This window comes from Onychostruthus taczanowskii, unplaced genomic scaffold, assembly GCF_017590055.1.
Source record: "Onychostruthus taczanowskii isolate IOZ18803 unplaced genomic scaffold, ASM1759005v1 scaffold1, whole genome shotgun sequence".
NCBI classification, from domain to species: domain Eukaryota; kingdom Metazoa; phylum Chordata; class Aves; order Passeriformes; family Passeridae; genus Onychostruthus; species Onychostruthus taczanowskii.
In genome coordinates, this window is record NW_024496525.1 from 4,303,433 (window position 1) to 4,816,693 (window position 513,261).

Below are 513,261 nucleotides of genomic sequence, written 5' to 3' on the forward strand. Positions count from 1 at the left end.
TATAATATGAATAATAAATACAAACAAATTAAATGGGAAAAGCTCTTGATAACTGAATAATATTATTTTTTGCTAGGTAAACAACATATCTAGAAACAAATTACTGCAGCCTACAAGCTGAATAGATCTAAATTTATCTAGTGACCTTTCTTTTAAAAGTGGTCCTTCTGTTTTTAAACAGAGCAAGAGTGACAGGGTATTTTTGATTATTAGTCTAATGTGTTTGGTTTCTCTGTAGTTTTTAAGTAACAGAGACTAGCTGGACTGTAAGTAATGCAGGGGAGAGTCCTGACCAACCTGTTGTGAGATCACAGTGGGGGAAAAAAGGGTAAATGCAGATTTTTTGGTTTCTATGTCCCAAGTGACTACACATGGAGTCCTGGATATAAAAGTACCAAAGTGTAGGAGTAATTACCACACTGGTTGTTGAGTGTCATGAGGACTTTCCCACTCCCTTTGGGAGCAAGCAATGTTGTAACAAGTCTGTCTACACAGTTTTGTTTTGGAAAGTCTTGATCTGCTCATTCCTGAAGCGAGTCTTGTCTAGTAAGTGTTTTTGGTAACGATCCTGGGAAAACTCAGGAAGCCTTTTTTCTAGCCAAAGTTCTGGATCTGTCAAGCAATGTGCTTTTTATAGCAGTCTCTCTATTATTCCAGCAGCTGCAGCCTTACCCTACCGAGGCTCAGCCTGTGACAGATAATCCCAGTCCTGTTCCTGTGAGGTGATACTTGTTTCCATCACAGACGCTTGCTAAAGGGCGGTGCTAGTGCCACGCCAAGCCCAGAACTTCAGTAAACTTGTTTGGTAACCTCTTTGCAAGCCTGCAATCTACTTGTCAGCTTGGAAAGCTTGTTTTCAGTGTTGATTGTCCGCTGTGGTCACTGGAGATCAGCAAAGACATAATTCCCAGAGCATTTTGGATTGGTACTGACAATGGAAGAAGAACCTAGTGGACCAGCATTATTGAGGTGGGCGAAGAAAAACTAATGAACTTGAGTGAGATTTGTTTTCTAGGTGCCCTGTACCTGTTCTGATTGTTTCCAAAGCCTGTCTGTATAGGTTGCAGTAGAGAGTGGAGTTGCAACTTGTGGTGTAAAATTGTTGTCTCAAAAGATTGGCAGTAGTATGAGAAAGCTTCCTGCCTTGTGATAAGCCATTTGCTCTACTAGATCTTCTTTAGAGCAGTATTGCTAGAATTTGGTGGGGGAAGTAACACTTTCTGCTAGTTCTATGGTATGAGTGTATTGCAGGATGAATAATCAAAATAATGCTGGGGTAACAAAAGTGGTCTGAGGAGACAATGGGAGATGAAGATTTCCAGTTCAGGATAGTCTATCCAGTTGCAACTCTCAGGGCAGGAATTGACCCAGCTGAGTAACATCAGCAGTGTAAATGCACAGAAGATGCCTTTTTGGGTCAAACCAGTGCTCCACAAAGCCCAGTATTCTGCCTGTGACTGTGGCAATGGAAGATGCTATTTAGTGAGACACTCTGTGAGCCTTGCTGTATGAACCTTTGTGGTCCATTTGCCTCATGCTCCATTGTTACATCAGGGATGTTAGGAAGTACATTTCTACCTTTTTGCTTTACTGTCTGAACATGGACCAATTGTCCACTGAGTTTGTATAAATTATTTTTGAACTTCATGATATTGTCTGCCTCTGCAGCCTCCTTTGGTGACATGTTCCTGGAGTTCACTGCTCTCTGTGGAAAGGAGGACTGTTTTGTCTCTTAAAGCACATTCCTACTAGTTTTGTTGAAAGTCTTTTGCTTCCGAATGTTGTGAGCTCTGGTGATCTTTTGTTCTGCAGCCAGCTATTGGTAGTGCCCATGGTTTTTTAAACCTTTTTCATAACCTCTTTTTATCCAACCTGTTCTCTGACATGAAGTGTCCCAGCATTTTCAGTCCCTCCAAAAATTTTCAGAGACTAAAGTTTCTCCTCTGAATGATTTCTCTGACTCACCTTTATGGGACATTGTATTACCTTAGAATTGCTCTGACCTGTATGACCCACAGTCCTCCATAGTGTGCCTGAGAGCCTTTGAGTTCTGCCTCTGGTTGTGGTAATTGCAGATGTGTGTTTTTTTCCTGAACATGAGGAGCTTTGATAGTCTGGGATAATAGAACTTGTACTCAGTTGATATTGCTGATACATTTTGGTTTTAAGGCTTTTATATTTTCAGTGAAGGAGTCATGTAAAGGTCATTTAGTAGGGTTTTGGTTTTAATCCAAGTATGCATTTATAGTTTAGAAAAGCTTGTCTCAAGTTTTAAGCTGATTTTACTGTGTAATGTTAGCAGGGCTTATAGTCATGTTTTAAAAATCACTTTATCTGTGGCTTTCCTTGACTCTTCAATATAAATAGCAGGAGAAAAAAATATTATCCAAATTAAATTGTCTAAAATTTATATATGTACACTGAAGAAGTACTGTGTGCTGTCAGATATATTTGGAAAGAAGAGCTCCTTATCAAATTCTCAGTGGGTCTTGTCCAGTTCAGGAAAGCTGTGTTGTTTCCAGGGCTTAGAATGGGGCAGGCTTTTGATAACTTATCAGAAATGGCACCTCAGTCTGTGATGAACCAGTGCAATTGTAACACTAGGGAAACTGAAGTCTATGCACTGTGATCCTTCTGTGGGGAAAAGCCAAGTAACTTTCCTTTTAAAACACTTGAGCATTTGAGGGGGAGGCAGAAGGATATAATCTGCCAGTGATACCTACCACACAGGATGTTACAGTTTCATAAATATGTCCCTAAAGCTGAGGGTTTAAGTAGCACAAGATCAGAGTGGGAATGCTGATGACATCCCTCTTTAAATGGATAGTTGCCATTCTTGTCTGCTTTGTTTTGTTTTGAGAAAGCAAAACAGGGTTGGGTTCAGGTCATACAAAAGCATACAGAGTACCTATTATCAGATGTCTGAATGCTAGAACTCCATAATGACGTGTGGCACTTTTAAGTCTATACCTAATTTAAGGTCCTTCCTTCAATTCACTCTGTACTGTCTGACCCTTCAAAAACTGGGAGCTGAAGAGCAACTGGCTTTGCTGCTCTGTATAGGACAAGATCCAGGTTGTACTGAGCTGGGAGTTTTCCTCTTCTCCCAGGCAACTAGCAATCGAACAAGGGAAAATGACCTCAAGTTGTGCCAAGGAAAGTTCATGTTGGACATTAGGAAAAGTTTCTTCACTGAAAGAGTGGTTAAGCATTGGAACAGAGTCCCTATTCCAACAGGGAAAATTGTTGAGTCACCACTCCATGAAGTGTTAAAAAATCAGTACACATGACACTCCATGATATGGTTTAGTTGGGCATGGTGATATTAAGTCAAATGTTGGACTTGATGGTCTTGGAGGTCTTTTCCAACCTTAATGATTCTGTGATTCTATGATGCTAGAATGGGATAGTTCCTCAGCAAAGAAGATGAACAATTACAATTGAAACACTTGCTCTGAGTCACGTGGATCTTGAGAATTGGACATGTCTGTACATGCTATTCTGGAATAGCTACTCTGAAACATTCATTCTGGTATAATGATGCTTTAGGGTTTGGCTCATGGGAGGAATTCAGCAAATCCCAGTAGTCTTACTCCTTAATTTTCAAAATGCTCTCATGTTGTGCTTATTTGGAAACAGATTCTGTGCTTGAGAACTCATTCTACATTACACTGACTCCCATCTAAGCATGAAAAAGTACTGAGGATGAGTATTGAGGAGATGTGTGCAACAGGGGGCTTAGGAGAAAATCCACAGTACGTGGGGGAAGGCAGGGAAAGAAAGGAGAAATAATGAAGTCTGAATAGAAGGGTTGACTTGGGCAAGAACAACAGTTAAAACACTCAAGACCTTGTGAACTGAGTTTTCATTTCAGGAGTATCTCACTTTCAAGTCAGGGACCTAGGGTCATTTTGAAAATATCATTCATTCATCTGTCTCCCTTCAAGTTACAGAACTGAATTTGAAAATCATACTTGAGTTGTAAAAAGAAGGATGTGGAAGAGGTGCATGAATTTTTGCTGGGATAATGCAAGATAACCTTATGTTTCTATCAATTACATTACTTCATAACTTGTTTATCGCTTCCCGTGAAGTATGAAAAAAACCCCATCTGACTTCCAAAATGTTTTGCATTCTCTTACTCTGCTATCTTAAGGACACTGGAACATACTTTGTCCCCCCTTACCAATTTTTTCAGTCACCGTCTGATGGACAGGGGCCATCTTTCTATTTGTAATGTAAAACACATGGATGGCAATCCTCCCTTCTCCATTTACACCAATGGCAGTACACATAGGAGCTTGGCAAACCCGTAATCTTGCCTTGCCATATCACCTCATCATTGTAAGGTATTCAACCAGCTAGATGTTTAAAGGTTTAATAATCCAACCCTTCTGTCTCAATAAACTCCTCAAACAGCCATGATGTACACAAGCAGAAGGATGGTATCAAAATTATTGATACGAAGTTAATATTGCCTACCATGAATAAATGTAAATAATATATATATCATAGGATGAAACATGGCATAACCTCAAAGATACTGTGGTGCTTAGGCTTTGTCAGGGTTCCCCTGCTTAGACACAAGAATCTGAGAGTGGCAAGATGAGCATAGAAGGAGACAGTAGAAAAGATGAAGAGACTGACAGACTCAAATGTCAAAAGAAGATGTGGATGACCAAAATGAAACTTTTTCACTTGAGAACTCTGCAGGCTACAGTCAGTTTCACTTTTCTTTTTGCCAGAACACTTCAAAGCTCATCTGAAATGGTTGAGTAGTTATTACTTCTAATGAAATAGAAATTGATGTTCTGCCACTACACAGGAAGAGAAAAGATTAAAATACCTTAACTGCTTCTTACCATGTTTCAATACTGCCTGTGATCTGTCAGCTGCAGGAGAAGTTGATCCCTTGCCAGACTGCTCTGTATTTGGTGGATGAGCTATTTTTATTTCATGAATAATGCTTGGCACTTAACACTCACCAGTAATATCCTATAAATGTCACTTATGATGAGTTTGGCACTCTAGCTCTAGGCCATGGAGTGGGGACTACTCAAATGTGTTTGTTGGAGATTCTTCTTTCTTCAATTATTGTCCAAAAGTTTATTTGTTCATTTGATTCTGTGGACTGAAGGAATGAGCAGAGGAAAGGGAAGAGGAGAAGAAGGAGGGAGAGTAAAATTTAATGTTATTGAGTGTCTTTGATTGGTGGTGGGCAGTTCTATGCTGGGAGGGCCTCTGAGGTGTGTGTGGTAAAACATGCCTTGATCTACTTAAACCGAAGATCTGCACAAGATATGTTTCACATGATCCTTGTGCTTGAAAGTTAAAATAGTTAGCATGGTGCTCTTACAGTGCGTGGGCTGTGCCTTCAGGGTCTGCCTGGAGCAATCCTTGAAATGAACCTGACTCTTATGGGATAATTTGCTATAAACCAAATTACTTTCAAACAGTCTATCTCTGACGTTTTTGATGTGTAAATCTGTTCCAGAGAAGAAATGCTTAAGGGTGGGAAAAATATTTGCCTTTCAAATATGATCTCCCATCTTGACCTTATCAATTGGCAGAGTCTGAAATGGAAGGCCCAGTTTCATTCCATTTGACTTTCTCACACTTGTTTACTTCTGGTTTCCGTCAGCCTTCCATTGTTGTGGCAGGGTCTGCCCATCTTTGTGCAGGGTTTAGCTTGCCCCGTTTCTCAGAGGTGGGCTGTGCTAGAACAAGGGCTGTTTGAGAGAGTTGAGGCAGCCTCCTGAATATGGGTGGAGATAAGGTAGAGAACTGGTGAAAGGATTGAAATGGTGGTCAGTTCGTGCATAAATGATAATACTCCTAATTCCTGCCTTCCAGGCATGAGTCCATCTCTGCCCTAGCCTCTGTGCCTGCACTCTCATCAGACAGCGATAAGGATGGTGAAGATGAAGGCAATGATGAAGACGAGTTACGAGGGCTGCAGTCTTTCCATATTCAGTCCAACTGCAACACTGAGAGAGACTCAGGTATAAATGGGAGAGGGATATGAGCAGAGCTGGAGGAAAATGGCATGGATGTGAAGGGAGGACAAGATGAGAGACACTGGCTTAGGGATAACAAAGTATGGGCAGAAAGAGAGAGGCCAAAGCAGAAGCATATGGATAGATACAAATGGGTAATATGGAGCTACCCATTCCTGCATCTGAAGAGGGGTGCATTTCAGAGTTCTCTGTCTACAAATGCAGTTGTTAAATTGGCAAGTTTCTTGCTAGTTCCAACTGGCTAAAGAAATTTTGAATTAGTTTTATGGGCTGGGGTCTACAAGCTATTAAAATTCTGCAGAAACCAAAAGAGATCAAGAGATCTCCTCAAAAGAGAGGATTTTAGAGATGTCTGATAAAACTTACAGTAGGGATTGCTGTTATTAATTTGACATATTTTTACCACAGATGGTACAGTGTTTTTTTTTCCCGAGCCTTTGGGAAGGCACTGCACTGTGGCAAGTGTTCTGCAGTGGTCTGCTGATATAATGGAAATCTTACATAAAACTGTGTCTCCATTAAGATCTTGATACAATGATTTGGGTAGTCAGTGGGAAAGTGTGTGGTGACAGTGGTTCAAAAGGTGTAGGAATACTGCCTTTGTTGAAAGATGAAGTAAGAGGTTGTTCAAAAGCTGGACTGCTGGCCAGGATGTCAACTAGGTGCATATCTCTTTACTGTTGCAGATCCAGACCTTACCCTCTCAAGAAGTCTTTCCCAGTGGGAAATGAGGAGGGTGAGTTACTAAACCTTCGGATTGTATTTCTTGCTACAAGGAAACTGAAGGAGAAATTCCCAGAGACATTAAAAACTTCATTTACACGTGTGGGAAAGGTGCAGCTGTGGTGGGAGACTATTGAGAAGCCTCACTACGAAGAATGATTTAGAGATGGTAAAATAGAGCCTAGTTTAAGAGACTAGGGTGTTTGGAGTCTAGAGCTGTACTTGGGATTTTTAACATCTGATGGAAAAAGACTGATGTATGCTTTTGTCTTTTTGCTTTGGATCTGAATCTCATGTGGTGCTGAAGCTGTTCATATACTTGGATCTGAGTAAAACATTTAACTGTTCAATTGTGCAAGAAGCAGCAACAAAAGTATCATTTTTACTTCATGCTTTATGATTAAAGGTGCCTTTTCAGGCTGTCTCTTAGGCAGTTTTGAGGCTTTTATTGAGATGGACATAATTATGTTTTTCTGTGGTTCTTGTGTTTTTTCTCCTGTTTCCATCAGCCAAACTCAGTCTCTAAGATAGTCTAAGAGAATTTAATTTCCTTCAGGCCAAAGAGATAGCAGCAATGCAGCGCTCAGAGGCACCAATGAGCAAGATGCCCCGGCAGCGTGGTCGCTGGTCCCAGCCCACCAGCAGCATAGAGATGACTGTGAAATCCATGCTTGACCTGCGCCAGCTGGAGTCCTTCTCCGCTTCCCGTTCTCCAAGTCGAGACTCGCTGTCTCAAAACAGCAATGGGGATGACAGAGAAGAGCACTCTGACCTTCCTGTGCACATCAACAAAGTAAGACCAGTACTACTCTGAGGAGGGGAACCCACTCTAAGTGCATCTGTCCTGCGTCTATTTGTTATTACCTACATTTATTACTACCTGAGGCCATTCTTTTTATTGTTAAAGGTCTGCTAAATGACTTTTGAAGAGCTTTATTAGATAACTCTATTGTAATTAATACTGCAATATGTGATTCTACTGTCTTGTCACAGAGATCCTATGTGGTCAAGGTTTCTCTTCAGTGGCAGGAAGACCTCATGTTTTCTTTTAGCTCTTTGAATATCTATGTCAAAAACAAGCTGAGAAGTTGAGCTTGGAGATACAGGTGTGAAAAACTTGGTAACCTGTTAGCTTGCTCTGCTGGGATGCAGTTTCTTGACTCCAGTAACCACTGGAATGCGGCTCACATGAAGCCCTTAGTTGTTGGCTGTGCTAGATGAGTAAATTCTCTTTGATCTTTGTATTGATGGGTCACAGCAAGTAATGTGTGCTCATCCTCAGAATAATTTCCAGTTTCCTGTTTTCCATTAGCAGTCTGTCCAGTGCCTAGCTTCATTAGAAGTTTTCTCTCCCCTATAACTCTGTGACTGAGAACAGGATTCAGATTGTTGTGTGCAGTAATTCAGTTTTTGAACTGAAATGGCCCAGTTTTGTGAATTGTCTGATCAGTATATAGAAGGTAATGGAAGAACCTGCTGCCACATGGCTTACACTCCTGATGTGTGATCAAAGAGTACTTTACCAAAGAACTTTAGGGAATTGCAAACAGGAAACAAACCAGAAAAGTACAGCAGCAGTCTGAAAAGTTTAGTAAATAAGGAACAGAAAAGACATAGGATTGCTGTGTTTTCTGATCTCAGATTGCTGAACATGTTCTGTGCTGCAATGCATGCTTTCTAGCCCTGCTGATGTAAGGTAACTTGCTGATTGATGCACTTGCTGATGTAAGGTAAAACACTGGTAATATCTAGTTTTTTCTCTTTTTAATTAAACCAGGTTGGCAGCTCAATACCTCCCCAAGATAATGGGTCTTGTGCGCGACCCCAAGTGATTCGGCTTGTGTCTTGTGAAGAGGGGATTTTCTCTCAGGAACTGGAACCTTCTGAGAGTGAGGAATGTGTAATCTACCCTGAGCAAGATGAAATCCATCCCACAGACTCTAGCAGGTTAAAAATAAGCTCTCTGCTGTGCATGGCTCAGATGTTTCTGTTCTGGTTTTCTTGCAGCTTGTGTGGTAACTTTGATGACTTGTTTTACTGCCTAATTGATGTCAGGCATGTTTATTTGAGAGTTTTATGTCAGATGGATGCTAGAGGAGTATGAAACTAAGAAGGCACCATTAAAATTATTTTCCTCTGAGGGAACTGCGCATTAACAGTCTCCTCCAAGTTTTTTTTTTTGTTGAGTAAACAACTTGAGAGTAGCCTTTTTGGTTTCTCCCTTATCTGGGTTGAAAATAGCAAGGGAAAACTTGGAAGCTGGAAAACTCACTGACAGTGACACATATGTAGCAGTGAAATGCCTGCTCAGGAGACTTGACAGAACACTTATTTATGAAAATTGGGCAAGAATTTAGCAAACCTAGTGTGTGATTACTCTTCTATGGGAAATAGAATGAATTGCACAATACAGATGGAATTGAAAAGGACATTGGAGACAGTGGAGATCTTTTTTATTCCTTTGCTGTTTCTTCTGTTTTAATTTGACATAATTTAATTTTTCTGTGCTCCCTTTTGTTTTTCTTCCCTGAATTTTGTTCTTCCCTTCCCCTCTTAACCTGATGCTAGTAGCTGTTCAATTTCCTTTGTTTTCTGTCATGTTACAGAGAGCAGGGCTGATAGCTTCAGACAGACTTTCAAGCAAGAGTTGGCAGTTGAGGCTGCTAGGTTTCGCCTAGCTTATTTTTCATTTTTAATTCTGTGATAATAACATTTGGACAGAGTAGACCCATGTGCTGTTCCATCATGTAAGAAAGGGATACCCTCTGGAGATGTTGGATACAGACTGGACACATGGCAATGTTTACAGTATATGAGAGCTGCCAGGGGTAGTTGCCATTCAGTTCTGTTGATTGACTTCTGCATCCTACCTTGCCTTGGAGTACATTTGAAACCAAAGCATTTGAAAAAGTGGAAAACAGAAGTCCTTAAGCATCAGGCAAAAGAACAGTGCTGGTGACATTTAACAAAACAAGATCCATGAAATCACAACAGAAAACAGTAACCCTTTCATACAAGATTGTATTTTTGTATGATGTTCTTCAGTAAATTAGTCTTTCTCAAAGCCAGAATCTTGTATACTTTGCATCACAGAATTTGCCCAAAGAAGCATCATGAACATGGGAAAAAAGTGTATTAGAGCTTAAATCTATAGCAAACTAGAGTTTCTCTCATGCAGGTGTAGGCCTAGTTTTACTCCCTTTTTCATCATGTAAACTTCTACATTTGTTCATCACCTGTGCTGGAAATCAAGCCAGAGCAGAGTGCTGCTGGTGCCTGGTAATCATGGGAACTGACAATGCCTAGAAAATCAGACAGTCCCCTTGGGACTTCCATGTCCAAGCTTAATGAAATGCAAAAATATACTGTATTATGATGAGAGAAATCAACTTCTTTTTCTCTTTAAAGCCTTACATTTGTAATAAAAGGTTTTACTAACACAGGTAAGGCCTTATTAAAGTTAGAATGTGCTTCTTTACATGTAAACAAATACCTCTTCTAGTGCTGTATCTTCCTGTCTCTCTTGTAGTGAGTTCCAGGTAAAAGCATTGCCCCATGGGAAGCTCTGTAGAGGTTATCACAGTAATGGATGCCCAGACAAACACAGTCCAGACAGTGCCTGCTCTGTAGATTACAGCAGCAGTCGTCTGTCCAGCCCAGACCATCCGAACGAAGGTAAGATGCAAAGCCATTATAAATGTATTTATTTACACGTGAGCTCTTAGCTGACCTGAGGTCACACTCCTTAGTCACACTGGTACTACTGTACAGATTCAGTACAGCATTTGATCAGACCCCTCAATGAAGCCACTGTAGAAGCAGGAGTTGGTGCACTTTCCTTCTTTCCTTGTGCACCTTTGGCTTTCTCTTACCTTGCTAGCCAAGGAGGCAGGTTTAGTACTGATTATGCCATAGGCTATGCTGTTTGTGAGATATGGTAGATTAGAGAATTACTGCACGTAATGCTGACTGACTTTAACATTCTAGGTTCAATTTAGCATCTTTGTTGATTTTTTTTTTTTTTAATTTGGCTAATGTTACTCTGATTTAGTTTTTACAGCACTAGGGATTTTTTGCCTTTTCCCAGATTCTGAAGGCACTGAACCTCTGAGCGTAGATGGTGTTTCAGACCTGGAGGGAGAAGAAGGAGAGGAGGATGTGGGTACTAGCATGCCTGAGGGAGAAATTCCTCAGATACCTGATCAGGAAAAGTTCCTCAAGGAGCATTTTGGGACCCTGAGCAACACTGATGGAAAAGGTACATCTCTGTTTTCAGTGGGAAGACTTTGTAAGGTCACTCCTGATTTTTCCCCTGTATAAACCAAAACAGGCTGCAAGTTCTGCTAGGCTTTTATAGATGTGTGTATATGGAGAAAATGGAAAACGGTGTATGAGGCTTAAAGAAGAGTGACATCTGTTAACTTCATCGGTCTGTGTGATAATTTGTATAGATGAGATTGGGCTCTGTCAGTTTGTGTTAAGTATTGTCCCTGGAATCCTAAAGAGCTGTTACATTGCTCCCGGACTGGTTTTGCCTGCTGTAAAGGAAGTATTGAGGGCGCGCTCACCCCTGCATAGGTGACACGCAGTGGCCTCTAGTGGTGCATCAAAGCATAGCCAGTGTCACAAAAGAAAAGGCTGAAAAGCTGGGTGGAGAGAGAGAATAAGAGGAGACATCAGAGTGGCAAAAGAGCTGGTTTGTCTTTATCCACCAACTCCAGAACAAAGCATATCTTTTTAGAATTGATAATGATTGCAGGCAGCAACATCTATGTGAGTTTTTGGGGTTCTTTTTTTTTCCTTTAATTTTTTTTTCCCCTTTTATTTTTTTCCTCTTTGATGGGTTTGTTTTCTGCTTCATGCCAGTGCCTCACAGTCCTATAGGCAGGAAAGGACACAAAGGGAAGCAAAAAAGGAGGAGGCGTACCCTTAGGGAGAGTAGCAGCTTAAGGCAGAGTAATCTAAGTAGAATACTAAAGGCAAAGGAAATACAATTATTTCATTCTCTGTGGCTTTAGCTTAAAAAAATCCCCTTGGATGTCAAGAGAACACTTGATAGTCTCTATGATAAAAAAAATTACAGAGAATGCTCTGTAAATAAACTGCTCATTTTTCTTTCTCCTTTAACCAAAATTTTTAGGTGGCTCATGTCGGAATCTGGAAAGAACCGAAACCCTCAGCATTTCCTCTCGCTTTCTTTCCCAGTCCCCGGCTCTCAGGTATGGCTCTGCTTGTTTTGAGTGTTTCTGTCTGTGTATTTATACTAGTATGAGTAGGTCTCACTCTAGGTTCTGGGTGAAAATAGCTGAACAAACTTCTGGCCTTGGTGTGCCTAGGCATAGCAAAGTGTTAGCACAGCCCTTGGCAGGCTGTTTGCAGATGCTTGTGATTTGGACAAGTTATCCTGGATCACTTTAGCTGTTCTGTTTATTCTAATGTAACACTATTGTTTGTTCTTTTCCCTCTTTCAACAACGTGCTTAATTGTTTCATGATTAATGCCTTGGTTGATTAAGTTGGAGGAATCACTAATAATCTAATTTATTCTTCACTGTTTATGCTCTGTTTATTCTTTTGCATTTCATTCAGCTTGGACAATGAAAGTAGATTTGTCAACTTTTCCTTTGTTTTACAGTCCTTTCTTACTCAGCTTTGTTTCTTGGTCCCATGCCTTCACAGGGTGTCCTGGCGTCTCATAAAAAGCCTCACAGGGATATTATTCTTCCAAAAAACCCTCAAACCTAAAGAACTCCAAAAGGCCTCTGCAAGCTGTTTTTCTTGTTATTAAAAAAAAATATCCCAACAAAACAAGTAAATTAAAAAAAAAATTAAAATTAGGTCAATGCTTTTGTTGATTTGAGTTCATAAATTTTTAGAACAAACAAATACTCCTGTATTCCTCTAAAATTACAACCTAAAAGGTCAAAGGAATTTCGTTATATAGGACAAAGCAGATTTGAATACATCTTCTGAGGTTCACCAGCTGTGTCCAGATTCATCATGGTAGTGAAATTTGTTTGTTATTGCCTATTCAGCTGCTGTTACTGCTGTCAGGAGTGCTTCTTAGTCTGACTCATGTATATTTGGGAAGAAAACCAATGGTAGCTATTGTGTAAGCTTCTGGAGAGTTGCAGTGATGAGTGGAGGAAGTCACTGGTGCTCTAAAGATGTAACAGGGGAGGTAGTTTTTGATTATGAAAACCTCTGGGCTTTGAATCTGTTCAGCTGTTTAAACATGCCAGACAGGAAGTTGCCTCCTTTCTGAAGTAAGCCCACTGTGTTTGTCTGAAGTGGAGAGGAAGAGGAAATGAGGCTTTCCTCTTGGAGATACTGACCAGCTTTCCTAGTCATTATGCTTTCATAATGTTAGGAAGGCATATTTACTTCCTTTTAGGGTTATCTTAGAATTGAAAAGATTTAAATTTTAGTAAGGTGAGCTGAGAGAAAAAACCTGACTTTGCCCAGTCTTTCCTATGCCTGGAATTTTTCCTTCTGTCTTCACTTTTTGTGGTGTCCTCCCTGGAAACAGCAACCCAATGTTATCTGTGATTGCACAGTCTCTAGTCAAATGCCTGAAGACCAGAGCTTGCAGGGTTGAGTAGAATTAAGTGGTAACAGCTTAGGGCATTTTTGACTCAAAGTCCAGACAGGGAGGAGTTCTTAATTCCAGAGAAACTTAATGCATGTTCCTGTCTATTCAGGGGAACACACTTACTTGTTTTAACTGGGATTTCTTTATTGTGTTCTTTAGACGATTGTCACTCTCTTCATCCAATCTGACACTGGTTTCAAAGCCCATCGAACCACCAACCCAGACCAGTCAGTTTACACCAAACCTTTTGAAAAATGACAGCAGCCATCCTGGTGATGCATCAGAGAACAGCCAGCTCCTGGAGAATGTAAATTCAAATCGAGCTGCCTATGTGCAGAAAAAGCGCAGATCGGCTTTGGAGCCCAGCAGAGTTGGTATGGCTCCTGGACGGGTTATTGCCTCCTTCCCAGAAGGCCCTGTGAATGCAGTCATGAGGAAGGCGCAGTCAGTGCATGACCTCGTGCATGAGGGTAAGGACACATGTTGGAATGATGGTATGAAGCCGAGAATGAAATGGGGACATCTGAGTGGAGGATTTAAATTAAGCTTGTCTTTCTGCATTCTGAGCTACAGGCTTTACATGTCTTCTAACTCCTAGCCTGTCAAGGGAAAATATTTTAAATATTATTCATTAAAATATGATTTAATATTTTTATTTGTAATGCAGATGCTGGTCTTCTAATTATCAGTCTCTGATACTTGTTTGGCATCTGTGGGAGGAGCACTGGCAAGGGTGAAATGAAGTATTTGCAAAAATATTCTCTCTTGCTGTGGGTGGTTGCTCCAAGCAAAGACTGAAGCTGCCCAGGGTGGGGAGGAGACAAAGAGGGAAGAGACAGTAACAGAGAGCTTATTGTATCCATGCCCACTGTGTGAAATAGCTCTATTTTTGAAACAAGTAACTTACTAACCATTAATAAGTGTTTAAAAAACCAAAAAAGCCACCCACCTGATCACCACAACAGCATATATCAGTTTTTGCCTGCTTCTTCTGGCCTCTCTCTTAAGAGTCACAGTGGTCCAAGGTCTTCTGACCATAGACTTTAAGAACAAATCTCTCTCATGAGGAAAGCAGCATAGAATGAGCAGGATGAGGGATGGCAAAAAAAGAAAGCTGTTGAGGCTTGGTGATACTAACCTGAACTAGTGGTTATGTTTGTACACATCTCACAGGGGCTGAGCTGAGCCACGTTAAATTCCAATTTAGGAATTCATTGTAGGCTCTTGTCTATTTTTGGTATGTTTATCTGTTTAATTTTCACAGATAAGGGTCCAGGAGTGATATCCTCTGCCAAGCAGCGTCCTCAGACTCTTTTGGTGGTTGAGAAGGATCCCAGACCTAACAATTGCAGGGTGTTATCAGCCAGTATGTTGAAGATGGATGGATCTGGTGCTCTGCTGGCCAAAGATGTCAGGGCTGCAAAACCAAAGTCCTACATGAACCCCACAACCAGCTTCCGGGCTAAGATGTCAAGGAGCATATCTGTAGGGGAAAATCTGTACCTTGGTTGCTCCACTGAAATGTTGACTGATGGGAGGACTAGTCCTCCGGTGACAGAGAAGACACAATTTAGTTCCACATCAGATGCTGAGAAGATTAAGCTGCCAGTGAAAGAAAATGTTCCAGTGAAACCTGCACTCCAGCCAGTTGTAAACTGCTCATCTCCCAAGTCCTTCCACAGCAAGTTGGCATCATCAAACCGAGCACATCTGATTCTTGACATTCCCAAGCCATTGCCTGATAGACCCACACTGGCCTCCTTCTCACCCACTACCAAAACAAAAACACTGCTTGAGCCACAGTCTCCACAGTCACCTGCCGGGGCCTCTAAAAAGAAACCCTCTTTTCCTGAGGTCCGAACCTCCAAGAGGGAGAATCAAACTGCTGGGTTTCTGGTTCCTGGTAGAGAGGTCTCAACAGGGCTTGCTAAGGAGACCCCAGTGGATTATCCAGTCTCAAGGACAGATTGCCAGGATGAGCCAGGGGTCACTAGTCTAAAACTGAGGGAAGTGTCAGAGGGCCAGCAGCTAAGATCTCCTGAAAGCACACTGCCCAGGGGCAGGGAGCGGATCACCGGCATCGCCTGTGTGCTAGACAGCCAACCTGGACTTTGCCCACTAGACCCCATCAGGCCCAGGTCTCCTTCAGCTATAACTGCCTCGGCACAGGTCTCAGGTGTGCATGGATACCCATCTCTTATCTTCCCCCTTCTGTCTCCTGTCTTTGTGAACCGCCTCACGATCCCATCACATTTCTTTACGTCCAGCTTCTGGCCTGTCTCGTCCTGTCTGCACCTGTCTCGTTCCATAAACCATCCCCTCAATGGTGAGACTCGTCTTCAATCTAACATCTTTTTCTCAATCTTTATTTTCCATTTCCTCTGGGTCTTATGTCTGACAGTCCTTCTTAGCTGGTTTTGTAGACCTCAAAATTGTCATGATTTTAGTGATTTAGCTGTAAAATTGCCCCTCAAACCTCAGGTTTGAAGGGCTCAAACTTCTTTGTGGTCAGTGCTAAAAGCTGATAAGCTGGGAATTTCCTGAAGTGTGTAGGTCACATCCCCCACCCTCCTCTTGGAGCATGTTTGGCCAGCAAATGAAGATGTAGGCCAACATGTGCTAACAGAACCAAGCAAGCACAGATAATACTGACAGTGAAGTTATGCCAGGCAGCTCAAACTTTCCTTTGTTAATATGCAAAGGGTCCAGAAGGGTTTGGATACAATTTTCTCCCATGAGATAAAGCTCATGCAAGTGAGCTCCTTATTGTAACTACCTGTGAGTTCAAGCAGGTCTTTGTGCTGTTATCACTCTGCTTTGAAGACATGTCTGCAAACTGAATATGTGCAGGGTTTGAACATAAAAAATGTGCAGTTAATTTTTGAATTATCTCTAGTTTGGAGAAAAAGGTACAAAATGAAAAACTTTCACCTGCTGAAAACAGCTCTAAGATCTGTTGCAGGTCTCAGTTTAAGGTAATTCAATCAAATGAAAACTAGCAGATAAGTTCAAATTGAAGCAGAAATCCTGCCCTCCAAGGCAGGAAAACCTCCAGTGGCAGAGTTTGTGGCACTGTTTAGTTCCATACCATCTCCTGAGATTTTTCTTTTGTGTCACAATCAGAAAGGAAATACACCTTTCTGAGGTGTGCATTAGAAAGCTGAATGTTAACTACTGCACTGATAGCTTGTACCTTAAGGGGCTATACAGCTTTTATCCCTTTTGTTGTGTTGTTCTTACTCATATCTGAGAAGGGTTAGCTCTGTAACCCTGTGATCAATTACCTTCTGTGGTGGCAGGCTGTTGCACCATTCATCAGAATGGCGCAACACAATATGGTTAAGCACAACATTTCTGCACCAAAACATTGCAGAAGGTTTAATCTGGTTTTGATGCACTGTTGTTTTTCTTTTTGCATTTCTAGAGGAATCAAACACCTTAAGACTGAAGCACTATTATGTAAAACAGGAAATGTGATGTTTTGTCTAAGGGACCTGCAGTTATCACACTGTTGCTGCTTTGAAGAATAGTGAGTGCAACTGAAATTTTCAGACCCTCCCCCTAGAGGGGGAAGGTTTCTTCTAGCACCAGATGCAGCCTGAAGCTGTGGAATCACATTCTACAGCAGAATTGTAGTTGTCTGTGCTCTTTAGGCTGAGTTTTCTCTTCTAGATTTGTGAATCAAGCTACATAGCAAATGGTTTTTGGTCAGTTTGCAGAATTTACACAGGTAGCACAGATAAAGAGCAAGGTTTTTTTTCAGTATTGATTTTTTTTGTTTTTAACAACTCCCAAGACATAGCACACCCTGACAGAATATTTAACAACATCCTTTAGTGACTTAGAATGATACAACACTGTGGATTGCAATTTTTTTTTTTTTCTCAGTAGGCAGCTGTCAACCTTAAGCTTCTTGCAGACCACATATCCCAAATTTTTAATGGTAGATGCTGGAAAAGCTGTTTAGATCCTAGTTGGCTATTGCTGTCAACAACTTACTGTGGCTTCTGGGAACCGCAATGTGGCAGTTTAGGTGAAAACTGTAGGGTTGATAGAGACTTGTTCTGCTTCTGACTTGCACTGCTACTTTGGATTTCCACTTAATTTTTCTGTCGTTCCATTCCCTGCTTGTATAACAGCTGCAAATAAAGAGACTTAATTGTTGTTATTAAAGCATTTTGACATCTACAGTTAAAATGCTGTAGATGTGCTTAATACTGTTGCTGTGTTTAATATTCTCTGCTAGTTTCTGAAGAGCTCTGCTCTGCACACCCGAGAGGCAGAAAATGCCTATTACTTAAGCATTTATATCAGTTTTTGTGATCTTTCTCCTGACTGGAGCCTCCCAGAGCTGGAGACCAGCACAAAAACAATGATCAGAGGAGAAATCCAGAAAAGAGAAATGAGAAGAAACAGCTTGGTTTCAAACAAAAACAGGGAAGGAGGGGGGCAGAAATCAAGAATCTTGGATTGCACTGAAGCCCACTGTCCTCAGACTCCACGGGTGATTTAGGATCAAAGGATGCAGATGGAAGGATTTGTTCATGCCCCTTTGTTCTTTGTAGATGTTTTTGTTTATGTATAAGTAGATGTTTTTCTAACTGTATTTGTTTATGCATCATCTAGATGTATTAATAAAATTAGCTTAGGTCCTCTCCACTCTGTTCAAAGATGGTGTTCTTAGAATTGCAGAAATAACAGTGCTAATGTGACAAAATTTTTGACTTGGGTAGCTAAAGAAAGTTGAATGTCCTTTGTCCAGACTTTTGCAAATTGAAGATTGTGTTTGTGTGTCTATGCCTTTGTTCTTGGTTTATGTCTAACTCATGAACGTGTTTATTGTATAAATATTGCAGGCCTTCAACTCATGTTTTGGAGATAATACCTGGTGGGGACAGGCAGAAGATCTGTCCTTCAGTTGCTTGCTTTTATTTTTTAGTTTTGGATTATGGTGTATCAGCAGTGTATGTCATGGGTTGCTCAGCAATGCAATTCTGTTCTGACTAAGTTTGCCTGTCACAGCTGTTCTGGAGCTCAGTCCTCACTAGAGAACATTGCAATAATTCAGTATAATCCATCATCCTCTGTGCTTTTAATACAGTGTGCAGAAGGATGTGTGAGGGGAAGCTTGTAGATTTCTAACTACATAGAAGCTAAATTAGAGGGCTTGGATCAGGCCCTCATGCCACTGGAAGCCCTCATACAAAAATGGCTTTAATTGTAATTGGAAATCACATGGGTAATCTGTGACTGTGACTGTAACAAAAATGTGCAATCTGAGGAAAAACATTGCTGACTTTGTAGAGTCTAAAGACTGGAAAAACAGGGGTGTTTGAAGCAAGCAGCATGTCTAGTTAGTATGAAGGAAAGCTCATACAGAATGTGTCAATTTAATAATTTGCCAAACCAGCCCTAAATATTGAATGACAAGTTGCGTGTGCATGTTCTTTCAGATATGTATTAAAAAACCTGTTTTCTTACCAGACTGTGAGGTTGTGGATAGTGGAGTGTCTGTGCTTACCTTGTGCTTTTATGTTTTCCCCCCTCCAGAGTCGGGCATCAGCATAGAGCAGTGTGAGCACGTGGTGTCCGAGCTCCAGGACAGCATGCGCAGAGCCCTTCGCCTCTACCGCAGGGTGAGTGACTGAGTGACCTCACACGTGGACTCTGGTACAGTGGCTGGGCTTTGCAGCCCAAAGACATCTTACACAGAGTGTAAGTGCTTGCTGCCTCAAGGTGTTCTCTTGACTGTGAGTTCAGTGATACAAGCTGCCTGGCTGTCCCCTTGACTGCACCTTCAAGTTGAACCAGGGATACAGGAGCTCCTGATTTCCAGCTCTTGGATTTTCCAGTGGTTTGCTATGGTACTCTGAGCAAATAAATTAATTTCAGTCAGTTTAGCCTTTCTGTAAACTGAGGATAACAGTATGCTCTTTTTCAAATGAGTATTAGGGAATTATTTAACAGTTATACAGTATTTCAGGGATATGAAATATTACAGTAGCTTTGAGTTTTATTACCCATCTGTTCTTTGACTTTGATGCCTGGGAAAAGGATTAGCAACTGTGGGATACCATGGGAATCCAGCTGTGAGAAGAACATGCAGCTCTTCTCCTGTCCTTCTCACCTCCAGACCAGAGCTACATGCAGAGCAATATAACAGCTCTTTGTTTCTTTGCTTAGCACTGATCTGTCAGGTCTCCTGCAATGAGTGTGAGACTTTGATGGTGAACATCTGCCACATGGTCCTCCGCAGCTCTGGCCACAGCACTTGCATAAGCTCTCTGACCTTGCTGTGTTCCTGGGACCAGCTGCATTTGGCAGAGAGGAGGGACCAGTGACTGTGGCCCTGTGCTGCAGCTGGGAAACACAGTACCTCCTTAAGCCCACTATAAGGGGAACACTGCCCAAAAATGTGCTTCCCATCTCTGTCCTATTGGACTAATGCCTCTGGATTTTGTGCAGCTAGGGAGTATTGGATGCATGTCCTGCTATATGTCTAAATGGGCAGTCTCAAATGTTGAAGAAAAGTAGACTTGATTGGTCTGCAAGTCTTTAAGGCTTTACTTCCCTAAAGGGCTATAATCTGAACCCCAATGCTCTATCTGAACCCCAATGCATTCCTTGTTTTCCCCTCCTCTTTGTTTTCAGGTACTAAATGATATGGAATCTTCTACTGACAAAGACAAAATAGCAGGCCTCCTGACAGAAACATTCTCCTCAATGAAGAGAGAACTGGACTCTCTGAAGGATGCAGAAGAGCTTCCAAAAGAAAAGGAGGCACTGGTGAAGCCACAAGATAACCCTAGCCCACAGAATGAGGGATGTGGTGCCAATCTACCAAGTCCCAAGAGCTTGGGAGATGAGCAGACACTTGCTTTGTTGGAACAGTACTCAGAGCTATTGCTGCAAGCTGTGGAACGACGCATGGACAAAAAACTCTAAGAGGGGTGGCTTACGGGTGTTTGTGAATACACAGAAATAATCACAAGAAGAGGACCACAAAGAGAGCTTCACACCAATGCTACCATCAGCTGGTCTATGGCTGGTGGGGATCCCTTTATATAATTGATTTCCTCAGGCTCCAACAACTGACTGGTTCCAATTCTTAACAATGTGCTGGCCACAGTTTTAATATTTGTTTCCCAATGGTCTTCAACTTCCTGTCTCTAAACAAAGTCTTGAAAGAGGAGTTAGGAGAAATTGCCTTGAAATTTCTTCATAGCCAGGAGGTCAGATGTTTGACACCTAAAAATACAAAGAAAATCCAGTTTATCCAAGAAATTCTGAACTGCTGACTAAAAGCAGAAGTCCATGTGAAGCCAACCCCTTCCTCTCCAAGACTTCATGAGCATCAAGAATCAGACTTTTTATGGGCTTATTTATTAATTTATTTCTCTTGACTGTTGCTCTGTGCCACGTTTGTGGCTCTTACCTTTGTCCTTTAAAAAAAACTGTCAATCCCTTTGCCATATCCCAGCGAGAAACAATCTCTGTATTATAAATCCCCAACAGGGAGACAGGCTGGAGTGTCTGTGCAATTAATGAACTGTTCTTCTGCTTAGATCTTGTCTTGCTGTTCTTGCTTTTCCTGCCTTAGTTTTGTTCCCTGCAGTAATCCTGCTGTTGTTATGACAACCCTGTCTGCCTTGCTATTGTGTCAAGACAGTCCCCACACTGTATTTTATCTGCATTCACCTCCAGGGAAAGGCTCAGTATCCCTTGGGCCATGCTTTGGAGATTACTTTATGAATTCATAGTGCTGTTTTTAATCTGGAATTTGAATACTTCAGACTGGGTTTTCTGCAGACATTTTAAAAATTGGATTTAGATACAATACAAAAGTTTGTTTCAGCCAGCTTTCATGATTAGGAATTGGATATTGACTTTGTTATGATTTATTTTTGGAGAAGTGACATGGAAAAGCTGGTTTCCATCTCATACAGTGTTACTATGGGTTTGAGAGATCTTCAGTGCCATGGCTCATCTCTGTCATTTGTTCACTGTGATAGGAAAATGTTTTCTCCTTGCCTTTACATGAAAACAGAATACTTACATCCCAAGAAAGCTGTGATTCTTTTACATTTTGTAAAGCTATTTCAAATCCCCACACAAAATTATTTCCTAAGAACTTCAAATGAGATATTTTGGGGTGTGATGACCATCATTTCCCCTGCCTCTAGCCTCTTTGCTTTTCATGAATTTCTGGTCTGAGAAACAGCATCTTCTCTTCTTGCCTTTATATGTGCAATATTCTTCTTGCCCTGTGGAGCTTCTCTAAACTCATGCTAACTTGTAACTTAAAATTGTTGTGGCTTAAAATTGTCCAGCGATGTTTTTTAGGTCAATGACATAAGCTAAGAAAAACAATTTTAAACCAATGAAATTTTTCAGCACCTTCCCCCTTACTCCCGCTCCTTTCAACAACAGGGGAAAATACACAAAGTGTTTTATTTCTTGCATCTCCAGTCAGTCTTGCATTTATTTTAAGACAGCACAGTGTAAACTGAGTTCGTAAAACTAATGCAAGCAACAAGAATTTGATGGGAGAGAGACTGCTAGCATCTGTGGAAGTCAGTCAGAGGCTGCATCACTTGGTTACAGAGGTTACAGGGTGGAAGCAGGTTTTTTTTCATTTTACTGTCCTGGCTGCTGTTTCTCTGAAACCCTGTAGCACTTGAAAATGTGGTCTATTGACTTCTCTGTCTTTCTGTGACTGCAGATCTGCAGTGCAGCCTTTTTTCTGCTGGTCTGGCCAGACTGGCACAGGACAACCTGTTTCTCCTGAGTAACTCTAGGGCTGAATAATCTGCAGTTCTGTCTCTCCCCTAACAGGTTTGCTGCCTGATCACTGCTGAGTGCTTCAGGACATGGCAGTATGGGAAACATTTTGAGAGCTTTCCAGCTCCTTCTGCCTGTAATTGAAATCTGCCTAATCATGTTTCAGGTGTCCTTGCTAACCTTTCCTTCCATGGGCTTTTACTGAAACTTTAAAGGGGTTATTTTCTAGTTCTGTCTCTGCACTGTATTCTGCTGAATCCGCTGGTGTGCTCGGTCCCATGGGCAGCTTCTCTTGCACAGACAGGTTTTGCAAAGGAAGGAGTTGGAAACCAGAGAGGAACTTTCTGGCAGTGTAAAGGTGAGCTGGAGATGCCATGAGTGGAATGTGTGATAACAGTCATGTTGGGTCTGTGATGGAAGTTAGTGTGGGTCAAGCTTGCTTTTGAGGTGACCGGTTCCTCCACTTTCAGACTGTGAACATATGTCCTAGTATACAGGGAATTTCTTGCTGTACTGGGGCCACAAGACACTCAGGAAATATAGCAGCCCCTTGAACCCAGGTATATTTTGGTACTGTTGATAATGGTTTGAGGGTCCTTTATATTACTTCCTTGTGCAATTTTATACCATTTTATTATTTAAACATTGAGGTAGTGACAAGAAGCTCAGAGATGATACAGAAGAGCTGAGTGGTGAGAATGAAATTACCATGAAAGTAAAGGGCAACAACCAGCAAAGCTGGCATAGAGATATGAAACAAAGCTCCTTGGAAATAAGTTGTGTGAAGCAGATCTGATTTTTAAGCTGATCAGAGTGGGTTTTGTTTCCTGGAATGGATTTTACTTGGGGTCATGGCTGTATACAGAAAACCAGAGGTAAAATCTGATCAGAATGATGGCGAGAAAAGTGTTGGGCAAGTAGATCAGTTGGAGAATGGTTGTGTAGTTTAAAATAAATTTAGAATAGTGTATGTAGGAGACTCAGGAAAACAGTAGAAGTAGATATGGTCTTGGTCTGAAGAATACCATTTGGCCAATACCTGTGAATGATACAATATAAAAAGGCTTCAGGAAAGTAGATATAGGACTTGGAGATGGTGATCTGTAATTGAAGGATGAATGGGAAAGAGTTTGTTTTTAAATATGTTCTATTGAGCCTCTTGCTTCTTCTCTTGCAACTGTTCTCTAAGCAACTTTTTTTTTTTTTTTCAATGGCAAAGTCCTGAGCTGCTTGTTCAAGGCTTTGATGTTTTGAATCGAATAGAAGCCCAGTAAAGGATATGCTGGTGCCACAAGTTTGTTGCTGAGAGGGGTGAGGGGGATAGTGTTGCTCTTTATGATTTAAGACTGATCTAACTAATTGTTCCCTGCTAACTTCCTATTGCTGGCAGTAGGAAATATTCCTAAAACCTCTAGTTTACAGAACAAAAAGAACATAAATGAATTGCATTTGCACCTTGTGAATATGTTTCACTGCAGGCTGTCCATTGGGCCAGGTAGAGAAATAATGAATGGTAATTGCCTGGGAAGTCAAGAGGCTTGTCAGAGGAGGTAATAAATATGAGTCTATCCCTCTTAATGGTTTGTGATCCCTCTTACTGGTTTGTGTGGGTGTTAGCATAGGCACAGCAAGATACTTGTATTATAAGTTGTTTAACATAAAGCCTGAAAAAATAATTTGGATCTACCTATCCTCTTTACATATATTTTCCCCTCTTCAACCCAGCATTCCTGGTCAAAATGAGAAGTTTTAGGTTTCTTTTCCATCTTGCAAATAGTACTGCTTTGCCTGTGGAACCCCTCAGTTTGTTTAAGGGCTCTCTTGAATTGGGACAGTAGGAAAGGCTGCTACCAGAAAGGGCAGCAAACTGTTGTATTTCCTGCTGCAAGCAGGTAACACCTTCCTCCTCCCCATCCCTCAGCAGCACTCAGGAGCTGTGTATGGGAGTCCACCTTTCTTCCACCTCCTCTCTCAGGTTGTCCTCTCCTTTCCATGCCATCTCCCAGGTGATGACTGGGGCATGGCCTTACAGCAGCCCCCTCCCCAGCCTACCCGTTTTGCAGACTTCATCATGACTCAGAGGAATTGGGACGTTTCTTTCTGGGAGTAGAAACATACCAACTTAATTTTTTAAGAAGAACGAATATGTATATAATTATATATAAGAAAAAAAAAAAAAAGAAATGCAGGTATTTAAACACCCTTGGTAAATTCATGCATGTATAGTGTCTTCCCCCCAGCCCGTTGGATGTGTAGTATGCAGGACACTAAATGACAAAAACCTCATTGAAATGGTAGACAGGTCTTCTAGCAGCCCCCCCGAGAGAGCAGGTGGTTCCTTCTCTGGGTAAGTCGGGCGTGTCCCATGTTTCAGATCTGTGAAGGACACGGGGCGGCTGGGGCTGTGTTCGTGTCACACGGGGACACGCGCGGGGCAGCCGCGCTCGGACAAGCCATGAGCGCCCCGCGCGTCCCTCCTGCTCCGGGCAGGCACTCCTCGCCCTGTGCCCCTTCCTGCACTGCCCTCTTCCTTCACTCCTTTAAAACACAAACAGAAAACCCCTTCCTGCTTTATTTATAAATGCGTGTTTTTATACTTTCGGCTTTAGGTAAAATAATACTTTGTCTTTTTTTTTTAATTATTATTTGGGAAAATAATAAAAAATTCCTTTTGTTGTTGTTTTTTTTTGTTGTTGTGTTTTTTTTTTTGCACTGTGAGGCTCCCCCGGGAGCTGTTTTTAACTCTGTATCCATTTGTACTTGGTGTCTTAAACTGTTTCAATAAAAACGTGACCATTTGTTACCGAGCTGCGGGGCTCACTCGAGAACTGCGCCCGCGGTGGGAGGCCCGCGGTGAGCGCCGGAGCGCGGAGCGGGGCGGGGGAGGCCGCGGTGACCCCGCCCGGGGCGGGCAGTGGTGCTGGGCCGGCCCCGGGTCCGGCCTGCCCGCTGCTGCCTCGGCGAGCGGCAGCGGCGTGGGGCGATCAGCGGCACCCACTGTGCTGCCGGCGTGTGGTGGGTCCGAGGTCAAAGGGAAGCAGAAAGGCCCCGGCAAGAAGAAAGCGAAACTCGAGAAAACGTTCCTTTAATGGTTGTTTTTCTGTGTATAAAGTAGCGAAACAAAGCACTATTTCAGCTTCCAAAAAATCATCCTGTGGTATCACCTCTGTGTTCACTTCCTGTGGCACAGGCCCTTTATCCCTCTATCCTCAGGCGCTGGCCTGAGGTTTCCATCTGGCTCTGAAAGTGCCCTAACACCCTCTGGGTTTTAGCAGAGGCATTCTGGATCCGTGGGGAGCACTGCTTGGTGTCAGCATGGCGAGGCTTGTGAAGCCTGTGTGCTGGCAGGAGGTGCTTGTCCCGTTGTCCTGGGATGCTGAGTAACGCTGTTTATTGTTTGCCTGGACAGAGCTGGGCTGGCCGGAGTCCGTACCCTATCTTGATAGGCCTCCGTCCCCGTTGGAGTTCTATCGAGAGTGGGTGAGTCCGAATAAACCCTGTGTAATTCGCAATGCCATCAGCCACTGGCCGGCTCTGAAGAAATGGACCTCAGCATACCTCAGGTATGAGTGAGCTGTGGAGCAGGACCGGTGTTCAGTTTTGGGTGACCTCACCAGAAACCCCTTGGTTAATCTTTACTCTTATTCGTAAGATTAGCCCAGATTCCTTCCTGGTTCTGCATGAAGGTGCTCCGTCTTCCCAAGGTCAGGTGTAAGTGTCTTCCTTGCATGTATGCTGCCCTCCCAGTTCCGATGCAGCCAGGAGGGTGGTGTTGTGGCTGTGTGCAACCAACAAATTCAGGCTATTGAAACCCACACAGCTGGAGTGGGGCTATAATGGTGTAAGAACAGACTGACTTGTTTGTGACTGAGCACACTGCGTTTTCTTCAAAAAACGAAAGGATGAGCATTTTTACAGTGACTGAAATTTTAATGGAAAGTCCTCTTTTAAGAGAGGATTTGTGGTTACACCTAGTATCTATGGGTCAGATCTAATTCTGTGGGGTTTAAAGCTAAATATCTTATGGAACTAAGGGCTGTTAGCCTCATGAGGTGTGTATCTATCAGTTTCTGTCTACCCCTTCTCCCTGCTCAGTTGCTTTTGAACATGTGAACCCTTGGATTTGACTGAGTTTAATGGCCACAATATCAAGCTCTGCCATGACTGGTGAAAAGAAGTGGCCAAAGAGGACCCTCTGTCTGCATGGAGGAAAAGGGAGATCCCTTGTGAACTGTCCTCTTAGGAGAGAATTCAGAGAAGAAAAAGAAACTAGAGTTGCCTTGACTGCGGGGAACAATTGGAGCAGAATGTCGGAGTCCTTACCAGACAGCAGAAAATCTAATCTAGAGACACCCATCCATGGAGAGACAGGCATCTTATTTTTGCTGTCCTTGAAACATGTTTTTAAAATAAGCAGTATGTAATATAAGAGCTAATTGCAGGCCTGGATATAAACCTTTGATTTGTTTTGCAGGGAGGTGGTAGGTCCCAAGGTGGTGAGTGTGGCAGTGACACCAAATGGTTATGCAGATGCAGTGTTTCAGGACCGTTTTGTCATGCCAGAGGAGCGCCAAATGCCTTTCATGGACTTTTTGGACATTGTGGAGAAGAAAGTGACCTCTCCCAACGTATTCTATGTGCAGAAGCAGTGCTCAAACCTCACTGAGGAGTTCCCTGAACTTGTCTGTGATGTGCAGCCTGACATACCATGGATGAGTGAGGCACTGGGTAAACCCTTAATCTCTCATATTTAGTAAATATTTTGCATGGAGCTTTAAAACAATCATACACATTTAAAACAATTCACTGCATGGTGAATACTTGTTCTCTTTCTGAATGCCGCAGCTCAGTTTGATTTCATCCTCTCAGAAAGCAGAAGTGGTAAAATACCTAATAGAGTAATCCAAGTTTTGGGGCTGGATTTCTCTGAAATCAGTATCTTTGTTGTGTATTGGGACCCTCACAACTGAAAAGAGGTTCTCTAACGCTTCTTTACATTGATTGGCTTTTCTTTGATAGAGTCATACTTTGGCTTAGTGTTTGCAGTGTAGAAGGAGGTTGCTGTTGTTCACAGAGTGCTATTTGCAATGAAATCTGTCATAGTTATGAAGGAAGTTATAGGACAGAATTTGGCAGAAAATTATTTGAAATGTTTTTTAAAAATGACAGTTTGTTGTTGTCATATATTTCTTTTTCCTAACCATACAGGGAAGAAGCCTGATGCTGTGAATTTCTGGCTTGGGGAGTCAGCTGCTGTGACATCTTGTACGTATCCTATGTAAAGGCAGTGTAAATCTTCTGGTGATTTCAGCACAAGTTTAAGCTGGCTTGTTTTGACTTAGTGGCTCAGGAGAATGGTGTGGTTTTTCTGACAGGGCAGTTCTATTTTAACATGCTTTTTTTGCAGTCTTTATTCTGCCCTTCTGAGCCTCCTGCTGCTGTGTCTCTGGGTGCATTTACCTGGCATTGGGTCTGGCAAGGCACTGACAATTTGCTTCATTGAATGCCTTTGCTACAGCATGATATTGTGACTTTTCCACTGGCTGCAAGAGGAAGAAGCAATCTGATTATAATAGGGAAAACTGATACTTTCAGTTTACTGTAGTTTCTGCTGCAGAGAAGGAAATAGCTGTGATATTGTCTTTCTCCCCATTTCTCTTTTTTTTTTTTTTCTCAATCCTAGTACATAAAGATCATTATGAGAACTTGTACTGTGTAGTATCTGGAGAGAAATATTTTCTACTGCATCCACCAAGTGACCGTCCCTTCATCCCATATGGTACATCATTTTGCTGTGCAGTGTGTCTGAAGGCTGGAAGGAGGACAGACTAAAACACTGAAAGATGTGAAAAAAGGAAGCTGTGGTAACATTTTGGTGTCTATGCAGTGTTAAGCTTTCCAGTGTGAACAAAAATCTCTTCTACTTCATGCTGCAGGTAGTTTGTAATACAAATGTTATTCTGAGGCCAGGTTTTCTAGTCCAGGAAAGTAATGAGGTCATTGCTTCACTCATCTTGAGTCCTGTGTCCAGTTGTGGGCCACTCAGTTCAGGTAGGACATTTAGATATTGAAGCAAGGTAAGAGAAGGGCATTAAAGCTGGTGAAGGTTCCAGAGGGCAATTCCTATGAGGAGCAGCTGAGGGAGCTGGTTTTTTTAGCCTGGAGAAAAGGATACTCAAGTGGGAACTTACGACTCTCTAGAACTCCTGGAAAAGCGGTTGTACCAAGATGGGGGTCAGGCTCTTTTCCCAGGCAACCAGTGACAGATGGAGGTAATGGTCTCAAGTTGTGCCCAGAGGAGGTTTAGATTTGACATTGGGAGGAATTTCTTCACATAAATGTGCTTAGATATTGAAATGGACTGCCCAGGGGAGTGGTGAAGTTGTGTGCCTGGAGGTGATTTAGGAAAGACTGGATGCGGCACTTAGTGCCATGGTTTAGTTGACAAGGTGGTGTTCGGTCATAGCTTGGACTTGATGATCTCAGGTGATCTCAGATCTCATCTCTTGATGTCTTTTCCAACCTAATTGATTTTGTGATGCTTGTGGCAGTCTCTTCAGCTTTAGAATGTTTAAATTATTTAAGTATATTGTCAGTGTTGTAGCATGTCATCTTTGTTGTTTTACAGGTTTGGATTCTACCTACCTGCTTTTCTCTAGGAAAAAAAAAAAGCCAGGAAGCTAAAAGATTACTTGTATTTTAATGAAATATTCAAGCTACTAACTGAATCTCTGAAAACTGAGAAATGAAGAAAGAGATTCTTATGACAGCATTGCTTCACACTGCCTGTTTTCTGTTTCTTTGTGTGGTTTTCCTATGTGCACTGCAATCATTGCTATTGCAGAGTCATCTGAAAGACAGACAGCTTAACTTTATACCTCATAAGACTTAATTTCCCCATTCCTTGGTTTTCAAACCATCAGACAGAGTGCTCTATGATGGAAATAAAATTTTGGCTAGATGTGTGCTGCTACAGTATTTTATTTATACTGTTTTTATTTTGCTTACAACCTTGAAGTCATAGAATCACAGAATGGTTTGGGTTGGAAGGGACCTTGAAGATCATTGAGTCAATGCCCCTGCCATTCAATAGACCAAATTACTCAAAGCTCCATCCAGCCTGACCTTGAATACTTCCAGGGACAGGGCATCCACACCTTCTCTGGGCAACCTGTTCCAGTGCCTCATGACCTTCATTGTTAAAAAATTCTTCCTTGTATATAATCTAAATCTACCCTGTCTCAGTTTGATATCATTAACCCTTGTCCTGGCCTTGGTAAAGTCCTCTATCTTTCTTATGAGCCCTTTATAGGTACTGGAAGGCCACAGTGAGGTTTCCCCAGCACTCTCTCTTCTCCAGGCTGAACAACCCCATCTCAGCCTTTTTTGGACAGGTGGTGTTTTATGTATGTGAATGTATGAAATATATGTGTGTTATAGGAGTCCTACTTTGTAAAACAAGTGACTGTTAAAGCATAGAACAGAGATAATGCTTACATTTCATAGTGTGTAGTAAAAAGAGAATTCCATCTTTTGGAGCATTTGGTTAATTAATGGAGAGAAACTGTCTCAAGGGAGGGCTTAGAAAACCACAAGTGCTGAAGCAATGAAAGAAAAGCAACCAGCAGTATCTGAAGCAATTGTTGAGCCCTGTCAATTAAAATTAGAAATGAAAGACTGGCCACAAGTCACTAATAACTCTTGTGAGTGCTTCTTTGTTAGACTGACCTAAGATAGAACACCCAACTATAGAATGATGTGTAAGTCAGGGGTGCATTTATGCCTTCTGAAAAGGAAAGAAAACAGTTACTGGAACAAGATAGGACTGCCATACAAACGGACTTGGAGGAGAATAAGTATTATTCAGACTGACTGAAATAAAAGTATATTAAAAACTGGATAAAATTTGAAATGGAAAAAGGGAAGGGTAGTGAGTACAGTAAGTTGAAAGTTGTTTTGTCTTAATTTTTCTTGGTGAAAGTGTGGCATGCACTGCCATTAAGTTCTCTGAATTGTATAATTTAATTCTTTCTCTGGTTCCAGAGCTGTATCAGCCAGCAACCTACCACGTATCAGAAGATGGTTCATTTAAAATTGTGGATGAGAAGACTGCAGAGAAGGTAAAAAGTTTATAGAGAATGCAGTTAATACAGTAGGGAGAGTTTGGGGCATTGCTAAGCCCTCAAACTCAGCATATTGGTTGATATTTAGAAATCCTTCCTTACTGGAAAGAGAATGCCCAGATATTTCACTTGTATTTTACTATTTGCAAAGGATACCCAGCTTCCAGAAAAATCTTTACTGCACACCTGAAACAATTAATATAATTGTTGCCTTGCACCAGACTTTAATAGATCCACTAAAGAACTTTTGTATGCGTTGGCAAGAAGGGAATTGATTTCATTATGCCTGAAATAGACCCCTCTACATTCACTTTCTTTTGGCCCTCTACTCATGTTCACAGTAGTATCACCCAGTGCAATAAAATGTACCTGTCTGAATGAACAAGTTGTATTTTCTTAGTAGCAGCAATATTTATTTGATTAAAATGTTTAGATCTGGAGTCACTTTACAAGTCTCAGTAGAATCTGAATCCCTTGCCTTTTGCCTCTGCAAAGTATGAGTAATGTTACAACAGAACTTGAACTGGGGCTTGTTCTCTGTTTCCAGACTGGTGCTCATGGAATTTCATTCCTGTAATGCAGCAAGGTTGGAATGCTGAGGTTTTTAATTCTGTAGGGCAGAGAAAGAATTAATGCAGGCAAAAGGGACTTCCTAGAAAGGAGGGATGTTTCAGCTGCTGGGAGTAAAAATTACACCAGAGAGCCTAAGAAGAAGAAAGGAATTTCTAAAGAGAGTGCTGCAGATAAAGTATTTAAATACTGAATATAGGAAGAAAAAGCAACTTAAGGGGCTGGAGATGTTTTGAAAGTGAGCCACGAGACTGCAGTTTCATGGTTGACATTTATTGCCTTTTCTCTAGTTAGAAATGCATCACCAAAGGAGGCACATCTTTGCATCCTTGACCTATTCCCAATTGATTGTGGAAAGCTGTGTAGCTGTACATGTTTTGCTAGACCAAGTACATGTTGTGTAACCTAGTGAGTTTGATTATCAGTTGTTTTTCTGGAAGCTTGCTGGAATTTTTTGCCAGGGTCAGTACCATATACACACTCCTTTGCCTTTAGGTGCCCTGGATCCCTCTGGACCCCTTGAAACCAGATCTAGAACTGTATCCAGAGTATGCTCAGGCAAAACCTTTGCAGTGTACCGTGAAGGCTGGTGAGATGTTATATCTGCCTTCTCTCTGGTTCCATCATGTTCAGCAATCTCATGGCTGTATTGCAGGTAAAATAGACAGTATTTCCAGATACATTTTTGAACTGTGGTGGGTGTGCAGCTAGATATCCCACAGCAAAGCACCACTGGGAGCAAAAGTTCCTTTAAGGTTATCTGCCTCTCTGTAGGAGGGAATAACAATCTTGACAGATCCCATGGGGCTGTCTCCTTGCATATATAATTTTGGTTATAATTCATACCTTTGTCGTCACAACATGAAAGATACTCTGTTTTCAAAGGAGCAGAAGTCTGCTCTGACCCAGTCTCTTACCTTGTTAATAACGTTGTGTTTGTGTTACTGTTCCCCTGCACTTACCAAAAAACTTGTCATCGCTTTCTTTGTAGGATTTATCATCATCTCTCTATTTCTTTTTTTTTTTCTTCTCTCCTCAAGTGAATTCCAGAATTTCCATCAGTGCTCCTTTGGTACATGTGGAGGGGTGGGGATGGTACAAGGCATTATTGTTATGTTGTGCAAGTTTTGCAAGGTTTGAGGAAGAGATTTTTGCTGGAATTTTTGCTTGTTCTTTGTCTGGAATAATCCTGATAATGCTGTTAAAGAAAAAAATATTTTGAGCAGCATAACACTAGTATTTGTATAACACTGCAAATATTGCAAGCCCTTTTTTCAGTTCTTGTGATTCTGTGATAAAAAGATGATCTAGCATTAAGGCAGTAATTATGATTTTTTTTCCCAGTGCTGCTGTATCAGACCTTAAAGATTTTTTTGAAAAAGTAGAGTTGTTTCCAGCTGCAAGCCCCTGGCCACTTTTTTTTTTCTCTGTTTAGCAGAAATATCAAAGAGTTTGAGTTTATTTGTCGTTTAGTCTGTTAACTGCAGTACAGTCTGTATACACTTGAAAAATCAATATTCTCTTTGTCTGGTCCAGTGAATATCTGAGGCTAGAGGATATCTTCCACCAAGAAGCATTGGTATAATATTAGTGTATGGCTTAATTTTCCTAGGAGACATACCCCAAAATTAGCAAGGGAAGCAGAATTAAAGCACTGTCTGATTGATGACCACTGTGAAGTAGTGATGAATTTGCCATCCTTTACACAGGAAGAAAGGTTCCCATCCAGATATTAAACTTTGCAGTTTGGTGGTTTTTGTCTAAATAGAAACACACTGTTCCTAAGCTACTGTTTTGCCATCTTCTGCTCCAGTGAATCTCCAATACAGAGTCTGAAGTTGGTTTGGGTTAAGACACAGTTGCATTGGCAGCACTTTTGAAGAACTCCATTGTTGTTTTTAGCTGTAGTCAGAGATTTGCTCATTTCTAAGTTCAGTCAGTAGTAAGGAAAAGCCTGTACTAACTGAAGTGTGTAAAGCAGTCTATGAACACATTGATAAATCATTGCATTCTAGCCTTAAAATGTTTTTCCCTTTTCTTGTCTCCTCAGTGAATTATTGGTATGACATGGAATATGACATTAAGTACAGCTATTATCAACTACTAGATTGTCTCACAAAAGCTGTGAAAATGCTATAGCAAAGGTGGGAGACTCGAGCCTGTGATGTCTGTTTCTGATGTGATGCCTGCTTCTGATGTGATGCAATCATCAGCATCTGTGACTGGAGTACAAATGTGATTCCCCCAAAAAGATCTGAACATTAAATTATGGTCAACAATGCCTGCTGAACACATCATGGCTATTTTTCTTGATTTCAGAGTCCAGAGCAATTGGCCGGATTTTTTGGTTTATAAGTAGAACTTTGATTTTGAGGTCTTTGCATGTTGCCTTGGTGATGGTGAGAAAAATAGAATGTGAATGGAGACAATCCAGGTTTTGAAAATCCCAAACCAGAAGCCCTGACTGTTCAGATCTACGGATTGTTTTCATTACAACCCAAGTGGACAAGGAAGGATCTGCTCTATGCATCAGGCTGCAACAGTCCAATGTATGCATTCTGTTTAAGGCAAAAGTCTGTCCTGTTGTAATTCTTTAAGTTCAGTGGCTGTGATATTTTGATGGTGAGAAACTACAATTTCTGCAATAAATAGGTCAGTTTAAAGCTTATTTCTATACTAATTTACTTTTTTTTCCAAAGTAAACAATGGCTGAAGGACATCTAGGAGGACATGCAAAAGTCAATGTTGGCTATTTTCCAATAAAAAGCTACACGTTTTTAGTGCTGTTTTTTATTTCTTTTCACTGCTGTATTTAAACATAACTGCAATCTCTTACATCCTAGGGATGATTTTAGAGTTGCTCTGCCAGAGCTGCAGTCAATCTGCATAGCATCTGTGATCTCATGGCATGAGGTGTGATTCTGCAGCTTGCAAGCTCACTGATTGTTTCATTCCTTTGCCATTAATTGTTGCTTAGTGCATGGTCAGTCAAGTTGTTATGGTTCAAACAGCCATAATTCCCATTTGTATTTCCACAGAATGGGATGGGACAACTCACGAGTCTGAGACCCCCAGGGTTGGACAAGAAGGCTTTTAAATATGCAGACATTGCAAAAATGTAGTAATGTTGTTTATGAAAACCAAAAGCTGGTGTTTATTGTCAAATCTTCAAACAGTTCCTTAGAAACATTATCAATATGGGGGAAATTAATTATTGGGAAGGAAAAAAAAGAGTAATTGTTTGACTTTGTTTCTTTTGCTTTTTAAAAGACATAGTTATAGCATAAAGTTTCATTTTAGCTTGTGGTGCTTGTCCAAACATTGCAGAAAGCTGGAGGGGGACTAGAGCAGGCTTGGTTTCGTGGCGAGATTAAGATGTCATGCACTTTAGGCTTTGAAGCTTGTCTGTGTTTACTGTGCCCTGGCGAAGGCTCCCAAGCCTTCCAAATCTGGGATTTCCTGCAGCTTTGGAGCGCGGCAATTGGGATACCTCTTTTTGCTGCTTTGAGGTTTTTAATTTAGTCTCTCTCTGTGACCAAAAGTAAAAGCACTCGCCAGGAACAAGTGGCAGCTTGTGCCCGTGCAAGTGGCCGGTGCCACCGTGCCGCCCGAGCCGCAGAGTGCGGAGGGAGGCGGGCTCTGAACTACGGCTCCCAGCAGCCCGTGCCGGCCGACTGAAGGAAGTGCTCACGATGGTTCCTCCTGGACTTTGAGCACAGATTTTAATCCCGAGAAGGGACAGGTTGCCGAGGCTCGTGTCTCACGCAGTTCGGGCGGTCGGTGCCTCGCCCCAGGAAGGGCCGCAGCTCTCCGCGCAGCCGAGCCGGGATGGCGGTGCAGGTGTCCGTCCTGCCTTCCCGCAGGTGCCTGTTCGATGAGCCCGTGCAGATCCGTGTGGCCGGTCTGCAGCCGCAGCAGCCGGTCATCCTCCGAGCCAGCCTGGTGGACGAGAGCGGGGAGCTTTTCCAATCCCACGCTCTCTACAGGGCTGAGAGCAGCGGGGAGCTGGACCTCAGCCGCTCCCCAGCGCTGGGGGGCAGCTACTTGGGAGTGGAGCCCATGGGGCTGCTCTGGGCTCTGCGGTCCAAAACGCCCTATAAGCGGCTGGCAAAGAGGAACGTCCTGACCCCTTTCTGTGTGGACTTGGAAGTGTATGAGGGCCGTGGGGACACGAGCCGCTTGCTGGGAAAATGCACCAATGAACGATGGTTTTTAGGAGAGGGGGTGAAGAGGATTTCGGTCAGAGAAGGTCGTCTCAGAGCAACCCTCTTCCTCCCTCCTGGTGAGTTTAATTCCATTCTGGTTTTCCATGTATGACTGACACTACGTATTATTTCCCGTGGTCCCTGAATGCACTCAGCAACCCAGAGCAAAGCCTCAGCTAACACTTCCCTCAGCCTGTGCCTGGTGCAGGTACCTGGATCATCACAGCAGAGCAAAGAGGAGCAGGCGCTGCCGTACGGTGGTGCAGAGAGGGCAGCAGTGGTAACACAAGGTGTTTCCTGCTTGATCTAGTTGAGTGTCTTGACTTCTTCTGCGGTGAGAGGTTTGTCAAACAGTGTGTTTATTTCCTAGCTTTTCTGTTTAGCTGACAGGACAAAGAGGTCCCTGGTCCTTGGCAGAGCTGTGATGCGTGACAGCTCTGGCTGTGGAGTGAAAAATGACAAGGCATGGTGGAAGCACTGGACTCAGGCTACAGCCAGTCTATGCTGAAGAACCTTGCCCTCTGCAGCTTCTACAGATCTTCCTGCAGGTTCTGGACCTTTCTCTCTGTGTCCCTCTTTAGCTAAGGAAAAGCCAAAGAAAGAAGTCTCTTCCTGACTGGGCAGCTGGACTGCGTGGGATACTTAGGGAGATGGGGGACAAATGGGAAAAGCAAGGTCTTTAATTAAACAGGTGCCATATTTTATGACTCTATACACAGACAGTGCTGAGAGTGGATCCTGTGCAAAGCTGCTTTAAGCCTGAATTGTTTCTGTTCCTTGAATGACACTTAAACATGGCTGTCTTGCTCTGTAATTAACAAACAGTCCCTTGCACCTGCAGCAACACCACATCTTGTAAGGGAAATCTGGCTGTGAGAATGAGCAGACCAGATCAGGAAAGGAAGGTCCTATTGCTGCAGGAGAACTGAGGAGCTCAGGGGTAGTTACTCAGATCTTACTGAAGCCTGAATTGGCACAGGTCAGTTCTGGCATTTGTGAGTATTTCATAACCCAAGTATTTCATAAACCAAGTATTCCCAACATGGCATGTCTGCTAGCATAGTGCCTAAGGAAGAGCCACTCCTGCAGTAATACTGTTTCTTCACTGTTCTTCAACGGCCTGAGGACTTGTAGGCCAATGCCATCTGAAATTCAGGATCAGGGAAGTCTATCCAATGTGTGAACTTCCTATAATGAGTTCCTGAGAGAGAAAAGAGATGTGCAAATTCATGTCCTTACAGTCAGTTTGTGTGTTCCTGAGAATGATACCCACCATGGAAAGCTTCAGAGGATGATTTTCTTCTGATATCTACTGTCCTGATGTGTGCTGAAGAGGCACCACAAAAGGATACCCAGAGGAACTTTTCTTTTGGTTATGTATACACCCTCCTTTCATTGCAGGACCTGGCCCATTCCCCGGACTTATTGATTTGTATGGATCTGGAGGAGGTCTTATTGAATACAGAGCAAGTCTCCTGGCTAGCAGAGGCTTTGTGACTCTGGCTCTTGCTTACATGTCCTTTGAAGATATCCCTGCTATGCCAGAGGTCCTTGAACTGAGCTATTTTGAGGAGGCTGTGAACTTTTTGCGTAAGCAGCAGCAGGTAAGAGACAAATTATAGTGCTCTTCCTGACACTATTTTCCAGTTTGCTAATCGGTTTCTAGACTAGAAGTATTAAACTGCTTAAGCAGGAAACCATAATTTTGTACTAGTTTTGCATCTTTTAAGATTTTAGAAGGGGAAAAAATCCATTGGATTTTTTACTGTTTCTGAGATATTACAGGCTTTTGATTCTGAGTAAGTTTTGCAGGACAGTAATAAAATACACTAACAACAGAATCCTTTACAGTTGTAGCACTGGAGGTGTGACATATCTTAAGAAGCTGAGGCTGTATTTGAACAAGTGTGTGAGACAAGAAAGACACTTTATGGCAATGTATCATCATAGTTAACCCAAAAGTGACTAAGAGAAATCAAGTAGCATTTAAATTTTTAATGCAATGCTACTGAATGTGTATTTGTTTTTCGAAGTTATTTACTTTCTATCACATGGACACGAGGATTGTAGGCAGTGTGACAGCAGAATTCAGCCTTGCTTCTTTGTCTTGTTCCAGAGCTTTGAAACATCTAGAATTCAGTATGAAGGGCCTTCACTAGAAATAAGTTGATTTAAACAGATATTGGGCTCATTTAGCCTCAGGTGTAATGAACATTATGTCTTCCAAGACAAAACAGAAAATAACAGGTCAGCTGTAGGAGAGAAGAAACTACAATGAAGACATTCAATGCAAGTAAACCCAGGAAAAAGTGGCTTGGAGAGAGGTGCAGTAAAAGGCACTGTACTGAGAGCAGGCTGAGCTGGGATGTGGAGGGAGCAAGGATGCTTTGTTACTCACCAGGAGGCAAATGTGTAACAGGAGGAGAAATGTTGAGAGCTGTAGATGCTGTAGTCATTCTTTTGGAGGCTCAGCAGAGGGATAGATGAAGGAGTAATATAACCTGAGCAGAGAGAGGGAAGGGGAAAAATATGATTGGTCCTAGTTGGATGCGTGAGAAAGCAGATCTGGAGAGGTTATGTCAGCTCAGGAAATAAAGAGTAGTTAATATTACTGTTTTCATTATTCTGTTTCAGGTGAAAGATACTGGCATTGGTGTTTTGGGCTTGTCTAAAGGAGGTGATCTAGCCCTTTCCATGGCCACATTTCTACCTGGCATCAAGGCAGCTGTCAGCATATCTGGAAGTAGTTTTAATTCCTTTGTTCCCCTGAAGGGGGATGGCTTCACTATTCCTGTCCACCCATATGACTTGGGGAGGATGAAGATCAGCGATGAGTCTGGAATAGTAGATTTTTCAGATGTCTTAGATGATCACATGGACCCAGCAACTTGGGATTGTCGCATTCCTGTGGAGAAGTCCTTAGCCAAGTTCCTCTTCCTGTCTGGACTGGATGACATGAACTGGAAAAGTGACCTCTATTGCCGGGATGCTGTTCAGCGCCTTCAGCAGCACGGCCGGGAAGTGGAGTTTTACTCCTACTCTGGAGCAGGGCACCTCTTGGAGCCACCATACTTGCCTCTGTGCAAAGTTTCAATCCACAGGGTGCTTGGGATGTTGATACATTGGGGAGGGCAGTGGAAAGAGCATGCTAAAGCCCAAGAAGATGCGTGGCGCAGGATACAGGCCTTTTTCTGGCAACATTTGATGGACTCAGACATCCCTAAGAGCAAGCTGTAGTGAAACCTGTCATAGATGCTGGCCAGGGATGGTATTTCAGCATTCACTGGATCTTGGAAACTCATTAGAAGTTTCCTGGACTGCCTTCCTCTAAACTCCACTGTTGCATAGTTGTTTATTTTCATTCCCCAAATAATTTCCCATTTTTTAGTTGAATTTCAGTTGACTTCTGACCCCAGCTTCACAGTAGACTAGCACCATCTGTGCTGTAGTCTAAAAACAACCCAGCGTCTCATCATCTAAATCACATTTGTGCTGACCTATCTTTGCCCTCAATCTGCAGCCATCTCCTTTCATAAGAGGAAATACTCTCACAGGAGGAGTTATCCATTCAATGGTTTAGTTTTGTACCTTTAACTAACCTAGATATAAACAGCAGTTTTGTTGGACAACACATTAGTACACTCATCTTTCCTCCTGGTATATTGTTTTCTCCCATTTTATAGTAAAAAGGTTGCACCAGTTCTGATCTCAGCTAAGGGAAGAGGCACTCTTCTGGCTTAATCTGACGTGCAGTGATAACTTTTTTTTTTTTCTGATACCTCAAAACCCAGAAATGAATCTTACCCAGATTGCCCTGGTTATATCTCCTGCTGAGTCCATATAAGTTCCATATTAGGGTAAAGTTTTTGCTGCACTACTCAAGGAGTTCAATGTGCAGTGTATCTGTGTGTGCACAGTTTGCTTGAGATTACCTGAATGAAGCCTTCAACCATCTGTGCACCTGCCAATACATTAAGGAACAATCTCGGTGTAGCCACAAGCTGTCACTTCACTGGATTGAAGAAGTCATGAGCAGAAGTCCTCACCTCCTGTTGGGAAGAGAAGTGTTGGGGTCTGTGGCTTTGCGCAGTGTTCAACATGGGGTGACACAGATGTGCCAAGTACTTGGTCTCATACGGTGAAAGTTAGTTTGTCTTCATTTTGGGGGGAGCAGTAAAGCCAATGCTGCTGAGTTCCCAGGAGCCCAGTGAGGTGAGCTGCCTCAGTGGTCCTGCCACTATAGCAGACAATTGTGGGCTCAGTGACAGCTAAGAAATGCCACTCTTCAAGAGAGGACCGACCTCACCTTCTGGGAAGAATGTGTATTTTCTTACCCTTTACCAGTGTCCAAACCTGCCAAGGGGGGCTGTAATCTACCTTGTGCTTTTGTGGGATAGTGGCAAACAGCAGTTACATACCAAATAGCATCAGTGGAGCAGATTCTCCCTCCTGGAGCAGTCAAGACTCATACCCTGACAACAGAAGCAAGCAGGAGCTGGAAGACTCTGCATTGCAATGAGGTAGAAAAATCTTGCCTTTGACTGTGTAGTCCCTGGTTTCTAGTTCCTGCTGAGACAAAAGCCCTGTAGGAGCCTGGATCCTGCTGAGGGAGGAACCATGCCCTTAGTTTTCTTGCTTCAGGGAGGCAGTGGTCACTCAAAATGAGCACATTGGGCCTCAGAGGGGTGGAGATTCTCTCATACAATTTATTCAGCACAGACACTCCCTTCAGGTACTTCTGGTTTTCCTGAACCCCGTTCCTCAGACTGGGTACCACGTAGCTGAAGGTGTGAGTAGTTGAGAGTGGGGACATCTCTCTCCTGCTCACCCATACTGGTCATCCATCAAATTTTATGCTGTTGCCTCTTACTTGATTTCTGTTTGTCCCGTGTGTGCCCACGTCCTGCATGGACTGTTTGTTCCAGATGTTTAGTGAGTGGGGGGGACCTGGCAGCTGAGTAACATATAACAACAAGGAAAGTCAAACACATTTAAGCAGTTTCATCTGGGTAAGGGACATTTTCTTTTCCCTAATTTTTCTTTTTTATTGAAGTATTCAAAAAACCCTGGGCTGCAGATCTACATTATCCTCAGACTCAGGGTCTTAGGCTGTGAGTTTCTCTGTGGTATGAGTAATTCTGTTCTTTTATTTTTACTGAACACAGTGGGGTTTATACAAAACAGTGTGTTGGTTTCCAGCCTGTGGGATAACTCACATCTATTTTAATCCCTTCTGAGGGGAAACCAAGCTTTCCCAGCCTTCAGTGGGTAGATCAATGGGTAGTTTGAATTACAAAATGGTGACCTTCCAAGAAAATACATTATCTATAGGAAACTATCATTACAAATAAAAATGCTTTCCATCAGTAAATCAACAGTGTGGTCAGTGATGCTTTCATCCAGTTATGTTGTCACATTTGGCAGTCAAGTTAATGGAAAAGAGGAAAAGAGTGTTGAAAATAGAGGATGAAAGGGAGCTGACTGGTAACTCCATTGATGACAACAGCACATAGGACCTCTTTCTTTTGTTGCTCTGGAATGACAGCTTTGCTACCCACTTAAAAGCCCTTTATTTATCACTTGGATGGCATCTGACAAGAAAGACTGAAAAAGCTGATGTAGCTGAGCAGCTTTGTGCCATGTACTGGAAAATATTCGAGGCAACTCACTTGCACTGGGAATGCTTCTAAAATTAAACTCAGGTTGGAAGCTTATCTTCAGGAAATAGAAACTGGAAACTGATGTCAGACTAACACAAAATAGCTGGAAATGGCTTAATTTCAGTAAAACACTTCTGCCTGTTCTTAAGCATGTTCTTCAGCATTTTGCTGAAGACTTTGACTACTTAATGTTTCTTCTGCTGAAAAGATGATTTAGCCCAGTAGGGCTAAGATCACAGGTTTTTTTCAAGACAATATTCTACTAATTGCAGGCTGTTGAGTCAGAGTGCTTTATATAGTCTCTCCAGGCCTGCTGAATACAGACATTATTCAAGAACAATGTGAAAGTTATTATTTAATTAAAGATAATAGACCTTTAGCTGCAAGAGCTCCTCTGCCAAGCACAACTGATAAATCTAATAGAAATTGGATGGGAAAGTCTGTGCTTGTAATCTGCTTAATTGAAAAGTGCTTCAGATAAAATAGAGTATCAAAGGACTAGCTTGAACTGAAAGATCTCATCTTTATTCTTAGTCATCCACTGTTTAGCTCTGTACTACATTTCTATTTTGAGAACAAGAAAAGCTTGTGACAAGCCTCTTAAGAACTGAGAATAACCCCTCATGTAAGCTGCTATGAACAAGTTTACTATACGGGAACAGTATGTCTTGCAATGCTCTTTTAGGGCAGGATGATTTCCCTAGCTACCATGGAATCAGGCAAAAATGGAGAGTGCTGATTTGTCCAATACATTCTTTGCAATTTTCCATCTTTGCATTGAAAACTGACCCTGAAGCATTTTGATACATGTACAGTATAACTTAAAGGAAACTGCAGAATGAAAGTAGTCAAAAGGCCTTTATTAGCAAAAAGTGAACCACAGGTGCAGAAACATCTTTGAGAAAGTGGCTGTCTCTGCAGAAGTAGTGGGTATTTGAGACTTCAGTGGAATTTTAATAAGGATTATGCTGAGCAAAAGATTTCAATGCAAATGTCCTTCTCTGAGCCTAGGAGCTTCTTCAGGTAAACAGTGACTGGGTGGCTTCTGCAAGCAAGGTTGTTTCATAGCCACAGAAGAGGAATGAGGTGAAAGATGAGAATATATGTTGTGTGGTGTAATTTAGGAGTCACTTTTCTCCACTTCTGTTTTCTCTTCCCTGTGTGTGTTTGAAAGTCTAAAGATTTTTTTTTTTAAATTCAAAGCTTAGTCAATTCTTTAATACATTACCACATCATTTGTTATCAAGCTGTGGGATAAGACCAGTGTTTAATGACAACATAAAAATAGTAAAATTTTTTCTATATTAGTATTTTGCTTAAAAAAATTATAATTCTACCATATCATTAAAAAAATCACTATTCTGCACTTTTTAGGGGTATGTACATATTATTCAGAAATGGAGTCTGATCCAAATGTAGTGTTAAGCACAGAGAAAGTGATGCTTTGTTTAGGTTTGGGGAGAAGAAAGATTAATATTTCCAATGAACTAGTGCTCCTTGCAGCATTTACTGCAAAATATTCCTGCTATTTTTCATTGTTGAGGACAAAAATTAGAAATGCTGAGTCTTAAAAAATTGTCTGTGCAAAATTTGCATTAAACCTTAAAATGTTTGTACCCCGACTCTGGATAGCACTTAGAGAAAAATAATTAAATTAGTTATCTTCTATTTATTTAAGATTGTTTCTTTTCAATTACTTAAGCTGCTGAACTTTCAACATTTTATGTTTATACTGGGAATTTATGTTTACATTAAAATCACTTCAGTAAAAGGTGTGGTTTTACGTTTTTTTAAACTCTTTTAAGAGTACTTAAAAACTTGCTGCACAGAGGGACAGTCATGCCTTTTTTCTGGTTAGTGATCTAAGAGGTAATCCTGTGGAAAACAAAATAGAACAAAAAGAAGATTAAAATGTTTTGCTGGATCAAAGAAGGAAACAGCAGGAGCATGTGTGGGGTTATCAGGAGAAGCAGGGGTGAGCCATACTGTGCCAAGAGAAGTAAGAAACTAGTACAGTTTTTGATTATGTCTTTAACAACTAGTGCAGCTGATTGTAAATTGTGAATCCATTTCTGTATCCAGTGAAGTGAGTGCTTGGCAGCTCATTGTGTGCTGCCCCTGTTTACAGTGGACCTGATCCTGAAGGAGTCAGGTATTTGACAGTAGAGTGAAAATTGTGAAATACGGGTGTCAGATAAGAGATGAGCTGGATAGATGGTTCAAAGGAAATGGACAGGAACAGAGCATGTGCATATCTCTGCTTTCATCTAGAACAGGGAGTTCAAATGCCTGGCTATCATTTTCATATGCTATGAGTTCAGCAAGGTAGTTTTGAATCAATAATCCTCTGCCATCTACATGAGTCTGTCCCTGGACAGTGTCACACTGACATCCTCAAACATCCAGCACTAATTCAAAACGGATTATTTTTGGCTGCACAGTGCTTTGACTCCAGCCAGTCTCTCATCTCTGGGTTATTTCAGATCAGAGATATGTCGTCTTGACTCAGGAAAGCTACTTTGATACCTAACAACATCACTACTGTTGTAGTGGAAGAAAAGGAGGTCAGTGGTCTGTACTTTTTGGTGGAAATATCTTTGAATCACTAAACAGCTCAGCACTTACTGCTTCCATGGCAGTCTGTATACCATTCCCTATAAAGCTGAGACCTCCTAGTCTCCATTTAGATCAGCACTGTATAGGGGCAATTCTGCTCTTTCAAGCCTTCTGGGGAATCTTGTTCTTTCTATGGCTGTCTTCCCTCACCTGAGCATATAATGTCTGCTTTCTTTTTTTTGCTCTATCTTTAACAGTTTTGCTTCTGTAAAATCAAAACTGTAACCCACCTAGACAAATCAAAAATTAACCTAAATAGAGATGTAAATTGTGCATACAAAGAAAAGAAAGATAAAGTGTGCATTCCAGGAGTATCAATTCTTAAATTTCTCCCCCTCATAAAGGGAAGTATGTGAGTGCATGGGCATATATAAATGTCTGTTGGAAAGGAGGTGAGGAATGGGGGGTGAAAAGCAAAGGAAAACCAAAAAATTATGGGTCACTTCCAAGCAGAGATATTATATGATTTAAAAAATCCATTTTGTTGTAACTTGGTGGTTTTGGGTTTTTTGGTTTTTTTTGGGTTTTTTTGTGGGATTTTTTATGGTGTGTTTTTTTTTGTTTGTTTTTTTTTGGGTGTTTTTTTGTGTGGTTTTTTTTTTTTTTTTTTTTTTTTTTTTTTTTTTTTTTTTTTTTTTTTTTTTTTTTTCCCCTGTAGAATGTAGGTTCTCCAGCAGAAATCTCCTTCTGGCAGAAGACAGACATGTACAAGTGAAAGCACCATGGCTCATGTTCACAAACCAGATGGTTTCACTGTGCAGTGCCAGAGGTGAGCATGCATGAGCCCTGCCTGCTCTGGGATTCCAGGGCTCTGCACAGTGCCCACTACTCAGCCACAGGGTGAATCCTAACACAGGACACAGGATCTACTTACAAACAAGTCACTGAAACCTGTGTTTTGTTTGCTTTCTCAATTAAGAGGTTTTGCAATCAATCGTTATTAGTACACTTATTGTCTTGGAACATTGAGAATGAATGCTTTTATGGAGAGGTAATAAATGCTTTCCATTACTGAAGCTCTAGTGACAGGTTATAGAAATTTTCTCAACTTCCTTCACTTTGAGGTCAATGTAGAAACCGAGGAACAAATTTTATTTATTTTATCTCTTGCTGATTCCATTCAGATTTTCCAGTCACTCCTCAGACTTGAAAACAATGTAGTTTTTTGTTCTCTAGTTGCTAGAGAGTCATGAGGTAAGAAAGGTATTAAAAAAAAGTTTTTCTCCCACTGGGGGGAAGATTAACATTTAGTTGCATAACTCCATTTTATCCTCTTAAGGACTGGTGATAAAAGTCTCCTTGAAATAGCCATTAACCTAAAAGCTGGGGTTCTCCATGGGTTTAGAAGGCTGAAACTCATGCCTTGGCTTTGCCTGAGAAGCTTCTCCCATTTCCCAGACTTGTGTTCTGGTCAGCAGATTGTTGTTTATTGGTACATTAGTGCTTATGACGGGTTCAGGAAAAAGGCTTACATTTTATTCCACATGAGACCAATAGGTTTTGAAATCTTGTTGTTTTCTTCATGACATGAGAGCTCATTTCATGAGAGCTTTATTTCACCAAGAAATAATACCTTTCACATAATATAAAGCAAAGTTAGTCATTTGGTAATTAACTTCCTTAGGATATATGGCTTAAGCTGTGCCTTGTCTGTGTCTCCCTTGATTCATCTGGAATATGGTGCCCAAAAGAGGAGGGAGGAAGACCAGATGTAAACATAACCTTTCTCCCTTTTTTCCCCAGTTGTCTCTGGCTACTAAGGTGTGTTTTGTGTAGCCTAAAAAATACTGTCCACTAGCAAAAGAACTGCTTGGAAAAAGCCAAACACATTCATCTCCTTGCAGAGCCTGAGAGAATGCTGGTGCCTAATAGTTACCATGCAGTGGAAGTTCAGTCATACTCAGACCAGAGCTGTCTTCTCTCTCTGCTTCATTTGCTGCTTGTTCCACTTGCTTTCTGGTATTTTTATAACTTCTGTATGCCTTATTAGCCTTATAACAGACACCACACAGAGGATGATGATGGGCTAAGGCAGGTAATACCATTCTACCTTTCAAATCACATATTTAAGAAAGATAGCTTGAACTTTTTAGAACATTTGGCTTTTTAAGTAGTTTGCTCCCAGTACTTTGTGTGTGCAGGTTCTCCCTTCAGCTGGGTTGAGAGGAGAGTAGAAGTTTTAAGACTGTTTTTGTCCTTCTTCATTCCTCTCAGTTCTCCACATAAGGCTCTTTGGCTTTCCAGTGCTTTTGCTTTGCTTTTCTTCTCCCTGCAGAAGAACATAATTTTGCATTGTCAATGAACATCAGTCCAGATCTCAAAGGAATGCAATTTCCTGGGCTCTGAGGGGATTCCAGAGGTTAGTCTCATAAATCCTGTGTACGCTCTGCAGCTCTTCCAGCTCTTAGCCAGGTTTGGCAACAGGGTCATTTCACGTAGCACACATGTAGTAAAACACGTCTCTTTTGTGACCTCTGAGCAGGCTGTTCATATGGTTGTTACTTGAGCAGTGCCTGTGCATGTCTCAGCCACTTTGCTGCAATTCTGTCTGTAGAACAGTGCAGAATTCTCCTCATGAGGTGGTGTTCCTGGAGGACAGAGCCTCCTGCTACACCTGAAAAACAGAGAGTGATTTTTCTGAGGGTCACCACATGTACAGATCCCAGAGTCAAGGAGATTCTAGATAGAATGTTACTTAGTGTGTGAAATGCAGTTTTTCTGGGAGCAGGTGAGTGTTTGTGGATGGTAAGGATGGTTTCTCCTTCCTGCAGTGCCCAGCTCTCCAGTGAGAGATTCCATGGGGACACAGTCAGGAATACTTTTATCTTTTACAAGAGTTTTCTTCTAGGGTTTTAGGTTTCCACTGAAGAGGTCTAAAATCTGAAAGCATATTTAAGGATGTTTTCAATATTTTTTTGCCTCTGAAAGTGGTAGTATGTGGCTGTGTGCCTCCAAACAGACTTCTCTGCTGAAAACAGAAGGAAAAAAAAGCTCTGTTTCCTGAAAAACCAATAATAATCTAAAAAATCTTTCTCTGAAATAGGGGATGAATTGATGAGCTTAGATGTCATGATGCTGTTTGCTTGGCTGGCAATTCTGCAGCACCCTCAGCTCTGTCTTCTGCCAGTACCATAGAAATAGCAGGCACAGCAGGTACCTACTTCCACTTTCAGGCAAGAGCCATAAACCAAACAAAAATTCTCTTCTGCAGTTGCCTCCAGACTACCAGAGGTCTGAGCTTCTGCAGTTTATTTTTTCCTGATCTTTTGTTTTATTCTCCACCTATTTTAGTTTGTTTTCCTCCACTAGGTTTCCTGAATTCTGGTTTACTTTCTTTCCTCTTGTCTCTCTTTAGAAGAATTCCAGCCTTATGTTGGGTTCTTAATCTCAACAAACTTTGCAAAATGAGTTCTGTATCTCTTGTAATACAGGTGATCAGATTATTGTGTGAGACAGGTTGAAAGAAAATTTGTTAATTATCAGATCTCAGGCTTTTGTTTGATTCGTAGCCTTTCAAACTGCAACATGCTTCACTTAGCACTGATATGGACTTCACTCCTCTGTTAATCCACTGACTGTTTGGATTGCTGCTGCAACCTGAATCCATTCTGGGAGCAGACTGTATCAGTAGAAGAAGAGCCTGATATATTACTGCAAGAGAGAGGAGATTATGTATTAGAAAGATTTAAAGATTGTATTTGCTTCAGGGCAGAAGGGCTTGCTCAATGCTTCTGGTAGCTCTTAAGCCCTCATTGTGAAATGAGGAAGAAATGGCAGACTCTTGTTGCAGAGGTAGATTCCATCTAAAAATAAAATATCAGGTATGTCTGGAACTGGTCTTTAAGAATAGGGAGATGCAAATGCTGATATGACAAGGATTTCTATAGGGAAACATTACCTCTTTCATTAATATGTGGCTGTACGTTTCTGTATGTGGATTAAGTTTGCAAGAGAAAAAGGGTGTATCCTTGCCAGCTATGGATTTCCAATGTATCCTTGACTTACATCCATAGTACTAAAAACATCAGCAATCCCTGAACATAGTCTGGATTCATAAAGGTTTTCTGACAACAGAATACCTTCTGCTGTCTTAAGCTGGTCTTCTACCCCTGTCAGAGGAAAGGAAGGGTCTCTTTAGCAATATCTGCCTTCTCTAAAGACTTCTTGTTTTAGCTCACTAGGTGGAGTCCTGAACATTGCCTCCAAGATTTTTGACCATGAGATTACTATGAGAAAAAAATGACACATATCCTGAAGGACCTGAGATTGTTATCAATGGGATTTTACACATCTACGAATATTAGATTGGTGCCAAAGTGATCAACATGTTACAGAAATGGATGCTGGGTGAGTATAGAGATTCATTTTTCCTCTTTCCATATTCTAGAATCATTGTTTACTGTATGGATAAACATAACATTCAGTGGCTAGTTGGGAGCTCTTATTCTTCTATGCCATATCCTGAAGAAAATACAGTATATACTGGAAACTCTGATCAGAAACTGAGTGCAGGATGCTTTGGTTTCCTTTGGCAAGGAAGGATTTGAAAGGAAATATGATTTGGGTGTGTAATGGTGGTTGAGGCTTTGGTAGAGAGGAAAGACTGATGGTTTATCTCCAGGTAGAGGTGTTGAGGGAACCTTTTAGCTGTGCATGCTGTCTGTGGGCTCTCCCAAGCAATGTGTCTGAGCTCAGAGCAGCTGCCTTATTGGCTCAGGGCCCTCAAACCTGCTTGTTCCTGGTATGTGCCTGCTCCTGCCTTGCCATGCATTTCGTATTCCCAGCACTTCAAGGCTTGATTCCGTGTCTTCAGTTCAGAAGTGCTGTGGGAGTACACACTGATGGAAACACATGTGGTTGGGGTATAAGGAAAGAACGGGGCATTACTAGGAGAGGGGATCCCAGCTTGCTTTTCAATGTGATTGCAGCCACACTAACCTTTTTCCAGGTATTTCAGAATGCTGGGTAAGCAGTCATTGCACAGCTGAAGCCTGTATTGTTCAGGGAACAGTGTATCCTTTTGACATACAGCTATTTTATTTAATGTGACCGGATGGGACAACCCTATTTAGATTCAGAATACAGTGAATTGTAACACCATTTTTTTCAAGCAAGACAAATGTTGCTATGAGTATACAAACTTTACACTTGAGAAGATGGAGAGGAAAATTTTATCCTCAATATACAAAACTATGTAATAATTTATAATAATGCTTCCCAGCTGTAAAGAATATGTCTTTTAAATATTTTTTTCAGTGTATACTGTAATTTTTTACTGCTGGCTAAGTTTGTGTTTTGCTTTCCAGCACATATGATTCTCTTGGCAGCAGGGGGATGTTCTTTAGTTCTTTAGAGTTTTTACAAACCTCTAGTCCTTTAAACTGTGGACTTCATCTCCTTTGCAGGGTCAGCTCTACTCTGGCCTGTCCATGCACAGCACTTCCTTTAGCAACCATGTTGACATTGAAGGGTGCAGCCCATGGGAGACAGATAAGAAAGCTAAGCAGAGACAATGTGGGTCTGAATACAAAAGAAGGCTTGGCTGCTCAAAGCATCATTACTGCACCTCTGTACCAGGGAGATCATGTGCACTGTCCTCCCAGTCTAGGAGAAAAAGTCTGTCACCTGCAGCTGAGTAAAATTTACAGGTCACAAGATGGCAGCATAATCTCACCAGTCAGCGTGGCAAAATTTGAAGAGTCAGGTCAGTGATCTTCCTCAACTCAAATTCCTGTTTCGAACAGTCAGAAAGCCCTGTGTCTGACTAGCTGGTGCTTCCTAGGCTCTAACTGCTATGTATGTGGGTGAAACTATTATATATGTAGGTGAAAATCCTTTTAGATCACCTTTCAAACTAACCTATTTCATTTACATTCAGATGCACTGTGATAGTATTGGCATAAATTGCTCACCAGGAGTTCAATATGGAATGGAAAAATGACACCAGCACGTTATCTAACTAATCAGCAAAAAAGGCAGCATTGATGGCACAATGACTTTGCAAAGCCTGTGAAACAGGGAGTCATACTGTTGTATTTTTCACTTCCTCTCTGCCCTTGAGAGCAAGGTGTTCTGAACACTGCCTCAAAATATACATTTCTTGATGAGCATTAGTCCTACTGAGTGAATATGTTCCCTGTGAAGAGCTAATTAATATATTTTTCTCTTTCTGTTTGAGGGGTATTCTGTATTCAGTTTTCATCTGCCTATTTGCCTGCCTCTGTGCTTGTGGGTCTCTCAAAGAGATCTGCCCATTCTTACCATTTGTCATAAGCTGAACCTTTCCAATGTGCAGCACCTCATTTGGAAAAAAGGGAGAGATGCGTTAGGGAGAGATGATTCATCACATCAGTCACCATATTATATAATGCAGAGTGAGAACAAATCTACCGAGACCATTCCTAGCAGCAATATTCCCACTTGTGACTTTAAATACTTGGTGCAGAAATATCTGTAAAAATAAGTGGGGGTAACTACATCTATTTGAAAGAAAAACAAGCCATGACAGCAAGCCAAATATATCTCCAATTTCTAAATTAATTGCAAAGTTTTGTGATACTACTGCAGAAGTAAACCATAGATATTTAAGTGTGACTTTCAGATGCACTTTTTTGAGAATGTTGAATCATAGTTGCTTGAATCTGCCAAGTGAATATGGTGTTTTGACATACTTGCAAACTGTTCTTATGGGTGTCTACTTGCTGAACTTACAGATAGGTTTTACTGGACAATTTTGCAAACTTGAGACTTTGGAACATATGTTGAAATCCAAAATGGTCATTGGCTTTGGCTTTGTTTACCTGTCCAGATGAAGATTCTAACCTAGTTTGCTCTCAGTAGTTAATATAGTTTCAAGCATGCCTAAGACAAATTCAGTAAAGCCTAAGAAAAATGAGAAAATGGTACACTGCCCTTTCATCAGTGCTGTTTCCATCCTGAGCGATTGGCCACATGGTGTCACTGTGTTTGAAGGCACCAAACCCTCTAGCAATAAAGCCTAGCAATTCCATGTTTTCAAAGTATCCCAATCATGTGGTGTTATCTAAGGAGACACTTCAGCAAAAGTGACAAGGTCACAAAAGCTTCACAGTAGGAGAGTTTTAGGAAGATATTTTACGCAAAACATCTGTTTCTCAGCTTCCTTTACCTTCCCTGGAATAAGTCAGAAAAAATTTAGCCCAGAAGCACTTTTTCTCCAAATGTCTGCATTTTGGAACATGCTTGTATAGAAAGCTTTATCTTAAAAAGATATCTTGTTGCAAGTTGGAAATTTAAAAATTTGTCTGTGCTGAACTCGTTCTAAATTTCAGTCATAGTTCTTCTTTTCTCCTTCTTTGTGTATCTGAATTTGCAACAGCCTTTGTCTCTGCTGAATAGAGCAAACTTGGCCTTATGGTGCTCAGAGCGATATAAACTGCATCTCCTGGGACCCACAAAATGCTTTTTAATCCCTGCTAGCTCTGAAGAATGCATTGCACCACACACCTGCTCAAGAGAGCTGTGCCAAAAACTGATGTATTGCGCATTTAAGGAGTTTCATAATGTACAGCTATAGCAACAGTGAGAGCAACAGTTGTGTACAGATACAGTACAAGCCTCAGCCAAGGAGATGATATCTGGCTCAGGGTGTGTCAAAAGGCTGCAAAATCTCTTGCAGTGCTAAGTATTGGGGTGCACTGTTTCTCCTGTGAGTGTGGCAAGTGAGCCTGGGGTAGCAGGCCCTGTGCTGACACCCCGGTAGACCATGTGGCTTGGATGATTGTTTTATAGGAAGCATACATGTCTGGCAATGGCTTAACACCCACGGAGGGTGCGTGGTGCTTTGTTTTGCTGGTTAGCACATTAAGTAGCTGCAATGCTTTCCCTAAGCCAGCTGTTCTGCTTTGTTTGGAGCTTACTCTCTGCAGAGCTGCTGAGAGCGATAGCGCTGGTTTAAGATGTGTATTTCTTAGTGATAGTTTCGCTACCAATTCTGTTTGGACCAGGAATTCACTTGTAATATGTCTATTTTGAGGGCCATATCTTCAATTTAAGTGCACAGTCAAGTCATGTTTAGAATTATTAGGTCTATGAAACATGGTGATCTGAAAATTCAGGTGCCTCAGTATGAATTTCAGTGCAATGGTATGAATTGAGGAATTAGCTGTGTTAGGCTGGCCTTGAATGTGACCTGAGATTAAATGCTAAATAAAGCCTGGACTGTCAGGTCTCACAAGCTACAGTGGAGCTGAGATGTCCTGTTCCTTGCAGAGGCAGCAACAGTGCAACAGGAGGGTTTGGAAGACTGTGAGTCCATTTGTGTGTGCATTTGTGAATAGCAGATTATTTTGTGTTTCCTTTTGCTACTTGCAATGCAAAACCAGCTTAGAAGTAGGTTCCACTGAAGTTTATTTAGAAAAACTTACTCAGATATGATTTTGGCCTATGATTTCTTCTATTTCCCCCTCACCCTTGCTTCTGTGATTATCTTAACTGGAAGAATGTTCCATTGGCCTCTCTGCTGGTGTGGCCTTCAGTATGGGAGCTTCTGAAGAGGATAAAACATGGTATGATTCATCCTGGAGGAAGAGCCTAAAGCAGAAACGCAGAAGAGCAGTAATGCAGAAGAGCAGATGGGGTCTCCTGTAGGGGAAGGTTGTAGGTCAAGCTTGGGAGTAAGTTGGGCGTATTGCCAAAACAATTTGTCCTTGTTCTGCAGATCTTGGAAATTGCTGACCTCATTATCTAAGACACAAAGCGTCTCCTGGTAGTGTGCAGGGGAGTCCTAACATTACTGTAATTATCCTAATGGCACTGCTGCCATGATGGTGTATAAACTATAAACAGGAAAGACTGAAACCCTCTGACACAGATGAGATGCAAATGAGGGGTTGGTGCCTCTGCTGTAGGAATACCAATAAGAAATGGAAACTGGCTGAGGAAATCCTTCAAGGTTTGTCTCCAGGAACTGCCTTCCAAATGTTTGCTCAGGGAAGAAAGCTGTGAAACAGGGGAAGGATGGGTATTTCCTTCCCTTGTGGTTTTATGAACCTTAGGCCCTGGAACCAAGGCTCCTTCTGAGGAAACATTTATGTGTTGTCTTGTGCAAGGTATTATCTGGGAAGCTCTAGTACTCCATATTTTTTGGAAGAGGTGCACTGTATATCAGTGCCAAGGGCATTTCAGTGTTAGTTTCTAACACTGTTAGATTAAAAAGCAAGTTTTCTTGAAATAAGGAGCGTCTTGTGTCTTCATCTGAAGCTTTTTATGAAGCACAGAGCCCATTACTGCCTGTGGATATAGGTCAACTACAGGTTTCTAAAATATATATATATTGATATATAAGGAAAATATTGAATATGGAAGAAAAAGAGATTTTAAAAACAAAAGCCATCTATGGCTATTTAGTTGGACCTACCCAATGTATGCATTTTTCCCAGTAATGCCTGAATCAAGTTCCTCATGTTTGATTGAGCTACACATAAAAGAGAATAATCCAGTTTTAATTTAAATTTAGGTATCACATGGTGGGGAAATGTGGTGTGGAGGCTGAGAAAAGTCAGGGGTCACCATGTGAAAGGAAGGTGTAGGAGGGAAGATACATAGTTTAGCTTTAACACAGGTTTCGAGATCAGAAATAGAATTTATTGACATTTGTGGCACTGTGGTACTGCGAAATCAAGAGAGGAGTGATTTGTTAAAAGTGATAGAAGTTCTCAGAAAAGCTGTAGAACTTGCTCTGAAAAAGATCTCTAGTCTAAATAGAATGCATGAACACCAACACAAACACCAACACGTATGAAAGAATAGGAGGAACAGGAGTTTAGCAATAATGAAACCTATGAAAAAATATGATACATTTGGTTTTCACAGGGAGCAGAGGGGAGAGAGGGGGAAATGGGCTGATGTTTTGTGCATATTCCTTTGTCTGTTTGGTTGTGCTCCAGTTCATTATGCACTGGTGCACCTGAGGTAGCACTTTACCTGTGAATTATCCTATTAATATCAATTAGACTGTTCCTGAGAGGAATGTGTGCAAGTGTCTGAGAAGATCAAAGCTTTTGGCTTTTTAAATGCATATGTTAACTCCTAAATGGATAGCAGGAAAGCTGGAATTGTCTAAGCACAAGACCTACTAGTGAATTACCAGTAGCTGGAGATGAGGAAGATGTCTCCTACTCTTTTTGCACATCTTTTCCAACAGCAAACACATGGCTTTGAATTTTCAGCATTTTACTCTGGGTTGTTTTTTAACTGGCTGAATTTTGACTAGCTCCCCTTAGTAATCTGGAGTGGTGAGGGACAGGAGACAGAGTGCAGGGGATGAGGGTTTTACTTCTGCTGAGCTCTACACAGCTAGCAATAAAAACCCCAAGATGCTCTGTTGTTAGAATGTTTTTCATTAAACCCTGTCCTGACACAGGCAGACCACATAATGGCGATGACTACACATATCAGAAGGAAGGAAGTGGAGCTCAAATGATCATGACCAGAACTAGAATTAAGATATCAAATAGATATATCTGTCATGAGAGTCTGAAATGGATTTGCATGGATTCACCTGTACAGTTCTTCTTTCAAATGCTGGGGATGAAATGGGCTGTTAATAGCTGTTGAGATGTTCTCCTATTTAGGAAGGCATCAAATTGCTTTACAGTATCTTTGTTTCTTGGTTTTGCAATGGAGACCATAGTATCTTCTGTTGGAGTTATTAATATAGACTTCCTAGTACATGAGTATATTGAACGAAAATTAAGCTGCCCTGCTCACTGCTTCTTACAGACTGTCCCTGGTGCCATGTGGAACCATTAATTAACTTTTTGACTTCCAGGTTATTCCCCCTAGAGCTGAAGAATGTTTTGCTTGGGACAAGTGGCGAGCATTTAGCTGCATCTGTAATAATGTAATGCAACCATTCATTTAATTTGATTCAGAGCCACATAAGGTTAAACAATGTGGAAGAGAGGCACCTTAAAGTATTAATTCAGAGGGTGGGACACATTTCTGATCTGTGCCATGACTAGTGGACCTTTTGGTGCTCTCTGGACCTTGAGTAAACTGATGCCTTCCAAAATATAGATACTTGATGGGGAATACACTCAATTTCTCGGTGTATAATGTTTATGTTCATAAATGGAAGGTGTATTCTACAACAACAGAATAATTTTTTTTCTTTACAATATTTTTTGTCTTTCCTCTGGCTTGCAGCAGTTTCTGTGATCTCAGGTGAACTGGCTGTAGCTACTTCCATTTCACAATAAATTTCTCACCAACTTGTCTAAGATGTACAAAGGATTTATGACAGGGTCAAAGAGCAGGGGGTACATTATAATTTTAAATCTTATTTCCTCTCTCCTCTTTTTACTGTAAGCAACTTGTTGCACAAGGTATACCATGCTCCACATATCTGTCCACATTGTCAGCTGTTTGTGTATCATCTCTGAGGAGGAGGAGGAAATATGCAGTGTGTTATCAGCAGTCAGGTCCTTCCCATTCCCAGATGTAGCGTACGTGAGGAAGCGGTGTCTGATGAACAGAGCCGATCATACGTTTTCTGATGCAACACTTCTCTGTTTAAAAATGTTGATTGGGTTCTGTGTTGCTGGGCTGGCTGGTTCTCCTGCTTCATGGAAACCTGCTTGGAAAGCTGTCCTTGCTGACCCACCTGGCCTGTTCCTCTGGCTACCCATCATTCTGAGATGACAGGACACTGCTGGCTTCTCCCACTCGCCAGGGGCTACCCCCTAGGCTGGTCAGCAGCTGAATGAGATGCCCATTAGATGTTCTTAGGCTGTTCTTAGGTCTATTCCTTTGCTTCCAGCTTCCTAGATCTCTTAGCTGTGAAGCTCCCAGTGTGCCCAGGGGGCTGCTGAGCCAAAACAGCTGTGTAGGCAGGGTCCTGGCATGGCAGCTGAGGCATCAACCCTGAAAGGTTTCAGAATCTTTCTTGTATATGGGAATGAAATCTTTTTAGGGAGTTGTGCCAACATGATTTCCTCTGTGGGATGAACATTCCAGTTCCCAGCACTGGTGCAGGACATTTTACCTTTTTGTGGTTCACAGTTTGCTTGCTACTACTTGGCTGACAAATGCATTCAGTATGTGTGTAACTACACAGGAGGGAAGACCAACAATTAGTGGATTTGAATCATACAAAGCAAGGGTCTCTGCAATGTGTCTATTGCGTGGGGAAGGGTTGCAGAGTACAAATTGTGTGTGTTGCAGGGAGGGCACCAGCAGTGGTTTGTGCTCTGCTGCGTTGGCAGGCTGTGGGTGAGCTTCCTGGAGCTGTTTATGGGAGAGGTGATCATCTGAAATCTTGTCTTGCATCAGATCTCTGCCCCTGGAAGCTAGAGTCTCTGAATGAATGCAGCTCCCCCAGCTCAGACTCTTCCTGGCTAGGGCCAGGAGATCTAATTTTGGCCTTGGGCACATAGGTCTGGAATCCTCTGCCACATGAGGCAGTGCAGGTAGCTTAATTTAATGTTCTGCTCTGAGCAGACTCAATGCTTTTCATGGCCTACACAATTTTTTTTTCTATTGTTGGCCATGTCATGCCTTACCTGCCACATAGACCATGAATGTGGGAGGCCTATAGTTAAATCACCCTAGCTCCTTGAGATGCTGAAGGCTATACATTTCTCTTGGCTTTGGTATGATTTTCTATTCTAGGTTCTCAGGTTTCAAGAAACACTTTGTAATAATCTTCAGAGTTTCAGAATTCCCAAGGTATTATATAAATTAAGAGGTTAAATAAGATTTGTGCCTGTAAAAATATTTTTTCTACTAGACCAAAAGCATTTAAAATTGCAGTGTTATGCAAGTGTCATGTTTTATGTGCTGCTGAAACAGAGGAATTAACCCTGACCTAATATGCATGCACAGAGACATTCAGAGATAATATCAGGCTCCGTGGATGACTCTGCCTTGGCACAGGTTAGAGCAGCTTTCCTGAGACCCGCTGAGATGCTCACTGTGCTTCAAGTGCCAGGCTCACACTTGTCTGCCTTCTCTGCTGGCTTAAGGGGAGCAGGTGGCAGAAAGCTGCTTTGATACCACTGGAATTAAGATGAGAGTGCTTTCAGCAAGGCAAATTCCCAGTTGCTGTATTAGGAACATTTTGTCTTCTTTTTGTCACAGAAGTAATACAAGTTGAGTGGAAAAGAGAAACACACCTAAGTGAGAAATTTTTCTCATCAGAAATATTTTCTACAGGGATAAGCATCAATGCAGAAGGAACTTTTGTATTCAAATCCTCTGTAGAACCCTTGAAGTTGTCTTCTGCTGTCAGAAGTTATAATTCACCAGAAGTGAGTCACAGGGCTCTTAATTGCTGTAAATAAGCTTGCAAGGCTCATAATAACTCTAATGACTAAGTCAAACTCTGGTTATTTTATTTTGAATTGTTCATATAGCTTGGTTGATGTCTAGAGTTTTTGTGTTTAAAAAAAGGGATGTGAGTGAAGAAAGGAAAAAATTCAGTTTTCAAAATTGGCGGTCTTTCAGTAAACTTAGAAGACCTACACAACCTACAAAAAGGTGGTGAAAAGCCCTGTGACTTTCTGGTAGTGTGATCAGTGGAGGGTAATGATCCATGTGCAGGAGTGTGCACTGAATTTCCACCTCTGATGCTCATTTCCCTTGGAGCACTGATGCTTTAGACAGCTCTTATGGACAATGCTGCTTGTCCATGGTCAGATTCCCTCTACTGGGCTCAAGCTGAGGTAATGGCTGCATGCCACTACAGAAGGGCAGCCCTGGAAATTCCTCAGGAAAAGGAGAAGAGTAGTTTTCTGTTGCTTCAGCCTCTCAAATGAGCTCAGCATTTTGCCAGAGGAGTTCCAGAGCCAATAGTGTGAAGTAGGAGCAGGGCTTTCTAAGCTTGGGAGTTGACTGGAGCAAAAACTCCTGTTCTAGCAGCAACTAGCTTTTACATTTCCTGCTGCAACATGAAACTTTGTCGTTAGGTATTTTTAAGCCTTGAGCATTTTCGGATATTTATCAAGGACTCTGTGTCAGCATTCACTTGTTCGTAGTGATCAGTGTGCTTCTGTAAAGGCACTCTTTGCAGGTATTTCCAGAGCTACTGGTCATGTACTTGAATGCATTCAATGCGTTCTCCCTGAGTTGGCTGTTTCCATATATCTTTGTCTTGCCTCTATGCTCAATTCAGTGGTTTTCTTACATTTGCACTTCTCTAAGGTCTTCCAGATTACCTAGGCCAGGACTAGCTTTGGCTAGTTGGCTGATGCTAGCTTTAGTTAAGAAGCCTACCCATTGGCAATACCAACCTACAGAATAGCACAGTGAGGATGCCTGCTACTATTTTAGTCTTGCTATTTTTGAAGGGCTTCTTAGACAATGAGTAACTGGCAGGAATGCATAAGTTGAACCCTTAATGACTTCCATATTATTTGAAATAAATTATTGTATCTATTTTATTTCTTTCTCAGCCAGCATCTAAGGGTTATGCTCAGATAAAGGTTGGACCTTGAAAAAAACCCACATACAGAGTTGAAAGAGAATTGGACAGAAACAGAAAGGAAATGCTGCTGTATGTGTCATACAATCACTGCAACCTTTATGTTTTAATTACTCTTGCCCAGTATAATAACTTTCAGTAGCAAACATGTCCTTAGTAGATCCTGCCCCAAAGAATATGTAGTCATAGAGACTGAAAAGCAATAACAGAAAGCAAGAGTTACTCTCTTGATTCTAAAAAAGTGACCATTAAATAAATACAAGAGGTTGGTGGCAACCCTACCTCTTGAAGGAAACCCTTTTCGTGATAATTTGAAGCTGAATACCATAACCATAAGTCAAGTGTTCCTGTCAGCCAAGTGGTGAAGTGAAATACTTACCTAACTCTTCTGAGGTCTTTGCACAAGCAATTTTATACTGACATCAGTGTCAGACTATTTGAATAAGATCTAAAGATAAAGGTTTCAGAAACTGGCTTGAGTGGAATGACATTGAAATGTCTTACTCAACTATTATTTCAATTAGATGCTCTGCAATCGCTTGGTTTAAAATAAAAGAACAATTTCTAAGCATAAACACAGTAGGTTTCAATGTGTGGCTTACATTGACGTGTCTTGGAAAGGTAACACTGCAGTCCTCAGATAGCCCAGGTAAGTAATAGGCAGCTTCCTCCCATGGTGAAGCTGCAAAGATCACTATCTTGCCATATTTACAACCACACCTGCAAAGCACCTAAGGAAATTAGTAGCTCCCTTACTCTGGCCAGGAAAAAGAGCCAGTGATACTGGATTTACTGTATGAAGTCTTTGTTTAAGATAACAGTGGTTCAGGAGATAGGTAAGAGGATATAGCACCTTTTACTTTTCTGAAACAGGACTGGATCTTGATAGCCAGAAGGACAGTTCATTTACAAATGATTGCTGCTCAGATAGACAACCTGTAGTTTTGTTCTCATTAACAGCAGGTACTAAAAATGGTTGTTCGGAAAGTATTCAAAGATCTAAAATAATTTCAGAATGGCTATGTTGTTTGCTTAGAATGGGGCAAGGGGGAAACTGTGAAAAATTATAAAGCTTTTATTTCAAAGTTAAATGCTACATGTCCTAAATGTGCTTCATAGCTCCTAGTTTCACATGGTAATTTTGAATTGAAAAATTGAGATATATTTTAATAAAGTTTTTGGTTTTGTTTGGATTAATTTTTTACAGTGGCTAAAGAAAACAAATATGGAAAAAATATTTTTGGGATGAGCTAGGGAAAAAAATACTTTTTTTCTCAATTTCTGAGAACATTTTAAAAAATGTGGTTTGAATTTGACTATACACATTTATTTTCTTAGGTAACTGTAATTTTCCTGACCTAGCCACTGAGCTAAACAAGCTATAAACTGACTTATGAGGCAAAAAAAAGTGACTGTTATCTCCCATTGTCTCTGTCTGGCAAAACAATACATCGCAAAATGCGCAGTCTTCCACCTCCACCTACTCAGTGGTGTGGCTGCATCTAGGGCTAGAAAGAGCCATCACTTATCTCTATTTAAAAGTTTTTATGGAATGAATGAAAATCTTTTCTGAAACAAAGTCATGGGAGGTTTGTATTTATAGGAGTGTGCTTTGCTAATTGCCATTCTTCCTCGTGAAGCTGCTGGGACCAAGGGTGGGAGGACTCGGAAGACAGTGCCTCAGTAAAGGCAGTTTTTGTACACCAAAGCTGAGTTTGAAATTTTGCAGTGCCATTGCTGGGGCAAATAATCATCTTCACTGAATTAAACTTCTGTACTTCTGTATCTTTTGTAGGTTCTGTCCCTGGTAGCTTTTCAGCTTATGCCACCAGTAGGATAGTCCAGTTCACAATCATTTGGAGTTGCTGCCACTCTGCTGCTTGGTTTTTGGCAGCTCAGTAGCTTCCTGCAAGGGGCAGTTAGTGAGCAGCCCACTGGGTAAATTGCATGTAGCTGAACGCTATATTAATTGACTTTCATTTCTTTCATGCTGAGCTTGCAGCATGGGCTTGCAGTCCTTCCATTCTGATTTTGTTTCACAGTCTCTTGTGTGCATTACCCAAATGCCAACAGGTAGAGTATGAACCAATTTAACCTCAGTGTAATTTGGTATGTCTTTTTATCTCTTCCCCCACCCCAGCTTATTTCCAAGTACTTTCTTAATAGTAGTTTGGAAAAGAAGTGAGATTCAGTCACAAATGTGGAATGAGACTGTCTTAATTAACAAGTAAAATCTTTCTAGAATAGCTCTTCTCTTTATTGCCTGAACTGTATTTTACAATCTGTTGCTGCAGGTACAGTATCATATTTTCTGAGTCTAACTCCACTAGTAGAAGCCTGGCATGACAATGTCCTCCCTCTAAAAAGGGGAGGGGCAGGACTTTCTGTACCATCTTGAGGTTGTTGCCTGGTTATTATCTAGCTCACTGACATATTCTGCTGTGCCCTCTTTGCTTCAGGTTTAGCCTTTTAGTTTTGTTGTTCCTTCCTTACGCAGTTGACTTTGTCTTACTTTCCACATGCTGTACATTTTTAATGTCTGCAGCAAACCCTGATGTCACATAGTCCATCTCCCTGATGTCCAGGAGGAAATGGATGTAGTAGTTGTCAGCATGCTTTTTGACAAGAAACACAAAACATTTTATGTATTTTGGCCATGCTCATTTACTGGAAACATTAAGTTCTTGGAGGGGTTATTGGAAAAATTATTTTCATAGCTCTCCGAAATAACTTTTGCACCTTTATTTGAAAGCATTCTGGGAGCTTTTTTCTTCTTTCCTGTTCCATTAAGACATGGGTGTCCCTGCATTAAAACAGCTGTTCTGCTATTAATGTGTTGCTCTGTTTCCAGGCAGACATACCACTCTTTGAGAGGAGTTCATTGTTCTCTGGCTGGTTTCCACTTGCCTTCTCTTTAGGAGGTAAATTTGTCCATGTACTGCTTTGGTCTCTCAGCTCACTATAGCAGCAGACTGTCTGATCAAAACTGAAACAGCAGTACAAAAGTGGAAAACCAAGACTCCTCTCTGAATAAGAGCTTTTTTCCTTGTTTCTGGAAATGGGATGTTACAGACTCCTGTGTCCAAGGAAGCAAGAAGTGTGTGCACTGCAGTCTTAACTGATCCTATGAAAATGCCCAAGTGAGGCTGTTAAAACAGTGTTACTACAGGAGTCCTGCAGGCTTGCACAGTTAATTGCTCTGAACTCCACATTGCTTTCAAATGAGTTTTGGTTGATTTTCCCCTGAGCTTTGTAACTGCTCTTTGATGTACCAGACCTTTATTTCAGATATCTTTCTTCTTAGTAGTTCAAAGATTTCAGCCTAGTGCATCTAGTCCTCACTGGTGGTGAACATGGTGCTGCTTTCCAGAGCAGAGTCTGCAAAATGTCAATTTGAGTTGTTGATTGTCACTTGCAAAAGCCCAGGAGCATCTGCCTAAAACTGATTTTAACTGGTGACAGTTTTTTGTGGAAAATATTTTACAAAGTGGATGATTCACAGTGTGTATCTGACTTTCATGAAAATTCTGAAGCCAAAGATTTCAGGTATATCTATTTTTCTAAACAACTATTGTGGTTATAATTAATTTTTTTTCTCTTGTCAAAAACCAGATTCATAAGTATTATTTGATGAAAATTAACTCTTGACATTCTTCATTAGTTTAAGGTGTCCACTGGGTTTTGTGAGGCTTGATCCTATCTGGTATTACTATGCCGCAGTGAGAACATACCTTATTGAAAACTTAGGGTGGCCTCCAGGCCTTTTCCAAGTCTGGGTCTGTACACCATGAAATTGCAAGTGTGGATTAAGGTACAGACAGAGCAGGTTGCCTGGAGCAATGTCCTGACAGGAACCCTGTCAGCAGGTCACAGTAGGCATGGGAGAAGTGGAGGAAGCCATGCCTCTGCTATCTTAAGGGATGCCTTAGGACCCAGCACTGTCAACAGCAAGTTGATGGAGGAACAGGATGGGAAGCTGGGAAATGTCAAGTTTTCATATTCATGTAAGAAGCAGGTAGAGGGAAAAAGCCCAGAAGGCATGCAGCTTTCCCTTTCTCTGCCAATATTTAATCTCAATTTCACCAGCATCTCTCACTTGGCCAGGTGATCAGCCAGTCAAGTAGGCACTTCCAGTTGAGGAGTCGTGATTTACTGGTTTCCAGAAAGATTCCCAATAATATATTGGGAGTTTTTTTCCAATTGTAGGAAAAGTTGAAAAGAGTGCTTGGAAGTGGGTTGGTCTCCCACCAGACATTGTAATAGGTGAGATTTGGTTCACTATTCCCTTTGGCTTTTTTATTTATTTATTTATTTATTTAGGTGAAGTATTTTGTGGAAGAACTTAAAAGCTACTGAAAATTAGTCTTCTGACTAGATATGTGGAAGAAGTGAGAGTGAAGGAAGACTTTCTGAACATGTCAGAATCAACCCAAAAACCTGGTGGGAGCATGTTGGGGCAATAGAAAATTGTGAGAAATACTAAAAGTGTCACCCTTTCCTCTCACCTCTGACATTGCAGATCTTTCCCTCTCAGATGTAGGAGGCTCTCCTCCACACAGAGGAGGCAGAGGGTGGAGCTCGGCGCCTGTATAAATTATATGTGTCCTTCAGGTTATTTCAGCAGCAGCAGCAGCACAACAAGCTGCCAGCGTGTTTGTCAGCTGACAGATCTGTTAACCAAATTGGGGTTTCGGTCGCTGCCGCCATCTTCGGTGCCATGGGGAGCCCACCAGCCAAGGTAAGAGAGCGGCAGCCCCGCGCTCCGCTGTGTCCAGGCACCTCGCTTTGGGCCTCTGTGCTCCAGCTCTCCCCAGCAAACTCCCTCCTCCGTGCATCTCCTGGGATGCCCAGGCTGCTGTGGTGTGGCAGGGGCATCCTGAGCTTTGCAGCCTCGCCGCTCTTCTCTTTTGCCTGACAGCAGCTGATGTGTGAGCGAGCTTCAGTGAAAGCACAGAGCAAATGGGGCGCTTTGCTTTGTCCTTGTGTACATGCCGCAGTGAAGTCCCTGAAGAAGGAGGGGACTGCTCTTGAAGAGTTTACCTCCCGTAAAATGAAACTGCTTTAGCCCTCCTGTGTGCTTTTCTTTGGATAGCACATGTTCATTGCTTGCCCCAGCTGAAATAAACCAACAGCTTTATCTAGAAACAAAGCATAATCTATATTACTTTAGCTGCAGGGGAGACATCTAATGACCTGTTTGACCTGTTTAGATCTAACTATTTTTAATGTAATGTTTACAGCTTGTGCAATTCTAGTGGAAGTATTCCATGTCTGGACTTGAGTTTTTGAATAATAAGTTCCATTCAGAGATTTTAACTGATGGCTTTTAGTATAAATCAACAGAACTATTAGCTGAAAATTCTTTTGTCATGTGTATCTTAAAAAAATAATGAACCTGGTGTCTGAATGCAAGGCATGGATTATTTACAGAAAACAATTCTTTAGGTATCAAACCCTTCATCAAATTTTGCAACAAATAAAAGAAATTTGGGCATTCATGGGCTTCAAATATAGTGAGAAGCAATGTTACATGCTACAGCCTATGGAGATCATTAATTGTGCTATGGTAATATTTGCAGGCAAAGTTAAAGATTAGAAAAATATCAGTAACTTGAATGGATGGCTCAAGGGATGGCTCAAGATTAAAAATATACAAACATTCAGGCAGAGAAAATAAATTGTAAATGCTGTGTACTTTATGGATAAAATTTGTATCTAGTCCATCTACCAGTTAGATCCAGATGTATCTCTCGATTGTAGATATGAATATTATCAATATTGTATCTAGTAAGACAGTTCTGGAGCTGATAGATGGGTGCATAGCTCAGATATAATTTTATCTAGAAAGTTTCAGTGACAGAATTCTTGCATTTTATCCCAGTGCTGAAACTGCTGTTCTATGAGTACAGACAGGCTCCTGGTTAATAGGCACCACTGCCAAAAGGTTTGAGTGTAAGTGTAGTTTCAGGTCAGAAAGCTTCTGTTCCCAAGGAAAGAAAATAATTCAGTACTGCAGGTAGCTCTGCTGCTGTGTCAGGCAAGCGCGTGTTTCAGTGTGTATAAGTTGGTAAATAGATATGGAAATAAGAGCAAAGTGGTTTTGTGGTTTTTTTCCTTTTCCATTAAAAAAACCCACATGTTTAGAAATGTGTGGATACTTTGAACTATCTAGGAAGACCTGATAACCTCCCAGTTAGTTTTTTGCACTTTAAGAGAGCTACCAAATTGACACAGAAGTGATTATCAGTATTAATTTGCAACTTCTCATATTCGTAATAATGTCTTTTTTTTTTTTTCTGCTCAGACAAGAATAATCCCTCCTTAGAAGTTTTATTTTGTGGACTATGGAATAATTTTCATTTGGCAAAACACTCAGAAATTTTGTCAATACAAAGCCTTGAGGGACCCATTCATATGTATAAAGAGGTGACTGATATATATGAACAGGAGATGCATCCCAAATCCACAACGATTCTTGAAGTAATCCATCAGTGATTACATGAAATTAGAGTATATATTTGTAAGGTGAATTAGATTTCCTCACTAATTGTTCAACTTCCAATGATAAAATTTGGGACAGTTGTGATTCCCAAGCAAAATAAAACTCTCATAGTTTTCTATATTTCTTCTGTGAGTCAATTTTTCCACTAGAACTTTTCATGCCTTTAATTTTAATGAAAGTAGGCATCTGGTTGGAAGGACAAATTTCTAGCAGCGTTCTCACTGATGGAAGGGCTAATAGCCCATACTAGATGTTAGAGGATCTAGTGGAAGAGAGTACTTTAGAACCAGGCTAGTAACTAAGCTTTCTTATAGTTTATACATTTATAGATTTAATCTCGATTTGATAAATTGCCAAATTGTAGTTGGACCAAATCCTCAGTATCCAACATGAAATAATGGAATGAATATGCCAGATAATTACATTTGGTGTGAGATATTGTGGGCAAGATATTGTACAGCTTCTAGTACACTGCTGGAGAAAGAAGTAATCCATGAAAGAAATTATTCATGTCTGAAACATATGTATAAAGCTGAGTGACAAATCCTACACCAATTTTCAAAATGTCAGAAGACAGCAAAATCCTCATCCAAAGCTTAATATGATTTGGTGTTATCCCGTGGTAATAACTGATCAGAGATCTGCCTAAGCTTGGTGCAGGGAGAGTGAAACACTGACATTCCAATCAGCCTTCCAACATGTACAAACCAAGGACTTATTTCAAAAAAAAAAAAAAAAAAAAAAAAAAAAAAAAAAAAAAAAAAGAAAAAGAAAACAGGGAGTTATGGGATGAGGTTCCCAGACTGCAGAAACTTCCCTAGAATACTGACTTTCTAATGAAGGTAGCCATGAGATCATCTTCTAGTGGCAGCATAGAGGGACAATAAATACTGAAATCAAACATATGAGCTCTTGGTAGACTTTTCTTCTTTTGCTGCCATCCACAGATTGTTTTGGTAGGCTCCTCAATATTTATGAGCTTTGAGAAGATTTCATGTGCTCAAAGTTGTCTTTTTGGAATGAAACCTTAAGTGACTAACTGCCTGTAAACAAAAGATTTATGTGCCCTTCCAAGGCTGATCAACATTCCTATGGAAGGAAGTCAGTGAGCATGTATTATTACAATCAATGAGATGGTGGCAACTGATGTGAATTTTCAGTCTGTTAAGGTTTGGTACAGCTGTGGCAATTCTGACATGCTACTTTTATCTCCTGATTACTGACTCTTCTGTATTTTAAACAGAAATTACTCTCAAAGCTTGGTTTGAGAGTACAGAAATATAGTTTAATGCTAAATACTGTCAAGTGAAAATAAGTTTGTTGGTTTCTTTATTTTCCCCTCCCCCCCAAGTTTTGGCCTTCCCTTTGGTACTCTGGAGATGCTACTATTTATTGGCCTGGAGTGTTATTGTTTAGGATGCAGTGATGCACAGGTAGCTGAATCCTGCACTCTGTTGTTGGCCCCAGTGTCGCACTAGTATTTCCCAGCAAAAATAGAATGATGCGCTTCTGGGAAAGCTGCCTTCGACTCTGGATGCTTACAGAGAGGTTTTGTTACTCTCTGCATGCTTGTACAAGAAACCATGTTTCTCCCAAGGAAGTGAATTAAAACCAACAAGACCAATGTAGCTGCAAACCTGTCAAGGGCTGTCTGGATAGGGTGTCTGCACTCATCAAGCTGCATTAATTGTGAAGTTACATGTTGCTTTTCATGTTATGAAAATAGTAAATGGTACCTCTAACTGTCGTTATTTTTTGTAGAAGGGTATTCTGGAGTACCAGCACTTTCAGGCAAAGATGTTATTTTAGAGCATACAATCAGACCCTAGGAGTCTGCTCTGGGCTCTTGTTGAAGAAAATTATCTCTGCCTTTATCTGATGAAAAAAGGAATTAGCCCGCTTCTGAATGGTTATCACAGATTGGAGTATCTGCAGTCTTGGGAGAGGGATGGTTTCTGGCTTCCTTGTGGGATTTACAGAGCCCTCAGGGTTTATTATGGCCACACTTTCCATCTGAATCTGTTTGCTTTTTATCCTGCAATAACACCAGGACTAAACTGCACCGAATCAGGAGGAGTAAAAAGTCACCTTTGATATTTCCATCATTTGGCAAATGTTGACATGTTTAAGGAAAGTGCTGTTGGAAGGGGAAGGGAGAGGAGTGAGGCACTCTGGCTGAAGTGGCAGAGGATGAAAACATGACATCTATCACATCTGAGAGTACTCTGAAGATGACCTCCAGATGAACCATTTTTATAAGTAGTTAGGAAATTTTCATCATGAAAAATTTCAAAGCAAAATTTATGCCAACATGTGTTTCTTCAGTGAAGGCAGATTCCGTGAATGGTTTGGGCTTCTGTTGAGCAAGGGAGAAGTTGATTACAAAATGACTAAGAATTAACATATTAATTAAAACTAGTCACCTCTGTAATTGTCTACATAATCCAATAATTCACGTAAATGAAAACCACTAAGTGTGCTGAGTGAGTGTTCCAGCTGGTTGTTCTATGATAAATAACTATTTGCACAGGAAAATTGAAGTCAAATTCTTCCAGTGGGCAGCTGGAATAATGTGGAAGTGTCCCAATTAGAACTTGTAATGTCCACAATGCATTAAACTAAGGAAATTTTAAATATGTCAGTTTTAAATTTGGAGGAAAACATACTAGAAAGAGATCTTGTCACACAAAAACAAATTTGCTTTGCAATTTTTATGAAGCCAAGAGACAGACTAAAGTGATTTTATAGGTTTAACAAGGGTTTCTCCAGTCAGGGCCGCTCTTAAAAGTAAATCTGAATTTAAAAAGTGTGTAACTTTAAGCAACATAATAAAATTTAATAATAGACCTTTATTTGAACATGCTAATTCACAGTTCAGAGGATATCCATCTTATGTAATGTGATTTAGCTCTAAACAAGCCTGAATGAAACTGAATGCAGGCTATTCTCATCTCTAATAAACATGTCCAATAATAGTCTCCACCTCATTTTAAAAGAATCTCAGATTAACTGTAGTGAGTGGCTCCTTCTGTAGAAAGGTTCCTCCTTCCTTAACAGTTTGTATCTACAGAGTTAATAATTTCCTCGTCAGGAAAATTAGTCATGGTGCTCACTTTAAAAATAAAATTGCCAAATTATTTAGTGACAGTGTAATGAGGTTCTCTGTTTAGGCAAATAGAGATATTTTAGTTGGTAGTTTAAGCTTTAAGTTTTAATTTATTAGTGGTAGTGGGACTGTAATAACTGCATGTTATTATTTCTTAATATTGCTGACAAGCCATGCTGGTATAGCATGCAGAAAAAACAACAACAACAACAACAACAACAAAACTAGCAGAAAATTAAAAGGAAATTTAAATGTATCAATTTAAAAAAGACTACAGATTAAAATATTAAAATATTTTCCCTGCTTCTGTTATTGAGATTGTTACATTTATATATATGTTCATTCATGCTTCTCAGAACATCTTTTGAAAATGACAAGTATTTTCTGATTAGCTTACCCTGGAAAGCTTTAACTGTTAAGAGTTAGGAACAAGTAACTTGAAGTAGTGTTAAAATTATAGCCTGCCTGTGATAGAAATAAATCTCATGTCTGGAAGTCAAGTGCTTCCATTTCCATTGGGTATTTTCAGGATATGCAATGATACGGAATTCTGTGATATCATACCTGCAAAGCAGAGCCGTTTTTATTTTGTCTGAAGGGTCTCTGCTGGGCCTGTGGTCTGTTCCCTCGAAGTGAGCAGGACCACTTGGTGAGCTGGCCCTACTTACAAGCATCACAGAAATTTAATCTTAGTTCAGATACAAAGTCAGAAGTCTGTAGCGCATTTTGGTAAGTACCATGTCCTGGCCCAGGTAGGTCAGCTGTGCCGTGACCTGGGCAGGCAGCTGCAATTCCTAATATCCCCTTCCAAAGGCCCCATTCTGACCTATGGGTGGCACAGGACCCTTGGGGTGTTGGCAGTACAACCATCACTGTGCATCAGGTTGCCTGAAAACAAGAGCCTCTGGGGTGACAAAGAAAGCTTTCCTTACCATTGTCCGAGCCCGTGTTTTCTCTCAGTCTTCGTTTACTCGAGCTCCTTAGCAAACAGCCCAGTGTGCTGTTGTGCTTTCATCTCAGCATGGTGTGCTGCCACTGGAAGGTAGTCACCTCCCTTCAAGCAGACATGGGCAGACTGTCCCCTGTACTGTTCAAAATACGTCTTGTTTTTTTGCATTCTGAGCTGATCAAATTATTGCATTTGTTTTCTCTGCAGATGAAGTTTTGCCCCATCCACATGCTTTCTGTAAGAATCATACAAGCTAAGAACATCAAGTCAAGAGACCTGTGTGAGTTGTGGTTTGATTGTGTTTTTAGTCACCTCCAGAGTTTACACAGTGAGCAATATTCTTAAGTTCTGAAGGTATGCAAGCAACGTACGTAAAGCACAGCAATATAAATATTAATGCCAGGGCTATAATTAGATCAAATGTCTTAGGTATCATTAGACTGGAGTACATCTCTAATGGCATTTCGGGGAACTGGTAAAAAACAAGACACCCAGATTAATTTTCTGGGCCAAGCAGGGAAGGTAGACTTCATTAGGACACTGCAATCTATGAATCTCCTTGGGCAGGATTTTTGCCACGCGGCTGTGAACTTAGGGACTTTTATTGAAATGTACCAATTGTACACAATAATCAAAGGTGAATTAGAGAATTTCAAGCCTTCTAACAACTTTATCTTTCAGGGTATTTGCTGACCAGTCACAATAAATTAAATTGATAGTTTTGTTTAAGGAGGACCTCTGTAGATCCAGTTCTAAGCCCATGCTGAGCATGCAGGCAAAACAGACTTTTATGTCTACTTTTGTGTTCAAGTGTCTTTAACTCGTTATCTCCCTTTCACAGCCTCCTCTGTCTCCTTCTCCAGGTGTGCTGTGGACCAGCCATTCAGCTGCCATTTTTGCTGAGGTCTCCAATGAGCTCCTCAGTTAGGACAGAGGCATTGAGCTGCCTTTTGTCAGTTTTGAAACTTCTGGCCTGTGTGTTCCTCTAGCAAAAAATGACCTACTCAGAAAAAAACCCCATCACTTTGCAATGATTTACTTGAGTTAGAGCTGAGACCATCCATGCCTTGCCATGCAGGGCTGAGCCTGGATGTGAGGGAGATCAGAGGGAGTGAATGCCCTGTTGGTTGAATAACTGCCTGCCAAAGGCTTCCTGTGCTCCCGTGGCAAATGGGACACTAGAACGGTGTTAGTGTGGCAAGGCCTGTATTTCTGAGTTTCAATGATCTCTTCTATCTACTCTATTGAAGGGACAGTTCCACTTTCGTGCCAAAACCTTGCGGGGCAATGTTATTCACTGCTTGATACCAGTCTGAAGTATTTAGGCATCTCGGGCTGCAGTAGAAATCTTCCATCAAGTCCTGACTCCAGCTCTGAAAGACATCAACTGGGAGATTTCCTTTCACACCGTTGCCAAGCTTCACAAAGTAAATGCTCTTCCCCACCCTGGCTCTCCCCAAAGGATGGCTGCTCGAGGCACTGCCTGCACTAACCATAAGGAATAGATATAGGATGGAAGTGAAATGAAGATTTCCGACTTGCTTGTGCCCTCCAGTTCTAGGGCCCACGCTGGCCTTGAGCGGCAGCAGATCATCTTGCCTAGTGCCTAACACCTCTAGACAGCCATTATGTCCCCTCCGCATGCTTGTGTGACTCAGCTGAGCAAGGCAGACTCTGTTCTCTGCTGTAATATGCATTCTTCTTTCCCGTAATCATCCTAACAGCCCTTTGTGGAACCAGCTGTAGTTTCAGTTTAACTTTTTAACATCATTGACTGCAATTGTGAGGACTATGCCTGAGGAATGGTCAGTGGGCATAGTCCACTTTCCTCTTTCTCTTCACATGGGAAACGTGGCTCTTAGTGTACTTTGTGCGTGCATGTGTACATTTGCAGTTTATAGTTACTCAGTAATTAGATGGTGTTCCTTGGTTGTTTCCAAATGGTGATCTCTTTACTAATTAAAAAAAAAAGTAGTAATATTTATTAATCTCCAGGATTAAGGCCTAGCCCTACTGTTCCTCTATAACACTGGCATCAGGTTTTTAATTTTTCTCTGCTGCAGTGACGGCATCAGACTGCTATGTACGCTTGTGGCTGCCGTCTGCTTCACCTGGAAAGCTTCGGACCAAAACCATCAGGAATTCTGACAACCCTGTCTGGAATGAGACTTTCTACTTTAGGATCCAGAGGGAAGTTGAGGTAGTAAAAAAATAGAATTTTCACTAATTTGGATAGCTTGGAATCCTCAGTATCCATTTTGATGCTCAGTGCTAAATAATTTAAGAAAATGCTTGCTTAACAGACTGGTTTGCACAGAGAACAGTAGACATAAGAAGTAGTATTTTGCTCAGTTATTTACAGACATTGGTGATGTAAATGCCTGTATCCAGACTCCCTTTGTTGTCACCTGCGTGGAATAAGCACTACTGTTGCATACTTCTGTACTTTGAAAGAGCTTTCCCTCCACCAGTTCTAAGGGAAGAGTAGAGAAGTTGCTGTGGTGTAGACAACAAATTTAATCCTTCCCTAAATTGTGACATTTGGAGAACTTTGAGAATGAAAAAACAAAGTCTGTTCTTCAGGTGGGTTATCAGTGGGGTGCAGAGCACTGGCATCTTTTCTGTCTCAGGAGAGTGGGAATCTCTGTTGTAGGTGGTTGTTTTCCATGTCACAAGTTTCCCAAGGCTGGGTATAATATTGTTCTACATTAGCAGACTACTGAAAGAAAGGACATGCTTTTTTATTCTTACTGCTCTGCTAGTGAAACAGTTGCAAAAATCTATAATTTTTTTTTGTTTCTGCCTAACAGAAGCTTAATAAATGTTCTTATTTATTTTTTCTGCTACCAGAATATTTTAGAATTGGCAGTGTGTGATGAAGATGCACTCACCAAAGATGACATGCAGTTCACAGTTCTTTTTAATGTTGCTAGAATCAGACCTGGGGAGAAAATCCGTGAGACATTTGCTTTGAAATCAGAGGTAAGGGCTGAAAAAAACCACAGGGAGAGATTGACCAGACCTCATTGTCCACATTGTCCTCCGTGTTAGGTAGGGTTTGGATATTCATGAACAGGTAGCCTTATATGTCATTATCAATACCTCATCAAAACAGATACAGTTTTGCTGTATTTTTGTGACATCATGAATGTCTTTTTACAAATTGAGGAAATGAAGCAGCTTCTGTCTCATGCTCTCTCAGGGCAACATATTTTGACAGGAGGCATCTGTAAATAATAATTTTTATCTTTTAGAATCTGAAGAAATACTTACTTACCTTTCAGCTTTATCCCACTTTTGCCATGCTTCAGGGAAATTTCCTCATAAATGGCAACTTATTTATTAAAAACATGAAAACAATTCACTCATTACTTGAATTAAATGGTTCTTTCAGGTTTTTTTCTCTGTTGGTGTTCATGCTGGGTTTCCTTCTCGTTGATTCAGATTCCTCTAGCTCATAGCAAAGAAACATCTGTCCTGCTAGCATCTTTGGTATTTTATTAAGGAGCTTGAGAAAGAGAGTTGCCCAGTAAACAAAGCTGGGATAGGTCTGTGACAACTCCTGGGCTTGTCTGAGCTGTTGCTGAGGTGTTGCTACACTCTCATTACAGGAGGGAGACAGCCCATAAAAACAGCTACTTCCCACATGCTGAAAGCTGTTAACATGGATTTTCCTTGTGACCCTGCTGGCTGGTGCTGTGCTCTTCTCAGCCAGTGGGTGAGTCACTGGGAAATACAATGATTCAATAACCACTTCAGTCACTTGCCTAATTCATCTCTCCTGCATTCAGTTCATATGTGCTTTAAATGGTTTGTATGTGAAAATGTCTCTGGTCTTAGTGACATTTGTTGCTGGGCTTTGATGCCTTTCTCCCAGCACATTATCTTGCAGAGAGCCATCATATTTCCTTTTCTATCAAGTTCTCCCTCTCAATCAGAGAAGGAAATATGTATAATTCTACATATCACACAATGGGACATTGTTAGTTCTACATGCCAGACTTTCACAAGTCTGTGGTTTCTGTTGTATTTCAGCTTTGGAAAGACACAAAACCAAACTTCTTTTGGTATCATTAGCAGAAGAGATGTCAGTGCTTTGAAGTGCTTTTTAGATGTATCTGTGCTGCCAAATTCTTGCAGCCTTCAATAATCTATATTTATTTTACCTGTTTCTGTTTAGACAGAGACGTGCTCTAAGAAATGGGAAAGTTTGGAAGTGGAATTCTGGATGGAAAGAGTGTGAGTAAAACTCCAAAGCTAAAAGGTATAGATCTGCCAGGGAGTAATGATACCCCAAGGATGAGAAACTTCTTCCAGCTCTTTCTCCCAGCAGTGAACCTAAATTACAGTTTCAAACTTTTTTTTTTTTTTTTTTTTTACCTTACCTTCTCTAGCTAATTCCACCTTTCAGTATATTTCATACAAATCTTAAACTTCTGTTGAACATGTATATCTAGATCCTGGAAATGTAATAAAATTGTCAATGTGATAACTTTTACACAAGATGCATGTGAAACTTAATGTGAGTGCTCTTCAAATTGTTGATCTTAACTGAACAATGCCTAGAACATTGTGGAATTTCTCAGAGACCATAAAATTTGTCTTGTATTATTATAACAATGTATACATGGAGTTATGTAGACAGTACTAAAAAAGTCATCCATTTAGCAATAGCTTAGCTAAACTGAAGAAACATACAAATCAACAAATAATGAAAATAAGACCATCCCCCTCAAAGTGGTAATCAGCATTGTCTGCAGGAGAACAAGTCCCATAAGATAAACTTTACCTGTGTTTTAAATCCTATCACAGCCTTGGTTGAAGAGGAACCTCCTAAACTACACATTCTGGAATATTTGAGTTTAGCATTAGCCAAAAAAAAAAAAAAAAAAGTAGTCCAGTGAAATCTGGCTAACTTGCGTGATCAGGGGAAGGAACTGTAAGCAAGACAAATAAGACTTCTTATTCTTAAACATGAGGAAACTGCAGAAAAAATCATTTGTGTTCTTGGTTAATTTCTCCCACAGTGAAACTCAAAATGTATTTAATTTACCTGTGAGAGGTACCTTAAGAGATGGTATCACATATGATGATGGTAATAATCTCCTGCAACTGTGGAAGCAATGACAGTCAGTCACATGAAAGGTCAGAATGAGAAGCAGTGCTTGGGAACTGGATTCAGACTAGAAACAAGAGGAACATCTTTCATCATTCAAGTTATAAGGCATTTGGGAGATGACTATCCTTAGAAATCAAACCTAGTTATTTCAATACATTGTACAGTTGAAATAGAGGTTTTAAGCCTGGAAATGGTGTTTGGTAAAATAACCTGAACTTACAAAGGTTATGTACTACATAATTTCAAAGACCTTTTCAGATATATGAAAGAATTTATGAATGTGTGTAACATAGAGGTGTTGTAATATTTGCCTTAGTGAAAGATGCTGTTAGTAGACTCTACACATTATTCATGTAATTAAACCACATCCATTCAGTGACAGACCAAGGTCTTAAAAGGTAAAATATCTGGGACAAAGACTTTTTATTGCTTACCTCTGTGTTTTGCAGTCACACATATAGCACAGTGGGAGCTAATTCTTATTTACCATTCATTTGTGATCAGCCATAAGTTGTAATATGAACTAGTCAGAAATGTTTATGTTTGCAGAACACATTAATAGTAGTCTTTGCTTTCCCCAGGTCCTGTGGTCACTTGTTAATAGCAGGACATGATTCCACATATACCAATATGCCTTTGTTCTCCTGTAACTTAGCATATAGTTTTAAACATTAGTATTTTTATGGGCTTTCCTGTCTTTCTTTTTGTTTGGCTGCTGTGTTTTGGTTCACATGCTTAGCATGGGATCATGTATTTTGCCTCTTAGATAACAAATTGTGATAACTTACCTATATTCAATTTAAGTGGGAAAGGTTCTATAACTGCTATTTAAAAAAACTAAACAAAACACACCAAAATCCAGCTATTCACACAGCCTTTTTTGTTTGTTACTTGTTTTTGTCTTTTCAGTCCTGGTCCTCCAGAGCATCTCATTACCAATGATGTCCTAGTGGTAAGGTTCATATGAGAATTTACCTTGGAGTGACATCTCCCTCATTTTGATCCTCTCCTCTTCCCCCCCCCATTTTGTGGAAAGAACACAATCTACCATGACAGATAAGAGCACAGTGTGCATTTTAAAGTCAGAGATATGGGACAGTGCCCTTGTCCCATACACAGCTCCATTGTTGCCCTCTCCATAAAAAAACCAGCAGCTGTGAGTCCTTGAAGTCCTCAGCTGTTGCAGATGTCAATGTGTTGCCAAGCTGTGGTTTGTTACTCTTGCAGAACCCCATATTTATTGGTGTTCAGAGTGAAAACTGATTGTGTTTCTCGTGACACAGCTTGGCACTTGGCAGGAAAAACAAAGGTTATGAAATGTCTGTGGAAGACAATAGTAGGTGTTCTGTCTGCTTATGACTGGAAGGGTATCTAATGTAACAGCTTTTTGGGAAATGAGTTTTTTAATAAAGAGTTATTTCAGTTGTTGAAACATAGAGCCCTGTTTTGGTGTTAGTCAGCATGTGGTACATTACCTGTCTCCTTGGGCTGGCCCAGCAGCTAAGGAGTACCAAGGACTTCATGCCAACTCCTCCAAGCCTGTGCATGGTTCCCAGATGCTAGCCCTTGATACCCCTGAGGCAAAGTAACACACATTCTATTCTTTCCCCCTCATTTTCTGTGTGAGGCACAAGAATTGCAATGACTGGCATGCATTGTTCCTGAAATGACTTGGAAAACTGTCCTGGCATGAGTTATTAAAGGTGAACTGGAGTGACTCAGGTGGAGGGTAGGGTGGAATAAATCCATGATTTCCCTACATCAGGGCCAATAAGAAGATGCTTTGTAGGCTAATCACTGCCACAATACACAGAAACTCATCATCAGGTATTTTTCCCCACCCTTCCCAAATAATTATTAGATATATGTGTTTGGGCAACAGTGTGTTGTACAGAGTTTCCTGATTTTGGGATAATTTGAATGTGTTAACAACATCTGACAAGGCACCATTGTATTGACACTCTGACACAGTGCAACTTGGGCTACTGTCCTGGAATAATGAGCTCTGAATTTTCTCTTGGATAGCTCCCAGCACTGAGACCAGTTCATTTGGCTCAGTATTATAGGTGGTGGTTGTCTGCATGATGTTTCATTATTTGCATCAGATGTGTTGTTTGCTTTTTTCACCCTTTTCCATTTCTGCCTTTTACAGTCCCGTGAGGTTTGCTGCTTGGAAGTGCATGTGGACATCAATGAAAGCAGGAAATACTTGAAAGGTATGGCAATTTCTCTGTGAACTGAGAACGTGACCAAACCTACCCTATTATAGTCATTCAGACCCAGATGGAGGCATTTTAGAGTACAGAGACAACTAAGAATGTTCTAAATTATATACAGGTAGTGATATATGATCTAAATAATAAAATGTAATGCGTTGAAATGCCCTGAACTGCCCTGGACGGGTCTCTGTGTCTTTTCCTTGGTGCTGTCAAGTTTGGGCACAGTAGACTTTGCTGGTGGAAGTAAGAGCAGATGCAGACTCTGGGAGCACTCCAAGCTGTGGGGGTAAGGCAGGAGTACCAGGTCCTGTGCTGTAGGAGACTTGCCAGTGGGGTAGTTTACAGAGGAGCTACCACAGAAAATTACTCCACCAGAAAGTTTGCCAACTTTGCTAGCTCTTTTGCCTGAACAGCAGTATTATTCTCTAAACAAACCTGTTTTTACTAGAGGGTAAAAATCTCGTGCTTACGGTGCCTGCATCTCATGAGAGAACGCAGAAGACGACAGAGGACACCGACACTTTCTACTTCCACTGCGTGAAGGCTTGGGAGCCAGTTCTAAAAGTCAGGCTGCAGGTAATGGGCACCTCAGCACTGCTGTTCGTGCTGCTTGCTTACTTCTGTGTGACCAAAACAGCAAAGAACTGCACTGCTTCTGCTCTGTGAATACAACCCATGCTTTTTGTTTTGTATAGAAAGTTTCTGATAAGGAAGATGACAACAGCAATTTAAGTGACACCTTAACGGTACCTCTGAAATTTCTCCCTGTTGGACATAAAGTGAAAGTAACCCTTCCCGTAAGACATGTAAGTGTTTCATAATTTGTGTCTGGAAAGAAGAGTAGAATAACCCTCACTAGTTAACACATTAATATTTAAAAAAAAACAAACAACCAAACCCAAAACAACAACCAAAAAGGGTGGCAGTGGTGGGACTTTTCAGGAGGGACTGAAAATCTGGATTCAAAACTTCTCTTTTTCTCTCCACTCATGTTCCTGCTCTCATCTCTTTGTTTACAGAATGTGCCACTACAGTTGTACCTTCAACTAAATGCTTGGTAAGAGGACTGATATGTTTTTTTTTTTTCTCTAAAGGTTTTATTGCTCTTCAAACTGTGAAATCTAGAACAGAATATCCTTTATTTAGATATAAGGAATGCACAAGACTAGGGACAAAATGTAACGTCATTTAGGTCATCATTAAAGAGTCACCACAGCAGTTGAAAGCTAAATGTCCTCGGGGCAAAGGGTCCCACCAAGACGCAAAAAAATTGTTAAAGTTTCAAATGGTGAAGAACTTAGTCACTGAATGTTCTTTGCATCAAAGAATCAAAGACTAACACTGGAGGCTTCTTCAAAAGGAGCTCAGAAAGAAGGCAGAGGGAAAAGAGAATTTGAAAAAAAAATGAAACGTCAGAGTCCATATATTTCCCAAACTACATGTTCTCTTAAGGAAACAGACTTGTGGCTCTGGTGATATCAAGAGAAAGAAGTATAAACTAGGGAAGACAAAATGTTACATTGTAAAATAACGTGTCAGACAAGAAACAAACAGAAATTATTTGAATATGTTTTTCATTGTACAGTTTCTGTATAAATCTGCAGTACAAATGCTCATGAAAGACTTTGTTAGGTTTAAGTCATCCTTTGCTTAGAAATCATACGAAGCAGAAATAGAAAGGATTTGGCTTGCAAAGCTTCTGAAAGTCAAAGAAGCCCTTCTTTGTTTTTCATATTTATTATCCTTAACTGGCAATAAATCTTACCCTGAAACATAAAGAGACCATGTAGAAGCAAAGAAGTTGATTTCTTTGCAAATGAAAGATATATTTCTGTAAAAATTGGAACAAAGAATCAGGATTTTTTATTAATTAATTAGGTTGCAGTTGCTGAAAATAGATCCATATGCATTTTAAACACCAATCCTGTGCCTCTGGATTTATTTGTTACAGCACAGAAAAACTAGATGTGCGCTTGGGGTATGATCTGTGCCAAGGAGAGCAGGAGTTCCTGCATAAGAGGAAGAGAGTTGTTGCTGGTGCCCTGAAAAGGGTTCTTCATCTGGAAAGAGATCTACATGGACATGAGGTCTGTGCTTTGGAATCCAAGCATGGGGTGTGGGTCTATTGAATTAGGATTGGCACAACTCCCCTCGAAATTTCTAGTAATATTTGCATGTTGCTAGCAAACCCATTGATTTGAATGGCAGCAGAGCTGAGGTTCTCAGTGTGGCATAGCCCAGACTCATGTAAAATTTCAGCTCAAGTGTTCATCCCTCCAATCTCTTCAATGGGCCAAAGAACAAGGATGTAATAATACCACTCTTCAAACACAGTTTCCAACAGTATGGTGCTGCAAGTCAGCAAGATATGAGACGTTGTGTTAGATACAGCCTAGTAAGGCAACCCAAACCAACAGGAAAACAAGAGTATTGGAAATTCACCTCACATAAATATGTGTTAAATCAGTGTAACATCACTTCTTTAGGCTTACTTTTTTATTCATTCTCAGAACACTTCTTACAAAAAGTAAATATTTTTTGTGGTGAAGAAAGAACATTAGAACATTTTATAACAAGCTGAAGTATATTTTGTTGCCAAGATCCAGAGTGACTTTTTAAGGGAAAACTTATTTTCTTACTGGAATTATATTTGTTAAATGAACGCTGTCCAAAGAATCAGCAGCATTCAAAAATCTTCCTTAATCCATTTTAATTGCATTTATTGCAATCTGTTGTTTTTTATAATAAAATAATATCATTATCTATTTTTAATCATTGCAATTCCAATTATAGGGAGTAAAGGTAGGAAGGAATGTTAAAATGACTGTATATTCAAACTCATCCAAGCAGTGGGGTTCAGTCTCTGGAGGTTAATTTCAGTAAGGTACTGATAAAGATTGGCTAAGTGGTGATTTAATTCACTGCCCTCCAATGAATCTGCTGAAGATATTTTGAGAGCTGTAATTAGACTTTTCCAAGTAGCAAGGGAGTAACTTTCTGAGAATAATCCTTGTGCTTTGGACAGGTCCCAGTAATAGCTGTTATGGCAACAGGCGGAGGTCTCAGAGCAATGTCAGCTATGTTTGGCCACCTCTTAGCCCTTCAGAAGCTAAATCTGTTGGACTGTGTCACCTACCTCACCGGGGCTTCTGGCTCAACATGGTGAGTATAGAAAATGAGACTGGATTTGGAATTTGGAGTGTGACTACTTCTTCCCATAGTGGGAGATGCATCTCTTTCAGACTTACGTTGTTAACAAGTGAACATAATTCCCCCATGAAGCTCTTATTGTTGGCTCTCAATTATGACTTCAGTTTGAAAAGAGAATCAGGCTCACTGATTCTCTTTAATGGACTGAAGTGATTGTGTAAATGTATCAGTTTTCCAAAATCATCTAAATAAATGGGTGATTTTCTAACATTTCTGTTCCTTAGGACCCTAGCAGACCTGTATGAGCATGCTGACTGGTCACAGAAGTCTCTGGAGGGGCCACTTAAAGCAGTAAAAGAACAAGTGACAAAATGCAAACTCAACCTTATGTCTGTAGACCATCTGAAGTATTATCACAAGGAACTTGCTGAAAGGGCAAAGGCAGGACATGTGCCATCTTTTACAACTCTGTGGTCACTTGTTCAGGAGATGTTCTTACATGAGCGGGTAGGTACATGGTCCTGCCACACATTTGGGAAACACCACTTTCTTTAGAGCCTTACTTTTTAAGGGCATGATGTAATGTGTGTAACAAATCCAAAGAGACTGAGCCATTCCAATGTGGTTTGTAAACTATGACAGAGGATCTTGTAGCCAGGATTTTTCAGAGTAGACAATCATTTGAAGGTGCCTCTGACCTAGGGTGCCCAACAGCTAGTGACTTCAGTAGGCAAACTGAAGTCAAACCAGAAAGAACTGAGGAATTCCCAGCTCCCACTCTCCTTGAAAAGTCAGATTTTTAAAGTCTGCTTCTGGTTTGACTTTTAAAAGTTAGAGTTATCTCTCCTCATGTGAACATTAATCTCAGCTTTAGTAAAGATCTGTGGGATGCAGGCAGTCAAGGCACTTGGATATTCTAATGAAGAAGTTATTAGGTACCCAAAAGGCAACCAGGAAGGAAAGTGCAGAACATGAAGGAAAAGGTTTTTTAAAAAAAATGTGACTTACAGATTCCTCTGTGTTGTAAAATATCTGTTATCAATCTTTAAATCTTTAATTGGGTAGATTGTGCCAGTGTTGTGCTCTTACAGAGGTTTACTGTGATTTTTTTATCTCACTGATTAGCCAAGAAAGTACAAACTCACAGACCAGCGCAGGGCATTGGAGCATGGACAAAACCCACTGCCTTTCTATGCAGTCCTCAATGTGAAAGAGGAGAAGTTTGGTACTTTCAAGTTTAGAGGTATGTGTTCGGGGAGTTTCTTCTGATTCTGGGTATGGATTAAAGAGGATTTGGAGGGAGGTGTGTGTATGTGGAGAAAAAAAAAGGGGGAATACATCAGTTGCTTGCCCTCACTCAGTATTCATATTTTAATAAAATGTTTGTCTTTTTTGCAAACTGCTTGGTTAGAAAGAGCACATCTGCTGGATAACATCCTAAGCCATAAACAGGACATTAATTAAAAATCAGTGGTGAAGTCCTAATTTTGCAACAGGCACTGTGACAGAGTGTGAGCAAATCATCTGATCTTTTCCTGCCATGCCTATAAAATGGCTTTGATGCTTCCTTAGTTTCTAGGGGTGCTGTGAAATGTAATTGTCACTTCCTAAATATGATGCTGATGAGGTTTTGAAAATGGAGGGGAACATGATTGCTGTGGTGGGTGTGATATGACTTCCTTTGACTGGATACAGGCCACATTCAACAAAAGGTGTTAAGAGCAGTAGATACTGGAAAGAAACACAATTAGTCCTTATGTTTATTTAGATTTATAGCTACTGTTCTACTGTAATGCCTGTGCAGGACAGCTTGAGCCAGGAAACTGCACATCCATGTCACACTGTAATTTCTAGTGTGATGTTGATGTGTCTTCAGGCTGCTTTGTTATATCTTGTAGACTGGCAGTTTTGGGTTAACAGAGCTTTCATGCCAGTCACTCCTTGCAATTCGCACCGCTCTTGCATGAAGTACAGTTGATGCTCTTGAGTTAGAGAGGCAAGTGTGATCCCAGAATCTTGATGTAGAAATAAATATCTAAGCATTTGAACCTAATGTTAGATCTTTTCTGAGTTGAAAAAGCTGGTTCCTTTTCGTTGCAAATAATATCTCTATATGGAAGTAGTGCAGCTTGCAGTACAAATGTGCAGATAGTACAGAGCTGCTGAGACAAGAAAGATCCTTGGGAAGGTTTTGGGGTTTTGTTTTTATTGTAACAAACATGCCTCATGTAAATTCTTTGTAGAGTGGGCAGATTTCTCTCCTTATGAAGTGGCTATACCAAAATATGGAGTCTCAATTCCTTCAGAATATTTTGACAGCGAGTTCTTCATGGGAAGGAGAGTGAAGAAGCTGCCAGAATCTCGGATCTGCTATCTGGAAGGTGACATAGCAGTGCTATGTAGTTAATCACAGCATTGTAGAAAGCATGATGTTTGCTAGCCACAGGCACAACACTCCTTGCCAGCACTTCTGCTTTAGGTCTTAAATCAATGAGCTTTTTACCCCTTTCATACACTTCTGATCCTTGTGTATCTTCTATCCTCCTGTCCTCCCTTTTCACCTGGGTAGATTTGGGGAAGTTGCAGCATGGTTCCTGTTCCATTGTCCAAACCAAATAAGGTGGTGGAAGAGGCAAGTTGAGGAAATAATAAACGTTCCTTTCCTGGTCAGTCTCCAACTCTTCAACTTCATAAACTATATTTCCATACAAAGCATTACTGGGGTAGAATTGGAAGGAGCTGAGAATAAAATATGCCATCTAGAACAAGCCACAAAGACAGAAGCTACCTGAGCTTTGTGGCTTGAGGATGGTGTCACTAATCTTCTCTGCTCATAATGATGAAGGAAGATCTTTTGACTTCCAACTACTTTGACTGGCCATTTTGCCAAAGATGAAGAAAGGGAAAAAGCAGCTAGTCAGAGGAACCCATCTGTCCCAGGCAGTTTTTAAATCCCCATAAATGTTTTAGTTTTGATACCAAAAACAAGGGTAGAGGATAAAATCCCCATATTTATCTCACTGTGGAGTCTGATACAGATTCAATTTGTTCCTCGTGTAAGTACCTGGCATAGAGCTTAATGAGGAAGGATAGTTCTTTTCCAAAAGCAGACTCACAGATGGAGCCAATTCTATTTTGAACCTGGACCAGCTGCACTCCACAGAAACAAAACATGCCTGGAAGGAAGAGAATTAGTCTTAGATCAATTTAAATAATAAATCAGTTTAAAGAAGGCCTTTATGCTTACATGACTTCAGCATGCTTTCAAAGCCTACTTTCTCTCACAGGTACACAGGAAACTTTCTACAACATCATTTGGGTGACTGATACCTCTTATTTTGTTACTCTGGACTATGCAGTGAATGTTCTGTGTGTAGTTACCTCCTGAGAAAGAGCACTGAAGTGCTTACACCACAATGTTTGAGCTCTCTGAGAACTGCTGCTTAAGTTGTGTCATGATGGGGTCAGGCTGGGTGGGCTAATAATGTGTAGCAAGGGTATTTGCAATAGTCAGTGGTTAACATGTGGCAGTGCAATACTTTTCCCATGTGGCTTGACTTGCAGGTCTTTGGACGAACATCTTTACTAGGAATTTGCTGGATGGCTTGTACTGGTCCTCAAATTCAAATGAATTCTGGGAACGATGGTCCCAAGATATGGTAGATATAGGTAAGAGTTTCTAAAGTGTTGCCTCACTGTGGATCTTCCAGCATGAGTTTAATCTGTATCAGAATGATTGCTATGTCCTTTTCTCTTCTCTTCTCTCTTCTCTCTTTTCCCCAGAGGCATGCTTCATGTTAGTACAAATGTTTTTCATTTAAAGTTTCATTTAAAGTTGAGTGGCCTGCTAAATGACTCTGCTTGTTACTGCAAATAAGAAGCTTGGCGTTTACTTGTGGGCAAAAGTACAAAGCCAGTATGTCATTTGAAAGAGTAAAACACAAAAACTGTGCCTGCTTTAAAGAAAACTAAATATCTCCTTGGTAAATGACATGGGTCATGTGCACGTGTTTTCCAGCAGCCTGCTGTTCAGGGAAACAGGGATGAGAGTGACCCACAGGAAGACAAGGGCAGCTAGCCAGCAGAGGTGTCTGGCAGGGCAGATTGCTGTTGTTTTTTTCTCTATTTCACGGTTTCTTCTCTATTTCAGAAAAACATTCTCCTGAGGAAGACATTACTGTTATCGAGCCTCCATCTTGTTTGTCAGGAAAGTTGTATGAAATGTTTCAGGACATTATGACCAAGCGTCCACTACTGGGAAAGTCACATAACTTCCTGAGAGGCTTAGAGTTTCATAAGGATTATATCCATCAGAAAAAATTTATTGAATGGAAAGGTAACTGCAACAAAGAGTTAGCTGCAATGTGCAGGTAACATCTCAGATTTTGTTTTTTAGACTTTGGAAAACTCATATTTGTTTCAGGGTTTGGAAATTGGCTGAGTTGGACCTATGTTCATGGTATCTGTTTCTTTAGGGTAACAGGTTAAAATTAACTAGTCCATGGACTGCTCTTTCACTACCAGAAGATACCTGTAATTTGAGTCAAGAAGTGCTTTTCTACAGTAAGTTTGTCACTCTGCATAGGTGTAGTAGTCAAAAGATTTAGGAAGGGCAGAATCTTTTGATGTCAAGAAACAAAGGTAACAGCAGAAGCATAAAATGGCAGGTTATTATGTGCATCAGATGAAGGAAAGGACTAGTTGCAAGCATGTGGTTTCCCATATGTCTGGTATTTCTGCCCGATGAATTATCCATCCAGAGACCTGTCTTTAACCCCTCAGAAACAGAAATACCAAAATCCAGCTACAGAAAGTTAAAGTCATCTAGGTTTAGACTGTAAATGTTAAACAAACAGATAGACTTGATTTAAAAATAGAGGAGTAATTTTCTATGACTTTTGCTCTGTAGGCAGGCAGCAATAGTTTTACCTCAAAACTTATGAAACAATCTGTGAAATGATAGCAAGGTGATGGAGCTGAGGTTTTTTGCATCAGAAACCTTCCTATAATCCCAGCATCTTCATTTATTCCATGAACATATAGCAGTGTGGGAGGACCTGACTTCATCAAGAAAGCTCATGTTCTCTGCCTTCTCTGAGCCCTTCTCTTTGGCAAGTTGCATTTTTCTCTCCCACTTTAGGCAAGTTATAATGTGTTTTGTCCCTCTCTGCCCTTGCTACACAGTTTGCTGACAATGGTGAGAGATGGTGGTGCTTTTCTGTGGATTAAGACAGAGCCCACAGTGTGCTCTCTGCTTTTAAAATGTTCAGTAAGCAAAATGTCTGTGTTTTAAATGGGTCTGCACTAAGAAAACAAATGAAAGAAGGAGAAAAAACAAGTAGCATAAGAAGGGTGGGTGAGAGAAGGAGCAAGCAAGTAGCTTCAGAAAGTGGATGAAGGATAAAATTTTTAGTCAGTAAATGTTAAAAAACATAACTGTCCTTATATTTGCTGACAGTTTTGTAAAGACAAATGGATAGAAGCAGATTTCAAGGAGGATTTTGAGGGAGGGAGCATAGGAACACTAATGACTATGTCAGGGTAGATATTCTACAAATAAAGTAAAATATGTGGAAAGCATAAAATCCAGATTGGTAAAAGGCAAACTGAAAGTCTGGAGTAAGAAAAATTATCAGGTTTTTCATCTTCTTTTTGCTGCCTGTGTAAGATCAAGCTAAACCCAGGTATGGATCATCTGTAGGAGTAAGAGGAGATGCCAGGTCTGTGAGCAGAAATTCATCTTGTGGCAGATGAAGTCTTGAGAATAGAGCTTTGTTTTAAAGGCTTCCCTGCAGCTCAGGTTATCTGACATATTAAAACAAGACTTTCCATGCCTAATTTTCCTGATGAGAAATTGAACTAATAGCCTGGAATTAGCATAATGCCTTTACAGTAGCATTCAGGCTTCCAAGGATATTTCTGAGACAGGATTTCTTTAAAATCTCTATTTGGATGTGGGATGAAAGAGGGGGGTCTCACAAGACAAGTGTCTACTTGTAGTTCACATACACAGTCATGAATAAATGCTGCAAGGTTCCATCTCTGTGATAAGAAAACAGAGGTAATGGAATTTCATCTAAAAATGTTCACCAGGCCAAATAAAACTAAAAAGTACGCTCTGTTTCTTCTGTGAGGGACTGCAAGCAAATGTCTCTTATTACAGTTGAATCTGTGAATTCTCAGCAGCCTTGAATGCTAAAATAAGCGCATTTTGTAAAGACTTGACAGGGAGGGAATGGAAAAATTATGAATTATTACTTCAAGCTGGTGTGAAACATTCCAGGCTATGGAACAAGCTAGATTTACTTTGCATGGTTTAAATCAACACTACAGAATGAGGCCAAGGAAGCAGAGCAATTGAATGAATTGAAATGCTGAAACTTAGCAACAGTATTTCTGTGATCAACAGTTGCTTAAAATGCCTTAACACAATTATTTAAACCTCAAGTATTCTCCTCTGGGCTTTGCTGCTTCATTTTGTGAACTTGAGGAGCACTCTCAAACCACTATTTTGATATTTAAAACCATAGCAAAATGTTCCCCGTTCCATGGGACTGAAAGTGTACTAGAGGAACAATAAAGGACTTGCTGTCTACGGGGCAAGCTGGTGAGGTTGCTAGCAGAGAAGTAAGATTCTAGATATCAGAAACTGGCTTTAGATTTCAACTTACCAGTTGGTGTAATCCCCTTTTGGCATTAATGTGAGGTTTAATTAATTCATCAAGCAGTATTTTAAGCTGTTGGTAGGTGATGTTGTATGCATGACGTGGTATTATTTTACAGCACGGCTAAGATGGTTTATATGACATCACTGAAAGCAAGTTGAAGTCACACTTTTCTACCTGAGAGAGGGGTAGAAAGCAAACCCTGAGAAGGCAAAGGCAAAAAAAAGAGCAATGCAAAAGTGCAATTATGTATTGCATTTGTTAGTTGTGTTGCTACACTGTGAAATTGTTTTTTGTTGTTTGCATTTTTTCCCAGTTCTTAGGGGGAAAAAAAAAATCTGTTGAAGTCTGTATTCTGTGAAAAATGACTCCCCAGAGCAGCTGTGAGGTCAGTGGAGTCTGTGTCTCACCTGTCCTCTGTCTGGCTGCCCCACAGCCTGCCTTTGTGGGTGTACCTGGGAGAGTGTGGAAACAGGCCAGGTGTGTCCAGAAGTGCAGTTGGAAGGGCACGCTCCTGAGGCCGTGTTTGTGGGCTCACGTTGTGGAGGGAGGTGACCCCAGTCTGGAGGGTAACCAAGGAGCTGCGCTTAGCATGTAGCACAGACAGAATTACTCACTCTTTCCTAAAAATGCACCACTAACTATATTAAAATGTTTTTCAGACACTGTGCTGGATGGTTTCCCTAACAATCTGACACCACTGCAGAAATATCTTTGTCTGATAGATGTTGGCTATTTCATCAACACCAGCGGTGCAGCACTTTTCAAGCCGGAGAGGAATGTAGATGTCATTATATCCCTTGATTATGGGTTGGGACATGTGTTCAAGGTGAGAAGATTAACTTACTCTGCTCTTTGCTGAGTAAAACTCTTTTTGTCTTACTAAAACTTCTAAGTAAATGGCTGTCTAAATCTTAATCCTATATCACCATGCCTTGAAGGAGGAAAGAAACTTCCTTCAATAACAGACCTATGGAAACTGTTAGGCTCCTTTTTTCTGTAGGGGATTACAATATATACTTCCTTGAATCCTCAGGGAATTGCTGTAACAATTGTTTGCTGGAGACATGCTTGTGACCTCTCCTGGTCTGTCATGATGAATTCTAAGTGTGATCTTGGATTATTCACTTGGGCTTGTAAAAAACATTACAGGGTGATAAGTGTCATTGTCTGACTTGCATTGAATGGTGTAAGTAAGGTTGTACTGTGGCTGCTTTGGACTACACATTCATAGTGTTTCTACTGCACTACACATTTCATGGTTTTCTAGGGAACGAGTTAAGATGCCATTGGATTCCAGGATACCTGAGCAAACCTGATTCTTTTTTTAGAGCTTTAACTCCATGGCATTCTGTGTCCACAGCAATTAGAGATGACATACAAATATTGCAAGATACAAAATATCCCATTCCCCAAAGTGGAGCTGAGTCCAGAAGAAGAGAAGAACCCAAAGGAATGTTACATATTTGCGGATGCAGAGGACCCCAGAGCGCCTATAGTAATCCATTTTCCCTTGGTGAATGACACCTTTAAGGAATTCAAGGAGCCAGGTAAATGCAGTCAACAGAACTGTGCACTGTGCTCTACCCCTGGTATGTGTTACATGTCCACTGATGGCAGGCAGAAGAGCAGCCTCCATACTCTTGCTGGTTGTTCTCCACTTGAAAAGCAAGGAGGACACAGTCCTGGGCATGTCCTGATGCCATGTCCTGCCAAGAGAGATGTGCAGAGTGCTGGAACTTTTCTGGCACTGGGACGAGGGGGAGTAAAGAAAGGCCAGGAGAGCTGTGGGGACAGGGAGACAAGGGCCTCATGAAGGACTTGCTGGTGGACTGGAAAGCAGCAGCAGGAGCTGGCCCTTGGGCCATCCAGCCCCGGAGCTGGCCCTGCACCCCTGTCTTCCCCAGGCTGCCCCAGGCTGCCTGTGGTGGAGAGGGAGGTGCCTGGGGTGAGCTCCTTCCAGCTTTACCCAAAATTCTATTGGGGCCCATAGTGTGACCAGAGCAAAATGGAAGTCTCTGAGGGAGCATTTGGGAAAGGTAGGAATAGCAGCAAAAAGTAAAGGTACTTTTCTGCTCTGATATTCAGTGAATATGTGCAGTAAGAACTAAATCAAGAAAATCACATTCAGAAACTTAGTGGATGAAAAGAGGAGATACTCTGTAGAGGGAGCTAGGTTTGTTCAGTGGAGACTGGAAATGGTCCAAGTGGCAATGTGGGGTGAGCAGTGGGTGGCAGGTAAAGCAGGTGAAGATTTTGGAATCTCTCTGAATGAAAAATAGATGAGATGCTGCAGAGCAGCTGTTGCCAGTTCTCTGTGCTCCAGGCCCAAACTGGTGAGCTCTGACACTCACCTGCGTGTCTCAGCAGCCGCTGATTCATCCATCAAGCTGACAACCAGCAGCTGATGTGGGTGGTTGGAGGAGGGGGTCCTTGGCAACCTGCTCTCATGGATTTCAAGTTCAACAGTGGAGCTTTTTGTTTCTAGGGGGATGAGAGACATCTTGTGGAATGTGGGTAGTTATTTTTCTTATTTTTAACTATTTAAATTCTAAAGGGACTCAGCCTGTGAAATGCCCATTTGCAATGCAGCAGTTATGGACTGTGCTTTGGTGTGCTTGAGGCAGATGCAGCTTTATCTGGATGTGGACAGCATAGATAGCACATCTGTCTGAGTATTAGGAGGCTCAGTGAAGCAACATTGGATATTTTTAATTCAGCCACTTCTTGCAGTAGTCTGTGCCTAGCATGCTGAGATCACGCTGTTCAGAAACCACTAGGTCAGACTAACACCTGCTGTGTCTCAAGCACAATTCTTGTGTCTTTCATGAGATTCTGGTTGAAATCATAAGGAATAGATCATCAATCTGTTTGTAGCCCTGCTGATAGTCATCTCACATTACATGAATGTTTTGGGCATATTTGGTTCAGACCATCTGCCTATCTCTGCAAGGAGATAGGCAAAAAAAGCAAAGAAATGAAGCAAAAAAATTTGTAGAAACGTAAATATGAGACTGCCAAAGAGCTTGGTGCAGGTAATTAGGGGGTCCTTCTAAGCAAAAGCATTGATGTGACAGGGTGTATAGATGTTGCCATTTCCAAGAGGCATAACCTGAGGCCAGGCTGGAGTTTGCTGAGAGTTTGATGTTGGATGCTGTGGTCCCTCTGCACTCTGCAACAGGCAGTCCTGTGTGGTTGGCATCACCAGGTCTCCTTGTATGTACTAGGCTGTCCACTCACTCTAGCTGGCAGACATGCACTTGTCACCACTAATCCAGGGGCAGTCATGGATTTTGAAAAGTATTCCAGGTGTGTGTCTTTGTCTGAGAATCAGACTTACAGGGTTTGGGAATGGATGTGTACCCATGGGTGTGCTGCCTAGGAATGATGTCTGCAGGGGCAGGACAAGGAGGAATGTAAGAATTTGAGCCAGCTCTGCTGAGTGATTTCCAGGTCTGAGCTTTGGCAGGAGGGGAAGGAGGAGTAACTGGGAAAATACACCAGAAATGGCTCTTTGAAGCCATGGAGTGGGTTTGCAGTATTTCCTGGGGGCTGTTTTTAACAGTGGGTCCTGCCAAGTAGATCAGTCCCCTTCAACACTGTACTCCAGAATCATGTGACTGTGGTGGCTTTTGTCTTTCTCTGCAGGGGTGAAGCGTGGTCACTCAGAGATGGAAGAAGGCAAAGTAAATCTGGAGAACAACTGCTCACCATACTACCTCATTAGGCTAATTTACTCCTCTGAAAATTTTGATAAACTTGTGAACCTGAGCAAATACAACATCCTCAATAACAAGGACCTGCTCCTCCAGGCAATCAGGAGTGCTGTAGAACGAAAGAAAAGCAGAAGGACTGGGAATTTCTCCAGCTACTATGGATACCCCTAAGCTGGGTTTTTGCACTGTTCCCCTCTGAAGGCTATGGCAGCACATTGCAACACACCACAGTCACGTTACAACATATCACAGTGTTCATCATTTGCAAAAAACTGACAAAACCTGTACATTTCTCACCTTGCCGTGTTCAGGCTCCCAGCTTTCCAGAAGGGTTTATTTTATCTCCTTTCCCCACATTTTCAGACCATAAGGGTCTCACAATGTGGTCTTACTTGTTAAGAAATTAGGGTCCTGGTAGGCAGAGACCTCCCAGGATCTCCTTGATGTTACAGTATATGGTGGTGGTGAAAGGTCTTTGTATGAGCCTGTCCCTTCAGCCCTGAGCCCATTGCTGGTGTCCTTTCAATACTTGATTACAGATCAAGTCCTGGCCATTTGCATTCAGTGATGTCCAGATTTTCAGATAGGCTGAGCAACTAGAATTTGTACTGAATTGGTGGGCTCGGCTTTGAAGTCAGGCATATATATGTGAAAAGCAGCCAGACTGGAGTGTGGACAATTGCACTCTGTCTGGCCTATTCCCCTTGCTGATTTAGAAGTTACTCTTTTTTCCATTCCCCTGCAAGACTTTGGCACAGAAATGCTGCTCCAGACTATCACCAAGGGGGCGGTTACATTTCAAAAGAGAGGGCAGTAGCAACAGTGAGTGAGCACAGCTCCTTTGAGCATTGGCTGCAGGAAAAGTTCTGCATAAAGCACATTTACATCAGCAGTGCCTTTATGGATTAAAATGTCAAGAGCCTGAAACAAGTTTTTCATAGCAGAAGCTTGAGAGGAATAATTAGAATACACTCAAATACATTTAATTTAGTGATCGTGACTGAGATGTAAACTGGTTCTCCTTACAGATGTAAACTGAATGTAGGACAACATAACTCATCAACAGAGTGCAGAGCCATTGCATTTGCACACGCAGAAGATTTTTCCCTTTATAGTCTTCTACCTCTAACATCACAGGCAAAGTATTTTTAATAGGTGCTACATAAAATAGAGCACAAATTTAAAAAATAGGACACACATGTTCTTCCATGCTGGTGGAAAATATTTGGAAAATGACACCTGGTTTTCATTTGCTTTGGAATGCAGTGAGAGACTTTGCCTTGAGCTAGAAGCTTGGAACATCTTTATAGCCCTCCACTAGTTTAAAAAGATCATAGGGAGGGATGCTAAGCAATATAAAACAGAGCTTCACAGAAGTTGGAGAAGTTTGCAGACTTCTTTACACTGAAGGATTTGGATCTGCTTCTGGATTATTTTTTCCAAACACATATTCATCAGGACTTCTAAGGAAAATCTTACATATTTCTTGTGTTGGAAATTTACTTGAGATCTACAATTAGTTGTATTGAAATCGAAAATCAAACAAAGAACGAGAAAGAGGGGGTCTGTCTTTTTGGTATACACAGACAATATTGAAGTTCAAAGAGAAAACATTTACAAAATACTTGATTGCCCGAAGCCTGAATCTACTAAATGCTGCTTCTGCTGCAATGGCAATGGCTGAGGCTCAGCAATGCTTCTTGTACAGTGTTTACTTGCTGAACACCATCCAGAACTGAGGAGTCTTAACAGCTGGAATGCAACCTTACCTCGGGATTCAGATCGTGAGAAGTTAAGAACTAATCAGATACTGGCTGCAAGACAAAACATAAAGAGCCATTTTGAGTTGGGAGTTGATCCAGCTGGATCTGTTACCTTTGCACAGGAGAGCAGCATGTCGTGGCCCAGCACTGTGTGGCACACACAAGCCCACATGGCTCTGTGCACACATGTGCACGGGGTGTGCAGCATTTCTATGCTCCTCTGGCTGGTCCTAGAAAGCTCTGCTGCAGCAAAAAGGTATTGCTGTTGTGTCCATGAGCTACAGAGAACAACATGTAACCCTTGTGAACCCTGGCAGCACGTGCCCAGCAGCAAGGCAGCTCAGCCACACTGACAAAATTGGGTCTTTCAAAATGCTCCACAGACTAATAATTGGAGCATGTTTGGTGCATTCATAGTGCTGCTGATATAGTGAGAAAGGCCCAGTAAAATGTGAAGGAGCCACAAAACCACAAGGTTTTGAGGTAACCCCCAGCTGGTGGGGAATTACTGTTCTGAGGGATTGTTAAATCCTGTTGCAAAGGGAGGGTGGGAGAGAGGGAGCTGTGGGTGTGGACAGGTGTGACTCTGCTGGGAGAACTGTCCAGAGGTTTTGCCAACACTTAAAATCAGGTTGGGAACTGCTGTCTAATCTTGCAGCCAGAGGCACAGCCAGGCCTGTGCCCCTTCATTTCCTTGGTGCCCCCTGTGGTGCCTCTGTAGCCTTAAGTTATAATAGCTTTTTCAAATATATTTTTGCATTTCAGAGCCTGAAATTATGTGAGGGCTGTATCACTGCCCGTCAGAGAGCCTTTTGGTTTCATTTTGGTTGCTTTTTACTTTTTATAACATGATGTGGGCGTGGCATATGGGAACACAATTTAGTGGTGGACAGAGCAGTGCTGAGTTAACAGTTGGACTGGATGGTCCAACCCAAACGATTCTGTGACATTGAAGGAGTGTGTTGCTGGCTTGATGGTGTAGTAGGAGGACCTGGAGGGCATTTGTGAGGACAGAGGCTGCTGGAGAGCTCTGCAGCTGGAGGGACCTACCCCTTGCACAGTCTGTTCTGTGCAGTCTGTGGGAAGTGGTGGCTGGCACAGGTTCTCCCTCAAAGCACTCCTGAGCTCGGGTTCTGAGCATGCTGATTTGCACTGCCCCCAGACCACAGAAATACAAGGTGTAATTTCATAAGGCTGATCAGGACTGGTCCTTGTTCCCTGTAGGGAAAACAGGGAGTCTGAGAGCCTCTGAAATTTTGTGTGGTTGTTCCTCAGAGGCTATGGTTTTGTTTTTTTCCTTGGCCCCATTCTTGCCTGGCCTAGTACCACACGTTGTGCTGTGACTGAACAGAGTGCATGCAAACCAAAGCAGGCACTTCCAGGAGAAATCTGCCTCTCTCTGCATCTCACCAAAAAAAGGCACATGCCATACTTATAAACCAGGCCTTGCTGATCTGGTGTTGTGTTTGCTTAACCACTGAAGATGGATGCATGCCTGCCAAAAACCTTATCTGAAATGCACTCCAGATCTCTGCTCTCTGATGAACATTTTGCTGGAAAACCCCCAAAAATACAGAGCTTGCTATCTGCTGCCAAACACAAAAGAAATGAGACTGTTCTTATGACTATTACCTACTCTTCATAGAAATCACTTGCTTGTGTCTTGTAACTGTTTAATAATATATTAATTAAAAATAAAATATTGCAAAAGAGCACCAGGCCCATGAAAGTCTTTATGCACTTAAACACAAAACAAGGCTTTTCCAGGTGTATGAGCTCTACTTATGCTAAATGCTTGCTGAGAACTTCACAGGGCTTTCAGTTGTCTCGAGATTGAATGGAAGAAATCTGGGAGAAGATCTGCTGGCTTACAAAGGTATGGAGAACCTGGAATAAAATTTATCTCCTGGGGTAATACCCTCTTCAGTGGACTGGCAAAAGGCGGGGAGACAGCTGTACTGAGCCACAGCTAAGGCAGATCTTTGTTCAATTAAATGGTAAGTTTAAAATACTGAAGCTGATGGTTTTTTGTTTTTTGTTTTTTTTTTTTTTTTTTTTTTTTTTTTTTTTTTTTTTTTTTTTTGTTGTTGTTTTTTTTTGGTTTTTTTTTGTTTTGTTTTTAATCAGTTAAAAATGGTCAACAATAATGAAATGCATCAGTTTCCCATTACTTACTTTGATGTGCTGGGTTTTTGTGTTTCGTGACAGGCAGCAGCTCCAGCTGGGGTAAACAGAGAGCGATGGACTAGCCAAAAAAATGAAATTATTAGTTCACCTATTGGATGCCTGTGACTGATCTGAATCAGACAGAAAAAAAATTTAAGTTCTAGATGTTGCATGTGCCCATAAAGTATTTACATAAACTCAGTGTAAAGTGCTCCCCTCCCCTACCACTGGAGAAGTAGTCAGTGCAGAGGAGAGGATTGCAAGCAGAGAGCAAGAGTGATGCTTCAGTCTGTGTAAAAAGGGATGAAGGCTGAAGTCCTTGTGAGAGGAGTTAAGGACTTGAAGTTTTGGCTTCCACCTGTCAGGGAAGAGCTGCCAGCCCTACACTGTCCTGGGGGAAAAAAAATGCCATTTCTCTCCAGCTTCATGCTAGGTAAATTTTCTTTGGCTCAGAAACAGATAGGTAGGGGGAAAATATAGATATTCTTCCCTATGATCACACTATACCTTAGCATGTGAAGCTTCCTGTCTGGGGACTAGAATTCCTTCTTGCTATCTCACTTTTCTTCTCCTTTTACACTGAAACACTGATTGTTCATGCCTTATTTAAGTTTCAGTTTCCATTAAAAATGAGTAACACTGCAGGACTTTTTTTTCCCTGGTAGCTTCATCCAGAAAGGATTGGCAAATAGAGAATGGTTGGTTAATGTGTTGTAAAAAAGATTGTGGAGACCACAAAGTGCTGTAGGAAGTATATAACATTATCTTTGGCTGCACAGACCACCCAAGCCTCGTAAATCTATTCTGTTGGTATCTGCAAATCTACTTGCACATGGCTGTGGTTAACTCACAGATGCACTCATGCTCTGCTCACTGCTCCCCATTCCTGTCTCACAGAATCATTTCATGTGAGCAGTCTGGCTTAAAGGTCCCCCTGCCCTTGGATTTAATACCTTGGAGTAGATAACACTGGGTAATAATGGCAAATGACAAAGTCATTGTACACACAAAGGTATACCAGATGCAATCCTGATTAATTATATTTAAAGATTTTATGAGATTAAATACATACTTTTAAAAGTTAAGAGGGAAATGATTAATTTAAAATATATTACTACATTTCAAGAGGGCTGAGTTAAGTTATAATTGTCTGGAGTTCATTGAGGCAAATGTCATTTTTCTCTTCCTGCTTTTAGTAGAGAGGGAAGCCGTTTTGTTTTATTTCCACTTTGTTCTAGGCTTAGGGTAGTGATTGTGGCTTGTGTCACTGTAGGTCCATCTTCCTTAAAATCTCTGGAAAATTCTGCAGACTCTCTCTCTGGTTTGATTTTGAAGGAAGGTGTTCTCCTACAAACAAATTGCATCATCAGAAAATCAGGTATAATCTAGAGGAGTTTAAGTCTCTCTGTGTATGTAAGGACTCATTAAATGCCTAGCTTAGCAACAAAAGTCTGCCCAGCTGTGGGACTAGGATTTCACATCACAGCCTGTAAGGTTTGTACAGACTCCCAATGCAAGAAAAATTATTTAAACAGGCCAGGTTTCTGAATTTGGCTGTAGCTGTCTTCTCCTTGCCTGTGTCTCCTCTGAGCCTCCTTCCCCCAGTCTCAACAACCCCACTCCCTCAGCCTCTCCTGGTAGGACGTGTTCTGCACACCCTTCTCCAGCTTCATTGCTCTCCTCTGGACACGCTCCAGCTTTCCTGAAGTGAGCAGTCCAGAACTGAGCAAAGTACTCAAGGCGTTGCCTCACCAGTGCCAGGTACAGGGGGGCAATCATTGCCTTGCTCCTGCTGGCCGAATTATTTTTGTGACATTGGTGACAGAGGAGCAGGACTGTTTGACCTCAGGGCAGACTCTTTGTAGGTGGCTGCTACCCAAGCACCAACAGCAATGACATCTGTTCTGCTTTGCAGCACAGAGCCCATACCTCAGGAGTGAGCTTTTGCTGCTTAGTCTTTCAGCAGAGTCCCTGTCTGGAAAATCCCACACTCTTTTCTGGGAGGTCTCTGTGTTTGAAATGAAAGTTTGCGCCATCACTGTAGAATGGGATCTGTTACCATGTCCTACAGAGTAAAAAAAAACCAACAACCAAACAAAAAGTAACATTAGAGGTAGAGTTTGCCACGTCTGGGTCCATAACAATTTTCTCTGACCATCATAGTTATAATTATGCTATGGCTTCCTTCCCAGTAAACCACTATTAGAGAGATGTCCAGAAGAGATCTAGATTCAGAAGAAAAGCTGTTGATCAAGATCCAAAGCCGCTCCTTAATAAAAGGACAAATACCACACCCATAGCAGAGAATAACCTGATGCTGGCCACAGTACAACTGAAAAACTGCTTTGCAGGTCACCCTGGACACTGCCCTGCCAGGTCACTACGTCACAGGTAGCAGGTGACTTGTGTATTGCTTTCTAACAGAGACAAAAAGGATGGCTCAAAATGCTCCAAACTAAGGACATCTTGTCATTCTCTCCTCTTCTCTTTCTCTTACCATCACGTGCTAAAAGCACAGCTCATTCTTGAAGGAAATGAGAACATACCTATATTATTCTGTAGTGATTGCAGCCAGTCCTCCATCAGTGTCTGAGAAGGTGCTGCAAGGAAATACTCTGCCCCATCTCTCAGCCTGTAAATAAGGATAGGGAAAGGTGAATTCTAGTCAGTTTTGCCTTATATCTTCTGTGCTTGTGAGTGTGAGACACTCCAGTTATGCCTCCTAACAACATACAGCCTTGGGTGTCTGTGGGCAGGGAGCTGCACAGGATTTTATTTGTGCCTTTCTCCGTAAGACTCACCGCAGCATGAAGGCGTTCTCCTTCCTGGTGTAATTCACCAGCCTCTCACATCTGGCTCCAGAAATGCTGAGGGACAGGACTGTGGATATGTTCTGAAGAGGGATAAAATTAAAACAAAATTTCTTCTATGTCCTTTCTGCTAGGATTCAATTCCATGCCAACCTGCAGGCAGACTACACACCCATCTCTTTATGCTTCTAACTTTTAATTCTAGGATCACTGAACAGGGCGAACCACAGAGGAACCATGGACAATTGCATTATATCTTGAAGGCAATACTTGAATAAGATATGCCTTAAAAGAAGTACCTTTGAAAATTTCTGTAAGCTTATCAGTCTGTTTTCAGTTGTATCAGTTGAATAATTGCTGAATTTTCACTCAGCTCACATTTGAAAAGGAACAGATCACCCCAGCCCCAAACCAAAGGTGACATTTTAAAATTCATTTTTACATATGTAGACACAAAGTTTGCTAGTAAGATTAAAAAATTAAATTACCTTAGTTGCTTCTTTGTCATCATTGTAGAAATCAAGCTTTAATCCATCAAGTTTTACATAGAAGGATTTCCACGACCTTGACTGTGGCTACATGAATATAAAAGATAATAAAATTCAGTTGTGAAGTATATATTTTATAGGAGTAGTGAAATCTTTCACATGCAGCTTCCACAGGGAGCCAGGATCTGTTGATATTATGATCACAGAAGTTCAGTCATTGTTATCTCTTAGAAAAACAGGACCTGCTATGGTTTCTATGTGAGTGATTCAAGAAAGGATCTCTATGAATCAAAACTGAACAATGACCTAATCTGGTTCAAGCAGGCTCTACACCATGTGGTCAGCAACATTGCTGAAGGTGGATAATCAAAGTTCTGTCTAATTTTTAGCCACTAAAACTCCACTTTTTTCCCTTGCTGGAACACCAGCCCCTGCCTGCTGGTCACAGGCTAATTTTATCAAGTGTTACTATCTAATGTGGCTGCTGAATTCTTCTTCATTTACTAAACTAACCCCAGTGGAATGCTACTGAGCAATGTGCAAAAGTAGCAGCTGTTTCCAAGCCCAACTATGTACCACAGAAACTTAGCCTAGTGCCACGAGACTCTTCTTGATAAAGGATCCTTAACTTATATTCATATTTTGTTGTGCCAGTTGATAAAGCTGACAATTTGGTCATTCAGAGAAAAGGAAGGAAACAGGTCTGAGGAAGGCTAAGTCAGAGCTTTTCTTGTTGGGTGGTATGGAAGTTCAGTATCTCTGAACACTAAATTCTGTGTGCCCAGAAGTGAAGAAAAACTAAATTTCTCTTCCAGAAGATGGAGTCCATACCAGATTCACCTTTTGAAAGAGGTCTTTCAGGTTAAAAATTTCAGAGGAAATATTCTATGGGACAAATAATCAGAGACAACTTGTTTATGTGCAAACACTCAGCAAGAATGGATGTCTGTAGATTGGTGGTGAATAGTAGAAAATTTCCTGGCCTGTCATGATCATTAGGCTACCGCTTTGAAGCGATATTATTTCCCAGGATAAGCATTCAGATTTCAGTTTCATGCAAACCTGTATTTAACAGACCAGTTCTTCAAAGATAAGCAGAACCTTAATTCTGTTCTGGCACAGTTAGAAATTACAAATATTGGGAGCATGAGACTGAGGGCTTCCACTGCTGACAAACTATCACAAGCTGTTACAGGATCATAAAGCTTTAGCATTTTTTGTGGTATGGTGGGGTTTTTTTGTTGTTGTGGGATGTTTCTTTTTTGGGTTGTTTCATTTGGGTTTTTTCCCCCTAATTCAGTTGAAATATTGAAACAGTTGCTATATTGTTTATTATTAGGAAACTGTAATTAACATGTTCCTACAGTCTAGACTCTGATTTATAAATTCATTAACTGTAGACAGATCCTGTTCTGTGTGATTCCCATGACAGGCAAAAATTCCATTGTCTCTTTCTCTGAGAGATCAAGTACTGTCCAAGCCAGTGGACACTTTCTCATGCATTTTAGGGATAGCTGAAGCAAACCCACACTACTGAGCTCCTCTTCAGCAGGAGCTTATCCTGAAGAAGTCAGAGCAGATCTGGACTATAACTCAAGGAGCAATGAAATAACCAGGAGTGATGGTATTTATTTCTACCTGTTGTCTTCGTGGAAGGAGCTGGTCTCTCTTCTCTAGGAAACCCTCCATGTTCTGGAGACTTGCAGAAACCTGAGACATACAAGAACATTGCTACTTAACTTTAAAATGGCCCTTAGGCCTATGTTAAATTTCTGAGGTATTTTTTAGATAAAGTCCATGCAAAGAAACTGATCTCTGGTTCCTCTAGCCTTTACATTGACAGCACAGCTGGAAATCCTCACTAGGTTGCAATTGTATTTTTGATAGACCACCTAAATGAAGAGAATTCAAATCCTTCTCAACCAATTTACTTATGGAATTTTCTCTTAGTGTGTTAATTAACTAATATTATTTTTATATTATTGCATGCATTCTACAACTTAAATTGTTCCAGTTTTTCATACCACCTCCACAATTACTGAGTTACACCAATGTATAGTGTTGTGCTGGTACACTTGGGTAGGTGACAAGCGTGCTCCTCTCAAAAGTAGAGAAGGAAAAGGAAACAATTTTATCTGCAATGAGTTAAGAGTGAATTTCCTGCCAGGGTGAGCAAACAGGAGTTGTTGGTTCTAGTGTTGCACCTGGTCAGCTCTTTGACAAGTGTGCCATGAAGTCCTGCCTCTCTCTGACTTCTGAACAGAGGGGACACTAAGCACTGCCACCTCACTCAGAGGCTGTAGGTAAATCATCCTCTTTGTGAGACACCATCTGTTTTTAAGTGCTCTGCTGAGTATTCAGCAGCAGGAATTGCCTCTAGTTCAGGAAAAGAAAGACAGAACCAATATAGTTGTTAAGACATAGGTTATAAAGCTTACTAAATTTAAAATAATTTTAAGCTGCACATAGTTGCTTAAGTCAACTGTGTTTGTGGAAGGTGTTTGAATTGCAAAGACATATAAAATGCTTCTTGCTTGAATCCAGGAGTGTATCCACCAGAATGCCACTGTATGGTGCTCTTGTGACTTTCAGACAGAACTTCCTCTTATTGCCTTACTTTAACTAGCACGGGTACTGGTTTTGTGAGGAGAGAACCAGAAATTCCTGGGACTTACCAAAGACGTATTCTTAAATCTCTCCCAAGAGGAGCTAGACAGCAGGAAGTTAGGTGAGTTATCTAGCGACCTTTGTCCAGGCTCAACGCCGGCTGGTGTTGCTGTTGGTTTGGTGTGCAGGCTGGAGAAAGGAGAGCCTATGGAACCTTTTTCCTGAGGAGACATGTGGTCTGTGGCTTGTAATTCTGACAAATTGCTGCTGTGTTGCTGGCTTATAGGAGTAGGAGATAAAGGAGAGCCTAAAGAACTGGGACCTTCCAAAGACGCAGCCTGTGGGCCCACCGCCTTTGGTGTAGCTGGAGTGATAATCTCACCAAGCCTTCCCTTAGCTTTCATTTCTGTTTTGTTGCTGCTCTGCACTTCAGGGACTTCTGAGGAAGTGAATTCTTGGAACCTTGTTGGAGATTTTTCAATGGGGGAGAAAATAGTTTCAAGTGGGACCCTCCAGGACACGCTGTGTGCAGGCAGAGGTGGCAGCGGCGTGGTGCTCTTTGTCTCTGTCACTTTTGGTGGTGCATTCCTTTTGTCAGATGGTTTTCTTCTCAGAGATGGAACCCGAACAACTTTGCCTTTATCCTTCTGCTCACTCTCTTCTGTGTCCACTTGTTTCAGAAGATTCATCTCTCTCTGTAGGACAGCAGTATTAATTTTTTTTAAAATCACCTTCATGCATTCATGAATACTTACCTAAGATTTTTTAATTTTATTTTAAGCAGGAACAGTTTTCCAAATAAACTGTCTCCTGGCACTGAATCTTAAGGTCTGTACTTCCACTGGCATTTTTAGAGTTAGATCTGAATCTAATTGCCATGTGCTAGACATTATTTTGTTGTCCAAATCATGAATACTAGTGGCAGTTAATCTCAAATATGGTGAATTCTGCCCTTACTAAGTTCTCTGGAGGCTGATATTTTTTTTTTTTAAAATAAGCTAAGGAGAAACTGTGCTCTTTCTCTTGTGTCACTGCTTCTTTAAGTTTTCTGTAAGAACACTGAGTATCCAGGGCTGTTCTTGTGGAAAATTTCAGAGGGAGGGGCCTTTGTCCCTTCACTTAGCCAATTTGCAAGTCACTGAACAAAAGACAGATTAATTTTCAGCCTAAAGTCAAACACAACCACTATGTTTTTCTGGTTATTTCAGAGAAATAATTTTAAAAACCTCCCCTACAATGAAAGAGAATCTGAGAGACTCACTGAATATCTTTGATATTTAACACAATCCTTTGTAAAAATCTTAAGCTAGAAGGAAAAAGGCCTATCTGTGCATTGGTCTCCATTTATTTTCAGCCCTTTGCTATCCTGTCACTTTCAGGTGGCTCCAGCTCCCTGAAATCCTGAGTGAAGCAAAATCTCTCCATCTGTGTAGCAAGAGCTCATCCTGTTTCTCACACCCTGTTTGCTGGTCCTGGCAGAAGAAAATTTCCACTTCTCCCCTACAGCTTTTTCAAGCCAGTTGGTCTCTTTTGCTCCACATATAGGTCTTGCTATGTCTGAAATATTTCAGCTTTGGTTTCTCATTTACCCCATCTCTTACACAGAGTGACATTCAAGCAATCAATGACCCACATCATCTTGTTTCATGCACAGCTCATCAGCCTTCTACTGCTCACCTTAGTTTTCCTGCTGAGCTGAGCAAATTTCTCTTCCTGTGCTGCAAGCATCTTCTCAAAATCATGATGTTTCTTCAATAATTCCTCTACTTCAGACACTGAATCCTGAATGGAAAAATTGCCACATACAGAAGTCCAAAATCAAGTCTATCAGAAGAGATTATACCTAAGATTTTCAGATTGATTCTATTTAGCCAAGTGAGGGTTCTGAAAATTTTGTAACTGGATGTCTGAACTTTTTCATTTGTGTATGAAAAAAATCTGAATTTACATTTTAAAAAAAGGTCTGTATCTTGCAGTCTGTTTGCTCTGCAGGAGAAAAAGGGCTGAAATACCAGCCTTCCCTTTTCTGCAAGGCCGTGCAGTACCATGGCTCCCAGCTATAACTGTTTATGTGCAGATTGAGTACTTGGATTCTGGCTTGTGCCAGACACAGAGTTTGTTTCTGCCCTACAACAAATGCATCTGAGACTTCTTTCATGTCCTCTTTCTGACACCCAAGTTCATGGCTTTGTTTTCCAATCTTATAAATTATCAGAAGACGGTCAACATTGAGAAAAAAAACCCCAGCAAAACAAAAATATGGATGCTGGCATTTAAAAATAAATTTACAAGCTAGCTATAAAAGTGCCTGTGTAAAACATTCTGCCACTTAATGGGAAGAACAAGGTGGGAAAAGCCCCCTTTTTTCCCCTACAAGATGAGGATAAACCCTTTTTCCTTTTGAAACAGGGATTCAAGCAATACAAGGAAGGTTGAATCTTCTGCAAGTTATTTGAAAAAATGATCTGGAATTCTTCCAAGACTTCTACCACCTGCTGGAAGCCACCACTTCCAGGAGCCCATCACCATGTCAAATGCAGCAACTGTCCTGGGCTCACTTCTGCAAGAGGACAGAGCTCCTGCCCTTTCTAATCTCAAGGGTGCATTGCTGTTGAGACTGTGATTAATTTGAGGCCTGAGCTGGTCCGTGAGCCAGCCTCTGCAAATGCTAAGAGGACAGAGTGCTCAGTAGTGCTGCAGGGTTGTTACTCACCCCATAGGATGGGTCTGAAAGAAAGCTCTCCTTGGCAGCCAGCCACGCTTCTGCTTGTTCAAGCTCTCTGCGGAGCAATTGGATCTCCCAGTTTTCTTCATATAGCACTTTCCTCATGTCCCAGCTCTCCTTAACCTTCTTCATCAGCTCAGACAGCTCTAACAGTTTTTCTTCAATCTAGAAAAAGAATATTTGTAATGCCAGGAGTTGAAAAATCCAATCAGACTTTCACATGACAGTCAACTATCTGGCAGTCAGTAATCTGCCTTCATGATTTAGAAGATGATCTCTAGATAATTTTGTGGTGTTAGCATAATTTAGAAAAGATGTCCAAGTCCTCTTTTTTTTCTACTTGAATTAATTTAGCATGTAAGTTGTGTGGCTAGATAATACAACTTTAGGCACATTCCACATACTGTTATGACAAATATTCTGCCATATGATTTCCCAAGATGAAACTTTATATCCAGGCATCTTGTGCTATGAAACTAGTGAGAACCAGGAGGTTCAACAAATACATGCATTTATGGCAAGGCAATAATGGAGAGACTTCAGTTATGGAAGTTTTCTTGTTCTTTCTACAACAGAAGTAATGTGATCTTGCATAAATTCTGAAGATGTTTTCAATGGTGTGATCTCTGGATCTACAGACAGTGTTTTGGGCAAAGTCTAAAGATGCACAGATAATAGAATCACAGAAATTTTGACATTCTTGCCCCTTTGGACATTTCTGAAGAATTACGTCTCTTCCGGTGAGCTCAGGGACATCAGCAATGCAAAGCAATTGCATTGTAATGTAGCACAAGAACTTTAAAATGAGTTTTCTTTCTCTGTGTGTCACATAAAAAATGTAACTTTTAATAGTAAAGAACTGATTGTCCCATTTAGCCCTTCCATTCTGAGAGACAAAGCTGCACTTCCTGTCTGTTTCATCTCTTTGTTCACTCTTGTTTGTGAAATATTTAACTCTTCAACACACCTCTTCAGACATGAAATGTCCCTTCTTCATCAGGTCACCTCCTGCCCGCTGCATTTCTTCATATTTCAGCCACTGCTTCTCTATCTCGCGCTTGTACTCCTCGTGGCGCTTGATGAGCAGCTCCGCTCCCAGGACATCGTTTGCCAGCTCCTCAGATATCACCAGAGCATGCATCTCGTTGGCCCAGGCCCTACAGAACAGGGACAAAGGGTAAAAAGGGAAGGAATCTGAGTCTGCTGGACATTTGGGAATGCACACATCCCATGGCTGGGGATACATGTATACAGACTTTTATTTGTTCACAAAAGATATTAATATTGTCCTGATTTTGCATGGGATAGAGTTAATTCTATTCTTAGTAACTGATACAGTGTTGAGTTTTGGATTCAGTATGAGAATAATGTTGACAGCACACTGTTGTTTTGGCTGTTGCTGAGTAGTGCTTACCCTAAGCCAGGGACTTCTCAGTTCCCCAGGCTTTTCCAGTGAGGAGGTGCACAAACAGCCAGGCAGGGAGAAACAGAGCCAGGACAGCTGACCTGAACGGGCCAAAGGGATACTCCATCCCATAGGACATCATACCCAGTATGTAAACTGGGGGAGCTGGCCAGGAGGGACCAATGGCTGCTTAGGGACAGGCTGGGTACTGGTGAGTGGGTGGTGAGCAATTGTATTGTGCATCAATAGTTTCTGGTTACTTTCCTTTTCTTAAAAAAGAAAAATAAATTCATCATTAGTATTATTATATTTTCCTTTTTTTTTTTTTTTTTTTTTTTTTTTTTTTTTTTTTTGTTTTCCCAGTTACTGGAGTGTTCTTATCTCAACAAATGTGTTGGTTTTTTTGTTTGTTTGCTTGTTTTTAATTTTGGATTCTCCTCCCCATCCCACTGGGAACCTGGGGGAGTGAGTGGCTTGGTGTGGAAGTTCTTAGCTGCTGACTGGGGGGGTTAAACTATAGCAGTATGCAAATACTTTGGTGAAGGTTTACTCAAACATCTGGGGGATTTATAATATTCCCAGTGCTGTTTCCATACATAGCCCATTAAAAATAAAGATGTAGATCTGCACCAAAGCATTGTGCGTTCAAATCCTCAGAAAGAACCAAGTGCAATTGCCTAGACTACACAGTTTAGCAGTATTTTTATACATTGTAAAGGACCACACAAGAAAGTACTTCATGTGCACAAAGCACTCATGGAAAGAAGCATATTGATAGATACTTTTTAAGAAACATTTTCTACTCTGTAACTCTCAATTTGCACAAACTTACTCATTATTTACCTGAGCTCAGGATCTATCCCTTAGCATAGTAAATGTCCAATAGTCAGTGGTAACCATTCCACTGTCTTTGTATTTCTACTCCTGTTATAGGTGAACTTTTCCATTACTTATTCTAGGAGATTATCTTGAATGTAGCTGCTTTGAGAAAAAGGGGCACTCATGTCTATGCAGGTGTACCAATTACTTCACTATCTAACCCTACCTTCCTACAGAATCAACAGTATTTTCAATTGAAATTGTGAAACTACAAAATTTATTCACAGGATGGATAACAGTCCCGGGGACTGTTTAAGGACTGTCTAGGAATTAGTCTAAAAAAAAGTGTCTGTCATGCACATTGTACTGAGGCATCATGGTCACCTCTGATATCTGATAAATTCTGTGAAGGAGATGCCATGGATTATTGTTCAAAGAGATTTGAAAGCAAGCTGCAGAGCACCTGGGGCAGGAATCAAACAACTAACAACTATAATTTAGAAAATCCTGTATGGGAAAGAAATAAGGCCCACGGCCAAACTCAAGGGGCCAATACTTACATCAGCTCCCTGCAGTCATTGAAGTAGAGCTGGACTTGTTCTGCCTGGTTCAGTCTTGCCTTCCTCTCCAGAAACTTTTTGTCCAGGTTTTCCCAGCACTCATCCACATCTGTGAGTCTCTCCATGATGTTTTCCTTAACTTGAGGGTATGTGCGGCTGAGGTGCCAAGCGTCTCCTCGAATTCGTTCCAGCTCTTTCATGATCACTCCTAGATCTCTCTGCAATGGAGACAGAATGGATTGTAAGACCAAGTCACTACTCAGTTCTATCAAAAGTGGATTTAACGATGATGAATATATTTTCTACCCTCTGGCTGTACAGAGGCTGGAAATATGAATGCTTCTCAGTTTTCCTTTAATGCCTTGTTCATCATCAAACATAAAAGAAACTTCTTTAGACATGAGACAGATTATTTTGGTAAATGTGGAGCTGAAGTTTCCTATGGTTCAGCTGACACCTTTGCAATTATAATAACAGTTTTTAGAAGAGAAGTTCATCCTTCAAAGCAAAAGCATAATTAATATAATATCCCAATGTTAAAAACAGGAGGAAAAGGCCCTCTTCTCTGAGGCACAAAGAATAATTAAGGGTGCAATAAATTTGTCTTGTAAGGCCCTTAAGAGGCATCAGTCAAGAATCAGTCACCTTTTTTTTTCCATCTGTGCTTTTCTGCTACTGCTTCATCACAGATCCTCTTACCTCTACTCCCTCAAGATGGCTGAGAAGTGTCTGTACACCTGGAAGATCATAACCATAATCTTCTATATCCACCACTGCCTCTTTCTCCTGCATCCAGCCCTTTACTTCATCCACATCATGGTCATACTGGTGAACTTGATGGGCTGCTCTTAGGTTCTGGAATAACAAAATAATTCAATGGTAATACTCTACAGCATTTTGTGTCTACAACACAAAAAAAAGGTAAGCCTAATATGTCATAATGCAGTACAAAATCACTGGGGATTTTGAGAGGGAATGAAACATCTTCCCCAGTAAGTCACCTGAAAGTGAGGTGTCAACCTAATTAACCAAGTTCTGTTGGACAATGGAAAGAAATAGATGTCTCTAAAGAGCAATTTATCCCTGCATAAGAATGATCAAAATGGAGAGCATGAATTGCCCTCAAAAAGTAGCTCTCTGCACCACAGAGGTTGTGTTGAAATACTTCTTGGAATAAAGTCCACACTGCAAAGAGTGAAAATATAAGGAATTGAGCAAAAATAATGCTTTTCTGAAATGAGAGGATTAAAAAAATATTCTAATACTAGTTTATAGTCAAACTCTACAGTAACAATTGTCATGCATTTATTTCTGCTAACAGAAAATATGGTCTAGAGCTACCTCATAAGCAACAGGTCAGGCAATAGTAGTGAAAAAAAGGATTGAGCACATCTGATGTTTTATATTCTCCTCAAAACAAACAAAAATGTTGAGTTCTGTGTGTCACCTCTGCTTTTCCATACATATCTGTGACTGCAGTTTCCTGAGAGGGAGTGAGCAGATTTAACACCCAACTGCTGCCTAAAGGTAGGGGGTTGGCTCTGTGTCCTCCATCACATTCTCTTCCATATGCCTTCTTTGATTTCAAGACATTAACCTAGCAAAAATCCTGGAGAATTTTGATCATGTTTTGATCTGTTGCATAAGTAGTTCCATAAAGAGACTGATAAGTGGCAGAGCCAGACTCCTCTTAGCGTGGTAAACTGTTGGACTGGCTTTGTTTTTCAGAAACTGGAGTTAGCAGTGAATTAAGGAAAACAATTACCCGGAGCTGATAAGCATCTTTCAAGTATTAGCCTTGCCAGGAACAGCAGGGTAAGCAGTGGCTATAAAGGGAAATTAATCTAGAAAAAATTGAACAAAATGTACTCATTGCTCCTGTAAACCTTGTGTTTCAACATGAGCAATGCACTGGTTTGGCAAAGAAAGGGCATGGGAGGCTGCAAGGAAATCAGTGCCTCGGTTTTTCATGCATTTCCTACCTCTGTCCTTATCTCAATGGCATTGCATAGTTTCTCCCACATTTCATTGGTTTGCTTAGTTCTCTTCTGGATAACATCCATCTTGCTGTGGCCTTCCTTATCCAGTTTAGATGCTAACTCATTTAAGGAGACAACTTTGGAATGTCCCAGAGGTTTCATCTCATTTACAAAATCTTTAAACTTTTTCTCCAGCACCTGCAGAATAAATGGGGACACAAATTTAGATAAAGAATTTCTGCCTACCTCCATGAGAGAGGCAGAAGGAATCACTTTCTCTGTTCTGTATAACACACAAGCTATACATTGCAATCTACAAGTGCAAATTGTTTGATAAATCCAAATGATCTGGAGTCACAAGAAGGCATCTGTTGTCTCACTCATTGAACATTCTTCATCACAGAGAAAAATTAACCACATGCTGACAAGCAGAAGTTGCTCAGATCAAAAGCTAATAAACAGAACTTGTTTACATATGCAGCAGTTCCTAGGAGGAGTGGACACTACTAATTATACCTCTCTGCACTATGTGCCCCAAGGAGAAATTTATCCTTGAAATCAGCAGCAAGAGATATGAGCGCTGCAGCCCAGTGCTTTTGACCATAGTTGAATCTTTTAGGTCCTGTCAAATGATAAGTTGGACAAGCAATGGAGTGTGCCAACCTCGCCTTATTCCAAGAAAAGCTAACTTTCTGGTACATCTAATTTTCTTTGGGAGGATGCTACCTCAGCAAGCCTGTCAAAGCAGACAGAAGCCAGTCTGAGTTCTTGCTGTAGAGATAAGAGCTCTGCTTAGTTTTGGTCATTGTAACATGCTTCACTGTCAGCAGCTACATACAAATTGTAGCAAATATATACCTGCTTTACCACACAATACATGCAATAGTTTTTATTTTCTTTTACCTCTACATCATCTAAGTCCTGCCCATAGTCATCGGACTCTGCTACAGACAGTTTACTGGAAAGCCATGCATCTACCAGCTGGAATTCTCTTTCAAACTGATAGAGCTGGAATTGTTCCTGTAGGCGTTTTCTCTGGGTGTCAGACTTCTGTAGGAGAGACTGATAGTCTGCTAGGATCCCCTGGAGCTTTGAAAGTATTACTGAACTGCAAAGAATAAGAAGCAGAAAGTATGTCTTTTATTATTGTTCTTTTTAAACACTGTTTTTTTTCTGACAGGTTTAATTTGCAACACCTTTAAAACACAGAATAAACCAGATAACATCATGGAATGAGTTATGCTGTGCCATTAAAGCCAGCAAGCTCAGGAAATTAAAGTAAATCATAAAAATGGCTGCTCTTTTTCCATCCTCTCTCCAGATATAAAAACAAACTTTCAATGAAAAACAGTGAACTGTCAGGAATGTTCATTTCCTTTCCCATGCACAGTGTTTTTTGAACATTTGTGGTAAATTAGAACTAGATTAAAGTTCCTGGCAGTAGACAATGGACAAAGAAGCTGATCTGCATTAATTGGTCTGTTGTTAAAAAAAAATATCTCATGAAAATATTAAAACAATCATCAAGGTTTTGGGGAGCTCAGTGTGTGTGATGATGATGATGATGGAGGGATGGATGATCCCTGAAATCTTATTTCTGAATGAGCCATCAAACACAGTTGAACTTTTCTTTATTTGCCTTCTCTAGGCATTTCTGTCAGACCTGGAGGAGAAACCTGTTTTTACATTCCTACCTCTCTGGACTGTCTTTGTTTATTAAGCTGGCTCCTGTCTCCTGTACTTTCTCGATCCTCAACCTGAAACTATCCATGTCCAGTTTGGTAGCTTCAAGTTTACGAAGTAAAACTTGTGTGGATTCTTCATTCTTCCCATAATCAGAGGTCTCCAGAATGAAACTCCTCTCTGCCAGCCATGCCTCCACCTCCAGCAGCTGTATAAAATATAGGGATGAGCCTTAGCACAGCTTGATGTAGGTAAAGACAAAGAAAACTGAGAGCAGTGGCGCACTGACACATCAGTGAAAACAGAGAGCACCTTAGATGTGTTCCTCTAATGCAATCTAGCAGACACTAGCATGTTCCAAAAAAATGTCTACTCAGAATCCAGTAATTGCAGTTACATGTTACTCACTGCCATTTGTTGGGGACATAACTGTGGTTTCTCCACTGTATCCTTATTTACCAGATATGAAAAATCAGGGCAGTGTGAATTCTGCTCCTTTTTCAGCACTTACATCCATTCAACAATATAGATGTCAGTTGTTTTAAGAAAAGAAAGGCCAAAATAAATATCTCAGGAGAGATTTAGGTAGGGTTCGTTACCTCATTTAGGAAGAGATGGGCCTCATAGGACTGCATAAGCCTCTGTCTCCTCTCTTGAGCCTCTGCCTTCAAGGTTTCTACAGATGTCTCAAGCTCCTTCAGATGCTCTATAATCTTGCGAGAGGCTGAGTGGCCTCCTCTTACCAGTTTCTGTCCTGTATTGATCACTGCTTTGGTCAAAGCATCTCGACTGTTTATCTCATTCTCCAGGTTCTGGAAAGAGTAAAGTGTAAAATGATAGAAAATTGAAGTTATGAAATTTTATGCCATAAAATGTCGTCATGCAATTCCTTTATAAATTTGCTTTCCATTCACAAAGGTGGGCCAGAGGTACAAAGTCTGAGTGCATGCTTGAAGTGGAGTGGAGGACTTTTTTTGGGGTGAAGGAGTGATCATAGAAATAAAATTTAGCCATGAAGTTTGAACTTTGATGTTTATCTACCTCAGAGTCTAGAGGGAAAAGGTTCTAATGACGAACCTCTTATTTGTAGATTCCACTGAAATATACCAAGTTACATTCCATCATATGGCATTTCTTGAATTAAAACATGTCTAGAGAAGAATGACCAATTTTCCTGCATATTATTACTTATCACTTGCCAATGCTTTTGTAGAAGATGCATTTTTGCATAGCAGCCATTGTAAAGACTGCAGGTACATGAGTGCCAGGCACCCAACAGGACAAGGAAAGAAGAAAATCACCTCCAACCAATTCTCAAGAGCTTTACTTGAAATTAATTTTTGCAGACTGGTAGATTTTAAAACTGTGTGCATCCCTCCATATGCTGTCCTCTGAGTAGGCAAGGCCCATGCTGTGATTTTCCTGTGAGCATACATGCAGTCTTTGGCTGACTGTGCCTGAGCACCCTGAGCACAAACAAGCCCCACAATTTGACCATTGTTCTGTTTAATTTCACAGCTATGAATAAGCAGGTTCAGAGTTAGACTGCAGTGCTCTGTTAATGTAGAAGAGATGCCCTCTATGAGGAGAGGAGCTGCTTTTTCAACCCAAGTGTCAAACTTGGCTGGAAAAAGCTCTGATTCTAATCTTGCCTTTAACTTCCCCCTATTGATTTCAAGATGTTGTTGAAAAGCAACACCATATGTGTTCCAAGCCAAGCAGCTGTTTGAAGGCATAATATATTTGTGTGTAAATGCTGTTTAGCAAGGCGGCTTTTTTTTTCTTCCTTAGGAAGAAGGTTAATACAGTTCACTCACAATCTCTTTTGTGGTAACAAACCAAGGACTGAATTTACAAATCTGGCTCATTAGGACAAACAATAGGGCTGGAACTAACACTATATTCAATTCTTGACTGTTATGTTAATTCTGACATTTGCTTGCTTATAAACCAACATCAAAAAAGAAAGTGCAGATGTTGTAGCTAATAACACGTTGAGAGTTAAAAACTTATATTTTAATCTTGTTTCCAGAAGAATAGTAAGTAAAATGTCAGAGAATTTTATTATTCACTAATTTTATGGCATATATCTCCCACTCTCACAGTTAGTTGAAAAAATTTGAGACAGCCAATTAACAAAAAATAATCATAGCCTAAAGCAGTATCTCCACTGTTCCTTCAGTTATTTAATATATTTTCTCAGATTAATTTAGCTCAACATTCTTTTCTTCTGTGAACTTAATTACTTTCTTACCATGCCAATGAGCTCATAAATTTTAGGAGTAATTGCACACAAAACAACATTTATGCTATTAATCATGATGAAACAAGCTTTTCGTTCTTACTGTTTCACAATGATAGCACCAGATGCTTGGGCTTTCTCTCTTTCTTGACTGTGTGTATCACACACATTGGCAATTTATAGGATCTCCTGTCTTTCCCAATCCTAATGCAGCTTGTACAGATTTCTCCAAAAGGCATTGACATGGCACTTAAATGGGACGTCATATGCTAATATTAATATCAAATACCAATAGCTCCTGGAAAATCTTAGCAGGAATATTTTCTTCTTCCACCTTGTGTTTGTAATGAGTCAGTGCTCCTTATTAAAGAACTATCAGGATGGTATTCATTGGTATTTGAGATTACAGTATTCCAGGCACTGCTTTCTCTCTGATGGCCCATCTGAACCTTGTGAAATATTTCAGCAGCTGTCTTAAAAGCTTCCACTGGAATGAAGGTCAGCTAGCTACAATAATTCCCTGTTAACTCCCTTCCATCAGAGCAGAAAAAACTGGGGAAAAATGTTTTCCTGGGCGCTCATTCTGAGACATCTGAGCATGGATGTACTGAGTTTGAAAGCATTTTTTTAGGACCAAAGAACCTATGAAAATATGCACAAGTTTGTCAAATCTATTTTGTATTGAAAACGCCAGGGTTTGAACTCAGTTCACAGAAAGAGCCAGCATGTCCACAGAAGGCCTGTGGTGTGGTACTTGACCACTGCAATGGTAAGCAGGATGACATCCTCCATTTTGCGAAGTCATGGACATATCCTTGAAAAAGAAAAGGATAAAAGTGATTCCTGGCATCCTGACTCCTGTTAGCCAAAGCACAGCAGATGAAGTTTGCTGGAGACAAATTGAGTTCAGCGTTCTCTGTTTGACTCTAAAGACTGTGAATGGTTGTCACATGACACTACCTGGTGCTTTTCTTGCAGACTCTGAATGGTTACCAGGGATTGGCCATAATCCTTGGAGGAAGCCATGGGGAGCTTCTCACGAACCCAAGCCAACTCCTCATCAACATCTCGGAAGAACTGGTACTGAAGTCTGCTGGCCTCCAGACTTCCCCGCCTCTCCTGCAGAGGATCATGTAGCCTTTTGTATCTGTAGGTTTTAAAGATAATCCAGTCAGGACTACAGATTGATAAGGAATGAATGCAAAACATTCATTTCAGAATAGTGTAGAGAAGGAAAGAAAAATGAATATTCAGAGAGGAAAAAAGCTGGCAGAAGACAGGCCAGGCACTCACACACCTCTGCACCAGTTCATCCACTTTCTCTTCTAGCTCATCAGCAAGGAAATGTTTCTCCTTCTGGAACTGCTGAGCTGTGACCACAAGCTCTTGCAGCCGGTCCCTATGGGCAGCAATGTCTTCCTCCAGTTCCTCTTGTTTCTTCAGATGACTGTTCAAAACCACCAGATCATTGTCATTGTATGGTGCTTTCAGGTCATTTTCCACACCTTCCAACCATTTCTCTGTGTCCTCTACATTTCGCTGAAAATGAAGACCCTGAGAACAAGCATGAAGAAAAAATAATTTAAACCTTTAGGACAGATAATGTGATGTAAAAATCTCAGTCACTTTCAGTAAAGATTGCACACAAACATGGAGCACCTTCCCACTGCTCAGTGAACTTTTCCCATACACAATGGTGGTGCAAATGAAGAAGTTAATTCAGTCATGGTGAAGACAAGAACATATGCATTAAACATCAGTAGCCTCTCTTACTTGTGTTGCACAAATGCAGATCATGGACATAGCATCTTAAAAAAAAACATTTAAGGGGAGAGCTCTGTTTTATAACCACAGATTTTCTGATAGCCCAAGCAAGCATAAGTGACAGTCATAAAAATTCATGTGCCTGGAGCTAGAAGAATGCAAAGCAGCTGTAGGTTTCTTTCCCAATGTGCTCAAGAAAAGATGCCCTTGAGACAGATGCAGAGTTGACACATATGAGTCAAACATATTTTTCCTCAGAAACCCTCTCTGGAATCTGGATCTAAACAAGCAGCAGAAAGCAGAATGCAGCCTAGCCTACAAATTCTCTTCCCTCCAATTATCCTGCCAATTCCATTCAGTCAGTCCACACTTAGTAGATTCTTTGCCGTAATGGTCTTGAGAAATCAGACTGGATTGTATCAAGTGACACACTTGTAGATGAGACATGTAGAAAGGAAGCTGTGCTATCTCTGGAAAAGACACCAAGATCCAGCCACTGGCATCCCTGTAACCACTGGCATTACCTTGTAAGCATCCTGCAGTTTGGTCCATTTATCCTGGCAACTTGCTAGCAGCTCCTCCCATAGCTCTTCCATTTCTTGTAGTCTGGACTGAATGGCTTCTGGGGCATAGTGCCTTTCATGGAGCATCTTCTCCCCTTCCTATATCAGAAGAAACAGGCAACATATTCTTCCTTTGCTGAATGCATCAGAATATATAATTTTTGCCTTCATAATCAAAGTCTACCAGCACTTATGTAAAGGGCTGGCTGCACCCTTCACCTCCTGATATAATAGATGGAAGGATTGCAGAGACAGAGAAAAACCTAATAAAGACAAAAGGCTTATTGAAATTAGGGCAGAAACTGCATAGCAAGGGAAGCAAGAGGTACAGCAAGTGAAAGGTGCTATACCAGGTCAGTAGGTGTTCTAACGAGCAACTGCTAGGACTATTCCCAATGAAGAAGGCAGGGCATCATGAAATAATGTGAAAGAGATTGTGCAAACAAGTATTTAAAAACAGATCGTTTTACTGAGAATTGTAACTCCACCCTTTAGCCCCCTCTTGTTGTGTCTGCAAATGGGGGGATTGAAAAAGAAAGGAAAGGAAAAGAAAAGAAAGAAAGAAAAAGGGAAAAAAAGAAAATGGGCGGTCTTTCTAAGGTGTGGGTGAATCTGGAGGGGGCAATCTACCTTTAATATAGTAATCTATTGCAAAATATATCTAGTAAGCACTGTGCTGAAAATAAAATTAATAAACATGTTACAGTCTGTCCTTCCAAACTTATCATCTGATCACAGCTTCTGCCAAATATCTGACAAGTCTTGTCAGGCTTCCTTCATATCTTGCCTACTAACGTGTTTCTGCAGAGGAAGCACTTGAAAACTCTGTCCTTTTTGTTGGATACATCTTATATGTCTTGTTAAGGCTGTACTTCCAATCAGAGAGGTTCTCTGCTGGAAATAAACAAGGATACCTCTAAAGTGGCATTCACCCAGAGAGATGTCCCTAAAGTCAGTGGATTGAGTCTTTTATTGCAGGCCCCCATCTGTTTCCATTGCATGCAGAGTGAGCATGCATAGCAAGCTCACACTAGACAGTGAGAGAGTGAAGACAGAGAAGGACACAGAAAATTCTTGGTGGACTAAAAGAATGAGCTTCTCAGTATACTCAGAGACAACATGGACAATACCAGTGAGAGGACAGCGACTCCCCCTCCCTTGGTTGAGATCACTGTAACTCGCACTGTCTGCAGAGTCTTTCATGCCAGTTACCCCCCTTGCCCAAAACCCTGCTTCTCTCACTGATTTGATGGAGTCCAAACGATTTCTATTGGCCATGATCTCTGCTTGGAAAGCCTGGTGCCTCTGCAGTTTGGTCTGCAGATTGCTTGGATCCTTCCAGCTATCATCCTGGGCAATGCTATTCTTCTCGTTAATCCAGGCAGCCACCTGTGGGGACGGAAGAACAGAAGTAAACAAAACATTCAGTGTTTCTTCAGTTTCTTCAGCTCCAGCCTGCCAGGCTCTCCTCTTATATGTATAAAACAGGGAATGGTAAGTGGGGACTGAAATCAATTGTCCTTCTGAGGTTCTGCTTCCCATAGCTTCTCCTGCCCTTCATGAAGTCACCCCTATATGTTTGTTTATGAGCACTGTTGCCTGGAAAGAGAGCTGTCTCCATCAGATAGCCCCCATGCAGTGAGAAAATGCATGGGCACATGTGTGCATGGGGGAGCATAGACACTGATCACCCTATTTCTAACCCATTGTTAGTATCTCACCAAAAAAGAACCAATTTTTTTCTTCTTTTTTTTTTTTTTTTTTTTTTAATGGCAGCACATTCCCTTTAAATGCATTTATTTCTTCTGCATTTTGCTGTTGTCCAATGTACAGTAGATCTTTCATTTACTACACTAAATGAGAGGGAAGAAGAAAAAAATAACTTTTCATCCTTGTCCTCAGTTCCTTGATTTCCTCACAGTAAATCTGTCTGAGCATTCAGATCTATGCAGCACAGCATGTTTTAAGAAACCAGAATATTATCAATCCTGTGTAATTGTACCTCAAAAGAATTCTTCAGGAACTTCTGTAGAAGCCTTGATTCCTCTAGCAAATGTCTGCGAGCAGCAGCATTCTCCAGCAGTCTCTGTTTTCTGAGATGAAGACAGATGTGCGAGGTAAAAGTCACAGAGTGAATTAGAGAGATAAGGGTTTTCAAATTTCACCTCTAAAACACACATGATCAAATCCTCCATTCCCTAGGAGGGAAATGTCCATGATATGCAGATTCCCTTGATCTGGGCTGTCAGAGAAGATGCCCAGGACACTGTAGGAAATATTGTGAGCTGACAGATATGTTTAAACTACCCACAAGTTCTGCGTATATGGTATCTGACTCTAGAAATCACCATTATTGCCTTTCAAGAGAACATAAACTCAGCATGTTTCTTATGTGGAAATCCTGAAAATGTGATGGTGTTTGTCATGGATAAACTAAAGCTACACCATCCTTTAATTCTTTTTTCCAATTTTTTGACCTGCAGTACTTTATTCATGTTAATGCAGATGTGAGATATTAATAAATCATATCAAATTAGACAACATTAACAAATCAGTATGTTCACTTGAATCAAAAGAGACCTCCAGTCTCTTTTCATAACTTTTATGTATCTCTTTTCATCTACCACAGCAGCGAATACAACTGCTTTTACTTCAGTGCTTCTTTAAGATGAACAATATGCAAATTGCTAGTAGCAATAAAGTAATTCACATGAGAGGGCAAGATCTGATCAGAAAATTTGCAAATGCCCTAATGGATAATTTGAGTGGGGCTTAAAGATCAACCCCATTAGAGCAGAGAAAAGCAGTTGTCTAGGAAATGACCTTTCTTGATGGTATTTAATGATAATGAAGCATTTAATGGCATGGCAGGCCTTTTGTTTGCAGCACTGTCCCTAAGGCCAGGCCAGAATACAGAATTAAAGAGAAACTGCCTTTTTTCTGAATCCTGCTTCCCCTCCACTTAGTTGCATTTTGGAAGCCTACTAATGAAATACAGCCAATTTGGGAAGACCCCCGTCAAAAGCATGAAGCTGAACAAATGCAAACCAGCATATAGTTCTCTTAAATAATTTAAAGGTAATGATCACAGGAGGAGGGTCTCATTGCAGAAGAGATTGGTGGCTGACATAGGTAGGATCTGACTTCACCTCCTCAGAACAGCCTGGCATCTGCTACTGATATTTTCTGAGTCATAATGCTTGTTCTGCGTTAGCTGCTGAGCAAACGAAGCCATCTCATTGATTTTCTCCATCTGAGCTTCCAGGGCTTTTTCAAACTGTGTGTGTTTCCGCTGCAGGCTCTCCACACTAGACACTGAGTCCTGGATAGAAGTCAACAAAGGGAAGCTGCTTTCAGTCAGAGTTTTTCCATCCAAAACACTGATAATCCAGAAGGTAAATGGCATTTAGCTCACATTTGCAAACTAGCTGTCAAGAAAATTTATTGTTCTTTGGAATTGATTGGCATTGATCTGACACTTGGGACCTAAATAATGTTCCATGCAAGGTCTGAGGCCATTATTTCAGTGCAGGATGCTTAGCTTCTCATGCATATTGTTGTGCTGCTTTGAACAGATAACTTCTGAAGAATTAAAAAGAATCAGCCCCTAATTTTAAATCAGTCTTAAGACAGATGCCATGTTGAAAGCAAATGTGGGATGCCAAACTGAAATCAGAGTTAAGTGAAAAAATATGTCACAGAAAGAGGTTAAAATTAGAGTCTCAGTTTCAACTCATGGAATTTGGAAGAGCTCAGATCCAGATTTGAATTTGAGGATTGGAGTCTGACATTACAGTTAATCTGCAGAGAAACACTTCTTGTAATGTTTGTGAATCCCAAGAGTAATGACTCAGATTTCTCCTTTCAGCGCCCCTCTGCACTTCATTTATAGAACCAGTGGTGTCAAAATGTTGTTATCCCAGTAAACTCTGCTTCTCCACTATTCTAAAGGAAGCAATAAGCTCACATCAAATGGGTCAGAAAAAACACCAAACTTCTGCATGCTTACATGAGTCATTGGATGGGAAATTACTCACAGAGCATTGTCTGCACATTACTGAGCTAAATGTGATTGGATGAGTCCTTCTAAGTCTCATATACTGTAATGAAAGGACTGCAAATACACTGAACTCCGAGATGTTTTTGTAGTCCCAGCAGAGGCAACTAATTTAGTAGCACTACCTATACAAGGTGTAGGGTGAGCTAAGTGTCAGAATGTATGTCCAGCACCCTGAACAGCTTTTGCAGCCCATGCCTGAGTCTGCAGTTTCAGTATTGCAGCGTTACTGATACCTGTGGTAGGTAATTTAAAGATACACTGGGTATGCCAGCAGTGACAGCAGTGATGACTTGCACGCTGCTGGCAAATGTATTTGGGTCAGATAAGACAAGTCAGGATGAATGGGGCATTGAACAACCTGGGCTGCTGGGAGGTGTCCCCACCCATGGCAGGGGGGTTGGAAATGGATGGTCTTTCAGGTCCCTTCCAACTCAAACCATACCAGAATTCTATGCTTCTATGTACTCTCATTTTCCTGCTATACTCAGAGCAGTTGGATTGTTCCATTACTCTTAGGGCTGAGATTCCATCCTGTGTAAAGTACCAAGGAAAGAAATCTGATCCTAAACCACCAACAGGGCAGAGCAGTAACTTCAGATGGAGAAAGAGCACAGGAAGATTCAGAGCACATCATTGTACAGCCCCCGCTCCTCCAGCCTGATTGCAGAGAAAATTGTAATTTCTCAGAGCACGTACCCCTAAGTCCTCGTTAGCTAGGAAGGCCTCTTTGCTGCTGAGCCAGCTCTCAATTCGTTCCACGTAGCCATAGAATTTCTGTGTAGGGAAGAAACCCAACACTCACAAACATGACAGTATGCTGAGATGCTGTAAAGCAGAAGCTAACCTGACTTCAGCAGAGTACACTGAAAAAACCAAACTTTCATGGTTATTTCGAAAATTAACATAATACATGAAACAGCATTGACACTGTCCATACCATAAGATTTAAGTTCTCATATATGTGATGATTTTAGATGGGATTAGTAGCCCAGCTCTTATTTAAAGTACTTGACATTCTTCATTGTAGAATCTCTGTTTGAGCAGAAATTTTTAAAGTGAGATGACTGTTACAGAGAAGTATTTCTGGAAAACTGCAGCCAAAATAGTTATTTTATAAGGAAAAAAAAAGCCAGGAAAAATACCTTATTTCATCTGTACTAAATTTTCCTTCAGTTTTTTAAAATACTTGTCTGGCTCCTTGTATTTTGGGCAGGTTATAGAATTTGGAAGAATAGTGATGTTGTGTTATAAGTATGTGTCTCTTTCCAGATGTATGAGAGTTTGACCAAAATTTCCTAAGTTTTACAGTCTTTGAAAAACATATTAGCACATATTCCACAGAAATTTCTATGATTTGTAGAGGAAAAATTTCTCAAAGTCCTGTCACCACTGAATGTGCTTGGCCCTCAGCATGCCTTCCAGAAACCAGTGAAATATAGATGAAACACTGGGTACTATTAGCACATCTTTCATCCTACCATCTCATAAATTTGTTCATATCAAGAAAAACTGTCAGTGGCATGTGCATCCTCTCTTCAGCGTCATTTTACTCACCTGTAAATCTTGTGCCTGAAACAATTTTATATATTGCTCTTTCCAGGCTTGGATCAGCTCAGACCAGGCTTGCTGAAGTCTGGAGAGGGACTGGCGAATCTCTGGGGTTGCATAGTGACCAGAATTGCCAAGTTCTTTACCATAGTCACTGAGAGCGTTGAATCTTTCCACTCGGGCTTCAATCTCCTCCTAAAATACATTACTAAGGTTGATGTCAAGGGTTTATGAAAAGCCAGTTATTCAGAATACAAGCCTTAAGGGGAAGAGTTTGGGCTGTAACTTTCCAGCACTAATATTTGCATGGAAAATCATTCATCTTTGAGCTATGTTACTGGAAGGGCATAGAATTGCCTAAGAGAGAATAAATGTAAATAATAAATGACTTTATTGGTCCAGGAACAACTGTTTTCCTACAAATGCAAATTGATATTTAGTTAGAAACAGATTAGAAAATGCTGAGATATTAATGAACACAATTTCAAACATCCATAATATCATCCCCCAGTCTTCCTACATAAAAGTGGTGCTTTTAAGAAACAGTGCCTAGAATTTTTCTACTCCCGACAAAGAAGCCTGCATCAGATTTTTATGTTAAAGACAGGGTTTTATTTAATTTTGTGTTGTTAAAATGAAACACATTTAACTTTTGCACCCGGTCTGAGGAATGAATTATACCCCTATACTGAATCCTGAAGGTGAAAGCATAAAAAGCAATTATGACCCCTGCAAATTGAATGTGGAATTTCTAATGTAAGCAATTTCAAAATGAAAATAACTATGGACTGAAATAATTCCATGTATGTACTATTAAATTTCTGAAATTAGAACTCCTGCTTTTAAAGATTTTTGGGATGGTGGCATTGCCCATTCATATCTATAAAATCATAATTCAAATATTTTTAAAATTCTCATTAGCATCTCATGTTCAACTGTAGTCTCTCCTATGGATTTTTGTTTGAGCCACTAAACAGAACGAAAACCCCCTCCTTCTTGCCTTGTCTGTAATTTTAGTTTAGTCAGCATAAGAATATAATGCCTGAATTCCTCCTTTTCTTTGTGACTATCTCCTTAGAGCCATTTGGGCTCCTTGGCTAACAGATATTAAAGACTTAGATCTCGCCACCATTTAAATTTGGAGCACACTACATCAGTGGTTTGTGATATTTTTAATATGACAAAGAATTATTAGCAAAAACATTGTTAAGTGATAGGAGAAAACATTGTTAAACTGGATCACTCTAAAGAAGGAGGGGATTTCAGGGAATTTTTTTTTTTAAATTTTCAAATTTTTCTAAAAATTTTAGATTTTTTTCTAAATTCAGGTTTAGAAAATGAATCAGAATCTACAAACTGTTTGTGTTAATAATGGGACCCACAAAGCACTGGGTGTTAGTAATTATTCTGTGAACAGGATTTTTAGAAGAAGTGAAGTAACTGCAAAGAGAATGCAGCACAACAGCTGAAAGATGATAGCTATGATTCTTGGGAAAAGTAAAATATTGACTTTTTTCCTTATGTTGATTAAAATTTCAGTCCTTTCAGAAATGAAACCAAAAGTATTAGCCAAATTAGCTACCAAAACATTAGTGAGGTAATTATTGCTGGGATATGAAGTGTTTCAGAACTGAATGTGTAGCACCATTCATTGGTAATTTGCATTGCTGTGTGAAACAAACTGCTGTTTTTAATTCCTTCTCACGTAAATTAAGTTCACATGAAAACAATCTAGCTGGGAGCAAGGATTAACTGGCATTAAGTTCTTTAGCAATACAAATAAGGAGATGAGCAGTGAGTATGATGTGAGACTGAGCCTGTTTTTCACCATCCGGCTGGGACAGCAATAGAGGTGAGAGCTCATGGGGCTTCTGAGCCTTTTTGCAAAGACACAAGCTGCCAAACAGCCCATGGGACAGTTTTGTCAGCATGTAGGTGATTTCTATCCCCAGCCTGGTACTGAAAACAGGTTTTTTTAACATGTTATTGACACAGACACGCTGTACACACAGAAAGATTTCCAGTATGTGCAACTGGAGCCAAGGAAGATACTTGCCTTTCTCTCCTGGTGCTCCTCTATCATGCTTTCGGCTTCATTTGCGCTTTTAGGCAGCCCCCCTGCTTCCATTGAAGCTCTGGTGTTTTGGGCCCAGTCTAGTATCTCCTTCATCTCCAAGTTAAATTTCTGCAGCTGGTATGAGGCTGCCAGCTTCTCCTTCCTGCCACACAAGGTGCAGTTCAGCATCATCGGACATGGAATCATCTAGTCGCCTCTCCCTCCCCATTCGCAGAGGAAAGTATCTTAACAGAAGCCAAATGAAATTAATTCAAGCTTTCCCTTACAGTTCCTAAGAGTTCCTGATGTTAACCAAAACCACAGGAGATGCACACTTCCTTGGAGACTTACTAATATTTTTACATCAGTTCATTAGCACAAGAAAGGTAAAAAAGCCTTCATATCTGTTGCTTACAGCAATGATTACAGATCAGGATTAAGCCTTTCTTGTTTTGGAAAGATTTGAGAAAAAAAAAAAAAAAGAAAACCTTCAAGAACCCTCCAAAAAGAAATCTTTCACAAAGGCATTATGATAGATTTAATTTGATAGTCTGGAGACATTTTAGTAACATTATTTAATGGGATAAACCACAAGAACATTGTATTAGTTTTCCCAAAGTCACATCCGTGGAAGTTCTTTTGCATCAAGTTACACTTTTTCCAATGCAGGTGTCTTAGCTGCCTATGTAAAATTCATAAAAAATACTTTAAAAGACCTCTGGTAAGTAGGGTTTAGACCCCAGGGAGCAGCTTTGCTCCTGCTGAGAGTTATTCAAACAACTCTAAGACTTCACCTTTGTTTGGCCTGTCCCTGGAGTCGTTGCCAGTTGTTTTTCATCTCCTGTTGCTTCACAGTCAGTTTGTCATTTATGGATGGATTCCTTGTAGAGAGGCGGAAAGATTCCAGTTCCAGTGGCTGGGGAGAGATTTATAGTGGGGTAAATTTATGCCAAATACTTACATTCATTCCTGAGTTCGCCTTTCAGGAAAAATAGTTCATTTTGAGACCCCAGCTCTCGAAGGCAGGTAATAAAATTACAGGGACAAAATATACAAAGGGATATGTAATATGCAAAAAATAATACACATGCATTTGTGAGCAAACATCCATGTGCAGGCATTGCTTTGTATGCACAAAAGTTAATTTGCAGAATATGGACAAACAGGAAAATTAAGTGCTAATTCTAACTTATATTAGCAGTCTGATGGATGCTCATCAACTCAGGTTTAAAGCTGAAAACTTTCTCGCAAAATTCCATCAAGTTGATGGAAATGAAGAATTTTAATTATGCAGAACAGAAAATATGCCAGGCTGGGTTTAATCCTTAAAAAAGTACAGTTATTATACTATTGTAAAGAAAAAGTTTTTCATTTTTTCTATATGAAAGGGCCAACAGTGAAAAAAATGTGAGAGGTTGTAATTGGATTTCTATTACTGTTCAACAAGATATATTTCTTTTTAGTAAAAATATACAAATATAAATGAGCTTAGACCCATATTTAATGCTCAATTTAATTTAGCCCTAGATGATGCAAACTGACCAATTTTTACAAAAGTCAGAGTGGATCAGGCAGGTAATTATAACCTAGAATTTCTGTGTTTGATGTCTGTGTCAGGAAACTACATGCACTATGGGATTTGGATTTAAGTTCTGAACAGAAATAGAGTTGTGGTTTTGGTTCAGCTGAGTACAGGAACTGGGCGAAAGATGGAGCCCATGCTTTCCAAAATGTATAGGACAGATCTGGCTTATAGGTAAGGGCCAGAGACCCAGATAACATTAAAAAAGGACTTTTATTCTTGGATTTTGTGCATCAGGAAGAATAATATTTGATAAGATAAAGTAGGATTAAGCAGCACAATATTTTCATGAGAAGAAATTTATGCTGCTCTTGCTTTGCTGAAAATTCCTGCGAATCAGTCTGAAGAGTAACAATGATTTTTTGCACCATATTTTCAAGAAGAAAAAGTGAAATTTTGTCAGTATCCTTTGTACTTCTTACCTCCATTTTGGACTTAATAACACTGATTTCTCTCTCCATTTCTTCGTGTCTTCGAATGAGGTTTTCCACACTTTCCACATCTTTTCCATAATCCAGTGCTTGTATCAATACACTCTGGAGAGGGCATTGGGATGTGAAAATGGTGAAGATAACACAAAACAAAAGGATCTGTATCTTAATGATTTCAAAAAGCCTCCTCCTTCACTTCTTTGCATTGCCATCTAAATGTTCTTATTGTCTTTTTAAATATCAATAGAGCACATTGTCTGCTCTCCTTGCAGAGATGAAACAAGAATCCACATCTCTTTGAACACTCATAAGGTGCTGCTGGCCATTCACATGAAAACAAAGACAGACAGTGCCTGCCTGTATTTCTCAATCTTTCTGTTTTATTTTTTCTTCATATACCAAACCAGGAAAAATATTTCCCAATAAATTGTTGCAAAGAAATTCAGGTTTGTGTTATGAAAATATAAAAAATAAGATTTACCCTTGGGATCCTAAGAAATTAAATCCCATAAAATGAAGAAATACATTTTAAAAGTTGTTCTAAGAATTTCAAGCCAAAAGTCTTGTAACCTTAAGTAGTACCACTTGCCTACTGACTTATAATTAAATAAATATAATTACTTACATTGATGAAATAATTTTAGTTTTTATATAGTTTTTTTTTTCTGTTAATATCAAAATTATAATTCAGGATTGGCATTTTTACCTCCATTTTCTGAATGAATACGATTGATAGAGCATTTATCCATTTCAATTAATCAAAATTGGAAAGTGTACCTTCTCAGTAATTCTTTCTGTGATGTCATCTATTTCTCTGATTAAGGCATGAATTTCTAGGGCTCCCTCTAACTTCTTCCTGTATGCATTCAGGTTACCATGAAAACTGTTCCACCTTTAATTGGAAATAATATTTTAGAGATGTATTTCAGAGGTAAGCGTTTCCACAACTGAGTTTCACGATGCTCATATTTAAACAAAACCACAGGTTTTCTGAACTACCTAATGTATTGATCTCCCAAATCTCCACAATAGGGGGCTCATCACAGGGATAAAGCACTAGCCTGAGAAGACTAACTGGTTGTAATTATTCCATGTCTTTAGGATGCCCATGGGGCTTAAAAGCTAAAAAGCACTGACCCAGTTTCCTTAAACTCTCAGTAATCTCACAATTGATACCTTCATGCTTTTGTTTGTTAAATAGGGGGCTGCGGAGCAGCAAAAGTACAAGGCAATTCACCAGGACAACAGTGTGAATAGACAGAAGTGTCCAAGGTTCATGAATCTTGTGTGCCAAGTGATGTGAAACAAAGCATTTGACTCCAAGGCTAGAAACATGACTTTGGCTCTTCTGGATTAAAAATCCTTCTAAGCTACCTGCTCTGGGAGTTTGGAAAGACAACTCCACTGTCTGATATTCAGTAGCTGTGATATTAAAGAAGAAAACAAATGTTCCAATTCCTCCATTTATCTCAGCTGAAGACACCTAATTTTCCCTTCTTGTTTTTGCTTTACAGGGAACATTTGAAAGCATACTCACTTCTCATTGAGCTGCTTTCGGCGCTCATAGATTGTCTTTGTTTCTTCCTTGTTCTGTCTCTCCAGTTTCATGGCCAGGGCATTGATAGTCCTGATGTGAGCATCGTCCACAGTTGACTCCTGTAAAGTGAGAAAGGGAACAAAAGTACACGTTCCAATTGCTTGTGACCCAGTTTTCCAGTGAGGTGTGAAAATCAACACAAGCAGCAACAAGAAAGGATTTTACCCCACTAACATGTCAGACACATGGAGTTTGCTCTGCTACAGCTGCACATGGTGTTACCATGTGCCTGATGACTACACAGTAAAGGCAAGAAAGAACATTAATGGCCCTAGATGCAACAGTGATCTTGGTCTAGGTGAGGGCCCTCAGACACTCATTTCTAAGGCAGATATTCCAGCAGGGGTTCATTTGGTGGAGAAACACGGATGCAGTTGCTGGTTACACAGAGCTGATGTGTGGTGTGGCAGATTGCTCCGCTCTCAGACAGGTAGTGACTCATGGGCTCCTGGACCTACTGGCTGTTTTATCTATGTGACCTCCTGTCCTAGAGTGCCTTCTGTTCTGTAGACAACAGGCTCAAAATCCATACAGCCTTGAGAATCCCAGACAACCCATGCCACTGTGTTTTCTTCTAAAGATAAGTCTTCTGGGAGACTCACTTCCCATGCACATACCATAGAAGGGAAAATATTTGCACATTGCCCATATTATCTGGAGTACAGTGGGATGATTTTTATTTTGGAGCACTACAGATGGTCAATGCTGAACACTGCTCCAAGATTCAAAAACATTCTTTATTTTTCTGGAACAAATAAATCACAAGTTTAGCAGGGAGACAATCACTGGTGTAAAGAAGCACAGCTGCAAGATGCTAGCACACTGTTAGTGTAAGTATTCACTGCAGTGCAGTGTGTGTTTTGTTTATGCTGCATCCATACCAATATGCATGCTTCTACATGTGCTTTCCTACCATGCACAGCCATAAAATAAACAAGAGAAACCAGCAGACGGTCAAATATTCTTCAGAAACCCTGCAGCCTCCTGTCCTGGGAAATAATAGCAGCACAATGAATAGAAAGTTTGGCAGCCATCAATGAAGGAGGATTACTCCCTACCCTGATCTCAGATTTTTCAAGTGGGAAAACCCACTTGACTGGATGAATGCACACACTGTGCCAGAAGTAGCCTCCTTCTCTTTGTATCACCCTAGGAAGCACTGCATAACTGAGCATCAGCTATGAGGGCACAGCTGCATAACTGTCCCAGCTTTTTATCTGCAGGAGTTATGTTCAGAGTGCTACAAGAGCAGTGGCTACAAGCTGATACTGTCTAACGCCAAGAGTTTCAAGAGTGGCACATAAGATCTACCTTAGTTGATGGAAAAACTTTCCTATTCAGAGGCTTATGCTGGCTGGAGCTCTGGGTTGCTTCTGCCCTATTAATCATCCTTCTTTTGGCTGGTACGAGCTGTAGAAGAGCCCTTGCTCAATCCCTTAGCTCATAATCAGCTGGTGAGTAAAATGAATGTCTCTTCAATTTACTAATTCCCTGGTGCTGAAGCCAAATAATTTGGCTCTGTCCAAACCCAGTGTGAATGCACTGTCACGAAATTCTGGTGGGCTCTGGAATAAGGAGCTCCAGGGTTTCTCCCCGGTGTCAGGCAGATCTACACTGTTACTTTGCATAAAAGAGGATTGTCTCCTCCTGCTACTAGGCAACAAAAGCAGAAGATGGGAGCTGCCATAAAAAGAATCAGCAAAAAGGTAACAGGCAAACAAAGGATAAAGAATATTAGGAGACTACATTAGAGTAAACATCACTCACAAATTCATAACACATCTCTTTCCAGACCTTCCTCACAATTTCCAGACTAGCAAATCAGCACAGTAATCTTTCCTGTGTGAAACACAGACCTCTCAGTCCTCATCTGTAGCAGTTCACACAAACAGAGAGAACAAGAGGTTACTGCAAATGCATCCCCTCAATATATGGCCTCACAGCTCTCGTGGTGGGAGCTGAACACATGACAGGGAGGGCCCTGCTGCCCAGGTTTGGTGCCTAAATTGGCACATCTCACTGGGGGCAGGAGAGGCAGCTGGTATGACTCAGCTCCATAAAAGAGGGACAGAGATCTCAGCACTGAAAGGTGAAGAGTGCAGCTGTCTTGTCACATGGCTGTTATCCAAAGCGTAAACCATTCCTCTGTTTTACTGAATGTCTGGTTATTAATGCTATGATTCATGAGTAACCACGTGTGCTGTATAAACAGAGGCCGCCAGATTGATGTGCTAAATTTGGATGAAGGAGTATGAGAATGAGACCTTTCTTCAAGAGGAAGAAAATGGAGAAATAAAGGATAGAAATAGAAAAAACAGTATTTTTTTTTTATAGGCTTATTCATAGAAGGTCCAGATCAGTTCTCAGATTCAAACAAGTGTGGCTGAAACCACCATTTTTAAACCACTTTTGGGTGGAAATCACTGTGACTTTGCAGACCGCATGAACCAAACAAAATCTGCTCGAAGTCAGGCTCACACAGCGAGTTTTCCAGTCATTTAATGCAGTCTGAAATGCTATGTTGTGTCATGAGTGCCTGACAGCTCTGCCTAGACGTCTTCAAAGCAGAAGGCAAAATAAGAGAAAATTCTGTCTTTTTAAATGACTTTTGAGGTAGCGATGCTTCCTATCACTTTGGTCTTACACCTCCTCAGAGCACTAGAACTGTATTTGCTAACTGGACTGAAAAGTTACCTGCAGCTTGCAGCCCTGCAAGACACAAACATGGAAAACTCCTCTTACCCCAGATGTTGCTCCACGGAACTCATTCAGCTTTTTCTTGAGCTGCAGGCAGTGTTCATAGTCATTTCCCACATCACCCACATTAATCATGACCTCCTGGGGAAATAAGCAGCAGACAAATACGTAGGTGAAGAGTACAAGAACACATTTACTCCCAATGCTTAACCTGATGCAATAAGTTCTGTGATGTGTCTATAAATCACCGACCTACAGCTTCTGAAATAGTCTCTTCTGATCTTTAGATAATTACGAGACTTGGTCCCAACTCCATTTTCCATTTATTACTGGCTGTGGAAACAACCTCTGGATGAAAGTGATTCTTTACTCCTACAAAGAGAAACTTTCAGATTTGATATACAATTAGAGTGAAGGCCAGCTGCCAAATGCTTCAAGTCTCTTCCATTCTAATCTGCTTTCATTTCTCTCTCTCAGTAGAGGCACACGAGATGGCCCCAAATAATCACAAACTCTTTGTGTGTATAGTTTACATGAGAAGAGGTGCTAATACTGCCCAGTTGACTCTGGTATGGACAGACTCCATAGAATTTGTTCAATCATTCCTTTCATATTGCTTGTAGAACATGTCATGATTCTTTGAGACAAAAATCACTAGGCAAATATACTGGAAGACGACACATTTATCAGAATGTCATTACTAAATAGCAAGTCTTTAGTGAGCTGCTTGGGTTAAATACTAAAATCCACTTGCCTTCTCCCTGATCCAGGCTTCCACCTGGTCCACCTTCTGAAGAAATTCTAGGAAGTCCCGACTGTCCTCCAGCATCTTTCCACGAGCAGCGACAGCTCTCTTCAACTTCTCCCAGTGCTCCTGAAGCATGCGGACTTGGCGACGGATCTCTCCTGATTTTGGGTGGCCTTTTGATACCAGGGCTTCTCCTTTCTTCACATTCAGAAGAGGAAATTAGAAATTAGAGTTGCCACTAATTTTTAATGGGATTAACATATTGCGTGACCTTCCTAGGAGGAGACTTTCACCTTCCCAAACTGGATTGAACAACAGATTACTACTATAAATTCTTATCACCCAAATGATAAAGCTAGCTGGAAAGCTCTTACGTCTGGAGGGAATCTAGAATCATAGAAAACTGGGATTTGAATATTTCCCTGCCAAGAAAGATATTAATGGAATGGGAGCACCAAGTATTACAGATGACTGTGCCCTTTAGCTATATGATTCACTCAGTTCCAACAAGAATATTCCCAAATTGGGCATGAAATCCTATTTGCCTTTTGTAGAATTAACCATGTCAGGCAAGGAAGAAGCCAGTGTATATTTTCCTGTTTAGGCTATAAGGAAAGATGGAAGCTCCCTGAATGGAGAAAATAAAGTATCTCCCTGTTGTAAATTAACAGCATTGCATTTCCATGGCAAAGCAACTGAGTTCTTGTTGCACCAGTAGGATAACTGATGCAGAAGTCATGACCAAGCTATTCTTCCTTTACATTTCATCAACCTGTCTGTCTTTGGATGAGCAGTAATTATCTGTAAAAACAGTAACAGAGTGAGAGGGTCACCTTATTAACAGCTGTGATGATTTCTTCATTTGCTAGAATCTCTGCCTCAAAGACCTGATGCTTCTGCAGCAGCTTCATCTTGTCCTGCAGATTGCTGGGGTCTTGTATGGAGGGGTCCTCCAGCTTCTGCATGCGCTCACTGATCCAATCTTCTGCCTGCAGCATTGAGAGGCACCCGAGTTAGCACAACAACTACCTGGGATCCTGGGGCCTCCCCCCAGGACATGTCTCTATTATTTCCAAGTGTCTCTACCTGGACTGGATAGACTGAGTGCGAGCTGACAGCTGAGGTGGCTCTCCAGTTTCTAAACTCATTCTACTTTGTTAAAATCAGGTAGAAATGAAACTAATTTTTATCTGACCACAGGAGTAATGAAAAATTCCTTGAATAACTCAGGTTTTATCACAAGGCATTAACAGATTATACAGTCTTCTAGATTATGGAGAGAGAATCTTTGAGCCTTAGCATGGTATATATTTAAAATGAGATTATGACAACTGATTCTGGGGGTTTAGGGTTCTTTGTTTCATCTGGTATCTCTGCCATTGACCTACCGGAAAAAATTCTTTAGAATTCAGTGCCTCACCTATAAAACAGCACTAACATTTCCTCATGTCAGTGGTGTTGTGAGACCTAAATGGAAAATGCAACGCAAATAAAGATTTGCAGACAGGGCCCAAGCACTAGTCAGATTTTGAAAGGAAATACAAATGTATTTGCTTTTATACTTCATAAAATTCAAAATGGTCTGGTCAGGAATATCAGATTCAGAAAAGCAGGTGATTTATGAGAGCTAACTAAGCAAAAGTTATGTGTTTCCCTTAGGAAATTACTTTTTAAAGGGATTTCAAAGTATGCAGAATAAAATGAAGAATACGATAACAAGTTTTCCACAATTTTCTTCAAGTTCTGCTGAACTTTAGCCCTTAGCATTGAAGGAAATATTTTCTATCCATCAAAACACTGGGTACTGAACATTTGACATAATGTTGTAACTGATCCTGTTGTCCTCAGAGCACTGAAGTAATGTAATGTTTTGACAACACAAGAGCTGCAAATTGAAGAGCAGCTTTATTAGTTTCAAAATATCTTGGCTGTCCTTGTGGAACTGTGCTATGTGCTTGTGTGCTATGTGCACACAAGACGTGTCAGCTGGGGGATTTTCTCTGTTAATTAATGATTTGAAATGTTGTTTCAGCTGCTGAGATTCCATAAACAAAAACAGAAATAGCTTTCACTAGCAACATGCTCTCCAGAAACTCTTTCCCTCCAAAGCCCAGTTAGAGACTCAAACAGGCCATGTCCAACTTGCCCAGGGCTACACATTGCCCTGTGCTGCTTGCATTTCCAACACCCTCCTTGATGGCCTTCTCCCATTCCCAGCCACACACTCGTGCTTCAGTGTCACGAGTGTGTGGCTGGGAATGGGAGAAGCGACTCTTCATTTGAATGAGAGGCTCATCCATACAGTTGGAATGAGAAACAAGCCAATCCCCAGGATAAAGTGACTTTAAGGCCAGTTTCTCTCCTACTTTTTAATTGAAAGCAGTGGCTTTAATGACAGACTGAACATCTGCACTCTTAGTGCCTTGGTTTATTTAAGGCTTGTTAAAGATGGCTCTAGAGAGTGAGGGATCCTGCTCCTGGCCTCATGCCTGCATTCAGATGTGAAGCAAAGCTGATCTGTTTTCCCAAGATCTTTCTATGGAAAGACTGAACAGTTGTCTGGATGGCCATTTTCACTGCATTGAAGACAGCAGAAAAACTAGTGTTATGCTCAGTATAGGCACAAGACTAGACTTATTTCTATGGGAGTCACAAAAAAATGTGGGCACCACCAATTTTGAATCTTTCTCTTTCAAAATATCAGTTACTGCAACCTCACGAGTACAAACTATAAATTACTCTGATTTCTTAATGACAGAAGTATGCAAAGCATATAAAGGGATGTACCTACTTCAGACAAGTAGAGATAACAACTAATTCTCTCTATCGCTCCCCTGAGACAACGATGTGAATGGTTTTTATATTCTTATGTAAAGGGTGAAAGGGAAAGGAAGTACTACTAATGTCATGAGCAAGTTTCAAAGTCAGCGTTAAAACCCAGAGCCAGCTTTAGAAGTCAAAATTTTAGCTTTATAATATTCCCTCTGCAATAACTTAAATACACATATTTCTAAGTAGCAACTTGCTCATTTGCCTTCCAGATTAACACTGAGCTACAGAGTTTTTTGCAATAGGTGTAGTTTGTAAGTCCATCTCATTTCTTTGAGTGAGACAAAAGCACCGATTTCTACTGTTGAAGGGTGAGTTTTATTTTGTAAACTTCATGTGATCTCTTGAGTTAATTATTGTGGTTCATTGTACTAATATGTGTAGCTTTCTATGTCATTGCTTCTAGAGAGTAACTGGAAGAATTTTAATGATGATAGTGATTACTAATTTCTGCTGACACAAAAATTTCTGTTTGATCAATAGAAATTATTTAACATGTTTGTAGGACAGAGAGTTTTCAGGGGAGTGAGGCCTGAGCAATGGGTCTTGTTCTCTTAATAAGTAAGAATAAGCAATGACCTCATTGATTTCACAGCCAAACTCAAAACTCACCTCCGAATTTAACATTCCTGTGGGGACCATTCTCACATATAAACTTGTACACACCCAGAATAGAATTAAAATTAAATTAAACATTCCATTCTATCCAACAAAGAGAAAGAAAGATATTACTGATTTGAGTAAGATTTTTGTTTTATAATTACTTGGTGTCATTCACATTCTACAGCAGTAGGCAATGATTCTAGGTTGGTGAGGTAAATGAGCATGCAACCTGAGAGCAAAAACTCCCCAAAGAACTCCTGGCTGAATTTATGTGGAGAAAGTGGATGAGGACAGGGAAATGTTCTTCTATGCAGGGCCAAATCTTGTGCATTAATTGTGTGATTCAAGAATGAAGGGGGACCCCAGCCCAAGCACTGATTTGACAGTTACAGAGAGATGAAAAGAAATGCATAACTATTCCTTACTAATGGGTTGATTGTATCTCTAGAAGGGATTGACAATTTCTCTACCAAGAGGATTTTGGGAAACTGCTCTTTTGAAATTATAACCCCTGTGAAATGCACCATCCAGTCCCCTCTGCTAGTCCAAAAGGTGGACAGGCCATTACTGGTGGATTTTCATTACTTTCCTATCATGGGATAGTAGAAGTATAACCAAGTAATACAAGCTAATGTTTGGGTGTATAAATAATTTATGCTAAATTTTATTAAAAGGAAAAGAAAAAGAAAGAAAAAGAAATAGGGGAAAAAAAGAAGGAAGAAGGAAAAAGGAAAAGGGAAAAAAGGAAGAATGAAGAAGGAAAAAGAAAAAAGAGAAAAAGAGAAAAAGAAGAAATATAAAAAGAAGAAAAAGAGAAAGCAAAAGAAGAAAAATAAAATGAGAAAAAGAGAAAGAAAAGTATAGCTCTGCTTTTGTAAACCACATTTCATGGGACACAGCAGCAGAAGGGGTGGATACCAGACCAGCAAGAGTGCTCAAAAATGTGTCCCTGTGTCTGTGTGCTCTTGTTTATGCCAGCACAGCTCTGTCACACATGTTGTGCTGCCCTTTGAAAGGCTGACCTAGTTTGTCTTTCCAACAAGTGACAGAGCAGAGCTACTCAGTTCCAGGGACAAGGCCAGAGCAGGAGACAGAGAGCAGCATGTTCTGCAGAGCCAGTCTACAGTAGCTCAAGGGCTGTGCTGAGCCACAGCAGTGCTTTGAAGGACTTCAATGAACAACCACTAATAAAGCTTGGTGCCCAGGCCATAATGTGTGCTCATCCTGATTTGAAATAAATTTTCTTTCCCACCAAAGGAAAAATATGTGTTAGCTTGCAGTTTTCCTTTCAACTGTTTTATTTTAGCAGAGCTTTTGATGACTGAAGTGGCTGTAATGTGCACAGTGCCACAACAATAGTACAGTAACAGGAATGGCATTGGAGCATCTTTCTGCAAGAGTGTGGCAGGAGTTGCCACAGCAGAGTAGATCATCCATCCACCCAATAATGTCTGGCAAGAGTGAGCACTTCATCCAATAGAGGCAGGCAGTTCCTCTGCTCTACATCCCCATCCTGCTCTAAAACCCTCTTACCTCTTCTAAGTTTTGGTAGAAAAGTGCCAGAAGAAGGGCAGTCTGGAGCTTCTCTCTCCTGCTCTGGGACAGATCCTTGATCTGACGCTTCCTCTCATGAATGACATCCAGTTTGTGCTGAATCTTTTGCCCTTCCAGTCCATCAGCCTTGTCCAATCTGCTTGCCTGTTCTTGAAGAGACATCATCTAAGGAGGCAACAGATCTGAAGTTACTTTTATGCTTCCAAGTGGTGTGAAAGAAACAAAATCAAGCTCCTTTTGTAGTTAAAATACTCTATTTTTCCGTAATGAACCAATAAGAGAACAGGTTAACCAGCATTCCCCCTCACCCTGTACTATGTTACTTCTATGACATCAGTGTCATTGGACTCTATGGCGCATTCTGGCTACATAAATTAATTAAAGTGTTAGCTTCAGGAGTCCCTATGCCACTGATTATCCAGTGCAAGGAGTCATGGAGCAACATGACATCCAGGAGTGCTCAGATTTTATTGCTTTCTGGAAACCAGGTGTTGTAATGTAGCTCTCAAAATGAGCAATCAGCCTGGCAGGGAGCTGGCAAGAGTCCTGGGAGTTCATTCTGGGGAACCCAGGCAGAGCTGCAGGTTTAAGCTTAGCCCTAGCCTGGGTGAGTTACAGCAGTGGCCACCAGCCAGGTAGATTCCTTTACACACAGGTGAGCAATTCAGGAGCTATTTCAAAGGTGCAGAGAGGCTGCTCGTTTGGTACAGCGGTTGTATGCCAAATGGATATTTAAGTAATTTGACAACTTTTCTTAATGTCAAAATACCTACTGCATTTTGTAAAATACCTACTCTATTTTACTTGCTTTAAAAGTAATTATTTTTTTAAATGAAAAGAGCAGAAACTTCTGATATCTATAATACAATATGGCCAGCTTTAAATATTTCTTCTTTTAAGGCCCCCTATTCTGCTTACAAAGTGGTTTTCCTATCTGTTGCAAAGACGTGGGCATAGAGTGTTTTGGCACTTGTTCTGAAATGCTCTGCCTCTTATTTCCCCAAGCTTACCCATTTTGTCTTTTGTTCAAGCACATCAGGCCTATCAGACATTTCATACCTGTCACCAATTCAAAGTGTTACCACAATAAAAAAAAAAGCATATATATAATTTTAGCTCATAGAGTTCTAGCTGGTAGAATATTTGTTGTTTATTTTTTTACCTTCTCATCCTGTGATGCCAGAAGCTTCTCAAAAGCCTCATGTTTCCTTATCAGTTGCTCTACTTCATCTACAGACCTTCCGAGGTCACTGCTTTTCAAATAAACCTGTGAAAAAAGTTTATTATTTTTCTCAGTTAATTAATTATCCCACAATCTTGATTCATAAATGGGAGAAGAGGTATTAACTCTGTTGCTTAGAGTACACTTGAGAGGGAAAAAAAGGAACAGGAGGCAACAGAAGCTAGAAATTAATTGTTAGAAGTCCATGGTCTTGAGCAAGGAAGAGAAGCATTAACAGGTCTAGCTAAGGAAAGTGACCTGTCAGTCCTTATTAATCACTAAGTCACAAGGCAGTGACTTCCAGAAGTCTAAGCCATCCTTGTAATCCCAAGAAAGATCACTGTCATGTCTGACAGATGTCCATATAATTCCTTCTTAGAACAGTTCCCAAAACAGAGACTTTGCAGCCTGTCACCAGTGCTTTATTACCTCAACCATTAGCAGGATTTTCCAAACATCTAGCCTGAAAATGCATGCCTATTGCTCCACCTTGTTACATACTGCCCTCTTGACCACACTCAGGAGATCATTCCTTTTATGCTTGCTTCAGCCTTGTGCATGTTTATAGACCTTCTGCGTAGTGGGGTTTCTGTCTTCTCAAGGTTAAACTACAGCGATCTGACTAATTGTTCCACAACTGCTGTGTCTTTTTGATTCTGATTATTCTTACTGCTCCCCTCTGGGTTTTCTCCACTTCCACTTATTTTGAGACTTCATGTAACAAGTGGCAACAAGCAATAAGGCTACCAGAGTGAAGGCTGGGAAGACAACAGAGTGACTTTTGAGTGGCAATCTTCAGCATGTGCCTGCATATAGCGCTTGTCTTTTATACAACACCATGAACTCAAGTTCACCTTGCAATCTACTATGAGCTTCCAGAAACTTTTCAGAAGAAGTGCTGTCAGACCAGCTTGTCCCCATCCTTTATTTATGCAGCTGATCATTCCTGAAAAAATGTCATAGCTTGCATTTGTACTAAGTGCATTACATCTGTCATTTTGTCAGGCCACTATTTCAAACTATCAGCATTAATTTTATTTACTGTCTGTTCTGCCAATTTGATGCAGAAAGACTGCATCCAAAATAACAAATATCAAATGTGGTTTTAAAGAATCTGACCTCTGCACCTTTTATACTGTGCAAGCCTGCACATTTCTCAACTAATTCACACAAGTTTCAAAGGCATTGCAGTGTTCCCTTACTCTGTTCCGGTGTTAAGGAAAATGAATGCCCAATTACTTGTCCCATACATTCTGTTATATTCAGTTTTGGCAAATGCAAAAGAATAAAGAACATAGTTATAAATTATCAAGAAAAAACTATGCTTTTATGCAGGTTAATTGCCCACAGGCCTTTTTTTCTTGTTCAGCAATGAGACAAAACCAGGATAAAATCCCCAATTACAGGCTCTGATGGGACATGTGAAAAGACTACTCATGGGTAAGGTTCACACTGAAGTTCACACCAGTTTATGGCTGGACAGACTTTGGGAAATCAGCCTGCTGTGAGTGATGGCATTTATCAGCAGTGTGTAATGTGTAATCCATTTTGGGAGCTCATGAAATCACAAGTATTTGGACAAGGTTGAGAAATTCAAATCAGTAACTTTGCTGGGTAAAGTGCAATTAATAGACATGGAAGAAGAATTTGAGATCAGTGATACAGTGTGAAAGAATCAAGAGGCAGGAAAGAAACAGAATCTGTGAAACAACACAAATGCAAAATGTTTTAGAAAAGGGCTAGTTAAGGACATGGGTGCCTTTAAGCCATAGATGTGCACAGGAACAAAAACCATCTAGAGAGCTCACTCTTGCTTTGCAAAACATCAGGATCCTGCAGCAGTCTAACAGGGTGCATTTTTATAAGAGGGCAAGGATGTTCTTTGAAAGCTACTTTAGAAAGCCTGCCATGATGTTCATTCTCTGGACAGCTGCTTAACACCACAGAGCACCTTCTGCAGGAGAGGCTTCCCAAGTTTGAGCACATGTGCAGGGTAATCCACACCTACTTGCCAGGGTCTGACTGCACTAAAAAGGCCCTGGATGGACCCTTGCTCCCATCTGGGAATCTCTCTGATGCTCAGCCCTGAACGTCAGTCCCTTCTGAGCTGCATTGAGGTGCACTGATCCTGCCCTGATGCCCTTGGACAGACCCCACATTTCAGCCACTGCCTTGCTTTGACACTTGATCTTCAGCTGCTCGATGGACTTTTTGACTGCTGCCACCACTCAGCCCTCCTTGGTGGCTGTGGATAAGAGGACTGACAGCCAGACTTGGCCTGATGTTCTGGCCCATTTTTGGGCTGTGAATATTTTGCATATATAGAAAAATGCACAAGTGAATATCACACCCAGGCCAGATTTTCAAACTGTTCTGTGCTACTCCATTCCCATCACAGCAATTGCAGTCAAGAAGAGTGAAAGGCCTCTGTACAACTGGCCTAAGTTTATAGTAAGCCTGGCTCATAAACCACCAGAATGTCTAAAGAAATACATTAATGCCTCTGCTATGCCTTGTGTTTCACACAAGCCCCACCAGAAGGCAGATGCTCTGTCATTCAAACTTTAATATTTTGATCTAGCCTACTCATCAAATGTATGAAGGGATGAGAGATCACTTTTTCAGTGTTATTTGATTTAGTTTTCTCTTTTGAAGAAAAATGTGTGGGCTCCAGGTCTGTGTACTGAAATTCTCTATTAAACCACTTATAATTACCATTTGTATTTACACCACTGCTGCTAACACAGCAATAAAAAGTTATCAGCTGAATCTAACCCACTGCTGTTTGGGGTGCACAGACACAGAGACACATGCTAGAGCTCTATTTTGGTGTTTTAAATCTTGCTTTAAAAAATCTTGTAGCTTCTTGATACATTTTGTGGTTTATCTACCATTTCTGGTTAAAAAAGATTTATCTCCAGGACTTTTATTTTGTAACTTAAGCAGTGAAACTGATACCTGAAGAAAGGGTCAGCTATTAGTTTTCCTGCTCGTATACCTCTGATGGAAGAAAAAGGCAAGGGACATCTACTGGTAAAGATGGTTATTTTCCTTAGAGAAAGAGAGCAGAGACATCTGAGAGCAGGGGTGTGGGGTGGTGACTCATAAGCAGCTGCCACCAGAGAGCTCAGTGCCTTGCTCCCACCGAAATCCACTGAGCGCAAATGACGCTGGGCATTCAAAGCTCAATTCCTTTGGACGTTACAGCACTGGGAAAAAGTCCTCCTGACTACTGAAAACTTTGGACTAAGGCCCCCAAGTAGAAGTCTGTGCAAATGCTCTTGGCAACCAAAGTTTTGACACTGAGTAGGAAAACTGGTGCTCAGAAAGAAAATTGCTGCGAAAGGGAAGTGGCTGCATGCATTGCAGGGGCGGCAATGGCAGTGTGCTCAGAGGAGAGCAGCCCCTCTAGCACCAACAGTGCTGCTGCCTGGACAGCTGCTGAGGCAAAAAAGTGCCATTTGTATTTTACACAGAAAGCTTACAACAGCCATTGCTATAATCAGAACCACAATGTTTTAAGCAATTGTTATACCAGTCTGAAAGCAGAATAAAAATTGGCTCCCATGCCACAATGCTGGCCTGTCACCAATTACATCACATTTTGCCACACTTTTAGACAGGTCTCCTAACTCCTGCCCTGAATGAGACACATTGATTTCAAGTACAAAACACTGCATAGCTCTTCTCAGGTAACCTACTGGGGTCTCCCACAGAGTACAGCAGGTATGAACTTTCTTTCAAGTTTTTTCTATTAGGAATCATGGCCCATCATTGGGAATTTAATATTCAGCCACAAAAAGCACAAAAGACTTGGCCACTCATAATAAAACACATTAGTTTTTCAGTGAAGACTTCCAAAGATGCTTAAAAGCATAAAATGGTTTTTGAGATTTCTGAGATTTTCTGCAATAAGTTTTCAAGTTACTAACACTGCAAAGCATAGAAACAGAGGTTTTAACCCTACTGAACTGGAGTTTTTCCTTGTTTCTGAGTTCCTTGCATAGCTGCTGCATTTTTTGCACAAGTTAATGCAGAACTAAAGGCAAAGCCCAATTAAGAAAAAAGTATTTTTAAAGAAACCAATACTATTTACATGGTTATGTGACAGCATCTGCCAGCTCTAGCTTTTGGAGGAATACTGAATGAAACATTTCACTCATTATCACAACTATGTTCCAACTTGAAATTGGATGCCACAACTTCACATTTATATGCACTGGAAAATGACACAGCCCCAAAAGAAATTTGTATTCCAAGAAGAGCAGTTTTTATTTCTCTAGAATAAAATATATTTTAGGTATTTGTGCAAATCCACTTCCTTCTCCTGCTTTTGCCCTTCCAAGTATAACAAATTCCACAGATTCTGCCCCTCACTGCCTGTCATGGGCTTGCTGCTGAGATTGCTGGAAAACCACAGAAAATCCTTCTGTTCTAACCATGTACTAAAAGACTGAATTATTATCAGTTTTAAAAACCTTCACTTAGAGCATGTAAGCAAGTCCACACTATCTGCCAAGACAGAGAAGAATAAGGTTTGGTTTGACTTAATTCTGATAAAAGTAAATACTAAAAATAATAATGAAAATAATCTGAAATTTGTTTTAGCAAAGTAAGTAAATGTTCTTGATACCATGACTATATAATGTTCACAAAAATGTTTTACTATGCTTCATTTCAGTAAAAGTTATAAGAAGGTATCATACTATAACCACAAGAGGAATAAAAGACACTCAAGTTGCTTATAAAAACAAAACATACATTTTTTCTATCATGGTGACATCATTGGCATCTGTCCTCACCATCTATATGCAAAATTCTAATGTTGAATGTATTTAAAATTTCTTTCCCTCCCCCCATTGCATGCTGTCTCCTGGGCATAAGAATATAATTATCTGATGTTGGAAATACATATGGGAAAACCACAGAGATAAAACTGCTGTTTTTCTGCTAACTGCTATGGTTGCTTCCTCATACCTATTTCTTCCTTCTTCAAAATTTGCAGCATTAATCCCTACCCTGTTAGCATTAGGGGTTAGACCAGAATCTTACACCCATGCAACACCATCATTTAAATATTTACTTATGAAACATTTGTCTGAAAGCAGACTAAATTCCTCTGAAACTCCCCATAGTTTCACTGATAGAAACTTTGCTGGGATATCCAAATTTGATGCGCTGTGGACATTAAATTCTCTTTGTTTCTTTTCCCTGAGGAAAATGTGGTACCTCTCCTTTTCTAAGAAGGGAAAAAAGTGATTTCTTCCTACATACTTAAATGCTTTGGCTTTTGAAAACAAGCCTTGCTTTTAAAGTTACAAACCCAGAAATTAACCATTTAGAAATAAAGCACAAATTGACAAGTAAGGAAATGAAAACAGTGAAACAGAAAAGAACTAAGAAAAATTACACTGAGGATTTTTTTCCAGGTCGCACACTGACTACAGAATTACGGAATTGACTAGGTAGGAAAAGACCTTTGAGATCATCAAGTCCAGCCTAGAAGAGAAGAAAACCAGCTCTTGGCTCTAAAGTCTTGAATCTTCAAGGTGCTGAGCGCTATGGCCCAATTATGCAAAGTCTGTAAGCAGTTGCCTGCTGTGTTAACAACAGCGATCAAATCGTTAAAATGAAACTCTTGTTAAGTGCTGGATTAGAGCAGAGTCCTCATCTTCACTCCGTGTGGATCAAGCTGTAGCTGCAGCCTTGGTGGCAGCAGAACACAAGGTGGCTTTCTTGTCTTGCAAGTCATCTCTAGGGAGTTGGAATTTGGCATGGATACAGACAAAAAGAAATGCATATGGCTTGGTTAAACACAACTTAGATCTTCTGTTTGCAAATGCTCCTAGAATGGAATGCAAATCTTCACCACTCTCCTCCCAGATGCAAAGGATGCAATGTTGACGGCGATAGATGGACACCTGGGACGCACTGTGCCTCTGTGAGCTGGAGCTGGGGTGTGAGCTGGTAGGTTTGTTACAAGGTTGTCATGGCATACACTTTTTACAGTGCATGTTTCCTGGGAAGGCCTCAAGCCAGATCTTGTCCAGTGGCTAGAAAGCAATCCTGAGCAGCAAACAGGGTTTACTGACAGAGAGAGGCCAGCCCCAATCTCCACAGGGTGAAAGGGTGGAGCAGCTCTGTCTGGATCATGTGTTTTGATAAAGATTGTTGGATTTGGGCTTCTTCTAAATTCTCTTACCACTTGGATAGGCATAGCAGTCCAAGGAGTGGCAAGTATCAAGGTGATTTTGGAAACCTTGTGGTGAGCAGGTGTTAGACCATCACATGGAGTCTTCCTAAACTCTGGCCTAGATGAGGGGTAATTCTGAAAGACAATCAGCTCTGGACTTAAATCCTTGCTCATGATCTCATTCCCACTAGCTGAATTTTCTCTTCCAGTCAGCACAGCTGGGGACAGCCATATGTCTCTGGATAAAGTCTGCTGGGGAAGGCCAGGATGCTTGGAGGAAGTCACATGAAATCTGGTGATTTGAAGGGCTGGTGACCCACCTGAAGGGAAACCTTGTTTTGGTTTCTGGGTTCGTGTTGGAAGACCAGAGGGAGTTTCAGGCACCTTCTCTATTTGTGGCATGAGCAGACTTGAATGAGCATGGCTGCTTCCATGGGAACCTGCTTGAAAAGGCTTTATCATCAAGCTGCACGTTGAAATGTAAAGCTTCATTGACGTGTGCAGGTCTGACATTTGGACATCGCACTGGCTACAGTCTTGTTGGTGTGACAGTGAATCACAAGGTTCCAGGGATGACTGCAGATTTTTGCTGTGGAGCATAGAAGCAGCTGGAATAGCAGACAGATCAACATTTAGGCGTGATATCCAGCTTGACGGAGCTTTGCAGGAAAGAACATCTGAGGGCAAAGACAGAGCAAGCTTCAAGGGATCACTTTTTCCAGGGGAAATACGATGACCACTTTTTTCTCTTTTTGAATATTGCTTGTAAGATGCAGTTGTTGACTGAGTGCCAGACCTCTCATTTCCATGGTCCCAAGGATCCTTGTAAGCACTGGAACACGTGGATGTCTCACCAGAAGGACTGACACTTTGAGGACTAGCGCTCCCAAAACCTTTCCTCTGGTCTGTGTGTGCCAGGATGACATCTAGCCTTGAACAGTAAGACACACTGCTGAGTGGTGAGATGGCATTTCCTGGAGCAAGCTCGGCAACTGATTGACCAGTGGGAGGAAGCCAAGCTGGCACTGGCATCTTTTGAAAAGGCTTGTCCTGCACGGCAGATTCAAAAGGAGGAGGTGGGGTCGTTCTACAGGAAGAGAGCAGCACTTCCACAGTGGAGATGTAGGTTGCAGATGAAGGTTTGCAGCAACGGTCCTTGTATGGCATTCTGAAGCTTAGTCCTAAATGATGCAAAATTCAAAGCCACAGAGCTTGCCTTCCACCCGTGCTTAAAACCAAGTCCTAATCCTTTTTCCTTTGGCACTGGAAATTTCCATTCTTCCTCTGAAGCAAAGGAATGGGAGATGAAGAAACATTCTCCAGGAAGAAAAATGCGAACAAAAAAAATCCATATTCAAAATAAAAAATCTCAGCTCTTCTAAAACTGCTACCAGCGCTTGTCATGTCTGCAAAGCGATATGAATGTGGGATGGGCTGAAAGATAAATTACGGAGCATACGGCTCTGCTCCCTGAGTGTTCTGACAGTGAGACTGCAGACAGAGTAGGAGGGAGCCAAAAGTGACTGCCAGAGACAGCCTGCAAACTCACTGTTATTTCATTTGTGAAAAAAAGAAAAGCAGCTAACCTGAGCAGTGGATCTGCTGCTGTGAAAAGATCAGAACGGAGCAAAGAGTATTGGACACAGTTTCTGCTCAAAGCAAAAATAATTTCTTTCCTTCTTTCCCTTTTTCAGCTGTTAATTGTCTGCACTCTGCATGATGAGATCTCAGTATGCAGCTCTTACAAGAGATTCCTACAAAAGTTCCATTTGATGGCACAACTGAATTAACAAAAAAAAACTTAGAAAATAGATTTTGCCTAATTTTCTTCACATGTGCTCTATTTTCTTTAGCGCAGAACAATGGTAGATGATATTCTGCAGAAATCCTTTGAAGGCTTAAGTAACTTGGATGTAATATAAGATGCTGGCTTAAAGTCAAACCTGTCACAGTGGCACAGACAGCGAATGAAAGAGCAATTCTTAGTAGTAGTTCTTAGTTTAAAATACTCCTCTGTTGCCTTCTTGCTTCCCCTGTTTCTTGTTTCTGGTCTATGGCATATGAAGTACAGCCAAAATAGGATTGAAAAATTATGGCATGCCTCCTTACACAGACATTTTGCAGACATAAGAAGTGAAATGCACGTAACAGTCTTGACTCAAATGCAAAAGTCAGAAGAAACGCAAAGGGCAGAGAGATTGCTTCCATTTATTTGCCTGGTAGGAATTCTTTTTGAATGTGTGCTTGCTTTTGTCCTTTCTGAAAGCAGCAAATGATGAAATTCCCATTGGGAAAATGGTTTGAGAGTCTTCAGCTGATGTCCTGGCTGAATTCTTTTTAAAAAACATGTTTGAAAAAAACTGCTTTCCTATCATCCTGCTTGTCTGTATCACTATGCAGCCACATTTTAACTCTATGTAGTAGTAACAGAGTTCAATCCAAAAGGAATAGATTTCTCTCCCAAGAGTTCTTCAACTGAAGAAAAGTGAAATACAAGTAGTGACTAAGGAACATCACTCTGCTGTCAAATTGTTTATTCTGATCTACATGGCAGATGGCAGCTGACTGTAAAGTGTGGTCTTTGTAAAAATCTGCTGGAAGGGACAGCCAGCTATCCTCACTTTACTGTTCCACCTTCTGGATGCTTAGTGTCAGTGAGGAAAACTAAGCCCCAGACTCCTTGGAAGTTCATAGAGAGGATACTGTGGGAAAAAGATTCTAATAACAGAACTGCTCTTCATGGTCCTCAAGGTCACAATCTTCATTCTCAGGCTTTGCTTTGACTGAACAGACTTCTGGCTTCTGATCCCACCAGGAGAATTTACCTAGCTTCTGATGAACATCCAGCCATTTTGTGACAGCCTATGGCAATGGCAAATTCATCTGAACAAAGTAGTAAGTGCCACTGACCTGTAGAGAAAGTTCTGGGGCCATACCAGAAATGCCAGATGCATTACCCTTTCACCTATGAGCAATACAGACTTTTGCAACCAGGACTCACAAGTGAGGGGCAAAAAAATCACCTACCCACAGTAGCTTCCTACACATTTATGCCTGCATTACATAGAGAAAAGCAGATACTATAGCGATAGTGCCTCTCTCTGTGCGTTGGCTGATATCCATTTAATGAAAAGAGAAAAAATATAGTTGCCAAACTTGTAGCATTTACATTTTTCCTGATAAGGTCCTATGCAGGAGCTTAACAATGATGTACCACTGCTTGGTAGGGAATTGAGCTAGATATAATGCAGATCATGTCATTTGCTATATAAGCAACAAATAGTGGGTAGAACTATGCAATATTTTACACCTAGGGGAAACTCTCTGCTTCATGTCATGAAATCCAGAATGCAGGTCACACTTACCAAAAGAACCAATTATAAAGAACTATGCAGACATGCTTTTCCTTCAAGGAAGGAGTAGCAGAAAACTCCAGGCCCATGTGCCACAAGGGGTTAAGTATCACTGCATGCCCCAGGTCAGAGTCAGTTTCCAAAAGGATTTAGTACCAGTGACAAAGCGCTGACAGAAAACAGAGCTCAGTGCAAAATGAGAGCCATTATATTTTGCTCTGAGTGGTCTTGGAGAATTAAGAATTATTTTTCCTTAATGAAAAATTACCCAGAGCTGTAACCTCCTCCAGAATTGCACCAATCCTTCAGTTTGGCAACCTGCAACCCATTGATGTGGTTTGCATGCCAAGTCTCAGCACAATTGCAGCAATCTATCAATTCATGTATTTTTGAAGTGACTGCACTCAGTTTTGTAATAGCAAATGCCAGACCTTGAAATGGAATCTTTTGAAATAGCTACATGAATCAAAGAAAGTGCAAGAAAGACAAAATATAATTCAATAATGGTGGAAAAAAAACTATTTCAAGAGCTGCAAAATGCTGATAATAAGAACATCCTTCTATCTCTTTGCATTGATTATATCTTTTTTTCATGAGACGGTCTTTTTCACTAGCTCATTTTTCTCAACTGCATCAACAGAAGCTAATACTCCATACAAATTCTTTCATTGTTCTACACACTCCTATCAATGCCCTTGCAGAATCGAAAAGTCAATTCACTTTCCTGTATTAACTCACACTGCTGACATCCATTTTCCACTAGTTGCATTTTCCCAGTATAATTCTCATCCTGAAGTGAGAATTCCAGCAACATCTGCAAAGTAAAATCCCTTCAAACCCACTTTACAATTTTCTTTCTCTTCGAATCCTACCAAATTTGCCAGTGGTTAATGAGCTGGCAATCTGAGATCTGTTTTTAAAGTGGACTAATACTGGACTCTTGTCTCCCTCTTCTGTTGTGATGCTTATATGATCCATCTTAGGTATATTCACAGTGAATTATCTTTCAGGTAAGGATCATCTACTTGTTTCTGTTCCACACCCAAGCCCCATGAGAAAGGAGAGCTTCTTACACATTACTACAGTCTCCAAGTGATACCACAACACAAACAATACCAATAAAAGAGACTGTCTTGTCTGTACACAGGCACAAGGATTTCAAGCTGTAGGTGAACATTAGCACCCTTTTTAGTTTGAAAGAGTTTACACACTTGAAGAGTTTTAACTGCTTATTTCAAGTTTATAATTTGCTCACCTCCTGTGAGTTCAGGAGCATGTCAAGGTGATCCCAATCCTTGTAGAACATTTGTTCTTGGTGTATTTTCTCCAGCCACTCCTTCTTCTGTCTCCATGCATTGTATACATTTTTCTTCTCTTCCAACAACGCCTGTAGCTTCTGCTGAATCTGAAAAAAAATTCCAATTGAAAACTTGTGTTCATTATATCCATGATCTGGGTAAGTTGACAGAAGAGAGGATTAAGTGGAATGGTGGATAATCCCTTTAAATTGCTACAAAATTATTAAACAGAAAAAAAAAAGTAGAACAAGTTCTAGCACTACTGTTTGGGCAAGGACATAATCAGAGGTGCCTCATTTCTGCAACAGAGAAGTGCTTCTTACAGCATATATAGCAGTCCAAACCAAGAGCAAAGAAAGGTAACTGTTTCTCAAGTGTGACTTCTAGAATTAGATCATAATTCTTCATTATCTTTAACCATTAAGAGTGCTATTATAGCGCTTATAATATCTTAATATAGATATTAAAATATAAATTATCAACATAACATATCCTTCTAGTCAGTGAATTCATGTCCAAAGGCTAGACTTCATACAACTTCTGCTTTCGAACACTATATATCCACAGGCCTTCTATGAATGATTTTTTCCCTGCCTTTTTCTACAGGCAAAGGACTTTAAAGTCAGCAAGATTTCTTGCTACCATAGTCATACAGTGCAATATTCAGCAAATTTTCAGGAAATAGCTTGGTGAGACGGGAGAGTAACTTGCAGAAACTCTGCATTTTTCTGAAGGTATTCAAGAGACATATCAATGAATTATCAGGTGAGAAATGAGGTGGTAGGTACTGGAAAAGAAATAAATGCTGTAAGAATCTTAGAATCTAAGAATCTATTTGTCTTGAGTCAACTGACATTTTGATTTAAATCTTTCATTTCTAGGGAGTATATTTTAGTCGTGTATATTTTCTTGTGTATTTTTTTTTCCTACAAAATGTTTCAATCAATCTTTAAACTCTCTCATATGCTTGAGTGTTCTCATTCTTTGGTTGACAGGATTTTGATCAGGCTGCCCTGGTGTGGCTATACCACTGTAATACAAAGTGTAGCATTCGTGTGAAAATCCAGTTTGGGAAGTTGGCAGAATTGACTCCATGGCTCAAAACTTGGTGAACTTTTTGAAAAAGTCCAGATTTGCTGCAGGGGACCTTCAGGAGATGCTTCCACACATCTGTTGCTGTAGTTAGAAATAGAACAGATGTTTTTGTGTCTAAGATAGGTCACATACTGAGACAAATGTGGGTCATGCAGAAGGACAAGTAAGTGTACCCTTGTATCTCACAGTGTGATACAATACAGAATCACGGTTACATTGGGGTCCGGCGCTGAATATGTACAACTGAGCTCAGAGGAGTTTCAATTACCTCTTTGGATGGCATTTCCTCATCTTGCAAAAGGGACTGTCCCAGCTGTACAACATGACTGTACTTCTCTTCTCGTGCCTCGATCTCTGCCAGTAGCTGCTGATGCTGGGTGAGTCTCAGGCTGCTAGTGGATATGTCCCGAATAGACTCCTTGGCTCTCATTTCCCTTATTATTTCTGCTGTCCATAAGAAATAGTCCCACACCTGGAACCCCAGAAAACATGAAAATTCAGGTTAGGGCTCAAGTTCAGGTTAGCAGGCAGGGAAATCTAAGGCTGACTCTTCAACTTTAAGTGAATAATAGGTAATAAAATCATAGATAAATAAAATATTTCATTAGTGCTTGCAGTATTTCTATGAATTTTATAAGGATAGATAACACAACTGCAGAAATTCCTATATACTGTGTTGCACAGTTTGTAGTAATAATCAAACTGTCATATCACATCAGTGACAGCATAATATCATTTATTATCCTTTAATCCATCTTTATTAAAGTATTTTCTGATGTTTCTCCCTCATAAAGGATAAACCAGTATCATCCTACATTTCTGTGAAAGCTTTTGCTAATACAAGTCTATTTGAAAATTAGGTTATGCACATATTCTAAAACAAGAGTGAGAATGCTTTCTAATAGAAGTGGAAAAAGGTAAATCTTTCAGGTGAAAAAAAAATGCATTCTAATAGAAGTGGAAAAAGGTAAATCACAGATCAGAAGAAATTGCATAAGCATATAATGTATGTGGAACTATAGGACTGAGATTGGGAGGAATAAGTATGTCATGCTAGTTTACTTTCAAAATCTGATGAACCAATAAATACATTTGCAATAACTTTAAATGTCTGAAACAATTATGAGCATGAAAATGCTAAAACAAATCCCTGAAGTTTATTTTTTAACTGTGATTGAAGAAAACTGTAAAAGTAAAAATAATTTTATGTTCTTTGTATGTCTTTTTCTCCATTTGATTCTATATCTTCAACACTCTCTTACTTTAGGCATCTTATTTGAATCTGCAGCAGGAGTTTTACTCTTATGTGTCAATTGGTGAAAACTAGGACTGCAAGGGATATACAAGGGATTATATATGATGATTAAATTTCTTTTAGTTTAACCAAGTGTGGATTAGTTGATTAAATTTTTTTAGGTAGTAAATGGTCTTTCAGGTTTATAATATGTATTTTAAAATACTATTATTTATAATAAGTGCTGAATAAAAATTCTCTTTCATTGCAGAAAACTAATTTTTTTTGTTTCTCTTTTAAATTGTTGCTGGCTTTTTCACTGAAGGAAACTATGTAATGGAAATAGATTCTTGGCTGCTCCATTCTGCCCATAGATTTTTGTTCACATCATGAAAATCTAGTAAAGACAGCTAGGAAAAAAATTCAGAAAAGCACCACAAAATTGAAACTGGCCAGTCTGGGGCCCTGACTTTAGCCTTCAAAGGCATGACACTGCTTTTATAAAGCCAGTGAGCACAGCTACTAAATGACTCTTTAAAGAGACTGTGGTCCTTTTAAAGGGGCCCATGGTAGTGCACACATGTTGGCATCATTTCCCTTTGTAGAACTAATTCATTCACACAGCAGGATGTCACTGTGGACACTGACATCACACTTGGCACTGCAAATGTCTAAAACTCCCTGAGACTTTGAGCTAAGCATTAGGAAAAAATCCATAAGCCTCAGGATATACAATGCCATGGAACAAGTCAAGAGCCAATAAGAGGTTACTGGACTACCACTGCCAGCAATATTTAAGGATAGAGTAGGCATCAGTCTGCAGGAAACTCCAAAGCACAGCCTGAGTTTGATCATGCAGCTCCTAGCCCAAATTCACAATAAGAACCTCAGATCATTCAGAAATACTTTGAGTCTGTGTCTACAGTCATCTTCCTTGACAAAGTTCCATGGAAGATCTGAAGCCCTCTGCTGTGCTGTGTGTTGCCAGTTAGGCTCAGCTCTGCTATTTAATCACATTAAAATTGTAATTGATGGGGTGTGAGGAGATACACTAAATGATTGTGCAGAATTCTCACAATTTATGGAAATTGATATTTTGTTTGTCTGTTTCACTTAATCTGTGTATAATTTTTAATGAAAAAGGCCTGTGGACTGGATATGAACAATGTAATGGAAAAAGCACTCTGAGCAGCTGTGACTAACATTTGTGCACCTCTCGGCACAGCTGAAAGAGGAAAGGCAAAGCTGCCTCTTTGCATTCAGTAGTTTGGGTGATATTCTGCAGCAAAGCTGCTCTAACCTACTGTAGAGTTTCAGAAATTCTTACAGTTATTAGCCATGGCTGCATGACCCTGCCTTGTCCCATCTGGGCAGGAAGACAGGTTTACCAAATTGCAGAACCAGCTTTTCACTTCAGGAATTATTGTCACATAAGGAGGTGAAAATTGAGAGGATTGGGAATACTTCTTGCCATCAGCCTGACATCAAAGAGACAGGGAGTTGCCTGAGGCATGGTGACATGGCTTTGTCATTTTGTTTTATGATGTCAAGAGTAATGAAGATCCAAGGACACACTGGCAGAGCAAGACATGAGCTATAGATTTGTCATTCAGATCACAGGATGCATTACACATTTCAGATATAATATAAACCAAAGGTGTTTTGCATCATTCCGGGAATAAAAATTAGAATAACACTCCCACAGGATGGGGACAACTTGACATTTTTTATCTGAAGTCAAAAACTAAATCTATGATGTAAGTTATTAAGTAAATCAATAAAGAAGTGAACTCTGAGTGACTACATTTTAATGGTCAAACCCACAAAGATCCACCTCCTGATGAAAATGCCTCCAGGCTGAAGACTTCAAGAATCCAATATATGTTAGAAGAATACATTCTAAAAGTTTGCCTTGTTCTTCCTATCAGTCCATATAAAATATGACAGGTAATGCTGATTTAAACACTTAGAAGAGTGGATTAATTGAACGTGCAGATGCCTCTCATACTAAAAAAACCCAACCATGTACACTCTGTTGTGGTCTTGATCCCAGATCACAACCCTAAGACAAACTTGCAGCAAGTTTTTTTCCAGGTGAACACCCTCTGGACAGTCCCTGCTTCCCACTAATAATGGAAGCAGAATGGGAAGTACCAGAAGTATCTTGAATTGACACAATCGTTACACTTGGAACAGCTCAAGAATAAAAGAATGTAAATGCATTACTGAAATCTGCATTAGCAACTCCCTTCATGATGTAAGGGGATACTCATGCTGGTTTAGCACCTACAGGGCTTGCAGCAATAATAATGATCTGCAGTGGTGTAGCCAAGTGCCTTCACTGAGACTACATTTGCAAAGTATTCCATGGCAAATCACAGCTCAGTGACCTGCTGAGTTCTTTGGAGAAAAAGATACTGTGCATTGATGTTTATGATGTTATGCTGGTACATCCATGTCACTGTTTGAGCAGCTTGAGAGCTTAGTGCAAAAATCAGTGAGTAAGTTAACCAAGGGTTATTGCATGCCCTGAGAGAGAGAACAAACTTTTATGCATTATAAATGGGAGAGTAATGTCTCTTTTTGTCACTCTTACTCAGTGGAAATTGAAGATTACTGTTACTCCTGCAAAGCAGTGAGTGCTTCTGACAGCTGACAATTATTCCTTACACCTCTGAACAGAAGCTTCTATTCTTATAGAAGGTACAAAATCCTTATCCTATAAAAAAGATCCTTATCCTCTAACACCTTTCTAAATATCCATGAGCACCAAATGCTTGATTGACAACACGGAAAGCATTTGCAGCCTTTTCCAACTTGGAAGTGCACCTCTGATTCACACCTACTGCTGGCAACCTTCCCCAAGTAGTGAGGGACAAAGGGCAGAGTTGCTCACATGTGCCTGAAACTCATACAGCTTGTAGGCTTGTTCCAGGAGTCTCCTGCGCTGCTCCACTTTGGCCTTCAGGGCCTTCCAGTTGGTCACTATTGCCAGCTGCTTTGCCTTCAACTCTTCCACCTGCCTCTGGGAGCAATGGGGCAGCACACCTTCTGCAGAGTGGATCAGCTCCTGCAGCTGTACACAGGGGTGAAAGAAGAGCGTAAGAAGGAGAGCATCATGGAGATCCTGCTAATATTCAAAAAGTTCTGAAAAGGGCTGTCTTTCCTGTACATGAAAATACAATTCAAGCAACATTTTCTGACTTAGCTTTTCTCATATTAAACAAAAACTTCTATAATGTCTGTTCTGTGGAGTAATAGTGACATCCAGTGTTTGCCAAGGCTCATCACAACAGTTTTGTTTTCCCTTTTTTACTACACCATTTATTATATGAATAATGAAAGTAATATTATAATTGCTATTATAACGCAAGTAATAGCAAACCAATTTTTTCCTCATTGACTATATAGCTTAACCATGACTACTTTCTCTTCATGCAAGTCTCGTGCCTTTTTATCCTTAAAAGTAACAAGAAGCTGATGGGATCAATTCTAATGTTTCTGCCACAAGGCCAAAATATTTGAGGCCATTGATAAGTAATACTGGGATAAATTTAGTGATCTCAGTAATCTCATGCTGTGTTTTACACTGTATATACTATTGTATAACATTACATGTATTAAACAAAGGAGTGAAAACTCATACTGCTTTTATTGGTTTCTTGAAGCCAATCAGGTCTCCCATATACAAGGTACCTGTTCGCATAAAATTTTACATATTTGTAAAATTGACATTTATTTACATTACATTTACATATTTGTATTGTGAGCTCCATCCTTTCTCCTCACAGTCCAATTTGTACCGATATTAATGTTCTCTGCACATAAAACTGATTCTCGATTTTTCCTTGTAATCAGTTGGAACACTTTGAAGAAGACAATAAGCATATCACAAAGCTTGGCATAATCCTACATTTGAAATTATGATCAAAAATATCCCTGTGAATCACTTCAATAATCAGTAGTTATTACAGTATGTGCCTTATTTGAAAAGTTTTAATTACCTACTTTATCACTGCCATCAGACCTTGACTATATAAAAAACGCCAGAAAATGAAGGAAAATCACTTTCCAGGCTTTCAGATTTCCAGGCTTTCTGTGAGAGACTGTAATAATTTGGTTCACAATACCAAATTATTATTATGCTTATCTTGGACACTTGAACATTGGCTACACATTGAACACCACAAATGACTGTCATTACCTGCTGCTCATTCCCAGAGAGCTCGTGCTCCAAGGCCACGTGGTTCCGGAGCTGGGTTTGCACACCTCTCATGTCCTTAGCAACATCATCTGGAATACTTTTGGACTTCTCCTAGAAAGAAGAAATCAGAGAAAGTTTAGGATTTTTTTCCTGTTTCCAAGCAAAACTCACTACAAGCCTACATTAAATAACTTTGGATTCTGTAACTCATACTGCACACTTGAGGACATTCTGAGTTACTCAACTATGACAGATAAAAGGAAGCCAGAAAAATCTCTCCTAGTAACTCACTGCTAAATATCTTAATGGCTAAACTATTCAAATGGACTGTTAGAAATGAAGGTTTGCGTCTTTCCTTGATCAGACAATACAAGAAAATTTTTCTTACAGGCTTTGTGTTGGGAATTAGTCTTGAATACCTACTGCAGGGATAGTGAATTCTTAAAAGTAGCATTAACAAGCAAGAGTTCCAGTCCATTCTTTGAGATACAGGTGGTCTTTCTGTGAACCATCTTTGATAAAATTTTGGTTATAGATGCACAAGAGAGATTACTGTAAAGATGAGAGAAATGGAGGGCCTACGGCATTAATAGAAATGTAAATATTTTATTAATTAAGAAAAGGTTCTGAATGGATGTAGTTGTTACCCAGACAGGTACTGGAAATGCATGTAAAAAGAAAAGGCTTTTCAGCTGGCCAACATCACTGTTGCTAAAATTATGAGAAATTTGTTCCAGGTCAGTTTAAGGAAAATTAGCAGAACATTTCTTACCATTGAGGAACTGCATTTCTGCAACAGAATCATAGGCTAGTTTGGGATACCAACAATGCCTCCTGGTAAGGTGTTATAAAAGGAGATGCATGTTGTAGTTGCCTATAATATGATGGCACTGGAGCTGGTGACTTAAGCAGATCTTCCACTACTATGCTCCTCTGAGAACAGCTTTCCCTGGTAGGCTTCTGACCAGGGTACACAGGAAGGGATGGATAAGATGACTGCTCTCCCTCCCTGGTGTGAAGCTATTAACAACATGCAATGCAAGAAGGGTGTAGTGGTTGCCTGGACCAAACTCTGCAAGGGGATAAACCAACAGCTGGTCTGTGAAGTGTTTTTGAACCATTACTTGGCACTGTCTCAGCATTAACTACTTCATCATTGAAGTTAAATAAGCACAAGGTTCTGAAAAGTCCAGCTGGTAAATGGTAGAATATTACATTCCATTTTGTCTTCATGACAGGGGAAGCAAAGGAATAACATGGTTGAATAGGGCAGCCTCTGCCAGCACAAACAAGAAAATTCATCACATGTAACCAAACAAAGCCTGTTGCCTTGCAAACAGTGGAACCCCTTGGATCACTGCCTCCTGTAAACATCTGTGTTAGGGAAACCACACCTCTCATTACAGCAAGGATGTGATTTCTCTGTGAAATTCTTCAGGATGTTCAGATAAAACAGAAGGCTAAAGATTTTTTCGGGAGACTCCTCCCCCTAGTTTTCTTGCTGGGACTGCTTGAAATTATTGCCAGTACTGGGCACTGGAATGAGAGGAAAAGATTTTTGGCTCAGCTTTTCACATCAGATATTTTCACATCAGATCACATTTCCAGGCTAATGGTCACTGTAATCCAAACAAATGCCTTTTTCAGAGGAGAGCTCTTCAGCACACATAAAACTACAACAGTGTACAAAGAACCACCATGGTAAGGCAGTAGTTTCTCAGGCCTGATGACTGCGAACAACATCAGTGTGTGCATTGCACTGTGGGGCACCTTAGTGCAAGCCCTGATCTTCTCAGTTTTTCCCACAGATCAGCAACTCCAGCTCTACCTGGTTTTACCAATGGTTCTCATAAGGTAACCAGTCAAGTGTCTAAGGATTACCCAGGATTTTTTTTAATGCTATGAGTAATCAAGCTGAAGTAAAGTTTTCATTATATGAGATTTTCCTATGAATTTTTACCTCAATATGGGCCAGAGCATCTGTCAGATCTTGGTAACACTTGTGAATCGCCTCAGCATCTCTCAGCCGCTCACCTCGTAATCTGGTCATTTCCAACAGTTCTTCCCAAGAGTTCCTTCAAGGTAGAATAGGGACAAGAACAATGTAAAACATTTAAACTAGGAATAAAGGAGAACAACAGTCTAGAGAAATACTGAAAACAAAACCTGTTCTTGCTTAGTTTTTAATCCCTGCCTTTAAATTCTGTTGGAGTGATTCTCTGAATGGCAGCATGTCTCTCACCCTACTCTGTCCTCCTGTCTGCTCCAGGAACTTAAAGAAATGGTCCTATTTAAGAGTTCCCCCTCCAATTGCACTTTTCAGGTTTTATATACTTGGAGGACTGAGTCACAGAATCATAGAATATTGTGAGTTGGAAAGACCCACAAGAATCCTTAAAATCCAACTCCTGGCCCTGCACAGAACACCTCAAGAATCACACCATGCATCTGATAGCCTTGTCCGAAACACTTCTTGAACTCAGGGTGATGTGACTGCTCCCTTGGGGAGCCTGCTCCAGCGCCCAACCACCCTCTGGCTAAAAAAAATTTTCCTAATACCCAACTTAAGCCTGCCTTGTCTCATCTTCAGGCCATTCCCTTGGTCCTGTCACTGGCCATCACAGAGGAGAGATCAACCTCTGCCCCTCCTTTTCTCCTCACAAAAAGGTTGCAGACTGTAGTGAGGTCTTGCCTCACTACAGGTTCAATCTTCTCCAGGCTGAACAGACCAAGTGACCTCAACCCCTCCTCATATGAGAAGCTTCCCCTTGAGGCCCTTCATCATCCTCATGGCCTCCTTTGGACACTCTCTAATAGTTTAATAGCTCTCTTATATTGTGGTGACCACAGCTGCCTGCAGACACACTTCTCCTTTGGGCCATTGGACTGATGCCAGAACTAAGAAGCTTAGAGCATCTTCATGTTATTCTGCAGAATGATGGGATTCATACTCAAAATCAAGAAGCAATAAAAAGCATCTAAACCCCGAGCCTCTCAGCTGGTAATCCCGTTTCAAAGGGCAAAGGAAGTTCACCTTGTAAAGCGCCTCTAAAGCAATTTACAAGAAGCCAAAACAGCAAGTCAATGATGTTTATTTTTAAATGAGGCTGGAAGCAACTCTGTATCAGTGAGCAAACTACATAGTTTGCAATTAGAGAATTAGGAGTCTGTGCCTTATCCCTTCCTAGTTTCTTGTTACTTCCTCCTCCTGGAGAGCAGATGGAAAGGACGAAGCATTTTAGACTTAACACAAGGCTCCTACCTTAGTTGTTTCTGCATCTGTCGAATTTCCCAGGACTCAGAATACCCTTGGTTCAGCAAGTTGTCTGCCAGCTGCTGGAAAGCCACAACTCTTTTCCCAGCTGCTTCCAACTGATGTCGGAATGTATCATATTTGGCACAAAGTTGCTTTAGAAGGGAAAACAAGAAAAATGATAAAACTGCTTTTGAGTGCTCTCTTTTCCCAAACATACCTGCTCATCAGAACACAGCCAAAAAACAGGTAATAAGCTGATAATACTTAGAGATGGAGAAACTTCATAGAATGGCTGGATTCTATCTTCAAAGACCATGAGGAGCTTCAAACTCTTAGCAAAACATGAGTTTTGGGATGCAGATGGGAGGCATAAACATTATTACTGGGGATAGAAACAAACATTCTATGTACAATGAATTTCAATTATAAAATTATGTGGTTTTACTTAATGAATACAAATGTGTATTCAGTACTGTAAATGGATAATGTAGTCTGATTTTAAGGTTTAGGACACAAGCTATTTTGAAATAAATTATAAAAATGAAGATTCTGAACAGCTGAACTGTAGTGATTTCTAACAGGCTGGCACTGGGTTGGTTTCAATGCCATGTGAAGAGGTATACCTAGAGAGGTCTCTATGTCAGCAATCATAATTATAAAAAAAAAAAAAAAAAAGAAAAACACCCTAAATGGATACCATAATGAAATATCTACTTATTAAAAATAGAAAATATTTGCTCTCTGAAGGCGTAGACATTTAGCATGCAGTTGTTTCAGACAGCTCAGCCCTCATGGTAACAGGATGCAATGCTGCCTGCTCTTCGGTTCTTCCCATCCACTTTACACTTTTCTCTTCCCATCTCCCAATTAGTTATACTTATTTCTTACTCTTCTTTTAAGTTTTCAAGGGCAACTTTAGTATCTGTTTACAGTCTCACTACATAAAGTTTATTTGATTTTTTTACCTGTTACTCAAAATACTCACCAGAACATGTTCATAATCATTTCCATAGCCTTCAGAGCTGGCTGTTTGTTTCTGCTGAGTGATCCAGTCTTCCAGATCTTCATATTCTCGTAGAAACTCATGCAAGACAAGAGTTTCATCCAGCTTCTTCCCTCTGTTGTGGGAAGGAGACAGGATAATATAATTGATAATGTAAGAGAAGGGCTATCAGTAACTTTCTTCCAACAAATGCCTAAAACCTCTCACCATCAAACTCATTTTCTCTAATGAAAGAGCTGATTATTTCACAAATTTGGAAATTATGATTGTAGGATGACAGCTGTCAGCCAGGTCATGCTCATCTCATGAGCTGAATTTCCCAGAAGAGCACTGTGCCTATCTGAGCTCTTTCTCTGCTCTGTTTTTGATTTTAGTTGGGGTTTGTTGCTATTGCTTTTGCTGGGTTTTTTTTCTTTCCATGAGAAAGAATCCCCTTTATTTTTTTTCAGATCTGTCTTGATCTGTATTTCTAAAGATAATTTAATTGCTTGTGAAAATGAGAAAGAAATATTTCTTGAGCATCAGGAAAGCAGATGCTATGAAAGCCTTTGCATGCAATTCTCATATTGCTTGTTTGGTAGAATTGCTCCAACCTGTTACATATTTCCAATGGTCTAGATTATTTTATAATTCAGCCAGACATGTTACTGGGCTTCCATAGGAAAAAAAAATCTATTGAATCTGGCTTCCCAGTTCGAGTCAAATGTTCATCACAAGAGATGTAACTTATTAAGAGTCCAGCCCAAAGAGAATGCAGATCAGAGCTGCAAACCAGAGCACCAAGAAGGCACCACAAGACCCAGGTTAACACTTAGAAAAATGAAAACAAAATTTTTCTGTGTTCAACACACAGAAGTATTTTGATATTTCTAGATTATTTATTTTTCTGAACTTTTCATTCACAGGTTTTTCTATAGATGATTTTACTTTGTCAGCTGTAAACAAGATTAAAAATAAAGGTAAAATAGCAACACTTTCTTTAGGTTTAATTATTCTAGTATTCAGATTTGTTATTCTGCTTGCAGAGCCCTCTTCCTTTTCTGAGTGGAATTTTTGTGGGGAAAAAAATCTAAGTTGTTCATACAATTTTTCCTTTCTGAAAACAAACTAGAATTGTTAAAACCCTTGGTACAAGCCAACTGTCGTGCTGTAAATATATACAACTGTTGTGGTGTAAATAGATTGCTGTAATAATAACTGCAAGAAAGTGACATTAAAAGTAAGTTATTAATTCAAGAGTAAAAGCTTTCCTATACTAGCACAGTCACTGGGTATACAAATAAGTGTATCCATTATTGTCTCCCTTACAATACGTAAAAATCACGAAATTTTCAGGTAACATTAAGGGAACATTCTAATAATATTTTTTCCTATTGATAGCAGATTCTAAATACCACAAATGCAAGCCAGAATCTGGGACCTCAAGTCACTTCACAGGAGGATGATTAAAGATAAAGAGGAAATTGGTAAATATCAAATCCTTAATATGTAGCAAAACTTGAATAAATTGCAGATGTCTTGTTTAGTAAAATGAAAAGCTCATAAATGCACAGAATTATAATATGGAAACAAGCAATTTCCGAATTATAATTAAAAAATAGGAGATAATATAATTTAATTATAACATTATAGAAGTAAAATAAAATTAATAACAACAACATTATAATTATAATGAATAACTTATTTATAATACAATGACTATAAATTCCAGTGAAGTAACTGGAGATATCCTTTATGGATTGCAGTAGACTTTGAATCTAATCTTGGATCCAAGGGGGAGTTCTGGTTTATACCTTGCTGCTGCTAGCTCCTGTAACTCCTGGAGCCTTGAATGAACTTGTTCCTTTGGTGCATCAACCTCAATATATTGGATGGAGCCCACAAGAGGAAGAGTTTGGACACTTTCACTCAGTTCTTTCAACAAATCTTGGTAAATGGCAATCTCATGCTCCAGTGCCTGACAAAGAAAAACAGTGTATTGAGAGTCAGTTGCCTGAGATAGCCACTCTCTGTGAACAGCCTAGGGTGTAGTGATTGAAAAATAAATATTTCTGGGAAGGACATGACATTTCCAAGGATTGATTAATTTTAGATTATTTTCTAGCAACATTAAAAAAATTGTACAGAAATTCAAACAAATTAAATGAATAAAGACAATTAGAATTCCCATATGGAATATTAATCCTGGATTAATACTTTATCTGTATCTTTGATTTTAGGAAAAAAATTACAAGGCTTCTGCATGCATCTATTGGAACTGAAAGCAGATAGTCAGATTTAGCCTCAGAGGAATATGAGAATATTTACCATCCTCTTTTCCCCCCAAACTACATTTTACCAGCCAAGTTAGCAAACTGCACTGATCTCTTCTATCAATGCATCCATATGTACACATATATCAATGCAAAATGTTGTAGATGGCTGGGCACCCAACTACCAATAAGACACACAATTTTATGACTGCAGAGGGACCAAAAGATCGGGCTAGCCTACTGAATCTAAGCAGAGAAATACCTTATGCTTCTTGATGAGTTTCAGTGTTCCATCTTCATCTTTACCATAGTCCTTGCTTGTCACAAGTGGATATTTTTCTGCTATCCAAGCCTCCAGGTCTGATGTATTCATCAAAAACTACCAGTTAAAGACAAAACAAAAGAGCTTCAACTTTCAAAACATTAATGACTTTTTTTTTCTTACCTAATAAATTCTAAATAGATGGTGCACTGTAAGGCTTACTGTAATGTTTTATTAAATATTTAATTTGCTGTTCTCTGTGAAACTATAAAATAATGAAGAGATCACAGATGGAAGACTTCAGTGCAGGGTAACAAAGTTATAATATCAGTGGGGCATTTCTCCTTCCTCTGCCTGAGAAGTTCAAATCACTGTAAGAATCAGGCTTCATAAAGCCTACAGTACTGACAAGTGTGTTCATATATAGAGGAAATAAAGGCCAGATGATCGAATACCCCAGGGAATATGCTTTAGCTGGGCCTGTGAACTCCATGAAAATACTGTTTATTTCTACAAAACTGCATGTACTATCCGAGTAACTGCACTCCTAAATGACCCCCGATGACAGAAAATTTGGATTATCAATATAAATATTTGTATGCAATTTTTAATTTTTTTTTTTAAACAGGCTACGCATGAAGGTCTAGAAGCCGATTGAAAAGATTAAAGCTAAAATCCCTAACTTGCTCTGAGAGTATCTGTTCCTCAGTATCATTTTATTGCCTGGAAACTTGTTGCATGAAGCAGGAAAAGAATGGATAGCACAAGAAATCCCGTCTTCTCTGATTTCCATGTTATAATTCTCCAGTATGAAGGGCCAGTTCAGGATTCGTTACATTAATAAGTTGAAGCCTGAGCCGGTGTAAAGACACAGCAAAAGGAGCTACTGCAAGGAGAAATGTGTATTCTGTGCACAGCCATATGGGATGGGTATAGATCCCAAGGGAACCCGCAGAGCAGCAGGTTGAGAGTGGGGGCTGCATTCAACAGTGCAGTCCAGCCCTCCATTCCCATGAGTCTGCCCTCAAGCAGCTGCAGAGAATACCAGTCCCAGCAAAGCTGGAGTTTTTATCCACTTTAACATTTTGGTCCTCTTGTTTGTCTGAAGAAGCTACTGTGCAAGCTTTGCTTTAATTTGTACCTCCTGGAAGCCAACTGAGTGCTGCAGCTGCTTCATCCTTTCCTCACAGGATGTCTCCAAGCCCTGCCAGGCAGTCAGAAGCTCCTGGCATTTCTCACTTATTTTCTGAGCTGATGGGTGCTGGCCTACAATCATTGTCTTTCCTTTATCCAGGACCCGTTGGACTTGCTGTTTGTGGGCATTCACTTCTGCCTGCAGTTCCTGGAAATGAGGTAAAAGAAAAAATAGGAATAAAGGAAGATATGTGAGGACAAGAAAATTCTGTGTGCTCCTAATCCTAAGCAAAACTGGCAGCTGGTGACAGTGGGCAGAGTACAGCAAGAGGACACCAGCACTGTCTAATTTCTACCACACCTGCAGCCTCGGTCCCTGGTGCCAGCCCCACACACCTGATGCTCTGCTCTTGGTACTGCCATCAAGGGAGGAGGGAAGGGTGTATAAGCAAGCAGCACACATCCCTTAACTTCCCTACACCAAGTCCTCTTTTTACCAGGCTCCTGCCCCTTCCCCTGCCCAGCAGCCAGGGAGATTTGGAGAAGGAGCAGATCACAGGATGAGACATAAAGCTGGAGGAATCAGAAAAAAAAATACTGAGCTGGTGATGGAAAAATAAAACATCCAAGATGATGAAGGCGCTGGAGAATGATGCAAAGAGAGACACTGTCATCAGTACCATGAAAACTATTGGACTACTGCTCCATGAATCCTCCCCACTGGTCTTATAAATGTTCTCATGAAATTTGCAGTTAAGGTGCTGCAAAATCCAGCATTGCTTTTGGTGCAGGACCCCTGAGGTATCGCTCTGGCTGTGAGGAGCTGCTGCAAAGAATCAAACTCCCCAGAAATGAATACTAACCTGTCCTTATAAATACAGCAACTGTTGCTTGTTCAGACCATTTAAAAATCTGTAGAGATTTAAGATAATTGCTAAATGCCTGTTACATGCTCTCCTAGAAAATCCAGTGGGCACAAACTTCAATAGAGAATTTATAATGAAGCCATAAGCAGAAAACTACAATAGTTTCATTTCATTTACTCTTTTCTATGTACTGTCAAATGCACTAGTTTTTTAATTCTTTTTTAATGGGAAGAGCTATGCAATTTCTCACATTAATAATACTCCATAATACAACAAATTTTGAAGTTCTCACAGGAATGTTGTATTTGTTCTCAAAATCATCACCACTCTGCTGATTTGTGTCGATCCACTGAACCATTTTAGCTGGACCAGAGCTGTAGTACATCTACAATGTACTCATTGGAAGCTTTGACTGTGCAGGGTTTGTAGGCTGAGGTGAAGTGCAGTGGGTAACCATGCTATAAAGCACTTGATTAAAGGAGTTACCTTGTGCTTTTGCAACAGGTTTTGAGCCACATCCAAGGACTTCCCGCAGTTGGTGGAATGGGCAATAGGCAAGCGCTCATTGATCCAGTTCAGTTCCATGTCATGAGAATGGTAGAACTCATAAAGATCCACGGCAGCTTCCAGCAACTTACGCCTCTCATAAAGAGGTGCTTGCAAAGACTCAAACCTAGGGGTCATCCATTAAATATATGTTAAAACAAAGCTTTATCCTCATTCTGCCAAGGGAATTAGGCTACAACACACCAACATGGAGATTTTGAAGCACTGGACACTTCTTTGCAATTATATTTCAATGTTTAGTACTGGCTGCACATATAAGGATCCCTTGGCAAGCAGACCTATATGATAACACTAAATGTAAGCAGAGAAATAATTATTTTTAAAGTCCTAGGTTTGTCCTGTGATGTACTGAATACTGGATCACTGCACCTCTTAAAAAGCAGGGGACGACCTGTGGATAAGAAAGGGACTAGAGGAGGAGTGCAGCAGGCAAGGAACAATGTTCAGTCATAAAGGTTGAGGTGGGCCAACAGGCAGCTGTGTAGGTGCAGATCAAAGCACAGTTGTGCTCCAGCTGGGAGGAAAAACCTTTTCTGAGTAAGGGTTAAACTTAATCAACCAAGAGAATTTTTTAGAAGGTAGAATAAAAAATGCTATTTGTAAAAAGAGGTGGGCGGGGACAAAAACCAGAGGGACGCTGTACCTTTTCAGATATTTCTGTGTTTCATCCAGAATCCTCTGGGAGTCAAAGTGATTGGTGGCCATTTTCCTTGCATGAGATACAATGGCATTCATTTTCTCTGCCAGCTCATGTGTCTCATTTTCCAGCTGTCTGTGCTGCTTGAGTAGATCACGGCTGGAGCGCAAATCATGGCCTGTCTCAGATTCTTGAAGAACTTTCTCAATTTTTTCTATCTTCTTTTTGGCATCCTGCCAGGAAAAAGATTACAGCACAGTCATACTGTCCTTTCAACAACATTTTCTTACACTCACCCCCTCCTATGACAGCTTCCTGGACACAATTTTAAAATCCCATTGTCCTTTCTTGGTAATATGATGTCTGGATGTCTCTAAGAGACATCTTCTGGGAATATTTTGCTTTGTGCACTATTTTGGAGTACTCTTTTCTCTGAGACACTAAAGCACATCATTGAAAACAGTCACTTTGAAATATCTTCATCAACATATAAAAAGAGTCAGACAATCTTCAAAGACTTCAGATTGTAGCTATAACTCAACAGCACTTCCATTCATAATGTTCTCAAAACAGCTTCACAGCACATTGTCCTTGTTATAAAATTTGACTGGATGACTGTGTGCTTAATAGAGTGCCACGCCTGCAGCCTGCCTCCAGACAAGCAGCTATGTTTGTATAGCACTGACCCCTACAGAGTTTGGGTTGTTTTCCCAGTACAGGATGGCCACACAGATGCAGTGTTGAGCCTGAGTTCAACAGCCTGATGCTTTGCTAGCACTGTTATCGTGCTCATAAATTTGAAGTTAGTTTGGACAGTATAATATTTAGGTTCCTTTCCAGGAACTGTGGACAAAATGGAGACCTTAAAAACCACTTCCATTGGGAAGGTATTCTCTTTTACGTGCTGTCCACACAACAGAAGAGTCAGGCTCCTAGACCATTCCTCCCCTCTGTTCCTCATGACTTCCTGACCTGCAGCAATTCCATGAGCTGCTCCTGCTGTCCAGCTTGTCTCAGTTTGTCACCTCGCTCTATCATCTTGCCATATAATTCCCTCCACTTCTTCTGAAGCTCTGACATCTTCTCCTGGACAGAAACTGCAGCGTAATGGTTGTCTTGAATCAATTTATTTCCTTTCTGGAGAAACACAGTGCATCACTTTATTAGCAGTCAGCATCTATGAATTTTGGTACAAGATGGAAAACAGCTCCAAAGCTGCCTTCACCTTTATCAGTGTTGTAAAGTGCTCCTCATTAGCCAACATTTCCTTCTCAGCAGCCTCATGCCACTTCAGCTTGCGTAGAACATTTGTTGGATCACGATAGGATTCATCTGATGCAATCTTGTACTTCTCTTCCATCCATATCAAAAGCTCAGCAGCATCACGATTAAACTCCTTACAGAAAATAAACAGGATTGAATTGTTTTAACTAGTGAAGAAGTATGATCTTGAACTATAGATGAGGTTTTAAGCCATCATAATATGTCTTGGTCCCTTTTTTACCATGTTTACTAATCTGCTGCCTGTAATTGTCAGTGAAGTTTTGCATTGTTGATAGAATATTCTAACCAGAAGAGGACCAATCCTCCAGTGTAATTTCATGTCTCAGCATAGAAACTAAATTTGGTGCCAAAACTTTGATTAACTGTACTAAGTTATTAAGGCCCAGAAAAATAGTAAGTAATGAGCAGAATAAATTTAACCAGTAGAGAAAGCATTCTGTTGATATTTTTGATTCATAATCTCCTTTTTATTTTTTTCTTTTCCATTTTCTATGGTTATAGCTTTGTAAGTTTTACTGCCAGTGCATCATCTGCTCCATGGAAAACAAAGCTCTGTCTAACAGCCAAAGAGAAAGTGAGCTGTAGTAGGAATGCTCAGCAGTTTGAGTTTTTGTCTCATATTAAGACAAAGTGTAAAATTCCAAATTCACAGATGCCTGACCAAATCTGCAGTATCAGTTACCTGTAGTTGTAGGGAATCCAACAACCTCTGTTTTCGCTGGGCATTGCTCTGTATCAGCTGCTCCCACCTTCTCCGCAGGGTGACCATCCTCTCTTCAATACTAATAAGAAAAACAGGAAGTGCAATGCTGCACTGATATTGGTTCCCCTTGCTTATGCTGCAGTCATGACTGTGATATAAATGTCATCTAGTTTGTACAACTTTGCTGACAGGAAGAAGGGATATATGGCCCTGTCTCATCCCCATGTTGGGCTCACCTGGAGAGCAGGTATTGCTTGCCAGCTGCTCTGGATTTTCCTCCAGTACGGCTGAGGCACACTAGTGCACTGCAGCCTTACATTGGAAGACTGAGGCCTCCCTCTGCTCCCAGTATTCCACAGTATTGTTATATTACTTATAATTAACTAATAACTTCCACTTTGGTGTAAGTGCAATGAGGCTTTGGAATGGTTTTCTAATGGTAGTAGTGCTGGCAAGAAATCACATCTTAAGGGCAGTTTTATAAATTTGTGGATGGAGTGTTCAAGACATTATCACTTATGATCATAAGAACAAAGTCTTCTGATCCAAGAGGTCCATTCTAACCCTCTATTTCTAATTCTTGTTTGCAAAGGAGTCCCCTTACTAGATCCTAGTGGCTCTAGCACAGAAAAAGGAATTACAGGTAATAGTTCAGCTTGGACAAAAACACAAAGGAGCTGCTCCTGAAGAATTTTGCTTGTGAAGTCTAGAGTAACTTTTTGAAAGCAAACCATATTTCTAATATGTGATACTGACAAATTAAGGAGTTCTTTTCCTGCAGGCATTTAACAAGTTCACTCTAAGGAAGTTTCATCACTATGTGTAATTTATGATACAAACCAAATTATTCTAGTGTTCTGCCAAATGCCACATTTAACCTAAAGCTCCTTTGTCCTAAGAGCACAGGAAATCTATTTTTTGAAAATAACTACCTTTGGCTCCCTTATCCACCAAATTGTGGATTGGAGGTCAACTAAGTTCTCCTCAGAGAAAATGTTTCATTTCACATGACTACACTATATCATTTATTAAAGCTAAATAAAAAAGCAGTGGGTTTGGACTCACACAGGAGATGCAAAGTGCCTCCTCTCTAGTAGGTTCACCCCGTTTTCATTGAGTGCTTCCACTCGTCTCTTCAGTGCCATCAGCAGTTGTTCAAATTCCTGATGTCGCTTCAGCAGGCTTCGAACAGCATCTACATGGTCCTGCATTTGAAAAAGAAAAAAAGGACTTTTTTGCTCTTATTGTTTCTGTAGCAGTGAGAAAAAAAAAAAAAAAAAAAAAAAAAAAAAAAAAAAAGTTGGATCTTACTTTACTCCTTCTCTCAGGCAGGAAATAGAGTGTACGTTTTTCATGAGCCCAAGGATGTTCAGGGCTACAAACAAGAAGCGGGTTTGCACCATATCTAGTTTCTCTGTTCTATGTTTCCATTATGGTTCTATTTTCACCTTTTAAGAAAATCTGCATTCTAAATTTATGCCCCCACTCTGGCCCATCTAGGGATATGCAAGACCAAAGACTAACTTGTAAAATTTTATTCCACTCAGTTGATCCCAAAGTGTCAATGTTTTGGGTTCAGCTGAGAACATAAGAGGAGGTGAGAGACCACAACCTCCTTCTTCACTGATTTTGTGAATATTGTCTGCATTTGCTTTTTGCTTTATATGTTTTAATATTCTTAAATTAATGAAAGAAAAAGATTATTTTTTAAAAAAAAAGGTTACATTTTTACTTGAAAAAAATTATTATGTTTAAGTGGAAACCTTATTTCTTAATGGATGAGTCAATTTTATATAAATCATATGACATGTACAAATAGCAACAAATCACAACCCTAGCTATTTTTTTTTTTTTGAGGGACAATGAGCTTTGTTCTCATTAAGATGAGTAAGTAATGAGAAATTCTTATTAACATAAGAATGTTAATAAGATCCTGAAAGTCTAGTTCCCAAGCATGGAAATGCCGTGATCAGAAGAATAAAGAAGCCATTCTAATAAAGAAGGTTGTTGCTACTCCCTGGATGGGCAGAAGAAGCAGAAGAAACAAGACCAGCTGCTGTACATACCCCAAGATCATCCCCCCGGAGAAAGGCCTCATGGCCAGAGAGGGCTGCATTGATACGGTCTCCCTCCCTATTGAACTTCTGCAATTCCAGGCCATCCTGCAGCTTTTTCCACCGCTTTTCCCACATTTCCTCCAGCTCTTTGTTCTCCTTGGCAAGTCTCTCCATGGTCTGGTGGACATCTCTGCTCCTGTTGTTACTGGGTTGTTGGTGGATTACTTTGCGCCCAAGCTCTTCGAGCTGCAGAAATCTTCCCAGAGTCAAAAAGAAAAATGAGACCTCACTGAATGAGGGAATATGAATTCTCTTTCATCACAGCTCTTTGCTCTCCTGGCAGCACCCATACACCAAGTTTCCCTCTCTCCCTATTACCTTTTCCCTGCAGGTTATGCACTACAAAGTGCAGCTGTTTTATTGCTCAGGGATAAATGCTGGAGGCAGTAGGTGAGATTTCCCCATCTGGACTGAAAGCCCACATAAGCAGGCTTTCACACTGAAGGGAAAGGAGGGTCAACAGTATATGGACAGTCATAACAGTGCAGAAGAAGAATTGAAAATGATGGTAAATGGAACCATAAGGCCTGAGAAGGAAAGGGGTACTGGAATAAAGTACAGATGGCACTTTCTGAGACTGTCAGGAGAGCTTCTGGAATTCTACTACTGCAAACACACAGCTCCTTCCTCCCCCTCCCTGAGCCTTCAGGATAAGTATGCAAAAGCTGACAAGACTTTATGTTTTGCAGTCCCCTTTTGTCTTGCAGATTCAAGTGCATGTGAATAAAATTTCGGTATCACCTTCATGCACAATTTATGTACATGATTTACATGTTTCATTTTCTGTTGTCGTATCACCCCACTCTGCCCACCCTGCCAGAATCTCTCTACCTCTCATTCTGAGAGCCAATTTCTATCAGCAGGTCTTGATGTTCCTTCAGCAATTGCTCTGCAGATCCCACGTCCAGACCCATTTCTTCACTGCTCAGTTTCTCCCGAATGCCCTCTGCCCACAGTAGGAGCCTACGGCTGTCTTGCAGGAAGGACTGCTGGTTCTGGGCCCACTGAAGAATGTCCCGCTTCTTTTGGATCTCCAGCTTGAGCTTTACCAGAAGCCTCTCCATGTTTTCTACCTGCTCAGTGATGGCCCTGCTCTCTGCAGGGTTGGTGTCCTTGATCCTTCAATAAAATACATTCAACTGTATGAACACTTACTTAGAGCTTGAACCAGTATTCTTTAAAAGGAATGGATCTGGGTATTTAGAGTTCCCATTAAAAAGAAAGTCAGCTAAGGCAACATATCCCCATTGTGAATGTACTGAAAACTTAAGTAAAAAACCTAAATATTTCAAATTTAAACGCCTTTTCACAATTATCTGCTGTTTTCCTACCATCTCCCTTGCTTCTCCTGATTACCCTCTTTTAGGACCTAAGTGATACCTCCACATTTTGAAGTAGGTAACTAACATTAGCAGAGAGGATTTTTTAGAGCCACAAACAATCCTGTGGTGTTCATCCTTCTACAACTGCAAAGTCTAGAAACAAACACCTCCCCAGTCACCCAGCCACACTCAAGAGAAATCAGCTCAGTCCAGCAGGCAAGTGAGTTCTTTGGATTTCTAGAAAGAGAAGCTTTAAAAGCTGCTCTTTCTCTTTATAGCCATAATTTACAGCATGATCTTAGAGAACTAGCAAAGAAAGTGAAAGCATAAAGAAGGTTCCTTACGATTTTGCAACACTCCTCAAGTATTCAATTTTCCTCTCTGTCACCAGGACCTCTCTCTCAATTGTGTACAGTTTGCGCTTGTCTGACTCCAGTCCAGCAGGCAAATTCCCTGGTTCCAGATCCCTGAGTTGGACCATCTTGTCTTGCAGTAGCACTCCTATGCTCTGACAGTCCTGAAGAAATGTCCTCACATCAGCCACTCCAATCAGCTCAGAGCCTTTCTCCTCCTTCAGTGTTTCCATGGATTGCCACCTTGAAGTGAGATAACAATTTGTAGCCATTGTTATAAACGAACTGTATCTGTTTTCTGTTCAGAAAAAGTCTTGTATGAAGACTAAATCAGGACTTAAATGTTTGGGCTGGGCGGGGGTGAACACTAGCACTCCCTCACAACATCAAAGTTCATATCAGTGTTATCTCAAAAATGGGGACCTGCTCAGGTGGCCAGAACACTCTGAACACGATGCAATTAAATAACCCTGGTCAAAATCAGGACCTGCCTACGCCCACTGAGTGACATAGTAGCAGGAATACCTTCACAACAGGTACTAAATACTCCCGGTGAAGTCAAACATGGTTTGATGCTCCTTTCAAGATTTGTGAAGTGTGTCCTCACCCTGATGCTTAAGTAACCAAATTAGCTGCAGTGCTGCAGACCTGCTCTGAACACAACATCATCAGCTGTGGATGAATTCACATTGTGCTTTAACATGCACACACAAATTTCTACAGTTTAAGCAATTTGGTACCAGGGTCCTAGGAGCCCCCCTCAGTCCAGGAGACATGACACTGACATGACACTACAGCCAGCTGAGGGCTGCCCCTTTCCTGTTGGTGGCACTCTTGTCAAGAAGGGATATGAATGGTCAGCTCTCCAATCGTGCCCATTAAACAATCCTCTTTATCAGCAGCACTTTTACCTGATGTTAATCTTTTCCATCCAAGCCTGGATCTCAAAATATTTGCTGGGACTGATCTTCCCATATTTAGCAGCTAAGTTTTCAATGTCTTCCAGTTGGCCTTTTCCTGCAGCCAGTTCTGTTAAAAATCTCTAAAATGGAAAAATACAAGAATAAAGAACATGAGGTTTTTCCATTTCTGTGGACACAATTCTCAATAATCTCTTATATCCACTCATATCCCTCTTTCACAGGTGGCTTCTCCCCTTGCCTGCCTGCTGACTCCATGCACACCTGTGCACACAATTCCCCTGCAGCCCCCTGACCTCCCTGGTGTGCACACTGTGCACATATGTCCCACTCCACTGGGATGCAAGTGCACTGATGGATTTTTCAATAATTTGGTAACTTTTTAAAGTGATGCAAGATAAATGACAGAAAGAATCCTTGTGTACCATGATGTTTGTACAGGATACCATGTTCACAGTAAATGCACACTTGTGCACACAATACCCCTGCAGCTCCCTGACCTCCCTGGTGTGCACACTGTGCACATATGTCCCACTCCACTGGGATGCAAGTGCACTGATGGATTTTTCAATAATTTGGTACCTTTTTAAAGTGATACAAGATAAATGACAGAAAGAATCCTTGTGTACCATGATGTTTGTACAGGATACCGTGTTCACAGTAAGAAAAAGGGACACAGTCACATCAGCTTCAGTAATTTGGCAAAGTCTGTCAAAAGAATTATGTGGCCTATGCATGCCTCTCTAAGTTGAAATTAATGAAAAGGCTCTCAAAACATAATTTCTCAACTTTATCATTTTTCTTAAGGTAAAATTGATTTAAAAGGTGTCATCTGGGAAGAGGAAAAAGGGGTACCTGATATTTCTGCTGCATGACCTCCACATTGTCTGCTTGAGGTTGAAGAGTGCGGAAAATGTTCTCTTTATCTCTCATCCACGACTGAAATTCTTCACAAGAGCTACAGAAGCGATAATATCCAATCATCTCCTCCAGAGCCTTTTTTCTGTTCTGTAAGAGAGATAAAGACTTAACTATTGTTGTAGTAACTCCTTACCATTTGAAGGAACAGAGAAAAGATCCTTCCATTTAAGCTACCATACTCTTAGTATGAGTAGCTTAGCAGTTTCCCCAGACACTGCTGAAAGAGCACAAAACATGAAATTTTAAGATCACGATACTTCTTCCAGAGCAACAGTGGTTTAAAAGCATAAGAGAATCCTTTGGAGAGCACTCAGCCTCTGGGCAGTAAGGAAGGCTGCTGTGCTACCTGCTGCTGCTCGCTGAAGACATAAGGCAGCAGCCTCTAGAATATGTAAAAGTCACATACAACATGTCTGTGTCAGTCTCTAAGGCATGATTAGAGCAGGTGTGAGTGAAGAGCAGCATATTAACAAAATGCAGGTTGCAGTTTATTTTTTCTGGTGTCAGGCAAGACAGCCTGGTGATTTAGGAGCTACAACAATCAAACATTAAGGGGAGAAAAGAAAAGGATTACACAAAAGAATCTGCTCTTCGTGGACTAAAAGTAGTGGAATATAAATGGGAAATTTGCCCACATAGAATCTGTTTTGTTACAAAACTCCAGTGATAATCTCAAGGCTTGAAGTCGTAGGAATTAACAGGATTGAGGTGCATTATTAAACTGAAAAGCAGAAGCCAGCAAAGCACTTAGTTTCAATTTTTCACTGGTTAGGATTTTTTCATGAACTGCACAGCAGAAAGGAATATTATACCTCAGCCATGGTCTGTAGATGTTCATAAAGTGAATCTATTTCTTCTTGGGTCTTCCAGATATTCTCTGGAAGAAAATGATCATCCAGACTTGAGGTTCCAGTGGATGCAGTTTCAGATGTTGCCCAGGTTCGACTGAATGGTAGCTTAGTCGTCTTTTGGTTTAAGTCACTTGGGGCTTCCCTCTTTGTCACCTGTTAAGAAAAATTTAACAAAATAAATGGATAAGAATTTCTGATTTGGATAAAATTTCACTTGTAAGGAAAATTTGGATTTTCCAGTTCAAATCACAGCACTCTGACCCTTTAAACCAAAAACTTCCAGTATTTTTTGGAAACTGTTTCCACCATTTTATTCTGAAAAATAAATTTAAAAACCTGAAAAATATTTTGATTTTTTTAAAAGAAGAAGTTTAATTCAGCTAATTTTAAAATGTATTGATACAGTAAAATTTTTCATTTTCTGTCCAAAACAATGTTGTTTTGTTGGAGGAGCTTTTTTATTTTCAGAAGTGCCAACAAAGCAAGGCAACTGACTATGCTCATGGCTCCCTTTGTGGTGATGTTTTAGTAACTGAACATTTCCAGTTTCAAAATCTGAGTGCCCTAGTGAATCAATACTTCTATTTGTGCATCAACACCATCTTGTCATCCTCTTTCTCACATTTCATAGCAAAGTAATGACATATTTTTCTAATGTTGGATTGATGAGGTAAAGGAAAGACCACAAGAGATGCCCATTGCTCTCAAATGTATTGGGCTAAACATTGAGTGAATATAAACGTTTAAAGAAGTAAACTATGAATTGTGTCATTCATTCACCTCCCCTGAATTCTGCTATTAAATGTGCTGATCTCAGGTCAAAAGTCCCCTTTCTAGTCAGTGAAAAAGAGGGGCATCTGAAGAGCTTGACTTCAGCTCATTTGCCTTAAAAATAAGGGATGGTATGACTTGCTCCTGGAGTTGTGGGATAGTTCTTCACCACATTAGGGTACCAGAAGAATTTTTAAGGATGTTTTGATTAAATGCCTGCTTTTAAAATATTATTGAAGCTAATAATTTTATGAGAATAAAGACTGAGAATGTATTTCTGAGGACCAGTAGAGGGTACTAACACGGATGAGAGTATTTCTAGCGCTTCAAAGAATACTAGCTAACCGACCAGAGCTGGCGTGCTGGCCAGGACACAGCTCTGGCTCCTGCCTGTCCTGCACTTACTGGGCTGAGCCAGGGCTGAAGCCACCCCAGGAAGGGCTGGAGCTGCTCCCACACCACAGCCCCTCTGACAAGTGCATCCACTGGGTCTGAGTCCTGCCCCAGCCCCAGTGCTCCGCACACTCCAGCGGTTCCCAGCTGACAGGATGGCCCTGTGTGGCTCCAACAGCATGGTTTATGGCAGCCCTGGGGTTGTGTTTTCCATCTAGGATGTATAAGTGAATTCGTGGAAAATTTGAGCTTACACAAGTCACAGAGCCAATGTTCAGTTTGTCATAACTAGATGTGCTACGACCACATAAGGAACTTCGTTTTCGCTTAAAATTTTTCCCCAATTCTAATTAAAAACTTAATTTGGAATATTCTATTTGGGTAAAATAAATAAAAAATAAATAATTGAAAAACCATTTCATTTACATTCTTCAACACAGTGTGACACAATCCCTCCTCTACTTACTGCAGCTGGAGCCTGCTGTGCTGCAATGTCAGCCTGCTCCTTGAGGCGCCTCATCTCGGAGGAATAGGCTGCAATCTCCTTCTCCAGGCGCAGGTGACGATGCAGCAGCGCTTCGGCGCTTGATTCATCTTTGCCATAGTCCTTGCTGGCAAGCAGGGGTTGCCTCTCTCGCAGCCACGAATCTGCTTCATCGATGTCAGCAAAGTACTGAAGGAACACAGGGAGGAAAACACCTGGATTCGTGCTGGAAGTATCATATCCAGCTCCTTGCTCTTTGTAAAATTATTAAAAAGGAGAAATTCCATTAGGTCTGTAGCCATAAGGCTACTTCCAGATGTTGTGACAGCTATGGATAAGGTAACTCTAAACACGTGATGTATTTCATGCTCACCACACAGCTAATTCACAGAATTATAGTGAGTAAAGAGATTCAAGGATTGCCTATATAGCTGTTTAAAAACTCCTAACAAGCTAAAACTTCATGGTACATAACAGCAGCTATAAAAGGAACCCACAACGTATGATGTTGGTAGACATGACTATGTGATACTAACAGATATTTTCTAATTGTTTAAGGAACAAGCAATGAACTTGGTCTACAACAGAAGTTTACTTTTTTTCCGGAATTTTCAGTTTGCCTGGGTATGGTTGTAGAAGAGTAAAACAAGAGTTTGACACATAGAATAAAGGTACAACAGGAAAAAAAGAATGCCTATAGTAATGAGGGACAAAGAAAAACAAAAACAACATAATGGTGTCAAACTTAACAGAGAGAAGAGAGAATTTAGACTTTCTGAAGAAAAAACCTGTTCAGTTTTGTTCAAACATTTAAGAGAAACAACAGACTGAGCAAAATCTTAAGAAGGGGAGAATACTAATATCTGAGATAATGTGATATGTTTTAAGAATGTTGCTTTTATACAAATTCTTTATTTGTAGATGTGTGAATGTTTGTGGGAGTAAAATTGTAGGTCAGAATGGAAGGGTGAAACGCTTTGCAGGATTTGTGAAGTCCATGGTTAATCTAAGTCTTACAACACTTTTCTTTTGTGTGGTCTTTGGAATTTTTTTCAGTTTTGAAATATGTCACACAGCTACCTGATCCACCCTCTAAAAAAACTCTGCACTAGTGCTGTCATGTGAGTTATTTCCTTTAGCCTTTTTACCTTTAGAGCATCTCTCAGCTGCTCAAATCTCCTGCTTGCTCAGCTTGCAGGAGGGTTGAGATTTCACTGCCAGAGATCTTTTTGAAGACCAACAGATGAAGTCTTTTCTGACACTGTTGTCTTCCACGTGGGGGCATGGGGCAGAACTGAGCCACATCCATGTCCCACCTACCACACACCCCAGCAGAAGCCTCTTACCTGTTTGATGAGGGCTGCTGCTTGCAGGCGGCTTTTGCGATCAGCCACCTCATCTTGGAGCTGCTGCCACAGCTTCTGGAGGTTGTCTGTCTGCCTCAGAATGTCATCCTGGCGCATGGGGTTCTTTTGGCTGAGCTCCCAGCCCCTCCTCATCACTTCTGTACATATGGCCCTGTGTGAATTGCACTCTGCTTCAAGAGCCTAGCACAAGGACAGGAAAAATGTCAGCACAGCTCATTCCCCACCAGCCAAGAGAAAAGAGTGGCTCCTACCCTCTGCTGCTGAGATGCAGACATTTCCAAGAGCCCCATGTCTGATTTTTTCACCACTTCTCTCTTTACCCTCATCTCTCTTGGGCAGAAAAAGAAGGTGAGAAACACAGAAATTAGCAACCTTTTTTTTTTTGCCCATCAAAAGTTAGCTAATCTGGAGCCCAATGTCTTCACAAGAAGTCCCACTTCTAGTCCAGTATGGAAAAAAAAAAGCCTACTCTATACATTTTTTTAAAATTCCAAACTCTGAAATAAGATAAAGATTATCTTATCCTTAAGATAAGGATTAGTTTGACAGCATTCTTATAAGTGCTGCACTGACTGAACTGAAAGACATGGATGTTCTAAAATGTTGCTTTAATACAAAGATAAGGCACTAGCAGCAAAGTAAGATACCTTGTTCTTTTGAATAGAGGCTGTGATCTGGCTGACATCTTTCCCTAATGTTGTCATTCTTGCCAGCTTCCACTTCTCAGAGATCCATGATTCTTCCTCTTTGCAGTCACGGAAGAATTCAAAAAGCTTCAAAGCCTCTTCGAGCTGAGATTTACTGAACCAAGGAAACAAACAGCATGTGACTGTCAGAATTAAGATTCCATGAAGGCAGTGGTTGATTGATGAAAGAAAAATTTAAAAACTGAGAATTTGAATGCCTTTAGTTCCTCTTTGTCATATATTAATTTATTCATTGAATAAGACAAAAGAAACAAAATCACATTTGCTTCTTTCTCCAGGAGATGAGGAGATAACCATTTGCTATTCAGATTTCTCATACAGCAAGCTATAATAAATGCTATGAGTGGATGTGTTCTTCATCTATGAAAGTGAGTGATCTTTTCACAATTACAATCAAGACACTCGAGTTGCTTTTGTCTTTATGTCTTTTCAAATGCTGGGAAGCTGTGCCTTCTCATTAAAGAATGGCACACTGGGTATTTTAAATAGGAAGAACAGAAGCACAAGCACAGCCCTACCGTGACTTGCTCTGAGCTGTGAGGTTCTGGTACAGCTGGCGAAGCATCTGAACTTTTGCATAAAGCAATTCTGATTTAACTGTGCTGTCCTTGTTGATTTCTGCTGTTCTCTGGGTGATGTGCGTCAATCTGTCATCATAGGAAGAGATCTGCGAGTCAACCAAGTTGTGATTCTGCAGCAAATCTACTACTTCAAGGAGCTGCTTCCCACAGTCCTGGGAATTCACCAGCACCTACAAAGTGAGAAGAAAAAACCAGACAATTTCAGAGAGTCCATCCAGGGTCTCAGTGCAAATAAATCAGCTGAAAGTTTCCTGTTGTCCCTCATAGCTTCTAAATGTCCTAGAATGTCAGATAGGTAAAGCTAAAAACTTGCCTATTTAGAGAAATTATACTTTTTTTTCAATTCCACAAGCTAATGGCAACAATCCAGAGTTTTGATCTGCTGCCTGCAATGTAAATAATGGGCTCATCAAATAGGCAGCTGTTTTTGCACCTAAGATATTTCTTCTGATTAAGCACTCAGTGTCTCAGAATTTGTGGGTGCAAAGATTATCTCTGCTGTAGACCCATCTATAGGCAGATTGATTCACAGTCTGCATTTGAAGAATTATCCCACAATATCCCATTCTATGATATGTTCTAACTGCAATGTTCTTCTATTTGAGGAGTCTACTAGTCTAGTAATGAAAATAATTACTTTACAGTACTTAATTGGTGACTGATGAGAAGTGCTTATCAGTCTTCTTCCTAATTGTATCAATGGATACAACTATTAATCCTAGGGTACTATCTCTCCTTACCAATCTTTTCCCATATTCTCAGACCATTGCTGTTCTAATGACACTATTATCATTAGATATTCTTTGCCTACTAGCACTAAGACAGAAATATTTATAACTTAGAGATAGCTCTTATCTTTAATTTGAAATTCACAGCTTCATACAGCATGCTGACTCTTTCAGCTTGGATACAAAGCAACCTGTAGTCATGAGGATTTTTCTGTCTTCAAGGCAAAGAATGCATACATACTTCCTTCCATTACATAATCAATATGAACCCAGTTATTTCTCATGCTGAAGAGTTTGTGCTCTGACACTCTGGTAACAGTTGGAAATCCTTGCTAAAAGCAACCACAATGCATTTACAGTGGAACTTTTCTTTCTCACGAGCTTATATGGCTGTAAACCTGAGCTAATTCCCATCTGTAAAATTACTGCAGGAACTTCCAGAAGCTAATTCAGAAGAACGGAAACAGGAGTGTGTTTATTCCACTTTTGCTTTTGCACTCGTAAATTTAGAAAATATTATTTCACATCTTTATATTTCCATATAACTTGAACCTGTAGTACATTCCATGTAATAGGATTCCTGGCTTTCTGATTAGGGAAATCCTCTACAGCAAAGCCTGTTTTTCCTTGTGTAGTTATCTGTGATGATGAGCCAAAATGCTCAATTTGGCATCTAGGTAAAAATTGTGTATTTTTTCTATAGCTGACAGACTTATCTCCTGTTGGCACCAGCCAGTCCCTGGAACACAGGGACACACATTGGCAGCACTGCAAGTTGTCTGCTGCTGGAGAGGACTCAGTACCTGCAGCTCTTTCAGCTCCTCTGTAATGGCATCTATGTCCCTCAGGAGGCCCAGAATTTCCTGCATGGTTCCCAAGGATTGTTCTCGTCTCTGCAGCTGATCCAGGAGATCCTGCCACTGCTTGGAAATGCTCTTTTGCCTGCAAAGGAAGAGAAAGAAATTACCAGTTTGGACCAAATACCTTGGCATCACAGGAGGATTCTCAGTTTGGCTTGCAGCTTTAGAGGAGCCAAATGAACACACATGACTCTTGACCTCAGTGTAAGAGGACAGGCCAGGAACACAAAACAGGTCAAAAAAATGTTGTTACAGAAATCTTGACTAGACATCAACTGTCACTGACTTCTTAAAATTTAGAAGTTGTTTTTAAGGACGTTCATAAAACTTTTTTTTTTTTTTTTTTTTTTTGCTACAGTGCTTTTGCTTGATACAGTGGAAAGGCTTGGAAACAAAGAAGTGCTCTTTAAATGGTTGCTTAAAGCAAAACATTAATCTAAACCCTATAATGAGTCACAATCTGATCTCATAGTTTGATTTACTCTTTTTTAACTTTTTACCTGAGTTTTCACAGAGGGTCTTGATTTTGTCTGAATTTCTAAATGCATTAAAATACCATGAGAGAAGTTATTCGTATGGCATTCTTAGATAACCACAAACCAGGTTATATAATAATCTGAGATAATCAGAGAATTTATAATTTCTCAATATTTGCTCCAAAATGGGGTTAATCTGAGGATACCATCTCCCCAAATTGCAGACTGAAATAGAAATGTATTGATTTGGGAAAAAAATAGTATCTCTCTAAGTATTTTTTATGGCAGATAGAATATTTGGTAGAAATTTGTAGGTGCATTTTCATATATAACAAAAATACCTTAAAAATATTTTTCACCCCAAATTGGTCTAAGGCTTTGATCATTCAAGAAAAAAAGTTAGAATTTTGAAGAAGATTGTTTGCCTTATCTGCTGAAACTGTTCACAGGTAGAAGAAATTCCTGACAGTTCTACTCATGAAGAGCAAAGATAGGATTCACAGTTATAATTAATTTCTTTCCACCACACCACACCACACCACACCACAGACCTTCATTTTCCATTGACCTCCACCACTACAGAGTTTCTCAGCCATCACTCACTTCTGCAAGATTTGATCTTTGCCATGATAGTTCTCCTGGCTGATAACGGTGGCCATTTCATCCAAAGCTGAGAAGCGTTCCTTCCTGGGCAGCACATCCGCCACAATGGCTTCCAGCTTCTTACTGGCAGCCTCCATCCTGTCCACACTCTCTGGCCAGAAGTCCTGCTTCCCGATCACTTTCCTCATGTCTTCCAAGTAGGACACACGCAGGGCTGCCTTTTTCAGAAACCTCTGGGCTAGCTGTTCCAGCCTCTCCAGCCTCAGCATCTCCTTTTGCAGGGCTTTTCCACGGTTGTGCTCTGACTTTTCCAGGATGATCCAGTGCTTTTCCACGTCCTGCAGCATCTTCCCCTCTGGGGGCAAGTATGGCCGTTGATTGTTGGCTCTCTGCTTGGTCCTGATGTTGAAGAGATGAGCTTCAATCATGCCTTTCTCTTGGTATTTGGGGGGTTTCTCCACAGTGCGGAAGGTTTTAAAGTTGGCCATGAGCAGCCACATTTCCTGAAGAGAGTTGGGGAAATGACGGTCATCCAGTTCCACCACCTTCTGTTTAATCCATTTCAGGAGGTCAGAGACCATCTGCTCATACTGAAGCTTCAAGTCATCTATCTCCTTCAGGAGGAACACAATCTGTGATGGGAATATAAAATGACAAGGCACATAAGAAACAGAATGAAGCATGGTGGGTGAGCAGAAAGTGTCTTCAGCAGTCATCACATTTTTATACTGATGTGCTGATAGCTTTTCACATCCGAGGCTAGGTGAAATGCTAGAAAGCCTTCCATAAAACTCAGATAAAACAATATTATTTAATGCTTCATTTCAGTTTTTGTTTAAGAAAGCATTTTGGAATAAGCAGCATGGTCCACATTTTTTTTTCACAATCGAAAAAAAACAGGTTTTTTTTTACCAGTCTCATTGACTGCAAATGTCCGGTATAGTGCTGAACAGTGCTGTCTGTCTCCATCTTTCTGCTGAGTTTGCCTGCCCCAGCCAGGCAGATTACTGAGGGAGATGGCACTGAGAAAAGACCCAGTCCCTCCAAGTGGTAATCTGCTTTTGCTTACCAGAAAGTGTACTTGGCAATCACTAGGTGCTGCAGTCTTGTGAGAGCAGTAAAATAGCACCAACATTCAGTGCAGGAAAAGCAGCCCATGACATCAGGACTCCCTTCTGGCTCCCTTCTGAATTTGCTGCCATCTTGCTGAAAGATCCCAGCAAATGCATGGTTACCTCAGATAGGAGAGGGAAAGGAGCTGCCTTCCAGAGCTGTTTCTCCCTGACATCCTGGTCACACACTTAGTCTGAACTCAAAGGCTTCCTTGACACATTCAGGTTTCCCTCCCAATCCTATTAGTACATTCAGAGCCATCTATTTGAGGGGACTAAGGACATGAAGAGATTAATACCTGTTTCCCTCTCCTTCTGATGGTGTGTGTCTGAAATGCAATATTAGAGACAGGCTAAAAGTAAGGAAGGAGTCAAAGGGAGAAAAAGAAGTAGGTAAGTAGAGAGAGAGAAAATAAAGAATAACTATAACTATGAAAAAATGGAAAACACAGTGGAGCACAATGAGAATGGAAAAAAGACAGAGTAAGCAAACTGCTTATTCATAAAATACAAAAGTTATGACCTGCTTGCTCCTTACAGTTCCTCTAATACATGCTTGTGGAGTCAAGGACTATTTCATGTTTATCACAAGATAAATAATATTTCCTGGCCAAAATCCAGTACCCATGTGTAGAACTATGAAGTCCTACTGCCCACTCTCCTCACTGATGTCCAGACTTTGACTGAATTCCAAGTCCTGCTCTCATTCAGTGCATCTCTTTGGGGAACATGCTGCTCTCATACATACAATCCTAGAGTATCTCTAGTTGGAAAGGACCCATAAGGATCATTGGGTCGAACTCCCTGCTCCTTGCAGGACTACATTGGGTTTTCTGACAAAGAGCATCCTCCAGACACTCCTTCCACACTAGCAGGCTCGGTGCTGTGGGGAGCCATGTTACAGGATCATCTGATCCTTGACCCAGACCACATTTTTAGCTGACCAAACCCTGCTTTGCAAAACCTTTTCACCTTGTCATCACCAGGGAAACCTCAGTGTGGCTTTTTGTTCCTCCCTCTAAGCAATGTATTCCCCCTCTCAACTGCATAGGCAGTTCTCCAAATCCAGATGTTCATAGGACCCATCCTGGATGTGTAGGTTTTCTGCAGGCTACTTCTTTGGTAGTTCAAGACAAGAACAGACTTCTCTGGAGATAGAAGAGAAATTCTCTCAGGGGAAGTGGTCTTCAGAGGAACAACTACAAAATTCCTTTCATTTTCTATCGTTGGGATACAAGAAATTTTTAATATAGCTCAAGATTTTATGTGAGGTGAATTGTATGTAGAAACATAAAATAACCCCTTAATTTAGCTAAATTTAACTTAGCTAAATATAATAAAAATTAATAAAAATTCAATTAAAATTTTTAAAATTCAGCCAATTGAGCTAGCATTCTCTCAGATTTATTTGTTGGTGGTGGTGGTGGTGGTGGTATTAAATTGTTTTGGTTTTGTTTCATTTGTTTGGGCTTTTTGTTTGGTTGGGGTTTTTTCATTTTCCACCTAAGGAGCTAGAAAGAAAGGATGAGGATTTTCAAAGGAAATCAAAATCCAAAGTAGTTCCATAGAGGAAGGGATCGTCATTCCTATTAAATGAGAAACCTGTTGATTAGGTCTGCTTTTGCCTAGTCTTTATCGTCTCCCAATATTGTTGAGATTTCTATGCCTCAAGCTGCCTTGGAACCATATCAGTTCTCAAACAGAAACATTGAAGTCAAAAAGAGATTGATTTTCAGTGAGATAATTGCAACCCTCTTGGAGATCAGAAAGTGTACAGGCTTCAGGTACAAGTCTCAAGGTACCAGGTCTTTCAGATGGCTTTCAGTTCAAATGATCCTGAAGTTGAGCTTGCACAAAACTCCCCACACTTCCAAATTAAATTTAGCTTTACATCTTTAACTTATAGCTTCCAAAGATAGCAATTCACTTACTTTGTTAAGTCTCTTTTGTATTGTCTGGCCTTGTTTCAGTCTGGAGAAGTAGTGGTAATAGAGTGACACGTAAGTCATGATGGATCTCTCATCTGGATAGGGCACTGCCACATCCTCAGCATCAAGCAGTTTGCTGATTCCAAACTCTTTCTCAGCAACATCAAAGGCATTGTTCAGGTTTTTAATGGGCTGGTCCTGCCGCAGTGAGCTATAGTGGATAAGATCAGGCCTGGGCAAGGAGAAAAAGAGGGCATGGAGATGAAGGAAGATTTATGTTTGTAGTAAGTTCTTTCAGATCATAAACCATAAACTGTTTATGAGACTAAGTTAATAGTCACATATCTGTTAATATTATGTGACATTAACACTGGAATTGCTTTGACCCTGAACTTCATTCAAGAGCATTGCCCCTTGCCTACATAGCAGGAAGAAAATTGTCTTCTGTGAAATTGAATCACCACTCCCAGCAAATGTCTGCCCTTATTTCTCCTCTTCCCCAATGGGTGAAAACCAAAGCCCACTGGAGAGACAGCTGAGAGAAGGAAGATGACTCCCAGCTGGGGAAGCTCCACCATCCCACTATGGTATCTCCTATAAGATATAGCAGAACTGTTGAGGACAAAGAAGTGTTCGAGGTTACTATAGGTGGTTTCTCTCTCCTTCTTTTGGCCATTTTCTTCACTCTTTTTCAAAGGGATAGGGAAGGGAGAAAAAAAGAGACTGAGAAGTTGCTTACTGTATTACAATTGAACAGGAAGATATACATGCTCTAAAGTTCATACAATAAAACCACTGCCTGAAAGAAAAATTTTAGAAAAAGAGCAGTGGGAACATGACTGAGACCAAATGGGCAGTATTGTTCAGATATGTGATATTGCCCTGGAAATTCAATATTATACCCAACTAAAGGAACTTCCAAGCAGGAGCTTTTGGTCCTTTCTTTCAAGGAGAGAGGGAATACCCATTTAAGAAAGAAGACTCTTCAGTGAGAAAGGGAAGAGAGTATCTGTCAGTTTCTTGACAAAACCTGGTAATTCAGACCCTGGAACAACTTGTGCCAGAGCTAGAAACAGCAATGAGCAACTCTGCCTGAACTGATCCATGAAATCTTACCTGTGAGCATGTATGAGTGCATTGAAGGCCAGCCCATCACTCCAACTTTTGGAGAAGTCCTTCACACTCACATTGGAATAGCTGGCAGTTTTATGCTGACACCATAGCAATAAGGCTTCATTGGCAAATAGAACATCAGCTCTACCTCCAAATTCTTCCTGTGAAGAGAACAGGGAAAAGAAAAATTGGTGTCAGCAATATATGAAAACAGTATCAGTGAATTTACACATGTTTCCAAAGGTCACTTTGTATTACTTTTGTTCAATTCACAGGTCCCCCCAAAGTCATGACTTGCAGACTGTATCTGTCATAAAGGTAGAAAAATTTAACATGAAAATAGAAGTTTTCTATTTTGAAAAAAGTGATTTGAATGAATGCAGAAACTATAAGGTGAAATGCAGGTGTTGAAATTTTTTAAACATTTCCCTTCTGTAAGGCCTGTAGAAATCAGGCAGAAAGGAAAGTTCAGTTTATTTGCTTCCTTAGCTGTGAAATAGATCTCAGAAACAAAATATGATGTATTCAGGTCTGCTGTTAGAAATTATTGACTTTGATTTCATAATAGAAGGTTCTTTATAAAACCTTGTATTTAGAGTTCATGTTAAATAATTTCAAAAACATATGTTCTTTCAGAGCAGCATCATGGAACTCAAATCTAGAGAGAACTATTGGCAGCGAAATTCAACAGGAAGTCAAGAGTCCATAAAAAATTTGTCGAAGATGGTGAAGAACATGAATGTTCTTTCTATCTCCAAGTCACTGTTTTGTCCCTTTGAGAAAAAACCCCACAACTGCACAAGCAAAAAGACAAAGATACAGTTTTACCTTATCAAGTTTGATAGATGAAATCTGAAATCGAAGTATGATGATCCAGATAAGGCCCAGGATTAAGGTTCTGTCACCATCTACGATATTCTCAGGGCCAATCACTTTTACTTGTACCTGCTAATAAACCAGTATCTATTCAGCATAAATGTGCTCATGTCCAGCTCTCAGTGTAACAAACTGTTACTGGAGAGGATGTTCAAGTCCTTTTCTTAAGCAAAGAGGTTTAATGTTTACACCTTTTCATCAGCCCACAGGCCTGCAAGCTCCTATATCAGCTCATGATGAATTTCAGCAAAAGCCTGGCAAAGGGATGGTGGTCTCAAAAATGTGAAGTTCCAATACAAGTTTTTTGAAAACTGGTGGTTAGGGAAAGGAAAGGAGCACATTTCTTTCCCCCAAAGGAGATGAATATTAGCTGTTTCTAATAACAAAATAACTCAAATAACAAAGAAATTAAAATTTGATCAATTTTTATTATTTTAGTAAAATCCTGGCCTGTCTTCAGAGGATATGCCATTGTATACTAGAGGGGGAAACCACAATGAACATGATGCAATAATTAATTTATAACATATATAAATTGTTATGATCTCTAATATCAATAATACCTTGGATTTCAGAAATGCGATGGCTTTGCTGTTGTTCTCTAGAAAATGCACTCTCATCTTTCCCCGGCTTGGTTTGGGCAAAGCTTCTCCAGAAAGCAGCTCCAGGAGTTGCATGAGAGGGATGCCATCCTTCAAGTCTGTGTAAATGTCTTCTATCTCAATCTTTACCTGCGAAGAACAGCCAGGCAATACAGACTCCAGCTTAACATTTGGCACAGAGAACCCTCTACTTCTAAAACAAAACAAACACCTTCTTGATGTTTCACTGAGTCTTCTCTATGACAGTGCATATATCCACAGAGTGGTGAGTCTTAATTTAAAAAAAAAAAATGGATTTGCAGGAGGACTTACATTAATTATGAAAGTAGACTGAAGTTAAAAACCCCCAACAACCAAACAAAAATGCTCCACAATGGAGTAAAAAAGAAAAAAAACAGGAGATTTTGAAAAATAAAAAAATTGAGCATTTTCAAAATCAAATCTTTCATAAATGCTGACATTTTTTATTCCAATTCAAGTGAATGTTTCATTTTATCAGAATAATTTTATTCTGAGCTGTGCATTTCATTTAAAAGTTGAGCTGATAATCCCATTCAATGACTCATTTTATACTCCATGAGACTCCTAGTCTCAACAAAACCCACAATGGAGTAAAAAAGAAAAAAACAGGAGATTTTGAAAAATAAAAAAATTGAGCATTTTCAAAATCAAATCTTTCATAAATGCTGACATTTTTTTATTCCAATTCAAGTGAATGTTTCATTTTATCAGAATAATTTTATTCTGAGCTGTGCATTTCATTTAAAAGTTGAGCTGATAATCCCATTCAATGACTCATTTTATACTCCATGAGACTCCTAGTCTCAACAAAGTTTGCCACGTCCTGCTTAAACCTGCACTGCCACCCAAAGTCTCCATATTTTTAGCCAGAGTCCCACACTAAGTGAAAGGTTAGTATCATTTACAAAAATGTACTTTATTGCTGCCAGTAATGAGGTCACCCAGTGCTTAGGTGATTCAACATGACACAGTCTGTACCCTGACCTAACAAGAACTTGCTTTGGGTGTTTCCTTTTGGCCTTATGCCACTTGCCATCTAGAAGTGACATTAAAACCATACCACACACCTAAGAATAAATTACTGTGATTTTGAAATTACAGTAAATAATCTTTTTCATCAGAAAGAAAGAAAGAAAGAAAGAAAGAAAGAAAGAAAGAAAGAAAGAAAGAAAGAAAGAAAGAAAGAAAGAAAGAAAAAGAGAGAAAGAAAGAAATAAGCTATTATCTTTTTTTAATTTACATGTTAAGGGGGGAAAGGACGGACAATAGGCATGTACTTCTAATTTCTGATCAGTTACTAATTAGCTTAAGAAATCTTTTCTCCAGAGAAAGAAAAAAACACTGGAAGTGTAAAAAACAAGTTAGAGTGTTTAAATCTCTACTGTGTATGGCACAAGGATTTACAACTTGCTCCACTGATTATCTCAATAAAAAAACCTTCCTGTTTAGTTGCCAACTTTATTCCTTTTTGCATATTTAATAAAACTTAAAATTCTGCCTAGGATATACGGAAATAAAAAAAAAGTTAAAGCTGTTATATTCTGTGAGACTTCTCTAAATGAAGAATAATTCAATTTGAATTTGTAAAAAGACAGGCTTCATATATCTGCTTTATGTCTCACCCAGCTGTTGTTTTAATAGCTTTGTTGCCTTATTCTTCTCACAAAGATACCAGTCACAGACAGCTTAACAATTTCAATCCCATAGCATCCCTAGTGCTAAACGTGAAGTAGTCAACAGGACAACTGAGAGCACTGCAGTGTCCTGTAGTATGATCCAATCACCTCCGAGTTTGCCTTGGGAAGCTGGGACTAAGCTGCCAGGAAGGCCCAGATAAGCTCTGGCCGTCTCTACCGTATATGGCCTGGAAAGCTCTCGCAGGCTGTGCTCCCCAGACACTTATGGTACGTGAACAAGTACATTGCAGGAACTTCAGACTGGCATTTTTATCTCTGAACTTGAAGGCATTTTTAAAATAAGAAAATATATGTCTACAGCTAAACAGAACTAATTTCCTACACCGTAAAAACCTAACTTTCTGCAGGTGGCAAAACAAGCATGTGTTTTGCATTTATTCACTACCATTACGAAAAATAAATTTGAAAGTTTGTTGTGCTCTGCAGCTGCCTTTGTACGAATCACAAACTTAAAACATTACACCGAAAAAGCTTATCTGGTACTGAAACACAGTGGAGAGCTACAGTGGACCCAGTGGCCTGGTCCTGCTTGGTGTCCCCAACATCCGTTTTCATTACTACCTACTACAGACTCTAGAAAATGTAATTCTTTTGGATGACATCATTCCTTTCTGTGCCACAGTTACATAACCTGTGCCTGAAACTTTATCTGCAGTAAGTCTGGAGACTGGAATATGCTGGCATTACCTTGACACATGTATCGACTGCACGCTGGCTCTGAAGATTTTTAGAACCTGAGAGCTACAGAAAACAAACTGGTCTGTACTTGCATGGCAGTATGTCTGAAATTCCCAAAATTAAGGCTACTTTTTCAGATCCTTTGAGCAGCAACTCGAACTGAACTGATCAGGCAAAGAACAAAGTCAGAATTTTTGGCCAGACAATTAAGAATTGAGCATTGCTTGGGGAAACCCTGACATCTGCAGATAATTTATTTACAGGAAAAAGAAGCAAATAAGGATTTTTCTCTGAGACAATCACCAATGTACAATGGACATCACAAATGATGGGGTTATGCAGTCTACAAAATGAATCTTGATTTCAGAGAAGACTGATACCATGGACATAGGAGACAGATGTGAGGTAAAAGATAGAGGGTGGAGCACTTTGGTTAGTCAAATCCTTCCTTGCTTGCATGTGACAACATTCAGAAAAAAATACATTAAAAATAACATCAAAAAGGATACAGTGGGTAAAATAAAATAAAACAAAACCCAGAAAAATCTTCAAATTGAAGGAGCTACCTACATTATTCCTGGCGAAGACGTTGTTCATCCAGTTGGTGAAGGTTTTCTTTTGCATGGACATGCGCTGCTCCTGCAGCTTTTTGATATGGTCTTTTTCATATTCAGTGCCCATGGTCACCCAGGAAGCCAGAAACCTCAGTAGGCTGCTGAGTGCTGAAGAGATCTGACAGACCACCTACAAAAACCGGTCACATGCCCAGTGTATATAGGAAACCCACCAACAGGTACAAGATTCAATACCACACCCAGTGTAGTACCTTCATTTCCTTTTGCTTGCACTTTGCACTTCAATTTCACCAACTTTATTTTTAACTGGCTTGATCTCACCCTTTAACAGGATGAAAAAGTGACATGTATCTATGCAGCTTTATTTTCTTGCTCTCAGTCTCCACCCAGTCTCCTTGATCCCATGAGGACCACCTCTACCTGAAAGCCATCAATAACTTCCTTGGGTGTGCTGAAAGCACCTCATGGGGAACTGATCTTAGACACCACCAGAAGCAGGAATCTGCTAATCACCTCCAAAAAGAAAAAGTGTGCTGTGTTCTTTGAGAACTGGTTGAGATTCTGTCCTTGCTTTCAGATCACAGTATTTCCAACAGAAATCAAAGAGCTGCTTAGAAAGGAAATGGAACCAACTTATTTCTTTCCTCTCATGGGTTCAGTTTTTGTACATCTGTCACAGTAAGGATGGTGACACAGGCCCACAATGACATGAAAAAGTCCTAGCCTGAGTGTCAGGAAGCATTATTCCTCCTCCCTGCTCTTCTCTACCTCATCCATACCAGTGAAAAGTCAGGCTTGTAATTCCTCACAGCACCCAAGATGAATATTCAGAAAGATTAGAAAGGAGGAGTCTTGCCTTTAGAGTTTGTGACACAAAAAACTGGATTTCAGCTCAGCTGAATAGCTCTTTTGGAGACACTTGGCTTACATTGTAAATTGTAACAGCAATGGCCTTGCTGTTATGAAGGTAAGAGGATTATTTAAAAAAAAAAAGAAAAAAGAAAAATCAGTCTATGATTCATGGCTACAGACACTTTTAGTGACCAAACATCATCAGCTTGAACTACTGCCATAATTATGAATATTACCTGGATAGCAGCCTAGCTGGGAAACCAAGAAACCTGTTGTAGTGATGGGACAGGAGAGAAGTGTCTACTGCTGTCAACCCACTGCTAAGAGAGAAGAGAATGAAAAATTAAAACATCTGAGGAACTGTGAGAGTGGGGAGCAGTGTGGCATACTTCCCAAAGTTCCATGTTTGTTTTGCAAAGGCAAAATTCTGAACAGTTATGGGCTTTGTACCCGCTTAATCATAAAACATAAAATACTGAGAAAGAAAACTTTATATGTCCTAGCATGAGAAGACATCAACAGAGAACCAGCAACAGCAGCCACTGTAAATGGGAAAGCCCTTACCTGATAGTTTTCCATGCTCTGATTGGTATTAAAAAAAATTGCCATTTTACAATATTAAGAGGTATGGAAAGTGCAGAAGCAATAACTTGTTACTGCATTTTTTGTTGTTTCTTTTTGGGGCAGAAATTTCTTAATCCTCAGAGCCTGACTTCCTCAGAACAGGGACAGCATTGAAGCCTGGTGGTTCAGCAACCACACAGGGAAGGGTCATGACTGTAGATGAAAGCCTAATTAAAGGAAGAATTTAGCAAAATCTGAAATAGAATTAAGGAGAACATTCTCTCAACATTTTCTTATCTTGTGGGCTAGTTCAGCACTGCCTGCTTTCTCCATTTGAAGAGCAGATATTCAAAGAATCGCTTTTCCCTGCTGGAGAGGTGATATTAGCTCACTCCCATGTAATAACCCACATCATAATGCCGCTTCTGAGTTTGCCAAGTGCTTCTCAGAACATCTGCAGGCTTCTTTTTTTTTTTTTTTTTTTTAAAGAATTCCTATCCAAACACTGAATAATGATGGAACTGTTTTCCTTTAGGTAAAAAGGAAGATTATTTGTTGAGCTACTGCCTCACATAACAGTTCATCTGTTTCGTCAAGTTAGAAATGCTCCCTGCATGGGTAGATGGTTACCTAAAAGACACATCGACAATAGATTATCTGCATTTGCAGGATGCATAAACAGTGCTAGGAGCCAAAACTAGTCATAGTGGTACATTACAAGAAAAGAAAAGATCAAAGAACATGAAAAAAATTGACTTACCCAGTTTTGGAGGAAGTCCTTTCTGACATTCAGCAGCTGGTTTTCCTGAAGAATGACTTCCACTGGATCCACTCCTACATTCACTTCACTGCTTTAATGCAGTGACCTTTGATTTCAGGAACACAGACCAAGTATTTATGATCTACCTATGAACCTCTCTGATCTGAAAGAAATTAACCCATCAGGACACAATGAGTAAAGGTTGTCACTGGCCTTGTCCAATTCTTATGCTCAAAAATAATATATGAAAGTCAGCAAAATTGCCATAAACCAGTTGAAAAGTCATACCTAGCTCTGAGGCTTTGGTAAAGAGCATCTTGCACAATTGAACTGGAGGTTCTGCCCTTCTAAAGAAATTCTTACCTGGAAAATTGAACCTGACAATGGACTCAGGAAATGAAAGCACAGCAGAGAGTACAAAGATCAGAGTGATAGCCAAGTGGTTAAACTGGGGCACAGCAAATGAGAAGGTGAAACTGTGAAGTGTTAGGAATTTGCTCAGCACTGCTTGAGGATGCTTTTGTGCACAGATACCTGCTGCTGGCAGGGCAGCTGGAGTCTAGCTGGTAGTGCCAGCTGATTCCAAATTTTACTATTCATGGGCTTCTCATTAATAACAAAAGGGAAAATAATTCTGGTGACTTATATAGATAGCAGCGAGTCCTTTCTTGCCTTTACAAGGTCACACATGCACAGAACACATTTACCTGGCATCATTGCCAGGAATCAGAAAGTTGCTGCTGGGAATCTATACTAGAAAACAGGCAGGCATCTGAAATCAGAGTCTGTAAGGAAAGATATCAAGCTCAGAGCTAAGGGAATAGCACTGTTTTCCCTTTTAACAAGTGTAGTTTAGCTAGCCTCCAAAAGGGACAGGAGGAAACATAAGAAGAACCCACTCAAACTCAGGATATATAAAACTTTATCAGTAGGTTCTGTGTTTTCATGTGCACACTAGAGAAATATCATATATAATGTCACATAAACCTGCTAAAAATAAATAAGCTGAATATTTATATTACAGGCATTTCTCAAAAAATTCCCTCCAAATTCCTTGACTCATGTCCTGGACTAGCCAACTAATACTGTAAGCTGTTGGTTTAAATCTAGCACAGGTTGGTTAAGTTTTGTGTTTTGAGAAAATGTCCTTGCTCCTTTCAAATAGAAGGCAGAGGACCAATGGGTGAATTGTTCCTGGTTGCAAGTATCTATCCCTATTGCAAGTTAATTTTTATTTATATAGTTAAATGTGCAAATCACTGTCTTTGCTTTTTATGATGATACAAGGCAATCAAAGATATAGTATAAAATTTCACTAACTCCTGAATATCTATCTAAAGTTCAAAGTTAAACGGTGGACATTTATGTGACAGTGATAAATAAAGCCATTTCCTCAGTTATTTATATCCTAACAAAGTAAGAGGAAGGGCACAACAATATTTGCGTGCAGTTTCCTGGAGGGATCAGGAAAAAAATCACCCACCTAGAATAATTATTGGCCCTGTCTTGCTGCCTTTGCAGAGAAGGAAAGGGGCCCAAAGAGTACCCCTCCCTTGCCTTTTTTCCAGCCTGAAGTGGTTTTCCACGATGGCAGATGTGTTTCTTTGTTTCCTAACAGGAAGGATCCTGATTCCAGATCCCCCTCTACAAAATAGCCACCAGTAAGATGAGTCAGGATTTCTCTACCGCCCTTTCTTATCTGCCCACAATCTTGTTCTGCTTAAGGGGAAAACAGAGACTATGGAGATCAAACAGATCTCATGCGCAAGCAGCCTGTCCCCAAAACTCCACAGTTCCCAGCCCATCCCCCACTGCTCCTTCCCTCCTGGCAACACCATGTAAATCAAAGAAGGGCATGACACCTATTTCTATTTGAATTCTTTTTCTTAAATGTCATCATTGTCCCCCTCTCATAACATTCATATGAATTCCCAGCTCCTCTCTAAGGTGGGAAGAAATGTTTAGTTCCCTTGCCATAAAAAGCACGGAAGTGGCAGTCACAGGGATGCAGAGGCTGCGTGTGCCGCTCCCACCCCTGATCCCAGGTGAGGGCTGATCACCATGAGCTTCCCCAGGGCAGCACGCACAGGCTGCGCTCTGCAGGCAGCAGCTCCGGCTTCCTCTCCGCGTGGCCCTTGCCCACGGGGATGGAGGGGTGTGCCGGGGAGGAGCACACACAGACAGAGGGTGCAGACGCCTTCCTGGACTAAAGCATCCCACCGAGGCCATTTGTAGCTGACAGCCCTGTAAGTTAAGGAGCCCTCATTGCAGCAGGCTGCTACAGCCGGGTTCCGCGCTGCCACTGCGCAGAGCCAGCTCCCATTCCAGAGCCGCACCTACGCCTGCCCTTGCGGGGCCGAGCCTATTCACGGGGTCAGGTGAAAGGCTTGGCACAGTCCATCACCCTCCCTTACATGAGCTGTGCACACCCACCTTTCTGAAGGTACAGGAAAATCCTGTCTGATCCCTGATAAGGAGAGGGTTGCCCAAATCTTAAAGAAAATAAGCATGTTAAATGTACATAAGCATGTAAACACGTGCATGACAGCTCGGCCCTTTATCCCCCACTGTGTTTCCAGCCATGTAACTTCCACAAGTAAGAGTCTCAATACATCTGGATATTGACTCCAGGGGTATAAAGGTAGTTCCCTCCTGGGGCTACAGTCTTGTAGCTCACAGTGTGCCAAGCAAGCAGAGAAATTATCCTGCTGCCTGGGGCCAGCAGTCTGGGTCCCACAGGCGGCCCTTTCCCTCTGCCACCCCCCAGCGCCAGCAAACAGCTGATGTTCAGTTTCATCAACTGGACACAGGTGAGCTGAACCGTGATCCCAGAATGCCTCCTAACCACCTCCTAACCACATCTAAGCACATTCCTAACCACACATTACATGTAATCTTAGACCTCTTTGCGCACAGAGGAGCTATACTTTGGATTTGAGAACACTGGAGAGGAGCAGAAGAAGCAGTTCACTCATTTGGGAATGGAAAAGCTGGGAGGAGTTAGTCAAAAGCAGCTGAGGAGAGGCATGGCAACCTCCAGCTCAGTCTGCAGAGATTCCCTGCTTTCACAGGCCTCTCAGCTGAACTTCTGTCCCAAAATAGCCGCGTATTTCTCTCAGCTTCTTTCCCTGAAGGAGCTCAGTACATCTTCCCCAGACACCCCCCTTGTCCTGCCCCCTCCATACCTGCTGTCACCAGCCACCCCGGGGTGCCACCCACCTGCAGCCAGGGGGGTCCATGGTGGATGGAGCTTCTCTTAAAGCCGGGCTCTGCCTAGGAGGATCTAACCTGGCTTCCCAAGATACTCGGTTGTTATAAACCTCAGCCTCCTCATGCTCTAGTCTAAACTAGAAGTTGCTTTTCTCTTTGAATAGTTGGCTAGCAGCGACATGACATCAACAGGGAGCAGAACTCAAGCAGAACAGTCGAATTACATCATCCAAAGAAACTGGAGCCCCTCACTGCATTTGAAAAAGAGGACAGCTTAAAGCAAAATCAGATGGATTTATTTTTCCTGGCATGAAGAAGTTCAGTCATCTTTTTGAAACATAAAATATATGTTTGCTTGTTTGGTCATGAGTTAAAAGACATTTTCTCCTTGGAGCTGTTTATATTATCTTGAAATTTCCCTTCTGTTTCTGAACCTCAAATAGTTAACATAAGAGCTTCAAAGGCTTTTTGAGATGAACACATGGAACACATGGGACAAAGGACTCTCGGTCTCTTTCCATTTCATACAAACATAGATAAAAGGTTTCAAGTGACAAAGTAGCCTTACTATTTTGAACAGGAAACTGAAACTGGGCCTTAGAAATCACCATGTTGGTAATGCCAGATCTAACTAGCGTATTTTTATCATTTAATTCAGATATTTCAATTTTTTTCACTGCTACTAATGAAGACTGTTGCATGAGAATGAAACTTTTTATTCACAGCTGTATTTTAGGGGGTTGTTTGTATATTGGACTGATAAAGCACTTAGCTCCATTTGTTGGTGAAAGAAAACTCTGGGATTCACATGTGGAAGTGGCTCCCAGCACCCTCAGTGCCAGAGCCCTGCACCCACCTCCAGGACAGCGCACATCATGGTGTGCCCTCAGGTTCTGGTTCTCACTGCCCTGGCCAGCAGATTACTGACTGCAAACCAGCCCAGCCATCCCAGTTTCCTTGGGAAGGTGTCAGTCATGTGGAATGGTTGAAGATCATTGGCAAAAACACTGTATAAATGTTTAACAAAAATGTATAAACAGTTAACATTAAAGGTGAAAATTCTAGCAGATTCGAGCTAAGACACGCTAACGCAACATGAATAAAAACGGCAATTACTCTCCATTGTAGGCAAAAATTGCCAAGCCCTGAGTTTACTGGTTATACTTACATTTTTTGTTGTTAATCTCTTACTTTCAGACTAGACACAAAATAATGTATTTTGAGAAAAAACCCACAGAATTATAACAGAAAAGAGAATCACTAAGCATGAGCAGCATGTTTCAGCAACTCCTTGTTTAAACAATTGAAAAATGGTGAACGTAGAAATCTTACAGTACATCTGAAATACAGCACCTGGTGACAGATACATACCATTCATGAGCTATTTTCACTACAATGAAGTCTTCAAAGCTCCAGACTGAAGTGGAATATGGGTTGCTGAGCTAGCAAGACTTTGGAAAGAACACAGACAAGCTCCATCTCAGAGAAAAGAAAAGGTGGGAAAACAAGTTAGATGTGGCATTAGTGAGCTTCCAATATTCACTGGACCAGAAACTGAGCCCACAGTATATCAGCAGGTACAAACCCATGCTAGCATGAAGTCCTCCAACAGGAAAAGGGAGAGGAGACTGCCTCAAAACCACAGTTTCCATCCATATTTTTCCCTCAGGTCAGAAGAGCTGCATAGATTCAGGGCTTCTGAACAAACTGGTGAAAAACCACCTCATCTTCCTGCCTGTGTTTTGATCGCAACAGGTGTTTATTTGGTGTGGATATTTATTTCCAGCTCATTGCTGTGATCCCTGAGCAAAGGAAGGCACTTTCAGCAGATGCATTTGTTCATCTGTCTGAGCAGGGCAGGGCATCCAACCTTTTCTGCTGTTTTCATAGCCAGGTCAGGCAGGCAGGACCAAGGGCCAAGATTTCAAAATGTCCTCTGCCATCACAGTTCATACTTGCAGCATGGCAAGATCACAGAAACACAGAGCAGTGTCTGCTCCAAAGGCCTTACAAATGCACCAGGCATGGGAGCAAATAAGTTTTGGAGAAACTAAGTGGCACCCCAGTACTCTTATTTTTCAAGGTTAGTACTGCCACTGGAGTTAAAACAGAAATACTTGTTTCACAGTTTAAGAGTGCCAAGTATTAGAAGCAACAATTACTGCAAAACTTACAAACTGGTATCTTGGACACTTGTCTACTTTTCCTGTTATCCAAATATGAATTGAGGATTAGAGAGAACAACTGCTGAAGTGTGCTGTAGATTTTTCAAAATCTGAAATGTCTTATGAGCACATAAAACAACATTCTATTAAAAATAAAACCCCAAAGAGCAACCCCTCCCACATCCAAACACCACTAAAATCTGCCCTTCTTCAGATTATTTTTTACTTTTACAAGGAGCTGTTCCAGCAAGTTGCTACAGTTCAAGCTCTATGGAGCCTTCAGGAACCCACACCTTGTTTCACTTGCTTTCATGTGTCACATGGCATCAACACAGGAACTCCACAGCAGCTGAATTCTGACCACAGCAGGAGCCATGGCTAAACTGTAGCACCCTGATGGCAGAGATATATCTCTGGAAATGCCTCAAGTAAGATGTGTGCATAGGGGAGAAAGAAGGGGCCAGAGGATTAATTTCAGCACAGTGTTACAATGAGTGTTCTATTGATGCCATTGGTTATTTTCAAGTAGTAGGCAGCATGGTGTGGAAGACGTCTTTGGATTTTTTGGGACAAACACATCCAAGTGCTTTCTGCTAAGCTGCTATTCAATCTACTCTTACTTTACAAGGTTAGTACCCCCACCGAAGTTAAAAGTACCACCAGATCAAGCTTCAAACTTTCAATCCACACAAGAAGTTTTAGATTTATGTTCCACACTTGGACTTTACAGAACTTCCAGATTTAGACATTAGGAAGCTCCAAAATTACATTCTGCTATAACATGTAATTACAGAGAGGTGCTGGAAGTTTGTGGGAGTTTTTTTAATTCTTTACAGATAAATTTAATACTTGAACTAAGCCTTAGGACAAGCAGTAATTTCAGCAACAAGTTCAAGGGCACAGAAAAGAAATAGCCAGAACTTATTATGGATACACAAACCGAGGTGGGAAAATCAGCAGCTTGCCAAACAGCTACTCTGCCTATGAGCCTTAAGTAGCAGCATTACAAAATATGAGTCACTGAAAGATTATCTTCCAGAAAGAAGCATACAAACCAGAATCTCAGGTAGTTCAATATTAGTTTATTAAATCAGCAATTTTTATCACTGCTTTCTAAAAATGATTACAAAGCATATTAAAATATATTACAGTATCTGCAAAGAATTTACTGTGTAATAAAAGTGCAACAATAATGAACTTACAACTTCGTTTGCCTAGTTGTGCAAACTGAAGCACACTGCACAGATCAAGCCTTTCCTCAAAAATCAGAGTGCCTTTTAAGTGAAAACAGTGTTTAACAAAAATATTAAAAAAGGTGAGCATGTGAAATACAAAATTAAGTTCATGATCATTCCTCAGTGCTAAGTTACACATATCCATCAAACCATACACTTCAAACTCTACTTGAGATCCAACAATTTAAAGAGCCACTAAAATGAGTGCACATATTGAAGGGAAGAAAGTGATGGAAAGAAAAGAGGGTGCATTTCAAGTGCTGGCAATAAACAATATTGAAAGCCAGGGACCACATGCCTGCTGCTTTGAGACCAGGTTCCACACAAATCCACACCACACCCAATTAACAAACGGGACCTCAACCTGACTTAAAATCTTTGTAAACTCTCCAATTTCAAGCTGTCACAGCTTTCAAGTCTCTCAGTGTCCTGTATTGTGGTTAGGAACTGTAGCCCCACATTTTCTGTTCCAATCTGGAACAAAAACTCATAATTTCTGAAGGAATAGAACTAGGGTTGTAAATTGAAACTGTGTTGTGGAATAGTTGGAGAAAAGCTAAAAGCAGCAGTTTCTACTTTAAGATAGTAGGCTACATCAGTGGGCACAGATTTCACAGGATGAATTACAGACAGCTTTGAATGATCTTGCAGAAAACGTTATTAAAATCCTAGGCATAAAATGTCCAACCAACTCAACATCTTCACCTTTCTTCAGCAGACATTAGTAACAAACTGAACACCAAAGATTACTGCATACTGCTGTTAAAATAAACAGAGCATACTATCCTGAGAGAGGCAATCCTGTTCACTTCTCATGCTTCTAACACACGGATTCACCAACTCCCCAGAACATTATCCAAACACTTGTGTGTGGCTGGTTTAACTGAACAGGTTTGCAGGCAGCCAGCAAGGGAAACAGGGGAGGCTCATGGACCTGCGAGGATGTACTGAGAAGAAAACCCCTCCCCTGAGCAACAGCAATCTACTCCATCAGTTTAGTTGTGCAAGAAACTGCTGTTTAAAGTTCACATGAAATGTATTTTATTCCTATCATCTAAGTGTGATGCTAGTTCACTGTACCACATACCTAGTAATAGATTTATGTAGCTGTGTATGCCAACCATGAAACACACCTATTTCTCCAGACAGCCAGAGAAAATCCACCTCTACTCCTACACATGCTTTATGCATTCATCTTCCAAATTCTACAGGAACACAAAGCAAAATACTACAACCCCATCTAGGCAAAATTTTTTAACGTATCAAAAGGATGTATTTCAATTTGTCTGCCTTAAGACCAAGCTAGCATATTGCCACAGAGACTGAGGAAAAGGCTGTGTTCTCCATTTTACTACCAACAAAACTAGAAAAATAGAATAAAACCACTTAAACTATCCTGCTCTTCTCACCAAAGGAGGATATTTCTAATGGCATGGGATCACATGGCTCCAATATGTCTGGAGCATCACCCCTGGAAGCTACACGTGGTGGGAACTCAAGCAGGAGTCCCCTGCTGCAGCCCTGTGGTGCTGCAAAGCGAGCTAAGGCAGAGTCGGAAAATCATCAGCTTCCCAGATCCTCTCAGCTTTGCCTACACTCCAGTGGTCACAATACACAAGCTTGCATTCTTTCTCCTGGTGCCTTTCCTGATTAAGCTAGTCACTAGGACTAAGCTGGTCAGTAGTGCATGAAGTGGTACTGACTGCAGACACTACCCACAAACAAACACACATTACTACTTCTGCAGCCTTTTTCTTAACACCTGCAATGTCTACTGACTACTTTTTTCAATCAAAAATAAATTACATAGAAAATAGTTACTCTGCAGATGTACAGTCACACAGGTAGACTCAGCGTCAAGTTTCACAGGTCTACTAAAGTGCACAGAGATGCACTAAGGTTAATTTGGCTCCTAATTTAGGTCTAACAGAAATAAAGTTGGTATGCTTGAATGATAGGAAAAATACCTAAGAATTAAAAAACAAAACAAAACAAACCCCAAAAAAATGAAGTCCTCAGAACAATTCAACTGTGCCAGGACATCCTTGATACAGGCCCAGAAACCTGGCAAGGTAAAGGTGGTGTTCTGCCATTACTTAAAATAGCATCATTGTTTTCCCATGCAACAGCCCTGACAAAGTTCATGGAAATTGCATCTCAGAATAGAACAGATACAGAAAGATGAGAGGTCCAGAAAGATGTGAAGTATTGAAACTGACAACCTACAAAGACATGATTTGGGAAAAGAAGCTAAGACTTTTCCTAGATCACCCACAAAAAACTGAACATGGAAGTGTGACTAAAACCTTAACTGGAAGACAACATCCAAACTATTTCCTCCCCGCCCCTACTGCAGGGGTGTTAAAGCACTTTTTGGCTTGCTCTGTCTCAGAAGGCATTACTGCTGCCACTTACTGAGACTTAACAAGAAACTGCTGAAAACTACAGTACCTTTGATGTGTATGGTCTTTCCTATTACAAATGGAATACAAGTCAATTCCTGCTCATACACATAGACCAGAACTGGCTGCCAAATTTGATTTTAGGAAAGAACTGGCCCTCCCTGAAAGTCTCAAGTTCACAGGGCCAAAGACTTGCCTTCTTTTAAGGTATTGATAAAAATCAGTTGTAAGCAGACAGTATGTTCAGCTTTGATTGTATGTTGTTGGAAAATAAATGTTTATTAAGCATCCATTCCTTTCATGGATTGTTTTCAATAAAGGAGCAATATTTGGAGGAATGAGTCTGTCATTTATTACAGTCAATGTAACAGTTCCTGTTAGCCTCCCCATCCTTCAGATCTGCCACCATGAGAATTCAATCTCTCTTTTGTGGTTGTCAGCTACGTGTTGGCAAAAAGAGTTAAAATTTTTTCTTAAATATATTATATATTAAAAAATACACAGACATAACTGTATAATTAGCTGTAAATAGAAATTAAATACCAATGAAAATAACCCGAGAAAATTTGATGTGCTTTGAGGAGGCTGAATTTGAGCAATACACCTTTTCTGAACACAAAGTGAGGCTTAATTTCAATGCAAACATGGTTTTTTCAGCTTAAGAAACCATTCTGCTGTCACTTTGAACCATTCAGAAATTCATTGTCTGCAGAGAAGCTAAGATTAAACTGCAAAGAAAACTATAAATCCAGGGAACAAAAGAGATCTCAGTTCTAATGATAATACTGAATATATAGTGGTGCATAAAACTGAAGAAGCTATTCTTCAGATAAGACACAATGACAGATGGAAAAAAAATTTAGTATTTTGCAGTTCTAGATAGAATCTGAAGTTTTAAAACAACTTTGCTCATACACTGAGCACTTATGAGACTCTCCTCATTATTCTTCTACCTTTTTCTAACTCAAATTCAACAATAAAAAGAAAGAAAAGGATTTCCTTTTATATCAGCCTTTTCTTAGACTATAGAGAGACTTACATTCACTCAATGGCTTAAGTACATTTTTAGCATCTAAATATTCCTTGCATATGCAGGTGAATTTAACACTTTGAGCTTCAGTGTGCTATTCAGAATAGTTTAGAGACAGGGTTGGTAAGTATTTAGGTTTGGTGAAGGTCAGCAAATTTTATGCATGGTCTTTTCTGCTTTATGGTTGTGAAGGCAGCAAGACATGGACACAGGACTACAGAAACATTTTCACCTTATGACAGAGCTATTATAAGGCACTTGTGATAAGCATGTCTGAGTGAAGGTCAGCAGGGACAGTGACACGAATATTTCCCTGCTGCCATGCTTATGACTTCAGTAGCTCGCGTGAAATGTGCTATGAGGTTTACGGATCTAAGCTTAACTTCAAATTTTGGTATTTTCAGCACATTTCCTGTGGGAATTTCAAAATATTCACTCTTCTCCTTGTATTGTTCATTCTGCTGTCTGGAAAGGTTTCCTGTGAGATGGTGGCACCAGGTGGGAAGGTAGTGTGCCCGGCAGTTCATACCCATCCAGTTTAATCTTGATGAGGTGTTTTGCTAATGCAAACTCTTCATCATCCAACATCCCATCGCCATCACAGTCTGCAAGTTTCCAGATCTTCCCCAAGACGCTATTGGGCAGTTTAGAAGTCACCATCTCCTTCTTCGCACTAATCCCAGATATTTTGCCATTGATTGGTGACAGAGTGTAGAAAATCTCATCGTAAGCAGGTTTATCCTTGGCAACAACCCACTCCTCTTCATCAGCTCCTTCCTTAGCACCTTCCCCATATCCATGGCCAAAAGGTCCTGCCATGGTGCCATCAAATGCTCCACCGTGCACCATCTCTGTGGGCATGTTGCTCTCTTCCTGTCTGATGAGGTTCATCAGGGAGGCAATTTTGTTGGCCAGCATGTTATCCACAGTTTCAATTAGCTTTGGTTTCAAAGAATGAAATTTAGTGAAATCACAGTTCTCCAACTGCTCCTGTGAATGACACAGTGACAGTAGTTAAAAACAATTCCAATACACTGAAAAGTTTAAAGAATGGGCTTAAAATTAAAATAATCGAGTAATAATTAAATTGAAATAAGTATCTTTTGAAGCTGTTTCTGCAGCTGAAACTCCTCTTGATGGAGAAACAAAACACATGCACCATACAATCAATATATTTGATCAAACACACTAAGACAATTTTGCAACAGTGTATGAGCTTATTCATTAAATTACATTTACAATACAAATTTCTAAGTGCAGTGGATAAAACCACAGCAGTTGATGAACGTTACCCAGCAACTTTCCATTTGATGATTTTTTTCCAAACATCAAAGAAAGCGTGCAACTAAGTTCTCAGACCTGCTAGCACTTATGCAAGTGTTCAGAGTTAAAAATAAAATGAAATGTTTGCAGGACTGATCTGATTTTATAGATTAGACTTCTTGGTTGTGGTTAGGTCAGGAAAAGGTGTCCTTTACCAATAAAGAAAAGCTGAGTTGAGATAGCAGCAGCAGTGTTTTATAGCAGTGCTGCCAGAACTCATGAAGTCAGATGCTCGCTGCAGAATTTGTGGAGTTTTCATCCTAACACTAGAGAGATGTTTACCTAGGTGATATGTACTATTCCAACACAAGCCCAAGCATGTTTTGCACCACAGCATCAGAAAATTAAAAATGCTTTAGGTAATTATTAAGTTTTTTCTACATGCAAAATGCTTGCCAGGAAGAAAAAGTTACAGTGGAAAAGGTTAAAAAAACTCAAACATCATCACCACCACCACCTCCCACCTTCTGCAAAATGATGTTAAATTCCTTTAACAAATCCCATCTATCACCTCAAGGAGCTGCTCCTATACATATCAAAATGATCATGACACGAACCCAAGAAACCTGGAGCATGGGGTAAAAACAGTCAGCCAATAACTCTGCTAAGGTGACATTAATACACAATGACCTGATTTACAGCACCTGATCAGAATAAATGTATGTAGTGCAATAAATCTCAAGAAGTAAAGATCAACTTGCTATGAGTTTTGGCACAATTTTGTTTGCACACAATTTTGCTTTCTCACAATTTTGCTCCTCATTACAGAAGTCACTGATCTCCTGTACATATTTGCTGCCATCTGCTGCTGAGGCTTAACTGACATGTACTGTAAGTTTGAAAGAGTTTCGTCCAAATCTTTTTTTTCAATATTCAGATCTCTCATTCTCTCACTCTGTATCACAAGCAAAAGCAGCAAGGGAAGAAAGAGTCAACTTTTGCCACAAAATCCCCTTTCAAAGCCTAACTCATTAAACCCTTTCAACAATCCTGCCTGTGAAAACTTAGCAAAAATACATCTTGTGCTTCATCTGTGATTTACTATCTCATGCCAATAGTTGATTCCCCAGTTAAATACTTTAGTTTATGAAAGAAACGTGTGCCTTCCTATAGATAATCAGCCAACCATCACTCCTGATGATAGCTGTGCAAGTGTACCACATGTACTGTCAGAATGGTATGTCTGGGAAACATCCTCCATCACACTCATGACTAGTCCACGGTCAGAACAAACTGCAGGCTCCTGATCTCTTGTTCTTCAGCTTTAAAGCTGAATTACCCTCTAAAATTCAAAGGCCATTTAAGAAGCCTATGATCTGAGATACAAAGATTGCCAACTGATGCTTGAAATCACTAACAAAACATTAGGTGTTTTTCCCTGGGATATTTTCTAACTCATCTCAAATCAGAGAACAGAAATAAATAGGCAAGAAAGTGACAGGAAATTGGTTGAAAGACTGCAGAAAACCCAAAAGAGGAAGAGGCAAAAGGTATTTAAAAATAAGTTGTGAGCATAAACCAAGAACTTCTCTCTCTCCTTCACAGAATACAATCTTAAGAGGACAGGAAAAAAACCAAAGACTATTTTCAGAAGCAAGAGGTTTTAAGCTGGACTTTTCAAGTAACGCATTGCCTTTATTACTCACTGGGAAACAGTACCAGTAAGAACAGGAACAAAGTAGAGTAAAAATGAACTTATGGCCAAAGATATCTTCACCTACACAAATATTTGACACCATCACAAAAATGACAAATATAACCACATTTAGGATTCAAAAGAAGCCCCTTAACCTGTGAGTGTTCACTGCCATTTTATTTGCACAAAGCCTTTAGTACTTTCTGCCATGAGAGATCAAGTACTGACTAAAAGGACAGAAGGTGAGATTTTTTTATTCCTTATTTTCATAGTCTTTATGTAGTCCTGTATCAGTGAGTGCACACTAAGCAAGTTACCATTCTTTTTTGGTCTGTACCACTTCCAAGTCACTCTAATGTCTTATCAGTCTGACTGTCATTTCAACTGCTCAACACCCTAAGCTGTAATGCTGAGATACTCTGTTCTACCTTTTCCAACTTGGCAATCCTGCTGCAAAGTTAAGAGATATTTCAGTGGAATGGTAATCTATCATCTTACCTGCATTTTCTTGACTTCAGGGAAGTCCCCTGCTGAGATATGGTATTCCCTTTGGAGCTGGATGTAGATCTCAGGCAACTTGTTGATCAGTTCCTTCTTCTTATTCTCTTTCCCAAATACAGAGGGCATCTCTTTTTTCAGATAGCTGATGATATAAGCATGAACCTAAAAAGAAGCAAAACTGAAATCAAAACTACTGTTTACCGACACTTAGCAGTGGTGTTCCTCACCTGGGTCATAAAAAGAAACAGAAATATGTTTCCCTAAGGAAAGATACTATCAACTACTGTTTCTGGAACTTAGTGTTTACAACAACAGTTAGCTGTCTGTTGGTTATTATTAGCTTTTGCTGCTTTCAGCATTCCTTTGAGGGGCAGAGAGAAAGGAAACACATTTCAAGGAAATACAGATGCACACTTGCTCTTTTAAGGAGAAGCTTGGTACAGCATTCTGTGAGTACCAACAGCAAGAGAAAAGGCAAGACCACAAACCTCACGTCCTGACACTACACACACAGCTCCAGCCACACTGGTCCATTTGTATGATCTGTAGGTCATTTGCCACACCAGCCATTGTGGACATCAATGGAATAATTCCTCCAAGTATCTTAAGTGGCAGGGCCATCTATTTGAAGTGATATTGCATTCCTACCTATTTACTGACAGAAAAGTGAGTACCTATAGTCTATATTCATGCAGCCACCTGTGCAGATGACAGAGCAGTCAGTTCCAACAGGAGCAGCATGCCATGGCTGCCTTGTGAAGCCCTAGGGAGAGAAGTAGAGCCTTTCCAGCTTATAAGGAAAGACGCTAATTTAGGATGTCTTCAAACACATTGATTCTTGCATTGCCATCAAAATATCCATCCTGCCCACCTTCCTTATGCCTTTATTCTGAACCATTCATCTCTTCTCCTACCACCTTTCCCCACCAAAAAGATCTGCTTGGCCACAGAACAAGTGATCAGGTCCAGAACAGAAACAGTAATTGCACTTCCTAACTGAGGTGAGCTCATCTATCCAGTTCATTGTGTGGACATTGATACTCATTTTGCACACAAGAGGGAAGGCACCAGGGCAGAGCCTTCTTTTAGAAGTAATGCTGTCCTAAGCTCTGACCACTGCAGGATCACTGCAGTCAAATGACCTCCACAGCAGGATGTCTTTACAGAACTCAGGTCCTTGTTCATTTAAAAAGAGCATAGCTGTCCACAAAACAGAAGTTACAGTTTTCACACACACAGAAAAAAAAAAAAAAGAGTTAAAAATCAGGTATGTCTATCAAACTGTTGAGCAATAAACAGGTGAAATTCTGAGACTGGGGGAAGACAAATTACCATTAAAAAGCATCAGTAAAACAAGTGATTGCCTTGGTCTTGTGTAAGTATAATACTTAATACCTAACTAACCATGACAAATGTGTATTATAGCATTCTACACAAAACTTACACAATCTGCACCAGGCAATTGCTCTCCCATTCATTTCCTTATTTGTTAAGGAGGAAACAAAAAAAAAAAAGGTTGCTTTTAGAAGAAAAATTACTGTAGCCAGTTTTTACATGCACATCTTAAGTTCACAAATTTCACACAATGAAAATTCCTTATATTTAAAAAGAGTGTATGCATTTTAATGGCAAATAAATTTACATTTCTGTAGAGGAGAAAAAAACTCCAGATAAAGAAGCATAAAGCCATGAAATTTTCTAAGAGTATAGATGTAAGTATTTCTCCAGAATTACAGAATGGGTTCAGTAAGGGTATTTTTAAGAGCGTTTATAAATAATTGTAAGTAATTTCATGGATCTTATGTCTAAAATCAAACCCAGGAAAGTATGTTTATAATTCATAAGCACTAACAGTTTCACATGTGTATTCTAAGTGGCCTAAGGTCTGCCAGTATGCACATGTGTTTCTTGTAGATAAGAACAGTCCCCATGTTCAAAATGGGATAGTGAGTCACAGGACTTAAGGGAAAAAAAAAAAAGAAAAAAAAAAGAAAAAGCCCTAACGCCCAAATCTGACAGCAGTTAAGAGTTTGCTTTTGTTTCCATTGACTGTAAAGGCTTTAGAAAACATTAAGAAGAGGGTGGCACAGAAATGGGGTAAAAGAAATCCTACACTCAATGCTGTAAAAAGCGATTTTTGACTGTCAATACTTTGAGAGCAGTTTGGAAGGCAGACAAATGACACTGGATTACACTGCTGCTTTCCTGCAGATAAACAGTTTGTTCCCCTTCCGGGACTGTCTAACATCCCCCTAAGACCACTGCATACTGTGTTTACCTTTATCAATTTTTATTTTACATTTCATAGAAATATCTAAAAATTACTCAACAAACACTCCTTCAATGCCAAAATTATTGTAACAAATGAAAACAAAATGCTGCCAACATTTACAAAACAGAATGGATCTGAGGCTGCTCTGGGATCAGAGCAACTTTTAACACAACATTACTGTGATTTTAAATGGAATTTTCAAAGAAGTAACTTTTACAGGGTGCCATAAAGCTGAGGCCACAAAACCCCCCCCCCCAAAACCAACAGCCCCCTTCATCACCCCCTCCAACCCCCAAAAATAACCCAGCCAAAAACTCCTGAAAGTCTATCTTCATATTCAGAAATTTAAATAAGCCAACACAGGTAATGGAACACATCCCCAAACAACTATTCATATACTGATGGATTTGCAAGTCCTCTTCATTTCTGATTAGTAGAACATTAAAATATGTTTGAAGGAAAATGCATTTGGTTTGACAACTGCACAGGAAATTAGAGCTCCTGTCTTCTACCAATAGCTTTCTCCTCAGGTGACTCTTCTTGAAAAAGTGAAAATTCAATCCAAGATTAAAAACTGTGCTAAAAAGACACATTTTACAGCAAGAGAAAAAATGGCAAGGTTGAGAAAGGGCACACTGAGAGCAGCAGAGAATGCTCATTCAATTTTGTTTTCTTCTCTTCTTACCTTTGCAAGTCTTGCCCTTTTAATGAGATCATTGAGTTTCCTCACAGCAGCCTTCTGCGGGAGACTCTGGATATCCTTGAAAAGATCCTGTGCCTCGGCTTCAAAGAGCCGTCGGTTGTCTGTGTTTCGGAGGGGATGGGCCCAGAAGGAGCCAATGTAGACCCGCAGGACCTCTGGCGTGTCGATCACCTTTCCCAAGGACCACATGAGTGCACCATAGACCCTCATCAGCTGCTGTGTGTCCACCTGGTCAGCCTTATTGAGCACCACTCGGATCTTGTCATCCTGGCCCCGGAATGACTTAATGGCCTCTGAAAACTCATCAGATATATCCAGCTTATGGGCATCAAAAAGGAGGATGATTCGGTCAACCCTCTCAGCAAACCACTGGAGGACTTGGCAGAAGTCGTAGCCTGAAGGAAGAACACACAGTTACGGTCTTACCATTCAGAAAAGCGAGTCTTGGAGAACGTAGGGTTGGGGATAGAGAACAAGAGGGTAACAGCCTCTGCCTGGGGGCAAAAAGGAGATTTATACTCAAGAGGACAGTATCTGTGGACAGTGCAGTCAGGACAACCATATCCTGCATTTCCTTGGACCAGTCACACTATTACCACCTTCTGTTTTTATCACTGCCCTTTCTTCTGTCTCACACCCACATTTGCCTCTTTCCAGGAGTCTGGTTCCAGCACAGCATCCAAGCTAAATAGGGCTGGGGGGCTCTAATCACAATCTCTCTTCATACTGCCAGTATTGGTCACTTTGGTAGCACTGCTTATCTGAATTAGCAAGGAAAATGGTTAAAATGCAGCATTCCAGTGCAAGTCAGCAACCAGAGTATTTGGATTTTAAAACCATTTCCAAACTCATTTCTCCTTACCTTGCAACACTTGCTGTTATTTTTGCCACAGCAGACTACAAAGTACAATTTACAAGTAATGTGACTACATTGCTGATGGCTTTGAGGACATGACAGGTTACAGAACATGAGCAGTGACCTTCCTGATCACCTGAAACAAGCTTTATCACATTCTAAAGGAAAGCCTATTCATAGCACCTGTCTAAATGCTTTTACAGGTTCAGCTGGTACCTAATCCACACAACAAACAGTATTCAGGAACACCTTACTCAGAAGTGACACATCTAATCCGCAGAATCACCACTGGTGATGCAGCTTTGGGTTTGGCATGGATGTGACTCATCTAGTATGAGTAAGGAAGAGCTAAGTATGTACTGCAAGCTTTTTTCTTTTTAAAAAAACAATATCCATTTGCCCCTGAGCTCTTTCCCTGTACTCTTTGAAACTCTTGCCTTAGCTTCACACCATTCAGTCATGAACGAAACACTCCCACCCTTCCTAAAAGGGGTTCCACCCTACATCCTGCCAGACACTCATTTTTCCTTCCAAATCTTGCAGCCCACACAGACATTTCTGTCTGCAAGGGCGTGAACATCACCAGTGATGCTGCAGAAGCAGCACAGGGATGGGCATTGTCTGCCCTGGGGACAATGCTGGCAGACATCTGCACATTCTCCTCCAGCCACTTGCACTGCCCCTGAACTGCCAGGCAGGAAGCTTCTGGCACATCCTCCTGCCGACAACAGGAGCGGGAAAGATGTGTCTTGAGACATCTTTGAATGTTGCCCTCTGTGTATATTTTTGACCCTTCAAGAAATCAGCTTCATCTGTGGCCTGGATGCTTTCCAGAGTTAAAAATAGAGCATGCCGGGAAATAGCGCGTGTCCTCTAATTTTACATAGTCCCTTCACTGCTTTCCTGCATGTTAAAATGAAAGCTAATATTCGAGTCCTATTGGTTTCAGAAGGCTTCAACTCACTCCTAGTGAGACCTGTCAAATTTTAATATTATACAGATATTATATTCATTCGTAGGTAAATAGTTAAACAGTAGCTAGTGAGATGGGAAAAAAACACCAACAGCAAGGAGACAAGGTCTTACACTGAGGCCCTGTAAAGTTATTCTTCCATCAAACATTTTAAATAAGAAAAGCTGCAGCTTACCAATGTTAGACACAAGCTAAACTTCTAGAAAGCAGAACCCTCTCTGAAAGAGGCACATTCAGGGATAGCAGAAAACAGCTTGTACAATCCTGCTTACATTTACACACAATAATTTAGAAAGTCATCAAAGCAACTCAAACTTCAAAACGTGCTAAATTAGACTTATAGCATAAATACGTCTAAGTCAGACCAACTCCTTTAGGAAGGAGGTCAGACAAACTTGCTATGTGCAGCATCACAGGACAAGTCAAGTTTGTGCTCCATAAAACTACCTATATGCAAACTGCTTAAGCAGCCCAAAAGCCGTTTACAAGAAATGTATCTGACTATGCAGTATTTCAGCCAAGGCTGAGTGTAGTAATTTCTGATCATGACAGCATGGAGTATGTGCATGCAATAAATGCAGAGGCATTTGTAGATAACTTCTTGTATGGTGATGCCTAAGTGTATGAAACCTTTATTTAACCTGCCCTCAAAGCATGGGACTCTGAGAGAACAGTGCTCTAAAGCCAACTCCCAAAACTTCCTATTTGGTACAACCACACTTTAAACATTATTAAATCTAAAAACATACAGGAGAACCACAGTTTGATAAAGAACTATGACAAGGGACACATTCAAGACAATCTTTATCACATGTAAAAAAATTAATGAAATGCAACCTAATCAAGTTAAAGCCTGTGAAACAGCTAAGAGTTTGAGGTAGTCACTGAACTATGTCAAATTAGGCGCAAGTCTACCATATCAAAGTGCAGGCCAGCTAGGCTGCAACAATTGATAAGGCACATACCATCAAGACAAGGAGTTTCTGAAAAATAAGGGAACAAGAGCCATGTTTTGTTAAATCACAGGGGCAGTTCCAGATGGTAGTGAAGAGTCATGGTCCTTCAGGCAACACAGGACTACCAGTGAAACACAACCTGGAGTGAAACACAGTTCTGTACTGCACTTGGAAGTCTAAGACTTCTACAGCATTACCTAATGGTCTTGAATTTGGTTACATAATTGCTCACTTTTTCAGTTGCATATTAATATAATACTCTAGTTTTCTGCTTATTGCATGTTCCCTTCCATACTGTCATGGAAGCGGCAACAGATACTTGAATGCTGCCAAACATAATTTTCTCTTGATTTAATGAGCAAAGAAGGGGTAAGATGCACCTAGTTTTAACTTGAGGAGGAAAAAGGGAGCTGGAATCTGCAATGGAAAAGCAGACCACTGCTGATTTTATCAGTCTGTATAAACTTGGATCTAATTATTTTGTGGACATTTTATGAGATTTTTTTCTGGACTAAAAATCATTAGTTATACATTAAAGTTTTCCTGTCTGAAATAAGAGTGCCAACATGCAGTATTTGTTTTATTTCTGGTTTCACAACATTTCAAGTCTTTGCTTGCAGAGACGTAGAGCTCTCATGCTGTTGATCTCTATTATTTCACCAACATAATGGAAAGCCCAGCACTTTCCCCATGATGAATGCTTTACATGACTATGAGTAATAAAGAGGACAAATCATCACTGAACAAAAAATTCAGAAACATCTGGTAGACCAGTTTATTAGGTATGCATAATTTAGATTACAGTCCTAAGAAGTTAGTCCCTTATTCTGTCAGTTTATTATAAACACAAGGCTATTGTTGCACAGCTGCCATATATTGTGCTTGTACCAGGATTTCCTCAAAAAATTCCAGGTGTGATACAGTAAAGAATTGTTTATTTCCTCTGACAGAGACATGGAACACAAGTTTCCATTTCTTAAGCAACGGCCTGAAAACAGAAGGCAGCATAAGCCACACCCTGCATCACTACCATTTACAAATCCACAGAAAAGCAACAAGCACTAAATGCAGCTGAAGAATGCAAGGAAGAAAGTTGTTTACATTACACTGTTCTGTTTAAATACTTTCTCAAGACAGGCTAATGTTTAAAACAGCTTGATAAACAGTGCTCAGTTCTCTGCAGAATTTTCATATCATTAAAAATATTCTCATTTGCTCTTTCTCTTTCTACAGTTTGACTTTTTCCTTTGACTGTATTATATTATGGCATGACTGAGCAACCTTAAGAAGCAGCTCTAGCAGCTGTGTCCACAAAAACCCACCTTATTTATAGCCCCACCCCCAAATTTTTCAGACATGACCAGCCTACAGCTATCATGAAACACTTCTTCATTCATGAACTTCAATAGTATATATAAGAGCCATTATTACTTCATGGGAAGCAATTAAAATTATCAAAATAAGGCTTTTACTTGGGAGTGACAAAGCACTAATTAGTCAACAGACCATGCAACTGTAGCCATTTGCAGCCATAGCAGCAGGATGACAGAAATACCAACCCCCACCAGCTTTCAAGAGAAAAAATTCCAAAGCCGACATCCAGCCTTAAAATATGGGTTGTACAGGGCTTGCAGTACAAAAGTATGGGAGAGGCCACCACACAGTACCACTAAAACAGGCTCCCCAGAGATCAGGATGCTGATTTATCCAGTAGAGCACAAAAAGTTTAGTGAGCTCGGTGCTCTGCAACTCACCTCTGCTGATGCGCTGCTTCTCTCCAGAGAGAATGCCAGGGCTGTCAATGATACTGATGCTCTTCAGGACCTCGTTGGGTAGCTGAGAACACATGAACCTGCAGGAAAGGAGGGAAGAAAACCCATCAACAATAGCTCTAGCTAACATACAGACTGTCCTTGCGAGCTCCCATTATATGTCTGAATTTAGAAAGACTCAAGTGAGACTCAAAATAGTTTCTGAATCCTGGCAACCCTCTATGTTTCTCAGCCATACATGTTTAAGAAAAATTATGAAGAGAGCTTCTCAAAAACCCCACAGGGAAACCTTGTAAAACTGTACATCTAAGCGCTGGTAAGACTTCAAATTTTGCAAGAGTTGACAACTTGGGCTGTAAATGCAACACTGAAAAGACTCCATCAAACCCATTTTGCTAGGACCAAAATTAGTACACGCAAGAGAAAATTCTTTGCCTGCTCCAGCTTATTCCCAGACTCAGAGATTGAAAAGGGAAGGAATCAGAAAGCCATACTGACAATGTGTTTATGTTTCAGTCCCTGCCACATCTCCCTCTCACCTGATTTAGCAGTGTTGAAGTGATCCCTACTCCCTAACCCACCACTCTACTCAGCTGGGGCACCAATGAAAAACACCAGTATTTCTCCCACAAACCCAGCCAGAACTATCACACTGCCAGAAGCAGGAGTTCAAATTACACACAGTATGCTCCAAACAATGACCTCCTGCCTCTGCAACAGGAGGCAAATTCAATGGTGGTATTACAGAAGAATAAATAATTGACGAGGACTGAGAGCCGTGCAGAACACTCGGTGTGTGACCTGCGAGCTACAGTGATGCTTCTCTGACAGTTAATGACTGAAGAACTTCACTGCCCTTCATCATAACCTGCCTTTAAGAGATTTGCGTAAGTGTTTAATCTTCTTATCAAGGAGCAGCTGAAGATGCTAACCCACCCTCCTCCTGCGAGGCTGCCCCTCACAGGGTTAAGCTGCAGCCTCAGGCTCCAAGATGGGGCTGCCCTACACCAACCTATGGCTTCACAAAGCACACTGCCTCAAAAAACAGGGTACCACAGACAGGAAATTGTAGCTGTGCTGAGGTCAAACAAGACCTTTAAGGCCTTGGATGATCTGAGTTAGGAAGAGTTCAACCAGTCAGGTATCAGATACAAAATGTAAACTGTATCAAAGTCTAGACAGTATTTTATACAATAAAATTATTCAAAGGAAATTGAGAAGAAAAGTCCTAACACCTCACTTCACCTTGTTCTGCAAGAGACCTTGTAGCAATGAACCTCTAAGAAAAGCACACAGTGTGCCTTCTTGGATAAAACAGAAATGGCAGCATCCCCTGTGCCTCTCCCTGAAACCCAAAAGGGCAGAAGGAAACAGCAACCATCTGAGCCTGATAGAACCTGAGGCTATGTAAACACAATGTAAAATGTATTGTTTGTTTTAGTGGGACACCAGGTAAAAGAAGTACCTCACATCTGAAGCAAACTCTTCCACTAGAAAGTCTTCTACTAGCTTAAGAAACATTTTCGAAAGAGTAGTGAGGTACTATTTGAGAAAATTACATTATGTGAACTTGCCAAAACCTAAAGGCAGTGCTATGTCAAAGCAAACACCTTATGTGGAAGCATAGTGGATGTGCATAAGTGACAAAGAAAACACATTTAATCATGTGAACTATTACAAAAATACATACATCACTAGTATGTACAGCATGAAGTAGCTTTCATGTATATTTGAAGACTGAATTTTCATGTATATTTTTTCTTATCATTCTCATCCAACCTTAGAAAGCCCAGTGCTTGTTCAGTATCACCAAGATGTTTCTAGGCCTATCTTATGGGAAGAAAGGCACTGTTATGCCAGCTGAACAATACAGCCGTGTCTTGGCTCACGCACCACCCGAACTGGGACAGCTGGAAAAGACCACGAGATAAAATAGAGAATTACAGGCCTCAGAAATGCAGACACTGCCATCTTTCTGCCAGCAGTCACTGGTGGCAATGGGAGGAGATAAATAAACACATAGGAAATAGAAACATCAACTCAGAATTAACTGCTTGTTAGCTTTTAGAATATGTCCATAAGATAAAGATGAAAGCTGGGTTAAAAATCTTCCCTCAAACTAATATTTTAGACAACTGTAATGATAGTGGTATTTGAATATCTCTTTTCAACACTGAGACTTATTTCTTAACATATCACTTCATGCAGGTCATGTGAGTGCTGCATCACAAAAAACAGAACTACACACTATCCACCTGAATGAGAGATTAAAAAAAAAAAAGTGTTACAAAAACAGTTGCATGGATGAAATGACTGTAATTTCTTATGACACATCAAAATAGACCAGGACCATGCATTTCTTCTCAGTAGCACTAATTTATTTACATGATTTTCTGCATGTAAATTACTGTATAATGCAGTATTCTTCCCTCACCAGCATCCAAGGGCACACTAGGTCCTGTCCCCCTTCAGTTTCCTCCCCAACTTTTCTTAAAAGTATACAGGATATGTAAGAGTTTAATAGGAGAACACCTCCCACAAGCAGTGAGATATAGCAGGGCAATTAGAAGGGGTCATGGAGAAAGACAAAAGCAAGGTAACATCAATAAATTAATGCAGCTAATTACTAAGTACAAGCCTTGATTGTGATACCGTGTTCTTGCCTGCTTCATTTTTTCCATTACCTCAGTCCCTGTTTCCTGTCATTTGGATTGTTAGACTTGGATGAAAAGGATACTCAACTTCATAGTCTAAGTGTTCATAGCCTTAAGTTCCTCCAAAAACCAAAACACTAGGATTGGGAAACCATTAAAAAAATTAAATGGGGGGGTGGGGTGGGGGAAATAGAGAGAAGTCTATTAAGGCAGGCGTGAAAAATTCAGTATCAGATAAAAAGAACTGTCAGCATGGCAAATGAGAGAAGGCAAAGTAAAATATGTACTTTTGATTATAGGTAACCTGGTAGGAACTCAAAAAAACTGAAGCCTAAGACAATTTCATCTAAGTGAAGTCATAAAGAGAAAGGAGCTGGTAAGTTTTGAAAAATGCTAGGGAAAGATAAGCACACAGATCTCTGCTGAATAACTAACGAGTAAGTGTGACTGTTGGGGAAGATAAGGGTGCTCACAGCACCTCAATACAACAATATCACAGTCACCAAAAGAACTGGAGTAATTTGGTCAGTTACTTGAAAGTACATCTTTTTAGCTAGCCAATAGTTTTGCTTGCATAACAGTCAGGACCTGACACAACTAGTTAGATGATTTAGGCAAAAAATTGCATTGCCACTCATCCAAACAAACACATTACATTATTAAATGTTCCATGCAAATATTTAAATATTATGCAAAATATTTAAATATTTAAATTTGCATAATATTTAAATATTTGCATATTACATTAAATTTTCAAAGGAAATATTTAAATATTATGCAAAATACAATTTATATAATTTTTTCATAAGTATATTAATTTTTTGTAGAGAGAGCACAATGGTGAGGAAAGGGAGAAACAGAATACTTTGATCTGGAAGACAGAATTTAGGCAATCATCTCAAAGTTGTTATTTAAAATGGGACTCGGCTACAGTTTCCCACAGCACATATTCTTATCTCTGCAAAGCGACAGCCAAGCCAACTGTAAGCAGCTATAAACTTTCTTCTTTGAAAAAGCACAGCAATAGATAAAATTGTACATGATGAACTTTTAACACGCATGCTAATATTTATCAGCCAAACAGGAAAGTTTATTGTTAAAAAGAACCAATTTAGATTAATTGGCTTGCAAAGTGAGGCCTCCATGTCAAGCTACCATCAAATACAGGAAGAAAACAAGGTGATTGCTCAGACAATAAGAATGGAGTTATTAGTAACTAGCTTTCAACTGAAAATATTCAGCATGCTACTTTACTATCAAAATGTTCACAGCCCCTGAACAACTCTTCCCTTTTTATAAATACACAGCAGAAGCTAACACTATGTCCCTGGTCTTTGGAACTACCTGAACACCCAGGTGGTTAATATTAAACATTTAACAGCTTGAGCTTTTATTATCACATGGGGCACATTTGAATCTTTTCCTTCTTTTATCTCTTCTTACATATCCCAGCAATTCACAATTTTAAATAGCTATACCAAGATATCCAGTGAAATCAGTGGAAAGGAACAAGACAGCACCAAAGGGAAAAATACTCGTGATGTTTTTTTCGGTTTTTTTTTTTTGAATGGTACGTTAGTACTGTTTTTTAAAACTATCAGCTTTATTGAGTAGAATTTTTGCATAAACTTATCCCAAGTTCCACCTGGTGTCACGGCTCACAAACAAGTCACCCAGTGGATCATTTCTACGGTTTTCTGTGAACTGGTTTTAACAACTGTTTTCTATTCAGAAAAATGAACATCTCTATCATAATGCCACCCTACCTAGTACTGCCTTTTTTTCATTTAATTCACCTGAACTGCCATCATTCCTGCTTGCATTTCAGTATTTATTCCATGCTGTTCAAAACAGAACATGACAAAATTTAAATGTAATCATCAGAAAACAGAAAGCAAGATCATCTCACCTGTTCAGGAAAGCATTTCCAAAGCGGCCGAGTTTCCGGAATGGCTTCTTAGGATCAACAACCAGGGCATTTCCAGGAACATTTCCTTCTGTTTCTCCATACATTACAGCAATAAAGGAATCCGTGGTAGGCTCTGGACCAATCCTCATGCCTGGAAAGTCTTGCTCAAGCAGGTACCTGGAGGTAGAGAACACATAAATGTATTTATACACAATTGCTGTATTTACACTTAAATATTCCAAAAAGAATATTTGGGATCCATGGCAGAAGCAAATACCTACAATTTGCTTGAAATTTCCCAAGAATATGCATATTCTAGAAGATTAAGATTACATTTTTCCTTTATTTCATTATTTCTGTTCATTGGGGAAGGAGGAAGAGAACTGAATTAGTTTTTCACAACATCTAGGTAAAAGGAAAAAGTAAATCCCTTTACAAATAGTGTGGAAAGCACTCCCTCAACCATTTAAGTGGACGCTTCTACCAAAGACCCGAGTGCTGTAGGTCACACTACAACACACGGCTGCTTTTCTGAGTGTTTTCAAGCCTATACCAGTGCTGCTGGTACAAAAAGGGAATAGTTTGAAGCTGCATGTCAGATCCAAACCTTTAATCAACTTGGTATGATCTCACTAACTCATCCTATCAGAGGCAAAAAGAACCATTATGAGATAATAAAATTTTATCTCTTTGGGAGTGAGGAATTTTTTTTTTCTTTTGACCTGCACATCAAAAATTAATTGTTAACGAAATCAGATCTACAGAAATTTAGGCCCAACACTAAAGTACTTTCAAAAGGCACCAAGTCAGGCAGTGCTCTACCGCCAGAAACCATTTTGCACCTCCCCGTGAGCAGTCCACTGTCAGAAGATACGGCACATACCCAGAGGGCCTTGACTTTCCAGACAACGAGGTCTGAAATTAATTTAGTGTGTATTTAAGTATTAAAACTTAATGGAACAGGGCATTTATTTACATAAAAAGCCTGCCTGCATCCCTTCATGGATGGCAAGTGCGAAGTAAAAGCAGCCCCAAGTCCTTGGAGCAAACCTCCCTCCAGCACACATTCTGTGACAATGCCATCCTTCACAGAGACACAGACAACACTGCTTAGCTTTAAAGCAAGAGTGTTATTGTCCTCAGTCACAACAGCACCATCTTGGCGCCCAAGACTAAAACAAAATGTTTTCAATGTCACCCTGCAGTTCTTATAAAAAAAACCCCTAAACACCACAATTTTAATCAAGTCTATTTTAACTATTTACATAATCAAAATTGGATTTACATGAGAATTTTTCTGCAGGCACAGGTGGTGGTCCTACATGCAGTGACAGCACTAGTTACATTTTAGTGCATCTATATTAATACTGCTCTTTTAATAAGGACTTAATCCAACAGTACTGTGCCTATTCTGCCATGGCTTCCTAAATCAATACTGATTTGAGAGAACTTGCTGTCTGCTTTTGCTGCAAAAAACATTTTATGTAGTATCTATACTTGCTGAACAATCTTGTTTTCAAATAAAGTACCCAAGTATTAACAAACTTTATAGATCAGTGCACAGAAGCTGAATTTAAGGAACTAAATATATGTTACATATTTCAAAGACTGTTTTCCACTAGTCTTAGCAAATTGGCTCCAATTAGCTCAACCTATGATCAGAGAGCATGGAACAGTTATTTACATTAGATTTTCTGTAACTTTCTGCTTCCAAAAAAAGAAATTAAAAAAACACCAATACTAAAACTTTTAAGGAAGGAGGAACGTAAGAACAACCATGCCAGAACACACCAAAGTCAATCTGTTTTATCTCTAGAATAAGCTGTACCTAATGCACAGTAACAGGGAAATAAAACTGACCCATCTCCAAAAGCAAATAAAACAACACTCAAACCTCACGGCCCACACAGGTTTGTAAAATGCAGCAGATCCCTCACTGTACGAATTAAATCATGAAATGACCTAAATGAAGTGAAGACAAAACTCCTTTAACTGCTCACCAGTTGAAGCCCTCATGGAAATCCAGGATTTTCAAATGTTGTGGCAAACAGCTAAACACCTGAAACACGAAAAGCGTGTTCCCAGCTCTTCACAAAACATCACTGCACACCAGAGTTCTCTAAAACAGAATGCCAAGACTAACTCACAAGAGCCACTAAAAATTTCCAACTTGGACTTATCCATGGCTTTGATTTGAAATATCAATTATACTTTTGCCTTCTAAAATAAAGTTTTTAACTTGCCACGATAAAATGTTCTAGTTCAAACACTGCTTTTCCTCATTGTCCTTCTTTAAAACACAAAGGGTCTCTAAGAGACTTGTAAATAAGCTCTTCTATAGATACAAATTGTCATTCCCAGGCTTCTGCTGACACAGGTACCAACTCATAAGGTGACAGACAACATATACAAGAAGAGGCTCCAAGAGCAGCAGTAAATTAAATATAATGAATCACATGCACAGGAATGAAGTCCCACATCTCAGGTCAAGGAAAACTACATGGTGGAATCTAAGTGCAGCAGAAGACACCTCAGGGTAACAGGATAATTGCCATCTATAATAAGCTCAAAAATTATGGCATGATTATGGAAATTCAGTGGTGACAGTCTTTTAGATGCCTAAAAAAGTAATTTCATGGCCCGATCATGAATTTGTAGCACGTCTAAAGAGTTACAAGTAGGGAGTACCCTTCATGATTTCAAACATCTCCTTCAGCTGCTCTGAACTTGATAGTGCAAATTCCGCTTAGCAGCTTATTGAAATTACTAAACCAGAATAACATGCTACTGAACTGCAATGATACTCCCAAGTTAATGTCATAAAGGCAGCTTTAAAAACCAGGCTTTTATAGCGATAACAATCCAGGAAGGCAAGACCTCCTTCCAAATACCAAGCCCCACCCAACAGTCACAATGCTCTGCCTGGTACAACTATTAACAGACACAGAAATCACTTTGCAGCACAGGTATTTTCCATTAAGATTGGCTCACAACTGCACATCAAGAATTAGTACAGACTAAAATAAACCTCTTCTTGAGCACTGGCTGTGCTCAAGTGTGATAGGTTTGGCTGGGACAATAACTACTATGTGGCTGTGTTTTGGATATGTGCTGAAAAGTGTTGAAATACAGGGATGTCTTCATTACTGCTGAGCAGCACTCACACTCAAGGCCTTAAGAATCATGGCCTTTTCTGCTTCTCACCCCACCCATGAACAAAGAGTTAAGAGGGGACACAGCTGGGACAGCTGATCCCAACTGACCCAAGGGATGTCCTGTACCATATGGCATCATGCTTAGCATATAAAGCTAGGGGAAGAAGGAAGGAGGAGACACTTGGAATGACAGCATTTTCTCTTCCCAAGTCACTGTTATGTATGATAGAGCCCTGCTTTCCTGGGAATACCTGAACATCTGCCTGTTCATGGAAAACAGTAAATGAATTCATTGCTTTACCTTGCCTGTGATGCTTTTACCAGTTGTACCTACTAAACTGTCTTTATCTGAAGCTATGAGTTTTATCAGTCTGACCATTCTGATTTTCCCCCCGTGCACTGTGCAGGGTGTGAGTGCTGTGTGCTGCTTGGTTGCAGGCTGGAGCTGTGGGGTGGGCTAAGCCCCAACACACTGCATCACACTTCTCAGCGTGAAAGAGCAGTTTTACTCACCCACACAAAAGGTAAGAGCGGACTCCTGTAAATTGAAAAGCTACCAATGTTTCTGTACCAAATGCTTCATTAGCACAGGAAAATACCTGGATTTTCAGCTTCTGGAACTACATGCTCTTCTCAGGAATTTTCAGCAGAGAAGTTCAAAAAGGTTCACAGGAAGAATGCTTAAAAATAGCCAATGCCCCAAAGACAGTCTAGATCAAACAACAGACATCCTGTTGATTCTTCTCTCTTTGTTTTTACCTGGACTATAACCTTTCAGCTTTGCCAATAAACATTCATCTAGGTTCCTCTGCAAGATGTATAGCCAGACTACAGGGAACTAGTTTACAAAGTTCCCAGAGACAGAAAAGATTACTCACAGTTGCAGATACCCATTATCATCTGAAGTATAAATGCATCAGCTAGGCCACACTAATGCACAAAAGTGAGTGAGCTGGACAGAGCAGCACTGAACAGGGATACCCTGTGATGCACTGGGAGATGAACTCATGGCACCTTTACAGGGTTGCTCACCTCTACACTACATACTGCATCAAGTATTCAGGGTTTTTTTTAACACAGCAAAACTAGCAGATGTTTGCTTTAGTGTAAGAATTCTGCTCTAAATAATCCAAAGATTTCATGTAGAGCTAGTGAAGAAGTTACAGCCTTCACCCAAAGAAATTAAGAGGGACCTTCCTCCCACTTCACTCCCAAAGAAATAGATGCAGCTGCACAAGTGATTGCACACTACTTGCAGAGTCCAGACATTATGCATACAAAAGGGTGCTTTCACAAAAGTCAGCTCTGGCTGAGTTAAACAGCAGGAAGTTTACAATTTTTAACCTCTGAGTAATACCTGTGAGCAAAGTAAAAGCACAGTCTGCCAATCTGAAGAATTTACATCTGGTTTGTCTCATGCTGATAAATTCATCAAAAAAAAATCAGTCTCCTACACTTCTAAAACAGAAGGAAAGAAACTACCTATTGGCACTGACTACCTTCTATCTCTTTTTCAAACAGTACAATTCTCCTCTCCTGTCCTCACTTCCCCACTTTTTTTTCCTAAAACAGGCACAAGAAATTGAGACAATTACAGAAACGGCAAGGCCAAGAAGCTCACATGTAAGATAACAACAATTGGCTCTCACCACACTCCCACTGCATTAAACACAAGTGGACAAGCATTAACATTTGGATGTATTTGTTTGAATTGTCAGCATTGTCAAATAAGTCAAATAAAACTATCACCACACTACACCTTAGACAGTAAAACTGACTGGTGTCACTGCATTGTTCCAAGTGCCAAAGCGGATAAACAGCACTGAGTAAAAAAACACAAGAGCTGTTAGAAACCTGGAAGTGTTTGTTTCCATATCTTAATCCCCAGGGACATTCAGTCACTGGTACATCAGTGTTTTCCATACTTAGTGGAAGGAACTGGGTGGATATGGATGTGTCAGAGGTATGAAAATGTGAAGTTCTCATGATAACGTCTCAATCAAAGTAAATGCCAAATTAATATCTGACAGCTAAACAGAATTGTTATGTTCACACATAAAGCCAAGAGTAAACACTTAAGTAGAGCTAATATGCCCTCCTGACTGTGAAGTCAAGAAATGTGAACAAAAAGCAGTTTTTAGTTATTTATTTAAAATTTAAAATAATGATTGCTTACTAAAAGGTTTGGAGGAATAAATCCCCTATAGTGTTACTTCATCCTAAGAAAAATCATCTAGAACAAATACAGGATTATAACAGCCTTGAGAGGGTATGACATTTTTCCATGGGAGATTCTGCCTACCAGAGGCTGAATTTACTTCTGGCTGACCTGGACACTATAATATTTTCCCATGTCTTCTTCTAAGTCTTGCACACAGCATACAAGAACTTCTCTTTTCTTGCCCTTCTTTTTCTCCTCTAAATTGGATTTTGAGTAATACTCACTGTGACACTATTGTCTAAGTTGCTGTCCACATTCAGTGGAGCATTTTTTCATGCTGATTCAGCCAACTATTATCTATGCTATAGAAAACACTGAGGTAATGAATGTTGATCCTAGTGAGAGCCTTTAGAAGCAATAAAAGATAATTCTGCTACAGATTTGGGCTCTGCAGTCAATGCCTGTCTTCTCCAATACTTTGTACAAGATTAAACTGCTCTACAAGCGCCCTAAAATGGGCACAGCAGAAAGGGGTAAGAGGATAAAAAGAAGGGCATATCACAGTAGAAGCCACCTCTTGCATCAAGCCAGGTATTTTAACAAAACACATGAGAAACCGTCTTTGAAAACTTCATCTCTGTCAAAATTGTCTAGGCATCTTCATCTGGCACTGACAAATGCTAAAAAAAGCTGGCAAGAGCTGCAACGAAGTATAGGTCCTTTCTCATTCAGACTGTACATTAGTATCAATCAAACCTTTGCTCAGCATTTTATTGTTAAAGTGAAAAGTTACTCACAAAGCAACAGTAACAAAAATACACCTAAGGTACTGCAAGGAATACCAAAGTTTCTAAGCACAATACTGACTTCTACTTCAGTCAAAAATGGGCAGCTATAAAGGACAGAAAAGCTGAATGTTCATAAATCAAGAACCTGTGTTGTCAACCAAGGCAAACTCTTACACGAGGGGAGACCCAGAGTTTCCTATGAATTGCAAATAACAGAACAATGCTGCTGACAGGCAGTACAAGTTCTGCTATTCACATTATTTCTGACCATTCTGCCTCCCTCTGTATTACCTGTGCTCTCCCCAGACAACCTGGCCCATAAGCCGAGTAACAACACTTATCTGGAAATATATACAGACTAACAGGGCAACTCTAATTTTAAAGAAGAAAATGAATGAATATGCCTAGAGAAACGTTGGGAAAACCCAGATGAACAACGCCTCCCTCCACTCACCACCTTGTTACTGTCTGTAGAGATCCTGAAACTAAATTTCTTTTCTTTTAATTTCAGCCCTATTTCTATTTTTAAAATATTCCTCTGAGCAACAGAGAAATTATGTGTTTGTGGAAGTTCAGTAATAATCAGTAAAGAAACCATGTTTGACTTCAAGCTTTCAATTAGCTAGTTGTAAAACCTGAAAAGACACATGATTAGTTCTGTAAACATCTGAAAAGCTCTCAGGTGATTAAAGGTAAACATCGATCTTGAGGGGAGAGGAGAGGTAGGTATTTTGCCCTGCAAAAAGAAAACAGTGTTATGGAAAGGCTGCCTGTAATCTTTGGAACTGAAAGATAAATATTTGCAAATTTTACAGATGGACTGTAATAAACTTCAGATACAAGAAGACCAAAATGTGAACCAAGTGACCCCTCAGGTGTCTCCTGCAGAGTTGGGCAAAACATTAGACTGATTTGTAAGGGGCATGTGAGAAGGACAAACCTATGCAAAATACCTACAGATTCACAGCACTGTGCTTACCTGAGATATGCTTCAGCTTCCTAAAAATGAGTTACTAAGAAACTTAGAAATAAGGAATACGGGAAAGACAGAAAATACTACAACAGGAACAACACTGTTCAGCTGCCGTAGTAGTGACACTGCTTCCTCAATGTAATTGATCAAAATAAAGGCACATGGAAGGGAAGACTTTCCAGACACCACGTGTTTTTTGCCCAAAACTCTTGCCACCTTATTCCTCTATGATCACATCCGATCTGTGCGTTAAGCTACTTTTGGGAAAGAAAGGGGAGGAGATAAGGTGAAGGGATCCCCGGCGGCCGGTGCAGCCGTACCGTGTTAACACGAAGCCCCTGCTTTCCCTTTGGAATAACGTAGGGAATAAAAGAACTAAGAGGAAGCAGACAAAGGGGTCACACTTTCTCAGCAGAACATGAAACAGACATCACATTCTTGAGCAGGAAGCAAGCGGCGAGCTACAGAGCGTGTACCAGGGCGGGGAGCGGCACCACCCTGGGCTCGGCTCGGAGGCTCCGGGCAAGCCCCGCTCGCTGGCAGGGAGGAGGCGCCAGCCCCGCCGCCTGTCCCGGGCACGGCGCTGCCCGGCCTCGGCCCGCACCCGCGGGCCGCTCCGCCGGGGCGTGGGAGGGATTTACCGCGGGCGGCACCACCCCGGGCAGAGGCGAGCCAGGAGGACCGAGCGCCGGCCGGGCCCGCGGGAGAGGGGCCGCGCACGCCGGGGGTCACCTACCGGATGAAGGTGGTCTTGCCGGTGCTGTACTGCCCCACCAGCAGCACCATGGGCTTGTTCTCGAAGTCGGCCTCCTCCAGGGCGGGCGAGTGGAACTCATGGAAGCGGTAGTGCTCCTCCAGCGGCAGCAGCTTGCGGAGGTAGAGGTCCCGCAGCCCGCCGGTCACCGTCTGCACCACGTCGGCGCCGCCGCCGCGCTCCCGCCCGCCGCCCTGCTTCCCCAGCCAGCTGAACATCCCGCCGCTGCCGTCCCGCCGCACTGCTTCCCCAGCCAGCTGACCGTGCCGCCGCACTGCCACTGCCACCGCCACGCCACCGCCGTGCCGCGCCTCCCGCGCACGCAGCCCCGCCCGGCCCGGCCGGGGGCGGTGCCCGCAGCGCCGCGCTCCGCTCGGCGGGGCCCGTCTCCCTGCAGTACACACCCTCGGAGCCGGGTGGGTTTGGGCCTTTCTGACGGGAAAGTTCGTCTGGTGTTTTCTTCGAATCCGACGATTTTATTTTTTTTTTTTTTCCTTTCTTTTTGGCCACAAGTCCGCCTCTGGAGGTTTAGTTGTGCCTGCTGCTCTTCTGCGCTAAAATCTCAGCCCCTTGCGATGAAACTGCTCCCCCAGCCAGCTGACCGTGCCGCCGCACTGCCACTGCCACCGCCACGCCACCGCCGTGCCGCGCCTCCCGCGCACGCAGCCCCGCCCGGCCCGGCCGGGGGCGGTGCCCGCAGCGCCGCGCTCCGCTCGGCGGGGCCCGTCTCCCTGCAGTACACACCCTCGGAGCCGGGTGGGTTTGGGCCTTTCTGACGGGAAAGTTCGTCTGGTGTTTTCTTCGAATCCGACGATTTTATTTTATTTTTTTTTTCCTTTCTTTTTGGCCACAAGTCCGCCTGTGGAGGTTTAGTTGTGCCTGCTGCTCTTCTGCGCTAAAATCTCAGCCCCTTGCGATGAAATCCGGAAACACTTTGACAGCTCGGATCTGAACGTAGAATCGCCCAAATGCTTTTCGTGTTTTTCTGATGATGGTTGCTGTCTTTGGATGCAAAAGAAATGTGTGTGACTAAGCGCCGTGGTGTTTAGCTACGACATCAGGCAACTGTTTTAAACACAGTGAAAAATCTTAGCATAACATGGAAATCTTTCTGTGAGACGTGTGTGGAAGATACGGCCATTAAATCTAACCTTAAGTCCTGCACTGTGTTAAGCCACCTTGCCCATTGATTGTACAGGAGATTTTACTGGAGTGTAACACCAAATTCACTACAACCTTAAATCAATAAAAAAGTATTTTTTGTTCTCTGACATTAAAGTTTCTGCTCACTAACTAAAAAAAACCTTGGGAACTCAGTTAAAAGAAAAGGAGTGGAATTTTTTGCTGAGATTTTGTTTAAACACTATATTACAAATGTGCCTTTTGTGTGACACACTATGGCTCCTTCGGAGCATCCATATCATTTAAATCCCCTTTTGCTGGTCCAGCACATCTACTGTTTCACATTTTTATCTATGTACCTTTCTTCTTTCTCATTTCCATACTGAATGCTGCATTTTCTCGATATGCTCCGGGTCTTTTCTAAATACATCAGCAGGTTTAGCTTTGCTCTTTTCATCTCCTTCCTCTCTATGCTGTTCCTCAAAGAACAGATGTTAGACTTTAGCAATGCTCAGTTCTGGGCATTTAACCACTTTGCCTTTTCTTGGTTCCTTGCTTTGCATTTTATTTAGGGCTGTGCATTTTGCAACTCTCTTGTTGCAATTTCCATGCTGAGTCCAAAGATTTTATACCATTTCACACAGGGTCTTGCTGACTGGTTTCCTCAGTTTTTAAAATCTCCTTTTCGTAGTTTGGTTTTGCATTCCTTTAATTGTCATTCATTTTCTCTATGGCTCAATTCATATGTAATTAAGTTATCCTTACACCTTCTCTATTTTACTTCAGTAATTTATTTAAATTAGCCTTGTATCACCACATCTTTAGAGGTCTGACTGCTCCTAATTATTAATTATCTGCAAAAGTCCCTGAGCTGTGGAAAAGCTAAGTACTGCAGTGTGGAGTGAGGTTCCTTTCCCCCTTGTCTGTGGTGCTAAATCCAGTATTTAGTGACTGGAGAAGTTCACATAGCTCACATACCTCCCAGGGCAGGTAGGATACTGCCTCAGACTCTCCTCCAAGTCTCTGAGAATTCATGATTCAGTGCAGGACTGAGGTAGATGCAGAGACATTGTATTTTTTCAGTCCCTAAAAATTTTCCAGTGAATGCCGTAACCAGTTTTTTGAATTAATAAAATTTTATCAACAAGAAAACTTAACTACATGTGTGAAGAACTACCTCACTTTGTTTAAACATGCTGTTTGCTAGTTTCGTCTGATCCTCTCTAGGTCTTGTGATAGAAGAGATGTGCACAGACTTCATGCACCTCTCTCTTCTCTGCCTTTCACTCCTCCTGTTCTTTTTCTAGGTTGCAGATTCCTCAGCTATTCGTACCTTGTGTGGAAGCAGTTCCACCTCCTTGATCAGGTCTGACATTTTCCTCTGTATTGTTGTTGAACATAGAAAACTGAGATACTGAGTAATTATTCCATGCAAGATTTTTGAAATGGGGTAAAGTGCTCATTGTTCTCCATGACCCTTTCGTGTCTGCTGGAAGGCAGCAGGAAGGGCAGGGAAGTGTTTGCACTCACACACCTCGTTCTGCTTGTCCTCAGACTTCCTGCCTAGATGCTTCCTGCTGTCGGTGAAATAATTTTTGCCCTTCAGACAATAAAGCTCTAACTGTAAATGGGAACCTGGGAGTGCTTCCAAATTCCCAGGTCTGGCTGTGCCCTCTGACTACATCCCGTCCCATACGATGATGAGATCCAGCATTCCTCAGCATGACTGCTGATGCAGTCTTGTTTGCTCTCTCTTGTTTCCATGGGAGATAAACTCTGGGCATACAGTGCAGGAGCTCTCTGATCTCCTGTAGCATGTGGGTAAGTGTTCACTGACCTGAATGGCAAACAGAGGGGTTACATCTCTTGTGCACCACCTAAGAGAAGACCCTTGACCTTGAGAGGAAAGGAATTTGTCAGACTTCCACTTCTGGCCCACAGTAACAGGATTTCTTGACAAAGAATACTACAGCAGAATTCAGGAGTGGAGAAGCCTGTAGGAAACATGGACTTATGGATATAAGATCTAATAAATAAAATGATAGCATTGAATTTAAAAAATTAGAAGAAGAATAAGTGTGGATTTTTACAAATTCCATCTGTCAAAAACCCAGACTGCTTACTGGAAAGGAGGCGTTACTGTCACAACCAAAGCATCAGAAAGCTGAAAGTTGATGCTCTGTTAACTTCATTTGCTATACTCTACAGCAAGTTCAAAAAATCTCATTTGCATGCATGATATTAGGTACACAATTTCAGTTTTGCTTTGTCTGTGTTTCTTGTGTTTTCAATGCTTCTCTAACATTTTAATATTATCAATATTAAAGAATGTTTGGTATTATCAATAGCATTTAAATCCAGCTTGCTAAAACAAATTAACATGAGTTGGTTCTTGTATAGATGGGTCCCAGATCTTGCACTAGCTTCCATCTAGGTCTGGAGCAGGTACACCTTCTTCTTCAATAATTCTTCAGCAGCTATGAAATGTCTGCATGTTTTCTTTGTCTTGCTATTAGAGGAAAAAGCACCTAAAATAAGTGGCTGAAACATGTATTTGATAGGAAAACTATTTATTTGCTGTAACTCCTACTCAGAAGTAGTGGTTTATTATAGAAATTTAATATTTATTTACATTCACATAAAGATTTCTTAGTTCACAAATGATTTCCTTGGTTTTTTTAGAGACAATGGATTTTGTTCTCTGCTGCATGTCTGGACCGGCAATCCTCTGTTTCTATAGCACAGGTAGAACACAAACAGTCAGTGTAAACTTCCTCACATTTCCTTGTCCACGCAGTTTGGCCCTGGTCTGGGAGGTCACTTTGGCAAGTGCAGTGGAGCAGAGCCTCACCTAGCCACGCTCCTGAGCTTGTCAACGAGGGAAGCACATGAGTTCATTAAGGAAGAGCTGCTTTTTTGAGTTTATTCCCTCCACTGACAGACAGGCTTAACATTTTTGATGACAAATGAAGTGCTATTCTTAGCATTCTTTGGCTTTTCTTCACTTCCTAATAAAATTCCTTTTCTTCTTCATCAACAGGACGATCCTTTATTTCATATTCCCGGTGCTGGGCAGCCAGCCAAGTGCTGGGTTCCCTCTCTGGCAGTCACACGCATGCCATGGCCGTTGGGTGGTTTTTGCAGCGTTTGCTCTTTCTTACGCTGCTTTTTCCGCTCCACAGCTGTACGCAAGGCCTGAAGAATCAGATCTTTGTTGTTCTGGACGTTGTAGTAACTTAGATTCACCAGTTTGTCAAAATTTTCTTCTGAATAGCTCAGATTGTTTATGTAATATGGGCCACAGGCATTGGCAACATCAACCTCGCCCTCTGCCATCTCTGAGGGACTGCGCTTCACACCTAACAGACAAGCAATGGCTTGGTTAATTTGCAAAAAATAATTAGGGTCTGGGTGTTTCTCAGGCATGCACAAATAGTGGATCACAAACCTAAACTAAATCAGTTTTTTGCTCCACTGTGCACCAAAGGGACACAGCATATGAGCAGGCTGAGCTTCTATCTATCTGCTAATACACAGAACAAATAGGTTCTTGGAAGGGGTCAATTAATTTTGTTGGATTCTGAAGATTACTGGATTCCAGTATGTACCTTTGACTGCTAAAGGACGGCTGAAGGTCCCACCTGTGGGGCAGGGACCTGAGGAAGTGGAGATCCACTGCTGTGTGCTATGCTGTAATCCCACGTCACGGTTTCACCCCAGCCAGCAGAAGCTAAACACAGCTGCTTGCTCAGTACACCCTGACCATGGGTGGGGAGAGAAGCAGAAGAGCAAAGGGAGAAAATGTGGGTGGAGATCAAGATGGTTTAGTGGGACAGAAAAGGAAGAGCAACATAATTCTCATTCCAGATCCTAAACAAGCACTATACCAGCTGCTAGGAAGAAAATTAACTATTTCCCAGAGCAAACCAGGTTCACATAGGTTTTCATGCTTCCTCATTATTGCACAGACCCTTTGGTTTTCTGACAGCTAGCATGAGGCAAAGAGAGCATTAGCAACCCAGAAATGGTAGGTAATACTGTCAGACAGAGTATCAGAAACATGAGAATTTTTCTATCAGCCTCCAGTGAGACCATCACACTGCCAAGAGGGTGCTACTGCAGCAAACAAGCACCCTCCACAGGCACAGATACCTGCACCACCCGAGCCAGGGCAGGGGAGTAGGCACTGGGAGAAGTCAGCATCTCCCTGACATGACCTCGTGCATTTGGGGAATCTTCTCTATCAACATGGATCTAACATCATCAATCAAAGGGTTCTGGTTTTCCTTGAAGGGTCTCTCAGTGTCCAATAAATGTACTCCTCTCAGCTTTGCAGACAGATTTACAGTGAACTGTTGCCACTCAACTGAAGCAGTCTAAGTGTCCCACAGAGAATTCCCTTTCTACTTGATTGTGGAATAGCCTTACAGTGCAGAAGTTAAGCAGTTTGAATATGTCAGTTTTACTTGTTTACTGCCCAGACTCTAAATTCCCCTTCTAAACAAGCTGATGGATGAGCTTCCTATGTAAAAACTGCCTGTTCATGTGATTGTACTAAAACTTCCCGTGCTGTACAATTTAGATCTGGGCTAGGGCATGGTACTGAAGCCCTATAAATTAAGCTGATCTCTGCCTGTCACTAACAAAAGGCAGACATCCGTTTCCAGCCTCACAGGACCTTCTGCAGCATCCATCCTGCTGCTGTGGAGGTCAGGTCTCAGCTGCAAGGTGTCAGTCCTCCCAAAAAATCTACCTGCACAGAGCCCTTTCATGCCACCTCAGCTGACTCTTTGCTCAAGGGGGCATGACGAGGACCCCTTCCTTCTCTTCCTGCTTAGTCTCATCTTGCAGCTGCCGGCTGAACCGGTTGGGCAACACAAGCTTGCCTCAAGTGTATGCAATAGGCAGATATTGTGCAGGTCTTCAAATGAATTTTCTTCATACCTAGCAACACCCCTTTTTTGACTGGCTGATAATTTATGTTGACGTTTAACATCTGCACATTATCAGATGTATACCTGATGGTAGATAACTGACTTAGGCTAGGCATCCCTCATTTCTGGAAATTAGTGAGGGGAAGAAGGCCAGCAAACTCCCTCACAGAGCAATACAAAAGAGCAGTTCAGTATAGAAGAACAGTACAGAAGCTAAATCTCAGCTCTCCTTCTACTTCTCTCTTATTTTTTCCTTTCTTAATTCTCTCTACAAAAGGCAACTGCAGAAAGCCACCTTTGGGTTATCTCATCAGTGGTGAGAGCTGGAGTAGAATCGTATGTACATGCATAAATATCCTCAGTCTATCTGAATCCTGTTCAGAACCCCAGTTGTACATCTCAAATGTGCAATGAACTCAATAGACAAAACAAAAGTACCATATTATTTTTTACTTCTTACTTAATATAAAAGATTAAGGATTGATACAACTGGGACAATATCTTCTGCATTTGTTTTGGTTTTTAATTTAATGTACCATGTACAAACCTAGACCTTCTGGCTTTCAAGTAGGGCTTTGAAGTGAACTCACAATCTGAGTTAGGAATTTTAGCATCTGGAGAAGGAGTAACTGAGGCTTTGGTGGCAAGAGCATATTATGGCATGTGGGATATGGTACCAGGACCTAGAATTCATCTGTTTAGAAGTGACTGGCAATTACAACTCTTGAAACTCTTTAAATTTCAAAGGGAAACAGACACTGTTGGAATGGCTTAGTGTTGTACTTTCATCACTTCACTGTGCTTCACTGTTACATTTTCACCACTTTGATGGTTCATCCTTTTGTTTTCAAGGTTATCTGCCTAACTGTAAGCCTGGAAATTATTTGAAACAATGAAATCCTTAGATTCCTTGGAGCATTCTCTAACAGGAGAGGATGACAAGTATGAGAGGAAATTACCCCTGCTAATTTCTGCTACTGCAGATAAACAAATATTGTTTTCCTCAATTAACTACAGTCTGCTTATGAAAAGCCAAAAAAAAATCTGAATTGGAAAATATGTACCAAAGGCGATCCCACATGCTCTGCTACTGTCCAGGAAAAATCACATATTTTAAGGTTTTTTATATGGTTCATATCTAAGCAAAGAGAATTAAAGTCTGTTATTACAGTGTGATCTGAAAACCAGGTGTTATCCAGTACAAAAGGGGAAGAAAGTGGCCACTGGCTGTTAATGTGATGGGCAACTGTTAACTTACCGGGTGCTTTGTATTCCCTGAAAGTGTCATTTACTAGAGGGAAAAATACCACAATAGGTGTTTCTGGGCTCTCTTTATCACCAACAATGTAGCATTCCTTTAGATGTGGAGTTTCCTGATCATCTGGCACCTTTGTAGGGAAAGGAATTCCCTGTTTCTTGAAGTATTTGGAGGCATCTTTCAGGGGCTTGTTGCCACATTAGGAAAACAAAACAAAAGAAAACATCAGAACATATGGGAAGAACTTTGACCAAAATCAGATTTCAGATATGGGGAATATTTGTGGGGCAAGGGATGGGTTCTGACAGATTATGGTACACATCTAATTAAGGTGTAGGTTGTTTATGGAGTCAAGCCTTGGAAGGCCAGAGTTAAGTGAAATGCATCTGAGTCCACCTGCCTGTCTCTGAAAATCTACACTGGCTATGTTTCACATTTGGCATGAAAAAGTTGCCTTAAGACAACTTTTTATTCCTAAGGAATTTAGCGTTCCTAGATGCAATCTGGTGTTGCATTTATTTGCATATCTGGTCTTCTGCATCAAACCCTTCTATTGTTGCAGTTATATTGTCCTGAAGGTACATTTTCCCTTGCACAGGAATATGTATGATGAGAAATATTAGACAATGTTTGAAGGCAATTAGCTTCATTCATTCTACTTCTGTCTGCCTTCAAATCAGCTAAAACCACTTACATGTAAAAAGGGGCAGGTGTAGTTTACTAAATTATTACTTCCTGATAACATTGGTACTGTTCCATAAAGATATGTGACCCCCAGTTAACAGCAAACTGTTAACTTGCCAACACTTCCCAGATATTGGGGGAAAACAAAAGTTTCTATGAGTAGAGGATCAGCCATTCTGTGAATTCAGTGATGAAACAGAGAAGTCAGTGAAGAAGAATGTGCAAGACTCACCCCTGTCTGTGAGCCTGAGCTGTAGTTGAAATGCAAAATGACATCCACTTTCCTTTCTGGCCTCATAAGGGGTGGGTAACTGGTAGCAAAGGCAAATGCAGTATCAATCAGGATGAGGTAGTCTGTTGCTGTTGTCAGGTGGTTGGGCTGGGAGTCCAGCTCGCAGTCTAGGAAAGAAGCACATTTTTTTTCAGAGAAAGTGCCCAATGCAAGGGAAGTGCTGAGGAAAGTCTATTGTTAACAAAAAGGGACTTCAACTTTTCTTGGGTCCTAGACCTACCTATATAGCTGATGGCTGCAGTTCAGTCATTTCTCAGTTCCTCATCTGGCTTCCTCTTTTCACTCTTTACTATGCAATTTCTTTGGCTTTCCTGTGACTAAAAGGGATTAACTTGGGGCTCAGAAGAATAGACTTAATTCATCTTGTGTATGACTCTGATCAGGTTGGTGGCTTTTCATTTTCTTTTTTTTTTTCTTTTCTGTTAATATGAAACAAATTAAAATGGCACCTTGCTCTCTCAACACAGTAAAAAGACTAAATATGTTGGGTGCCTTGCTCACTATGAGAACCGGCACAGAGCTACAATTTTACATGGAATACCTGGTACCAGACTGAACAAAAAAATTCCCTACCTGGATGACAGGGAATACTCTTACAAAGGTTATATCCTACTTAGAAGTAAAAATGTAACAGGAAACAAAGCTCTCTGCCACATCCCTTGAGCATGGGTAACTAATTGGGACTCTTCTCACCTATCAGTCATGAGACTTTAAGAATTTATTAAAAGAACTTAGTTTGAAGCCTCTCGTGCTACCTAAATTTAGCTTTCAGTGACAAACAGCATCAAATACTATCAGAATGAAACAAAAAAGCAGTTAGCTTGATAACTTTTAAAGGATTGTTTCTTTTTCACAAGGATGGTTTAAACTATAACTCAAAGCAGGGTGTTACCATACCTTTCCACTTGGAAAACTCGCTCTCTAGGTAGTTGTTGTTTATCTGGAGGCCTTTCAGGAAGTTATGGATTTCTGAGGCTGCTGGACGTAACATTGCAACATCTCGGAATATTTCTGAAAAGCTGTCAGGAGGACAAACCACTCGAGTATCCAGCTCATTTGGTCTTGTAGGGAATAGGGCTTCATCATCTGCAGAAGAAAGAATAACAGCTTATATATGTGCTTTCACTGTTGAAATCAATCTGTGCAGTCATCTTTTAGGTAATTATGTTTGAAAATTTGGACTTCTTTCTCTTTCTACTTCCAGGATTTTCACAAATCTCTTTTTTTTTTTTTTAGCTAGGCTTTGAAAAATTCATTTCTTCTTCTCACTTCACAGTGGCAAAAGCTTTGTTTGTACTGCAAAAGACTCCACCTCACCTACTAGAAATTTCTTTGCTTTGCTATAGTTTTATCCATTAAATACCTTGCACTTAACTGTGTCTTTCTTTGCTACTCCATGCCACATTTTCTCTCTCAGACACATAAAAAGCCACACAATAACAATCTCTCAGCCACACAAACATAATTAATATTCCTCACTAGCAAATACAGAATGCTTGATTTAACAACCAGAAATTACTCCCTTACAAGTGCTAGAAGATAAAATAAGTAAGCCTTTTTGAACTACTTCTCTTCCTTGTAATCTTTTCTTGGTAATGTGTTTGTCTTGTGTATTTGTCCTTGAAATCTGACCATGTGGAACTTTCTTAATTTTGTATCATGTTTTGCAAATGTCATCCTTATGAGTAGTTTGGAATGACTTCCAATAGTACTGAAGTTTCTGTCAATGTTTTGTAGACTTCAGAGATGTAAGGATGTTGTTTGCTCTCATTTCTCTGATGCTTCAACTTCTGAGAGAGGAGCTGGAAGATTGTGGAATGCTGTGTGAGCATCTTCCATCTACAGGGATATTTTTCTCTAGTTTTACCCTCCTGCTCAGAAAACATAAAGGGTCATTGTCTCTTATTTTTCTGTGATGGATCCTGTGGTTTCTTTTCACATACAACTGGAATAATTGCTGTATGTAATACATGGCATGAATTTCCTTCTGGTTTACATGTGGGTAATGGAAATGCCTGAAGAGAATGTTCTAAAAGGACTTTGAAAAATTCAGTAAGAGAGTAGCAGCACAGAGGGGAAAAAAAGATAAAACAAAATAATCACATAAGAATAACCCACCTATGTCAGTAATTTTGTCTCGTGTCCATTTGTGCCAGAAGTCTTCTGAATTAACAGATATATACCAAGCGTCCATGAGATTCAAGGAAAATACACTGCTCCAGATCCCTGTGGCATAGGATGTATTTCACAGAAAATAAATGGGGTGCAAAGGAATTTGATGTAAACTTTTCAAATAACTCACTGAACACTTCAGGGAATGGGGGCAGAAATGTCCCTGCATCATTCCAGAGAAGGTAGGGAGAAAGTGCTAAGGTGTAGAAAGGGGATGATGACCTGAGAGCATTTCTGATCACAGAGGGGAAGACCTGGGTCCTTACTGGAAACTGTAACCAGGGACAGAGAGATTCTAAGTTGCTTCCTTATGCCTCACCATTAACTATAGTGAAATCTCCATACAAGCAAAAAGTTTCAACTTCTCAAAAAAACCCCTGAAACTTCCTTTTTTCCTTTATGCAGTTGGTGGAAGTAGAAGGAACAATGAGGCAAGAGATTGCTTTTGCAATGGGAAGAAAGGTTTCCTTACTGCTTTCACTTTTTTATGAAAGAGGGAAAAAAATATAAATATTACAACATATTTGCACTCTGAAATGGAAATTTTATCTTAAGAATTAGTCAGGGCTAGATGTGGCAGGAACTTTGTAGATAAAAAGGTGCATTTTAGAGACTCAGGCTGCAGAAGAAGCAGATGGTTTGACTTAGCAGCAATGATACACAACTTTTGTTGCTGACAAATACATATATGTATTGCAAAGGTCTCATGTTAGTAAGCATATCTACAGATGAAATCAATAAGTCTGTTAAGATGAATAAGATCACAGAGAACATGAAAAATCCTGCAGATTGTGACCTGTTATCAGTTCTGGTATTTCACCATATATTGCTCCTGGTAGATAAAAACACACTAAATGTTTAATTTCATAAGAGGGGTTTGTGCAGGAGCAGATTATATTATACTACTTTTCCCCAGAACAACAAATCACCTTCCAAAAAGCAGATTCTGGATTCTGGGACTTTCTTCATCAGGCGACCCATGAAGAATTCACTGCCAAAATCTTCTGCAGGGATGAAGGCACCATATTTTGGGAATCCTACCTCATAAGGGGTGAATTCCACCCATTCTAAAAAGAAAAGGCATAAGACAGATTGATTACAGCAGCAGAAGCATAATTATTTGAATAAAACATGATATTGGCCAGGTTAAGGCGGACTGGTTTCTAATTAACACCCTTTGCAGCAGGCATTTATTCACTGTACATTTCACAGTAGTGAACATGCAGAACAAATTGTCCTCTTACAACTATATTTTTGACAGTTTCTACAGAAGTGCATAATGTCTTCTATTGTCCTGCTTTTGATCCTGTATTATACTAAGGTCTTCAAATTGTAACTATGAAATTTAGGTGGATTAGCCTTTCAGAGTATTTGTGCATTGAATTGATATCCTTATCTAATCTTAAATTGACCCCAACTGGGATTAATATTAAATGCAATTCTGCAGTATTGTTACCTCTAAAATCCTGGTCGCTGATTTTATCCTTCACATTGAGAGAGAGGTAGATGGGCAGGGGGTTTTGACCCTGACTTAGTGCCTGCTGCTGATCTGTGAGCTTATGGCAGTCCTCCTGTTTGAAAAATGACAGTAGCTGAGGACAGCTGGATGACACAAAGAGCCTCCCACTTCATCTAAACCTGGGTTCTAACAATGCAGTGCATACATGACTCCAGCGCTCCCCAGTTGCTTAGTTCAGAAAGGTGCTGCCATCCCTATCCCTGTCCCAGTGCTTCAGCACACAAATAATCCTAAAGTCATACGTTGAAAGAATACGGTAAGGAGAAAATGCTGTTACCCACATTTTTTATTTCAGAAAAAATGTCTGGGAATGTTTGAAAAGCACTCTTGACAGGAAATGTTTCATTATGAAAGAGTAAACCCCTCTGACTGTCCAGAAAAACACCTTTTCCTCAGACCTGTGACAGAGACAAGGCTCCTGCAGAGTTAGTGTTCAGCAAACCTTGGCCCTCCTGTTGCAGAGCTCAGGCAGGGTGGAAAGGGAGGGGTAGTTTGGGAGCAGAACCAAGGTTTGTGAGTGTGCTCCTACAAGCAGAGCAGCCCGTGGAAGGATGGCTGTGCCACCAGCGCCACCAGGCTTCCCTTGGGCCATTGTTGGCCAGGGGACAGGGCTGTGGGGACACTCACAGCTCCCTGCTGAACACAATCCCTGGGAGTCTCTACCACTGTGCTATGACCAGGCAGTAGAAATACTGTGTGTGGGGTTAATCATATTACAGGGGAGGTGTTTTCTCATTCTAAAGTATAAATGGCCTAGTGGGAAAGAAATATTGATGAAGATTAAAATAGAGCCAGAACACAGCTCTTGATGGAAATGTTTGCAGGGTGATGTCTTATGAACAGCTCAGAAATACTGTCTTTGGGCTTGTGATTTTCTTTTGTCTTGCCTCGTTGTGCAGCTCTTTTAAAAGAACAGCAGGATTTCCATTCAAATATTTACATGTGAATTCACAGGATCACAGAATGGTTGGGGTTAGAAGGGCCCTTAAAAGTCACTTAGCTCCAATCCCATTGTCATAGGCAGGGACACCTTCCACAAGACCAGGTTGCTCCCCATCCAACCTGGTCTTAAACACCTTCAGGGATGGGAGGGTCCACAACCTCTCTGGGAACCTCTTCCAGTGCCTCACTACCCTCATAGTCAAGAATTCTTCCTAATACCTAATTAAAACCTACCCTCCTTCATCTTAAGGCCATTTCCTCCTTGTCCTACCACTACATACCCTTGTGAATAGTCCCTCTCCAACCTTCTCGTAAGCCCCTTCTACATTCTGTGAGGAATAAATTAAAAGATGTTCATACTGTAAGTTTCCTGTTATTTCTTTTCATTCCCATCCTTTCTGTAGCAGGTGTGATGTTAAGATCTGTACAATACAGCCAACAAGCACTATGAATGCTACTGCCAAGGCACATGCTTTAGGCATCTATATGAAAAACAAACATGAAAAAACCTGTTTTGCATAAGGGTGGTCAAACATTGGCATGCGCTGCCCAGAGAATTTGTGGAGTCTTCAACTGTGGAGATATTCAAAGCCAGGGTAGTTCAGGGTAGCTGGCCCTTCCTAATGCTGCTGGGACAAGATGAATTTCAGAGTTCCCTTCCAATCTCAAGTAGTTTTTTATTTCCTCACTGCTGTATTCACTTGCTATTAAAATCTGAGGAGAAAGGTGCTGTTATTGTACCTTATCATGTAACATGGTTTCAATGATGAGTCCCCACAGATCTGTGAAACACAGCTGATGTCCTTCCTGTTTTCTCTGGCACAACTCTTCCAAATAGTATTTCAGACGATCAGGGGCAAAACAAGCAACAAACTTATTTTTTAGTACATGCTTTCGGGCATCATTGAGGGTTTCCTTGAGATCCTTTTGGGACCAGTCAGGATCTTCATACAAGTTTGACATGGTCCTAGAAAAAAAAAAAAAACAGGAAAAGTGTGAGTTCTGAAGCAGAGCTTTGGGAAGTTATGGAGGTTTGTGTATTACGTCTTCATTTATATGAAAAAAAAACCATGTGTTTGGTACTATCCACATATTTAATTAATTGCAAATGTGGGGAAATACCCACTGAAAGAAACAACAGGAAAAAAAAAAAACAAACAGGAAAATAAAGCCTTTTCTTGATAGTTAAGGTCATATAACTCAAGATCACTCCATGATGTCAATTATGGAAAATTCCTGTGTTCTTATCTTGGTCTTACCATGTTGTTCCAGATAAACCAGTGATATATGAGACACAGTCCAAGACATTCATTTCCTGCACACTGAGGAGGTGAGCATACATGGCTGTCAGAGCTCTGGTTCCACCTCCCGTTGTCATGATTGCCACCACAGGTACCTGTTCAATCCCAAAATACATGCATTTAGTGACATGGTCTGAGAAGGGACAGAGACATCTCTGATTAGAAGGAGAAATTTGCAGCACTGATGAAGTAGTGAAAACATGCCACCAGTCCAACATGAAGAAAAACCTGAATTAATAATGGGGCATGTAAGGAGTAAGAAATACTTCATATTTTCCTCTGTCAAGCAGCTCTGCAATAGAACATGAAATCCATTATCACATTTTCAGTGCTCTGTTTGAAAACCATTAACACAGAGCAGCAAAAAAATTAGCAAAAAATTAGAGGAAGTGGTACCTTCTTTCATCTGAATCAGATTATTATCAGACCAGAATATATCAGTGAGTTTCCGTATGAGCAGTAATAACTAACTTCTCTTTTCCTGAAGTCTGCTGAAACTATTGTACAGTTATTCCACAGGCCATACTAGAAATGTCATGACTGAAGGATTTAAGAGCACAGGCCAGTTCAGACCCCCTGAAACCAGAGGCTGGTGATACCATTCCCTTTTAAAGTTTCTGGAGGGAAAGAGGAACCATGCTCACACCACCTACCACATATACAGTATATACACATATATACAGTACTGGACATGCAAGTGAGCTGCAATTATTTGCTTCTGTGATCATAGAGAAATCCAGGAACTGGCAGTCTTAGAAACAGAATTAATTCATAAACATGAATTGGCTTCTTTAACCGTAAAGGCAGCTACTGTGTGTTGGAATGAATGAATGTCATGTACAAATCAGAAGAATATAGAGAGATTGTATGCTCTGCAGAGAAGTATCTGAGGGGAAAGGAATGATCCATGCCTTAGTGCTGGCATTGAAAGGCAGAGTCTAGTGTCTGAAAGGTCCAGCTGTGCAAGAAAACCTGAACTCACTTTAGGTCAAAACAAGAAAAATTTTTCATGTCTGCATTTGAGTTTAGGCTTACACTCCAGTCATAGGTTCATAATTAAAAAGAAGAGACACCTGCCTTAAAATTTATGTTATCAATCCTATTTGCTGAGCAAGATGAAGTCAGACTGGCAGCGTGCTGTGCTCACACAACAGGACACTAAATGATACACAAAATAAAGCCCAGTTTTAACCGTGAGGGAATGAAGTGCTGAATCCACTGTTCAAATATGGCAAAAAAGAAACTTTGGCCGCGGCTCTGAGAGCACCAAGCCCTTCTCTGTGTTATAGGGCAGACTGCTACTGAACACAAGGCTAGATTCTCTAGCTTCAGGGCTACAGCCTTTTTATTCATGTTTATGATGAGTACTCATTTCTTCCCTAGAACAGAGAAGTCAGCCACTGAGAAAATAGCTCAGCTGTAGCTGGTACATGAAACTACAGGGTTTCCAAAAAAGTGACCAAAAATGCTATGTTTTGACACTTATCTGTGCAGAAAGCAGAGAATAATTATGTCTCAGATACCTCATCATCCTGCAAGTCCTCTTCCAGATGCAGAATGTCCTTCAAAGCAGCTGCAACCACCTTCTTCCTCTTGCGAATGAAATCGTGTTCCTGGGCACACAGACCAAACCCCAGGCGTACGTCGAGGTCTTCCTGGCTGCAACAGGGATCAGATCTCATACATCACATTTGTAGTCTAAGCCAGCATTTCAATTGCTTTTCCTCATAAATAGACAGGCATTCACTACCAAGTCCACATAAAGCAAAGGAGGAAGATATTAAATTTTCTGTTTTTTTCTTGGAGAAAAGCAGTCCATCTGCCTTAGAACTGAAAGGAATTTTTTTTTCTCTCTGCCAAAGATGTCTGGAAATAAATACAGCTACAAAAAACAGCCGTTCCTTTTCAGACATAAATCCAGAAGCCTGCAGAGGGCAGTGTTTCAAAGGTGGCTTTTAAAAGTTGTGCAAACTTCCACTGATACCTGTGAAACGTTCTACTGAAGTTGTAGATTTACATGATCAGATGTTCTTTTGGTGCTTATAAGCACTACATTTGTGGTTTAAAAACTGCTGTGAAAATCTTGCATAGGCATTCTAAGGAAGGAGTTTTTAAATGACATCTGTATGTATATTTCATAGCATATTTACTGAAAAAAACAGCATGATGGAAAAAGAACCTGCTTTTCTGGAAGTTCCCTTCTGTTACAATATGGAACATAATGTAACATATCCATCTTATAAATTTTACTAAGGCCTGAACAATATTCCAAAATACACAGTGTGTTTCCTTGGTTTATAAATAAGCAATCACTTCACTGAGTTTATGTGTGTTTCTCTCTTTGAGTAGATATTAAAACAATAAATTTATTATTTCAATTTTTTTCCACATCTTAGAGTACCTGTATGTATACCATATACCTATATGTATACCATACACAGTATAAATAGAAAATTAGTGTGTTCTTTATAAAACCTTTTCTTAACATCCTGTCCCATTACAAAAACTCTATTGCTGAAAATCTTTGCATTATGTACTGAGTGTGTTTCACTTTATAGTCTGAAATAAGGATGGACCAGCGTTCAGGACAAAGGCAGTAACAAAGGGATTGGAACTTCATTTACAACCATCTAAATACAAAGAACCAAGGGAAAAACCACAGGTGTCTTACCATTTTTTCACCTTAAGGAGAAAATCAAATTTTCTGTGCTGAAAATTGAAAAGATAAAATTATGAATATTGATATTTTGTTTACAACAGTCCCTTTCCCCCACTCAGACTGAGACAGACCTTTTGGGTAATCATTACACCTTCAAAACTCTGAGTCTCAAAAAACTGAGATCTCTTCTCAGTATTTCAATAGTAACCAGAGATGTGCACTGATTTAATGGATTAAGACTTTAGCACACTATCGTCTGTAGTCCACATGTTATCTCTCTCATAAAACTCAGTGTAGCTTGCCTGGTACTAGTAAGCTACACAAATAAATACGAGAAGAGCTGCAGTGCTACAGCTCACCTCTCTGGAAGGATCCACCACTGAAGATGGGTGTTGAAACCAGAGCCTCTCACAATGTCAGGTACAAGGGGAAGCCCGAGAGGCTGAGCACTCCACACGTGTGGCTTGGCTTTGTTTCCCAGGGCAGTGTGCCAGGCTGCAGCCACACCACACTGTCCCAGTGGCACCCAGTCACCTCCAGCGTGGTTAAGTACATGGACAGTACAAGGAGCATGAGCAACAGCTTGGATATTTTTCTTCTTCCCCCTTTTCCCATGGATTTCCCATTTTATTTTGCTCCAAATAATTTACTTCACTATGCATTGCCCTAGGTTGGAGGAGGTTAGAAAACAACTGTCTCTGTTGTAAAAAGAGAACCAGAAGCCAAGAAGCCCTTGGTTTCTGCTTCATGCAAATTAGAAAGCATTTTTTAAAGCTTGCAAAGGATTCCCCATGGCCAGCAGACACTCACCTCGCCAACTACTTCCTGCTCGGAGGGGAGTGACTTCAGAGGGATTGTCAAGGGGACACTTCTCCTCCTTGGTCCACATGACATGCAAGCACACTGAAAAGGGACATGGAGTGCTTTTTGGTTAAAACAGAAATGTTCTCCTCTTGCTCCCTACTCACACATAAATGTCAGGTCATAGAACTGTCTGTGTTGTCTACCATGTTCTGGGGTAACGTACAAAGGTGGGAAGCTTCCTCTTCTTTCTGAGTGCAACATCCAGGGAGGGTTGTTTGTATCTGGCATAGTGGAAGAAAGTGGGATCTGGGAGAGGGGAGCGGGAGTCACAGCCCACTGAAACTGTCTGAGTTTCTTCAAAGGATCCTCTCACTGTAAATGTTAGCTCATTCTCTAAAACAATGAGATAAAACGCATACACAAAGTTACTTATAATTGTAAAAAAAACAGGGGAAAAAAAGAAGCAAAAGGTAGCTTTGAACAAATTCTTTCTCCTCTTAATTTGTATTTGGAAAACTATCTTCTAAAAGTGATCGAAACCCCAAACATTTCAGGTGACATCATAATGTGCTGAGCAAGGAGTCAGATGGGAATGTGACATGGATGGCACTGAATTTTAGATTGCTGCTTCCCTGTTGCAGTTTCATCATGACGCAGTGAATACAACCAGGTACATTGCATGGTAAATCATCTTCATCCCAGACCAAATAATGAGCTGAAGAAGTTCTCAGTCCCCTAAAATAAGATCTGACTCTTATGAGCAGCAGATGACCCTATTTATATGAATAGTTCAGCTAATCCTGCCAGTGTGCATTATGCATGCTCTGAGATTGCCTACCAGATCCAGCCCCTCAGGGGATGTGGGCAGAGGAGCTTCTAGATTCTGAATCTTGACCAGGGTCAGGCAGGAGCCAGCTGCTGAGTGGCTAACCCCTGCAAAAAATGAGGTGTTTCTGTGCACATGCGTAAGTTGAAGTGACAGAGATCCTGAGCAAAGTTAACACTATAATACCTGAGGAATTAATACCTGAGGAATTAAGCTTCTTCAGAGTTTAGCAGTACTGCAGCAGCAGTTTGCAGAATCTCAACTTGGGTTTTAGATACCTTCTGTATAATCATCTGATTCTAGTTGTTTCTAGTCTGGCACAAGACTCCTCTTGAAGTCAGAACCCTGAACTGCTGCAGGACTGGTGGCATTCCCTACTACAGATTTTGTACAAATCACCTTAAATGTGATCAATTAAAGCCTTAGTATTTTGCTGATGCAATGTCCAGGCCTTGTTAGAGACAGTAAAATCACCAATATTTATTTTAAGAAATAATAATCTTACCTGAAAAACGCTTCTTTTGCCTCCTGCTGTCCAAGTGAACTTCCAAACAGGCTTCTTCACGACACTACAGTAGGTGTGATGAGGACAGATTAGATAACTCACTAGATAATTATTTTCTAATGAGTTATCTAATTAGATAGCTCATCCAGCCATCCGCCACCAGTGCTGGCAGATGTAGAAAGGATCATTGTAGGAAAGGTCATTGTTTGAATGGGGGGGGCGCAGCTGTGTTGGACACTTTTGCCAGACACAGTGAATGTGAGAATTAATGTATTGTCACATGGGAAGATGGTGCTATGCTAAACACATTGTCATTTTCAATGGATGCAGACAAAACAAGGGAGAATTATAATAGTCAGAAGGCTCCTCTAAGATCATGCTGTTCTCCTTAAAGATAAAGCTCCCAAGAGAAAGAATCACTAAAGAATGAAGACTTGCAATGTTTCCCTCACTGACATTGTAGTTAGCTGTGGTAAGGAATGATGTGGGAAAGAATACAAAAGAACAAAATGTTATTTTACCACTATTGCCCCATTTGTGATGATGGTTTCAGGAGGACCCTGGCTGGAAAACAAGAACAAATAATATATATTTTATAAACAATACATTCTGGAAACTGTCCTGAGCAGGACACATTATTCTCTCTAAATTTTTTATTACTATTTTTTTAGTTACTCCTTCTTGTGATTTCTGTAAGTATACTCCCTTGACAGTAGATGCCACATAATGACCCAGCAGAAATTATTAAATTGTCTAAGGCACCTGGAAAGTCCTTGCAACAGTCTTAGTAACACAGGCATGACACAAGCTGGGTGGCAACATTATCCTCAGCCATGACTTTCCCAGAGAACACTGTCCAGTAAATCTGCAGACTTACTGCAGTGGGGTTTGCCAGCCTACTTTGAATTATTTAAGTAAAAAATCATAAGAGAAAGTCACAGAATTAAAAATTCTTAACTCTTCTCCACATCATAGCATTTTCCCTTTCATATAATGTTTTTTAATGCACATATTAAGTCTGGAAAAACTTGTCTCTGGCTATTAAGGTGGTACTGCATGTACAAAAGGTTTCCCTGCACTAATGCATAACTCCAAGCTGCCAACAGTAATGGGGTACATGTTATACTCACATGGTCTCCAATACAAATTCAACTTCCAGCTCCTCCTTCCCCTGAAAATAAAAAAAGAAGCTGCCTCAAGTAGCATGTGTAGAGGTTTTCAAAGTGACCTTAATTTTTGCAAGCACTGTTTCCTTTATATTTAATAAGTAAAAATATTCTGTTTTGTATTCGCTATTATCAGCATTAAATGACAGAGGCAGCTTTTTCTTCCCCAAGGAACTCAATTGTACTTGAAGAACGAAGGGTGTTTGGTGCTTGTAAATCCCCCTAACAAACCTATTTCACACTTTCTTGTCTGCCAGCTTCCATGTGCTGAACATGATATGCTAAGGCTTAGTGTTTAGGAAAATATTGTGGAAACAGGCCATTTCCCCATGCTTGCATTGTTTTGGTTTTTACAGTCTTTGTGAGGATTAGATAAACTGTTATTTTCTATCAGATTATTGAAAGCACAAAGCTTCCCTAAAATTGCATCTGCTCTGGGGCTTGTGAATTTGGCCATGACCTGTGCCAAAGGAAACCAACAGGAATCTGAGAAGGCCATCTATTTTGTCACTGATGTGAAGTGTCCAGGATGTTAATAAATTTTGCTACATGTTTACCAGCAAGCTGGTCCTGGTGGTAAAACCAGAAGAGACAGTACACCTCTTTAACAGAGAGGAGAGAATGGACATCAAGCTGTATTAAATGTCTGACCGAGCTCTTACCTCTGGGGTTAGTGGGAATGCTGTAAAAACTCTTTCCCCAAGGGGGATTTTAGCTACATCAAAAAGCACAATTGCATGGTCATCATCGTGAATGATGTCATCATCAGAAACAGTAATTTCCAGAACATTCTAGGAAAAGAAATGAAAAATATCCAATTCACTAGTGTGCATGACATACAAGAATTATGGCATTCTGCAGCTCTTCCAGGCTTAGTGTCTGCTTTACAGAGAGGAAACAGGAAAGAATTGATGAAAAAGTATGAGAAGGAAGAGTAAGAAAGTGAGTATAAAGAGCCAGGTCTTATCAATTAAAGATGAACTGACATCTCTTTTGGGCCAGCTGTTGTGCTTTTAAGTAGATCTATAAAAAATGCAATTTCTAGGGAGGAATATGGATTACCAAAAGTTCTATATTGCTTCATATCAGCAGGGGCAATAGAGATTACTTCAGATCAATAACCACCCTTCTAGATCGTTGGACATTCTGCTTTCAGCCTCCTGTTCACAGGTATTTGAGCGTAGCTCAATTATCAGCAGCAAACTGACTAAAGATCTTAATCATACAAGAATTTGGCATCATCTCCTGCCATTACTTCATGTCCTTTCATAAAAATATGTGGTTTTCTGTTACAGTGTAATTTTATATTTTCATTTCCGTTTCTCTGTGTTGTCATTGTCATGGGTCCCATCAGCTTTCCCCAAGGAGGTCAGAATTGGTCATTACCCATACGTAAATAACAACAACTATCTGTTAGGAGTAAATTGGATTCCAGCAAAGCCAGAATTGCTCTGCTTCAGCTTGTACGGGAATTTTAAGTAAACTCAGAAATGCACTAGAAGATATTTCTAGTTTAGGGGTTTGGGGCTAATCTGAAAGACACTGCATAGAGATTAGATGAAAAAGAGAGGTTTTGGGTTGTTTACCTTGACTTTTCTCTGTATCCGGAAGTAGAAAGTTTCATTCCACACAGGATTTCCGCAGTTTTTGATGGTTTTGGTGTGGAATATTTCATCTGAAGCTGTTGGCAACCAGAGCCTCACATAGCAGTCAGATTGGCTTACTGTAGAAACATAGGCACAAAGTATCTAGCAGAGGAGGCACGATATAAGCAGTGGAGACATTGAAATGTTCTATAGCTTTAACATGGGAGAGAGATGGCCAGGGTTTTTTTTCTGATAAACATCGGCCAAACCGATAGGAACATAGAAATCACACAGCTGGGTAAAATTAATTTGTTCATCTCAACACTATTTTTAATAAGCAGTGTTTTCAAACAATTATGCATAATCTTACACATTCAAAGAGAAAAAAACCCCAATCTTAGCTAGCAAATAGAGTAGTGTGTATATTCAGGAGTCTTGTATTGCTCCATATCAACAAAATTTGGCAGGTGAAACCATGACAGAGGCAACACAACATTAACTTCAGACCCTGAGAGGGACTGCACATAAATTGTCTCTGTAGTAATTGAACTTGGTGAGAAATATCAAAAGAATTGGGTTTAAGTCTGATTCAGATAGCAGATGTCTGACATACCTGGTTATTAACTCCTTATGACAGAAAATTAATTACCCCAGTGACCTTGATCCTCGTCTCCCTAGGTGGGGTAGGAAGGGAGCGGCCTACCAGCAGCACAATTGCTGCTTCAGGAGCTCAGCAGGAACTGGAGCCTTTTCCTGGTGTTTGCTGATGCTTGAAGGAATCTAATTCCTACTTCACATCTCTTCCCAGGAATAGTGAAGTGGATTTGCATCTTGTGGATGGAGGGAGCGGAGTGAGTTCGCTTGCTCTAAATTACCATCTCCCATAGATCCTGAACCAAGTGAACACCAAAAAGATTCTCAGACCTTGGACAGGAACTTTTCCAGTGGCAGCTAGAAGGGTTGATCCATCCTGTTCTGTAAACAAAGGCTTTGCCAAGAAAAGAGGAGGAGTCTGGTGCCCTGGCAGTCAACAGAGAGAAGCACCTCGCCAGCAGGGAGAAGAGCACCTCCTCTCTGTAAGCATGGTGCAGGTCTTGAGGCATCTCCTCAAGGTTAGAAGTGAGTTCATCCTTATGTCTTTGTTCAGAACACATTGCTTTGGGGTATTTTGCCTAAAAATAAGGCGTTGCCTGAAATCCAGAGACCCTGTGACATCCTCAGGGAAAGATGCCTGTCCATTAGGGAGATTCCCATGTAACTTCATGCTGTATCTTGAAGGAATTTCTTGACACTGTCAGTTTTCTCTCTAGAAGGTAGTAGATCGCCTGTCTTTGAAATTATTTCCACTGACAAAGTTTCAGAGTCTCAGATTTTAACATAATGGAGGTGACAGAATAATATGTTGACTTTGGCAATTACCAGTACAATACTTAATTTACTAGGAGTGGGAGGGCAGTGCTTGTTGATCTGTCTGATAGCTGAAAGCCCTTCCCTCACTGCTGCCTGACAGCCTGCTGAGCTGTGATGTACTCATCCTGATAAATGGTATCACTGCCTCGGATCTACAGAGCCTGTTCAATAGACAAGAACTAAATGTGGCTTCAGGGCATCTGGACCATCCCTCCTCTCATTAATGCACACACAACTGCCAATCTCAAGTGTTTCAAAAACATCTCCAAAACTGCCAAAGTGGATGAAGGGGGGATGTAATTCATAAATTAACATTTCTGAACTGATTTAAGACATAATTTCTCTCCCTTTTAATGTCTAGCTGTCATAGGGTGCAGGAAGGACGCATTTTGATATTTTTGCTGTACTTGCAAAGGCACATTCTTTTCTTTTCCTTTCTTTTTCCTAAAGAAAACCAAAATGGTCTTGAAAACCAAACTGCTTTGCCCTTATTTTAAATTTAATTTTTTCATCACATGCTGTATAAAATAAGACTTATGACAGAACTGAGAAAGCTGGCAGTGTGAAATCTCTGAGACAACCATGAATGGATAGCTGCAGCACTTATGTCTTTTATTACTGTTTTATCTGGAATTTACTGATTTTCTGGAGTGCTTTCTTTGGCAAAATATCTTCATGAGGCTGCTTTCTAAAATTACTGTTCAGTATGTGTGTTGATTTCATAAATATTTATGTAAAATAAGCTATTGAAAATTCTTTGTCAAACTGATGAAGTACAGCATAGATACATGGAAAGTGAGGTGGATTAAAAACTGATTTAACTAGCAGGATCAAGTGATTGTAGTTGGCAGCACAAAGCACATTTGGAGACCAGTGCCTACTGGTGTACCCCAGAGGCTGACAGTGGAGCCAGTGCTGTTTAACATCTGTAATAACCATGTGAGTGATGCGACAGAGGTCAGCTTCAGCACGTTTGCAGGTGGAGCAAAACCTCGGGGCCTGGTTGACACAGCAGAAGGCTGTGCTGCCCTTCAGAAGGACCTGGGCGGGTGGGAGGACTGGGCCAGCATGAGCCTCATGAAGTTCACTGGGGAAAAGGCAAAGTCCTTCACAGGAGGAGACAAAACCCCAGCAGCAGGATGGGCTGAGGGCTGACCAGCTGGACAGCAGCTCTGCAGAGAGGCATTTGTCCATGCTAGGCTGAACGCAAGCCATGAGCTGTCCTTGTGGCAAGCGAGGCCAGCAGCCTCCTGAGCTGCATCAGGAGCGTTGCCAGCAGCTGGAAATTGGCTCCTTCCTCGCTGCTCAGCACTGACAAGGCCACACCTCTGGGTTCCCCAGTACAAGAGAGGCAAGGATGTGCTGAACTGAGCTGAACAAAAAAGTCCAGAAAGAGAATGTAGGAATGGATCATCTTCCCTATGGGGAGAAGCTGAGACTCTTCAGCCTGAAGCAGAGAAGGCTTATGGGGTCTTATCAGTTTAAGTAAATACCTGATCAGGGGAGAGGAAAATTAATAAGTCTGAGTCAGACCCTCCTCCCTGGTGCCCAGTGAAAGGTAAAAGGACACAAACCAATATGCAGGGAATCCCACTAAAACATAAGTAAAAATTTAATTTTTACCATGACACTGTAAACACCACCACACACTGTCACAGATTGCCCAGAAATGATACGGCTCTGAACAACCTACTGAAGCCAATCCTGTTTACAGCAGGGGTCTGGACTACACCATCTCCAGAAGTGCCTTCACACCTCAGCCACTTTGTGTGATTCTGCTGTAACAAAGCTAGTTGGTCACAGACAAATAAATTACGTAACAGTGTTAGTAACTCCCGTATGCAAATTTGACCTTGAAGATGGGGTGAGGTGATATCACTAGGACAAAGTACATTCTCTTCCTGTGAAGAAAGGGGTCTATGCCACATCTGCTTTTGCGACAATTCATCTACAGTCCCTACCAATGTGGAGATGTTCTTGTTTTCCACAGGATTCCTGTGATTTTCTATGCTTTCCTTTAATTTTACAGACAGTATTCCCATGCTGTGGTTCTTATGTAATACATGAGCTTATGTATTTCTGTAGAAGTGGCAGTTCACTTGAACTGTTGAGACTAAACTGTGAGACAATCAGTGAGATAAATAAAAAATAACAGGATAGTTCACTGTCTGCTGAATACTATGATGGTTATGATACTATTATTATATGACAGCCCTTGAAATTACTAATCACCTTACATTACTCTTTCTTATCCCTGAAAAAAGCATACAGGAGAGCTACTGAGAATGTTCCAGTTTATTCATTGCTACCTGAGAGCTAATACAAAAAAATTCTATTTACATTTTCTTCATGCTGCAGTTGTAATGCAGTTGCTGGTCTTTGTTAGCAGTTTCATGCCACGCCAGCCCCTTACTTCAGTGCATATGTTGCAACTTCCCTGATGACATAATGTCACCTCATGTGAATGCTGAGACATTTGAACTCACAGTCTCTCTGAAGGTCAGCACTAAGTGACCCTGGTGTCCTTTTCCAATTTGTAGCTTCTGATTTAATTTTTATGATGGTGAGACGGCTTCTCAACTCTGTCTTAGAGCTAAAGATCAGTTAAAAATACAAGACCAAAAGAAGTAGTGCAGAACTGCAGCTATGTGTGCTACTCTGTGAGAGTACAGTCCTGTGAGGTGTACCTGAGATGAACCACCACGTGCTAAATCACTTATCTCCATCACAGGTAAGGAGAAAATTACAGCACTGAAAAGCAAAGCAGATAAGAAAAACTAGCCTCATAGGTGCAATGAATGTAAACTACAAAATCCCATCTGTCCTGTTACTGCATTTCGTAACACCAAAACGAAGAAATAATTTTCTCCTAGTGAAATATTCTTCACCTGCACAGACAGGTTCTCCTTGAATCCTAGTTTACTACAGTTCACCTAAGAGGAGGAGGAGAACTGCTCCCATTTCTCAATTGCTGGACATATTTGGGAACATTTTCCCTCACCAGCTTAGTACAATACAAACAGTATTGGGAACATTTTCCCTCACCAGCTTAGTACAATATAAACAGTATTGTACAATACAAACAGTATTGAGGATTTACCTCCTACTGCTATCTGAGAGGGGATTTGGACTCAGCTAAGAGCTCTACCAGTATCCTGGTGCAATACTCACTTGTAAGCACAATATTGCTCTCTGTGGCTTACTTGTGAAAATAACCAAAGCTCACAGGTGAACTAAAGTGCTTAATCAGTGAAGTCTTTGACCAGGGATGAACAGAGTCCCCTTGTGAATGAGCCCTTTACTCAGTCCAGCCATTTAAGTAAAGTGGCAAAGTAGGATTTTCTCCAGTGGGTGCAGTACCTGCTGCAGTCCCAGCTGAAAGTTTCATGCCCTGGGTCACCTCTCCCTCCTGCACCACTGTACTCCCACTGGCACCACTTGCTTTCCTGGGGCAGGGCCATAAGTACCACTTGCACTAGCTGTAATCTCTCTAATTTTTTTTTTTTTTGCACTTATTTTCTGAAGCAAAAATAATCCTTTATGTCTCTGGAGAATGACTCTGATTTGCAAAGGTTCCAAGTGTACTGTTGCAGAACTGACTCATTTCTTCTGAAGGGATAATATAAAAGCTTCCACCAAATAATTTCATAAGATCTTAGAGGACAAAGTCTAGGAGCACCTCTTTTATAAATATGTGAGATCTCCATTCATTCAAAGAAGAAAAACCAAAGGAAGATCTGAAAAGAGAAGGAACAGTTGAGGGAGAGGAGTGGTTCTTCTGACATCCCAGCTAAGACTAACAGGTTTGTTTCCACGGCTGAGAAGGTTTCCACATGTGCCTGTTTTCCTACAGTAGAAAATATGCTGGAGTGCAGTCACATTCCAGCTAACACTAACTTTCCTACCTTAGCTCTGACAGCCTCTTCATCTGACAAGACTTCTCTCAGAGAATCTACTATGTTCCACAAAAACAGCATCTGTCAACCTGAAGCTCACTCCAGGTAATTTCTTACTGGGACACAGAGCTCAAATTCACCTCTGCAGCCCAGGAAGAGCATTGCAAACACTCAGCATCACTGAGGCTAAATGTGTCAAGCCAGACCTGACACCACCACTCTTCACTTAATCTGTGTTAATGAGCCTGAACATGCCTCCAACAGCAAAGGTCATCTCTTGGAATGTGGAATCAGCTGGTAGCCATGTAGGCTGCCACACCTTCAGAGAGGAGTATTGTCACAGAGACCTCTTTACTCAGATCTTCAAGATTAGGTGAGATCCAGTGGAGTCCAGCAGTTTTGCTCTTTCACATGGCACTCAGTAGTGGTGGAGAGATGACCACAGGTCTGTTCACCTGTGCTAAGGATCTGGAAGAGGATTGCTTCCACTTCTGTGGCCTCAGGGCAAATGCCCTCCCAGATCCCCTCACTGATCCTGTTAGTCTGTGGAGCAGGTGTCAGCTTCAGCCACGGGGTTTAGAGGCTGCCATAAAACAAACAATCAATAGTGATGGTGAAAATGGGCCAGGCAGGGAGCTTGGTGCAGCTCTGTGTGGCCACCCAATAACTCACGTGTTTAAGGAGAGCAGCTGGAAGCTGTTGGAGAGTCTGTGCCACCATGGCCCTCCACTTCTGTCACTCAGCTCCTTTTCCTTTCTTTTGGGAAGCACTGGAAGGGGTATCATCAGCAAGAAAAGAAGCTAATAGACAATTTTCCCTGCCGTCTCATCCTGACCAGATATTCCTCCCACATATGGGGAGTTCTGCAGAAGTGACACCATGAATACAGTTAGGAAACATGAGCTTTTGTAAAAGCACTAGCAGTGACTTCCAGCTGAGAAGGAGCAAATGGACACACCAGTGACCTAAAAAGACACTATTTTGCCAAAGGCTGCATGCACTGGATGTGCATGCAGCCTTTGGCAAAATGGACATCCAGTGCATGGATGTCCGTCTTGGACTGAGGAGGGGAATACCACTGCAAAATAGGCACCAGACTGCAAGAGACTCAAACGGTAATGGAATTTATTCCTTTCTAGTCCCCGTACCACCTTCACAGCCAAGCTGCATAGAGCACTGGAGCCTGGTGATGACACAGTGCCTGCAGGGCAGCACGATGAGTGTAAGTGATCTTATCTGGGTGCCTTTCTCTCCAGTGCCCACAGTGAGATCAGGGAGTGCCAGAAATGCTTGAGTCTGACCCATGATTACTAATCGGCATAAAGGTTAGTTAGGAGTACAGTGCAAAATAATTAGCCCAGGTCTGTCAAGAGTATTTGCGTGGTAAGACAAGACAGAAACCAATTATATGTAGCATGAAGCAGATGCTGGAGAGGAATATCACTCTATAGAGGAGAGAGCAAAAAGGGTGGGGTGACAGCAGGGATGTGAAAGGGGCCAATTGACCCATTCAGGAGGAGTGAACTGTTTCCCATTCGGTTCAATTTTTTTATTTGTGTGCCAAACTCTATCAACATGTGCTGTCTACAGGCAAAGGTGTAACATCAGATTTCAGGATAAGCTTGGATTTCATCCCAGGCTTGTGAAACACACATCCCATGGATCTTGAGGTGCACATTTAAAAAAAAACCAGCCAAGATTAAGTTGGTGCATGTGACAGTGAGGAATATCAGTGGAAATATGCAGAAGTGGTGTTCCCTGAAGCCAGGATTTGGCAAGTAAATCAAAGAAAAATGTAGAATCTCTATGACCAAGCAACCTGATACGATGGCATTTGCAATAAACAGAGAGAAAATCTTGGAATGGAGCACTGCACATGCTGAAAAAGATGGGAAGCCAGCATGCAGGTAGAAAAAGCAATTAAGAAGTGGCTGCACTGGATTGAAAAGGTGGCTTGCACCTGGATTTGATACAGGGAAACTGAAAATCTAGGGAACTCTGAAATATATTGTTACAAAAATTGTCAGTCTTCTACAGATATCTCACAGTCAGATAGTATCAGATGATTCTGATCAGTTTTCCAGGGCAAAGATCATATTGCTGAGAAAAGGCTAGGTAAATATAATTTTATTATTCTCATTAGCACACAGTAGCATGTCTAGTTATTTTAGTTTTCTGATACTTCAAATGCATTCAAATGTTAAAATAAAAACGCTAAGCTAAAAGAACATCAATAGCAGTGCAAAATCAAGCACTTGAAAGCTACAATATATATTTTTTTAATTGTACTTAAGTTTTAAAATTCTAGAATATCACACTCTTTTTTCTGTGAGACTTCAACTTCTTTGAAAGCAGAGATAGGTTGTTACTTAGTCAACAAAGATCTATCTGATGTTTGTCTATTTTCCTTGTTCAACAGCATCCTGGTCTAGAGTGCTTCATTCTATGACATCATTAGGAAACAGGCCCAAACAGGCTCACGGAGTAGCTGGGGAATTACTGACAGAAAAAAAAAAAAAAGACAGTGTTCCTCACCAACTGGTCCCCAAGCCTTATTTACTGGTAATTAACAAAAGAATCTGAAAATACTTCTCACTGTTTCTAGGCCTTACCTAACATCTTAAATTATAATCTCTCTACAATAGTAGGAAATTCAAAATGAGCACATCACCTAAATAGATAAGAGAGAAACAAAAGATGTTGTAGAAGATACTCTGTTCTGTAGACAAGGTAACAGAGGCACTGAATGTTTTGATGTATAAATTTACCTAAACTTCTTATGCAACAAGTCCATGAACAGAACTAAAAACTGAGCCCACATGTCTTGAGCTCTACTCCAGGGGTGTACATTTTGGTGGTAATAGGAATTTTCAAAATGTCTATAACTCACTAAGTGAGACTTCTCAGAAATCTCCCTGTCCTCAGGATGGAGGACAAGGTCACAACTCTAACACTGTTTTCTGAGAATGCCGCATCATTTTATTTTGTGCAATCCCTTTACACAAGTGGTTGAATCATGGTTCTTATCTGGTTCAATTTTCATTCTAGATTAAAGGTGATACTAAGAGAAATTAAACCAACAGTTCAAAGGAATGAAGGTGAGGTCTTGCACATACATGCAGTGTTCCATAGCTCTCAAAAGGAATAGAAATTCATTTGAACTTTTCTGCTATACTATAATATTTTTTCTAATTTTTGCGGCCCAATATTACAAGCAATGTGAACAGAACACTTCTCTCCACTTGACTGGAAAATTGACAAGGGTGACATCTGTGGTCTTGAAACACCAAAGTGAGTGAAATATGAAGAGATAGTGAAAAATTTTATCTGTAGGATTTTGTGGCTTCAGCAAACTCCATTATGATGTCCCAAAAAGGAAAGAAAATGCAAAACAAGAGGTGGAAGAACAGTATGGTAAAGGAGTATGCAAAACCGTGTTATCATCCTGATGTGCCAAGTTCATGAGACACATGTAGGAATGGCAGGAAAAAATTCGCAGAGAAAAATCTCTGGGAATGTGAACCACCAGGCGAGGGCTGTCCAAGCATCACACATTTTCAGAACACTTGGCAGGTCAGCTGTAATGTACCATGTACCACAGTCCCCAAAAGATTTCTGTTAGACATCTTCCACTGGGGGGAAAGAGTCAGCTGATGTCATGATGCTCAGGACAACCAAAGAATTAAAAGAGTGTGTAAGTATGTCAGCTGTATATTCTATGCATTTATCATGGATATGTTCTATAAACATCTGTATGTTTAAACTGGTGTTACAATATTTTCAAGCCCCTGAAAATATCCAAGCCAGCTTGTCAGATAAATAACAGGAAAAAAAACCCCAATAAACAAATAAACCTCTGAAATTGCAAATAGATATTATGTGGCATAAATTGCCTTCAACTCTGTTTTCTTAGCTAATTTGACTTTAGTGCTTTGCATTTGTGCAATGTCTAGCAGAAAGAGGGGCTGATACAGTAATTTGAGAATGGTGTGACATCAATAAATAAATCTGGTACTTACAAAAATCCGCCTGATGAGCATTTTTCAACTTTATGATTCTCACAGTAAGCAAGGAGTAAGGTGTAATTTCTTCCTGAAAAAAAAACAAAAAAACAAAAACCAAAGGAGATGTATCTTAAGTTTTGAATGTATGCATTGACTGTAATACAAACAAACACTGAAAAGAACCAAGGTTCTGCTAAAGTTGTCTCTTCCAGCTGGCATCACAGCAAAAATATAATAGTGCATTTTGCTGCCTTTCTTCACAAACTTCATTGACCCCTAAAGCCTGTAGCTATCTAAGCACAAAGAGATGTGGAAAGAGAGGATGAATAGGAAAATTAAGACAGTGTAAATAAGCTGAAAAAGTTCATTTAGCCAGTAACATTAAATTGTACACATGGTCAGCAGCCAATATGAAGACAAAATTCAGTGAATCCAGAAATCAGAGATGCTTCAGATTTGGTTTGCTATTGACCAACAGCCTGTGTTGTGCTGTAGGTAGAATCAAGGCCTATACAAAAAATTCTTCTTTTAGTGCAGTGCTTGGATAATTGGTGAGATGGGGGGAAAGATAGGTATTTCTATGTTTTCTTGCTTGTTTTTAAAACACTCATTTTCATGAGAGAGAGATGACTAAGGATGAATGTTAGGACCTTAGGGAATGTCTCAGGACTCCACAACACACAACTTTGGACAAACACTCCTAGTTTGCTTTGTGGGAACAGAGGTTTTCCTTACCAAGGATGGTTATCTGATTGATGGACATGGAATAGTTTTGACTACAATCCATAATTTCAAAGAAGGCTATCTCCAATTCCTTGTTGAAGGTGCCAGGCCTGACCATCTGGGTCTGTAAAAGTTGTAGCAATCACATACGCTTGATGGATTTTACATCTTCAGAGAACACACTCATCATGTCCCCTAGCAGAAGCTAGAGCAAGCAGGATATCAGCAAAAAGAAGGAGAAAACAGACAATGCTTACTATGGCTGCAGCACAGGTGGTTATATGGTTGATTCTCTAACTGTGGGAACAGTTGGGGAATATTCATCAAAACAAGTTTATAGAAAGGAAAGAGAATTGAATCATGATTGTACAAAACATACTGAATGCGAAGGGTAAATCAGCACTGGGGATGGCTCCCTCTCTCACTGTTTGGGAACAGAAGCAGAAGAAAAGAAGGAATTTCAGATTGTATTAAGATCTGCAGTTGATGTATGATTATAGTACTAAGAAGTCTTTGGTAGGAGTAACATAAAATGATGGCAGTGAATGTCTGAGGATGAGGCTTTGCAGGGGAAAGAAAATGCAAACAACCCTGAGGTCTGACTGCTGCTGCTACCTAAAGAGCTTTAATCTGCATACAAATATGTTATCAGCAGATCCTGAATTGGGTATCTCCAACAAAAGGGGAAGGTATAAATAGTGTATCTATAAATAATATGTGTTTTAAAAAGTCACCTTGAGTTAGGCTATGAAATAATAAGGAATTTTTAAGGACTTCTGAGCAAAGCATTAATGAAAAAAATATTATAGCATTAAAATGAGCCAGATTTAGGAACAGGGATGTGTTAGTTTGCACTAGCAAGGATCTGGCTACTAGTAGTTCTAGTAGCAAAGATCTGTCTAAGTTATAAAATGGCCATACTTATTATGATGCCACTTGTGTATTTGCAAAAAGATATTCAGACAAATAATAGTGAAGGCACAGCATACAGTGGGTCAAGAAATAGGTGGCCACTTCAGTGGCCAGTAGGTAGGTGGTCACTGATATTCAGAAAGAGCTCAAGGAGAAGTTCAGATAATGGCAGAAGACAAATAGATCAGTAATTACTAGCAAAGTCACAACATGAAACATCATCAACAAGAAGGGGCAAAGAAAGAAGCTGTTATGAAAGCTAATAACCAAAATTTGGAAAAGACAATCTGAAGTGAAATACAGCTGGTTGAAGATGATGAAATTATTAGGAGATGTTACCTATTTTCTGAGAGACCTCTATTAAAATTACAGGGAGTTACTCTTGAGTGAAAAAAGAGAAAGCACATACAAATGTGCTGCTACTGTGACAAAAGTCAAGGACCGATATAAAGGTCAAAGTATAAGAAATCAGTGAGACAAGAGTACATCAGCTGAAGTGTGCAGAGCATTGGACCACAGGGAATCCATCATGATAAAATTTAGCTCAACCTCTCAAATAATTTCCATCTCTATAAGAATGAAAGACATGAAGGTCATCAAAGGAAATTGCACAAAAAATGCAGTAAATTTCCAGGCTTTGAAGTTGTCAAAAAAAATTGGCAAGATTGATGTTTTTATAAAACTGGATAATTGAAAGGCATGTTCAATAGAAGCCAGTGCCTAATAGACCCATCAGCTTGCCCATAAGCTCAAGGTTATGACCAGGAATCGTATCAGAATGTCTCCAGTGAGCTGACTGGTTAAAATGCTAATACTTTTTGCTGTGAGGTACAGAAGCAGCACATCAAAACAAGTGGGCTAAGTGGCAAAAAAATGCATTATCTTCATCAGGCCAACAAGAACAGAATATCTTGGCTTCTGGGTGGGTGTATTCCAAAACTGAAAAATAAATTAATCATTGTTGCTGAAAGTAATATATAAGGCACAGGATATTTTATATGGCTGTGTTCTAAACAGGGGAGGTATGATCTCAGCATTATCAGAATACAGGCTGAGCCAGCTCCACACAATTGTGAATTGCTGTTACAGTTTCCTGAAAATTTAGCAGTGGAACATATTTCACTTTGCACTATAGGTAGGGAACAGCTAAATTCCATGCACAGCCCCAGGCATGTTTTACTAAACCAAATCCAGTAATTATTCATTTTATCACACAGCTATGCGCAGCCCTCTCAAACTGAAACAAGTATTTAGGCAAATGTCTGAGCATTTGTATTAAGGAAAGTTTATACCTGTTTACTTCTCCTGGAAGTCAAGGTCTGCTACAAGCATGTTATCCTTTCTAATAGCTCTCTACTAATGATTATCTGTGTAAGCTATGGCTTACAAAAGTTGAGGCAATTACCAAAAGCTACCCAGGAAAGTCAATACCTGTAAGAGGCAGAAATTGGCCAGTTTAGACAAGTCTGTGCCTTTAGTGCCAGTTTTCTACCAAGATTTATTACAGAGGAGAGAAGACATTCAAAACCAGGAGGTAAATAAAGAGTGTCTGAGAATGTCTTTGTTGTTAAATGCCTGTGCACAGCAAACAGAACTTTCAGAAGTTCATTTGGCAGGAAGAAATTATGGCATGAATAATGAATTGAAACTGTGGAAAGGGCCCCACAGCACACTGGAGATTATGGCCACCAGATAATTTTTTTTTATTATTATTACTATTTCATGTATATTTTAAAACATATGCTGGATTCTAACAATCTTTATGTAAATGTGACTTTGTTAGTGGTAAAGAGGGGTTGGTTGCTTTTAGCCATGGATATTCTAAATCAAAACAGAACTTTAGTATGAGTACATTAAATCATTACAAAACTGCTATGGAGATTGGGTCGTCATTTTCCCCCAACAGCTGCTTTTCCTGCTTTAGTACATTCTGTTGCTGAGCTTTAGCATACACACACACACAGAGCAAATTAGGAACACCTGAAGGCCATGTGAGTTTTGGTTGTGCTACTTTGCCCTTTACAGCAAGTTTCACTCCCCACTGGTAGTTTGTACCTTTTGTACACTAATATCCATCTGTAGGAGCTGCCAGCATGCTGTTAACAAGAGATCAGTTTGATCAATCAGTTTGATAAGGTTGTGACATACACAGGCAAAACAATGTTTGTAGTTTTCTGTTCATTTGGTAGTCTGGTTACACCAAAAAAAACCCCAACCAAACATATATGAGCTACAGATGCTTGAATCACACATCATTTAAAATATCATCAAAAGTAAGTTTTCTTTTTGTTTGGAGCCCCCATGTTTTGCTTTGAGGCAGCTTGGCACAATGCCAGCAGCAAAAATCATCACTGATAGAGCTGCTACGTGTTTGATGCCACTCTATCTCTGCCAGAGGCTCAGCAAACACATCCAGAGTTGTTCTTTCATTGTGAGGAAGTGCACAGGGATCAAAGTGGGCATTTGTTCTGAAAACTGGCAATAATGACCAAACCCCAAAGGTTGAACAACAACCATGCTCTGACTTTCCAACTCTGCCAACATTCTCCATTTGTTCTGGGTTAAAGCTCCATGAGGTCAATAGGTAGCATGAGAAGAAAGTCAAAGTCAGTCTCATTTTAACAGTAAATCAAGAACATTTTCACTAAGAGATATCCCTAAGGAATACAACCATGGAAGTAACACATTCTATGTTATTAATACTATGCAGATGTTGCATCTCAAAAAAGTGTTGGTTTAGTCCCCCATATTTTTAGTTTGTAGAAATACGGTACCTTAGCATCATCACTTGGGGCTACATAGGGCATCATCCATTTTCCTTCTTCATTTTCCAAGGGGCTTGATTTTCTGCTCGAATGCTGCTGAGGGAAGAAGAACAGGGGATGAAAAAGAGAGTAAAGATAAATTTTTTTTACTTATTTCAATTCCCCACTGTAGCATTCCAATATGGATCAGGCAATTTGCACCTCCTCATTGTGGCTAATAAAATGAATGTACCAGTTCTATGCTATATGGAAAGATTCTGACTCCAGGTCCTGGTAACTGCAAATATCCAAGAAAGGATCATCTTGTTTTCTTAGAAATTTATGTCCTATAGATAACAGGGGACTTGACCTGTTATAGTTCAGGGGCAAATCTGAATCAAAACTCCAAGACTCCTGCCAGGGTTGTTCTATTTTCCACTTACCTGAGATAAGGCAGAGGTTGATGCCATCGAGCTTGCTGCTACATTAAAAGCAGCCGCTGTGGATGGCACCTTAGTACTGGGCTCCACAGGCGCCAGTGCCTCCTGAAACAAATTTACAATCTTGACGAAGTCTCAGAAGTTGCTGAACAGGTGTTTTATTGCACTGAGTCAGAGCTCCACCCCTCCACGATTTCTGAAACAGGGAAATTTCCCACCCACATTATTTGTCCAAAGAGCAGCTGCTGTAAGGTGTGAGCCTTCATATCTGCAGGTCTTGTGGCTGAGCAGAGCATGATGAGGGACCAGTCGTTCCCACCTGGGGCTCACGGAAATGCAGCAGCAGCTGTAACCTGACTGATGACATGATAGAGATCATCTGTGTGAGATAGCCTTACAGTAACTTACAGTAATATTCTAAAAGTAAGGATAGCAACAGCCCAATTAACACATCAACATATTTTCTCCATGCAAACACCTGAATTCAATACATGATTACATCCATAATAAAAAATAATTTTAAAAACAGCTATGGAGATGATCATTAAAATGAAGACATTTACACGGGAAGATGATAAGAATTCTTTTGAAGGAAGATTTTTCCCTAAAAAGTGCTATTGCATCATGATTTCTGTGTACAGACTTGATTTTCTTGTAGTGTTCCAGCTCAAAACAAATAAAAGAAGGTATGATAACCAACATTTCTCTGCTCCCTAAACCATATTGTATCATTTTTCCATTTGAAATGTCTTTCTTATTTCTGGGCTTCACATTTAATACAGCATACAGTTTAACAAATTTAAATGAGATTCAAACATTTCACCTTGAAAAATCATTAAATATTTCCATGAACTACAATACCAATTTCTGATGCAGAACAGCTCCAGATTGCTTACCAGCTGAATTGAATTGTCATCTGGCTGGAAGCTGTTAGCAGATTATTGGAATTTAACAGACTCATCCAACATTTTTTGTTGGAATTTTTTTAATCTAATGAGCATCTGCATGTGTTCAGCGTACCTCTGGGAAGCTCAGTGATTAAATTTTCTAAGACATTATGCAAGCATTACTAGGCACACATACATTTGCATTGAAAGTCCTCTGAATGATTAAAATTAGTGCTTATGAAAGAACTTGAGATTAATAGGATGACAAAGCATCCTGCTTCCTCTTAGAGATGGGCATAGACGTGAAATCACTGCCACTCTGTGGGCATGAGCTTTGTACTAGGACCTTGACTAACAGAAACTAGAGACAAACCCAATGACTTCTATAAGTCTCATTGCATACTTTTCTTATGTGAACAGAGGAAACAACATGAAAAGTTGTTCTTACAAGAAGAACAAGTTAAGACAATCTGATCATCTCACATGGAGTATTCCATCCTTCCAAAAGTTTGATTTCTTAGTTTTAATTTTCTATCTGCATTATCTTTTTTTGTTTTTTGCTTTTTGAAATAAACACATTAATTTTATTATGAAACAGAAGTGCTAAGTTTGCTTTTAACTTCCTTTCTCACCTTCATTGTATTGAAACTTTCTGGAACTGCTCAACTGAAGCCAGAATTAGATAATCCACAGAAACAGGTTAAGGAGACTCACAAGTCTCTCCCATTCCTTGGCTGATGCTTTACCTAATGTGAGCACCTGCATTTCTGTAAAAAAAGTATTAGAACCTTTTTTTTTTCTGTTAGAATGGTGACAAAAAAACATTTAAACAAAAGCAACTGTATACACAAAAGCACACATATTTTCTATTTCTTCTGCTACAACCTACCTGTGTCCCTGGTTGAAGTGCCTAGAAGAGTTTCAGTACCTCAACCGAGGAATGAGAACATTTGTTATGACTTCTGTGTAATTGTGCCATGCAAAGGCTGTCAGACCGAGGTCATGTTTCTGAAATGTATGGAAGCTAATGGGTGTGAGGTTTTTGCACGAGATCCTGTTTTCATTTACCTTGTCATATTGCACTTTTGCTTTTAAGACAAAAGGAAATGAGGAGGGGGAAGAAGCCTTTGGCATCTCTTAGGAAGCTAAGAGTTGCTTGTTGCCTGACAACTACCTTTTCCAACTCAAGCCTTCCCTACATGAAATACCTCTTCTTTAAGCTCAAGTCAGAGGTGGCCAAAGGTACCTTCGACACAAAGCTGGCACTGGTATTAAATTTCCTAAATTAGTTAAAAGTTCAAAATTGCTTTTTACTATTAAGCACTATTCCTTTTGAGGCAAACACATCCTTTTCATAAGGTGTGCACTTGACTATGGCTTGACTTGACTAAATCATCTGAAAGTTAAACTCATAGTAGAAGCTGGTTGTGTTTTCTCTGTATTGAGTGGATGAAAAAAAGGCATGGCAACTGCAAGCAGTGAATAAACACCTCCAGAGTGGATTGTTCTGGAGAAGTCTTAATGTCCAGACCACACTCAGCACCTAACTTCTGAATGTCTGTAAGTAGCTGAGATGAATCTCACCCTGGGTAATCAGCATGTCCTCTTTAGTCACTGGTTTCCAAAGTCACTGATGCTGAAGGAACCTGGCTTTGAGGAGCCTGGTTTTGTTGTTAGCACGTGATTCACCCTGTTGCAATGTGAAGCTGCAAAACACCCTTGGGCAGAAGCTCTATTAGCATATAAATGAAAAATCCTCTCCGGTATCCATTCAAATAACAAAGAAGAAGTTTTGTGATTACCAAGGTGGTAGAGAATGCAAAATTCAATGAGGCTAGTACCAGTACAAACTTCCAGCCATACTCAGGTTAACGATAACCAAAGGATTCACCACCCCGTGGTGATGAAGCAGACAGCCTGACTTGGGACTGCTGTCCATAAAGAACAGGCTCTGCAGTGGTAGCTCATGTCCAGGTGCTTTAAGGGAGTAATATAAAGCTGGGAAGCTGGGATTTCAGTGAAACCCCAGGCTGCAATCTGCAGAAGTTCAGAAGCAGCTTTATAAGCATCCGAGACAAGTTTGGGATAAAAGGGAAATGTCAGAGGGAACGACTGACAGGAGAGGGCTGCAACAACTCTCTGAGGAAATGCATTCCTTACTTGTGGGGCAGAGCCCCTGTGGTCAAACGATACATTTAGTGCAGCTCAAGGAACAGAGCTTTGCTGGGCCATCCCAACATACTACACTTATGGCAATTTTGGGGTCTGTCTGCCAGCTGATGTGGTGAGATGCAATTCATTCAAAGTTGTTCTTCCTTGAAATGATTTTATTTAAGGTTTTTTTCTGCAATGATTTTTTCCCCTCACTAGTCTGATGGTGTCTAAGAGCACAATAAACACATATTAAAACTACAACTACAACTGAGTTTGGAATATAATATTAATGCTCAAAGACATGGGTTGGATCAGATTTAATTATTGAAAGATTTATTAAAGTGACTGCTAACGACAAATAAATTATCAGATAGATTTTGTGTTTTCTTTTCACTTTTGTCAATCATTCTTCATGATTGCTCTCTTCAGACTCTTTCCCATCCTTTACACCTTCTCTGAAGCCTACAGCCTCTTCATTATGTCTCATACCTATACCATGGGCTTTTGATATCAGCTGCTTCAGCACATATTCCTCTCAGATTTTTCAGACCACCTTTCTGAATATAGGAGAAAGGGAGCTTCACTGAAATCCCTTCTGGTTTACTCCTGATTACTATCTTTACTAGAAACAGCCATGTTCTATTCAGGGATACAGGTAAATGGAGCTAATGTGCATTAGTGTGATGCTTCAGGCGTTGAAAGTATTTTCACACTGTGGCCCATCTGAATAAAAGCAAAAATGTTCAAGTCCAAGTCAGAAATCAAGATATCATATCCATCCCCACAAGAGCAATGCTGAATATAGCTCACAAGAATCAGGCTTTAATGTGGCAATGAGTGTGAATCTGTGCCTGATCCACATGGCTACTTCTGGTGAGTCATATGGTCTTTATTTGAACAAGATAAATATACATGTCATAATGAGAAAGGTATACATAAACATATTTATATGTAATTCAAGTATAGATTAATAGAACCTTTCAGGTTGGAAAAGACCTCTAAGGCCATTGAGACCAACTGTTAATCTAACACTGCCTAGTCTACCACTAAACCATGAAGGCATTGGGGGAAGAAAAAGTAAAATGGCTTGGGAAAATTTGGACCATAAGGTAAAATCAGCAGAAAAAGGAGTGCTTCTATTCACTAGAAATATTAACTTGATTTTAAAAGGTCTCTGTATGCTCCTCCCCAAGACAAATAGGGAGTTTAGATATTTGTTGTTATATATATGCTAACTTTACTCAGACCCAGAAAAAACGTGTATTCAGAAAATATTTCAGAAACTCTCCAAGAAGTACTTAATGTCCTGGACAAATGCTGATAGCACGTCATATTTGCAGAGTTATTTCATCTGTTTACTCTTTCACAGAACATAATCTGTCTTCTGATTTGACTCATAGAAGACCTATGCATATGCAAAAATGCAATACCACTTTATTATGGAGCTTATACATAAATTTCTTAAATTAGTCTTTCTTTGTAAGGCACAACCTGCCTCAAGTATTTTAGTTCTTGCCAGGATCACTGCAGTATCCCATCAAACACTAAAAGATGTTGGGACTGCTAAAGCAACTTATCCAGAAATAACTGGCCTCTAAACCTTTCCATCTGTAGTAGGTTAATGGTATCTTGCTATCTTAATAAAATCAGCAGGTGCTGGAGAGGTACGACTCTGAATTTACTATCCTTGCCTAACATATGTGACATCATAGGCTAACATCAGCTTTAAATTTCCAGTGTTCACTGCAGTTAGCTCTAAGGGATAAAGTACATTACAAAAAACTAGTTGATGCATAAATCTGTTGGTTACAGATTTATGGTTACAGAGTGCATTTCCTTACTCTTGAGAGAAAAATGCCATTTCCCATGAGAACTGTTTGAGAGTCCCAGGCAAGATCAAGGGGACCCCAATGCAGGTGACAGGGTCAGCCCTGATTCTGGCTTTTCCTCCAATCCTTCCACATTGTTAAGCAGGGTCTCTTTTACCTCCTCAGTGTAAAAGTGGCCACAGCACCTTCCTGAGAGCATTGCCTTTCCAGCCAAGAGTGGTATGGTCAGCGTGTTTCAGCTCACATCAAGAGACTGCTTTTCTCAACATGGCAATGCCTCAGGATTTGGTATAATGAAATTCCTAATCTTTCTGTCATTTTCCATATTACAAAAGATAATAGAATGGTGCATTATGAGACCACAGCTCACATCTGATGCAGATGTCTCCAGTGTGAGAGCCCTGGTGAGAAAACACAAGCTATGGGAAGAGGACATCCTCAGGGAAGGCATACCTAGATGAGAAAAGGCTGCCAGCCACTGTAGGCATTTCCCACCCCATTTGCCAGAAGAGGAAAAGGAAGCACAGGGTTAGGTTATGTACTCACTCCAGCTCATCTTGCAGTGCTGAAATTCCTTGTGCCCCTTCCTTGTATGAGAAAGGCCTGGCTGTTGCAGAAGCTCTCACATCCAGTATCTCCCTTGTGTGCTGTTCATTCATTGAGCAATCTGAACTGGTGCGCATGGCAGCCAATCTCGCCCCATATACTGTATGTTGTCACTGGGAAGATGGAATGATAGCCCTTCCAGGGCTCCTGGTAGGTCATGTAAGCAGTGCTTAACAAACCCAGGTTCTGTTGGGAGTCAAAGCTGCCCTTCATTCCACCTGAGCTATCACCGTGCCTCGTGCCAGCTGCCCATGGGATGGGATGGGATGGGGTGGTGCTACAGTACATGACTTCACATGGGTATTAACCAAACAGTGCTGTTTCTAGGGGACTCCACATGGCTTCACAGTTGTCTGTGGAGCCAAGTATGGGAGAATTTGGGACTGGTAAGCAAAAGAGTCTCACCATCATTCCACATGCTCCAGCTGAATAAAATACAAACCTGTGCAGGAATCTAGTGTGGCCACTTACTCACAAAAGGGCTGATCACAAAGATTATACTATGTCGACAGCTCTGTATGGAATGACTTTAAAGAAACCATTGCAAAACATCTTAAGGAAGTGTTTCAGAAATGCGTAGGGAAAGAAACATTCTCCAGGAGATCGAGATAGGCAACTTTTTAAGTACATCCTATTACATGTGAAATTAGATCACCATTGCAACATTATATTGTGCTAAAACTCACAGACATCAAAGTCAAGCATGACTCCTAGGTCAAGTCAAGAAAACAGATTAAAGAAGAACAAATTCTTAGTGGCAACACATTGGTGAATAGCCATTATAATAAATGTAGGGGAGCCACACGTTACTAAAGCATGTGGAAACCTGTCTAAGCAGCTCTTGCATTAACTCTCACATGTGTTTGATATTTTGACCCTATGTGATGTAGCAATTAAAACCTACTCAGTTAGATCACATTGCACAGATACAACATGAAAGGAAAATTAATTATTTGCTGCATTTCTACAAGTCCAAGAAAATAATAAGCTCATAGGTGCAAAAGGAAATGTTTATGAAGAGAAAGCAAAATGCTATTAAAGGTTTGGACTTATTACTTCATATAAAAAGAAAAATAATTATGCAGCTAAATCAGGAATAATAATAAAACACTTGTATTCTATGTCCAAAAAGAAGACACCTTACATGTTTCATCAATGAATAATGAAAATAATCACATAGTCATACAACACCTAATAAGACAGAACAGAGATCATTGTTACCAATTAGTTTCTAAAATGTTGTCTAGGATTCTTGACTATCTATGCTTCAGCTATTTTAATTCTTGGTATACTGCAGAACTACCAAAAGAATGTGAATATTGTGCCAATTCTAAAAAGTAGCAAGGGGGATGTAATAATGTGCCAGTAGTTTGTTTACGCTGGCTGCCATTGCCATAATGAACACAGTATCTGACTAAATAAAAATCAATTATCATATATTACCACTCTGGGTTCTCTTGCTATTCCTCAAAATGTGGGCTGGTACTCATGCATGCCAAATGCTCCTTCATCCCTGAAGCAGTTGATAGAAATACCTGTGTTAAATGGAGAGTTGGTTTCAAGTTGCATACATTCCTTACATTTATACTTTATAAAGTTTGTACAGCATTTGTTAATGTATGCATGTTTATATTATACATAACTTTTAGCATACAAAGCAATTATACACTGAAAACTGCGCTCCACCACACAAGGGAGTGTTTTGCCAAAAAAAGATTGTTGATGTGTAATTAGTTGGCCTTAGGACAGTCATTAACTAGTACAATTTACTGTCTGCACAGCAGATGGTTCCACCCAATCAAATTCCATATATATGCGTGTGTGCCTGTGTGTGTGTGTGTGTATAAAAACACTGGAGGAGATTTGGAGCAAAAAATTACATCTGAAACACTTTGCATGAAGGCAGAAGTAAAGAGATCTACCTCCCATGCATGTGAACAGCATGCCTAGCCACATGGCTCAGTAAAGAGCTTAAGAATGACGTAGCTGTGAAATAAAAGAACAGGGAAAAAGGATAGGAAAGGGGGTAGAAGTTGATATTAACAAAGGGATATAACTGTGCCTTTATTTTTATTTTTTTTCTTTTTTTAAACTTTGCAAAAGTCTTACTTGTATTTGGACTATGCACAGAATTTCTTCTTTAATTTCTTTATTTTAGGTATGTTATAGAGGTGGTGCCCCTGTGAGCCCAAAACATGCTGTCCTACGGATGCATTGATCTTGCAAGGCAGGTTACTGAAGCTGTCTTTAAGTGACCAGAGTGCACCAAGGCTGCAAAGGATGTCAAAGTAATTACAGGATGTCCTCCCAGAAATGTGCATGGCATATCAAAATGGCAATGAAAGGTAACTGCATGGAAAAGAGATCTTTCTGGGGTTACCAATAGCTTGAATTTCCCTGTAAGGTGATGAGAAATTTTGGTAAGCCTCGAGCTGTCTCTGGTAGCCAGTCAGGAGGAAATAGTGTTTTTCAACATGAAGAAACAGATTTTGCTCTATCCTGAAATATCACTTTTTTAAAAGTTTATTGTGCAAAGATAACAAGATCTTTTAATGCAAAGGCTGAAAAGAAAGTGTATATATTAGGAAGGTAAATAATATTTTTTCCAATTGATTTCAGAAGTAGTCCTCAGTGATAAACATCACTGAAAATTTTCTTTTGAGGAATTTTTAAGAGTTTACCAGTCTCAAAGTCTATTGAACATTTTCATGAGTGCTTTGGAAGTAAACAAGGCACCCTGACTGGCCAGATTTGCAGAAGAACAGACACTGATGGAATAATACTTAGGACAGGGCAATCATAAAGAATGATCTGACCTGCTTGATAGACTGACCTGATTAACCACAGTAAAATCTAATGCACTGGAGTGTGAGTTATGATTAAAGAACTGCCAAATGTATGTTTCAATTTACTCCCCCATACAAAAGGGAAGACTGGAGTGTGGAAAAAACTAACTGACCAGCTTATTGAAGACAAACAAACAGTGAGAATACTTTAAAGGCAAATGAAGACAACTGGATTCTATATATAGAAACTGGGAACTCATTTATATGTAAGAATATAAGCATAACAAAACAATGTTAATGTCTCAGTGTGTAGCAGTAGTGGGAAGGGTACTGGAGTCCGCATTTGATAAAGGGACAATGAAGAACTGGAGGGAGTGCCAGAGCAGAGATACAGCTGGATACATCAAATAAAGGGAGGGGTTTATAATCAGAATTTGAAGGCTTGCATATATTGGTTTGACAAAAAGAAGGTTGTGATGTAGACTATTTTATAAAATTGATCCTAATAAAGAAACAGTGCTTATGCAATGGCTTTTAGGGTACTAGGAAAAGATGTAATGTGCTAATATCTGGGCTCTGGCCAAAATAAATGAGGCTGGAAACAAGGTGCATACCCATTGCTGGAAGATGATCACTGACCACAACATAGCTCCACACAATATGGTGACTTCACCATTGCTGATATCTACAATAGGAGAGGGATCATTTTTCTTCAAGATAGACTTTGGTCAGCCACAGATCATCAAAACTGACATTTCAGTAACTGCATGGCAGGTAACAGTCTGACATCAGTCAAGTCTAACAAGATGATCTGATGTTCTGGCTTTTGTAAGCCATGGAAAGAAATCGGATCAATAATCTAGTACAATATAAAGCTCATTTTCTATTTTACTTGTTCTTCCACATCCTCATAGCAATTCATCAGAGTTACACAATTGAATAACTCTGTAGTTTTATAAAATGGACTTACCAAACAAGTGCAAGCTGGTAGGACCATTTAGCAGGCAAAAGTGGGAAAGCCCAGAAAACTATCCCCCAACATTCTGCTGAAGGCTTATTATGCTCTTGCAAACAAGGATTGCAAAGGCAAAGGATGCAGTCAAGCTAGGTATCCCTCCAGGTTTCGATTTAACATCCAACAATTTTGCAAGCGCTCTTCACCTCTCCTAGGACCTTCCAGACTTATTTATTGCACTCCCTGCTGAACTTTGTATAGAGTTTTCACATGCAAAAGGTGTAAAAAGCCTCCCTCAAATCTGATGCATCTTGAGCAACACCTATCAGAAAATGTCTAAAATGAGACATTTTTTTAAATGACCATAGTGGATTCAAAAAGCCTATCCATTTGAAGGGCATCCTAGAAGAAAAGGCAAGTACAGACCCACGTATGGTATATCCAGCTCGCCACTAGCTTGGGACTGGCTGGAGCTGGAAGCATTAGTGATACTCTGTAAAGAAATTGCATCTGCCCTGCTTGTAGCTGTAAGAACCATGGCGTGAGATGTGAACACTTACTGTGCAAAGAAAGTGAACTCGTCATGAGAAAATCAGTCCAGCCACTACAACAACACCAATTCTCAGACTAATTCTGGAAGGATAGATGCAAAGTGAAGAATTGCTGAGGGACAGAACCTGTTTATAATCTATAGAAATGTATCTTCCAAGAATTTATCCTGGACAAACCGTACTATTAAAGCTACAACTTTTCAGCAGTACAGAAATAAAAGCATGAGTATAGTCAGAGAGGTCCTTTGTAGGAACAAGGCAGGCATTTCACAGGCACCCCTCCCTGTCACTGACACTTCTTCTGCTCTGTATTCTAGAACTGGGAGCTGCACACAGCACCGTTGTCCTTGGCTGACCTGTCATTGCCGAAACACTGCGTGCTGCTCCCTCTGCCAGACTGATGATGCTGTTTAAAGCTCCAGAATAACACGACTCAGCCAAGCACACTGTGAATATCTTTATGTACTTATTTGGAAAGCAGAGATAAAATCCTCCATATTAGCCTTGAAATGCAGCTGGCAGCCACAGGGGCCACCCCAGCAGCAGCCCACACTGCTACCAACACTTTGCCATGTAAACCCAGTACAGGAAGACACAAAATACTCCAGAGACAAGTATAAAATGGGAGAGGAGTGGCTGAGGAGTGGCTGGAGAGCAGCCCTGCAGAACAGGGACCTGGTGGTGCTGGTCAGCAGCAGGCTCAGTATAGGCTAGCAGTGCACACTGGCATCCTGGGGTGCATCAAGCACAGCATTTCACATTCTAGTCTGTATCTTCTGCATTCCAAAGAATTTTAAATGTCACCACAGGTCGTTTCAGCAGGCAATAAATTGTAGATAGTCTACTGTTAGGTCCTCTGAGAAACTCAGCCTAAATTTAACCTTTCAAAGTCACCTTCTAAAAGCACTACAGCAAAAAAACCCTAAATCCCAAAAAATCCACAACCCACAGAAAAACATCCAACCAACCAAAAAAACAACCCAAAACCTGACAAACCAACAAGACATTTACATTGCAGACTGCAATGAAGTCTCCCCTCAGCCTCCTCTCCGGGCTTGACAGACCAAGTGACCTCAGTCACCCCTCATACAGCTTCCCCGCAAGGCCCTTCATGGTTTCAATGCCCTTGTTTGGACACTCTCTCACAGCTTAATATCTGTCTTGTCACATTGGAGCAACCAAAACCACACCAAGGACTAGAGGTGAGGCCACCCCAGTGCAGAGCAGAGCGGGACAATCCCCTCCCTTGCCTGGCTGGTGATGCTGTGCCTGATGCCCCTCAGGACAAGCTTGGCCCTTGTGGCTGCCAGGGCACTGCTGGCTCGTACCCAGCTTGCCACAGACCCCCAGGTCCCTTTGTCCCTTTCCACAGTGCTATTCTCCATGCTGCATGTGCTTTTCTCTAAGCATGCAGCATGCCATGATACCAGTCACAAACCTGTCCCAATCATTGCTGCTTGTCTCAGCACCAGCTTGCAAATACAAAACACAAGCCAAGTTAATAAAATATGCTTTTAATGTGGTCTGCACTGAAGATGTCAGGCTTAAACACTTAAAGCTCTTTCCCAGGGCAACAAGCACCATGTTTATTATATTTTAGCACCTTCTTCTTTGTGGCTGCCCATCCTCGGTATCATACAATGATTCATACTCCATTGTTTAACTGAATTGCAATGATTTCTGCAGTGAAATTCTTTGGAGAAAAAGTTTTTCTTCAGTCTGTTTTGTTCACCTGAGATTACCATTTAGTGGGATTGAGCAGGAATGCTTTGAAGCCTGCTAGCTAATAGTAAGAGACCTTCAGTCTCTCAGCAGGTTAAGAGACTTAAAAGCACCCTGTCTCGTCTGGCATTATTTCTTCATCTGCCTTTTCCGTGCCACTGCTGTGCGCAAGGCCTGTATAATGAGGTCTTCATTGTTGAGGATGTTGTATTCACCCAGCTGAACCAGGCAGTCATACTCTTTCTCAGTGTACTGAAGGGAATATGTTGAATATGGGGAACAGCAGCCGTAGAGATCAACTTTGCCATCTTCCATCTCTGACTCCGAGCGCTTCTGACCTACGAGGAAGGGGTGAGAAATCACTGCTGAGAGAAATTACCCTGGTCATAAACAAGCAAACTCTTAACAGAGGAAGGAAAGGAGGTGTTTCTCCACAGAGAGAGTTCACAGCGTAAATTACTCCTTTGGCTTTAATTAAAAAAAAAAACCCAAATAATTCTTATTCAAATTGGCAGCTCAATCCCTGGCTCAAGTGCATACCAGTGGCTTCACAGGATGAGGGGACAAAAAGGGGTGATTATTTTTACATGGGTCTGCAGCCTTGCTCTTAGCTGTACCTGAAAGTACCTACAGCATGTACCTATGGATGTACACATTAGTAGATACATCAAAGTTACCTGAAAGCTAATTACCTGGAAGATAACTAGCTTAGGGATTGAAACATCACAGCCCTGGCATCAAATCTCACATGGCTAAAAAAATTAAGAAACAGAAACGTTTGATGTACTGAAAAGAGTCAACAGTGAAGTTCAGGAGTTGGAGTATTAAACACATTCCTTTTAATAAGCTGTCCATGATGTAAAACTTCTTTTTAACATGCCTGAGTACTTGCCTGGTGCTTTGTATTTTTGGAAGGTATCATTAACTAGTGGGAAAAATAGCAGTACTGGTGCTCCTGGAGTCTCAGCACCATCAAAGAGGTAACACTCCTTCAGCTTTTTTCTGTCTTCTTCACTCAAGTCCACCTTGGGAAAAACTATTCCCTGCTCAGAGCAGTACTTGCAGGTCTGGTCCAAAGCCTGGATCAAGGAACAGAGCAGTACTAAGACTTAAAAGAGCATTTTAAGGCTCAGAATTTCTTGGAGTCCAGTAATAGGCATTTTCTAAGCTGCTTGTGCAAAAGCTCTTAACCCCTAATCAAAAGCACTGTGACACTAGACAGTTTTTTTGTGGTTTTGTTTTTTTTTGTTTTCCTGAGTCTTCGCACAAGACAGTTTATTGTACAAGAAAAACAAATGAGACTACGTGCAGCCTATAAGAGATGTATTGCACTTCATCATTAAGCTAAAAACGCTAAAGGTTAAGACTTTTAGTAGGACCAATACAAAAAGCACCTAAGTGTTAAAAAATTATAAGCATACATATAATATATATACACATATAGAAGAAGACACAAAGACTGTTTCTAATACTCTCACCTGTATCTGGGATCCTGCACTGTAATTTAAATGCAGGATGACATCCACCTTTCTCTCTGGTTTTAGAAGTGGCATGATGCTTGTATTGATGAAAAATCCAGTATCTACCAGAGACAGGAATTCATCTGACTGCGTCAGCTGGTTGGGAAATGTGTCTAACACAGTATCTGCAATTAAAAAAATAATTCTTGCTGTAAGTGCAATACCACAAAACTTGCTGGCCTGTTTTTCCACTGTTACACCATGTCCACAGAGCCTTAACTGGTTACAGTCCTTGGGGAAGGGAGGTTTGCCATATCCCTTCTCTTCTGCCCTCTCAGCTTTGGACCTGCAGTAACAACATTCATGAAGGGGGTTTACCGTGCCTCCCCACCGAGTGTGTCTTGGAAAAGAGAAAGGACCTGGTGGCCCAGCCTCTGGAGCTGAGTGCCACCAGCAAACCACTGACAGGTAACTCAACACCACGGCCTGCTACATCCTGTGATGCAGCATGATCATAGACTGATCTAACAGAGATTCTGCCCAAACCTGGCCTCCAACCCCAGTAGTATCAAATTTGGGGGGTTGTTTCGTTCAGCTGGTTTATTGTGTCCCCAGGCCCACGGGTCTCCCGTTACCTTTCCACCTGCAGAAGTGCGTGTTCTCCAGGTAGCGGCTGTGCATCTGGAGGCCCTTGAGGAAGCTGTGCTCCTGGGCGATGCAGACGCGGTCGGCGAGCGCGGCGCGCAGGGCGCTGCCCAGGGGCCCGGGCGGCGTCAACAGCCGCGTCCGCAGCTCCTGCGGCTTCATGGGCAGCGCGGGCTCCTCCTCTGCCCGGATTTAATTTAAAATATGTTAAATTCCACCTGCCCAGAGCAGGGCCAGCCCTCAACAAGTCAAGGTAAGTAATAAACCCTGATGCTTTCTCTTTTTTAAAGGACCACCAAGCAGAGGTGTCCAGACAAAACAGAAAATGACAAGCTACTCTAACTAGATAAATACTATTTCCTTACACAGTCTGGGCTTGGATAAAAACCCCCAAGATACAGTGTCAAGCAGCAATAAAAGCCTGCTCCAGACATACACACATTTGTGGAACAGACTGAATGCAGGCTTTGGAAAAGGACAGGTACTAACTTATTTGTATGACTGTAGTTCCCACTTGAAGCAGCCAAAATAATTTTGCTTTATTAATAATTTACAGATCAATCTTATTATTTCTGAACATTTTAATCATTTACCAGCATCATGTTGACCCCTGATAGATGACAGGACCAGAAATTTTAAATTATTTATTTGTACTTGGCAGTATGAGACATATATCTCCATTTCACAACAAATACACAGTGAAAAAGAAGTATGGCCATTTACCTATATTGTCAATATGATCCCGGGTCCACCTGTGCCAGAAATCTTCTGATGAATGGGACAAATTCCAGATATATAACACATTGAATGAAAATAAACTACTCCATATGCCTGTAAAAGAAAAGAGCTTTCTAACTCAAACATTCACATATCATGAATCTCAAACTGTTATGATGAAACTTGTGCAGTTTGTTTTTTGTCATTTTGTTTTAAAAGCATAATGTGTCATTTTTATTTGGCTGCTGGTTTTTAGACCTTATTTTTGGTATCCAGTTTTTGTCTTATGTTACTTAGGGATGGAGATCTTTGTGAATTAAAAAGGAATTTGTATTTTCAGGAAAAAAACCCCAAGTGTCATGAAGCTTATATAGAAAGAAAGGATGAAAGTTTGTAATCCAAGAGATTTGATGTGGAATTACATTGATAAGGGCATAACTACAACATAATCTTACAGCCTCTGCTTTTGTAGGATTCCCTTTCTGAGAATAAGCCTGTTAACACACCAAGCGATCAGTTTTGACCAGGAATTTTTGAGATTGAAAAGCAATTTCTTTGGTTATCCATTAGGGCACAAGGTCTTACTGTTTTTTCATTCGGGGAGTGTGACAATGCGTGACACTCCAGCACAGACTGAGGCTAAAATTTTATAGTGTCTCCTTCCTGCTCAGTGAAGTGGCCAGCCAGAGAGAAGTTTGCTTGTGAAGTCAGTCACAGACAAGCTTGTCTATTTGTCAGGAGAACACACAGCCATGCTCCGCCGCAGTCAACAGCAAAAATGTTTCAAGGATGGCTGTGTTGTTTTCGCCCCAGCCTTGCCCAGGCAGTGTGGAAACTGGAGCCAGGGACATGTGGCCTGCTTCTCTGGAGCAGGAGAGCCGGGCATGATCAAACACACCCTGATGCAGTGGAGAATCAGCCTGAAGGCTCTTGTGAAATGTTTATAGGGAGCATACAAAATACTGACTACCCATGAGACAGGAAATAGGCTCAGAAGTTCACCTTTATGGGGAAGCATGGGTTGAACGATGGATTCCCAAGGACCTCAATTTAATTGTTGTACCAGAAGCCATACTATATTTTAATTCAAAACTAGGTTTAATAGTGTAAATAACTATTTGACAATCCCTTTGAATTTTCTTCTTTACTGTAAACTGAATCCATTATAATAAGTATTAATTCAGCAGAGACATGTATCCTCTCTGGTGAAACTGCCATGTTTGTCCTGCACCAATACCTTATTAGAGTGTAGTTTATCTAGCTCACATTAAAAAAAAACCAAACAACCAAAACCATAAAAAAACCCCAAACCTAAACCCCCAAAACAAAACAAGCAATAAAATAATTTGTTGTTTTTTAATAGCTTACCTTCCAAGAAGCAGATCCTGGATTCAGGGACCTTTTTCATCAATCGTCCCATGAAGAATTCACTGCCAAAATCCTCAGTGCGAACAAAAACTCCATATTTTTGCAATCCCACCTCATATGGGGTGAACTCCACCCATTCTGTAAAAAAGAACCCAAAGAAAAGAACAATGTTTTATTACAGCCCTCAAAATAATTTTTGAGTCTAATATTTTGGACCAATAGCAATGAGTTATAAGCATGCTACAACCAAAAACTCATGAACATGGAAAGGCTTTGGAATGTTTTTGAGTCTGTTGCATAGACAGCCAAACTTTTACCTGACCACGAGGATATTATATGAATACACATCAGCTGAGAATCTGGTCTTCAAATAAGAGGGGGTTTTTAGGCTGTCTAAAAAGACTGTTCCACAACTTATCACCTTAAATATAAAGACAAATGACTCCCAGAAGTCTCATAATTACCTTTGAAATCCAGAGTGCTGTAGTTGTTTTTGACATTGATTGCAGTGTAGATAGGAAGTGGGTTCTGACCACGGTCAATGGCTCGTTGCTGGTCAGAGAGTCTGTGGTTGTCTTTCTGTGATTCCAGAAATACGGTTACACTGAGACAAAAATTAGCACGGCAATATTCTCTGCATCTAAGCCTGCAGGGCAGAAAAACTCCTGCCTCTAATGTGTGGTCAGTTATATTCTGAAATGTTCCATATTTTTCAAAATTTCCATAGACATTCTGCTACTGAAATACCTGCAGCCTTCCAAGCTGATGCCAGATTATTTGACAATGAATTAAGATGAAAATGGAAAGAAATCACAAAGAGCAGAAAGCAATACTTTTGATATAAAACACATTATTGCATTGTGCTGCACCTTTATGGAAGACCTCACACCTTTCAAAACGCTGCAGATCCTTTTGTTAACAACTCTCATGGGTATGCCTAATGTCTGCAATTTTGTTATTTCTAAACAAGTAACTTGCAGAATAGGAAAAAAAATTCTTAAACTGTAATACTGTTTCAAAATGTTAGTCTTGGAATTTTCTCAGACAAACGTATTCAAAATTTCACAAGCAAGGATGCTGATTTCCACCATGGATGAGTATCTACAAGGCTGGCACCAAATGTTTTGGAAATGGCCGTGCATTTGCTTGCACAGTCTCGTAACAAACTGCTTTTCTCAGAGCCAACAGAAAAATATCTTCTCCAGAAATAAATTTTCAGAAAATGCTAAGCCACAGTAAATGCTCTTTATGATATACTGTACCCCATCATGCAAAAAAGATTCCAGGACAAGCCCCCAGAGATCTATAAAAGACGTTTTGTAGCCCTCTCTTTTCCGCTGGCACAGCTGCTTTTTGTAATACTTCAAATATTCCAAGGAAAAGGAATTTATTTTGCATTTTGTCATATGTTTTCGAGCCTCACTGATTTGCTTGTCGAGATCCTTTCGTGACCAGTCAGCATCTCTGTACAAGTTTGACATGGTCCTAGGAAGAGGAAACAAATTGAAGAGGGATAAAAAGCACGCCAAAGCTTGAGGCAGGCAATAGCTACATTCAATGTTTCTGGTTTAAGTTCTTGATTAATGTTTCTTTTCTTCAATTCCCTATGAAACTGTCATGCTCCCTTTGAAGTCACAGTCATTACCCCTGTCAAACCAGCATGAACAATTTCCCATAAACCATTCTTAGAAAAACACTTGTTTTCATGTAGTTGCAAATTATGTGACTTTCCCCCATGAAAGGACTTCATTCTGGAAGAAGAATTTTGGAAGAAGATCAAGAAGTAGGACTGCTGAGAAGTTATTACAGGTAAACCACAGTACATCAGGCCCAGCCTCCTTCAGCACTTTGGTGCCATGAGGGAGCCTCCAGCCAAGGGCCACTCACCATGTAGTGCCAGACAAGCCAGTCAGGTAGGTGGCACAGTCCAAGACATTGAGCTTCTTGAGCCCCCTCAGGCTGCCATAGAGTGCAGTCAAGGACCTCATCCCTCCTCCCGTGGTCATGATGGCCACCACCGGGCTCTGTGCAACACAGGGACAGAAAGGGCCAGTGTCACACGGCGGCTGCACCTGACTGCAGAGTGATACATAAAGCCTGGCACCGCCACGTGTGCCCAGCCATAGACTCCTTTCTAAACGATTTATACTGAAATATAACCTACCATTTATTTTATAAAGGAGAACAGGAATAGAAGCAATGACCATTAGATATCTGACACTTGTCTCCAATGTGTTCAACAGAGATATTTGATATGAAACAAATAAAAATGCATTAATTCAAACCAAAAGAGACAGTAAAAGTGAAAAAAAATCAGTTGGAAAAACAGGAATCAGAAAGAAAGCTCACAGGCTGAAGAGAGGAGGGACTATCCACAAGGACCACAATAGTAGTGTAAGGAGTGTGGAAGAAGCCATTCCTGTATTAGGAATATTTGGTCTGGCTTCCAAGGAAGTGTAGCAGGAAAAAGGCTAAACTCAGGATAGCAACTGCAAAGGACACAAACAGCAGGGTGAATTTAGAGGTATTTAGGGGCAGTATTGGAGGTATACCTAACTTTTAAGATGAGGAAATATCAGAAAAACTTTTAACTGTGAAGAAAAAGAGGTTGTATTGCACCATTAAGCTTTCACTGCTAAGCACTGGTGAGATGTTTTAAATGTTTTCCCTACAGACCTCATGTTCCAGCAGATCCTGTTCCAGCTGCAGAACCTTCTTCAGAGCAGGAATAACATAATTCTTCCTTTTGCAGAGAAAGTCTTGTTCTTGTATGCAGAGGTCAAATCCTAAACGCACATCAAGGTGGTCTGGGCTGAAGCAGAGATCAGGAAAAAAGAATATTCCATTTTATTGTTCATATTGTTCAACTCAGAGTTTCCAAAGTAAAAAAATGAACCTGATCCACAAAATACTGCCTTTACAGGAGGTCCCTTTCCTACACTCCCAAGCAAGTACACAATGCTGCACGAAAGAAGGATAGAAAAAAAGACTGACAAATTTCTAAGCAGTTATCAAAATAAAACCTAAGGAAAGACATTCCTGCAGCTAATTTCTGAGATACCTGCTGTCTGGATTCATCTTAGTGAACTGAGACCTATAGGAAAAACTTCTCATACTTTCTTGAATTGGGGAGAAATTTTTCCTACTTCATAATCAACAATGCCACATGATCAGCTGCGCTCTAGTCCAGTGTTAAAGAAAAGGTAAAAGTGTGCTGAGCATAACACTAGGTAGCATAATTGCCTTGTAATATTATTTTTTCTATTTTATGCATTTTTTTTCATTATTCATGTGTCAGTATGAATTATCTACATGTATTACACTACACTACATGCAGTTGCTTCCAGCTCATGTGAATGCCACACACCACCTACAGTCCTGCTGTGCCTCCTCCCCAGTAAAGAGCCTAGGGTGAGATGAGTTCAGCTTAGTAAAAGTTAACCTCCAAAAGTGGCAAGTCACTTACCAGTCTTCTGCCTTCGCATATAAATCAAATCTTTTATCCTGGAAAGCAAGAATGTGAACAATGTGAGTGCTGACAATATGCTTCTTCCCTGCAGCCTGAGGAGGAATTTTATCTTGTGCCATCCTAGCAATGTGGGTACAAATCAGGAGCTCTGAATAATCAGGAACTCAAATAATCCTATGCAAATTGATTGTAGTGTTTTACTGAAAGGGAAGCTATTCAATAATTTTTAATGTTGTCTAGTAAATGTAACATGAGGATAACTGCTGTTTACAGAGTCATGATAATGTACACCTTACCCATCTCTACTAACAATACCTCTTAGGCAGCCACTGGGACTATGATTCTACATAGCAGTATTTGTTCCCCTCTTTCTGTGGCTTATACCCCAAAACAGTCATGATCCTTTCATTCTACATGGATTTTTTAAAACCATGGATCTAAAAGTGCTTTGTAAAGCATTGTCAGCATCAGCAGGAGTCTGACGCTACCTCAGTCAGCTCAGGTGCCCCACTGGTGTGTGAGAAGGGGAAGAGCAGAGCTTCAACATTCATGTGAACTAATACCAGGATGGAGTAGCAAGATGCCCACGTCTATTCAAACAAAACAAGGCACAACCTGGCCTAATTACTGAAAGACCTACCACTGTTAGGCTGTGATATTTTTGTCTGCAGGCTTTCATTGGCAGAAAGTACCATGGTAATCACCAGGGGGATGCAGACTTCCACATCCAGGTTTCTCAGCCTCTCCCACTAAAAAAGCAGGCACTCACCTCTGCTAAAATCATGTTTTTCCCACTAGGAATGGAATGAAGTTCCACATTTGGAGAGCCTGTATCATACACACACGAGTGCTGAAAAAATACAAACAAACCCAAGTTTATATTGTAAGGAATGTTACTCTCTGCCCACAACGCAAATTAATGCATTTATGCATTAATTAATGTCTATTTATGGTGTCTAATATTTTACATGCCATTATTATGTTTTTTAAAGCTCAGTTATAACATACTGAGGAGGGAGGTCCTTTCTTCCCCGGTAGTGTAACATCCAGCGTTGGCTGCTTGTATCTGGCATAGTGGAATTTGGCAGGAGAGGAGGAGCTGAAGACCAGATTAGATCCCAGCACAATGTCCTGGGTGCCTTCATAAGAGCCTTGCACTTTAAAGGAGAATTCTTTTTCTAAGGAAATGACACAAAAGCAGACACAGATTAGTTTTCTCATCAAAATTGTTAACAAAAATTCTTACAGAATCTATCACAAGGCTGTTCTCATGTTTTGGATTTGTTTGGGCTTTTTAATTCTTACATTAAGCCAATTGTGCTCATACTATTAGCATATCAGTTAAAAATAGCTGATGGAGAAATAACCTTACTTGATTTCTTCTCCTTTTTTTTCTTCTTCTTCTCAACCACCTGAACTTCTAAGCAGCAGATTTTGCGAGACTATAAGATGTGAACAGTAAAATACATCATGGCAGGGAATTTTCAAATTTAATTTTTCCAAAAATATGACATTCTGTTTCCTAGTCTAAATGGGACATAACCAGGGCAAGGCAGGAGTGCAGTGTGGATGAACAGGGCTTGCAGAAGGGAGAAGATGAGGACAAAGTGAAAAACAGTACTTTCAGGATCCCAGGGATGTGAGGATGGTTTTAAACACAATTCATGAGCAAGCAAAGGTAATAAATGAGAAAATGTCAGGGATGGGAAGTCCCTGTGTAAAAAGCACTGTTTTGAATGTGGGAAATTATATCTGCATGGGACAGGAAAAACCCTCTCACTTTGGCAATATGGAAATTTGGGAGGAGTGATGCCTAAGGAAGAATTCACTGCTGCACTGATGTCTCAGACCTAAACTACGTGTTTCCTTTGCAATAGCAAAGGGATGCTGGGATGGGGGATCTCCATGCTGTTGCAGCCACAGTGTCTCCAGAGGTGCCATCCACAAGGATGTGTCATGATGAAGTGGGAAATGGCAATGTTTCAGTGCTGGCTGTCTCAGTCAAGGGGTATGTTGTCCTGATGACCGTGAGTCAAGTGAAACGAGTGTGGCAACAGGACAAGAAAGGTGACGAAATACAACACTTACCACTAGCACTCCATTAGTAATGATGGTTTCAGGAGGGCCTGAACTAGGAAACAGAAACACAAATGCATTTACAATAACTTATTAAAATTACAGTATAGTTCATAAGCCCTACCCTTCTCCTGATTTTACCTGCATATTGGATTTGAAAGAAAAGTCCCAGGAGACTTGTCGTACAAGTTCCCTCACTCCACTATGTTAAGGCACAATTGTCACCCTACTGGCTCATCCAGTCCTGGAGCTCAGCAAAAAAAATTGCCAAAGGTGCTCTGAGGCCAAACCATGTAGCAATTTTATGCTGAGTCCCAAGCTAAGGCTTGATTTCATGGAACCCACTTTAAAAAAACAAAAACAAAAAACAAAACAAACAAAAAAAAAACCAAAACAAAAACCAAAAACAAACAAACAAAAAAAACCCCAAAAAACAAAAAAACAAAAACATGCTTTGTTGGACTATGGAACAATAAAGGCACTGGATCAGAAATCCAGTGCATTATTCCATGCTGTGTTTCAAAGGGAGGTGGACCCTCTTGCTGATCTCAAACACAAGTGCATAACAAACCAGCAACATTCTGGTCTAAAATAATGTTCACTACATTAGACAAAGAAAAGGTTTTAGGGTGTTCTCCCTGTTTGCCTGAAGTTCACAGGAGGTCATTCTGGCATTCACCCATTTGTCGACATAGCTCATAGCACAGATACCTTGGGAATGATGCACTCTGAACAAGCAGACTAAATTATTTCATGTCTCTGAATTGCTGTTTCTTTTTGTTCCAGGTAATGTTGCATTTCATGTTTACTCACATATTATCCAAGGCAAATCCCACCTCCAACTCCTCTTGTCTCTGGAAAATAAAGGAAGGAAAATTACTTTGGTACTAGTTTACTGGCAATTCTCATAATGCAAGGTCTCATTCTCACAATCTGGGCATGCATCTTCTGTTTGTGACCAGCAGAGCATTTAAAACAGAGGCACACACCACCCCACATCTGTGTGTCCTGAGCCTCAAATTCTCTACTGATAGGAAGCTTGTGGATGGCTGTCATAGCAGTTTTTAACACAGAAATTGCTTGGCTTGCCTGCTTCTGCTGGGTCCTATGGGACAGACCTAGGAAGAGAAGTTGTCTCCTTCTGAGTCTGCCAGCAAAAGGAAAGGGGATGTGCTGAAGGGGAGGGCCAAAGCCTTCTGGTGTCAGGAAGAGAAATGGTGACATGCAAAGCAGCTGTGGAAGAGGAAAATCTCTTTGTGTGGCAACAAGTTGAGGGCTTTGGGATAGAGGTAAATTTCACATGAAGGCCTGGTCTGTGAAGTGGTGAAAAAGAGTATAATCCTCAGGGGAAAGAAAGCACAGGCAAGAGAAAAACAAAATTGGAGAGAGAAGGGATGATGAACTGCAAAGTGAGATCATGCTGTAGACTACTTAGTTGCTCAAATTACCCACTGAATTAAAGACATCTAGAAGTTAGTAATATAGGACAAAAAATTTACAAAGGCTTGAAGAGTATGAGCTCTAACTGGTGTGGCTGTGCAAACACAAAAAGAAAAGGTTGGATATAGCACCTGTAACCATTCAAAGTGATCAGCCAGGTTACAACTAGCCAAGATTTTAATTTCACCAGAGCTTAGTGAAGTCCACACACTGCTCCTTTGGTATTTTGCAAGGAACTAAATTGCCAAATAAGACATGTAAAAACAATGAGGTGCAGTGGAGCTTGGGTGTGTGTAGATAAGGTAATTCCTCAACTAAGTGGCACATGACAGATGCACAAGAAACTGGAAGGGAACTGGAAAAGGAGAATGATAGACAGAACATACTGGGAGATGGGATGTACAACTTTGAGTCTCCCTGGACATTCAAGGGAGATTTCAAGGATTATTTCTTGCTGCCAAGCTGGATGGCATGACTTAGACTTTATTTAAACACCCATGCCACATTCCATAATTAGCAACTAGTCTGGTTTGACATTTAGTTCTGATCACAGAGTTTTTACTTCCTAATTATGAGGCTAAGTGATAGGTCATGACAAAAGCATCAGCTACTGGCATGGATGCCCTCCTTGACCCTTGATGGGGACAGGCTCAGCAAAGTGACAATTCTGCCAATACACCTGAAACTGGTGAGCCTCTGTGGCCGACACCAAACCCTTCAGTGTGCCTACAGATCCAGGAGTAAAGAGGTTTTCCCATGTCAGAGTGAAAACCAACTTATTTTTATGTGGCTAGGCAGCTGGAACATAACAAAGAAAAAAGGCAAAATTTTACAAATAACATTTTAGGCAGAAAAGCTAACAAACACATTCTTGCCAAGCTATTTAATTTCTTATTTCAGACCTCACCTGTGAATCACATTTGAAGTGCATGAAGACTTCCTCTCCCAGGGAAAGTTTGGCTATGTCAAAGTACACTGTGAAGAGGTGGTCATCCTGAGTAACCACGTCCTTATCATAGAGTGCCAGCTCCAGCACATTCTGGGAAAGGAAGGAAACTGCTTTAGGAATGTGTCAGGTTTTATTGGAAACAAGAGATCCTGGAGACAACTGTTTTAGTCAGCTGTTGTGAGAAGTGGGAGGACATCACGAAAAAGAACAAGAAGGGAAGGAAGTGGAGAGGAAGTCAAATCCATGTCAGCACCTATGAGGTGGAATGAGAGGAAATCACAGACATTTCAAATGCCATATTCTATCTAAGCTGAGAGAGACAATTGTCTTTCATGACATGGAAAACCATCATGAGGTATGAGTTATTCTCACATCTTTCTGCATCTTTCCTTGCCTCTTGGGAAAATTGCTTATGTCCCTTTGCAAAAGCATAAAAACTCTCAGTAACTCCCTTGGTCAGTTACCAGAAAAGTCCCAGTTCAATACCTTGACCTGACTCTGGATCCTGAAGTAGAAGGTTTCATTCCAGACTGGATCTTTGCAATTCTTGACAGCTTTAGTCTGAATTTTTTTGTTTGAAGCAGTTGGCAGCCACAGGCTCACGTAACAATCAGTTTGGCTCACTGTATTAAAAACACAAACACATCTAAAATGAGCATTTGCTCTAGAAGAAAGAATTAATTGAAGAATATGAAGTTCTGCTTTCAAAGAGAGACATTATGATACAAAATAGCATATTTATTCAACATAAACAATACAATTTAGGTTGGAGGAATGGAGAAAAAGGAAGGGTGGCATGACTCTTTTCTAAATAAATGTTATTAGAAATATAAAAAATATATTCAAAAGGTTTTCTCCTCCTTCTATGTCATCAAACAATAAGTTTAGCCAAGGATAAAAAAAAAATCCAGGACAAATGCAGCAAGCATTAAGGAAACAAAGTGATATCCTCTCATTTAGCCAAACAGAACATTAAGAAAAAGCTTTCTGATTTCTGCATAAGCAAAGATACAATCTTCTATTATATTTTGGTTCCAGGCCAGAGTAGCTACAAAATGTAACAACACCTGATGGGCTTTATCTTGGAATGCTGGCACACAGAGAATTAGGGTATGGTAGTTTGGATTACTTAGCATTGAGAAAACTTTGAATACAAGCTAAATTTCTCATATTTCAGTATTTACTCAATTAATGCAACCATTTCGTGTTCTTTGTCACATAATTATACTCCAGAGGAAAACATGGGAGATCTTTCCACATTTTTTTTTTCATTCCAACAGATTGCAGAGCTTTTACTGCACTTTTTGGGGACACAGAGAAATATGTGCGACAGGCACAGCTGTGACCTTACAGAGTTACCTCAGCTCAGAACAAGGGCTGATGCAAAGAAGAGCAACACACTCTGTGTTCACTGCTGGAACCAGCACACCAACAAAAGAACTGTCACCATTCATGGAGAAATCCAGAAAGCACCTTTTTTTGGAGCAGGACTAGCTATTAGCCCATGGAGGTGAGAGGGACCTCCACGAGCTCCTCTACAGAGCACTACAGACACTTACAGACATCTGCCTGGTGGATATTTCTTGCTCTTATGACTCTTACAGTCAGTAAGTGACACAGAGAGGATTCTATCTGCAGGGAAAAAAACAAACACACAAAAGACAGGAATGCATGCTAAAGTTAGATAGCATATTTAGAAGACAGAAGTGATCAAGAGAGATAAACTCCCAACTTAGGAACAATTTAAATTTTCTATTTGATTATGAAACAGCCAATACATTTGTTTTCCTGCTAACATCTAAATCAATTACTAGACTGAAATACTTCTTTTCTTCTGTAGCATGACATGAGGATTTATCTTATTAGAGCATTTATTTGTTTCTTATCTAAAATCTGTCTGCACAAAGTGCTAAGATTCAGTCCCAGCTTGGGAGACAATTTATTTTTTTTAAATTTCCAAGGTAAAAAATTTAGACATGCTTTAGACCTTTTTCATGATGATGAAACTATTATTGTGGTGATTACCTTCTATCCAGTCATTACATATATTCGGCCTCCTGGTTTATGAGATATGATTTTCTCATTTTCCTGCTCTTTTAAATGTACAGTACTCTGCAGAATTAAATGCTGACCTCTGATCCCCACACTGATTTTAAGATCTGAGAGATTGCTGCTTTGAGCTTCCACCATGCTAATTACTATGCATGAGTTTTTCATTTACAGGGGTATAGCTGCCCTCTTGAGCTAAGGTCCCCTCTGACTTCTTGTGAGAAATTTCTCTCTAGTTTTGAAGTATGTAAACTCTTCACATCTCGAGCTTCTTTGCACTGTTTTGCCTAAGAAGTGTAAACAGTGTTTCACACCTGATAAGAAACCCTTGTTTTCTCTTTCGGCTTCCCTCTTTCATATTAGGCCATGTTTCTGACCTCCTGCATGACTTCTTAGTCTCTCATATTGCTGTTCTGGTCTCATATTGGAGATATGAGTTCGTATCTCCTCTCCCTTTATCATAAAATAAACAAATAAATATCTTCCACATAACTTATTATTTCTACCATCATGGAGAGGGGGGAAAAGACACAACATACTGGAATATAAAGCCAAATAAAAAGGAAAATTTTGCTCCAAAAGATCTGTAAGACACATAGCACAACTACAGGGCCATGGACAGGTAAAGACTTCACTTACACTGCAAAAAGACCATAAAAGACCACGGCCAGCCCTGTAGCAGCATTAGCATGACACTGAGCTCATCAGACCCACTGAGAAAGAAGTGTGACACAGGCAGTGCAGGAAAGGAAAGCAAGCAGAACAATTTGGTATGCGCTCTGTTGGTAATGTCCATTCACAAAAAGGGAAGCGCATCAATGTTCATAGGCTTAATGGAATGTACATCCATGTGAAGTCTCTCCAAATGTTTAACCTGAGTGTATCAATGCAGGCAGCCAGGGCTAATGAATACAATGATATTGAGACTGGGGACAGCTAGCAAGTGGCCTAATGAAGAAACAGGTAAAATCAGCCTTCAAGTAACCAAAGTATCCTTCTCTGGGAAAAGGCACCAAGAATATTTGTGCTGTGCAGCTGCACACCAGGTCACTGGGTGTGCAAATCAAGGGTGTCAAACCACTGCTAAGGGTCCCAAGAGTAGCTGTGGATCAGACTACCAAGAGCACTTGAATTCATGTCTACAGCCTAACTCCTAAAGGCACAGAAATGAGGCAGGTACAGAAAGTGCTCAGTAATTACAGAACCAATAACTGATGCTGCCAGTGACCAGCTTTGGAGAAGGCAATTCCTGGAAGGGCTCAACTCAGTTTCATGGATCAGATCCCCTGTAGCCCCCTTCATGGTAATCCCAATGTGTCAAGAAGGCAGTGCAGACTGAATAAAATACTCAGGCATGTGGATGTGCCCTGTCATGACCAAGGAGCCTCAGACATCACAGAGCTATAAATAACAAATGACCAAAATCCTGTCAGCTTTGTGAGCTTTACCTAAAAAATTTGAGGTGTTTGGTGTGTTCTTCTGAAACTGCTGCAACCCCTGAAGTGTAGAGAGTTGTATTGCAGGGCGTGTTTTCTTATCTTTGGGTTTACATTCAGCTAATCAAGAAAAGGTTGGCTGTTCCTTAAACTGTGAGCACAACACCTGCTGCTCAGTAATTTTACTCACCACAAAACAGAAAAAGGGAGATTTCCTAATTATTACTAAATGGCCTCAAACTAGAGAGAGGAAAGGTAAAAATCTTTACTAGCACATCTAGCACATCTAGTCCTCTCATTTCCTAGAGGAGAGATTTCATCTGTCTTCAGGAGTCTGAAGGCTCCTGGAAACCTATTAGTTTTCACTAGAGACCAGAAGAGGGGTTAATTCAGGAAATCAGGTGTTGAAAATCTACTTTAAGATTCTGCCATACTATTATGAGAATAAATGCTATAATTTCCCAGCTCTTGCTATCTACACTGGCAGGAAACTTGTCCTTGTGCTTTAACAAGACATGTACAGAGAAAGCCTATTGAAACCCATCCTTTTAAAGATATCAGTCTTGTTTAAACAGACATTGTTCCCCATGTGCCAAGGACAGGAAGCCACACTAGGAATTTAACGTGAAGCAAGACTATGTAAGTAGAATGATCAAAGTGATAAGTGGGACAGCGTCTCATGGAGGGAACTGAACGGGTTACAGTAGCTAATTACATTGTTTGGCAGATGCTGAACTCTTATCTGCTTTCGCCCAGCCTCCACCCAGCAGGAAAGTCCCCTTTACAGCTTCCTTTTGAAATTCTCCTTTGTGGTACCTTTGGAAGAGAAGTCCACTGTTTCCCACCAGGATTCAGCTGCATAGCTCCGTCTCCTTGTTGAGAGGTTTGAGTGATTAGCTCCTGGAACAAGAAGGGCCAACGTTATCCCTGAAAAAACCATCATTTCTCTTAAAGGCAATCCTCTTTGGGAATTGAGAACTTCAGAGCCACAGAAACAGGGAGCCCATGGTCAGTGCTGGCTGTAGAGCCTTGGCAGAACCCGGGCTTTCCTGCAGTGCCCGGTGCCACAGCCTGGGCTGTGCTTGCCCCACTGAGCCTGAGCAGAGGCGTAGCAGGCAGGTAAGGTCCGCCCTTCATGACACACGGGGAGGGGAAGCAGCTCCTGGCCCTGGCTGTTAAAGGAACAGCAAACCCACCTCCCATAAACACACCCTGTTATTCATCTTTCATCTTGAAGTACACCTCCGTGTTATGTAATACTTCTTCTGAAGTTGCATATATGGTGTCTCTCAAATTTATAAAACCCCTAAATATTCAAAATTCTCCCCCTGTAAACATGCTCTTACTCCCCAGGCAGTTTCCTTTTTCTTTCTGTGGTTTACTATAACTTTAAAAGTTTCAATATTGAGGTCTTGAAGCCTTGACTTTTTCATCCTGCATAGAGTCATTACAGTCAGTGGTAGGTCAGGAAAGTAGTATCATCTTTGCACTAGTTACAGCACAACCACTTGAGATCCCAGATGCCTTGCTTTGCTCTGCACCCTTCTTACCTGAGACAAAATGCCATCTTGGTCCATTGTTGCGTTCACACACACGTCCAGCGTTATCTCTGGCAATGCAATCTCACATCTCCCAACTTCCACAGACACCAATGGTTCAAATGTCCCAGGTGCAGGTGAGCAACTATTTTATAAACTGACTCAGAGCCCCACCTCTGACTGGTTTCTTAAAACCAGTTACTCCCCTCCCATTTTCTTATGGTAGGAAGCTGAATCCTGTGGTCAAACAAGTAGGAAAAAATACCTTTGCCTATATAACAGGTGGAAGTACTGTGTTTGAGTCACTTTTGCTCTGTACTGGCCAATAGTAGGTTTAAAACTAAACATAAGAGAAGGATGCCCTTTTACCTGAGCACTGAAATTTCAACTTAGCAAGACCTCAAAGCCCACAGAAACATATACTCTGCAATAAGATACAGCAACAGTTCATAAATTGAATTTAGGTTATCTGTGACAGTAAGCAGATACAATAAGATATCTAATGAAAAAAAAACCAAACCAAAACAAAACAAAAGAGAACACTATTGCTCTCAGACTAACCTGGTTATTGCAAAAATCATTTTAAGGCTTTCTGAACCACATGTCCCTACAATTCCAGGTCTAGGCATGCAGAGCAGCACACTCATATGGTGGTTTATATCTACTCAGCCAAGGTCCAGCAGGGCTGCTTCTCTCCTCAAGTCATTGTATTCCTTCTCTCTCCTTTCCTATGGCTTGTTATTATTTTTGTGTTTAGATGTGGAGTCCTGAAGCTATGACTTTCCATAGCTTAGCTCCACACCCATGAATACTTCTGCACCGTTTTCTAGCTCAAACTGACTCTGGCTGCAAACTAACTGCATTTAGGTGCCTGTGTCTGACTCAATGAAACCTGCCAGCCAGATGCAAAACTCACCCTGACCACATGCTGCCCTCCCCAAAGTCCTTGGCACGACTGTGGCACCACTGCAGGGGCAGGACACCTGCCCCTGTCCACACACGGCTGACCCCTGTGCCATTGAAACCAGCACAGCTCACAGCTCACTGGAAGAGGATTAGAAAAGGCAAAGATTGTTACATGCATCATCAAGAGATCATAACAGATCAAACTTTCTGGGGAAAAGAATTTTTTTGGCTTCCCTGCTTCCCCATCTCTGAGCAAAAAAGATGCTCATTCCCTGAGTATTCTTGAGCTTACTGGTCAAACATTGCCAGCAGCCAGCACAGGTCCCCTTTGCACATTCCCATGCAAAATAATACCAACAGTCATCACAGCCAACTTGGTAGAATACATTTTTGCCATAGGGTACAGCATTTTGTGACGCCATGAAGGGCTGTGTCTACACACATGGCATATTTCCTCTGGGTGCCAGCTCAATGCTGTAGCTTGGTGAAATGCATTTTTCATTAGGTCACAGAAAATTGTTGTTCACAGCATTGGCATGTCAGTCATGTTTAAAGACAGTGCTTTACTATAGTGTCTCCTTGGAGGGCAAAACTATTAAGCAGACTGTTTACCAGGACTGGACCTCTGAGGCTTTCACTCCCACAGTGTCAGTGGCCAAAAAACTCTCATTTCCTGGACAGCATTTGCAATCCACATTAGAGACAGCCCTTGCATGAGGGAGGGACCATGGTTCACTCCATACTCCTGCAATCTGTCTCTGAGACATTCCTTTATCCATGATACTCGCAGAAAGTATTTGGTATGCTCTTTGCAGAGATAAAAAGTTTTGTGTTCCAGGAACAAGGAATGTTCACACTGTGAACCTGAAGTATATTACTGAAATGCCTGAATATGTGGAGCAAGGCAGAATTTTCATTTTGCAAACAAGCCTTTATTGTCTTGTACTGTATACACAAAATTTTTGCATGAAAATAACATTTCTTCAGAACTGGAGGCGGCAAGAGTTTATGGCTAAAACCTGTGTTTGCTTTTTCACAACAGGATTTTATGGTAAAAATGGAGGCAATTCCCAGGATTATATGCAGAGCACATAGTATTATATTTCTGACTATGACTAATAAAACTACCATATATCCAAAAAAAAAAAAAAAAAGAAAGAAAGAAAAAAGAAATAAAAAAGAGAAGTGCATAGTTCAAAACCTGACAAGTTTCAAATGTTAACATTTGCGCCATGATCTTTAGGCTGGCAATATTAGGCTACAGTTGCACAAAAATGTAAGTTTTGTTTTGACATAATAAATGACTAAAATGTTGGAAAAGTCATTGTGAACCAATTTGTAAAGATAATTTGTCATCACTCCTTGCTAAAATGAAAATCCTCAGAGTGTCATTTTGCAACGAGCCAAACATGTTATTTGGCTGTGAATTAACCCTGTTATTTTCAGGTTGGGTTCCCTGGGCTGACGAGGTAGGCAGTCTATTAAAAAGAAGTTATGTTTCAAAACAAAGATGTTTTGTAAAATATTAACATGAAATGTTTCAACTTACCCAAGCATTTTCCCTGGTTTATTTTAGTCCCACATTATAATCTGTAGTTGATAGACTTTTTTTCTGACTGAATAGACTCTTTGTTCAAAATTTTCCCAATTGTCTTTAGGACACAAAACTTATCAATAAAGTGTGTTTTCAATTTGACTTGCTCCTGGAATGCAAGAGTTGTTATGCATTTATAATTTTTACAGCTCACCCTCAGGACAGTTTAGAACAGTTTTAAAAAAGGCAATTTCAATAGAAGGGAAAAGGAAGGAAGTTTAAAAATGCAAGCCCACAACAAATGTAATTGGTGTTTTTGTGCTAGATCCCATGCAAGGCCTTCAGATTGTTTTAAGATGGTCTTATTTGTTTCAGACTTCTGACTCACTTCTACACAGTTTGTACAGGCAGAGCTAAACAAATAAAAACAAATAAGAGGGGTTTTTTTGTAGGCATATGACCTAAACTGTTACACTGAGTAACATAGCAAAGTTTTCATTGTCTATGGGAAGTAAAATATTTTCAAGTGCTTTCTCTTTTTAATTTAAGAATGGTGTTTTATTATGAGAAGTAACTCAACAGGGAAAGCAGATCCAGGGTGTTTTATTTTGAAAGCTTCAAATTGAAGAGTTAAGGTTTTATATTTTGTCTCAGTACAAACCAATTAAAACTGACATAAATCAACAGGGAATTTTGATGTCCCCAAATTACACCCTTTGCTTTAAAAAAAAAAAAATGTGAAAAGTGCTACACCACTTCCTCCTAAGTTGCTCTTTCCCATCACATATGATTCATTCACAGCCCAAGAGAGCCCAGGATGTGGAAGCGAATCATGGGGCTGGTTGTGTGCACACATTTGTCCCTCTTTATATTTCCAGCCTCTGTGGCTGCTTTTTGGGACACTTGCAAAACAGAGTAGACCCAGGGATCCAGTATCAGCTTCCAGCTGTGTCTCAGGTTCTCTTTGTTTTCCAGGGCTAGTCGCACCTTGTGTTCCAGAAAGCAGAATTGTGGGAGCAGAAGTTTGTACTCCCTTCTAACGGCCTGTAGGTGTGTTGGCTGGGTTGTATAACTGTAGCACTGTGGCAATAAAAAATTATTTTCCTTTATGTCATATAATATAATAAGTTAGGCTTAAAATCACACTGTTTAAAAAAATCTAACAAGTATTTTAGGCAAAGAGTGTTCTACAGACAACCTTAATTTATGGAACAAAATGTAAGTAAAAATTTCCCACACAATCTCTTTGCTTATAGAGACCACTTCTTGGGAATGGGAAAACCCCAGCAAACCACTGCACCAGCTGAGGTGGTTTCTGTAGTGCAGAACGGCCAGTGTTTGAAAAAGCTATGTCCCTTCTGGGTCCTAGAGCATGAAAAACTCCTCTGAGAAGATAAGGGCAGTTGGACAGGCAATCAGCACATCTTCTGCCTTCTCCTTTGCATTGCTGTCTGCAAGGCCTGCATAATCATCTGAGAGTTGTTGAGGATGTTGTACTCGCTGAGATTCAGCAGCTTGCGGTAGTTCTCATCGGTGTATCTGACAGAGAACATGCAGTAGGGGGAACAGGAGCTGGTCAAATCCAGCTGGCCTTCCTCCATCTCTGAGCAACAGCGCTTGACACCTGAGAGAAAGAGTTGTTGCTGCTGTGACATGATGTTTATCTTAACCAGTCAAACTGTCCATAAAGTGTCAAAGAGCAGGACTTTTCCCCTGAAGAAAATTCATAGGCAAACAATGCAGGTCATATATCACCACCCTAGTCAAGAGAAAGAGCATTGTGAGTCTGAAGTAAGGAGGGCACAAGGGAGAAGTGAGGGATGGCATCACCATGTTCATCTACAGCTTACTCAGAAACATCTGTCTCATTAAAACCATGGCAAGGATGTCAGCCTGAAAGGGCACTCCAAAAGCCACTGTCCATGCACTGCAGCTGGGATTTCTATGAACCTCAGACAAGGAAGATTAATTGCTAGTAAGAGAATAGAATTTAAGTGAGAAAGGAGCAATAGAAACATGTGGAAACTGAGAGTTCCTGCAATGCTGAATAATGTCCAGGGCACCTGCCACCAGGATTCAGCTCTGCCTTTCTGATTTTTGTGTCACAAAAATTCCACAACAGCAGTATTTTGGGCTTAACCTCCTGCTACCAAGGAGCAGAGCAAATTCATCCTAGTAATCTGCAGTAAAGGAGTATAAAGCAGATGACCTGACAGAAAAGGAGTGACAGGCTCTGAACACAGCACAGTCAGTAAAATGATCCCTGGGCTGATGCTGTACCAAAATGAGACACACTGATTTTAACATTACTGGAGTCCAGACTGAAAGCCAGGTTCTTTCTCCCCCACCTCTCATATGTGACACTACAGGTCCTTAAGTGTAGAATCAAAACCTGAACAATACACAATATATGCAGTAGGAAATAATCTGAGAGAGCTGTACCTTTCACAGGAAATAAACTTTTGGGTAGGTAATTGGGTAGGACCACTTCAAGTAACAAATGGGAGGGAGGTGAAGATAGACACCATCCAGAAGACATGGGCTTTGTTTGTTCTCTTAAGGCCACAATGAAGACATGAGTGAACATTATAGCTTTGGCAGGGATGGGGAAAACAAGTTTAATTAGCTAAAGTGCTCCCCCATGAACCCAGCGAGAAAAGACAGCCAGCAGCAAAGAAGAAGTCTCTGTCTAAGTCAAGGAAGCAGTAGTATCTTTTGTTTAATGCTTTGTCACTACTTGTAACTTACCAGGTGCTTTGTACTCTTGGAAGGTATCATTCACAAGGGGAAGAAAAATCACAATCGGACATCCTGGCAAATCTGAATCTTGGAAGACGTAGCACTCCTTCAGATTCTTCTTATCTTCATCAGTCAAAGAAATTGTTGGGAATGGGATTTTCTGCTCTGAGTAGTATTTACATGCCTTATCTAGAGACTGGAGGATCACAAAAATGGTCAGCACTGGAAATCAATTTCATTGTCCAAAGAGCCCAAATTGTTATCTACTATTAAGGTTTAGTGACTCAGATCCAAAAGGCGAGTTCTGTCTTATCAAGGGTTACTCTATATATAATTATCACACATAGTGACCACATTGCTAATCACAAACTGTAAACACAATTTCAGAATTAAAGAATTCACCCAGGGCACTGATTAAAAAAAAAAAAAAATGGAAGCAATTTGCAGAAGTTTAGGATAAAGCATTAGTTTTAGCAAATGAAAGAGCTTGTGTTAATGCATTGTATAGAATTAACTAGAGAAGGAAATCCAAGCAAGAAAATGTTTAAGGTATCTTATGTGCTTGGAAGCCAGGAGATAAGATAGTTAAGTTTAATTGCCAATTTTATCTCTGCCTGTGCAGTCATTATGGCACAGTGTTAATTGAGATTAATATGCTATTGAGAAAATCTGAACTATTAGGCTATGCTATATCTTTTCCCTGAAATGTTTAATAAAATATCATGTACTAATATGCACTGTATTATTTACTCTGCACCATCTAATAGCAAACACTACGAAGCAGAAAAAGGTTTCTACTAAAATACTTAAAATTGTAGCAGCCTGTTTTTGTAAGTTATATCTAGGCAATGAATGAGACTGAAATAAAACTTCATTATATCTGTCTCATCCAACAAACAGATGGTTAGCAGTAGCACAGCTGTTCTCATTCTCAAAATGTAATCCTGCTTAGGAAGGCCAAAGTGCTTAACAGTGAGTTTTCAACTAACCTCAGTTTCTGACATAAAAAGATCCAAACTTTTTTTATGCCAGCTTTTATAGACAGTTAATTAGCTTTATCTACACAAAATGGGTTTTCTGCAGGAAGATGTTCATCACTGAATTTTACTTGTAGTGCCTTATTTATCATCCCAGAAAGCATCTGCTGCTAATATTCAACTAACCCTTTTTATATTCTAACTTAAGTCAGAAGAAATAACTTCCTCATCTTTATGAATATTCCTGTGCCTGAAACCTGCTTGATTCAGTATAAAGCAGAAGAGGCTCCTCCCATTATTCTAGAAAAGACCATGCTGACACCCCCTTGAATAATTCAGCACGTTCATAAACCAGCCAAAAGGGGCCAGGAATGGCAGGAAGAAATAGGAACAGTATTAATCACTACAGTGAAAAATACAGGGGAATGCAAGTGTTATAAACCAAAGAGCTGATCAAACCAGCAGTTCTGGATGCTACAGGCTGGGCATTTACAAGTAAAAGGAGACACAACACATGGTAACAAGAACATCCTCACCGATGTATGTGATCCAGTAGTATAACTTAGGTAGATGATGACATCCACTTCCCTCTGTGGCCTTAAAAGTGGTGCACTGCTGGTATTGATGAAAAATCCAGCATCTATCATGCCCAGCTGAGCAGGATTTTGCATCAGCTGGTTGGGACGTGAGTCTAACACAGTGTCTAAAAGGAAAATATTTTTTGAATAAAAATAGATCTGTGGGTATTTTGACTGGAAAAAGAACTGCAAGGTGCAACTGGCCATTCCAGAGGCCTGGTTTAATTTAATTGCCACACTACTAGAAACAGGCATGAGAAGCACTGCAAAACACCTAAGTTCCTGTTCTGAAAAATCTGTGTTGAGTTTCCAGGCAATATACTGCATTAACATGGCACACCTATTAGTGCCAATAAGCTATGTCTAATAATTAACCTAAATCTGCCTTGCTTCATTTCAGTCATTGTTTAATCTTCTATCTGTCATTGTTTTGGGGAACAAAGTATTTTTGATCCTTTATACATTTGAACTTATACTTCCTACTCAGTCCCCTCTTCTTTGGTCTAGAAAGCCCCATTCATTTCCAGTTTTCTCTTATAGCCAGTATTGTCTTGGATATTTCAGCTGCATCTGAAGTTAGAAGTATAATCTTGCCAAATTAAGCTTTCTCCTATGTTCACTCTGCTCTCTGCCACTTGAAATTTGGTTCTGTCAGCTTCAAGTCTATCATCTCAGTCTGGACTGCAGAGGTCTCAGCTGAAGCAAATGAATACAAACATTAAGTCTTCAGTACCTGACAACTCTTAGTGTCTTCTCTCTATTCAGAAAATAAATGTTGCCTTGGGAGGATTTTTATCCCCTGCCAAGTCTGACAGGCTTCTTTCCTAAACTCCCCACCCCAAAACTCCCTGAAAAGGATGCCAGTTAGACATCAGTCACCATCACCTTTCCAGCGACTGAAGTGCTGGTTCTCCATGTAGTTGTTGTGCAGCTGGTAGCCCTTCAGGAAATTGTGGTGCTGGGCCACGGAGAAGCGGTCGGTCAGTGCCCCCCGAAGGGCGCTGGACAGGGGGCCAGGGGGGGTGTACATGCGAGTCCTCAGCTCGTGGGGTCTCGTGGGCAGCACTGGGTCCTCATCTAGAGCAGGGGAAACAAGCTGGTGAACTGCTTGGTAACTTATGCTCCTTTCTGGCTGCCCTGGTGCAAAGGAGTTCTCAGGGGTTCTTCTGCGATGATTCCCTAAGCACACACTAACCCTTCTGAGGGAAAGGAATGGATGCTGAACAAAGCTCTGCTGATGGTCTTAAGCTTTGGGCTGAAGACAGTTCGTCAGAAGCAATCCTTAGTCATGAAAAAGGACACCTTAAGGAAATGAAGCAATTCAGAAAATGTTCTGTCAGAACTTAAATATCCTCACAGGAAGATAACATAAACACAAGCATGGAGAAAATGGGGCTGATGAATAGGCTACTGCTCAGTCAGATGGGCTACAACAGCAACCACGGGGTCCATTGCAACATTGCAACTGCAACCCAAAAATCACTCATGGCTGCATGAGTATATGCTTAATCAGCAGAGTGAGAGCACACCTATTAGTGCTCTCACTCTGCTGATTAGGGCTGATGAACAGGCTACTGCTCAGTCAGATGAGCAACAACAGCAACCACGGGGTCCACTGCAACAGTGACAACTGCAACCCAATAATCACTCATGGCAACATGAGCATATGCTTAATCAGCAGAGTGAGAGCACCCCAGGAAAACCTGGGGCATACATTCATATTCAGAAACTATGGGTAGTTTAGGGGGTGGGTAGATGGCACATGGATGAAAAGCAGAAATATGGCACAAGGTGTGGTTTCCAGAAATGACAATGTACTTTGCCAGCCTGAGAGGCTGACAGAGGAGCAGGAGAGACATGGTGGTTTCCACGATTGCACATTGTTTTTCTGTATTTTTCAGGATATCTGTAATCATAGTTACTATCATCTCAAGTGATTTAGCAACAACAAAATCACAGTTTCTGTATTGCTTCAGAAAATTCCCTCTGGGCCTCATTTATCTTTGTGTCAGTATGAATACAATGCAGTAATTATTGTACTGAGTAATAAAATAAAAACCCAGGAAACCTTGATTAACCAGTTGATATTAAGGTTTATTCTCCTCATAGGCAGTAAAAAGTACCAAATTCTCTGCTGTTGGTTCTTGGTTCTGTATGGCTAAGTGAGAGCTGTAATGCCAGAACACTTCCTGAGAAACGTCTGACCCCTCTAAAACTTTCTTTGAAGGAACCAGTAGAGCTTTAGTAATTGTTGCAATTACATCAGCTTTTCCCTGATTACCCTCTTCCTCTTACTCTATTCAGTGTGAGGAGAAGTCACTATCTCTGAGTAAGATCCTATGACACCAGCTTCAGCAAAGTTGAACAGATGATGCCAAAAGCCACACAGGAAAATATACGACCATAAATGAAAGGCTCAGTAATTTCTCACCAACTTCATCTATTCTGTCTTGCGTCCATCTCTTCCAGAAGTCCTCTGAACTGTGGGACAGCCCCCATATTTGTAAAAGGTTCACAGAAAATATACTGCTCCACATACCTGTAAAAGGAAATAGTGAACAGAAGGACATATTTTAACAAGAAAAAAGCCATTTTCCTTCTATTTTGACCTCCTGGCTTATTTTTTTAAAATGGGCTTAATAAAAATATTTCTAAACTTCCATGCTGTTAAATTCCTCTTAACAGTCTATGTCATTGATTCAGGTCATGCTACCACCAACTTTGTGCCTAACGTATTACATGGCTCTGCCACATGGCAAAGAGGGTCTATGCTACCACCAACTTTGTGCCTGATGTATTACATGGCTCTGCCACATGGCAAAGAGAGCAAAGAAAGTGAGGCAAGTAAAGGAGAAAAAAGACACACTTGCTCAAGAGGCAAAATAAAGAATTCAGATAACACATACACCACAAACACATCATTTCCATCCCCATCTTCCTTTCTCCAGCTTGTCTTTTTCTGCACCTACTCTGATCAGTAACTCTTTCAAACACCCTGGACTGTTTCACAAGGGGATGAACTGGCTTTTCAGATGTTTGTTTGTACGACAAGATCTCACATCACAGCTTGTAAAGGCTCACACATGCCGTGGCCTTCAGCTCCACTGTGCACTCTTTTGTCCATCCAGGATTACCCCTCTCTGCCTCACCACAGGGGCACTGGTGGCCTTGTTGACAAAACAGTGTCACTATACCACCAGTCATTGTAAATTTGAATCTGACTATCACAACTGGACTCAGGTGGGAGTGCATTCAAAGAGGAATCAGAAGAATAAAGAAAGAAGTGAGAGCTATTACTTACAATGAAAGAATTAAGGATCTTCATCTATTCCATCTCTAAGACAAAGACAACTTATCTACCAAGACAGTGACAAGAAACTGAAAAAATATGCGTATTTTTTTTCTGTATTCTTTTGGATAAACTATTATTCCCATTTCCCAGCAGGCAGTGCTCGGTATATAAGGACAGAGCTATCTGCCCACTGGTTAACAGCATTGCACCCCTCCAAAGTGCCTCTGTGCCAGGACAACACTAAACATCACCTTGAAGGTAGCAGATGCGGGATTCGGGGAGCTTTTTTAACATGCGGCCCATGAAGAACTCGCTTCCGAAATGCTCCGTGCGAACAAACGCGCCGTACTTCAGCAGTCCCACCTCGTAGGGAGTGAACTCCACCCACTCTGCAATACAGCCACAACAGGACACTCAGAGGGCTCCCAGACAGCTATGGGGAGAGGGGAAGCTCGGGCATACATTGCTCTGAGCTATGTTTAATATGTTGCCTTTGCAAAGCCTCACTCTTAAAAGCAGATCTCCAGGGAGGGGTCTGAGCTTGGGCTTGGTGGTGATGAGGCAGGAGCAGTTGTGCTGGTCATGGTGGCGCTGCTGGTGGCACAAGTGGCACACTAGGGACATGGCAAGGCTCCAGGCCTTGCACACCCTGTGTGCACACACCAGTCCAGGGTTCTCCAGCACCTAGGTAGTTTTGCTCTGCCCTGCTGTACGCCATGTCCAGGTGACCAGTAGTACTTCACCAATACAGTTAGTTTATCTTCCCTAAATAACTGTTTATGTACAAAGATGGGTACTCAGCTCCTCAGAAGGTTTTTTGGTTTTTTTTGTAAGAAACCAGTTATACTCTCTCTGTGTGGTACTAATGGAAACAGAACTAGTTCTTGACTTTCTTGGATATCCTCTCCAAGTGAAGTGAATTTGTCTGATATAACTGCAGTGTGAGTGAAAACTGGGACAGAAATGTCATGAACTGTAATTTCGTTTTCATTTCAGAAATGGTTCATTTTCTTGCCTCAACAATAAAAAATTTGATCTGAATTTTTCTCTTCCCCTTCTCCTCCTCTGACCCTCCGTAGGAAAGAAACGCTAACAAACAAAACAATGAGAAAAGCAAAACATTCAGCTGGGAGCCTTCCCAAACTCTACCATAACCATGTGGTCATTCTTCATACTGAACAAATAGCTGGCCATTGAGAAAAAGCAATTATTGGATAATTCAAATATTTCCCAAAATGGCCTTTCTAGCAGAATTTCTATTGTGTATGTAGAGACAGGGAAATGCTGCTCCCCAAAATCCTTGTATTAAAATTGTAAGGTATGGAGGCAATGGTTATTTCTCCAAAAAGCAACTAACACATCAGGATTGTTTTCTCAAAGTGCTACCAAGAAGAGAAGAGTGATGACAGGGATTCAGCTGCCAATTTTAGCTTCTGAGGATCCAAACCTTTGAACATCCTTACCTTTGAAATCATTGGTGCTGTAACTGTCCCGGACGCAGACTGACACATAGATGGGCAGTGGGTTCTGGCCATCACACAGTGCTTCTTGCTGATCTGAAAGCTTGTGGGGGTCTTTCTGGTTTTGAAGAAAAAGTGTTAGGTGACAGGACATGGAAAGAGCACAGGGTGAATTCACTGGCCCTGGTGTGGGAGGAGCCGGGCAGCTCCACCCCCAGCACACAGGAGCACTGCAGGTACCCCCACCGACCACCACAGACCAGGCTCCCGGGCTCCAGCCTGGCTTTGTGTGTGGATTCACAAAAAGACAAGGAGGGAGACAACTATTTCTGCACATGTCTATGACTGGGCGAACCAAAACCACTATAATCTGCTATATTGTTAACACAGAGATTTCCCCTCTGCTTTGAGGTACTTTCTTTGAAATGATGGACTAGTTTCCTCTCCATCCACCAAGGGAAAAACACATGGTTCTTTAAGAAATGGAATAGACATCATACCCCATCGTTTAGTAAGTACTCAATCATGAGACCCCAAAGATCTATAAATGATGTCCTATATCCCTCTTCTTTCCGCTGGCAAAGCTGTTTGTTGTAGTACTTCATGCGATCCATAGAGAAACAGCCCATCTTGCATTTTGTTGCTTGTTTTTGGGCTTCACCAATATGTGAGTCCAGGTCCTTCTGCGACCAGTAGGCATCTCTGTATAAGTTGGCCATGGTCCTGGAGAAAGACAATACAGACAGCAAAAGTCAAAAGGAGCAAAAAAAGACTGGAAATGTTGTGCTTTCAGAACAAAGGCTTACATTTAGGGATTCCCTTCTGCTCACACATACTCTGCTGCTCCATCCAGCAGAATGAACACTTCAGTTTCTATGATTGCTTTTAAAAATAGCCCTGAAGAATAAAGTGGGAGTTTTATGTTCTTAACCTTAAGCAGAACAGGCAGAAGCTTAAGGGATAAAACTGCCAGGTGTGAACATAGATATATTTGTGAAGCATAAGTTAGGCACAAAATTATAATAAATTTTCTTTGCTTGTTTTTTGGAACTTTAAATTCATTCGTATTAGCTGCTGTCTCTTGCCTTGATTCACTTAGTGTTAATCTTATGATATCACTATGCTTTTTTTAAGCATCAACCTCTATTTTACCAAACTCCTCTGCATGGGACAATCAGACATTAGGCAGCTGTAGGTCCTGTGAGCAGGGAATAACACTGCCCAGGGAAACACAAAACTGGCATGTTGCAGGGGTCAGTGTGCACTGTCCAGCACTTTTTTCCAGCTAGAAATCACAGCCAGTATCAGAAGCTAATGGGACCACAATAGCTGGGATTCAGTGGAGAAAGGAAGAGGCATGATGCTATGGGCATCCACGGTAACTACTTACCTAGAAAGCATCTTGGTGAGTGTAATTGTAAGTCATGTGCACATTTAACTGCTGCACATGTGGAGTTGATAAGCACAGTAAAGAGCTGCTTACAGCAAAAGCGTGCACTAAATCAAGCTAGTATTTAATGGCCTGTTACTGAGAAACTTGCTTATATGACGTTTGAAGAAAGTCTCCTGATCTTATCTGCTTTTAGAAGCTACTCTCTGCAGCAGTGTGACTCTCAGAAGGCCGGGTCAGGCCTCCTGCCCGAGCTGGCTTACCACGTGGTGCCGGACAGCCCGCTGATGTACGTTATACAGTCCAGGAGATTTAACTTCTTCAGGCCCATGAGGCTGCCATACAACCCTGTCATTGACTTCAGTCCTCCGCCTGTCGTGATGATAGCCACGACGGGGACCTGTTGGGCAGAGGGAGGATGGGACATTCACACTGACAGCATTCAACACTGCAGCCCACACTGTAATGGGGTCTGGTCACCACAGCCAGCCCAGGTCCTGATCTCAGAGCCCAGGTCCCTTTTCAAAAGGAAAGGCTCCAAAACCCAGCAACAACTGCTACTGCCAATTATTTCCTTTTGGATAAATATTGGTTCAGAGATCAACCCAAACTTGGATTCTTGCTCATCTCTAAGGCAAATACAGGCATAGATGAACAAGAAGAAACCTTCTGTGGAAACAACAATGTGCCATTCTTATTTCACACATTGATGACTTCTGTATGAAAATCTGCATGCCAATCCCATGAAGAAATACACTCAGTTCACAGCTACTGTTAAGGTACCCTCAGCAATGCTGCTATTCTTCAGTATCTTGAGGTTATTTTAAAATAAATTACATTTATTTTAAGGAATTTCAAACCCGCAAGAAACAGAAGATATAAGAAGCACTCAAAGATGTTTGTCCTAAACTCTCACAAAGTAAACTGGAATAAGGGAAAAAAAAACTGGAATAAGGGAAAAAAAAAATCTTTGCTGTGGAATGTATTCAGTATTTCTAAACCAAGGCAGTGACAGCTCAGCCTGGCAGGAATGAACACACCTCAACCATGAAAAATTCCAAATTGATAGTAATGAAGGATGGTGACTGCAACTAATGTTTTCAATAACAAACCTTGACAGCAGAAGCAAATGTACTTAAGACACATGGACCAGCTGGTACCTGCACAACAGATAGGTGTGGCCTGTTTTGCTGACCACTCATTTACAGGAGAACATGAAAGCACTAGAGATTCAAGTTCTGTCTCCCCAGCACACACGTACTTCTTGATCCTGCAGATCATGTGGTAGGTGAAAAACATTTTTGAGAGCACTTGCTACATATCTCTTTCTTTTCCCCAGGAAAGCCATCTCTTCAGAACATAAATTAAACCCAAAGCGCATGTCCAGGTCTTGGTGGCATGAACAATTGCTAAGAAAAAAACAGACACATATATTAAATATTAACACACCCATATCAATCTTAGGACGTTGATCAAAGATAATCTACAGCATCCTTCCCTTCAAACAGGATGATGCAACACGACAGGAGCAAGAGAGAATAATTTTACTATTTTTAAAAGCATGAAACTCATGTCAATTAGTAAGACTAACTAGGGTCATTATTCCTAATTATTGCTAATTGGAAGAAACAATGTACAGTATTTACAAATAAAAATATTTAAATAAATATTCTACAAGTAAAAGATTGACAAGCTTAGAAAATTCACGGAAATGGTCAGAAGTGAAAGTATCGATTCCCACTTCACAGGTTATTTTCTCATTCAAAATCTGAAATAACACCCGAGTTTCAAAGGCTGGCATATTCAATGCGAGTGAAAATTCTCCTTTAGAGCAACTGGAGTGGGAACGCACCCCCCTGTAGCGGTGAGCCCCTCTGGGGAGGGCGGCCGAGCTTGGCGGAGACCGCGGTGCCATGCAGCCCCGGAGGGGCAGGGAAGGGTCGCTGGGCAGGACCAGCCTGCTGCCCTGTGTGCCCACACGTGTACGGCACTCAGGGGTCACTGCTGCAAGTTCTATGCCACGTCAGCCTTGACTCTAAAATCGTAAGGCACGTCTTCTCCCAGAGGAAGATTTCACTGGAGTCTTTTAAATTTGAGGAAGTCATTGCTTAAGGCCCCACAATTGTAGTTTATTTCCCTGGGCATTTTGGCTCTTCTGCTCACTAATCTCCCTCCTAGCTCTCCCTGCCCTGCTCCTACAAGACATCAATAGGCAAGAGATGGTCGTGGTCAGGTCAGAGCTACATTGCCAAATGCCAGAGGTTTGCTTTTTCTTCCAGTGACAGAACCTCTCTCTTCTACTGAGTCCATAATGTCTATGAAACTAGTAAAGAAATTTAATTATGAGCTTTCTCCATCACCAGATTTGGATATAATCAGACAAATTATTATAACCTTATTTGTAAATGAAGACACACAATAGGAATTGAGTTAGGTGGAGCTGCAAAAGCCAGTTTCTATTGTAAAGCAAGATCCAAACAAACTGTTTCTGAAGTTCTCTGAAAGTAAAATAAATAAGCAGGAAGTGTTTTTCCTGTTGTGGTATAACACTGATTTTCCTGTTATCACTGACCACTTGCTGGTCATTTTGAAATGAATGGCAGAAAACTCTTTTTGAATTAAAAATTATTATTTTCCTTTTATTTCTTAGTCAGACACACAAAAAAATGCCAGTTTGCCCAGTTCTGTGTGTTCCATGTAGCCATGGATAACCTGAAGTATCTCCATGTTTACTGTGAGTATTAGCAAGCATGTCTACAGATATCAAATCACAAGTTAACTTGTTTACTTTAGTTTCTACTCAATATGTAGTATAATTAGATTTGACAGAAAGCAAGGTTCATCACCATTGAATATTGACAATAAAGCAAAAAAATAATTCTTAATTCCTGATTAAATTAATGTTTACATCTGACTATTCTTTTTCTGTCATTGTCAGCTAGCTTTGTTCTTTTTGTGAATTTCAGAGACTGACATTGACCAAAGAAAATATTCTGTGGTCAGAAGGAAAGGGATAACGCTTAAATAAACACATGTTTATTTTAATGTTTTATCAACTGATTAAAGTAAAATCTTCCTAAGGTTAATTATGTTTTATATATTGTGCATGTATTTTATGTTTTATTATGAGCACATTCTAGTTTTCAGACTGAGAATGCTTGCTTGTATCATTTCCATGTGGCTAAAACAATATCAAAATCAATTATCCAAGTCTTAAGGAATAGAAGAAAATCTCTTACCAAGTTTTTGCTGTCACATTCAAGTCAAATCTTTTCTCCTGGAAAACAAGAATGTGTAATTTTTTAATTTTGAATTTTCTATTTTCCCTTTCTGTCTTGGGGTCGGAGCTTGATTTATAACCCAGCAAGGTCTGGCAATCACAAACTTAAATGTCTGAGATCTTGGCATATATTCCCAAAGGCATTCACTTATCATTAGTGGAACAACCCTCCCTACGGATCCTAAATCCTCCCAGGCTGCAGAAACCATTAAGCATCCTGGTATAAGAGGTTTCTGAGACTCACACAGTAGCCCCATTTCCTGTAAGACTCATAAGCTTTCTGCAGCATCCTGAATTGCCGTTTTTTGTGTGCTTTCCATTCTTCATGCTCTAGTACCCAGCACATCTTTGACATCCTGGCCATAGTCTCACAGCGAAGAGACTGCAAAGTCTGCATTTGCTTCTGCCCACACTTTATCCTCTCTTAAAAATCATTATTTCAATCTTCATATTAAGTTACAAAATGTGCTTTGTTCTGAGAGGATATCTTAATGGCTCTTTTAAATCAATAGTCTCATTATATTATTTAAAATACATACCCTATGACTAATATTTTCAGCATATTTCAATATATTGTCCTCTTAAATATATGGTTGACTAAGGACAGGTTTATTGATGTTTTCCTATTTTGTGCCCGAGGAGCAACTTTCAGTTTGGACCCTAAGCAAAAGGGGAGTCAATGAGTCTTTGGGTAAAGAGGGGGGGATGTTCTGAAGGAAATATGGTATTTTCTTACATCCTTGTACATCTCTGTCTCCACTACTGGCACATAATAGAGATTAAAACAGGGGGGACAACCTGGCTCTGTGGAGAAAACATCTGGAGAAACAAAGCTCCTGTTTTCTGAAAGTCTAATAGAAAATCAGAACATTCCTGACACTCTTAGTAGCCATCTGGGACAACCTTATGAGGAATGGTTTCTGTTTGAGTGACCCTTTATTACCAACACCTGGAATGGATGCTTACCTCTGCAATGGTTGTTTTCCTTCCCATGGGCAGTGAGTTCAGCATCACAACTGGTGAGCCCGTCTCTGTACTGTACCTACAGGACCACTGGGAAAACAACATGCCTTAGGACACAACCAGGAACAGGTTTACCCTCTCTCCTTCCTGCCCCTTTCTTGAGAGCCACTCAAGAAAATCCCTCCATCACTGAGGCCACTCCAACATACAGGGTGGTAGCGCCTCTTCTTTGGCAGCATGACATCCAGCGTTGGCTCCGCATACTTGATGTAGTGGAACTCGGTGGGACACGCTGGGCTGACGACTCCGTTGGGGCCCAGCACGATATCCTGCGTCCCCTCAAAGGAGCCCTTCACAGTCAGGGAAAGCTCTTTCTCTAAAGCAGCAAAACAAAGATTAATATGATTAACCAGAAAAATAAGCTAGCTTGATTAAAAGTGGGGTGCAGGTGGCATAGCTTTGCCCAGGGCAAAGTGGTGGCACTACAGGGGAAAGAGCAAAGTAGATGCTCTTCTGATAGAAAGGGGACTCTGAATATTCCTGCTGTGATATAGAACTGGGATTTCAACTTCATTGTGCATGTAATAGGCCTTGTTAACATATATCTAGATGAGGTCATTGGAGTCTATAACAACCTAATATGTTCACCTGACATTAACTTCACTGAATACTGTAAGCACTGTGTATTTCCCTAACACATTATATGGAAGGGGCATCTTCTCATAAGTAAGCATGCAACTACTGGTAAATAGATGACAAAGCAATAACCTTACTTGATTTTTGCTTCGTTTTCTCTGCCACTTCAACTTCCAAGCAGCAAAGTTCACGACACTGGGAAAGACAGATTGCAGGATTTTGTGAGAAAGATCATCACATCCCATCCGCATTATAGTGAGCTCTGGACCCTTCAGCTTGGAGTAACTTGGATTTCTGAATTCCCTGGTGTCTCTGGGATTTTTCCCATTAGCTGCTGACTAAAGAAAAGGTAAAGCTTTGGAGGGAGTTGTAGGAACTGTATGTGTGACAATGACTTAAGATTGAGCACAGTGAGAGGAATAAATAAAGGAAGAAAAACAGGACCATTTGCATGATAGTAGCATAAATACAAAGGGTTAAACTAGGAAATAAATAAAGATGTGTCCTGACAGATCAAGAGTTAGCAGTAGGAAGGGTTTTCTGAGGAAGCATTTCTTTCAGCATTTTGAGGGTTGATTTTTTTTTTATGGTGCTCACTCTTCTTCAACATAATGTGTTTTTGTACTAGTACCAGAGAAAAATTCTGTGTGTGTGTGTGTGGTGTGGTGAAGTATAGGAAAAATCAGAAATAGGGAAGTATAGGACAAATGGGATATCTCCAATGAAAAGTAAATAAAATGTCCCATTCTGAATGTATCTAAATAGGAAAGAGGAAAGCAAGAGAAAGAACTGGCTGACTGGCTTCTTTAACCCGCACCCTCCATTTCCCTCTACATTAAGTAATCACTTATAGAAAATATCTTGGGATAGACACATACCACCAGCACTCCATTGCTAGCAATCATTTCATGAGGACCAGGTCTGGGAAAGAAAATTAAAAACATGGATATTTTAAAGTTAAGCAAATCCCATTCATCTTTACCCAGGATGTTGCCCTTTCTTCCCACTTAAAAAAACCCAAGAGTCTGAGGGGACCCCAGCAAGCGTGTAACAAGCTCCTCTCTTTGCTTGCATGGACTGAGCACTGCTCTGAAGAGACTCATCTCTCTACCAAAGCTGAGCAATGTGTAACATGGTTATTTTTATACAGTGCAATCTCATGATCATCTAAAATGGAATCTCCTGTTAGGCAGTCAAATTATTCTCACTGTAATGTGTGAAAAAAATGTATTTCAGCTGATACACCAGTATGTCCTTGTTGGGAAGACAGTTATACATATCTGCTGGCATGCAAATATTCTGAGTTGCAGGGGACCCATGAGGATCCACACCAAGTCCAACTCCTGGCCCTGCACAGGAGAACTCCAAGATTCACACCACGTGTCCGAGATCATTGTCCAAATTCTTCCTGAACTCTGGCAGGCTGGTGCTGTGACCACTTTCCTGGGGAGCCTGTTTCAAAGTGGCACAGAGCAGCCAGTACCAATTACATGGGATAAAACCCAAAAAGCTTTCCAGATCATTCAAGTGAAGTCAGGAGATGGTGTGGAGCAACTTGACTTCTGGCCTTGGCTCTCCAATAGTATAAGAGCTGGCCTTAGCTAGTCACTTTATTTCTGCCGTGATTTAGTTACCTTGTGGCAACACAGAAACAAAAATGGTGATCCATGGGCGGCAGGCTGACCATGCTGGAGAAGGAGCCTTACATCCTTACAAGAGTTCCCATCCCATAGTGATCGTGTTAAGCAGAAAGAAAACACAAATGCTAGGATTCAAAGAGTACTGCAAGGGAAAACTGAAGGAATAGGAGATACATTGGAAACCTAACTAGGATGTTTCAACACTAAAACTGTGTCAAATACATAACCTGAAACAAGCAAGGAAAAATAGATAGGCAGGAATGCTCGCACACTCAGAAAGCCTTCTGAAATGTCCCCAGGTAGGTAAATCATATAATTGTAGAATACTTTGGATTGGAAGGGATCTTAAAGGTCATCTAGCTCTAATCCCCTGCCATGGGCAGGGACACCTTCCACTAGACCAGGTTGCACAAAGCTCCATCCAGCATGACCTTGAACAGTTCCAGGGATGGGGCATCCACACAGTTCTCTGGGTAACTGCCAGGTGCATCGCTGAGAGCAGCTAAGCTACAGAACAATCTAATCCATCAGCTGTTGGGGACTGCAGCAATAATATAGGAGAAGGCTGGAACTTTTTACAGAAATACTCAAAGCATGACATCTAATACTGGTTTTTTGTTTTATCACTAATGATTTTTGCATTTTTAAAATAATTTCTGTATCACTTACGCGACCTCCAATTTGAATTCAACCTCTAGTTCCTCCTTGGCCTGAAAGCAAGAAGAAGATATTAAATGAAGTAGCTACATAATGCTTTGTCCCTAGTCTAAACCCAAGCCCCTGATAGGTAATATTGAAGTTATTGGCTGCAATGAGTAGCCTGTGATAAATACTTCAGACTGGGTGGTCTGAATCAACAATTCAGTCAGATGATTAAATTATTCCCTCCTTGTCTTCTTCTGACTTCACAATATCACCAAAACAACCTATATTTCTTAATGCGAAGCTGCTGCAAAAAAAACAATTTCCAACTTCCTATACTTTCTGAATTCCACCCTTTTCTTCCAACTATTCCTGTCACTGTCCTGCCATGACTTACTGTACTGGCTATTATCTTGGAAATTAAACATTACACTCATTACTTTACCATAATAGACACAGAACAGTGAGTGATTCAGAATTCGTGTTATGCAACCCCGAGTAAGACAGTGTTGATGTGTACAAGCTGATTGTGAATGACCTAGTTTGGATACCAGAACCTGTCCCTGGTAGCAAGAAGTTGTATGTGAGATATTTTGCTGATCTCATCCTTAGATCTCAAAGGGAATCAAGATTATTTTTCCCATTTTACAGATGGGAAACTGAGAACGAGTGAATCGTCATCCATTCATAGTGGGATACATACTATGTATGTGTGGGGCAAATTCATTTTTGCCTTTTGGGGTGAAAGTAGACACAAGAAAAGGGGCAGGGGTTTATCAATTATGGGAATTACTCAGGTTATGAATTACATGGTAAAAAATATGCAGATTATTCACCCTGCAACAGCTATATGGCCTTGGTGTTGGCTCAGAGATAGCTCACAATTAGATCCCTCCCCTACCTACTGCACTGCTTCAGCCCTATGGTCTTTAATAATTTATAAAATATTGCAAAGAAGATTCTCAAATTCAGATTTTTTAGCCAAATTTTTGTGGTTATAATTTGAATGGCAATTAACATGCTCGTTATTGGGATAAGTTATCCATGCCAGATTTAGAAAGATTTTGAAACTGTTTTGTAACTCTCCACTGGTTTCTCAGTCACTTTAGATGCTTAGTTGCTCTCACATCTGCGCTAGGCTTGAAGTACAAGATCACTGTTCTTTCAAGTGGAAGTTTAGCAGTATCAAAGAGTGCACAGAGGAGATGGTCATCTGGAGTAGCAAAATCCTCATCATACACTGTGAGCTCCAGCACATTCTGGAAAAAGAGGGAGAAGAATTTGTTATAGTTTCTCAGGCTGGACATCATTAGCTCCAGGCAAAAAGTACTGCTGAGGATGAGCTTGAGAAGAAAAGTTGAGAAATTAAACATCAGCCCCCTTAAAAAAAACATACTTGAACTGCATTATTAATTCTTGTTTAGTTCATTTTAATTGCTGTGATGAAATACATTGGCTATGCCTATACAACAGCTTGGGTAACTCCCAGATTCTGTATCCATCTGGCATCAACCTGTAAGAGTCTCTTGTTTTCCTAAAACTTCAAAACCGAGCTCACTTTCTGGCCCTCCTACCTAGCACATTGAATAGACACAGGAACTCTGTCATCTCTGCTGTTAAATGCTTTGAGCAGCCCTTTATCGTGTGCCATCTTTTAAACACTTCTTGGGCACAGTTCAGGAGATACATACATGAAATCTTCAGGTTGCTTCAAGCAGACAACTTTGGCTCCTTACCTTGACCTGACTCTGGATTCTGAAGTAGAAGGTTTCGTTCCACACTGGATTGTCGGAGTTTCTCACGGTTTTAGTGCGTGACCTTTCACACGTCGCAGTCGGCAGCCACAAGGACACGTAGCAATCAGCCTGGCTTACTGGGCAGGGGAGAAAACAATTTCTAATTGGCAAAGGCAGCAGAGCTGCGGATACCGGAGAGGTTACTGCAGCTACTGGTACCAAAAACAAGCATAAGTTATTTAAAGATAGAAAAGTCTGATGCAATATAACTTTCCAGGATTCCCTTCTGAGAGGGAAAAAGCACTGACCACAAGATGATCTAGAAGAGGAGGTGGCTTCTGTTCTTCCTTGCATGGGTTACAGACAACACTGATATTAAAAAAAAAATGCTGAGAATTTTTTCTTCTAGTCAGCCACTTCATTTTCTCAGCCAACAAGCTTTCCTGTGCTCATGTGTGCATGCACACACACACACACACAAACCCCGAGCTGCTGTCTGATAAGAGGGCTTGGGACCCTACTCCACTTTTTGAGAACAACTGCAAAAGGTCTTCATCTCTGCCTTGCCCTCAGTGATGTTCTTTGTGAGAGTTTGTGAAAGGAGCTGCAGAACTACACCTGCTGTATGAGATGGCAGAAGCTTCCTCCAGAAGGAGCTCACTGAATTAGACATTGGAATTTAACTGCCACTAACTGCTACTAACTAACAGGAAGAAGGGGGACCAAGTCTCTCTCCCAAAAGGCACCAGGAGAAAGTTAGTTAAGGATTTTACATCCCCTTTCTCACAGGCACCTAAATTAAGGTATATCTCAAACAGCTACAGACATAACTGCCATTTACTGTGTTTCTTCTTGGAGGTTATGCAAGGTACTTTGGGTCCTTGAAAACCTCTCTAATGTAGATGTCAGCAATAAAACGATCAGCTATTATGTAATGCAAAAGGTAAAGCTTTGAGAATGGATGTCCTGTGATGTGAGACTTTTGAGAGAGATAAGTGATGACAGCAGTAAATGGAGAAGATCCTCCAGCAGCAGGTAAGGACTCTGCAGGCAGAGCAGGGAACAGGAGCTTGTACATCGACCTCTGGGGAAAAGCCAAATCTTGCCTGTCTGCAACAGGACCTTTTTCTCTTCTTCTTTTCTTTCCTTCTCCACCAGGTTTTGCCCCATGTCACCCTACAGCTACTGACTCTCTCAAACTGGTTGGAGGCTGCATTTTGTGCTGTTGAAAGTGTTCAAGAAGCCTTGCTGCTTTTCTGTCCAAATGAGAGGGAAAAAAATCCGGAATTGCTTGAAAAATTATATATGAATTGTGATAGGTCAATAGACACCACAATTGTTAGTTTTCAACTTTTTAACATTACAATGCAGAAACAACAACAACAACAAAGTTTAATTCTGTCAACTGTTTTTTCTAAAAAAAGTTGTTGAGAAATCAACATATTCCTACTGAGTAAAAAAAGAATTCCTCCACTGGAGAAGTTTGTTTGGAAAATATTGAGTAGGCCCTAGCCTTCTGCCCGTCTTGCTCTATTTCACATTTCATACCTTAGTTTGCCTTTAAAAATGAGATTCTGACAGCAATTTCACTGTACTTGTCTAGAGCCATATCATCTGCTTTAATTCTACCTTCCCACCACTCTCGTTTCTTAGCCTCCTTGTGGAAAATGACTCCTTATTCACCTTCTTTGCCTCTTCCTTTTTGTAGTGAGAGCTTCCATGTCCTCCTCAATAACTTCACTTTCACTCTTAAAGACTGTAGACTATCCAGTCCCTCTAGATGTAAAAGTTGTTTCAAGTTATTTTGTTTCCTCAAGTGTTTTTAATTATTTTTTTTTTAATCTGGGAAATTTCATGCAGACAATAATGCTTTGAGGAATTTTGAAACTGCAAAAATATGTATTTGAATATATCTGGATAATCTAGAAGTAATGCTACTGATTTTAAAATGCATTTAAGGTCATTTTTTGTAACTACTATATGACTTTGGCTTTATCATTCAAGACCAATGACTGATGGCTGTTTGGCTGGCAAGTACTTTATTCTGCTGATGTGATTCATCATTCCTGTATATCTTAACTGTACTTTGAGATACAAAGCATATCAAGCAATCCTTAATTGTATGAGCAGATGCAGCCAAACTAGTCAGCTGTGTATTTAATGCAAAATGTTGCCTCAGTTCTGCTTGCACAATCTGTTTCTACAACCTCATTATTTGCCTTGCTGCCTGATATGCAGAAGATCTGAGATGAGTCCCTGATGAGACCTTTTTGTGTTCTTGCTTCACCACACATGTGCCACAGCCATGGACCAGGAGGGAGGTGCAGAGCACACAGCCCAGCGATGTGACTTAGGATACAGCTGTTTTCAGCCTCGCTCAGAGCTGTGACACAGGGAAGTCCTCTGATACATCTTCCAGAAAAATGGGACAAGCACTAGGTAAGACAGGAATGGTACTACATGGTAAATCCAGATCTTTGTCTCTCAGAAAATCTTTCCTGACTCTTCATGTGCAGGACATTATAGAGTCAATCACTGCTGCTCACAGCGAAACAGGATAATCAAGAGAATCGTGAGGGTTACATCATTTCCCTTCCAAGCTCACTCAAACTAATTTCAGCATCCTTTCATGGGTAGTCACATAGATCTATTTACTCAAACAAAACAAACTGTTAACTTGTCTATTTTGTGTGGAACACCTCTCCACAGCACACATGTGGATAGTCCATGTTCTTTTACAAAACAGTGGTGTTTTCCTTTCCAACTTACTCCCTTCCCACCACTTTTCTGCCACGTGACTCACACTCTTGCTCAACTGCAAGTCTGCTGCAGAAGCCTTAGAAAGGACCAAACATCCAGCCCTCAGTTAGTATGTTTATTTAACTGTTCTCAGGGTAATTAATGATGGCATTAGCCTGCGCTCGTAATGATTGTGAAAAGCTTTTTTCTGTTCAATTCCTCTTTGTCAGAATCAAGACAGGATGTTGAAAAAGTTTGCTCCTCCCAGCCACATTTCCCAAGGGGCTACAACCCATCAGCAGAATTACCCCTTGTTTTTGAAAACATGGAATGGAGTCTTTAATCTACCTCTGTCAGAAACTCTCCTTTCTTTGGCAGAAAGTACTTATTCCCAAAAACACATTCAAGTCTTGAAACCAGTCAGAAAGCACAGGGAGACAATGGAACAGCAGCAAGCAGCAAAGACTGACCTGGTTTATAATAATTAGTTTACATAAACACTGGGTTATTTCAGAAACACTAAGAAAAGGTTGTTACACAATTAAAAAAGATATAATTTGCCTGTTTCCTGAGTTACCACTAAGAATGGAGACACTTACAGGCATCCACTCGCTGGAGATTTCTCATCCGGATGATCCTTACAGTCAACAGGTAGCAAGGAGAGGATTCTATCTGGAGAGGAACAGTAAAAAGGGGGTCTGAATAAGCCTTTGGTGGGAAAAAAATTTCAAATGTGCAAACTGATTGGGTGCCACAAAGCACAAATACGGTTAGTAAAACGTGGGTCAATTATCTCACTATTTTGCAGAATGAAGCTTCTGCTGTTAAAAATGTCTTAACATTTTATATATTTCACTGTCTTTTTGCTTTGTTACTCTGAGGTTCCAGATGGCTCATCAGAGCAGAAAAGACTCTGAATTCCAAAAAGGAATAAATCCCTGACAACTCACACAGCCTGTGAGATGCTTGCAAAACCTTTCACTATGAAATTGCTGAGTTTGGGCTACAACATAACTACAGTAAGTCTCCTGAACAGATTAAATGTACTGGTGGGCACCATGATGAAGTTGTCAAAATGCCATCAGTATTAGTTAGAGTTACAGTCAACCCCCCTAGTAACCACCCATATGGTCCCACAGCATTGAAAAAAAAATGCTGTGGAGGATATCTGTTGTGGACTCCCATGGGATAAACCCAAAGTACCAACTTTTAAGAGTGTTTTTCTGCTTCAGAAACATCATTTCACTGCAATTTACAATTGTACAAGAAAAAGAGTAATAGTAATGTAAACTTTTGTAAATCACAACTATGAGATAAGCCAATGGCTGCAAATTGTTTCCAGAGGATTTAGGATCCAAAGATTTAGCTATGAAGCTAAATTGCCTTTGGAGAAAAAGAAAACATACTACCTTCCTCTAAAAAAACCGTGAAGACTGAAAGTGCTAAATTTTCTTTGTTCCCTTTAAATATCTTGGCCTTAATCTTCTATAAAACAAGTCTCTCCAGGTTTTGTGACTGCAGGGACCTCTTCCTATTTATTATTAGAAGACAAATGTGAGTTCCTTCTTCTAAGGAACACGATTTCCTGCTGGTTCATTCCATAAACCTGTCTCTGGCTCAGAGCTATCTGCAAAAGGTTATTTTGACCAAGCCAATAAATAAATCAGCATTTCCTGTGTCTGTGACACATGGTTATTTCCTCACACTCCTAGAAACATTTCCACCTGCATAAGTGGTTACAGCAGAGCCCCACAAATCATTCTTTTTGACAATTGCTATTTTTATAAACAGGTTTCCTCTCATTTAGAAGCATCCTTCTATTTCTATAGCACTTCAGAGACTTCCTATAACCATTATAAACAACCAGACAAAATAGATGTTAAGACAGAAACTGTAAGAACCTCACTTAAACCCATTTTTTTTTTCTCAAGAGAACAGAGCAAAAGGGTCTTATTTACAGATGGACAGATAATTATGCCTCTTTCATCATGACAAATTACTTTTCCAATATGCGGCTAGAATCCTCTATTCTCTCCTCTAACATATCATGTTATGTTAAAATCTTTTTACAGAGCTCTTAAAAACCATTGCTGTTTCCACCCCTCTTATAGGTATCTCAAGAAATCGATGGCTTTTTTTCTTTTTTTAGTGCTTCTACTTGAAGTTCAACCAACAAAATCTATTTACCTTCTATTTTAATTGTTCTCAAAAGAGAAAAATCCTTACAGAAGCTACAAAATTGGCAGACAACTGGTGGAAGGACATGTCCTCAGAGCTACCCCATGCAGACACTGGTTCAGATTTTAGAAACAGTATAGCCATGTTAATACAGTTCTACACTCTGTTAATTTACCCTTATTCTCAGCTGGGTAATTAGCAAAGTGGATCACCACACTCACGTGTTAGGAATTAGCTTAGGCACCTCAGCATATGCCCTAGAAGGCAGAAACTCATTGTTCCTTAGGTTCTGCATAAACATGGTCGAAATTGTCAAAGGCATTTATCTCCAAAGATTGTGTAAGGTGCTGCCAGCTCCTGGATCAGCTCTAGCAACACTTCCACTGACAAGTGGCATTGCTTGAGTGAGAATCAATGAATTCATTATTTGCAAAGCAATTTGTGATTCTTAGATAGGAGAAAACTTGGGGGTTTTAGGGTTTTTTTTGAAAGGACTATTAGATGGTTTCTGCCATCTGATCACCTTCTACCTGGTTCCTATGCAATGACTTTCTAACAAGTTAGCTAGATTTTCCCTATCTGGCCTGGGGAAATCAATTCTCAGAGACATAGGATTCATAAAAGGATTTACTGAAATTTTACTGAAAAAAACCTCAAAAAAAAAAAAAAATCAGTGGCTTAACAGAAGCTACAGTAATCAGGACCTGTGCTTGCACTTGGGGAGAAGCAGATGCCAGCAGGCAGTTACCCCAGGAAAAGGCAGGAGCCAAGCATCCTGACAGCCCTGGCACCTGCCTGTGGCACTAGCAAAGACAACGGGGAGGGTGCAATTCACCCGGTGATCCGGCCTTGCCAGCTCTTCTGCTCCCTGGAGGATTTGCTATTTTAATTAATTCCGGTAGCATCTTAAACAAAAGAAATGTATTTAAATAGCAGTTGGGACAACTACAGCATGATGTACCAGGGTCTAGTTATAGAGACAAAGAAAATAGCAGTCACGCATGTATAAAACAAAAGACAGGGGTTCTGTTATTCTGTTTGCTTAACACCTATTATGATATCCTTACCAAAAAACCCCCAAAAGAACCTGCTGTTTGGTAATGAGGTTCCATATACGGAGAGGTTTCCACCACAGCAACTTGTCAGCTTGTCTTCAATCTGGTGTTTCCCAGCTTGTGGTCATGTGTGTGTAACATGCAGTATGCATGCAGCACAGCGCTCTGAGGTGCCAGTGCATGAGTAGGCTGTACAGTGCTAGTTTCTCTGAAGTCCCAGGGAAATGAAGTTTTACTGGGATTCTCCAAACAGCAGCTCCATCTAATGTAAAACAGACCTCATAGTCTCTTCTTCCGATGGTATTGCTCTTCCCATAAAAAAGAGCAACATGGTATGACACTTGGCACTAAGTTACTACATTGGTATAAGAAAGGAATTCCTTTGTCATGTGAATGATGCCCACTTTCTCCCAGATGAGGAATAAGGATTTGAAAACAGACATTTCTCTGTCATGAGCACTCTGGTGATGCAGGCTGTCTGCATTCCTGGAACATTTGTGCCTCTGCAGCCTCTTTAAAGTCATGCTTATATTCAGATGAAGGTATGTGTGGCATGCATCCATCTCAAGAAGCACTGCTGTAAATTACTCCACTAGTTTAGCTGTGTAATACATCCTGTCACAAGTGGCTGTGGAGCTCTAAAATGGCAGGACTCCTTAATGATGAGGCAAGAGTCCATGAGACCAGAGGGTGACTCTACTTCTTTACCTTTTTTTATTTTTTTTTCAACTTGCTTTCCTCTCAGTAGCTTTCTTTCTTCAGCCTTTAGGCTTCTTCATCTAACAGACTCTGCCAGCATGGACAACTGCTAGCTACATCTTTCCAGCTTGTGATAGCCAAAGTATGAACATTCAGCCCTTCACTTATTGTAGACTACTCCAGTCACACAATTCCACAACAGTACAGTCAAATGTGTGCTGAGTGAATGCTTTTAAGGTTTTTTTTTAGTGTTGGATGCTTGGTTTAGCATAGATGTTCTATCAGGTAGCAGAATATTGTAGCTGCCTCTTCAAAACAGGGACCAGTCATCCAACAACACAGACACAGAGAACTTACTTTTGAACCTTCAGGAGCAGTCAACACATTCTCAGACTTGATTGTTGCTGTTTTTAGATTGGTGTTTATTCCAAAGCAGTTATAAACTAACAGAAGAATAATGCAGAGATCCTGAAATTCATATTCAGTTTGTGTGTGTGAAAACTGTATCATCACCAATAAGCAGGTATCCTCCAACCAGATATTCAGCTGCTGATTTTCTACATGAAATGTGGAATGTGTTCCACCTGGTCTCATGAGTAGGTGGTCTTTGTCATGCTAGGTGCAAAACTGTGATGAGGAAGCAAAGAAAACTATGTGCATCAGTGTGCTGGTACTATTACCTATACCAGTGCAACTGCACTGCATAATATTCCACAAACCATCCTACAAAGATCAGACAAGATTTAAAAATACCTCTAGCACAATCAGTTTACTTTTACAATGGCTGGAAAAGCCATTTCTACACACCAACTTGAAAAAACATGTGTCATCTATGGAACCCATGAAAAAAAACTTCATCTCTATCCACAAATTTTTCCTGCAATCACCCAGTAATAATTCCTCTATGTGTTTCTATGTCATCTACTAGCTCAGCAGCCTTTCCTGGCAAAGATCAATTCCTTGCCTTGTCTAAGGTATTCCTGCATTCCTGGCCTGGAAAAGCATTCTGCTGAGATGAAATCACTCCCAGGATGTTGCAGGGCACTCCTTTCTTCACCTCCAAGTGCTAATTTAACTAGATGGTAGCCAGAGACCAAATCATTCCCTGCTGATGGTGCATCTAGAGCTGGTGGTGTGTGAAAGTCTATCTTCAGCTGTCAGAGAGTCAGGTCTCCCTAAAGAGTGTGAGTGAGTTTTTTACAGTTGCAGTCAGGATGCTTCAGGCTGTGAACATCACTCACCAATCCCTGCCCCAGCTTGCTACAGCCATGGGATGCTGTGGGATGTGCTGGGATCCCCTTTGGCAGGCTCCCCAGACCTGCTGCTCTTGGCCACCTCTCTGAAGTTCTTCCTCATTCTTGACAAAATCAGGCTCCAGGATGAAAAAGATGCTTTAATTGCTTCCTTCCTTCACCTCCTCCAGGCTGGGGAGGGCACCTCAGCTGAGGGCTGTGGGGCTGTGCGTGGGCATGCTGGTGATGCTGATGATCACTGCTGCCACAGCAGTGCTTTCTACCAGCTGTGTGCTTCAGGGGTTTTATTAGTAACATTTCTTCTTCTGATCAGACCACCCTTTCATGAGAAGTCTTGGTTGGATACCAAAGAATTTAAAATGCCAACACCCAGATGGAAAAGCCTTTTTCAGGCACACAGCCACAGTAACCCTGGTTCCAGCAGGGAAAATTTTTCCACATCCAGAGGAGCATGACAGGTATATGCAAGGTCATAAGAATTGTATCCTTCAGATGATTGCTTCCTCATACATATATTCATCATGGTACTCAGAAAAATTTGGAGGAATGAGACTATGCACAGTATACTGTGCTTGAAAGACATTCCCAAAAACCCAAAACTTCAAATACTGATCAACATAAGATGGATACTCTCACTGCACAGTGATCCCATAAATGCAGAGATGTATAATTATGTTTAATAAATACAAACATTATTTATTATTTCTAATACTTATTATATAAATCTGCAGAGTTGTTTTATTTGATTGATAACTCAGGCTAGTTGCATAGTCCTTTCAGTACTGTTAACATTACCTTCACCTTTTAGTGTTTGCAGATGTTTAACAATCAGACTTCTTCAGATTTTGAAAAATAGGTCTATTTGAAAACTTCAGCTGTTCAACTGCATGTTCAAAATTATTTGTATGTAAGACTGTATCCAGAGCAATAGGATAGTCCATCTGTAAAAAAAAGCCAGCGCCCTTCTATAGTGCTCTGCCCTCCCTAAGTAGAACAAATATGACAGAAAGAAACTAGGCTAAGCATGAACCATCTGAGGGTTGAGACTCTTTACACCTAATTCCAGATAGCTGTAAAATTAGTGTTTATGTCTAACAGCTCTTGAACATTTCTGGATTCTCGTCCTAAGGTAGACATTACCACAGGACATACATCACACCCTGAAAATCTCTCTTTCTGACTACTGATTCTCAAGGGCATTTGTAGGGCTATCTCAGGTACAGATGTTTTGCATTTTTGATGTCAAATATGGATTAGACAAACCATATTTCAAACTTTTGAGCTGATGGGAAGTGGCCCCACTTGATTCTGTGAGGTTCATTTTTGAAGTGGGAGGTGTGCTGGAACATATAATTTCAGCAGTCTGTATTTTAGGCAACCCCATACCAACACTTAGGGTGGCAGAGAAGGCACCTGGGCTCAGTCAGCTTCTGCAGCTGAGCAGAGCTGCTGGAGCCATGCTGCTGCAAGCACTGTGGGGCTGGGGGTGCCTCAGGACTAGACTCCTGCCTTTCCAGTGGATGCTGAGCCTGGGGCTGGAGCTGCTCCTGTGGCCCTGTGGGAGTCCAGGAGCCCATGCCAAGGAGCCTGGTCCCAGCCCTCCTGCCTGCCTCAGCTCCTGCTCCCATTACCGAGCCCAACCTGCACCAGAAGCAGATGTCACATCTTGCTCTGCAGTGTGGCAGCTCCCCGCCCTTCCCATCATCTCAAGAGCTACTTCCAGTTTCCAAAACACACAGGAACCAGAGCTCCTGTTTTGCACAAGGGTGAGAGCTTAACTTGTCTCTCTTCTGTTTAAGGGCTGCAGCTGTCCCAGCTGCACAACCCTGAAAGAACAAGGAGCCCATGTCTGGTAGGGAAATGAGGCATGGCTTGACCTGAGATATGATGCGTCTTAGCCTTATTAAAAGATGGCTCATGGTGAATTTAGAACTATGCATCCAATTGCCCCCCTCCCCTTCCCTCACACACATTATTATATGAGACCTGCTGCAATCCTCAAATATTTTGGTACAAACACTGATGTCTAAAATACCAGAGCTGGCTCTGCCTGTTACCTTAGCATGGGCCTAAGTACCAGCCAAGGCCCAAATAATACAGATTTCTTAATGCAGATAAAAATCAGCATGTTGGTGTAAAGACACATGCAGTTCCTGGCAAATGCTGTCAAAGGTTTCTAACAGACAATCCCTCTGAGCAGACAGAGACCCTCATATTTAAGTCTTCTGGTAGCTTCAGTGATGAAAAATTAATATTTGAGAAAAAATTAGGAGGAGAGAAAAATATATATGTATGCATCCTTTACATGAATGAAAGATTGTTGGTGTAGCCAAATAATGATCATGCAAGTGCATAGACTGGAGTGTGAAATTCTGAACACAGACAAAAACAGTGCCTCTGTAACCACATGAAAAAAACAACTCAGTCCATCACCAATGCATTGTCATGAATGTTGTAATTTTATAATATAAAAAGTAATCCTTCAGTGTGAGACAGGACCAATATAGTGGTCCTGGTTATGGATATATCAGATAATTCTTTTGGTCTCCTACTGTCACATCTGTCCCCTTGAAATTTCATGACCCTTAAATGTCTTTGATCTAAGTCTATATCCTGAGCACACAATGGAAAAACAAACACATCACTATGTGGGATTAAGAAATGGAGACAAGAAGTTACTTGTCATATGTATAATTATCCTAAGTAATTATAACCCAGGAGCTCGTATCTTTTTTCTTTCTCTCATTGTGCTTTAAGTTCCTGACCCCTTGTAAGGAAGAGATATTATACCAAAAATTGATCAATAATTTTTTTTGCCTGTTTTTACTATTTACAGAATTCTTCAGCCTAGATATGGTCCAGAATATTAGTATCTTCCCAGGCTGGAGATACCAGAGATTGTAACTGAAATATTTGCAAGATGAAATGTCACAAAGACCCTAGATTTATTATATAATATATCCTGTGAAAATACAGTATAATCTTTTAACACTACTATTTTTTTTTTAATAGTAATAATCCTCATACTGGGAAAACACAGTAGGTAAATTTTGAAGAGTGCATGTGAAAAAACAAAAAATACTCTGAATGTGAATAAGAATTTGTTTAAATTTGTGAGCATCTAAATTGCAGCAGAACTACACAGTTTATCACAAAGCTCACCTATCTGCCTGTTCACAGTGTGATTTTAGCTTTCAGACAAAACTCCTTTTCAGCTTAATTGTGCCTCAGTAGAACTTGTCTGCATTGACTATAGTGCAAATTTTCACAGAATTATCTGCCTCAGAAGCAGGCACTTCATGGGACAAAATTGTTATATGAATCACTCAAACTTCTCCATTGACACACAGGAAATAATGCTCAGACTCATCACACAGTAGCAGAATGAAAACTCCCATCAAAACCAGTAAATTCTAACAAAAAAAATCTTTGACTGGAACTCATGTCCCAGAAATAGCCCTAGCACATTCAAGCATCACTCCTTTTACAGAATCCCACTTCAGTTTCTTTCCTGATAGAGCACAGAAGTCATAAAAGATCAGGGTTCAATAATCTAGGACTCCCTTATAAATTGCAAGGATGGAGATCATGGTACCAAAGCATTGCAGCAGAGCATGTCTCACTGTTACTTTTGGCCCTTTCAGCTACAAAAAGCATTGTGGAACAAAAAGCTTACCAGTGGATTTCTTCTACAAGTAAGTGAGACATTAAAATACTAAATATTCAGCCTGTTCCAAAGAAAATGTAACAGAGGAATAAAACAAACAATTAAGGAAACTGAGCCACCTGGTCTACTTGAAGGTGTCTCTGCTCATTGCAGGAATTTGGAATAAGATGACCTTTAAAGGTGCCTAACAACCCAAAACATTCTATGTTCTATGAAAATTATAAACATAAGAGGAATGAAATGATTCAAGCAATAAATTTAGGGGCATTTCCCTGGTAACACTCAAGTTGCTGCCATCATTCTTTATCCACCTGAGCTTTCTCCCCTTTTGAGAAAAACAAAACCCTTAGCTCTCTTTGGCTCTAAATTATCTTGTTAATACCTTGAAATCACCTTGGTCTGGCCCAGTACCATCGTCTTTCCTTTTTTGCCATTCACCATCTCCCAAGGAACCAAGACCTGAGCTTCCATCCTGAAGAAATGAAGAAAGAAACAATAAATGATAATGTTAAAACAACAGCAGCAGCATTATCAGGATAGATAATTTCTTTCTACTTGCAACAATTTATGATGAAACCTTGATTAGAAGGGCTGCTGGTTACACCCAGCTGTGTTACTGCATTCAGATTAATGAACAAACCACCACATGTTTTGGTACACACTGGCACAAAGTCCATGTCAGGGGTACCCTTTCAATGAGAAAATGAAGGAAAACCATCACAGCTCTAAGGTTCCTAGAAGGTGTCTCTATCCAGTAAAAAAGGTTTTGCTTTTTGTTTTGAGTATGATCTTTTGCAATATGCTCTTACCAATATTAAAATTTAAAATACCCTAGAACATCTTCTGTGATTTTGAACACAGAATGCGAAACACTGCAGTTGCAAAATTTTAAATCAAATGCTTCAATCTTTTTCAGGAAAGAGAAGTTCCAAATTACTTCTACAATGTAGGGTGCTGCCTTTGGAAGCACTTCATAGAGCACCATTAAAGGACAGTTTCTACAAAAAAATGTTGAAGATGTTCTGCTTCTATGTCCAAAGCTCTTCCTGAAGTGATGTGCCTTCATCCAGTCAGGGAGCACACAGAACAATGTGTAATGTACTACATTTGAAACTAAATGTAAATCTTGAAATAATGTCGAGAATGCAAAGAAAAATGAAAAATTTCAGAACAAAAAAGGAAATATGTAAGTGAAATTCAATTCTCTATTCCTGGTCGCTATCCTGTCCTTATCCCATTATCAACAACAAAAAAAAAATGAGTTTGACACATTATTATACATGTCAAAATCTTGCTATTTATACAGAAATAAGAAACTTTTAATAAAAGTAGCATTTAATTGCAGAAGAAAAAAAGCTGACAATTCAGTCCCCTGAAGAAAGTATCTCCCCTGTTCATTTTTTCCTCTTTCTTATCTTTTTCTGTCCTTATACTACTTTGACTTCTCTCATTTTGTCTATGAAAATGAGATCTTTGCCTCCAGTGGATCCAGAAGGAGTTTTTCCACTGACAGCCTTGAAGAGAAAATTTCACCCTAAACTCCTTCAGGCAGAGGAACTGTTGTATAGTCCCGTCAGACAGCAGATTTGCACACTAGCTTGAATACAAACACACTCACAAAGCAGGATTTTGTTTTCTGTCAAATGCAGAGGACCTTAAGTGAGACTTTAAAGCTGTTTTCTTACCCCTAGTGCATTTGATGGTATCATGGTCTTCCCTTTATTCATGTAATACAGTGTTTCTGGCAGCTCCATGGGCTGCAGTTCTTGAGACATATTTGCAGCACATACTTCTGGCTCCTCCAGGGGCAGGAATCCTTTAGACATGTTTTCAGGATATAGTCCTGGCTCCTCCATGGGCAGGAATCCTTTAGACATGTTTTCAGGATATAGTCCTGGCTCCTCCATGGGCAGGAACCCTTTAGACATGTTTTCAGGATATAGTCCTGGCTCCTCCATGGTCAGGAATCCTTTAGACATGTTTTCAGGATATAGTCCTGGCTCCTCCATGGTCAAGAATCCTTTAGACATGCTTTCAGGACATAGTCCTGGCTCCTCCATGGTCAGGAATCCTTTAGACATGTTTTCAGGATATAGTCCTGGCTCCTCCATGGTCAAGAATCCTTTAGACATGCTTTCAGGACATAGTCCTGGCTCCTCCATGGTCAGGAATCCTTTAGACATGTTTTCAGGATATAGTCCTGGCTCCTCCATGGGCAGGAGCCCTTTAGACATGTTTTCAGGCTCTACTCCTGGCACTTCCACGGGCAGCAATTCCAGAGATATATTTTCAGGCTCTACTCCTGGCACCTCCGTGGGCAGCAGTTCTAGAGACATATTTTCAGGATTTACTCCTGGCACTTCAGTGGGTAGTGATTCCAGAGACATGTTTTCAGTATCTGCTCCTGGTACCTCCACTGGCAGCACTTCCCAAGACATGTTTGCAGGATGTACTCCTGTGGGAGTCAATGACTTGTTATTTTATAAAATTACCTGAGGCCCCACCCATCTCATCTCTCTAAGCAAAGGACTCCCCTCCCACTGCGAAGGCAGTGGAGCGCTGAGGATGGACTGCTGCAGGGAAGGACCTTGCAGCACAAGCAGCACAGCCAAAAGGAATGTGGTACCTTCCTCTGGCGGGGAGCCTCTCCCAGCCAGCGCCTGTCCCGCAGGTCCTGCACTGCTGCCACCCTTTTCTGTGTGTGGAGGCTGCTGCCACCGAGGCCTGCTCCTTCAAACCCACTTCTTCGCTGCCCTGAGCAGGGAGAGCTCAGGGCAGGGGGAAACTGGACCCTGAAAGAGGTCTGCACATGTAAATAACTGGCAGTGACTTCTCTGCATGCTGGCACGGCCCTGTGCACTTCGGTCAATGTCTCCCCACAGGCAGGGGCACCTGAGCTCAGTGCCTGCAGAGGGACAGAGCCCTGTGCCGCAGGGTAAGCCTGGAGATGGCCATCCCCACTGCCTGGCAGGTCACTGCATGGGCATGCAGCTCCCAGCTCCTCCTGGGCTGCTCCCGTTCCCTCTTCCCAGGGGAGAGAGGCCGTAGTGTGGGTGCAGGGACAGGGCTTCATTTTGAGAGGTGATGACAGGCTGGGAACAGCAGCACCAGGGTGTGACAGGACAGAAGGGGAGAAGGACACTTCCAGAGAGTAGCAGAGGTCTTGAAGTCAATGCCTATGGCTCCAGGCATGAGCCAGGACTACTGCTGCATGCAGCAGTACCTTAAATATAGCAAAAAAGGCACAAGGAAATATGTAATAGCTGTGCAAAGCAGGTAAGAGTTATGTTTTTATACAATTTCCAGAGAAAGGCAGTAGAACTTTAAAAGACAACTGTGGGAAACTCATGTCAAGATGAATGGAATACAGGATCAAGTGGTTAATTTTTATCACTTTTATTTTACAGAGATTTGTTCAACCAAAGAACATGAGCAAAAGAGCAGATGAACATCTCCAGGCTTACCCAATGGAAATTACCATCTTCAAACACAGAAAAACAAATGAATAACAAACTAGAAGCTCCAGTAACAGTAGGCTTTGTCATAGCATCTGCATTCCCAGCATGAAAAGTAGCTCTGGCCACACTGGAAGTACAAGAGCATCTTTTGGCCTCAGGTCACAGACACTCTGAGCTGCATCCTGGAGAACTCCTTCTGCAGTTCTTTTAGAGAACAACAGTCATTCAGAGGTTTCTTTTTGGTGTTTGGGGGGTTTGTTGTTTGTTTTGGTGGTTTTTACTGTTTTTGTTTTGTTTTTTTTTTGTTTTGTTTTTTTTTTGGTTTTTTTTTTTGGTTTTTTTTGTTTTTTTTTTTTTTGTTTTTTTTTTTTTTGTTTTTTTTTTTTTTTTTTCCTTTAAATCTGGTCAGAAAAGAAGACCTGGTTGACCTTGGAAAACCTGCTATAGGATACTAAAAATACCAGGATACTTCTCATTAGAGCGTAACAACTTTGCCAGGGCTGGTTAGTTCAGAGAACCATTAGCATAACTGATGATAATTGATATAAATCCCTCTAAAGTTGGTGAACCTTAAGAAAGCTGAGATTCTCTGTCCTCAAGGAAGCCTGTGGAAAAGAAAGATAGATTCTATGTACAGACTTCCATGTCTGCAGAGTGAATTCCCCATTACAGGCACACTTGGCTATCTATAATGATCTGTACAGCCTTCAGCTCAATCAAGATATTCTGCTCCCATCTGACTCACTCCACAGGGAGCAACATAAAGAAAGAAAACTGCAAGGTTCTCATTAACAACTGAACCAGTGCCATCTCATTTAAAATCTGAATGTACAAAGCTGGATGGTTTTCAACTTGGAGAATGAAAACCAGATCCTTCAAGTGGAAATATTTTATGTCTTTACATTGCATATTTCAGTAATTTAAGGACAGATGAAGGAAAATAACCCACCTGTTTCAAAGATCTAAGTGTAGTTGCCCGGGCAGCAAATTGCACACTACTCCTCTAGCGTAGTGATATCACAGTCTTATCTGTTTATCACACAATGTGCCAAAACCAGCACAACCTTGTACTTCCTCTGCTGCTTAGGTTTCTTACTCACCCTGCAACACAGTTTGCAGAAGCATCACTCACTTGGCAAAGTACTGTGTTACATCTGACTGCAGTGACAAGCTGCGTGGAGAAATGGATCTACATGACAAAATTTTCAACAAGTTCAAATGTAGCTTTGCAACCCCTTTTAATCACTGTCTTAGACTGGGCCAAAATCACAGCCAGCCAGTGTCCTCCTAAATGCCTTGCAACAATATATGCTTGCCTAGCCTCAAACAGGCCAGGCAAAATGAGCCTGAGATTATTCTAACAAGATAGAAGCACAACCAGGACTGGCTGTGGCCACCTCATTACCCTCAGACATAAAAATACTTCTATACAAAAAAAACCCCCAGCACTAGAGAGCAAAGTCAGATGGGAGTTCTAGCTCAGCTAAATGCTCTTCCTGCAGGAGAGGAGTGGTGTCTTAGGCCATCACTTGTGCAGTTGGTGAAGGAAGGAGATTTGGAGTAGAAGAGAAAACTGACAGGAGACAGGAGCATTACTGCTGTTTGTTATCATACCCCTGCAACAGGTAAAAATGAATCTTCTGGGAAATAAATTTTAAACTAAAAAGTTTAAAAGTACTAGAATGTATTCTTGTTAAGTCATAACTGAGAGAAGTGTGGCACCTTGTATCCATTGTATAGATGCATCAGCATTTGTATGCATCTAGCATATATCTAGAACAAACCTCTTTTACTGAGAGGTGTTCCTTTCCCAGTAGGGAGGCTACCATCATTAATGACTTTATACATCATTGCACTCACAGCTAAATACTTGTATACATTTCATTCATGTTACAGTTACTGATGCACTGGATAAAGCCCAAAACTTACCATACCAGTCTTTCAGCTGCCTAATTGAAGTGTAAATTTATACTCTATTTTATCTCTCTGAGATTTTATGCATGTTACAAATGCACAGTCCTCAGTGGTTACCTGTAAAGTCCTCTGTGCCTGGAGTTCTCTCACTTTGGGATGTTTTTCTGTACTTGAAGAAAGGTTCCCAGGACTTCAGTTCCATGAGAGCAGTTCCCAGAGGTTTTGAATCACTGTTCATTCTCCACAACTCTGCAGACCACATGCAAGTTTATCATATAATCATGAGCTGAAAACGACCAGCACAGTCCTTCCTCCCTGTGCCCAAACCCAGCAGTGGGTTACAGGCCATCAACTCCTGCACCAGCAGCAATCATGGACTGTGTGACTGGCAAAGGTGTTCATTAAACATCTGTGAAGGATTTTATGAATTATTTTCTGTATGTGGGACCAAAACATTTAATCTTCAACAATTTCTAGGCTATCATATAATCTGTTAAATGTCAAAAACAAGTTATAGTCTATTATTTACAAAGTAGATATTAAGAGAAATGCAGATCAAGGAGGAATTTGGAGCATGAGTTACTTTTAAGACTGGCTGTCATCCAGCTGAATAGCAGAAATTGCAAAATTGAAGAAACAACTTGCTCAAGATTTAAAAGTACATATTAATATATGTAGAAACTTGCAGCTGATAGTCTCTAAGGATGCTTCATTTCCTCAGCAGAAAAAAAGAAATAGGAAGGGAGCAAACTAATAAACAGATTATTAGCTGGAAGAGAGAAGGGTGCAATAAGCAGTAGCTGGCAGGAAAAGTTAGACTGCTAGGTGCCAAGAAACCATCTTTTCCCAGTGTTTAAAGGCAGGAAAAAAAAGAAGAGAGAGCTGGGAGCTAGACAGTACTCACAGTATGCATATCAGGTAAGCCGAGATGGTCAGAACGTCAGCAGTAAGATTTCGTGCCATGAAATTTTCTAGATTAGGAATTTCTAGTTACTTTTTTTTTTACAGGACCAGCCTATTAAGACTGCTTTGAAAAAAATGGAAGAGTGATATACCTTTATCTCTGTTTTAAATGTTTCTGTCTACCACCTTCTAGTTCCTTATTTCCTCTTTCTTTTCCTCTTTCAATTCCCTGCCATATTTTCTTTACAATTGACTTTTTGGATTGCAAAGTATGTGTTTTCTTTCTTTTTCCACCTCAACACCTCATAGCTAAAATGTAATTTTTCACTTTTTCTCAGTTATTACAATTTGTTTTTTCTTCTATCCTTTCTCCCTCCTCACATTTTATACCATCTTAATCTTACTTAATCATTCTTAATCTTTCGCCTTTGTCTCGTGTCTCCTCTGTACTGTAATTGTTTCTCCAGAAGCTTCAGGTTTGAATGATGGAGGTTTGGTCATATTTGGAACAAGCATGAATACTACAAGCATTAGGGCAGCTGAGATCAGGCTGTGACATCTGGATGAGATGTCCAACTGCATGGAGAAAAGAGATAAACAATAATGGGTTGGAGGGAACGCAAAGGAGACCTCAAGACCCAAGGGGGAAAAAACATGACAAGATGTCACATTGCAGAGTTTTGTTGTCATGAGCTGGAAGTGTGGGAGGCATGCTGCAGAACTACTTTTTGAAGACTGCAGGAGTGCTGAGCTTCAGCGGGAACCCTACAAGGGAGAGATTTTCAGGAGGAATTCAAAGCTACAAAGCTTCAGTGGCACGAATGACACAGAACTCTCAGCCCTTGTAACTGTTGACCAGCATACCATGACCAGGGCATGAGAAAATAAGGCCCTGTTGGCCTCCTCTGCAGTGTTATCACTCTAGTAAGGCAGTGGGATATTGCACATACACAGCAGAGCTTTACGTGTGAGCAGGTTTTAGCACAGGGTTTCTAAGACAGGAGTCCTGCTCTACCACCCACATACCTGCTGTGGCAAACACATTTCCCATCACTCACGTGGTGCAACCTGTAGTCTCACGAATGAGTAGTTCACTTCACTCAGAATGTTTGCAATAAGCTCTTGTTTGATCACTCCTTGCACTACAGAGCATCATAAAATGCTGCTGCCAACCATCCCATTAGCTCCTATTTCTTCAGTGGCACTCACCCACTAGGACTGCCCAAGTTCTCTTATGCCTCGTGAGGAGTTAAAGAATCCCACTCCTGCTTTCCTTAGGTTCCTGTGGTCTGAGTCACCTCACTGAGCTGCCCAGTTCTTCATGCACCTTTGTGATAATCAGAAGGGCTGGGGCACAGCTGCAATTGCATGCTAATCCCTTCACTTACTATAGATAATGAATAGGTAAGAATGAAAAGACAGACACAGAAAAGATTCAAAACATATTAATTACAACTAAGGAGGTCAGCCTGGTGTTAGTGTTTGTAGTGTAGTTAGTTTGTAGTGTTTTATCTTACCACATGTACCAAGAGCTCTATCTATTAAAACATTTAGAAAAAATCAAGTTAACTCCTGCTGGTATTAACACCATGATACAGCATGGGCCTAGAGTGCTTCTCTCCCCTCTAGTTAGTTTTCTTCCTCAAAGGGATAATTCCATTAAATCATTCCTCTTTCCTGTAAAAAGGGACACTCCCAACCTGCAAAACCAAAAAGCGCTTTTAAATGCCCACATCTGCAGCTGTTACCTACATTCTTGTAATGCTTTAGTACAGCCCAGAGTCAGAGCATAGGAAACATACACCATTAAATGCTGAACCAGAACAAAACAATGCCAGCAGCCAAAGCCACACAAAACTTCCCTGCTGGCCTGCAAGGATGAATGACAAGGATCTTGTGCAGGTGTTCTGCTGGGAGGTGGAACAAACACCCTGGCAGGTGCAGCAGAGAACACCTCAGTGGCACACTGAGAATAAATGGGGCATCCCACAGTTAAACCAGCAAAAAAGAGAACATCAAGGGAAGCAAAGGGGTAAAGGCAGGAATGGGAAGAGAGAAGCAGGCTTCTTGAAATTTGGTGTCATCAAAGACTTGGACAGCACGGGTAGGAACTCCATTTGCAGCTCTTGAAGGTGCCTGAAACCTCAGCTGTAAGATGGGCAGTTGGGAGAAGTAGCAAACACATGCGTCATACCAAATAGGGTTGTCATAATGATAACCAGGGAAGCCTGGGAGGGAAGTAGAGCTGGGACAGAGGAGAGGCAATGCCGAGAGGGACCAGATGACTTAGCAACAGAGATCACAAAGAGGGGAACCCTTGATGAGCACCAACAAGTAAACAGCCATTTCAGCACACCAGAGGTTTGAACCCAGGCTGCAAATTGGATGAAGGTGTAAGGGCCTGGAATAGCAGCCGGGTAAGGACACAGCGCCCCTAAGGGGGCTGAGGTCATCAGAGGTGAGCATGGAAGACTAAAGACAGAAAAAGATAAGAGGAAGACAAGGTATAAAGGAATGACTGAAGTAAGAGAAACAGATCATGATAGCAAGAAGGAAGATAATTTTTCAGCCTTTTATAAGTTCATATTTAATTTTGAACTAAAAATTAATTTTCTATTTTTGCTATGATACATCATTCATAGCTTTGTGTTTGCCAATACCTGTTACTTCAGCACAGACAAGCTGCTGCATTATTTAAATTTTAAGCAATTAAGGGCAACCGATACTGACTGAAGCATTATATATTTTTATTTTAGATTAATATCTTTGTTGTAATGAAACAGCTTTACATTGTATTTGTCTTATTAAAATTCTTCCTAAAGCAATTATTTTGGTCTTCATCTGAAAAATAAGCAGTTTCAACAAATTATCTTGTGCAATTTATAGTAGTTACATATATCCTAACTTGCTTGTAGACAGGCAGGGACTGACAAAGTCATGTGATTACTCATGAATTAGCCATGGATATCAATGTAAAGCACTTAGCTTGCCTTCTGACTACAAAACCTATCTCTCAGTTTTTGATGTTTGAATTCTCACAGCATCCCATCTTATAACAAGAAACACTGTGAAAAACGCTGAAATTAACAGGACGTGGATACTGAGCTGGATCGTCTAAATACCATGAAAGTTCAGTGGAAAGTAGAGCTGTGGATTAGATTATAGTAGTTATACCTGCACTGGAAGATCTGATCCTGACTCACATTATGGCTTGAAACAGTAGTTTCCAAGAGATTTTCAAAAACTAAGTACTGCTGGTGTAATAAAACTTTTAAATTCAAAAGTATAGAAAATGTGTATTTTTCACGTGAAGTCCCAGATTATCTATTATGTTTAGCTTGACATGTTATTTCTAGCAAAATTTCCTTGCTAACATTATAGGAAAATACAGTTTTCATGTTCTTTGAAACTGTCCACATTTATCACGTATTTTTCTGTTGCACTAGATTTGGAATAAATTAAATATCCGTAGCTCATTTGTCTTCACTTCACATACAGTTTCCATTAGTGTAACAAATTTTGAAAGAATTTGTTCTGCTGTCCCAGGTTCATGCATTTCAAAAACTTTTCAATAAAAGCAATGTTTTCTGACCTTCAATCTACCACATATACACCTCTATATGCATGAAAAAAAAGTTCACCAGCAGTGAAATCCAACATAAATAAAGCACAAATCTAATCATTATTTTGTTTGATTGGTTGATCTAGGATCACCATGTCGTAGAGAGGAACCACAGCCTGAGACAAATCTTTACTTTCCAAAGTCTACTATGCTCATTTGAAGACAGCTCTTGATTCTTCTCCAGAGAAGAAGAAAAGAACACCAATCATGCAGATATCTTTCTGAAACTCAGGTGAGTGTTTATTTTTTGTGCTGTCGTTTCTGCTGTATGGCTGAATTCAAAGCCTGAAGGATCAGATGTTGGTTGTTCTGAATGTTGTAGCTGGTCAGTTCTATCAGCTTGTCAAAGTCCTCCTCTGTGTAGGTAAAGCTGTTTAAGCAGTAGGGGGAAAAAATGGTAGAAACATCCACGTTGCCCTGAGCCATCTCAGCAGGGCTGCGCTCCACACCTGACAAATAAAGAAACATCATCAGTGGGGTAGAGATATGGTTCCACCTCCCACTTTCCAGTGGGGCACAATGTTACTTCTTGCTTGCTTCCTTGGAATTTGCATTTCTCTCCCACGGGAGGCACAGCAGGGGAGGGAGGAGACCATGCTACACCATGTCTCCCATTCCACAGCCAAAGGGCTGCCAGGTGGTGGGAGAGCCATCCCATGGCTTACCAGGCTCTTTGTATTTTCTGAAGGAGTCATTCACCAGTGGGAAAAACACCACAGTCGGTGCCTCTGGAGTTTCTGTATCTTCAAATATGTAGCACTCCTTTAGATTTTTCTTCTCTTCTTCACTCATTTGGATTTTGGGAAATGGGATTCCCTGCTTTTGAAAGTATTTGGAGGCTTCTTCCAAAGGCTGAATTCAGACAGAAAAGAAGAAAAAGTCAGAAGTTCTACCACATTCTACCACTTTTCCTAATGAGTCCATTGGAAGATGATCTTCACAAAGATTTGGGAGCAAGGTTTTCTGTCAATACTTCTTCTGTCCTTGTCTCTTACATGAGATATCAAGTACTATTAACAGAAAAAGTCAATACTCAGCCTCCAGCTTGCACTCCTGATTGGTGTTCTACCTTCTCCTTCTCCTCATTAGCCTTCATCTCTACAGGAGAGGTAAAATGTCCATGACTATGGGAAGGGTAGCCTAGCAGCTTAGGATACAGAAAGATGCCTCTTCTGGAGAAGATCCTTAAACAAGTAGAATGGGAAAGAATCTGAAATAGTACCGTTTTAAAATGCAAAATCACTTTATTTTTTTTTTTAACTTGGCATAAAGTATTTAAAATGCTCTGTCTTAGATGCCTTAGAATAGTTCTGAAAAGTGATGTAAGCAAACAGTGATCTGGGAGCAAATAACATCTTAACTAAAACGTTAATCTTGCAGGTGTGTTAGCAATTTTTGAAAGTAGGATTTTGCTTCCTGAGTCTGGTTGGTATGTATGAAAATTTTGGTCCTCAAGAATGTCTGTCTTATCCATATCTAGTAACTGAAATTATAGACCAGGCTATTAGATGGTAATTGGAAGAGCAAATGTTGTCAAAGGACAATTCTTTTCCACAATTTCAAACAACAACAAAATCCAGTTACTGTTCTAAAAAAAAAAACTAGAGAAAATATTTCTAATTATACTGCATGTGGGTAACTTTATATGAACATCACAACACAACCATAATGAGTTCATCAGTGGTGGTAGCTAGAACCAGATAAACACTCCATATGAGTGAAATCTAGATAGCAAAATGGAGATCACAGGAGTACACAGGTCTAGGAGATAGCATTTAGCTATTGGAGGGTTAATTCAAATAAAATATTTATAAGCCTGAAAATACTTTTGTTCTCAGGGGATTTACCAGCATCACTTGCAAGACCTAAGCATCTGCACAGGGAGCTGTAGACCAAGGATCCTTTTCTCCCAGAATCAGTTTATTCTATATAAATTATTCTGAATCTTTAGGATTTAAGGAGGGCTAGAAGGCAGCTGTTGTTTATCAAAGAAAAGAGAGCGTTTTTCATACCAAGGTCTGTGATCCAGAAGAATAGTTTAAGTGCAGGACAACATCCACTTTCCTCTCTGGCCTCATGAGTGGTGGGTAGCTGATGTCGATGTATCCTGCCGTGTCAGCCAGGCATATGAACTCTGCTGTTTGTGTCAGCTGGTTGGGGAAGTGCTCTAGTACAGTATCTAGAAGGAAATATTTGTTATGATGAGTGATTCACTGAAGAAACAGTACATCTGTTGTTTGACTAATAAGGAAAAATTGGGAAAAATGTCTCTTGGCTATCCATTACATTTACTTTTTCCAAAAGATCCTTAAACATTACAGATGTTCAGCCTTCACACATGAAAGAAAGACCTGGTCAAGGTAAAAAGAGAGTTCTTTCACTTCTCATGTTGCTCTTCTTCCACCCCAGATGAGAAGTAATTTTTTTGTTTTCCCTGGAGTCAAGGAAATTGCTAATGCTGATTTGACTGTATGAAATTTAAATAGTTTTCTTGATATATTCATTTCCAAGTGTTCATCATCTGCCTTCTCTTCACTGATGAAAACACCAACCCTCTGAGAAGGTAAAAAATTATATTCAAGGATGTTTACCTTTCCATATACAGAAATTTTTGTTCTGAAGGTATTCATTGTGCAGCTGGAATCCCTTCAGGAAGTTGTAGAACTTTGAAACCATCACCCGCTCTGTCAGGATCTGCCGAATGATGCCCATGATGCCACATTCAGGGGTGACCAAGTAAGTCTCCAACTCATGTCTCCTGTCTGATGGAGAAGGCTCTTCTCCTGAAAGACAGAGGAGATGAACACATTGTTGCTTTGATACAGTTCTTTTCAATACTTAAAATAATAGAAGGCATCTCATATTAGCTAGGGAAAAGAAGATCCTAATAAAACATTGCAACATACAAATAAATCAATCAATGTCAAAATAGAAATAAGAAGAAAATAATTCTTCAGTAAAGCCTATTCCATGAGAAACAGAGTGGCAACAAACTTGCTAAAACTGGAAAAATGGATCCATTCTTTGATAGAACTCACAGATAGATTCCCTGTGGACATGTTCCTTTCAAAATTAATAAAAATCAGCTTTGCAAGGAAAACAAAAACAAACAAACAAAAAAAAAAAAACAAAAAAAAACCAAACAAAAAAAAAACCACCAAAAAAACGCTGTTAGGAGACTGAGACATCCACAAAAGAACAAAGAAATAGGGTTGTGCTAAACAGTGCCTCATGAGATTGGGAAGAGAGGCAATGACATTTTATCACATGCATTTATTATTTATTGAGCTTAGGGCTTTGCAACACTTCCACGGAGAAAGTGATGGAAACCTATAAACCAAACTCACTAACTGCCTTTAAACACAGGAAGGACAACCAAGGCCTCTTGGAAAAACACAGGTTTATATCAAGATCAAAGAACATTGAAATGCCATTGCATGCAATTGAAGACTTCAACAACAATGTATGAAAAGCGCCAGCTGCTGAGGCAGGCAGAGAGCACAGCACAGAGGTGTTTGTTACAATCTGGAGGTTCACCAACGGGCCCCTGACAAAGATAATCTGTTTAAAACCTTCAGTAGTTTTATATTTGCATAAATTCAGTATAAGAAAGATTAATGGAAATAATATTGCTATGAATAAATTCAGAGAGGAAACCTAGTTAGTTAGATACAGCTGACAACATGAAGGCCCTGGATTTATGAGGCATCAGGTAACGCAGAAACAGAAACATAACTAACCAGTATCAACAGTGCTGTGTTGGGTACACCTCAGTGAGCGCCTCTGTGTAGGATTCGACGAATGCCAGGCATCCAAGAGGTTGTATGAAAAGACATTGCTCCATAAGCCTGTGCAATGGTAGAAAACGGGGAAGCTTCTTCAGAGACATTGTAATGGAAAATGTCCCTTTAAAAAAAAATCATCTCTCAGCTTTGCAAGGGGTATTGGAAAGCCTCAAGGTTTCCAAATTATCACCAAAACTATATGAAGTTCTTTTCAGCAATTAGCATTCTGTCATCAAGGAGGAGCCTAAATCGTTTAAAACATTGTGTGAGGCCTTCAGCCACTGTAATCCCTTGCCACATACAAATCAACATTTTCCATCCTATAACCAACTGTCGTAAGTGAGCAAAACCATGCCTTTTCTTATAAAATAAGGGTCTGGTCTACAAAATATGTCATATACAAGACATAGTATAGTCAGGATAGTCAGTTAAAGGTTTGGAAGTTGCTTCTGGACAGTCAAGAATCAAATGGTTGGAGTATAGCCTGCAGAAAACTCCTCTAAATAAAAGACATCTTTGCTGTCCCTCTATAATTTCTCTCTGCACAAAGTCTTTTGAAGGAGACCCTTCTTCTTCTATTTGTTATTCTCATTCCCACAGTCCTTCTCCCACTTTTGCCATCCCACATAAAAGAACATCTGAAAGTGTCTTCACAGTGCAGAAATCTCCAAAAGTCTCTTGGATTTTGAAAAGTATCTCTTCCTCCACAGCTCTGTCACAGGTCCCAAGAGGAACTCTAGCAGAGAAGGCAGGGCTGTGCTTTGCATTGAAAATCTCTACCAGTGAAAGCCTTGCAAAAGCCATACATTGTACAGGATGCAATAACTTGAGTTGCACAATAAAATAATTATTTATCCCATAAATTATTAACAGAAATACATTTCCCTTTAAAACATGGCTTGTTTCTAGAGTGGGACAGAAATTCATGAGCCTTCTGTTTTAAAGGAAGTCCTTGTAAGAATAGACTCACTTAGGAAATATTAGAAATGCATAATCAAGAGATCAGAGTGGGGCTCTCTGGATCTACACTTAGCTGTCAAGCAGAGTTCATTTGCACATAATTACTGGCCAGTTTCTGTCAAGACAACCTCATCTCCCAGCAGCTTGAGAAGCTTCTGTCCAACCCTGCTATGAGAAGACAACTGCTCTCGTTTCTCCTGTCTTGGTGTCTTCTCACTCTGTAACTCTTCCGGTTTCCTTATCCTTGGAGTTACACACTGTCCCTGCATTTTAATGATTTTCAAATATTGTGGTCTCCTCAGAACTTGTTTATAATTACATGGCAACATTGCCCTAACCTCTTGCACTGAATTTTCTTTGTACCTGTATTGGCTGAAGTAAGAGCTGTGAAGAGGGATGGTACCTTTTACCAGGCCAACAGAGTTGAAGAGACTGAAAAAGCTCTTATGCACCCCAGCCTTTCTTCTGGAAACATGAGGGTCTTGTATCCCTGTAAGCTCATCCAGTCTTTCCAGCTCTAGCCACTGCTCTTAGAAAAGGCCTTTCCTCCCCCTGCAAATGGCACCTTGCTTTTATATTTAAATTATCAAGCTGTAACTAAGAGCACATTTTAATAGCAGCCCAAGAGGGCATTGCATGTGGTATCACTAGATGGCAACATTGCTTTAACTCTCCACCTTATCCTTTATAAAGATACACGGGTGGCTGAGGGATCACCAGGCTCAGATGCTAAGGCCAAGAGCAGAGCTCAGCCCAGGCTGGATGTGTTGAGTGTGCTTGCTACCTGGCCACTTCGGGTACGAACACATTACCCCACTGCAGTTGAGGAGCTGCAACGGGGGTTCAACATGCTCAGAAGAAGGCTTGGTAGTCCCACCTAGCTCTGTGACCTACCTCCTACCTCTAACAGTCAGCACAGACTGCTTCATGGAAGAGTAAAAGAAAAAGGGAAGAAAGAAGGGATTCCTCCAGCAGATTCTCCAGCATCTCAAGCTCGTGGATTTAGGATTTCTAGTACTGGTGGCTGCATCTGAATTACTGGATTTCAGAGCCACCAGTGGGATTTACTGTGCATTAATTTCTCCTGCCCTTTTTAGATCTATTAATGCTCTTGGATCCTGTGTTTTCTTGAGTCTTTTCCCTCAAACAACTCTTAACTCATGACATCACCAAAAGCTCTTAACAGAGCTAATAAAGCTGTAAGATTTAGTGCTTGTGTGACTGAGCACAATCTTGTCTTTCTTATGCCCAACTATTGTTTCATATTAGAATAATAAGATTCTACACTCCTCCTGCACAATACAGGCATTCACAGCTTCTCTGAATACCAAATAAGGAATGCCTTTGGTGTTGCTTGTTGTATGGATTTTTTCTTTTATAAGTTAACCACTTTTTACGTGTACCCTTGTTGTCCTGCTGTGTCTTGTGGTTATTTACATGTAAAATATCTGTTTAATAGCAGACGGACTTATCTGCAGACACCTTTACCCCAGAGAATCAATGTACAAAGGGGTGTGTAGAAAGTTCCAGAATTTGGCAAAATTAAAGCAAGAATTGCATAAAAACTGCAAAACTGTTTTTCATACATTACTGGATGCTACACAATTTACTGAATTAAGAATGACAGATTTCAATTATTTATCATGCTAGCAAAATTACAGAGGATTTAGAATACTATTACACTTGCAAAAGTATCAGTAGCAGTTCACAAAACTACTCTAAATTGCTGTATTTTATAATAAATTTTATGTTTATAATAAACATAAAATGAACTTAGCCTCTTCAAGCAGCCCTGAAACTTCAGGCATGAGCATCACTATTCAAGACAACAGCGACAGTGAATAGTGCAGTTTGAAATTTCCTCTCAGTATTTTTAGCCCATCTCCATTGTCTAAGGAATTCAGTCAAAGGTGAGAATAACACAGTGTTCAATTAGTTTCAGTCCTGCATGATGCAGGGTTCTGGTTGTAATATGCAGGGTTTGCAATATATTAAAAATAAAGTACATATTTATGCAATTCAAATTTTTGCAATAGACCACATCACCTTTCATGAAGCAGATTCGCGACTCAGGGAGTTTCTTCATCAGGCGACCCATGAAGAACTCACTGCCAAAATCCTCCGCACGAATGAAGGCACCATATTTTAAGAACCCAACCTCATAAGGGGTGAATTCCACCCATTCTGCAGAGACATAAAACAAACATTTAAATCTTAATCTTATCCCTGCCTCCCTGCTGGAAGGGCTGTGAGAAGGCAAAAAGGCAGCTGCAGGATAAACCCTGTCTGCGGAGTGACCACAGACCGGCTTTCCTCAGGGTAAAGAGTTATCATTCAGCTGGTGTCAGCCACTCACTCAGTGACCTTTCACAGTGTTGTTCACTCAGAACTTTCCAATGACCCTCTCCAGAGAGAACATAAAGGAAGTTTATACCAAGAGGGGTCAGTCTGAGTTACCCCACATGTGGAGCTAAGAGTAGTATGAGTATTTGGCTGTCCTTAAACACTTCCCCAAGATTTCTCCTGCTCCTCAGAATATAAGTTCCTCCCATAGCCTAGGCATAAAGTCTGGAAATGGAAAAGGAAGTTAAGGAGGAAAAGAAACTGTTTATAATGGGTCAGCTGTAGAAGAGGTTGAAGTACTGATAATACTGATAGGTCAAACACCAAATGAGCCAATTTTTGCCATCACCTTTGAACTCTGAAAGGCTGTAATCTTCTTTGATGTTGAGGATCATGTAGATAGGTAGGGGATTTTGACCCTGACTCAATGCTTCTTGCTCATCTGAGAGTTTGTGGTTATTTTTCTGTGAATTAATGAAAGACAAAGAGCAAAATCAAGGGACCTTCTTGGCATAGTTTATGGGCTTCCAAGAGTACAGCAAAATACATAGCAGTTTCCCTCTTAATTTTGCTATTCTCTCAACTCATTTTGTGTCCAAACATTTTTTTAACTAAGGAGTGATCTAAACATTTACACATCCACATAGGCTTACTTAATTACAGGTAGAGTTGTAGGGCACTTTTCTAAAAAATGGTCTCCTATTCTTTTTAGTAAATACATCCACTTTACATGGAAATTTGTGCTCACAGGGATGAACAGAGGAAAATAAACCAAGAGGACGAGTCTTTAGTTAGGTACTCAGATACTCATACTTGTAGAAGGAGAGATAGGTTTTCTACAGAAGCCCCTAGTGCTGCTAATTATGCATTAAGAGATATGTGGGGACAAAGCTTTAAACAAGTTTGCAGACGACACTAAGTTTGGTGGTAGTTGTCTATCTGCGGGGGAGCAGGAAGGCTCTCCAGGGGGATCTGGACAGGCTGGATCAATGGGCCAAGGCCAATCATATAAGGTTCATACAAGGCCAAGTGTCAGGTCCTGCACTTGGATCACAACAACCCCATGCAGCACTACAGGCTGGGGTAAGGGGGTGTGGAAAGCTGCCCAGCAGGAAAGGACCTGGGGGTGCTGGCTGACAGCAGCTGAACGTGATCCAGTGTGTGTGTGTGTGTGTGTGTGTCCAGGTGGCCAAGAAGGCCAATGGCATCCTGGCCTATGTCAGCAACAGTAGTAGGACCAGGGCAGTGATCGTCCCCATGTACTCAGCTCTGGTGAGGCTACACCTCATATGTTCTGTCCAGTTTTGGACCCCTCACTATAAGAAAGACATTGAGGTGCTAGAGCATGTCCAGAGAAGGACATGGAGCAAAGACAATGGAGCTGGGAAAGTGTCTAGAGAAAAAGTCTTACAAGGAGCAGCTGAAGGAGCTGGCACTGTGTAGCCTGGAGAAAAGAAGGCTCAGGGGAAACCTTGTCACTCTTTACAACTTCCTGAAAGGAAGTAGTAGATAAGTGGGGATTGGTGTCTTCTTCCAAGTAACAAGTGATAAGACAAGAGGAAATGGACTAGAATAGTGCCCAAAGAGGTTTAAATTGAATATTAGGAAAAATTTATTCACTGGAAAGCTAGTCAGCTTTCCCCAAGCTGAGGTGGTGGAATAACCCAAGGAGGGTCATTCCACCCAAGGAGGAATGTTCCCCAAGGAGGTGAAAGTGTTTGAAATTTGTGTAGATGTGGCACATCTAGTTCAGGTTAGTTCACCACTAACATAGGTTAGTGGTGAACATGATAATGATAGGTTAGTGGTTGGACACAGAGGCCTTTCCAAGCTTAACAATTCTAAAACCCCATTGTTAATCAGCAGAAATCATCTGCTGGATAACACTGGCATGCTCTCAGGCAACTGTCCCTGGAGCTTCATTTTCCATACAATAGTATTCAGTAGCTGTTAGAGAAAATATGGGGAAAACACTACCCCATCGTCTAACGCTTTTTCCAGCAGAAGCCCCCAAAAATCAACACTAGAGATCTGGTATCCCTCTTGCTTCCGCAGTTTTAGCTCCTTTGCATAGTATTTCATGCTGTCCAGGGAAAAGCAGCTTAGTTTGCACTTGGTCATATGTCTGCGGACTTCACCAATCGGTCTTGATAGATCCTTGTGTGACCAGTCAGCACTCTGATACAAATGTGACAAAGTCCTGGGGAAAAGAAAGGAAGTGCATTGTCATATGCAGGAAAAACTTTCACTTTTTAGACTTAGATTTATGGTCCACATCAAATGAACTAGCTGAGTTTCTTTAAATGCATCTTTTGGGCTTAGTATATTATTGAAAAGACCTTTTGATTTAGAGGAGTTTCCCAAATCACTAGTGATACTTGAGGACTTGAAGAAAGCCCCTCCTTGCTATGAAGGTTTATGCACAAGGCTGTGATTTGCACCCCAGTGACTCAGTAGGAAAGAGCCTAGAGGTGAAACAAATCCGCACTTAGTCCATTCACTGGCTGGGCAATGTGCTCCTAATGCAGCAATAAAAATGCTCAAGACTGAAGCTGATGCCTTTTTTTACAAAAATGAAGAGAATAAATATCTCACAGCAGGCTAGAGAGGTGATGAGTGATGTCTTCTTTCAGGATCTCCTTACCATGTTGAACCAGATGACCCGGTGATGTATGAAATAGCATCCAAGAGACCCAGCTTTTGAAGACCCAACAGGTTGCCTAACAGAGATGTCAGTGCCCGGGTGCCACCTCCTGTTGTCATCACTGCTACAACTGGTACCTGTTTAATCATCAACACAGCAGTGGTAAGCAGCACTTTGTTTACCAGCATGAGTGATCAGAGCTTAGTGAAATGTAGTATATCAGTCCCAGAAAAAATTCCAACACTTCACCATTTCCCCAAGCAGGGATGAAAAAAAATGAAAACTGTGTATTTTGAGGATTTTGATCAAAATCAATCATTTTTGATGGTAAATTTTTACATGCTAGCTTACCAAAACTTATTATTTCAAGGAATTTCAATATTAGACTGCATTTTCCTTAGCAAAGCATCTTCTCTTGAGAGGTCTATTTTGATAATGAGCAGAGCTCAGCCTCTCTGTAAGTCAAGCATATTGGCTAGATTACATTTCCTACAAAGTACCTAGAATATATAATTGCAGTGATGAAGCCTAATTGTATGGAAATCTAAATTGTGTTACAGGAAGACAAATTTCTCTAAGAAACCCACTGAGAGAAGAGGAGCCCATTGACATTTTCTGCACACATTTCCAAGCAATTGCATCAAAGAAATACTCAACAGTTTCCTGATTCAAATCAAACACTTCAGGCCAAACAAAGTATTCCAATCTGGATTACCTGACTATAAGGAAATATTCCCTTGCTGGAAAATCTGAAAATAATAGTTGGAAGTACTTCTCCTAAAAATTCTTATACTTAAGAAACTTCTGGGGTTTTTTGATTGAAACTATTGAGCCAATGAGAAACAATGTAGTAATATGATCAGTTTGTGAGCAGGGGCTTAATTTATAACCATGCTGTCATATATAACCTAATATGCCTTTGGTCCACCTGTCCTGGACAAAGGAGAAAACACAGGTGAAAAAAATTAACCAGCTCTCAAGTTGGTTCTTCATTTCTCAAGTTCCTGATCACCGACCATGCTCCTTCCCTAAAGCACCAACCATCCCCATGCTAGCATGGACATTAACAAATAGAAACCCTAGCTCAGACAAGCAGATTAGAGAAAAAATGCTGAATGTCTTTATTCTATTTGAGGAACTACAGCTGAAATTATGAGCACCAGAGGAGAGAGTCTAAAATAAGACGCCTTCCCATCAGCCGGTATTATGCATCACTTTAACTGTTAGATTGTCTCCCTCCAAAAATCTGATAAAATACCTTATGAGGTATTTAGTCTTGGTGACTAAATGATCAGCTAAAACAGTCAGACTATTCAGGTCCATAATGCACAGATGAAAAAGAAATAGAGAAAAAAAATTCTGATTTATGGCATTATGTTTTCAGGGAAAATGTGTATTGAGAGGGTTTGATACTGGCTCTTCATCTAAAATAGAAAATGTAGAAAAGCATTCCTCAATGCTTTACATGGTGTAGTGAATGTATCAGGGCTAGTTTAGGAACAATATGCAAAAGGCTATGAGAATAACATATTCCTGTTACACAGCATGTTACAGGCCCTGTAGTGCTCCCCATACCTCGTGATCTTCTAGGTCTTGCTCTAAATGTAGTGCTTTTTTCAGAGCAGAAGCCACAAACTTCTTCCTTTTCGGTAGGAAATTTTTCTCCTCTGTACATAGATCAAACTCCAAGCGAACATCTAAGTTTCTGGACCTCAAACAAAGTCCATGGTTAAACAGGGTGTGCACAATCACTTAAAATTAATATCTGGATGCTTGCTTACAAGTTGCTACATTATTATGAGGCCTAGAAAAGCTGGTGCTGTGGCCCCACAAAAGCACATCAGAGATGGTATAGATAAGGTAGAGAAAAGGCTGATGAACAGCAAAGTAGCAAAATCTTACAGAAAGAAATATTCTTTATTACTACACTGTTTTTCAGGAAGTGTCCAACATAAATACTGCAATCCATATATGGATACTATAAACAGTGGAATATTTAGGATTTCGTGCCTCAGGACTGCCAGATTTTATAAATATAAATACTCTGTATTTTTTACAAGTAAGGAAAGATGTCTTTTTCTTAATACATAGCTCTACATATGTTGCAACCAGAAAACATTATTCTCCCCATCTAAACTGAACTTCTGTCTAGCAGTATAACAGGAAATTTCACCTAGCACAGTTAACCGCCTTCTGGACATGGATAATGAACATAGGTGAAGAGGTAAATATAATCATTGACTAAATACTTTCTCCCTTAGTTACAGAAATAGGCTAGAAGGCAAAAAAGCATTTTTTTTTCCACGACCACAAAACCCTAGGACAGAATTTCTTACCAGTCATTTGACTTCACATGTAAGTTGATGGTCTCATCCTAGGAAAAAAACCCACAATATAAACACTGGAGATCATCTTACATTCTTTCTTTACTATCAGCTCTGAAGCCCTTCTCTTTTTCTAAAAGTCACATTGAGCCACAAAGCCATAATCATCAGAAAATCCATCAAAGTCTTAAAACTCCTCCAAGTCCACTTTATTTTCTTTATCTTGTTTTATACTAAAGATACAGAGAGCAATATACAGTAAAACCCAACACAGCTCTGCCAGTGTACTCCATCCTGCCTCATCATATGCATTTGCTCTGATCTGCTTTAGTCCCTGAGGTGGTCACAGAAATCCCTTTGTCATATGTTTGGCTGTGATTTTTTTGTTCTGCTAGGTTCATATGAAAATGTACAGGTCCATGGTGTTAGGAATTGTTAGGAAGATAAGGGCACTAACAGTTATATATCTAAACCCCTACTTCACACTGATCTAATTAACTCATGCCCATTGATCTTTGGTCTATAGCTTGACATTTATTCTTAGTTGGTATCAATCACCTTTGCTACTGCCACTTTCTCACTGAATGGAAGTGAATCCAGAGGAATAGCAAGGGATGCATGGCAGTCTTTTTTGTCTTCACCTGAAGTACTCTGAAAAAATAATAATGTAGAGAAATATTTAATGTATAAACCATACAAAAACACTGTCTCCAATGTACTTTTTTCAAATGGGGTCCCTGTCCAGCAGTTATCAAGTTGGCCTCTAATATTTGTATGGCTTAGGGGTTACAATGCTGTTTCAGAGCTGAAGTTCATGAAAGACAGCTCTTTATTGAAAATACAAACTCTTGTCATTTTCCTCAGTCAAGTGTAGAAAACCATGAGTTTACTGTGCTTACTCCAGCTAGTGATCACATACCGAACAGAAATGAGGTTTCTTCTCTGCTAGAGCCATGCACAGCTCGGACAATCTGTACTTGGTGTAATGGAAGTTCAGGGGCTTCAGAGGATGCCAGAAAGAGCCCAGCGACAGGATCTGGCTCTTCTCATATGATCCCTTCACTGAAAACAAGAAGTCTTTTTCTGAAAAAAAAATCCAAACATGAAAAATATACAGAGAAGTTAATGACTATGATCCTAGAGATGGAACATTAAATGGTCTTTCAGAAGTTTATATATAAATCCTTTAACAATGCTTAAAAGCTTCCAAATGCTACTTATCCAGCAAGGGAACAGTACAAGAAATAGGAGAAGAAAAGTAAAGAAGCAAATCAAAAACAAAGCACAAAACACTAAAAATCTTATACAGCTGCAGTAGATGTTTTAAAAACTCAGACATACAGGCAAATTGGACAAAACCTAAGTTGAAATAGAAATATGTATTTTCTTCTACTTTACAGCATTTATAAAATTCATTCCTTTAAATTCAAAGCCCAGTTTTTATAGCTAGTTAGCACAGACTATAACTGTTTGATCTGTGAACCTGCATGTACACTCCTAACTATCCAGCTCCTGTGCTTTAATTGTAAGAAAAAAGTAGGAAAATGACAAAACAAAACAAACAACACACAGACAAAAAATCCAAACAAAAAAATCAAAACAAGCTAAACAAACTAAAACAAAAATATTTCTTAAAAACCATCAAACCAAAAGCAAACAAGCAACAAAACCCCAAAGCAAACAAGCAACCAAGAAAACTCAGTTAACCATAAAGTAAGGGGGTTTTGCTTCTAGTTTGAAGTCTAACCTGAAGGTTCTTTTTTTGTCCATCTGTTGTCCACCAGGACTTCCAAGCAGGAAATTTCACGAGACTGTAGCAGGGATGAAAAATGAGAGGTTAAGATATATAAAACATGCCAAATCAAAGTCCCTTCATTGCTATCTGTCTTTGGTCACCTGAATCCCTGGGGTCTGGAAAACAATGCACCCTCTGTTTGTTAGGCTGATAGGAGAAAATGTGACAGGTTTCAACTGAAAGAAAAATTGTTGTGGTGGTTTTGGACAGGACTGGGAAGAGAATGGAAGTAACAGGGGGGCAAATGGGAGTGTGCTGAGACCTCCAGAGGGTAAACTGTTGGGTGTGCCAAATCACAGGGATGTCCTTGCTTCCCTGCTTTGGTGAAGCTGGACAGTCAAGTGTTACCTCCTCATTACTTAGAGAAAGCAATTTCCATATCATCCTGTGGAAGTGGGGAGAACAGGATGGCACTGAGGGAGTCACAAAAGTAGCTCCCCAAAGGAATGACAGAGCAGCAGTGAGTCAATGAAAGACCACTTCAGGCTTTGTCACTAGGTTTGATATCAGCCTGTGGTGGTGAACAGGTCTCTGGGTATCCCAAATGAGTGTGCACATTCTCTCCTAACACATCCTCCCACAGGGAGCATCGCAGCAGGATGTCTACCCCTGAGCCTCACCTCCCTCCCTTTCAGCCTTGCCTGCAGTGAGGTGTTGGGACACCTGCCAGATTCACCATGCCTATCACTATCATGAAAACAAAGACAGAAGAGCAATAGTTTAAAATTACCACTAATACGCCATTAGTCACAAGCTTTTCAGGAGGGACTGGACTGAAAGAGAAAAAAAATGTAATCAGAAGTAGTATCGCCTCAATACATCCTTATATGAACATCAATAACTTCCTTGAAGTTTGTCTTGTCCAGCATGGTCTCAAACATGTCACTGATTTTTAATTTAGGGACACATCTGAAAGGTGTTTTTCCTTTTTTTAAAGTCATAATGGTAAAGAATACTTGTAATAAGTGTGATGACGGCAATTCTTACTATTCTCCCTCATTCAGCAAACAATAGGTTAAATTAATAACTAGGATGATTCTTGGTAGATAAGGAATACTGAGTTTTAGCCAATATGCAACTAACTTCAACAGCAGCCATGCTGAGTATTTTAAACTTTATTATACTAAATGCTAGCATATGTTTGACTGCTTGCAAAGGGGCACTTCCTTGTGGGTGTTACTTACATGCTCTCCGATGTAAACTCAACTTCTAGCATCTCCTGCGTCTGTAAAAAATTAATTTATTATAAGCATCTGAATTAATTTTCTTTCTCATTAGCTACAGTTGTCTATTATTATTCTGGCTCCTGAAAGAGTTCTTCAATCAAATCAAATTTCCTTCCTGCTCCAGGGTATAGTGTAAGGAGTTAAAACATTTGAGTTAGAGTGATTTTGAAAGTGTTCTCCCTCCTTTGTTAACCACCAGTCCTCAGGCCAAACTGCCCTGTTGTGTTTGGTGGTGAGGCAGAGTAGAAGGGCAGGCAGTCCTGCAGCAGTAAGTGTTGGCTTAAAACTGTCCAAAGCCTTGGCTTTTTACTGGGTAATGTTATCTGAAGAGGGATACTGCTGAATAGAAGAGGGCATTCTCAATTCTTCTGATCAAAAGGACTCTTATAACACGGACAACACAGTGACCAGTGCCCAGAGAAGTTAAGGCAAAATGCCTGCCAAAATCACTGTGCAGCTGAATACCCATATGTGCTGTATAAGAAAAGTCAGTGAAATGGCAAATCTATAGAAGTATCTAAATTGAATACCCACATCCCATGTTGAAGTCATCATGTAAGTGTTCAGGCACTCTGAAACAATGAAATAGTTTGAGCAACTGGCCATCAGCTGGTTTTAGCACCTCAGTATGGATCTTTGGATTATTTTGACATGTATTCAAAAGAATAACAGGGCAAGGAATCAGTTTTTAAGGGACACTGCAACATTTGTGCCAGTTCACAAGTGCTTGTGCCAGGAAAAGAAATTCTAACAAAGAAACTTTGTGCAATGCTGATGAAGTTTTGTATTTCCAACAAAACCTATTTGAGCAATAGAGTCAAAAAAGAGGAAAAAAGGCAACTCTGGTGTCAGAAAAAATACCTTCTAAGTGATTTGATGAGCTAGCAAAAGCCTTCAGGGTCATGCCCCTGTCCACTTTGCTGATTGAGGTTTGGAAGGTTCTTCACAGGGTATATGAAGCACATACCAGCATACCAAGAGGAAACAAACTTTCCTACCTACAATTGCTTTACGAGAACTTATTTATGAGGTAATATAAAAACAATGTATTTTCTTCCTGTGACTAGGGCAGTTTTATCACTCACCTTTGGATTTAGTTGAAATGTCAAGTGAACTGTTTCTCCAAGCTGGATTTTAGCAACATCAAAGAGAACAGTGAAAAGGAGGTCATCTTTAGTGACTGTATTTTCATCATAGACTTTCATCTCAAGAATATTCTGTGAACAGAGGTTCGTAATTAGGATACCATGCTGAGACCTTACACATAAAATGATGTGCTCAGCATGTTAAGGAAAACAAAGAAAGCATGAGGAGAAGTGGGAAAGCATGCAGAACCTTTGCATCCACACAGAGATGAAGAAAGATATTCTGAACCTACCACAGAGTTGAGTTTGTTGTTTAGTTTTCCTGCAGAGTAATTTAAATGACAAAAGCTAGTAGAATCACTGAATATTGAAAACCATATTTAGCCTCCAATTTGGTTTGAGGTCACCACTTTTTCCTGAATTGTAGGAAACCAGCTAGTTGTCAGGACTTTGTTGTTATTGGTAGAATGAAAATCCTTGGATATAAGCAGCAATTAAAAGATATTAAAGATGTACCATATTATTACTTCGTGGTTGCATAATTTTATCCTGTAAATTGTTAAACAGATCACATGCAGATAATGACCATGGAATCTACAGAAGGCAATATGCTTCTGTTAAATTGCACAAATACCACTGTATAAATCTCCTCCTCTCCCTCCTCTCTCACCATCCTGTTTGGATGGAGAGGAGATGGTAACAGCCCCTCCTGTGCCTGATTAGTAGCTCGACATGTGCTGGCTCAGAGATGCCTCCCAGAGTGCTGAGCAAGTGAACCTTAACTCAGTGGGGCAATAATTCAGGCCTCCCTCAATATATTCAGCAGCTCATTTTCATGTAAATTACAGGGAGCGCTTATCTCACATTCTTACTTATGCATCAGATTTAACTGAAACTTGCTAAGAGGCTTGTTGCTTATTAAAAGTACACAGTTAGGCTTATGGTCTCACACACAAACACATGGATAAAAGAGAGTGAGCACATGAACATTGTTGTCTTAGAAGTTCATAGTGTATCTCAGAAAGACCCATACCTAAATGTGATAAGTGACTGACTAGACAAATACACTGAAAGGAAGCCACTCCAGAATCCAACCATTTAATTTTGACATCTATCATCCTGCAAGAAACTACCAAGGCAGAGACGGCAAATAACCTTGAGTTTGCAATTTACTGCCAGAAGACAGAAATGCTGCTGACCTTTAAGGCCACCTATGTAAAAGCATTACATTGTGGTCAGCCCTGTCCATGACACTTGCAAATAGAAACATCCTGTCAAGGGGCAGACACAAGCAGCCACAGCACCTTGGTTTGTAGGCCAGCCATAAATAGCCTGTAAAGGATTATGGAAGGTGATGGAGATGATATGCTGAAAAGCAATAGTGTGCAGTTAATAGAAGGCAGGCTTGCAACTGAAGAGCAGATGAGTTTTCCTAGCTGTGATACTGCAATAGGATATCCTTATCTGGCTTAAATGACTGACTTGTTTTCTGAGTGACCCATTGATTCGCAGTCCCAGCTGGCCATGAGAGGCATGCACAGGGTGCTGGCTGGTCAAGGGAGATCTCTGGCTGTGCCCCTGGCATGCTGTATGGGAAGCAGCCAGAGGTGTCTGGGCAGTTCACTGTTTCTAACACTCCTGACAGAGAATATGAGGGCAGCATCACTAGGAGCCAGGTAACGAGCAGAGACAGCCTTTGGCAGGGCTGTGTGCCACCAGCTCTGGGAAGGCTCACCCTCCTGGAGCTGTGGGAATTGTGCTTACAGCACAAGCAGGGGAAACCCTTTAGACAACTGTTTGTCAGACACTCATCAAAACAAATGCCTGTCAGTAAACACTGCTGTTCCTGGGAAAAACAAGCACAAACATGCCCTGTCACTTTTCTTCCACAGTGACAGTGTATTATATGATTTTCCTGAGCTTGGCTACCATAATTTGGGAAGATTAATACCTCAGCAAAACACATGACAGGAAAGAAGAAAATAACCAGATAAGCAAACTCTGGTTCTGCTCAGAGGGTAATGAGCACAGGAATTACAGCATGTACAGAGAAACCTGCAAGAGTCTTATCTTAACTGCTGAGCTTTGGTTGTCCCAGATCCCTAGGATATGTTTTTGCAGCCTACACTCAAGCCACAGCCACCACCACCATGCTGCTCTTGCCACATGCTGAAAACTACTCCAGCTAATGCCACATGTCTTGTCTCCTGCTGCAACTTTACTGAAAGTAAACATAAGGTCTTCCCAAGCACTACTCCTGAAGAACTAGTTCAAGCAGCTTCCATGGCCAAGATATTTTTTTTAGCTCTTCTATGTGGTATTGCAGTTTTGAAAAATCTTTCAGGAAGAGCAGGTGCTAGTGTGCAAGAGTTGCAGATCAGTGGGTGTCTGTTCCCATGCTGCAATGTTTGTCCTTTGCCTTTCACCTCTCTGTTAAACCTTCAGGGCTTCATGAAGTTGCACCTCACTAGCATTTTGAAAGAAGTTGGAATTTTTTTTAGGTTTGTAGGAAAAGCACTGTAGGCCACAAATGGGCAGATGTGAAAGCTGAAAGCTACCAAACAGGGCCAGTACCACCTAACTGTGGAAGAAAGCCTGAGAATATGTATCACGGGCCACTTCTGCAGTCAAAGGCAAGAGGGATTGTTCGCTGGAGACCCTGTGGTGTAGGAACACATTGAGCTATTCCAAATGCTCTTTTGGAGGAGTTTAGGAATTCTTGAGAGAGCCAGGGGACTGGCCTGCTGATTTCCCTCTTTGAGAGTCCTAATTGGGCACCAGCACTAGGAAATGAACAATGCAAGCTGTAAAGCAGAGATTGATTGCCCCTGGTGTGAAGTAAGCTTGGTTTACTTAGCCTACCAATGATCTTTGTGGACTCCTAGACCCTGATGTTGATGCTGTCTTTTGGAGGAAAAGGATAGTGGGACTTGCAAATCTTCTTAAGCTTTAACATTTATCATCATGATAAAAGTTCATCAAGTTCTCTTTTGCAAACTTCAACTGTTGCTTTGTGACCTTTTTTTTTATTTCTGGTCATTACAAAGGAATAATAAAAAAGTACAGCCCTGTGATGGCTTCACTACCTAGCTCATACATATCTTTTACACTATTGAATTTACTCTGAAATTTTCACATTTATTACTGAAAAGCCATGATCAAAAAAGGAAAGGAAAAAGTGAAAAGTGACAGAACACTATAGGAATGGTTATGAAATATCTTGGTCAATTTTTACATATCAGAAAATTAAATTTAATTTTGCTGCTACATTTTATTCCAAATCCCCTTACCAGTATCCTTGTAGTCCTTCACACATATTTATTTATAGTTTTGTTTTGCCCTACCTATTGATCACACCATGATACCTCTGGCCCCAAAGAAGAACAAATGCACTCTGCATATTACCTTTACTTGGCTCTGGATCCTGAAGCAAAATGTTTCATTCCACACTGGATCTTTGCAGTTCCTAATGGTTTTGGTCCGAACAGTCTCCGGGGAAGCAGTGGGCAAGGACAGGCTTATGTAGCAATCGGTTTGGCTAACTGGATTTGAAAAGATATGTTGTAACTAACAAATTACTACAAATATCTTAAAGCATAGCCTTATAGCACTGCATGAATACAGAAAATTGCAAAAAGGAGGTGTTTCAATAATTATTCTGACAGGTCTTTATTCAAAACCATTCACTACTATTTGTTACCTCCTGCAAGTGGGAGCTCAGGTCATGAATGGAGATTCAAATAAACTGCTGCAATAAAGACAATTGGCAAGAAAAGAGTACACAGAGTTAGTTCGACTTAACAAACCCATTATCAGTACCTGCCCTGTTGGTTGCAAATCAAGAGATTTCTGTGATGGAGAAGAAAAATTTTAAGAGAACCTTTTTCATGAGTAAAATACTTTTTAAACCACCTTCCCCATCTGGCGTGCGGTCCCCACATATCTGTAATCCAGTCCATGTAATGAGCTGCCTGTCTCACCCAACTTGTGATCACATACCTTCACCATGAAAAACAATATGCAAAAATAGCAGTGCACTTTTATTTTATTGGGATTTAAACTCTGAGCCCTGATAGAGAAGAAAATCCTAATTTCTGAGAAAGGTGGTAATGACATAGAAGGTTGCACAGTGAGCTACAAGTATGGCATTAAATCTTAATACACAGCAGTTGCTTTGGGTTTGTTTTGTCTCCAGACCTGTCTGGGTGGGCACAGCTATCACAGAATCGTAGAAGGGTCTGGGTTGGAAGGGATCTTAAAGACCACCTAGTTCCAACCCCCTGTTGTGGGCAGGGGAACCTCCCGCTAGACCAGGCTGCTCTGTGTGCTGGGCTCTGCCACATGGTGTGGGTGAATTGTGTCCTGTGGGTTGCCAGGTGAGAGGCAAGTTGGGTACTCGGATATCTGTGCAACTAATGTTCCCTTTGTGTGTCAGTCTGATATATGTGGAGAATTTGGTGGTGGTTAGGAATCTCTCTGGAGATAAGAGGATAAGGAGATCATTGATTTTTTTCACAGGGAGCAATGCAGGGCATTTGCTCCTAAGACTGTAAATGAGTAATGCCTCGTGAACCTGTGGTAATGAGCTGAGACCCTGACCCTGACAATGTAGTGAAGAATGCTGGGGCTCTGTCTCTCTACACTGTCATCTACCCTTTCCAGCCCTCCCATTTTGAGCAAATCTGATGTCCTTTCTAGGGAATGGATATTTCTTTTGTCTGCTGAGTGACTACAGCTGTCTCCAATGTCTCCAGCTCTAAAAACTTGAGTGTTCACAGTACAGGTCAGATTTGGGTATAATAGTAAGCAGTTTGGTACTGTACATACATACATACATACATACATGCTGTAAGACAGCATGACCAATTGGATAACCAGGTGGAAAAGGTCTCATTACAGGTTGGTTCTATTCCCAGCTCTGTCACAGACCGCTAAGTCACTCAGGGCAATTGGTTTCATTTAAATATCTCTTGCTTCTCCATCTGCATTTCCCCACCAATAACACAGCGATAACTATCCTTTCCACTTTTGTAATCTGCTTGGGTGTGACCCAGGAAGAGAGTCTGATCAATAATTATATTATTCTTTCTCTACCAGTCTCTTGGTTCTCCTTCCACATTTTCTTTAAACTTGTGGGGTAAGCCATGCTGCAATGACTAGGTGTTGCTTAAAGCAACTTATGCAATCAGGGTATGTATGATTTATCTTTCAAGTCTTCTGATACTGTCTGAACATGAAACATCTTCCAGTTTTTCAGCATGCACTTGATTGTTTCACCCTTACTGCCCTTAGTAGGTAAGAAATTACTTTAACTTTGCAATAATGTTAAAAAATATCCTGACATTACACGCAATAATAAGAGACATCTGCATTTGTAATTTTAAAATGCAGAACATATGCAATACCTCTGTTGATAACAATTTAATTGGTAATGAAACTATTTGTTTAGCTGTCTCCCACATGCTATTTTCAAAAACTCTTTCCTTGATTTTTAACATTTGAAAAAGAACTTTGCATAGTTAGTGGTACCAGAGGAGCAGGCTGTATCTTCAGCAACTGCAAGTTATGCACTAATGATGTATGTTTGTTTTAGAGAATTTGTTCATTTATGATCTGGGATATCTCTTTGATGTACACATGAGCTCTGACTCGTGGTTTAGAAGAAAGGCATTCATTATTTTCAAAGTGCTAAACTTGTGACTTACACTCTTATCTAGATAGAGCTGTGGTAGCTTCAGTTCTTCATCCTCTCTGAACACAATAGACCTATACCAGCCTGAGAGGTTAGCCCAGTCTTTAGCAAGGCTGCTCACCCTTAATAAGAGCAAAACCAGAGTCCCACAATCTGATGATCCACATTTAACACCAACTAGGTTAGCAACCAATGAGATCTCAGTCTCAACACAGCCTAAGAAAAGAATATAGATAGAGACAAAGATATTTGACTCTGAAAACAAGCAATTAAAGGCAGGACACTGCACGAAGAATAACAAATTATACCCCAGAACTAAAAGGTTGCAGGATGCATCTGGCAACTTACATAAACAACACAAATTTAATTACATTTTGGACCAGATCCCAAATACACAATGTTAAATGTCAGTGCAGATGATGAGATTTAGCACTGAGATGTTTTTACACACACTTTTAGCTCTGGAGAGGAACATGTGGATGCTCACTCAGTGTCTTCCATGTTGTATCCTCTTCCACTCTTTTCCTCCCTCCACCATAAAATGCTTTAACTCTTACCAGCTATGAAACATACCCAAATTGAAGAGGATTGACTTAGGCAGCCTGGCATATGAGAAAGAACTGTAAGATTCGAGTTTGCTAATTAAACAACAACAAAAATAATCAGTTCTGTAATGTCCAAATGATTGATACAAAGAGGATAATGATCTGTGTCTCTGTGTGAATGGAGGCAAAAATTAGAAGACTGCTCCAGCTCTTAGAGGATTAGCTCTAGCAAGAGAGATTTTATAAATTTTTTAGGTAACTCACTTCAGACTGTTCTAGTATTCAGAAATGTATGAAACAGTGACAGACAAGCTAAATTTCATCCTGCTTCAAGAGATGAGGACCAGCTGAGGTGAACCTGTAAGGTGTAATATGGAAGTGCTGCCATATAATTTCCATGTTTATGCTGGAAGGCAGAAAACAGGATAATCATGTCATGCCAATTATAGTCCACGGAAAACAACTAAGCCATTTCCCTGCCAGGGTTGGCTATCAGGGAAAGAAGTGATAGGACAACTTTAGATGGTACACCAGCCCAAGGGATCAATTACCAGATAGCTGGGTGCTGTCTCCAAAACCACTCCAAATCTCCTTCTTTGACACATATGAAATAAGACTGTAAGTTCCTTGGAAGAGTTAGGTACAGTGTCTGTGGAACAAGGCCTAAATCCATACATAAAGTCTCCAGGCACCATCACAATACAATCATCAAAATGAAACAACACAAAAAGCAACACCATGTAATGCAGAGAAGCCTATGCACAGCTTAACTACAAATCATGCATTTCCGTAGGCATACCCTTTTGAGACTTTTTAAAAGCATTGCCACTCTTTCACTGTTCCCACCCTCACATAATCAGCCAGTAAGACCCAAAATGTTGTATATTTTTGGAAAAGAGGTATTATCAAACAGTCCGATTTTCTTTGACCATCTTGGGGTGATAATGTGGTGCAATCTCAGCTCTATCGCTAGCTAAGATCTTTAAGAAGGTTATTTCATTTCCTTTTAAAAATAAACCAGCCAAAACTAAGTCTTGGTCAGACATCAATACTGTTGATGCAGATACAGAGGGTAGTTAGAGCATCTAAAGAAACCATTAGCAGAAGTAAACATCATAGAAACAGATTAGGAAACAGGCTGCAAGCAGTACACACAAATGCTTTGGAATTCAAAGAAAACAGGAGTGGGAACAAAATCAATACCAGAAAGAGCTGAACCACCAAATCAACACTCACAAATTTTCTTTCTTCAGAAACTGTTCACCCAATAAGGGAACAGAAACAAAATTGTTTTAAAAGCTTAGATAAAACTTGTTGTTTCCTTAAGCATAATTATTTTGACTCAGAAATGCCTCTGACAAGGCATTCTTGGTCAAGATTGGTCCTAAACAAGTAAGAAAAGATGAGCACCTTTGTCAGGAAAATATTCAGAACTATTGTTGATTTAACTGCAGAATACGATGCAAACAATAGCACCAAAATTTGGGAGTAAATATTTTTTTTAACCCTCACTGGCTACTTACTGCAGCACTACTTTATTGTCTCCTGCTGAGGTGCCCAAAAGAGGAGCCATTGTCCCAGGGCGATATTCTCATGTATCTTCTCAGCAGTGCAAACTATACAGCCACTCAAATCTAGCCTCTCTACTTTACATTGGCCTGCCACATAATAAGCAAATTACATCTGGGTTCTTGGTCCTTATCTACAAGGTAATCAGTATCCTCCATTCAGCAAAAATGTTGCCCAAAGCTCCAGAGAGCATCACTGATGAAGGACCTCAACCTGAGAATCTTGCCTATGGGCAGGGATTTCCCTGGCAGTACTCCAGGTGTTCAAAGCCTCCACAGTGACCAAGACATACCATAGGCCTTATTGCATTGTGCTTTTATTGTACCAATCACCCCAGTGGCATTCATCTATGTCCATTGGTAAGACAGACAGATGCATAAAACAAAACATGTCTCTGCTCAAAGGGCAGAGAAAGAACGAATCCCTAATGACAGATATCAGTCACACTGCATAATGCATAACTGGATGAACTGCAGATGCTGCTGTTTTTGTTGAAACCCGAACAACCAAGACAGGTACTGAGGTGGAAAAAATGTATTGGGATTCAATGAACAAAAATGTATTTAAATATATTTTTCATAACAAAATACCAAACATGAGAAGCTGTACCTTTGCCCCGTGTCCCTGGAGATGAAGGGAGTCTCTTCATTAATATTGTTGCTGTTACTGCTTCCTTTCTTATCTCATTGCTGTTTCCAGTAAATTGTTCTTATCTCAACCCATAATTTTTACCATTTTTTAACTCCAAGTCTCCTCTCCAGCCCACCCAGCAGGAGAAGTAAGTGGCACTTGGGAGAGTCTTAGTGAGACCACTAAATTGGGAAGTACCATTTCTAAACCACAACAGCACATCAAAAAAATACCTCAAAAAATCCTGAAGCAGTTATTATAATGAGTAAACATTTGTTATCAATCTTCTCTATTGATTAATTACCAATAGTTATAATAACTGAATAATTGAATTATCAATATCTGTTATTTATGAATTATTTGAATGTCCAAATAGCAAATAATAGTACTGTCAACACAGGTTTATTGATATTCAATTTGTGGTTAATGTTTAGTGTCAAGCTAAGTATACTTTGATCATAAACACAACACACAATTGTGCAACAGTAAGCAGGATATAGAGTAAAATATGGTCCTTATCAAGGATGATCAAAAATTCTAAGGTACAATAATTTCAAAGTGTGGGAGACTATAAGCATGGGAAAAGGCAATGCTTAGCTCATTTTCTTAAATGGTGAGAAGGCGTTACTCAGCTCAGCCCAAGGAAATGTGTAAACAGAAATCCTATTCAGAAATCAAAGAACACACTTCTTCATAATTATCTGTTTTCTGAGTGCAAACTAGAAAGGTACTTCCTGAGGAGAGTCTGCCACTGCCTTTTAACTCTGAAAGCCAAATGGCAGAGGAAGAATGAAGGATCTTGAATCACCACATGGACCTATGTCCTCTCAAAGCATCGTGTGGTTCTACATTGCTGCGATCACCACCTACTCATTCCAGCCTCTCGTCTCCACCCAAGCTTCTCCCCTGTTCATTTCCATTGCCTCCACCCTTTTCAAACCTGTTTTAAAGCAGGTTTTGATATTTTAAAATATTTTAAAATATTTTGAAAGCTGTTTCTAGAAGCTGTTTCTAGACTTGCTAACTAGAAGCCCCCAGTAAACAAGATGATAATGAAGCCTACTAGGACAACATAGTACCATCACAGTCCTTACAGTTCATACCAGTTCAAGGAAGGACAGGAGATGCAATGCCACCTGCACTGGTATGGTATTAGAGCACAGTAGCTGATCTCGCCTTTCCTTTTGAGACAGAGACGAGCATACCATTTACCTAAGGTTCTTTACTTTCACAAATCTCTCAATCAGTAAATCAGTTCAACTTCCTAATGCCTTTATGAGGCTCCTGGTGTCCTTGCTGAAGCCCTGGCTTTAGAAATGAGGAACTATGGTTTTGAGAGCTCTTCTGCTTTAAGACAATACCAAGAATCGAAGGGAAGCCATGAAGCACACAGTACCTTTGACCACCAGAACAGCTTTCTGTTCTTGCACACAGAAACACACAGAAGCCAGCACGGCTGTAAGAAGATGCGTGTACACCTACGTACAACCCATTGATACCTAGCAGAAGACATGCAATTATTTCCACAGCTGTAAAGAGATGTGCAGAGCAAGTAAGGATCTCCTTGATTATAAATAGCATTGTCCTTTTTAGTGGCAGCTTATGCTGCTATCAAGGCACAGAGAAAGCTTTTTGTCTCCACACTATTTACCATTAATACAATACAGTAAAATTGTATATAGTACAATATACACTACACTCCATCATGGCCATCAAAGAGTTTAAAAAAAAAGGAAAACAAAGGAATTAATCCTTCCAGATTAGAAAATACAAAACAGGTAACCTGAGGAAAACTAGGTTTATATAAGTGTTTGGTAACAATGAACTGAGGAAGAGCATGAGCAGGCTCAGTTCACATGAGTCGATGAAACCAAAAAAGACTGAATAGAAAGGAACAGAAAGAAATGCAGCTATGAAACTGATTAATGTAATAATCACTGAGATTATCCATTCAGTTGTTACTCCTATTATTAACTGTGGTTATGACTTTATTACAAACATCAGTCCAGATCAGGCCTCCATTTCAACAGGTACCCCAGTAGTTATGCAATTAGTTCTTGAACTTGATCTAATCAGCTTACGATTACAGTAAAAAAGCCCTGCTCTGGGATATGACATCACAGGGAGGATCATCTTGTGATTACTGGCTGTTTTTATACCTGTTTCAGTTTCTTAACCAGTTAGGAAATCCCTGTTTACAGGATTTGTTGCAACCTGGCAGTTATCCACATAACGACTTCTCTGTCCTCGTGCAGATTCTTCTTGCCAAGCATTTTTCTTGGGCTCTTTTAGGCTTTCCTCTCTATTGATGCAAAAGCTGCCTCTCTGAAGAGGCAGTGACGTCAGGAACCTAAATGAGGTGCCCTGAAAAGACACTAACACTCTTTTTAAAAGGACCACATTCCAGGGTTACTCTTAATCATTGCAAACATCAATGACCATGGGAAATCATTTTACCCTAAAGTGAGTGTGCCATTAGCACTGGCAGCCCAGGCAGCTGCCTGTTGACACTGACCACATTGCATGAGTGCCCTCTTTGCACAAAGACAGCTGCTACCTCTCACACCAGTGCTACAGTCAGAGGTAAAGTAAAAGGAAATATACACAGCACGTTGTGAGCACATCTTCAATCAGTCTTTTCCATGCACACTAGTTTCCTCTGGAGAACATGGCATTGAAAGGGGTTTTGTTATTTTGATGGTCTTACACAGGGTTTAGGTGATATAAGGAAAAACATTGGTACTACTTCCTTCCTTCCTTCCAACTTCTAAAATCAATAGGTAGTGTAGCATTATGAGCTTGCTATGAAATTACATAGCAACAGGCTCAGATTTAATAAGGCCCAGATTTAGTACTATAGCTAAAGAGGAGCCCAAAGTTTTATCTATTGAGAATGCTGATTTAAATTATCTTTTCATACTAAAGAAAACAAACAAAAAAAAGTAGCTGTAGACTATTCCAGGAAAAACTTTTTGCAGCCTTAGACTTTTCGAAATACTAATTAGGATGTGTCACCAATTCTAAAGCCTTTTTTTGTCTTCTGAATGGAATAATTCTGTTAAACACATGTATGTGGAAAATGTTAAGTTTATCTTTCATTTGTAGCCCATGAAGCAAACAGGTTTCTCTTCCATAGATGTCAATTTGCAGTGTAGAAGATATTTGCACTGTAGAAGATATTTTATCTCCTGGAAGATCAGTGAACCCAGCTGCTGAGAGAAGGGCCATGCAAAACCAGATTTGCCAGCTGTGCCAGCCCCTGGCCTGCTGTGACTGCAGTGGCAGCCTCTGGGATCAGTGAGTGCTGGGTGTGCTCCAGTGGGACTGTACACAACAAGGCAGGTCTGGGCAGCCACGCTGAAAACAAGACCTGCTCTGGGGAATCTACACAAGACCCATCCAGCTCTTGTTATGAGCAGCAGATGGGGTGAAATGCAGTGGTACTTGGCTGGTAAGTCTCTCCAGAAAGTAACTGTGCCATGGTTAAATGGTGGAAATGCAGAGCCAGGAATAAAGATGGCTTCTGTGAAATAACTGTGGGACATGAACAGAAAAACTGTGCTTTCTTCCAGTAATCTTCTCTGGAGGACAAGGTTTTGGAAAACAGGAACATGGAGTGCCCAGGCACTTCAGCTTGTTACTTTTGCTCCTGATGCTGTCAGTGACTCCCCGTTTTGCTGGTGCCACAGGTAAGCCCTGTTGGACAGTTGCAAAGAAATTGCATCCTCCAGGCAGATTTTGCAGAAATACTAGATGTGAAGATTTATGACAGCCACAAAGCTGCCTCAGTTTTAAAGCCAGAGATAGAGGCAGTCATATAATAATTAGCATTCTGGAATTCTGGAGATAAATACAAGGGGGCAGTTGTCTTGGTGTAAGAACTGACATATCTAATATGCAAAAAAGACCTTTTCACACCAGTCTGGAAAGGACCAGGTTTTCTCATGCAGGTGTTTCTGCTGCCCATGCAAGGCAAAGAGAAAAAAAGAAATGTCTGTAACTATTTAGTTAACAATATAACCATATAGACCTCCCCAAAGAATAACATCTGAAACTGGGAATGGTGTTTTCCTGTGAAACTGAAAATTAGTATCTGGGTTCCTGTCCAGAGCAAAGCGAGATGACAAGCAGCAAAATAAGATCCCTTAAAGGCCTCCAGAAGCGAATAATTTGGGGTATGACAATTGAATGCAAACCCTACTCTTGACTCAGAAACCAGATCTCTCAGCCACAGACCTCAAGAACCACAGACTTCTTGGGAGACTGGGGCAGGGAAAAGCATGGTTCAGTGTTTGTCCTACCCCAAAGCGTTTATTATAAGCCAGTTCTGGGTACATGTTCTCAACTCAAATAAGACTTTGGACTGGTCTGGTGTCACTATTCTTTTAAATTTTCACTAGGAAAATTTAGCCAGACTCAAACATGCCTAGAAGTTGCAATGGCTATGTCTTCATGATACATACTACTTAGATTATAGTTACCTGATAACCTTCACAATTGGCAAGCAATTCTTTCTGGTTCATAAGTAAGCCTTATTCCTAACAGACTTTCACGCATATTAGTAGCCTAATCTTTCTTGTTATGCTTACACCATGTACAAACACAACCTTTTGTCTGATACACAGGGAAAAGGTCAATAGCACGATTATAGGTGTTTGCCACAGCTAACCCATAATAAAAAAATAAGTCCTGTGTTATATGTCCGTGTGCAAGACCTGGACACTGTGGGTAGCAGTCCCTCTGCACAAAGAGGGCCCATTGCGTGTGCAGTGCCACAGCTGAAGGAAAGCAAAGTGTACTCATGCTTGACAGGCAGTCTTCCAAAACCAGATCCTGAGTCCAACAGAACACCAATGGCTCTTTGCAGCTGGAATTATTTCTTTCAACTCTCTGTCCTCATCTCTCTCTCTCTTAACGACTTTAAGTTGTAAAGAAATAGTAATTTAAACAAATAAATGTGATCCACATGAAGAATTGCACTACACTCTCGTGCTGGTTTTCTTATTCAATGTAATGCTTTTTAACAGTCTAATTTCTTGTGCTGTATCACACCATGTGTTATGGCTCTACTAACAAAATTATTTGCTCCGAGAGAGCGTACATGCACAGGGGAGGTAAAAACTCACTGACTCTCTGCTGTGACACTGGTAACTTGGTCCTGATTCTCAGAGGGTAAACAAAATGTGATGCTCTCTTGCACACAATAAAGAAAGGCAACTGGAATGGGGAGTGGATGAAGCAGCTCCTCTAAGACCCTGTCACCTTGCACTGCTTCTTCAGCCTCTTTCTAGAAAACACGTTCTTCCACATCTGGCTTTGCAAGCAAATCTCCAGTGTGATAGCTTCAAACCTAAAGTCAGGTAATCAATCATCTGCTCAAAATGAAGATACAGGATAAAGACTAATAAAAGATAAGCAGCTAAGATAAATAGCTATGGATTTATGGAAGTTCTGTTGTCCATAAAAATGTAAAGATCATAATTTCCAGCCACTAAAAAATGCTGAGAAAGAGAGAAACATGTCTGATTTTAAGAGGCACACATTTGGTTGTCAGCTCTGCAGGTGGTTGCCTTGATGCTATTGCCTGTCAAGGCAGCTTAGAAATTCCCTTAGGGTGGTAGCATGCCAGAAAACTGTTCAGCTGAGATAAAAATGACAGACAAGGAATTGAAACATCCTTTCACTTTTTTCTAAAGATTTGCTGTTTTCAAGAAAAGGCAATATCCCTGTGCTAGACACAATGGCAGAAAACCAAGAATTTAATAGGAATCTCAATTGGAGGCAAATATATTTGCTGTGTTCACTTGGTCTTATTTGATATACAAAGGTTAATATTCACTTCCTTTCCATTTTGTTCCTGACTTGTTCTTTCTGAGTCAGATATTTGAGATATTGAGCTTTCTTTCTCCTACCTAACAGCTGAGATTTTTCTCTCTTCACTTCCATTTTCACTCATTCCAAGCCCTCAGAAACATTTCAAAGGTACTTGTTTATCCTGAAAGTCCACTTCAAACACATTTCAGTAAAATTTTGACAGAAAAAGAAGTTGTTTAAAAATAAGATATATAATGCTCCTTCTACCTTTTATTTTCTTTAAAGCAAAAGGAAATTCAAAAACTGCAACTGAGAATTAACACCTGAATTTGTTCATCAATCTGCCTCTGAACCTTGTTAGCAGTTAAGGTACTTTACAGTACACCACAATAGACATTTGCTATTTCCACTAATAATAGCAACATGCTATAAACCAAAATGTATTGTTTATATAAAAATGCATTCAAAGCACAGTGCAAATTCAAATATTCATCAGTATTTGAAAGCATGGTGTCACTTCATACCCAGATACCACTTACAATGTCAGTAGCAAGCACATGTTCTCTGCTTTCAGAACAGACTACTAAAAAATGCAAAGAAAGACTGCGATACTCACACAGATCTGCCTTTCTCAGATTTTTCATTCTTATGATTTTCACAACGAATGAACAGCAGGGGCATTCATCACTCTGCAGAAAAATGAAAAAGTTTATTACCTACATTAACGTTAAATTGTTCATGCTTCATAAATCACACTCTCCCACAAATTCCTGTAGAAATTTTCAAAGCCATGCAGCAAAATTGGAAGACGAACTGCTTGCACTATTTTGGAAGTGAAAATCACATCTATATAGAGTTTAAAAAATGGAAAAAGTTTGAGGGAATATTCCACTGTGTATATATATATCATTGACAGAAGAAATAATTTTTTGTGGCACTGTTTGGTGAGTGAGGCACCGTCAGCAGAATGCAGCACAACATGAAAAAAGTAGATGCAAAAAAACAGCTTTGGAAGAGATGTTAACAAAACTTCCTCACTCAAACCAGATGCTGGATATTTGCAGAAGGATCATTAGCTGAAATGTCAAGTGCAGAAGGAAAGGCAAATAACAGACCTGACTCAAAACAATTATAAATTCTTGCAGATTTTAGTATCTGAAACTTTAGCTATTGCTTCACTGAAAGCATTAGCTAGTTCCTCTCCCATTCTCTGCTAGCAAAATGACTCCACCAAATTCCTTAAGGGTGTTATGTCACTTCTCTCCTTTTTTCCAGATAGGAATTTGATCCAGGTGAGAAATTACAAATTCTCCCACCACTCTCAAATTATGATAAGCTGACCTTGGTGTGTTTTTATGTCTGACTCCAAAAGAGAAGGGCATGTTTTAATGTAATCTGTCTGGGTTTACATTCTGGGTGAAAAAAGACTCCCCTCACCCCCCTATCTCTAAGAAGTCTCTACTTTTACTCTTGATGCTGTCTCAGTGGTTAAGGGAAAGGGGAAGAGCAGAGAGGACAGACTCTTTCTTCACTTTCTATTCATATTTTCCACACAAAGACAATTGCCAGGTTCTGTTTTAAAATATTAATTTGTAAATACTTAGTGTTTCTTTGACCTGATTGGTTAGATATTCACGTGTTATTTCTTAAGCCATGGGGATGCCCCATTTGAGATGGGCAAGCATCAATACACATTTATTTCAACACATATCCATGTATATGGAGAGAAGCTTTATAATCTTCATTACACAACCGGGAAGCAAGGCACAGAATAATCAAATAACTTGTTCACAGCAAACTGAAGGTTAATTTCAGAACTGAAAAGGAGACAGAGTATGTTCATTCTGTGGAACTCAACAGTCAGTTTTAGGGCTTTCCCTCCATGACTTACCTTCTGTCAAACAAATAAACAAACAAAGACACACCCCTCCCCAACTTCTGAGACAGATCAAGAATTTTTTTGTGCATCAGTCGTGGACAAATATGAAACTAAGACCATCACTATTAATCACTTGTTTTAGGCAGTGACCTTCCTGTGTGCATCACTACCAGGTGGCTGCTAGCACAGCTACCTGGACACCATATATGTTTGTAGTCACAGCTGGCAGATGCTGCATTGTGAAAGAGCACAGCTTTCACAATGCTTGGGTCAAACCATGGATTCATCCCAAATTCACAGAACGCTCCTGTGAGGCACTTCAGAAGGTTCCCAGCCTCCATGTCAATCATCCACTGTGGCTGAACTTCATTACCAAGACTGCTTCCACAAGGCAACTAATATCAGCAAAGGAATAAGTCATCCTTACATAAATATGTGCATGAAACTAGAAATAAAAGCTCACAAGTCCTCTTGTGAATTCCAGCCACAAACACACCCCAGGCCATCTTTAGTTCCTACAGCTTTCACACCCTTACCTCACAAGCACTCCAGTATGAGCCCATCCTGCTCCCAGCTGCATACAAGTCAGAGATGGATTGTCACTTCACTGTCAGAGGCAATAGCTGTGATTCACAAACTACCTCTGCAAAATTTAAGGAGGCACCTGCTGAGGAGCAAGTGGTATATCCAAGCCCCTCCTTCCTCATTGCATGGAAGGGAAAGTATGAGAAGAAAAGGGGAGGGAGTTTGCTGGGTTTATTTGATAGCTAAATACCAGGGGTGTGTGTTTGGGGAAGGTTGTACACACCAAGGTGCCAAGAGTTATCAGCAATTCAAGATAAGGGGGTGATAACACACAGCACTTATGCATGGATATCTATGTTCTAGAAGCCTCAGCAATTAACAAACCAGAGAAGATAATAGCAGCTACATGTAGGCACACAGCGCCCCAATCAGCAAACAAAATTATCATAAATGAAATGACTTTAGAAGGCCTTTTCTTCAACAAAATTATATTTATTTTTCTTTTCTTGGAGATAGAGGGCCTGAAATTGCTTACTGGTAGATGTTTCCCCAATTTAATTTGCATATTTGTTAGTGGGATATAAATTTTCCTGCTTTCAGAAGACTTCCACAAACGTTCAAGGCACACATTGACTCATCTTAAAGGTTAACATCTTGATATCTTAAACACAATGCAGTGTCATCCAATTGTGATGTGAAAATGACACCAAAGTCTTCAAATTTCTGGCAGAAAATTGTGCAGCAGCAGATTAATAGCCATTGTATGGGTCCAGCTGCTAATATGCCCAAACATCTTATATGAAATCACCTCTTCAGAACTGCAGGAGATTATACTATACGCTCAGAGCAGCCACAACCTGTCTTCCCTTTTCACTCTCACAAGCCAGGAAAATTCACAATAGAGTCATTTCTGACCTTACAACTTTTCTCTGAATGAAAAGTACTTAAGTAAGCAACCATTTCAGGATTAGGAATCTACCCTCAATAACCTTTCAATTAAAGAGATGCAAAAGATTCAAAAGAAGTGTGGCCAACAGGTTGAAGGAGGGGATTCTGCCCCTCTGCTCTGCTCTTGTGAGACCTCATCTACAGTGCTGTGCCCAGCTCTGGAGCCCCAGCACTGGAAAGGAGCACTGTTGAAGCAAGTCCAGAGGAAGAACATGAAGATGATGAGAGGGCAGGAGCACCTGTTAATACCCAGTTTATGGAAAAATATGTTTTCCCCTCAGGTAAACCCTTCCCCTCAACACCCCCCCCCACCCCCCAAAAAATTCATAAAAACACACACACACAAAACAACACAAAAACAAAAAAAAAAGCACACCAAAAAAAAAAAAAAGCCACAACAAAAAAAAAAAACAAACTCCAAACCCTCAACAAAACACAACCAAGCAACACTGAGAAGCTGTGGTGGTTTGATCTTGGCTGGATAGCAGGTCCCCACCAATATCACTTTATCATGCACCCCATCCTTTTCAGCTGGACAGGGGAGGAAAAACTTAATGAAAGGCAAATGGATTGAGTTAAGGGCAGGGAGAGATGACTCACCAATTATCATCAAGGCAAAACAGACTAAACTTGAGGAAATCAGTCTCATTTATTACAAATCAAATCAGAATAGGATAATCAGAAATAAAACTTAAATTGTAAGACACTTTTTTCCCCACCCCTCCCTTCTTGGGTTTTACTTTGCTCCTGATTTTCAGTACCTCCTCCACCCCAGCAGCTTCACTTTCTCCATTGTGGGGTCTCTTCCACAGAAAACAGTCCTCCAGGAACTTCTCCAACCTGAGTCCTTCCCAGAGGCAGCAGTTCATCACAAACTGCTCCAGTGTGGGTCCTTTCCATTGGGGTGCAGTTCCACAGAAACACACCCCTCCAGCGTGGGTCCCTGCCAGCAAACCTCCAGTGTGGTCTCCTTTTTCCATGGGCCACAGGATCTGCTCCTTCACAGACTTCCCAAAGTGTCACATCCTCCTTCAGGCATCCACTTGCTCCATGTGGGTTTCTCCAGGGGTTGCAGGTGAATATCTGCTCTACCATGGGCCAGCAAGGGCTGAGAGGGATAGCCTGCCTCACCATGGTCATTGAACAGCCAGTTAAATAGTTATTAAACAATTGTTTAGCATAGGATCGGGGGAATCTCAGCTCCAAAGTTAGAGCACCTCCTCCTTCCATGACATTCGTATCTGCAGGCCTGTTTCTCACGTGTTCTCACTCCTCTCTCCCACTGCAGTTAATGTTGCACAGGGTTTTTTCCTGTTTTTAAACACATCATCCCGGAGGCAGTACAACTGCTGCTGATGAGCTCGGCCCTGGCCGGAGTTGGGTGAGCCTTGGAGCCAGCTGGCATTGACTCTGCAGGAGATGGGGGAAGCTTCTGGCACCTTCTCACACTGGCCACACTTGTGGGCCTCTGCTACCAGAACCTGGCCATGCAGAGCTAACACAGCAGTGTTCAGCTGAGGCAGGGAATGACTGGACCACCCCTGTGGTGTAACACCAGCCAGAAATTAAACTCCAAATAAGCCACCCCCTCTCCCCCTCTCCCATCCGGTAAGGGAGGGAAAAAGGCGAGATTTGTAGGTTGAGATAACAATTTACTGAAAGCAAAAACCAGTGGGATAAGAAACACACAGTAACTGCAGAAATATTAATAACAAAAGTATACAAAAAGGGGTGTCTTACCCACAAAAAATGTGTTCACTAGCTCAGCTTAGTACCAGGAAGGGAAACAGTGGGCCAGACTCTAGGCCTCTGTCACCTCTCCTACCCAAGGGTTCTCTCTGCAGGAATTTCCTCCACAGGAAGTGCTGCAGGGCATGGAGCTGGAGAGAACCCATCCCAGACATTTGCTGTCAAGTTCCTCTGCTTAAAAAAAATCTAGTAGTAGTGCCAGAACTGGCATTTGAGACAAAACTAGTGTGAACATATGAGACACCATGCCAGTGGCTGAGAAGCTACCTTTTCTGGTTTCCTTCAGATCATCTGAGATTTTAGGGTGCATCACAGATTCTGAGATGGGACGTAGAAAAGGTAAAGCAGGCTGTGTGAGACATCTACAGAGAGCTGTTTCCGTCGTCTTGGGAATACGCCTTTTCCAACCAGTCTGAGGCTGGTAAAAGCAGGAAGGAGCACATGCTCACCATCACTGAAAATGTACACTGGCAAAATCAGAGTGTCTAATCCTGACAAAAATATTTCCAACAAGGAAAAACAATTGAGAATTGAAACTGCAACAGTGTTCCTCAGAGCCTGCAGAATTTACAAAGCTGCTGAAATACTCAGAACTTTGCAGTCATGGGAGGACTTTGACAAATATAATGATATCCCCCCTGGCAGGCATTAAGGAGTCAGTCATGATACCAATTTTGACAGTTCAGGTATCTTAGTTTGAGCTCATGAGTGGGTGCTCAAATAAAACAGTAAGCAGGATTTTAGAATATAAGGTAGAAATTTTCTATGTACCTTGTTGGAAAATTTGTGGAAAGCAGATACTCTTCTACAGCTCTTGCTTGCTTGTTTAGGCTCTGAGGAACTCCTGTAAGGCTCATCTTAGCTGACCCTTGAGAAACTCCTAGACATCAGCATCTTCCTTTCTTTCACAATGCTTCTTTATGTAAAACCAGTAAAAATGAACTTCTTAACCAGCTCCAGATCTAGAAAAGAATACCTCTCTCTCTCTCCAGTTACCTCTAAGGAAGAATTCACCAGAAACAGAAGTTCCACATCTGTCTCTGCTGGACTTTTCTTGACCTTAAGTGTGTTTGAGTATGGGATTCACTGTGATGCAGTGAACAGAAAATTGGTATCTTACTGCATGTCTCCAGTGTTCAATTACCATACTTCCTGAAATCCTCTTCACACGCTCTCTGATTTCATAATAGTTCAATACACTATACTGAACAAGTTCCAGACGATGCTAAAGCAAAGTTACATTTCGGGAAGATAACTGCAGAACATATATGTGATCTGACACAGTTGGTTGTGAGAGGAAATAGCAATAGTCCTTCAAATCAAATTTCTAAGTTTGATTTAATTGATAAGAATAGATGATCAAAGACCTAAATGGCCACTGATCCATATCTCTGTTGTCCAACACAAATTTGAAAAATTAAACATCCTTCATAAAATATTTATTTCATGACAATTCATGACCAAAAAGAAGCACTTGGGAAAAGAAACTCTTTAACTGTAGAAGCCCATTTCATCCAGGTCATTAAAGCTAAGTGAAATTTTAAATTGATACAGCGTGGTGACCTTCTTTTGTGTTTGAAGAGGGCTTTATGGTTTTGCTACCAATAGTCCCAATGAAATGCCAAAATATTTTGCATATGAAAAAATATTAGCAACTAGCCACCAAGACCATAAGAGATTGCAGACAAGGAGAGCTAATGCTATTTCCCTATCACACACAGCTGAATCTTCATCTTTTGAATGTCAGAGTGAGATGGTATCAACAACAGAAATTGCTGAGTTTAATACCACAATTCTGGATAAGATTGAGAAGGTTACTTAGAAAGCTATGGCCCCTGTCAAGAATGGTGAAGTATTTATCACATGTATGCTGTCTTGGCAAATGCTTAGTAAGGGACAGGGAAATGCTGTTCAAGCAGAGGGCTGTGCCTGTGATGCTGGCTGGCTCAGGGCTTGTTTCTTCCTTGCCACAGCCATGCGCAAGGCCTGAAGAATCATGTTCTCGTTGTTCATTATGTTGTAATTAGCCAGCTTCAGAAGCTTGTTGAAATCTTCTGCTTTCAGCGAGACCTCCCTGGTTGAGTATGGAGAGGAGAAACTGGAGATATCAACCTTGCCCTGTTCCATTTCAGCAGCGGTACGTAACATGCCTGTCAAGGGAAAAAAAGGAATGTATTTGTATAGTCCCACAGAAATACCATACTTTGATAGGCCAGTAATAACCTGGAGAGATCATAGATGCAATTACTATGAAGATAAGTACAATGCTATGATTTCTGAGAAATCTGTTTCTGAACAAAGCCTATTGGAATAAAACAAATGTCATTTCCATTGCAACCAGCACCATCTACTGACCAGCTCGTGGCACATCATTTTGTGAGGTCACCACTGCTCAAAGCTTACCAGACACGTTCTTTGGTACAACACAAACTAAAAGGAATAGAGATATATGGGACAAGAGGAAGGAGAATATCTGTTGGCTCGGAAATCATCTTAAAAGCAAAATCTCCACCTCAAATTCTAATCCAGAAGGACATTTTATGTACGATTTCTTTGATATTCCAGCAGATTGAACCAGCATATTAATGGCCTAAATAGAAAGCACAGTGGCCCTTGACAGAACCATTCTATACTGTGATTCTCACCTAGATCCGAGTGACATAAAATCACACATAATTTGAAAAATGTGCTTTGTTCTATTCACTAAAGTAAGCTCTTAGAAATCACAAGAGGAGATTAGTTTCCATTCCTCTAGTTGAGGAACACATTTCTTCTATTCCTTAAATTGCACTAAGACAAAAATATGCACAAGACTTCACCAGATTTGGCCAACAGTTTGAATCATCCCATTTTGCAATCTAATCACTGGTTTGAACAAGCAAACAAAGGGAGGCTCTATTGGGTTGAGGGAAAAACACCCAGGGAGTGGGAATGTTCCTTGAGTCAATAAAGTTACCCTGGGTACTGTTAACTTACCAGGTGCTACGTATCTTTGAAAAGTGTCATTCACTAATGGAAAATAAAGCAGCAGAGGAGCTCCTGGGGTGTCTGCACCATCAAACATGTAGCACTCTTTCAGGTTCTTCTCATCATCTGTCAGTCCAATGCAGGGAAATGGAATTTCCTGCTCTGCAAAGTATTTGCAAGCCTGCTCCAGGGGCTGGTCAGCAGCAGCAGCAGCACAAGGAGCAGAAAAGATAACAAAGATCAGACTGCTGCCAAAGCCCAGCAGTTCATGCAAAGTTGCATAAAACAGACTGAGAGTCAGACAGCAGAAATAACATGGACACCTGCAGCCCCAAGAACTGCTTTTCAGTTGCCTGGGGAACCATTTGGAACTAGTCTTCCAGGAAAACACCTAATATCAAGATGGCAAGGAGAGTTTAAACCTCTACTAAGGCACTTCTCTAAAATTAGAATATGATGTAGAAACAGAACAGATAAATTCAAATCACTTTATAGACCATTAATTAAATGAGAACTGAGTGAGTATATAACCAAATTAGATACCTGCAAGAGCAGTAAATGCAAGTGATACCTCACTTCAACTCCACTATTTAGGGAGAAAAAATGTATTTATTAAAAGAGATAAAAATAGAGATGAAGGAACCCATTACTCACTAGGCTGTTCTTGCTAGAAAATCAACATTAAAATAAAAAGAAAAAAAAGTCATACATTTATAAGCAAAATGCAGATTAAGTTCAGCACTTGAATCACAAAACTTTCCCAACTATATTTGTGTTGTTAAATATTATATGTAAGACTACAATAGACATCACAGCTAGACTTTTTTAACTTCACTTTGCCTGTCTGTATTTTACTGGTGAAGAACTTAGGGATATTTCAAAAGTAATTTGAGGAAAATACACATATTTTCCTCTCTAGAAATTTCCATTCTTCTTCTAAGGTTTGAAAACAGCATATTACTAAATTCCACTAAGTTCCATGTTTCACAGACACCTGTTTGAAAGTAGTGGAAAGCAAAGCAAAAGCTGTTGTGAAAGAAAATCAGTTGTGAGACTTCTTACCAATGTCTGTGATCCGCCTGTGTAATTTAAGTGTATGATGACATCCACTTTCCGCTCTGGTCTCATAAGGGGTGGGTAACTGGTTTCAAAGAAGAAAGCTGCATCCACCAGCTCCAGGTGTTCCGAGTTGTCTCTCAGGTCATTGGGAGAGCTGTCGAGCAAGGTGTCTAAAGAGTGGAAGATTCAGAACTATTAGCAAACTGCAAAAAGACATCTATCAAGTTAGAAGGCAAAAGGAAGGTGAGCTTCTCTCCCATCCAGGATTTTCCCTTTGCTTTAAGGTAGGTAGCATGCACTAATCCCAAAGCTCCTTCAGCCTTTCCACTCACATTTTGTTGTGTTTCTAAACCCATAAACTGCACTGAAACCTACACAGATGTTGGCTTATATGCAGAGCCCCACCCTAGGAATTTTTATTCCTGTGAGGACTTCAAGTACCCAGTGACTAAATAATTGAACATTTGTGTTACTGAAAGTGAAAGTTGTGAGGAGTTCCTTCATTCTCCCTCCTCTCAGTGAGCACTAACAGGTAACCACAAAACCCACTCCGTTCTCTTCAGGACATGCAAACATTCCTTGCTAATTCCCAGCCCCTGTGCCTGCCCCAAGGAGATATGTAGTCAGGAGAGCCATTCACACCTTTCCATTTTGTGAAGTGTTCATGCTGGATGTACTCGTTGTGCATCTGGAAGCCCCTTAGGAAGTTGTGGTACTTGGAGACAGCGGGGCGATCCGTCAGGATGTCCCGGAGCGTCGTGGAGAGGCCGCTGGTAGGAGTGAAAACGCACGTAGCCATCTCATACGGCTTCTCAGGCAGGTCTGGTTGTTCCTCTAGAGATACACAGCAAAAATGGCATGAAACTGAATTATAACCATAATTATACAGAGCAAGACACAAAGAGAAGAATAGGTCAATGGGTCTTCTGTAATCATGTGTTCACAGCTCAGCATTGCATTATTTTCCTTATGATCTGCTGTGAGTTCCAGGTAATTTCATGATGAAAGTATAAACTTGTGTTTTCTAAACTCTGGCTAGTTATATACATGTCTAAAAGAATATTTTTCTCATAAAACAGTATGATTTTGATACACACTGAAGTAATTTACATTTCCAAGCAAACAACAAACAGGGAAAATAATTTTATTAATGCATTTTAAGGGATTACTGTTTTTACATTCTATATAGTTTAAATATCACATTTAAAGCTTATTTTGAAAAGAATAGAAAAATTACAGCCCTTTACTTTCAAACTAAATATTTTTACTTTTAAAAGCTAGATTGTTCTATTTGCTTCAGTTGTGGTCACCTGCATTCAACAAAACTTGCAAATTATTTATATAAACTCAAACATAAGACTTTGGGGGTTTTTTAATGAAAATATAGTCCACAGAAATGTGGCCCAAGTCTATTCACTGGTTTTGCTTGAATTTTGTCATGAAGATGCTCATGAGTATTTCCAAGGAATGGTCTTTAGTATGGAGCTGCTTCTCTCACCTGGTGTAAGAGCTCCACCACATTGACCTTGTTTGATGTCTACTAAGTCTCTCATTTTAGTCAGGTTTTGAGGGAGGGTTGTGCTATGCAGGGCAAGAAGCTATTGAAACAGAAACAATCAATCTTCTTTCCTGCTAACAAATGGATGATGTGAGGCTTTGACAGAAGTATTTCTTTCCCAGCCTTTTAAGGACAACACTTTAGACACATATCTGTCCATCCCTATCTCCTTTATATCAAGGACTGTCTGATGGTGCCTTTCCTTCTAGTCACAGTCTCATTATTTAAGCAAAGCACTGACTATTCAATAAAATCAAATAACTTGATTTTTCTGGTATGTCCCATACCCAGAGACTGAGAGAAACAGGATGACATAAAAGCTCAAAAAATGAGAAATGTGAGTGCAGTTACCCTATCAGAGGGGTCTGGAGGAAGGTATTTTGGTTTACCTATTTCAGTCACTTTGTCTTGGGTCCACCTGTGCCAGAAGTCTTCTGAATTGTCAGCTGCATGCCAGGCATCCAAGAGATTTTTGGAGAAGATACTACTCCACATTCCTAGAAAATGGGAGAGCTATAATAAGCAATGCAGACGTAAACACAAGTTCTTTTAAAACTGCCTTCTGCTCCTTCCCCAGTTCTTCTCTAACTCATTCAAATTTCTATCCAATTTTTGCATAAGTTCAGACATCTGTTTCAGTAGTAGACTCCAAAGACAAACCTATCTAGGCAAACTTATTTCAGAAAAAATTTCCAAGTCTTTTCCTCTCACCATGTTTTACCTGGAACTTTTATTTTTTTTTAAATTTTGTAGTCAGTTTTTATGTTTCTATTTTCATTTCCTTTGATAAAAAATATTTTCAGCCAGCTCCTTCTCTGGTTCTCCTCTTTCTCACTCCACTGATTTATTTTCAATATTTTATTTGACTTCCACATAGTATCATAGATTTCCAACTTTGAAAAGTTTTTGCAAGCTATAGGAAATTATGATGCCTCAAAAACACTCACAAAGTTACATAACAAACTTATTTGCCATTTTAGTTTACTTTTATCTTAGACCAAATGATAAACCCACCTTTGCTGGCAAGGGCAGTTGAATGAGTGTCAGGAAACATAGAATCATATAATACCCTGAGTTGGAAGAGATCTGCAAGGATCGCCAAGCCCAGCTCCTGGCCCAGGACAACCCCATGAATCACACCCTGTGCCTGAGAACATTGTCCAAACTCTTTTTGAGCTCAGGCAGGCTTGGTGCTGTGACCACTTCCCTGGGGAGCCTGTCAGCTGACTGACCCAGTGCCTCTGCTGCCTCATGCTAACAAGTTTCTGGGGACGAATTCCTGAATCACTGATGTTTCTATTAAAATCTTGTCACTCCCCCAGGTTGGTGAGTTACCTTGCATGAAGCAGATTCGTGACTCAGGGAGTTTCTTCATCAGGCGACCCATGAAGAACTCACTGCCAAAATCCTCCGCACGAATGAAGGCACCATATTTCAGGAAGCCCACCTCGTACGGCGTGAACTCCACCCACTCTGCCAACACATGCACCAAGGTTAGCTCCACTATAGTAAATAGTCCAGTTGCCTCATTTGGAATAAGCCTCTTAGACAATGGCTCTCATGAGAAAACTGGCTTAGCATGTGTCCTGAGCAAACCCTGCCAACAGCCACTGCTGAACCTGCTATCACACTGTCCCCAGGTTTGTGAAATAACTGTGTTAGGGCTGGAGAAAATTCAAATTATTCTTCTTTTTATCTAGTGAGTACAAAGTTTTCTCATGGAAGGTGAACTAGAACTCACAATGACTTCTATTGCCTTTAGCCAGCTATGAAAAACAAAGTATGAGAATGGTTTGGATGAGAAGGCATTTAAAGATCATACAGTTCCAACTACCATCATGGACCAGAACACACATTAAGCAAACTTAAAGCTCTAGTGAATCACTTTCTTGAAGAATTCATATAATTTCTGAAACTTTGTCACAGAATTATGTTCTGAAGTTAATACCTGAAAATACACAATCACATGCCAAGAGAACTTACAAAATATTGAACTCTTGACATGTATCATGTGCCTGTCCAGTTACTCTTTACATTTCTGAGCACTGCTTCTCTGGGCTTGGAGTGAGAATTTAAAACAATTCATCATTATTTACTGTATCCCCACAGTGTATCTCCCGGGGTGAAAATATAGCTCTTTTTCACAATTGAAACATTACCTCTAAAATCTTTGGTGGCAACTTTGTCCTTGACATTAAGGGCAAGGTAGATGGGCAGTGGGTTCTGACCTTGGTTCACTGCCTGACGTTGATCAGAAAGTCTGTGGTGGGTTTTCTGAATTTGAAAAAAAGCTCAAAGAGTTAGCTTATAATCAGTTCCTTAAAAACATCAGCTTAAAAAGACTAAGACATCATTTTCCTGAATTTGCTCCTAAAGTTACTTCCATATGCTTGAATAACAGAGGACAAGAAAGCAGGAACAATTTCTGTTAAGATAACCAACCATGTTCAGCTTTCAGTAAACAATGACAGCAGTTAATCACTTCACATTCTGTTCTAGCTATGCATGGTTAAACTTAAGTTAGAATATATAGCATATCCGGGTAATTCAGCTGTTATGATATATTTCATCTCTTAATGATGAGTTCTTCAAGGCAGCAAGTTAACATGTTAAGATGATCAAGATTTCTTTTTTAAAATACTATATCAAAAGTTAAAATCCAGAGAGGAAAAGTCCTTGAGCTGTCCAATACTAACAACTTATACATGAAATGGAGGTTTTGAGTATACTTCAGCCAAATTAAATTCTACCAAATTTTGTTATGTAGCACTGAGGCTGGAAACACTTTGTGGAATATGATATGAGAGTGTTTAATTTTATCTGTTTCATCTAGACAAAAAGTAAACACTGTTTACAGAATTTTTAAATAAAAAGAAGTTTTTTTTCAGCTATCATCACTTTGGAGAAAGTTTGGAAAGTTTTTGCTTGTGTCATTACAATAAAATTAGAAATTTAAGATCCTGGGAGATCAAATTCAAAATAGCTGAAAGGCACCCACTGTAGCTAATATATCTCACCAACTCTGAATCTATATACTTTCTTATCACTAAGTCACAAACTGCTGGACATAATGGGTACATCTGCAGTACATTCAAATTAAGAGTGCAGCTTGTACAAATATTGCAGCAATGGAGAGATAGAAGCATAAGACCATAAAAAACACCTAAGAACCTTAAAAATGTCTTGCACAGCAGTAGTGTTAATCAGCATTCTGCTTACTTTGGAGCAAGTCTGGGTATTTCTGGTACATTCAATCATACTTCAGGCTCCAGTATAGACATACACTCTGTCTCCAAGTTATTAATGTAAATAAGTGGTGTTCTGCCTATACACCAAGTGCAGTGTTACTGACCAGGTGTCTCTTCCTAGGACGCTAGTTTCTTGCAATGATTGTAAATACTAAGTCAACAACTTTATGAGAAGAAAGATGTATAGACATTACCCCATCATTTAACATGGCTTCAATCATGAGCCCCCACAGATCAATAAAAGACGTTTTATGTCCTGCTTGGGTCCTTTGGCTCAGCTCTCTGTAATAATTCCTCAGACTTTTCAAGCAAAAAGCCCCCATCTTGCACTTGGCTGCTTGCTTCCGTGCTTCAATAATTACTTCCCCAAGATCCTTACGTGACCAGTCAGCATCTTCATATAGCTTTGTCATTGTCCTGTAGATGGGAAACATGATGGAATGCAGGGAGAAATTAACAAGATGCTTTTGAAACTCAGAGAAAACCCTGTAGAGTTTTGGAGTAGTATAGTTTAATCTTTTAGTTACTCTTCTCTTTGAGTTTACTTTGAGCAGAAATGAAAGTCTAAAGGGAACCAGTCAAAAATCACTTAATCTGAGATGCATCACAACACAGCTGTTAATACTGTTTCTGTCAAACAGTAAATAACAACGAAAGATCATTTTCCATAGGATTAAGGATGTTTAATAAAGTCTCCTCTTTTGGTTAGGGATAGGTCACGATGCACAATAATTCTTTCATAGGTGATCCATAGCCCAAAGATGGAAGCAATAACTCAATTGATCACTTTTATCCTTTCTGAAACTGAGACAAAACATAGGCTTTTCTAAATACAGCAAGATCCAAACAACAGTGTCAAAATGACTCCTCACCATGTTGTGCCAGATGAACCACTGATGTATGAAACACAATCCAGAACACGCAACTTTTGGAGACCCAAAACGCTGCCATACATGGCAGTGAGTGCTCTTATGCCACACCCTGCTGTGGTCACAGCCACTATAGGCACCTGTTTGACACAAAAAAAGATCAGAAAGCATAGACAAAAGAGTGGCATTAAGGCACAAATAATGTCAAAAGATTACAGAAATGCAAAAGCAGCATCCAGACACTAGTAAGATAAAACACATAAATTAAGATATAAAGCAACATTTCTTTTTACTGTACATCCCCATGGAATAAACTAGGTCTTGGCACTTCAGAGAGGATTTTTAAGAAACACAGACCAATCAATTGATTTGAAATGCCTTCAAATAATTCACTTGTAAGCTGAGTGGAAACAGAGATTTTGCTCATCTAAACAGACAGTTGAACTCTCCAGCTGAGATCACACTGGTGGCAAAGTGCCCTGGAGGATGAGCTGATGTTAACAGTCCTCACTCCTTATCCAGATGGAGGTAATAAAATCATCACTCATCTCCAGGCTTGAGGGAAAGGAGAGAGAAAAATCCCTCCAAAATGCCCTTAACTGGTTACCTCATGCTCTTGCAGATCTTCCTCCAGATGAAGAACATCCTTTAGCGCAGCAGCAACTACTTTCTTTCGGTTTTGCAGGAAATTCTGTTCATCTGTGCAGAGGTCAAACCCCAGGCGGGCATCAAGGTTTCTTGGTCTGAAACACAGACCCTGAGTCCTGAGACCAGGGCACAGGTATTGTATTATTAGTCACTGTGGACAACTCCAGCTGTGCTTATGTGTGTTTACAGACCAGTTTGTGGACATTATAAAGTAATGAATGGGAAAAACCAACACCACAGACAGGCCTTTGCTAACTGCTGTAGCTGAAAATGAGAATGCGAAATAGGAAGGCAGGGTAAATCATGACACACTGTCCATTATGGTATCTACTACAGACTTCTGCTTTTATTTGCTTATATAATTAATTTTTCAACTTTCAGTAGTGCTGCCATGCATCCTGTAACTAGATAACTGCTGTTAACAGGCACTGCAGCTGTGAGATTAGAGAAACAGCTACCATGCCTTGAAGTTATTTTGTTTGAATAATTCAGAAATGTGATTTCTCCATCTGTGGCCATAATAGTGCACACAAATCAAGACCTATTGCCGAGATGCACTAGAAGCTTGAAAATTTGGAGGACAGGGGACCCATGATTTAATTTGCCATCAATTAAAAAGGAGATCCTCATAAATAAAAGCCTACAACCCATAATAAACTCACACATCTGCTCCCATCTGAGCTTGCATCGACCCCTGCTGACTTCAAATGAGCTTTGTGCAGGAATAGATGCCCCCCAGTTACAGAATCAGGTCTTGCTGGAGGCACACTTACCATTCACTTGCCTTTGTGTACAAGTCAATTGTCCTGTCCTGAAAATCGCAATACAAACAGTGTAAGCATGCTCAGGTTGTTAGTCCTGCACCTCCCTCTCCCACTCCATTTAGGGCCTGAGTTTCACTATCTTTGAATTCAGCAACATGGCTGGAGAATCTGGCCAGCAATGGTCTGGACTGTGAGAGACCTTCACAAGTTCCAGCACAGTCTGGGTTGAATAAAAGTAAGCCATTCACCCAAGCTAGGTGGGCTTAGGGCCCCATAGCTTCTCATAGTTTAACATTCATTTTTTTGGGCAGGTTGTTGAAAGCTGGGCATCTGAACCATACGCATATGGATGATCTCTATTTTATCTTCTACTTAAGGCATTCACTTTGCAAATATCAGTCCTAACTGTTATATCCATTACTGTTAGGGTGCATACTATGTTGATGAACATACATATTAGACATGTCCTGAGGAAGTTAGTTTAAACTCAGAACAGGGTTTCACAGGGCATGCCTGGATCCACTGCAAAACAGAAGAAAAAGTAACTATGGCATAGTTGCAGAGCGACTGTCATTCACACCTTACGCCATAGCATGCTCCACGTCTGACAGGAGCTGAATCACTGAACGGTGTTGGCCTGTTTTCTGTTAAGAAAGACTTGTTCTCACCTCTCCTATTGCTATTTGCTCTTGTATAGGAAGCGAGTTCAGAGGTAGAGTCACAGATTCGTTCATATCCCTTTCATTTTGGCTTGAAATAGACTGAAAAAAAGGGTAAGACAAAGAATAAACAAGTTACCAATTCTACCAAAAAAAAAAAAAAAAAAAAAAGGAGAGGAAAAAGGTAAAAGAGGTAAAAGCAGTGTCCCCTGTCTCACATACACGCACTAACCAATTCCCAGCACACACACTCGGGTCTTGAAGGTCCCCAGTGAAAGAGCTGCACGTTAGTGGTGCTCACATACCCTGCTGAGCCGTCTGCGCCGCGGCAGAGCCACAGTGAGCGCCGACTGGTTGTACTTGATGTAGTGGAACCTGGCTGGGGACGTCGGGCACAGGCAGGAGCTCAGCGTGTGTGTCTGGGTTCCTTCATACGACCCGTCCACCGTTAATGCAAACTTCCTCTCTGAAGCAAAAGTGTTCAAATTTAAGCTCTTCAAAAAATGTGTATAATTTTTTTGCGCATTAATGTAATATATGTTTTCCTAAAGTAACAACGTCAATCTGATACCCAAATCATAGGAAAAACAAACAGATTGGTTTATCTGAGGGTTGCAGTTTTAGAGATGGTCTACAGAACTTGCCATATAGTGACTGTTGCTATAGCCACACTGCACTTCGATATATATGTTACAGCAGAAACTACTGCTCTGTTCATTAGGTAATGATTCACAGCCAGTAATAGTTTGGGGGGACACTCTCTTCTGAAAGTCTGAAATGCACAAAATACCTTATTATTACACCAGAATAATGCTTGAATATTACATACTGCCTTATTGCTGAGATACTTTGAAAATTTTGGACCTTTGGGAGAAACACTTTTTTTTTTTTTTAAATCAGACCACAGCTCTCTTTGGTATCAGTTAAACCTCAGTCCCTCTATCATGCTTCTCTTTCCTTCAACCTGTAATATTTCTTTTGAAATATTTCTAGCACTTAAATAAAGTCTGGTGGTTTTTTCCTTTCATGCAAAAAGCACTTAATATGTCTGTTGAAATAATAAAAAATGGCCTTTATGTAGAAAGATATCAACCCATGAGGTTCAAGATGAAATATATTCTGTAAACCTACACACTCCAAAGTACATAGTCAGCCTTCAAAAGAATTACCTCACTCAAACATTTTCAGTCACATCTAGCAAATTTTTCTCTGAGATCAACTGGATCATCCAGGTGCTTAAAGAGTGTGCTGGATTTGGGTCATCATGAGATATCAGAAGATACTTTAAAAATTGTGTAGAAGGCACACAGTTCCACAAGTATGGGCTTGACATGGCAGTGATGCACTGCTTTAAGTGTGCAGCAAATGTCTTTGTTAGTATACTGTGTCTTGTGTTTCACCCAGTGGCATGTCTTATATTGTTATACCTAATGAAATTCTATGAAGTTAGGTGGTGAATGAGGCCCAATTCTCATTCTGCCCATTACTTTGTCCCAAAATCCAGAGACAACAGGAGTTAGCTTCAAGTTAAGGACCCAAAAAACCTCAATTCCTTGCACAACTGCTTTGGAAAATTGTAAATATCTGGCAAGATGTCGCTGCAGAGGAAAATATTTTGTGGGAAAATTAGACCACATGCTCATGTCACCAAATTCAGGAATAATCTGTGTATTTTTGATCAACTACAACCACCTCCACAGCCCACTGGCAGAAGTGAGATTTTGTCTTTTATCCTAAATAATTTTAAAACCAGCATGCTCAAGTGTGAAACACGGAGTGCTTCTGCCATTGAGTGGCAACCTGATTTGCTCTGTAAGTCAGTGAAAGGCTCACCCATAGTGTCCTTCCTCAGCCTCCCATCATTCACCTGCACGTCCAAACAGGAAACCTCACGGGACTGTAAGAGACAACGGGGCAAGAGACAAGGGCACTCACTGTCAGCAGAGCTCGACCTCATCCAGTCCACTGGGCACATGCTTACAAGGCCTTGGGGCATAGACCTCAGGGGAGGGATGGTGCCAGCCTGTAAGCCCACTATCAGCTCTAGGGAGATGGGATTGGACTTCCCCGTGGAAAATGCATAGAGATGAGGAAAAAGCAGGGATCTGCTTGTTCTGCCTGCAGGAGTGGCTCTGAAAGGGCCTGGGAAAGATCAGCCACAGCAGAAGGCTCCCCAGGCAGGGTGCCCAGCTCTCCCCAGGCAGAGAGAGGGAGGGATATCATACCCCTGAGCCCAGCCCAGTTTAGGCAGAGGTGAGCACTGGCAGCAGCTCAGAGTCTTCATCATTTTAACCTCTCCCAGAACAAGTCACTAGCTGGGACCACGTGGGACAGCCAATGCCAACACCAGCTTTAGGCTGTGTGTTGGCCTTGGTCAATGCCTCCACACCACCACAATGGCCTGGTACCTTTAACACCAGCTTTGCAACAAGCATTCCTATACAGAAGGGAAAAGGATTATGAAATAAAAATTACCACTAGAACTCCATTAGTAATAATGTTTTCAGGAGGATCCGGACTGAAAGACAAAATGGAAAACAATCAATTCAAAACCAGCACATTCTTATTTTTCTGACTCTTCATTAAGCATTATTTCATTATCTTTTAAGGATAAAGTCCATCTTTGGACAGGCAGCAGAGATAAACAGAATCAGAAATTCCACATGCATATTCAATCCAGTTTGCCTCTCACAGATTAGTCTCAATTTTGCAACATTTGTGGACATCCATCAAACAGAGGAGTTCCTCACTGTACTAGAGAGGATTATTTTCTGACACACTGAAGACAATTTACACAGGGATGACATAATCACACTGTTGTCCAAAATTGTTCAGTTCAGACATGAAGAATCAGAGCTAAAAAGCTGCTGAATTCATCCAACATGCCATAAAAAAAGGGGAAAAAAACTACCATTTGCCTTACAAATCAGCAGCATAAGGACTGATCTACATGTTTATTCTCTCCATTAACTGTACAGTCAGCAAAGAAACACATAAAAAAAACCCCACCACCTTTTTATGATAGAGCAAATATCTGGGATCCCACAGAAAAGAACAAGAGGGGAAACTTAAAACTTCCTCCTATGTAGAAAGTGCCTTTCAGCTTGATGAGCAGCTGCCATCAGGGATATCTCTATGCTCCCACTAGCACCTGTGCTTGCGTCTCTGTGTGTCTGGATGCCCAGTGTAGATGCATGCATACCATGCACCATCATGCACTCCTGCTACATTAAACACTCTACCCAAAGTTACCTTCTGTTTCTTTCAGATGTTGGCAGTGTTAGGGGGCTGCAAATGTGAACTGATTTGTAGCAGTACCCTTGTGTTTCCATCTTACACCTCCAGCTATTTCATCTTACACACCTGCTTTCCATTGTGAATTCAACCTCCAGCTCCTCTTTTCCCTGCAAAAGAAAATTAAGGCAGTCACCACAGCTTGGTCTCCTGTGGAAAGAGATACCCTACAGGAAACTGTGCCCTTCAGGGGTCTCTATAAACCAGTGTCCACCTTTTGTTGCTTCACATGCCGCAGACGTAATTTCCTTCATGTTGTATCTGTTGTAATTCTAGTATCATATATTGCTAGCATCTTATCCACTAATTTAGCAGACTCCTAGTGTAGGCCTTGCAGGACAAATGGAATCCATACTGCAGGGCTTCTTTGTGACTGCTTCCCCCTGCTCCCTCTTGGCGTGTTCTCCACACAAGCATATTATCACCTGACCACACCCTCTTTTCTTTGTCCTTGAATTTTATCCATACCTTTGGATTCAGCTGGAAACTTAGCTGAATGTTTTCTCCAAGCTGGATTTTGGAGACATCAAAGAAAACAGTGAGAAGATGGTCGTCTTCAGTTACTTTGTCCTCATCACAAACTTTAAGCTCCAGAATGTTCTGGGGAGAAAAATAAATAAATATGAAATGTTTAACAAATATAACATGCTACAGATATTTCATTTTAGCAGAAGAACTTTGGGAAAGAATGAAAAAAACAGAGATATTGCAGTTGCTCTCTGTGTACTCTTTTGAGTATGCAGGCAGATACAGTCTTATTAAACCATCAAAATCTAAATAAGTACAGTAAGAGAGTGTGAAAACTTCACAAGAGATCTCAGAAAGCCCTGCAGAGTTGAAGGACTATGTGGTATGCTTGATATCTGGTAAGTATAGCCATTGAAGGTGTCTGCAGGCTTACCTTAACCTGGCTCTGAATCGTGAAGTGGAAGGTCTCGTTCCATGTTGGGTTCTTGCTGTTCTGGACAGTCTTGGTGCGGAAGTGCTGCACTGAAGCTGTTGGCAGGCTCAGGCTCACATAGCAATCAGACTGACTTACTGTCAAAGACAAGGAAAGCAGGAAAGCAATGGACCAATGCAACAATCCAGTGCCCTGTAAAGTGGGCATTTTTAAGCCCTGTACCCAAAGCAATACACAGAATTCAGGCCTGGCACTACCTAAGGTACCATCAAGCTGCTGCTAGACAACCAGATTGCTTTACTATTGTGAAAGACTGTCAGTGTACTCTTCTTGAGAACTACTTTTTTTCAAGTCCTGGGGAAAAAAAATAAACATTCAAAATACTCAGTTTTGTTGCTGAAGAGCCATCCATACACACAGGGGCACACACACAGTGGCCTCACAGGGCTGGCCACTATGGACATTAGCAGCTGTGACAGGGGCTGCACGTGGACAGAGCCCAGCTGCTACACACTGGGCTTCCACAGGTAAGCATGAACATGCCTTTATGTGTTACAGTAGTCTGGCTATAAGTTCTGTCTTGTCTACTTTCTGAGCATCCTTTCTTTCTTCTAGCACCTCTGGCTGCCAGTGCAGAGGAGGCAAGAGCTTGTTGCATTCAAGGTTCCCATGAAGCCAAATCTCTGTCACAGAAGGCACATCTTCTACCAAGGCACCTGATTTCAGTCTTTCTTCCCTTATGAAATTTAAAAAAGGAAACACTCAGCAACAGTTTTTCAAGAAAATATAAAGAAAAAGTTTCAAGAAAAGAAGATTAATTACCTGTGGGGATGAAATTATTGAATTTAATCTTCTGTGAAGATTATAAGAAAAGCATTGAAATGTTGAACAGTTTGATGGATGACGTGCTTTGAGAAGCAGCTCTATTGGGGCAGAAATTTCAACAATAAAGCTATATAAAAAAAGGTATTGCTTAATGTCACTATTTTCACCTGCATCTCTGTGCCTCAGCCAGAGTGGCAAAGGTATGTGCAACACTTCATGTACAGGTAGAAGCTTGTCTGTTGTTCCCTGCACAGAGGAAGCTGACATTGCTTCTTCGCACAAAATTGTATTGCTCTGCTGTTTCCATTCGAGGCGTGTACAGGTCATAAAGTTCACCTATTAATTTTAATGTTTCCAGATATAGGGAGGGCAGCTTTAGTGTTTTTATTTTCCTTTCTCAGCTGAAGTGGCCAGTTATAAAGTGTGGCTTCCCACTGGAACTCCACATAGGAGCTTTTAGTAGGAAGGAGCAGTTAGCAGCAGTCTGCAGGGCTTGCATCATCAACAAGCACTTTCATTCTGAGGTCAGAATAATCTACTGGCAAATAGATTTGTCATCATTATTAGGAAATAAAAAAGCAAGCATGAATCATTAGATTAATGATCTTGTGGACCCACACTCAAAAGTCAGGGATGGTCACCCTACAGAAAATGATCTCTTAGTTAAGGACGACAACCTACACAAATACCAAAGACAGCATGGGGAGCATTGCCATAAATGCCAATCTCATTAGTAAAATTATATTTCCTCTTTTTGTGATGCCACGTACTCAAGCATTCCTGCCATCACATAGCAGACACACCTTCATCTGAACAGCATCTGAATAGGCCTAGTCTTGTCACACTTAGTTTTACTGGCAGACTTGACTTTGGGAAACGCAAAATAATTGACTTGACCCATTACTGACTCCCCATGTGTAACTCAAGAATTAACAAAATCAGCCCTTTTTTGCCCCTGATTTCTCTGAGGCTTAAGTCATCTTTTCTGAGTAACTCTGAATGAAGAGTGACTTTGACTGACAAAATAGTTTTCCTATATATTAAGATATATGATTTCTAAAAAAACCATCAAAGCATATAGCAATCAGCTGAGCTTCTAACAATTCTAATAACTCCCAAAATTCTGTGTGTGTAAGGAAATGTCCCTACAAAAATCTCTTTTGGCTCTTGGGAAGCCCAGACCCATATTAGCACAGATTGCTGTTGGCTCTTGTCATCACTAGGAGAAGGATCAGAAACATCCAAATGAGTAAGTCTTTTGGTGAAACAAAGTTTATTTCATTGACATTTTCCAATTAGTAACACTCTGACTTCATCTGTTGCGAAGAACACAGTAGTATTATGAAACTGCATCAATTATTTTTGTCTGTAAGGGGTCACTGCTGCTACTGCACTGTATCATCCACCTTTGAGAAATAACTACCTGTCAGACAGCAGAGCCCTGACTTCTCATTTAATCTCTGACTTTCTCTGGGAGACTTCTGACAGCCACTAGGCAAGCGTGCTTCCCTCTTCCCATCTACAAAATGCATTTGGTGATGCCTTTTGCACTTCAAAAGAGTCCTCTGTAACCTAATTTCCTCTTGTTTGTAAATTATTTTCCGGGTGTTAAGAGGGAGGCATTTACAACACTCAGAAACCTTCTTTATACATCAGGCTGGTGTTCTGCCTGACCATCTCCAGGTATAAGCAGGTGTGTGAGAAATGGCACTCCACAGCCTATCCTGTGCCCTGCCTGGGGTGTCTCACTGCAATATCCCTCTGCCTTTGCATGCACACATCCAAGGCTCACACTGCCAGCCACGTGCGAGCAAACCCCACCACCCTGTACGTCAGTCTAACCAACACCTAACTGCAGCAGCTAGGCTCTCACAGGATACACACAGCACAGCATCACAACTGGACCTCTTCGGTCCCTCCCCTCCACCATGACACATTAACAGCTGTCAAACATGCTTGGGATGGCAGCCACGATATTCCCGTGGGGCAATATCCGGCCAAAGGCAGGTGTGGCAGCAGGTAGTTATGAAAGCATGGTCTCCTCATCCAGTTATTACACTAAATGTCTAATTATCTTCCAGGTTAAAGCAGGCAGGACTGGATCTTAATTGTGCTTTACAATTAGGAAGCATTACAACAACATGACCCATGCTAAAAACACCATAGCCACAGCCCCATGCTGCATCCCAAACAGCAGGACACCCACACATCTGGCTCCAGCTGAAATCTTACCTGCCTCATAGAGAGCTCAAATTTAAGCAGGGCTCAACCAAACATTTTCATTTTAATTCCATTTCATTTTTTGATGTTAACAACTGCAAGCTTCAGACCACCTGTAACCTGGGCAGAAGCCTCAAGCATCTTTCTCTTCATGGACTGCCTTTAGCTCCTTACTGTTTCTGGGAGGTAGATTGTTTTATGATACTTAGGGTATAGTTTTTTCTGATTGTGCTCAAAGGACCTGAACCAAGAATGTGGTCTCAAACACTGTCCAGAGCATCTCCGTGACCTGGTCACCCTGCACTTGGATCAAGCCAGGTCACAAAATACAAGCTATCAGCACCAATTGAGAGGAGCTTTTTTCTTTTTTTTCCTCCCACTTCATAGCTGAGTAGGTATGTGGCTGAGGGCAGGGGGACAAGTCAGCATCACTGCCTTCTAGGCAAAATACTAGATCATTGATGTAATTGAAACTTTTAATACTATATTTTAAATAAGAACATGGGCTACTTCTGTGGCCTTCCAGAAGGCAATTTACAGGCAGACTATCAGAATGCATTCTGTTCAAGGAGATCAGTTCCTCTCCCCAGGGAGCATTCAGTATTCATCTTCTGATAGCTAAACTTCAAGAAAAAGCTTTCACACTTTCTCCCACCCTGCCCTTCACTCTGAGTGAAGCACCCTACAAGTACCCCTAAAACTCTGTGTAATCTCATTTACATCCCTCCTTATAACACTCCTTTGTTGAGATGTTGCTAAACAACGTTTCTTGTTTGTCTTTATCACTCCACATCCTCTGATTTTATAACCATATTTCATGCAGCACCCAGAACAATAGGCTGCTGCTGTGTAGTTGCAACTGCTTAAATGGTGAAGTAAGTAATAAATAACAATGAAACAATAACAACAGTGCAAGAACAGAACGCCAGAGGAAGTCTGCGTGTTCCTGCAATAAATATCATGGTAGAACACAGTTCCTCAAACAATAATGGATTTCACTGACTATATTATTTTCCTGGATCTCAACGGACTTTCACATGAATTGATCTCATATGTGGCAGAATTGCTACTGCAATTCTGTAAAAACGTTTTGTTGAAAATATAAAACATACTTAATTGTTTTATAAAATATAGTACCCAAATTTGTCTTATATAAAAAAAATCCAAAACTTTAATTTCCAAAATTAAAAAGAACAGTTAAAATAATGAATGATATTTTTAATTCTATACTGGTCAAGGTCCATTTAGCCAAGGGCCCACATTCAATGTCCACTGAGGGGTCTTGGGTATTTTCAGGAAGCAGAGAATGATGGCTTAAAATTGCTGAACTTAGTATCCCCATGCAGTAGCCTACTTTCACATTGTTTAACCCTTAACACTTTGTTTCCTTGCTTTTCTATTTGTTAACTCCACTTGAAGAGTGGAGCATCTTGGTTCTTAGTCCCCTTGCCCACTTTTTTTTGGGAAGGACCTTTGGTCTTATCAGGGACGGACATCATGGCTCACATTTATAAATGGGTGTCTAAGGAGAGTGTAAGAGGGAAAACATCATTTACTGACCTATCAGTCCTTACAATTTACAATACAGACACTTCCTGAGCCTATTTAACTGGATTTTTTTTCTTCTATGATCTTGTCCAGACTCTGCCTGCAACCTGCATAAACTTTGGTATTCATGATCTCCTGCCATGGGGAACTCCCAAGCTGAACCACATGCTGTAAAAGCCAAGTCCTTCTGTTTATCCCGGAGCTATGGTGGTTGCCCAAGGTGAGCAGCTGATCTTGAAATTTGCAAAATCTCAGGAGACAAAGCTGTGTATTTAAGGGTGGGTTGGATTGATGCACATGCAAGCCTTACCCCATTAGGGAATCAGGATGCTTGTGGAGGACACACCCAGATCTGGGAACTGGCAAGCAATCACAGGTCCAGGAGTATCAAGAGGCCCAATGGGTCTGATGAGCTTGTGGGTGTGCTCAGTGAGAAAGGGGAATGTGAAGAACATAAACAAGGCACTAAATTCACGTGTTATTAATGATATCAGATATGCATTAATACACAAGGGGAAATTTGTGTTATAAAATACACACTGAGGGATCAGTGGGAAGGGTGCACTGAAAAATTCAGGATTTAAAAAGCAGAAGGAAACCATTTAAATTGTCTTAGTTAAAAATACTCTCTTATGCACTGAACTCCTATTAAAGGTCTTTTACTACCTATTCCATAAGAGATGATAGTGAGGTTTTGAGATTCTCTTGTTATGGATTAATTTTCCCATCTCTATTACCTGAAAAACAGAGCAGATAGACCAATAATAAAGTTATAACCTGCAGCACCAGGCTGGGAGACCTTTTAAGCACTAGATGAGTATTAAACAAAGTGATCTGAAAACTCTACAGAAACCTAGTGCAAGGTTAGGCACAATTGGCAAGAGATAGAAGAAGCCAATTTAAAATGTCAAAAATCAGTAAAGTGAATGAAAAATAGGTGACACTTGCAATCTTGGTCTGTGTATAGATGTTTGCAAGAAAGAGAAAGTAACAAAAAATGGGTTGAGAAAAGGAAGAATGAGAAAAATCAGTGTTAGGAAAATGGTCCTATACAAAAGTCTGCTTTGCAGGTGATGGAGGACTTGTGCCTCTGAGTTTGTAAGCCTGTGCCAAGCTAATGTCTAGAGAGCTGTAAAGATGACTGAATCAACAATACTTCCCTGGTTTTACACAAACCAGCAAAATTTTGTTTGCATTTTTTTTATCTCAAGACTCCCATTTTACTGTTTCTCAGTGGAAGTCCTATAAAATTAAGAACACTAAATTTGCACTAGCTTTTACATTGTCAGAAAAGCTAAGCAGAGGTTAAATTAATTACATTAAGATTTTGAAATATATGTTTATTTTAAATTATAAAGAGCCTGTCATTGAAATCTGTGACTTCTGTAAATCTGGCTGCATAGAAAAATATGTCCTCAAACAGTTTAAAAGCAAATCTTTCTGATAAATAGAGCTGAAAATTTTCACACTCAGTAAAATTAAATACTACTGGAATAAGCAGCTGTCAGTCAAAACCAGACTCAACTTTTAAACATAAGCAAGGCAGTGCTCCCTGACTGGTATAATTTTCTTTTCCTATATGCTGAACATCCACAACAAATAAAGCATTCACCTTTTGCAAGTGTATGTCCTGGATTTTTTGTGCAAAATTTTTTCCCTCTAAAATCACCTCTGACACACAAACAGCTCCTTTAGAAATCTAATGGGGTGGTGGGACATGGCTTGGACTGGGAAGTAGAAAAGCCTGAGCATTTCGCTACTTGTCCCGTGCCCTATAAACTTTTTATATTGCATAGAACATCAGCAAAACAAAATAAACCCCATTCAGAAAAAAAACAGCCTAAAGATGAAAATGAAAAGCATTGATCTAGATGAGAAAAGGGTCAAGAGGAATTTTGGTAAGCTCATTGTCATACAGATGTTTTAATAGAACATACTTATCTAGGGAGACGTCTAAGGGTTGCAATTTTTACACGTCTCTTTTTTCAGCTCAGTGTGCATGTTTGTACATTCAAATAGGTTTTAGCTGTAGGAAGGGATTTTTCTCCAGACTATAACTGAGCTTCAAATATGCTTTCCATGCTGTAGAAGTAGTCTAGTGAGAAGGTTCATATGAATTCTTCTTCCCCATACATTCATCAACAGCAAAGCATCTTAATGCTCTTCACTAAAAATCAGAGTGAAAAACTCTTCTTCGCATACCTTTGGTCTCTATACAAACTGTTGTGGAACTTGAAGCAAATAATGTTGGAAAGGCACAAAAGCATCTTGTCCTGAATCTTTTTACGTGAACAACTTTAGCTTGGTCCTGCTCATATAGAAACTTTCTGCATTCACACATTTCTATGTGTATAAATGAACAGATGCAAAACAATCAGCCCTCTTCTCAGATAGGAGGAGGTGGTTGTCATTCAAGCCATTTTTTCTAATGTTTCACAGTTCAGATATTTATGGACCATTAATAAATATTTGCATAACTATAATAAATATTTGCATAACTATAATTCCTGGGCAGTTTGTAAAAGTATTTAAGAATAGAAAAAGCTAACTGTGAGTCACACCTATTGCTGAATTAACTTGATAATCCATAGGAGGTGCCAAGTGTGCAGTTCTGAGCTCACATCAAATATTTTTGATAGGCCCAGTGTTACACAGGGTGGCATTTCTGTAAGGAGGAACCATTGAAAGAAAGTTCTTACTGCAATCTTTCCTGTGAATAGAAGAACATTTATTTGCAGATTCAGATGTGAAATATTTTATGCAATCTGTGCAAACATGTTCTGTATTACAACTGGTGGCTAGACTTCAGTGTTATATGGACAAAGATATGGAAAATACAGTGTCTTCTAACTGTGTTGCCTCATCTTCAGCATACCACACATCTTCTATCTCTCTCCTTTTAAATATAGTCTGCAGTGTTTGTGACACTTAGTATATTCAGAGTAATTTTACAAGCATGAGGATGCTCCAGGGGTATAGCCAAGATACTTACACAAGTCTGCTTTCCTAGCATTTTTCATCTGTATGATTTTTACAGTGAGCAAGTTGCATGGAGACGGTTCTGTCTGTCGAAAAGCACACAAAATGCATGGGATGAGAATGCAGAAAGGAATAAGAAAAGTGTAGTCAGAGATAAAATTGAATTAGTGTTTCAGTTCCAAAAAACAAAAACATTTCTGAAGTTCCTCCTTCTCCATTGACTTCTTCCCAGAAGGTTTGTAGCCAGGTGTGACCACAGGCCAGACCTCTGACGTCCTCCATTGTCCATTCTGAGGACACTTGTGGTAAACCTTCAGCTTGAGGTATCTGACTCTTACAACCCAATCTCATAGAAAGGTGTGATAAAGAACCTCGCTGTGTTATTAATACAGCTGACACACATCTTGGTCTGAGAAAATCTCCAGGATGTCATATATATCCCTTATATTTCACAACAAACATCAAACAATCTAGCAGGGCAGGAATTAGTAACGATATCATGGTGTAATGATGCTGCTCATCAGTTGATTTATAGCTACATAATTACATTCTTATGTCTGATATAGAGACATAGGTGTTGTCTTTTAAAAAATGAGGACCTGGAAATGGCCCTCCAGAGACCTATCCCAAACTCCTCAGGAGGAGTGAGTGAAAGGCACAACTCTGTAGTTAATTACTTCTCTGTGAATAATTCAGCTCATTCAATCTTCCTTTAAGTAAAGCTCTGAGGAATATATCAAAGCAAATATTTGCAGATTTCCAGTACTTGAACGGGCCTTATGAACAAGAGGGAGAGTTCACACAGTTTCACACAGCTAGTTATAGGATGAGAAGGAATGGGTTTAAACTAAAAAAGAAGAGATTTAGATCAAATATTAGAAAGAAATTCTTTAACTGAGAGGGTGGTGAGGCACTGGAACATGCTGCCCAGAAGAGCTGTGGGTGCCCCATCCCTGGAAGTGTTCAAGGCCAGGTTGGATGGTGCCTTGAGCAACCTGGGATAGTGGGTGATATCTCTGCCCCTGGGGGCGGGGATGGAGCTAGCTGATTTTGAAGATTCCTCCCAACCCAAGCCTTTTTATTATTTTGGGAAACCACCTAAACCTAAAAGTGGTTACCAAAAGACACTTAACAAACCTGCAAGGAAACAGCACAATACCTACAGAGCACGGAGCATCACTGCAACAAATACATAGATCAGTACATAACAATACATTACCATTCATTCCCTTATGCCCCAAAACTGCCACATTTTTAAGAGAGCTATATTTAACATCTCACATAGTATTAGTTTTCTTACTTTCCCTATGAATTCATTGACATTAGTGATAACTCCTTATTTTTCCTCAGTGTGCTGTTTTGCCTAGCCCATTTGGGTGGAAGCAAAAAAGGTATTTTTTTTTAATTAATTGGGAATCTTCAAAATAGTAAATTACTACATCAATAAAGTTTTTGCATTCCTGAAGGCCAAAACACAAAGTAGTCACAAAACCCAGAAAGAAGGAAACCCTGCTTTGCTCAGGATAACTCTCAGAGCTGAAGATATAAGAGGTGAGACATCCCCTCCTGGAGCAGGTCCCCTCTGCCCCCAGGGCAGCCTGCTCAGCTCACTGCAGAGCCTCCTCTTGCCTTTCCTTACCTGGCTCTTGCTGTAGAACAGCCCCATCGTGGTCCTTTCCCGGTGTGAGGCAGGCGTGCAGGGTGCTTGTGGATGTGTTCGAAGGCTCTCTGGCAGGCAGCTGCTGTGCTTTAAGCGGCCAGGAGCAGGCAGGCAGGTGTGTGAGCGCCTGACTCAGAGCAGCCTCACCCGCCACCCCACCTGTGCAATCCCAGCTCCTCCTCCTCTTCCTCCTCCTCCTCTCTGCCAGGGAGCTGAGGCTGCGCACCTGCACCAAAGCACCTGCCTCTGGCACTGCAGAAGGACGGTCTCTGCACTCGCAGTTAGAGGGAAATGAAGACTGAAACGTGATATTCCCTTCAAGGTTACAGGCACTGAACAAATGTTTTACACTTGCAACCTCATCATTTTTTTGAGGACACCACAATGCTCTTGCCCACTGGTGAGCTGTCAACCTGCAGTCCCTTGTGGGGAAACGATTGGCAGCAGCCAGGGACCATCTGCCCAGGACTCCTTTGGCCAAGGGCATCCCAACAGACCATCCAAATGTGCATACAAAAGCCTTTTTGTAAGCTTTCATTGCTTTTAGGGACTCTGTGTTCTTTGCTTAAAGACACACCTGAAAGAAATTTTGTCATCTCCATCTTAACTTCCATTTTGCTCTGTTCAGGCAGTAAACTGTCGCCCAGCCAAGCAGACGTTGCAGTGACAAATACCGCATGAAAAAATTCCCAAATCTCCTGTGGAACCTGTGAGAGAGTTTCCCTTGTAAGAAAAAGCTTTAAAAGCTCACTTACTTTCTCAGAAAATTTGTTACTTTGTGCATCTGAATTAAGATGCTTCAGTGAGCAACCTCTAAGAGGATATACTTGGGAGGATGAAATAAATTTTGACATCACTGTTAATTACTCCTCACATTCTCACATGTCTTCACATTTATAAGACTTCACTGCACAGGACATTACACCACATGCCTCATTGAGGGAGTAGACAAAATTAGCACACCAGAAGTTAAAAAAATGGGAGTTTGGGTTTTGGTTTTGTTTTTAAAATCACCCTTGCTATTAAAAAATTAACATATCAATCAATTTCAAAATAATATCATTTCACTTTGCAATGAATTGAGAATCCATTGATAAAGGTAACTTCAATGACATGATATAATTTAATTTCCTAAAATATTTGGCACTTTAAGACATTCTAACCTAAGAACTAGATCCAACAAATGTCACCAGACAAATTCTGAACACATTAAGGATCAGTAACTAACAGATCACAAGAAGCAGCAGTAAAAGGAAGATAACCCAAACAGAAAATATTCCTAGAGAGATGGCAAAAGCTCAGTTAAAAGCCTGCATGTTTTTATCAGTCATCTTAAACAACTTGAAATTAAAAATTATATATATATATATATAACAATCACTATTGGTACTATGTTTTAAAAAGACAATATTGAAACACTGGGGAAACTGAAGAGCTTGAGAGTAGTAGGAACGGTCAGAGAGGGAAAGGCAGGTTTTGTGTCAGCCAGCAGGACACAAAGAAAAGCAGCATTAATCAGTCTCAGGCTGCATATCGCACCTACCTTTTTTCCATCCTATTGTTGAGCAACTTTTCCCTGTAAAACACGGGAAACCTCCATCCTACTTGGTTTAATTTCCAGCAAAAAGGTATAGGAAACCACGACAGTAAACACAAAGATGTCTCTAGAAAGGACCCAGAAGCATCCCATGAACTAGAAATTCTAGTGTATTGAAGCAGAACCACAATTACAGCTGCCTCACACATGGAGGGACAATAATCTAGATTTAAACATACAATGTTGTACCTGAAAGCAGGGTTACACCATGCTCTTCCAAGAGTTTCAAGTATATGAACACAGTGAACATGCTCGTAAGTGAAAAATATTGCCCTCTCATTCTCCTCCTCCACCTCCACACCCAAAACGGTCTTAGATGTCCCATCAGCTGATTTCTTTTTTTTTTTAGGAATAAATCAAATAATCCTTTTCTACCAACCATTACCTATAACTTTATTCCATACAAAAAAATTGTCGTTTCTGATGATAGTCAAGACTATCCAGATCTCAACACTAACTCTGCCCTGTTGACTGTCCGAATTTCCTTGCAACAGTGGAAATCTTTTATTAACAAAAGGAAGATAATCCAAAACATTTTATGAGCTCCTGTGACCAGTCTCTTTATGAATCACAGCTCCACAGTACAAGGCTGATGTTGTGAAAGACTGAGCTTGTGATCTGCCTGTTAGAAAGCTGTGAGAGGAGTCTTGGCAACTACTTGTCCCCCAGAAGACCTCTAGGATTTCTGGTAATGAGAAACCAGTATCCCAGAACAATCCCTGCAAAGACCATTTTCCTGTAAGTGTTGGACAGGTGTGAAAGGTATGCCTGGAAAGGATCCCAAAAGGGTCTCTTGCATTGCCCTATTCTGCACAAACAGCTAGCAGCCGCTTCCCATCTTATGAAACACTGGGAGAAATCACAAGGTCATCCTTCAGGAACAGTAAACGCAGGTAAAGATGAGTGAGACAGGGCAATCAGCAGAAACTCCAAGAGAAAAGTGAAGGAAAGCTGGGCAACACATCTACTGCTTAGGCTGAATCTAAGTGGTTCTGGGAACAGCTGCTCAGAGAGGACATGTTTGATCTCCTGAAACAATGATCTAATGCCGGGGTAACTTTTTATTGATGGTGAAAACTATAAATTTTAACAATACTGATACTAACTTCAGAAACTTATTTTCAAAGACTTGTGAGGACAGTTAAATAAAAATCTCATAGTGGACAATCAAATCAGAGATGACAACCTTCAATAATTAAATAAGCAAGACCAGCACAATGAATCAGTTATTTACCGAAGAAATTCCAGTTCAAAGGATTGTTGTTCTGCCACACAGAAAACACACCATATAAATACTATTTTTATACAAATTTTAATGTGCCACATAATTCATTATTATCTTCCACAACACTACAATAATTTATATTCAATATCTATATCGATTAGTAAAGTAACTTGGTAACAAAACTAAAAACAAATTTACTGCTTTGAAGTTTGTTTTGGATTAAACCATTGGTAAATTGCAATCTGTCTGAAGAGCCATGTAAGTAGGGTGGAGTCCAGAATGTCCTTAGGATGATGTGATTTCCACTGCAAGTATCACTGATAAGAATCAACATCTTGACCTCACCAAACCATAGAAATACCACATGAAAGACTGAAGATAGTGTGTGGTGGCTAATAATTCCTCTGCTTCCTCCGTGCCACTGCCAAGCGCAAGGCCTGAATAATCAACTTCTCATTGTTCAGGACGTTGTAATCTGTCAGTTTCACCAGTTTGTCAAAATTCTCTTCACTGAAACACACCTCTCTTGTTGTAAATGGGGAGAGGATGCTGGAGACATCAACTTTGCCTTCAGCCATCTCTTCAGGACTCCTTTCCACACCTAAGGGGACAATCCACAGGGAGATGCACCAATAAGGTTTTATTGCAGTATGTGGCTACTATCAGTATTTACATAATTACAGGTAGAAAAGGGAGACTTGGAAGGAAAGATATAATTTGCCAGAGGCAAGTAAAAATACTGTGCTAGTAGCACTGTATTCTTCAGCATCTGGATCAAGCCTCTATCCAAATAGGACTTTACATTTGATATTTATATCACTCAAACAGCTTGAAGTTAGAAGAACATTAGCAGCAGCAATGCTAGACCATTGCTGGGACAACATAGTCTTTTTTACCTAACTAGAAAAGAACAAGCTAAAAGAAAACCAGATACTCTTGTACTAGATAAAATAATAGTCTTTTTTACCTAACTAGAAAAGAACAAGCTAAAAGAAAACCAGATACTCTTGTACTAGATAAAATAATAGTCTTTTTTACCTAACTAGAAAAGAACAAGCTAAAAGAAAACCAGATACTCTTGTACTAGATAAAATAATAGCCACCTCACTGAAAGTTCAGAAGAAATTATTGCACTCAGAAGATATAATTCAATTAAAACCAAAGATCTCTGTCCACACAAGCCTCAGACTCGTAGATTACTTTTAAATATGTGAAAAAAAAACTTGAATGAATTGGTTTCACACCAAAACTAGCAGAAGTTTTTTCCTTGTCATTGTTGGCAAGCAGCAGTGCATTTCTATAGAGTAAAACATGTTGTGTTGAGAACCTATCCCTCAAGGTGTAGAAGTATCAGAATTTTTTTTCTTTCATACTACGTCTAACAGTTCTTGTGAAATAAGTGCCTGTGCTTTAAGAATGTCAAGTGCTTTAAGAAAGATTCTGGAGTTCATATAGTTCAGATTTACTGACACAGAGCCGTTATTTTTTTCAGTGATGAGACCCATGCTGGCATTGGAAAGGTCAGAGATGACAGTGACAGACACATTAGATATGAAATGGAAAGAATTCACTAGGAAAACAATTTTTTATTAAAATTGCTATCACAGATGACTCACCAGGAGCTTTATATTTCTTGAAGGTGTCATTTACTAGAGGAAAGAAAAGCACTGTTGGAGCTTGTGGACTGTCAGCCTCTTCAAACACATAGCACTCCTTCAAGTTTTCCCTGTCTTCCTCACTTATCTCAATTTTGGGAAATGGAATTTCTTGCTCTGAGAAGTACTTCGCAATCTGATCCAGAGGCTGGATGAAAAAAAAAAAATATATAAAAATATACATAAATAAAATTATTACAAACAATCAAAACTGATAGATATTTTAAAACTGGATATTTTAAACTGCGGCAGCTAAAAGGAATATCCTAAGGTTTTTGAATGTCCCTCTGGCAAGATATTAAATTTCAGATGGAAACAATCATAACCACACCAGAGATTGCTTATCTTATTTTCCACATTTTGCTTTAGGCAAAACAAGAAAACAGTCCCTTTCTCTGAACTTGAAAATTAATCCAAAACCCACAGGTCTGATTTTATGACTCCATTGAAAGAAGTTCAGAAGGGGAAGGCAAAGAAACTACAAGAATAAAGAAGAAACACATCAGTCCAGATTACTCTGTATCGTTGTCTTGACTTCTTCATTATTTACCACTTTCCCAGTCTTTGTCTGCTGCATAATTGGTGTTCCTTGATAATGACTCCCTATTAATAAATACACCTACCAACATATCTTGTGACCTCATAAAAAAACTTTAACAGCTATATTTACTATAAACCTATGTTTATTTTTGTATTATTATCATTATATATGCAACACTATTATATTATTTTAAATTATTAATGAATCTGGCATTAGCCCTACATTTCCATAGGAGTGGTATGAGATATAAAGGCCAAGACAGGTTTTCTCATTTAGTCTGTTAAAGTGTTTTCAGGACTTTCCATTGCCTTTGCAATTTGTTCAGTACAAGGATAACCAAAATCAGTAGCAGAGTTTCAGACTATTCCATCAGTTTATAATATAATCCAGAATATAATCCATCAGTTTTTAAAAACCATTGTATCCACTGCTGTGAAGACCTTGATTTTGAAATGTCTATATCCATCATCATCTTCTAATATCCTTCTTAGTTACTGAGAGATCAACTGCATAATGATCTAACTAATAAATAAGATAATAATAATAATCTAATTCACATTCCAGTACTGAAAAATTAGGTGTTTTACCTGACAATCGGTAGAGAACAAAAGACCATGAAGGAAAAAGATCTCAGATACCATGGCTTTTCTTACCAGTGTTTGGGACCCTCCGCTGTAATTCAAATGGAGGATGACATCGACCTCCCTCTTTGATCTCAAAAGTGGTGGGTAGCTGGTATTAATGAAAAAGCCAGTATCAACCAGGGAGAGCTCATTGTCTGCTGTTTCCATCAGTTTATTTGGAAAGGAGTCTATCACTGTGTCTGAAACATAATTATTTCTTATTACTATAATTAAAACACAAAAATTTATTTCTCCTCTGGAGGAAGGTAAAGAATAAAGAATTTTGCCCTCACTCTAGCTGTACTCATTTACAGGAGTAAGTGACATGCTGCTGCTTTCTCCTTCCCCCTTCCAGAGCACCTCATGCTGCTTTAGCCCTAGTGGGGAGATCTCTCCTGCTGCCTTAGGCTGAGCTCACTTTATCTACAGGCACATAATCCCCAGACAACCAGATACAATTTCACTCTTCAACCCTCCCCCCCCGCCCCCAAAATTGAAATGCTGTTCAAATCTGGCTTTCATGTTTTCCATTTGTAAAGGGAGAAGTGGCATTTCAGAAGACAGTCTCAACTCTTCCTCTTTGTTGGAAATCCTAAGTGAATTCCAAAACCGTAAACCTTAGAATATTACTGAAAAATATGCTGGTTTACTGTGCCTTTCCAGGTAGAAAATCCTTCACTCTCCAGGTACTTGTTATGCAGCTGGAAGCCTCTGATAAAATTGGGATACTGAGCAATGGTTGGACGTCCTGTTAAGACATCTCGCAGAGTGGAGGAGAAGACACTCGAGGGAGTGAATAGACACGTGTCTACTTCATAGGGATTCACAGACAGAAAGGGTTCTTCTGCTGCAAGATGGAAAGAAGAAATTTTAAGTTTAGGATAGTTTTCTGAAATGACCAGTATTTTGAAACATGGAGTGACTAATAATGACACTATCATCATCCCCCACTCCAAAGTTAATCAAACAGTTATAAACCCTTAAGGTCTATGCCACCAAATAAAATTCAGCATTAGACAGTGAATTAAATGACCAGCTACCTGCAGGCAGTAGGCTGCCAAGCAGTAAGGATCACCTTCCACTCTAAGCTTCCTCAAATGATGCCCACCTCTACTGTAGCATGTGGTGGAGGGGAGAGAGCAGTCCCAAAATACACAAGAGACCTGTCAATAGGACACCTTCAGAATGCACGTCAGTGTCACCAAGAGTCAGCATCAAGTAAATTAGGAGACCAGTCACTACAGGTTCTCTGTGCAATTAACAGCAAGAGCAAGCTTTCTCCATGGGTGCTTCAGTGGAGAAATCAGCCCCCTGCAAGAGTCATTTTCTCTACCCATGTTATTACTGGCCAAGGAGGACCATATCCTAATTTAACACTCTCAAGATGTGTTTTTCATACAACATGATTTTTATATGTCTGATAGAGACTGGTTTTGTGTCTGTATGACCTTCAGGAAAAGGTACAGCTTTTACACAGCTTCTCCAAAGTAGCGCAGTTTAGTTTTAAATCAGGCAGAAAAAAATTCTTAGTTGGCATCTCTGCTTTTCTTTTCTCATATTTTACTCTCTGATTTTGACAGCATTTCTTTATGCATTAGACATCTTCACAAAACATAAACAATATATACCAGTGGTGCAAAAAAAATTAAAATCTCACCTATATCTTTTACTCTGTCTCTGGTCCATCTGCACCAGAAATCTTCTGAATCAGCAGCCAAATTCCAGACATACATCACATCTATGGAAAATATACTACTCCACATGCCTATAACATGAAAGAGGAATAGAAGCTGATTGATGGAGTGGCCTCAGAAGAATCTTAATTAATACCTTCAGTTCTTCCCATTGGATACTTCCTTTCTGTCTGTATGGATACCTTCGTGGGCATATTTCATGACTACATCCTTGCTAGTGTATACTCACACCTGCTCAACCTGTCTGCCAGTGTCTTCCCAGTGGTGTCCAGCACAAACCACATGCTCGCCCACACCAGCTGTCTCTCCAGTAGACCACCTTTCCCCAAGGCAACAGTCACCTTGCATATAGCAGATCCGAGTCTCTGAGAGCTTCTTCACCATCCTTCCCATAAAGAATTGACTTCCAAAGTGCTCTGCGCGAATAGATGCTCCGTATTTCAGCAGAGCAACTTCATAAGGAGTGAACTCCAGCCATTCTATGGCAACAGCAGCCAGACCATGAAAAAGCAACATGTTAGACAACATGTTAGATGATACTAAACAGAAGAGTTTCCAGAAGCAAACCCAATGAGGAAGACACTGGCTAGCTCATAGCATGCCATTCACCAGCCATGGCTGTGTCTCTGTCGCTGGCAGTACTGATGCCATGAGGTCCTTCCACACTGTGGCAGGGCAGTTCCAGGCTGTGATACAGCACCCTCCAGCAAAAAAAGCCCTGGTCTGAATGAAATCACAGGCATTCCCTTAATAGACTTAATCTTACCCCAAAGTATGTGTCGCTCATGCATAACTTGTTTCCTTTAGGGCTCTAGTGACAGAGAGCTTAGCATTCACTAGGTGTCATGTGCTTAGCTGCTCATGTTAAACAGATACTGAGAAAATTAATAGTAGAAGAAATGGTGATTTTCCTGACACTGGATGAAAAATTTCAAAGTTGTTTCTTTAATTGTTCAAAATAAGGCCACATGGAACCATATAAAAATTTGTTTCACTCCAAGGCTTTTGTTACAGGATAAATTGTGACTTTGACATCTTCTGTGGTATGACTATGTTTCCACTTTTAGCAAAATAAAGAACTCAAATTCTAAACATGAAACACATTTGGATTAAATTTTTTTTTTTTTTTAGTTTTGGTCACTACTATCTGAAAATCTAATGACTTATTGGGGGTTTTATTTGCAATTAGAATGAAAAGACTATTGCATTAATAAAGCTGTTTATAGCCACATCATCTTAGTTTAGACCATTTAAACTGTAAATTTGTTAAGAAATCTAAATCATAACCATTACCTCTGAATGCCTGGGCACTATAGTTGGACTTGAGGTTGATGGCCACATAGATGGGTAGTGGGTTCTGGCCATTATCCACCGCCTGCCGTTGGTCCGAGAGTCTATGCTCATCTTTCTGGTATTGATTAAAAAGTGTTAGTGATATGAGGTGAAAAACAACTTGCACTTCAAATAACATAATGTGAATTATCAGCCCTATCTAGCCTTATCCAAGTTCTCCTTTCCCAGGTAACTGGATTGTTCTGAAATATCTGCCATAGGGTATTCCAAACTTGGCAAGTATCCCATAAGAAGCAGCTACACCCTATATGGGTTCTCAGATTTTGAGATATGCACAGAAGCTGATTGTAGATTCAGCCAGAAAAAAAACAAACCAAAACAAAAAACAACCAAACACTAGAAAACAGTCCCAGGAAAAATCATGCCGCTAAGTGAAAGGTAAAGTTCTTGCCTTGGCTGGGTCTTAGCAAAGAATTCATTGTATTTTAAGGTATTTTGCCAATATATGCATATTCAAGAATATATTCTATTGCACATGACAATTTAAAACTCCATTGTATCAACTTAAACCAGAAGGAAACTGTTTAAGATACATTATTTTTAAATTAACAAAATTTCTTAAAACTAGGTATCATATTTAGAAAATGGTCTTTTTCATGATGTGAACCATCTCCATATGAACGTCACTTTATAAATACATATCTTCATTTATGCTAGAGAAGCAAATTATTTCAGATTTTTAAGTGCCTCTTCTAGTCAGAATATTTTATGTCCAAAATGATTTATTTACAATTCAAAATATGTTTTCTCAGGTCACTTTTCTTTAAGGAGAAAGAACACTTTTAACTGGTGTGACATGGCTCCTTCAGTTCAAGGTCAACCTCTCTTTAAATATAGAGCAATGTTCTAATAATGGATCTGAATATTTAATATTTAATCAACTGCTAAACTAATTATTTGCACCAGTAGTATGGATTTATTTTCTTCTCCACTGCTATAGAAGCTCAGCAGTTATGTGGAAGAAAGGAGCAATACCTTATCATGTAGCATGGATTCAATGACAAGACCCCAAAGGTCTATAAAAGAAGTGTTATGTCCTTCTTTAGTCCTCTCCATCAGGTCATTGTAATAGTACTTCAGACAATCCAAAGAAAAACAGCAGATCTTGGATTTGGTTACTTGCTTGCGAGCTTCCTTGATTGCATCCTCCAGATATTTTTGTGACCAATTAGCATCTTCATATAAGTTTGCCATGGTCCTGAAGAAATGTTAGTAGAAAATAATGAAAGAGGCATAATGCTGTGGTTTGCTTTCAGAAAATGGATGTGCAACCTGTTGGTCTGTTTCTTGATTCTTAGGGGGTTCATGCTTAAAATACTCTCATTTTGGGAACAAACAAGACCTCCAAGCTTTCCTGGTTTGGATGTGATAAAATGGGCTCAAAAGTTACTTTGAAATTCAAGGGAGAAAAGAAACCAAGACCCAAGGCTATCAAATTCAAAGGTTCCACAAGTATTCATCAAATCTATTCCTTGGAAGGTGGGGAGTATTCTAAGGAGCAGTCACTACTACTCTGCTCTAATCCTGCATTTACTCCCATATATCTGCTAATGGTTTGTGCCAGCAAGAAAACTGGGCAGTTTTGAGCATGTCCTTGTATGACCATTCTTACTTGTCCCATTGAAATCAAAACACAGACAGGTATATTCAGATCTCCACGTACATAGAGAGAAGTTAAAAGAAAAACCTACCATTGAAGTTTGGACTTACATAAAGTGACCCACAACTCAGTGAAAAAAAATTCTCCACTTCCAAACAGGTGTAGAGGAATGGGGGTACCTAGAGTCTACTTGATTGAATACTTCAGTTATTTTAAGCATGACATCATCTGCTCTATGCCCACTGGGAGAAGAGAGCACTTCACAACAAGCCACCGTATCTGCAGTCTCTCCAAGGTCAGTAACTTGATATTGTTTGTTGGCCTTTTCTGACAATACTAATTTCTCTAGCCCCAAATCCATCTTTTACCAGAGAGAGATGCACTGTAAATCCAAAATGGAAGTGAGAATAACCAGCAAATGGCAGGCATAAATTCTTCTTCCCATCTTTCTTCAATTTCCAGTCTAAAGACAAATTCATTGTATTTAGTCCAAGGTATAACTGATACAATATGAAAAGGGAATAGAGCATTTAGATTAAGATATCAGGCATAGACTGAGTCAGTGTGCTGACAAAAGCAGTTGATGAGTGTGGTGATTGATCTCTTACTCCGCATGTTTTGTTTCTTTGCTCCAGGTGGACAGAGAGTAGATTGTGGGGAGAATAGAAATGCTTTTGCTTTACTAAGTGCCATACAAGCTAATAGTATTGTACAGAGTCAACAGTATTGAGCAGAGAACACATAAAGCTTGTTTGGGTCATTCTCACCATGTGGTACCCGATAAACCCCCGATGTAGGAAATGCAGTCTAAGAGGTTGAGTTTCTGGAGGCCCAGCAGGCTGCCATACATCGCTGTGAGTGATCTTGTTCCTCCTCCGGTTGTTGTAATGGCCACCACTGGCACCTGGTCAACACAGCAAGGCAGAAGGAGCAAAAGCTGTGCATGAATTAGACACAAACAGCCCTTACTGCAGAAATCAGACAACAGGTTGCAGGCAGTGATACAAGCAGGGATGCTACTTGGGATGGAAAGGATGCGATTGTTGTAGAAGGCTTGTTTGCCACCTGACTGCTGCTGACCGAAGACTTATGTCTTACCCTCTCAGATGGGGTGGGAAGGTGTTTACTTAACATACAACTGGAAATCAATCTCATCACCCTGGAATTTTTCGCAAAGTGTATTATTAGAAGCTGTCACCAAAAAAATACAGGATTTACCACACTGGAGCAGGTTAGGGATCCATGATTCTGCCTCTAACAATGACCAGTGTCACACAGGAATGCACAGCACCGTGTAATCAGCCAGGCCACACAATAGCCAAAGCCTTCCTGGCCTCAGGCCATTAATTACTTTATGTCCTGAAGCACAGTCATTGATAGGGTTTCCCCCTCCAAGAGCCAAGTGTAATTGAAGAGACAGACTATTCTTCTCCTTATCTTTTCCTGATCTAGTACACCCTTTGCTTCCGTTAGCATCCAGAGTGTGGATGCTTACACGCCCCATGGAAAATGTCTATTTATACCTTTCAAGTATTAGCTTCTAATTTCTTAAAGGAATCTGTGTTCCCAAGTCAATGAATAGAGCATGAAGGAAATAATTCTCCTGCTCTATGAAAAAAACAAAAGCTCAGAAAAATGAGAAAACATATGTTCTTTGTACCCTAAACTCTTTAAGATCTTAAATCTAGGAAATTTTATAAAATAATAATGAGGAAAAATCTCACAATCTTAACTAAAGTCAGAATAAACTCCAAAAATTATATTCTGGGGTTTACATTTTCTAACCTATTTTTTTATACGTTAAAATTCTAATGATTTTTTTTTCCAGTTCACATGAATAGGAGAACCACAGTTCTGACCTTTCAGAACACAGTTTTCTATGTGTGAGGAAATTCTCAGACAGCTTGTAAAAATGGTTTAAAATGTTTTTTTCAGCTTTGCTGAAAACTTTGTTTCCTGTATTATTCTCTGGTATGAAATCCAAATTAATATTTTTGAATCATATTTTCCACAGCACTCTTTTTTTTTTTTTTAACTGTCAGCTAAAGAATGTTCTTACTGTTGGTATGTTTGTACTTTTCTGATTGTCAGCAACCCAGCTAGGCATCAGCAGTTGCAAAGCTTATGACTCAATTACAGAGGCAGGAACAGGGTCTAGAGTGATACAGCTAAACTTACAAACAGCTATTTCATCTACAACTCAGTGATGCTGTAAGATCCACTCTTCTTTGCCAGATAGACGGTTTTATTCTATCCCTCATTTTTCCCAACAATACAGCTATTTTGCTGCAGAAACCAGTCCAAGAACTTTTATTCAGAGGTCTGTGAAAATTTTTGTTTCTTCCTCAACACCCTTTACACATGTGCTATGGCCACCACCTTGTCTCTGTTTTAAGGCCCTCTGTTTTGCAGGCAGCATTGCCCAGCTGTTCCGTGTCTGCTCACTATAAATTTTTCTCCTGAGGCCCATGAGCAATACCCAGAAAAAACCCAGGAATGGACTGTTTGAGGAGCTGTTAAGAAGTTTTTGGGTCCAAAAGACATTATCCTTCCTCCCTGAATCTGCTACATTAACAGGCCACTGCTTCTCTTGCTCGTGCCTTGCCCTAGGTGACCACACCTGGCCCAGACCAGCAGGACTAATTAAGCTGGGATTTTATTTGCTGCTTGAATTTGTAAGCCAGGCCCTGATCCCTCGAGAGCATTTGCTACCAGGGATTATTGGCTTGCCTCATGCTCTTTCAGATCCTCTTCCAAATTAAGAATCTTTTTCAGAGCAGCAGCAACATATTTCTTCCTTTTCCGCAGGAAGTCCTGTTCCTCCATGCACAGGCTAAACCCCAAGCGCACATCCAGGTCTCCTGAGCTGGAACAGACAATGGGGCAAATCAAGGCACACATCTTTTATAGTTGATTTCAAGGTCTGTAGCACAGACAATAATAATAAAAAAAAATCTGTAAAACAAGTTATTTCCAAGTCTGCATATTGATAAAAAAAAGAAGAAAAACCATGAAAACCCATTTCTACTGCTAGCAAAAATAGCAATGAGGATGAAGAGGTTTCCAAGGTACTTTAGATCTCTTGTGAACATGGACAAAAAGACAAGACACACATGTCAGGTAAAGATCACCAAAAGGAGTAATTTCAAAAGTATTTTTTTTCTGTACCCATTCCTATTTATCACTATGACACCTTGGAAAATTCAAGTGATGCCACCATCACTTGTTCTCAGGTTTTGACAATCCACTAACAGCATTTAAAGTGAGTGTTCTAACGAGTTATGTGATGAAGCTTGAACTACAGGGCAAGCATCACCCCCTGCTCAATCTCTTGGGAATTCCTGCCTTTCACCTGTGTCCTGAACATAACCCTAGATAAGTATTCACAAGCTTCATCCTGCAATATACAAGAATATTCTTCACTTTTTTTTTTTTCCCATGTGCAGACACATGGAATTTTGTCCCTTGAGAAATGTGAAGCAAAAAAAGATTCAGAAAAAAAGGTGCAAACCTAATCAAATTACAGCTATTGTTATGTGCCTACAGCAACATAAATGCACTTATTACTGAGAATAACACTAAATATTGACCAAATCTTCTGGGTCACATCACCCTCTGGTGGCTGCAGACTCGGTACTGAAAATAATTTTCACCAATATTTCACAAATACATATGTTTCAAGGATTAATACTACTAACCTCTCTTCTACAGCAAATTTATCACACAGTGTAATTTTGAAAACAGAGTAAGGTCAAATGATTTACCTTACAAAAACAAACAACTCTTTTAGCCGTAGATTAACATTTTTCTTACTTTCTTTCTATATTTGTGTCTGTTAAATGTACAGGTCAGTATATTTTGCCATGGACTGAGGTTGTACAGGTAGCTCTCCATTTACACAAAGTTTTCTCGTGCTGTGAAAATCCACCTCGCTTTCCTTCTGTATCTCATCCTGTAGTGGTGTGCTGTGAACCACAGGCAGTTTTCAGCTCTACCATAAAATGTCACTGTCTTCAATTTTACATATCACTGGTGCAATTCTGTCCCTGCAAGGGGGTTGGCAGAAGTGCAGCTGGTCAGGTCTCAGCTCCCATTCTGCTCATTGAAGCAGAAGGGGCAGAAGCCAGGCTATCCCGTGTTTGTTTTGGTGATTTGGCAAAGTTGGTAGAGGCTACTTCAGTCCTTCTAGAGATCTGATAACTGGCATAAATGGGGAATAAAATAATATGTGAATAGTACAGTTTTGTTGATGTGTGAGAACAACAGGCATAAAGCCAGCTGATTTACTCTGAATGCAGGCTCAGAGACTGCTGCTGAAGTGCACAAAAATGCTGTAAGAGCAGCAGCCTTGCACTTACCTCAGGCACCACGTGAGCACAGCACAGCACTCACGCAGTACGTGTTCGTCTCTGCGCCTATCACAGAAAAAGCCTACATAACTAGTTTACAGCAGTCCTGGGTGACAGGACAAAAAGAGGCTATCTTACCATTTTCTCGCTGTCAAGCACAAGTGAAATGAATTATCCTGGAAAATGAGAAAGGTAAAGATGATTACTACCAAACTATAAAACGTTTCTTTCCTTCAAGCTCAGGCAATGCCTGGACTAAGAGAGGTGGCTCTCAAATAATAAATCATATGGCTAAGGACATTTTTTTATACAATTAACCAAAACCTCACTACTCCCTGTCCTGGAATCAGGTTTCTCTTCTCTAATAAGCCTGTGTGTTTGGGGCAGTAGCGTGCCACAAGCTTGCATGTTTCCACCACTTCCCAGTTTGCACGTTTAGAAGGGGCAACAAGAATGAGAAAAGTTACCTTATCAAAATATCTTTTTTTAAAAATGCCCACCAAAGCACCCCCAATATCAATATTTAGACAAACCAAAATCTGAATTAAGCTCATAATGTGGATGAGTCTTTTTTCAGTTCTTAGCCAGTATCGCCCCAATATATATAAAAAAAAAAAAAAAAAAAAAAAAACCAACAATGTAGTTTTGAATGGATGTGCATTTTACAGTAATTTCTTGTTCTGTGAAACCACTTAATTCTCCCTGTAGGATGCAAGTTCACAATGATTGTTGTATTATTAAAATTACTGTTAACATATTCTTCCTTAAAGTTGAATATGGCAGCCTTAATTTTTTAACATTTCTAATGAATAGCTATACAATTTCATACAGTGATTTTGTTTATTTGGTAACTTTATTTCTAACAGGACAACAGTAAGCATATTTTAGAATACATATTTCAAAAGGTTCACAGCACTCACCTCTTCCAGTATTATTTCCTTCTGCAAAGGGAGTGAATTCAGGGGGAAAGAAAGGACTCCAGATTTCTCTGTTTCATTTCCATCAGCCAGCTAAAAAAATGTTAAAAAGCAATTGGGTATGAACACATATAACGTTTATAATCTCTAGAACTTCTCCATTCAGAAGACTAGTTCAGTTTACTAGTTCTATTAATTTCTTGTTCTAATTTCATTTGAGTAATAATAACAGACAGAAGGAGAACTTACCTCTTCTGGTAATATGATATCCAGTCTTGTCTGGTCATTTATGATGCAGTGAAATACGATTATATGAAGGCTGGGGCCAGAGTGCAGCAAAATCTTCTGGCTTCCTTCATGTGATCCTTTCACTGTAAATGTAAGCTCTGGGTCTAAACAGAGAGGCAAGGAACAAGCAGAACTTTAACTGTTACAAGCTAATAACTAATAGCTAATAACTAATTAAAAAACACATCCTTCACTTACTGTTCAATTTTTCTTACACCACACTGACTAAGTTGACTCTGGGTAGCAAACACAGGCTGAAAACTGATCTAAAATATCTTGGTGAATCTATATAAATAATCAATGTACAGAATTCGCAGATTTAAAAAATACTAGAGCTTGCTATTTGTTAGCTGCTTTCCATAAATTAAACCAAGATTTGGATTTAGAGTAGTGTCAGTTTAGAGGCATTTTGGATTATTCATGTTGCATAACAGTAATATATTTTATGTCAGTCTGTTCTGGTTCATAGCATACATTTTATAATATTAAGACTAACAAATAATTCTATAAACCCAAAACTCAATCAGACTACTTGGAATGTGCCCCCATGCCACCAAAACCGAAACAACCTGAAGGCTGCGTTTCTTGTACAGAAAAGCCTTTTTGTTTACAGAGAGATCATATGGTGTTCTGCAACATCAGGACCAAGAGACATATAATTTTAGGTCACTAACCTTTCCTCCCCATGTTACATCTCAGTTTGAAACTTCCTATAATGCAACTCAGTCATTGCTACCATTTTCTTCATAGAAGTCAATTTTCCATTCACAAATTAACTCAGAACACTGATGAGTTTTTGAGATTTGCCCCAGGAGCAGCATTACACAAGCTCATTTAAATCAACTTAAAAACTAGTGAAGAATCCTGCTGTATTTGTTAGAGCTATATTTTACAGACAAAGTACTGTTTTAGTGATTCTGTGGTAGCAAAGGCCTTCCCTGCAATTTGCAAAGATCCCTTTGATACAACTTTGCATTTAAACTTAGGTTTATTATATTTATTAAGGAACCAAAAAAAGCCTCCTTCAAAACCCTAAATATGCACAAACTTTCTACATACTCAAACACAAATCAAACACATGGGATAAGATTTCTACATATTAGTTATAAGATAATTTTTAAAGATCCCATTTAGTTAGAAAAAATTGTTTTGAACAAGCAATAAACAAAGAGAATGGACCTCATTTTTCCAAGGTTCTCAGTCTAGTGTTTGTGGCTCTATTTTCACATCAGTTTAAGATTTGCCTCATAACTAAGCTCTTGACGAACTTGAATTTTGACAGATACAATCTTTCTGCAAGGTGGGGCATGGCAAAACTAAGTATTATATGACACAGATAGAGCAATGTGCACAACAGATTATTAATTTTTTTCAACATCTGCTATAATGGCTGAATCACAACATAAGAACAATAGGCTAATGAAGCAATAACCTCACTTGTGGATTGCTGCTTCAGCTTCCCTGTATCCACTCTAACCTCCAAACAGGAAACCTCACGTGCCTGCAGCAAGAGAGGATGAATGATGATTGAGAGAAGTGTAAATGTCATTGCAAGTGATTCATACTGTTCCCAGCCAACCCCTCTGGTTGATCAATGAGCAAGACAATTATTATCTATTACAATGTCTTCAGATAACACGAGGACAATAATGATATGGTATTTCTTTCCAAAACTGAAATAAAGAGGAACAACTCATTAGCTGCTTGAACTTGGGAGAGACAATTAAGCGAAGAAGATGAGCCCTATTCAAAATAATGAGTGTATTAACATATGGGACCATTTTTATGAGCATTGTAACACTTTCATCATTAACTCCTGATACTCTGAGCCTATTATTTAGAGAAGAAAGTAGGTGGCAGTGCTGGGTTTGGGACACAGCTCAAATTTTCCAGAGTTAGAAGCATAAGCACTTGTTATTCAGACACAAGAAAGATGATAATAAATATGTACTTTACCACTAGTACTCCATTTGTAATAATGCCATCAGGATAGTCCAGACTAAAAAAAAAAAAAAAAAAAAAAAGGAAAATAATGTCACAAGTGGGAAAACTCAGACAAATATTTAAGTCTATGGTTAACACATTAGTTCTTACATGACCTTTGACATTTCTGACTTTAACATTCTCACTTAAAAATACTTTAAAGCTTAGGATTAGATGACGAGCTGAATATGAAGCTGGATTTATACTCCTGAGGTCTTACACATTTGCTTCAGTAAACCATGCAATAAATACTGGTATGAGACACATTGATTTTGAGGACAGCTGCAGCTGTTAAAACCATCTTGATTCTTTTGACCATTACAGAGTTTTACCCAGGTTTTTGTCTAATACAACTGCCTAGCTTTGCACAATTTATAGAAAAATTTCCCTAATGGCAGGAAAAATTCTACTTACCTCTATGAAGTGATCTGCAAGTCACATATGGGATTGTAATAGATCACTGTATGTATACATGTATTTCTCCATCTAGGGGCAGGGGTGAATACACATACTGCAGCCAATAATTTCTATATTCTAAAGTATTTTTCCATCAGAAAAATCAGGCAGTTTCTCATTAATGCTATCTCATAATTTACAATTTCATTATATTACAGACGTAAATTCATATAATCTCTCAAGAACTGAGATTGCACCAAAGGGAATACATACATATGTAACTTGTAAAGGACTGAGCACTGACTCCCCAGCCTGCTGCAGAGAGCATGAGCTGTTTATTCAGACTTTGTAAGCCATGGATTATACATTTTGAGGTCTCATACAGTTCTGTATTTGATGTATGTATTTTATCTCAGCTGAAACCAAACAATACGATTCCTTCAAAATTAGATGAATGACATTGTTTTTATCCACTTAAGGTGAAAATTTACCACAACATTTAGATTTCAGTATAAACACATGATAGCATTCACTCAAAATTGCAAAACTCATAAACAGCTTCAAGTTTTGTTTCCAAGTCAATATTTTCTTTAAGAGAATATTAATATTTCCTTTAAGAAAAGAATATGAACTGTCTAAATACACTGCAGAATATTCAGGAAGAACTTTCCATTATAAGAAAACATCAACAAAAAAACTCCAGCAAACACCTCTGGTCAAAAACCCCCAGTTACAAACTTCAAAATTATGTAAGTTTTTTTTTTTGGAAATGTAATTCTAAAGAATTTAAAGAACATTGGTCGGGAATTGGTAAAAACATATTCAATGTTTCCATCTGCATACAGGTAAATGTATGTAAACATCAGTTTTGTTTCAGACACAAATTTTTGTACTTAATTACTATTTTGTAGTCAAATAGTTGTAACCTTACATGACATATGGTGTGTCACCATCCTCAAATAGCTCATTAAAAACCAAGTAAAGCAAGAAACAGCATGATAGACATTAGAAGACCTCAGCCTGTATAGCCTGGTGGAATGAAAGTGCAAAGATGGGTAAAGAAATCTGTTCATGGAGGTAAACATCTAGTAAAGTGCAGTATTATTTGAGTTGCTGGTATCAGCAAAGTGTAAAATTAGGTTCAAAGTTAGGAGGTCCAAGGCATGACCTTCAAACAGGGTGGGAGACCCTGCACTGTTGTACAGAACAGAGCAGAGCTTGGAAGGCCCCTGGGAAGAGGCAGGACACCTCGGTCACGAAGGACCAGTGGCTGAGATGTCTCTGTTGGCTTGTCACCTCTGCTGCCACCACTGTAAGGAAGCCCAGCTGCTGGTACTTGTTAGTTACTCCCCACACTGCTCTTTTAACTTTTATATCCCACATTTCAAGGCTTCTGTGAGTAACAGCATAAGACAGATGCTTTAATTTTTTTTTTTTTTTAACCTTGTGGTCCATACCTTTGTTTTAAGAACAGCAAGGGCACTCATCTCTCTCTGAATCTTAGGAAATCAGCTGTGGCTAGACACAGCTGAGCTGAGTGCAGAAGAGCTCAGCTTGGCAGGAATCTTTGAATATTTTGCCTACCTTTGGAGAACTGAATCAGTTCCACTAGCTGGGATTAGCTGGTAATTTCTCTGACAACCAGCCTGCTGTTAGACAGCTCTCATCACAAAGAGTTATGTTCCTGTTCTCTTCTCCATCACAGTTTGTGATTTGTGGGCTTTTTTTATTGCAGACCTCAGTTTCACTAGGAGAATTAGGAGTGTATAATGACCTGTAGTAGAAAAGACAAAAACAGAGACTCTGGGCATCCTTCCTCACTAAAAGTCTGTTGCAGGAATGCCTAAGGCTGCAGTGGACTCTATGAATCCAGGGATCATTTCCCATCACCTGGTATCCATCAAATATCAGCCTTCTCCTTTTTGGATTATGTTTACATAATGGAATGGGTAATTTTGAATAGGAACTTACAGTCACACAGATTCTTATATTGCAGTTCTCATTTAGAGAAGGCTACTATGCTCCATTTCACCAGAGGTTCTGGATTTTTTGATACCTATGTAAAAGCTGTGAATTTTTTCATGTCAGATCCAGCTTTCCCTTCCTTTAGTACCTTCCACAATAATGCAGGCTACTTTTCTGGGCTTTCTGACAACCCAAGAGAAGTATGGGGGATGGTATTGTTTCAGAAAAGAAAGCTGTATTCACCTCAAAGGTTCTTTCTTGACTTAAAACTTTCACCTTCAGTGCTCCTCCACGCATAAATACAAACAGTACATTTGGCCCTCAACTGATGGAGACTCAGCCTGATGGTTTCTCAGCAGTACCCAAACCAAATGGCTGGCATGATCTGCTGGCTCCCCTTCACATGAGGAGGGTTTCTCAAAATAACACAGCAAAACTACAGAAAGAAAAAAAAAGACTTTTATTTTCTAAAAATCCTGCTTTTGCCATATTTCAATAATTAATATTTAACTTTTATACAGCTTTTTTTACACCTATTTACATTTATTTCTGTTAATTGGGCTTTGTTTTAAACGTAGTCTTTCACATTTGAAAAAAAAGGGAGAGGGAGCGGAGATGAAAGGTTGTGTAGGAGTGATCCTTCATTCTTCTAAGAGTTGTTAGAGATGCACTTCCTCAGCTTGGGACATCTGAAAGATAAAAGAGGCCAAAAAGAAGATCAGCAGGTACAGCAGATACCCTGGGCCTCTTGGACCTTTCCTTGGGAGCTCACATCACCTTGCAGTTCACCAGAAGCCTCTTTGTGGCCCTCAGTGTCAGGCGTGGCCTTCAGTAGAAGTCGGAGGGGAGGGGGATGTTGAGCGAGCGCAGCCACCTGCTCCAGCGGGACCCCGTCCCTGTGGCGACGCGGATGGGCTCGTTCTGATGCTGCACCCTGCCCGTGGAGACACAGGAGAAAGCCCAGGTTACTGCTGATAATCACCAGAGAAACACAAAAAGCACTAAAGCACACGGACCAGCAACCTCTGTACAATGGCCTTACCTTTTCTGTCACTGCTGCCCAAGCGCGGCGGCACTCACGCCAGCTGGGCTCCGCTAGTGGGCCCAGGAAACATTGGGCAGGCATTTGCAATCCCTTGGCTTGGTGGCTGGTGAAAAGGCACTTGGAGGAAGGAGCATGCCTTCCTCTCCATGTCCTTAGGATCAAACATCTGGCCCTCAGTGCCTGCCACTCTGCAGCAGACAGGAGAGCATTTGCTGGTGCTGCAGCAGTGGCGTAAGGGTGAGGCAAAACTAGAGAGGGTGTTCATCTTGCTGTTGTGGAAACCCACTAACAAACTGTAGCTTTTCTTCCATTTTAAATAAAATGCAACAGGAATGGATGCAGGAACAAGTTATCATACAGCTCTCCAATGTAACATGAGGTGATTGTTACAATATTCTTTTTTGTAAAGGTAACACCAAACACAACCTTTGCAGTGAGATTATAGGCAAACAAAAATAGGAGCGGCACAGCCACTATCATAGGTGCAACCCAGGAAACATTTCTGGCCTGAGGTTACACTTCATGTGTGGTATTATTCACCTGAAATGCTGGAAAGAAAGAACAAGCTAATGTAATACATCTTGCAATTAATAAAATCTAGAATGAAGATGGGGAAGAAATTAAAAACTGTGGATAAAGAGGATCAGGAAAAATTGCCAGTGGGAATAGTTATTAATTTCAGAAATAAACTGCCATATTCCCCCCCCCCCCTCCAAAAGTATGTTCTCATTGTTCCCACTACAATACAGGATTTCTAGAAATTATCCCACACGCTTAGCTGTACTCTTTGTTATCAGAGGGCTCTCTCCCACTGAAAATTATCTCTACTCTCTGTCAACATTTCTCCCATCCAGCACTGACAAAAAATCTTGCCAAAACCTTCTGAGCTTGTTCAACAAAGAAGAGGTTGATTTGAGTCCATAGCTTTCTGGTGACCCATCTCAACTACTTCACTTCAGTTGTTCAGACCTTTCCAGGGCTCTCTAGTTTATCTATGCAATCCATTGTCTACAATTTTAGTGGACAAATCCCTTCATTAATTACTCCTGACATCACACATTCCGAAGTGAAGGGAAAAACCACCCTCTCAATAGCCTACCAAGACCACATATTTAATCAATCCAGATGTGCTTAGACCTTTATTCCAGACTCAGCCAATGGGCAGAACAGCATTGACCACCACACAAACACAAGAAATGTGAATGAGGGATAGTAGGGGAGAGGTCTATCTGCCTTCTGGCATCAAGCCCATTTTCTCAGTCCTACTGTGAGCTCACAGGGACATTCCCTAACTTATAATGCAGCACGTTCTTGCCTTTGCAGGTGGAGTTCTTCAGGCCACAGCTGTTACATTGGTCACTCAGGAGCCACACTATGAATGACAAACAGTAGACCAGATGCCTTCTTGCTGGAGCAGCTGAGCCATGACTGTCATGATTTTTAAAACCTCTCCCTTGAGACTGCAGAGAATCATTTTTAATGGTACAGTTCCAACTATTATCTTCCAACCAGCAGAATTCCTACTCAGGCATCACTTGTAAAAATTGTCCCATTTCTGACTTTACTGAATACAACTCCAGGAAAAGGCAATCAGCTACAAGGTCAGACAGAAGAGTTTGGCATAGAGCTGATGGCACACATGCTCCAAGACAAGTTCCAGCCTCCACAAATCCACTTGTGCACAACATTCAAGCCAGACAACCTCCTTGGATCTCCCCCATTAAAGACAGGGTTATCAAGAGCGTGATTCCCTGTACCAACTCCATAACCCATCCTGTAACTTGCAAAAGAAGGAGGACCCTGGCCAGGATATCTGTGATGCCTACTGGAGCTTCCCCTCTGCCATTACTGATGTCGTGACACTCCTGCGATGTGACAGGCAATGTTTGTCTTGGTGTTGCTGGGCCTTTTGCCAGTTCTGGTGCACAGTAAACAGCAAACAATCCACCCTGATGAGTCTCCATGACTTATAAAAAGAGATTTTGAGACTCCTACAGATCTGATAACTTTTTTGTGTGTGAACACCGAGATCTTTCCTTCTCCAGTTCTCAACATTGTCCTTACACTAGCAAGTTCTTATTTCCCCTGCTGTCAGGAATTCAAAGTATCCACCCAAGTATTATCCTGCTAGGCCTCCTGAAGTGCCCCAAATGCCTTGAGAAGGTTCCAGCCATGCCATCTAAGAGCAGTACCTTCCCTAAATACATCCTCTAAATAGTAAAACTCCACCATCATCTTTCAAGCCTACCAAGTGAAGCTACTGCTGCCCCTCCAGCTTTCCTGGTTCCTCAGTCCCCAGACTCCCACAGTGGTCTTTGAACCTTACTTTATGCAGAATATTTGGTTCCTTTCTCTACCACAGGTCTCCATGTGTAGCCAGATGAATTGAACAGATCAGCTTATGGAAGTGCATTTTACAGTGTTGTGGATTTGAAAAACCAGATTCTCCAAGCAGGAGGTAATTAGGGCATTTAGGCTTGGCACTCCTAAGGGTCAAAACTTCCTGAATATTTTCATTGTTTTCATACTTCCTTGTGTATCTCATTGTCTCAATAAGAAAAAAGAGAGCAGGAAGAAGGTGCTGCCTAAGAGGCAGAATTCAAACAAGGAAAAAAAAAATCACATTTCAGATATTTGAAATCTAAAAGTATGTATTCTAAAATTCCATTTTACTATACTGGAATGAAAACATCTAGCTACTGCTTTTAGAGACTGCAGGTTTAAGAAGTACCATCATATATGAACCAGATTTTAAAACTATTTTTATACTGAATATAACACTTTATTAAGAATTTAGGACTCTACTCACGTGTTCTGCAATGTGAACTCCACCTCCAGCTCCTCACGTGCCTGAAGATAGAAGATTTAAAAAAACCGAAAGACTGATTACTTATTTTTCTTCACAGCTTTCATCATACCAGTTACATATAATTTTTTCAATATGCATTTAAAATAGAATTTAGAAAAATTTCCAGAATGTAAGAAAACCATAGTTTTGACTGAAGATATTGAATTTTTAGATATTAAAAAGCACTTGCTAAAATGAATTTTTTGAATCTAAATGTTTTATAAGCACATCTGCATGCTTAAGAACTGCTATTCTGCTGAAGCAGCCATTTATTCAGATTTTAATTCCCAAAACAAAACTAAGTAACCTCTTTAATACCATTACAGTTAAAAGGAGCTGAAAATTCAGAATTTACACCACAAGACAACAAACATCCCAGAAGTATTCAGAATGAAGACTGGACAACTAGTTGTAGGAGGTTCCATCCTGTATTTTCAGCATGGTTATTTGTTCTAAACAAAAGCTAGCAAAAACCACAATTTCTTAGAATTGCAACAAAATACAGTTTAAATAGATGTTTATTAAAATAAAACACTGTAAAAGGATCTATTGGGATGGAAGGAGAGGATTTCCTTTTGTTCTCACCAATTCCATTGCTCACCTGCGGATTCAGCTGAAACTTCACGCGGACAGTACGTCCCACAGTGAGCTTATCTATGTCAAAGAGAACTGTGCAGAGTTCATCATCCCTGGTGACCGTGTCTTCATCACACACCTTCAGCTCCAGCACATTCTGCACAAAGAGGTTAAGAATATAATGGAGTTACTACTACATATAAGAGCTCCCTAAGGCAGGAAAATCTCTAGACTAGGTTTTCTTTCCTTGCTCCTCCAGTTTTATGGGAAGGAGAAAAAATGAGAAAGTGAAAGAGAAAAAGGAGAGAGGCTTGGGTTTATTAGATGTCAGGTTACTGGCAACTCTTCATACAAAAAAGAAGCAAGCTTGTTTCCTTTCCCCAGGCAGACAAGACAAACAGGTCATGCAGAACATTCATGAGTTTGTGATAAATAACTGCATTAAATGTTTCTACATTTATTTTATGGCCTTTGGTTCTAAGTGTATAAAACAGTCACAGGTACATAAAGATGGCTTAAAAGATTTTCACAATATCTAGAACTGAGTGAATTTGTTATTATTTTTATGTGATCTTTTTCTTGGGTTTTGCTTGTTTATGTCAAGATTGGGGATAGGATAGTAAGGCTGTGTTCTGAAGAGCACTTAATTCCTTTTTATTGCAGTAGAGTACATGTTTAAGTAACAAATAAGGGGAATAGAACAACACTAAGGAGGATGTAAGCAACAGGATTTTTTTTCCTGAGAAATCTTTAACATTCTGTGTTTGGAACTAGCTAGATATGTATTGGCTTACTGCAGTTCTGTGTAACCTAATGACCACCACCAGACACCAAATGGTGAAAAGAATTGGTGCCAGTTACCTTGACACGTCGGTCAATCTTGTAGCAGAAAGCTTCGTTCCAAACAGGGTTTTTGCTGTTCCTGATGGTCCTGGTCCGAACCTTCTCCGCTGAGGCAGTGGGCAGCCACAGTGTCACATAGCAATCTGAAAGGGTGACTGTGCAGGGAGAAGATGAGCACAGTTAAAATGTATCCAGAGAAAGAATTACTGCACAGTGCCCATTTAGCCCTAATAAGAAAAAGATAGCACAGCTGAGGCTTTCTTCCTAAAATATACAGGATTAGGTGTAAATAATACAATGAAGCACTAACAGGAGAACAGACATCCTCACATTTGCAATGCCCATTTCCACCTTTTCACTCTTAGTTAGACATACTTTTTTTTAATTTTAATGTTACTTTATACTTGAAGTTGCACCATCCTCCACGGAGAGTATATGTTGCATTTAGCTTTATCTTCATGATTATCCAAATGGCTGGGACAGGCAGCACACCTCACAACCTTCCATCTGGGCTATAGAGAGACTTGTTTTCTATAATTTCTTCCCCAGATTTTGTACCTTATCTTAATGAAAGCCTTTATTAACATGCTAGCTTAATTGAAGAACAGATTTTTTTGATGAAAGGTGTTCTCACATCAAAGCTAAAAAATTTGATTTATCACAAATCAGAATGTCAAATATATGAATGAATAAGGAATAGGCACAAATTTTTAGAAGATGTGTGCTCCCCAGCGGTTCTTTCAGAAAACAAAAATCCATTTCATCACCATAATTAAATTACTGAGTGTTCAATTCCTTCCTACTACTCTGTCTGCAGACTGGAAAGATGCTGCCACCACCCATGTTTGGGGAAGGAAGCCATGAGTGCCAATGAAGACATCAGCTCCTCCTGAGTCCTCAAATTGGAGGGAGAACTCCAGGGAGTGAGACTTAACAGAAGCATGATACAGGCGCCCATGGCCTTTCTCTCACACCTGTAATGCATCTCCCTATTTCACATCAGCAATGCTCAACCAGTCACCTGATTCTTACAGCAGGCTAGTGAGTCAGAGGAGGCCAAATAATTCAGCTCGTAGTCAATCCCTGCATCATGCTCAAAACGTGTAACAGTGTTATTACATTACATTAAGAGCAATTACTTCATGTATTTCCTCTTTATCTTTCCATAACAATCACAGATTTAGGTTTTCCTATGAGCCAAGCCGTGCCTTTATTGTGTTGTTAACCATGCTATCACAATCAGCAAAACCTGGATTGTGACTATGGCAAGGAAAGCATTTCCAGAAAGACACCTAAGCCAAAGGCACCTGAGCAGAAGGCTGTGACTGATCAGACGTTCGGCAGAGGCACAAATATAAGCAAATGAAAATGCAAATGGTTAATGATGATTAAATGCTGCAGTTTCCATTTTCAAAGAGGATGAGACACTCTGATTACTTCACAGCAGCAATATAAGGATTACGCAAATAAGCACACTGAGAAAACTTCAATTTCTTGGGACTGTTCAAGACCATCGCCCATCCCAGACAGAGCTTTGATCAACCTGATCTAGTGGAAGGTGTCCCTGCTCATGACAGGCGGGTCATTTTAAGGTCCCTTCCAATCTAAACCATTCTATGATTCTATGCTTTGCCCAAGATCCCATAATGCAGTCAATGTCAGGGTCCAAAACATAGTTTAGATTCTCAGGTCTCTACTTAAATCAATTAAATTTTTTTTTTCCTGAAACATCAGTAGGGAGGAATACTTTTAAAGTATTTTTATTTTTCACTAGTAAATAGGAATATGAGAGTCAATGACCAAGAAGAAATGCTCACTTCAATAAAAAAAGCACAAACACTCCAATCATAAGAAAATATACATAAGAGAAAAAATAGTCATAGGGAACATCCAGATTTAACCAGTAAAATTGGAAAGCTACACTGGAGGAAATAAATGCTAACTCTGAATTGTAACAAGCTTCATAAATTTACTATTAGACATAGGTAGAAAAGGGGCATTTTCCCACAGTTGAAAATACTGAGGGTTCAAGGAAAACTAGCTGAAACGTTTGCATTATTGATGTCTCAGAAAAAGTAAACACTGCCTGAAATGCCTTCTCACTGCAAACAAAGAAATGGACAAGTTTTTTTCCCAATAATACAGCTTTTTCAGAGAATAAATTTTCTGTTAAGAAAATACCCTTGCTGAAAAGTTTACAAATCTCTCTGCCAGATACACTTTAAACAAGTGTTTGGGATGCCCACATTTTGAATTTGGGGCATCTCAAGGGGATCAAGATATGATTTTCATCTGCTCTTGAGGCCAGAACACCAAGAAGAAAGACATATGGTGTGGCAGACATACCAGCAGGTTTAGCCAAAAAAGAACCTGATGATTCACAGTGATAAGGAGTGACTGTGAGCAAGTTGCTCTGAGAAGGACAGCCACAAGGAAATGAAGCACAAGCAGGCAGTACAGACGTACAGGAATACAGAAATGCACATTCAGTTGTCCATGTGGGTTTGTAGATGCAATTGCAGTGGTGGCCTGGTCAGATCACAAATTTGGTTGGTGCAAAACACCATTTAGGCATTTTAAAATTTGGATTTTGATAAATAAAAAGTTGTGCATACAACTATAAGCTCATGGAATGTGCGCTTCTACATAAAAAATAGAACTTTAAGAAACCCCTAATTTTATACCTTATAAAGTATTCTCACTTTGTCTAATGAACCAAAGGGAAAAGAGAAATAAGCAGCAATACATGTAATGTAATACAGTAGTATTACATTGTGGAAGATGCTTAAGTAACCCAGAATACCACATATAAGAGCATCAGAGATTTCTTCCCTGATAGTCATCAGTCATTCAAAAACACAGTTGTTAAGCACAACTTCCATGAGACCTAAGCATATCCCTCCTGCCAGAAACCACCAAATCCAGCCTCTGGTAAGTTTTCCCTCTATTCTTGACCCATCACACATGTTAAAATCCATATCAAAATATAGATTACATTAGCTAAAATTTTCTTACAAACTATGATGTGCTGCATGAAATTCTGAGCTTACCAAAAGAAAATTGATTTTGGCCATGTTCAGCAAGATTTTAGGAAACGTAGTGTGGACTTTTTGTTTTATATCTTTCAGATTTATTCATGTGGTCTCTAGACTTGAATTTTCTACTTCTCTCTGTCTTTATTTCACCTTTTTCTTTTGAAGTCTCAATTCTAGATATCCTTTTTCACTTCCCATCACTATCCCTCACTTAAACTCCTGTCAAGTGCTCAGAGTATTGCACTGTTAATTTTTTTTCTGAATTTAAATGGCTCCTTTCTGTAGGTTAGATAAATTCCAAGACACACTGGATGTTATCATCACTTCCTGGTTATGTACAAATTCTGCAGAAGTAATAGAATGTTTTCACTTGTAAATATTTTCTTTTCATAGGCTTTCTTGCTACTGCTGATTTTACATCTGCATTGCCAGTTCTCTCCTTTCTTCCATCCAGAAATTCTGTAGGAAATACTCAGGTTTCTTACTTAAAAATACAAGGATTTTCATTGTTTCCAGAGCAGACCTCAGATCAGCAATTAAGTCTGATGTCAAAAGGGTAAGAAATATATCTCACACAGTAAGGTATGAAAAAAAGACATAAAATGCATCAACTTTAAATTTAAAAGGAGAAAGCAACATTTCAGTATTAAGTCAAAAATAATTCTTTCAAACTCACAGCAATACATGCTTTTGTTCCTACACAATTTGAGAAGAACAACACTGTCCAAATATTTTCTTTAAAAAGTTATAAGAACCATCCAACAACAGAAGAAATACTCACGCAAGTCTGCCTTCCGGGCATTCCTCACTCTTAGTATTTTTACAGTGAGCAAGTTGAAAGGAGATACTGGTGCCTGCACAAAAATTCAGAAAAGGGAAAAAGGAAAAAAAAGATGACATTATTATTTCAGTATGTTGTCACAGACTGCTGTAACCCTGAAGTTCTGAGGATATAGAATAAGATTTTCAAGGTTGAGACAATACAATTCATCAAACCAAGTAGGGCAGTCAAAAATCTGTACAGATTTTTGGCACAGAACTCTCTTCAGACCTGAAATAGAAGTAATATATTTCAAAATCACTCAAGTTAATGATAGGTGCCAAGAGTTTGATTTGATAAAGATCACATCTTCCAATCATTGCTCCCTCATTATCACAATAAACACCCCTAAAGCACACTCGTGGGTGTCCTCACCTCTCACACACCACTGCCTGCAGTGGAACAGATTGTCTCTGGGACACCAAATACTGTCACACGAGCTGTGAAAGTAGAACTGGCTACCATGCACCAGCACAAGCCCCCAAACCAACACAAACTTCTGCACATAGCCAAAAATAGAAATGCAGCTGACAGTGATGAGGTACTTCTCTTGAAGACTCTGGTGAAACTCTCATCTTCAGCTCTGACCCCTTTTTTGTAGAAAGCTACAAAAATCATCCCAGAGTTGATCTTGGGAATTAACTCACAACCCCACTAGATATCAGAAATCTTGAGCTTAGAGATATTAAGTCTATAATAACTCATAACCCTCATGGCTCATACCAATAAATCTTCATATTCATCAGGCTATAAATTAACCCTTTCTCCATTTCACCTTTGAGATACCTGCTTAACTTCTTACTCTCTCTCACATACTATCTCCTCTTTCATGTATACCATCTTTCATTTTAAAACCAATTTATGTACAGATACTATTTCTCTCAATACTTGCTCAAATTGATATTTAGCTTTCTACTTACTGGTTCTGTTTTTGAACAGAAACAGGTTTTAATGTGCCCAAAAAATTATCTAATCTTTCTATCTGTACCAGCTGGTGAGAGCAAGGTACTAATACACCCTGGGGAACAAGATGCTGGAAAGCAGTGCCACAGGAAAGGTACATGGGCATCCTGTCTGTGGCAAGTTGGATGTGAGCCAGCAGTGCCCTGGCAGCCAGGGAGGCCAAGTGTGTCCTGGGGGGCATCAGGGACAGCATGGCCAGCGAGCATGGGAGGGGATTGTCCTGCTTTGCTTGGCATTGGGGTGGCCTCACCTCGAGTGCTGAGGGCAGTTTTAGTTTTATGCACATATTGTGGCATATTTACAAGAAAGACATGAAACTATCAGAGAGTGTCCAAATGAGGGCAACAAAGATGGTGAAGGATCTTGAGGAGAAGCCATATGAAGAGTGGCTGAGGTCATTTGGTCTGTTCAGCCTGGAGGAGACCGAGGGGAGACCTCATCACAGTCTGCAACGTCCTCATGAGGGGAAAAGGAGCGGCACGCACTGATCTCTCCAGTGACAGAACCCATGGGAATGGAATGAAGTTGGGTCAGGGGAGATTTAGGTTGCATATTAGGAAAGGGTTCTTCACCCAGAGGGTGGTTGGGCACTGGAACAGGTTCCCAAGGGAAGGGGTCACAGCACCAACCTGAGTTCAAGAAGAGTCTGGACAATGCTCTCAGGTACACGGTGTGATTCTTGGGGATGGCACTGTGCGGGGCCAGGACTCTATGGTCCTTGTGGGTCCCTTTGTACTCAGAATATTCTGTGATTCTACCACAACACATAACCCTCTCTCTGTTATTTTTGTAGATATAGTATAACCTCACAAAGCTAATACAGTGTCCTAACACAAACCCATGGTCTCTATTGCTTAATGCAGGCATCAGAAGTGCCTGTATTTATCATAAAGCAGCAAAAGCAAAAAATTATACACTGATGCTAGCTAATAAAATGTACCTTGCTATTATTTCCTTCATACAGGCTATAAATTTTGCCAAATTACGTCTTTTCAGCAGTATCACAGGACTTATCCTGAAGTGCTTCACAATGCTTTGCTTCACAATGTCAAGCAACTGGGACCATAACATGACATTGGACAGTAAGCCAATGTAATGAAGGAGGTCCTTGTCCTCACCAGCAAAAACCTCAGCACCTCTGAAAAGTCAGCAGAGAACACAAACTGCCTCCAAGAAACAACCTGAGTAATCCCCAGAGTATCATCTTGCACTTCCCTTTGAGTTGACAAGGGGTCCGAAGATGCAGAGCTGAGAGGCAGTGAGACAGCAGCAGGAGGGTCAGAGCAGTCACTGATATGGGCACTTTTGTTCTACATCATCTGGCCTGTCAGGGCAGTTTTACAGAGCACAGTTTGCAAGTCCTGGGATTGTCAGGTGTGGGAAATTTCAGTTGTCACAAAGACTGTATCACACCTCTATCTGCTCCACTGCTCCAAACATGTCCACAAAGGATAAACTGGATAGACTCAAAGGAAATAAGTTCTTTGGGGAGAAAAAACAAATAAAGATTGCAGTCTCCAATCAAAAGCAACCAAAAGATATCAGGCCCAGACTATACAGCTGAAGTGCTACAACTACTTTTATATATGAATAAAACACTCATGGGTAAAAGAGAAAAGCCCTCCTAGACACAGGGACCAGCAGCCAAGGCTTGTCTATCCCTGACATCTACTGACATGATTTTTACATTTATGTTTGGTCCCTGCTTTCCCCATCCAATAAATTGTAAGTGTTTTTGACCTCAGAAATGTTATTTCAGAAGATGTGGAACATCTCTCTTATCCAGAAAGAAGGAGGCTTGCATTCCTTGATTACAGAAAAATGGACTTGACTAGAAGTTCCCCATTCCATGGAAATTCTATTAATTACTGAGCTTAACACCATTTAAAAAGAATAACCTTGACTCAGCTCTTGGAAAACAAGCACAGAGACCCTTACTTTGAGAATCTCAAGTGGATAGAGATATCTCCCTGCAGCCAAGTGCCACCTGGAAACAGGAAGTGTGAAAGTTGTTCCCAGCTGTCTGTGTTACCTGGATTTACCATTTATACATTTCTCTGCTCAGCTCTTACAATTCCATTCTGGTGTATCTTACTCTCCAAACTTATGAAATGATCCTCAGTGCTCAACTTTGGGTTGTGGAGTGCCTTCCCTTACTAGAGTCCTGGAAGTCCAACCTTACAACTCCTTTTAGGGGCCTGAATGCATTACCAAGTCTAGCTGTCAGCCACTTACTCAAAGTCACACAGAAAGACTTGTCCTAAACTGGATCATCTCCTAACAATTGGCAAGGGCTTCCACATCCTTGCCTTTTATGTGATGATGACCATATCACAGACTAGGTAAGTTCTGAGGCCAGTTATTACAGTCAGTCATTACACACACTTCAACTTTCAGCTTCTATATTTATTTCATCTGCTACATGAATCTTACCTCATAAACCGGAAACACAAGCCAGGCATTTTAATGATCACTTTTGAAATTACATAAATATATGAGGTTGCAAACGCAAGACTTGGTCACACCGTCCTACGTCAGATAAAAATTCAATTAAGTCCTGTGGCACACTTGTGCAATCCTCACATATCTAGTCCGAGGGAAGTCAATAGGAGTGTTCACATACATAAGCGCTCATCCATATGAATGAATTATATAACTGGTCTCTAAAATTGCTCTATTTTAGTAAAGTTCCAAGCTAAAAGTCTTTCACAGAATTTTTCTCTCAAGGAGAAAAGAGTGAAACTCATAAAATATTCCCAAATCACGTTAAGAACTTATCAAAGCACGTATGTATTCGGGGGAAAGCACTCTTCCCTTACCTTTCTCATCAAACAGGAATATAAATCTGATCACTACTTTAAAAACTGTGAAAAGCAACAGAGAAATCTCTCACCCTGTCAGAAAGAGTAGCAGGGCTTAAAACACAGATCGCTGCCTTGCTTCTGACCTGGGTCAGGTATGTGGCATCTTTTAACTTCAAAGAATTTTGAAGCCTCAAAGGCAGGCAGGATTTCACCTCAGGCAAAGTCAAATGCATAAGAAACACTTTTCCTTGTACTGCTAATTTGTATGTATTTCACCCATTTTAAAATACCCTATAGCTGGGTCTTATCAAGTCAGTAGAAGTCCCCAAGTTTGTTTCAGGATAAAAACAAATGGAGCAGCAATGAGTCAATGGCTGCTTCTTTCCAAGAGCTATGCAAAACTTCTGCGGCTTCAGACTGCAATTTTCATGTGGGGTTTTTTTTCCTCTTCCTGTTTGAAGCTCCACAGCTGGACGTTTGTTAGAATAGATCCAAATCTGAGAAACCAGGATTCCCACAGTTCAACATGTTTTGTTTCCTCAAGACCACACCAGTCTTTATCAGTAATTTATGTGATCTAAAAAGTGTTACGCTTTTGACTGTCAGCATGAGGGCACTAACAAATTTTTCTCACCAGCTGACATATTCTTTCTAATGTATACAGCTGCTCAAATTGAAAACCCACATATCCTATCAGTTGCCCTGAAATTCACTCTGACAATGAAAACTCATTTCCTTGACTGAGACACTGAGTAACAAAAAGCAACTCAACTATACTAGGCTTATGTATTTATCATGAATACCAACTTCCATGGAGAAAAAAAAAAGGAATAAAGTTCAATTCCTTCCTGAAATTTACCTCTGTTAACCTTGGAGATTCAGGGCAGAAAAAAGGGGCTCAGGGTCCTGTCCTAAACTGTAGGTACTCATGTAAGTATTCATGTCAGTTCTGCCACCCTAAATACCTTGAAGATAAAAGTAACAATCTAAAGCCATGCAATTGTGCAGGTCTCGCACTATGGATAAAAAAAACAGATTGATCTTCAAAACACAGGCTAGAACTCAAAATAACAATTTATATGATTCTAGCATACTTCTTAAGGGTGCAAGACTATATACAGAGACCTAAACACTATTTTAGAAGCTAGTTTTTGAAGAAATTCTACAAAGTCTTTTACCATAGCATTTCACTTTGAACAGAGAAAATAAGTGACTCTCAGGCACAAACAGACATCAGATACTATCAATAACAGCAAACCTCCACAAGGCAAACAGAATTTACAGGCATTTGAAAGATTGTCTATATCACTCTGATTTCCCTATGGGGATGCAAAGCTGGGAAGTCCCCAGATCACAGAAGGAGGGGCAAAAGCTCATCTTGAAGACAGATCCCCCAGGAGGTTCAACTGCTACTGGCAGTCCCAAACCCACTGCAAGTGCCAGAGGACAGCCTCATCCTGCTGCCAATGCCATTGCTCCCATTCACTGGCTCATAGGAGCTCATCTGATACATTTTCCTTTATGCTAGCACCTCTTAACATAAATGTCTGCTAATTGTCCAGCCATTTTTAATTGGCCTGTGCAAATAATTAATCCTCAATTCAGCCTTTACAAAGCACCAATTGCTCTTTTTTTCACCTTCAGAGAAGTTTGGGCACTACTCCCACTCCTACTAGGCTGATAAGATCAAGCTCGTCAGGAGACTGAACTCGCCACATTTATTCCACCATTTTACCTGTGAATGCTGTGCTGCACAGAGAATTGCAAGCTCTAGGACAGACCATTACACTGCAAAGAAAGGCTACAAGGAATACTAGAGCACTAGGGACAACTGGAAGACCCACATAAAAGCTCTTCTTATGATGGAATAAAATATAAGAAAATAGGAATAATTCATCCAAAGAAATAAAAACAGGGAGTAATTAAAAATTTGATATAGTTGAAGTACAAACCAGCCCAGATAAAGTGCAACACATAAGCATCAGACACCAACCGCAGCCGGACTATTTAAAGCTTATGGAAAGCCACGGCAATGCTCCATCTACAGAGCTGAAGTCGCAGCTCAGCTTTTCAACACAGTAAACTTTGCAACACAGTTTTCCCCTGAGCCATTGAATTCCTAAAATATTTTCTGGTGATCTACATTCAGCACTGGACAGCATTTAATGAAGGGCCAGCTAATTGCTACCTACCGTTCTCACCGCTGGTGCTGAGGTGCTCGTAAAAGTCTAGGAAAAACAACACAAGGCAAAGTTAAGAAAACTAAACTGCATGTTAAATGCTTACTTTAGGCTGACATGTCAAAACATCACACATTCAAGGATAAATTTAGAGCTATGCTTTTTAACTACATCATTAGGTGCTTTACTGACCACCATCACAACTCTCTTTCAGCTTATTTCCCTTTTTTTGCAGGGAAACAGAAGCACAGTAAGCAATGTTTCTAGCCCTAAAATGTGGCTTGAAAACACAAGTGTACCATGAGGTTCTGCAAAAGCCTAGACCAGGAAAGCCATCCTTGCAACAAGATCTGAGGAACAGCAAATTCAATTTCCCTTGATTGCCCCTACAACACAAACCACTTGTTTTCCTCTGTGACCAACTTCACTGGAACACCAGACAATTTTACCCACTTTACACTTGCTATCACCTTCTTTTGCTTACCTCACTTGTACTTAAATTTGATCCCATTGCAGCCCCAGTTGCATGTAAGTCCAATGTTAAAGGTTACTGAGTCGTACGGCTGGCAGGAACTCCTCATGCAGGTTAGGGGAGGAGGAATAGGGACTTTATGACGAGGCTCTCCTGCCCCACCCCCTGATTATTTCCAGTCATTAGGGAGTCACCTCCCTGCTTCCTGCAGCCTATTAGAGTGCCTCAACTGAGTCAGCAGAATGAAGAGCAATTCCTTTTCTACCCACTGCTATGTTTGGGGAGGGTGCTGAAGCACCTTTCTGCCCAGGTATTGCTCTCTTGAAATACTACTGGTAAAGAAGTTCTGCATTTATGTAACAGCTCTAACCCCCAAGCAAAGAGCTTCTGACTAATTAAATCACAGCTCTCAGGGCACCTCTACACTGCCACCATCATGCTGCAGGATAGCAGAGGTGTCAGCATCTTCTTTCTAAACCATAAACTCAAATACCTGTAGCAGTCTTCCCTGCCTGAACTGTGCTGCTATGGGAAGTCCTGCAGTTCAGCAAGGTGACTCAATTGTGATGCCACACATCTGAATGACTGCAGCACCCCCGAAGCTATTTTTAGCATTTCTGCTACATTTAGAAACCTCAACACATGCTGTGTATTCTTTGCCTGGATATTGATTGTATACGCAGAAAAAAAAAAGTTAATCTGTTCAGAAATCTTGCACTTTGATATTAAATCAAACCAAGGGGAAGGGAGGAGCTATTAGCAGCAGGTGAAACTTGGGAGTGGAAGGGTGAGATAGGAGAGAGGGTTGTGCTCTCCTGCGTGGGCCTGGGGAGCACAGCAGTTCACCCATCCCCAGAGCTGACTTCAAAGGGATCTGCGTGTGCTGGCTCTCACAGCAAGCCCAGCAGACACACTGAGAAACTGCAGGGCACAAAACCCTCCCTGACTGCTCTACAGCCCGGTGTACTGTGACTCACTGCCTTGTAAAGTGTATCGGAGAAGCCCCAAACTAGCATGCATGTGCAGGCTGGTAGATTTTGGAGCATGCAAGAGCAGACTCTGGCTCTGCCAGACTCTTTCTGGCCTCTCTGATTGATGATAGGAGGCAGCAAGTACTCAGTCTTGCATCATGAAATTGAAGCGATTATTTTAAATCCATCTTACCTGTATTGGTGTTTAATTCATTTGATGCAAGCAAAGAAAGCAACCTTATAAACAGTGGATGCCACTAAGTGCACCCCCCTGTGCCATGGAGGCTGGTATCAAAATAATTCTGCACAGAGGTAGAGAGGAGGTGTTGTCCAAGGAACATTGCTGGAGTAAAATCCTCTTTTCAGATACAAGTGGCTTCCTTCTATGTTGTGTGATAAACACATGTGATGCCTCTTCAGAAGTTCTCATTGAAAATATGCAATGGTACTCTCTGAAGTATTAATGGCCAGCTGCTTGCTCTATAGGAACACTTCACACTGTCTTCTCAGAATCAAAGGAAAATGGCTCATAAATGTGAATCTACAGCTTCTGAAATGCTCCTTAAAGGAATGACCAAAAGACACTTCCAATGAACATGTGCATCTTTACCCCAAAGACAAAATAGCTCCCCTAACTTCTGTCTTTATATCTGCATTAAATCCTTAGGAACAAATTCAGGTGGAGCAGTCACAGCTGAGAATAACTTACTTGCCCTCTCTCTCACAACTAGTTCTTTCCAGCTTCTGAAAGAATGTTCCCTGGAAATATCCCAGTATTAAAATTTAGAGCAGGAATCCATTTTCATGAAAAATATCTGCAAAACTTCTTCTATCAAAAGAAAGAGGGTAGGATATGCAGCTCACCTTGCCCAAGCTGTCCCAGCAGACATATGCACCTATACACATTTATACATCCCAGCTGTTTCACGGCCAGTACAAGACTCCCTGACACTGCATTCTCTTGCCCACGCTGTTTTTAAGATCCACACATAAGACAGCACTTCACAATTTATAAAATTATTCTAGCGTCAGTGCATCTTACCCATTAAATGGTTTCATGATGTTCAGACCGTTTTCCTCATCTCAAAACAATGTCTTCATTGCTATTTCCAAAACATGTTCCTAAATAATTCTCCCTCTCCTGCTCATGACCACCATCAGATTTTTAGCTGGCAGTTTCTCCCTTAACCATTACCTGTCCACATTCACAAGAAGGCTTTGGAATACACTATCTTTTAAAGACCTGGCATCTTTATGGCAGGCAAAAATAATGACCTCCTCAACAGTTTCTCATTCATGCAGCGAATACCTGATAGAACTAAGCACTGAATGCTCACAACACCTTTGACAGCAAGTCCTTATCAGCACTGAGAAAACTTGATGGCATATTCATTGGTGTCTACTACACCACCTGCTTAAAATAAAAAAATCATGAATTTGTAGTTTGTCCCGCTGGACTTTTAGAAGTAGAAATGTATCCCAAGGATTATAATTTCAAAAATATTACAACTCCCAAGGTCATGTATCATGTTGGGGTTTTTGCATTTTTCATTAGTTCTTCCACAATTCAAGGACAATTTCAAAGACAACCATAAAGCATGCGTTAAGAAAATTCATGTCTGAATTTACCCGAAGTCTAAAGAGTCATATATTGCCTCCTTTTAGCAATCACATTTCCACATTAATGGTTTTAAATTGCCAGAGATGATCATATATAGTCGACTTACACTCTTACCTGGATTTTTGAAGATTAGAGAGACTGTAACTGATGACAGAACACTGAACAGTCTCTTTAAAGCTCTGAACAGCAACATGGAGAGTAAAAAGGAAGAAGTAATTTTCATCTTTTATCATGCACTTTCACGTGCACATTCACATGCACGTGATTTTGCATCTATGTATTAATTAAGACAAGGGGGAGAAAATACATCATTCTGATCTAAATTGGCCAGCTGCAAACACTAGTTTCCCCAACATGACATTCAGATAATTGTATATCTGGCTGCAATAGGTGACAGGGAGGAATAACAGCTGCTTTCAATCCTCCACAATTGCCTTATGTACCTCTTTGTCACCTTCTGATAATCCAGGACTACAGAAATGTATGACTAATTGGGGACTTCATCTTCTTGCAAGAGAAGAGTATCCTTGTACCCTCCTTGGGATGACACGGGGAGCAGTCATCATTTACACACCCTGAACATAACAAGAAGAGTAAATATTCACAGCATATGCTAGGGGTGTTAAAAAATGATAGCCAGATGCCACATGAGAAAATAGTTACTCAGTATTAACAAATTAAGCAATTTAACAAATGTAATGTCAGATCTGTAACATGGGATTTTCCCTGGGCTTTCACTTTGTTTTTCTTCTTTTTGTATAATGCTTCCACAAGCTACAAAATCTACGAAGACCTCATCCTATTAGTCAAAGAAGAGCAAGCAGCTCAAGTCCAACTCTAGTTACACACAGGACTTGAACTCAATCATCTCCACAGACAAGGTGTACCATGGATGACAAGTGCCACTTTCCTATCCCAAGGTGTCAGATTTCAGACTCTGAAAGACTTAACTTTGACTTGGTAATTTTTGGCGTGACACTAATTTTAAGGAGCTCTTTGGTATAAAAAAACCCAACAGGAACACCGAAACCCAAAACCAAACAAAATATCCCCCCCATATATATATATGTACATAACACTCACATTAGTATGATTAATATGTTGGCATTTTATTTTCATGTTTCTATGCACCACACCTTCAAAACACCTGTTCTTTAAAACTCTACAATATTCTGTCAGTCATTGGAGAGAGAGATCATGATAGGTGGAGGGGTGGGGGATTACATTTTTTTCTTGAGACACTATTCTGATTATGACATATATGAAGGAGGGCTAGTACTTTCAAAAGACTATTGAGAAACTGCATTAAAACAATTCCACATGCCCTTGATATGTTTTGGAGAGATAAAATCTCGCTCCTCCTACTCACTCACATGAAGTAATTGGGCTGCTTTACCCATTCAAAAATCATCACTGAAGTGTTCGCCCATCTGTTAATATATGCAACCCTGCCTTCAGATTTGTTGCAACAGAATTTCAAACGCAATCTTCATCTCAAAACCTTTATCTCTGTCTCTCCCTGTACTCTGTAGATCTGAGCACCCAACAGCACCTCTCTTTACCTTTGCAGGAGCACTCGGAGGTTGCCTGACCTTTCCAGGTTCATTCAACACTTCAGGCACTCTTCAAGCAGCTATTTTACTGCCCTAACCCCAACAGACCACAGGTGTGAGGAATACCAGCACCAGCCTGTATCAGCTAATTACCCAATAATTAGGCAAGACACATAGCCCAGGACCTTTACAGGGAAATCTAGAGCCAATTTCAATGTGAACCAATTCTCAGAATATCAAGAAGCCACCTCATATTACCAGCTAATTAAGGAGGTAACTTCATCAGCAGTCAGCCTAAGAGATGTCTGAGCCCTAATAGAGACTGCAAAGATTCACAGCTAATTGTTTCCAGGATCATGACATTACATTCAGCAGAGCTTGTGTGACCAGTCACAAACAGGTGTTTACCAAAAAAAAAAAAAAATTGCTGCTGACCTACCTGGATTTTAAAAAGAACAATTGCATCAATGCTGAATCATTTTGAAAAATCCAGCTGATCTGTCACAGAGCCTAAGCCTCAGATCCATCCTTAAAAAATGCCAGCAGTAATAATGAATGTGTCTCCTTTGTTATTTTTTTATTAATAGCTGGCAAGCCCCTCAAACAAATATCTCTTCCCCTGTTCTTTCATGCTGCCTTTCACCGTCACATCACAGGCAAGATTCTGAAGTATCTCTGTAATGTGAACATCATCAATGGTCTTTAACAGAAGAAGCCTTTCCTTCCCCAAACAAGAAACAAAATCAGTCCATTTTGGAGAAAACTCACCAGCCATCACGGCAAGACCATTAAGCTTGGCTTCCCCAGCTAAAACATTAGTCTCATGCAGTGTTAGATGCTTGGAACCACATCCCAACACAGGCACCAGCATCTGTCTGACTTAAGTCAAAATACTGAGCTGCTAAGTTACACCATTTAGGCAACCTAAGATTTTTTAGTGGCTTGCTAAATAGGCCCAGACTTCTGAAAACAGACTCCCTTTCCTCATCTCATTCTAAGCCATCCTAATTTTCCAGATCAGCTGCCAAAAGCACACATCATCACCACTCCTTGGGTGAGTAAAGCTGAAGGCCCAGCGCCAAGTGTTGCAACCACCCAAAACCAGTGGGTGGATTACACCAGGCACACACTGAACTGCTTCTGTTCATTCTTCCTGGAGCTCTAGTAATGAAACTTGAAAATCTTAAAAATACGGAAGAGATACTTTGCAAAAGAAAAGAATCACATTTTTTAAACCTCCATTTCATTATTGTTTAAAAATAAATTCATTAGCATAACTGAGCTGTCAGAGTGACATTTCTTCTTTACTCACAGAAAACTATTGCAGTCTTACTAGTGACACATAACATCAAATTATTCTAACCAAGGGCAAGGAAAGAAGGTGAAAAAGTGGCTTTCTGCATAAGAAAGCTAATGAAAGAGAAAGATCTATCAGTAACTGAGGAAAAGGAAAGTTGTTGGACTTGACTACTTTAGATCTATGAAAAAGAGACACGAAGGTTACTGCCAACAGTTTCCTCTTATGAAGGGAGACTTACTGGTTTGATTCATATTGCAGCAAAACTTGACAGACACTGCTGGTGTTATCTCCTGATAAATGAACTGATGCACAGAAAAGGACTGTCTTTGAGGTAACAACATATAATGTTATCTCCTAAGTTATGATTCCAATCACTTGCACCCTTGAAAGCAGTTTCCTTCCATTTTTCATTTTCCACAGTTTAAGTCACAGCTTTTCTTTCATCTTTCCTCAAAGGTTATTCACAATGCTCATTGTTCACTCAATATTTGATTTCTCGGTATCAAAAGGAAGAGTAACTTTTTCCCAGAACATCTCACTAGCTGAGCTGAGTCCATAGAAGTTAATAAAACCCCCAAACTTCAATTACTTCAACTACAAACTTCTTATTTTCAATAAGATTATGCATGGCTACTTAGTATTTCAACAGTAGCTATTACTCTGCATGTATATTTTTGCATACAACAATCAGAAAATAAGATCTAAGACCAGTTAAATATAATTTCTTAAGAAACCATTTCTCTAAGACAAATATAGGAATCTCATGAACACTACCCTGTCTGTTATTTGGATGGGGATAAAACTGTAGCAGCAGCTACACACCAACCATCTCACTGTTGCAGAAGTCAAAGGAGTTTGTACCACAAATTCTGTTGCCATCACAAACATTGTGAGCTTGCCGCAGGTAAATATTTATTAGTCCAGTACTCAAGCATTTGTGTATCTCCTTCGGATGTTTTGTTTTTTTTTTTTTTAAATACACTTCAAGAGTGTTTACTTGAATTAGGTGATGAATAGTTTTTAAGTTGCTTCTTTCGTTGCACTGCAGTTCGCAGAGCCTGGAGAATTAGGTGTTTGTTATTCAGGATGTTGTAGCTGCACAGGTTCAGCAGCTTGTTGAAATTCTCTTCGGTGTACGTAAGCAGGCCGGTGCCATAGGGAGCAGCACAGTTGGACACGTCCACTCTTCCCTGCTCCATCTCTGCGGGACTGCGCTCCACACCTGCAACCAGAACCAAGCACAGCAAAGGTACTGAGCTGGAAAACTGCTACCAGGCAGGGCAAAATACACAGTAACAGACAACAAAACCCACTAGCTCACTGCTTGACCTGGCCAGCAGAAAAACTTTTCCATGTAAATTGTTTCCCTCTCTAAATTAAGGTTTTACATCAGAATATTTAATTTTTTTAAGATATGGAATTTTGTATGTTTAATTTTCAGCTGAGTTCTGAGATGACAGTTCTTTATCTACCAGCTGGTAGAAAATTACACCAGAGGGCTCCTGGATTGGGAATCTTCCCTCTCAGGTGGCTGAGATTTTAAGCATATGCAGCAGAACAAGTAAGATAATGAATGGCACAAGGTGTTTTTCAAATAAGCTGGTTCATGGATTCTTCTTCATTTTTTAAGAAAAGTTTCCTGGATCATAGAAAATTAGAAATAAAAAAAAAAATTTGAGTTGATGCATGTAAAAGTATTTGTAAACTGAAACTGAATTTTCCAAGTAGGTTTTTTTTCTAGTGAAACAAGCATTTCTTCTATTGCTGAAATAAAGGAAACAATCTGGCAACTTTTCAAAAATTATAGGTATCAAAGCAGCTTGTTACCCGGGCAAAGCCTTTGCTTCATTACATATTTTCAGCACTTTCCATTCTCAATTTTTTTTTTTTCATGCAAAAAAAGTAATAGGAGAATTCTAGCTTTGTTAACCAAGTAAACATTGTATCTCTTCATGAGACTGTTAGGTGACAGCGTAAGCTACCAGTGGATATAACTTACCAGCTGTGTCCTCTTCTGTCTTATCAAAGTTACATGACCTGTTTCAAGTGCCAGAGGGGGTTTCCCTCAAGGTATAGCTTCTCATGCTCTTATTTTTAAACCTCTTCATTCCAATGCCTGATTAGCTGGCCAATACTCTATGCATCACATCTGGACTGAGACTATACTAACTCAGCCAACTCAGAAGCTTGCCAGTGTCTTGTTTTGGAAGAGGAACAAGTTCAATGAATCAACGGGATGAGACAATCTCAGAAAATGATTACTGCTGTCAACTTACTCGGTGCCTTGTATTTTCGGAAGGTATCACACACCAATGGAAAGTAGGCCAAGACCGGTGCCTCTAAGCTGTCCTCAAACACATAGCACTCCTTCAGGTGCTCCCGGTCTTCCTGGCTCAGCTCTGTGCTGGGGAATGGGATCCCATGCTCCAAACAGTACTCTGAGAATAGGTCCAGTGGCTGTCTCAATAGAGAGGAGAGATTGAACACAAAGAGAGCTTGAAGTAAGACCACCAAACCCCATAATATTTTGGTGCAATAGACAATCTGAGATTGAGTCATACGTTTATAAATAATGCTAACTATGCACTGGAACAAACATACCATCTTAATTTTAATCTAACTTAGGTAACAAAACTATTTACTGACATTCATATGACTTTCAGGTCAATTTTTGTGATTTAGTGAGCACAGTAGAGGATTTGGATAGGGGAAACTTAGATTACATGTGGCTTCTCAGATCACAGGTTCTTATATATTTGCATTCAATGCATCTAACTGTTTATGTCTTCATGTCATCTTACAAATAAATTGCATTAATTTCAATCATATTATTTGAAGAAACCCTCAAGGTTTCTTCAAATGCAAAAAAAAAAAAAAAAATCCTGACTAAAACTCACGCACCAAGAGTCAAACATAAAAGCAAAACTTTTCATTAAAAAAAAAATCAAAATTATGTAGTGTGCATTAATTACATTGTAAAAGTTATTTAACTAATGAGGAACTTGTTCATATGCCTATCCCAGCAAGACACTGAAAACAACTTTGATAAAGGCAGTGACATTATGGTCACAGTTGTGAATAGTACCATTGATATGATCACTTAATTTAATAAAAACCAGACCATTTTTTGGAAGGAAAAAAAAAAGAGAGAAAGAGAAAGCTGTGGTGGTAATTCAGCTGCTTCAAAACATCACCAGAGTCTGTGATCCTCCGCTGTAATTTAAGTGGATAATGACATCCACTTTTCTCTCTGGCCTCAGAATGGGTGGGCAGCTGGTGTTGATGAAGAAAGCTGTATCTATCAGCTTGAGGTAGTCACTCATTTCATTCAGCTGGTTGGGAGAAGAATCCAGCACTGTGTCTGAAAGGCCAAAACTTTCATTATTATTATTATTTACTTCAGGGTCAAGTCTCTCTTTTTCCAAATTAGCATAAAAGAGGGAAAGGGAAATACAATTGATGTATATTGATCTTTGACACAAAGGCCACAGTTAAGTATTTGTCTTTGACACAATTTTAGTATTTATTTACTAAATAAATAGCTCAACTCTGAGATCAGCAAGATGGAGCAGTTCTGTGACTCAGCTTCCCAAAGTGATAAATTACTCTTCTTTCTCAATATGTGTCAATTTGTGGCTATTTAACCTCCTTTGAAGCTTCAAGTCACTCTTTGATGGCGTTTCCTAGGAAGATGCGAATTCAAGCAAACCTGCTGTGCTTCCTCCAAGACAGGAACAAGACGAGGAGTAAATCATCTAGGGCTTGGCAAAACCCATTCCACAAAAATGTTAATCAAACAATATTAATCAAAATTTACCTCTATGATAAAACTTATCAAATATTTGTCGTCAACAAGTATCAGCCCTCAAATCTCCTTCAAAGATATAACTAATGCAATTTCCAATTACCTTTCCACCTGCAAAAGCTCTCATTCTCCAAATATTTGTTATGTAGCTGCAAGCCCTTGAGGAAATTGTGGTAGGTTGAAACCACTGGCCGCCCAGTCATCATTTCCCGAAGAGTTTTGGAAAGGTAACCTTTGGGAATGGATAAGGAGGTTGTCTGTTCATGAGGCTTCTTGGGCAGAGCAGGATGGTTCTCTGCAGGAAGAACAAGAAGAGGATGTGTGTCTGCATTTGGTCAGGATGTTTCTCTGATAACAATAACAACCAAGCCACCAGCCCCATCTGTGACTGGGTGCACACGTGGACATGCACAGTGTTCTGGGCAGTGGGTTTCAGTGCCACACCATCACCTTGTTCGTCCCTGTCTGGCCTCTCCCTCCCCAAAGGGCTTTGGGAACCCTCTCGTGACTAACAAAGCTCCCCAGGGATGTTGCACAGTGAGCACCACAATGGTTTTTCCTGTTTTACAGCACAACTGTTGGTCTCCAGCTTTTCCTTCATTCTCAAGAGCTTGCTGTCCCATAAGCCAGAAATAGGACACAAAAACAAACCCTTTACCAAATGTCAGGTTTCACATTTCAGAGAGGTGTGAAGAAAATGCAGATGTAAGAGAAAAGTAATTTGAAGAACTTACCAATGTCATGCTCAGTGTCTCGAGTCCATCTGTGCCAGAAGTGTTCTGAATGACCCGAGAGGTAGAGAGCATCCATAAAACTCTGGGAAAATATATTGCTCCATGTGCCTTGAAAGTGAGGGGGGGAAAAAAAAAAAAAAAAAAAAAAGAAGGCACCATACTTAATATTAGTTTGAATATTTAGAGCACAGCTATGGCAACACACCTGAATCTAATTATGAAATACTGTGAATTTTCCTATAAATATCAAATGCCACGCCATTCCACACAATGTCTGGCTTACGACCAGGCTGTTTTCGAAACTTGGCTGTCTATAAAAGTCAGGCTGTGAGTTTAAATACTTCAGATGATCAGTTTGTGTGTGTGCATGCATGTGTTCTTTTTAGGTCATTCTGCAATACATTCAGCAAATTAATCACATTTGTCTCAAAAATTGGTTTCCTCTTTTGTCACTTTTGGCTGGTTCATTTGAGTTTGAAATTGCATGACATACATTCTTTGGTGTACTAATACTGCAACTTGCCGACCACCTCTGTGTAGTCAGCTCTTAAGGTGATGTTTTCTTGAGACAGTAAATTACCTTCCAAGAAGCAGATGTGGGATTCTGGGATCTTCTTCATCCGGCGACCCATGAAGAACTCACTACCAAAATCCTCAGAACGAACAAAGGCCCCATATTTCAGGAGACCCACCTCGTAAGGTGTGAACTCCACCCACTCTGCAAATAAGGCACCAAACTGGATTTATTGCAGCATGAACACATGTGAAAAACAGCTTAGAGAATCAGAAGCTGGAAGAACAAGGCCTATAGCTTCATGATGGTGGTGACAGTTCAAGCCACCATGTTCTGAAACAAACAAGTGCCCTCCAACATACACAAATGCAAAATCTAAGTTCATCTCCTCTGCCAAAATCCATTCAGCTTGGTATTCAGGTCTATTTCTGCACTAAGAAGCAAGACCTGGGGCTGAAAGTCCACTAATTGCTAAGGCTCTGCACACAGTGTGGCATTTTGAGCTCCTCTGAGTCAGCAATGACACCAGCTACTATGCATTCTAGAGACTCTGACAAATCACTGCCTTGAGAATAAAAAACTCTGACCAAACACCCTCCCCACAGGGGAACCTTGGCTGGGTGCACTGGGACTGCAGCTGTGCCTAGGAGCAGGTGACCAGGTTCAGTTGCAGAACCTCCTGCTTCATTTGTGCTGGAAACGCTATGGGAACAGTGATCAGAATCCCTGATCAGAGCAGTGCCTCTCCTCAGATCCTTCTCTGGCTGCTGGGAGCTGACTCCTGCTCTCACCCCTCCTCACCTTCTCCATTCTCCTCCCTGCCTGCCTTGCCCTCCTCCCCGCTCTTCAAGGCTCTCTTGGACTAGTGCTGCCTCAGCCAAAGACCAGCAGCTGAAAGGGGCTCTGGGGGTAGGTGGGGATGAGAGAAAAGAGCAGCAGGAGTGGTTCTCAAGGCTGCCAGCAAAAAGCATCTCCATGCCCCCACTGAGCAGTGTCTACAGCACAGCTATCTCCCTTCCATAGTATTAGGATGCATGTTTTTCATCCAAATCAGAAACCAGATATGAAGACAGGGGAAAAGAAATTATTTGAAAGATTTATTCGCTTGGACTTACAGGAAAAAGTTTTGTTATTCAATCAGCCTTAAAAGGAAACTCTTCAGAGTTATAAGGGGGTGCATGACAATCTATACCTTTAAAATCCAAAGTGCTAAAGTCATCCTTGACATTGAGGGACAGGTATATGGGGAGTGGATTCTGCCCCTGATTGACTGCTAGCTGTTGATCCGAGAGTTTGTGAGTGCTTTGCTGTTTACAAAGAGAAAAATTCATTGTAAAAGATGAACATGATGCATAGACTTACTACAGTATCTAAGCATGAGCTATCAATGAAATATCTGCTAAACCTCAGCAGGTTTTGCTCTGTGTACTTTAGCTGTTTGGCCACACAAGTGTGTTCATGTGTTATCTGCCATGAGCTTTCACCAAGGCATTGTGCTTATGGGAGTTTTGGCAAGAGGGACAGGACAACAATGCAAGAAACATGTCTGTACAGTCACTGGGATATGACTTGCTTTAAGGAAAGAAAGATATTTAGTCAGCCTGGAACCATTCACTACAGCTTATGGGTGCACATTGCTATGTCTGAACTTGGCTCTGTGAGAGGCTTCTCTCCTCTCTGTGATACTACAATGATCACCTGACCCAAAACCCAAACTTAAAGATGGAAAATCAGTTTCCTAAACATCTTGCATTTTTTCATGCTCAGACATCTCTTCTAGATGCTCACACTTTAGGGTTACTTTGTTACTTTTATTCTAAAAAGCCAAATAAATCCTTCAGGTGTTTTCAGAGCCTTTTCTCTAACTGAACCCACAACCTTCGACATGGGAAGTAAGAAATCCTGTGAAACAAGAGGGAGAGAAAGAATATAAAATACCTGATGATGTAGCATACAATCAATGAAGAGTCCCCATAAATCTGTAAAGGACACCTTGTGCCCCTCTTGCTTTCTCTCACAAAGCTCATTTTCATAGTATTTCATGTGATCCAAAGAGAAGCAGTGCAGCTTGCTCTTGGTCACATGTTCCCTGATATCACCAACTGGCCCTCTGAGATCCTTTTGTGACCAATTTGCATCTTCATATAACTTTGACATGGTCCTGGATAAAAGAAAGGTACTGTGGTTCATCACAGGGCACGTGACAATTCATTAGCCTATAACACACAAGTGTTTTGAGGCTACACGAGATTCTTGCCCTCCAACTTTTACTTGGAAGAGCGTGTCAAAGTAAGGCAGAATTTAGACTGTGTAATGATTTTTTTCCCCCTGCACAAATACATTTAAAACCATCCTAGCATGTTTGTATTTCAGAATCAAAAGGGTAACAAAGCAACACTGATAACTTAACTCAAGCTTTTGCTAGAATTATCCTTTGGTTGTCCAAGCCACCTCTTCTGTCTGAGGCCAGTTCCCTCAGATGGGTCAGACCCTGTGTGAAATGCTAAGCTGGAGTTTAGCAGCAACTATTGCCCTGGCAAGTGCGAGAGCCCTCCTTGGGTGTGCAGCAGGTGGGCACCTCAGGCTCCTGGCACACATAAGGGCAGGCTTCAGCTGCCAGGACCCAGGGCTCAAGCAAATCCCTGTCATCCCCTCTCATTCCCCACCCCACTTGTTCTAATTCTGTCTCACATACTTTTAGAGCAGCCCTTCAGAGGTAAAATGTTTTAAATCCCCTCAACCCCTCCTAGTTTGTGCAAGGCAGTCACCACTGAGTGCATGAATGACACTCTATTTCTCAGGGGTGTTCTTTAAAAGTCTGCTTTTTGGAAACATATAAGAGTTGAGCCAGACAAATACAACAAAAGGACTTTTGGAGTGTTGCATGCAACAAGATCACAAGTTACAGGCAAACCATCCCAGCTTGTGTGCTTTTCTTTTGGTTTCTGTAAACACTTCAGTGCAGTTACAGAAATATTGTCATTCTCATTAGATTTGTTTCTTGTAGGAGGACAGCACTGAGTGGTCCCATGAAACAAGCCCAAAAGGAAGCCAAGCGCCTACATCAAGCTGAGTAAATTCACCAGTAAGGCAAAATTGTTTGCCAGGTTATCACTTCGCTAATACCAATGTAAGTACAAGCCCAGCTCTCCTTACCAGGTTGTGGCAGATAAACCACTGATGTATGACACACAGTCCAAAACACCCAGCTCCTGCAGAGCCAGCAGGCTGCCAAACATTGCTGTCATGGAGCGCACTCCCCCTGCGGCAGTCACCACTGCCACCACGGGCACCTGCTCAACACACAGAGAGAGGCACGGAGTCACTCATCACCAAAGGAAATACAGGAATGCTGGCCATGCAGAAAAAAGTAACAGCAACACCTGGTTCAGGTAGGTTTTGATTAATTCACCCTCTTCAGGGCAGTGCCTAAGTGTGTGTTTGAGCTGTGTAGACTTTGGTGGAATTTAGCGTATGCTGAAAGCATTTTCCTGATCAGTGATGCTTTGGAGCTGTAAGTAAATACAGTTTTCGTGTGGGGAAACATATTTTTAGATTTTCTCAATGTATATGATTTTTCCTTAGCTCTTTCCCTCGAAACACCTTTTGAAGCTCTGAGTTGAGCTAAGGTCAGAAGAGCAGAACAAAACCTGCCTGCATAATTTTTTTCTTCCTCTAAGTGTGTATACAACATTTGCTATTCTCCAGGCAGATAGTGCCCAGCTTTATAGCTGGGTGTTTATTTTAACACCCTCTTTCCAACTCAGATTACCTCTACCTTCCCTGCTATCAGTGCTATATGTAATTTGGTTTTACTTGTTTCAGGAATGCATCAATTCTGTTACCCTTTCCCCCTTTTCTGTATCGTAAAAACTGATACAACAGACATTCAGTTTTAGGAATATGTGATGCCATTACATTTAATCCTGTCTTCACTGTATTTTATCATCTACTTGTGGGTTTGGGGTTTTTTATAAAATCCTTTTTATTCTCAGTTAATAATAACAAGTCCTACTCTACCTGTTACTTAAGTTCATGAGCACTTTGACTTGGTCGAAAAATGCTGTCCTGCACACATCATAAAGGGCTGGGTGTGCTGGGAGCTGAGCAGAGCAGTGGAGGACATACCCCACGGGCACATTGCCCCAGACTTGCCCCAGGCACCACAGCCCCATAACAGATCATTGTCTTCCAGTAACAGAGCAGATACCTCTGAGTTCAGGGATCCCCAGGAGAGAAGCAAGCAAGAGGTAACAGCAAAAAACACACAAAGAGAGATGCTACAGTGCCAGTGTGCTATGGGAGAGTTGCAGCTTTCCCTGTGAACCTTGTGTGGCAGAGCAGAGAGGAGAAATAGTCTCATTTAAGCAATCAAATTTCACCAGGCTTGGTTATACACACCAGCACGTCAGCAAATACAGCCCTTGGATGCCCCTGAGGGCAGGACAGAGGTTGGCAGAGAATAAAGGTGCTATAACTGGCCTCCTGACAGTTCCTCTTTCATCCTCTGTGCCAAAAATTTGGATAGGGGCTTAGGTGCAAGTGACAATCTGGCCTATACTATTTCTATAGTGGAAGAACTGTATGGGTAGTCCTGCAAGCACGTCACATCCACTTCTCTCAAAGTGGGCCACTACTACTTGAAGTTCCCAAGATGCTGTCCCACATACCTCATCCTCCTGCAGGTCTTCATCTAGATGAAGAACATTTTTCAGAGCAGCAGCAACCACCTTCTTCCTTTTACGGATGAAGTCCTGCTCCTCTGCACACAGACCAAAGCCCAGCCGCAAATCTAAATCCTTGCAACTGGAACACAGGAACAGCACAAGGGAACACCTGCAGCCATTTCAGCAGGAGACACCCAGCAAAACCAACAACAATAAACCAGTTAAAAGAAATTATACTTCCACAAACATGAAAGCCCCCCCTATGTAAATGAAAGCAGGTATATGGATATCCCATGTTCTATATTTGTGCCTTCCTGTGGAGATTTTAGACCAGAATTACACGCTGAACAATTTCACACAATCATAAGGAAGTCAAATAAATCAAGTTATTTCATTGTACTCTGGTATTTGGATACCTCTTCACATTCTCCTGCTGTGCATGTGTTTTCTGAAGCACAAAGGGAGCCTAAGTAGTTATTTAAACTTAACCCACTTTAGTTAAAAGAGCCCTATTACCAAGTTAGGCTTATCTCTACAAAGAATTTGTGCTCTATTTGAGTCAGAAGATGCCTCTTAAATTTATCCCTTCTGTACATTATCATAAATATCATGTACATGATTCATTCTATAGCCTGTATCTTCATGGGGTTCCAGTTTCAGATTTTTTTTTCAGAGAAAAAAAAAATAAACTGCTCTGTCTCTTCTCTGAACATTATTCAATAAAACCCTCTGATGCATCATTCACCTGAAACTATGGCTTGCAATGGAGCTAATTTATCAACAGGGGGTAATGTTGCCCTTCAGAAAATCTCAGCAAGCTAGTCCATAAATAAATTACTGTCCATGTGTTTCATTGAAAAATTACCTGTAGAGGTCTTGTAAATGCATAAAGGTGTTAGACACATCAGAAATCTGGTACACATAAATATGCACATATTATGGATAAACATTGCAAGACAGAGGGATGTTTAGATATCAAAATTACAAAGCATCAACATTAGGAAAAAACATTGTGATGGTTTATACCCCATAACTAGCTACCACCTATCCTATCCTAAATTCTTACCAGCCAATTTAAAAGTTTTTAAAACTTGAAAGCATTTTATTAACCATTCCCCATATTTCAGTCTTTATTTCCTGTTTTGAAATTAGCTAACAATTACATCTACTTTAAGATGTAGCATCCTTTCATCTAACAATGATATTCTGAAAGGAGAGGAGATGGCCTAAGTAATCATTCCAAAGCAATAAAAGATTTACCTATTTTCCTCATTCACAGACACCTCATAAGATTCCCCCTGAAAATCAATAAGGAAAGCACCATAAATTTTAAATAGAATTGAAATTTTGAAGAAGTAGGTTTTACAGTATTAGCAATTATTCACATACATAGCCTAATGATAAATTTTTGGCCTCCTCCCAGGCATTCAGCACATAATCCTTTAAACTACTTTTAAAGCAGCCAGAAATTCTGAATATCCTATTTCCCCCCCCAAATCATAGTTATATTTTTAAGTGTATGCAGAGCTAAGCATACAAATAACTTGCTAATGCATTTTCAGTAACAATATTATTACATTACCAGATATCACATATATACAGTTTACCTTACAGCTTCCAAATATTGTCAAAGGATACTCACCCTCATCACTGTCACTTTCTTTCCCAAGTCCAGAGAATGGAGAGCCACAGCCAGGGGACTACTTAGATCCATTTCCCTCCTACCTGAGCCAGGCTGATTTAAAGAGGGGAAAAAATGTCATAAGAATATTATTTCTAGACCCTAGACACAAAAATAACCAGATAAGGGTTAACTCATGATTCTTCTCCCAAAATTTAGGTTAGGTGTTATCACCAACCATAAGCAAAGCATACCCAGCAGAGAAAACGCTCCTTTGGCAGAGTCATGAGCAGTCTGGGTTGGCTGTGCTTGATGTAGTGGAACCTGGTGGTTTCACTGCTTCCCAGTCTGGAGCCAGGACCTATGGAAATATCCTGGCTTTCTTCATAGGATCCTTTCATGGTGAAGGTGAAATCTCTCCCTAAGAACAAGAAGCAAACCACGGGGAGATGTTAACTGTGCCTAGTCCTAAAATTAGCAAATAAAAGTGCCCCAAGTGACATTTCAGCCTTAGTGCTGCAGGCTTAACTAAACTTAATTTGGACCACAGTGTTTTCCTTCCCCTGTGACCAGTGTGCAGCACCTGGCACTTGGAGCTCCCCTGGACTGCAGGGGCTCAGAACTGACCAGACCTCAAGTTTGCAATACTCAGAGAACTGATCCCGAAAGCCGATGACAGAGTCAAGGTTGACATCCCTGACTCCTCAAGGCCCAACCTTTCATCCACTCAGAAATGCAAAGGCATCTGTTCTGAGTATTTCACCAACCTTGAGGGGAATTTTTAGCAGGCACTTGGTACATAATTCTTTGTGTAAAAATGTGTGTGAATTGATTTGAATACCCCATAGCAGGTGTAGTATGAATGCTACCATCCTACATTCATAATTAAGTTATTTATTGTTCTGTTTATTGTAAATACCATTAAATTGCTTTGTAAATACTAAATCACGGGATGATTAAGTACTGCTGAATCCTTTAGACAAACAATCAAGTCTGAGGCTGTTTGGCAAGAGGGCCCACTCTGAAACTCACAGCTCAATGTGAGGCTCTTCACTCCTGGCACCCTTTCCTTTTCCCTCTTTATCCTTTTGCATCCCTGGTCTCTAGATAAGTAATTCTAGATTTATTCTAATCTGATTTTTCTTTGCGTGTTTCATGCATGTAGTAATAGAGTGAACCTTGCCATCAAACTTTGTCACACTTTACAAATTTATATTAAACTTACACTTGCTGATACCTTTGCCAGTGATTAAGTGACCTAAACCATTTGTGACACCCTGCCAAGTGACAGAGAGCGTGTGTTACACTTGTGGATGCCTCTAGCAGCATTCACATCCCCTGAGCTTTCACTGAAGTCTTTCTCCTCCTGAGAGTTTTGTCTCCCTTCTTTAACTTTCTGTTTTCAGCAGAAAACAGAGGTAAAGGTATTTCAGTTCCATCACAGTGCAATGCTGTTTCCAAGTCTCCCAGCCACTTCCACAGTTTCTCTTAAGCCACAGAGTCATGTCTTCTGAGGATTCTCACTATTAGCAAGGAGGTCATTCAGGAAATACCCAAGTAGCCCTGATGCAAAGAGACTAAATCAAACCAAATATTTATCTAGATTCAGCTGTGTTTCCCATAGCATAAAAAGCAGCAACAAACAAATCCTCACTTTTGTAAGAACTCTTCCTTTTTGTTTCATTCACATGTACTTCCAAACAGGAAACTTCACGAGACTGGAAGAGAGAAGCAATAAAACCACCGGTCACAGAAACAGTTCAGGATTCTCATGAGGTTCTAGGGGTCCTGTAGAAACACAGTGCTTGGCCATGATGGTCTGTGGATGTGAAGAATTTATAGAAATTGAGTACCTTGTATAAATCTTGCAAGCAGTACTGTGGTTAACGAAGCCAAAAACACTGAGGATCTGTCATTACACTTAAATACCATTCAGTCCCCAACAGCTAACACCTGAAATTTTTCTCCCCATCTTCCAATCACATCCTTCAGTTCTGCCCCACCATAAGATAAGCATAAAAAAAAAAAAAATTACCACCAATACACCATTAGTAATGATCTTCTCAGATACACCTGGTCTGAAAAGCAAAACCAAAAATGTTTATTTAAAAGTGTGCATTTAAGCAATAAACTTTCAAAAGCACATTGTCCTCTGAGCTCAGTTTTTCTAGCTGGCAAGTACCATCAGCAGTTGTATCCTTCCCCTCTATCCTGCAGCCTCTGCCAGATCACATCCCATACCTTCCCAAGGATGCTCCTTCCTTCTTATCTCTGCTGATGAGGCTGAATCACAAAATAAACATCCATTCTCAGCTATAAATAGCAAGTGAGACTGTCACTCAAATTTAGGACAGAAGAGCAACAGTGCTGAGATCAGTGTCTGAACACAGGTACATGGAGCCACTTCCCCAGTGCTGTATTGCCACTCTCTCTAAAATGCATTTTATGATGACAAATTCTAAAACATTTAGGTTTTACTTACATGTTCTCCAGTAGAAATTTACTTACATGTTCTCCAGTAGAAATTCCACCTCTAGTTCTTCCCGATTCTGAAAATAGGACTTGTTTTTAAATTTATGAATGAAGAAATATTTTCCTGATACAACTCAGACAATTTATTTATAACTCTCTCTCTCTATTCGCACACCCTCTACTTCATAATATGAATGGATACAGATTTCTGTGGCCACACTTGGATTTCACCTCTCCACTGCTCTACTCTTTACAAACCATCAAGAGAAACAAAAGATTAAGTACTATAGAATAGGGAGCAAGGGTCCTATTATTAATTCATTTGTAGGATAAGACATGGGTAAACCAATGCTAAGGAAAGGAAGAATAGCAGGTGAATGATGTAGAAAAACATAATTAAGAATGAATGGACTTAGTGAAATTAATAGACAGGGAGTATGCCTTGGTTAAAACAAATGAATTTGCAGAGTAAAGTCATTAAACATTAAAAAGGCTGGGAGAAGGGACCAACGAAAATAAAAACTGCCTGGGGGAAGGGAAGAAGAGAGAAGACTGAAGCTGTGAAGGGGAATCAGAGAAAGAGCTGAGAGGAGATAAATCAATAGGAAAAGAGACAGGAAAAGTACAAGAATGAAGCAGCAATAGAGTAGCACACCAACAGTATAAAAGAGACTGAATAACTGTATTACTTCAGCCACTTGCTATGGGATACAGCCAATTCAGGAAATACCAGACAAAAAAAAAGTATATCAGAGATCTTCTGAATCACCCACAGGGAGGAAAACACCAGTCAACAGTGATATAAATCTCTTTGTGGAAAGTGATAGTAGCACTTTTTAATTCATATTCAGAATAGCTAACATTTACTGACAAATATCTCTTCTGTCCAGCTGCACATCATATACATGCTGTGAATTGACTGTGAAAAACATGCCAATCCTGACAATGCAGCTGCCATGGGAAAATCATCTTTACAGTAAAAGTACAGAGCCATTTTGTATTTACTAATTCACATGTAAATGAGACATCTCTGGTGGCTTCTCTGATAGCGGCATCTGTGGCATGTAATGCAGAAGCAGGTAGCTGTGCTTGCTAATTTCTCCCAGATTGTCCATATTGTGAGAATTACAGTGTTTGCAATGTTGTAATAGAAGGCTGGGGCACAGATTTGAGAAAGCAGTCACCTTACACAGATGCAAGACAGACTGTATCAAATATTTAATTGTGCCCAGACTGTACTATCCAAACTAACTGATGGGCTGTCAAAGAACAGCAGAAACAAGGTTCAGAAGAACCCAGCTCATAACATCTGCCTAATTGTGCTTGCCTTATGTTCCCATCCTTCCTATGCTGTTTTACACTCACAAAAGTTATATTTCTATGAAGTCCCACTCACATATTCGTGGGTGAAAAATCCAGCAATGGAAATACTTGTTAGGCCACAGAGAGCAAGAGGCACAGCAAAGCAACCCTGCTGCTCTGGCATTACCCATCTGACCTCTTCAGCCCTCCTTCTGAGATACCTTGGTAGATTAAAGGAATTGTTATGGGCAGAGGTGGCACTAGAGCCTGTTATTAAGATTGCCCAGCCTGTTGCATTACTAAGACACTATCAAAAAATTAAATAACCCAAAGTCTTCTAAAAATTCATATACAGACCATAATCTGTGATGCCTCAGGGGTGCCTGATTCATCACAAACTGAAGAAGGGCAGCTTGACCAGGATGTTCCTGAGACAGCTCACCTGGTCTGACCCCCACCACTTCCACCTTGCTCATGGGCTAAGACAGCTCTGCACATGGGCATGAGTTAGCTAATGGGCTGGCTCAGCTTTGCCCCAGAGCAAATTCAGGGCTTGAATCACACCTGGCATTATCGCAGTCACGTGAGGGCTTTTCTGAGGAAGGCTGTAGCCAGCTGGAACAGGTTTAGTAAGCACTCCTCAGTAAGGATTGGTCTTCTGAAAGAGTAGTTAATAAACCTCTACAAAGCAATAGTAATATAAAAAACAGGCAAGAGTGTTTTCCAAAGAACCTGACTGACACAGTGATTTACAAATAAACGGAGCACACCATTCCTGGGAACCATAAACTGAAGCCCTTGGTGAAGTGTGAAAAAGCCCTGAAGTTGTTACTACACCCTCCAGAGAAGGCGTTACATTGAGCAGAAGGTGTTTATATTCTGAGTATATATTCTGCTCTCTTTGAAGTTGTGTCATTTCTCCACCCCTCCTCTCTGCAACTTCATCCACTCAGTGTTTCATATGATACTCTTTATCTTTATTTTTGTTGTTTATACAACTAAACACAGTATTTTTGAGACACATGCAGCAAATAAAACTCTTACATCATACACTCACTAAGAAGAAAAAATAAAATACTGATGATATTCTCATTCATGAAGGCCTGCCTCTTCTGTGCTGGCTCAGCCCCTCTAAAATAAATTTGTAGCAAAGGAGCATAAGCAGACTTGCTGAGATTTTTTCTTAAAGTTCTTGAGTAGAGGAGGAAAAAAAATCAAAGAGATTATCACAAGAATTAAATGCTTCATTTAGAGAGCACATTATCTGAAAGAAATGGCCAAAATCCCCAGTGAAGCTGAGAGGAGACAGCCCTATTGAGCTACTGGCCAAAGGGTAAGAGCAACTGCCTGGAAACGGGGACAGGTTTGTTCCTAACTCTGCTCTGTCAATCTCCTACAACAGAAATGAGACCTCCTCCTAACCATCAGCTTCTTTATTTTTGATTCTTTTTCTCACTGATTTTAAAATATATAGTTTTGAAATTTAAAAAAAAGGGAATACAGAAAAGTATTTTGCATCTTATTCTACTCACAACAGGGGGTGTTCACGACCCCTCTCCTAAAACCCAAGCATTCAGCTTTTTTTAGTAACATCCTTTTTAACAAAGTCTTTGTGTGTGAGAACCAATTTAATATTCAATAGAGGTAGCAACTTGAGACAAAATTCTAATCAAGAGTATTATTTTCTCTAGCCCCTCACCCTCACCTCTGGATTCAACTCAAAACTCAGGCAAACTTTTTCTCCAGGCTGGATTTTAGCCACATCAAAGCGGACAGTCATAAGATGGTCATCTGGTGTAAAAGTGTCCTCATCACAGACTGCCAGCTCCAGGATGTTCTGAGGAAAGAGGCAGAGAAGGATGTAAATCACATATTCTGGGTCTACTAAGCCCAAAAGGAAGGTCCAGCAAGAGGCAGCATTCAGCCCTCACGTCCATGTGGACAGACTCCTGGGACAGCACAGAGCTCAGCTCACAGACCATGAGGCTCAGACAGCAGAGTCAGGGACCAACCCTAGAAGAAGTAAACCATCAGATCTGGCAACCAAAGAGAGCTCCAAAAGAAGAGGAAACATAAATTATATTAATGATGGTAACATGCACCAGATAGAGCAGAGGTTACACACACTATTCCTCAAATAATTTGTGGATTCAAAATCACTACCTTGAGAAATCTTGGTATTTTGTCAGAAAGCAATAATAAAGGGGAAATTGTTAGCCCTTTAAAATTAAAGTTAAAGCACAGTACCAAGCTCTGAACAGGTCCCCTGGCAGTTCCTCAGGGCTCAGGTTACCATGAGAAGATGCAGCACTAGTAAACTATGAGAAACTGATCCAGTTTGGACTTTGTATCACTTTCTGACTGCACACCTATTTCTGCTAACTCAATGAACATTTCAACAGTTTTTTACAACTGTTCTGGGATACAAAGACGCATTCAGCATTATTCCAGATACTCCACAACCTTCTGAGCTTAAACTACTTCTTTCAATCAGGTTAACTGAGTTCTAGATCCATGTGAGTCTCAAGCCTTTCAAAAGAGTCTGCCCACAGGAGGTGAAGTTGCCCCCTTTAGAAAGCACCCGCTCATAGACACAGGTCCCACCTTTACTTCACTCTGTATCACAAAGTGGAAAGTTTCATTCCAGACAGGATTTCTGCAGTTGTGTACAGTTCTTGTCTGGGCTTCCTGACATGAAGCTGTTGGCAGCCACAACTTGACATAGCAATCAGTTCGACTCCCTGTGTTAACAACAAGTTGCACAATTAGTACAGCAGTACTCTGTTATTATTTGATTAGCCCAGCCAGGGAAAGAAAAGATTAACCTCTGAGGAGTCCTAGATATTTCATTAGACCCAAAGAAAATATTCCAGGTTTAGAGTTATTTAACTTTTCTATTTTGTTTTATATCAGTTCCAAAAAAGTACATTTTAAACCACTAATTCTATATGATAACAAGAGCCAAAGTATTTTATTTCAACAGTGCTGAACTAAGTACTCTGGCTCTTGTGATTAACTCCTGTTTTCAAATACTTGCCATTTTCAAAAAAACCTCATATACAACTTCACTTCTTCAAATGGCATTTTTTAAAATTAAATGGAAATTTTAGTTTGGGAGATTTTCATTTATTTGTAGTGCAAAAGTCATCCAACACTGATGGCACAGTGAAGCCACAAACACAGCAACATCCAAAGCAACTGGTTTGATTTTTCCTGTCTTTCACAAAGATGTTCTTTCCCAAAGGGAATTGGGCAACCTGGAAAAAGGGGCACTGAAGAATTAAAAGAAAGGGAAATACCACAGAGTAGCTGATAAAGGGAAGAACAACTTCTTCAACACAATTTCTAGTCTATTTCCTTTCTGGTTTCAAGTGTTTTCTAAATTACTTTGAATTTAAATGAAAATGAAAGTAAATACAACTTCTTCACCCAAACCCCCCTGAAACATTACTGTAATCCAAGCAACAGGTGTGCAAGAGCATTAAAATCAGGTGACAGTAGTTTTCTTGCTAAGTTGTCAAGTGCCATCAGTGATACTTACACAGATCTGCTTTGCGGAGATTTTTCATGCCAATAATTTTTACAGAAAGCCAGCACAACTGAGGCACTTCTGGCTGCAAAACAATGAGAAAGATACCTTAATTATGAGCAATTAAATCAGATATAAATAACATCACTTATGCTTTAACACCAGAAAGGCCAATATATCATTATAATGCAGTGAATTTGATTTTAACTATTTCAGACATTTTCTGAGAAGAAATATTTTCTTGCAATTTGACATTGAGTAAAGATAGCCTGTCATTCACAGCCAGGGTCTACATTAATCAAAATGAAACCTCATTAATACAACAAGCAGAATTGATACATGAATATAAACCAGGGGGCTTTTAAAGAACCAAAATTAAAGAAAGCAGGAATCCCCAAAGCTCTAAGCAATGTAAGAAAATGGAAAGCTGAGAACACAAAGTAAAATAGGCATTATATCAGAGTATGTAATTAAACACAAATAAGCAACAAAAAGCTATAATTGTATGTAGTAAATGCACATACACACCAAAAAAAGGCACAGAAGAGCAATCAGACAATTCAGAATGTCTTGGCCTAATCAGGACAAGCCTAGGCTGACCTGATCGATCTACCAAGGAGAAGCCCTGAGGCATACAATATTGACAACCTGTAGCGTAGGTAGGGTTCTATAGGGAAGAAGGCTCTTGAAGAATCCACAACTCTCTCCATTTTTTCCTGTTCTCCCTCCACTCCCTATCACAGCTACACACAACCCTACACTCAGTTACTGGGAAAACAAGACAGTGTTGAAGAATGTCAAGAGTAAAATACTACACGCAGAAGCAATGGCTCCATTAATTAAATTAAAAGCAGCACTTAAATCTCCAAAGAATCATGATTTCTAAGAAACTGTCTGCTTAGGACCTCCTTGTGTACCTCTTATTTTGATACACCCTGCCCTGACAGAAGCAGACTAAAGATCTAGATAGCAATAAGCCACCAAGCCAATTGTTATTTACAGCCTACTGGAACAATTCTCAACTCAACACTTGTCTCTCAAAGTGTCATTTGAACAAAACCAGAACATCTGAAAGAAGCCCATCAACCTCAGCATAATTTTTGGCAGCAGTGCTTCTGGGGATGAAGGATGAAAGAAATACATGATCCACATTGCTGAAAGCTCAACATTTCATCCAAATACAGAGGATTAATTTTTCATCCTCACCTTTAGTACCATCCATATCCATTAGTTTGGAGAAAACTTATTCATGAGATGGCTTAAACACTAAGCAACTATACTGACACAAACCTAGTTATTATTCCATAGTGCTAGCAGTTAGTGAATTGGCTCTCTCCCAGATCTAAGAAAGAGTTATCTTCATTCTTTTGTACTGAATGCAGCTAAGGAACAGATGGAGAAAACTCAGGGGCAGAAAAACATATCATACTATTTTCATTTTTCAAGTTATTAAATATATTTTCAACTAACTATTAGTCATAAAACAGAATAATTTGTAACTTCTCCAGTATGTACTATATTCAGTACTTTCCAAAATGAATTCATCTTCATAAAAATCAGCATTCACAAAAGTGTCAGACATGGGAGTATACCATTTTATTTGCTCATCTGCCTCATAAAGTAAAGGAAGAACAATTTAAGGACTAAGCCTTGGGTGTTATGAGGTATGACTACCATCATATAATCATACCACAGCAAACCAAGACTAAAATCCAGCTCTCCCAGTTCCTTGCCTAGCATTTAAACCACAACCTCATCATCTTCCAACCCCTAAGTCACAGTGAATGCTTTGCACTCTAGACAGCACACTCACAAAGAAGCAAATATTCCCTTAACTATCTGTTAATAAAAGTCACCTCTCACAAAAACAGTTAAGCTTGGGGAGAGACTGGAAAGGCTGGCAGGTATCACAGCCATCCTTCATGCCCTGCAGCTCTCTCCTTGCAACCCAGAAGCTCCTTCCATACAGTACCTCATTTTCAGCACTGCATGGCCTTTCATGTTTCCTCCTGCTGATTCCAATCTTCCTGTGCGGATTTGCGCGGACGAACCGATCCTGGAGACAAAGAGCCAAAAGAACGGCCAGTGAAACCCAGCAGTCAGTAATTTTCAGTTTCTGCTCAGAGACCCTTGCATTTCTCCCCTTCATGATGGGATATATCCATCTCACCAGGACCATCTACCTGCTGCTTTTATCTGCCTACTGTAAACGCATTTAACCTTTAAGGATCAAAATTCTCCAAGCATTTGCTTTTGATCAATCTCAACCAAGACCACCAAAAAGATTCTTCTGCCCCATCAGTAATTTTCTCTTACCAAAGGTGAATAGGCTGATCCCATCAGTATTTTTGTTTCATAAAAGGCACTGCTGTAAGGCTCCAGTCTGTGTGTCTCCCAGCTGGTAGGTGCTCCTGGACCACAGCTGTGGCCAAGAAGAAGAGCTGCATAGATTGACTCACAGCTCCTCCTCCCACTGATTTCAAAAGCACAAATGATGCACTTGTTCTCTGCCACATGAAGACTTACATTTTCTCTTTTTTTAACACCACAGCAGGGGAAAAAAGGAGATGGGTCAACCATTTTATCACAGGGTAATTCCAGAGTCATTATCCACCACCATAAGGTCTGAATAACTGCACACAGAGGAATCTCCTGGGGTGGTTCCAGCCCCCATCAGCTTCTCCAGTCAGATGCACAACAGCAGGGATTTTCACCAAGTTCACTGCAAATTACAGTCATGAAGTAGAGGCTGGATCTCACAGGCACTGGCAAATAGTTAAAGAAAACACCTTGTAGCTTTTCTTCTCTCTTATTTCATTGCATAGAGGATGTTAAGAGGTCAGCAGAGCCAGCAGGAGCTTTTGATATGGAAATGTTTTTTAGCTAAAGTGCTGCTTTCAATTAAATGATGTTAGACTCTCATAAGCTTTAATAAAAATAATTACACACCATTTTCTCAAAAGTTTTTAAAATCCCAGTTAAAATTGTCAAGTCTGCTCTCTTTTTAATTTTGTAATAATTTACCATTATTCTTCTGTAAGGACAGGCAACATATAAAACCAAAAGGACCTAGTACTATTACAAAAATAGCACAGTAGCCAACTATTGCATTAAACATTATTAAAATCACTAAAAATAGGTGTTATTCAATAGTTATTCAATAAATTGCAAATGAAATAAGTTTTTTTAAAAACTCATTTTTTAGAATTTTCAAAATTCTAAGTCAGAATGAAAACCTAGAACATATTAGGAAAAAATAAAAGTCTTATTTTTCAACCCTTTCTAATGAAAGTATTTGAGTATTCCAATTGTCCTATAAAGAGCTACCTTAGATGAGACCTATCTTAGATAAAGTTTCAAATTATTATCATAATTCGTTTTGCCTTTTAATAGATTCGAGCATTCAATGCATGAATGTTTCTGCTTTAAGCTGTACGCAAAAAAAGCCAGATGACTTCCCACCTGAAGTTTTTTTGTTGGGTTGTTTTGTTTTATTGTGGAACAGGTATTACAGTAGAGAATTACTTCACTTTTTTATACAATAACACTTCTGCAGTAATGCTCTAAATTGAAACAAGAGATTCAGCTCACAGGTTACAAGAGGATGAACCCAACAGCCATTCCATCACTGAACTTCAGCTCTGAAGTAATTTTGTTTTTTGATGACAGTGGATTCTCCTCACTCTTGAGGGACAAAAGATAGCCATCCACTTAGATAACATCCATCCCACTTAACTTCCACCATTTCCAGAAGGTCCACATTTGGGCCTCTTGTGGATTTCATAAATGAAATTTAGCAATATTAACTGCTGAAGCTGCTATGTCATTACACTGCCCCTGCTTACTCTGCACATAATAAGAGAAAGAAGCCCAACTAAACAACTCCCCCACCCAAAAGCAGATGTAGCCCAGCAATAACATTAAATTACTTGATAACTTGACACTGTGCATCACAAACCACGGTGCAGGTGAGTCACAGTCAGGAAGCCACAGGCCAGAAGACAAGGTGGTATTGCACCAATGCCATCACAACAACAGCAGCCCAGCAGTGGTGATAGGAGGTCTGGAGCCACACAGACCTTGGACTGGGCCACATAAATTGCAACAGGGTGCAGAGGAGCAGAGAGCTTGCAGCAGAACCAGCACAGGCTTTGCAGCCTCTTGAGAGGCAGCTGCAAGAGCTGGAGATGCCCATTCGCCACCAAGATCCCAGACCAGTTTCGACACAAGCTCAGAATCATTTATCTCTCACAGAAAACAGAGACTGATAATCATTTCTCCAAATTCACACAGGGCTTCTACAGATATTTTGTCATCATCTTTTTGCAAAAGCTCCATACCTTCACAGTGATTTCTTATGGGCAGCTCCTCACTGCACTGGCTCCTTCTTCACAGCACAGCCAACAAACTCCATCTAACTTCTCGACCAGCCAACCTACTCTTTTACAATACCCAACCTAATTGGTTCCAGCTGCGGCCTATTAAGGGCAAGCTTGTTCTTAATTCAGCTGTAACTCCTTAGGGGTGAGATTACCTTCATCACTATCTCTGTTTTCCTACATTCCATCCATCCACAATATCTGACATCAAATATTTAATACAAAACAAAGGGGAAAATAGCCTTCAGATTCTGGCTCACAAGCCTCCCAAGACCAGTAGCTTCTGAGAGGAAACTGCCATGGTAAAGAGACAGAGATATCTTGGTCTGAGCTCTGATACACTAAAGCAGTCACAGGGTCCAACCTCATTTCTAAAAATACTTGTGCTTTGTTCTTCACAACCTGCTAAAGCAAAGCTGTTGGGCACCATCTCTAGATATCAGACTTCATTTACATGACCCAAACAAGCCATCCCGAAACTTAATAATAATCCTTTTTGACCTAGATTCTGACAAAACCAGAAGTGACAGCAAATTGTATCCTTAAGAAATTAAATCTTCATGCACTTTTCATTATAAAGCATTTGGGTAAAATGAAGAACAGGGGCATTAAGCTGCATTTCCTGCTTTGATAACAGAAAATTCCACAGGAAACATCTTTCTTGTGAGACGATAACAAATAAAATTACTTTCTAGTGTCTGCTGCACAGGAGTTGCACAGTTAAAGTTTTGTTCTAATGCATTATTCAATATGACTATAAAAAAATATTCACATTGCAAATTTAGGCCTTATTTACAAAGCAATTGCATAAATTTTTTCAGGTTATTCCTTAAGCACATCAGCACAATCTGAGGTCATTTGACACAAGTGAAAACAGCAAATGAACAAGCTGCTTTGTGTTAGTGCTCAGAAGACAACTCCCAGGCACTGAATTACTCAAAGGCACCTTCTCCTCAAACGATGCTACTGGGGTGACCCCAATCACCACCAAAGGAATACCTAGTCACAGCACCCAGAATACACTTTCATCTTCAGCTCAGACCAGAAGATATCACTGACTCATAGGAGGCAGAGTGGTCCCATATTAGAGGCTCTAAAGTTGGACACACAATCACATGCTTGACACCACCAGTCAAGCATGGGATTGTGTGCATGGGTTAACAGCCTCCAGGCAATGCAATTTATCATGGTCCTAAAGCAAAAGAAAAGACCTCAAGACATCTCCAGTGTTTTTTTCTTTAGTGACACTCACTGTTACTACTCTTTTTAAATTACAGCTGTGGGCTTTTCCTACAAAGATATGGGAACATAAAGGTAAGTATTGAGTATGAGTTTGTAATTACAGCTGAATCACCATTCCTAGTTAATGAAAAGAAACAGGCTAAAAGGGGTGAACTGCTCTTTGGAAGGGCCCAGCTCTCTCCAGTGACTACCATCTTACATCACTCTGACAAATACTTCAGATATTTACCTAAGTTAGAAATGTTATTCCTTCACCCATTTTTTTTTTTTTTTGAAAGCACTTGTACACAGTGCAGCAAAGAAAAGCAGCCAGCATGTCTATGGAGTGGGTAATAAATGTCCATTAGCAATGTTCTAACTAGTCACACACTTTATCTGGGCACTTATATATGTATGATTGGCAGCATGCCCTGGTGGCCAAAGAAGGCCAAAGGCTTCCTGGCTTTTATCAGAAACAAAGTGGCCAGGAGGACCAGGGCAGCTACTGCCTCCTTGTACTGGGTTCTGGTATGGCCAAACCTTGAGTTTCGGGCCCCTCACCACGAAAAGGACATTAGGTTTCTGGAGCAGGTCCAGAGAAGGGCAACAGGGGTAGTGAGGGGTCTGGAGCATAAGTCAGATGAGGAGCAGCTGAGGGAGCTGAGGTTGTTTAGCCTGAAGGAAAGGAGGCTCAGGAAGGACCTTGTCACTCTCTGCAACTGCTTACGAGGAGGTTGTAGCAAGGTGAGCATTGGATTCTTCTCCCAAGTAACAGGACAAGAGGAAATGGCTTCAGGTTGCTCCAGGGCAGGTTTAGATTAGATATTAGGAAAAAATTTCACTGGAAGGGATGTCAAGCACTGGAACAGACAGCCAGCGAAGTGGTTGAGTCACCATCCCTGGAGGTATTTAAGACATGTAGACCCGACCCTTAAGGATGTGGTTTAGACATGGACTTGGACACATTATGCTAACAGTTGGACTGCAGGATGTTAAACATCTTTTCCAGCCTAAGTTATTCTATGATTCTATATGGTCTTCAGGCAGCTTGCAAGTGAGACTGAATCTAATAGCAGCACTCAGGTAGGCCTGAAGCTTCAATATATTTGGTCATGGTCTCAAGCAGAGGGAATTAGGGTTTGGAACATTTCAACCTTCTGCTTTAGGTCAGAATCAAGAAAATCAGAATCTTTCACTCAGGAAGACTCTCATTTTACAGTACTGATTTCAGTTATTGGCATATTTCTTCCTTTCAAAAGCCATGCAAAAAACCTGGAGTACCTGGTCTGTTAGTCTGGGTGTTTTACTTATAAGAAGTAGCTTGTCAAAATAATCCTTACAGTGCATCATATTCATTTCCTTAGACAAAGAGCAGCTGTCAGTTAGAAGGAACACTCCTCCTGCCCACACCTTCAGAACTGTGCTCTGCTCCTAGAAAAGGGAGAAGGAAACATTCCTGTTAGGAAACTTTCAGATGTCAAAGTGGTTGCACAACTGGCGCCAGGCTTGACAGCACCTCTGCTTATGACTGTTACAGGCAGTGCTCTATAAAATGAATGTTTAGTGGAAAGATATTTTAAAAGCAATAACATCACAAATTTTGCTCACAGACTCATCAAAAGAACAAGAAGATTATCATGCTTATCTCCTTCAGGAGTAGTGGGTGATGTTGATGAAATATATAGCATCAGTAAGGCAGAGCTGTCTTCTTGTGTTATCACTTGGTCAGGGAGTTGCCAGCCAGGATAAACGACACTCACTAGCAGAGTATTCAGAAGGTTGGTCTGTTCTTATCTTCTTTGTGTAAGGAAATCTGAGATCTCTCAAGATCTCAGCCCTCCAGATACAGGGAGCCATGAACATCTGTCTCCATCACCATCCCTTTACTCCACCCTAGAATAACTCCTTAGAGTAAAACAGAGGTTTTGACCAATTTAAATTCTACCACAGCAGAAGAGGTGCCACAAAAGTGGGACTTAAAGAAAAAAATCAGATATTCAGGTAAACTTCAGTAGTTCTATAATTCCACCTTACACAAAAACAAAAGCCACTGAGAACTTCCAGAATACCGGAGTTTTTCCCATGACTCTGCTAAACAATAGGTGTTTAAAAAATTCATAAGCTCTTATGAGATCATCACAGATTATGCCATTTTACCTTTTTGATGTAATTTATAGTGATTCATTAAACTAATGAGCTCATCCAATTTCAGAAGTGCATTTGCCTTATTTGCTAAAGGGTTGCCACACTTTAGCCCCAGATCAACCAGAGTTTGCTTAATGAAGTCACAGTGTAACATTCATTTTACTTTTCTCTTAAATAATTCTTGGGAGGTACAAACCTCTACGTCTTTGATCCCCAAATACCTCAGCTTTACAGAACTGAAGGAAGATACAGACTGTGCTTGTCAGAGGAGGAGCCCCTGGATCAGATGCTCTGGACAAGCAGGCGTGTCAGGCCTCCAAAGAGAAAGCAGCAGTGCCAGGGTGGGGTGGAGGTGAAGATCAGGTGCAGGCACCCAGAACTCTCCAGGACAGAGTGCCACTGCCCCCTGAGGGCTGACTGCAGGAAGAGAAGGAGCACACAGAAACAAGGATTTCCTTGGGCCTCAGAGATCCTATTGAATTACCTAAATAATTAATGAAGCAGTTTCATTGGGCTGAAAAAAAATCGATGATCAGTGGATCTGCATTTCAGAATGGTGCAAAGACCATGGTGGTCTTCTCACATCTGTGTTGCTATCAGTGAGAGGAGCACTAATAAAAACCTCAATTTTCTATGCAGCTGTTTTTACAGACTTCTAAGGATATTTCTGCTATAAATAAGTCAAATTCTGTTGGGATTAGCCACAGGTTAAAAAATATCAGAGTAGCATACACATGCATAGGGAATAAGGTCTCATAAATCTTGATTCCTTAAAAAAAAGTCATGAAAAAACCAGTTCCTTGGAAAGATATTTATTAAAATATTTAATAAATATGTTTATTATTATTTAAAAATAATCCTGTTTTCATAAAGAAAACAGAGTTTACAAATTAAGGCTTCTTGGAATAATGACACAATTATACCTCTACAGAAGTTAATTTCAATTATTTACCAATACCTGATTCTCTGACAGTTAAGAGAAGTAGGGGATTTTTCCCTCAATGCCTGACCAAATTACAAATACCCCACGAGAGGTACCCCATACAAATACCCCATGCTGAGCAATCAGCAAAAAGAGAGAAAACTCGAAATAGCTGCAAATTGAATGGAGCTGACTTCCATTTCCTGATGCATACTGTGAACTCTACAACGACCTCCACGTGTAACCCCAAGTATCATAAAATCACAGAATGGCTTGGGTTCAACCAGAACACATGTTTTTTCTGACTTTTCTCATCCTCATTTCTTTCTGACATACTTCTTTAACACTGTTGACACATTATAAATTAGATTCTGGTGTAATACTATCCTTAAAACGTCATAGCATCATTATGCAGATTCCAGTAATGGTTCCACAGTAAAGCCCAAGGTGAAATTTGCAGATAAAACTTGCTTAAACTTGCCTTGTTTCACAATGGACTAATGAATGCAGCTGTCCAGATGCCATTTCCAGCACACCTCATTACAAAACAGGGGCTAACTTCTGCAAGCAAAGCATTCGCAAAGCACCTGAAAAATACAGTCCATCCACTCTAATCCCTGTCAAGCTTCTCAATTTCAGCTCTGCTTTTCAACTGCCACCATTTTCTAACAGCAAAAAGTCAAACACACGCAAAAAACCCTGCAAAAGTGCAAAAAACAAAAACAAACCCCAAAACGAACACAAACACACCCTTAAGAAAGAAACCAAAGTGAGTTGGGAAATAATCTTAACAGCAGGGAACTTCCATTGCTCTGCCACATTGGTGGCTGGCACAGTGGTGGAATGTTGAAGGAAAAATATCCCCACACCCTACATTTAAATCATGGATGTGCCTGCAATGAGTCTTCCAATCCTGACTAGGGCTCGGCACTGCTGCGCTTGTGCAGTGGTCACACTACACTTTGGATCTAGAGGGGCATAGCTGCTTTCCAACGAGAACCTTTAGCAACAGAGATGGAAAAGAATGCATTGCAAAGATACAGAGCCTGGTTAACTTCGCAGAAGTCCCACAAAACCTTCTTTAATTTCTACTTGTCACAAAGCAGAAGGAAATGCTTGTGATGGTCAAATTGGGCAGGGACAGTAACCATAACTAGACTTTTATAAAGATATTTGTCCCCCATTGGGGTTATGTAAAGATTTGTTTGTTTTATAACTGAAGGTCTCATGTAAAATTTAATTACCTTTATGATATTGTGGGATTTTTTTTTAAAGAGAAAATAATTACAATTTTTGTCTATAATTTTCTGAGCAGCATTTTTTTACCACACCTAGCTAATCAAGCTTTACAGCCCTTTGTGTTTACTCCTAAGGTAAACTCAGCCTGATATTTACATCAACACCCTTGGGCTGAAAGCACACAAGGCATGAATCAGTCTCTGTGGAATCCTCAACAGAAGTTCTGGTTTGTGTGACATTATACAACTCTTAGCTGACCTGTGATGGTCAGCAATGCAATAACTAGTTCAGAAAACAAACAAAAAACAACCACAACCAAAAAAATTCATCACCTGCATGTGCTGTAGAGCTTCACTGAAACCATGGATAAAAGAGTGCAGTAGTCAAAAACATTGGCATAATTACAAACCCACAAAATTACAAGAAGAAAGATGAGGTACATGACAAGTAATTAATAGTTCATGTTTTATCTATAAAATTTAGATAATGTATATATTTATATAGTAATGAAAATAATTTACAAAGCTTATAGTTTGTAACAGAATGTGTTCCCATATGTCTCCCTTATTACTAACCCCAATTCTAACCGATGTATTTTGCCCTGAAATTGAAAAGCCCCTCTGTCAAATACATTTGGAGGAAATAAACTCATACCAAATACCATTTACAGCAAGACTGCTAAATGCAGCAGCCTATTCTAGCTCAAACTCTTATGATATTTTAAGATCATAAATGCAGCAGTGATGCCTTGTTGAGGAGTGTCATTGCAGTGTCATGCAAGAGGGCACTACTCCCTTTAAAGGATTTGAAAAATGTGACAGGTACGGAAAAGCACCCAGGTGTGTGTGTCAGTGCACAGACTGTACTCCACTCCTGCAGTAAGATTTATTCTCAGGAGAAAACAATATAGGCTCCCTTGCTTATATGGAGCTTAGGGACATATCAGCATTTCCCTTCCTACCAGTTGTTGAGGCCTGATCACCAAGATGTGAAACAAGAGAACACTTCTTAAAAACATTGGCATACCTCTGTATAAATCATTTGTTCCATCAATTCATCAGCTTCTGCTTTACATGTCCACCAATAAGCTAGCCTAACCATTCTCAATGTTTTCATAGACTTCACAAAAACTCTGAAACATTCTTTTTATGTTCAGCCTCAGTTTATTCCTCATATATTTGTTCTCACACCACCATTGGCCTCCTAGCTTTATCTACCTTCTCTAAGTTGCTTTCATGTAGAACAGTCAGGTCCATTCTCATCAGAACTTTGTTCAACAGTATTTCCCTTTTTCCACTGGAAATGTTTCAACCTCTAACACCTCTAGATCTCATTACCTTTTTCAAATCCATGTCATATCAATATCAAATTCTGATTAAACACTGCTTCCTGTATTTGTTTTTCTTCCTTTTGAGGTGCTTAAAGTGCCTCAACTGGCAACTGAACTAATCACAAACATGTGATTGAAAGTCTAGCTTGGTATAATATTTCCCACATCAAAAGCAACAGACTTAGCAATACTTCTGTCCCAGATTAAGATTTTTAGGCGTGGCTCCAGATAAATTTTTTGCTTACTGGAGTTGATAGACTCCAAAGATTTTGCACTGAACTACAGAAAAGTAAAGTTCAACATAACAACATTGCTTGGCTATGAACAAATTTGGAGATACTAGAGAAGTGGAAAAATTAATTCAACCATTCTATTCTAAGGTACAGCACCCTTAAAAAAACACCACCACCTTTTGTTGTGTGCTCCTGCATTTTCCCAGGCAGCACTTTTTCTAGGACACGGAGACCTTTACTAAGACTCCTACTCCACAAAGCTGGCTTAAACACTCTCAGCAGCAGGCCACCAGTGGTTTGCCCTCTCTGGTACTCCACCACAAGATTCTGCTCCCTCCTTTGCCTTTGGATTTAATGTTTATCTGCTGCTGCCCTGAGCAACCTAACAAAGAAGCAGACCTTTTACCTTCACAGCATTATGGTGCTTGCATTTTACGTGTAATTCCTCTTAGAATCACTGCAGACACAATAAGACCTGTTAGGGAAGTGACTAGAGATGCTGTCGGAAGATCTGCTGCCATACAAAAGTTTGCCTTTGACACTGCAAGGACAGAAAAAAAAGCAGGTATTTTCATAGTTGTTTTCTTATTAGAGTATGATATCCCATTAGTTATTTTATGTTGTTCCTTCAAAAAAGCAGGTATTTTCATAGGAAGTAATTGTTTTCTTATTAGAGTATGATATCCCATTAGTTATTTTATGTTGTTCCTTCACTACTTCAGGATTCAAAAATCCACAACAGGAATTACTATAAAAATGTTCCAAAGTATTTTTTTTTAAATGTAAGAATTGTTTCCTTATACAATAGCATCAAGTGAACTTACAAAATCTTAGTTGCTAAGCACTTAGCTCAAAAGATTCAGCTAGACCTGATCAGCTACTTAGAGCATGGTCATCAACTGCAGAGGAAAATAAACCCACATTATTGTGAATGCAAAATGATCCTTGTCTATGGCAGTCTAGAAACCCCACAAAAGGAAGACTATTTTACCTGCAATACCTGTTGATGTGAGTAGATGGTCTTGCAGATGCAGGCAGTGTGCTCTTTTTCCACTGTAATCATAGCTCATCAGATCAGAGGCTGAAGTACCTGGTTAATTCACTTAGGCCAACTTAAAACCAAGTTTTTAGAAACTCTTTTTAAAATTATTCAGTTGTAGGGATAATTAAAGCAAGGTGATTGTGATTTCAGTGTGAGTCAGTTGAATTCACCAGCACAACTTCCAGCTCCTACTAAGATAGCAAAAAACCACAGTTCTTGACCTTGGAAATTTGGTCACTTTCAATCTCTCAGTTGAAATAGGTTTTCCACTTTTTAAAGATTCTTTAGGAAGTAACTGGTATTATCTTTCTCATCCTGCCCTTGATTAGGTGGTCTGGAGTAAAAAATAAATACAAGGTTTTCTTTCTTAGCTCCTGATTTTCACCTGCAAGCTATCAGCCTAGATGTCTCTGACAAGTGAACTTAAGAAAAACTGTGAAGAATATGTCAGCAAAACTAATACCTATTAAAAGAGAAACACCTAAAAAATGTATTAAGAACCATACTCATCTACAAGCCCTTACATCATTTCATAGGACAAACCTCCTGTCCTCAGTTTTAAATCCAGAATTGGTACATTCAGCTCAGTGTAAAAGCCATAAAAGTAAGGGCTAAAAAGTGTAAAAGTGTAAAAAGCCATAAAAGTGCTTGTTTGCCACTGTTCTGCATGACATATTTTCCAACTGCATAACTCAGTACTTTTCTCTGGGCTTTATGCAAAGTGAGGTGAATCCCATCCCACAGCACAGCAGCATCTTACATTGTTTTATTAATTCACATTCATAAGGTGTACCTACCTTGACTATTGATGTTTCTAAAACACATAGACACAAAAATTCCTTCAACAAAGGTCCGGTTGAATTATAAGCTGAAGAGTAAGGAAAAAACATCTAATTCAAACCCTTCAAAGGAGCCTTCCTTCCTCTTACACAGAAAGAGAAAGCTGAGACATGGCATTTTCATCATAGTTTCATCATCTCATGATGATCAAACTATAGGAAGTAGTAACAAAATCCCACAATGTGTTTTTATTGTTAAATATAAAAGACATTTATTTCCTTGTTTACCAAACAAATTTTTTTACCAAAATAAGATAATCTGTATAGAATTTCTGGGAGAATAAAAGCCATTAAAATCCTTGAGAAGGGTAGGAAGGAAACTGAAACCATGAATGGCAAAATGGGAAGCAGGCAATGACAGTTTAGTCTTGAAAGCACATAGGCATCAGCCAGTAGCAAGGTGAAAGCAAGAGGAGACATTTCCTCTCTCGTGTGTCATTTTTATCTGTACAGTTATTCTTAAGATGATATAAATTGTAAAAGTTCCTGAAGGGAGGTTCTAAAGCAAGAGATAAAAGTACAGAAGGAATCTGTTTCCTCAAACACCAACACACCTCTGACAAAAGGAGGTGCATCCCTCAGTATAGTATGGAAGATTATTCTCCAGATGCCTGAACAGTTTGTATAGACCTCTCAAACAATCTGGAATCAGCCACTGTGATTTGAGATACCGAGCTGGGTAATTCCTCACTCTTCCCCACACGAGGAAGCAACATCCATGTTGTACTGTACATCCCTTGGGTTTTCATCAGAGACGTGACCTGGAATGAGTTTTCAGTGTCAGGTGTACTGCTCCTCTCCAGGAAGAGAGTTTCCAGCTATTCACTATCAGTGTTCTGTCTTGAACCTCACAGCTTCTGTACACTGCAGCCTCTCTGTATCCTCAGCCTTGGAAACCACTCATGTATTTGATTTATTGGTGACTTTCTTCAACTTCCTCCTTTGCAGAGCCAAGTTTAGGGTTTTGAGGAGACTGTCCTTGTTGTTCAGAACATTGTAGCGATTCACTTCCACTAACCTGCTGAAATCATATGGCTCAAAGGTGAAGTTCAGGGTACGGTAAGGGGAATCTTTTGACTCAATGATAAAGTCACCAAAGGATTTCTCTTCCTCTGACTCACGTTCAACTCCTGCAGCAAGAAAGAAAGAAGAAAAAAAATCACAAAAACCCTCTGCTGTGGTAGAATCATTTTAGTTCAATTCTGCTAGGAGGATATCAGAGATAATTCTGTTGAAACTTAACTTTTTCCCCAAAGCTCCTCCTCAGAGATATCAGCTCCTTCCAAAATATATGAAAACTGAAGGGGCAAAGTATTTCCTTTCTATTTCCACTTCGATCCAAAATACAGTACTAAAATACATTTCCATTGTGATAAATTGTTAAGTTCATCTTTGATTATTATGCTCAAAATAAGGAATATAAAGCTCAGTTCTCCCTGGAAGTGCTGCTCTACACAAAAATGAAAGAAAAACCTCAAGTTGAACAGGCCCTAGGAGTACCTTGACCCTTAAATTTAAATACCAGCCTTAAAAGATGAACATCAAAGTAGTTTACTGCAAACACTTTTGTGGGGGAAAGGGTGTTGTGAGCCTCTTCTCTCATTCTGCCCTTAAAAAACTAGTGGAAACTGATTCTGCCTTAAAAGTAAATTACAATTTAACAATTACAGAGTAATATTAAGAAGAATCAAAAGAGGAACATTGACCTCACTGAATTTTCCCCATCAGCACACCCAAAGAATTGTTAGAAGAGTGCTTTAAGATGCAGCTTGCTTACCTGGAGCTTTGTATTTCTGGAAGGTGTCATTCACCAGTGGGAAATGGAGTACAATGGGAGCCTTTGGATTATTGTCATCCACAAACATGTAACACTCTTTTGGCTTCCTTTCATCTTCCTCACTAAATTTGATTTTTGGAAAAGGAATGTCCCGCTCCTCACAGTATTTCTGAGTCAGCTCTAAAACCTGTTATCAGAGGAAAAAGATAATTGCAATAGAGCACCAGCAACACTTCTAAGATCATCTAATAGCAATCCTCAAAGGGAAAGAGACTTGCATTTAAAAAAAGAAAAATAAAAGAAGTGACAGAAGCTCGGTTTCAAATCAGCAGAAATAATTTCTCTAGCTGGTAATATAGAAGAATGAAGAGCAGAACTGCAACAAATAACAACAGATTGCAGCTGAAACTTTTTATGCTTTCCTACTCCAAATCTATTCACCTTGACTTTTCTGCACTTAATAATGAACACTTGTATGTACAGAAAATAACTTGCTTCCATGAAGAAAATCACCAATAGTCACTCTTTCTTTAGAGGCACATATCTAAGTAGCAATCATCTTACAGGCCAAACAAATAGTCTTATTTTACTTAACAATCTGTTTAGGCTTCTGAAAATTTTTGAATCTTCTTACAGTCATCAACTTTCTATTTTCTCATGACCTTCACAGGAAAAAGCATAGCAAAATAATGTTTGAAATGTCTTCTCACAGGAAGACAGGCCAAGAGAGTGGGGCTGTTCATCCTGGAGAAAAGAAGGCACCAGGGTGACCCTTCAGTACTAAAGGAGGTTTACAGGAGATGGAGAATGACTTTTCACAAGGGCATGTAGTGACAGGACAAGGGGGAAACAGCCCTAATCTGAAGGATGGTAGATTGAGATTAGATATCTGGAAGAAATCCACTGTGAAGGTGGTGAGACACTGGCACAGGTTGCCCAGAGAAGCTGTGGACTCCCCACCCCTGGAAGTGTTCCAGGCCAGGGTGGACAGGACTTTAAGCAAACCAGTTTGGTGGAAAGCGTCCCTGCCCATGGCAGGAGGGTTCAAATGAGATGACCCTTAATGTCTCTTCCAACCCAAACCATTCTGTGATTCCAGGAAAGACTTTTTGAAATTCCTTCAAAGGATTTCTTTTCATTTGTTGATTAGTGTTTGTATTCAGCTTCAACTAATCTGCTGCTATGTATGATTCTGTGTTTTTACGTTCATGTAATAATGCTCAGCTACCTCACTTACCTCAAATGGAGCTTCCCAGGAAAAATTGAATGACAAGATAACATCCACATCCCTCTCTGGCTGAAGTACCAAAGGAAAGGGAGAGTTGATGGAAAAGCCACCATCCACTAAATACAAGCTCTCTTCCATGGGAGTCAGCTGGTTGGGAAATGCATCCAGGTGAGTACCTGTAAGACACTCCAAGCAACACAAGTAACTATATTGATTCATTACACACATATTGGCAGAAGAAATAGACAAAGCTCATATATTAGTGTTACAAGAAGACAAAAGACATTCCAACATGCACTTTCATCTAAGACAGACCTATAATGTCTGATGATCAGCTTGCCTTATATGACAGAACAAATACAGTGGATTAAAATTTTTGCTATGGTGTAAGAAGGGATACATTCCCTGGCTTCAGCAGAACAAAGTCAAGCTCACTTATGTTCCATTGGGATATTATATAGTGTGTTAATATTTTGTGATAGTCAGATACACATAAACTCCTTTACCTCTCCAAGTCACAAATTTCTTGATGTTAACATAATCTTTGTGAAGATACAATCCCTTCATGAAATTGAAGGTTTCTCCACATGTGACGCGGGACTTGAAGAAATCCTGAAAAACTTGTAGCAGCGGTCCCCCAGGTGTAACCAAGCGGGTCTTCAGCCGTGCTGGGTCTCGGAAATGGAATCTTCGGCAGTCATCTGCAGAAGTCACAGAAGGATGCAGAGCATGCACAAAGTGCCAGCTCTAACATTTCAATCAGGCCTTTTTGCACCATATTTAACCAGTGGTCCTAAGGCTGGATTTGTCCTCTAATAAGGGTATTGTAATGAAATTTAAATGCAATGCATATTCCATAGGTGGGTGATTTACTAGCCCTGTTTAATGGGAAAAGTTTTACTCATAAAGCATTGTCCATATTAATTTCAAACCCACACAAAGAAACCCTTGTTACCAAGTGACAACCACTTCTGTCACATAAGACATCAGTCAACCACACACAGTAGCATTTATAACTACACAAAACAAAAAGGGCGGGGTGTGCTGGGAACCAGGGCTGGAAAGGCAGAGGAAAAAAAAAAATCTCTTCATACACTAGTTACTACAAGGCCATAACTATGCACAAGAACAAGTCCCAGCCTCTAAAACACTTCTTACTGTAATGAAAAAATGGAGGTCAATAAATAAGCATACAACCAGCTTTCCAATACTACAAAAAGCAGACCATGGGGGAAAGTGAAAGCCTCTTTTTTCCATCTCCTGCTTAGCAATCCAGCTTCTATTCTTCCTCTTCTCAGGTTTATGATGCCTGCACTTTAATATGTGTTTAAGACAGCTCCCAGACCTAGCCCAAATTTTAGTCGAAGTCAGATAAAAATCCTTTTCAAAAGAAGAGGAAGTATACTAAAGAAACAATTTCTCTTCACTATAAGAGTGATCAAAGGGAATAACACACAATAAGAGATGTGTTCCAATCCACCCTTTGTGCTAATCTTGAAAACTACATACAGCACATTTTTCTATGATATTATTTGTGATCACTACAAAATCATCCATCTTTTGAAAAATCCAACTATTTTTATGTATGTTCTTACCTACAACTTTGATAACATCTTTGAAAGAATCTAGAAAGCTCAGTCCTATACCAACCACCTTCAGGCAGATATCATCCAAGCTTGCAGCAAAGGCACTGCCCCACATTCCTGCAGGAGAAATGCAGAAGAATTTAACACTCAAAAGGTTTTTCATGGAACCAAAAGACCTATAATTCCCTCGACATTTTTCATGGGAGAGGGCTGTCACTTGATTCCTTACTATTCTAACAGTTTGAGTGAAAACCTTGGTGTTAATCATGTGAGAAATTATGATCTTACAATATAATGCAGAAAATTTTCCAAGAGAAAAGCACGAAAAAGTCAGTAAGAGAACAGGAAGACTGACAGTAGATATTTTTGACAGGCAGCTATAAGAGTCATCTTGCAGACTCAGGACATCAGACTGTAATACTATGAACCAGCTATGAACCTAAAGCTCTGGAGAAAAATCGACATGTTTCACTTCTTCAAGTCCTTTGGAAGGGAAAAAAGGCATGGACTTGAGTTCCTAAGTCCCCAGAGTAGCAAAGTTCCTTTCCATCTCCTTATATGATAATTTAATCATTATCATAAGATCATACCTTGTAGAAAACAAATCCTGGGCTCTGGATGTTTCTGGACAAGCCGTCCCATGAAGAACTCGCTGTCAAAATTCTCCGTTCGAACAAAAGCTCCATATTTGCGAAATCCAACTTCATAGGGAGTGAACTCACACCATTCTAAGAACAAGCCAACAGGATATTTACTCATCTCAGAGTAAACATGAGTGAAAATACTGATCTCTGTTCACACAGGGCAGACAGAAGGGACTCTCCCCCCACCTTTCACAATCATTATGGATTTCTCTGCCCCTCTGCTCTAATTTCTATGTACATATAATTAATAAAAACTCTTGTGAAAGCTTTCATTCCATCTTGCTCCATCTTGACTTTGTTGCTACAGAAATAATCTCCCTATTTTACTTTTAATTTAAAAAAGTTTTGATGGCTCCCTTTTCCATCCAAAATGGAAGCCACACTATTTTTCTCAGCTTTTCCTTGCACTATGAACTATCTCCCAGGAATTACTGCAGTAATGGCTTGAAAACTCAGTTAACCCACTGCATTAGACTTCACTGTGTGCTTTCCAAAGTGCCTCCTCATGCTTGAAAGATTTCTACAAAGAGTTGAAAAATAAGGATCATCCAGTCCAACTCCTGGGCCTGCACAGATCAACCTGACAAAACACAAAGCATGCATCTGCAAGCATTATCCAAATCCTTCTTGAACTCTGGCAGGTTTGACCAAATTGAATTCACTGCCATACACACACACTCCTCAGAATAAAACAGACAGGTCCCCTCGTGGTGCACAGATGGACACAAGCATTTGTGCTCCTGTCTCACTCATCCATCCCCACTTGTTGCATCATATTTGAAGTAATGTACTGGTCTTCATAGACTAGTCTTCATATTTTTACTGTAAGAACTCAGACCACTAAAACAAAGTGGTTTCCTTATCACCAAGGCCTCATTCTTTGATTCAGACAGAGACACATGTATTACAGGAACCTTCTCATCTCCTGAAAATTTCAGGCAGTTCCTAGCAAAACATGTAGAGTGGCCAACAGTTCTGAATCTCATTTCTCTGTTTTAGCCACAAAGAAGACATTTGCTATCAGGACGATAATACCTTGTCAATCGGTTTCTGATTGCCTCTTGCACTACCAACTGCTGCTTGAGCTGCATTTCCTGTTATCAGCTGCTCACAGCCCAAACAGCTGGATATATGAAATAAATGTGTGGATTTCAACAAACAAAAATACATTTATATGTTCATACCTGCAAAGTCTCCACTGCTCATATTAGGTCTCACATTCACAGCTGCATAGATAGGATAAGGGTTCTGGGCCCATTTCACTGCTGCTTGCTGATCAGACAGCTTTGATGAATCTTCCTGGTCACAAGCAAGGAAGGAGGAGCCCACTTAAGTCAGGTAAATTCTGTACCCACAGTTTGATAATTGGTAGCTGTTGCTTAGCATTTCTGATCAACAATACTAGTAATTCAAAGTCCCTTTTCCTCTTCACTGTCCAAGTATGTGGTTAGATTTGTCCAAAATATTTCTGCAGCTCTGTATTTAGAATATTTAATGTTAATAATAAACTAGCTATCCCTCTGATTTTCAATCTCAATTACATAGAAAATAACTCCGCACAATAACTCTGTTCTGCAAAATCAATATCATTCTGCCAGGCTTAACCTGCTCAGTACACAAGCTGTTATTTTAATAACAGTCATTCCAAATAAACACTGCGTTTTTCTGTAACACTGATCCATATGAATCAAAAATTCTTTACTACAGAAGATTCTATGTTTATTCCACAGCACTGCCTAAACAGAGGTGGAGAGTAATTAGTTTCTCGACTCTAAATACACGGCTCACTAGAGTTCCCACTTAAAAACAAACAGCAGAACACTAATACTTTTACCTCTTGTTGTAGGAAATATTCCACAATGAGGCCCCACAAATCTGTAAAGGAAACCTTCCGTCCAGTGATCTCCATTGCATTCAGCTCCTGGAAATAGTATTTCAGTCGTTCTGGGGAAAATGCCCCTGCTTTGCTGCTGGACACAGCGTCCTGAGCTCTGCTGATTGCATCTTGAAGGTCTTTCTGTGACCAGTCAGGGTCTCGATACAGTGTTGATAAACACCTGAAAATGCTTTTATTAATGTCATCAGTAATAAAGGCCTTTCTGTAAACAAAAATTTTAGCTAGTTGTAATTAGTGCTGCAGCACTTGAGAAGTCTAGCTACAAGAGTGAAGAACCCATAAATAAAAGATCTCTAAATGCTAAATTGTGATGAAAACCCTGACACCTATAGGACATCTTTGTTCTGATTGTTAACCTGCCTTCCAGAGATGTTCCAAGCATCCTATGCTAGCACCCATGAACCAGCCCATAAACGTATGTTAACTCCAGAAAAAAACAACCATGATATACTGGCTGATGGCAAGGGTGCCATGGCCTTTACCAGAAGACAGGTCTGGCTGAAGGAGAAGCTAGTTTGGACCACTATCTATACACATTTGTTTGGGAGTGTCTCTGAACCAAATGGGGCAGGAGAACTAGGTACAGAGGAGTTAATTTAACACACAAAGCTTGGAAGGAAGAATTACACTGTCAGGTTGCACAACTTCTCTGTGAAATAAGTTCACAAAAACAAGGCAAGACTTCACCACAGACTCGAAGAACTGAGCGACTGAAACATTCTAGCCACGTCTAATATTTCAGCACATTGCTGAAATAGTGCAAGACAGTGCTATGCCTCTCTTCAGCCTCTGTGCCATTCTGGAAGGTGATGACCTAGTGGTCTGCATGAACATGTTTCCAGAGACTTGCACCACCTCAGTTATCTTCTTGGCAAAGCAGGGGAATGAGGAAGGTTTTTAAGTCAGTGCTCTGAGGTACTACACAGCAGTTTTATTCATGTAATTCATAAACTGTCAAACTTGCACAAGCAGCAGATTCATAGTTTTAGCCAGTAGCTTATGGGTTGGACACAATGCTGGATCTCTTACACTGTTCAGGATCCCCTAAAGAACTCACAGATGAAAACTGGTAAAATACTTGATTTGCTGTCTGCCTACAGATGGCACAAATGAAATTTTGGTCTTATTTTGCATCAACACTACCATTTCACCTCTATGTTTCTGAATCAAAACTGCATGTAGCTTACCAAGTGGAGCCAGAAATGCCACAGAGGTACGTTGCAGCATCCAGAAGGCCCAGCTGCTGCAGCCCAGCAAGGCTGCCATAGAGGGATGTCAGTGCTCTCATCCCACCTCCAGAGCCCAGCACCGCCACGACTGGAACCTGCAGACAGCAAACTCAGGAGTCACAACCACAGGCTTGGCCAATAAATCACAGAACTAACCCCACTGCAGTCTCATTTGAACAACAAATAGAAGATAAAAAATAGAGATATAAAATAGAGACATAAACATTTATTTCTATCTACATTACAATTTTGGGTTGATTCCAAGCTGAACTTCTTTCTCTATTTTGTAATTGAAATATATTGCTTACTATAAAGCATAGCACGGTCATCTTAGGGACAGTCACTTACTGAAATTGCTATGTATATTATCACACATTTACCTTCATACAATACACATGTAAGAGGCAATTAGTCTTGTAACAGTAGCCAAATACCACTGAGCAAGGTATTAGGATATGTAAATGTAAGTTTCCTCAAATAAGCAATTAAGAATCTATTCCTGTTATGTGAGTTTCATTTTAAACATTCTGAAACAAAATTTTCCATCACAATTCCAAGCCCAAAGCCGAAGAATTCCAGTACAGTGCATACATTCTGAAATTCCAACATTTGTGTCCCAAAACATGCACACATCCCTCAAAGTTTAAGAAATATAAAAACATTTAGACTTCAGAACTGAAATGTACCAGGGATCTGTCTCACACCATAGTGAATGCAAACCATGTTTTTTGTTAGTTACAAGCAAGGATTCCTACATTGCCTAATTATCAACCAAGCCCAAAGGGTTTTACAGTCTCACTACAGGACTGTGCTCAATACCTCATCTTTTGGAGGGGATTCTTTTAAGTGAAGAGTCTTCTTCAGTGCCTCAGAAACTACTTTCTTCCTTTTGTCCAAAAATTCTCTCTCCTCTTTACAGAGATCAAACCCCAGACGTATATCAAGATCCCAAGAGCTGAAATAGAAGTTAAGTTAAAAAACATTGACATTTTGGAGGATTTGTAATCAGTATGGAAATGCAATTTTTGTGAACACACAACCTAGGTGCAGATCTGAACTGGTCCAGGTGAAATTTTAGTGTATACATCAGTTATTTTGTACAACAGCTTTTGGAATTAAAAATTAAATTCTCCATATTGTAATTCTCCTTTAATATTTAAATTCAAAACTTCTGTCAAACAGTACTGAGATTAAGCTTCAGGGATTTCACAAAGGAAGAAAAGATTCTTCGTAAGATTCTTCTTTGTGAAGAAGATTGTAAGAGAAGCAACTGACATCACTGTATCAACATGAACAAGAAATGAGGGGAAGAGGGATTTTAAAACAGAAGATTCTGAACTTAAGAGGCAGGAGGCAACTGAATACCAATGAACTTGTTATGAAGCTCTAAAACAGGAGCAAGATCTTCAGCTGATGACTGGATACCAAATGACCCTATCAACTTACAAGCCAACTTCTCGGTTTTCTGGGGTTTTTTTGCCCTTTTTACTCCTTTCTTGCAGCCTTCGTCCATTTTATAGTTCAAACCCTTCACACATATATGTGCTTTCCTATCTCTCATTACATCATTTCATATATTCTGGTATACCTGTGCATGACAAAACTACTTAATATGTACATCAATAGCTATTTTACATTTAAGGGTTAGGAACACAAAATTTGTACAAGTGTCAGCAGGATTGACATCAACCAATAGATAATATCTGCAAAGTAAAGAGTCACAGCCCCCAGAAAATGATAAAAAAACCCTATCAAATATATTTTTCTTTAATCTATCCCAAGAGATCAATGGAGTGAACAGACCTCCCCAGAACAGCAAGGAGAGTCACTCAGTTCCTTTATATGACAATAATGACCTTTCCTGATTTTCCAGTGGGGTTCCCACTCACCTCTCTTCAGTTTTCAAACTCATATCCAAACTTTTTCCCTGTGAAAAGAGAGAACACATATTGAAGTTGACAGCAATTACACAGGTGGAACTACAAAATAGAAGTTACGAATTATTTCCTCTGGAAGTGTCTTGCTTTTTCCCTCCTCTAATACTTTTCTTTCACAGCCTGAAAATACTTTTTTCTTCAGAAAGTGATGAACTTTATACTTCATTTTGCAAGACCCGACCATGAAAACACATTAGGAAGAACTGCACTGAGTAATCTCATTACTTCATTCTAAGACATCCGAGAAAACAGCACTCCTGAGAATCAGTCACATGTTGCCTAACTTTCCAAACACCTAGAGGCAATGGAGGAAAAGGTTATCTCATGCATATTAAAGCAAGAGCAAAATATTGACATTACCTCTCCCAAAGAAATTATTCTATCAACTTTTTCTCCAATAGGAAGGGAATTAACTGGTACAGTCCCCAGTCCCAGAACTGTAGTGTGCTTTTCAATATCAGGGTTCACACCATCCTAATAAAAACAAAATCTTATGTGAGAGTCACAGAAAAAAGTTTTAAAAAATTACTTTTATAAATTGAAACAGCAAACAATTCTTAATATCACTATAGCTAAATATTTACCAAATATTATTACCAAATGTCTAAAGCTTTTTGAGGGCACTCTGCTTTTTACTTGGCAAGTCTTTGCAGGGGTATTTCATTCACTCAAACAGTTTCTTTGTTGTTGTTGTTGTTTGGTTTCGTTTTAGGGATGTTTTGTTTATTGTTATTAGTGGTTTTTTTAATATACCTGTCTGCCATAATTCAAAAATCTTTAAGTACAAAATTTCCGCCAAAATAGTTTTATTCTGGCATGTGTCAGAAAACACACAAACAAATTTGTATTCCATCTTCCAAGCAAGATTTGGAAAAGATACCAAAAAAAGGCAGCAGCATTACACATACATCAAAAATACCACAAAATAAGAAATAAGGCAGTATGTAATTTAAAAAAAAAAAAAAATTAAAAGCAGAGAGAACTAAAGCTTGCCAGGAAATATTTGGGTTTTCTGTCATGTAGCAAATGGCAAGATCTCATAACACAGAGCTGTGTGCAGATTCCTAAATGTAAAGAGGCATATTAAAAACCCCTCACTTCAGAGGGTCACACAAGCCTCCAGGTGGGCTGGAGCCCACACACCAACCACAGGGCTCAGCCCTCGGGAGGAGACCACACCTTGGAGAAAAACCAGGCTGGCACCCTTCTCACACCAAGAGCTGAAGTCAGGCCAGGAACCACCCACAGCCTTCACAGGCGTCTTCTGACCAACAACTGCTGTCCTGAGGCCTATGTCCCCCTAAGCTCACTGTCCTCTTCCTAACAGGGGCAAACAACATGCATTTAGGCATAGGGCAAGCAACACTACAACGTTCCTGGCACTCTCTCACACCTGATAAGAGAGAAAAGGTCAGAGTGAAGACTTCTGTGGTCTGTGCCACTTGATGAAGGAGTATGTTCTGCTAGCCACCAGAGCTGGTGGGCAGAGGTTCCCCACCTGGGGCAATCTCCACAGTTGACCTCTACAGTGTTTTCTGCTTGCCTGGCTCTGAGTTTTTGATCACTCAAGCCCAGGTCTCTCTGTTCAGCTCATGTTTGCTGCCTAACAAACCCCCTGGCAAAGCTGTTCTTCCACATCCTTCTTTGTGTTCTCTTCTCCACAGCTGCCTCTACAGTAGCCAAGATCATCATTTGCAATCGTGCTACTCAATTGCTTGCTGGGATAAAAAACACCACAGAATAAAGAGTTTCCTTGCTCTCATTTTTGGAGAATGAATATTCAGTCACTACCTGGAGAAACTGCAAAGTAAAAGACAAAGCTAAATAAACCTCTGCAACTGATCTACAAGTTTCTAATAGAAAAGAGTTCCTACAGAATATCTCAAAAGGTGAAAGTGAAGATGACTACATGTAGCAAGCATGTACAGAGTAACATTTTCTTAATCGCTGTGTTTGAACAGATGTTAAATCTTTGGGGAGCATAGACTCTTAAGGTAATTTCAGCTCCTTACACAACAAAGATCCAATGCACAATCTGACATTAAAAAAAAAAAAAAAAAAAAAAAAAAAAAAAAAAAAGTCAACAATAGAGGAAAACTTATCTCTCTGTAAGCTTTATGGAATCATCATGGATGCTTACCTGTAGGACAGATATGGTTTGCTGCAACTCCACTTGCAGTTCTGGACACATTTCTTTATCCACATGAAAGATAAATGAGGTTCCAGAATCCTTCTCATTGTCTGGTGTCCAAGGAATAGACAACTGCTTTTGATATGCCCCTGGGACAGACACCTTGACTTCACAGCATCCTGTGCATTAGAAAAAGAAGTTTAGACCACAGGGGCCACTTGTTGAAAATCAAGTACTAAGTATTAAGAGTAGCTGAGACCATGAAAACACAAGTGAAAACTCTATTGTGGGGTACCCAGTAGAAAATACCCAATATTATTAATTATTGAAAATAAAAGCAAAAATTACTTTAACAGCCAATTTTGTAGTCAGTAAATTAAACTGCATTGTATAGATGGAGAATCAAGCTCTCCTCTCTCTCAAGGAACAAACACGTTCAAGAGTTGTCCTGACTTAAACTCTCCCGGCAGCCCTACCTTGCTGTTTCTCCTTTGCGTTTTCCTCTTTGTTGACAGTGCCTTGCAGACACAAGCAAGGATGAGCCTGTGAAAAAAAGAAACCAGCTCTGGTCACACAATTGTTAGTTCACTTCTTTGTTTGAAGTTTAATTCACCTACTATATTAGTTGTAGGCTTACAGTTGCAAACTGTCAAAAAAAACCACAAGGCATTGTTTTGTTATTTCAAATAAAGACCAAATTTTGTTTCAATAGGACAGGATTATTAGATGTTGTTTCAAAATAAAAACCATCCTTTCTATTCCAAGAACTGGGTTTTTTTACAACCAGTACTTCACAGTTACATGTTATGAACACCTGGGGTTTTTCTGGCTTTTTTACCTTTTTTAGAGGTATGTACAAGTACCAATTCAGAACCTGTTCAGATCCAAGCAAGCACTTCATAAATTTCTGTCCCAGCTTGTCTATGTCCTCATGAAATTTAGTCTCTCACACCATTCAGCCATCAGCTTACCCTCTAGGACAGTAGATGAGAGATTGATTTTGACACAATTTCCCTAAAAGATATGAAACTAGTCCACTGCTTGAATTAAGACTGACTTGCTGAGGGAAATTAGAACACAAAAGGTTCCTTCCTATGAAATAGTTTTCAGAACTGTGCTGTTAAATGCCACCAACTTTTCAGGGGGAAAAGAAGTTAAAACTCTACATTTCAACAATAATTTCAACCATAATCCTTCTCTCCTTATAAAAAAATCCATGACTCCAGTCCCTTCTTTCAAGGGAGCAAAGAGGTAGTAACACTTATTTTTAATGTATAGCACACTGATTTTCTTAGACTGATTAACCCAAAACCACAGGGAGTGATCCCCTACTTAATAACGGCATTGATAAAAGCTTAGAAATAATACGTGTCAAAGCAAGAAGAGGGACTCTTCCTGGACAGCATCTAACTTAGAAAACACAGTACAACCTTCAAGACTCACTTGCCTGCTAAAGACATTTTTTACAACTTTTATGGCAACCTTACAGGGAAAAAGCAAAGAAACAAACACCTCCAAACAAAAAACTGCAGCTTTCTGTAAGTTGGCATCAAGCTCAAAAATTGAGGAAGATTTTTAAATCAACAAATTCAAAAAGAGAGAGGTAGATCTTGGAGAGAATAGGAGCTATTTGGAAGTAGGACTGTAATACTCAAAAATCCTTCTCCTCTTTCTACAAGGAACTTATCTTGCGGAGTAAATCACAGCACACATGATTCTGGTTTCCATGTACTCACCACAAGGACTCCATTGGTCAATACTTCTGTAGGGGCATCTGAGCTGTGAAAGCAAGAGGTTTATTGCAAATGACAACTGGTTTTAATTTTGCTTCATCCTACTTTACAAACTAGTTGGCTGAATAAGCAGTGGGATGAAAAGTTCCTCAGTGTGGGAGATCCAGGGAAACAGCAAGTATATTTCCCTTCACAAAATAATGGAGGCTTGGACAAATTGAAAAAAAATTGTCTGCAAATATAAGCATGTGCTATAGGATCTCCCCATCCCAATTATTTTGATAACCTAGAGAAAAGCTGAACTTAGATAATACTACCAGATAATAAAGCATACATTTGTGTATTTTGTAAGGTTAACTGAAACTTTCCACCCCCAAATAAGTGAACACTTTCTGGATTAGTTATGTCCCATGAAGTCCAGCAAAATTTTATTTCTTTTTTACCCCCAAAATTTTGGTGACTGAAGTATTAAGGATAATTTTGGCCAGGCATTAGTGGGCCAGCTCAATCACCACAGAGAACTATCAAGTATTATCCTTTTTATGAGCAAGACTATCCCTGCACAGAAAAAACAACTGATAACAGATCTGCAGAGCACAAGTGCAATCAGCTCTTCAGGTAAGACTCACCATTTCTCCAAGAAAAACTCTACATCCAGCTCTTCATTAGCCTTTGAAAATAAAAGTTGGATATTGGTGACCCTTAATCCTGAATATATAATTAAAAGACATTTTTTCCAAGAGATTAAGCTTTTCTCCTGTTACATAGTAACAGTAACTTCCTGTTAAAATAACTGGGTTTGTTCCTTTTAGAAAAGCTCCAGTAAATTTTTGAAATCGTTAAATGTAGCCTTTAGCCTTTAAATATTCCTCTTCTGCTGGACAAGTCCTGTATGACCAGACACATCTACATTTGAAGGCGCAAGTGCACAGAAGTGAGAGTTGTCTCTCAGATCCATTACTCTGCTAATTAGCGAAAAAACCTCCTCTGGCTCAAGAACCACTGCAACATCATCTCTGCAAACAGCTTCTATATGAGGCTTTGGGCTTCTTCCCATTTCTTATTTCAGCAGCTTGCACCCTTAGCTCCTTGCTGTCTTTGTCCTCTACAGATTTTGTTCCAGCCAAAGTCTTTTCTCCTCCCATAGCATACAGCAAATATTTGATACCAGACCTAGCACAGCTTTTAAACTAACAACTAGAAGTTGTTTTGGGTAATTTTCTTGGCTGAAGTTGAAATTTCCAGTCTCTTAATTACAGATCAAGATAACTTAAGCATTCAGCAAATGGATAGACCTACTGGGAGCAATGGAATTCCTAAGCCTCTTCCCATGATCATGAATGATTTGGAGTGCCTGTGGCATTGCCCAACACCTCCCTGTGAACTGCACACCAGTTAGCCAGCTTTTGACCACACCAACAGCACTGAAGCCCAATTTCTCAAGAAAACACATCATTAGCTCACCTTTAATCCAGACCTATTGTAGCAATGTGTTTGTGGCATTACAAAATAGATCAGTCTGGTGATGTGGCTTTCACACACGTAAAACAGGCTGTCTTCTAAGTCCATAAACAGGTAAACAGCTGCTTTTGAGAGCAGCTGATCACCAATACCATCTACATGAAGCAGAGGTTAAATGTACTGAACATAATCCAGAGAAAATAAACTTCTCTTAGGCTTTTGACTTATCAGATATAGAGAGGTAAAACTTATCTTAGGCTTTTGACTTATCAGATATACAGGTAACATTTGCAGAAATAAACTTGTTTTTTGCAGATGATGACAAACTAAATAAGACAGCCCCTACAATGATTAAAGGCAAATGCCTTTCATTTTAAAACCAGTTTATGTTCCTCTAAGTCTCACAAAAAACTAATTCCGTTTAAAGATGCTTTAACATTCCTGAAAGACAGCAGTAATCCCTGGGGCATCCCAAAGACTGTGGAAAACACACAAACAAAGTTACTAGAGAACTTGGAAACATCTCAGTTGACAGCAAAACCACACGAGCTGTCATCAGCAGTTGATTGATTTCTCCCTTCTGGCTCTCCACACAGGTGAGCCAGCCAGCAGGCCCTGGCAGCTCCGTGCAGGGCTGAGCTGAGCAGGAGCTCACCTCGGGGTCCAGGCTGAAGGTGCGCAGCAGGGGCTCCCCCAGCCTCATGCCCCCCACGTCGAAGATGACAGAGGTGAGCTCATCACTGACAAGGACATCCTTATCATAGAGGGTCAGCTCCAGAATATTCTAAAAGCAGAAAGAAACAAACAGCCTAAGATGAAGGGGAAGAAACACTGACAAACCTGGGGAACTGCATACAATGGACGCTTTGGGTCCATTAATCAATACCCTTCCCCTTTCCAGTCCTAAGGAAAATTCAGTATTTTCAGCAGGGCTTACAGCATAGTTAAGCAAAAGATTCTCCTAGTTGACACCATTTAGCTAAAGTATTTTCTCAGCTTCCCACTTAGAGGGAGGCCCCAGCTGAACTCATGTGGCAGTGCTCTCCACCAGCTCCTGCTGCCCAAGGAAGCAACAGCAATTTCCACTCTTTCATGATGATTTAGTCCAGGATGCTATAGGGACCAATCACTTCCTGCTCAGCACTGTCTCAGAGATGGTAAATTCATGAGAAACTGAAACAGATACAGTGAGGACATATGGCATCCAAATAATAGCCTTGCAGCAACTAGTTCTCAAGGAGACAAGACTGAACTTGGAATTTTGGTGGCAGTCTCCAGCAGAAACCAGGCTGAGGTCTCATGAGCCCGGAGGGAAAGAAAAAGATCCCACACTCTAAAGTTTAGCTTTCCATTTTCTTACCAGTCAAGTCAATTACCATTCCACATTTGTCACCAACCACTGTGGAAAGGTGAGGTGGGTTATTTCTTGTTAATAGACACCTTATTCCAAAGCCTGGGATGTTATTCAAAGCAATAGTGCCCCACTAAAACTGATCTTTTAAAGTACAGTTTCCTTCCCCCTACCATCAGTGTCTGCTTTGAGAATGAATGCTGACAATCTGAAGACTGTTAAACACTGTATTAGGACCTACACAGAGAGTAGATGCACAGTCTCTACCCAAGAGTTTGAATTTGGTTTTCTCAATCATCAGAACTGATGGCAGAACATAACTGAATGAACTACGTGGCAGTGAGTAGAAATTTAGTTCCTGTGAAAGAAGGAGCAAACATCAAATCCTGCTTGATCAAGGAATTTCCTTTAATTCCACCAGGTAGTGCCATAACTTCCCTTTCCTGAGATGCATCACAAGGATGCTTATGGAAAGTTCTAGCTGCAATTTACTTGAGAGAGCAATTAAACACAGCAGTTTTGGTACAGCTTTTTGTACCACTGAAGACAACTGACACCTTACAAGCAGCACTAATTTTGAGGGTAATAAAGAACCCTTGGTTTTGAATGAAGTATCAAAAGCAAGCCAGTACAAAAATACAAGTAGTCCAACCCACTCCACAGTGTGTCCTTACCTTGACAGCGCTATGGATCCGATACTGGAAAGTTTCATTCCATTCTGGGTTCTCAGAGTTGTCAACAACCTGAGTTCGGGAGACACTGGGAGATGCAGTGGGCAGCTTTAGTTCCACATAGCAGTCTGCCTTGGACACTGCAGCAGAGAGCAAGACAGGCACCAGAAAAGCTTTAGTCAAACATACTCTTTCCCATAAGCTCCTCATTTTCTAGTTCTCATTGCATCATAGAAAAGTGTAAATTTAAGGCTGGACTTCTAAAGCAAAAGTCTTTAATGAAGTAAATGTCTTCAAACAGAAGCAAATTGATTGTTAGGTGCCTATATTTCTTTTTTCTGATTCACCAAAATCATAAAGCCCTTAAAAAAAGGCTAGTATTTAAAATTAGGAAAATCAACTTTAAAAAAAAGATTACTGCTGATACTAGGCCTATTGCCTCTTCTCCTATCCCTAGGCATCAAAGAGCCTAAGCCTAATAAAAGTCCAAGGAGACAACATCCACTCCTGCTGAACCCTTGTTTAGACAGGCCAGGAGCTGGGCTGCTTCCATTTCCTGAAAACAAATTATTGTCTCAGAGCCCTTCCTTCTTCCATTTAGGGCCCCTTCAACAATTCAAGTATGGGGACCACTCTTCACTCCAGGCCATAGAAAAGAACTCTTCACAACACGATTCTAGCCCTCAACCTCTCAGGAGGTTTTTCTGTTCCCTGAACAGCTATTTGGCACTCCCAGTAGTTCAATGCTGGATGCCAGATATAAACTTAAGGCAGACTATCTTACTTGATTTAATCTGGAGTAATTTAATATAAATGAGTTTTAAAGATCCAAATGTCCCAAACAGCCATGAGATCTTTACACAGGGAGGGAATATATACCATGCTATCAAAACCAGGAACAGATTAAAAGCAGTTTATCTTGGAAGCAGTCAACCACCTGCTTCCTTTAAAGTCTGCAATGACAAATAAATAGCAGGTACATCAAATAAAGCACTACTACAACTGAGAAAGTAAACATTTGAAAGCTAGAATTAAAGATTTCTGCTTCCAATTTCAGGAAGACTACTCAGCAGGAGCAAGGGTGAAACTTGCCATACCCAGAAGGCTGAATCCAGAGAAAGGAATACAGAATTGGCCACAGTAGAGCGGGTAAAGGAGCAGGGAAGCAAAACAGTACCAGGATTACTTGATCTTGTTTCTGCAAAGAAAGAACAGCTGCAGCTGCTCAATCTGCAGATGGGTCTCACATAAAGCTTTTGAAATACAGATATACTATATCATAGATACACTATACAATATAGTATAAATATACATTATACTATATATATAATGCTTTACATGAGGAGCTTTTGTTGAGACATAAAGGCAATGAAGCGTATGTAGATAAGAGGCTGCCTTAACAATGCTCTCTGTGCTGGAGGCCTGCACCAAGGAACCAACATGTTTTCATAATGCCTTGAGTAAATACTTACACACATCTGTACCCTTGATGTTTCTGGCTCGGAGGACTTTTACTGTTAGGTTGTAGTAAGGGTGCTTTTCCCACTGAAAAGAGAGAAACAAGCTCATCATTTAGCTCACTTGCAATGCCTGCTCTGTAACCACACCAGTATTAGACCAGAGAAATGGATCAGAACCAACCAGCCCAAACTGAGCTATTAGCAAATCAGTTTGGGAACACACACAGCACTTTCAGTGCCCTGGAGGACAACTAAAGGAGCCTAGAAGGAAACTCAATTCCCTTTTGGCAATGCAAGAGCAATGTCTTAGGGTAACTCCTCATGGACTTCAGAAAGTAAGAAAATCCCCTTATTTAGGGATTCCTCTAATTATAGATCAGTTTTTAATTGCTTTGTTAGTACATTCTTGCTGAGTGAGAAACAGGTGCTAAAGCTGCTCAAACACATTCATGACAGCTAGTTCAAGAGCACTGGCCAAGGGCAAATGAATGCATGAGTAAAAGCAGACGTGGCAAGAATCTGAAGAGCAGGGTCTAAAGTCATAAAAGGCACACAGTATTTACAATGAGGAAAAAAAAATGCTTGCCAAAACACCTCATGGCAGTTTGAGTTAGAAAAGACAAAACTCAAATTCATTTTCATTGTGGACTGCTAACTGGTGTCAGCATTCTAAACATTCAGGTCACTTCACCAGCACAGATAAAAATGTAATCCTTACTCTTGAAAGCTTCTGGGAGACTATTTTTGGAAAGTAATATTAGTATCTAAATGCCAGCATGTGAAGTGGGAAAAAAAAGTCTGACTAGATCCTAGAATATCATGAAGGAGAAGTGGGGGAGGGCAGGGAACAAGAGAGAACTGCTTGAGGTGATTTAGTACAGAGACTGCACAGAAGTAATTGTGTAAGCCTCAGGAACAGAATGAGATATTGCCTCATTTTCATCAGTTATGACACAATCCTGGCCAGCTAAGAACTTGTCCTATTCTTAAATCACATTTTCAAAATGCTTTTCACAAATGGGCATTACTTCACATTCACAATTTTCAACATGGTTTGCTTGAGACCAGAGTTTAATTTTAGATATGCTAAGTATTAAATTCAACAAGATCATTACTTACAAAAAAATACTGCAGATTGACAAATGAGGCACTGGAAGAGGTTCCCCAGAGAAGCTGTGAATGCCCATTCCTGTCCTGGAAGTGTTCAAGGCCAGGCAGGAGCTCTGAGAAACCTGGTCTAGTGGAAGGTGCCCCTAGCCATGGCAGGCTGGTTGGAGCAAGATGACCTTTAAGGTCCCTTCCAATCCAAACCAGTCTTCAATTCTATGATTCTTGAAATATTCCATGAAAATGTAGGGCCTACATATCACTGAGTTGGATCTCACAGAAACCAGTGAATCCTGAACTGTTAAACTCTTCTTGAGTGTTCCTTATCTGATAAATGGAATTATACTGTTTGTTAAGCAGTCACATTCTTGGTGGGTCTTCCTTATTTTTCATCTTTTAGGGATACCTGCCAGCTTTTGCAAAACAGGGTTTGAACAACACAATAAAACCAAGGCATACACAGTATACTGAACATTTTTGAATTAAGCAAGCACCATCCATCCTGACCAACAAGCAAAGAGCAAAAACTACATGAGTCACCTAAGATTTCTCACATGCAGGTACTAAATTAAACTTGTGCAAATAAACTTCAGTTATGCTGTTACTAATCTTAAAGACACTTATTCGCAGAAATGACATGTTGAAGATATTCTTTCCTTTATTTGTTTCTGTGAACAAGACATGCCTTCACAGCGAATTTCACCATGACTTCCACCCTTCAGATGCTAGTTTCTTCCATCTTTAAACCTTTCCTAATCACCTTTCTTTTATTCAGTCCCTGACACTAGTTTCTCAGGCAAAGGCTGACCACCTTTCTACTTCATCAACTTGGAGCATAGATTACTGATAGAAATTCCTGATTGTATATGTTACTCTCACCAGCTTCCTAAAGTTCCTGCAACTCCTCTGTTTGTTGAGACATGAAGCTACATAATCACACCCCATGGCTGTGAAAGCAGTCTTTATTCACATAGCATGGCTGTTGCCTGGAAATCAGACACTATGAGAGCAAGCACAGAGCACCATGAAGATAACCCATCCTTCTTTTATTGCACACCATCTGTCAATGTACTTACATGTTCAAAAGTCCTTTCCAAAGGTCTCTAACACCTTCAAATTACAGCCAATCATTACACAGCTGAGGGAATATTTTCCACATCCAGATCATAATTTAAGGGCGTACAACTCAACAGAAATATCACTGTGCTCTCAAGCCTGTGCAATCAGTTATGCCAGAACCTCCTCATATGCCTCTTTTACTTATCTTTTAGCAAAGGCACAGCAAGGTCATAGCATGCTGCAGGTGAGCTTGCAGAGTAATGAAGCATGGGAGTATCAGATATGCCCTATCTGAATGATCAAGGAAAAGGCAGACAAGAAATCCATATGGGAAATGGGCAACAAATACTGATGACAGCTCTGCCTGTAGCACTCTGCATGGCAGCCTACCAATGTATGTGACTGATGCAAGCAGCTAACTTCTGCTTTGCTTTTCAGTGGTTTTCAGAATCACTGCTTTTCCAGAGGTCAGGAGTGCATCTGAAGCAAAAAAACAAAAGCCCCCTTCAAATCCTAAAATGAAGGCACAAGGCTGAATTTTCACAAACTTAACTTTGCAAACTGTCTGTACCTTTGGTCTAAACTGAAGATGCTGATGCAGCTGGAAGTGACTGCAGAACAAGTCATCCCAGCTGTAGGACCCAGTAATCTTTACTTTCACATAGTCCAGGACACCTGCCTTTATACAGTGGGCAGTAAGTGCTGGGATCCACCCCACAGCTCTCAGTGCAGGCAGAGGACTCATCATAAGCCTGCCAGATTGATCACAAAAATGCTGTCATAGCAAATAGAAAGACACCTTCTAAGACACATTTTGTGTTCACAGCTATTGGGAAAATTAGGCGGCTCAAAGAAATGTCCAGTTTACCAAAGGAGCAGTTTCTCCCCATCTTGTTCCTACTCCCAAAGAAACACTGCTGCACATCATTCCCTTCTTTGTGGCCTAAGAGTCACAAGCTTGCTTTTAAAGACCAAGGCAAATCCCTGCCTTTCCTGGGCACCCCTTGCACTGTCCCTCCTCCCTCAGGAGACTCACAGACCCAGCCCTAAGAGCCATGGTCTTCTGGCAGGCAGGATTTATAGTTAGCCAGGACATGAGCAGTGCCAGCAGCTCAGGAACACAACAGCAGTGGCAAACACCAGGTTCACTGTCAGGTTATTGTTGTTTGCCTTTAGAAGTGAATCCAATGCTAAACTCTGGAAAATTAAAGCAGTCTGATTGTGTTAAATTTACCTACAAACCCAAACGGATGATCTGCTGCCCCACCCATTTGCTCAATTGCTACCAATTAGTCAATACTAAAATCTCTTCCTACAGCCAGCAAAATTTTAAGTAATGTTAATCTTTCTAAAATTTAAATAGCAAGCATCTGAGGGAAAATGTATTGTTTTACAGGTTAATGGAGGTTAACATGAGCCTCTTCTAACCTGATCTCCTAAGTACTAAACAATAATATTAAAAAGTCAACAAGTTTATTTCTATCACACAGCAAGCAGAAGTGCAGAAAGCGATACAAGCAGCAAGTTGTCTTGTGACAATTAATGGTCACCTCAGTTTTAAGTTGTATATTGAGGGGTTGGTGTGATAGGATAGGACAAGTGTGATCAGCTTATAGATCAAATTCTCCACTCAAAAGGTCCTTCATAAACATTTAGCTTAATTCAAAATTGAAGTTATTAGCCTAACCATCTTATACAATGAAATTATTTCATTCTATTTAAAGGACAAACACCTCAAAACCATTTTATCTGTTGTGGTTGCACTGCATTATGAACAGGAGCTGAAGCCATCATTAGTCTTTGTCTAAGTGAGACCATTAATCCCTGTAAGGTAAGATAGAAAGCAGAACAGAAGGCAACTGTAGTCAAGGTTATTTGGCAAGAAAATACATAAGCATGATTTCGTCTCCACTGATGAAAAGTACAGTATTCTGGACTCTCCCCACAAAAAAGTACTTGACATCAGCTCAATTCTGCTCCCCAAAACCTAAGGAAACACAGATCCGCTCTGGATTTCCTCAGGCAGACCCTAAATTCAATAAAAGCCTGAAATCTCCATTTACATGATCATTAAGAGAAAAGTGTGGATAACAATAAACTTTTTCCTTCCTGCAGAAGTGCAGGACAGGTTTTCCATGCTCGCAGCAACAGGAAGTCACCCCTGAGCACATCAGCCAAGGAATGCCATCTCCGAGCCAGCACCACGATGTCTCTTACCCGCCAGTGACAGAACCCAGTCTCTTTTCTCTCCTTCCTTTGGAAAAGCACTGCTGCCAGAAAAGGCAGCACTCTGGGTGGAAATGGCCCCCGCAGCACCTCATGGAACATGGGGAAAATGTCCTGCTGTCTCTGCAGAAAATCTGACAGGGAAAGCCAGAGAGCGAGGCGAGTCCTCGGGCGCCCGGCTGCGAAGCGCGGCTTGCCGCGGGCTCGTGCGAAGTTTTGCGCAGGACTGGGCTGTGCTCCAGCCGGGACAAGCGGAGGTGTGGCCCACACTTGCCAAACAAGCCGGCTCAAAACCTCGCTGGCAGGTTTTTCCAATATTGCTGCAAGATAAGGACAGCGAAGCAGCACCAAACAGGGAAGCGCTGGGCAGGAGGAGCCACCACTTTGTGATCCAGCTGCGACACCTAAATCCCCAATCCAGATTTTGAGAGTTCCAGCAACCCGATGTACAACTATGGCCATTTCATATCCTTTTCAGAGCTTCAGCACAATCTACCAGTACTTTTAAATAGGAAAAAAAATCCCATCTTACAAGCCTGAAGTAAAGCGAAGTCTGTCACTGCCTGTAGCTGTTCAGAGCAGTTTCAGGGAGGCCAGAGCAGAGACACCACAGTTTGGTCTGCCATAAGATGCCTCAGGGAATATCAACTCCCCACATCTCCCCTCTCTGAGCAGCCTGCAGAAGTCTCCCCTTTTTCTTCATTTCCACGTAACACAGTCTTAATTCTTCCACCAAAAGTTCTCAAAAAACTTTACAAGAGACAGGACAGATTTTTGTAAGAATCTATCACACCTTAAAAAATAATGAAGCAGTGAAGGAAATAGTTTACTAAAAGTGATTAGCTTATTAGCAGCTGCTGACAGTTGCCTCACTGGAGCATTTTATCAAAGAGCTGAAATTTATAAACTGGAATTGCAGACCAAGTACCAAACTTTAGTGTTACAACAATGCAAGTGACAGAAAATGTATGAAAGCCAGTAATGCAGCATGTCATCAGCTCCATGCAAACATGAGAATGTGACACATTCTCAACAAGGTCCCATTCATTAATCACTTCCTGTCATTAGCGTCAGTCGCTAGGCTAGAATTTAAGAAAATTAATAAAAGAACTGACATTTCAAACACAAACAAGTCAGCACTAGGTGGTGAATTCACAGAATGAAGAGTCAACACAGAAGTAAAAAGCAAACAATGCCATTGTGAAACAGCCAGCAGCTGCTCTAAAGCCCTCGTGTCCTACTAAATGGTACAGCAGACATGGGCTGAAAAAGCTATTTCTTTGCTTTTCTACTCACCACTGCACTGACAGCGAAGGACTGAAGCACCACTCCTATGATGAAAGGCTGAGAGAGCTGAGGCTGTTCAGACTGAATAAAAGGCTCCAGGGACACCTCATAAAAGCCTTCCAGTATTTAAAGTGGGCTTTTAAAGAGGGAGAGTGACTTTTTACACTACCAGATAGTGACAGGACAAGGGGGAACAGTTTTAAAGAGGGTAAACTTAGAATAGATATTAAGAAAAAACTCTTTACTTAGAAGATTCTGAGGAACAGGTTGCCTACAGCAGTTGTGGATGCCTCATCAATGCCAGGTTGGGACCCTGGGGGGTTGAATCTAAAATATCTTTAGGGTTCCTTTCAACCCAAATAATTCTATGACTATCATATTAGGTTTTATTTTTCTTCAAATAGATTGTAGAACCATAAGTGTGCTTTTTTTTTTTTTTACATTTAATCGAACAGTTTGACTATAAATTACAAGAAAATTGAGGTGACCTCACAGTACAGTAGCATGGAGAAATCACACTTATTCTAGTTTATTACAGGCAGTGCATAAACCCTCTACTTTGTCCTGAGTGCCCAATTGCACATAAATTCAGCTTACCTGCCTTCTGACACTCTCTCCTCTTCCAGTGAAATCTCACTCATCACAGAGATCTCACTTTTACAGAATTTGTCCTAAATCTCTCAAGAAAAACTGAAAGCTCTTTAGAACATATGCTTGAGAATTGTTCCATAATCAACAGATCATCCATTTGCAGTGTCTGTGTGCAGTTTTAACCATCCACAGACACTGTTGTCTTAATAGCAAACTTAATATCCAGAGAAACTACTTGGTTTTATTTCCCATCAGATTAAGAAAACAGGCAAGCACAAAGACATCAAAAGATGAGGCAAAGAAAGCCTCCCACCTCGCAATTTTACTTCTGCTTTGATTTTTATGCCCACAGGGGTAAAGGCAGATGTGTATGTACATTGCAGTTTTGGGGGTTTTTATCAGAAAGCATTAAATGACATCATCACCAACTACATTATATATTATTTAAGATGTGTGTAGATGTCACAAGGGCCCCTTTTGGTTGCATTAGCAGCACTGAGAGGAGAGCTGAGATGCAGTATACAAGTAGAAGAGAGGTGAAAATCTGAAAGGATGCAATCAAGGAAGCAAGGACAAGATTTGTGTTTGTTAGGGATTTTTTTAGTTTTCTCCAGAAACACCAATATACTTAGTTGTTCAATTTATTCACTAGCGACTTGGATGAAGGAGCAGATGCCTCCTCAGCAAGCTCACTGATGACACAAAGCTGGGAGGAGTGGCTGATACCCCAGAGGGCTGTGCAGCTCTTGAGAAGGACCTCAACAGCCTGGAGAGATGGGCAGGGAAGAACTGTCTGAAATCCAACAAAGGCAAATGCAGGGTCCTGCACTTGGGAAGAATAACCCCAGGCACCAGCACAGGCTAGGGGCCAACCTGCTGGAGATGCCCCTGCTTGAGAGGGAGCTTGCACTGAATGACCCACCTGACCCATCCTGTGATTCTTTCTGTGAACATGGAGACAGGAGACTTCCTCTGTGCTGGTGCTTCCCATGGCTATAGAATGGGAAAACTGAGGATCTGTATTCTACCTCCAGTACCAGACTACTCTATGACCTACAGCCCAAACAAGTGCAAACCTGTGAATCTAAATATTTCCTGATTTGGTCACACAGAGCTCAACACCCCTGAATGCATCACCACTCAAAAAAAAATTTGTCAGTAATTTTAGTGTTCTCTAGTAAGTACATATTTGATGGTATAATGGTGTAAGATTTGCAAAAACATTATTCCAAGAGATAATTCAAAAGTGGTTTTCGTAAAATTTTGAGAACATTCACAAGCATGTATAAACTTGTAGATTTAAAAACCTACATTGAGAATTGACACACTTGATTTACACATACTAAAGCAAGGGGAATACTGAGATACTGCATTGGGTCTGACTTCCAGGAGAAAGTGAGGTCTAATATACAAATAAAAATAAAATCTACATCAGCCCAGAAAGTTAACTGCACAATGACTGAAACACACACTGGTTCAAGATATTTATTACAACCTATTGCTTTAGATAAGCCTGCTGTAGGTTTGGTAAACCCAAAGCACATTGTATGAACCAACAAAAAAAAAAAAAAGTACAGCACAAGCCACATCTCTGTAAAAGGTATGCAGTGGAGACGAACAGAGGCACAACTTTAGTCTTGTAAGTAAGAGCACAATGAAGATCCTGGTAACAGATAATGAATGCAAATAAAAATCATACTACCAGTACTAAACATAAGGTAAAAATCAGAGTAGCATTGTTATATCTGTATACAAAGAATGCAGGGTCTTTTTAAAAACCCTGTCTTCATTCTCTACGACCTGTAAACACAACTCTCCCAAACCATCTTCCCTCTGTACCTGAACTAGAGATAGAGATCTATACAGCATGTGCAAATCTAGTGTAAGTATTTTTAGGCTCTCTTCTTCAAACAGAAGAAATACAAGTTTAAAAACATCAACACCACAGATTCCCTCTATCCAGCCTCTGCAGAAAGTATTCAATAGCAATACTGCCCAAGACATCCAAGCAAAACACTGGACTAAGAAACCCAGAAGAATGCATGAACAATAAATACAAACACATATGAACAAGGAAAAAACAGTTATCAAGGGAAACTCTTAACACTGGCAGATGAAAGTGAATTAGGACCCTTTTCAGCCTATAGCAGATCTGTTCCTAAAAAAAAACTCACATGATTTAAGTAAACCTATGATGTTAACTGAGGTTCCACTACACTTTAGGCAGTCCAGATTTATTCATCAGCTTGTTCTTTAAGATGTCATACATGGTAGTTACATGTCATGCTCCATACCACTTCATAATGATTTATTTATAAGTATTGCTAGACCAGAACGCTGGGAGTCAAACAGTCCCTCCACTGGGTTATTTGCTGCTGCTGCCTTTTCATTACCACTCCACAGATTCTTTCTGCAACAAACATTTTGTCCCTCATACCAATCTGCTACTGATTAATGTTTCTGAAAAAATAAGTTAGACAAAAATATTACAGTCTAGAGTGACTATGGACAACTTAATTCTTGTGTTAAGTCTTCTGGCCCGAGAGTAATTTCAGAACAGTACCAGCCTGAACAGAATGCAGTTCTAGAGCATTTCAAACACACAGATGTTGAAACAGTCTGGATTTTGCTTCAATGTTGGAAAGTGAACCAAAGACTAAAGAATTTATATACAAAAGTCTCAAGCATAGTCCAGAAGATCAAGCAGTAACTAGAGTCCACTCCTTCCAGAAATTGCTTTACAGGGTGTTCTTTGTTTTTTCCTTTGAGTGCAGATGTGAACTTCTTCCAACAGTCTCTGAGCTTCCACTCACACTAACAGTGAACATAGTCAGTGCAAACAACACACAAGTTAATTCCATTTATAGCTCTCAAACTAAAACAAAAAGGGAAAAAAGCTTCTTAGGGGTATCTATCATTTGTCTGTTTATCTCCTGTGAAACAACTTAGCAGAAGGTCAGGCAAAACCACTGAATATCAAAACAGAGTCCTTTGGTCAGCATTTAAACCATTTCTGTTGCTGAGATAAAGTTACACTTCCTAAGTCTAGAAACAGACACAGAAGCCTCCTCTATACAAACACCTGGTGATCTCCATGCAATGCTGATATGGCTGCAAAGACTTTCAGGGAATTTTCTTTTTTTGAATAAATACTTACATACAAGGCCAAATCACAACATTGCCACCCTAAGAAAGCACATTCTATTGTAAAACTTGATTTGTGGTGAAAGTCCAACAGCTGTCTAATGGTTCATTTGCAAGGCTGGAGTGTTATAAAACTCACTACAAAAATCAGTTTCTATTCTTCATCTGAGGACTGAGAGGTTCGGTGCAGTTGCCAGCACTGTAACAACATGGTTAAAGTAATTTTCTAGTAAATCAGTATTGCTGGATAGGTACAGTCAGTCCAAAGATACAAATGATTTCTACCCAGTGTAAGAGAACCTAGCAACAAGCCTCAAAAATCTCAGACACATCAACTTCTTTAGTCATCAGTACTGAATTTCATATGAATGTTGGGATTATTGACCATGGCAAGGTCAGGTGTCCAGTGTGTTGACTTCTTTGGAGCAGAAATAATGCACAACTATTGCATTAGGGTATCGAGCAAATGCACTGCAAAGAGAAAAAAACACAACCATCAGCTGTCAAGACAAACATTGTTTTCCATATTCAAACAAGAGCATCCAAGTTAGGCAGAATCAGAGATAGACACATGACAGTGACACTTTTTTTAACTATGGCCTGAACATATTTAAGAAAAAACAGACAAAAGTATTCTATGGATATTCTAAGAGGTTTGCTTGGAGGTTTTTAAAATCTATTTTCATTTCTGCAGGCACATTTTACTTGGAAGTCACTGGTAACAAGTTAAAGACTGAGAGACATGCTTGCCCATCAAAATCTTGCTGAACTTAATAGCACCAGAAAAATTCTAGACAACCAAAACAATATGGCATATGCAAATTTCAATTCTGATGCTACGTGCTGCATGTTAAGAACAAAAATTTAATAGGTGTAGCAATATTTAGACTGATGTTTATTAAAATGTTTTGGGAAAAGAACTTCTCCCTATCATTGTTAATGCCACTCATATCTCAGAAGGGCTTCCATCAAAAAGAAAATAATGACTGAATAATGTAGCATTTCCCTCCAGCTGAAAGGAAAAAAAATAAAAAAACCAAGTGCAAATAAAATTTGCATTCTATATTAGCTACTAAGAATGGGAGAAGTAAAGTTCACAGATTCACAGAATATTCTGAATTGGAAGGGACCCACAAAGATAAGAGTCCAAATCTTAAGTAAATGGCCAGTACAGTGACTGAACTCCCAACCCTGGTTGTTATCAGCACCATGCTCTAACCAGCTGAGCTCATCTCAGGGTCACTGGCATCCAGATCATCAAGCAAATTAGTTCTACTTTTAAACATCCTATTGCATGTTGGCTACAAAACATACATCAGTCAGGGAGCCATAAAGGCATTGGATAGAGAAAACTACACATGTATCTTAGCTTAAAATTCTTTATAGCATCCTCCTCAATTCTAGTTATGAAGCAGGTTCTTAGAAAGGCAGTGTTCTTACAAAGTTTTCAAAATTCAGTATGAGGACCGATTTTATGCCTTCTAGAGTTGTGAAGTAAGAACTCTTGGGAATTTCTGAAGGGGTTTTATACTCCTTTGTTGAAAGGAGGATTAAACTCCTGCAGCAAATTCACTGACCAAAGCTTTGGTCAAAGTATTCCTAACCATTCAGCTAATGAATATAATTTGTAATTCAAATACTCTTCAAATGGCTCTCTCATACTGCTGTTCTCTCTGGCTATACATACATTCAGTTTTCCAACATTCTTAGTTTAAGTGTACCAGATTAATATTTGATGCAGTTTACCCAGCTCTCTTACCTGTTACCTATCTTCTTTTTACAAACAGTGCACACCTTCTCCTCTGTAATTATGCACTTTACTTGCTGATGCAAGATTCGCTCCTCCTGGACCTAAAGAAGGATAAAAAGCCCAAGCTGCTCAAAAAGCAATGCCAGGCCTTGGTCTGATGAAACTGCAAACCATCACAGCATTTAACTGTCAGTGGCTGTACCCACATCACCAAGTTGTGTAGCACAGAAGAAGCTGCTCTGTGGAGCAGAGCAGGTGGTACTGAACACCCAAACCCCACACTGTATGAATCACAGGGTTTTACTTTCACCTTGGTCCACAGCCTAAGGCATTCAACCACTAAAGGGGGTTAGGGTGAACATTGAACTGTGTCCCCTGGCTCACTTCGTTTGAAAGAAATTCAGTCCAAACTGTCTGAGATGATTCTGCAGTGCACACCACAGCACAGTGAGCAAAGACAAACACCTCATCCAAACTAAAATGAATGTACACACCATCTCCTGCAAAAAGGATGTTCAAGCTACATGGTTCCCATTTAATTTCAGACGCATTACAGCACCACCTAGAGGACACCCACCCCCAGTAAGAAACAGTAAATTTCAATATTGGATATATTTTAAAACATTATTCCAATAAATAACAGGTGGTGGATGCTCACCCTCAGAAACTCTGCATGGAGAAGGTTCTTGAGCACTTGATTAAACCTTTTCTTCTGAGCATTTTCTTCAAGTACTTTCTCTAAGAAGATGCGAATCTCACTAATCTGTGTGTTTGCTGGGAGCAGGTTTATTGCCTGGAACAAAGTTAGAAAAAGTTAAAAAGGAACAGAGATAAAAATAGAATAGAAACTGACACATTTAGATTGACACATTCCAGTCACTTGCCTACTCCAGTACCTTCTGCAGTCTCCTGCCAACAGCAGAGAGTACTTACAGGTCTGACTTACCTTAGTGGTATCCAGTTTGCTGTGGTGCAGTTCCAAAACCTGCAGAGCAGCCTGCAGGTTGGCTTGAGGCTCCAGCACCTCCATCTTGATGGGGCCCAGGCAATGAACACTGGGTGGGGAGAGATACATGCGCAGCAGGGACAGATACACCTGTAGCACACACAAGGGAAGTTCTAAAACTGCTGCACACATCCACAGCTGACAGTGCTGGTAAAACCCAGCAGTGGTACTAAGTCACACCCATGCCATCCAAAATTCTGCGCTGCTCACATAAACAGCTCTTAATGTAGGCTCAAATCCAATGATACAGTAACATTCTCAATAAAAACCACCCCACGATCATCTAGGAATTCCTAAATTCCAAGAGATAATACATAGGTTCCCATACACTACACAAACCCTGAAAATGTCTATACAGAATAAGAACTTTCAAGTCTTGAACAAGGTATGAATAGCCTTCTACTCCCTTACTGAACAAGAAGCTACTTACATCTTTGTTGCCATCTTTGTTTCTGTCATAATGTTTATGGCAGTAGCTAGAAGAATCAACAGAGAAGAATTAAGACAAATACAGAAACAGTTACAGGACCCAAAGAATCAGTTTACAGAAATTAACATTTAATTAGTACTGAAGTCATCCAAGTTAAGTGACTGTACTTCTGATTCTGATTCAGATACAATTCACCAGGATGCACAGCAGGATTACACCATTTACTATGCATCACAATGCTCAGAGAAGCAAAGTTTTGTGCAAGTCTCCCACTTCCAACCAACTTAAAAAGCCTTAATACAGAAGCCAAATTGAATTTAGCTGTGTAAGAAAAAAAAAAGAGGGGGGGAAGATATCCCCAATCAACACATCACAGCATAAAAACCTAGGTGTATATATATGTAATTAGTGTATCTGAATCACAAAAAGAAGCTGTTCATTAGAGTACACTGCATACCAGGGATGAATGCCCTCTAACAAGCATTTGCTGAAAATACCTTTAAAAGCAACTATGTTGAACAGGTCCCAGGGCTCAGATATACCTGCCAGTGCTGGGTAATTCTATTTTTACCTGAGTATTTCTGATTCAATCAGGAGGTTCCCTGACACAAAACTCATAGAAAAATGCTGTATCTTTACTAACGAGGATTCCTTTTACTGTGGGCCAGTGAACATCTCTCCAAACAGAAAGGAAGCAAAACAACACACAAGATCACAGAGCAAGGACAGGTGAAAAGCAGTAACTCATTGACAATGGTCTTATTGCTCTAAAGCACAAGGACAGAAAAGCATGAAAAGGCAAACCTCAAAGGGACAGCAGCAGCATCTGTAATAAACAGACACCCAGAAGAGCTTCAAGGTCAATAAAATGTGAAAACACAGAAGATCCTGAAGACTTACAATGTTCATGCTCCACATATAGCAACATTTCAATACACATCCTATCCACACAGCAGTCAGCAAAATAAGCCTTGCAAAAATGCAAAAAATATAAAATAAAGAAATTCTTACTTTTCAGCCATGTTGGTGTCCTTCAGAATATGAACATAAATAAACAGAGCTTGCTCATGCTTCCCCATTCGACCCAAGAGCAGAGCACGTTCTTCTAGGAGACCTAGTGATAGCATGAAGGATTAAATCAACAGCTACACAGAGAAATGACAAAATTAGTGACCAGACTAACAGAAGGAAGCATTAATCTGTGCTCAGGCTACAGTATAAGTTACACTGACACTGTAAGTCTACATTTCACACTAGTCTCAGAAACCTTTTATGAATTCTTAAGTCACCTTAAGAAACAACAGCCTACAGATCTATTCAGCAATTCAGGGTCATCACAAAGTTAGGCTAAATAGCTGGGAGATGCCACAAGGTCTTAGGTCAACAGTTAGAGGAATCCTGCAGAAACTGGTAAACCCAATTGTACCAGCAAAAACAGAGTTAGTATTCATACCAGTGGCCTTCAACTACAGAAAAAGCCATCTTCTCTATTTCTAGTTACCACGACTCTATGATAAGTGAGGAAGTTTTGCTGTACAATGCAATAAGCTAGGGTTTAGTTAACCTACAGAAACAGGACTCACCATCAAAGGGGAAGTCACTAATAAGTCGACTAGGTTCATACCAGCTAGACTTCTCCAGAAAAAGCAGCAGCTTTTTCCGGTAATCCCCCAAGTCTCCTCCTTCCTCCCCAGCAGGCACTGGAGCTCTATCTATAGGAAACAAAACAACATTAGCTAAATTATTACAACTATCTCACTACACTAGTCTGTACTAGAAGAAACCATTATGAAGAGGAACTAAATGGTGATAGAACTGTTACATGGGTTGGGGCTGCCATATACCTGCCAAATTAACTTCAGCTCCTAAAAACACATCACGTGGCTGGTTAAAGCAACACTCAAGTTATTCAAAACCCTCCCCTACCCTTAACATGCAGAAGTCAGGGAGCAGTAGCTGCCATTCGACTGAATTATGAATAAAGTGTTGCTTGGTACCTCAAAAGATCTCTTGAGAGGCAATAAACTAGACTGCCCTACAAACCCACATGTTTTCCAGTTCCCTCCATCACTAAGGTATCTTACGCTGGATCTCAACAGGGAAGGATTACAGCATGGAATACAAAGGCTCCCCTGTGCTCTCCCATACTCCTGGTCCTCCCAGCAGGAAAGGCCAGACATACCTGCAGGGAAAGAACTGAGATATTCTTTCATTAAGCCCTGCACTTTCTCACAGTACAGCTGGATCAGACAGTTGTGGAAATCCGCACCAGTTTCTTCCCAGACATGAATGATGTGTTCCTGTAAATACACATTAAGGCTCAGCTGTAGACACTTCCTCTGGAAAGTAAGGGACAGCTTTCATGCTTGCCTTTACCAAGCTTGACTTAGGATTTCACATATTTTAATTATGTTTTCTTTGCCCAGCAGGGTCCAGCTCCTGGAGAACTAAGATCTTAAAGGTAATATTTTGTACTGAAGTTAAAATGCACCAGTAGAGATTGAGTTCTTACCAGGTAAGGAATAGTCAAGCTTTTAAAATTTTCTATCAAGAAACTGAGCACTTTGTCTCGTGGCAAAGCTTCCACTTCAGGGAGGTCTTCTGTAAATATCTGTTAAATAAAATTCTATTCAGATGGGTGATTTTCTTTTTTTAAGTGCCACAGTATATTTTTCTCTGAGGCACTGAAGCCCAGCATATCATCATGTGTCCAAAGAGTAAACAAGAAATATAAAAAAATATCTGAGCAGCTTATTCCGGCACTGAGAAGTTACTTCACATCTGAAAAGACTAACAAGCATCCCCACTTCTGCCCTAGTGAACATTCTTCTCTTACAGAGCACAACACCTCCCAAATGGAGGGAATCAATTTTATAGGCAAATCAACACCTGACATTTAAATACTCAATTAGGCTCTTGTGCAAAAGTGTGGCATCAAAAAATTAAATGTTTTATCAAAGGTTCCTTGTTATTTATTATAAGATAAGGTCTTCCAAGAATGGAAAAGCATAAGAAAAAGTGAAAGACTGACCTGCTTTACTACCGCTAACATTAGTACTGAACCCAGAAAATAAAAATTATGTATTTAATTTGGTTTAGCATTAATGAGCTTCTTACAATGAGTTATCCCAATTCCATATACTGCACTAAGAATGTCACAACAAGGTACCTCTTTCAATCACACTAACCTTCAGTCCATCTTCAGGAAAATCTCTTAGCACCCAGACAGAGTAGGAAAATACCAAGTGCAAGTTCTCTGTGCCTAGAATACAAAAAGCAACAGTGCTCAATGTTAAAATCATAAATATCTACCTATTCACAACACAAGCAGATGCTTTCAGAGCCAGCAAAGCTTAATTTACATGAAGAATTCAGTTGTTGCTCAAGTCAAGCAAATTACTCATTCCAAAGCTACAATTTCACTGCCTCACAAACATGATTTCAAACAGAAACAAATATTAACTCAAATACTAATTGTCACCAAACAAAGAATTCAGCCCAAAACCAAGATCGCTTGCCTTAATCACATTCCAAAAGGAATTCCTTTCAACCTGTTTTAATTAGGGTAGAGAGGCAGTGATCTTTTCACTTGTGTACCTTCCTTCAGTCCATTTCCAGCCTGTCAGTCTAATGACTTACACAGCAAATGGTCAAATACTTTATAACAAGTAGTAAAGTATCATAGTACTGAAGCAACTGGCATAGAAACTACATGACAGGCAACAGCTTCTCAGCTTTTAGCAAAATGTAGGACTTGCCCCTTTAAAAAGAATACTATAGTTTGGACAATTTGTTTCACAATACTAATAAAACATGTTAGGAAAACATCGCTTTCCCCTCACCCTCCTGCTCAGAATCATTGAGGCATTCGCTGCCCAAATGTAACACAACTATACAAGAAACAAACTTAAAGCAGCCCTATAAAAAGGCAGTCATTGTTTGCTTTTCTCCATCCCACAATATTTAAGACAGGCAGCATCTTCATATTAGCAGAATTTTAGAAATACATTTAAAAATGCAGATGATGTGCACTGTGAAGTTAAACAATTGAAATAGTTCCCAGAAGAGCCAATCTCAAAGCTTCAGTAACGAAAGTGTGACTTGACAAATGGCAATAAACTTGTGGATCTGAATTTTGCTGAACTCTTAACTTTCTGAATTTACAGGGCATGGTAGCCTCACAGAGAATTTAAAAAAAATACAGGACAAGTCATGGAAGTTCTCATGTAAAACACAGAATCTAACTCCTTATAAAGAAATGTGACATTAATTAGAATAATTCCATGCCAAAACCCTGATCAAGCTGCCTTTGCTGAAATCCCAAGCAAATCAAACGTGAAGTTAAAACCTGCTCAAAACAGTGAAAATATCAGGAGGAGAGGAGTAGCTCATTAAATAACAACCAAAGCTTACTGATCAGTATATTAAAGGAAAACACCACTCTGCACCACAGAACAACTGGCTCCCTCAGCACATAACATTCATCTGCATGGGGATTCCCACAGGCCACAGGCAGGGAATTTCTGAACTTCCTCAGTAACAAATCCTTAATTTAAACATGAGCTATAATAGGAAAAGGTTCTGTATAACACAATTTTAAAAGATAAAAGAATAATGCAACGGAGGAAATTATCTACCACCCCAGTAAATACATAATTCTCCTGTGCACTAATAAAGCATATTGTTGATGGCCAATCACACTGTTAATATTTGCTTGGATGCAATAAACAAGTGGTTACACTATTGACACAAGGCAAGTATTAAATACCATCAGTAATACATAATTGATGGCTTAAAAGACCATAGCTACAAGCCTGGAGGAATTTGTAATTACTTGAGAACTACCTAAGAATATTGCATTAAATGCCCAGAAATTGAAAAGAATAGACTAAAGAAGATTTTCTACTTCACTCAGAATGCTTTTCTACTTCACTCTTCACCACTGGAAGAAAATTCTAATTACTATGGCCATTTTCTCCCAGTGGATATTTTAATCAGAAATAAGGAATGCTTTTCAATAACATATTTAAGTTTCGACGAAACCTGAATCCCTTGAGCTAATACTTGAAGGTTGCATCATGCAAGAAACCAAACAAGATAACAAGGATACTCTTGCAGCTTGATAGCCTCCAGAAAGCTGCCAAACAGTAGAATAACCACCAAGCCAAACAAGAATAAAAACCTCAGAGAAATACTGCTCTTCTTCACACTCACCCAAATGCTGCAAATATTGCACTGTCCTCTCGTGACCCTTCAAAGGTGAGTTGGCTTTCTTTGACTGATCCACCAGGACCTGTAATGCTTTGAAAAGAAAAGAATTCCTCTGTAAATGCTAGTTCAAACATGAACCACAAAAATTGCATTTTTCCTGTTATGCTACTGAAGACAAAACAAAGTTTTGTTTTGAACATACAGACCAAACTGTAACAGGAAAAAAGATTTAATCAAATGAATTAAAAAAGCCTCTTCAGAATACTGCCTGCTCACTGAAGTCAAAACACAGCACGAAGAACACATGCTTCTACTCCTTCTCCTGTCCCAACTTCATAATTACCTTTCTCATGCAGACCTTTTTTCTCATACAGTATTATCAGCTCACTATACTTGTGTGCCTTCTTTAGCACATGCTCACTCTCCTCAATGTGGCAGTGATTGTTCTCCAGACGTAGCAGTGGTGCCACCAGAGCTACATTTGTCTGCAACAAAAAAGGGAGCACTTTAACTTCATTGGAAGTGCACCTTCTAAGTGTACAGTACAAAACAGAAGCTGGAAGTGGGGGCAGAGAAGGAAGGAAGCTTCACAGCATAAGAAAAATAAGAAATGACAGTTTAATATCTTACAGGAAGATATGTTAATTTCCATAATTTTGAGGACAGAAAGAACACAGCACATGAAAGCTACACCCCTTCAACAACAGAGGTCAGGCTTTGAAAAACAGCAGAACAGCCAAGATCATACTTTCCTGTGTTTACTAGTATAAGGCAATAAAAGCCTTCATTAGACCTTCAAAATACACAGCCACGTTCTTTTGACAGAGGCAGCAACCAGGAACAGACACACCTGCCTCATTCCTTGAAACTGCTTCCTGAACAGTGAGGAAACTAGTTAATGCTCAGATTTTACACATTATTTTTAGATCCAAGACAGACAGTTGTGTGAGCATTTCTGAAGTAGCTCCTTATTCTCCTTCTTAAATGTTTCCTTCTGAAATTCCACCAGAGCTCCTGTGGCAAAGCCTCTAGGTCAGACAGAAACTCACGTGCAGGTAACACTTTAACAGGGTGGTATCAATGATTTGTAGCAGCTTCTTTTTGGATTTGATCGTGGGTGTTCCTTCCATGAGGGGTGAGGTACTGGACTGATGATCAGAATCGTTCAGCTTCTTCACTAGCTGACTCCTTTTCTGCAGGACATCAAATGAAATTTTAACAGGAAAAGGCCACGGATTTCTACATCTCACCTCAGCATATATAACCCACCAACTACAAAGACTAAATTAAGCCAATTTAATAACTTCTTTTAATCAACTCTTTCCCAAAAAAAAATTTATTATTACAAATTATTCAACACAAACTTTACAACCATATTCAGGTGTATGTATTTGATTTGTGTATTTATAGTTTTTCAAAATGTCCAGAGTCTGGAGAAAATTGTCAGAAGGAAATGCTGTTAACCTGAACAGACATTTCAGACAAGTCAGGAAACATTTGGAAAACAATTTAGATTTTGCACTCTTAGGCATAAAACCTATCCTCCTTCAGGCACAAGCCTCCTTTTACTCTACTAAGGATGGCAACCAAACAATTCAGGTTCCAGTTATGACGAAATAAAGAGGGCAGGAACTACAAGGCCCATTAATTCCCATTCCAACTTTTACTGCATGCTCTCAACCTATCTCCTGGACAGAGTGCCCTTAATAATCATGAACAAAAAAAAAAAAGAAGTGCTCAAGTCCTCTTCAGAAGGATACTAGAAATAAAATACTAGACTCCTGGTCAGATCCACTGCATAAGAAAATTTTGTCCAAACACATGTGATGTTCTCCACATATCTGTGGGCTATCTCATGTGTTCCACTTCCCCTGCTCACTCAGGAGCTGCTGCCCTATTTTCCAGCCATGAAGACAGCCCATTAAGGCTAGCATGACAGAGCTGGACTAGGTGTACTGCTTCCTGCACAGCAAAGCTAACAAAGCATGCTAGAACTGAATAAGCCTGCTCTAAAACCAGGTAGAGGAGCACTCACTTGAGTTAGGTAGTCTATCAGAGCTAAATGTGCCTTCTCCAGCTCTGCCCCAGAGAGCCCTGGCAGGGGGTTGGGATACTGTAGCTGTTTCCTGTAATCTGTGGGCAGGAGGTCAGGATACAGACCCATCACATGAGTGGGATCTATGCAAAAAATAACTGGTATTAGTAACCATTCATATTATTTTTGCAAACTTAGAGTAAGCTTATCCTTCTAACAGAGCAGTCTGTAGTCTACTTGTACATCCACAAGGTTCTTGAGCCTAAATAAAATTTGCTCATTACAGAAAAGAAGCTAAAACAACACAAAAGAAACAAGAGTAAAATATGTTTCAAAGTCCAAGCACAGGAACTTCCAACCTGTGCACTTGGCACACTTGGAGGACAAGCCATTATTACAATCTTACTGCTCTTCTTGCAGATTCCTAGCAATAGCCTCTCTGACAGTAAAACAGGATTTCTAGGAACAATGTTTTAAGAATAGGTTTACTGCACTTGTGAAACAAGAACTAAATAATACCATCTGAAACTAACACACACCCATTTTCACAGAGTTTAATCAAATTCAAAATTACTATCCTCCAATTCAAGCTCAAAATACCTTGAGCTCTCAGCCCTTGTCTTTCACTGCAGTTTTCCAAAGTAAAAATTATGTGCCAAGAAAATAAGCCATAGGTTTAAATGCTCATGAGAATTCCGTCACCAGCAAAAAGAATCTCAGTCTTAAACACCATTCTGCAGTACAGCTCAGTCTTCAAGCATTCTTCCAATAGCCCTAGTATGACCTAGTATCAGAGACTACTGTGACTTCCAAAAGCACAGGAGAGCTTCCTGGTTTCAGCACCTTGGCTAAACCAAGGGTTAAGGGTCCTGATCGGAGTCCAATGATTTTGAAAATCTACAGATGTTCCTTATTTTTCATTCCAAGCTACAAGTAGGCTTTTAGCAGCTGCTGAAACATTCAACTTGAAAGGGTCTGGGCACATGCTGTGCATGCTTTAAATACCCTAGAATACAAAGATATTCGGTAAAAAGGACAAACTCCTGATTGAACTTAATTTACTAAGTGTAGTTTATTAAGTATTTAGTTGTAATTAATTGTGTAGTTAATTACGTTATTAAGTAATTAATCACCAGCTCCACCAAAAAAATAACTAAACAGCTGCCCAGGTTATTAGCTGCTCACAGGGGACCTATCTGCACAAGACAGCATTGTTGTGAACTAAAACAAAAAAGAAAACAAAAAACCCCATAAAATAGCCAGGGAGCTTGACTTCATTCCCTCTAACTGAAGTGATTCAAGGCCAACCCAAGCATTTACCTGTACCAAGCTTGGCAAAAACTTGCATGGATTCATCAAAACGCTTCTGGCAGAACAGGTTGAAGGCAAAAAGGTTCTTTATGTGGTGGATTTGTTGTCGCTTCTCACTATCTGAATCATCTTTCATTTCCTGCATACAAATTAACAAACATTAAAAACTCTCGTGTCTCGTATAGGAAACGCCCTAGAGAATTAACAGGAGCATTATCCTGTGGAGAAAGTAGGGGAAAAAAAAGATAATCTCTCAGCTGGCGCCTGTCTATGCTAATTGTGTCACTGAGATAACCTGGAAGGTCTGAAGCTACCTCTGGTTACCTCTATACCTGCTCCATCACAGCAAATGTCTCTTCACTCATTTGCCTTTTCAAATTTTTTTTTCAAGTCAGCAATTCAAAATGCAATTAACTGGAGTTTCCAGAAACCAAACAACTTGAACACAATGAGAGCAGTATAATTAAACATACTGCATCAACATCTCTATCAAATTATTGTTTCAGGAGTAATATTATGCAAAAAAAGGTCATGTGACAAAACTCACAACTCCAAAATACACTGTTTACAAGTTGTCTGAAGACTCTGAAGCCCAAGTGATTTCAAATTCTAAAAGAAGGCAGCCAATTAAACAGCTAAGAGAAATAATCTTTCATATACAAAACAATTTCTCAAAATCTACACCATAACAGATCAATATGGAATAAAGGCAGCACAAAACTAAAACTTCAGTTAAAAAAGCCTAGAGTTTACCAGTTTGTGCAAAGTGGACAGTTGGGAGGTTATACTGACTGATTAGTGGAGTCACTGGCAAACATCCCTTTGTGTACTTTTGCACAATTGCACCCACTGCTAACTCAAGTTTTTGAGTACTTACTGCCAACTGCAAAGCCAATTCAAACTGTTTGTCTTGCAGAAGCTGCTGGATCTGTGTGGCTATGGACACCGGAATGAGCCTCCAAACAAAGTGATTACTTGCCACATATATAATGTTTGTGCTGTAAACAAAACAAAAAAAAAGTCAATTATTAAACTTCAGTGCTCAGAAAGAAGAAATACCCTATCCTAAAAGAATCCCAATCCAATAATAGAAACATGCATCAATCCAAGAGCAACTGGAGCACTACTACAAAGCAGAAAAAAGATTGTATTTCCAGTGTCACAAATTCTTAAAGACTCTCAACTCTATCCTTTCCTCCTCAAGCTATGGCCTCCACCAATCTCCATAAAAACCCAACAGATTGCTTCAGTGCTACATCTTAAGGTGAGAGTCATAAAAGCCACTCTTCTCCCAGTTTTTCAGCGTGCTACATGCAGCCAGGCAGCCTGAGAGCAGCGACAGTGAGCTCTAGCAATACCCTCCAGAGGTGATGAAGCGCGGCCTCTGCAGCTCGATGCTCTGCACCAGCAGCCGGGGCTCGAACGTGCGGATCTCCACGTACCTGGGCAGAACAGCAATGATGTAGGGAGGCTGGTGCTCTGTTCATGAAACAAGTGAAACATTTCAGTTCACTGTTCTCAAGCATTCCTTGAAACAAGCTGTGATTTAAGGCTTCTCTTGGATTTTTTATCCCTTTGAAATGTGCCCCTTTTACATATTGAAAACAAAACTCAGTGCCTGACACTGATAGCAATTTGCTACCAAGCCTTTGGCTCATCCTTCACCATAAGGAAATTCTGAGGCACCCAGATCTACAGCACTTTAACACACTACCTTCCATTTCAGACCCTGTCCCTGTATAAAAGATATGGAATACACCTATTTTATGAGACAAGAGGCCCACAGACCACAAGCAAAGAAGGTTAAGAAGCAAAAACAAACACATGAAACCTTCCCCAGAGTACAACTTAGAATACTGTAGAAACTGTCACAGTCCAAATCCAGCTGGTTTCACAATACTGCAAACATAGTGATTTTATCACATACACAAGAGTAAAACCAAAAACAAACTGCTACTTCTCACCCATGGCTATAGGAATATCTGTCCAATTCAAGGCACATTTCTGAGTACAGACCCCTTCTTCATTAAGCACAACTGTTAGATCATCTTGGCCAACTGCAACTTTTCCATCTGCTACAGGAGCTACCAATGGTTCCAGCTGCTTCCCTGTGGGAAACAGTTCTTTGATGGATCCTTTTCCATCCACCTAGGATAATAAAGAACATTTAAAAAAAAGTGTTTTGCACAATAACCTTTTCTTCAAAGCTCCATAAGACTAAAGCAAAAACCCCTAGAGGAATTTTGCAGCCCAGGCTAATCACTAACAGGATAAGTGCAAATTTAAAGAGTTTCTGCATATCATAATTCATCCTGCTTATACATCATTCTGAAATAAAAAATTATTACTTTTATGTCTGAGATGATGATAGTAGGTGATCATATCATTCACACTGTTTATCAAATGCATTATAGCACAGCAGCAAAATCAGCTGAAGTGTCCAAACCCTTCATTTAGGCCAAAAATTTCACACTCTTTTGTTCTGGCATGAGCAAGCACTGCCACATTAAAAAAAAACAACTAACTAAAAGCCTAGAAACCTGCCTAGCCATTTTCCCCTGCCCTAACCACTCATTATTTTGGCCACAAGCTATAGTGGGAACTGAACTCGCACAAAAAATTCATGAGCTGATATAACAACCAAAACAGAGAATCCTTCTTCAACTTCAGGCACACATTCCTGCTGCTTCCCTTGCATTACAGCTCAAGCACTTGATAAACCAACAGCTAGCCACCAGAAAACACCACCATAAAAACATGTGTACTTTTCCTGCCTATTTAGCGAAATGAAGCTGTTCAAGGACTGGTTAGTGGAGGACCAGGGCCAACCCACAGTAAACACTTGGACAGTCAGTCTCCACCCTGGTTACTTGAGCAGCTGTACAGCTACTCCTATCACTAGGATGGCAGGAATCAACAAACATCTAGGAGAGCACTGCAGAAAGGCACCCCTTCTTCTGTGAGCAGCATCATTTTCAAGTGTCTGTAAAAATTATGTGTGCCTTCCCTTTTGACTACAGATCAGTGTTGCCACACATGTACATACATGTACATGTGTGGTGCATCTAATCTTCATCTTATTTTCGTATAATATCTGCAGAAACCTATTGTAAAGGCAGAAAAAAGAATAAACTATACCTGTAAATGAAGTCTAAGTGGAAACTGTAATATTAAATTAGCAATAAATTCAGAGGCTTTCAAACAATTGAAGTTCAACTAAAGAATGAAAAATGAAAGAATGAGTAAGCTTCACTGTGTGCCAGCTGAGTTATTCTTGGTCTCTTTGTCCTTTCAGAGCTCATCTTATTTCTTAATATATTAAATAAAATGCAAACTGAGCTTACACAGACTGTTGCCAAAACAAAACGTATCTTCTCCAATTCCATTTTTCAGCAAGAGCTGCAAACACTGGTCTCAACACCAACAGGCAGAAGATCACTTCCTGACAAATATCCATTTAAAAGGACAGGCTTAGACTGCCCTTTCCAAAGCCACAAATAGCAGAAGTACCAGATGCTGTTTTCCATAAATCTGTTAGCTAAATTCCTGAGCACAGGAGCAGCCTCTATAGTGTCTGCTGCTACCCAAATCTTCTTGAAACACTATTACACAGCCCCATCTTACCCGTATCAGGTAATAATCCCTCTTGAAGCCTACACAGATGGAGTTTTCACACCAGGCCATAGACTTGGGTACATCAGGCACACTGAAGTCCCCCTGAGGAAAACAGGTTAAATTGGTTGTTATGAATGAAAAGCAAAAGCCCAAACTGGCAGTACAGAGTGTAACAGGCTGCTCTCTTGTCAACGCCATATTCCCCACCACCTGTGCCCCTGCTCAAGGAAAGGCAGTATTCAGCAAAAAGGCTAGACTCGCGTACAGTAAAGAGGTGTGCTCTGAGTTAACTGATAATTTTTAGTAGAAAATTTTCTAGTAGAGCATTACAGCTGAAAAAGCCTCTACCCATTTCAATTAGTTATTTTTTCTTATTCCAGTATTCACAACTGCAGCTCTCTACACTTGTCAGAAACTATCTTCGGACTTAGTGGCATGCTTGCAAAAGCAAGTCACTAAGTGACATACTCAGAGTAGAAGTGCACCCACACCTATGTTTTTGCAAGGTATGCATGCTTATACATTTCACTGACTTAAAAGTCAAGTACATAAAAGTGTACTACAACCAGAACATTAAAATACAGGACACAGCCCTTACTTTAATTTTAACTTATGAAACTGTATTAATGCCACTAACTGTGATTTCAACATGTATTTTCACTTCTCTCTGCTGTTCCATCGTTAAATCTCTGCAGAACCAACCACAAATGTTCTGAAAGTCAGCAGTGCCTCTGAGTACCAGGGACTGCATGGCAAGCAGTGAGAAGCAATGACCCTCCCTGCTGAGACATGTGGCTACAGAAAGAACACAACTCACCTGGAGTTCATGGAACTCCCTGTCCTTCCAGAAATAAAGCTGGAGCTTCTTACGCACTGCCACACACATCCTCAGCACCTCTTCCCCTGTATCTGATTGCTGTGAAAACAGACAGACCTAGCTCATAGGCACTTAGAGAGGCAATAAGGTAAGACAAGGTCAAAAGAAGCCTCTGCTAGAAGCAAAGCTGCCCACTGAAGAGAAGCTGTCTTCATCCATGCCAGAAGGACATCTCTAAAAAAGGAAGCATAGGAGGGGGAGGAAGGAGGCAGGGGAGGTGGCAGGATACTTATAAAACAAACTTTGACAGGGATTGTGACATCAAGGAAATTAAAAATAAATAAGAGAGCACAAAAGGCATATGCATACACAAAAAGAAGGTAAGTAGAGAGCTGTAAGTCCAACCCTGAAACTAGGATAAATAGCTGGAACTCTATACAGTATAGGAGAGGTGAGGAAATGGGACAAAACAAAGAATGTGTTATACTAACAGATAAAACCATTAATAATCTAATATTCTAACCTGTTGGAAAACTTTCTTGACAAGAAATACTAGGAAAGCTAAGTGCCTGGACACACAACAAACAAGTCACTTTGCAATGACCCGATGTAAAGGTGCTTGGACAGACATTTGTTTTCATGTCTAGAAAACCCCAAGTACTTCCTAGAAAATATTCAACATTAAGCTCCCATGGGGCAAAAATATAAAAAAAATATAAAGGGCACTAAACCATCTCTTCTGATTACGAAAAAGGTGTCTGAATGATACAGGCAGGCAGAGAAACTCACTTGAATAGAAATTACGCACTTAATGAACTAAAGCATGTAGAGCACTGCTACACCTCAGAACCATTTTAGGGCTTGAATCTACCACAACTGCTCCTCACTTAATGAACTAAAGCATACGAACAGAGCACTGCTACACCTCACAGAACCATTTTAGGGCTTGAATCTACCACAACTGCTCCAGGACTCCTTGGGCCAATAAAGAGAAACAAAAATGTAAAAAATCCCAGTGACAGAATTGCTTGCAGAAGGAAGCCTCAATGACCTAGTACACAGGAAATGCAAGGAAAGGAAATGGCTTTTATATTAAGGGGACCTTTTGAAAAAGAAGAGTCAAAGTTAGTATAGGACAAAAATGCCTTGGACTCTTGTATCAAAAATTCTGTATCAAAAACTACAACCACAACAGGCACAGGAAAATACCTTCTGAAGCAGAGTAAGAAAAAATAATTTACAACTGTTACCTTAATCAAATGCAGTAGGTACTAACTTTAAAAAGCACTAGGTACCCAAGAAATTTTCATCTAAAACAAAATAACAAACGTAATCTATACAGCAACATGAAAAAGGAATCCTTATTACAAACAGTAAGGACATCTGTACAGCTGTATTCCTCCCCTTACCTGGAGATCACAAGTGAAGAGAGATGCACCTTTTGCCTTGGAAATTGTGGTGATTTGTTGAAATGTCAACAGGTCATGGACATAAATGTTATTTTCTGTTTTAAACAAAAATCCAATTATTATTTCATCTTTAATACATGTAGAGTCATTACTAATTCAAACAAATTACTGTATTTTATGTTTATAAAAATGAGGTTGTGAAACTAAGAGCTGCAAGAAAGGAAAGGAAGTGTTTTCCCAAAAGCTGAAAAATGCTAAGGCAAATACAATACAAATACAATAAATGCAGAAAAGAAGACTAACACCAGCACTGGTAAAACTACAGGAAAGGTACTGCTAACCAAGCAGGGGAAGGCAGACTGGAAGGGACAGCAAGCAGGCCACAACAGAGCAAGCTCAAGATGGAAGATTGCATGAACAAAGATAATTTTGAACTGACTCCTGAAATTAGTTGAAAATGTAGAGTACTGTTTTTGTATGCACGAGGATGCAAACAGCAGAAATCTACAAATACTGGAGCTGGAGGAATTGGGACTTGGAGATCATAAAGAAGTGAGTAGTAATATAAGCAAAAAAAGACATTAGAAGATCCTAAGTTAAAGCAAGCAAGAGCTAAGCAAACTTACATCTTCCACAAGACACTAAAAGATCACATCTGCATATAAAGTGAATTTGGTTCAAGACGTCATAAATAAGTTTGATACATCCAGCAAATTTAGTCAGAAGTTTTAGTGCTTTTCATACAGTGCACACAGATTCACTGTGCATGCATATACAGGTACATACAGGGGCCAACACAAACTGTACTTTACAGACACTTTAGAGTATGCGTGTACTTCTTCATTCCTAATCAAAAATCAGCATTAGTGCTTTGTTCTCCCAGCTGGCAAAGCTGCTTCTCAATCTATGCTGCTTAATGCTTCCTCTGCAAAATGCAAAGTAAGCTCCACACAATGACTTCTTCACAGCCAGACTGCTATGTTGGGGTGTGGAAAAGGTTGCCACATTCAGACAAGTAACTGCATCTACAAGAATCCATTAAATATGTAACACTTTTCTTCACTTACCTAATAGACTGACCAAAATTTTAAATTGAGAAACAACATGGATCTGAAAGGGAGAATGCTGTTAGTAACTCCATTCATAACCTAAAAGTCTCAACAAGGCTTGAGTATAGATAGCCTATGAAAATCTCAAAATAATGAGAACAGCAGGACAGTTTTCCATAAGCAACCTTCCTTCAGCTATTGCAACTGTTTTCAGTGTACCTTTTCACAAGCTGGCACATAGCATTTGCAACCTAAGCTGGTGGAAAAAGCTGTAACATTGTTATGTTACTAGTACAAAAATACTTCTAAAGCATACACAGAGAGTTGCATCCTGAGAGAGGATCCATAAACTTTAAGGTGTTTTTCCTGGAATCAATTGAGTGCAAATTATCAAAAAAATGGCAGCAAGACTGGCAGTTACTTTATTTCTACATTTCAAGTAAGTGGAATTACATTCACATTTCTATAGAATATCATCCGAGAGTCAAATAATACATTACAGTCTGTTGAGGTATTACCATCATTTCTAGAAATATTCTCAGTCAGAACAACTATCTCTAACAAAAGCCAAAAATAAACCTACAAGTTCCAATTCTTTAGTTTCTGCTTTAGCAATCAAACCAAGCTTATTCTGTTATGGGAAGAGTGGGATAAAAACATCTGGCTGTTACATCTCTAAGAAAATCTTTAGCTTTAGGAACTTTTTTTGTTAAGCACAGCAGAGACTGCAGATGTACATTTGACATCTCATTTATTGGCTGGAAACTGTTCCCACATCAAGAAGATGGTATTTCCTACCTGTTGAATCTTCTTTGAGAAGTTCTTGTTGGATTTCTCTAGTGTCACTTCAAACCTGTTGCAACCTATCAGAAAGATTGAAGAGGGTGTGTAAACTGAAGCTGCTCATGACTGTATCTTACACTAAGTAAATTACAAATAATTATGAAAGCAAACTTGACCACTTAACACTGGAAGAATGACACTTTAACATATCTGTGCTAACTTTTACATCACAGCTAAATGCATCAGAGGGTCTTCTACAGAGTCAGGTGAAAATGTAAATTACACTTCTTGTACCCAGCTGAGGGCCTCAACAGTAGTTACATTTCTGCCTTGCCCAAGTTCTACATTACAAGCATTATATTTATGTAATTTGAAACCCAGAGATACCCATAAACAAAGATACCCATAAAGATTTTATCAACACTACTCAAATATCAGTAACTTAAATTGCTAGGATGTACATCATTGCAAAATAGACAAGGAAAAAACACTACACCACAAGGGTTTAAAAGGAGTTTTAGGGAGAAAGACTTACAGACACTTTCTGATGACATAACCTCTCCTGGCATTGATGCAAAAAAGGGGGAGAAATTTACCATGTGAGATAAGACTAGCAACTCAAGACTAGCATGTTCCAATTGGACAGACAACCTACAAGTTTCAGAAAAATCAAGCTGAATGCAGTCTCTAGAATCCAAGTAACTACTAATATCTTTCCAAGAGCTGAAGAACTTGGAAATTTACATTTGATGTTTACTTTCCTGTGCCATGCTACAAAATATTACTGCATTAAAAAACATCAGTTTCTACATAATAGCAGGTAACATGAAATACAAACATCTTCAGAGAAAACTGATTTTAACTAAACCAAAAATAGAATAGATCTATTTGTGGCATTCCTAGGATAGACTATGAGCACTTAGGACTGTCAAAGAGGCAGGGAAAGAGTAAATACCTGACAAAACTAGTTAGTATTTATCCCTCTTCCCCATCCATGATGCACATGGACCCACTGAACATATTTGCTCTCTCACTAATCCAGTCTCTCATTAAAAGATGACACACATCAAAACTCTGGCAACTCGCACACTGCACTGCTTTTACACGTAATTGTACACTGTATTCATAAAAATTACAGTCACATACTATAAATTTAAACATAGAGAAACCTGAAATAAAATTCACATACATGAGATTCTATATAGGAAAAAAATCAGCAATTAATCACACTTGTGTTAAAATGACTCTAAAAGTGCAGGAAATAAAAATAACAATCAACTTTTTTGTGCCATTCTTAAAATCAACTTACCTACATCTTTCTTGATCCTGTAAAGCAGAAGATGCCCTTGTTTTGTACCAACAAGGAGCCATTCCTCTATAAAGACGGGAGAAAAAGAGTCTAATTAGTTCAACAAAAACTGCCCTTCACAGCTGTGCTGGTTTTTCCTGAGGTAGAGTTCATTTTCTTCATGGTGCCTATTATGGCGCTATGTTACATTTCTCAGAACACTTGGAAACCTGCTTCAAACACCAAAAAGAGCTTTCTGCAGTGACTACACATGCCTCCTTTCATCTCTCCAGTGGGAGTGCACAGAAGTAGCTTTAACTCTCAGGAGAGGATAGCCAAAGAGCAGGCAGTAAAACAGCATAAACACCTTGGCCATCACATTCCACTAGCTCATACGGAAGTAAAGGAGCAAACCATTGCACCTTGTGTGCCATCAAAAGAGGCAATAAACTATTCTTCAGACATGATTATCTCTCAGAGAGGAACTGTGCTACATAATGGGAAGTACTGTCAGAAAGAAAAACAACAAGTTTATGTGAGTTTGATTGTTAAGTTTAAGTCAGGTTTTTAAAATGTCCCTCTGAAATAGTCAGCTATGTTTGGAAGGAGAGTGTGGCAGCTTTGCTTAGGTTGGACAACCTAAGCTAGCTTTGCTTTGCTTGGACCCCCAAGAATCATTTCAGATTTATAAAAGAGGGCCTTTATATACAAACTCTAAGGCAGAGTTTCAGACTCATCCTCTTTATAGCATTTACACCATACAAAAAGCATAAAATCTTTACAGGCTCATGAAATATGACTGAATTTCTTCCTCACTGAATATCCTACAGGAAAGAGCATACATGAATATTTCCTTCTACATCCAGTACTTCCTCATCACCAAAGGAATTTGCATTTTAATAAAATCTTATTTTCTGCAAGACCTTTCTTCTTTTTTCTACTACTTGGCAGAAACATTCTAGAGACAGAATTACACATATTTTTTACAAAACCATACTGCAATAAGTCTTTATGTTTAGGCTTTTTTTTTTCCTAGTTCAGCAAAATAAATGCTTTAAAAGAGAGAAAAAGATAAAAGCTGTAATGCAGGAATAAACCACCTTCACATCCTCTCCAGTACATAACTCCATTATAAATAATCCATGTATAACAGGAGTATTATCATTCAGGATATAATTCTTAAAACAATGAATCGGGGTCACAATTCCATAGGGCTTTGAGCTTTTCAAATTGCTGATTTTGCAGGATGGTAGTACATCTGATGTCACCTGCTCACAGCTCTGAAAAGCTTTATCAAGCTTAATCACCAGGACAGCTGGTGCAGTCACCTGACCAAAATCTTGACTCTCAAGTACGCCCAAAAATAAAACCCACAATTATGTATCACTAACACGTGCAAACGTATTCGAAACCTAAGGCTTCAACACAGCACTGGCCCTCCAAATCAGGTTTAAGTCACAACATAAGGAATGTGTTTTTAGCAATAAAGTAGGCAGCCCAGGGTTACAGCCGCGGGAGTCCCGGCAGCCTCCCCAAAGCCGGGCTGCGGCAGGGCAGGGCCAGGCAGGGCAGCGGGGCCCGCGGCCGCCGGCGCTCCCGGGAGCGGCGCTCGGCACCGCCGGGACCCGGGGAGAGGCTCCGGC

The 513,261-nt window shown here is 40.2% G+C and overlaps 14 protein-coding genes across 17 annotated transcripts in view; 4 read left to right on the plus strand and 10 right to left on the minus strand.

Moving 5' to 3' along the window:
• The window catches only part of MAPKBP1 (mitogen-activated protein kinase binding protein 1), a 100,616-nt gene extending 75,701 nt beyond the window's left edge, over window positions 1-24,915 (plus strand). The window contains exons 21-31 of one of the 3 annotated variants that reach the window (XM_041409073.1): window positions 5,854-6,002; window positions 6,704-6,753; window positions 7,297-7,533; window positions 8,518-8,687; window positions 10,270-10,415; window positions 10,828-10,998; window positions 11,881-11,959; window positions 13,491-13,801; window positions 14,596-15,657; window positions 18,882-18,967; window positions 19,983-24,915. In XM_041409073.1, the coding sequence (XP_041265007.1) occupies window positions 5,854-6,002; window positions 6,704-6,753; window positions 7,297-7,533; window positions 8,518-8,687; window positions 10,270-10,415; window positions 10,828-10,998; window positions 11,881-11,959; window positions 13,491-13,801; window positions 14,596-15,657; window positions 18,882-18,967; window positions 19,983-20,276 (2,755 nt within the window). In that variant the 3' untranslated portion in view covers window positions 20,277-24,915. The remainder of the gene's footprint in view (window positions 1-5,853; window positions 6,003-6,703; window positions 6,754-7,296; window positions 7,534-8,517; window positions 8,688-10,269; window positions 10,416-10,827; window positions 10,999-11,880; window positions 11,960-13,490; window positions 13,802-14,595; window positions 15,658-18,881; window positions 18,968-19,982) is intronic. The other 2 variants (XM_041409163.1, XM_041409242.1) reach the window with 2 other exon arrangements.
• On the plus strand, window positions 22,964-33,563 carry JMJD7 (jumonji domain containing 7). Its single transcript, XM_041403109.1, has 10 exons — window positions 22,964-23,053; window positions 24,353-24,459; window positions 24,832-24,965; window positions 25,522-25,675; window positions 26,587-26,840; window positions 27,321-27,377; window positions 27,796-27,891; window positions 30,156-30,232; window positions 31,301-31,460; window positions 32,856-33,563. The coding sequence occupies exons 1-10, from the start codon at window positions 22,964-22,966 to the stop codon at window positions 32,942-32,944; spliced, it is 1,218 nt and encodes a 405-aa protein (XP_041259043.1). The 3' UTR covers window positions 32,945-33,563.
• Window positions 33,564-34,547: 984 nt separating this feature from the next.
• LOC121333221 (acyl-coenzyme A thioesterase 1-like) lies at window positions 34,548-40,346 on the plus strand. The gene is made up of 3 exons (XM_041399379.1): window positions 34,548-35,087; window positions 36,412-36,614; window positions 37,645-40,346. Exons 1-3 carry the CDS (start codon window positions 34,634-34,636, stop codon window positions 38,245-38,247), a joined length of 1,260 nt encoding a protein of 419 aa, XP_041255313.1. The 5' UTR covers window positions 34,548-34,633; the 3' UTR covers window positions 38,248-40,346.
• A 22,118-nt stretch (window positions 40,347-62,464) lies between these two features.
• LOC121333210 (cytosolic phospholipase A2 beta-like) lies at window positions 62,465-89,658 on the plus strand. The gene is made up of 21 exons (XM_041399366.1): window positions 62,465-62,485; window positions 68,512-68,584; window positions 69,555-69,731; window positions 70,368-70,504; window positions 71,155-71,286; window positions 72,485-72,543; window positions 74,333-74,375; window positions 75,576-75,639; window positions 76,091-76,218; window positions 76,338-76,448; window positions 76,662-76,699; window positions 77,594-77,729; window positions 78,668-78,804; window positions 79,077-79,299; window positions 79,918-80,035; window positions 81,036-81,173; window positions 82,357-82,461; window positions 82,943-83,128; window positions 86,120-86,286; window positions 86,821-87,007; window positions 89,106-89,658. Exons 1-21 carry the CDS (start codon window positions 62,465-62,467, stop codon window positions 89,342-89,344), a joined length of 2,619 nt encoding a protein of 872 aa, XP_041255300.1. The 3' UTR covers window positions 89,345-89,658.
• Window positions 89,659-94,238: 4,580 nt separating this feature from the next.
• SPTBN5 (spectrin beta, non-erythrocytic 5) lies at window positions 94,239-185,177 on the minus strand. Its single transcript, XM_041397006.1, has 67 exons — window positions 185,067-185,177; window positions 182,062-182,229; window positions 181,451-181,570; window positions 180,626-180,783; window positions 179,513-179,741; window positions 176,470-177,101; window positions 175,334-175,472; window positions 173,740-173,972; window positions 173,162-173,315; window positions 172,494-172,694; window positions 171,130-171,336; window positions 169,461-169,652; window positions 168,583-168,735; window positions 167,719-167,849; window positions 166,799-167,050; window positions 165,964-166,251; window positions 165,082-165,328; window positions 164,081-164,220; window positions 162,995-163,094; window positions 162,254-162,424; window positions 162,001-162,165; window positions 161,035-161,261; window positions 160,311-160,497; window positions 158,966-159,166; window positions 157,825-157,941; window positions 157,104-157,267; window positions 155,293-155,425; window positions 154,314-154,459; window positions 153,012-153,126; window positions 151,052-151,162; window positions 149,744-149,923; window positions 145,882-146,085; window positions 144,476-144,625; window positions 133,615-133,719; window positions 132,432-132,617; window positions 128,300-128,455; window positions 127,473-127,664; window positions 126,764-126,859; window positions 123,962-124,080; window positions 123,202-123,316; window positions 122,416-122,529; window positions 121,206-121,327; window positions 120,412-120,574; window positions 118,362-118,550; window positions 117,504-117,581; window positions 115,897-116,069; window positions 114,750-114,840; window positions 113,990-114,136; window positions 112,709-112,846; window positions 111,718-111,974; window positions 111,381-111,567; window positions 108,778-108,990; window positions 108,190-108,386; window positions 107,399-107,603; window positions 106,499-106,693; window positions 105,216-105,371; window positions 104,517-104,734; window positions 102,700-102,889; window positions 101,721-101,897; window positions 100,685-100,789; window positions 99,076-99,702; window positions 98,039-98,110; window positions 96,401-96,487; window positions 95,904-95,995; window positions 95,649-95,734; window positions 95,032-95,167; window positions 94,239-94,449 (listed from the first exon to the last, which is right to left on the minus strand). The coding sequence occupies exons 1-67, from the start codon at window positions 185,175-185,177 to the stop codon at window positions 94,275-94,277; spliced, it is 11,685 nt and encodes a 3,894-aa protein (XP_041252940.1). The 3' UTR covers window positions 94,239-94,274.
• Window positions 185,178-193,684: 8,507 nt separating this feature from the next.
• Window positions 193,685-221,108, minus strand: EHD4 (EH domain containing 4). The gene is made up of 6 exons (XM_041410329.1): window positions 220,658-221,108; window positions 212,845-213,021; window positions 208,264-208,361; window positions 203,707-204,119; window positions 200,747-200,911; window positions 193,685-198,279 (listed from the first exon to the last, which is right to left on the minus strand). Exons 1-6 carry the CDS (start codon window positions 220,891-220,893, stop codon window positions 197,743-197,745), a joined length of 1,626 nt encoding a protein of 541 aa, XP_041266263.1. The 5' UTR covers window positions 220,894-221,108; the 3' UTR covers window positions 193,685-197,742.
• Window positions 221,109-224,851: 3,743 nt separating this feature from the next.
• LOC121335230 (cytosolic phospholipase A2 epsilon-like) lies at window positions 224,852-256,604 on the minus strand. Its single transcript, XM_041403122.1, has 21 exons — window positions 256,578-256,604; window positions 256,165-256,248; window positions 251,771-251,843; window positions 242,446-242,582; window positions 241,522-241,650; window positions 240,824-240,864; window positions 240,215-240,257; window positions 239,694-239,757; window positions 238,586-238,755; window positions 238,369-238,461; window positions 237,571-237,608; window positions 236,423-236,558; window positions 234,858-234,994; window positions 234,340-234,565; window positions 232,594-232,708; window positions 232,067-232,204; window positions 231,084-231,191; window positions 229,863-230,051; window positions 228,906-229,072; window positions 227,990-228,176; window positions 224,852-225,156 (listed from the first exon to the last, which is right to left on the minus strand). Exons 1-21 carry the CDS (start codon window positions 256,602-256,604, stop codon window positions 224,852-224,854), a joined length of 2,607 nt encoding a protein of 868 aa, XP_041259056.1.
• Window positions 256,605-268,193: 11,589 nt separating this feature from the next.
• LOC121335239 lies at window positions 268,194-321,013 on the minus strand. The gene is given in 42 exon segments (XM_041403134.1): window positions 268,194-268,402; window positions 268,957-269,143; window positions 269,543-269,709; window positions 270,160-270,351; window positions 270,893-271,000; window positions 272,255-272,392; window positions 272,719-272,833; window positions 273,517-273,739; window positions 274,142-274,278; window positions 274,931-275,066; window positions 275,721-275,758; window positions 276,493-276,573; window positions 276,732-276,901; window positions 277,096-277,165; window positions 277,812-277,854; window positions 278,613-278,653; window positions 280,147-280,278; window positions 280,675-280,811; window positions 281,748-281,820; window positions 284,490-284,573; window positions 285,224-285,356; window positions 289,065-289,275; window positions 290,400-290,586; window positions 291,904-292,070; window positions 292,831-293,022; window positions 294,377-294,484; window positions 295,489-295,626; window positions 296,701-296,815; window positions 297,198-297,420; window positions 298,351-298,487; window positions 299,349-299,496; window positions 301,327-301,364; window positions 302,334-302,420; window positions 302,540-302,704; window positions 303,099-303,161; window positions 303,845-303,887; window positions 305,276-305,316; window positions 306,376-306,507; window positions 306,985-307,121; window positions 310,323-310,395; window positions 318,958-319,047; window positions 320,261-321,013. Coding segments are annotated over 42 exon segments (5,862 nt in total).
• A 7,699-nt stretch (window positions 321,014-328,712) lies between these two features.
• On the minus strand, window positions 328,713-361,326 carry LOC121333326 (cytosolic phospholipase A2 epsilon-like). The gene is made up of 20 exons (XM_041399572.1): window positions 361,300-361,326; window positions 359,501-359,573; window positions 348,040-348,176; window positions 344,635-344,766; window positions 343,508-343,548; window positions 343,054-343,096; window positions 342,276-342,339; window positions 341,448-341,611; window positions 341,087-341,179; window positions 340,541-340,578; window positions 339,780-339,915; window positions 338,205-338,341; window positions 337,538-337,760; window positions 335,910-336,024; window positions 335,264-335,401; window positions 332,213-332,320; window positions 331,064-331,255; window positions 330,485-330,651; window positions 329,138-329,324; window positions 328,713-328,921 (listed from the first exon to the last, which is right to left on the minus strand). The coding sequence occupies exons 1-20, from the start codon at window positions 361,324-361,326 to the stop codon at window positions 328,713-328,715; spliced, it is 2,424 nt and encodes an 807-aa protein (XP_041255506.1).
• Window positions 361,327-362,963: 1,637 nt separating this feature from the next.
• Window positions 362,964-389,190, minus strand: LOC121333319 (cytosolic phospholipase A2 epsilon-like). Its single transcript, XM_041399560.1, has 20 exons — window positions 389,164-389,190; window positions 387,538-387,610; window positions 379,953-380,089; window positions 379,520-379,651; window positions 379,121-379,161; window positions 378,233-378,275; window positions 377,591-377,654; window positions 376,063-376,223; window positions 375,767-375,859; window positions 375,108-375,145; window positions 374,294-374,450; window positions 373,690-373,826; window positions 373,012-373,234; window positions 371,729-371,843; window positions 370,905-371,042; window positions 369,959-370,066; window positions 368,654-368,845; window positions 368,015-368,181; window positions 366,962-367,145; window positions 362,964-366,135 (listed from the first exon to the last, which is right to left on the minus strand). Exons 1-20 carry the CDS (start codon window positions 389,188-389,190, stop codon window positions 365,897-365,899), a joined length of 2,469 nt encoding a protein of 822 aa, XP_041255494.1. The 3' UTR covers window positions 362,964-365,896.
• Window positions 389,191-392,398: 3,208 nt separating this feature from the next.
• LOC121335248 (cytosolic phospholipase A2 epsilon-like) lies at window positions 392,399-424,995 on the minus strand. The gene is made up of 21 exons (XM_041403146.1): window positions 424,969-424,995; window positions 424,497-424,532; window positions 418,499-418,571; window positions 414,701-414,837; window positions 413,865-413,996; window positions 413,225-413,265; window positions 406,983-407,025; window positions 406,464-406,527; window positions 404,988-405,130; window positions 404,742-404,831; window positions 403,960-403,997; window positions 402,203-402,338; window positions 400,240-400,376; window positions 398,848-399,070; window positions 397,813-397,927; window positions 396,861-396,998; window positions 396,483-396,590; window positions 395,481-395,672; window positions 394,856-395,025; window positions 393,623-393,809; window positions 392,399-392,607 (listed from the first exon to the last, which is right to left on the minus strand). The coding sequence occupies exons 1-21, from the start codon at window positions 424,993-424,995 to the stop codon at window positions 392,399-392,401; spliced, it is 2,439 nt and encodes an 812-aa protein (XP_041259080.1).
• A 6,389-nt stretch (window positions 424,996-431,384) lies between these two features.
• Window positions 431,385-451,385, minus strand: LOC121332891 (cytosolic phospholipase A2 epsilon-like). Its single transcript, XM_041398800.1, has 21 exons — window positions 451,362-451,385; window positions 451,018-451,101; window positions 449,058-449,130; window positions 448,121-448,257; window positions 447,222-447,353; window positions 444,251-444,291; window positions 443,778-443,820; window positions 443,397-443,460; window positions 441,997-442,163; window positions 441,764-441,856; window positions 441,382-441,419; window positions 440,125-440,260; window positions 438,611-438,750; window positions 437,393-437,615; window positions 436,647-436,761; window positions 435,521-435,658; window positions 434,941-435,048; window positions 434,310-434,501; window positions 433,596-433,762; window positions 432,678-432,858; window positions 431,385-431,623 (listed from the first exon to the last, which is right to left on the minus strand). Exons 1-21 carry the CDS (start codon window positions 451,383-451,385, stop codon window positions 431,385-431,387), a joined length of 2,535 nt encoding a protein of 844 aa, XP_041254734.1.
• Window positions 451,386-462,623: 11,238 nt separating this feature from the next.
• PLA2G4F (phospholipase A2 group IVF) lies at window positions 462,624-486,641 on the minus strand. Of its 2 annotated transcripts, XM_041401898.1 has the most exons (20): window positions 485,884-486,641; window positions 481,513-481,585; window positions 480,044-480,180; window positions 478,674-478,802; window positions 477,187-477,227; window positions 476,561-476,603; window positions 475,301-475,367; window positions 474,834-475,003; window positions 473,054-473,167; window positions 472,646-472,683; window positions 471,576-471,711; window positions 470,715-470,851; window positions 469,465-469,687; window positions 468,815-468,929; window positions 467,577-467,714; window positions 466,996-467,103; window positions 465,907-466,101; window positions 465,410-465,576; window positions 464,173-464,359; window positions 462,624-463,525 (listed from the first exon to the last, which is right to left on the minus strand). In XM_041401898.1, exons 1-20 carry the CDS (start codon window positions 486,352-486,354, stop codon window positions 463,296-463,298), a joined length of 2,919 nt encoding a protein of 972 aa, XP_041257832.1. In that variant the 5' UTR covers window positions 486,355-486,641; the 3' UTR covers window positions 462,624-463,295. The 2 variants fall into 2 exon arrangements, with proteins under 2 accessions (XP_041257832.1, XP_041257841.1); XM_041401907.1 differs by lacking the exon at window positions 462,624-463,525 and having other exon boundaries at window positions 464,228-464,359; window positions 465,410-465,586.
• A 2,601-nt stretch (window positions 486,642-489,242) lies between these two features.
• Window positions 489,243-513,261, minus strand: part of VPS39 (VPS39 subunit of HOPS complex) — a 24,474-nt gene continuing 455 nt past the window's right edge. The window contains exons 2-25 of the mRNA XM_041395837.1: window positions 511,640-511,705; window positions 510,346-510,410; window positions 509,566-509,608; window positions 508,499-508,593; window positions 507,090-507,188; window positions 506,282-506,374; window positions 504,622-504,805; window positions 504,016-504,136; window positions 503,535-503,655; window positions 502,667-502,796; window positions 501,347-501,489; window positions 500,361-500,504; window positions 499,655-499,796; window positions 499,315-499,401; window positions 497,289-497,362; window positions 496,613-496,711; window positions 496,283-496,400; window positions 495,684-495,812; window positions 495,112-495,214; window positions 494,101-494,146; window positions 493,611-493,760; window positions 493,323-493,457; window positions 492,674-492,765; window positions 489,243-491,385 (exon numbers count right to left, since the gene is read on the minus strand). Coding sequence (XP_041251771.1) covers window positions 491,310-491,385; window positions 492,674-492,765; window positions 493,323-493,457; window positions 493,611-493,760; window positions 494,101-494,146; window positions 495,112-495,214; window positions 495,684-495,812; window positions 496,283-496,400; window positions 496,613-496,711; window positions 497,289-497,362; window positions 499,315-499,401; window positions 499,655-499,796; window positions 500,361-500,504; window positions 501,347-501,489; window positions 502,667-502,796; window positions 503,535-503,655; window positions 504,016-504,136; window positions 504,622-504,805; window positions 506,282-506,374; window positions 507,090-507,188; window positions 508,499-508,593; window positions 509,566-509,608; window positions 510,346-510,410; window positions 511,640-511,705 — 2,555 coding nt within the window. The 3' untranslated portion in view covers window positions 489,243-491,309. The remainder of the gene's footprint in view (window positions 491,386-492,673; window positions 492,766-493,322; window positions 493,458-493,610; window positions 493,761-494,100; window positions 494,147-495,111; window positions 495,215-495,683; window positions 495,813-496,282; window positions 496,401-496,612; window positions 496,712-497,288; window positions 497,363-499,314; window positions 499,402-499,654; window positions 499,797-500,360; window positions 500,505-501,346; window positions 501,490-502,666; window positions 502,797-503,534; window positions 503,656-504,015; window positions 504,137-504,621; window positions 504,806-506,281; window positions 506,375-507,089; window positions 507,189-508,498; window positions 508,594-509,565; window positions 509,609-510,345; window positions 510,411-511,639; window positions 511,706-513,261) is intronic.

Bases quoted from the DNA above. Each gene is read 5' to 3' on its own strand.
- LOC121335248 (XM_041403146.1), bottom strand. From the start codon at position 424,995: ATGGGATCAAATTTAAGTACAAGTGAG. The intron at 424,533-424,968 runs GTAAGCAAAAGA...TGTTTTTCCTAG, and splicing joins CAAATTTAAGTACAAGTGAG to ACTTTTACGAGCACCTCAGC. The intron at 396,999-397,812 runs GTAATGGTTATG...CTGTTGCCATAG, and splicing joins TAGTGCCCAGGCATTCAGAG to AATGGCTGGAGTTCACTCCT.
- LOC121333210 (XM_041399366.1), top strand. From the start codon at position 62,465: ATGGGGAGCCCACCAGCCAAG. The intron at 76,700-77,593 runs GTAAGAGGACTG...TATTTGTTACAG, and splicing joins TACCTTCAACTAAATGCTTG to CACAGAAAAACTAGATGTGC. The intron at 81,174-82,356 runs GTGACATAGCAG...CTTGACTTGCAG, and splicing joins TCGGATCTGCTATCTGGAAG to GTCTTTGGACGAACATCTTT.
- EHD4 (XM_041410329.1), bottom strand. From the start codon at position 220,893: ATGTTCAGCTGGCTGGGGAAGCAGGGCGGCGGGCGGGAGCGCGGCGGC. The intron at 208,362-212,844 runs GTGAGATGATCT...CCTTTCCTGCAG, and splicing joins GGAAATGCTTTCCTGAACAG to GTTCATGTGTTCTCAGCTAC. The intron at 204,120-208,263 runs GTGAGTTGCAGA...TTCTTCCTTCAG, and splicing joins GAAGCAGCGCATCAGCAGAG to GCTACGACTTCTGCCAAGTC.
- JMJD7 (XM_041403109.1), top strand. From the start codon at position 22,964: ATGGCTGTATACAGAAAACCAGAGGTAAAATCTGATCAGAATGATGGC. The intron at 25,676-26,586 runs GTATGAGTGAGC...TTTGTTTTGCAG, and splicing joins TGGACCTCAGCATACCTCAG to GGAGGTGGTAGGTCCCAAGG. The intron at 26,841-27,320 runs GTAAACCCTTAA...CTAACCATACAG, and splicing joins ATGGATGAGTGAGGCACTGG to GGAAGAAGCCTGATGCTGTG.
- SPTBN5 (XM_041397006.1), bottom strand. From the start codon at position 185,177: ATGGGCACTGAATATGAAAAAGACCATATCAAAAAGCTGCAGGAGCAG. The intron at 166,252-166,798 runs GTAAGGAACCTT...ATTTTATTGAAG, and splicing joins TTGAGGAGTGTTGCAAAATC to GATCAAGGACACCAACCCTG. The intron at 146,086-149,743 runs GTGAGCAACTCT...CTGGGGTTCCAG, and splicing joins TGTATGAGTTTCAGGCACAT to GTGTGGGACTATTTCTTATG.
- PLA2G4F (XM_041401898.1), bottom strand. From the start codon at position 486,354: ATGGCCATAGTTGTACATCGGGTTGCTGGAACTCTCAAAATCTGGATT. The intron at 481,586-485,883 runs GTAAGAGACATC...CTCTCTTTTCAG, and splicing joins CTGGGTTCTGTCACTGGCGG to TGGGAAAAGCACCCTTACTA. The intron at 465,577-465,906 runs GTAAAGGAGTTT...AGTGTCTTACAG, and splicing joins GAAATTTGTGACTTGGAGAG to GTACTCACCTGGATGCATTT.
- LOC121332891 (XM_041398800.1), bottom strand. From the start codon at position 451,385: ATGGGATCAGCCTATTCACCTTTG. The intron at 449,131-451,017 runs GTACTGTATGGA...ATTGTTTTGCAG, and splicing joins CATGCAGTGCTGAAAATGAG to CCAGAAGTGCCTCAGTTGTG. The intron at 436,762-437,392 runs GTATTTTATATT...CTTTGTAAACAG, and splicing joins ATTGTATGCTACATCATCAG to CAAAGCACTCACAAACTCTC.
- LOC121333319 (XM_041399560.1), bottom strand. From the start codon at position 389,190: ATGGGGCTGTTCTACAGCAAGAGCCAG. The intron at 379,652-379,952 runs GTAAGCCTGCAG...TTTTCTCCCCAG, and splicing joins CGATTCAGAGCCAGGTTAAG to AACATTCTGGAGCTTAAAGT. The intron at 378,276-379,120 runs GTGTGTAAGATG...TTTGTCTTTCAG, and splicing joins GAATTCACAATGGAAAGCAG to TCCGGATCCTCCTGAAAACA.
- LOC121333326 (XM_041399572.1), bottom strand. From the start codon at position 361,326: ATGGGCTCATACTGGAGTGCTTGTGAG. The intron at 331,256-332,212 runs GTTAGTTATGTT...TCTGTCTTTCAG, and splicing joins ACACAGCACTGTTGATACTG to GAGAAGAGCCTTCTCCATCA. The intron at 330,652-331,063 runs GTAAACATCCTT...ATTTCCTTCTAG, and splicing joins AAATTTCTGTATATGGAAAG to ATACTGTACTAGAGCACTTC.
- LOC121335230 (XM_041403122.1), bottom strand. From the start codon at position 256,604: ATGGCATCAACCTCTGCCTTATCTCAG. The intron at 256,249-256,577 runs GTAAGTGGAAAA...TTCCCTCAGCAG, and splicing joins CAACCTCTGCCTTATCTCAG to CATTCGAGCAGAAAATCAAG. The intron at 232,205-232,593 runs GTAACAATACTG...TTTTCTTTTTAG, and splicing joins CAGCGACCAGGATTTTAGAG to AATGGGTGGAATTCACCCCT.
- LOC121333221 (XM_041399379.1), top strand. From the start codon at position 34,634: ATGGCGGTGCAGGTGTCCGTCCTGCCTTCCCGCAGGTGCCTGTTCGAT. The intron at 35,088-36,411 runs GTGAGTTTAATT...CTTTCATTGCAG, and splicing joins AACCCTCTTCCTCCCTCCTG to GACCTGGCCCATTCCCCGGA. The intron at 36,615-37,644 runs GTAAGAGACAAA...ATTCTGTTTCAG, and splicing joins TTTTGCGTAAGCAGCAGCAG to GTGAAAGATACTGGCATTGG.